Raw genomic sequence first — 576716 nt, forward strand, 5'->3', positions numbered from 1 at the left:
TATGTTAATAAAGAGCAGATGGGAGAAAAGTGGATATATGTTTATGCATCCTTTTATGAAAAAAAAAATTTGCATGTCAGCTTTGGAAGACACAGCTCATTTTCCTGGCTCATCGCTTTGAACATATCCCCTCTCTCTTTTCCTTTCTCTCCATTAGTTCCTCCATCTCCAGCACCCCAAACACAAACTACTTGTCTTTACTTTTCAAACCCTTCCTGGCCTACCCTTGCCCTCCCTATCACCTCTGACATGCTGCCAAGTTGATGACAACTGACTCAGCTCTGTCAATAATATCCAGGCTTCAGGGCCCTATCTTTCCCCCTCTTATTCCACCTTCCCTATACATGGGAGGACTCCCTGTAGGCATCTGCAAAGCCACCTCATTGGCCTCCTTCACTCCCTCCTTAAGCTGTCGTGTGCCATGATGTTTATTTTTTTTATAAAGGGAATGATTAGGCTACTGGTGTGTTGTGACCACTGCTTGTTCTACTGACTAGTATTGTCATCTCATTGTTCCTTACACATTCCATCTGTTTGCTGCATTCACCTGCTGTGTCTCAGCTTAGGCTGAAAGTTCGTCAGGAAGGGACCATCTCTATATTACATGTGAGTACAGCACCCACCACAGTGGGACCATGCTCTGTGACTGGGAACTAGATGCTACTATAATACAGTAGTAAATAATAACTTTGATCTGAAGTGTCTGTGTATTCCAACTATTCTACTGGTTTGTGCCAAAAAGTGCAACGTTTAATTGTTTGCTGTTTCTGTTTATACAGTTATTCATTATCTGCACTAAGAGTCATGGTATTGCTTCAGCTCCTTGTCTGATTAATGGAATAGGAGGAGGGTTTAAATAAATAAATCACCCACGATGGAAACATCTGTACAAATATGTATTCATACTGTTGGGCCAAATGTGCAGCACTTGTGGGATGAACACCTGTTCAGATTAGTATGAGCAAGGCCTTTTCTTTCTGCAAAAATTATTGCAAACAGAAAAAAATACTCCTATAACTGTTCAGAACAAATAAAAGAAGGTTGCAAACACCATCAAGGTGAATGTTCATGAATACTTTTTTTCAGTAATCATTAAACTAGTAACAAGTACGTGTAAGATTTCCTTGCTCATATAGGACCAAATCCCAGAGTCCCTACTAAAGTTCTCATTGAGTGATTTTCCCATATAGTATCTATCAGCAGTGTTGCTAAAATGGTCTCTTTAAAAGAGAGTATCAGAGGGGTAGCCGTGTTAGTCTGGATCTGTAAAAGCAGCAAAGAGTCCTGTGGTACCTTATAGACTAACAGAAGTTTTGGAGCATGAGCTTTTGTGGGTGAATGACGACGAAGTGGGTATTCACCCACGAAAGCTCATGTTCCAAAACTTCTGTTAGTCTATAAGGTGCCACAGGACTCTTTGCTGCTTTTAAAAGAGAGTCACTTTTATTTTGTTAAAACAAGTAAACTCTTCAAGCAAATTCTTTTCCTTGCATGGCTCCAAAGTCATGTTGGGTCATGTGCCCCACTAGTGTATAATGAGTGACAGAGAAATTGAGCATAATGTTTGCTACTGTAATGTATGCCATAATTTACATGAATTTGTCATTTTCTGAGCTTAAAGGATGTGTAAAAAAGTTTTGTGCTTCTGTATCTGTCCTTTAGTCAGTAATTAAGCGTGCACGGATACGGATGTGTTGTAGACAGATATTATCTAAGTCCTGACAAAGAACCAAAGTTATTCATGTAATTTATCATCATGGCCATCTTGAATACTAACTAGAACATCCTTGATTAGAATTGTCAAAAGGCACTTCCATTGCTGTGCTATAAGGGAACATTTTTTTCTGACAGATGCTGCCTTTTATATTAACTACAAAGAATTTGTAGTGCTTCATTCTTTTGCATTTGCCCTGGCCCTGAAGAAATATAATATACTAAATGTCTCCTTCCCCACCCCACCCCCCGCCAAGGTTTTGATTAAAGGTCTTTCATGAATGTGTTAACACTCTTATCTTGACAGTATCCTTTTTAAAATCAGTCAAATTTTGAAAAAAAAAATATATATATATACATACACATACATACAAGTCTTTTTTACCCACTTTGTGGAAAACCTAGGAATAGAAGACCTAATTCTGTTCATTCACATTGTTGTAACTCCATTAATTTCAAAGGAGTAACTTCTGACTTGCACTTGTGTTACCAAGAGTAGAATCAGACCAAAGGTTATAATTACAGTGTATTCTGATACAGTTAGAAGCCTAATCCTGCTCTTGGATATGTGCATGTGTGTGAGTTCTCACTGAAGTCATATGTAGAATGAACATCCTAGGGGAGAATTTGACCCTGAACCATAGTAATGAGTCAAACCACCAGATCAATTGGCTCTTTTATACAAGAATTTTATCACGCCCAAGGGTTTATGGCTTGTCATATGGGGGGTAATGTGACTTGTATCTTCTCTGAAAGATAAGAATTTATACACTTGGAAAGAGTCTAAACAAACATAACAAATTACACATAAATGTCTCATAAAACACAAACTTTTCAGAACGTGTTAAGCATTTTCTACCTAATTTTAACTCTACTTCAAACCTTTTATATTTAATATGGTAAAACAAATAAATTTGTATTACACAGTTTACAAACAAATTTTGTTTATAAATCCAATTAGTTTTAAATCTTTCTGACTTCTTATTTTATCTACAGAGAAATTGAAAAAAGATAAATTAGAGTAAGATAAAGAACAGAAGCAAAACTTCCGAAGAGGGGGAAAGAGAAGAGGGGGGAAGGAAGTGGGTGGAAAAAGGGTGAGACAGAGGCATTTAATAGGATCATTCAGGTACTTTCAGGAAAGCCTCCTACATCTCTGAATTTTTCTTGGGGATTTGATATGGTATACAATTGTTTCCATGGTAGCCAGGCTTAGGATGTTTTTGGTCCAATCTACAACTGTTGATCACTTTTTGGATTTCCATTTTTGTACTTTTACAAAATTTGTAATTTGTTTTTAGAAATTAATAGTACTTTGCTGAGCCAATTTTTTAATTTACCGAGCTTGGTTTAAAATTACAGGTTTAGCTTGTAACAGAATTTTTATTTGATAGAAAAAAAAATAATTTTGCAATTAAACTTTTTTTTTTAAAACATACAGGTGAAGGAGCATTCCCAGAGCACATGGGTTAAATTAGCGCCTGCTCAATCACAAAGTCAACATTTGTCTGATTTACCAGCCCGTGTTGTCAACCATTGGTGAGGGATCCAATGCATTCTGCATCTGATTTTCTCCTGGATTAATTTTAACTGGAGATCCAAGGAGCAGTTCAGAGCACTGGCAAAAAAAAATTTTCCATTGGTAGCAAAGAATAATTGGCCTTAGTTCCTCTTCCTAGTTCTCTTTTAGGGAATCCGTGTTTAACTCAAATTTTCTGGCCAACTACGCGTATGGTGTTGCTATAGTAATCTGGGTAACATTTGAAGAAATGAAAGCAGTTCAGCGGGTCTGGGGCAGTGCATGCATGGGAGCCAAACTAATGGGAGACGGCATGCTTAAGGGGGATGGATTGCCACTCTTTTTTTATTAGACGTAATACACCAAGTATTTCTGGCTGTCACAATAATTGGTAATGGCTCTTTAGGGGATTGGTAGTAGTCTGAGTGCAGCACATTAGGAGAGGGTAAAGGAGCAATTAATGATGCTTCCAGCTGGAGCCAAACCAAGGCTCTACAGCACGAGTCTCCGTGTTTCTGTCCTGATTCACTATCCTGGGGGGGTATGTTTGAAGAATGCCTGGAGAGTGATCTAGTAGGTGTTCAGTTAGCTCCTGCAGCTCATCATCAATTCCCAAAGTCCTGCTTTTAATTGATGATGAAAACTACGTTGCTAGGGGAGGGGTTTGTTGATGTATTAGATTTTCATAAATTAGACCTAAAGTTGTTGTATAAATTTGGAAAAAGCATTAAATGTGAATCTTCCTATTTGCTCTATATTTTGAATAAATGAAGTTTCTAGTGGAAAAGTTTCAAGACTTAAAGAAGTGATACTGAGTAGCATATTACTTCACCCCACTTGGCAGTAGAATCATTTTTGTTGTATGAAAGAAGTTCTGCTGCTCTCTATCAGCCTTGCAGCTAGTTCTTGAAGACATGTACTCTACTGCATGTTGCACAACCTTCAGCCTGAAGAAGCACTTGCTATGGCAATGAAGCCAAGCAAAACAAGGCATGAAACGTGAAGGGATATGCAAGAGCCTCCAAAAATGCACCCACAGTACTTTTAAGAACACACATTTGTACATATCACCAAAAACTGCTGTTGCACAGGGGAAATGGGCACTTGTGTATTCAGATTTCAGATGGAATTCACAGTTATATCTTTCCACTGCATAAAAACGGTTTTCACAATCTCATGGATGCCCACACCTTTTGGGGGGGCCATTCATTGCCCCTCCTTTAAAAATGTGGCTCTAAACCATATTGAGGTATCGCACACTCATGCCTGAGAAGGAGAAACGTCTGAGTTACGTGCACACCCTCAAGATTCAGAGACTTTGCACTGACAAAATATGCTGTACGAAACCAGCGTTTTATTTTAGTGAAGAAATGGAGGTTTCTTGGAGAGGGACTTGAAAATAAATGGCAAAGCAGAATTCTTTCTTGTATTTATGTTATAGATCCTGTATGCAGTACTGGAGTTAGAGCCAATTAATAGAACATAACTACAAATACATAAATACGTAATTAGAAAATTAATCAATACACTTTAATATATTCAGATGTAATGGGAGTTACACATGTTAATCCCTGCCCAGTGACAGGAAAATATACTATAGCATTTAAATTTTGTCAGATACATTAATTGAATACTTGATACTAATGAAAACATTTAACTAATCATTCACTATATGCTAAATAATGCTCCATTGAATGCACTTCATTAAAGCATTATCTATTTTGTAATGCTGTCTATTTACACTGTAGCACCATCATTCAGTACTGCCATGTATGCACTTTGGTCATCAGTGATAAGCGGTGATATCACATTGATCAGGCCCCTACCTTCACAGCTGAGTAAGTCTGCTCTGCGATATCAATGGTAGTGCTAGAATAACAGCCCCTCCTTGCCCTTCCATATTAGTTCCATTGGAACTGCTTAAATGGTTGTGGTATCACCGCTTAAAGGAGGAACACAGATGCCTGAATCCCAGCATTCAGGTCCTGACCAGTAGAAAGCTTCATGGTTTTCCTTTTAAGATATACTTATGGGATTTTTCATCCCAAGTGTTTTCAACGTTAATCTCAGTTACGTAAAAGAAGTGATGGGGTAGCAATGTCTGACTTGATTTTTTTGTGGACCACGGTGATGTGCTGGATGGCGCCTTTGGGAGGCTGTAACAGGGCAGCTTGCCCTTTAAGGACTGGAGGCCGTGGGACCCACAACCCTGATTACTAAGGAGCAGGTGATTTCCTGATAAAGAGCAGCAGCAGGCTGCAATAAGGGTGGATGCTCAGGGAGATCAAACACTGCTAGGAGTGAGTAGGCTCTAGCAGAGAGTCTTGGGACTGAGACTCCAGGCAGACAGGGTCTTGGAGTAGCCTTCCCTTGGGATCATTAAGTAGCATCTTTTTTGGTGTCACTTGCATTCTGTTTGAGTGGATTAGATGTACTGTGCAAACTGTGTCAAGTTCCTGCTGTGCACTCGAATGCCATGTGTTGTCTGGAGCCCAATTATCCAACGTGACAAAACATGTCACCCAGGAAATGTGATGAGACGTCTCTGCAGTATCCATTGCCTATGATTACCCTAGGTTGACAACTACCTAAATTATTAACATATTATATCTGTGCAGAAACGAACATAGATATAAATATTTAATGTCAAGTAAAGCATTCACTTCTGTTGTCTAAGTATATAAATCAGGGTATCAAATATAGCAAATTCAGTTTAGAAATAAAGGAATATAACTATGCAAATTTTAGTCATTATAAATGCAGCTGAAAATGACTTAAAAACCTTTTCCACCAAAATAGCAGTTTAACCTGTAAGCCTTCATGTGATTCAAAAGTCTCTTAGTCCATGCATCAATGGTGAGCCCCTGGTGTAATTTACCTGTAAGGCTCAGTTGTATGATTTCTGATTAGAACTGAAGAAATGCTACAGAAATGTTTCACTACTTCATTTTTTCCCCAATTGATTGTCAGGGATTTCACTCTTTGCTCCTCTCTTTCTTCCCCTCTCCCTCCCCTATATAATTTTCTGCTGTTCATTTTCTGAGTTATTTTTATGTACTCACCTAACACAGATGAGAGAGCGAATAAAATACTGACTTTTCATCGTTCCGCTCAGCCCGTCTTTGTTTTCACTCCAAGTATTTGCATATGAAAACTGAGCTTTTCACAAGTCTGATCCATGAATAGTATATATCCAGTTGTACCAACTTGGTTTAATGTATGTTGGGTCATATTGAAGGCCATGGGGTTTCATAGATTTAAATGAGGGAAGAATCTGATCCCTTGTTAAGAAGACACTATTTTTACTCAGTTATGTGCTTACGTGAAATATTGCAATAATGCCAATGAGTAAAATGCAGATGTCTTAAGTAGCACCTCATGATGTTTAACATACAAACTACCTAAAGTCCCCACCTTTTAAATCATTAAGGATGGAAGAAAATCAAGCACAGTTACTTCACTTCTTCTGGGCGGCTATTGGAATGACAGAAAAATAATCAGTAACTAACAATGGTCATAAGTAAAACATAGGATAGCCCAAACATTCAGAATTTAAACCTCAAAGCCCTGTGATATAGGTAAGTGTTGTTATCCCCATTTTATAGATAAGGACATTGAGGTACGGAAAGGTTATGAGAAATGACCCCAAATCACTTAATAGGGCAGTGTCAGAAGTGGGACTAGAATCTAGGGGTACGTCCAGACTACCCGCCCTATCGGCGGGTAGCAATCGATTTATCGGGGATTGATATATCGCATCTCATCTAGACGTGATATATCGATCACCGAACGCGCTCCCCATCGACTCCAGAACTCCACCGGAGCAAGCGGTGGTAGCGGAGTCGACGGGGGAGCCGCAGACATCGATCCCGCGCCGTGAGGACCCGAGGTAAATCCATCTAAGATACTTCGACTTCAGCTACGCTATTCATGTAGCTGAAGTTGCGTATCTTAGCTCGACACCCCCCCAGAGTAGACCAGCCCTAGGACTCCTATGTCTTAATGTCTGTACCTCTCAAATGCCAGATTCATCCACACCTGTTTTGGGGAAGTAGTTGTATTAAATGGATAGTATTATAAAAATCCTAATTTAAAAAAAATATTAAGGTTGCAAAATCAAGCACTCAAAACCTAGGAAATGCCAGAATTGAGGTTGTAATTTTAATTCAGCCCCCTTGTCATATGCATTGTATTTCATTACAGGATCACACACTGTTTGTCCAGTCCTATTTCATACTGTTGTTTTTATTTTTGCTCCTGTCCCAGCTGCCAGACTCTACTGGGCATGTGTGAACTGGGGTTTTTTGGAAGCTCAGAACTTGACCAGATTTAGGAGAATTTTCATGAAGATGGCAAAAGGCACTTCCCTGACACCAGGGCAATTCCTCTGCTAAATTTTAAGTCTGTGCTCAAAAGCTTGGAGAAATTAGAGCTTCTCAACAAAATGGTTTATGAATTTTTTAACAGGCAAAACAAAGGGTTTTTTCTAGGGTTGCCAGGTGTCCATTTTTTTTTTTACCGGAATGCCTGGTTGAAAGGGATCTTGACAGCTCCAGTCAGTGCAGCTGACTGGGCCACTAAAATTTTGGTTGGCTGCAGCAGGGCAGGCAGGCTCCATGCTTGGCTCTGTGTGGCTCCTGGGAAGTGGCTGGCATGTCTCTCTAGATCCTAGGTGGTGGGGTAGTCGGGGGGGAGGACTCCGCCTGCTGCCCCTGCCAACAGGAGCCTCCCTGAGTGCCAGTTCCGCAGCTCCCATTGGCCAGGAACCACAGCCAATGGGAACTGTGGGGTGGTGCCTGCAGTTGGGGGCAGTGTGCAGAGCCCCTTTGCCATACCTCCACCTAGGAGCCGGAGTGACATGCTGCCACTCCCCGGGAGCCGCATGGACTTCCTCCATCCCCAGGAAATGCCATGGCCACCTGAGGTCAGCACCTCCTGGAGCCAGCACCTCACACCCTCATCTCTGGCCCCACCCCAAAGCCTGCACCCCCAGCTGGAGCCTCACTCCCCAATCCCCTGTCCCTGTCCAGAGTCCCCTTGCACACTCCAAACCCCTCAGCCCCAGCTCAGAGCCCCCTCCTGCACCTCAAACCCCTCATCCCCTCCCATACCCCAATCCCCTGCTACAGCCCAGAGCCCCTTCCTGCACCCTGAACCCCTCATTTCTGGTCTCTGGAGCCTGCACCCCCAGTCCCGAGCCATACCCGCCCTCCAACACTCCAAGCCCCTGCCCCAGCCCGGAGCCAGAGTTTCAACCTGAATAGTTAGTTTTGCAAAGTTATAAGCAACCAAGAACAGGATCAGATGATGGAAAATGTTGAGTAATTTTAAGTATAGGTGGTACTGCCTGCCACCCCCACCTGTATTTAGTATGAAATATTTTTCTGCTCTGCAAACAAAAGATCTAGCTATATAAAATATTTACACATATGTTTTCAGCAACAACACAGCTCTAAGGTCGAATGCCATTTAATTTTTCAAATACACCATCTCTGGATGACAGTTAGAAGCTTCAGATGCCAACCTGTGGGAGATACTTTCCTAACAAAGGCATCTGGCTCTTTTGCAGATTCCTCAGGCAGTTATGTTGGCAGCTTGGATTTGCCTCCAGGTTATTAATGTGGCTAGGTTGCTAATAGACTTTCTGGGCTGTCTTATTCTCCTGGCACCATTTTTAGCACGTTTTGGACTCTGAAGAACCTGTTCGTTTTAATTTTGTTTGTGTATGAGGTCTTGCATAAATTCCCCGATGAGACTTCTACACAAATCTTCTTCTGGATTTAAAAACACTATTTTCTGTTGTTTCTGAGATATCTTTTCAGAGTACTGATATATGGTCAGATACTCCTCTTAAAGTCCCCCATGTTCAAAGTCATTGCATTTATCTTTGACCCCAAAGAAATGACCATAGACAGAGCTCTTCATTTCAAATGGTACATTTTTATATGAGTCATCCACTAGTCAAAAAGGTCCTAAAGATGTAAACGTCATACAATAGTATATGAAAATATATTTAGTATCTTTTTCCTTTATCCCCTTTTTATGCTTTTCCCTTTATTGTTTAGCTCTCTTAGTTGTCAACAGCCCAGTTCTCTACTTTATAGTTGGGGAGCTCAGTTTTTAAGCTTCTATGTACAAATCATGTTCTGTAGATATTTTACTTGTCATTTAAAGAGCAGATTCTACACAGGAATTCTGGGGAAATATTATACATTTGCCAGGTGTTTAAGTGCTTCGAGATCTTTCCTCTGAATCCTCCTCATTTTTATCCTCCTTCCCATCCCCATAATGGCAAGTTTACTATTTGATGAGAAGGATGTTCACCTTGCATCATCAAGAGGGAGACTTCAAGTACAAAAGCACGGGCCTGTACCATTTGAGTTAAAGAAGCACCTCAGCTAGCAGCAGTATTAGATTCTTCCTCTGTAAGTGGACCAACCACTAGAGGGGGACTTGACAGACACTGCCTGAGTGTTATACTTGCACTGTCACAGCCCTTCATGTCATTACAATGAAGCTGCTTAGTAGCACCTCCTCCAGCTGTCTTCAATGCCCACGGAAAAGCTGTAAAACCAGCTCTGTTCTAGTTTAATAATTTTAATTAAATTCAGTAAGCACTACTTGAAAATGCTGCCTAGGAAGGCTTGTCGGATGAGTGCCGTATAAATAAAATTTAGGATTATTATTCCACAAGCAATCAATTACTTTAATGTGTGCAAGCTGTACTGTATAGTGTGTGTGTGTGATAATTACCTCCATGTTAAGTCATTCTGTAGTATTTCAAAACTTGATGCAAAATGATTTCTCCGTTTCAGACATCATTGTTTCTTGGTTTAATTACAGGATGTATAATAATCAGTTCTAAAATGACGAACACTCATATTATTGCTAATGTGAAGGGGTGAGTATTGGTTTGAGGATTTGCACTTGGAGATCTAGGTCTTATTATTAGCTCTGCCTTTATGTGCCTCAATTTACCCTTCTTTTCAGAGATGTTGGGAGCAAGGGTTGAGAGGTGTTTTTCCATCAGAACGGGTGTATTTTGAGATTTCATTCAGAAAAAATGGGGGAGGAAGCATTTTGATAAGATTGAAACATTCCATTTCAACTTTATCAGAACAAAGCTTTTGGGGTTAGTTTTTTTTTTATGTAAGAAATGATTCATTGTTTAGATATTTATATTACATTGCAAATTATAATATAATATAATATAAATTAAGAAAATAGAACAAAATGTTTCTTTGACAATCAAAACTGAATGTTGCTATTGACCCAAAACAAACATTTTTGAAAAATTTCCCACAAAACAACATTTTTGTTTTTGTTCTGAAACAAAAACAAATGTTTGAAATGTCAGAATTTCCCATGGAATGGCAGCACCTCTGGTTGGAGGCTTAATTCATTAATTTTTATGAAAGCACTTTGGGCTTCTCAGATGGAAGGAGCTGAGTAAATGTAAAATATTATTAATTATTATTATAATACAGGGATTATTAGAATCTCAGTAGGTTTTTCACCACTTAGTATATGCTCTGCACACCTACCACCTTGGTTCATACAAAGAAGCACAATCTACCCTAACTACCCCAATTCCCCTCCCAATGAGCTCTGCTTTACCAGGTCGATCCTGTGCCAGGTCTATCCCAGTGGAATGAAATCGTGAACCTTCTTAACTGAAATAAATATGCTTTTATTTACAATAAATGTTCTTAAGGACAGATGCTAATTGTAATAGGGACAACCTATCCTCAATGCTCAGTTACTGAGGCACAATCTACACTCATTCCTATATTTGCTTTCCACAACCAACTCTCTGTACAACTTTTCATGAGTGATGTACCCGAGTATTTGGATTCTAATATCTAAACTGTATCATTAAATTTATTTACCTAAATTTGGGTTGTTATATGCACTAATGTATCTTATGACTTTTAAACCAGATTTTGTTCTTTTGGATAATCTAAGCACTACATCCAGATGTACAGACACTTTTTGCTTAACCTGTGTATTATATAATTTTTAACATTAGCTTTGAGCAAACGAGGAATCAAGGAGGCATGACTGAGCTGCCCCAATAGCATGCAAATATAGAATAACCAGATAAAAAGCGTAAATAACAATGAAAAATTACATCATTAGGACTATTTTCTCCAATAAATCATGAATATTCATAAGTCTGCATGAACTATGGGCTCAGCATCCATGCTGGGACACTAAAAAACCTGAAGTTATTTACCACCTGCTTCGCTTTTGTGGTAATATTAAAGGAGTTTTATCTTAAATATCTGAAGTGTAATTTTGCTTCCTCATGCATATGCTAATGAGTTATGTATTGTACACCTGTTGGAACAGACTTTTACCTGTTGATATGTGAGATTACAAAATGTTTCATACAGTCCAGTGACTATGAGCCAGCCATTATACCTTTCATAGCACTCCCATACAAATACAATCTGCGACAGTGGTCAGCCATTATATGGCTTAACTTTTGAAAAGTTCCAAAACATTTTTTGTGGCACTATAATTTGCCAAATATAGTGTTTTGCCTCCTACTCTGTCTAGGTTAGGGATTACAATTATAATAAATCTTCTAGTTCTGTACAATTAAACATTTCAGATTTTTTAGACTAGCTTACTTGTCACTTCTGCACATGGAATTCCTATTGACATCAATGGGATTTTGTGTGCATGCCACTACCTGATCAGGCCTCTAAGGTACAAACTGTGCTCCCTTTACAGCATCCTTTATGGAATCCTTTACAGCATCCAGGCAGTTTCCTGGAACTAGTACATCTCTGTAAAAGACTTAGCAGAAATGGTTGATATGATAGTGGTTAGAACCCTCCCAATTAAAATGTGAAGGTGTCACCAGTGAGGTGTGAGAAATCTGTAATCCTGACAAACAGCTGCCCCAAAGACAGGTCTGCCCTTACATATGAAGCAGAAGCTAAAGTCACAGAGCAACATGATCACTTGTATGATGATCCTGTTTGTTTATTTTTAATCTGCGGTGCCCAAAACATACCAAGGTTTTTTGGGTTATTTTTTGTCTATCTGGTCACCAGAATATTCCAGTTGTCTGAATCCACCCAAATGCAAGCAGGGATAACACATCTGAGCAGAATCCAATGCACGGGGTGGTGATGATGAAGTGTAACTGCACTTGCTGAATCAACAGCAGACCAGAAAAAGTAGGTTTAAAAAGTAGCATTTGGAAAAGCAGTTTCCACTTTAGACAAACTAAATGTGTGTTAAGACACATGTTCAGCAACACCTGAAAGTGCTAACTGCCAAGCTGCGGTCTGCTTGCGCTTCCAGATCCATTTGAAAAATGTAGTGCAAACTAACACACATGGAAGATGATGGGTGCAAATTAACAAAATAGCACCTGCTATCTTGGAAAGGGGGGAGAAGACCCTGATGAATTTAGCCTTGCTGCACATGCGTGTTTGATTGTTGCAAAGTTACAGAGCTCCAGTAATGTAACAGTTCAAATGGGTACACCAACAAAGGGAATGTAAGACAATTTGCATACTCAGCACATCCCTTCTCTTCCCGCTAGTCATTACAGCAGTGCATATTTTTCACATAATTGTCCATGTAAAATCTACTTTTATTCTGTGGTGTCAAAAGCAAAGACATTTTTATAGAAACTCTGTCATTACAGCCTGTATTGTAATAAGTCATATGGATCTAGTCATTAAAGTTGCTGTAAACTACCCAACTTTGTTGTATCATGCTCAGTTTCTTGTTCCTAGGAAAAGTTACTGTGGTGATTTGTTCACATGATTGCTGTGTGGAGCCATACTCTTGGGTGATATCGTCCCTCCGTACATGAGTTCAGAACTTTCCAGCTAAGAGTGTCTGTTTCTATCTAAGGTATTCATATGTCCCCCGGTATCATAAGATCAAAGCACCCCACAGTCTTTAATGTGTTTCTCCTTACAACAGCCCTCCAAGGTAGAAAAATGCTCTTATCCCTATTTCACAGCTGGAGGACTGAGGCACAGTTCTAAGCTTAGTGCCCTAATCATTGGCCCATCATTAATCTTTATGGTCTGTTGATTGTATTCAGAAGTTGACTTAAAACACTGGCATTACAAAGCTTACTTGGCTGCCTTTATTTTTCATGATTGGGAAATATGAGAATATTCTAAAACACAAATCTGTCAGGTCTTGAGTGTAAGCCCACACCATAACGTGAAAGAGGCTATCTCCAGGCTCAGATAAATCCAACATTTAGACACTAGAGATGTCTAGACTAGCTTGTCTACCATTCTAAACGTCCAGCTTCTGACCATGCAAAAAAAAAAAGTCTTGCTCTTACTGTAATTACCCATTGAAATGTGTTAAGGATCCAGTATCTGCTAGTATCATGCTATATCCAGCAAAGGATGTTTCTCCAGAGAATCAGACATTTAAAACAATCATCAGCTTGACACTTCTCCTTTACTTTGGCACCGTTATTGTAATTATTTTGGGGGGAATTAATGCAAACAGATTTAAAGTTACTCTTAAAAAAAGCCCCAACGTTATTTGATCAACAGCTCAAATATTCTGTTCCAGGGGTCGGCAACCTTTCAGAAGTGGTGTGCCAAGTCTTCATTTATTCACTCTGATTTAAGGTTTCGCGTGCCAGTCATACATTTTAACGTTTTTAGAAGGTCTCTTTCTATCAGGGCCGGCTCCAGGCCCCAGCATGCCAAGCTCGTGCTTCGGGCGGCATGCCGCGGGAGGCGCTCTGCTGGTCGCCGGGAGGGCGGCAGGCGGCTCCGGTGGACCTCCCGCAGGTGTGCCTGCGGAGGGTCCGCTGGTCCCGCGGCTCTGGTGGACCTCCCACAGGCGTGCCTGCAGAGGGTCCGCTGGTCCCGCAGCTCCGGTGGACCTCCCGCAGGCATGCCCCAGGAGGTCCACCAAAGCCGTGGGACCAGCGGACCCTCTGCAGGCACGTCTGCAGGAGGTCCACCGGAGCCGCGGGACCGGTAACTGCCAGAGCACCCCCCACGGCGTGCTGTCGTGCTTGGGGTGGCGAAATTGCTAGAGCCACCCCTGCTTTCTATAAGTCTATAATATATAACTAAACTATTGATGTATGTAAGTAAATAAGGTTTTTAAAATGTTTAAGAAGCTTCATTTAAAATTAAATTAAAATGCAGAGCCCCCAGGACCGGTGGCCAGGACCCGGGTGTGTGAGTGCCACTGAAAATCAGCTCGTGTGCCGCCTTCGGCACTTGTGCCATAGGTTGCCTACCCCTGCTCTGTTCTGATGGAAACAGGGAGCAAAGAACAGTGGGGGAAAAGGTGGTGTTGAAAAAGAAGAGTGCTTAAGTAAAGGGAACACAATAACTTTTTCTCACTGTACCAGCAACTCCTATCCCTCCTTTACAATGTGACTTGAATATGATTTAGCTATAGTGGGCTCTCCATTCTTAAAGTGGTGTTTTATGCTGAGTACTTTCACTATGGATATATTAAAATAACATGAGGTGCTGTAGTGTGAAAGCCATGTATACGGAACAACGTAGGAGAAACCTGATTTTTGCTCTTGACTCTGTCCTTGTATGAGGAAGAGATGAGGAGAAAGGCTATTTGGATTTGTATGCTTGTATAGTGATCCAGTAGATGGTATATGTGGAGTCTGAATTTCATACGCATATGGAGTTTGATTTTGTACTCATGTGCACCACTATAAGTCTAGAATAATTCGATGGAGTTCAGTGGAACTATATCAGGGTAGAACAGAGTCAGGTGCACTGAAGTCAGTCTGGAGGGTCTCATTGTATTTGGCAGTGTACATTAGTAGATTTACTTTGTTGATTTGTTTGTGTGTTAATAAATGTCAAGCCAGGGCCAAATAATGGTATGAGTTTGTTTCAGATTGCTTTCTTTCTTTGGATATGTCCACCATTAATCCCATGCAGCTTCCAGTGTTACTGTCTTTCTTCTCACTGTCTCCATCAGTTTTCTCTCTCCTTTTCTGGAATGTTTATGATGATAGTCCAGTGGCTCAGACATCAACCTGTTTTGAAATATTTGTACCAAAGGAAGAGACATTATTGGTTAATTACTCAAATCATGCCATGGTAGTTCCATGTTTAATCCAGTTTGCATTTTAAAAGCTGTTTTATCTAATTGCAATGATATGAATTATTGGTTTGAGTTAGCTTCAGAGATTGGCTGGTCATGGATATATTTACCCCTTATAATTAGAATGGGGCTTAAAGCAAAACCTCAGTCCCACTCTCTAGATAACAGTTAAAGGTAATAATTGGAGATATACCAATCTCCTAGAACTGGAAGGGACCTTGAAAGGTCATTGAGTCCAGCCCCCTGCCTTCACTAGCAGGACCAATTTTTGCCCCAGATCCCTAAGTGGCCTTCTTAAGGATTGAACTCATAACCCTGGGTTTAGCAGGCCAATGCTCAAACCACTGAGCTATCCCTCCCCTCTTCTGAAGAGCCTATTGATTCCTCAACTAAAGATCAGTCTACAACCATATGATCTGATCTGAATCTGACCATGGGTACTCATTGTTCAAGATCAGTCCCTTCCCAGCAGTCCTGGTGATTGAGTAGTTCTCTCAGAATGCCATCTTACTCCTGAAGAATATTGGGGGCTCAGATGTTGCTGTCTCTTTTCTTGCTCCCCCCAGAATTGTTATGAGACCAAGACAAATAGGTATCATGCAGCTAATTAGAACTAAAACCTTGCAGCAGATGGTACCACAGGTCAAATAGTAGTCCAAAAAGTCTGCTACCCAACTGTGAAGAAGTGAATATAACTACATGTTTATTCCAAGCTGGAAGAGAAGGGTAATGCAAGTGTAACATCTTTGAAGCAACCATTAGCTCTATTGTACAGGATTAATCATTAATATTTTATTATTCTATGTATTATTAGTGTCGGTAGACATGGACAATTCTCTTTCAAGAGAATATTAATAGATATCCCAACAATCTGTTTGCTATCTGACTAGACACTTTCCTGCCAGACTGTTGTAGTGGGATTTGTTCCAGGGCTGATCTATATTGAACACAGCTCATGCTAATCAACACAGAGGGCTGGGAAGGGGATCCTTAGCAGGAAAATAATTGTCTTATAACTTTGCCTTTTGTTCTCTCCTATCTCTGTTCCACTCCATTATTTTTCACATTTACCTTTTGTCTATTGCAAATGTATTTTGAGAGCCCTTTGCTGTTATCTGAAATAATCTCTATATATTTACTTGTTTAGTTTTTCACTTCTCTATATCTGAACAACTTGGCTCTGCATACGGTTGCAGTGTTGAAATCCTCGTCCTTATTAGATTGCTTTAATATTTATGTATTTTTAATTTTTGCTTTCTCTGTTGCTTATAATATTCTTTAGGGGGTGAAATTCACCCATGGCAGAAGCCCAAGGCCTGTGTACTATTAAATCCTGAAAATAGGGCTTTTTTAGCCATCTCTCTACATAGAAGAGAATTTCAACATGCACTTTTACTTTGCCAAGCGGGCCTTAAACTGACATCCTTAGTCTGACTTTACTGATTTAAATTTTTCCTTCAAACTTACTAATCGTTTCTTAAATATGTTATTTTCTGGTTTCCTTAAAGTGATTTCCCACATGCTACAAAATTCCAGCCAAGCTGCCTGAGGTGTTTTTTGCATTCCTCAAAGTCCGATTGCCTAAAGTCAAAAACTTTTGCATGGCTTCCTGTAGTACTTACTCTCATAAGTATATGAGATCAAATAATATTATGCTTAGTGGACGACGTATTCTCCTTAACTTTAACACTACCACCTGATAACAGCCAGGTCCATGACCAGTTGTGGTTGCTGCTCCTGATTGGCTAGAAACTGTGCACACAGCTAGTTTGTGCTGAACCATCTTATTATTTTTGCCAATTCCCCCGCCCCCTCCAATGCCCCGTTCACTCATTTGTTTTAGCCCCCTGGTATATCCTGTCTTTTAGCTGTTAAGCTCTTGGTGCATGGACAATCTCTGATTATGTTTGTACAGTGCCTAGCACAATGGGTCCCAATCTGATGAGGCCCTCCAGGCACTACCACTCTAAACAGATTAAAAACGATCGGATGTTCCTAGACACGGTTCTTTCCTCAAATTTAAAGTAAAAAAAATTTAATTTGCCTGTTAAAATCTGGAAACATGTTCTACAATTACAGTCAGATTGTTACTGTGGATTAGGATTTAAAACAATAGACTTTACTGCTTCTTGCAGTTCATGCTTTTATAAAACTCAGTAATACCCATAGGACTAGGTCACACCCAGTTGTTTAACACCTGTGTAGTTTTGAAAATCATTGTCATTCTGCCTCTAAAGTCTAGCCTTTCAATATGTTGCAGCGTTTTCCTCTGCAGCATCTTTTCTGTGTTAGCCTTCAGCAAATGGCAGATACTGCTAGGGGTAGTGCTGAATTTTAATTACTTCGTTGGTCAGTGATGATTTGCTGGCTTTGCTAAATAGTCTCAAAAGGTTAGACTGCTCAGTGGGCCATATATCACAGAGATGAAAGTCTGAGGAAAAACTTGAAACCATTTTGTCTCTTGCCTTTGGCTTAGGATTTTACTACCTCTCCTTGTGAATGGACTAAGCCAGGATAGAAATCTGTTCTCTCATATTCAAGTCACATTCCCCTTTTCTGTAAAAGAGACCACTGGGATATGTTGAAAAAATTATCTGGTTTAACTAGGATTAACCTGAATAAACCATTTTCCTCATTTTGATTTACCACTGAGATTTTGTCAGACTGATTATTTCATGTAAATTATGATCAGTGCTCCTGTACAGTCTTGTATTTAATTAATTAACATGGTTTGTCTATAATTGCTGTCTGTAACCTAGACAGTTAGCCAGTATTTAAGGCACCATGGATCTGATTCTCAAAAGGCTTTGCAAGTGCCACAAAAGAGTCCAAGGCCTGTTCTTGAAAAAATTTATAGAACTTTGGCATTCTCCATAGAATTCTACAAGAATTGTGATGAACAACTGCATTGTACTTGGTTATCAATTATGGAAACAAAAAGTGGATTTCAGAGAGAGACATTTAAATGTGATTTTGTTTTGCTGTTTGAAACAAATATTTTTTATACATAATAATCACTTAGCAAGCATCCCTACTCTCTGGGTTCTATTCTTGATGTGAAACAAATTTTGAAGGACCATATTCCCAGGCCAAAAAACAAACAAAAACTGGATTAAGTCTATCACTTCAGCTCAAAATATCTTCAGAAAACTGTGCAGTTTTCTCCATCTTAACTTCACTGCCTTCCCCGTCCATCTGGGTTCAATGGAGTTGCAGAGGGATGAATTTGTTTCTGAATCTTAACTTTCTCCATCCGTCACACAGGGGCTGCATGTTGGAAAGGCCATGATTTCTAATGTCTTTGTTTTTTGAGAGCCTGTCATTATGGTCTGAACAGTTCCTTGGTTGGAGTGAGTGATAGATGTTTCCAGCTTTAACTCCAGGATTAAGCTGATTTTAGCGGAGGAATCTCCTTACATTTGAGGGGGAAAAAAAATGTGTAAGAATTGCTCAGCAGCAGGGCCTTGCAAGTCACACAGAGATGGACAACATTTGTCCTCAAACTGTAACTTCCTCTGCCATTCTCTATACCAGATCTCTTGTCATCTCACTCCAGGTAGCTTTCCCATTTCTGCACCTTCCAGACTGAACCTACCTGCCCCAATGAACCCCTGTGGTACTCTGTCACCTGTTGCCTGCACTTGGTTATCTGCATCTGGGCTATGTCTATATTACAATGTGTTTCTGACCCCATGAACACTTGACAAAGCATACATCAAAATGGAATTTGCATAGAATGTATACATCCAAATAGTATTTGTAAATAATACAGATGTATGCTGGTAAGTGCATACTAACCATTTAGGTTAATTACTTGATTAAAAAAAAACTTTTAATATCTAAATCACTTCTAGATGCACGGCCTAAAAACTGGTGAGAAGCACTTCTACTTGTTAAATAATTCAGGAGAAGAGAAGTTCAGAGTTTACACATAAGCTTGTTTTAGAGAGTTGAGAAGCAAAAAAACCCCAACAAAACAAAACAGAAATCTTTGAAAATTAAACAAGATTTTTTGGAAATCTCAGATCTCTGCATTCCTTGGAGTGATTTGCCTCAAACCTTCCAGGATAACTTTACCTTGGAATGAGATGTGGCATGTAAAGTTTAAGGCATGTTGGTTTGGTTTTGACCAAGTTAGGAAATGGGGTAGAAAATGTGGTTTATAATGGGAAAACTAGCTTCAGACTTAATTCCTGAGAAAGTAGTATCCCTGCATAATTACACAGTTGGTAATTGTTGCATCCTTCCTTGCTGAATGTCTCTAAAGGTTTTCAAGAAGTAGTTATTTGTTATAAATGACTAGTACAGGATCCTGAGATCTTCAGAGGGATTCAGTTTCTCCAAACTGACCTTATTCAGAGCCTGATGCAAAATCCAAAATGGCAATACTGCAAAAGAGGAGAGAGAGAGAGCTACACACTCTCAATTCACTTCTTTCTGGGAACATTAGAAAGTGAAATGCAGACACTTATCTCAAAGAAAAGGGTGATTCTTCAAGCTTGCAGGGCCACAGACATGAGGGAGTGCTGCTGACCCATTCAACTTCCTTGAAATCTGACAGGAGGAAAAAAACCAGCAATAAAACCTGCAGGAAAATCAGTCTGAAAAGCTGATTGCCTTCTGAGTTTCCTGCCTCCCTATTTACCAAGCTAGATGTTCAAGACTGGCCCCTTGGGAATAAGGTCCGTGAGTCCGATCAAAATGTTCTATATCAGTTGAACCTGGAATCACCGCCAAACTTGCATGCTTCAGTCTCTGACATGTACATTTATATTACTTGAATACTCGGGAGCATTTTACAACATTATTCACAACAGGCCCTGCAGTCATGCTACGCTGCAGTATATTCTGAAGTGTTTCCAGGGAAACATATTTTTCTAGCTGAATTACTGGGTCAGGAAAGATGGAAAATTGCTGTTTTAAACGACACAAAAATAAAATTTAATGGTGGAAGAAATATGGTGTTTTGAAAATGTGAAAATAAACATCCTGCAAACTCTGGATATGAAGTTGCTGAGAGCAGTTTATGAAAGCAGCTTTGTCAGTGAATAAGAAGTAAAGCCTAATAATTTTTAATAAGACTGTAAATTCCCTTGTGATATTCAGCAACTGTAAACACTTTTTTCCATATTTTTCCAAGTATTTATGTAGTGTCGTTAAATGTGATTAAAGAGAGATGATTTTATTGATAACTCTCTCACTCTGAAGGAGTTGCCAACTCACTCTCACCAGAGGCTGGGGGGGCAGGGGGAATAAACTTCTGAGAAAAAGCATAGAGAAGCCTTTGAGGAATGTTAAGTAATTTTTGTGAAGACCAAGGATAACCCACCCAAGTCATATGCATTAGTTCATGACTGCATGGGAGGAATTCAGGGGGTACAGAGAGGGGGGAAGTGAAAGAGAGCCAGATCCTCTGATTATGTTTGTACAGATCCTCAGCTAGTTTTAAATCAGCTTAAGTCTGTTGAAGTCCATGGACCTATGCCAGTTTCCACCAGCTGGAGATATGGTCCACATCTTCCAAAAGTACTTTATAAAACAAAGTAATTGTCATGGACTAGATGTATGTTAACAGACTCAAGCATGGTAACAGACTCAGCATTCCTTGGGCTACCAGAATGTTGAAAGCCCAAGGGTATATGAGATGTATCCGTTTCAGAGAGAATGAAAAGTCACTAGTGCTGCTCCAGGTAGGCATAAGAAACCAAGGTGCTTAGGATGGAGGGGTTTGTTTAATTGCTGAACGGTTGCAGATGTGCAAAACTTTAACAATGGCCCTGTGGGAGGAAGAAGAACAAGGAGGAAGAGGATGTTAAGATCTACCACACTATGGAAGGTGGGAGGGAGAAATCTCACTAACAGGAAACTCACTAAACCCAAAGATGTGTGTGCTGAGGTGCTGCCTCAGGCCTGATCCAAGGCCCATTGAAATTAATAGAAAGACTCCCATTTACTTCATCAGGCCTTGGATTGGGCCCTAAAAGCTGTTTCAAAGGGATAGTAATATACAGAAATGAGGCTTTAAGCTCCAGAAACTATAGGAAGTATCAAAAACTGTAGAAAAGTAATTAAGCATTAAAAATCCCATTTCTGTCAGCTCTTTTCACCATTTTGGAGAATTAATCCCAGCTCAATTAATTTCTTTTTGTTTTCTGAGAATAACCAGGCTCACAAAATCTACCTTCTGTGATGAAAGAGCTAAAATAGAAAGTGTTTGCTCCTGCATGCAGGATGTCATTGTTATTGTCCCAAGCTTTGATTGTAACCGCATTCACAAAGCTGTACAGGGATTCAAGACTGAGGCAGAAAATGTCTATATGCTTTGCTGCACTAACATGGGCAGAATCTTGGGAGCAGGATGGGGAATAGAATGAGATGAGGGAAGCAGCATTGATTCTGCTGCATTCTCCCCTTCCTCGAATCTGACAGGAGCCTTGTGTCTGGAGGCCTGAGGCTACATGCATTGGGAAGGGTGAGGCTAAGGAAGGAGCTATTCTCCTTGGCATGCTCCCCTCTGGGCTAGGCACTATGCATGCAGGGATGTCTCATAAGAGCAGAGTTTCTGGTGACTTTTGCACAGCTGCTTGTCTTCAGTTGTGGAAGGAGAGCATTTGGGAGTATTTCCATTTCCTTGTCTTGATCCAGCTGAAACCTAGTAGCACAGAGAGCATGAAAATATAGCAAAACCAACCAAACAAAGTTTGCTGTTGGGTTTTTTCCCAACTCTTAAATCAGGGTTGAGTTTGGTGCAGTTTAAGGGATGTGGATATGTTTAGATTAGGTCTTATATTATCCAAACTCCTCTGTCTCTCTTTAACAATAGTCTGTACTTTACACTCTGCTATTGAACTAAGAGATGCAAGTGTGTCAAAAATGCTTATGGAACTTAGGTTTGTAGCAGAGATGGCACTGATCTAGAACACAAACGGTGGGTTTACCAAAGATGTAATTTGCATGAAATGCATTCTCTCTCAGGGATTTTCTGGTAATGATCTAATGGGAATACCGGTTATAAGCAAGGAATTCTTTTTTATACCTGTAGAAAGAATCAGACAGTGCATGTTTTGAGGCCTGAACAATGCTGGTTCTAAGGTTAGTTTAAATTTCATGGACTTTAGAGATGGATAGAAAACAAGGAATGCGGAAATTTACAACAGAAAACAAGCTCTTTAGGGAGTAGTAGAAAATGGTTAAAACAGTAAAGGGATTTTTCTAATTGTGTAGGAGACAGTTGTTCTAGTTTCATCCTTTTGAAAAAGCAAATTGTTGTTGCTTTGGTTATTTATTAGGAGGCATTGTGACCAAAAAGTCTGGACCAGACAGAGCCTGGGCTTGAATCACATTTGTGTATTAATTCCTTCAATTATTTTATTATTTTTAAATCTAAAGATTAATATTAATCTCAAATTTTGTAGAGTAACATCTTTATTCTTCATGATCCCACAGTGCTTTGCAAACAATATAAGTAATTGGGCTACATCCCGTAGAAATGCAGCTGTCACTTGCTGGGGAGGGTGACCACCAGGTGGAAAATAGGCCAAAAGCACACGGTACCTTGAGATGGGGCCAAGAGCCACGGGATAAACCTTTACTCTTGCAAAAAGCATCAAGTATAGGGCCAAGTTACTGGCAGCTAAATTATCTCTGCAGAAATCGAGAACTGAAATGTTGCTCACATAATACCTGCATTTGTCTGGCATCTGCATTTACAGCCAGGAACGCTAGCATTCATCCAGATTTGGGTGTGAGCATGTCCATGCCCACTGGGTGGCTTTAGAATGTGCGAGTGAGGGAGAAATTAGCCCCTATGTACAAGGCCTTTAGTGGGGCTTAAATTATGACGTTGCTTTGAGCCTGCCCTTCTGCAAAGCATAAGGGTGAATTTCACACACATTTTTGTAGGCACCATTTAGTCACCATTACCTGAATATTTGGCCCTCTGTGTCCATGCAGGACAAGGATTTTCATGTTCATCTGAAAGAAATTCTGAAATCAAAAACAGGGGCATAAATTACATTCTGAGCTTCTGTTAGCAGACTCATGACTTACGTTAAGATAACTAAAGCCATATGCTAACCTTGAATTATACTGTACATGTTCCTTTCTCTTCAGGTTGTTAACTGAAACAATTAATCAGATCAATTGGAGAAGCTTATGGTGGAGAAAAGTGGAGATTAGTCTTATTCCATTAAATGGAGTTCCAGTCCTCCCTTGCCAACTTTATTTGTAGAACCCCAATAAGAAAAGAGCTGTGAATGGTAAGTGAATTTTATATGCACTTTCTGAGGGAAAATGGCATTAATGTTGCAAAAGTTATTTACACACTTCCTGAACAACTTATAGTTGTAGATGAGCCCCTTGCTGCTGAAATGTTTGGAACTAAACATAAATAGCAGGAGACAAGCGCCACTCACATGAGAACTTTAAACACAAATTGTGATTCGGACAAGAAGGGATCTAGGACAAGATTTCGAAAATCTAAATTAATAACAATAATAATGGCAAACATTTTAGTTTAAAAAACCAACTGAGTGGCTTTCTCTGTGGAAAATAAAATAACTAGTATATTTGGGTACAAACCAAAGCCCAAAGTAGTAGCAACCTCAAATTTGGGGTGTATTTGAAATGCAAAGCAAGAACCAGTCTTCTAAATGTTGCTATCTTTACATCCAAAACCCCAGGAGTGAAATTCTGGCCCTAGCACTGGGGTGTTCAAAATCTAGAACTAAATGTTGCAGCTTAGTCCATCTCTGAAAATTGTTTGCAAAATGTAGCTATTTTCATAGTTTCAGAAATAGAATTTTAAAATACAGTCCATGCTCATTTATCCAAATAACCTAGGGACCATCCAAAAGTTCTGGATAATGGGGCATTTGGATAAACCAAATTGCTAACCCAGGACTGAAATGAGAGGGACACTGTGTATTTGGATAACTAGGATTTTTAGATAAAGGGAATTCAGATAACTAGAATTTTACTGTATCTAAACCCAAACAAATCTCAGTGTGGAAGAGAATCTAATCCTATATATGAAAATCAGGCTCTTTATCATTTATACAGCAAATCTCCCTTAAATGTAATAATGTATTAAAATGTATCTACTTTACCCTGCCACACATGGCGTAAGTCACATAAACTCTGTTTTTAAACCATTGCCAAATTTACTACTGTCTGTCTATCTTTATATATCATGTCCAACACCATTCTCTGTTGCAGTTTTACTTGGCCATCAGGGGTACAGTGAAAGCACTACACTCCCTCCTTCCTCCTGAGAAATCAGCTGCACCGGTATCACTTCTCACACATACAATCACCACTCATTAAAGAAGTAAGCTTTGTAAAGATGATAGAGCTGTTCAGGAAAAAGAAAATCCATCCTTAAAACGAAAATCAGTCCTCTCAGCAAGTTCTGGCCTGAATGAAAAATTCCCTTTTCGTCTTTTACATAAAGCCGCTTTTACCAGCCAGGCCTGCTTTTCAACTAACCAAATCCAAACGTGTGCCTCGGCCTGCAGGTAGGGGGAGCTTAAGGACCACAATGAATTTCTGCTTGTTACATCACTGGTCCCTACTTCTCAAAGCATTGCTCGAGGTGGGAGCCAGGAGGTGCTGCTGAGGTCAGTGTGTCACACTGCTAGGCATTATAGACTGCTTTGACCCATGACTTAGTCTTGGTGTTTATAGTCATTAAATACAGTGGAGGGGAAGAAGATAGGCCCCCACTCCTAGTCAGTGGGAGTACTAGCCTTAGGGTACCCACCTCATTTATCACACATGCTAGAACAAACAAATTCCAAACCCCTGCCCATTGTGTTGGTTTATGACTTGGCTACGTAGCTACATATTACGTTCTTTAGGCTGCTGCGTAGCACAGCTGTTGTACTGTACATTGTGCATTCTCTTCTCTAAGAATTGCTTTTTTCACTGTTGTTCCCCGCCCCTCCCCACCAACAAGTAGCCCAGAAATGAAAGCAGCAGCATTTTCTAACACTGAGGAGATCCTGCTCCTGCTGAAGCCAATGGCAAATCTTTAGTTAGTGACTTCAATGGGTCCTAGTGGGGCCCATTATTCAAATTGTGTGACAATTCTGCCACCTTTACTCACATTGCTCAGCACGTCTCTTGATTTGGTGGGAGGGGAGATATAAGGGAATTTGATTTTTTGTTGTTGTTTTTAATATTTTGAGCTTTTTTGCATTTCCGATCTGATTTGCTTCCGGTTTGGTAAAATATCGCAAAATATACTAACTGCACACTAATATGGTAGCTGCAAGATTTCTGCAGAACAACCATTTCAGTTGAATTTGAAAGCCTAATAATTATTAAAAGACATACTGGCCCTTAATTAGATCTACACTGGAGGGTTTTGATAGAATTAATGATATACCTAAAAATGTCAGTAATGCATAAGGAATCAACAGTTTGCTACTGAATGGTGCTGAAATGGAAGGCAAACCAAACAGGGAAAGCACCAGGAGTTGAGTACACAGCATTTCACAGGATCATTTCCTATGTCAGAGTATGGCCCTATAGCTTTCTAGAGAAATAGGAACTCTTAGATCCCATTTTGTCTCATCTTTTACTGTCCTTAGTGTCATTACTGATCTAATTTAAAAAAAAGTTGCATTTGAAGGATTTAGCAACCCACATATGGGTAATCTTAACTCTTAGACCAACAGCTCAAACCAGTAACAAATGGACAGTCAATGACATTTTGAAAGAAAACTGATAACAGGAAACACTTCAGTACACAGTTAGCCTGTGGATGCCTGCTACATAGCTGAAGGCAAGAGTGTAGTACAATCCACAAGGGGATTACATAACTGTGAACATTACCAGAATATCCAGAGTTGTAATAGTAAATATTAAAACTACCCAACACAATTGAGTTTGATATAAACCCTCATGCTTCAGGGTTTGAGCCAGCCTCTCTAACTACAGAGGGTTAGAGACAAATTTTCCCTGGGAGCACATTATCCTACAGCTTTCCACTGCAGGGCTTCTTGTACCATCCTCTAAAGGTAGAAATGGCTATTATAAAAGAAGACAGGATAATAGACTACATGGACAACTGATCTGATCCAGTATGACAATCCCTACATTTCCTATGTAAAAGATCTTTGGTAAGTACAATAAGCCATTTTGAATAATTCTATCACAGGGATCAGCAACCTTTCAGAAGTGGCGTGCTGAGTCTTCATTTATTCACTCTAATTTAAGGCTTTGCGTGCCAGTAATACATTTTAATGTTTTTAGAAGGTCTCTTTCTATAAGTCTATAATATTTAACTAAACTATTGTTGCATGTAAAGTAAATAAGGTTTTTAAAACATTTAAGAAGCTTCATTTAAAATTAAATTAAAATGCAGAGCCCCCCGGACTGGTGGCCAGCACCCGGGCAGTGTGAGTGCCACTGAAAATCAGCTCGCGTGACACCTTCGGCACACGAGCCATAGGTTGCCTACCCCTGTTCTAGCAGATTGTGCTATTTGATTTTTTGTTGCTTTATTTTCTTCTGAAATTCATTTCAGCCACAAATACATTGGTAAACAGATGAAAATTAATTGAGTTAATCCAAGGAAGCTCTGGGGCTGCATCTATCACAGTAAATGTAAAAACAAGCTTCATGCAAATGCCTTACTATATCAGAGTGGATTATCTACTTATTGTCAACCTTCCTGAAGAGTCTGTTTACTTACAGCTGATACTTACGTATCATGGCTCATTATTATAGGGAAGAATCAGTTTATTAACTTTTTAGGCTGTGGCTTGGAGCAATATAATATTTACTTTGTATGCTGTGTAAAACTCTGATTTAAAGCTGCCTTATGCAAATACTGAGCAGGTTAAAAGTTTTTTTTTAGATCTTTATTACAAAATATGTTGATACTTTAACATAAAGGCAAATTAGAAACCTAGAGTAAATATTATATGAATGCACTAAATTAATTTGCCTTCTATGCATGGTAATGACCAGGGTTGCAGTTTTTCAGCATTCTAGTTAATATATATGTCACATCAGAACCTGTGTATATCTGTTTTTCAGATTAGCTAATCAGTTTCACACACCAGTCCAAAGAAGTAGAGATGATGCGATGAGCATGATCCAATATTACCTCACTTTCACCTCCCTGCACCAGCTTCACATCTATTTTTGACCAGGAAGGCTGGCAAAATATTATCCTGCAGCACCCCAGTTCCCAGGCAAGAAAACCTTGAAGGCAGGTGAGTAATCACCATCTTTTTAGTCTTCTAAGCAAGACAGTAAATGAAATGAGGAAACTATGTGGACAACACCTTGTGTATAACAATAGCAAAGGCAGCAAAGAGATCTAAAAGATACAGAATGAACACTTTGGTCCTTACTGACTATGCAAGAGAAGTCACTGACACTATAGTCGCTGAACTGTATCAAGACTGAGGTCAAGGAAATCTGAGAGTGCTGGATATTGGCAAGGTTGATTAGACACCACCTTCTCTGTTATAACCTTCCCTAAAAGGAAGGTTACAGACCAAACAGTAATTGGCAAGACCATTAATAACTTTTCTTAAGCTTAATGACCACTCATTTTCACCTAATAGGAGGAGCATGGGTCAAGCTCATGGTGACCTGAAGCACCTCCCAGATTCCCCACATCTTTAGTGAGGATCACCGGCATAAACTCATAGAGAGGCCACTCTGTAGTTATCCCCTCCAGAACTGGCCATGGAAACCAAGAGCTGCTCCTCACGTTCTTCAACCTTCATCAGGCTAGACTGGGCATCAATTTAGCCTTAGCCCAGGGCCTCAGAAGTGGTTAATCTACCTCTGGTTGGGAGTGCTAAATAGGGGGGAAATGCATGGATTCAGTCAACTAATAATTATATTTGCCTTCCCCATATTTTAGGAAGCCTTCTCTTACCACAGTCTCATAAACAGAAGGCTGAAAACACCATATAGATAAATTAACACCTTATGCTTCCCTCTGATACAAATAGTGCAACATACTGTCAAAAAGTAGGGTAGCTCCTGCAGCCAGAAGAGAATTTAAGCTAGGAAACTTGGCATTTGAAACTCCATGTCAGAGGAAGCTCGGATTCAGAAATGGACAGAGCAGCAAATGAGAGAAACAATAGTTGAGGTAATATCATTTATTGGACCAACTTCTGCAGGTGGAATGCACAAGTGAGTGACCTGAAAAGAGCTCTGTGTAGTTCAAAAGCTCCTGGAAGTAACATGTCTACAAAACATCACAAACAGCTATGGAAGAGTAGCAAATGGCAGTGTAGAGTGCACAGACTGCTAGAGACAGCTATATGCTAGGGTGGGAGACGCGGTCTTGCTTGGGAGAAAGATTTAGATAGCGGGGAAGCATTCACTATACCGGAGAAAGCTGGATTGAGAAAAAGTGTGTGTTAGTGACTGAACTTTTGGTGGATACATGCTCAACTTAGTCTTTATTCCATCCTGCCTCCAGAGTTGAAAAATGCCTAGTTAGTGCAATTAACACTGCTGTGTCTTCCAACAAGCCTTTTAATATAATCATACTGCTTTTAGCTGGAAAGGAATGACAAGAAAAATGAAGTAACATCAAAATACTCAACTTCACACAGTGAAGTCTTTTCATATGTACTTGTGGCGTGCCCAATACAACAAGGCTTTTGGGCACTACCAAACTACAAATAATAATTAACAATAATATAATAACCAATAATTAAAGGGATACTAAATAAAAACTTACAATAAATTAAACAGAAATTAAACAAGAAATTAAAAGGTACAGTGACTAGAGTGAAATCCCTGCAAGCTGCAAGGACGCTTTTCAAAGACACCATAATAGAGGCCCAACTTAAATGTATATCCCCAAATTAAAAAACACCGTAAAAGAACTAAAAAAGAGCCACCGTGGCTTAACAACCATGTAAAATAAACAGTGAGAGATAAAAAGGCATCTTTTAAAAAGTGGAAGTCAAATCCTAGCGAGGTAAATAGAAAGGAGCATAAACACCGCCAAATTAAGTGTAAAAATGTAATAAGAAAAGCCAAAAAGGAGTTTGAAGAACAGCTAACCAAAAACTCAGAAGGTAATAACAAAATGTTTTTTAATTACATCAGAAGCAGGAAGCCTGCTAAACAAATAGTGGGGCCCCTGGACGATCAAGATACAAAAGGAGCACTTAAAGATGATAAGGTCATTGCAGAGAAACTAAATGAATTCTTTGCTTCAGTCTTCACAACTGAGGATGTTAGGGAGATTCCCAAACTTGAGCCGTCCTTTGTAGGTGACAAATCTGAGGAATTGTCACAGACTGAAGTGTCACTAGAGGAGGTTTTGGAATTAATTGATAAACTTAACTGTAACAAGTCACGGGGACCAGATGGCATTCACCCAAGAATTCTGAAAGAACTCAAATGTGAAATTGCGGAACTATTAACTATGGTTTGTAACCTGTCCTCAGGGGCGGCTCTAGGATTTCCGCCGCCCCAAGCAGGGCAGCACGCCGCGGGGGGCGCTCTAGCGGTCCCCGGTCCCGCGGCTCCGGTGGACCTCCCACAGATGTGCCTGTGGAGGGTCCGCTGGCCCCGCGGCTCCGGTGAACCTCCCGCAGGCATGCCTGCGGATGCTCCACTGGAGCCACGGGACCAGCGGCCCCTCCGCATGCACGTCTGCGGGAGATCTGCTGGAGCCGCCTGCCACCCTCCCGCTGGGATGCCGCCCCAAGCGCGCACTTGGCACGCTGGGGTCTGGAGCCGGCCCTGCCTGTCCTTTAAATCAGCTTCTGTACCCAATGACTGGAAGACAGCTTATGTAACGCCAGTATTTAAAAAGGTCTCTAGAGGTGATCCTGGCAATTACAGACCGGTAAGTCTAATGTCAGTACTGAGCAAATTAGTTGAAACAACAGTAAACAATAAAATTGTCAGACACACAGAAGAATATAAATTGTTGAGCAATAGTCAACCTGGTTTCTGTAAAGGGAAATCATGTCTTACTAATCTATTAGAGTTCTTTGAAGGGGTCAACAAACATGTGGACAAGGGGGATTCAGTGGACATAGTGTACTTAGATTTCCAGAAAGCCTTTGACAAGGTCCCTCACCAAAGGCTTTCACGTAAATTAAGTTGTCATGGGATAAGAGGGAAGATCTTTTCATGGATTGAGAACTGGTTAAAAAAGACAGGGAACAAAGGGTAGGAATTAATAGTAAATTCTCAGAATGGAGAGGGGTAACTAGTGGTGTTCCCCAAGGGTCAGTCCTAGGATCAATTCCATACAACTTATTCATAAATGATCTGGAGAAAGGGGTAAACGGTGAGGTGGCAAAGTTTGCAAATGATACTAAACTGCTCAAGATAGTTAAGACCAAAGCAGACTGTGAAGAGCTACAAAAAGATCTCACAAAACTAAGTGATTGGGCAACAAAATGGCAAATGCAATTTAATGTGGATAAATGTAAAGTAATGGACATTGGAAAAAATAACCCCAACTATACATACAATATGATGGGGGCTAATGTAGCTACAACTAATCAGGAAAGAGATCTTGGAGTCATCGTGGATAATTCTCTGAAGACGTCCACGCAGTATGCAGCAGCAGTCAAAAAAGCAAAAAGAACAGGAGTACTTGTGGCACCGTAAAGACTAACAAATTTATTTAAGCATAAGCTTTCGTGGGCTACAGTCCACTTCATCGGATGCATGCAGTGGAAAATATAGTAGGAATATATATATATATATATATATATATATATACACACACACACACACACACGCAGAGAACATGAAACAATGGGTGTTAACATACACACACTAATGAGAGTTATCAATTAAGGTGAGCTATTACCAGCAGGAGAGAAAAATCTTTTTCTAGTGGTAATCAAAATGGTCCATTTGGTCTGACCCAGTATGGCCATTCTTATGTTAAGCCAGTCTCTTTGGGATCAAATCTGCAAGCTGAGAGAGAGAGAGAGAGAGAGAGCACATGTGACTTACTCTCTTTGAACCCTTTAGGCTAGAGGTGGACAAACTACATCTGGCCTGCGGGACCCTCCTGCCTGGCCCCTGAGCTCCTGGCCCAGGAGGCTACCCCCAGCCGCTCCTCTACTGTTCCCCCTCCCCCGCAGCCTCAGCTCACTGCACCACCGACGCAATGCTCTGGGCAGCAGGGCTGCGAGCTCTTGCTGGGCAGTGCAGCTGCATAGCCGTGGCCTGACCTGGTGCTCTGTGCTGGGCGGTGGCGTGGCTGGCTCCAGCCGGGCTGCGCGGCTGCCTGTCCTGGTGCTCTGAGCGGTATGGCTGTAGTGCCACCAGCCACCAGTGCTCCAGGCAGTGTGGTAAGGGGGCAGAGAGCAGGGGTGTTGGATAGAGGGCAGGGGAGTTTGGGGTGGTAGTCAGGGGGCAGGGGTATGGATAGGGGTCAGGGCGGTCAGAGGGTGGGGAACAGTGGGGTTGAATGGGGGCAGGAGTTCCAAGGGGGCAGTCAGAAATGAGAGGAGGGGTTGAATGGGGCGGTGGAGGGCAGTCAGGGGACAGGGAGGAGTGGCTGGGGCAGGGGGCAGGGAATGGAGGGGTTGGATGGGGCAGGAGTCCTGGGGGGGGGCTGTCAGGGGTGAGAAGCAGGGGGAGTCCGCTAGGGGGCAGGGACCGGGCCACATCTGGCTGTTGGGGGAGGCACAGCCTCCCCTATCCAGCCCTCATACAATTTTGGAAACCCGATGTGGCCCTCAGGCCAAAAAGTTTGCCCACCCCTGCTTTAGGCCTATGTTTCCTGTTTAAGTGAGTTTGTCTGTTTCACTAGTTTAAAATAGAAGGATCCTCCCTTTCCATGCTGGGTGCATTTTAATTAGATTTGGAAGCATTTTCTCCACTCTTGCTGAGAATCCAAAAACCTCCTTTGTTTGCAAACTGCATTGTGAGCTCTTCAGTAAATCAATCTCCATTATTATCATTACTTACTTATTATATTTACTGCCGTGGCACCCAAAGGATCTAATCAGGATCCCATTGTGTTAGGCACTGTGCAAACATATAGAAATTCAGAGTACTTGCCTTGAACAACTTAAATTCTGCGCTAATCTGAGGCTTGGTCTACACTTGAAAGTTTTGCCAGCGCAGCTATATCAGTTATGAGTGTGAAAAAAAACCCCACATAGATCTTGAGGGAAAAGTCCTGGTGTAAGCACAGTTATACTGACAAAGTCCTTTTGCCAGTATAGCTTACTGCATTCAGTTAACTGGTATAAGCCAAAAGTACTTGTCTTGCTTATCTATTTTAGACACCACAAATCCTGCATCTTGGCAGGGGGTTAAACTAGATGATCTGTGGTCCCTTCTATCCCTGTGGTTCTATGATTCTATGGGCTAAGCAGTGTCTTCATAAGGAGGATTTGCCTGTATATTTACACCAGCAAACCCTTGCTACTTGCACATGACACCCGACTTTCATGCCAATTGTCTGAATTTAAATAGTTCACATGCCAAGATTTGAACCATTATACCTCAGTCAGTCAGAGCTTAACCCCGTCCTTTCAAGTTTTCCAAACTCAAAAGGATTACTTTTATGCAAAATATTTGCAGAGAAATCTTAGATACTGATCCTGCAATAAGCTCCGAGCACGAGCAGGCAGCAAAATCAGGGTAATCTAATGGTGCTCTCCCGGAGCCTAGGGCGTTCTCCTGCATGGTGCTTATTGCTGGATCAGGCCCTTGTTCTGTCACTCCATTCTGTGTTCAGTGACTGTTTAACAGGCGCATTACTGGTCATGAACAGTGCGACTTCCTACACTCCTTTATTACACATGTTTTGGTGGAGGTTGGCTTCACCTGCACTGACCTGTACCGCCACTTGGAACTTTTTTCTCAAATCAATTTTCCATTTTTTATTTTTTTCATGAAATTGTGTTGATTGCAACAAAATTTCCTATGGAAAAAAATTGAAATGATATATCATATAAAAACAAAACTCAATAAACTAATATACAATTTGACTGCTATGTCATAATATGACACATCAATGGTAGTATTAATGCATAGTATGACTTACCACGATGATGGGATATCATATTATGCACTAGCACTGAGATGTCATAACTTGATGTAAAAATAATATACAATGAAATGAACAGAATAAAATACATTTCAAAACAAAAGTTATGTTTTGAAATGAAATGTCATTTTTTCTGAAACAATATTTTCATAATATTTTGTTTTGAATTTCCATTTTTCAGGAGATTTTAAAAAATATTTGTTTTTGACATGTCAAAATTTTTCACAAAATGAAAATTCCAAGTTTTGACCAACTTTATTGATTGGTACAAAATGGGGAGAATGCAGCCTGTAAGAGCCAAATGTCTTTTAGTACTTCAGAGATACAAATTATGTGAGGTAATACCTTTTATGGGACCAATTTTTTGCTGGTGAGAGAGACAAACTTTTGAGCTTACACAGATATTACCTCACCCGCTTGTCTCTCTAATATCCTGGGACCAACACTGCATACATTTATGTCCTTCAGTCATTAACATCAATCTTTGTTCATCCCAACTATTCATGCTGTAATAGAGAAGCAAACCCAGTTCTGTAATATCTTTTTGTATAATTTAGGCCAGTATAAGGCATTAAGTAATTTTTAGCTCATTGATATGCAAACAGGTAAAATTCTTTCTGAAGCTGACATCAAAGGTAAAGCTAGATCAAAAATGTTTAAAGGAAAAAACCCACAGATAAGCTACTAAAAAATGCAACAAAGTGGCCAGTAAGTGGTTGAGAAAGTTAAAGGATAGATAACATTGGTATGCTAATGTAAAGCTGTTTACTTGAGGAAATACAAACACATCAAATTGTCTGAAGATGCTATTAAAGCTCATGAATTCCTTTCTCAGATGAGAAACAGATTTCTATTGGAATGTAAATATATATTCATGAGAGGACTCAGTTTGTGAGAAGAATTTTGCCATTAATAACATTGTTTCCATTCGAGATATAACAGGCTGGCACCCCTACAATGAAATAAAGGTTGGTTTCCATCATGTGAGGAGGGGAATATTCATAGCTCTCTTTTCAGAGGTATATTTATCTTAACAGTTCAACAAAGACATTCCTTATCTCTGTCTCTTTGTGTAAAAAATCAGAGATGTTCCATAATCCATTTTTGTCTTTCCTTGGAGCCAAGAACAAAGAGCATCTCAATTATTATTTTCTATCAGCATAGATTTCATCTGCGGTTGGAGGCAAAGGAAAGTTTTCACAAAACTAAGATACATAGTATTTATCTAACACCTAAAGAGTTGAAAAAACATTTTTTCAGGAAAAGAAAAGTGGGGGCTCTGGGCACAGGCTTCCTGCAGAGAATAATGTCTCATGTGAACAGAGTATCAGGTATGAAAAGAAACATCATGTCCTGAGCTGCCTAAAGAGAACTCTGGCTCCCTTATTTTAATTTTTAATAAGTTTTGGAATACCAGTGAATATTAGACAATATTCAAAAAGGGCATGCAAAGTGACTCAGGTAACTACATGCCAGTTAGCCTAACATCAGTTCTGGGCAAAATAATGGAAATTCTCATATGGGATTCAATTAATAACAAATTCATTAACATAGAACATTATAAAACATTAAATAGATTAAGAAGTCGACTACTTCTGGGGGTCTGTCAATTAGCAACAATCAGGAATCATCATCAAATGGGAATGTTTCTAGTGGGGTTCCAGCGGGATTGTTATTGGTTTTTAGGCCTGGCATTATTCAATGTTTTCACCAGTAATCTGGAAGTAAATATAAAATCACTGCTGACAAAATTTTCAAATGACACAAATATTGCTGGAGTGGTAAATAACGATGATGACAGGGCATTCAGACAGAGCGATGTGGATCTCTTGGTAGCCTGGGCCCATTCATACAGAATGTGTTTTAATACAGACAAATGCAAAGTTGTACATACAGGAACAAGGAAGGCAGGCCATACCTACAGAATGGGGGACTGTGTCCTGGACAGCAGTGACTCTGAAAAAGATTTAATGGTCATAGCAAATCAGCAACTCAACATAAACTCCCAATGTGATGCTGTGGCAAAGAGGTTAAAGAAATCCTGGGATGTATAAACAAAGGAGTAGTGAGTTGGAATAGGGAGGTTATTTTATCTTTGTAGATGGTACTGGTGAGACTGGAATACTGTGTACAATTCTGGTGTTCATGTTTTTAAAAAGATGTTAGAAATTGGGAAGGGTGTAGAAAAGAGCCACAAAAATGATTCAAGGGCTGAATAACATGCCTTGCAGTGAGAGATTTAAAGAGCGTAATCTGTTCAGTTTATCAAAAAGTAGAGTAACGGGTGACTTGATTACTGTTCCCTGGGGAGAGAATACTGGGTACTAAAGGGCCCTTTGTTTTAGCAGAGAAAAGCATAACAAGAACTAAGGGCTGAAAGCTGAAGCCAGACAAATTCAAATTAGAAATTAGACAACACATTTCTAACTGTGAGGATGATTAACCATTGGAACAAACAACCAAGGGAACTGTGGATTTTCCATTTCCTGATGTCTTCAAATCAAGCCTGGATCCCCATGTTTAAGGTAAGCTTTTGTCAAACACAAGTCATTGGGCTCAGTATAGAGACAATGGGGTAAAATTGAATGCCCTGTGATATACTTTAGATCAGAATAAATTAGGTAAACTCTGTGAACCTATGAAGATGATGACACTTTGTGATGAGGTGTCCACCCCACATTGGCCAGTGACAGATTAGTAGAGCCCTTGGGAGCCTACATGAAAAGCAGCCAATAGGAGAGAGGCTGTGAGAAGCAGCCAATCAGGGCCCAGCAGGCCCATATAAGAAGTGCCTCAGATTAGAGCAGGGTCAGTAGCTGCCTGGAGCTTGAGGATGGAGGGTTGTGCCTGGAGTTGGCTGCAACCCTGTAGCACCTTGGACAGGGCAGCGTAGGCAGGAACATGGAGAGAAAAGGAGCTCCGGACAGGCTGCTGAGACTGAGGAGGGTGTTGTGGCCATGGGGAAGTGGCCCGGGGAAATGCAGAGATAGTAGAGGCAAAGGAGCGCAGTAAGTGACTGTGGTTTGGAGGGTGCCTAGGCCAGGACCCAGAGTAGTGAGCAGGCCTGCATCCCTCCCCCACCACTCGTCACTGGGGAAGTAGCAGGAGTAGGAGCTAAACTCCCCTGGAAGGGGGGAACACAGATAGTGACACGGCTGGACGGCTGAGCCACGAAGAAGACACTGGTTCCTGACACTATGAGAGTGGTTGCAGTTGGACTGTGGATAAGGAGTGATGGGGTGCAGACCACAGTCAGAGGGTGTCAGCCTCAAGCTAATCCCCAGAACTGCCAGAAGGAGGCACAAGTCTGGCAGTGAATGACATGCTCTGTTACACATTTCTGTTGATGGGAGAACTTGAAGCATGCATTAAATAATATGGGGTGAAGGAAATAAGCATTCATGTAACTGCTAAATATTTTCCTGGATTGGGAAATCTGAAATATATCACTTGATGGAATTGTTTTTGAAAATGGGATGACATAAGCAAAATGTCTGCTAAAGAAAGGATGGCTGTTTCTTGGAGATAGCAATTATCATGGTCTATTATCTGACAAATGGAAAAATGGTATCAACTTTGGGCATGCCCAGTTATCACACTGCTGACTGACATGACCATCAGTCCATGCAGGTGAAGGTTCTGCCTTTAGGGCACTCAGACCCACTGGAGGTGGTATGGAGAGGCTGGAGCCCCATTAGCCAAAATTCCTCCTGGGTGCTCCACAGTTGCTCGTACTGGAGTGGTAAAACCAGAGGTGCTGACTTTCTAATGTGCCGAGGAGTTGCTTGATCCCCACTGTGTCCCAGCCCCCGCACACTCCACCCCTTCCCCCAAGGCCCTGCCCCGCCTCTTCCTGCTTCATTCTGCCCCCTCCCCTGTGCATGCTGCACTCTTGCTCCTCCCCAGCACCTCCTGCGCACTGCGGAACAGCTGATTGTGGCGGGTGGGAGGCGCTGGGAGGGAGGTGCTGATTGGCTGGGCCCTCCAGCAGGAGGGAGGCGTTGGGCGGGGGAAGGGGGACCTGATGGGGCGCTGCTGGTGGGTGCTCAACACCCACCATTTTTTCCTGTGGGTGCTCCAGCCCCGGAGTCAGCGCCTATGGGCAGAACTGTTAGTTTGGGGGATGGTGGAGCTTGATCCTTGTTTTGTACCCAGCCAGTTCTGTGGGCCAATGTATGTGGAGGCGTGATAAACAGAACCAGCACTATGCACTCACCTTGCTTCTCCCTTGCCAGATTGCCGATACCCAGAGGAGTGCTAGGAGGAGGGCCAAGGGGATTTTGGTCGGCCCCAGTGAGGTGAGTGCCTTGCTCTTTTCTTTCTCTCAACTCCATGGCAAAAGCCAACTAGCATCTAGCCAAGGTCTCTATTACAGACACAATTATAAAACTACTTCTGCCCCAATACAATTCCTGTAGAACTGAAAATGAACTAGAAACCAATACTACAGGAGTGGGTAATAGATATCCAGTGAGAGAGCAGAGCAATTTCCTCTGATCAGACAGAAAGAGAAACTAGATGAATACTTTTGAAACTAAATATTGTGCACAGATTTCACTGGAGTCGCTCCAGGCTTTTCAATAAGAGACTGCTGCCGAATGACCAACGTTCAGGCTACACCATAGAAGGAGCAGAAGGACAATACGCACATGTATGGTCCTGTAACAAGTTTGCTAACTTTTAGCAGTAAATGTCTTAATAGTATCTGATATTCTGAGGCAGAATATGGCATGAACATTACAGATAGCAATTTGAATGATTTGGTGGGGAGAATGGCTGCCTCCAATCCCAATTCTAAATAGCTAATTAATTACTGTGCTGCAAGTGCTTGATTCACAAGAGTGGAAATGTGCAGTCACCTGTGGTGGTTGATTTTTATTCCAGAGACAGCAGCTTTTCAGCCAAATATTGATTCCCCTTTGCAAAAGACTACCAGGATTGCACTTAAATCCTATTTCGAGGACTTCAATGGTATGGACAAGCAGTGGCACAGGTGTAAATTTCATCCTGACATGTAACATGGTTACAAGGGGCTTGTAAGCCCCAGTGGGCTCTGTAAACGGGCTCTGCACCAGGCTTGGCGGTTCCTGAAGATAACGGGGCCCAGTGTAATCAGCTATGGGAAGCATCTCTGTTTCTACTGGGTTAATATATTGCTCTTTTAAGCTGCTTTCACTGGTTGTTTAACCCTGAAACAAGCATCTTCATACTTTTCCCTATGCTGCTCCTTATGCTTGGGAGGAGCTACCACTAAACACCTGCAAAACTTACTCACTGTCCTCCTTCAAATTCCTTCTTAAAAGCCTCCTTTCCCACAATGCCAACAAAAAAACTGACAACAGTTGCTGGTGTGCTAAGACCACTCCACATAAAACTGACCAGTGTTGTCTTATTTTTGACTTGTGCTTCCTTCTCCATCTCCACCTGTTCTGTCTTGTCTTATACTTAGATTGTAAATTCTTTGGGGGCAAGGACTTTTTGTTTTGTGTTTGTACAGCACTTAGCACAATGCTCCATGCTGGAACTTCTAGGTACTACTGCATATAAAAAATAATAATATAATTCTGCAGGTTGGGTCCTTCTCAGGGAGTGTCTTTGATCTATGGGAGGTGCTGGTGGGCCTGATAGCCACCTTCCATTCAGGCTAAATGAGGAGCATGTAAATGCCCCGTTGTTTAGTAATAGCTGAAACAATAAAAGCCACCGCCCAAATCACAGACCAGCAGTAGGAGTTGAGCGATGTGGTCTAAGGTAGTTTCCCTGTGGTCTGAATGCAAATAGAGGGACTTGGGTATTTTTTGGTGGAGCTGTGTGTGTCTGTGTGTCAGAAGTGGCAGAAAGGACACCGGAGAAAGCCAAAGAGACAGCAAGAGAAACGATTGCAGCATTACCCTGACAGAAAGCCGAGAGATATTTTTGGACAGAGTACTCTCTGAATAGAGGCATGGCAATATAAGCAAAGAAACTGTGTCCTGTTGTTACCTTCTGTGTTCAAGGAAATAGGACTTGGTGTACATTCTTTGTAAATACATAGGATTTGGATCAAAGAAATAACTGACTTCATCATCAATTTCTCATCCTAAGAGAAACCACCCATCAGACCTTGAATATTGGCTATCAGCTAGGGCTAAAAAGCGGTAGTAATAACAGAGAATTGAGGTTGTTATGTTGGAAACTAGCCTTGAAATAACTAGCTTCTTTTATTCTGAGTAAAGGATACTTCATTTGTTTTGGACTCCAAACTCCCTCATTCTGAGGAAAAGCCTCAAGTTTAATATATTATTATTAGAGACAACTAAAGGTTTGTTCATATTTGCTAGAAGCACATGTTGTTAATCTGGTTGATTTTTTTTTTAATGGAAACAAATATTTTGAAGTGATTAATTTACAGGGAAGGAACATAATTCAGCATGTTTCTGAGATTCCCAAAGTAAATAAAACAGACTTAGTAAAGGCCAGCACTGTCATATTAATAATTGATGTTTGGCTGCCTCCTATCTATTCATTGTGCTTTCTAAAAGTCCAATTAGAGCTGACTTACAGTGGTCAATAAAGCAGTAACATTTAGATCCAAAGAAGACAAACACAGGCATATTTTGTAAAGAGGATGCTTTTGGTGCATGTGACAAACTAACCTAATCAAAGGAAATTTTAAATCAGGGCAGTAGGGATTAGTCTAAACATGAGATAACGATTTCAAACAGATTATCTTTTTAACCAAGGCCATGGCTTAACAGTTTCCACTCTAGTGAAAGCATCAGTGGCAGTTCTCTGACCCGTCCTCCAAAGCAGCTGAGCATGCAGTAGTGAATGGATGGAAAAGTAGTGTGGGTGGAATGAAGAGTAGTCATCATCGGAAAGTTGGGAGGCAGATTTGGCCTCGGGGTTTTAGAGACGAGCAAATGAGATTTGTCAGCTTAGAGCAGAAGGATGGAAAGAAGTGTCCTTGTGTCCCATCTGCAAAGAAAGTGGAGTCTGGTGTAGAAAAGGGATCCTGACAGAGTATAAAGAATCAGAGTCATAGAGTTTTACAGCCAGAAGGGACCATCAGATCCTCTAATTTGACCTCCTGTATATCACAAGCCACCAACACCACCCAGCATCCTCACAGTAACCCTAACAGTCAAATTTAGGCCAAAGTATTATGCCCTTAGGGGACTAGACTAGGTGTGACAGGCAGAGATTAGGAGGGAGCAAGGCTAACCAAATGTCTCACTCTGAAGAGAGATGGCCTGACTGCAGATACAGAAATAAGACTAAAGAGTGGATAGAGAGAAACATTGGTTATACTCAGATTTTGGTGTGAGGGGAGAGAGGAGGAAGTAGAAAGGGAAAGACGTAGCAAGTACATAAGGTATTGTCTACACTTAAATCACTACAGCAGTGTGGCCACTACCTACCCTGATGGAACGGGTTCTCCCATCAGCGTAGGTAATTCAACTCCCTCAGAAGCAGTAGCTAGGTTGATGGAAGAATTCTCCTGTTGACCTACAGTCTAAAAGAGGACTTAAGTCATCTTAACAACAATGCTCAGGAGTGGGGATTTTTCACACCCCTGAGTGACATAGTTAAATTAGTCTAATTTTCTAGTGTAGACCAGACCTAAGTAAGACCTTCAAGCAGCAAAGGAGATCAAATAGTCAAAGCACTGTAAAGAGGCTGAACCCTGGGAGCACAAAGTATAGTACTGTGAAATACATGACCTACAACTTGCTATGGCTTGCGTAGAAATATTTCTTGGAGTCTGTCAATGTTCTCTGAGGTATACAGTACATCTGAAGCTAGTGCCTTAGGGATTTTCATATAAGAGGACAAAGCAGGTCATCCGTTATTAGAACATTATGACCGATTCTGTCTCTTTTGCCTTCACTGGATGTTATACCTTCTTTTACTCTAATCCATATGTGTAGAACAACCTCCCCCTCCATGTTCACCAGGCCCCTTTCTTGTTCGTAAATGTCTGAAAACCCACCTATCCTCTCATGCCACCTGTCATTAAGCTCTGTACTGGTTCTTTCTACATTGCTCTGCACTGGCTCAAGCCCTCCGATCACATCCCCTCTGGGTTTTGTTACTCGGTATTTGTTTTGCACAGCTCTTCTAGGGTGAAAAGGGCTGAAGTGCTGCATGCGCCTTGTACTGGTCTTCTGCATAGGGCTGAATTTCACCCTGCATACTTAGGGTCAAATCCAGCCTCTGCCTCTGCCTCCTAAGCTGTGGAGGCTCCCCTGGCAGCAATTCCACGGCACAGTGGAAGGAAGGAGAATAGGATTTCAGGGTGTACACCTCTGTGTGACACGGGAGTTCAGCTGCACAGGAGCTGCTTCAGTAGCAGCCTGCAGGAAGCAGGAGGGTCTGGGATATAGCTGTATCCTGCACTGATTCTCCCCCATTGTGGAGGGAAGAGGCCATGTAGCTTGCTCCACCCAGTGACTTCAGAGGGACAATAGAGAGCATGTTGGGGGCCGGGGGGTGGTGGTGTTGCAGTTTCAGTCCCAGTCCAATTAGAGCTGACTTACAGTGGTCAATAAAGCAGTAACATTTAGATCCAAAGAAGACAAACACAGGCATATTTTGTAAAGAGGATGCTTTTGGTGCATGTGACAAACTAACCTAATCAAAGGAAATTTTAAATCAGGGCAGTAGGGATTAGTCTAAACATGAGATAATGATTTCAAACAGATTATCTTTTTAACCAAGGCCATGGCTTAACAGTTTCCACTCTAGTGAAAGCATCAGTGGCAGTTCTCTGACCCGTCCTCCAAAGTCCCAGGGTTTCAGTCCCAGGGTTTGTGAGCCTGATCCCAGGCCCAGTTGGTGGGAGTCTTTCAGCATATATGTACTGCTCTATATTTAAGTGACTACTGTTATTACTAGTATTAATAATAATTATATCCCATTTCTCCAGTGTGTTGTGACGTATGAGGTGAAGCCAAGTGCTTTCAATCACCCAGGAGATGTGTAATGGCTCAGTAATGCATTCCCAGTTGCATCTTTCCGTTTTTATGCAATGGCAATAAAAATATAAAATGTGTTTAATTAAAGAGAGAGGCTTGTTTTAGTGAGAAAATGTACTGAATAAATAAACCAATTGTAGCATTCAAAGTAGGAGGTTTTTTTACTTTATTATAGCAATGGAATTTAAAAACAATTTTTAAATCAATGCAGCTATTTTTAATTTTCATGAGTATTAAATTATGAGTTTCTCAGAGACATGACAGCATATGTGAACTGTCAAATGAGTTGTAAGGAACATACCTTTTAAAATTAAGGGGGAGAAATCATCATTCTTTCCACTAGGATTTACTGTATTTAAAAAATAAACAAGGAAATTTAACATTGAAAGCAACGTTAAAATAATCTCTTTGCCTGGGAAGCCTTAGCTAATCATTGTTTTCTTGCATTCATTGCTGGGCATGTCTGTTTTAACATTTATTTTTGATTTACTGCATGATGAATCCCCCCCTTGTAATGTAATGTCTATTGTCTTTTAATGTACAATGCACAATAAAGAGTCTATCTTTGAGATTGTCTTGAAATACCAACTGGCTGTTGGAAAGCAGAATATACTGTAATCATTTCCCTTTACTTTCATAATGTAATGCACATTGGATTCATATGCAGCTAGTATTACACAGTCTGCTTTCATACAGTATTGTAATGCTTATTGGTTTTTTTATCAACATAATGAAATGATCCCCTTTCACATCATCCAGTAGCATAATGCCTATTGATTTTATTGCTGTAACTATTTAGACGCTTACCAGAAAAGTGCCCTCTTTGTATATTATCACAGTCCCTGGGGTGCCTCTAGTAATAGCATAAGATAGGAGATGCACAAAGGTGAAAATATAAGACAGAGAGTTTACAGAGTTTAATTATTTTATTTATGTGCTATAGAGGACCCCACTTACCTGAGACCATACAGTACTTTCAGGCCACAACCTTCTTCTATACTAGAGAAAACTCTCTCTCTCTCTCTCTCTCTGTCTCTCTCTCTCTGTGACCCCTTTCCTTACAGCTGTCTGCCTATCTTTGCACTGTGTGGGAGTTTATGAAGTGCAGCAGCCTAATTTTCTACCCCTGCTCCCTCATCCTCCCCGGGCCTACAGGTAACTCCTGTTGACCTGAAGCAAGCATAAGTCCATGGTAATTACTTATATCCTGTTGAGGTAGAATCAGACCCTGGATTTTGGTCCCAGATGGGAGAAATCACTAGACATCCCATTAATTTATGAGTGGGAAGGCTTGTCTGTTGCGGCCCACCTACATCCCTCTGCATGTATACTGTCGAAAAAATATTTAAGCACAGAAGAAGCAAATCAACAATCAAGTTATTCTTAGAATACATATATTTTATTGAACTCAAGCACAAGGCTATAGGTTACAGAGGAATGAATAAACCGATGATAATAACAGAAGCTGATTACATTGTGATGGGCAATAGCAGCAAATAGGCCTTATCTTGCAAAGTGAAATAGAAACTCACGACAAGGAAATAAGGCTAGATTCCCAGAGAGAGCATTTTATGCAATTTACGAGCAATGACCCTCAACGTTGTGTATGCAAAAACAATACATTATTTTCAGAAGTGCAGCCGAAGCCCCTAGTGCAACCAAAAATTATTTGCGTTGCCCAATTGCACATGCAGCCTATCATCAGATTTACATCCAACTGAGAAATGTTTGAGCTCACAAGTGGATGCTGTGCAGGAGCTCTTTCCTCATTAGCACACATGCTGTCATGCTCTCATTTTGACTCTCTTTCCCCCCCCCTCTTCATTCAAATGAATAGTAACCTTTAAAACCAAGGAGAAATAGTGTGTGAGAGAGAGAACCCTCCATAGCAGATGAAAGCTTATTTTAATGACTTCAGGTCCAATCTGTAAGGACTCAGACAAGTAGTCAGCACTCCCATTAAATTCGATGGGACTACTCACCTGAGAAAGGTCACTTGCACGAGTCTGGTTTGCAGGAGATTGGAGACCATTTTGTTATTGGGCTGGAAGAATCAAATTTTCAGACACAGTCTCTGAATTGTTATGCACGAAGCCTGATTGTGCCTGCACAAATTCCTGCTAGTGGGAAAAAAATGAGGTTTGGCAAGTGCAAATGATTGTGTATAAAACATTTAAAGATCAAGGTAATGCCAGCTAACATTTGGCCTAGAGTATGAACAATTTTCTCTCCACGTCCCCATAAATCAGTTTAGAACCTCATTCAACATAGCACTTAATCATGTGTGTCTGTCCATCCCTACTGAGCAATACCCTTGAGTTTTAAGCATATCCTGAAGTCCCATCCTACATGTTAATGATTAGCTATTCGAATTTGGTTAGATAGCCCCGTTGGCTCCAATGGGACTGAAAGTGAAGCATATGCTGAATGAGGGCCTAAAGCAGTGGTGGCACACAGCCTGTCAGGGTAGTCTGCTGGCGGGCCGCCAGACAGTTTGTTTCCATTTGCACGGCCACCTATAGCTCCCAGTGGCCGCGGTTCGCCGTTTCCGGCCAATGGGAGCTGCGGGAAGTGGTGGCCAGCATGTCCCTGTGAACCGCAGCTACTGGGAGCTGCGGGTGCCCGTGCAAATGTAAACAAACCATCTGACGGCCCACCAGTGGATTACCCTGATGGGCTGCATGCACCACTGGCCTAAAGTTTATCACAGTACTGATGTATTTGTTCCTACAAAAAAAATTTTAAATGAATCTTTTGGCTGTATAGCCTATTAAACAGTTTCAAATGTCTTTGCTCCATTTTCTCCCCAACAATCAAGTTATTATTTAACAATATTTTATTTATTTATTTACTTACTTACTTTCCTTTAACAATATTTGATCTATCTATTAAGGATCTATTAATCTAATCTATTTTGTGATAGTGTGTAGGAGCCCCAGTCTTGGAAGGACCCCATTGTGCTAGGTGCTGTACAATCACTGAACAAAAGACAGCCCCTGTCCCAAAGAACTTACAATTTATTGCAGTCACCTGAGTGGCTTTAGGTGCTACACCACAAAAAAGAAAGTGAAAATAACTGAAATTTTAAGTGTCCAGCAAATTCTTACTTAAAGAAAGCAAACCAGAGTCTGGGAGAATATGATATGAAAAAAGACATCACAAGTAGGGTCAGATTCTGTCCCCCATTCCACTGGCTTTGCACTACTCCACAATGTAAAACGGGCAGAAAGCCTATTTCACCAGATAGTTGGGGATTCCCCCAGCATAGAGAATCACCAGGTGGCATAGAGCTGACACATCCACTAGCTGAGGTCGACTTACTGCGGTGTCAACTTACCTTATTCTTCTTGTTCTAGTGGAGTATCGGAGTTGACAGGAGAGCGATCTGTGGTTGATTTTAGAGGGTCTTCACTAGACCCATTAAATTGACCCCTGATATATCAATCACCACAGCGTCGATTCCCAGTAAGTGTAGACATGCCCTGAGTTTTCAGTTTTCTCTAGAAAGAAGTACATGGGTTAAATCCTGTCCAGTTTACTCAGATTAGTTTGAATGGTTCTGACAGAGAGAGATTTTGGAAAATGGTATATATTTGGGGTGAAATCCTGGCCTCAGTGACTCACATTGGCTTCAGTGGGGCTAGGATGATGCCCTTTATTCCTTGGCTAGAGAAGATTTAGTAACTTTTAGGAAATGTTTCAGTAATCCGAAGAAGTGAGCTGTAGCTCACGAAAGCTCATGCTTAAATAAATTTGTTAGTCTTTAAGGTGCCACAAGTACTCCTGTTTTTTTTTTTTTTGGGGGGAGCTCACTAATTCCCATCAAGTTTAACTTCACGATTATAGTTTCAAGCTATTCCTTCCTCTCCCCAATAATTTTCTTCACATATCTCTTTGGCAGTAGAAACGGCTTCATATTGTGTTTTTTACCTGCTCCTTCCATGAAATGTGCTTCTTTCATTCACCAGTCGTCCATCATCAATGTGTTTCTTTCGGTTTCCCCACAAACAATAGATCATTTTTGGTAGATTAGTGGTTTGTTCGTTTGTTTGTTTGTTCTGGCTGCTTTCTGGCTGTCTTTTCCTGAGCAAGCTTTAAGGGTTTTTATTTAACTCATCTATATTTGTGTGTGTAAAACACATGCTTTCCTTCCATTTCCTTCTAACACTAGCATTTTCAACTGTCTTTTCCTATAAAGTAAAACCCAAACATTGCCTGTATTAGATATAGTCTTTGTGCTGAGTTGCAAAGTCATTTTAGTTCTTGTGTGTATCTTGGGAACATTCATGTTCACCTGTTGATATTTGGAAATCATTTACAACAAACTCATTATATGCTAAAGTCATTGAGTGGTATCATTTTTAGCAACTCAATAAGATCCTTAGATGAAAGGCTCATATTGTTGTTGTTTTTCCAAACCATGTCCCAGGTGTACTGTAGTATGTAATCCTGAATGACATTTTGCTTTGAAGTATTTAAGCTAAACAAGAAAGTCGCGGCTTACAACTGATTGTAGTTTTTTATAAAAATCTTCCTACTCCTTTCCATCTGCTCACTCTGTGGGAATATAAGTCTTGGTGATCTTCATTATTCTTGATTCATATTTTATTTAGGACAATATTGGCTTGTCATTCACTTGTCTCAAGTCACTGGCTGCCCTGGCAATGCCCTTCAGTGTAATCACAGCAACTCTGCATACATGGTATAATGTATTTCAACTGATCTATGCAGTGATCTTTGATGTTTTCTTTACTGCAAACATGTCCAACTCACTTCATTCATTCCTTATATTTAGATGTGGATGTTTTAATCAAAACAGATGAAAAAATAATTTTTCTGTCAGCTATGTTCTTCTACTCCCATACCAGTGAATGGGTACTAACCATTTAACTATGGCTCTCGGGACTAGAAAGGTTATGTCATAGGGAAGAAAAGGGTTCCTGATTACTCTAACCATAGGAGAGAGACTGTCTAGCAGGAACTGTCATGCTCATTTGGGATGTAATTAAAATCATTGATGAACAACACAGTTTACTTGGACAATTTGGGCCAAATTCAGAAGTTTACATATGTTTATAGGAGATCTAAATTGTTCTTCTGTCCGGTTCATATTCATAAGTTATGGAAGGGGATATTCCCTATTGATGCCTTGTAGATTCACACACACTTACCAATGTGTAGCTTACCCACTAGACCCCTGAATGTGACCCATTGAGTCTAAATGCATTTATGGAAGTGTAAGTAAATCAAAACCAATGTATCTCACATACTGAGAAACAAGAAGACAGGAATATAGCAAGAAAGTTAATTAACAGGAAGCTGTAATAATATGTAAACTAAAAATAGGTCACATCTTACTTTAGCCTCTCACTTAAAATGCTTAGATTTCTTTCTGGTCTTTCAACTTGAAAATTATTGCAGTTTAGACTTCCCTCCAGGCATAAGTGGTGTCAGTTTGTTTGAGGGAATCAAATCAAGTATTCATAGAATCATAGAATCTCAGGGTTGGAAGAGACCTCAGGAGGTCATCTAGTCCAACCCCCTTCTCAAAGCAGGACCAAACCCAACTAAATCATCCCAGCCAGGGCTTTGTCAAGCCTGACCTTAAAAACCTCTAAGGAAGGAGATTCCACTACCTCCCTAGGTAACCCATTCCAGTTCTTCACCACCCTACTAGTGAAAAAGTTTTTCCTAATAGCCAACCTAAACCTCCCCCTCTGCAACTTGAGACCATTACTCCTTGTTCTGTCATCTTCTACCACTGAGAACAGTCTAGATCCATCCTCTTTGGAACCCCCTTTCAGGTAGTTGAAAGCAGCTATCAAATCCCCCCTCATTCTTCTCTTCTGCAGACTAAACAATCCCAGTTCCCTCAGCCTCTCCTCATAAGTCATGTGCTCCAGCCCCCTAATCATTTTTGTTGCCCTCCGCTGGACTCTCTCCAATTTATCCACATCCTTCTTGTAGTGTGGGGCCCAAAACTGGACACAGTACTCCAAATGAGGCCTCACCAGTGCTGAGTAGAGGGGAATGATCACATCCCTTGATCTGCTGGAAATGCCCCTACTTATACAACCCAAAATGCCATTAGCCTTCTTGGCAACAAAGGCACACTGTTGACTCATATTCAGCTTTTCGTTCACCGTAACCCCTAGGTCCTTTTCTGCAGAACTGCTAGCCAGCCATTCGGTCCCTAGTCTGTAGCAGTGCATGAGATTCTTCCGTCCTAAGTGCAGGACTCTGCACTTGTCCTTGTTGAACCTCATCATATTTCTTTTGGCCCAATCCTCTAATTTGTCTAGGTCCCTCTGTATCCTATCCCTACCCTCCAGCGTATCAACCACTCCTCCCAGTTTAGTGTCATCTGCAAACTTGCTAAGGGTGCAGTCCACACCATCCTCCAGATCGTTAATGAAGATATTGAACAAAACCGGCCCCAGCACCGACCCTTGGGGCACTCCACTTGATACCGGCTGCCAACTAGACATGGAACCATTGATCACTACCCGTTGAGCCCGACCATCTAGCCAGTTTTCTATCCACCTTACCGTCCATTCATCCAGCCCAGACTTCTCTAACTTGCTGGCAAGAATACTGTGGGAGACTGTGTCAAAAGCTTTGCTAAAATCCAGAAATAGTACATCCACTGCTTTCCCCTCATCCACAGAGCCGGTTATCTCGTCATAGAAGGCAATTAGGTTAGTCAGGCATGATTTGCCCTTGGTGAATCCATGCTGACTGTTCCTGATCACTTTCCCCTCCTTTAAGTGTATGAAGTGATTGTGCATAAGGGAATCTAACTTGTATCACTGAACACATTACCTCAGAATATGGCCCTATGAATGTGCCACTCATACTCTGACTCATTGTAGGATATAACTATTATGATGGAATTACCTCTACCAATTTAAGTAAACTAAATGGTGGGTCATTTTCTGAATTCAGTATGAAAACTGTCATCATAATATCGATTCTAGTCAGCTACCTGTTAAAGATTAATCTCATTGATTTAACACCATATAATTTATTTGAAGATTTCTTAGCCCTGCTGTTCTTGAGTATATTTATTTCCCTTTCTGAGGATGCTCTTTGGAGCAGCTCCAAAGGCAACAAAAGAAAGGGTGAGGCGAGCATGAGTGGGGAGGAGGCACAGAGAAAAGCTCAGCACTGCTGGCAGTTTTTGATAAATTTGAGCAGTCAGCCTTGATTTCCATATTATCTGTGGTGAAGCAATAGACTCCTGTGGACTTATTTTGAGTTCTTTGGATGAAGCACTCTGTACATGGCAGGTGTCAGTTACTGGTGGTGGTGTTATTTTAAAGAAGATTTCAATGGAAATCTTTACAGAGCCTGATTTCACATTGTACCCATGTAGTATAATATACCCAACTATAAAGAAGACAGCTATATTTCAGTAAGGTACCGTTGATCAAGGAGCTAGAATTGCAGTCATAATGGTTCCTTTACAGCTAAGCAGAGCGACTATATAGCTCACATTCTTATCTCCAAGATGAGATAGGAAGAGGCCAGTAAGAACATTTTTCATAAGCAAAAAGGTTTAAACCTTGAATATAAACGTTTTAAATTTGCATATATTTCAGGTTATTTGTACTTGGCTGCTCTGTAGTGAAAGCTGTGGTCAATAAATATCCCAGGGCAAGAGTAGACTGATTTCAGGTAAGAAGAAGGCCAGACAGCCAGGACGAAATCATCTATGCAAGGAGTATTACTTTGGTATGCACCAATTCTTCACTCCTTCTACACTCTTTGGACCAGATTCTGATCTCAATTTATTCACGGTAAATCCAGGGCAATTCCAATGATTTCATTGGAGATGCACCTGGTTTTCACTGTTGTAACTGAGATCAGCTTCTGTCCTTCATGGTTCAGTTTAATCCTTTAATTGTTTTTTTTATTGATATAATCACAAATATACCTGTGACAATCAGGGTCCAGACACCCCAAAGAGAGAACAGAAGGATTAAATTTGCAAAAGAAAAGCAGTTAAATCAATTGACTGTATACAACAATGTTACTGTACTGTAAAAATATATCAGGTCTTTTATGAAAGCTTGTAATGTTCTAACCTTAATAATCACTATGAGGTACGTATACAAGCTATGCTTATGAATTTGTGTACATAGACAAGTGTGCTTCTAAACTTCAGCTCTACCTCATAGCAGGGCAGTGATCAATCAGACAGGGAGAGGCACCTCCCAAGCCAGGTGTTTATCCAAAACTGGACTCAACAAAGGATCAATAGTACAACCCAGGAAAAGACAATGATGACTATTGGAGTTAATAGAAAGACATTGAGACAACTGAAGATTTTCCCACTTTGAGTATCTATAGTAATTGAAGGGGAAAAAAACACCCTACAAACTCTTTGTAAAATGTAAGCGGTTTGAAATGAAAGAATCCAGAAACTGAGGGACAGCCTGGAGGCAGGAAGCTGTCTATGAAAAAAATTCTTCCATTCTTCCCTAGGAGACACTGGGGAACTGATCAAAAGCAATAGGTAACTTGCTTGCAAAAAGGGATTTTATCTAACATGGAAGTGTAAAGCCCGAGGTTGCATCTTTGTTTATTTACTGTGTAACTTGTATATATTTGCTTTCCCTTACTATTTCATCTTGGAATCTGTAGTTTTTCTATTAAATACACTTTTTGTTTGTTTTAGGGTTCTGAGCCATAGCAGCATGGCACCAAGCCCTCCCCGCCTCCCCCCAAAGTTACAGGGTTGGGTGGCAGAATCCCTTTACTGGTCTGGGTGGTCCCCAAAATGTCGCAATACTCTTTACTCAAACAAGCTAGGAAATCATTTGCAGATTTTGCTTAATAGCTGCGGAACTTACCTAGTTCTGTAAATGAACCATTGCATTTATCTGATCCAGTTGACTTTTCAGTCACAAACCCTCTGAGAGAAGACAAAGGGCAGTTAGGCTGATAAAGTAAACAATTCAGTTTAAGGAAACTGTTTAATTATCTGTTTATTTAAAACGTCCAGTTAGCTATTAGTTATTGAAATTATTATTTTTTTAAAAATGTGGTTATCTGTCTCCTGTAAATAAAGTATTAACTGAAATTTACATTATACAAAATAATTAGCTATGAACAGTAACATTGCATTATCAAATAATTCCTCAAAATACCCTCTAATTGTAATTCTAAAGCTTAAATTATTTTTGAAACTAGTATTGGCTTTAGACAGATTATAATAAAAGCAAATGATTGTACATTTTAAATAGACCTTCTTTCTTCAAGAACTTAACACCAGACTGATGACTAACCACAATATATAATTCCTCATAAACGCTAATTGACAATTGCGTTTCTTAAATGCCATAAGAATTAATCATGATTAACATCATTACAATGAAATCCAAAGGAATTAAAAATGATTTACCACTAACTGAACATTTTTGCAAATATTATGACTACTGAAGGCGGTACTAAAATAGGTTAATAATTCAACAGCCTAGAATTCCCTATTTTATAAACACAGCACATTTAAATTGTACAGTAGTAGCTGAAAGGTACATTGCCTGTTCATGAATTTGACATGGCTTATGTATGAAGTAACAACTTGGTTCTCTTACTAATGAAACGTCATCAACATGCTCAGCACTGAGACTATGACATACTTTATGTAAATTCTTAAACAGATTTACCCTCATGCCAGGTATCAATAGAAAATGATTTAAAATGAAGGAAGAGATACAATTATGGGGGAGAAACACATTCAAATAATATGTAACCCTTCTGCCAGGTGGAGCCGGCAGCAACCAGGGCTGGTTTCAATATCTAGGGGTTCCTTTTCAATAATACCACACAGAACTGTCTCAAGCCCCCACTCAGTAACCTAGGGAAACTACACATCACCCCTGGGTGCCTCTGAGGGTCAGTACTTCCCCACTCACAAGCACAGGGTCTGAGTGTAGAAAAGAAACTTTGAATGAAAGGAGAGAAGTCACCCAACATTACTTAGGAAAAATGCCATAAGCAGGATTCATAAACATAAAACTGTGAGCAGGACACCCACCCCAGAGTGCGTGGGGCAGTGTCTTCTGCCTCAGGTTCTTGAGTTCTATAACCAAAAGTTCCTTTACTGTGTCTCCCTCTGCTCCCTCACCATACCCCACTCAGAGTGATTGTCCTTGGTCAGAGATGATCCAGGGTTCAGAGGTGCATCTGTGTGATTTCACCTCCCACCCAAGGAAGAAGGCACTTTGGTTGCTCTGCCATCTGAGCCCTTGCTCTGTCTGGTCGCCCCGCCAGCTGCCTACTTGCCGCTTTTGCCGGCTGCTCCTGCTGGCTGACTGGTCGCCACTTTCGCCGGCCACTCTCGCCAGCCACCTGTCAGTCACCTTCCGCTGCCACCTGCCTCTCTGCTGTGACCTCCGTAGGTAGGTCTCTTGGTGACTTTTAGCTCAGAGCAGGCTGGGCAGAAACACTGCCCCACTACAAGTGATATCAGATTGTATTGAGTACTTCAAATAACAAAGAGCTAAATAGGATTCATTAGGAGCCTTATCTTTGAACAGTGAGGAGGAACAGGTTAAACCAGACGGGGGACTCTTAGGGAGAGTCCACACCTCCTGGCTGGGACTCCTATCCCCACCCTGCTTATTTTAACAGGGGTCTGGCATTTGAGCCCCTGGCTTAATGAGGTCCTTTCAGCTGAGTATGTCCCCCTCATTTGGGACAGGTTAAGCACAGTTTTGCTCCCCTTTATTCATACAATAAAGACAACACCACTGATAACATTTAACTATCCCTGCATTCAGTACTACAGTACTAATTTGTAACACAACACCGCTCTATCTGCTGGATATCTTGGCAGAGTAGGTGTATTCATGTAAATATGGTTTGCTCCTGAAGTCTCTCCCCAGCTAGCTGCCAGGGAAGAACTCATTCAGACCCTGCTTACATATAGATATGAAGATAATTTTCAGGGGTAATAAACTTTCCCATCCTATTTGAAATAAAAGAAGAAAAGTGGTGGTGATGATGATGATGATTACACACTAATGTGTGCTCAGACCTTTAAGTACTAATAAAAAAGACAATCCCTGCCCTGAAGACCTTGCAGCCTAGGGGCCTGATCCTGCAGTGACATCTTATTGGCAGACTCTTATGACCATACAGAGCCAACAATTCGCTCACATATGTCATTACAAGATTGTGGCCCAGATATAAGCCTGAGACAATGAGGAGGGATGGAATAAAGTAAATAAGGTCAAAGGTTACTATCGTAAGATCAGATGATTATTCAAGCTTGTTATGTACACTCTTAGGGAAAAATTCCGTGCTGTGCCTCTAAAAGATGCAGCACAGAATTCATAGTCTGGGGATCGCAGCTGTTAAAGTGGCTTTAAGCCACCTTTTCACCCTTCTGATCCTGGGCTGCTTCCAAGCCTGGAGAGACTTCCAGTGTACCTTAGACAGCCCGTGTCCTACCCAAAGCGCTTGGTAGCTCATTTTAAATCTTTCCCTGAATTTAAGTAAAATGTTTTTGCATTCCTTCCTTTACATGTCCATTTCATCCCCTGCTACTGCCAAGCCAATTTATCTTCCGTAATGCCAGATTCTCTGTATTTTTGGACTCTAACTAAATAAAAAATAGGATGCTAGTCCTACACCTAACCAGATTTGCTCAAAAAAATAAGAATCAAATGTGATGTTTCTACCATTTTCACCAGAACATGGAAACAGAGCAAAGCTGAGTCAGATACAATGGTAAGATTTGGAAATCACTCTTTTAATTTAATATGGATATTCTAGATGAAAGAAGAGTCCAACATTAGGTGGAGGGTATTTAAATCTCTCTCCTTCTCAGTGTATTTACTAGAGGGTTTACCATTTAGAAGCAAATAAATTATACAGATGCACTGCTGGCTAGATTAATATATAGGTAACAGAAGAGAAAATAATTTGGATTAATTTACTACCTTTGATATTTTGGGTACTCCGAAGCACTGGTCATGCAGAGAAATCCAGCAATCAGATATGCTCAGCCACAGCTCACATAGAGTTGGATGACACAATCTATTTAATTATGGGGGAAACTTCATCCAGACAGACAGGTTTACCTCTGTGGTCATTTCAAAAGTGCCATGGAAGTTTTAATGATTTCCTGGGCAATTACCAGCAATGTCCAGAAGTTGCTTTGGTGTTAATATCTCACCCAAATGTTGGCAACTCTAATATAAATAACTCCACCTCTCACACACCCCAGTCTACCTACCTTTGCATTAGTCTAATCCCAGAGCCAAAATTATCTTGGCCCTTAATTACTATAACCTCCATCTCATTTATTCTCAACTCTTCCTTCAGTCTACCCACAATGCCACTGCAAAAGTCCTCTTCTTGTCCTGTTTACCTCATTCCTGTCTATAAATTCCTCCACTGATTTCTCTTCTCCAACAGCATACCGTGAGCACGTCTTGTTCTCAGATACAAGGATTTACGGAATCTTGCTCCATTTCCTGTATTCCTCTACTTGTATTTCCTTCTCCTCCTGCCACACTCCTTATGCTCTTCCTAATCGTTTCACCACCCTGCTTCCTTAAGGCTTAGTTCTATAATCTGGACAAAGCCCTCTGCAGGGGCTGTGCTGGAGTGCAGTGAGACATTGAGAGATGCTGTGCCTTGGAAGGCTGTGTGGAGGGAGGAATCCATCACAATTAATACATATTATTTCACTATCTCTTCATAATACAATCACGTTCCACATTATTATGTACAAACACATCAGACAATACATTATGGATGAGGACATAACACGCATAACAAGCAGTAACCCAATTCCATTTTTAAGATCTGATAAAACAATGGTTTTAAAAGAAAGTAATTATTCAGCAAGACCAATCTCAATGTGTGATTTTGAAATAGCAGATGAAACCCATATCAGAAAGAACACTGTTATGTGTGAAAAGGAAGTCTGCTAGAAAACAAGACTGTAAGGGTATTTGAAATATAAAGACAACACTTATAAAACAAATAAAAAGAAGTACTTTTTAAATAAACACAATACAGACATTAGCTATGGAATTCACTGCCAGAAGCTAGTAGTGAGACATACAGATGAATTTGGAGTGAGTTTAACAAATGCATTGAATAAGAATAGTGTGTATTGTTACAGTAGATATTACAAGGGCCATCAAGTGCCATGCTTCAAGACCTTAGCTGACCAGGTCAAGTCAAGAGGACACTGCTTCTCTTTGTATTGCACTGTACCATAAAATAGATTATGCCACTTTTACACTTCCCTCAAACTCCCAGCACTGATCACTGTGGGAGACAAGAAACCAAACTATCTGGAACTCCTTTGATCATGTTCCCCACCCCCTCACCCTAGGTAGCATCTCCTATATTCCTGTGTTTTAACTGAAACAGAGATGCTGAGGAAAATGTGTGATTAATGGCTATTTAAAGGGCTTCATTTTCAAAACCTGACAAGTCCGGGTCATGTTTGCTTGTCTGCCTAACTGAAGATATATTATATATACACATACACAGACATGAATAAGCAATTTAACAAAATAGTCATTTGTGCATAAGCCATGTTGTATTAGCATGGCGCTACATGCAGATGCAAACATGGAAGTCTCATCTGGGTACACAATCGAGGGAACTGCATAAATGTTTTTTGTATGCAGATTTCTAACTTGTTGAAAAATCAGGCTGTAGCGAGGCGGCCTGACTCCCAGCTGCGCCTGAGAGGGTCGAGCCCTTGCAGATGCCGAAGTGGGCGGTGCCACTGCCACCTGTTCCTGCCCCCTGGAAGTCAAGGGGCGGGGCAGGAAGTATAAAAGCCCGGCCCCAGCGCTCAGTTGGCTGCTCGCCGCCGGAGAGGACAGACGCTAGTGCCCTAGCTCCCGCTGGGCCGAGCCTGCCCCGTGCTCGCTACCCTGAGGAGGACTGGCTGAGCCTGCCCCATGCTCGCTATCCAGAGGAGCTGCCTGAACTTCCCCTCGCCCAGTACCCTGAGGAGCAGCCCGGCTTACCCAGCGCTCAGTACCCTGAGGAGCCCATGGTGTGGGACACTGCGGAAGACGCTGGGGATACACAGGTACCAATGGATGGGGTGATTGGAAGTGGCCCGGGGGTAGCCGACTCTAGTCTGGCTGCAGCAGACCCCGAGCCAATGTCAGTGTGTTGCGGCCAGGATCCCCACTGACACAGCAGCAGATGGCCTGCCGCTGTTAGGGCCCCGGGCTGGGACGCAGTGGAGTGGGTGGGCCTGCGTCCCCCCTGCCACCCCCACTCACGGGTGGCAGTCTCCCCCTCACCCCAACGCTCAGGCATAGGAGCCTGGACTTACCTCAGTGTCTGTTCAGCCCCTGCCTAAGGGTCTGAGCCCTGAGCTGCTTGCTGCCCCGCCCTGATCCAGGGCCTGGGCTTACATACTGTTGGTTTGCTCAGTCCCTGCCTAAGGGTCTGAGCCCTAAACTGTAGTACCTACTGCCCTGCCTTGCCCTAGGGCTTAAGCCAAAGTACGGACTGTTTGCTCAGCCCCTGCCTGAGAGCTTGAACTCTGACTTATAGGGGTTTGCTGCCCCACCCTAACTGAGGGCCTGGGTTTAGATACTGAACTGATTGTTTGCTCAGCCCTACCTGAGGGTCTGAGCCTTGAACTGTAGGGCTGTCGCCCGCCCTGAGTTAGGGCCTGGGCTAATTAGATTGGTTGTTCCCTCAGCCCCGGCCTGTGGGCCTGAGCCCTACCTTACCGTTGGTGCCCTGCCTGGAGCTAGGGCCCAGGCTAAAGAGACTGATTTCCGGCTCAGCCCGCCTGAGGGCCTGAGCCCCCTGACTGTTCTTTGCCCTCTCAGACTACGCCGCCAATAGCATATGCGTGTAGCAAGGCGGCCTGGCTCCCAGCCACGCCTGAGAAGGTCGAGCCCCAACACCGGACCCTTACACAGGCCCAGCATGTCACATGAATCACATATGTGACAACTGTCTGTATTCCATTTTCACACTTATATTTTGTTTTCATTGTTTTTTGTAGTTTTTCTTCTGGCTATAATTAATCACATTTCAAAGCAATAGGATAATTATCTGCCCATCAAATTAGCTATTTTTGAATGAAAGACCATTGCTACTTAATTTTCCCCTTCCTTATAGCGGAGCACTGATCCCAGATCTTTTATATCATTTCTCTGTGAACATCAGGATCAGGTTACAATAAGCGACTTTTTGAACCACTGCTTAAATGCAATTTATTTTACATAGATTTGCACAATAAAATGGCATTTTAGATAACTCATTCAAAGGGCAGATAGCAAATCTCTGCAGACTTCATTAAATTATTCTTTTTATGTTAAATTAATGTCAAGTTAATTTTAGAATAAACAAACCAAGATATATAATTGCTTTGTTTGTGATAAATATGCCCTACTTTATGATTTTATCAAGTGGCTTTGTATTTCAAATCTATCTATATACCATCAAACACATCTTTGCGAGATTTCACTTTATTGTGATAGTCATTTTGTACTGTGCAGTTCGTTGTGCTTGGCACTGTGCAAACACATAGTAAAAGACCATCCACGCTCTGAAGAGCTTGCAGTCTAAACAGATAAGGCAAACAAGTGATGAGTAAAATGAAGGATTATTTCTATTTACAGAAGAGAAACTGAGGTACAGAGAGTGACCTGCCCAAGCATATGCAGGAAGTTTGTGATAGAGCTGAAAACAATCCATTTTTCCTGAGTCCCAGCTCAATGCCTTAAGCCACAAGATCATTGTTCCTCTTTTTTCTTAATTGAAACCAGAAGTCCACACAAGAAATCGAGCACTTTAACCATGAAATATAATGGTTGTAAAATTACTGAACAGTGCTAGATCATGTGTCTGAGTTTCAGGAAGAGGTCAGCTCTTAATTCCAAGAAGTCAAATCAGAATGTAACACCACCTCTATTTATTCAAATCCCAATTTTTAAGAGCCACAAGACATTTTATGTAATTATTTCATCTCTGATGATAGAAGTATCTCTTTCCACTGTATCATATTTCAGTGGGTACCATCGAGTAGACAAAGCCAATGCATCAAGATTTGTGATTAGATTGAGAAAAAGGTACTGCAGCACAGTATTCCATGCACCAGCTTTACAAGTAAAGCTTATTAAAACTGCTTCTCAGAAGTATTTCTTCTGAACAAGCTGTTGGTTCATCACCAACGATTGACTGGAGACTAATAACAAGGAGAAACATGTAAATTGGGATTTGAGAGTTTCAAGGCACCTTTTGCAACCATCACTAATTGTGGTTGTTGTTGTTATTATTATTATTATTGCTGTAACAAGCAGAACCTTCAAGAGATGCCATGGCTAAGGTATTAACGTCCAACAGACAGTTCAGTACATATTTTTATACTTTCTTTGCAATAATATTTCATATTACAGGTAGGATGTGTGAAAATGCATTATAAAGATCAATTATTCAGGGTGATTTATGAGATCATAATGTTGGAATTAGTGCTCTTTGATGTTTTCTTTTGATAGGGTTGTAAAACACTCTTAGGACTTATTTCAATCATATTTTTAATATCATTTTTAAGAAATTAGAATCATACTATGCTGGAAGAAATTATTAAATTTCTTCAGTTACCAATAAATTAGTAACAATAACCTCCTCATTTTAAGCAATTTTTAAAATATGTGAGGCAAACTGAGACGATAATGCACAAGTAGATCTGTTAGGTTATTTGCCATTTTTATTATTATTTTTTAATTAATAAATTATTTCAATAAGTTGAATCTGAGAAAGAAATAAAACTCATCTAGGGAGCAAGCTAAATTTGGGGTATTGGGTGTGGCAATCTATGTATGTATTGGATTATTTTTCTTGCTTCTGAGTGTGAAGTTCTGACCAGTTGCTGGATTCAGGTTTTGTGGGGGCAGAATTTATGAAAGTTTCCCTTCCTTTGTAGCAAGCCTTTTTCCCCAGTCATGACCATTTCCAACCATAGTTTGGTAATGGATACAAGATTTCCAGTCAGAGTACACTGATATGCAATGAACACATTGAACAAACAGGTGATGCTTAAGAACACAAATCTAGTATGTACCTCAGGCTAGTGGGGAAAAAATCATTTACGTCAAAACTTTTCAATAAACATTTCGGGGTTTTGGTAAAATATTTTGGTTTTTGGTTTCTGAAAACTGAACATTTTTATTAAAACCTGAACATTTTTGCCAAAAACAGTTTTCAAAAAACTAAAATGTTTTGGTTTTCAGTTTGGGGTTGGTTGAGGTTTTTTGTTTATTTATTCTTTTTGTTTTAATTAAAAACAAAAAATATTGCTGCCAACAATTGCCAAACAGTGCTAAGTAAGATATTTCAGGTCTTTTCCTATGTGTAGGATAGGCGATAACTACTGTATATGAAATAACAGTCAATATGTTGAAGTATCTTAATTCCCCCATGGAAAAAACACACTAGTTTTGGACAGTACTATCCACTGGCTGACCTCTGTGGATTTAAAATCTTCCCCACCTTGTACAATTGTTTAAGGTAGGGTGAGGTCTAGAAGGTCATACACTGAATCTCCGAGATGGGGGCCTAGTTGGCTTTACAAGGGGCCTCAGATATGGCTAATCTTAATCTGTTCCTATGCAAAGGCTTTGACTGAGGAAATAGTTGAGGCTCAGTTTCATAAATGCCTAGTTCATTGGCTCTTGTGACCCTGATCTAGCAAGGGTTAACAAGCTGCTGAGGGCCCACTCAGCTTTGCCCCACTATACCTGCACTTGCTGTCAGGTAATGAAGGGGTAGTTAACAAGAGAAGAGGCTAGCTCACTGGTGGGCTGATCAAGGAAGAGACTAAATGTCCTGTCTACTGCTTCTGGAGGAAGGGACCAGTCCTGAACCTCTGCAGGGACTATTGACCGCTGACTGCCAGAGCCCCTCCAGAGGAAGGTAGGTCTGGCACAGGCCTGCTGAGTGTGGTTTGGGGACTATTTCTTTGCTTTAATTACAAAAAAGACTATTGGGCTGTCTCTGCTGCCTAGGATAGGCCTGAGGAGTCTAAATGAGACTGTTGCAGGGGACCACTGCCAGAGGGGAGCTGTCTCAATAAACTCCATGGACTTTTGAGCCCTAATTGAGTCTGCTCTGTAGCTTGTCTTGGACCTTGAGAAGTGCAATCAGAGTTCTTTATGGGATTCAGTTCTTCCAGGCAAGTGAAAGAAACTACTTCAGTGAAAAGAGCAGAATTTTTAAATGATTACTTAATATTAATTTTTTGCTTAATACTTTGATTTACTGGGGACTCTTCCCATCTACGTAGTTCACTGCTTGCATTTTACCTCAGTCTGAAGCATGAGACTGAGGTGAAGGGCCCCAGGTTTACATCTGCTCTAAGAGCCCAGGAACTCATGGTGTCACTCATATCAATGACAGAAGTTAATGAATTGGATCTCTATCACTGAATGGATGACCTATTGAAATAATCGAATGTATATTTGCCTGGGAAATAAAGTGGATTGAAAGGGTAGAAGTGAGAACAAAGTTAGAAGACAAATAGCACTGGCAGCAGTGACCTATATGACCCCAATAAAGCAATCTGGAGATGACAAGAAATCCACACTTAAAGAGGTTGATGATTTATATGCTCATATGTCAAAATGGCTCATTCCTGTGGATATGATTCATAAGCAAGGGCAAATTAGATACCAAAGAGGAAACTGTCTTAAAAAAACAAATGCTTTTGAAGAATGACTGACACAAGGTGAGAAGACCTTTGTCAGATTCACTGAAATGAAGTAACCAAGAACAACTCTTCCATTAGCCTCATAAAGAGCAGTGGTCCAGACAAACTGTGGGAAAGAGTGTTATTACAGATTAAGGGATGCATAGGATGGACACCCACTTGACCAAAAGCTGCTCAAAAAAATACCCTAAATGAGGATGAAATGACTGCATTCAGGAGTGACAAATCATGCTGTTTTTCTGTTATCATGTATGTTGGTACAATATTGAAGTATCTTTCATTTTTTGAACATTCTGACCCAACTGTTGTTGTCGGTGTGACAATTTGAAGAATCTGTCTGTGTACAACTTACAAATTCTGGTTGGTACTAGGAAGTCGTTTATAAAATTGTTGTATCAGGGAATGCTTTTAGATGGATGTGGAATCCACCAGTTGCAGACATGGTTTGCATGATCCAGACCAGGGACAATGTAGAGTTATTACCTGTAACAACTGTGTTCTGGACTGAACAGTGGGGATGCTAAGGAGGTTGGCTGGAGCTGGGAGAAGCTACTTCCTCCAACTTGTCTGCAAGGAGCAGGGGTTGGGAGTGGAGAGTGGAACACCCCCAAACAGAGTAAAGAGAAAGAGGTGGCAAAGCAGGGGTTTAAAAAGGATTCCCAGGAGGAACAAAAGTGGGGAAAGGCTTTTTGAAGGACAGGAAGCTTTGGGAAGAGAAGGGCAAGCTTTTGTACCAGTAGAGGGGGTGGGTGGGTCTGATTTAACTGCAGGACCAACCATGCTCAGAGAAAGCTAGCTGGGCTGGAAAGGCTCCATGTCTGAAGAGAAATCATGTGCTCCAGGGAAGGATCCTGGATACTGCAGAGGACTCTGCCTAACCCCAAAGAATGGTCTAGAATGGTGAGGAACCTGAGGAAGCAAATGCACATTTTATGTAGATATTGCCACTTCTTGTGGCAATAAGTAAAAAGCAGTGGTGTTTATGGAACCCACACTCCTCCTGGGTGTGGAGTTCTGTCCCATCTAGTGGCACAGAGAGAGAGAGAGAGAGAGAGAGAGAGAGAGAGAGAGAGAGAGAGAGAGAGAGAGAGAGAGAGAGAGAGAGAGAGAGAGAGAGAGAGAGAGAGAGAGAGAGAGAGAGTAGCTCATACAGTAGAGGCTCATGCACTAAGCTCCAGAGGCCCCAAGTTCCATCCCACCCATCAACAGACGATGTTACATTTAGAATCCTGTGCAGTCTGTCTGTGTCAGTGCACCTGAAGAGGAAAACTGTATATCAGAAGGCTCACACCTTTAGGATACTGGGGATTGTGCAAGAGCTGCTGGGGAGGCATGATGGAGATGGCACTAACTTCAGGGCCTAGGCATTTGGGCTGTAGAAGTCCCCACTGCCAACAGAAGGTCTATACCTGGTGTGTGTGCCTAGCAGGGCCGCCCAGAGGATTCCGGGGGCCCGGGGTCTTCGGCGGTGGGGGGCCCTTCCGTTCTGGGACCCGCCGCCGAAGTGCCCCTAAGACCCGCGGTGGGGTCCCCCCCCACCGCCGAATTACCGCCGAAGCCGGACCCGCCGCCGAAGTGCAGCCCGGTCTTTGGCGGTAATTCGGCGGAGGGGGGCCCCCGCCGCGGGTCTTCGGGGCACTTCGGCGGCGGGTCCCGGAAGGGAAGGGCCCCCCGCCGCCGAATTACTGCCGAAGACCGAGCTGAACTTCGGCGGCGGGTCCCGCTCCGTCTTCGGCGGTAATTCGCCAATGGGGGGGTCCTTCCGCCCCCGCCGGCGAAGACCGGGAGCAGAAGAAGCTCCTGCGCCCGGCCCCGCAAGAGTTTTCTGGGCCCCCCGGAGTGAGTGAAGGACCCCGCTCCAGGGGCCCCAAAAAACTCTGGTGGGGGCCCCTGTGGGGCTCGGGGCCTGGGGAAAATTGCCCCTCTTGCCCCCCCCCCCCCCGGGCGGCCCTGGTGCCTAGAGGTCCATAGCCAGGAAGAGTGCCTAACCTCTGCTCAGCCCCAGCAAGCTAAGACCTTCAGTGTTTGGATCACCTCAGAGCAAGTCTGAGTGTCCAACAGAGGGAGCTCAACCAAGTCTGTGATAGTTTGTCTAAAGATGCATAGATATGTGCTGAAGGGCTAATTTTTCTGTTTTATTGGCTGGAAGTAACATGATGCAGCTTCTGTGCCATCAATGTGTGTGTAAAGTATAGAACTCTGTTGGTTTTTTTTTCATTTCTTTAACGACTGTGAAACATAGGGATTAGTTGCTGGACAGGTCTCTACATTTTGTACTGCAAAGTAGAAGAAACACAGAACAATAAGAAAGCAGCTTCTACTTATTAAACTATTAAGGGCCAAATACAGATGTGATGTAAGCAGGAGCACTCCCTGTTCACCAAAGATATTGACTTTTAAACGTGACAGCACTTAACACTGGGGAATTGTTTCTATCTTCTTATGATATATTATAAACTTACTTCATCACCACAGGATCTGGGCACCTTACAGCTCTATAAATAAAATGACTTTGGCTCAAATGCATAGCTATTTTATCAAATTGCACAATATCTATTTTGGCTAAGTGGCCAAAAAAAAAAAAAAGGTTCAGCAGACCAGAGCTTGTGACTATATTAATAATACCAGTACACTTAGTGGGAAATGTAAAAGCCAAACTTATTTAGTTCTCATTCAAGCAAAACTCCCATTGACTTCAGTCCTCTGGGATCATGTGTCTTGTTCAACCCTAGGCAAGCTTCCAGGAAAGTCACTGAAACTGCAGATACTTTTGGTACCCATTTCAAAACTAGTGAATTTTGAGTTTTGAAACCAAAGACAGAGGAAAGCTTACCTAGAATCTGCAACAATAATCTGGTCCTGTCCATAGAGTTGTAAATGTTTTAAGGTTGAAACTGCCAGCTAATGTCTTGGATACAGTTTGATTAAGGCTCTCTGGACCCAAATGGAGAGTGATTTTTCTCTCACCTTCATCCCGCCCTTCCCCCAGACAATTATGCTAGCTACATGGTGTTATAGACAATCTGCTATACTATGCTAAAGACAATAAACATAACTACAAGATAAATCACACCTACCCTTTGGGAACCAGGACTAGAATCCCTAGCCTTCAAAAACCCAGGCCTCTAACACATGACGTAAAACTGATTCCATGACGTTGTTATTAGCCGTTCCCTTATTTTCTCTGTGGGTCAGCCATGAGAGGGCAACATAACACCCACATATTCACACAACAAGACAGCTTCTTTTAACAACAAAATCCTCAAAACAAAACAAAAAAACAAAAAATAACCTGCCCATGCTTGTTAGGGAAACTGTGCAGTTATGGAAAATGTCATTTAAGAACAATGTATGGCATGGAAACATTTTCAGGATAAAAAGAGTACTTGCTATTGCAAAAAAATGTTTTAAAGATTTCTATGCTATGTTCTGAGGTCTTGAACTTTTTGTTTTATTCACCAGTTTGGCTTTTTGTGTCTATTTCAACAATAACATTCATTATGACATGGCAAAAAATACTGTTTAGCTACATTTTCCATCGCAACCTGTAATTATCTACAAGAGTTTAGTGAATAATACAATAGCTTTCAATTATTTTTTTAAAAAAAAGCTTTTAAATAGTCACTGCAAAGGTGATGTCATAATTAATGTTAGAATGGTTATTAAAATGATTATGCTAAATAGTTCTTAAAGAAAATTTATCACATTTGTGACATAAACCAGTTACTAATTGTACTGAGATAATTAATGGCAACAATTCTGTGCATGCTTTTATCAAGCTGAGTTATAAACTACCCAATCTCTCTCTCTCTCTCTCTCTGGGGTTTATTTAGCTGTTAGTAAAGCTTGAAATACGAGAATTGATTTGTAAGGGTAAAAAAGTGATCAATTAAAAATGTTATGAAGCAGACCTGTTCTACTTCTAGTTGAAATAGAGCGAAGTCATAGAATTAAGAAGTGTAAAAACTGAGTGTATGCCTCAGTTGGTTGAAAGAAATCAAGAGCTACATTTTCAATATTAACTAAGCACAATTGTTCACCCAAATCACCATTTAGATATTACTGATCATTTGTGGCCATTGTGCTTTGTAAATTAGGGGCACAAATGCTCTAAATTCCATCAGCTTGTAACAGTACCCTAGGGGCCATTATACTGCCAAGCAATCGCTGAAACTCAGCCATGCCCCAACCCCAGCATGAACTTTCTGGCAGGCAGTTTGAGAAGAGGTGGTTTGTCGCTTGGTTATACCATCTCTGTGCCATCTAAGGATTCCATGTCAGGGAATTCTCAGTTGCTCCATTAGAAGAACTTTATGTCCCTCTTGTGCCAATGGACTGGTGCAAGGAAGCCCAAGCCTGGCCCAGTGCATTTACGAAAACACATCCCTGTTCGCCTTTTGATGTAGTATCATGTGCTACCCACTCTTTCACTTCAAAGAGTTCAGCTGCTTATCCAGGTAAACCAATGAGGAAAGGGAAAAGAGAAATAAACCTCCCTTTAAAAAAGTGGTTTGCAATTTGTAACAATGTTTAGCACTAATCAGCTTCTAAATTATACTAGAAATTTGCAGTGGCAGGCAAATAATACTGCATAGCCATCTACCCCATTCTTTCACATCATAGTCCTTCTCTGGAGAGACACACTTTAATCCTCGACTTCCTCTGTCCCTTGATTATGATTGGTGAGGGAATGTAGCTCTCAGGGCACGTTTACACTTACCTGCTGGGTCGGCGGCAGCGTCGAGTTGCTCGGAGAACTCTATCTCTGTCTGATCTATCTGCGATGAATTCGACCTCGGGCTAACTGCGGAACTCCGGTACTCACCGCGGGAGGAGGAGGAGAGCTCGGGGCGAGAGGAGAAGCACGCGGCGTGTGTTCGGCGTGTGGAGTGGTAAAGTGAAGTGAACTAAAGTTCAGAATTTCACGTTCCGTAGTTCCTGGTTCGTCCGACCCCGTAGTGCCCGACCCCGACCTACCAGCTCACAAATAGCACTGACATGAATCAGACATAACTGCTGTTTATAGTCTTGCCCACCCTGTTCAGCTATATAACAGGTTTATGCTACCTGTATGCCTGTGGATGCTCCATCGGAGCCGCGGGACCAGCGGACCCTCCGCAGGCATGTCTGCAGGAGGTCCACCGGAGCCGCGGGACTGGCAACCGCCAGAGCGCCCCCGCAGCGTGCCGCCGTGCTTGGGGCGGCGAAATTGCTAGAGCCGCCCCTGCTGTATGTACAACAAAGCAGCACTGGGAGAAGTCCACCATGCTAATTTTCTTCCATGATACACATGGTAGTTACACAAGAGAATTAGTGTCAGCTGGATCCACAAATTCAGCATCAAGTAGGAATGGGCTAGACACATTTGGTCTGATCCATATCTGACTTAGATTAGTGTAAATCAGGAGTGATGCTGTTGAAGTTAATGCAGTTACACCAGTGTAAAACTGCTGTGAGATCAGAATAATTCCCAATATATCCACGATTTGTTAGGTAGAATTGTTGTGGAATGTCAGTATTTCCAGTAGGATGGAAATTCCATTTCTGGCCAACCTTATTACTGACCTAGCCTGTATTCAAGTGACCTATAGGTGAAAGGTTCTATGTTTCATTGTGTATCCAATGTACCATTCATTCCTCTCAGCATTATCTACGTCCATACTGGATAAATCTATATAAACTCTATGTAAGAGAGTTTTTTCAAAATTCTGAATTCAACTGTACACTAATTTCTGTGAACAAATTAGGTGTCTGGTGATTGTGATACCATTTTCAGAGCCTGTTAAATATATGTGACATACACCATCGTGAGTCAGTAGTGGTTTATACATAACTCTTCAGGGTTAAATATGTCCAGATTCTTCTCTGCCTTCCGGCTATGGAAGTGAAGGGTTAACCCAAGTTCATCTCCTGACTTACAACTGAGAAAGTATCTCTAAATGCAATTAAATGACATCGCATAGGTTACAGACTGAGTCTAGGAGAAAAACAAGCTCCCAGGATGGCAAAATCACTGAGCAAGCTCCCAGTGCGAGAAGAAACAAAAGACAAGGTAGACAGGCTCTTGTTAGGGTTTTGTTAACCTTAGCAATCATGACAGGTATTCTTCTTGGCGATCTTTCGACTGTCAATAGTGGGTTTGCTCAGGACCTTATGCTGCTTATGGCTCACTAAAAAATAACAGCTAAATTACAACCATTCTAATAAAGCTGACGTATATTAAAAACTGCATGAAACCAGCAGCCACAAAACCTTTGTGAATTCAAGGCAATTAATCCCATATTATTGGTTCTGACATACTGTGTGAAGAATTTTCCAAGACTTACTATGCTGTATGCATACTACTAGTATTACACCTCTACCCCAATATAACGTTGTCCTCGGAAGCCAAAAAAAATCTTACTGCGTTATAGGTGAAACCGTGTTATATCGAACTTGCTTTGCACAGCTGCCCCCGCCACCCCACCCCCCGAGCGCTGCTTTACCACATTATATCCGAACTCACGTTATATTGGGGTAGAGGTGTATATAGAAATACTTCGGTCTTTCATCCATGAAGTGTGTTGTAACAAGCTTCTTGTAACCTAGCAAACAGTAGCCATAGTAAGGCCATTGTAATGGAGTGGGAGTGTGTCAAAGCAGAAGAGTTCAAACACCCACAGAATCTTTGGGAAGACAAGGTGTTTGAGCCCAGAAATTCATTGTTTCTTAGGAATGGAATGAAAGTCTCTCCAAGACGCCAACTAATGTTGTTGTTTAGATTATACAGAAAAGTAAAAATATTTCATCCACCATGTGTGTCATGGCCATGAAAACAATATAACCACCAATCCTGTAGACCTTAGAAATCCGAGTTGGCAGCGCTGGTCAATATTTCTGCTCAATTGCATTTCAGCCCACCAGTTAATTGCAGTGTTTGCTTGGCACTGGTGTGCAGCACTATATGGGGACAACTGGATATATCCTTCATTTGGGAGTTTCTCTCCTGCAGTTCTTGGTCACAGAGGTAGTTGAAAACTTTCTTACAAATTGTGGAGCAATGTTTGGAGGCTAGCAGTCACTAAATTCCTTTCTACCTTGTAGTACTTCATTGCAGCTCAGCTTCCAGAAGACCTTGGTTTTTACTTAGGGTTGTACATTAGTGCCATTATATATGCTTTCTGTGTGGTGATGGAAAGTTCAAAGTTGGTAATTGAAAGGAGGGCTGTGATTGTCAGACATCCATTTGCTGAGAAATCAATACCTGAGCCTTGCTGAATGCTGAACCCTGAAAAGAAAAAGGGGATGGTTTCCCTCTCATGTTATAATAAAATTTGCTGCTTTGTTCAGAAATGTATGCAGTGTCAGGAAACTGCCTTATTTTTATTCATAAGGTTTTGCAATTAAGACAAATGTGATGTAATTTACTTAGTAGCTTCATTAGAACTCAAATGAGGTCTTGTTGTTTTATTCTACTCGATAGAGCAGGGGTTAAGAAACAGGACTTCCGGATTCAATCCTCTATTCTTCAATGGACTTTGTAAGTAACTTTTGGAAGACAAATTAACCTTTTCTGTATCCCGGTATCACAACTATAAAATGGGTATAAAACATAGGTGTTTTGAGACTTGTTTGGTTAATGATTGTTAAGTAGTTTGAGATTCTAGCTGTAGTGTAGACATTCTGGATGTGATCATGCACCAGATTCATTTTTGGGCAAACAAAATGCTAAACAGACGTATCTTGTCCATGTGCACATGTAAATCCCCAACTTATAGGCACACAGTTTTGGATACCCAAATACCAACATGTTATGTACTGAAAATTAGAACCTTGTTAATTTGTAGTGACTAATTTGATAGGCAAAATAATAAGCTGAGCAGGGAATAGTTTCACATCCCAGGAAAATTTTCAAGATTTCCAAAACTTTTCCCTTCCCGAGTCTGGATGAAAAGTCAAAATCTCTAAAACATTTACAAACCAATCAGCTGAAAACAATTTTGGTTTGGCTCAGCTGAAAATTTAGTTTCATTTATGACATTTCTATTTTTGTTATAGTAAAAAAAAATGTTTTTCAAAACAAAGTCATTTTGAACTAAATCAGTTTTTTCCCCTATTTTGAAAATTTTGAAATTGGATGTTTTGCCAATTTCAAACCTTTTTTTTTAAAAATTGACACAGGAAATTTGCCAAAAAAAATTCCCTGTCTCATGAATAGTTTGTTTTGAATTTGGCATTTTTCAACAGAAAAATACTTTGTAAAAAATTCCAAACCATCTTTACAAAATATTCTCCTCGTGTGTTCCTGGCTAATGAAGCTAGACAGGTTGTATGGATAAAATTAGCAGAGGATCCCTATTATGAACTTAACACTCCCCCCATCCTGCCCCCAAAAAATCAGTGGCATAAATATATATAAAATAACTCACCATGTGGTTGGACCTCCTTCATACTTTCCAAAATAGCCATTCTGGCCTATCCTGGATAACTCTGTAGTTGGGGAGTTCTTATGTGCGTATTGTGAGGTAGCATGGTAGTCACTGATGAGGCATCTAACTCACTTGACATCACCAGGAATGGGCAGGAGGAAGCTGTGCCACTGATCATGGGGACTGAAGAAACATCAGTTCTGTAACACCCTGAACACCCAGACTTCTGAGACCAAAAATCCCTTTCCCCAAAGTGGAGAAAAGATCTTTAACATCTCAATCTGCCCAGGACCAGAAGTGTATGTGAGCCAATAAGTACTCTGTTTTTCTTCAAATCTTCTAAGGCAAAATTACTTTTACAGAGACTTTCTCTGAAAAGAGAATGTGGTGAATGACCTCAGAAATCAAGCTAAGAGCAAAGGAGGAGATGAAACTAGTGGAAGAGGCTAGAGGAACTGGCAGTGAGTACTCTTGCAGATACTGTTGGATAACACTCAAAAGTTATTTCCTGATGCCAATAAAAGGAAAAGAGAAGTCAGCAAAACAGTGGCATAGCCCATCTTCTTAAGGAGAAAGGTGGAGTTAGCTCCCAAGATGGCAAATACAATTCAGCAAGTTCTCAATGTGAGAAGAAATAACAACCAGCGACGTGGGCATGTTCTTTTAGGGGTTACATTAGCTTTAACAGTTCTGGCAGGTGTCCTGTGTGGTCATTACTGGAGCAGCAGCAGTGAATCTGCACAGGATATACATGTTCCTCATGGTCTTAGGAACAATAGCCACAAGGAGGCCATTCTAAAGAAGCTAAAGCATGTGAAAATAGTATGGGTCAAACAGCCACAAAATCTTTGGGAATACAAAGCAGTTAACCTCAGAAAACTGCTTTTTCAGATGAGCTGGGCGAGAACGTACCCAAGGCTCACTATGCTATATTTGTATTTCTTTGAATATACAGAAACATTTCTACCTTTCATCCACTCTGTGTGTCCTGACCATGCAGAGGATGTGACCACCAAATCCTTGGACCTGAAGGATCCCACTAGGCAACAGTGGGCAACATTTCTGCTGAAGTGCATCTTAGCCCATCAGTTAATTGCAGAGTTTGCCTGGCACGGGCGTGCAGCACATTATTGGACAACAGTCTTTATTATCATTCAAGCTCTGAATTTATCTGCTCTGGAGTTAATATGCTTCTGGAGCTTTTGGTCCAAGAGAGAATGGAAAGCGTTATCTTTTTGCCTGTGGGGCCACGTTAATGCAATATTACTTTATGGAAATTTTACTTTCCTTTATTATTGCATTTCACCTGATTTTCTCCTCAACTTTGATTTTTACTGGATGTTGTATGTTGAGCCTCTTAATAGTATAGAATCTGTAGTGAAGATAGCACAAAGTCTGTAGGTAAAGAATGGACTGACCTTGCAACTTCTGCATTTCTGTTGAAATCAATCCCTGAGTCTTCCTGAACTCTGACATTTGGAAAGAAAAAACAAAACAAGAAAACAAACTTGATTGCCACCTTATCTCACAATAAAAGATGCTTTGTTCAGAAATGTATTAATTGTCAGGTGTTGTATTTATGTTTGAAAGATTTTGGCCGTAAATCAAAATCAATCCAGGTTGAGCAGCCTGAAGGTTGCTCTAATTGGTACCTGATGATAATAGACTTGAGAGACATTATGGCACCTGGATATCCCTGATCATCATGGTGATTCCCTAGTCATAATCCATTATGCCACCCACACTTTCAGTACTGGCTTCACGGAGAGGAGTGACACAGAGCAGAGCAGGGGCTCCTATCTCTTATTCAGAAGGAATCCTACAGTGGCCAACTAAATGAGCTTTAGGGCAGTTTTGTGTTGGGGAAACATCACAAAGTTGACCTACTGCAGCCAGGATCTGGCCCATGGTTTCAGTCCATTCTGTGCTCTTCTGCAGAGGAAGATTGAGATGACAGCCTCAAAATCTCTATGTAAATACTGTAAGTATAATTATAATTATTTAGTCTGGTGAGGTGTATATAGTGTAGCTGGATGATGAAAAACTGCCCATGACAATTCTGCGTTAACAAGAAACTAAACAGTATAAGTATTTTTTCATTTAATTTATGATTTTGGACATATTGTGCAAATTGCTTTGATACCTTCTGAACAAGTCAAATATTGTAATACCAGTTGTTTCATTTTGTAACGGTCTTTATTGCTGCTGTTTTGTTTTTCATTTCTCTTTCAGAAATATCCCAGAGGGTGGTATTAAGCAACTGCTCTTCTACCCCAAGGTTGCTCTCATGTGCGGTTCCATCTTGCCCTCCCCTTAAGGAGAAAGACACATCACGAAAACCATTAAACCAGTAAGATAAAAACTTAAACCAAATATCCTTTGCCATTGCCCCCACTCAATACTTATTATGTTAGATCCTGATTTTGCCAGGTGCTGAATAGTTGGAAGGAAACTGCATGATGTTCAAATAATACACTGATGGTGGATATTAAATACTACATAGATAGAAGGATGGAGATCCATGTTTTTGTCAAAGAACTCAGAGTAGGATCTTACTCTACAAACAACCTTTTCCAGTGGCAGTCAAACATCATAGATCCTCTTCCCTTCCTTTTATTGACTGAATTGATCTTTCCTCCAATAATGAACATTACTAGTCCTAGCTACTAAGAACATAAAAACGGCCATATTGGGTCAGACCAAAGGTCCATCCATCCAACAGTGGCCAATGCCAGGTGCCCCAGAGGGAATGAACAGAACAGGTAATCATCAAGTGATCCATTCCCTGTTGCTCATTCCCAACTTCTGGCAAACAGAGGCTAGGGACACCATCCCTTCCTATCCTGGCTAATAGCCATTGATGGACCTATCCTCCATGAATGTATCTAGTTCTTTTTTTAACCCTGTTATAGAATCATAGACTTTAAGGTCAGAAGGGACCATTATGATCATCTAGTCTGACCTCCTGCACAACACAGTCCACAGAATCTCACCCACCCACTCCTGTATCAAACCTGTGTCTGAGCCATTGAAGTCCTCAAATCATGGTTTAAAGACTTCAAGGTGCAGAGAATCTTCCAGCAAATGACCCATGCTCCACGCTGCAGAGGAAGGCAACCCCCCCCCAGGGCCTCTGCCAATCTGCTCTGGAGGAAAATTCCTTCCTGACCCCAAATATGGCGATCAGCTAAACTCTGAGCATGTGGGCAAGACTCACCAGCCAGACACCCAGGAAAGAATTCTCTGTAGTAACTCAGATCCCACCCCATCTAACATCTCATCAGAGGCCATTGGGCATATTTACCGCTAATAGTCAAAGATCAATTAATTGCCAAAATTAGGCTATCCCATCATACCATCGCCTCCATAAACTTATCAAGCTTAGTCTTGAAGCCAGATATGTCTTTTGCCCCCACTACTCCCCTTGGAAGGCTGTTCCAGAACTTCACTCCTCTAAAAGTTAGAAACCTTCGTCTAATTTCAAGTCTAAACTTCCTGATGGTCAGTTTATATCCATTTGTTCTTGTGTCCACATTGGTACTGAGCTTTAATAATTCCTCTTCCTCCCTGGTATTTATTCCTCTGATATATTTATAGAGGGCAATCATATCTCCCCTCAGCCTTCTTTTGGTTAGGCTAAACAAGCCAAGCTCTTTGAGTCTCCGTTCATAAGACAGGTTTTCCATTCCTTGGATCATCCTAGTAGCCCTTCTCTGTACCTGTTCCAGTTTGAATTCATCCTTCTTAAACATGGGAGACCAGAACTGCACACAGTATTCCAGATGAGGTCTCACCAGTGCTTTGTATAATGGTACCAACACCTCCTTATCTCTACTGGAAATACCTCGCCCGATGCATCCCAAGACTGCATTAGCTTTTTTCATGGCCATATCACATTGGCAGCTCATAGTCATCCTGTGATCAACTAATACTCTGAGGTCCTTCTCCTCCTGTGTTACTTCCAACTGATGCGTCCCCAGCTTATAACAATAATTCTTATTAAACCCTAAATGCATGACCCTGCACTTTTCAGTATTAAATTTCATCCTATTACTATTACTTCAGTTTACAAAGTCATCCAGATCTTCCTGTATGATATCCCTGTCCTTCTCTTTATTGGCAATACCTCCTAGCTTTGTGTCATCCGCAAACTTTATTAGCACATTCCCACTTTTTGTGCCAAGGTCGGTAATAAAAAGATTAAATAAGATTGGTCCCAAAACCAATCCCTGAGGAACTCCACTAGTAACTTCCCTCCAGCCTGACAGTTCACCTTTCAGTACAACCCCTTGTAGTCTCCCCTTTAACCAGTTCCTTATCCACCTTTCAATTTTCATATTGATCCCCATCTTTTCCAATTTAGCTAATAATTCCCCATGTGGAACCATATCAAATGCCTTACTGAAATTGAGATAAATTAGATCCACTGCATTTCCTTTGTCTAAAAAATCTGTTACCTTCTCAAAGAAGGAGATCAGGTTGGTTTGGCACAATCTACCTTTTGTAAAACCATGTTGTATTTTGTCCCAGTTACCATTGTCCTTAACTACTTCCTCTTTCAAAATTTTTTCCAAGACCTTGCATACTACAGATGTCAAACTAACAGGCCTGTAGCCTTGGCCTTCACAACATCATCTGTCAAAGAGTTCCACAGGCTGACTGTGCATTGTGTGAAGAAATATTTTCTTTTGTTTGTTTGTTTTAAACCTGTTGCCTATTAATTTCATTTGGTGACCCCTAGTTCTTGTGTTATGAGAATGAGTAAATAACACTTTCTTATTTACTTTCTCCACGCTAGTCATGATTTTATAGACCTCTATCATATCCCCCCTTAGTCCTCTCTTTTTCAAAGCTGAAAAGTCCCAGTCTTCTTAATCTCTCCTCATACGGAAGCCGTTCCATATCCCTAATAATTTTTGTTGCCCTTTTCTGAATCTTTTCTAAGTCCAATATATCTTTTTTGAGATGGGGCAACCACATCTACACGCAGTATTCAAGATGTGGGCATACCATGGATTTATATAGAGGCACTATGATATTTTCTATCATCTTATCTATCCCTTTGTTAATGATGCCCAACATTCTGTTCACTTTTTGGACTGCTGCTGCACACTGAGTGGATAGTTTCAGAGAACTATCCACAATGACTGCAAGATCTCTTTCTTGAGTGGTAGCAGCTAATTTACCTACTAATAATGAACCTGTGATATGTTTGGCTTTTACATAAGTCAAAACTAAGTTTTTGTCTAGATAACAAACTTGCAGGTGGAGAGAACTTTATATCCCTAATGTCCTCATAGTGTTTGGCCACAACTCTCCAGACATTTCAGATAGTTCCAGATAACATACATGAAGACATCAGTCTCGATCTTACACATTTATCACTACTCTTTGTGCCTGTTTTATTGATTCTTTCAGGGTTTATACACTCTGTGAATAAAATTTAATAGTCTGAATCTTTGATACTTCAAAGGGCCATTACCATCTTCTCTTTCAACTCTCTCTACAAAATTAATCTCTGTCATGACATCTGTCAGAAATCAACTGATCAGTGATAGCTAGGTTGAGGAATTGATGAAGACAGCATTTCATTTATCTATGTCTAATAAGAAAAGTATGCAAATCATATCTGATTGTGTCCTCCTCCTCATGGCCTTTTGACTTCTTAAACCCCAATCTTGCAATGACTTGTGCATTCATGTATGGATTATTCATGTCTAGGTCTCTGTATGAGGGTCTAGAAGGTAAAGTTTTCATGGCTTTGAATTCATATGTAATTATACAGAACCTAGCACAATAGGGCTATTGTCCTGACTGGCACCACTAGGTTCAAAAATATAAATATTGAAATAAACTCTAAAATGAAGCTACATCTTGAATTACTTTAGTGCTTTAGCATGTTGACTTACTAAAGGAATTGAAATTTAAACCATTTACATGCAGAATAAAATTTGTGCTTAAGTCTTAAATTTTAAGACATTGAGCCAAATCTTGCCCCCCCTGTTCTGTCTGCACCAAGCTACCAGAAGGCCATCTTAACAGGATAGGAAATTCCTAAATGGATCAGAACTGTGTTGGAGCTCTGCAGTGTCTTTCCTGACACTTGGGAGAAATGGAGTATGGCTGAAGTTATCCCAATCTACCAGAATGACATGAGGGGGCCCTGTGCAGCTGGATATAAATTAGAGCAGCCCACAGCCTATTATAAATTGTGCCAGGAATAAGAGAGATCTCTAGTCAGCCCCAGGATCTAGGAATAGCAAAGGTGGTTTAAAACCATCTCCAGTCCAGCACGGAGCACAGTTCAGTCAGCATGGGAGGCTCACGCCCATAACTTTGAATTAGTTTAGTGCTTGTGAAATGGACAGGATTGATAGGCATGGAGAACGGTATAGGTATAGCACAAACAGAAGCAGTTGCAACCTTCTCCACCTTTATTTGACAAACCCTCATCTAGATGAACAAGCTTTAGGTAAGACAGTTCAGCCTCTGACTATTCAATCTGTGGCCTCTGAAAGGAGAACATCAACAATGGTGTCCATAAGTGTCAACTGTGGTGAATTTTTTTTCATTATGGAACTGAGCCAAGACCAAAAAATGCATTTGCTGGATTCAACCAGAGACCTGTTAGTGGGCATATAATCAGAAATAGAATCTTTCAAGGAACCATTGAGTCCTCTCAGATGTTGCATGCACAGATATGGTTGAAGTCCTACACAATATTCATACAGAGGCTTAGGATTAGTTTTTCAAAACTCCTCATTTTTAATTGCATATCTATAATTTGCCTGTGTCATTATCGTGACATCAGCTGTGAATTGTCATTTACATGCATGTAACAAATGCTCCATCTCTCCCAGTGTGTCCTAAGTAACTGTTCAGAGCTCAGTGTGTCCTTTTCTGTAAAGAGAAATTAACTTGGAGGCCTATGATTTCACAGGAGGCTCGTTTACAGTGATAACATCTCCTTGGTAGCTATGTAATAGTGAGTTTCAAAGGAATACATTGTGTGGTTGCATGGTTGATATGGATGATGTGTGGCTAACTTGCCACCAGAGAGTTGGAAGGGGGAGTGTATGGATGTCTAAGAACATGGTGTAGCATCAGTTACTTGGCATTCAATATCAAGACTTGAGAGAGGAGAAATCATCCTCCAAAATAGGACCAATACCCTTACAGGAATATCAGTTATTTCAGTTTCTGTAAGACCACCGAGATTAAACCAGAGTTAAAGGACTGGTCGTTACTTTCACTCCTTTATGGCACAATTATAGCTGCAAACAATTTCCCTAAAGAGAGAGAGTGGTTGGGGGGGAGGGAGGAGGGGAGATTAATTTAAGGCAAAACAGAATAAGGTAAAACCTACACACTGATTTAAAATGGCAGAAGACTACCACACTGATGTCTAAACACTTCTTCATTTCTGCTATTGAGTTTTCTTGCTGTCACAGCTGCAGGTTTGAGATTGTTTAATCTCAAAGTTTAGAACAGTTGGCTCATGGGTTCTGTGTGAGGTGTCCTGACAGAAAGCAAGTTATCCAAAAGGCAGAGAAGAATCTGAAGGGTCCTCTAAGTAAGTTCAGCATTTTCTGGCTTGCAACTATTTCATGATGCAATAACAGACTAGAGAAGGCATTCAGCAGAACAATAGCATAGGCTGAAAGTAAAAGAAAAAAACAAGCTCCCAACATGGCAAAGAGAATTCAGCAAGCTCAAAGTGCTAAAAGAAATAAAAGGCAAGGTGGGCAGGCTATCGTTGGGGTTCTGTTGATCTTAGCAATTCTGGCAAGTGTTCTGCTTGGCCATCTTTGGACTGTTAGTAGTGAGTTTGATCAGTATCTTCATGCGCCTTATGGTGCATTAAAGAAAAACAGCTACATTAAGACCATTCTAAAGGAGTTGAAGTTTAATAAAAGTGTGGGGCCAAGAGCCACAAAAATGTTGGGAACACAAGGCAATTAACCCCATATCATTGGTGCTGATGGTCTGTGTGAGGGATTTACCTTGGATCTCTATGCTGTATGCATAGTACTTTGATTATAGAGAAATCTTTCTACCTTTCATCCACAAAGTGTATCCTACCTATGCTGAGGATAACTGCACCAAACTTTTAGACCACAATGATCCTTTTTGGAAACAGTGGACAATATTTCTGCTCAAGTGCATCTTAGCTCATCAGTTAATTACTGAGTTTGCTTGGCATTGGCAGGAAGACCAATAATGGACAATAAGATTTATCATTGTTCAGACTGCATGTTTCTCTCTTCTGGAGTTATAGGTTTTCAGAAGTCTCTGGTCAAAGAGGGAATGGAAAAGTACTCCTTACAAAATGTGGAAATTTTTTTTGGACAGCTCTAATTGACATAGCATTTGAACTCATTAGTTTTTCCATTTCACCTTATTTAATCCTGAACATTTTTCTTTACAATGTATTGTATTTTAGCGCCATTTTACATATGTATTTACTGGTGAGAGAAGTTCAGTGCACGAAAACGACAGGGCTGCTTTGACTAACGTTGATATCTATTCCTTCATTAAGAAATGAATTATTGAGTCTTCACAAAGTCTTCAATAATAAATAAAAAAGTGCTTTCATGTTCATATATTCATGTTCACTGTTTTACTATTTTTGTTCACTAAATTGTAAGCAGTTTAAGTAGTGGGTTAATTCCTAAATTAGGATGTGTTTTCTCATATATTATACTTTAGGGAGAAGGTGTGAGAACCAAATCTTATGGATTTTATTCACAATTCTACTACAGACTTACTCAAAGTCACACGGCAAATCAGTTTATTTCTCTGCGTCTCACTTGCTCCATCTGTCATGTGGATAAAATACTTTCCTACCTCCATAAAGATGCGGAGATATTTCAGTAATTAGATTCTTACCCTACAAACACTTTTATACTTAACTTTAAACATGTGAGTTGTCCCAATGAGCTAAGTGTTTGCATGATTGGGGCCCTAATGTTTATAAAATGTTTTACTTTAAGGGTCATAAAGTGCACCTGGATGGGTAAGGCTGCACCTGGGAATTATACTGTTCAGTTTTTTAAATTAATATAATCTGCATAATTTTTTAAAATCAATAAAATTGTAAAAGTTAGTTAAGATTTTGTTGCTTTAGCTAAGGTGTTAGCATTCAATACTTGATTACAAATGAAAATGCACTAAGTACTATCTGTTTATAATTATCTAATCTTCAACAGTAGTATAAGCTGCTGCTTTGGTGTTAAGACACTATTCTCCCCCTCTTATATACCATTACAGAGACTTTCTTAAAGAGAAAGGTGCGGGAAGTTCCCAAGATGGCATATGGGTACATAATTCAGTGAGTTCACAATAAAGAAATAACTGGAGATGTAGACACATTATTGGAGTTGTGTTGCTGTTAGCAGTACTGGCAGGTGTTCTGCTTGGTCATCATTGGAGCAGCAGCAGTTAATCTGCACAGACCTTCATTTTCATTATAGGCTAATGAAGAAAGTCAAAATAGAGACATTCTAATGGAGTATGTCAAAACAGCAGGTCACTTGGCCATTAAATCTTTAGGAATACATGCAAGTTAATGCCACTAAGTCTTTCTTTTTGGAATTGGATACCATCCAAGCGAGTATGCTGTGTGATTAGCAGTTTAATTACACAGGAACATTTCTACTTTTCATTCACAGTGTATCCTCACCATGAGTAGTACAGTACCACCAAACCTTTAATGCTCAACCATCCTAAATGGAAAATATTTCTGCTCAAGTGTATCTTAGTCCATCTGTTAATTACTAAATTTGCTTGGCATGGGCAGAAGACACAATATAGAACAATGGGATTTATCACTTTTCATGTCATAATTTCCTGTATCTGGGAAATACTGAACTGCTGGAATCACTAATCAACAAGGAAACAGAAACCTACTTTTGTCAAAGGGTGAAGGCACTTTTGTAGCATAAGAATTTTATTAAGACTTCTTTTCATTTTGATGCCTTATTTACTGCCATTTTCCTCGACAACTGGCCTTAACTGCGTTTTATACATTGACCCCATTTTAAATATTTGTCATTTCTCATAAAAGATCTGTTGTTTGAAAATGGGAACACTGCTGACTTGAAAAATGTTATATCTCTATTCCTTTTTAAAGAAATCAGTATCTGAATTTTCCAAAAGCCTGAGCTCTGCAGGGTTTAAGGTTAAAACAAAACTGAAAATATTCCACTCAGACAATAAACTTGCACTTCATTCAAAAACATCTCAGTGTTAATGTGTTACAAAATCTTGCCAAAGAAATTAATATAAGGTGAATTTAATCCAACTGAAGCATCATATTCAGTAACTTGACTGGGCTTTGAAGGCATGCTTCTAGTGGTTAGACTTGGGGCATGGGAAGCAGGGTTCTGTTCCTGGTTCAGTTACTGACCTGGTGTATGATGACTGTGCAAAAGTCACAACTTCCGTGCATGTCAGTTTATCCTTCATTAAAATGTATTTTGAGAATGGCATGAAATTAATATTTTGGAAAAGTCATTAGCACTTATACTGCTAAATTTCAAATTAACTTCTTCACTTAATCTTATACGTGTGAAAGTTGTCTAAGGCTGCACTGTTAAGAATCAATACCCTGGTACAACTTCAGGTCTGGGGCATCTCATGAGGGTCACTGGGTCGTGACAGGCCCTCAAGGTTTACAAATGGGTCCTAAACCCCAAAAGGCTTAGAACTACTAATCTAACCTGACCTCCTGCATTCTACAGGCCAGAAAATTAAAAGAGATGAAAACCTTCCATTCAGTAAATCATTCAATTTCCTTGGGGTAAAAGAGTAACAGAAAAGAGGGATTAACTATAACAGGAGACTGTCAATTTGAAACTTGTCAGTTCCTAACAGTAGAATTAAAAACATTAGGAGCTAAGTGTGTCTGCAAATTTCTGTAGTTTTACATCTGCATCCTTTTAATATTTTTCTCCCCCCATTCTTGTAAGAAGGACTCACTAAACAGAAAGTGACTATGGCAGGGAAACAATATATAATACACAAATTACTGTCTGGGGAATGGTCCTGCTTTGAGAAGTGGGGTGGGCTAGATGACCTCCTGAGGTCCCTTCCAACCCTGATATTCTATGTACAAAGTAAAGAAACCGTAAATAGATTTTTTTCTTTGATCTTTATTACAGGATTCTACCCGGTAATCTATACTTGTAAAAAAAATGTAGTTAATATCACATACAAGAAGTGTGATTTAAATGGACAGTGCCCCTAAAAGGAGTAGCAGGTGAAACTGGTTTATATATTACTTTTGTATGGCAGGGCTTTGCATGCTTGCAAAGCAGTCTAGGATTTTATACATGCACAAACATGACTGAACTTGTTAAAATATTCAGTGTTTTTGAAGAATCATATGGCTTGTTATAATTGTGATGAATGTTTAAAACAAGAGAATTGCTGGGGATTTTAACTATTCTTTAATAGGCTAACTATTTGCTGTTACACAATGGAAGATGTTCATATAAATTCAAGGTTCAGCTTGGGAGCTCAAAGGGGGGGGAGGGAGGAGCTAAAGGTCTTAACTTGTCTGATTCTACTTGCCCAACAACTTGCAAGATTCCCCCCCCCAATAAGTTGAAACCAACAAATGTTCTGGAACAATGCAATTTAGGAATACGGAGAAAGGCTTATTACCAGGCACTTAAAGAGCTGTAGCAGAAATTAAGCAGGTCAAAGTATAATGATTACATATACACTGATAAATTTGGAGAACTCATGAAATTCACTAATTAATTCAAGGTGCCCCATATAGATCAGTTCCCAAATATTGAGGCAAATCAGTGCATATGTGTAAGCAAAAGGCCTTTATTTCAGGGTTTTTTGTTTTTAAATAGACACTTGTCTCACACATGTCAGACTACAAGGCTTGAAAACTAGAGCCAACACTTTCAAATGTTAGGCTCCTAAATAGAAACAGACTGGTTCACAGAACTTCTGAACAGCAGAATCTCACTAAATAGCAGATGCAGCCCTTATTTAGACCTACGTATTTAACATCGTAAAATGAATATATTAAGAGAAATTGGAATGGATTTTTTTATACTCATTTTGATACTTCATCGTGCATATGTAAAATCTTTCAGGTTTCACTTATGGATCATGAGTAAAATGCTGTGGGTTCAGAATAATTATGTGCTGCAGATTCAAGGGGAGCTGGGAAGCCTTGAGAGCATAACTTCCGAGGCTCCCATCTCAGCTAGGTGTTCCAGTTTCTCCAGCAGCCCTCCAGGTAGAATTTAGTTTAAAGTTATAGAAATTAAATATTCGGATTTGTTTTAAAAAAAACTTTTGGATTCTGTTTCAAATAATTTTGGCTGTTCAAAATTTCAATAATAATTTCAAAATCCTCCATGAAACAGAATTATCATCCCTTGCCCAGCGTTAATTCTTACAACATTGACTGAAGCATCTGGTTCTGGCTAGTATCTGACATGAAAGACTAGACTGCATCAACTGCTGTTCTGAATATCACAATTCTTATGAATATGGTGATTTACCTAGCTCACAGGGGAGTTATGGATTAGCAAGTGTTCATAAAGTAGAAAGTTATTTTCTTTACCTCCTCCTTTTCCCTCAATGTAAATGTAAGTTGACGATAACGACGTGTTATTGCTAGTGAACTTAAATAAGTAATTTGTTTTCAACTGTCAAGAAAAATCCAAGCAAATATGCTTGTATATATGTAAATTAGGCACTCGGGTTCCTGGCTTGCTGCCAGTGCAGGCTTTTGGCATCAAGTGAACCTACCTAGATTCTGTGAATATCTATTATAAAACAAGGTGTTATCACAAAAATGATAAACCGTTAATTCTATGAATATGAGCCCATACTGCTGTAATACTCAACTAGTCTTGCTTTCTCTCCCCAAAGCCAGCAGAGACTGACAAGAAATAATGACTTGATAAGACTGGATGCAATTTAGGAATGTTCGTTATTAAAAAAACTGTAAAATTAATAGAATGGGATCCATGCAATATAGGTAGAGGAAGCAGTTTTTAAAAACGCCAGCTTAGAGGTATTCAGCTTAATGCCAAACAAATATTGCAAAGTGAAGTAAATGTTTTATGTTAATACTTTATGGTTTCATAGAGGTTGAAAAGAGTTGCAGAATTTAACAATTGTTATGAGGTTACACAAGTCATACATGGAAGAATTATGCTACTCAGATATGGCAGTCTGTTCTTAAAGCCACGAGCATAGATTTCCAGTTTTCCTAGTTGTGCATATATTATATAAAACCCACCATTGGAAACCATCTCCTTTTGTGGCAATGTTAAAATGAGGACACTTTCAGATTTAAGCAACAGACTAACCCTTTCAAAATACACATGCTTTAAAAAGGAAAGGATTATGGCTCTCTCTCACATTATAATGATTCATCTAACTTTCTGGACTGAAAGTGTGTGAAAGCATAAATAAAAATATTAGCAGTGCTAAAGCATGAATAGATGAATATTATCATGCTTCCTGGTCAGATTTTGCCTATTTGATTTTGGGGGTGAGGGTGGGCTGGGGAGGGGGGTGGATTTAGAAAGTTGAGTTCCCATCAGTAAACTATTTTGTTTGCCAGTTAACTGCTTCTATTTAAGAAGTTAATGAGATTAGAACTTGACTTTTCTGGCACACAACCACATACAGAAGTCTCACTACACTTGAATTACTTGTTTTTACTTTTAAATCAGCAGTTTAATCAGTTTTTAATCTCCATCTACCATCAAAGTCATAACCGATGTAGACTGCTGTAGAAAGCAAGATATTTCAAACTAAAATAACATGTCTGTAACTATGAGTAGGGATTTTTTTGTTAAGTTTGCCTCTTAAAGATTAGTTTTTATCTGTTCCCTAAAACAACTGAGTTGTTCCTAGGTCAGATTTTTCCTCTTCTATATGCAAGGGTTTTCTGGAGAGTGGCTAGGATTAAATATGGAAAATTCTAGCTTAAGCTTTCTATTCCAACGCTACATCACCCCATACCTATTACAGGGCATCCATAACTTTTTTATTAGGTACTGCCATCAAGATTTCTTCAGTAATTATACACTAACAGCATTTTATAACAGCAAGTAAATGACATCACTCAGTTTGATTCTTTATTGAGAAGCATTTAAGCGTACTTCTTGGTAAGAATGACTTTAGACAATTAGGTACATTTTTAGGATCATTTAGTTTTATACCACACCCGAATATTAACCCCTTTTCACAATGTTCATGCAGCAAAAGATGAAGCAGACAAATGTCCAGCTATTTAACCAACAATAAGTAAGTCATCAGAAACAAATTCATAATATGGAACCTCAAGGTTGGCTGGAGCAGGACCTTTTCTAATTCTGCCAGACGCATCATAGTGCGACCCATGGCAAGGACAATAATAACCACCAAAATCTCCAGCATTTGCAATGGGTACACAACCAAGATGAGTACAAACACCTACCAGTATAACCCATTCTGGTTTTTTTACTCTGTCTAAATCATGCTGTGGATCTCTTAGTTCAGTCAATGGTACTTCAGCTTCCTGATTAATCTCCTTCTGGGTTCTGTGACGCACAAAAAGGGGTTTCCCTCTCCACTTGAAAGCCATATTCTTGCCTTCTGGAATTTCAGACAACTTGATCTCAATTTTTGACAGTGCCAACACATCAGCAGAAGCACTCATGCTGGAAACAAACTGGGTGACAACATTCTTAGCAGCATAGGCAGTGGCTACACATGTTGTTGCGGTTAGAAAATAGGAAAACCCTTTCCTAGCATCGCTGCTCTCTTGAGAAGATTTTGTTTTATCTAACACTTCTGGGCGACGGTAGTCAGAGAAGTCAGGTACTGTGACATCATTGTGGATGTACCGAATACTAGCTGGAGCTGCAACAAAAAGGTAAATACTATTAACTGCAAGCATCTTCATAATAAAAACCTAGTACTATATTGACTATGAAGCGTTTTGTTTTCAGGAATTCAAGGTGAAATTGGAAAGAGGTCTATAATACTTTCTGTGAACAGTAAATCTGATAACTGCATATTGTTAGAAAGTAACAGTTACCACCCTGTTGTGGTAGTATAAAACCATTTGGGAAACCTAACCAGTTTCTATCATGTGACCTCCACCACCCCCACCAGTATCTGACACTATATTCACAACTGAGCTATGTAATGATTTAAAGAGCCCTGGCACTATTTAAAATACAGCAACATTAAAGAACATTTTAAAATTCTATAACCTCTTAAAAGCTTGAAATCTGTTTCCTTGCTAAATCTTCCCTTCCATACTTTTCTTATTGAAAGACTGCTTATGAGCGATGGTTTACCCAAAACTTAAAACTTTAAAATCAATTTTTTATTCATTTATATATTTTTTGGAGACAGTACTAGGTTAAATGGTGGCCTATTACACATGTTAACGTTCTACACTGAACCTGAAGAATACCATAGGCAGGAGGGAGGGAAGACTGACAAATTCTTAAATTGAGATTTTTTTTTTCATTTTAAAGTTTCCCTGGAAACACTGGGATTAAGAAACATGGATTTAAAAAAGCATTTAGGCCATGAACCTGCAAATATTTATACATATACTTTACTCTGACTTCAATGGAACCACTCAAGTATTAGTCAAATTAATGACAGGATATGCATTTTATAGCAGAATGTCAGCCTCAAATATTTGTGTAATTGTAATCACTACAAAAGCATCTTTCCACAAGGAATAGTAGTTCCCAACATCTGTGTAAACTGAGACCACACAGTGAAAACTATTACTACATGCCACTGAACTGGAAGATTGATGACTTCTGTACAACGCAGCAGCACACAAGACAGTTTGAATTAAGGATTTTAAAGTGGGGTTCTGATGCTGGAATGTGACTGAAAATTGTCATGCAGAGTTCTATGTATCTCAATTATGTCAGATAAAGGCCAAAATTTTCAGACACAGCTGCTAATTCTAAGTGCAATGTCTGGTCCCAAAAACTGAGACTGAGGTTGATTTGCATCCAAGAGGAGGTGCAGGTACTCTGCTCCTCTGAAAAATCAAGCCAAAACAGTCTCAAGTTGATCACTCAGAACTTGAGACTCTCCCTCCCCCCCAACACATACATTCAGTGACCACTTTAGGTGCAGCTGCAACTTTTCCATTTACAATAAAAAATGTTATTAACTAAATCAAGCAAGGGCAATCTGGAAGCTGAGAGAAACTATTCTGTCAATTTTGTGCAGGCTTATACCCTCATTGCCTTGCTGTCTCTAGAAACTAGGTTAATGCTTGGACCTTCAGAAATGTCCTCAACCTGATTTTAAACAAGACTTGCGTCAATGTAGACAAGGCCAAGTGGCATTTCACATTTCAGTTGGTGAACACTTGTGTACGCCCACTTGTGCCTCCATATTTATGCACTAATGTGTAAGCCCATTTTTTTTTAAATAAGAAAATGGAATAAATACAACCAGTTTTAAAAACTGGCACATGGACAGTGTTATTGGAAAAGAGGTTATACTGAAGTTTTGCATGGGAAGTTTTTATGGAGAGCTGACTTTGCTAAGTTTGAAAATTAAGTTCTGTAAAGTCATCCACTGTACAAACAGTCTATTAAAAGGAACTACTCTGTCAGTACCATTGCACATACAATTGCAAAACACTGCATGAATTGGACAATAGTGAGGCTGACGGCATGAGTCGCCTTGCAAGATTAAAACTTGTTTTTGTAACTATAAAGAACCCCCTCACTTTTGGTCTCAGATGGAGTCCTTCACTCGTAGTTAAAACAGTTCAGTACCACTGACGTGCTACATGCAGTGTTTTCTTTTCTCTCCCCATTCTGGAGCGGGGAAGTGAAATCCTGCCCGGAGGACCTACCAAGGGGTCAAGCACAAACTCTTGTTTAAAATCACTGCTTGTGATCACACAGTTTGCCCTGGATTAGATTCAATTACTTCCTCAAGTATGGAAAACACTCAGCCTGTTCACGTTTCCCAGTCTCCCTCAGTCCCGCACAGCGGGGAGATTTCCAGGGCCTACGTGGGCTGAAGAGATTCCCTGCGCTGGGGCCAGACACAAACACTTCCTGGGGCGCAGACCAGAGTCAGCAGCTCCCAGCTGAGCTGTAGAAGAAACCCGAGCACGAGACGTGCAGCCCCAGCCTCCAAGGTCACCCCCAAGGCCTCGCCAACGCTGACGTGCGGATGCAGAGGGCCTGACGCTGGCCTGGCCCATGCCCCTCGCCCACAGTGACCCGAGGCTGGGGCCGCTGGTGGTGCGAGTCTCCTCCCGGGCCGGCTCCCGACCCCCACCCCGCCGCGCCGCAGCGACCCGAGCGCTGCTCCCCATGGCAGCAAGGCCCACAGGCCCCAGCAACACTCCCGTCCCCAGGCTGCCCCCACCCTTGTCCCGCACCGTTGAGGCTGGCGGTGGCGACGAGGCCTCCGCGGGGCGCTCGGCCGCTCAGCGATTCCCGGCACAGCACAGGCCCCTTCGGGTCCAGCAGCAGCTTCTCGGCCTGCGGCACCAGCCCCGGCACCAGCGGCTTCAGCGGGCCCGGCACGGCGTGCGCCGCGGCCGACAGGTACGGAGCCAAGGGGCCGGCGCGGGCGGCCACGGACAACATGGCGGCGACTGCGTCTCGAGCGGATCACCTCAGTCACTCCCGGCCGCAACCCGCCGGTGGCCGTGGCGCCGCGCGGACAACGTGCCCCGCCTCCTGCACGTACGTACGTGCGCACGCCCCGCCCCCCTCGGCTGGGCGGGGGCCAGTCAGGCTGAGCTTGCCGATGGACACTGCGTGACGTCAGACAGGCATCGGGCTCGGTGCGCAGGCTCGGCTCTGTCCCCCGCCCTCCAGCCTTGGGTTCCGCCGCGTAGCGGCTTTAGCTAGGCCCCGTGCCACATCGCGTCACCTCGGCACTGCCAGTGCTGCACGGTGATGTCATTCAGAACACCGTTGCGTGGCAGTGACATCATGGTACGCAATGCGTGAGGTCACATGGGGCCGTATAAAAATGAGATAATGCGCCAAAAATGACGTCACCTCACCATGCCAGAATCACAGACATGTAGGGTTGGCAGGGCCCCCCATGGTCAGCTAGTCCCCTGGTTCTCAATCCGGGGGCCGCCAGCAGGTTTCAGGGGGTCTGCCAAGCAGGGCTGGCATTAGACTTGTTGGGGCCAAAGGCAGAAAGTCAAAGCCCCACCATCTGAGCCTGAAGCCCAGTGATCCAAACCCCGCTACCTATGGCTGAAGCCAGAGCCTGAGCAACTTAGCTTTGCAGGGTCTCCTGTGGTATGGGGCCCCGGGGACTGCCCTGCTTGCTACCCCCTAATGCTGGCCCTGGTTCTTATATACAGAAAAATAGTAGTTGTGGGCCGTGGAGTTTTTATTGCATGTTGTGGGGCCTCAGAAAGAAAAAGGTTGAGAACCCCTGATCTAGGCCATTCATCTCATCTGGCAAAATTAAGTCTACCTGTTTAGAATGTGTATGTTGTATCATAACATTGTGCCTTATATAAATGGCATATTGTGCCCTAAAGACAAACTCACACGAAACCATCACCCCATGTACCAAAACACCCTAATTCTGCAACACAGATATTGAAGTACCAAACTGCTTCAGATAAACACCATCAGATCAGTGCAAAATGCCATCACAGCACAGAATCATCAGGTCATAGTGAAGTGCTGTCATACAGCAACAAAATGTCATAGCCCAAGTCACTGTCTTGCCATTACAGTTTGTAAAAGATTATAGCACTGTCACATCATAGCCATGTGATCATGCTTGCCAATAGGTCATCATAGTCATAACAACTTTGTACTGTTGCTACACAGTGTCGTTATGTTACATCAGATTGCTATTTAAGCAGATCCAAAACTGCAATCACATAAACATCTCACATGAAAACACTATCCTGTCACTCCAGCATATCATCACAACATCCCTGCCTCGGCATGATGACAGTTCACTGTTGTGTTTTTGGAATGCTCTTTTTGATTCTATCTGATCTTTAGACATTTATATTACACTCATGGTCTTGGTAGCAAGCCACAATCCTAGGAACACTTACATATGTGCTTAATTTTATTACCATACTCAGAGTTAGCCCTAAAGTTCTGTACAGGCAGACACTGACATCTGTACAACTAAAATTATAGCTATGTTACAATATGAGCTACAAGGACATATACAACTTTTTTATTTTATTTGGGGAGGTGTGGAGGGACATGCCGTTACACTGACAGGTGACTAACGAGCTCCTCTGGGCCTTTTAAAGGAGACACACCTGCAAGCTTTGTTCTGCCCAGAGGGAGGAGGAGTTTAAAAGGGAAAACCTGCCATGTGCTGGGGTGGTGAATGGGTAGTTGAGACAGGCTTGGGAAGAAGGAGCTAGCAGTAAGCCTCATAGGAGGACCTGAGCTACAGCCCTTGTAGACTAAGCCCAAAGGGCTACTGCAGGAAGACTGCCTGAGTTTCAGGTCAGTTTTGTTTCTTTTTGATTTCCTATAGATGTTTCTTTTCCATAGGGGAGGACAGAGGGGAGAGGACTTGTCTTCATTACAAGTAGAGTGGACCTGAAGCAGAGGCTGGAGGGGACTCCTGGTCCCTGAGAATGCTAGAGGGTTTTTTTTTTTTTTTTAAGGCTGTTGAATATTCTTTTTACACTACTCACTTATTGGAGCAGGGGCAGTCCCCCGATAATTCAGTTTGTCCTTATCAGCCCAAGAGGGGTACAGCCCTCAGATAGGCTTGGTTGTTTGAAGTTCCTCTCATTGCCCTGGGGGACTAACTGGTATTTGGTAGCAGGGCTGGGATGAAAGTTGCTACTGCACCAAGTTCTAGCTCCTTTCTTTCCTGGCAGGGAAATGGCTCAGCAAACTCTTCTTCTTCTTGAGAAGGGCACCTTTCTGTGCCTCAGTGAGCCTCCTCACCAGTCTATGCTTCTCCTGCTCTTTCTATAGGCAAGCTGGCTGTTTGCTTCTCACAAAGGCTACTATCTTTTTTTTTTCTCCTCCTGTGCCTGAGGACTCTGATCTCCTCTCCCTAAGGAGACCCACTATCAGTCCAGCTAGCTACAACTCCTCAGGATCAGGCTGCCCAGAGCATCATGACTGGTTCTCCCATAGGTCAGGGAGCTTAGGAAGCCACCCAGGCCACTTTGAAGTAAATAAATGGACATTAGATTTGCCACCTGTCTGGTGGATTTTTCTACTTTTGTGGTTGTCAGTCCAGAGATGTAGTTTGCTGGGGAGTGAGGGGGTGCTTATGGTGTGCATGTGTGGTTGTGTGTATTGAATGTATAACTTCTATGCGTGTGTCATGGTTGGCACACAGGCCCCTCTGTGCATGCACAGCATGCAGTGTTCTGGGCTCTCACCTGCTGAAACCACGGTGGCCCCTTTCAGCACTGGGGACCAACTGAGAAGGATGGACTGGTCACCCAAGGGCAAGGCTTGCCAACAAGGAGGAGTAAGATAAGGAGAGGAGTTGAGGTGGGAGAGGCTCTTGGGAGGGTAAGTTAGGGGAGTCCCTGGAGAGCTGAGATGCCTGGGAGATAGTGGCCGTAGGGGCCAGAGGAGGCAAAGTTGCTGGTGGAGGAGAGCCATAGTGGGGAGGAGAATGGCCAGATGTGTGGGGGGCAAATCTATGGCCTCCCCCTTTTAAGTGGCACTCCACAGCCCCTGGGTGCTTCTCTTTTCTTCCCCTCCTGCACAAGTTCCATGTGGCCTTTTTGCACAGGGAGGGGGAAGCTAGACATTATGGAGTGTGTGATCCTTTGGCTATGCTTTTGGAGACTCTGGCACGCCAGCATGATGAGACCCGTGTCTAACGCAGGGATGGGCAAACTTTTTGGCCTGAGGGCCACATTAGGTTTCTGAAATTGTATGGAGGGCCAGTGAGGGGAGGCTGTGCCTCCCCAAACAGCCAGGTGTGGCCTGACCCCCCACCCCTCCTGCTTCTCACCCTGACAGCCCCTACCCCTGGGACTCCTGCCTCATCCATCCACCACCCTTGGCTCCCTGCCCCCAGACCCTCCGCCCCATCCAACCTCTCCTCTCATTCCTGACTGCCCCTCTGGGACCCCTGCCCCATCCAACCACCCCTTCTCCGCTCCCTGTCCCCTGACTGCCCCCAGGATGGCTGCCCCATCCAACCACCCCTCTCCTTCCTGACTGGCCCCCGACACCCCACCCCCATTCAAACCCTGTTCCCTGACCACCACCCCAACTCCTCTGCCATCTATCCACACACCCCTCCTGGCTACCTGCCCCCTTACTGTGCTGCCTGGAGTACTGGTGGTGCTACAGCTGCGCTGTTCAGAGCACCAGGACAGGCAGCTGTGCTGCCCGGCTGGAGCCAGCACACAGCACCAGGTCAGAGCATGGCTCTGCAGCTGCGCGGCCTGGCAAGAGCTCTCAGGCGCACTACCCAGAGCATTGCGCTGGCTGGTGGCACAGTGAGCTGATGCTGCAGGGATGGGAGAACAGCAGGGAAGGAGCCCAGGCTTAGCCTCCCAGGCCAGGAACTCAGGGGCCAGGCAGAAGGGTCCTGTGGGCTGGAGTTTGCCCACCTCTGGTCTAAGGCCTTGCAGCTTCTACCTTATTTGTAGTCCTTGTCAGAGTCTCCGGGTGAGAGAAACCTAGGGGGTTACATAAGCAATTCAGGAAGACAATTAGGGTGGCTCAAAGAAGAGAGGCTATGAGTTAGTTGAAGAGTTTACATGTGGAAATGGGGAACTGGTTGGGGTGTTAACAGTGTGTAAGATGCCTGTGTGTTAATGAATCTGAAGCGGTTCTACAAACTACTGACCTGAACTCTTGGCTAATAGACAGACCCAAGGGATATGTGTGTGTGTGGTGAGGAAAATGCACTGATGCTTTTGCTGACAGCTGGTCTGGATGTGAGATGGCACAGAGGGGAGTGGCCCATGCATGGGACCCAGGAGGAGAAGGGGATGCTCTGCATAGAGGGGAAGTAGGTAAACCCAAGTGAGGGGGGGCAGCAGCACCAAGCTGACCACAAAGAAAGATTTCAAGGAGCTGAAGTGCGGCACCTGTCAGGGAGTGGGGCACAAATATTCAAACTGCCTGGTGAATGTATGCCAAGGAGCTGGCTGTGCCTCCCAGCAGATTAACTTTGTGGCAGCCTGGCCAGAGTGGAACTAGGGTGCTGTGCCACAGATGCAGCAGGTTAACCATGTGACAGCAAACAGGATGTACAATGTGCATGTGACTGAATTTACACCCCCACCCTTCTGTACATATGTCTTGTGTACCTAGAGAGTCGTGTACAGCCACATCCCCAATGGGACCTTGAGGTGTGAATCAATGGGGAGGCATTTGAAGGGTGGCGGGACATGGGGACTGCGTGCACTATAGTCAAACCACATGTGGGGCTGGCAGGCAAGCAGATGTGAGTGAAGGGCCCTGTGATGAACCGCATTGCCCTGCTCATGGCCTGAGTCATTGTGGACAGCAAAAAGATTCTGAAGTGCTGATTATGGGGATATTTCTTATGATACATAATTTCCAAACAGAGTAAAGTTAAACCCAAGGGGCTCAGATGCACACACACCTAGGTCAGACCCACAAGCCATTGGGGCAAGATCTCAGTCTACCCTTGCTGGGGAAACAAAGTCAGTGCTGACTGTGTCTGTGCTCCAAACTTCTGCAGGAAGTGAGGAAACTAGGGCATGGCTGAACAGTACTGAGAGTTGGAACACCTCTGAGAGAACGGGAAACTGAGGTTAGTAATGAGTACTGCCCACCAGAAGGTGGGAAAAGTCCCAATAAATGTAAAGTGACTGCTTGAGGCAACACACAGAAAAGGGTGGGGGTGTTAATCCTTGGTCTATAGCTTCAGTTTAGTCAGTTGAGATGTAATCAAATGTGAGAGGGATGATAGAAAGTGGGAAGGTGAAGATTTTAGGCTTGGCTTCGGGGGTGAGGGGAAGTGGGAAGATTTTTTTTTTTAACCTCACCCTGGGACAGGGTCTGCTGATCTGAGGCATTGCAGGCTAAGACCTGCTCTGCAGGGAGCCTGGCCAAAATGGCCCTAAGAAGCTAATCAGAAGTATTTTGGTGATGAGCTTAGGGGGTCTTATGAACTCTGCTGCCATGTACCCTTCCCATGCAATATACTTGTACAATGTGGATGGAAACTGACCTGTATTGTGGATGTTTCTTATTTAATGAACGTATGAGGAAGTAATAGCAGATACTTTAGCTCCAATGAGAACTTCTTTGACTGTGGGTCCAGCCAAGGTCAAAGGAAGCTCTCTGGAGGAGAGGAGAGATGGAGCAGACTCCACACCCCAGAGAGGAAGCCATGAAAAGAGAGGTTTAGGTGAAAGGACTTAGAATCCTGAAAAGATACTGACCCAAATCCTGAAACACTCCAAAGTGGCAAGGAAACTGAGGCTGGGAATGGTGTATCATTTTATTTTGTCTAGATCTGTATATTGTGCTTTTTTAAAGTAAACAGTGATTGATGTTGGAACCTTTTGCAAAACCTGTGTTATGCTTTCAACTATTACTTGTCCCTCTGGGGTGAGTATGTTCATGTTGGGAGGCTGTTTATACTTGTGAGAATCTGGTCAATTGTTTTGTATCTGAAACAGCCAACAGCTTTCATCTTCGTTGAGATGAAAATGACCAATGAAACCTTGTGAATGGGGTTGTAATGGGTTGTCACCCCCGGGGTGACATCTGGGAGCCATGGGAACCTCTTTGCCCCCTAGCCATACTGCTGGGCTGGTGATTCAGCGAGCTGCCCTGTTATCACCCAACATGCCAGCAGGTGGTGCCACACTCAACTGAGCTACCTGAGTGCTTTACCTAGGCCACTCAAGGACAGACAGAAGACAACATCCAATTTCCCAGCTCTCCCAGCCTTGCACCCTTGCTGGAGTATAAACCCACAGGGCGGAAAAATAGTGGGTGCTCAGCACCCATTGGCAGCCCTGAGGATCAGTGCCTCTCCCCAGCACCTCCTGTCAACTGTTCAGAGGTGTTTAGGAGGTGCTAGGGCTTGAGAGAAGGGGGGAGTGGGGGCAGGGCCTGGGATGGAACAGGGATTGAGCAACCCCCAGAATCTGAGGAAGTCGCACCTATGCCAGAGAGGCCAAAGAGACTGTTCTGGAGCCTACCCAGGCCAAGGGAAGCTTGAGCCCATGGGGATCTAGTGTGATGGGACCTAAACATAACAGCCAGCCTGTCAAGTGTCCAGCAGGGGATGCTTGACTAGAGATGCTGCAGTATTTGGAACTTTTTCAGATTTGTAATGAGGAATTTTGTGCTACAGCTAAACTTGTCCACTTTTAATAAACAAGCTGCTGCTCCAAACTCAGTGTTTCCTTTACTTATTAATGCAGTCCTTAAATTGTTTGAAGGAGCTAAAGCCCCCACAACCCTATCTCCATGAAGGAGGCAGTGTGGTATATAGCAGATGTCACTGGGCTGGGGGTCAGGAGAATTTGTTGCATTTCCTGCTCTTCCATTGAACTACTGTGTTACCTTGGACGAGTCACTTCACCTTTCTGTGCCTCTCTTTCTTCTCCACCTTTCGTCTATCTTGCTTATTTAGATTGTTTTCTCTTCAGGACAGAAACTGGCTCTCAGTATGATTGTACAGTGCCTACTGATGGGGCCTCTAGGCATTACTGTAATACAAATTAATACAAAAACAAAACACATTCCTTACACGAAGTCCCAGAAACTGGCTCCAAAAATGTCAACCTCTCTCTAATGTAGTATTACTGATGTTATTTTGATCATCCCTTGCATTAGTTTGACTTTTCCAGCAGGAGAAAAGTCAAACAGGATACGATTAGTACCACTCCCAGATCTTTTGCATTCCTCTTGCTCTTGTTGAGTTTATCCTGAGCCCTGCAAACCAGCTGAGCATTATTCACCAGTCCCCATTCATTTCTGGAGTCCCACTTTGAAATGTCATCACTCTTTTTTTTTACTTTAATTTTTGAGAACAATGCAGTAATTAATAGAGGCCCACCTGCACTGAGGTCATTGCAGGATTGGGGCCTACCTATCTATCATCTCAGTATCATTTTTACATGTTGTATCTTTGAGAATTACTGTATTGACCCTTACAAAAAATGTAAATAAAACATGAACATTTCAAAGGGGGACTCAAAAAGAAGAAAAAATTAGAGACTTTTTGTGAATAGTCATGAGCTCTCTTGCAGGACACAGGTTCACGCTAACAAAAGCAGGATAGAAATTTTATCCCGATTGACGTCTCCCATGACACCGTCTGGGGTTATTGAAGAAACATCTCTAAACACTACCTTAAGAAAAATTAAGGGTTGGGTTTTTTTTTTTTTTTTTTAGCCAAGCTGTATTTTCTTCACTGCCTCCTTTCTGTGTGTGCAACTTAGGATTTTTTCCTTCAGTCTGTTTCCCTCCCCCCACCCCCCTTAAGCTGATCCAATTAATTTTTGTCCCATTTTTCTAGTCGTTATTTCAGTTGCAGAGGAGGGGAGGGAACAGTGATTAATCTTGCAATTTATCTCTGGAAATTTGTGGGTTGTAAATCTTACATCCTGTTTGAAAAATGTAAAGCATGTTTTTTACCACACGCTCACTTTTATCACCACACTTCTGTGACCAGTTTCCAGTTTCTACAGCTTCAGTCTCTTACATTGCTTACCATCAGCACGTTCTGTCTGGAACTCAGACTCCTGTGGAAGTCAAACAGTTCCCCAGAAACTCATTCTCATCATCCATGATTAGCAGGGTGAAGGAACACAGCAGCTGTAGTTATCACCAGAAGTGTATATCCTCTCATTTTAGGACCACAAATTATCCCTATACCATAGGCTCAGCTGCACACATTTGGGGCCCCATTCTTCACTCCATTACATCAGTTTTACATTAGTATAGAAGAGTGGAGAGTACGGCCATTTATTTACATTTTGGCTGATTTATTACTGCAGCACCCGTATTACAGGAATTTTACCTACACAATGCAAATTTGATTTTTATACCCATTGTCTTCAGTGCTGTTTCTCTTGGTTTATGCCTAGGTGAGTGAGAGGAGACTCTGGCCCTGTATCAGCAGCTTTGATAAGCAAACGGCTGTGTTCTTGTTTTCCTCTAGTAGAACTTTTAAGAGTCGCCTGCCTTTTCGTTTATTATAAACCCAACCTAAAGGACAGCAATGAAACTGACTTCATCTGTCAGACCATTTTAAAACATAGGGCGACCTCAGTTTGCATGCCACTGTGGAGCTTTTCAGATGAGTCTGTCTAATCTAATTTTGGAGAAACTTTTATTTATTTATATATAATATAGATATGCAAAGCCATTAAAGACCAAAACTGTTCAGTTGCCATTTAGATTTATAAGACTCAGAGATGCTTGTCTCAATCTCTTGGCACTTTGGGCATGTAATTAAAAATGCAATAGAAGTAGCCACAGCAGTAGCCACCCCCAAGGCAGAACAATAACTGAATAAACACCCTCCAGATACATTACAAAGAAATGCACTTCCCCCATCCTTTAAATATTACCCTTCAAGCAAACTTTCCCTCCCCCAAAGATCCCTTTTAAAAGTTGAGCTTTGCAGTGTGCCTTGAGGGCCAGCAGAGGTGGGTTGTTTCAGACCGAGTGTGGGGAGTACATTTGAAAGGTGTCTAATGTACACACCTTTCAAATGTGAAGAAGGCCTTATCAGCTCCCTTTTTTTTTTTTTTTTTTTTTTACAACAAGGGTTTAACTTCAATGCTTCCGTATATCTCAGCTGCAGCATCATAGTAGAGGCAGCAGCTACCCAGGTAAGCCTACCCTATAGTCTATACCAACATTGCAAATTCCATCTGAAAATACTAGCCCAGCTCTCGGAGGGATTTATTCCTTTGGGCAGCATTTCCAGCCCTTCTGTTACTTAGGCCTGGTCTACACTATGGGGTTAGGTTGAATTTAGCCACGTTAGGTCTATTTTAAAAATGACCGCGTCCACACAACCAACCCCGTTCCGTTGACCTAAAGGGCTCTTAAAATCAACTTCTGTACTCCTCTCTGAGGGGAGTAGTGCTAAAATCGACTTTGCTGGGTAGAATTTGGGATAATGCAGATGCAAATAGACAGTATTGGCCTCCGGGAGCTATCCCAGAGTGCTCCATTGTGACCACTCTAGACAGCACTTTGAACTCCCATGCACTAGCCAGATACACAGGAAATGAAATTCAAAAGTTCCCAGGGTTTCATTTCCTGTTTGGTCAGCGTGGCGAACTCGGCAGCACAAGCGTCCGTCCCTGAGGTTATCGTAGATTAGAAGGCAAAAAAACCACACTCGCGATGACATGTTTTTCCGAACTCATGCAGTCCTCCCACACTGATGGAGCACAGCTTAATGCATGGAGGCATTCAGTGGCAGAGGCCAGGAAAGAGTTAAGTGAGCGTGAAGAGCTGAGGCAGGACGTGATGCTGAGGCTAATGGGGGACCAAATGGACATGATGAAGCATCTGTTGGAGCTGCAGGAAAGGCAGCAAGAGTACAGACCTCCGCTGCATCTACTGTATAATCACCTATCCTCTTCCCCATGTTCCATAGCTTCCTCACCCAGATGCCCAAGAATGCGGGAGGAGGGTCTGGGCACCCAGCCACTCCACTGCAGAGGATGGCCCAAGCAACAGAAGGCTGTCATTCAAACAGTTTGATTTTTAGTGTGGCTACAATAAGCAATGTGGCCTTGTCCTTCCCTCCTCTCCTACCTCACCCGGACTACTTTGTGCATTCTTTTTTTTTTTAATTTTAAAAAAATGCATGGTTTCAAAGCAATAGTTACTTTATTTTGAAGTGGGGCAGGTGGTTGGCTTAGCAGGAGAAAAAACCCAACCAAATTCCATCCTCTGTTTGAGGGGACTCTTTGCCAGAATTGCAGAGATTGATTTCCTGGAGCTATTCTATGTGTATGATGAGGACAGGTACCAGTCCTACTGCACCCTATGCTGTGAAGGCAAGGAAGTGCTGCTGTGTAGCAATGCCAGCTGCTGCAGGTGCTTCTGTGTCAAATGCTTGGTGGCCCTGGAAGGGCAAGGTACCTCGGCCAAGGCAAAAGAGCAAGAGCCCTGGAGCTGTTACATGTGTCAACCACAGAAATGCTATGGGGTGTTCCAGTGCTGACCGGACTGGAATGTACAGCTGCAAGACGACTTCACCAGTGACAAAGGACTGGAATATGATGCACCTAAAATCTAAAAAGGCCTGCACATATCACAGAGTCACTACCCTTGATAACAGAACGTCAGTGATTGCATTGGCTACTTGGATCACAGCAGCCCCCACAGTAGACTTGCCCACAACAGCAGCAAGCTATGGTGAGCTGAGCGGGCTCCATGCTTGCCATGGTATGGCATCTGTGCAGATAACCCAGAAAAAAGGCACAGAACAATTGTCTGCCGTTGCTTTCATGAAGGCAGGGGCAACTGTTGACATGTACCCAAAACCACCTGTGACTGTTTTTGCCCCATCAGGCATTGAGAACTTAACCCAGAATTCCAATGGGCAGTGGAGACTGCAGGAACTGTGGGATAACTACCCACAGTGCACTGCTCCATAAGTCGATGCACTTAATTTAAACTGCTGACTTAATTTGCTTAATATGCAATCGACTGCATAAAATCAATTTCTAAAAATGGACGTCTATAAAGTTGACCTAATTCCGTAGTTTAGACATACCCTTAAGTTTCTTTTCAAAACTTTCACTAAAAGTTCATGGGGTTTGGGAAGGGGAGGAGAATAACAGCAATTTCAGAGTAAAAATTTCAAGGAACTAGAAGATCCATCTCTCTTCAAATGATTGTGCAAATAAAGTTTTGCATTTTACATTGTATAGCATCACTCTCACTTCTTGACTTTGTCAATGCATCTAAAATAACATCTCATATACAATACTGAGCAGATGTATGTATTAAAGAATTTAAGTCTGGTTCTAGTTAAGCTCCACCTGGCGGATCAAACTCTTGACACTTCCCAGAACATAGGATAAATCTAGTATAGCGGTGTTAGCAGTTCAGATCAACTATCTTGTTTTCTACAATTCCAGCTCAAGCCACCTCTCCAATTGCAGTTCATCAGGCAATTAACCCATCCCATTAAAAATAAGTGTGAAGGATTGCTACTCATTTTAGCTGTATAAGAAGCTAGTGGTTTGAATTCTAGCAGTTGCCAGTGTTGTCATTAGTAAATTATTTTAAGATTGTCTACTGAGAAAAGACTCCCATTGGGCAATGCAAATGATACCAATTTGGGGCCCAATCCTGGTAAAAACTTATTCATGTAAGTAATTTTATTCATGGGAGTAATTTAATAGGCATTCCCACCCCCACTGAAACTAATTATCATGAATAAAGTTGTTCATGTGCATAAGTCTTTAGAGGAACCTTTGACCTTTGGCTATTATAGCCAAACATCTCATTTTACATTACAAAGCACAATAGCAAAAAACAAACTATCTGTACAATCCAAACTTTACCTGTAAGTACAAAAAAAATTTATTTTTGAAATAAACAAGTTTTTTATTAATGATACTGAAGCTGTATTTTGTGGAGATAGTTAATGTTTATTTGAAGAAAATTATCAGTCTTGACAAAGCCCTGGCTGGGATAATTTAGTTGGGGATTGGTCCTGCTTTGAGCAGGGGGTTAGACTAGATGACCTCCTGTGGTCCTTTCCAACCTTGATATTCGATGAACCCGTCTAGTTTCTACTCTTTATTTGCAATAATATTTGTTTCCAGATTCTTCTTCTAAAGGATATTATTTATAATCATTGACTCCAAACACACAATAGAATCATAAAATATTGTTTGTTAGCTTACTTCATGGAGTCTTAATTGAACTTTTGCTCTGAGCAGAAGGCTGCAATAATTAAACAATATATTCCCATAAGGAGATTTGCTGATTAATAAATTATTTGATTACTAAGTATAAGTGTGCCTCCAATCAATACAATAGCCTAAAAGCTCCAAATTAGAAATAGTGTAATAAAATTTAAATGAAATGTACTGGGATTTGGTAGTTTTTAATTACAGGGAATGATTAATTGATCCTTCAGCTAGTATTGATCTACAACTTATTTAATTCTTAGCAATTTAATTTGTCAGACCTGAGCTCTGATAACTAACAATTTGCCTAATTAATGTTAAACCTGGAGCACTGAAGTAATTGTAGTTAGGAGTGAAGCTAGATATCAAAGTCCTCTGTTTGAAAAGGGAAGGCATATGCTCTGTGAACTATTGATTTTATGAATCCACATCAAGTCAAGAACCAATACGATGCTGTTGCAAAAAAAGTAAATGCAATTTTAAGTTGTATTAAGAGACATAGAATGTAAATCATGGGAAGTGATAGTACTGCTCTGCTTGGTGCTGGTTAGGCCTCAGCTGGAGTACTGGGTCCAGTTTTGGTCACCACTGTATAGAAAGGATGCAGAGAAACTGGAAAAATCTAGAGGTGAGTGACAAAGATGTCCAAAGAGATAGAATTCAAGCCACAGGAGTAAAGGCTGAAAGAAGTGGGTATGCTTTAGTTTGGAAAAGAGGAGATTAAGAGGGGGCAGGATAGCTTTCAGATATTTGACAGAGAAGTTGTTCTCTCTTGCCACAAGGAACAGGACAAGAGACAATGGGTTTAAACTACAGTACAGCAGAGCTAGATTAAATGTCAGGAAAAACTTCCTAAATGTAAGACCAGTAGAACAATGGAATGGATGCCTTGGGAGGTTGTGGAAGCACCTTCACTGGAGGTTTTCAAAAGGAGGCTGGAGCCATCTGTCTTGGATAGTTCAGACTCAACAAATCCTGCATCTTGGCAGGGGGTTGGGGCTTATCTATTCTGGCACTTCACAGCACTGCAACTTTCTCTCTCAGGTGTGTGGGGGGGAAAAACATCCCCCCTCCCCTTCCCAGAGCGCAGCAAGTTTCAGTGCTGTAAAGCGCCAGTGTGTAGACAGTGTAGCTGCCTCCCAGTGCTGGTAGCTATGCCCCTTGTGAGGGTGGGTTTTTTTAGCTTTAGCATTGCCAGTGTAGACTAGACCTTAGACTACATGACCTTTGTGGCCCCTTTAACACTATGATTCTATGAAATAATATGGACAGATAATATAGTGATGATGCACAGATACTTGAATGCTGATGTCTGTGTCACTTTTATTGTTGCACATGATGTAACTGACTCAAAAGTGAAAGTTTAAAAAATATATTATGCAGGGAGGGAGGGGAAGAGCTGTGAAGATCTGCATGTCTCTGTATTTTTTTGATGGCACAAGCCCCCCCGCCCCCCCAAAAAAAAGAGTTTGACTAAAAATAGGCAATTTAGCAGTTTAAAGGAGCAACAGCAAAATGCTATTTCTGTATTATCTGATGCAGACAACTTGTTATGCATAGTTTCCTGATCTAATTGAAATAAAACAGCTCCTTTATGTGGTATGGGGATCTATGCTGGGATCACCAGATGATTATTGGCTTGTTGAAGTAACTTTTTTCCCATTACCTTTAAAGGGAGGATTTAAATTCTGACAGCTGTGAGAATCCTGGACAGGCTTCTGCAGCTAAGCTGAGTTGGGAACAGGACTAGAGAAAAAGGAACAAAGGTGCTTTACGTTCTCTTTGTGGCTTCCTGATCCTTGGGTTATCCAGGCGCTGAACTAGCTTATTCCAGGATTTCCCGTCGTCTGGTCCTGTGCTCATGCCACTAGATCACATCTTGCTACGCAGTCTAGTTTGGCTAAATGAGGTCCTTTTGATTTTTTTATTAAAAATTTAGATCTTAATACATTAGATACATACCAATATTTTCATCAAAATACAGAAAGGATTAGGACTCAAATAGATTTTAAAACATGAAATTGGGTTGGTAAAAAGACATTTTCCCCTGCTCGAAGAATACAAAAAAATTTGTTTCAATGCTTCAACTTTCTTATCTGTAGCAGTCAGAATAGACCACTATAATTATTGTTGCGCCTTTTTTATGGAGAGTCGGTTCAAATTGCTCAATTAGTCTGTCATTTAAAGTGAGTTAAAAGGTAACTTACATTAATACAAATAACATGAGATGTCACTGCTGCAGCATTATGAATTAGCTGCAATATGTTGTAATGAGTTTAGCATGTGCAACTGTGCCAGATTCTTTCCTTACCGCATGTTATTGTTGAGTTGCACCTTTTCAAATATGAACTGCAGAACATGTGTTTTTAAAAGGCTAATTGTCCCAGACAAATTGATCTTACCCCAGGGCCATGTTGTTGTTTGAGCTGTTTGCTATCTTGAATTATTTGCATGCTCTGAAAAGTCAGTGTTGCTAAACTTGAGACTGTAGGGATTCTGGTTGGTTTTGATCTCTGCATTAATGTTTTCTTTGAATATTCTAATTTAGGGAAAAACTGAAGAAAGAGTCCCTCTCAATCAGCAGGATAGTTGTAAGCAGTTGTCTTTCTCCCACACTCAGGAAGGAGGGGCATGTCACACTGCACAGGTGGGACAGGGATTAGATTAGTAGTTGATCAATATAGCTGATACCACATGGCCCAAGGGTCTCCAGCTGTGTCACTTCTCTATAGTCATTCCACATGATTTGATTTCTATAGTACATAAGCATGTCATTCTGGATAAAGTGCAGTTGCTGTAGCACAGCCAGTCAATATGCAAGGAACACACATACTTTAAATGCTGGCCTGCAACTGAATGAAGAATAGAAAAGGAAAATCTCCCATTTAGGAGAAAAACAATCTTAAGATTTTTTTGAAACCCACATAAGATGATCATCCAGATTTTTGCTTATTCTCTGCTGCAAAGTGGGTTCATAGGGGAAGCCCACCGTGGGTGTCTTCACTGAAGAGACCCTTAATATCCCAATCTCAGTAGGAGAACCCACTGAATATATGAAAGTCCCCCTGCTCATCAGGAGTAATGGTTGGTGAAAGCAATGTGGAACAGTCTTCTGCTTCCTCTTCACTGAGCAGCCACTCTCCTTTAAAACCCACTTCTGTCAAGACTCCTTCCTACCATGTTTTCTTAACCAATAGTCTTCCCCTGAAACATTGTATCAGTCTTGTCTCTAGTCTGTAATCTCTTCAGTGCAGAGTGCATGTCTTTAATCATGTATATCACTTTCTACAGCCTCTGGATATTTTTTGAGGATCTTCCATTCAACTGCTGCTGAGGTATAAGAATGCTTAGCCTGAGAGAATGGTTAGGACCACTGTGTAGGTGGCATAATTGCAGGCCAGTATGGTCCCAGATGTTGATACCATGACTAGATAAATAATTCACTTGCAGAATTAACATTGATAATTAGGGCTCTGGTTTATACTTTAAATGTAAACTAGAGTTGTGTACAAAAGGGCAAGTGCAAGAAAATTAATAGTGAATTCCTGCAAGCCTTCTATTTACACACAATGGGCCACACTTGATGTAGCAGAATTTGGCCCAATGCCTTGAACCCTGGGTCACAATATGTAATTAGACATGAGAGTGTAGAAACAATGAGGACCAAAAACAGACACACAAGATGAGGAAAAGATGATTGTACTCTGCCAGCCTCAAATCAGTCAAAAAAACCCAAGAGTCTAAAATATGGACCCCAGTTCATACATCTCTGCAAAAAAGATAATTAAACCTAACCGCAGAATCCTCAGTCAATAAAATTATAGATAAAAATATAAATAAGGCAGAAAATCAGCTGGCAGCATGATTATGATTTTGACTCTTTGTGGGGAGCCAGATTTCACTCTGCCTCCCACCTGAATCTCTCTCATCCTTGCCAGACAGGGTCTAGGGATACCGCACTGGGAGTGTGCATACCCCTTGTTGTGCTGTTGAGAGTGGCTCATTGCTGTGAGCACCAACCTTGGCAGGCTGTCAAGAAGCAGAGACCCTAAACTAGTTTTAATGAGATCTAATGATCGAACATAAGTCAGTGACAAGTGTGAACTCCCAACACACTATAACAGTCTTACCAGGGAGTCACAGGACTGCTCTATGCTACAGCCTAAGTCAATGTGTGAAAAAGCCCCCCCGCCTCCCCCTCCAAGCAATGCAAGTTTTGCACTGTCCATATGCCTCACTGGCACTATGCGCACGGGAGACGCTCTCCTGCCAACATAGCTTCCGTGTCTCACCAAGGTGGAGTAATTATGCCGACAAGAAAGCGCTCGCCCATCGGCATAGTGCATCTTCACTGGACACGCTACCTTGGTGCATCAAGGTAGCACTGTAGTGCAGACTTGCCCACAGACAGTCCCCTGTGGCACTCCAGTCTATCTTGCCACCCAGGCAAGCTGGACTTAGTGATAATTGGTTCTTTACACACACACACACAATCACACCACAATTCAGGTTATTCCCGAAGGACCAGTCACTTACCCCAGGTCAATTGGTACCTTAGATCTCACACCGAAGCCAATTTCCGTGCTTGACTGAGGCCTAAAGCCTTGGCACAAGCTGGCACCTGGTCTGCCAGCATAAGACCCCTTGGTGGGGGGAGAATGACTGACATTCAGCATCAATCTCTGACAGATCAAATAGAAGTTGTGACAGTGTTTTGAGCCTGGGGACTAAAGTGTGGGAAATGGCCGCTGGGTGTGGATGTGCTGTTTTTCAAGATTTCCATCACATCAGCTAAGGTATCTCAAAGGCGGGTTTGGGGATAGTAATATGAACAAGAAAGTAGTACAGGAGTTTGAAATAAATGAACCTTATATGATAGTTTCAGTGAGAGGACTAAAACCATTATAAAAGGTACAAAAGCAGAGCCACACTACACATCAAACACTTACATGGATGTTGAGGTGGACAAAAGGAGTCAAATACACCAAGATCACACAAAGATCAGGTACAGCAGCAAAAGCCATGTCCAACAAAGCAAAAGCCAGAGACTAGAGGATCATTGCTCCGAGCTGCATCAAAGGCTACTCAACCAGGCAAAAACCAAAGGCTCAATAAAGTTGTCTGGAGTAGCATCAAAGGAAGCCTATACAAATATCATGGGGGGGGGGATCCCCCCCACACCCACCCCTTCTGAAAAAGGCAAGGTCTAACTTCAGTTGAGTCTACTATAATCTAATGCTCTTTAAAAATAATTTGAGAGACAATATCGCATTTATTGTGTATCCACCATGGCTCACGTGGTTGTACTGCTTTTATTTAGACCTGCAGATGGAAACAAAATATATAATTGTATTTAAACATGTCACCACATTAAGATGAGCATGCAATAGGAAATCTAAGTATTTTGGGCTTTCCTGTGTGCTGATAAATCATCCCCTTTGGGGACTACTGTCTGAGGCCTAAGCAGATAATGGAAAAACATCATTGTTTGCCACTCAAGCATCTTTAAAAGGAGGTTGGGGTTAAATCACCTTTTCTGCAACTTCCTTCTATCCTGCATTAATGTGGTTCCTACTGGCCAATTAGTAGGTTGTTCTGCTCCCGCTTTTAGCTTCAATACTGAAATTGCAGCCATCACTTACTACTGCTACCACGTCCTTCACAGACTTCAAATACAATATGGGGTTTCTTGGTCTTCATCTCTTCTGTGCCCAAGGCTACAAGGTTTGTGTGGCACTCATCATGTCATATACAAATTCCATAGACTACAAAGGCATATAACGTACAGACGTGCAGATGGCACAATGGAAGATGGATTTTGAACATTCACTGAGTTTAAGAGGGTTTAGAAACTTTGTTTTAGACGAACCATGCTTCCTATACAGCTCTATTGTCTGAGTGTAAGTAATAGCAGAAGCTGTGAACTGTGACTGCAGCACTGCAGTTAGGAACAAATCAAAGACAGTGATGTCTGTTCACAGACATCTTTATGGCAACAGAAAACAGGCTCAGCAAAGACAGCAGGGTACCTTAGGGATGCAAAATGCCATTTAAACTCTACACGTTATGGTTCTGCAGAGGCTAAACACATCTTGCACTAAGAAGGAGGAGCAGGATGGACAAAATGAGGTTAACTTTGTACATTGTATGACTGGGAAAATCAGATGTTGGTCATTAAGCTCTGCTATAGACCTTTCTCTGATGAACGGTTACAGGACTTTGGTTTTAATCTTGTTAGTAGCTAATTTGACACACACAATGGCAAAATGTGAGCTCTTCCTGACACTCAGAGTGGCTGGTTCCCAAGAATCATGCCATTGAGATATAATGTGATGTGCAAAATCTCATTTGTTCCTTAAAATAAACAAATCGGGCCTGTTCCTGCAGTCCTTTCTCAGGTGAGTGGATTGCCTGAAGTCAAAGGAGCTGATTCTGGTCTAAATTAACACCAGTTTTACACCAAATGAAGTTCTGTTGACTTCAGTGGAGTTACTCCAGATCTATGCTGGTGTAAGCAAGAGCAGCATCTGATCTGATGAAGAATCTAATTTATTTGTATGATGCTGTGAGGAGCCCTGATACCAACTATTGATCCACTTTATGCTTGGGAAAGTGGGGCTTGATGGCTCTTAAAATTTGCTTCAAACTGATCTAATTGCAGATTATATTCTTACTCCTGTACATCCTCATCCTCCTATTACTAAGCAATTTGTTTCAATAATAACCTGTAGAAATCAATGCATTACACAGAGTATTTGATATTATCATTTGGTTGCATTTTAATTTGATGTCTTTACTATTTCTACATTGGATACATTATAGGAAAATAAATGAGGTTCTGACTGACCACCTTCTATGCAAGGCCTAAAACAATAATCCTCTTGTTAAGACTTATCATATCAGTGTATGTTACAGGCCCAGTCCTTCAGCCCCTTCTCATGGGAATAGTCCCTTTGAGTCTGATTCTGCTCCCCATCACGTCTGTGTAAATGTTGATTTCAACATTGTTTAGTAAAAGTTAACACAGCATGTTTATATGACTAAGAATATAGATCCCGACTGAAGGCCCATTTAAGTCAATGGAACGACTCCCAAGTTTGGCAAGGTCCATTGACCTCAGCAGGACTAGGGTTTTACCTTAGGCCTTTATTTAAAAATGGGAAAAGCCTTGGGCCCCAATAACTACAGACTCTTACGTATGTAAGTAGCTTTATGCTGTGTAATCAGAGTCTGTTATCACCATTGGTAGAAATAGTCTAATTTAGACTGAAATCTGAGTCCTTGTGAAAATTAAACTAATGGCACTAACTGGAACCTAATGTAGTACGGAGAAGCAGAATGCATACTTCTACTCTTCATTAGTTCTGCTTTCTCTACAAATTACACCCAGTCTTTCTAGTACCAGGCCTCGCATAATTAGGTACTGCAATTGTACTGAATAGTGGCAAATTGTGTGGTAGCTGTGTGATAGAATCAAATGCCTTCTATAGGTAGGTGGAATTTTCACTTGTGGCTTAAGGTAGTTGTGAATTTGTCTTAAAAGACAAAGTAGTGGAATACATAGTCCACTGAGCCACTTCACCTCCAAAATATCTTCTAGAGAGGCAAATTAGTACTCCTATATTCTGTCCTCATCCAGAAAAATAGTATTGACCTTCTCAAAAAAGACCACTTTGAAGTGGGCCTGCCATGCAAAAGGGTTTAGAGAATCTGGAGGAGACATGGGTCAATTTCTCATTAACCTAGGCTAAAGAAAAGAGTTGCCAACTAGTCAAGAATCCTCTAACTTGTGGATGGAAAAGACCATGACATCTTTCCAACTGGATATAATACTACCAGTCTTGAAAGACAGATTATAAAGAGATGGCAGAGGGAGCAGCTGAAAGACTGGCAGACTTGTTAGCTTTAACCATAGACTGCTATCAGCTTCACTAATCCAAAAGTGATCAGTCTCTTGTGCCCTCATTAATTTCGGTAGGGCACCTTTATCACAGATCTTGTGTAAACTTTTCATAGAATAAATATATGCCCATTTTTAACATCAGGAAGAGGGTAAAACACAACTATTGTTTAGTACATTATGAACAACCATACATTTAAAACAAATAATTTGAAACAAAATTTCTTCCTGGCTTGTATTCTGTGAGGAACATTTTAGCAACTACATTGCCGGAAACATTTTAATTTTGTAGGATCTTCACTGTCATCTTTCTTTATTTTTGTAATGTAATGAAGTTATTGATCACTGCAAGTTTTCTCTCCTTAGACATTTAAGTACTGCAGTCTGTTTGAATAGCATACTGCACTGAGGTTTTTACCACTATATTTCTAAGCACTTCAGCAGTAATTCCAAAGATGTTAGCAGCTCCTTTTTTTTCTTCTTCACTTTACTGCTGTGCCTATTCTGTCTCCTTTAAAATCATCTCCATCTTTGTCTTTCTTGCTAGTCCACTCAGCATTGCAGTTTTATTTACTGAGGCATCTTCTGGAGATTTGTTTGCAAAAAGTAGAGGGCCTGATTCTCCACGGCATGACTCCAGTTTTACACCAATGTGGTAATAGTGACTTAAGGCCAGAATGTCCAAACTGTGGGAAAAACCATGAAGACTAAGATGCTTTCTGACCCAATAGCATATGTAGGATTTCCATCTGGGGAGAAAAGCAGAAGATTCTGGAAAACATACTTTTTAAAACAGGCTCAAAAGAACACCTGCATTTGACCACACTAAGGACAACTGTAGAAAAGACCATCCAACAATATCAGTCACAAGACAGACTCGTATACACTGATGGTTCATCAGACAAATCCTTCAAGAATGGTGGTTGTGGTATCTTCATCCAGTGGCATAATAGAGGGAATATAAGGAAGAGCACTAGATGAGGATATATCCGCTCAAACTGAAAGCTATTCTCAGTGCACCTCAAGAAATAAACAGCAGAAATAGAGGTGGATGTTGTGATGTTTGTTTGACTCTCGGGTGGCAATTCTTGGTTCCTTTTGAAGAAACCAGAACGCTAGCAACAACGCAATTCATAATGAGTCTCATAAAGTGCAGCAATATATTGACTTTTCAGTGGATTCCATCATGTGTTTTGTGTATATGGGAGTGAGGTAGATGATGACCTGGCCAAAACTGGAAGATTGGAAACATAGGTTGGAATGACAACAGCTGAGAATGTTGATATCCTATTGAGGGAAATAAATAAGCTGAAATAAATAGTCAAAAGTTGAAAGATTCTCTGATATCGAAGCTGCTTGGAAAATAACATCCACTATGATGAGATTGTTAATGGGGCACACTGTAGAAATGAAAATCAGTAGAGATGGGACCAAGCTATATCCACTTTACAAGATGTGTTAGGAGCTGGCTTTAACATCTGCCCATGCTTTTATTGTGAGTAACATGCAGCTTTTTGTAAGGGCTTGATCCAAGGCATCCAATCCAAAGGACCTTTTATGTGTTGCCAAATTCATTCTCAAATTCCATGGCCTGATAGCATTATTGTGGGACAAGATGATGACGAGAACAACAGAAGGACTTAATTCTCAATTGTGATTCATTCTACTATTCTCGTATTGCTTATAGAAACGGGCTATGTATCTTTTCTGCTGAGTTCATTCTGAATTAGAGTGTTCTACAGGATTGCAATAGTTGTAGTATTGCTTCCAAATTTGCTTTCCCAAATGCACAATAAAAAAGACAAAACTAATAGTATTAGTTGGAGTTAAAAACATACTTTTATGTCCTATATAAAGCATAGCGAGTACAAGATAATTGAATTACATTTGCAAAGTCTTTCTATTCTGGCTCTCTTTCAGTATGCTGCTTCTGAGCAGAAGAGAAAATAAATCTTTCTGTTGATTCTGAATTATATATAGAAGGAATTTTATAAACAGTCAATAAAAAGTGTTCTCCCATAGCCGATGCATGTTTTTTCACATTAATTAAATACAAATACTATAGATGAGTGAGCCCTTGTTTTCTTTAGGCTTCATCTTGCATTTACTGAATTCAGTGGGGGTATTGCCATTTACTTCAATGGATGCAGGAGCCTACCCTTTTGGGAATAAAATAAATTTATAATTTTTTGAGAGGCAGATTGTCCAGTGATTAGGGCACTAGCCTAGAACACAGAAGACCTGGGTCCAGTTCCCTGCCTCCTGTATGACTTTGCCCAAGTCACTTAGTCCCTCTGTGCCTGAGTTTCCCAGCTGTAAACTGGGGATAATAATATTACCTCTAAAGGGGTGCTGTGAGAATAAATATATTAAAGATTGTGAGATTCTCAGATACTACAGTAATGGGAGCCAGAGAAATACCTTAGATAGAAACTTTTTCTGCATTGGGCTAATCGGAAGAATTTTTAATTTACCTCCCTTGACCTTTCTCTTTCTAGGAGGAAAAAAAACTATCCTTTTTTAAAATCCCTAAATCAACACAATAAACACAAGCATACTGAGGAACAGCATCAAGATCTAAAGAGAGAACTAAAACTACATTGGCCACTTCCAACAAAGATGATAATTTTCAGAAACAGTTGTAGCCACAGCTTGAAGTAGAAAGGAAATATATAGAAGTAAAAATACTTATCTTCATTAGAAGGGGGGGGGGGGAGGAGGGAAGGATCCTATCAAATAATTCATGTAACTAAATCACTGCCAGTAAAAATTAAAGCGGGAAAAAGCTGTTCTAAAAATGGGATAAAACAAAACCCGAAATGTTCAAATCTTAGGGTTTTTTTTAAAAAAACAAACCTATTATCTGAATCAGCATGTTGGAATTCCTGATGCTGGCAGGAGAGTGTCTGTTTACAAAGCAGACAAATGAAAATTCTCTGCATGGAATAAGGAGGACAGTCTTGTGTTCCTCATGCATCAAAAACTCCTGTTGAATTCAATAGGAGTTTTGGGAGTGCCAGGAGTGCAGTAATATTTCTCTGGTGTCTTTGAGATGGTGTGTCCTTCCTTAATTCTTACTAAGGTTTTGGCTGAAACCAGCATTCTTTTCCTGTGTTAAGTGTTATTGCCATGTGCATTTAGGGTCTGACCCACCTCCTACCGAAGTCAATGAGAGTCTTTTCTTTGACTTTAACGGCAGTGGGCCTGGGCCATTCAACAATTGCTGTGTTCTAGATGCTGGGTTCAGCCTCAGGACTACAGTCAGTTGGCAAATGAAGGGGCTACTGGTCCTGATAGAGAGAAGGAATAGTCTCTGTCTCCCCTACTTAACTCTCAGTGCATTAGTCTAAGGGAGAAATGCTGGAAAAATGTAAGTCAGTGGACCCAGGATTTCATTGGCAAGTTTCGCTGAAGTAAGAGAGCCTGTGAACAAGCCATATGGATTTTTCTCCTCTGAATCAATGAGAGGATTCTTTGGACTACTGGATAACTTCTTATGTCTTCCCAAGAAAGAGAGAGCTGGCTGTGAAGTGTTGCACTCCGTACCAGACTCAGATCCATGCTCCAGCAAACTAACGTATTGTTCCTTATTTGGTCCATGCAGATCCTATTGATTAGTGGTAAAGGTGCTAAAGTGCACTAGGGAATCGTACTGTTTCAAACAGCACTGCATCAATGCACACCAGCAGGGCCTACACGGACCAATTAATGAACAACAAATTATTGCACTTTTATAAATCACATCCTGATAGGGCTCATAACCCCACCATGTAGACAAGGCCAATCTTGATTATTCTGATTGTCAATTTTGAGTAAAGAGGCTTTTCTTTTCAACTGCTTCTTAGAAACACTTCTTTCCTTGTGACCAGTTGGTCCTCTGACATGCCAAACACACACCGAGGAGGGAAAAAATGTTCTATTGCTGTGAATTATAGAGTCATCCAGGGCAATATGACAGCAATGTTTTTCTAAAATTGTTTTATGATAGTAATTTGGTCAATTATTTATCTGATCACAAATCCATCTGTCAAAACAAGGCACAGAAACTGAGGTAAGCTCTTAAGAGACCTAACAGATCACATGCATCATAATATCCAGGAAAATTTGGCACGAATACTGAAGGCAATATATGACACTTAGTAACTTGCTTCATCTTCCACTACCACATAACACTGCTTGTACCATTTTAGAGAGCGAGACTGGAGATTAGTCAAAGATAGCTGCCAATTAAATTTCCTCAATATGTATTTTGAAGGTTTCTTTACAGTGGTTCCCCAAATGTTCTTTACTTTTTGAAATTGATTCATGAGCAGAGATCAATCAGCAAAAAGTAGCAATAATGAGTTCCTTTTAATAGGAAAGAGCTCATTATCGTGCTGATGGCTTGTAGGAATCTTTTTGTTGGCTAAAAACCTGTTTTATGCAAAGTTCTTTCACCTGCTATTGGGGGAAAAATTCTAATTAAAACAAAAAATGAAATAAGGGGAAGTCATTTTTCGGTGAGTTTGTTTCAGAAGGAGTGAGCACTCTCTTCTTCTCTGTGTAACTCCTTGTAAACCAGGAGAGCTGCCCTCAAAGCAGTTTGGTAAAAAGGAAAAGCTCTCCCCAAACATTCTCACTTTTTCACATACAAAAATGAGAACTCCCTTCTGCCATGCCCTCCATGTCTGGGTGAAATCCTGACACCCACCCCTCCCTCCATTTAAGTTAATTGTATTTTTGTCACTGACTTCGGTGGGTCCAGGATGTCTTAGTATTTCAGAATGTTTTGGGCTGCAGAAAACTGTATCCCACGCTTCTCATTGCCCCGGGATGGAATCTGTGGCTTCACATGGCTTTGATTGCAACTGGATTCTTGAGAATTCTACCAGGGGCTTCAGTATGCTGAGCAAAATCTGCCAATGTCCTAACACATGGTGACTTCTCTTCCACAGGTGACTAAGGGCGGGTCGACACTTAAAACGGCATCAGTGTGTCGCTCTAGCACTTACGTGGAGATGCTCCTATGCCAATGGGAGAGTGTCTCGTGTCCGTGTAGTTAATCCAACTCCCCTAGAGGTAGTAGCCAAGTCGATGGGAAAAAACCCTCCTCTTCCTATCGACATAGATCTGTCTACGTGGGGGACAGGTCAGTATAACTGTGTCGCTCAGGGGTGTGGTCTGTCGTGTAGGACTGGCCTGTGCTAGGGAGGGGCTTAAAAAGACCACAGAGAAAATGTACTGGGCTTTTGGCTGTAAATGAGAGGAAGGATGGCCCAGTAGATAGGGCCCTAGCCTAGGTTTCATTCCTTGCCCTGCCACAGACTTCCTGTGTGACCTTGGGCAAGTTACTTACCTTATCTCTTTTCATAAAATGGGGATACCAGTACTTCCCTACCTCACAGGAGTGTTGTGAGGTGTTCCAATAATATGGCATTGGGGTGCCACAGAAGTGCCTAAGATGGATAGACAGCTTTGTTGCAGAAGTCAGCCAAGGAAAGCAAGAGAGAAAAGGCTGATGACCTTACAGTCTGAAAGGTATGTGTGTGGGGGGGATAATAAGAGCCCTAGACACATGAATCCCTATTGTTCTCCGGTGATCTGGGCAGGCGATGCACTCTATAGGAGGCTTCCTGGCAAGTTGACATTTTCTCTGTGTCAAGCCCTTTTTATAGTTATTCTTGGCCAAGTGGGAAGGTCTATTGACCATACAGATCAGAATCCATAAATGAGGCTTTTAGAGGTGAAGGCAGTTGCATGGTGGTAGGAAATGGAACATTTCACCAGTTCATATTCCACCCAGGACAGTAGTGACTAAACAATATTACCAACCATTCAGTGGCTCAGTTTAAATGTGTGGATGGTCTCAATATTGATCCTAGTGGACAGGTCTTTTTTTTCAGAGACTACCATTACAACTGGCACCCTTCAGCAAAGGACAAGGATTGAGCTAACATACCTTTTTGCTCATAAAAGTGGTGTCTTCATAACTGAGGCATGTTCTTGGGAGGTGAGGGGAAGCTGGTACTGCTATTACCCATCTTGTGTCCATTCTCTGACTAAAGAGACTAATCCAGTTTCCAGTGCTGCAAAACTGGCATTTTTTTATAAGCATTAAATTCCCTTAGAATGTAAAACCCATTCTCCTTTCTTCTCTTCTCAATAGGAAGATAGACTATTGCTTTTTTGGCTGAATAATTTAATTTTGGGGGGAAATTATTTAACTTAAAAAAAATTAAGTGAAACTCCCAATGGATTATGATTATTTTATTTTACTGGACTAAATTGTTCTGATAGGCACAGAACACTAATGTATTATGGTACAAAAATGGGTGAGAATGGTGTTACAGTACATTGTATTTAGTTCATTCCTCCTGCAGGTACTAATTTAATTTATTTTCATTGGTTAACGGAATGTCTTTGGGCTCAAAATATTATGCTCAAAAGCACCAGCAGAACACACAATGAGATTGCACCTGCAGTTCAGAATGAAAAGATAAAAGGAAAAGACACTGCTACTTCCTGAGGAGAATTAAAAAGGGGAGGGGAAAATCCCTTTTTAATAATGGTTCATTTTCTTCCTCTTTAGTACAAAGTGATAAAAGGAAATAGATTCATGTTCCAAAGCTTAGACGTAGCAAAAGGGTCATTATGTAAGGATGTTATCTTCATGGGGGGGGGGGGGGAACTTTGTCAGAAGTTGTTAATGTTGAAAGCATGAAAAGTGGATTACAATATCTCAAGAAAAAAATTGTCAAGATGACAGAATAAACCTGTATACTTATTTTCCAATTTTCATCTCAACATGAAACCACAGCACAGTATTAAGTTTCTGTACAAAAGAATAGAATATACCGGTCAGTGGCTTGGTGGAAGGGGAATCGGATTTATAAAGCATATATTGGGTTTGGTAAAACAGAATCACGTTCCCAAATTAACAGCAGTGTTCTTTTGCTAGAACAATATGTGGAGTCCAATTTTTCCTTCCTGCCAGATGAAAAGTGCTGGAAATAATTCTTCCATAAACATGACACTAAGATGATAGCTGAGCATTGGGAATTTTTTGTATCTGTTAGGAATAGGGTTCTCAGGCGTCTACTTTTCGACCAGAATGCCTGGTCACAAAGGGACGCTGGTGGCTCCAATCAGCTCCCATTGGCCTAGGAGCTGGAGGGACATGTCACTGCTTCCCGAGAGCTGTCTGAGGTCAGCACTGCCCACAGCCCACACCCCAAACTCCCCACCACCCCAGCCCCCTGTCCCAGCTTGGAACCCCCTCCAGCACTCAAATTCCATCCCAAAGCCTGCACCCCCTGCCCCAGCCCCCCACACACACTCCAAACCCCTTGGCCCTATCCCACAGCCTGCACTCCCAGCCAGAGCCCTCACCCCCTGCACCCCAACCCCGTGCCCCAACCTGGAGCCCCCTCCCTCATCCTGAACCCCTCATTTCTGGCCCCATCCTGCAGTCCACACCTCCATCCCAGAGCCCATACCCCTCCCACACTCCAAACCCCTCATGAGGTCCCACCCCAGAGCTTGCACCATCAGCCCAGAGCCCATACCCCCTCCTACCACCCAACTCCCTGCCACAGCCTGGAGCTCCCTCCCACACTCCGAACCCCTCAGCCCTGCCCCCACCCACAGCTGGAGCCCAGTGAAAATGAGTGAGGGTGGGGGAGAGCAAGTGATAGGGATGGGGGATGGAGAGAGTGGGGTCGGGAGCCCAGGGAAGGGGTCGGGCCTCAGGGAAGGGGCGGACGGGGGGAGCAAGGATGTTCAGTGTTCTGCAATCAGAAAGTTGGTAACCCTAGTTGGGAAGATAGTGTAGACAAAAACAATAGGGGCCACAGAGTGGCTAACCAAGGAGAGACAGCTCTCTGCACAGTAAAGAGGAGAAAATTGACCCAGTTCACGAAAACCCAACTTACAAAATGGTTTGAAAAGCTGTGTGGGAAAGAGATGCCACCAGGCAACTTTAATGAGGTGAGGCATAGATAATTCTTCCTCCTCTGTGTTAAAAGCATGGTTCTAGTCTAAAAAGTGACTGTAAAAATGGCACCTGATTACTCCATGGAGCTGCTCCCTGTTTATATCCTGAATCTGAGCTGCAGACTATATTGGCAACAGTAAGTTTGCACTGTTTTTCACTCTTGTTAGCCCTGCAGCGTCAACATGGCTAAGAGAGAGGGAGATGGATTCTATTTCTTGCAAGTATCATATCAGAATTGTTTATTAAGTTTAGTCATTTACATTTGGGCAACCCCACTGAAGGCCCCGAGAGTACATGGGAGTCATTGAGGGCGTGGTTTCCAGATAATGTTGTTTTGTGGGTATAACCAAGGGCTTAATGTGGCATTCAGAATGTCTATTTGTGCTGCTGATTGCAATAAAGAAAAAGTCCAGTTTGGTTTTCAGGTCTCAGGGTGGGTTTGCAAGGCTGGCAAATAGAGTGGAAAAATCTTTTTACTTGTAAAGTGAGCACATTTACTAAAGAAACCCAGAGAGCCTGTAAACACCGAACCCCACAATATCATTTTGAGAGTCCCCTTTCACAGTAGAATTACATTTAAATTATTTTTGCCAGTAGTTGTGCAAAAAAAGTAAATTAATATGAACCTTCACCTGCAGCCAATATTTCAATTATCTGTAATTAAGTCCAATTTGTCTCTTGGTTTTAGTTTTATCATAAAATTATTTTTTGACATTTTAATGGAAATCTTATCACTTTCCTCTGCTCTTACACTGACTACCAGTCTGACTTTCCTATCATTTTACCTTTCAAGTGGGTGGCAGTAGAGTTTTTTTTTCTTTTTTCTTCATTGAAGGAAGAGCACCTTGAATACCAGTACACCTGTACCCCAATATAACAGGGGGAGGGGAGGGATAGCTCAGTGGTTTGAGCATTGCCCTGCTAAACCCAGGGTTGTGAGTTCAATCCTTGAGGAGGCCACTTAGGGATCTGGGGCAAAAATCAGTACTTGGTCCTGCTAGTGAAGGCAGGGGGCTGGACTCGATGACCTTTCAAGGTCCCTTCCAGTTCTAGGAGATTGGTATATCTCCAATTATAAAATAAAATAACGCTGTCCTCGGGAGACAAAAAAATCTCACCACGTTATATCAAACTTGCTTCCTCTCCTCCTCGTTCCCTGACTGCCCCCTCCAGAGACCCAACCATCTCTAATCACCCCCAGGACCTCACCCCCCCATCCCCTAACTGTTCCAACCCCCTATCCACCCCGCCCCCTGACAGGCACTCACTGGCCGCAATGGGAAGCGGAGCACCCTGGCCCCAGCCCGCTCCACTCCGCCACCTCCCAGCCATGGCGTTCCACTTCCCACTGCTGTTGTGTGCGGGGAGGTTGGGAAAAGGATGCCCCCCAGCACTCACCTATGTTGGGAAGCGGAGCGACGTGGCCCCGGCCCCAGCCGTGTCGCTGGGGAAAGGTCCTGCACTCACCTGGGGCGGGAAGCAGAGTGACACGGCCCCAGCCCACTCCATTCTGCCATCTCCCAGCCGGGGCGCTCCACTTCCCGCCACAGGTGAGTGCAGGGAGGTGGGGGAAAGGATTGCCCCCCCCATACTCATCCTTGGCGGGAAGCGGAGAGCTGCAGCTGGCGAAGTGGAGTGGGCTGGGGCCGGGCTGCTCCACTTCCGCCGCTGCTGGTGAGTGGGGGGGATCCCTCCCCCGAGCAACACAGCCGGGGCGAGGGAAGCAGAGTGGGCTGCTCCCAGCCCCCCGCCAATCCCCCAGGCCACTCTGGGACTGTGGAGCCCCCCAAAATGCCCTCCCACAGCTCCTGCACCCCTCAGACCCTGGGCGGGAGCCCTTGACCACCCCCGAAACCCACTGCCCCTTATCAAACCCCTCGGCTCAGAGCAGCATGTCAGAGCTTTACCTCCTTGTATGCAAACCCGCCTTATATCGGGTCGTGTTATATTGGGGTAGAGGTGTACATCTTCTTACTAAATATTTCCATGAGCTCTTGAAGAGATGCTGAGTATTTCTGAGCCAGTGGGTTAACCTGGAAGTTCAGTGCACTGAAAAGTAGAGAGGTTTGAGGCTGGACATTACATATTTAAAAATAAATTCATGCTTTTACTAGTAATATAATGCTATGCGGTCAAACCATCTTTCATATAAGGATTTCAAAGCATTTGACCAACTTTAACCATTTCTCACAGTACTCCTATCTGGTTGGTAACTATGCAGGTTCCTCTTGGTTTTGGAAATATTTCTCTGAATACCTGTCCACACTAGAGGCATAGTACTTTAGTTGTGTGATAGTACAAAACTGATGTCATAGAATATTGGGGTTAGAAGAGACCTCAGGAAGTCATCTAGTCCTATCCCCTGATCAAAGCAGGACCAACACCCACTAAATCATCCCAGCCAGGGCTTTGTCAAGATGGGCCTTAAAAATCTCTAAGGATGGTGATTGCATCACCTCCCTAGGTAATCCATTCCAGTGCTTCACCACCCTCCTAGTGAAAATAGAAACCTTTGCTTTTCCATTATAATGTTTTGAATATCTCCAGAAGCACAGCTTCGTAGCAGACTCTGGTCTGTATTCCTATTGCAGGTTTTTTCTCCTGTTCCCACCCCCTTCCTTAACATTCTTCCCTTTGTACCATTTTCTTCTTTCTTTCCACAAAACCTTGATCAAAAAAGAAGTGGGGAATTGTAACAGGTGGCATATGGCTTAGGGGCTGGAAGTCCACCCTGATTACTAAAGAGACACACCTGGGTTGGATCAGGTAATTCCCTATAAGGGGCAGCAGATGGCTGTATCATAAGAGGGAAGTGCAGGAAAGTCCTGATTTTGGGGTCTTTTTCTTATATAGGCTCCTATTACCTCCCATCTTGATTTTTCACATTTGCTGCCTGGTCACCCTAGTTAGAAATATTAGTCTCCAGCCACGTAGGGAGTGGCCTGCCAAAGCAGAAAAGACCAGAGGCCTGGGGCTAGGGTGTTGCTGATAGTAGAAGGAAACTAGGGCCAGAGAGTCGAGCTCCTGGTCCAAAGGACTGGGACTGGTAACTTTGGGTGAAGCAGATTGGCCTGGAGAAAGAGCTCCCTGTGTGTGGGAAGAACCTAGGGTGAGTATGAACTCTTGTATTATGATTATGGATTTTATTGTAGGGATAGTATTGCTTTTGGATCACTTTTGTTGTTAAACCTGCCCCAGGTGGGGGTGGCATTAGCCATGAGAGAGACGGTGTGGAGCTTTTAAGGGGCTGATAAAAGGGGGCCAACAAGGACAGGGTGCTTTCAAAGCGATCTCTGGCTATGACAGGGTGTTCAGCAAACTGCAACCTGGCTACAAGATTGTTGAAATGGGAGACCAGAGAACTACTTGCTGCATAAGACCTCTGAAACATGCTTGCATTAGTGTTTCCTTTCTTTGTCACTAGTAATGATTGCTAGTTCCTAAAGCCATGTGATTAATGCTCTCTTCCGCTCAGAGAAGAGTGTTTCCTCTATACTATGGTTTTTTTGCCTTTATATAATTGGCTGCCCTAAATGTTCTTGTAAAAGGGAAACTTGTTAAATGCCCTGTCTCTCCATCCATCCAGGCATAGTCCTTATTACCATAGTACCAGGAAGAACAGGAGTACTTGTGGCACCTTAAAGACTAACAAATTTATTTTAGCATGAGCTTTCGTGAGCTACAGCTCCGTTCTTCGGATGCACAGAATGGAACATACAGACAGGAGATATTTATACATACAGAGAACATGAAAAGGTGGAACTATGCATAACAACAGGAAAAGTCTAATCAATTGAGATGAGCTATCATCAGCAGGAGGGAAAAAAACTTTTTGAAGTGATAGTTAAGATGGCCCATAGAAGGTGTGAGGAGAACTTAACATAGGGAAATAGTACCGGGGTGGCTGTACAACGTAACCCCTCTCTACGTATGTATATTCACAGCCATTTGCTTAAGAGAGCTTTGTTGGATTAAATGTATCTGTTCGGTAAACACACACAATAATTCCTATAAAGAGACCTTTTTTCCTAAACTCTCACCTTTCGGTGCTCTGGAATCAGTCAGCTGACTTGTTCTCTTATTGGATATTTACTTAAGCTATATTATTCTGCTCTTGCATATGTTTAATGCTTTATTTGGGGCGTGATGCGAAAATGTGTTTTGGCAGCTGAGCTAATGTGTAACTTCTGTTAATTGGTCTGTATCATGGGTTAACTAATTAGTTTCAAAGCATTATCATTTTCACACCACTTCACCTCTGTGGAAAGATCTTGGGATACTCCTGGAAGAACATTAATAGAGTGGTCTGCTCTTATGAGGCAGCTTGAGTTCCCTTGGCTTAGAAGGGCGGGTAATGCTGGCCAAATATATTGCCATGAGAGCCTTTCGTCTCTGAAATTTACTGTCTCATCCCCTTGATCCAGCATAGCTCAAATGTGTTGACCTTCAGCGTCTTTCTGAACAGAGGACTTGAAGAGGATTAAAATAGAAAAGGATGGGGATTTTCAGGGGAATTTGGGAGGGGGGGGCTGTTTTGATATGTCTTGTTGCCTTGTGTTTGTACGCATGGAGGTGCGGCAATGTGCTTTGGTGGTTTGGATTCTGTAATGATTTTTTTTTAACAAAATCTTATTTCTCACTGATGGCAGGAGTGTCTGGGATAGCAGTGTTTGTTTCAATCCAAATAAATAAGGTATCCCTTTCTATCGGTTCCAAGAGCTATAAATCAAACTCCTCATTTCTGTGCTGATGAAAGGAGGCAGAATCGCTATAAAGGAAGGGGAATATATTTTAAATAGTATCTTGGGGAGCAGTAAAGCACAATATTTCCAGTGTCTTGAAATCCTATGGAGATGTTTATTTAAATGAGGTCTGCTCCAGACCTCACTGAAATCAATGGGAGTTTTGTGGCATTGATGTATCTTGGGTTGCCAGGCATCTGGTTTTCGATCCGAACGCCCGGTTGAAAAGGGACCCTGGCAGTTCCAGTTAGCAGTGCTGACCGGGCTGTTAAAAGTCCAGTCAGCAGCACAGGAGGGCTAAGGCAGGCTCCTTCCATGCCCCGGTTCTGCATGGCTCCCGGAAGCAGGTGGCAAGTCTGGCTCCTAGGCCTGAAGTACCTAGGCCTCCTGTACCCTGAACCCTTCATTTCTGGCCTCACCCCAGAGCCTGCACCTCCAGTCGGAGCCCTCACCCACTCCCACCCCCAGCCCAGTGACAATGAGCTTGGGTGGGGGGAATGGAATGGAGGGGGGAAGAAGGGCCTTGGAGAAGAGGTGAGCAAGGGTGGGGAAATCAAAAAGTTAGCAACCCTAGTCAACTATATGTGAATTTAATGACAGTATTTGGCACTTAGGTACTATGGGGATGAGCACCGTAATAATTGCCAAGATAAATGGACAGATTCCAATAAAAGCGGGATAATGTCCACATTTTGCAGCTATTTAAAAATTCATATGTCTGTTATTTCCCCCCTCTCCCTTGCCTGTACTTTTTTCCCACAGAGGCGAATTTGCACACTGGAATGATGGACGTGTTCTGTAGTTTTTGTTCTATTTTGTAATAGCTTTCTATTTGTTTCCTTCTGCTATCACAAAAGTGTGTTTTTTGCAGACTTTGGCGGATAACCAATTTAAATAGTGAATATCTGATAGAAAAGGTTTTATGAATACAAAGCACTGCAAATCTCCACAAAAGGTGAACAGGCTTTAGTAGAGTGAGAGTCTCCTTTTTCTACATCTTTCTTTAGTGCCATCACATCATTACTTTCCATTTGCGTCTTAATGTAATAGTATATTCTGTAAATATTGTTGCTGCTGACAAGAACATCAATTCCTGTTATTCATGAGGACTGCTCAGTATTCTAGCAATAAATAGCAAGCTGGAGGAACAATCACTTGAATGTTTATTTCTTTACAGATATGCCCTCTTGCAAAAGAGACAGATGCAACTGATGTTTACCACATAATGCTTTTGGGAAAAGGTCTGACTTTAGCAGAGAATTCACATGCAAGAGAAAGAGACCTTTTAAAAATATATTTTATTTATGCATTAGCCCTTGTAAACATTTGCCTAAGGGGAAAAATGGTTGGTCACATGGAATTGCTTTTTTTTCCTTTTAAATCATGAAGTTTAGTGGTTGAGGGGAACAGTCGTGATGAAAACGTTATGGTTCCTGGAGTGAGGCAGGTCCACAGGGTGAGAGGAGGATAAGGGGCACTACCTGCAGAGCTAATCCCCAGGACAGCCAGCGGGAGGCGCCACTGTGATGAGTGGAACCTCCGATAACACCTATGCATGTGCACCACTTAAAGCATGCAAGTCATTCAATGCAAGTCAACTGAACAGCTCAGTTTGACCCACATAAGTGGTTGCAGAGTCAGCATCTTAGTCAACATATTCATTAATTGGCATAAACAGCACATTCGTATTCTCAACTTTTCTGTATCAATATTGCCAGCAAGTTTCATTAGTGAAGACAGAGACTGTCCAAAGAGCTGCAGGGGTATTAGAAGTATGGGCAGCAAATAGCAAAATGAGTTTCTTCATTTATCTGTGGGGAAACAATCTGGAACTGGAGCAGGAGAAGCTTGGGAAGCAGTAATGCTACGAGAGCCCTAAGAATAACTCTAATTCTGTAATGCTATGTGGTGGTCGCCCTCCCCTCCAAAAAAAAAAATCTAAACAAAAGAAGCCAGTCTTTGGAGTGGATGCAAAGAGACTGCATACAGAAGGAAGGTAACTTTCTCCATGTGGCTCTGGTGAGAGCTCACTCAGAATAATGCACTTGCTTCTGGGCATCTCGGTATCAGAAAGACACTGACAAAATGGAGGGAGCACAGAAAAAAACCCCATAAATATCAACAAAGATAAAGAGCATAAGACATCTGCTCTGCACAGAACCCTGTAATGGGATACAACCGTGTATCCTGTGAACACCCAGGGGCATTCTTTTTCCCGGAGGCAGAATGCCTTCTGGTACTTCCCTTGGCATGGTGTAGCTCTAAGCTGCCTCTTGCTGCAGGCCTACAAGGCACCATTGAGCGCTACATAAGCAGCTTGATATCTGAGCATTCCTGGAAGGCAGAGCACAAGGTTATGCCTGCTGCAGCACTCAGAGACAATGCTGTGTACAAGCCTATGTGTCTCACACGCTCCTTGCCCTGCCACACCCACTCACCCCATTATTCACCTGGCTCTGGGCCTAGCCAGAATGTGGCCCAGAACAAATTACTGTTCATAAGGGCTTCTCTCCGGGGAGCAAAAAACCTCTCGGAAGGCTAGTACATGTTGCTGAGAAATTGACGAAAAGAAAGTAAACCCATCTCTGGGCCCAATCCCAAGAGCTGCTGAGCACCCCCAAGTCAGATTAAAATCTTTGGCAGTTGCAGGTGCTTGTTACTTTTTAGGATTTGATCCAAGTCAATAAAGGATACGTGGTCACCTTAGTCTGAGTATCACTGATCTAACTAATCCAAGCTAATCTAGTAGCAGTAGTAGTGAGGCTGTGGCAGCATGAGCTGTGGCCCTGGAGTATGTATCCAGGGTCCTGGACTAGTGGTGCTAGCCCATGCAGCCACGTGTGCTGCCACGGCTTTGTTACTGCTCGAGCTACCTTGATCTTCAAATCAAAGCTAGCTTGGATATGTCTACATGTGCTGCAACCCCATATGCTCAGTAGAAGGCATTGAGGGTACGGAGCATTGCTGTCATGGGTGAGGACTCGGAGGCTTGCTGCAGCACACTCATCAGAGGCAGGCTAGCTGGGGAATGCAGAAGGATCTCTGTGTGCCATGGAGGGAACTGCTCCCTGCTTAGTTGCTCTGGAATTTGTAGGGGGTGTGGACTGCTTTATGGGAGGCTTTTAGTGTTTTTATTGGGTTTCCATCTCCACCTCTTAAAATTGGCCTAAAATCCCTTCCTCCCTTTGTTTCCAGCAGACTCTGTCCCCCTCCTGCTACTTCTCCCACCCTCATAGCCAGTGAGGACCTGGGGGGTGGTTGTTATTGACAAGTTTCAGCTAAGTGGAGTGTGGTGGTTTTACAATAGTAACAACATAATGCAAAGATGTGTAACCCTGGTACGAAAGCAGCTGCACAGAAGGTTTCTTCAGGGAGGCTTGCAGAGTGGGGGGCACAGGATTCTATGCTGGAATTTGTGGCCAGCCCCTGCCTGCCTGTTTGGCGGGGAGAAAAGTTTCTTTTGAACTGAGGGAGAGGAGGACGTGAATGGGCTGACTAGAGCTGGAATGATCATCTAGAGCTCAGAAGAAACCTTAGGTGGACTGTCCAGGCTCCAGGGACTGTGACACCACCGCACAGTCAGGGAAACTGACAAGCAACATAGATGGTACTCAAACAACCCTGTTAAAGCTGCTGAGGCCTCTTGTTTTCCTTGTCGGATGTCGGCACACCCTGGCAATACTGGTGGAATGCGATGTACCTTTTAGCAAATCTGGATTTTTGCAATTGGAAAAATTCACTCTCAAGGCAAAAGTGTGTGTGTGGGGGGGTGTTTGTTTGTTTGTTTTAAATCACATATGAAAACTGCTTAGTCCACTCTAATACAATGGCTAATTGGACTGCAGCAAAGAAAAGAGAAGCTAGAGGTAACTTTTTGCTAGATTGTCATAGAAATGTAAATCAGGGTCCACGTTCTCCAAGGGGAGAAGAGGGGGTCTGAACCCCAAAGAATATGCAATTGAATCAGTCTGTATACAATGGTATACTGTGTAAGTATGCCAAGTAAGGTCTCATGAAAACTTGTAATGTTCTGAACCTGATGGTTATTATGAGACACATACACACCCAGTGGTTATAAATTTATGTATGTTTATATAAAATCAGGCTCTTAATTTGTGCTGCAATGGTCAGCTCCACTTTTCTTCACTTCCCTGTAGCAATCAGGCTGGGAGGGGTCACTTCCCCAACTAGACAATGAAGCTAGCTCCAAGTACCTATCATTGCACAACCCAGGAAAAGACAATGATGGGCCACTAATGTTAATGGAAAAACATCAAAACAACCTGGAACTGAAAAGAGAACCCTAGTCATGGAAAACTACGAGAAAACTTTCCCACTCTGAGTAGCCATGAGTCACCATGCCAAGTGGTGGGAGACTTAAAAACAGGCTCTTCAGCACCTATAAACTTTAAATCCCTATCTTGAGGAAAGCTCCAAAACTTGATGTGGTAGATCCAGAATATAAAAAATTTACTAATTTTATTTGTTCATTTGCTCAATATTAATTATGAATTTGATATTTTGTCATAATTTACTTGTGTTTAAAATTGCTGCTTTGGTGTCATCCTCACAAATTGAAAGAAACAGGTACTACTTCAAAACCTTGACAGAAATTATCCAGTTGGCTGTGATAAATGAATCTCCTCTGAGAGGAGATGAAGATGGCATAACCTTCAAGGGCTTAGAGCTTATGCTGAACAACTCATCAGGAGTTTTCATCAGCTTATTTAAGTTTACTGCCAGACAAGATCCAAAATTCAAGGATGTTCTGGAAACCATTCTGAAAAATGTGAAGTACACTACTGCTGAAATTCTTCAATTAGATATTGAGAAGGTGAAAGTTGAAATGGCTGTATTTAAGTCACTGATAAGAGAAATTGCAAAGAATTGGAAGAAGCTCTAGGTCCTGCCAAAGAATTAAAGGAAGCTTTCCCATGTAGGTTTGGAATGTTCTGTGGTCTTGTTCCTTGGAGCATCAATTGCAGCTTTGGGAATTCCTTTTCTTGTTTGAAAAGAATCCGGTCACACCTGAAGGATAAGCCTGGCCCATTTGGGGGGAGGAGGAGAGAGTAAGAAACTTAATTCTTCTGTCCTGTGACTTGACTTCAGAACTGCACCTGGACATCTTTGAGGAAGAACTTGAATGCCATTATCCAAGAAGACTTCAGCTTTAGCTGCATGAACAGTATTTAAATTAAAAACACTCATGTTAAGATCTGTACTTCTATTTCTGAATCTTTCAATTTTTTGAATAATTGAGATTGTTCAGTAGAATATTCAAACTTAATTTTTTTTTAAAAAAAAGGCTTGTGACCTGAGACTGTTTCACTAAGTACATGCAGTTTTTCTTCCCACACCCTCTTGTCAGTGTCTTAGCTACAGGGCATCTGCTCCTGAGAAGTGCTGAGCTCCTTTGACTCCTCCACCGTAGGGAACCAAGCATATCTCCTGCAGGGAGCTGGCCAGCCTCAGAGCTGATTTAGAAGTAGAAACATTTTGAATGTCAAAGACAGGCAGAATGAACAACTTTAAGTTTGGTACATGTTGCTTGATGAGTAATGGCCAGGAGCACTAATCAGGATGAATAAATATTCTTATGGGGCTGTTTGCAGTGATGCTGCAAGTTTTCCATTACCAACAGAGGCTGTAAAAGATGAGTAGCAGAGATAAGCAGACAGTGAAACACTCCTCTCCATGAAGCGTTCCCTACCATTCAGCACTGCTGTTCTGGCTGATGCGTCTCTACTGATTTTATTCTGTTGTTCAATCTTTAAAGGATGCCAGGTATTCAAAAATACTTTCTGCAAGACATTTGTTTCATGCTGCATCTACTGCATGGATTTTCTGGCTGAAGTGGGATTGAGCAGTGGATGATCTTGCAAGTCAGTATTTTAGTTAGAAAATGAAAATAGCAGCCATTCTACCAATGGTCAGGTGAAGAGAAAATTGAATAACTGCACTACTAACATTACTAGCATTACTGCTTCCCAAGCTTCTCCTGCTCCAATTTCAGATCGTTTCCCCACAGATAAATGAAGTTTGCATTCCCCTCCCAAAGAAGAAACTAATTTTGTTATTTTCTGCACTAACTACTGCCTTTATATCACAGGTCCTGTCTTGTTTAGTATGTCAATGTGTTTTTGTTTTTTTTGTTACCCTATATTACAGAGAGGGATGTCTGCACTACAGGATTATTCCGATTTTACATAAACCGGTTTTGTAAAACAGATTGTATAAAGTCGAGTGCATGCAGCCACACTAAGCACATTAATTCGGCGCTGTGCGTCCATTACCGAGGCTAGAGTTGATTTCCAGAGCGTTGCACTGTGGGTAGCTATCCCATAGTTCCCACAGTCTCCCCCACCCATTGGAATTCTAGGATGAGATCCTAATGCAAAAACAGTGTCTCAGGTGATTCTAGGTAAATGTCGTCACTCAATCCTCCCTCCATGAAAGCAACAGCAGACAATCATTTCGTGCCCTTTTTCCCTGGATTGCCCTGGCAGACGCCATAGAATGGCAACCATGGAGCCCGTTTTGCCTTGTCACTGTATGTGTACTGGATGCTGCTGACAGACGCGGTACTGCAGTGCTACACAGCAGCATCCATTTGCCTTTGCAAGGTAGCAGAGACAGTTACCATCCCTATTGCACCGTCTACCATTGTAAATTGGCAATGAGATGATGGTTATCAGTCATTTTGCACCGTTTGCATTTGGAAATTGGCGATGACAGTTATCAATCCTTTTGTACCATCTGCTGCTGTCATGGGTGCTCCTGGCTGGCCTCACTGAGGTCGGCCGGGGGCGCATGGAAAAAAATGGGAATGACTCCCCGGGTCATTCCCTTCTTTGTTTTGTCCTGCCTAGAATATGGGGCAAGTGTTCTAGAGAACCAGAGAGCACAGCCGCTCCGGGTCAGAGCCCCAGAGATCCCGCAGAAATGATGAGCTGCATGCCATTCTAGGGAGTGCCCCTGCAACAACCCCACCCATTGCTTCCCTCCTCCCCAACCCTCCTGGGCTACCGTGGCAGTGTCCCCCCCCCCCCATTTGTGTGATGAAGTAATAAAGAATGCAGGAATAAGAAACACTGACTTTTTAGTGAGATAAAATGAGGGGGAGGAAGCCTCCAACTGCTATGATAGTCCAGGCAGGACGTTAAAGGGTGCGGGGGGAGAGGAGCGCAGCCTCCCGCTGCTATGATAGTCCAGGCAGTACAGAATCTTTTCTTTAGACATGAAGGGCGGGGGCTGATAGAGCTCAGCCTCCAGTTGCTATGATGAGGACGGTTACCAAGATTTCTGTACCATCTGCCGGGAATGACCAGGAGTCATTCCCATTTTTACCCAGGTGCCCCCGGCTGACCTCACCGAGGTCAGCCAGGAGCACTTACAGGCTGCTGCTGCTGATGGATAGCAGTTATATTGTACCGTCTGCCACCAGGAAGGGGATGCTGGTGTTCAGTCTTGCAGCACCCCGTCTACCAGCAGCATGCAGTAGACATAGGGTCAGATTGAAAAAAGGTGAGAAACTTTTTTTTTTCCCTTTTCTTTTGGGGGGGGGGAGGGTGTAAATTGACGACATATACCCTGAACCACCCGGGAAAATGTTTTTGACCCTTCAGGCATTGGGAGCTCAGCCAAGAATGCAAATGCTTTTTGGAGATTGTGGGGACTGTGGGATAGCTGGAGACCTCAGTACCCCCTCCCTCCATGAGCGTCCATTTGATTATTTGGCTTTCCGTTACGCTTGTCACACAGCACTGTACTGTGGACTCTGTATCATAGCCTGGAGATTTTTTTTCCAAATGCTTTGGCATTTCGTCTTCTGTAATGGAGCTCTGATAGAACAGATTTGTCTCCCCATACAGCGACCAGATCCAGTATCTCCCGTATGGTCCATGCTGGAGCTCTTTTTGGATTTGGGACTGCATCGCTGCCCGTGCTGATCAGAGCTCCACGCTGGGCAAACAGGAAATGAAATTCAAAAGTTCGCGGGGCTTTTCCTGTCTACCTGGCCAGTTCATCCGAGTTCAGATCGCTTTCCAGAGCGGTCACAATGGTGCACGGTGGGATACCACCCGGAGGCCAATACCGTCGATTTGCGGCCACACTAACCCTAATCCGACATGGCAATACCAATTTCAGCGCTACTCCCCTCGTCGAGGAGGAGTACAGAAATCGGTTTAAAGAGCCCTTTATATCGATATAAAGGGCTTCGTTGTGTGGACGGGTGCAGGGTTAAATTGGTTTAACGCTGCTAAATTCGCTTTAAACGCTTAGTGTAGACAAGGCCATAGTTATGCATCACAGAATTGGTACTTGAGTTATGTTGAGCAGCACCTTCTTCAGGTGACTAGTCCCATATATTTTGATGGGGCTATGCAAGTAAATATGATGCTATTCATCGAGGGAGGGGGAAATGGTGGCAAATCCATGCTGTTGGCAGTGTCATCCTCCAAATTCTACACCATCACAGTGAATGTTTGCATAACTTCCATTTGCTTGGGTTTTTTCATTGTACCATTATGTCATTCCAGGTGGACAGTGGGCTGGCCACCCCTCAGATCCTTAACCAGGGCTGCTGTGTGCGTTTGGTGGTTTTTTAACCTTTTTCCACAGCTAGGAAGATGGAAGGGTGCACGCTGAGAAGTGTAAATGTTCATGAGCTGTGAATTCCTCAAGGAAATGCTTATCCTTTGTTTTAAGGAAGCGTGAATTTATTCTACTTATCAGACAGATTTTGCAAGCATAAGATCTCATTAGCAGAACAAAAATGGTATCCCAAGGCATCTGGTGGTATTGAGACATCCTCTCTCTGCCATGTCTTCTGTGACATGCACTGTAGTTATGTTTTAAGTATAAGGGGAAAAAATCCTTATGGAAATAGCACTATTCCTTCATTAAGATGAATTTTATAGATGGGCTAGGGAAACCCTGTTAACTGTAAAATTGACATTTTTTTTCTTGAACTCTGTGCCAGAAAGACTTCTTCTTTCAGGCATTTGGGGTCCTTATGGGTGGCAGGCCAGGAACAGTTGTTCAGAAGAGTGCTTCTTAATGATACACAGCAAAGCACTTTTCATGAGCTGCAATACGTAAGATACATCACTCAGTATTTTTATTGAGGATCTATATCTTTGACAAGTAAACTCGTTCACCACTTTTAATTTTTTTTTTACGTGAAGGTTGCAGTAGTGGGATGCTTAAAGACGTAAACATTTTTAAATTTGTTTTAAAAAACAACCTGTAAAAATTAAAAATCTGGCAACTACTCAAGTAGTGGGTACTTTCTGGAAATAAGTAGGAGTATGAAAGGCCTGCAGTTTACATGGGGCCATGGCACATAAGATGCATAAGTAAAAACAGCAGAGGAAGAATGAATGTTAGATTTCTTCTCTGGGCCAACAGAATAGTTTTAATGGCCCAATACCAATTTTAATTTTAGGTTTGTTTTCTGCAGTCCAAGGCTCAATTTGAGTGGAGTGGGCCGCCTTGCAAATATTTTGCAGACTACTCTTGGCCAGTCTGATGAAGGACCTCTTTCTGATCTGGCCAAACTGGACACGATTGCCTTTGTCCCTTAGCTGCTCAACAAGATTTGCTATTGAGCAACACAAAGGACTTTTTCTTCAACTTTCCTGTTCTGTAGATCAGTGAGTACAAGCAACCAGTGCTCGGGATTGACACTGGTTGTCATATGGCAATCCAGATCATCATGAAGATATTTATAAACTATAACTTGAATTCTTGCAATATTCAGAGCAAGAGAATAAATATATTTTTGTAGGGTTAGATCAAGAACACTGAATTTACAGCTTAAAGTTGTGTAATTCTTTACATCCCAGGTTCTGGGTGGAATCATCTACTCATTCCTACCATAAAGAACAATAGTTATGATATAAGCACAGAGACTTATTCAGCCATATTTATTCAAAACCATCCTCACCACCGGCTAGCAGTGTAATTCACTTTTACATCACTCCACTTCAGAATTAAATAAAAATAACACTGTTGATTTTCAGTAGACATATACAAAGTTTACATTAGCTAACATTTAACTGTTTTAATGACGGTATGAAAAAATAGATGTATTTATTTGTATTAAATGCCTTTCTGCTTGTAGTAACTGTAATGCCATATAATAAACAAAACACTCACATTCTCTCTAAGGAGTCTGTTTATGGGGTTCTCCTAATACTTGTTTAGCTATTTGTGGCCTGTCACATGCAGCTTCTGCTTTCACTGGCTTGCAGATTACTCCTTTTAATGAATTCTTGTTCATCTAGTAATATAGCGCTTCCACCGGATTCGTTAATTTTGTCCCTTTGGTTGTCATTGTCTTCAGCTGACAAATTCAATGCAGCTGCAGTTTTTTTTCATTGTTGGATATTCGCCATTAAAATATCCACTCTGCAGTCTCATGTTGCTCTGATTCTAACTAATGCATGTGAATAACTATTTCTTTGTTTTAAATTCTCTGCTATTTGCTATGTGCTTAACTGTAGCTGGCTTCTGTCTGGCAACTGAGCTTTGGAAACAGTGACTTGCTTAGCTTAAGAATTTCAGCAGATGTATCCATAATGCAACTCTTGATTGATTCTTTTGGTCTGCTTGCTCAATCTTCATTTCTAATTTCTAAATTAGTCTTGAGTATCTGGCATTAGAAGCTGTGGTGTGTGGTTTTTATTTCTCCTCTAAATGAATCCCATTGTTCTTTATAAACTCTAGTAACTGATGGTTAACACTATATACGGAGGAACAATTTTACCCTTAAAGTAATTAACTTCAATGGTGAAATGTAATAACTGATGATGAAAAGCTGAAACTAGACCAAATTACAAGGGTCCATTCTTATCTACCTGCTCTACTCAGGAGAAGAATATCACCAGGGCTTCATACAGTTTATTATCTTCACAATCAATAGCTGATCCAATTCAAGGTTCTGATTAAACCTCTGAAAAAGACAGGGTCCATATCCTTCAAGGAGAACACGATGCAGAGCTGGGTCCAAGAATATTGCAGGCCATACCCAAGATAAAGCTTGTCAGAACTAGGGCCAGTGCATTCTTGACTGTAGAACTCTCTGACAAAGGTTGAATTAGCACTAACTTTTGCTTAATAGTTGAGGTGGCACACTGGAGAGCTTGCTTCCCCAAGCAGATATCCCTCATGCCCTTGAAAAATAAATAACCTAAAAAATTGGACTCCACCAAAGCTTGAGCAGGGAATTTTTTTTTAAGCTAGAAAAATGCTGGAACTTAGAACCATTGAGGGTGTTATCTAATATATGCATACTACAAATGCAAAGTCCTATGTGCCAATATAACGAAGTATGCCAGATATGTCCTAAAATACAGGAGTAGTTTAGGGTGGTAGGATGTAACCCTCAAATCAGAACTGTGACAAGACTGCCAAGGTTTAGCACTCTTAACTTGTATTAAAAAATCCCAGGGATCTTTAAAGATTGTAAGTGAACAGAACTTCAATTTTATGTTCTATCTGAAAGCCAACAACTCAATAATAACTAATACAATAGTGAGACATTAGTTCACAACTGAAGGTAAGCATACTATCTGCTGAAACACCATTACCAAATCAGCTAGGTTGCCCACTGAAGACTCCAATTTAAATAGTAACCATGGTCTGGCCCTGCTTAGCTTAGTAAAATGAGGCCTGATTTAAACTTGTTCAAGTCAGTGGGTGGCTTTCTATTGACGTCAGTGGGCATTAGGTAAGACTGCAGCTGAAGACTGTCATTTAAGGTACTAGGATAGCTTAGATTTGGATTTAATAGGCCTACACACACTTATAACCAAACTTGCAGAAGTTGCTGCTGATATTGGGTACTTAGTTTTTTGGATGCTTCAAGCTGGGTTCCAAAAATTAACCCAACTTAATGGCCACTTTTGGAAAATTTTGGCCTGGGCCCATATCCTATTTTTCTATATGCAGTCATCTGTTTGGCATCAATGGGAGTTGTAAATAAAACTCTGGCATGGCCCTTTGTCATGGTCCGTTTACCTTTCTTTTCCAATATGTCTACCATCATAGTATCTCAGTACTAATGTGCCTATATAATCCTGAGATACTGCAATATATATTATTTCCTTCACTCTCCCTTTCTCCACAAACATTTTAGTTGTCTGTAGAGAGGTGTTGACCACATAAATTTAGGGTCATGGTATGATGGAAATGAATTCAAATTCTTCAAACCATTAGCAATAATTATTCAGGATTGTCAATCTCCTTTTTGGGGAGTTTCATCTCTTTAGCTACTATCTTCAGCAAATTGCTAGGATGGATTTTAGGACCGTAGGATGATCTCATATGCTATGGTCCATCCAATCCAGTATCCTCTCTGAGAGTGACCAATTCTGTATCAGTACTTCACAAGAAAGTGCAAGAAACCTAATAGTGGCTAATAATGGAGAACTTCTCAATATGAGAAGTGTCTTCTGAACCACTGTAAGTTGTTGGATGGCTTGTGCTCTGACATATGAGGGTTTATCACTCTTTGTAACTTTTTTAATGAACATTTATAATGTACTTTTGATATTCTTATCATCTACATTAGTTTTTAATCTTTCTTTAATCCTACTAAGATCTTGGCCTAAATATTTTACCACATTGGGTTCCTTAAGTCTAATACATGATGTATCTTAAAAAAAAAAAATTGCATTCTCAGTTTCAATTTTTTTGACTGATAAAAATGTGGCTTTTGATATCCTGGAGTTTTGCTCTTTGTAGTAGCTAGACTAATGAACCCATAAAAGAACCCATGTAATCCTCAACCAAATGCTTAACTGAACCTAGGAAGGCTTTTGGTGATTTGAGCTTGACATCCTATTACACACAAGAGGGCACTAATGCTGACATACCTATATTGTTTAGAATTGAACTTTCAGTGGTTCTTTCTGCTAGTTAAGCAGCTCCGCAAGTATGAGTTGAAACAGCACCAAGAGCATTCTTACTTTGATGCTTGTCAACTTCATTTGCAAGAAACCATTCAAAATGTGTTTTTTTAAATGATTTTTGTCAAATTATTACAAGAGATAATGAATGCTTAAATCACAGCACAGTTGTAAAATAAACAGGAGATTGCCTTTTAATATTCTATAGCAGTACAGAGAGTATTTGATTTGTGGCCAATTTATTCTTATTGTTTAATCCTATATTATTTGCTGCACTTTATTTGCTGGAAGCTGAGATTGGCTATCTGTGCATTTTGGTTTTCATTATCAATCTAGTCTTCATTCCAGTATAAATAAAGGGCATGGTACTAAGAGAGGCAACAATTCAGCTATCTTCTCTATTCCTCCTTTGGTCTAGAAATTGTTCAGTTTAGATGAAAAAAAGAAGAATAAATAATTCAAATCTTTAATGTTTTAATTTCATAAACTTTTAAAGATGTGTGACTGACTTTGCATTTAGTCATTTGTGCTCAACTGTAGTCAGCTGTACAGGTGGTCTTTGGTTCATTTCATTTGTCATGTTCAGTTTCTTAGTGGGAACAATTGGCGATAAAAGTACTTTGGGCACAATGAAAAATTGCTATCCTTGAAGAATCTTAAAGGGAACTCAAGGCTGTCAAGGTATTATGTTCTCCACATACCTCAAAAGCTATAGCATGTTTTCTGAAAAATCTGTGTTATACATGTTGTGAATATCTTGCCCTAAGATGTTTCCTGTTGAGACGAAGCATTATGATCCTTGACAATAATGTATTGAACCTTTTAAAACTTTTCTATCAGAATTACTGATTCAGCACATTTTAATCATTTTGGTTTATTTGATGTTCAGGAAGTTTCATCTGTAATAATTAAAGCTGACCTCCAGAAGCCATTCTGATAAGCATATTAATGCTGCTTTTAGTGGCCTGACAGCAGGCCACTAAAACAAATGACTTAAATCGGAACAGTGGACACTGACAGACCCATGCTAATTAATAATCTTGTCAATGACGCTCCTGACAGAGCCCACTGAAGTCTGGTGGGGAACCTGATAGCTTTAGTGATAGCACTGTGTTCATATATTGAATTTCACTGTAAATCAATTAAATGTTTTTGCTAACACCTAATTAATTAAATGTTTGGCTATTGACCTCATCCCTCCTCCTCCTGACTATATCAGCGCTACATGGCCAATAAAACTTCACTTGTTTTAAATGAAATACGGGGTTACCAATTAGACAGTATAAATCAGTCTGCTTTCAGCTTCCAGTTGGGGGAAAAAATGTGTCGAGGGTGGTTTTGGATAACTGTCGTCATCGAACCGTCAATCACGCCCTCCGTCCATGAAAGCACCGGCGGGAAATCTGTTCGCGCCCTTTTCTGGTCGGTTACAGCACGGACGCCACAGCACTGCGAGCATGGAGCCCGCTGCGATCATCGCTGCACTTATGGCCGTTGTCAACTCCTCGCACCTTATCGTCCACCTCTTCCACAGTCAGCTGCTGAGAAATCGGGCGAGGAGGCTCCGGCAGCGCGGTGAGGAGAGTGGCGCAGACCTCTCACAAAGCAGGGTACGCCACGCAGTGGAGATCATGGTGGTAATGGGTCAAGTTCATGGTGTGGAACGGCGATTCTGGGCCCGGGAAACAAGCACGGACTGGTGGGACCGCATAGTGCTGCAGGTCTGGGATGAAACAGAGTGGCTGCGAAACTTCAGGATGCGTAAGGGCACTTTCCTTGAACTCTGTGACTTGCTGGCCCCTGCCCTGAAGCGCCAGGACACACGGATGCAAGCAGCCCTGAGTGTGCAGAAGCAAGTGGCCATAGCCCTCTGGAAACTTGCAACGCCAGACAGCTACCAGTCAGTAGCGAACCACTTTGGCGTGGGCAAATCTACCGTGGGGGTTGCTGTGATTCAAGTAGCCCACGCAATCATTCAGCAACTGCTCTCAAAGGTAGTGACTCTCAGAAACGTCCATGTCATCATAGATGGCTTCGCCGCAATGGGATTCCCAAACTGCGGTGGGGCTATAGATGGGACTCACATCCCTATCCTGGCACCAGCCCACCAGGCCAGCGAGTACATTAACCGAAAGGGCTACTTTTCAATGGTGCTGCAAGCACTGGTGGACCATAGGGGACGTTTTACCAACATCTTCGTCGGGTGGGCGGGCAAGGTTCATGATGCGCGTGTGTTCAGGAACTCTGGTCTGTTGAGACGCCTCCAGGCAGGAAGTTTCTTCCCGGACCACAAAATAACGGTTGGGGATGTGCAGATGCCTACAGTCATCCTCGGGGACCCAGCCTACCCGCTAATGCCCTGGCTCATGAAGCCCTATACAGGCGCCTTGGACAGTGAGAAGGAACTCTTCAACTACCGGCTGAGCAAGTGCAGAATGGTGGTGGAGTGTGCTTTCGGACGTCTCAAGGGGAGATGGCGGAGCTTACTGACTCGCTCGGACATCAGCGAAAAGAATATCCCCGTAGTTATTACTGCTTGCTGTGTGCTCCACAATCTCTGTGAGAGCAAGGGCGAGACCTTTTTGGCAGGATGGGAGGTTGAGGCAAATCGCCTGGCTGCTGTTTACGCTCAGCCAGACACCCATGCCATTAGAAGAGCCCAGCGGGAAGCGCTGTGCATCCGGGAGGCTTTGAAAGCTAGGTTCCTCGCAGAGCAGGGTAACCTGTGACTGTCCACTTGATTTTAAGAGAGCCTGATCATGGGCCTGTGTCTGTATGTGTCGAGTTAGATCTGAGGTTACATACCCCGTTCTCCAAGTTTTCCCCCACTTCCAAAGCACGTTTTAAAACAAATTACATGTAACACTAATTAATAATAAATCTTTCGTTTACTTTGCATTTCTGTTCAGGGGTTGAAACATGGACGCATACTGTGCTGGGTACGGTGTGCACTGATGTACAGACCGCTTGTACAATACAGGATGGACAGCCTCCTGCTCCTACATAGGTCTCTGGGGTGGGGGACGGTTTCAAGTGGTTGTGCATGTAGCAGTGGGTTTGCAGGAAGGGGCGAGTGGTGCCGTCTTTGGATAGGGATTTGGATGCAGGCTCTGGGCTGTGGGTTTGGGCATAGGAAGGGGTGTGGGGGAAGGGTGAGTATCTGTCCGTGGATGAGGGCTCTTGTTGGGGCTCAGGGCAGCGGAGAGGATCGCGCCTACGGTGGAAGTGCATGGTAAGGGCAGCATGCCTTAACATTAGGGGGTGGCAGGCGCTAGGACCGTGGACAAGCGTACACATCACAGAATGACCCGGGGCAGCATACACCACACAGAGTGACCCTGGTGACTACTGACTGCAGTCTGTGTGTGCCCTGCAGTTGATCCTGCCCCCGATAGTCTGTACCCTGCTAATGTAGGCTATCCCGTGCAATTATAAATCCCCTGCCCCCCCCCCACAATCTTCTGACACGAAAGACGTGACGGAAAGAGTGAACAACAGCAAACAGCTTTTATTAATCTACTAGATAGTGGGGTGATGAAACTTGGATTTGGGACTGGGTGATCCTGTAAGGGAAGCGCTTCTACACAGTTATAGCGTCAGAGGTGTGTGGTACATTAGCGCTCAGCTGTGGTGCAGTGACAGTTCTCACGGCCCCTACCGCCCCTCCGTCTTGTAATTTTCGGTGAGGGGGGGACAGGACTTCTTGGCGTTGGAGGGTGGTTGCAGATACAGTGCAGGGGGGCTCTCTCCTCCTGCCTGCGGTCCTGCAGAACATCAACAAGGCGCCGGAGCATGTCCGTTTGCTCCCTCATTAGCCCAAGCAGCGTTTGAGTCGCCTGCTGGTCTTCCTGCCACCACCTGTCCTCCCGTTCGCTGTGTGAGCGCTGCTGCTGAGAGAGGGTCTCCCTCCACTGGCTCTGCTGGGCCACCTCGGCTCTGGAGCAGGCCATCAGTTCCGCGAACATCTCGTCCCTAGTCTTTCTCTTTCGCCGCCTAATCTGAGCCAGCCTCTGCAAGGGGGATGCCGGGGCAGTCCAGGAAAGAGCAGAAGCTGTGTGATGGGAAACAGTAAGTGATTTCCTTGAACAGATACATGTTTGCGAACAGTGAACACAGTCTAGTCAGTTTCTCTGAACAAGACCATACAGGGCACCAAGTTCCACGAGATCTCAGGACAAGTTCGAGATTTCGGAATACGCTCTCATTGGCGGCGCCATTGCACAGGAGAGCGGACAAGTGGGGAGAGACAGCTGAATCCGTCTTGCAGACAGTCCTGGTAAGCCTTAAAGTAGATAATGCTTATCAGTTAGTGGATAGCTGTGCTCTCCTGCTAAAGGCAATCTGGAAAGCAGAAAGGCTGAGCCTTTTCCAGCCCCTCCCGCCAGTGCACGGGAAAGATCAATGTATGCTTGTTCTCTGTGGCCTCCAGCACGTGGCTGTTAAGCGAGGGTCATTGTTATGCAACCTAATTTTAAACCATTAACAATAGTAACAATACACTAATTGCCCTACTTAGATGCAGCCTTTCCAGAACGACATCACCCTGAGGCGGGTCACTCGTAGTCAGAAAGAGCGGATGCTAAGGGAAGCCCTGCACAGACCAGGACCATATGCAGCAATGCTGGTGGAGGCGATGATTCCTCTCTACATTAGGATGTCCTGGCGCGGAAGAGTGTGCTTCCACGGAGCACCCAATAAGGCACCTCTCCCCAGGAACCTCCTGCGGAGGCTTTTCGAGCAGCTCTCTGAGAGCTTTGTTGAACTGTCCCAAGAGGATTATTGTTCAATCCCTATATGTGTGGACCTACTTTTTATATAGTTTGACATTGAAAATTTTTTATATAGTATTTCTATTTTTTCTATACCTGTTTTTTAAAAAATAAATGTTTCCATGTTTATAGCACTTACCGCCTGATCCTTCCCCTGATTCTGAGTCCGGGTTAACGGGCGGGGACGGTTGGTAGGGGATCTCTGTGAGGGTGATGAAGAGATCCTGGCTGTCAGGGCAAGCGGTATTGTCTTCGCTGTCGCCTGCGCCGTCCTCCACAAACCCTTCCTCATCTTCCCCGTCGGCGAACATCGCCGAGGAACTGTCCAGGTACACTATGCCATCGTCAGAGTCCACGGTCACTGGTGGGGCAGTGGTGGCAGACCCACCGAGAATGGCATGCAGTGCTTTGTAGAAGCGGCATGTCTGGGGCTGTGCTCCGGAGTGTCCGTTTGCCGCTCTGACTTTTTGGTAACCTTGTCTCAGGTCCTTGACTTTCACGCGGCACTGCATCGCATCCCGGCTGTATCCTTTGTCTATCATGGCTTTGGAGACCTTCTCGAAGGTCTTTGCATTCCGCTTGTTGGAGCGCAGCTCCGAGAGCACAGACTCCTCGCCCCACACAGCGATCAGATCCATGACTTCCCGGTCAGTCCATGCTGGGGACCTCTTTCTATTCTTGGATTGCCCGGACTCCTCTGCTGGAGAGCTCTGCATCGTTGCAGGTGCTGCGGAGCTCGCCCCGATGTCCAACCAGGACGTCAGATTCAAAGTGCCCAGACAGGAAAAGGAATTCAAATTTTCCCGGGTCGTTTCCTGTGTGGCTGGTCAGAGCATCCAAGCTTGGACTGCTGTCCAGAGCGTCAACAGAGTGGTGCAGTGTGGGATAGCTCCCGGAGCTACTAAGTTCAATTAGCATCCACACCTAGCCTAATTCGAGCTAGCCATGTCGAATTTAGCGCTACTCCACCTGTCGGGGTGGAGTACCAAATTCGAACTAAAGAGCCCTCTAGTTTGAATTAAATGGCTTCAAACTAGAGGGCTCTGGTGTGGACGGTTGAGCGGTTAGTTCGAATTAACGCTGCTAAATTCGACTTAAAGTCCTAGTGTAGACCAGGCCTGAAGGATAACTTAGTCTTTACATGTCCTTGTGTCTCAAGGTCTGCTTTTGTTTCCAGTGTCAGCTTGATTCCCCAGGAGAGGACAGGAGACTATCTTGATTAAGATTTGACCACTACTGGTTTGAGGTGTTGGCCTTCTTTCATTTATCTGGAGAAAACCTGTTTAAATCAGGCATGTCCAGGGGAGTTGATAAACACCTTTTTCTCACTGATAGTCTCAGACTTTAAAGCATACTATCATAATTCCATGTACGGCATTGTCACCTACATTTCACAATGATATTGACAGGTGTGGTTAGTTTTCAAAGGATGCCTTGCAAAGCATATTTAGTACAGCTAACACTTCAGGAGTATGAGCATAGGTGTGCTTAGGGTTACAGCCATCCATAGATCAATGACCTCTGCCAGCCTGGTTTATGGGGACAGTTCTCATTCAGATTGCAAAGGCTTCTCTCTGTCCAGAGAAACATATGTAGCTCTTGTTCTCTATGCTGGCAGTTCTATGCCTGGAACTGCTGTAAGACTGAAATTCCAGGAGCTACCTTGGACCCACCTCTTTTGGTTCCAGCTACTTCCACTACTCTGGCTGCTATTATCTACTCTCCCTTTAACTCAGACTTTGTCACTGTGTATGTAGTCCTATGCAGATGTAAGGTGTTATCTGTCACTGGCCATTATGGGCCTGTGTGTACACAGTATCATGGGTTTTTAAATGTCATTAGAATTTTTCTTAGGGGATTCTCTGCTTCTTTTTTCACCCCCCTTTCATAGTTCCTCCTAAGAAAAGCTGTTGGATTAATGTTTTAAGTGCCTTTGAAACAAGTCATAATGGATTTGCTTTTTCCTATTCCCATACTACTAATTCCTAATCCATGCTGCTAATGATCTGAGATTTATAGACCAGCAAAGCTCTCTAACATTTAGAGAACTCGTGTGTGTGAGAGGATGCACTGCCATTTCTGCTGCTGCAATAATACATGTCAATTGTCATCTCTAATGAAGAAATAAGACTAGTGAATGGCATAAAAGCTTACAAGGAGGGGTAGATGTATCTCAGAATCCTAAATGTAGGTTATTAGAAAATACATAATTTGCTCATTCATAAGGCACTTTGAAGTAGTTTATTTTCAGTGTCTTGTTGAATCTCTATTTGACTAGCAGCTTGACAATTCAAAGATGTCTATTTAAGCTCATTAAGTATCCTAGTAAGGTTTGATGTTAAAAAAAAATTGGGAAGTTACATACATTATTGCAAAGTCACTGAGGGCCAACTTCTGCCACCTTTTACTTATCCAGTAGGTATTACTTAATGTGCATAAGGGCGACAGAATCTGGCCCAGACTACTTAGAGCTAGAAGGCACCCTGCAGTAGATCATCTAATCCAACACTCTCTCTGCTTCTTTATCCAAGAACCACTGTCACTTTAGAAAGTTTGTGTGTATAAATTGCAGGTGAATTAGTTCTACCAGGCCTACAGGAGTTTGTTCAGTCCCTGTTTGCTCTTGTTGTTTGGAGGCATTCATAGCGCCATGTGGAAACAAGGAGAAAACTGGGTCAAGTCCTATACAGAGGACAGGACCGCCCTGGCCTCCAGACTCTCTGATTAGCCTGCCCGCCCTGTCAATCAGGCCGACCTGGAGCATTGTCCTCTCCCATTGTTCCTGGGTACTGTCAGTCTCAGAGTCCTGATTTCCCATCTACCCTTCCCCTTTCTTTTGGTACTACGAGCTAGCCAACCAAAGCACCCCCACTGAGTTTTAGTAAGGGGACAAGAGGCCTCTTACATGTGCTTATGTGGATCCAGTGGCACAAACACATCATCCAAATGGTATAGAGAAAATGTGAATTGTACTACAAATTTGAGTAGTGGGTGCTAGTAACCTGATCTGCAGCCCTGCTTCCTGGCTCTGCTCTAGGCATGGCTTTTGCATCTACCTGCATTTCTTAAGTCTGATTGCTTGGATTTAGTGAGAGAGAAATAATTTCACCCTTACTGATTACAGCTGCATCTCTCCAAACAAAGAGTGTTTGCCACTTGTGGTCTTCTGAACCCCACCCCCAGCACTACATAGCCTAATATAGATGGTCAAATTAAGAACTATTCTGACCGAGTTTAATCAGTGCTGTTTGTAGGAGGTGGCGATGGGTGATTACCCAACTGCTGGCTATAGAAATTTTCATTTTGAAGCACTAATGTAGTTTCGTGCATTATCAATGTATTGCCTCTTGTTTGCAGTGTTGTATGCAGGAGTGATGCATCCTTTTTGAGCTTCTTTAGAGAAACACATGTTGCATGATTTTGTATCTCAGCCTCAGGTACCAGAGGTTTCACAGCCATCCATGAGATGGTCTTTAGGCCATCCCAATATAGTGGCCAACCATCTCCAGCAGGTACGTTCAATGCAGACTCATCTAGAGACACCTGCAGAATAGTCATTCAATAGAAAGACCAATGCAGGGCATGAACAGTAAGGTGTAAATATCTTTTTCTACTACAGTATTTCAGGTAGAGGGTCTGATTTTTCTCTCACTTACAGCAAATGTTGTAACTGTAGCAACTCCTCTGACCTCAGTCAAAGTACTCCTGTTTTACAATGAGGAGGGGAGGGTCAGGCCCCCAAAATGCTTAAGAGGTTAATCATTCAAAGGGCGACAAATCCAAGACATGAAATGCTTTGGGAGAGATTGCAATGAACTTGTGCGTTTCAGCTCAGATTTTGGAATTTTTGGAAGCTTAGCATTTTTTATTTTTATTTATAGTCTTGCTTCTCTATTCATGACACTAAAAAAAGTTTGAAAAATATATATATATATTTTTAAAATCCTATTGAGTCTTGTAGGCCAGGGAAAGACAGGTAAGGAAAACTGAACATAGACTGATCATATGATCTGTTTTTTCCGTGCATTCTAAATCTAGATGGCTAATTTCTTTAATTTGATTATACCAAAATATCCTATGTAGAGAGTCAATAATTCTTTTTTTGTTCAGTGCAAACACATGCTGTAAATGTAAATATGACTAATTACAGTAGTACATCATCATACTTATGCTGCTGATAAAAGAAATTTTCTGCCGTGGGATCCTTACACCTTGTTTGGTGCCTATAGAAGATGGTATAAACTGAGGATAACTCAGGACCCAATTTTGTAAATTAACATGGTGCTAAAATAGATACAGTACCTGCCAAAACTGTGTGGCCTTGCTGGGCTGGCTTAGTGCAACTTGATTTTGTAAACCACTCTCCAGGCACGTACCACTGTTCTCTGAATGGAACACCCTTGTACAGTGAAATATTGAGAGATGAAGTAGTGATTAAAGAGATCCTGCAAACAGCATGCCTGCCTCAGGCAGAAATCATTTTCCTGTCAGTGTTCTTCGGTTAAAACAGAGCAATCTTGGAAAATACTCTGTTAGTTATTTCCTGCTCCCCGCAGCGCGGAGCATGAGCCACCTCTTTTCTTAATCCTTTCATCTGTGTCGTACAGTGAGGTTGGACACATTAAAACGATGATTCTTGTGATTTTGCAATTCAATAGGTAGCATGGTGGTGTAATGGAAAAATATTTGCCTTGTGTGCAAGTGGCTACCGGTTAAAGTCCCACCTAATCTCTTTTAGGATTGACAAAAATTATGTAACTTTTAGTTTTCAGAGGATTATCCAGTGGTTAAGGCACTAACCAGAGACTTGGGTTCAATTCCCTGCTCCAACATTAACTTCCTGTGTGACCTGGGCTTAAGTGACTTACCAACAATCCTTCAAAAGCATTTACGCACCTAACTTCTAACTTGAAATCAATGGAAGTTAGCAGGAATCTAAAATCTTTGAAGATCTGGGTCTTAGTTTCTGTGCCTCAATTTCCCATCTATAAAATGGGTGTAATAACTTTTTAAAACTCACAGATAAACTCCATACATACAGTTGTAAAGATTGTGTGGTACTTACACACTATAGGACCTTTTAGAATACACATAAAAACAAATCTCAGTTACTTTTAGCTTGCAAATTCCTGTTCGCTTTCATTAAGAGACAGTTTTGGTTTTGTGTTTTCACTGGATAAGAGTGGCACAAACCTTGAGAGCCGGGCAAAATCTGACCTTAAGAGGGCATTCCTTGAGTAGCTTTGCATTAATTGTGCATTGCCATACAGCAGGGATTCTCAAACTGACCTCGGGGGGGGGGGGGGGGTCACGAGGTTATTACATCGGAGATGGCAAGCTATCAGCCTCCACCCCAAACCCCACTTTGCCTTCAGCATTTATAATGGTGTTAAATATGTGTTTTTAGTTTATAAGGGTGGGGGTCTTTAGTTTATAGAGGCTTGCTATGAGAAAGGGGTCACCACTGCCACTGTGGTGCTAAGGTACTTAAATGTTTGGGACTAGGGAAGGGAGAAAAGGGGTGAGGGGTCATGGTCTTGCCTTTCCCTCCGTACAGGCCAATGCGGAGAAGGAGCGGAGCATGGGAGGAGTGTAAGAGTGGTCATGGTAAACGACACAATGGAATCTTTAAATAACTCTTGAATTGTAGCTATGTGAGACAGTGAAATGTACTGCTACCTGAGGGAGGGGTCAGTACGCCTAGGCTGTGGCTACACTTAGCACTTCAAAGCGCTGCCGCGGCAGCGCTTTGAAGCGCTAAGTGTAGTCAAAGCGCCAGCGCTGGGAGAAAGCTCTCCCAGCGCTGTCCGTACTCCACCTCCCTGTGGGGAATAACGAACAGCGCTGGGAGCCGCGCTCCCAGCGCTGGGGCTTTGACCACACTGGCGCTTTGCAGCGCTGCAATTTGCAGCGCTGGAGAGGGTGGGTTTTCACACCCTGCTGCAGCGCTGCAAATTTGTAAGTGTAGCCAAGCCCCTAGACTAAACATATTTGAAAGGTGTGATCCCCAGATGGGGGAGGAATGTAGTGTGGTATGTGGGAGTATACTTAAGAGTATCAGGACCAAATTAAGAAAAGAGGGAAAAGGGGCTGGATATCAGGAAAACCACAGGTTAGATGACTTGGACTATGGACTAGTTTCCATAGTGGAAGTCCTGTTACCTGGGATTTTCCAAATTAGAAAATGTAGCTGTAAGTCACAATCTTACACTGTAAACGGGGGGAGCTGAGTCTTCATCTTTTAAGATCTGAAAGTCTGTGACCAATGAGGCATTCTCTGGATGGCCATGAACAGTTGATTAGCTGGTATATTTACTGCTTTCTACTAACGATCAATGGAAACAAAATAAATATTTCTTTCTTGGCTCACAGTGCAGTGTGTGCTCCTTATTTGCAGCAGCTAAATGAGCTTTTAGAAGGAATGTCCCCTGTCTCTGGCAGAGATATGGAATGCCTCAGTGGCCTCCAGCCTCCTCCCTCACTCACACCGTGTGTCTTTCAGTCTTAAGAGAGAGAGAGAGTGGCGATATCCACTGAACATGCATGGGGAATTTTCCAAATGTCCCCCTGGTAAGGGTGCATAATTCACTGAATGACTCATCCCCTGGCTCTTACAGTTGGTGAGGTCTGTCCCTGAGTAAAATCACTATTCCTGAGGTCATTTACACCATCTAAAGGAAGCATAGAGTGGAAAAGTAGAATGATGATGGGGGGGAGAGGCAAAAATGTGTGTATACCTCATTGAAGCCACCCGATTTTACTAGCCTCACAGTTGAGTGGCTGGGGCATGTTGTCCTAATCTTAAGACTTCCCTCTAGCTATGGAACTTATTTAGTTTGTTTGTTTGTTGAATTGCACCTCTACCCCGATAGAACGCTGTCCTCGGGAGCCAAAAAATCTTACCATGTTTATAACGCGGTTTCACATATATCAAATTTGCTTTGATCTGCCAGAGCGTGCAGCCCTACCTGACCCCCCTCCGCCCCACCCGGAGCGCTGCTTTACCACATTATATCCAAATTCATGTTATATCGGGTCACATTATATCAGGGTAGAGGTGTACTTCTCTGGGGAAGAGGAATAGTGAAATTACTTTTGAATAAATTTGTGGGGAAAGAGTTCAAATGACCAGAAAGCATGTTTAATGATCTCAAACTAGTGTGGTGAATCCTGCAACCCCCAGAAAAATCCATGGGGTTCACTCACCCCCAGGACTCGATCCTTAAACCTTTACTCCTAGATAATTCCAGTGAAGTCAGTGGGATTACTCCCATGAAAGGAAACTAGTTTTGAGTACAAGGATTTGAAAGACTGCACACAGCCCCCCTCCCTTTTTAATCCTATCAAAATGTGTATTCTACCCAGGTACTAGCTCTGTGAATTTTTTTTAACCAGGCTTTAGGAGATAGAAATTCTTGCCAATGCTTAACCGCTGCCTCTAGATAATAAATCAGTACATCCTCATAATTAAAAGCACAAGTCCCTCTACATCACAGGTAATCTGAGTGATGCACAACTTTACCAGTACTTGGAATCAACCCAAGAAAAAAGCTGCTTAGATTGGCAGAGCAAAAGGTTTTCTGAACAACAATTAAAAAAAACACTGATGTAAACACTCCCCCCCCGAACATAGTTTGTTTGGAATTATTTAAACCACACTTTCGCTATGGCACAATGTGGCATGTGCTCTTCTTACCATATAGTTAATTTTATCCTAGGCACATAAGCTAACATAGGAATCACACAAAATTAAGATCACCGTGTGATTGGGTCATGGTTTTTATCAATTTTTTTTTTTTAGGGAAATCATTATTTGCATGGATTTCTATTGTTCCTACACAACTTCTAGGGTTGCTGTAATTGTCAGAATATAGTTTCACCAACTTCCCAGTTTTATTTTACAAGTACCCCCGATAGCTTACTTGCCAGTAGAATAGTTGCATTGTTCTGGACACGCATTTTATTGTAGGAATGAAGAGGGCTTATCTTCCTCTTTAAGGAACATATTGGGTTACTTTGACCTCTTTATTTATACTTATGTAATTTTGGTAGAACATATTTGCTTTTATGCATTTAAGCCTCTGATCTGTGATTCCATCATTGCAAATGGCTTTTTAATTGCAAGTGCGCAAATAATGACAGACATGGCAAATTGCCAAGTGAGACCTTTTTTGGGCATACATAAACAGTTTTCCTGTGCCTCTGTTAATATGCCTTAATCTCTGTGCAAATCAGAAGATGTTTCAGCAGTAGGAGAAGTTCTAACAAGCCATGGATGCATGAACTGGGAAAGACAATCTATAATGCTTCTGTTTGAATAAATGAACCATCCTAGATTCCTGTGATCTATGTTACACTCTGGGCAGCTGGAGAGTAGTGAAAAGGCAAAGCCATTCCCTTCTTGTCAGCCAGAATATACTTTATGCCATATTGGTACTGGTAAAAGGGTAACAAAAATGTTGTACAAATGAATCCGCCATCTGTGTATAGATACCTTACGCAATCCCTGGATGCTATCTTAAAACACACTGAGACGGTCTGTGAGGCTTCTGTTACTGATAACAATAACCGAGTTAAGGAAAGTGCTTGGATATTATAAAGCTGAGGGCTAAATGAGTAGAGCCTGGTGGAATACTGTTTTCCCATCCTGGGTAAGTTATCAGGATGAAAAACTGAAACTTCTGAAATTTTTTGGATCATCACTTAATGAAAATTTGGTCAATTGAAATGTTTCAGTGTCAACCTTTTTAAAAAAAATTTAATACTGTAAATTAACTTAAATTTTGAAATATCTTTGCAAACTGAAACAATGACATTCCTTACTTTTTTAAAGTCAAAATGGGACACTGGCAAATTTAAAACTTTTTTTCCCAAAATAGGAATTGTTGAAACTGATTTTTTTTTTCCCCTGGGAAAAGTGTTTTGGTTTCTACTAATTAAGTGTTTTTCTGTCAAAAATGCCAATCAAAGTCTCCTGATGCTTGTGCTCTCTTTCTAAAGTACCGAAGTGGATAGATAGGAAAGCCGTTCTTCTAAGCTGCCTCTCTCAGGAAATGTAATTCAGGAGGCATAGACTAGGATGAGAGTGGGACAAGGTGGTTTTGCACCTCTTGGTTTCTGCAAATTGCTGGGTATTGGAGCAGTCCCTGTTGTGTACTATAGAACAATCACAGGGTTGCTGTAAATGACACTGCCTGTAATGGCTTCTTATGGAAGCATCCACCAGTCCAGAATAACTGCAGAGCTGTGCACACTAGTCATACCTCCTTCCTCCCCTGGCCCTACACAACGGTTCCCCAGAGAATATTAAGAGACAGTGAGGGCCATTCCACCAGCCTAGTGCCACTCTAGGAAAGCCCTTACTTGGGGGAGGGGATTCCTCGGGGTAGGGTGAGGTGATCCACTGGTTTTGCAGCCCCTGTACGAACACAGGTTATAGGGGCCACAGGAGAGCCTGGAAGCGGGGCCCTACTATCTGTCTCGTATCTGGCTTCCAAAATGATACAAGTATACTTCTGTTCCCATTCTGACATGAGCAGATGAGAGCGATGCATTGGGAGAGACGTCACTTCCACAGTTAAAATAGCTAGCCTGTGATGCTGGTGATACAGTATTTCTGTTACCACCAATCAAGTGTGCGATATTGAGCTTGACAGTTTTCAGATGTCCGCTGTAATCTAGATTCCCTAACAAAAAAGTGTTTTGTTAAGAGGCATTAAGTTGAAGTGAATATTTTTCTGGAGTCAGCTAATACCTTCTCTACCCACCTGCACCCTCCTGGTTTCTTACTTTAAGAAATGTAGAGTATCTCAATAGTGCCCTGTCTCTGGAAGAGAGGGACAAGGTGAGTGAGGGTAATATCTTTGGTTGGACCAACTTCTGCTGGTCTCTCTCACCAACAGAAGTTGGTCCAACCAAAGATATTACCTCCCCCACCTTGTCTTTCTAACATCCTGGGACTGACACAACTACAATTGCACTACATACATGTCTGGAATACGGTTAAGGAATCAGCCAGTGCCCTGCTACTGTGCAATCCTTCCTCTCTCCCCACCCAATTTATACCATCCACCAAACTTAACTTTGCTAAAGACAGAAATGACAAATGAACAAGCTGTTTCTTATACTTTGCCTGAACTCCTCAACCTTGGGAGAAAAATATCTATTGACCTTCTGAGTGAATTAATCTGTCTGCTGATTGGGCTTAATAGTTTTGCACACTCCTGGGATTTTTTTAAATTTTCATCTGTACTGCTTCCAAAAGCACCCTCTTTACCAGTGGATATTGCATCTTCTAATCCAGAAGATTGTATGGGAGGCACAGGGTGGGGAGAGGAGGGCATAACATTTTAACTGGGGGAGCAGCAGAAATGTGTGGGGTTTTTTAATTTATATTAAGTAACTATGTTCATGGTAGCCTTATGGTCGCAGACAAGATAATGTGCACGTGCTTAGTGAGGAGCTTGTGACCTTGCAGTTGCTATGGAGGAGTGGTACAGTCAGTGCTGATGGCTAGAATGCTGACCACTACTGTAACTTTGGAGGAGGATGTGTGTGTATCCTCCTGCGAGCAAGCTTCTCTTGTTCTTCCCCACTCACCTAGTGGTAATGGACAGGAGGGGTGGAGCCATATCTCCAACAACAAGGAGTGTGTCAGGGCTGGGTAGGGGAAGACCCCTTCCAGAGGTAAGCAGACTGAAAGGGTGCTCCCCCAAGCAGCAGCAGATGCAAATTTTTTCTGCTGAAATTTTATGATAGAGCCCATTTTGCAGTAGAAGAGACCACAGGCTTCTTGTTGGCATATAATGGCAGCTCAGTGGCCTATGTGAGATTATTCTGAGGGGTTCTCAGTGCAGTGCCTAATGGACACATGTCAGTAGAGACGCTTAGGTTCACATGGGCCTTGGAAACCGAGCTAACCCCTTTCCTTAGAAGTGTTTCCTCTAGGTCAGTGATGACAGTCAATTGAGGACAGTTTGGGGAACCTTTGCACTGCTGTAGCCAATGTTTTCCAGAATATGTAGTGGACTTGTAACGGGAGAAACAAATTCTTGAAGATTCAAGATTTGGAGAATTCCCATTGTTCATATGCTGCAGTGGGTGGGTAGTAAGAGGGGTGTGAATCACAAATATGCTAACTCACTTAAAAATTGACAGGGAGAGAGAGAGAGGAAAAGCCTATGAAGAAACTGGTGAGCCTTGAATTGTAATTGAATGAAAGAGACTTGCAAGTTCCCACAAAGGTCCAACCCCCCCACCCAGTACCCTCAATAGCATTCTTGCCGATTGAGGGCTCACAGTGATATTTGGTGGTGTATCTCTTGATAGCAGTGCCCTCAATGTGTGGTATTAGTGCACTTAAATTGGGGAGTGTAACAATTCCCTTATGTAGGTGTAGTGAACTGAGCCCCACTCAATGCTGGCAGTGCAGTGAAAATAAAATGTATCTTATTTAAAATATAATAGTCAAGAATGGCCTTACAGTACTAAACTGCAGATATACTCTCTCAGATTTTTGGGTATTGTGACTAGTTAAAATGAATTATTCAGAGAAAACTATACATTAAATGTGTTGACTGTTTATACTTTAACTATTAATGAGAGATTGCCAACATCAAGAAAGGAGGAATATATTCTTCTGTTAATAATCAAATTGCCAGTGATGGGTTTTCTTCATATTTATTGGTATTCTGTTGGGAGCGATTAGAGATGCTTGCACAACAGATTACTGGAGATGAGGGTATAAGACCTTTTGAAAGAGGAGGTTGTTTGCTGTGTCCTGATTCCTACTTCTAAGCAGATAGTTGCACACTAATTTACATTGAGTGTATGTTCTTAAATCTGATTGTGTGACACTGATTTGAACTTTGAGCGTTATCTTTAGAGAAACCTTGAGCTAACAAATCAATATTGAGGTAATGATCAAAGTTCAAACCACTTATTCATACAAAAGATGATTTGATTTGATAGAGAGGTCCTGCTTACCTAACCCATAACATAGTTCTGCCCAATCCTTTGGGCAACTGTATCAATTCATTGGCCCTTATGTTATCAGCTAGTGCCTTCTGCCTCTCATTTACTGGCAAGCACTAGCCCAAAATGGAGTGAGCTTGTGTTATTACACACTCCCATTGCCATGTTTGTGGAATTGTAGCCCAAACTCCAGTGATTGTTACATTGCCAATAACTGATAGGAAGCCGGTGACGGGGCACATGAGAACGTACCAATATTGGCTTAAGTAGAACTACAGGTATGAGGAAAGCTGGCAGTTTCATGCTGAAATGGGAAAGCTCTGAGTGCCAGTTAAACCCTGGTGTACTCAATGCTGGTGTGCATCCCAAAGATTGCAAAGTGCTGTCCTAATAGTCCAGTGTCCTAAATTTGGCTTTTGTCATTGCTACTCTCTGTGCTGCAGTACAGCTTGCACCATATCTTCACAAGCTGTTATGCCAGGCACCCAAATTCTAGCATTCACACATTTTGTCACAGGTGTGTACTTTCCACTTTGATTCGCGTGCATCTAACATTCAAGTACTCTGCTGACAATCCAGCAGCACGTTAGTCTGCTGCAATGCTACCCTTATTCTGCCTGTCTCTTCGCTGCATTTCCCTGCTGCCAATGCTCTAAGTAGACTGCAGCTGAATAACAAATGTATTTTTTGATTACAAGAGTTACTGCCGGAATCCCAGATAATACAGGTACTGGGTGCGGTGTAATGGGTATGGCAGATGGGAACTTCAGCAGGACAGACTTGAGGTGTGGGAAATGAAATAACAAGTAACTGAATAATTCCCTCTGGCCAGAAAATTAGACTGCTTATATGCATGCATTCGGATTATCACAGGGGAAACTACACATTTCTTCTGCACAAGAGATAGGGAGGAAAGCAGCTGGGAGCTTGTGCAGGGGGAACCTGTGGTTCTGACATGAAGACCATGTGATCTCTGTGGCAGATCTATCCCTTGGGATGTGGAGATAGTAGGAATTCAGGGAACAAATGGGTGTATCACACAAGCAAGAATGTGGTCAGTGGGTCCACAAGCAGCATAGAGTGACCTCACCAAAACCCTGTGTAGGAAGGAACAGCCTGACCTTGTCTGCTATTCTCCTCAATGACCATGTGTTGATAGCAGACAGTTGGCCCTGCTGTATAGGTAAGGGTGGAGGATTCTGCAATAAATTAAACCTTTTGTTTGGTATCAGAGGGGTAGCCATGTTAGTTTAGATCTGTAAAAAGCAACAAAGAGTCCTGTGGCACCTTATAGACTAAGAAATGTATTGGAGCATGAGCTTTCGTGGGTGAATACCCACTTCGTCAGACAGATGCATATTCACGATCAAGCATGCGTCTGACGAAGTGGGTATTCACCCACAAAAGCTTATGCTCCAATACATTTCTTAGTCTATAAGGTGTCACAGGACTCTTTGTTGCTTTTTTGTTTGTTTACTTTTCTAGGTACACCCTTATGATGGCAGCTTTCTATTTGATACCATCTCTTTGGAGAAGGAGATTGTGCCACAGAGGCCTGGTCTACACTAGGCGTTTAAACCGGTTTTAGGAGCTTAAAACCGATTTAACATACAACAACCACACCACTAGGGGAGGCATCATATATCGATTTTAAAGCTTTTTAAAACTGTTACTCCTAACTCCCTAGGGAGGAGTAACGTATCGTATTAATATATACATACATTAGGTGTAGTGTGTGCGACGGTATTATTGGTATTGGCCTCCCGGCGTGCACCACTGACCCACCACTGGCCACTCTGGACTGCTCTCTGAGGCAAGCCAGGAGGACAGGAAAAAAAGCCGAAAAAAAGCCCTTTTTCCTTTTTGCCCAGCGCCCCCAGCGCGGTGGCGCGCGTGGCGAAAAAAAAAAAAAAAAAAAAAAAAAAAAAAAAAAAGACCGCATGGACCCGCATGATGTGATCGCTGTAAGGCTGTAAGGGCAGTTCTATCAGCGCTCCGTTAAATTAAAATCATTTTAAAAAAATTCAAAAAAAACAGACCAGGAGCCAGCGCAGCACTGCAGCGTGAGCTGCGTGAGCAAAAGAGCAAAACGGAAAAAGAAGCCTGGTGGACTGACCACTGTTCCCTGGAGTGCAGTCTCCATTCCAGCAGTGGTGCTTTGCATTCTTCTTGATGCTTTGGCTGTCACTCAGGGTCCAACTCAGGGGTCAAACACAGGTCAGCGTGGGGCAGGGGGCATACCTTCCCCCACCCACCCCCACCCACCCAAGGAAAAAAACCCCTCTTTTCCCTCTATGACTTTTTAAATCTTGAATCTTGCTGATATGCTGCATGCAGACCCACCATGCTTCATCTGGCCTAACATCCTTGCTGGCTGAATTGGCAAAAGGGGCAGTGCAAAGGACTGGTAACCATGATGACCAGCATCTGTTAGGTCGATCATCGGCGCCTGGTTTTTTTTTTTTTGGTGTAGACGGTGCAATATGGCTGAAATATCATCAATCGAAACAGGGGCTGGGCTCCATCAGCCCCCCCCCCCCCCCTAAGAAAAAAGAAAAAAAGCCCCTGCCCCCTGAGAGGATGCTGGCTCCTCTCCTCCTCCACCTACTGTCCTTGTCTGTCTGGACTATCATATCAGCTGGCTGGGCTGCCCCTCACACTCATCACTAACAAATCACACTGTGTCTTATTTTTTTTCTTTATTACTTCTTCACAGGGGGGGGGGGGACATGCTACGGTAGCCAGGGAGGGAAGAGGGAGGAAAAAAATCAGGTGGTTGGTTGCACCAGCAGCACCCCTGTGAATATATATTAGCCATAATTTCTGCAGATCTGACACAGAGCAGCTGTGCTCTCTGGTCTTTATAGTACAGTGGTTCTCTAGTGCACTTGCAGGACTAGGCTAGACAGGACTAGGGAGGACTTGACTTTATTCTAGACTACTTCTGACTGATTCTATTTTAGATTTTTAGATTTTTAAAAGGAAGGAGGATGATTCATTTTTTTGTCATTTCCAATTTTTTTTTTTGCCCTGGCTTTAGGCAGCACCAGGCAGCAGCAGCAAAGTAACAAAAGCAAAAAATCAAAAGGAAGCCAATTATTATATATATATATGGGGTATGGGTTATGGGGTGGTAATATGGCAAATATGGCCAAAATGCATGCAAAAAAAGCAATGCTGTGTGTATGTGCTGCTGTGTGCTGATGCTGCATCTAGTACACATCTAGTCACAAACACAAAACAGTCACAAAGGCTCAAAAATGGCATCTTCCAGCATCTTCCAGGGCAATCCAGGCAAAAAATGCAAAAAAAGGAAAAAAAATTTGGAAGGAAGGACTGCTGGAAGTTTTTCCCAGACATTGACAGAACCAATTTCCACCAAAAATTTCTCAACCCGGAAGGGGGGGGGGAGGGGAGCGGGGAGGGAGGAGGGGAGGAGAGGAGGAGCTGGGATAGCTGCTCACAGTGATACGTAGCTACAATGCTCCTCGACGACCGTGGGACGACACCACCGTTATTGTGTTAGTTAGTGTTACGATTTTTTTTTTATTGTTTAAACCTTTTTTATAAAATCTGTTTTTAAAAAAGTACTGAGCAAAGAGGTTTTATTGTCTATTGCCATATTTTTACCTACCTGCTTGCTATATGGCAAACCCCTTTGAAGGACATATTAGTTTCTTTCTTTAGCCATATGATAGGCATTTTAATATTCCTTTGATATTTATCCTGCCTTAAAATCTTTTTTTTTATGTACCCCTCCAGCGCACTGAGCTATCGATACAAACCAGACTAAAAAGCTGTTTGTGAAGAAAGGACAAAAATTAATTGGCCCTTTTGCTAAACATTTCATATCTAGTACTACACCAGTCCTCCCAAGAAACAATTTACTGTTGTTGCCATATAACAATGTGTCACACACAGAGGATAGCGTGTGTGTGTATGTATGTATAATATAAAAGATACAAGCACAAACATTCATGCTAAGAGATGTGTGGCATGTTTAAGTTATACAGCAGGCCTTTCACCTCTCTCCATGGAAGATAATCCTCTTTTTGTGAGTGAGCTGTTTGTATCACTCTACTGTAGCCCTCTGTTTCACAGCAATAAAAACAGTACTCTTCCATTTTTGTACCTTCCTCAATAATGTGTTCATATGTCTTCTAAAGGGGCTTTGCAACTGATTTTAATCATCTGGGGATTTTCTACACTTTTAACTCTTGCCACTTGCACACACAGCTGGACCCATCATTTGTATGTGCGGAGGGGTGGAGGTGGGGTATATGTTAGTGGCAGGGAAGCGTCAAATCATATTGGGATTTTCCCATTTACAATGGCAGAGAATATGTAAAGGAAGTCACTCTACCAAAGACAGTGACTAAAATGAGTTGGTCCTAGTGGGAGTTCCAAAATCCCCTATATAATCCTCTAGTCCAGTTACCCAATTTTCAGAAGTGGAGAGTATCTATCTGCAGCTCCTTTTTTTTTCTTTAAACTGATGCTGCACACTGAGGAGAGGTTTTAACGTTTTGTTTTTTTTGAGTGGTTATAGTCACTTTAGAACCCAGCCATGTATTCTCTCTCTTCCCATGTGCATTACCTTGCATTTGTCAATACTGCATTCCATTAGTCTGTCAGATTCCACTTGAGCGTCTCATAAACTTCTCTTGTCTTGACTAAGCTGAAGAATTTTGTGCCATCTGCAATTTTTGACATTTTGCTGTTCATCCCACTCCCCAGATAACTAATGATTAGTGGATAAATAGTGGTCCTGCAATGGAACCTTATGGTACCTTATGCTACTAACCTTTTGCCATGTTGAAAACTGATAACTTATTCCTACACTTTTTTTCTGTCTTAGACAATTTCTAGTCCCATGATAGAACCTTACTTCTCATCCTCTAGCTACCTAGTGTTCAAGTACTCTGAATCCTCCATTTTCCAGGGATCTAATTAGCCCCTGGACTCCTAGAAGGGTGGAGTTTTTTCTTTAAATAGCGACATCTAGGGCCCCCAAAATAATGGGATTCTAGAATGTGGTACAGATGCATATTCACGATCAAGCACCCCACATCTACCACAGGACCCTTCCCAGTCAAAACAGCTCTTCAGTGGAAAACCCTATCCCTTACTCCCACTGTTCTCTTTAATGCTGTCTCTACAGCCATCAAGCCGGTTTCTGTTTTTTTCCTATTCAACTGCAGTTTCGTTGCATTCTGCTGCTGCTTCTCTTTATTTCCATATCTACACTGGCTCTTTGCTCATGGCTTTCCAATTGCCTTGCTCTTAGCTAAGGCTGTCCCTTTGCCTGTTTTTAATTGACTTAATGAGCTCACCCAGTGTATCAATGCCTTGGAGGACATCTTCTCTTTTAGTGCAGACCTTCATGAACTGTCTCAAATGCATTAGACATGGGCCTGTGCCCAGAGACATTCTGATCATATAGATACTTGTTTTTCACAGGACGACTCTCTTGGACAGCTTGTGATAGCTAGATATATGCAAGGGCTAAAATAAACTGTGTTAAGACTAAAGTAGTGAATTATTGACCCCTTTATAAGAGACAGATTGGAATTATTTACCCGGGTTCAAAGACAAAAAAGTTGTATTTTATTTCTAAACTCCAAAGAATCAATAGATATGTGAGTGGGCTGTTTGAAAACAGCAGATCTGATGCGGTTTTACTGGGGAAAAAATTAATTGTGCTCTGAGGTTTTTAATGATGAGAAGCAGTGTCATAGATAATACGTTTTATTCCTGTCACTTGGAAGGAAAAAGAGAATTTCTAAGTTAGAGACATTTAATCTGCTCTGGGTTTGGAATCTGACTATCCTAGATGCAGCTGTATGCACGCTCTCTCATGATAAGCTCAATGTAGCAGAAATGGAAAAATCAGTCTCTGCACAAGCGAGGCAGAGTTTGATTCTTGGTTGTGCAATCCATTTTAATGAACACTATACTTTCCATTTGTTACTTTGTCCCACCAAACAATGGAATCCCCTCCAAAGCACCTGCTGGGTAATACCGGTAAATATTCTTCCTACTGTAAACAGCAAAGTTCACCAATAGTCCAAAACATTTTTTGTTAACAAAATCACTAAGATTTACAAAAATAACATCACACACTAAACAAGCAAGTGGAAAAATCCTGGAAGTTCGGGTGGTGCAATGGGGCATAGGAGAGGAAAATGTATGTAGTCAAAATAATGATCCATAGCACTGGAATGTGAAGTCCTTTTTTCTCAGGGTAAATGCAGTTCAGTGCAGGCATACATAATGCAGTCTTCTACATATTTTGACTGATCACAACTTGCCTACTAAAAGTGAACCATCTCTGCTGCAGGTGTGAGGTATTTCACTCTGTACTGTAGCTAGGGTCTCAAGCGCCTAATGTTTTTAAAGTAAAATGTAACAATTGTATCTCCCCTCCCGCCCCCCCACCCCCCCAAAATGGAAACTACAGGGTATTGATCTTATAGCTTACCCCCTTGGTGAAATTAATTTTGTATCTGGATTGAAACGGAGATATCTGCAAAATCTCTGTCCTTCATCCCAGAAATAAATAGAAAATTTCTGCATGTACAAAATAGTTACCAAATAAACCTCACTGGCATATTTTTGATGGTAATATTTAGTATTGATTATTCTACTGCATGATCGCCAAGATGGGGATCTTCATACTGTCTCACACTTGTAGTAGCTATTAAATTATGTGTACATCGAAGATCTCTACCTGGTGGGTTTCATAATTTAACACTGATCAATATCAGATCAATGTGGTGCTTTGCACATTGCAAACACTCAAGAGTAGAGGACAAAATACCTTTTTTTTTTAAAATAAAAATTAGAATACAATTTTAGAATTGCTAGTTAATGCAACCACTTAAATTAAGGGGTGGCATGCGTAAAAATATTTTTACATTAATGTGGTTTCTAGCATATATTAAAGTGAAATATTGATAGCACTAGTACAAGAGATAATGTAGTCAGAGAGAGTGTAAGATTTTCCAAAAATAAATAAGGTCCCTTGCTATTGTTAGAAAGCATTCATCAAACAGATTCCAATTGCCCTATGTACAATGTTTCTCTGTTTGTGGTCTGTTTTTTTTTTTTTTTTTTTTTTTGGTAATATTAGGTTTCTACCTAAGCTAGATTGAGAGCAGCCCATTAATTTTGCTTATGGTCTAGCTCTTGTTTTAACTCGGGTGTGCAAAACTTAGGTTAGTACTTTAGTCCACTTCACTATCCTAGCCCTTTTTCTCTCTGATTTAAAATCTGTAAGGATGACTCTGTAATATACATTATATATAACTGAATATTTCTAAAGTGTGTTATAGGCTGTCCTTTCTGAAGGCAACACCTCTGAAAGATGTTATTGATTTGGTTTTTTCAGTTTGTAAACTACAGGGTGCCCACTCTTAACAATCTTAATGTTTGTACAATACCTTGTACATTTTGGGTGCTCCTAGAAACATAAGAAAAGATGGTACTTTCAGAAACTAGGAAAAAAACAGAGGTGGTCTGAGAAGGAGGTATCCAGATTAGCGTTAGGCTATACAACCATAGGGTAAGCATTCAAATGTTCATTAGAGAACACTGAAATCTTGCAATAACAGTTCCGGGGATATTTCAGCACAATATGGTAGATGTCTTGCTAGATCAGGTGATCTTATGATATAATTTTTGCCATCACATGCCAAAGTTTGACACAAGCAGAATGCAAACCAAAAAGGAGGGCCATTCTCCATTCTGGAGTTGACTCAGAACCAACTGTAGGGATTTGTCAAGAACTGAAGATTTAGATTCACACTGGTTCCAAAGCTGCTTTTTTTTTTCTTTGCTTTTCCCTACCCCCAATTCAAAGGGACTCAGATTTAAACTTCAAGGTTTTTTGTTTGTTTTTTTTTTTTTAAACCTCTCTACCTAAAATGTTATCAAGTATTCCTGGTGCTGTAACTTGGAGCTGCTGTCTCCTAGAGCAGTGGTTTCCATTAATAAGCAGGAGCATCACACCAGTCCCATGCATAGCCGGTAGCATGTGGGTTACAGCTCAATTTTGGACGCTAAGTAACATACTTTTCACAGGACCTGTAACATCTCAACCTTTAATAGATTTTTATATTGACATACTGTAATCTATCCCTCAAGGAACTGCCTAGGGATTTGAGTCTGCTTTAGTGTGAACTAACAGACCTGGTGCATTGGCTCAAGCAGTAGAGTTTCATGGTCTTGGATCCAGAGGTCCTGGGTTCAAGACCTTGCTGCTAACAGCTTTCCTCAGGGCATCATAGTATCATATACCATAGCTGGTCTTCCCACCACATGCATTCTCTACACTGGAGAAATGTGGTCTGCTGACCATAGTTTGGACTCTCTAGAAAGCCTGTAATGCCCATCACCACCATGCACGGAATTATTTCCAACAGTTTAAAGGTGATCACACTGCCATTTTCTGTCAGCAGGTCTACGTGATATGGTAAAAATGCCCAAGCCCCTCTTGCTCTCCCTCTGGGGGAGTTGGGCCAATGGTAATTCAACAGAGGGACACTGATCAAAATATAGTAGTTGTGATGCTGTATAAAAGGGAAGGTGACTGTCTACACTAATATCTTGTATAAAGTACACCTTGGAAGGTATCATTGGCAAAGTTATCTGTTGTGTATTATCTTGTTATAATGTATGCATCAACATTGCATATGGAGTTAGGAAAGTTTGCTGTGTGTTTTTTGTAATTCAAACTTGTGGGTCTGGGAAATGCCCCCAGGTTAGCCCTTCAGGAATAACAAAAGGAACTGTGAACGTGAGCCTCTGTATCATTTCTGGAGACACCCTAAACAGCACGTAGTGCGCACACAAGGTGCGAGCAAAACTTGCAATTCATATGAAAAACTGGTGGCAGAGCACATACCTCAAGAGGCTGCTTAACTCCATAATACAGCCAGGATTTTTCCAGAAGACGAGGGGCCAAGATATAAAACACGAGAAGAAAAGGCACCCTCTTACCTCTTTCCTACAACATCTCTGGACTGACAAGGAAAACTTTGAACCAAGGATTGAGGTCCCCAATACTACTTGGGCAAATCCAGAGAGATGTAAAAACACCCTAACAGATACAACATCCCTGTTAGCATTTTGGATATACAAGCTTTAATTCACCTGTAATGTAACTTACCTGCTTTAAACCTCTGAATAACTCTCTAATTTCTTTTCTTAGCTAATAAACTTTAGTTACTGAAGTAATTGGCAGTGTCGTCTTTAATGAGATCCTGAGCATCTGGTCCTGGGATGAGTGACCAATCCTTTGAGATTGGAAGAACCTAATGTGTGGTGTGTTTTTGTTTTTAATAACCTTTCCCCCACAGAAATCCAGTTTGTTTGGGTGGTGATATAGGCTGGGGTGCCCAAGGGGACTGCCAGTGGCTTCCTGGTGAGCTAGTATAGTGATCCAGGAGCACACATTTGTTGCTGGCCTGGTTAATCTAATTGTAGAATATACCACCAGTTTGGGAGTGTCTGCCCAGTGTTGGCAGTCTGACCTGAAATTGGCTCTCTCAGCTGTGACCCATTCCAGATGCCAGTGACACAATTGTAGACAAAGCTTATGGGAGAATAATTTCTGAGAGCATCAGCCATATGCTCATGTACTCTCTGAATTTGTAATGCAATCTGAAATTGACTTGGTGCTAGCGTTGCACTGTACTGCAGCACACAAGAGGTTAACATGAACACTGAAGACCTATGTTTCTTACTGGGGTAATGAAGTAATCCTCCCCTGTCCCAGTTTAGCTAGCATGTAATTCTATGGACCTATTCCCCACTTACAGTTAATCACTCCAAATGTAACATGAAGAAAATCTAGAGAGAGACTGATAGCTTTAATTCTTTATGCTAAGGTCTTTCAAGATTAGAAGTCCCACTGACCATAATTATGTCTCGATTTCAGCAAATAACAATCTTGGCAAAATGATCATTCTGACGGGCTGCTAAGAATCCAAAGCATTTCAGGGCTCTGAAGTATTTGCTTCCTCACATTAGAGGAGTTGGAAAGCAATTCTTTCTTAATATCTCTTCCTTCTTATTACTGATTCAAGATTAATTTTAAATGCCAATTCATCTTGAAAGTATTGTCTTGATTACTCTGGTATCTGAAGAAAATAGGGGAAATACATTAAATTATCAATGTATATGTAGTAATCTTTAGTTAAGCAGCTGTAAAACACATTGCTTTTGTTCATTTGCTAATTGCTGAACCACTTCAAAATCTCCTTAGCAATGTATGACATTTCAGTATTATGCCTTCTCATAATGATTGACAGTGTAGTAAACAAACAGTAAATTAAAACTCTGAGCCATTACTTGTGAACTGCCCTGGATGATCTGGATTTAAATAGTATCTGACCAAGACTGAGGTATGTTAGTAAGCTGGGAGGCTAGAATAAATGGCAGAGAAGATATCTGCTCTTGAGTGGAAGCAGCTTGCCTGCCCTTTGTCACGGATGCAGATCCTGGAGTGTCTTACTAGGTAGATGCTCAGGTAGCATGGTGATGGGTCTCGCAGGGAGTACATTATGCTTCTGCTTCATGATCTGCATTTCTGTATCTCCCCAGTAATGTTTAGGTGCAGTGCAAGGGCTTTAGTTTTGCCGTGACAGGTGGCCGGACATGCTCCATGAGGGAGCCATGACTTTGGAATCCTTCTCTCCCTTTTGGTCCAATAGAGCCTGGATATAATGACTTTCAGATAAGGCCACAAGGCCTAGTTTTCTTCCCAGGTGTCAGTGGAAGAAGATGCTGACTCCGGGGGGAGGATTTTGTTTTGATCTGAGTTGGGGAATTTTCTTCTTTAAAAAAACAAAAAAAAAAAACTAGATGTTCATCCATTGAATGATGAAAATGGCTCTTGAGTGGTAGGGATGGCAGCAGCTCCTGGAGTGTAATGAAGTGAATGTGTCTTTTGTACTCAAACTTTTTGAAAAGCAATATTTAGCTAATGGAAGTCAATGGGATCCCAACCCATTTGGCTTTTGCTGTTATATTATTTTGCATGGGAGACATTTCAAATGCAATGACTATCTGCCTAATACTTCAATCTTTTGCCCTGTAATATGCCACTCTCTCCAAACTGCATTGAGTGGAAGGAAACCAAAATATACCTGCAAAGTGTGTCTGTTTTTAATGCATTTTTAAAAAAACTAATATCAATCCCCATTCAGTTGCAATGAGTTTTTGTTGCCTGACTCCCCAATTCAGGCCTGACGCTGGTTTTTCTATTTAAAAAAAAAACAAGAAACCACACAGTGAGTACTGCAAATGGAGTGTTCTGAACCCATAATCCAGCTGCTCAGGAAGATTCTGCTCATTCCCTGTACAGATTAATTCTACCTCTGGAATAATCTAAATGTCAAAAGCTGAGGCAGGAAATGAACATGGTAAAACGTTCTTCCCATGCGTTTGGACAGCAGACTCCAATCTGTAACGTCTCCTCCATTGTACTCTCTGCATGTGACCTGCAAAATGAATGAAACGTGAGCCAGTGTCCTGCTGGGGCTTTGAGACAAAATGCAGCTGCACTCCCCAATGTGGAGGTATGCCACAAAACTGCACAAAGCCCCTCCTTCCGGCACATCAAATTGTGGGCTGGCATAGCAGCTGCTTTTCCTTTCTCACTAGTATTGTGCAAGTCACTGAACACTGCACCTTCTCCCCCGGTAACCCACCCTGTATGGAGTCAGTGCACAGGATGTGTTCATCAAGGGGTTCTCAAATACTGGAGTGCAGTGTTAAGGACCTACTCTAGTCCCAACGGAAAGTGGTGAATTTTGACTCTATAAACTCTGTGGGTTTTAGAGAGCAGGAAGCAGCACTTTATCCTTGCCGCTCGCCTCCTGCGCGTGTGTGTGTGTGTGTCTGTCTGTCTGTCTCTCTCTCTCTCTCTCTCTCTCTCTCTTATATACACGCTCACATTCAGAGAAGAGGCAGCCTGGGTTTGCTCCTTTTGCTTCTAATGCGGTCTGTGCCTCAGGAAACATTAGCTTTTCCAGTGAAGATCTCAGGTGTGCTGTATATTATCAGCTTCCCCAGCTAGTTAGTTAAATATATGCTACTTTTACTTACACTGCAGATGTTTTCAGGAGAAAAGGACCAATTTTTCTAAAATCTTTCATGATCAAACTGCATTCTTCAACATATGCACACATTTCTTCCTCTAATAACAAGGGCTTTTCAGCTGTACATCGCTGGAATAACAGTCCTATCCAGTTACTAATTAGATAAGTGACAGATGTTCATTCCCTTTCCATCTTCCTATTAAAATCTACATTTCACTACTTTTTCCTCTGCATAGAAACATCCTTGGAATTCACACAGAGAGGGAATTATCCACCAAAACCTCAAGCACTATGCATCCGAAGAAGTGAGCTGTAGCTCACGAAAGCTCACGCTTAAATAAATTTGTTAGTCTTTAAGGTGCCACAAGTACTCCTGTTTTTTTTGCGGATACAGACTAACACAGCTGCTACTCTGAAACCTCTCAAGCACTTTGTTTCACTAACCTATATGCTGCTTGCTCTACACCGGGGTGTCAAATTTATCCTGTAAGGAAGGCAGAATTCCTATTTTTAAAAGTGTATCTGTAGATAGTGCTGAATACTACCCTCAATTCATCAGGGATTACCTGCTCATTATGTAGATCAAGGCTAGGATATTGTCCAATTAGAGTAACTAACTAAGTATTTGGGGCTGGATAATCCTTGTCCCTAACATAGCCATGGAGGGGGATGTGGGAGACAGATGGGCATGTTAGGATTCCCTGGATCTTGTATCTGGGCCCTGTGCAGAATGCAAGGGCTGCACAGCCTCTGCTCTCTCTGCTGGCTCTCTTAGTGGTGGCGAGTAGGTGGACATCTCATTCCACTCTCCCATGGGCCAAGCGGCAGAGGTGGGTGGATGCAGGGGAGGGAGAAGAAATCCAGCTGTACGGTGCTCAGAGCTGCAGTAGGAGCAACATGAGGGAAACCAGTGGTGGAATTTGTTCAACATTTTAGATGTCTGTACACAAATGCAAGGAGTAGGGGGGAATAAACAGGGAAAAACTGGAAGTCTTTGTATTCAAGCTAAATTATGATTTAATTGGCAGCCCAAGACTAGATGGGATACATCTCATGACTGGAAAAGGGGATGTAGCTTCTTCAGGAAGCACAGGCAGGGAAAAATGGGAGGAGATCTTGAGCTATATATCAAGAAAACATAACTTGTTCTGAGGTCCAGAAGGAGGTGAGAGGCAAACCAATCAAAAGTTTCTGGGTAAAGATAAAGGGGGGAGAGGTAACAAAATGGAAAGGATCTACTGTAGACCACCAACTCGTGAGGAAGAAGTGGATGAGCCATTCCTAGAACAGATAACAGAAATATCCAAAACACAAGACCTAGTAGTAATGGAGGACTTTAACTAATCAGACATCTATTGGAAAAGTAATATGGCAAAACAAAAAAATTCCAGTAAACTTCTTGGAATGCATTGGGACAACTTGTTATTTCAGAAAGTGGAGGAAGTAATCAGGCACAGTCATTTAAGACTTGATTCTGACCAAGAGGGAGGAATTGGTTGTGGATCTGAAGGGGGAAGGCAATATGGGTGAAAGTGATCATGAAGTGACAGATTTAATGATTTTAAGGAAAGGAAGGAGTGAGACCAGCAGCATAAGGACAACTGATGTCAAAAAAAGCAGACTTTAATAAACTTGGAACTAATGGCTAAGGTGCCATGGAAAGAGAATCTAAGGGATAAAGGAGTTCATGAGAACTGCCAGTTCCTCACATAGACAGTATTAAAGGCACAGCTGCAAACTAACTGGATGTGAAGGGAGGACAGGAAGAATAAGAGGCCAATACTGCTCTATCTGGAGCTCTTTAATGACCTGAAAATCAAAAAGAAATCCTACAAAAAGCAGAATTGTGGATGAATTGTTGAGGAGGAGTACAAAAGAATAGCACAAGAACGTAGGGACAAAATCAGAAAGGTGGGACTCATTTTGTGCTTTAGCCTATCAAGGGACATGAAAAGTAATAAGAGATTCTTTAAATGCATTAGGAGCCAGAGAAAGATGAAGGAAAGTGTAGGCCCTGTATTTAGCAGGGAAGGGGAGCTAATAATTGACATCAAGAAAGCTCAGGTGTTTAATACCTATTTTGATTCAGCCTTCACTAAAAAGGTGAATGATGACCAGATACTCAACACAACTAATATTAATAACAAGGGAAAAGGAATGCAAGTCAAAATAGGGAAAGAAAAGATTAAAAATATTTAGATTGGAGGTATTCATATCAATAGTACCAGATAAAATTCATCCTAGAATATTTAAGGAACTAGCTGAAGCAATCTTGGATTAGCAACTATATTTGAGAAGTCTTGGAGGATGAGTGAGGTCCCAGAAGATTGGAGAAGGGCAACCATAGTACCTATATTTAAAATGGGGAACAAGGAGGACCCAGGGAATATATAACATTAATGCCTGGAAAGATACTAGAACAAATTATTAAACAATGAGTTTGTAAGCACCTAGAGGATAACTAGGTTATAAGGAAGAGCATCAAGGACAAATCATGCCAAACCAACCTAACTTTGTTCTTTGATAGAATTACTGACCTAGTGGATCGGAGGGGAAAAGTTGTAGCTGTGATGTATCTTGATTTTTTGTAAGGCTTTTGACACAGTCTCGCATGATATTCTCATAGATAAACTAGGAAAATGTGGTCTAGATTACCTTGGTATAAGGTGAGTGCACAATTGGTTGAAAGACCATACTCAAAGTGTAGTTATCAATGAGTCGCTGTCAAACTGGAGGGAGGGTATATCTAGTGGGCGCTCAGTCCTGGGTCCAGTAGGACTAACCCACAGTGGTCAGTCCTGGATCTGGTACTAGTCAATATTTTCATTAATGACTTGGATAATGGAGTGAAGAGTGTGTGACGTTGCACCCCATAATGCTTTATAGAAATATACTTATGAATGGAAATATGACAAATGGAATGTTTTATGCTACATAGGCCAGGTAACATATCTTTGTAAAGGTTATGTTCCACTTAATGTATTCATCCTATTCATATGCATGTAGCATTTTTATATCTGAAGTTATGAGCTTTGGCTCTATGCTTGTATTTAAAGTGTTTGCTGTAGGAAACACCTAAGGCAAATCTGGTCAACATAGTGTGAAGGGATTATTCAAGTAATTGAGAGTATTTGGCTAACAGTGGACCTTGATAGACGTCCATCCACATCTGTGCTTTCCTGGGACCATTCAAACTAGCATGTGGACAGTGGCGTTGGCCTGTAAAGAACTGAGTCCTGCATGGACATGTAACTTGCCCATGTGACTCCAAAACTCCATTTTGTAGCTGTAATTCTACACAGGGGAGAGAGGGGTTTCCACCCACAAGAAAGAGACTATATAAGCCCCTAGAAAACCCCTCCATTTGTCTTCAGCTGGCTCCACCCCAAATGATGCCTGTAAGAAACTGGAACAAAGGCCAGTAACTATAGGGGTATGAGTGATTGCTGAACCCAGACTAGAAGGCTAGTCTGTCAAAGAAGCTTATTGGAACATCTGAGGGTGAGACTTACTTGCATTTAGTTTCCTACTGTATTAGGCTTAGACTTGTGTGTTTTATTTGATTGGTAATTTACTTTGTTCTGCTTGTTATTACTTGGAACCACTTAAATCCTATTTTTTGTATTTAATAAAATCACTTATTAATTAACCCAGAGTAAGTATTAATACCTGGGGTGGGGGTGGGGGAACAGTTGTGCATATCTTTCTATTGTAGAGGGTGAACAATTTGAGTTTACTCTATATGAGCTTTATACAGGGTAAAACGGATTTATTTGGGGTTTGGACCCCATTGGGAGCTGAGTATCTGAGTGCTGGAGACAGGAGCACTTAAGCTCTTTTCAGTTAAATCTGCAGCTTGTGGGGGATGTGGTTCAGACTTGGATCTGTGTTTGCAGCAGGCAAGTATGTCTGGCTCAAACAAGGCAAGGTACTGAAGTCCCAAGCTGGCAGGGGAAATGGGCTCAGAGGTAGTCTAGGCACATCAGGTGGCAGTCCCAAAGGGTTTTTTGGATCCAACCCATCAGAGTGCATTTACAAAATCTGTGGGTGACACCAAGCTGGTGGGGGTGGGGGGATTGGAAGCACTTTGCAGGACAAGATTAGAATTCAAAACAAGTGAGACACAGAGAATTGGTCTGAAATCTACAAGATGAAATTCAATCAAGACAAGTTCAAAGTACTACACTTAGGAAGGAAAAATCAAATGTACAGCTACAAAATGGGGAGTAACTGGCTAGGTGACAGTACTGCTGGAAAAGGTCTGGGGGTTTATAGTGGATCACAAATTGAATGAGTTAATGTGATGCAGTTGTGACAAAACTAATATTCTTGGGTGTATTAACATGAGTGACGCATGTAAGCCATGGGAGGTAATTGTCCTACTCTACTCACCACTGGCGAGGACAGTGTCCAGTTCTGGGTGCCACACTTTAGAAAAGATATGGACAAATTGGAGAGTCCGGTGGAGAACAACAAAAATAATTAAATTTAGAAAACCTGACCTACAAGGAAAGATTAGGAAAAACTGGACATCTTTTTAGTCTTGAGAAAAGAAGACTTGGGGGGGAACCCAATAACAGCCTTCAAATATGTTAAGGGCTATTATAAAGGGGATCAATTGTTCTCCATGTCCACTGAAGGTCGGACCATAAGTAATGGGCTTAATCTGCAGCAATGAGATTTAGGTTAGATATTGGGAAAAGCTTTCCAGCTATAAGGATAGTTAAGCTCTGGAATAGGCTTCCGAGGGAGGTTGTGGAATTCTCATCACTGAAGGATTTTAAAAACTGGTTGGACTAACACCTGTCAGGGATAGTCTAGATTTACTTGGTGCTGCATCAGCCTGTGTGGCTGAAATTTGATAACATCTCAAGGTCCCTTCTAACTCTCTCTACATTTCTGTGATTCTGAGAATCTGTTCCCTTCTATCTGAGCACATGAAACTCCCTGGATTTTGGATGTAGTTGTAATGAAAGCTACCAGTTCCATTATTATTCTGACAGTTACAGCTATCAGATCTCATTGATTTGTTTCTTTGAGAAACTAGCATTTACAGATTCCTTCTGTGAGGCTTAACTGGACAAGAAGTCACTTCTAAAGCCTGTTTGCAGTACTGAAAACAAAGATACAAAGGATCCTGTGATTTGTGCACCAAGAAGCTTTGTAACTTGTTGCAAAAGTGGCCTCATGATTGACATTCATGTCAAAGCCATCTAACTGATATGCTACCATATCAGCTTGTCACACACAAATAGTCCCCTGTTTCTGATCTTTTGTGGATCTTCAAACTTTAAAAGAGAGTTATAGTCTGACATGTAAGGCTGGATTTTCTACTCCAGATTTGGACAAATTAGGAGGTGCCAAAGAGCCAAAAACTGGCCATAAATGGCCTAGAAAGAATTGTGCCATGACAGGGGAACCTTCCTGTTGGCCAGAATGTACCAGCTTCAGGTCCTGTGTCTGCCCTAGCCAACCCATCCATTAGCATAGGAGACAGGAAGTGGGTATAGTGGAGCTTTGCTATGCCTTACTGGCAGAGGGCCGATTAAGAACCTTCAATTGGTGGCACAAATTAGAGCTGTGCAGAAGCGGTACAGATTCTTATCAGAGCCAGGATGGACCTGAGGATCAAGGTCCTAGCAGTCTTCTGATACCGGCCTCTGGCCTCTCCTGTGCCACCCAGAGTTCAGATGCAAGACAGAATTGAGCCTATAGGAAGAGTCAGCGTAAATTCAAGTCCTACATGTGCGGTGTTGGCAATATATAAATAATTACAGAAAGGTGATAGAGAAGCACTAACTTGCTGTCAACAGAAATCTGCCTCTCAATTTGGCCAATAGAAATAATTTTGTTGATTTTTCTGCATGTACCTGGGCATAAGACAAATGGTCAGATAGGGACATGGCTGTCATCTGAGACTGTGATAGATGCAGGCAAGCTTGAACTTCCTTATGTCCTGGTCTGTAGTACAGACCTATTACTATTTACGTGTAAATGCACCATTCTCATTTTCCTCAACTGCAGAGTGGGAGCTTGATTCTCCACTGCCCTGCACCTGGTGCAGATGTTTATCCCTGTGCAAAGTGGTATGAAATGCTGTCCATCACGATGGTAGTTTTTCATGGTTTTCTGGTCTTGCTTGCTGCCGGTTCTTCTAAGCTATATTCTCTCAAAGAGCAGGGCATGTTACATATTAATGCAGTGGTCCCCAACCTTTTTTGTCTGGCGGGTGCCAGATGACAAGCCACAGAGGACCGTGGCAGTGGATGAGCATCCGCTGAAATTCCACTGACAAGTGGCAACGTCAATAGGCATCGCCACCAAAATGCCGCCGACAAGCAATGTCATCCAGAGGTGTTGCTGCCAAAATACTGCCGAAAACCGGTGGCATTTTGGCAGTGACTCCTCTGGATGACGCAGCTTGTCGGCCGCATTTTGGCAGATGCTCATCTGCTGGCCAGTACGCGGGCACACTTAGATGCCCCGGTGGGCGCCATGGCGCCCGCGGGCACCACGTTGGGGACCCCTGTATTAATGTATGCAACTAATTTTGATAGTTTGCTTTTTGTGGATTTAGCTTTCTCCTTACCGTCTTACTACAATGGGGATAATAGAATCATAGAAATGTAGGACCGGCAGGGATCTTGATAGGCCTTCTATCCAGTCTTCTGCCCTGAGGCAGGACTAATTACTATCTAGATCATCCCTGACTGGTGTTTGTCTAACCTCCAGTTTGTCCACATCTTTCCCAAGTGTGGTGCCCAGAACTGGGTACAATACTTCTGTTGCGGCCTTCTCACTGTTGAGTAGTGTGGGAGCATTACTACTTTTGTCTTGCTTACAACACACTTGCTAATTCATCCCAGAATGAGGTTTGCTGCTTTTTTTTTTTTTAAAGAATATTACATCATGGCTCATATTTAGTTTGTGATCCCCTATAGCCCCCAGATCCATTTCTACAGTACTCCTTCCTAGGCAGTCATTTCCCATTTTGTATTTGTGCCTACCAATTCTCTGAGGTTGCTGAAGTCAGCCTTCTTGAAGTCCTTTGTCTTTATTCTGCTGTTTCCCCTCCTACTAGTACTTAGAATCATGAACTCTGTCGTTTCATGATCACTTTCATCCAAGCTTCCTTCCTCTTCCAAATTCTCAACCTAATTCTCAGTTTTCATGTGGTGTAATGTAATGAAGAATCAGGCAGCTGAAAGCTCCAGTCTGAAGCCAAGAACCTCGGGGAAAGAAAGACAAGATCACGTCCATTTAACCAAAATGCTTGGAGTTTGGTTTTACTTTATAGACTGAATTCTTTTGGGGTTAAAAGTGCCTTGCACAGTGTTTCTCAAACTTTTGTCCTGGTGACCCCTTTCACACAGCAAACCTATGAGTGCCCCCCCTCTTTCTAAATTAACCCCACCTTTTTTTTAATTATTTTTATTTAACACTATTGTAAATGCTGGAGGCAAAGCAGGGCTTGGGCAGTGGAGGCTGAAAGCTCATGATCCCCCATGCAATAACCTTGTGACCCCCCCCTGTGATGGTGCTGCCCATAGGAGCCAGCTGAGGTCACTCAATTAGGGTGAACTGCAGACAAAATGGGGCAGACAACCCCCAAAAAATGGTGGATATTTCAATACTTAGTTTACCAAGCCAGCACAAAACAGCTTCTATAGTACCTAACTGGTTACTTAGAAGTCCAAACGACACAGTTCCCTTAAAGTACCCAGCCTCAGGCCTCCATCCAGACACACATGTCAGATATGATGATCTTTACTGAAAATCTTAATTCATCATAAAAGAAAAGGTTCTTCCAATTCCAAAGGATCAGCCACATACCCAGGTCCAATTATAACTTAGATCTTACCCAAAATACACGCTTATAGCCAATTCTTATTAACTAAGCTAAAAGTTATTTAAAAAGAAAAGAGAGCATGCTGGTTAAAAGATCAATATACATACAGACTTGAATTCAATTCTTGAGTTTCAGATACATAGTAGAGATGAGCTTGTAGTTGCCAAAAGTCCTTTTAGAAATAGCCCATAGGTTATGTCCATATTCAGGGTAACTCCAGTCAATGACTGGGGATCTCAATCCTTATGGCTTAAGGTTTCCCCCTCTTGAAACCCAAAGCAGATTTGAGATGAAGCAGGATCAGGTCCCAGGGTTCTTATACATTTCCAGCAGCCTTTTGGCCTGACAAAACAATAGGCTTAACTCTCCTTCTCCCAAACACCCTGGCAATTATCACAGGGTAATTTATCCATTAAACAGTTCAGATACAGGTTACCACAACCTTCAAAGAGACACTAGACAATAAAACTATTTCACTCAAGTATCTTCCTAAATGTTAATATTCCTTTTTTGATCTTTGAATCAAAGCTATAGCAATAGACAAGGCTTGTTTGCTTACCTCACAAGAGCTGAGCAAACACCTCCCCTTCTACCTCTACCAATGCAGACTTGCATTTCAAAGCTCTATTTATTTACATATCTTCCAAACCAGTTTCTAAAGTTCAGCCATGGGTCAGGTCAGTCTGTGAGTCAACTCTTTCTGGCCCTGGCATCTTTCGATGACCTATTATATTATACTCATAACATCCCACCCCCTGAGGGATCACAACCCCCAGTTTGAGAACCCCTGGCCTAGCACATAGTGCATGCTGCCATTATCTAATTAGTAATAAAAATAATAATTACAGTTATGCTCACAATGATTATTTGAATTCAGGTTTCCATTTGTGCTGTGTAGGTATCTTTTCACTTGTACTGATGGGGGGTGGGGTTTATTGTAGAGAGCAGCTTGAAAATGACTTTCTGTATTTTGACAGGGAGGGGGAAAATGTCATACTTATTTTGAGGTTGAATTGGATGCAGGAAAAGAATTGAGAACCTCCTGGGAGTACTGATTAGAGCCAATTATAACTTGATTGACTGACTTTGGCAATCAAATTGAGCTGGGAAATTTAAAATGCCTAGCAGAACCCTGTGTCCTCACAAGGTAGGGATTTTGCTTACAGGCACATATTTGATTGGGGAAGCTCACTCTTTTACGGATCTGGTGATGAATTGGATGTAACAATCAGCAGGGGCTTGCCTAAATTAATCCTTTTACTATAACTGAATTACTTTCTGCATCAAACTCACTTCTGTTTAGGGGAATATTTAACTCTTCTGTGCAGTAAACAAAGGGAATTTTGTAGTAGGAGTAGATACATTCATATACAGAGCCTGTTGTGTTGTCCTTAAGTGGTTCAGTTAACCCATGACACCCATGCATAGCTTGCATCTTTATCTGGGGATAAGAGGATAGTTGTATGTGCACATCAAGTGGGGAGATCGCCTCTAATGAATGACATAAGGAAAGCTTTGCTGATATTGAGAATATAGTAAATGTTAGATGCTGGAGCTTATTTCTCTAAAGTGAATTACTTGGATCTGTCTTGCTTGTCACAGTCTAACTACTAATTTAATGTGCATATTGTTACAAGGAAATGTGGAGAAATATCTTGGAGGGGAGGGGATTAGCATGTCTATAAGACGGTGCACTACCCTCATCAGGAACTTATAGGGCTTTACAGGCAAGTAACTGTGCTGACTGTGGTATTCTCCCACTCCATTAGGGACAGCAAGGTTAAGTGAATTGCTCAAGTTCATATGGCGGCTGCAGCAGCAGGAATAGAACCCAGATCTCTCACTATCCTGGGCTTGAACCACACGCCCACCCTGTCAGGCAGCTGGTTGTACGAAACATGTTGGGCAAGAAATCATTGTGCACAGAGGTGGCCACATTCCCCTACTCTGCTTCACAACATGTGATCATACAGCATTATAATTCACATTTCTGTAATTCCTGATTATGCCTCACAAATACCTCTGGGCGGGATATCCAGGAATCATTCCACCCACTGCTGAAAAGTAGCCAATGCTAGTGTGAAATACAAGAGCTGCTTAGCAGCATTCTAATTGGCATTACAAACCACTTTAGTACAGGAACTGAATACCATATCCAATTGAAATGGTAGAGGGGAATTCAGGTAGGCAGGATGTAATTATCCACGATGGAATTTGGACAGGGTGAAGTTATACTCTACAAAACGTGCTATGGGATCTTGAATGAAGTGCCCAGGCTTCAGCTTACATACAAAAGAGATCCCTTCCAGGAACAGAATATCCTCCCACACCAGGCTGACACCTTTGATTCAGACAGACCTCTTCTGAAGAGAAGGGTCTATAAATGGCGACCTTGCATGATGAATGTGCTTCAGAAAATAAATAAAACAGGACATTATCATAGTGTTCACCCTTAACTCTGCTCTTTTAAAAAAAATATTTTTAGGGGTCAAAATTGCATCCTATATTCATATAATTTGAACTCTTTAATATCCCCAACAGCATCTGGGTGGTTGTCTGATGTCGTCTTCTATACAAATGCTGAACTGACTTTTATTTATCCTGAATAGCTTGTCAGGCCTGAACTGCTCATAGCACAAGTAAAATGTCTTCAAGCCAGAGCTAGACTTTAGTTCTTGCACTATATTAAATTTAAGTTGTATTCAACTACTGTGAAGTTCAGGGTCTCATTCTGACCCCAAAAGCAATGGTTAAAAAGGTCAGAGTTAAGGCAGAACATCATGAACATATGCCACAAGATCACCCTGTGGAGACTCTCTTCTGTTATACAGCCTATGCATGTGTAGTCATGCTCCTCGCACTGCAGTCCCAAGGCTGATGACTAAAGCTTGGTAATATACTGATGATTAACAAAATAAATCATTCAATTTCTGCTGCAGAAAGCAAATTCTGAAAGTGGCGCTTGAGCTGAGTGAGAGGTGCATGACTACTGTCTGGCATAGTCTTCTATTCAAATGAACAATTCCCCTCCTTAGGAAACACGATAAAGGGAAAAATGTAACATCAAGTCAATAAGCTATGTTGAAATGCGATGCATTAAGTAAGTTGCATTTACTTCATATAAAAATACTGGCGGATGAATGGATTTAGGCTTTCTAAACGTTAACCAATGTCTCCTCCTCTTCCTCTTGCAGATGCAGATTATATGGTGCATTGGTAGCACACTCCAAACTTTTTCATACCAGTTTCATCTCTCTGTGGAAGTCAGTGATTTGTGTGTGGTTTTGTTTTTTTCAAAAGGCTGACCTAAAGGGTCAGTATTTTGGCATACAAGCAAAAAATAACATGGAACTCCTGCAAAGTCAGAGATAAATAGCTTTCTGCATTTGTACATACCTCCACTGCTCAAAAGTGTTCTTCAGCTAGGAAATCCATTTTCAGTTCTCCTTTTACATAACAGTTGTAATGCCCTTTAAGAGCCCTCAATTTTTGCCATATTCTCTTTTCCAGTTGCACTAGGCTCTCGCTGCAATAAAAGCCTGTTTACAGAAAACTAGTGCTGATCTGTGAAGTGCTTCTAGGCAAACATTACAGGTCAAGAGTATGTGTTTCGACAGCATTGGTAGTATTCTCAAATAACAATATGATGGTTCCTGAATGTTTCATTACAAGAGTTCTTTACCCAAAGTGCAGATATCTTTTTAATATCAAGCTGACTGTGCAGATATCTGAAGTATGAGAACAAGGGGGAAGGTTGGGTTATTCTTCCTGATAGCCCTGATTCTCCACTTCACTGAACCTTGTGTAGTCAGGTACCCAGGTGCAGAATGCCCTCAGTGCTGAGCTAGTGAAGAACTCTGACTTAGTCAGGGCCGCCCAGAGAATTCCGGGGGCCTGGGGTCTTCCGCGGCAGGGGGCCCCTTCCGTTCCGGGACCCGCCGCCGAAGTGTCCCGAAGACCCAGGGCTGGCCCCCCCCACCGCCGAATTACGGCCGAAGCGGGACCCGCCGCCGAAGTGCAGCCCGGTCTGTATGCCACAGCAGACTGCAGCTTCATCCTCTACTATATTTTCTTATATAATTTTGAAATACTTCTACAGATGCTTACCTGAAAAGAGTTCTATGTGAATCATAGATTTTTTTTTTTTTTTTTAAGGCTACACAGACCATTAGACTAGTCTGATCTTGACATACCAAACTTATGAGCAGCACCGTTAGTGTTAGGGGCTAAACTGTTTTGTAATGACACTGGCAGTCATTTTCAAGAGCAGGTATGTGATCAATTTGAAACGTGTGTGTGGAAAATCCATTACCAGAAGCACTTTATACTTGGTTCAAAGCCATTTTAACACACATTAGACATGCATATACAATAACAATAAAGCTCCCATCAGTGTACTATGTGGGCCTTCTATATGATTGAAAATGCATTAGATCTCTCTAGAAGACACCTAATTTTCCCACTTTCTAAGCATACTTTTCCAGGGACAATGATTGGAAAACAATGTGTTGGGGTATAGTTTAAGGAAGGCTGTTTTTTTAAAGAGGTGAATGTTGTTGTGATATCTATATGTGATGAAATTCACTTAAGAAATATCTGGATGAACTTGCAAGCAAATTTGTCCCATAATTGATTCAGTCTACTAGCTCTACTTAGATTTTGAACATCCTGAACCATATTTTTTTTAAAAATAGGGATTTGTCTCCCCTTACGTTTTCCTAAAAATGTATTTCTGCCATTTCAGAAAATATTAAGGGGCCTTTTTGAACACAGAGCTCCTGTATGTGGTTTATATCAAACATCTGTTTTACCTGCAGATAAGTGATATTTTTAGCTCTTTAAGGTTAGTCAGATAACGTTGGCTTGCTGTAGAGAACCCTCAAGCAAACTAGTGAGAGAGTTGCTACATAAAAGGAAAGCAATTTGTCAAATATCATAAGCAAATATACAATTATAATTTAAAAATTTTTTTGAAGGATTTTGATTTCTAGGATGGGAAAATTACTTATGGCCTTGATTTAGCAATGCACTTATGCACATGCTTAAAGTTAAGAATGTGCGTAAGGTCATTTCAATGTACTAAAACACTTGATTGCATTGTAAGTTCCATTTTAAGCATGTGGTTAAATTCCATTGAAACCAATGGGCCTTAAGAACACACTTGAGTGCTCCACTGAATCTGGGTCTATAAGTAAGTCAAAAGGTCCTTCCTGCACATGACCCAGCTTGTAATGCTGTATTCTTGATAGCAGAGTATTGCTTGCTAAGTCCCTAGTCCTGCATGGGTGCAGGAGTCTGCTTTTGTGGGATTCATTGCAGAATAAGGGCCTAAAACATGGAGATGTTTCATTATAATGTGGCTTTAGCAATTCACAGTTTGCTTTTCAAAGTTCTAAAAATGGCTCATAGTAATAGAGGAAGTAATTGAGAGTGTATTCATGAGGCAGAATTCCTGCAAAGGAGCTGCCTCATGAATGTAATATTTGGAACAGAGATTTTAAGGAGGCTTGCGATAAGGTGCATCCGAAGAAGTGAGCTGTAGCTCACGAAAGCTCATGCTTAAATAAATTTGTTAGTCTTTAAGGTGCCACAAGTACTCCTGTTTTTTTTGCGGATACAGACTAACATGGCTGCTACTCTGAAAACTGTTTATATGCATGCTTTCAGCCAGTGCTAAGGGCAATACTGCATAGTAAAGAGAGCTTTCCTGCCCAAGACAAGCCCTGGTTTTGCATCAGTCAATGCAAATCATTTTGATTTATTACAGGCTCTATCTAGCAGACATGGGGGATGGAAAAGAGACAGTTTGTACTATTTAGTGAGAAAGTATATTGGTATTTCATAGAGAGGCTAGATAAAGTGCCATTACACAGGCTGTCTGCCACATTAATTACTGGGGTACACTTTAAATCCCTTTCCCAATACTCCTCTGAGAGTTAGCTAAGTGGTTCTTACTAAAGCATTAGGAAATTCTGAAGTATTTGAGTATCAGGCAATGCTTGTGTGCAATGAAAATACATAATGCTACATGTAGCAGAAATTATATATAACACTAAGTGCCTGAATGTTTATCTTATTAAATAGCTGGGAATGGACCTGAAGAAGAGCACTCTCTAAACTTGAAAGTTTCTCTCTCTCTCTCTCTCAACAGAAGTTGGTCCAATGGAGATATTACCTCACCCATCTTTTGTCGCTCTACTACCCTAGGACCAACACGGCTACAATAATATTGCATACATTATTAGATGGCTGTCACGCAGCCATACTTAATTCTGATGCAATAGCTCAATTAGAGTAGATGTTACATAGAATCAGCTACCTAAATACAAAAAAAGCCATAAAGTATCAGCAAAAGAAACCTCATGGAAGTAATTAAAAACAAGGACTCTGTACATTGGGGAAGCAGCCTAGAGACAGGGCGGTGGGTTACGTTGTTGGTGTTGTGGTAGAAACTAAAGACTCTGAGGATGGGGCCCCAATGGGCCGGTTGCTGCACAGATACAGATCAATACAGTCCCTACTCCAGTGAGCTTACGCTCTTAAATGACCAAGTGGGTCTCTTCTATCTCACTTTTCTGTGTTGAAAAGTGAGATAGAAGTAGTGTATCATGACTTTTAGGGCCTGCTCCTGCCACAAGGCCTTCCCTGCAGAGCTCAGTGTTGGGTCATGGACTCAGGTTTCCATGATGCAGGAAGCCTTTCAATTAAGAATGCAACTGCAATACCTTAAGCACACCTGTGCTGTTAAAGGCCCTGAACAGGGAGAGGGAGGGCTGCCACTGCCTAAGAACCAATTCTTCAGTGTTGTTGTTACAAGAGGTAGATGAGAAAAGAGGAGTCATGTTTAGTTGCTGTGTGAAGGGATGAACAGGCTTTAATGGTCCTGTTTTGGAAGAGGAGAGAAGCTGAGACAACTTGCTGTCCTGTAGAGAAGCGAAAGAAGAAAATGTTTCTTCACAAGTAAGTGACCCCACGTTCCAAATTGTTTGATCCCACATGCTCTGTGCATGCAGAAACCATCACAATTCCATGTGCCAAGGGGGATGTATCTATCCAGACACGTAGCAAACATGTTCTCTACCAGTGCAACTCCACTCCTGTTAGCTGTAGTATAGACAGGGCACAAATGACTTTACCAGCAGGGTTAGAAAATAGGGTAAAAATACCTGCTCTCTCCCTGTGCTACAATGCCCATTGCTTCTACAACCAATGTAGAGCTATATGACAAATTTTTCATTGTAGATACAGTCATGGTGGCTGGAAGGTCCTTGTGATGGCTGATCACTGCTTATTTTCAAGTTTATGGGTTCAAGTCTGTTCCCACAGAAGCGAATGAGAGTTTTTTGCCATTGATTCTAATGTGAACAAGAAGAGGACCTATATTTACTGTTTGCCTTCATTCTACAGTTTATGTTGACACCTCTTTCCTATATAACCTTCCTCTCTTGCAGTCTAATAGGAGCTGTGCATTTCCCTGAAATAACATAACATGAATTTGTTTACTCATGCAGCTCTCCGTGTTTCTACTTTAGCTGAGGAGCAGTTCCATGTTCTGTTTCTGTAACACTGTTCAGCAGAATAAGTTTATTTAGCAAACCCTGTAAAAAACATTTTTTAACCCAGCTGGACTATATTGCTCACTGGTCTCAGTAAACCAAGCATGTCAGACTAAAGCTTGCTAAATGATTGTTTGTGGTGTTGGACAAAATCATTATTCCAAATACTTCATTGGAATGAGTGTGAGAAGAGACAATGTACTATAAGTCTGAACTAGAGTGACAGTGAATTTCTGATTCTATTAGAAGTTGTACAAGTGCTTGTTGCATTCACTCCTTTGGTGGTTGGTGTTTCAAAGTTCTGAATTGTCTTTTCCCGAAGCCCACCAAATAGCTTTTTTGGGTTTTGATTGATACATTTTATTAAGTCATAAGGGTAATGTGAACTCACTGATTGCTTTGACAATTGGTTTAAAAAAAACCAGGGAGAAACAGCCCTTGATAATTGCCTGATTAATGGATCATGCCATTGCTATACATGCAGTGAGTTTTTACATATAAAGATGTTCTAGTGTGATTTACTATGGGGGGTAATACCATAGAACAAGCTGCTGAACTGCATTATTTAACATCCTTTTCATAAAGTTTATTCTGCCCTGTTATATTTTTGCTCTCCTATTACTAGCATAGAAACAGTCGGCAGATTGTGGATTGCTACCTTCCTTATTCTCCATTGTTTTTTGCCTTGATAGCGTATATTGCATTTTTTTTAAACTAGATTTCACTACAGGTAGCACATGTAATACCACCCATCCCCCCCCCCCCACACACACACACTTCTCTTATGTAGGCCTTTAGCAATGTGAATCCTAATTGTACTGGGATAAAATTATTTTGCAGTCATTAGCCCAATCAGAAAGGAATCTGATTCATTTATTTTAGACTCAGGAAACATGATTTAAGGTAATTATCCAGAGTTTATTTCTTCACTCAGCACTACTGAAGTATTCTGCCCTTCCAACCAAAGCCTTTCAAGATGGAGAGGAAGAGTAGAATATAATTTGTTATCCTGAAGTAAAAATCAGATGTTTCTGTCAATTCTTGCTTCCCAGATTTTACAAGCTCTGTAAATTAAGTGCAATAGATACTGTTGCTGCCTGCCTGCTTTTGACAAGGAAGTCAGAATTGATGGACATCAGTATGCCACTGGGAACTTAACATTAATTGAAGTTCTGGTGACTAATCCATTACTTTGTCCTGCTTCATGGATCCTGACTTAATAGGCATTCCTATAATCAGAAATTCATTCATGCAGATGTGGCCAAAGCTCCCATTAAGATCAAAGTAATCAAATTTATTTTCTTGACCTGTTGGGTACACTGCAGGCTCAGAATTACCAATACAAGTTGACTACTGCTTGAGAAATAAAATCATGAGCATGCACCATTATTAAAGCTGCCAGGTCTTATCCTGGAATAAAACAAGACACTGCTTTGTTGATCTTACAAATGAACATGTAGGCATTCTTTCTTACGTGTACTTAGTTTATAAATGCTTCAATTGGGAACGCAAGACAACCTGCAGCCCAGGCTTGTCACTGACTGTAGGAGAGAAAACAGGCAGTTTCCAGAGCCATCAGCCTTTTTGCACAGAAGAGGGGGTATGATGTATTTACTTGGAAAAGCTAGAGAGATGCACTTAATCCCAATTCATTTGCTGAGATAATCGTAATCCAACTATGTGCAAAATGTGCTGAGATAGTGTGGTAGTGGAAGCCTCATAGATGTATGGGCATACAATTATTGAATCTGAGCAGCCTTAATATGGATTGCTTAATCACTGAGTGGCACTACTAGTATTAGTGTAAATCAGACATAACTCCATTGGCAGGCTTATACTGGGCTAGCAAATAGCCTTTCTCTGTGTGTGTGTGTGTGTGTGTAAATAATCTCAACACTACATTGAAGGACAGGTAGATGGCATTTCTAAATCTATTGCTCCCTTTTTCATTAGTTTCATGCCAACATCACATCTTAGTGAAGGCGCCTTTTTTTTTTAAGGTGAAACATTTTGATGAATCTTAACTTAAGCTAAACTTTCAATTGCTCATTTTAGGGCTCTCTATCATTAAACGGAGATATGCAATGTTGAGTGTATTAGATTTTAGGGGGAGGAGGGTGATTCAGCAATCAAGCGGGGATTCAAGATATTTGCAATATTGTACTAAAGTTTGATGAAATGTTATAGGAGTGGAACCAGAAATAGTGCTGCTTCTGTTTTCAACTGAAATAGTAACTCGCAATGATCACACCAATGTGGGGCTACGTATTAAATATTGTGCAGAACATTCTGAGCTATCATTTCAGTCGCCTTCTCAGATTTCACAGGTTTTATTGGAGAATAAATTAGTAATGTTCAAACCAGTAGAACTAGGTTTCATCTCAAGGATGATACCACATTTATAATGATAAAGCTGGGTTTTCCAAGGCACCTTAGAGAGTTAGCACCCAACTCCCCTTGACATTCAATGAGATTTGGGTTTCTAACTCTTAGGTGCCTTTGAAAATCCCAGCTGAAGGGTATGTCTTCACTACAAAATTAACTTTGTGCTCAACCCTGGGGTTAGCCAACCCAAGGTATGTGCAAATGCATGTCCCAGTTACGGGGCATGTCTCTACTGTAATCATACTGGGTGATTTGCAGCTCATGCAGATGTGTAGCGCAGAATATCCTACATATGGGTGAAATCATTCGCAAAAGTCCCAGTGACTTTAATAGGCCAAGAGGATATCATCTACTGAGGGAGAGGGGGGAGGTGTTTTTATGGGGGGGAGGGCAGTTGTGCATGTGTGTGTGTATTATGTCATTAAATGGTTCATCAAATGTTGGCATAAGTGTATCGGCATGAAAGATGCATGCTAATTGTATTAAAACAGGGCAAATAGTATTAAGTACATAGAAAGTATCCAGAATGCATATAAACCAGTAAATCTGCTTCATTTTCTTATTAATGTAATTCTCATAATTGAAATATTACTCATTTTCTGTATGATTTGGACACCCTCTAGATTTCATTAAATGCTGATATGCTTGCCATGTCTCAAATAAGATTTGTATCTTCCCCCTTGCCCTCCCCTCAGTCCTTTTTTCAACAATTTTTCCAAAGTGGAAGATGCACCCAATAGTGTTTGTGAGAAACTTTTTCAAGCTGTTGTTTTGAATCAGTTTAAACAAGTTCAAATGTCCTTGGTTATGACTGTCTGGCATCCATCCTAAATGCCTTGATGATATGATGTATCATGTCTCTCAGACTTCCCTTAATAAACCTTAATCCTTTTAACCCATATTTATCAATTTTCAAAGGTGAACTAAAATCACAATCTTCCTTTCATAGATTGATGCATTCTAAGGCCAGAAGGGGACCATTGTGATCCTCAGTCTGAAATGCGTAATACGAGACATAGGACTTCTCTGAATTTATTCCTGTTTTTGAAGGGTTAATAGTCTTAACCCTGTCATTACAGAGGCTTTAAATACACACCATTGCTATGTATATATTAAGGTAGCACCATCTATAGGAAAGCAAACTATATTGTACATGTCACTGAGCTAGGGTGAAGCTGCTGTGGGGAATTTACTTTCACTTTCCTGATACTTGTGCATACAACTCTCAGTCATAAAGCTTTGTTAAAATAGATTTGTCCACTTAGTATACAGAACTGTAACTTGGATAAAGTCACCTACAAAAGGACTTGTGCCTCCTTTGCTTCCTTAAGATGGTCTGTTATTTTTATTTATTAACTATTATTTAAGATACGGATTTTTTTTCCCCACACCTTAGAAATATCAGGAAATGTCAAGTCTGGTTTTCCTGGATTTTATTGTGGTGTGAGCTCTCTCACTTTAACAAAGGCTTTCTGTATTCCAAACACCCGGCAGCCACTGGAGTTAACAAAAGCAAAGCAAAAATGGGAAAAACCTCTTTTTTGTTCAGTTATTCAGCTTTTCCCTCTGACTTTTGTAATATCATCATGTTACTAGTTCTTCAGTCTTCCCAACTGGGCAAAATCTGGGTTTCTAATATGGAAAAATAAGCATATGTATTGTAAACACTTTAGGTCGCCTTTGCATATCATGAAGAAGCAAAGAGGAGCACAACTGTTTGTTTCAAAGCAGTCATTTCACCCACGTTGCGAGTTCTGGAATAGAAGGGACTATTAATCCAGTAATTTAAAATTATTCAGTTTTAGGTAATTTAGAGGAAGCCCTGAACAGCTTGTGTCTCTGAATATCATTGATAAACTTCTCATCCATTTTCCTGTTAAACATTTTATGTACTCCTAAGGGTCTGGATCAGTAGCTTTCAACCTTTCCAGGCTATTGTAGCCTTTTGGGGGTATGCAAGACACTTCATTTAAAAACTACTTGCTTACAAAATCAGACCTAAAAATACAGAAGTGTCACAGCACAATATTATTGAAAAATTGCTTATTTTCTCATTTTTACCATATAATTATAAAATCAATTGGATTATAAACATTGTAATTGCATTTCAGTGTATCGCATATACTGAACAGTACTGTGTACTGACTTCGCTAGTGCTTTTTATGTAGCCTGTTGTAAAACTGGGCAAATATCTAGATGTACTCCCTGGAAGACCTGTGTGTTGAGAACCACTGATCTAGACCGTAGTCACTGTCCTGCTTTGGGGAAAGAGCAGATGTCCGCCACCCCAATAGTATACCAGGCAGATTTAAAAAGAGGTCTTATTAAAGAGTTAGGGTAACCCATCAGCTAGAAGAATGTCATTGCTACCACATTTTGGCACTCACCTGGTGGTCATCACCAGAGTGGCTATAGATGCTGGAAGTGGTGCACTTTGTCTGTCTCATGTAATGTTTCAACATTACTGGGCATCCAATCTAAAAAAAATCATAAAATCCCAAAAAGGGCCATAACTCATAGAAACCTAATCTAATTTTGATGAAAACTGGCAGAAAGCATCTAAGCACAATTGATAATGCAACTATGTACTCAAAATAGTACTGTTTTGGAAAACTTAAGAAATATTTATCCCAGGTGATATTTTGTATGCATTTTCCTGTACTTGTTTGCCTTAGCTTAAAGAAAAGTCTGTAGCTTGCTTGCACCCTAAGGTCTTATATGGTATCTCCTTAAGGTACTGACATTAATTTCTAAAAGTACTTATTGTTTTCATAGAACTTTACTTATGCCACAGTTCACATAGTTAGCTTAATTCGCCTGTATGGCGAAATGCTCCCACATTCAGAAATTGGTCTCTTCAGGTGAGATATCAGGACAACATATCAGCTTGAGGAAATTGCAATGTAGACATTTACAAATATAGCAGTTACTCCAGTTATTTTCATCCAGAATGTAACCTAGTTTAGCAAAGTGTGCAGGTCAGAAGTAAATGGGACAAGGGAACACCAGTGCTTTTGTCAGGAGGTAGCTCAGCTGACTAATATCCCCAGCACAAATGGTCTTAGTCATAATGCTTCGTGTAACCCCAATGTTCTTGTGTGTGTGTGTGCGTGCATTATGATGGTATGGGAATGGTATGCCAGTTCATCATTCTTAACCTAAACTGATAACACCCTGAACTGTCTTCTAATAAGAAGGGCTCTTTTTCTCACCAGTGACTTGATTTTACAGTTAATGAAAACCCGAACCCTGGTATGGGTTTTGGTTTTTGTTCACTAATTTATTATATCAGCAAGACTAATGTAAGTGTCTTGTACGCATCTGGATCCTATAGTACTAATAGACATGTGGACTTTATTCTCAACGGAGAGCCTGGGGTTGGGAAGTCAAAGTGTGTGAAAGAAGTTTGCAATACAGTAGGTTGGTTGACAAGTACATTGGCTCATCCTAGATTATACAAATACTGAATTTTTAATACACCAGCAGTTGTACTGTGGATGTTGAAAACATTTACCTGTTGAGGTCCATGCCACCCTACGTTTCTATGATTACATACAGTAACAAATTCTTTAGTTAGAATTTTGTATGAACTGAGGTCCCATCGTAGTGACCGCTATAGTTCACTTACCTGGCCAAATCTGAGTGTGAAAAGAGCAATATTATACAGTTCACTAAACTGTATAAAAGTAAATTGATGATATACTCTTAGTTCATAAACAGTTTTGAGTATAAACACTTCAATATAAGGAGATATGTAGTTTGTTTGGGTGTCTCTTGGTTACAACACCAAACTGCTGAAATACATTATGCACTGTTGTAAGGAAACTTTAAATCCTTCTTTCAAGCTGTCTCTGTGTAAAAAGAGTTGGCTACACAATTGCCTTATTTCAGATTAAATCATCTGTGTGTGTGTGTGTGTGGGGGGGGGTTAATAGTATGGAGATATTCTGATTCAAGACTTGTATGACTGCCTCCCCCAGGACCTCCCTAAAATGAAGTAGCTCTATCTTTGGGCTTTCCTGCAAGGGGACATCCAGGAAGATTAATCCAAATTAACTAAAGGTGTGAGTTTGAAGTGGATTGGTTAAACCGTATTAAACTCTTGTGTGAACACTCTCTCTCATTCAGAATTAAAGGGGTCTTTAGCTTAATTCACAGTGTGATAGCCCATTGACATTTACACATGGGTTCTGAGCCTGAAAAGATTGAGAACCACGATCTTATATGGAGTCAATAGAGGTCCAGGGCACCATGCTGGAGGTTCTGAGGACCTCTTGGTGACCCTTTGAGTATTACTTTTAACTCTTCATGAAGAGCTATTTTTTTCTTGCTTCTTGTGTAACTTTTGATATGATTTTCTGTCTCCCCTTTAAAAGTTTCCCTTAGTCACTTGCTGTTTAAACAAACGATCCTACATGGTAGGTGTATGGCAAGTTTTATTAGCAATGTTATGAGCTTGATAACTTGATATGGATTAAAGTCTCATACAAACTGATCTGTGAATGAGTCCTTCATTTAACCTAGTTATAAGAGACAGTTAATGGATCACACCTAAAATGAAGCCTAAGAGTCTGCACCGAAAATATCAGCATGTGGCTATTGTGACTAGGTTGGCCAGGGGTGGGGAAGCAGAGCATATAGAAACTGAGGGGGGGAGGGGAGAGAGGGAGAGAACAAAGCAAGAAAGCCAATCAGTAGCCTGTGAGCACAGTGTGATCCTGAGAAAAGCTAGACAGAGAGAGCTTTTGGGTCTGTTGGCTAAAGAGGCTTAGGTCTGTACTCTAAGAAACTGCTCCTTTTGGTTTTGATTCCTCCTGCATTCAGAAGAGCAGGACTTTTCCATTCCTTGTAAATAAACAACATTGCATTTGAGAAATACCTGTCTTCATCAATTTCTGCTCAAACTGGAACATTCCCAGAGCCCCAAATTTGACTGGCTGCTCGAGTTGAAAAGAGTCAACAGCAGTTGCAGTAAGACTACAAATCTCAAGTGTTCTCTCTTGTTCCAAGTTTTTGGTTATTGCCCTGACTGGTTAAGCTATGAGAATAGGAAATGTTTCTCTAACTATGTTGCTGTCATTTTAAAGGAAGTTCATGTTACTCAGGGTCCTGATGCACTCCCATGCACTGTACAGCGCCTGTGAAGAGAAAGCGCCAACAATGTTGAAGGCAATTTAAAGCTGGGGTTTCCTGAGGCTTGCTTTAAAGGGGATGTTCTGGGGGCAACCCAAGTCTTCCCTGAAGTTCAATGAACCTTGTTTTAATGTTTGTGTAAATTTTAGGGTATTTAGGGTATCACTTAACGCTACAAAGGCACAGCTGTGCTACTTCAGTGCTTCAGTGTAGACACTACCTGTGCCAACCAGAATGATTCTCCTGTCAGTGTAGGGACTTCACCTCCCCAGCAGGTGGTAGCTAGGTTGAAGGAATAATTCTTCTGTTGACCTAGCACTGTCTACACTGGTTGGTATAGGTGGATTTTTCACCTGAGAGGCATAGCTATATCAATGTACATTCCTAGTGTAGACCAAGCCTAAGTATGAAACTGGGACCACATTCACATAACCTAATCGTACTCAACTTTTTGCCATATATAGAGCAGAGTACTTACAAATGAAGTTCCATAAATGGGGTCTGTGACCTATACACTCTCCCTCCTTAATTTGATATTAGTATTTCCTCTGTTTATGTAATAAAATGCTGCTTAGACACTGAAATTCTTGTGGTGTGGGGGAAAGGGGAAAGGCCTTACCCCAACCTGCCTTTCTTAGCCAATGTTCTGGAATGTGTTGCGGCTGCACAGCTACGTAAGTAATTCAACAAATTCTCATTATGAGTAAAATTTAACACAGGTTTTGCTTAGTTGACAGCACAAAGGATGACTCATTAATTTCTTTAAATAAATTACCCATTTATCATCTTCCATTCTCATTATTTGCTTTCAAGCCATCATTTGATTCTGATGACCATGTTACTCCTCTCTAATGCCTGAAGAGCTTTAACTGCCTGTCTGTTTGGCATAGTCCTAAATTGGCTTGGATTATGTTTATTCAACATGCAGCAATATATTTAATGGGATAGCCTTTGTTCTCCTGCTAGAATAATTAGCTGCTATTCCAAAATAGTGACTTCAAGCTTGATCACTCATTGGTATGATATTGATTTTCATTTCTTTGCTGCTATCACGCAGATGTGTTAGTCAGCAAAACCAGCAGTTTGACTGTGCTATTACGGTATTGAAAAATTGTCTGGTGGATAGAAAGGCATGTTAGATTCCATTTTCCTCACTACACCTCAACAAAACAGAGGTGGTATGATTAGATCTTCCCATCAGAGCAAGGTCACTTCAACATTTTGATCTAGTTTTAGATGGATGTAACAGTTTTTAGTATAGTACACTTTAAAAAAATTGTTTTTTCTTCCCAATGAACTATTTCATTTGAACATCACTAAATTATGGCCACTTATCACATCTAAAATAGAATCCACAAACTGACGGTATTCTTTCTGTGCCTCAAGCACATTCATGCTTTCATATCTTCCCATGCTTGCTAGCTTGTCAAACAGACTAACTGCCAGGCCACAACAGCTGGAAAAACTCATGGTGGTCAAGTATCTGCACACATTACTATTTCACAAATTCTAATGTCACTATATTGCTGACTCACAAATAAATAGTAGAATTTTGCTGCTGACCGGCAAGCCCCTTCATGGTCACAAACTGGATTTAATTTTAAGACACTTCACCCTTAGCACTTATCAGAGAGAGAGAGATTTGCAAGTTCCAATTACAAAACAGCATAAACTGAATGGCAGAACAAATGCTTATTTGGAGACTCTGGGTCTTTCATTACATTGAATATTGTAGAATATTCTGTTGGGTGAGCAAAGCGAGGTCTTACACTCAAGTAAATGAAGTTTGTCTGTCTGTAACATAAATATGCCTCCAATCAATTCCAAAATTCTGTTCTAGGCATCAGTGGTCGGAACCCTATAGAAAATAAAAACCAGAAAAGACAAAAAGGGGGAGGAATAGGGAATACACAGAGCACCTGCAACTGGTTTGCAGAGCCAGCAGCTTCAGCCATTTCTGTAGCTGTCTATAGATCAAAGAACTGGATGATAGCAGCCATTAACATCTTCCAGTATAACATCCCCATTTTAGTTCTGCTCACTGTTAAGTAGTGCTCCCCTGAAAGACTTCTCCCCTAGACCGACAGAATAAATGAAAGCGGTGGGCAGATGTGGGTGCACACACAGCCCCAGCATGTGGCGGAGGAGGGAATGGGAGGCACCCACGGAGCCCTTAGAATGGGGGAACGGGTTGCGGGGGTTTCAGGGAATCCCTGGAATGGAAGGGTGGCACACAGAGTCGGGGGGGAAGAGGTGGATAGAAGGATTCAAGGAGTCCCTGGTGGATGTGGTGTGGTTTGCCTACAGAAGCAACCAAGTTTGTGACCCTCTAGTTTTACCTGTTAGCCCGTGCTTATGCAGATGCATGAAAATGTAAACACATTTGCATGCCTAACTCTGTCAAAATTTCCATGGCTGCCTGCTTATTCATGGTAGCTGTCTGCATAATCTGGGCAGATAACTGACTGGTTCTGAGATTCTAAAACAAACTCTCTCTGAGTTCAGTGTGAGTTTGAGTAAGATCTGACATCTAATGACAAGAATCTGACTTGTATGGTAACTTTTTTTGGAATTACAGATGTACAGGCTTGGCCATGATTAGCTAGCTAACTCTATTAATACCTGTGTAGAATCCCCCATGTATTTTTCCAATATATAAAGATGTTAATCTGTTCTGTATACCACTGCTCAAGCTTTCTGTCTGTAGAACTGGCAGTGCTCCATGAATTGGTTCATAGCCTCTTCCTACATCTCCAGTTATTACAATGTTCTGAATTTTTAGGTGCTTCCTACACAATTACTGATGTAACCTGACCCTCTCTCAGATCTACCTGGCTGCTGTCCACTTAGCAGCCCATGCCATTTTGACAGTCTTGTGCTCTGTTTCAAGTGAGAACTATCTGTAGGTATTGAATTAAAATGTGATCATTTTATTTGTGTACTTTACCACAAGTGTTAAGGTTCTTATGCAGGGTGCCCAATGGCTAAGCCATTCCGTGCTGCTCTGGTCCTCTTTCTTCTACCTTTTGTGTCTTCTCCCTCCATGTCACTCTTATAACTTCTCTGTTCTCCTGGCTTCTCTGGGGAATTTTCCCAGATGCTTTGCTCCCTTTAAGTTTCCTTTCTGATTACTCCTTAGTATAACAAAGCTGACCCAATTCCTTGGATGTTAATACTCCCCCCTTCAGTGTGGCTCTAGTTACCAGGGCCGCCCAGAGGATTCAGGGGGCCTGGGGCAAAGTGGGGGAGCTGCAGCGCTTGTACTCACCCAGCGGCGGTCCGGGTCTTCGGCAGCATTTCGTGGCAGGGGACCTTCCGTCGCTGGGCGTCTTCGGCAGCACTGAAGGGCCCCCCGCTGCCAAAATGCCGGCCCAACACCCAGACTGCTGCTGGGCCAGGGCTTGCGGGGCCCAGGACCTGGGGCAAATTGCCCCACTTGCCCCCCCTCGGGTGGCCCTGCTAGTTACTAAACTCCCTGATGTGACTAGATAGTACAGTGATTGACACCATAATAATACCAAAGCTCAGTCTGAGCTCACTGATGCTCATGAGCGACGAGTGGCACTTCAGTGTTTCTCCCAGGTTTCCTTGCAGCCTATGATATTAAAACACTGTGTGTGATTTAATTAGTAACCGATCAGGATGCTTTTACTATTAACCAGTTAAGTTATCAACTTGCACGAAGTTACTCACTTATTTGCTGAGAGAATAATATAAATAGTGAATGAAACAATGAATTCACATTACTGTGGCTTTTTTGTGGCTCCTGAACCACTGAGGTCTAAGTATCCCTGCCCAAGATCAATCTCTGCTCTCTTCTGCTCTTGTTCCTTTAATGACTCTTCAGTACTATTGTGTTCCCTTGTGTCTCACACTCAGCTCCTATTAGGGTGACCAGATGTCCTGATTTTATAGGGACAGTCCTGCTCTTTGGGGCTTTGTCTTGTATAAGCTTTGCCTATGACCCCCACTGTCCTGATTTTTCTCACTTGCTGTCTGGTCACCCTATCTCCTACTGGCACTATCATGTCATCTGCCTTTTTCAGACCCCAGTGGCCATTTCTCTAACTCTCCCATCTTATCTCACAAATGAATATTTGCTTCCTACAGATACTTGTTTTCTTAAAAATACATTTGTCCTTCACTGCACTGAGAACTTGTTCATTCTCAATAACTAGCTCTGAGTTCTGAACCAAAGTTTGAACCTAGTGAGCACCCTAGCTAGCAAAACTGTTTGGTTAAAAGTAATGTTTTTGTTATGTTTACATTAATGCACTTGTCTCCATATAGGCCAGCAATGAAAACCTATGAGCAGTTTGAGCACTTTTAATTTTGACTAATATAGAAAAAACAAGATTTGCTTCAAGTTGGTATAGTTCTTGTGCATTCACAACCCTTCTTCCTCTTCGAATCAACTGAGAATGAGAACTAAATTGTCCATTTGTATGCTATCACAAAAAGTAGCACTCAGAGTCTGGATAAGCCAAGCCATTGATTAGTTACAGGGAATTTGGACTATATGTTTACCTTTTTATATACAAAGAAGTGGCTAAACCAATTTAATTTGTGGGGTGCAAAATTGCTTCTGAGCAGAAAGCTTAAATGTCAAATTTTCAGCATACAGATTATAAAATGGTCAGGTCATCAATCTCAGAAATAGGGCTTTATAGTGGAAACTGAGTGACAGATCCTTACTTGCAGTATTTAAGTGTACCTATATAATGGAGTTGAGGCTTATAGTAGAAAACTATTGTCTAACTCATTGGGAAAAAAATGAACTGCGAGGAAATCCTTAAACTTTAAGGGGCAATAGCGCAAAAAGAAATGCTAACTGAAATTCTCCTATGTAAAATGTATGTGAAGCAAAGGCTCTCAGAACAAAAAAAAAGCACATGGAAGACGACTAGGGAAGATTCATGTATATGCATCTTCTAAGTGACATACATTTATTTGTACTTTAACATAGGATTGGCGGGGGGAAAGAAATTTATTATACGCTCAAGGGTGTAAGACATCCAGGCTGATTAGTAAATCTTTATTCAGAAACGGGAGGTCTAAAACAAGACTAGAACACTGATCACAGACTTCACTTAGGTTGACTGGAAAAACAAATGGAGAATGACCGAGACTACGTGTTATGGAACTATAACATGACTCTTTTGCAGTAGCTTACAAAGCAACTGTCAGACCTAGTGACTTTTCCATCCTGAGTCTGAAGCATCAGGGAGCTTTTTTGGTCATTGTCACTGTGGTCTTTGAATTTTTCAGATTTTGTATAAGAGATAATTCAGCTGTCTTAGCTATCTGCAACAAGCAGCTATTTGCAATGGGCAAAACATGGAGAGAACAGAGAGGCATTAATTCCTCATACCAACTGCTTGAGGAGGATAACCCGCTATAGGAAAATGAAACTCTTAAAATGTGATGAATTGGAGGCTTTTCAAATGAATATAACATATATTGATATAACATTATCTAGAACATATATTGATTTCTACAAGATTCATGTGTGCAATAGACCATGGAAAAGTAGTATGCACGTTCACAGCAGGAAAACAGAGAAAGGGAATGATTGGGGTTGAAACCAACCACCAATAAGCAAGTCATGTGGAGACCTGAATATCAAAATTAAACCTTTCCTGCCGTCTGATGCTTACATTCAAGGTGCTCAATGTATGAACATTTTGTGCCTGATATAACCGAATATGACAATTACCATGGCACTTTTGTAGTTTTGTAGGTGTTAACTTTATAGTACAGTAAATGGGTTTCGCATTTTTCCCATATGAGGATAGCTCATCATATTCCAACAGCCTTGGAAGGAAACAACCCATGTAATGTGGCCAGTGCATACAGTCTTACACATGCTTTAGCTGGACAGTATTTTGCACCTACCTATGGCTTTTGGGCAGAAGTGTGGAGAAGGAGACAGTCTCCCTGAAATTAAAGTGCCCCAGAGCAATAGTTTGCAGTAATTTTGTTTGATCTGCCACAGAGTTCTGGCAAAACGAACCCTTTCCTGCTGTGAGGTTTTTACTATTTCCAATGCTAACCTTGTGCAAAAACAGCCCTACCATAATCTTCTCTAGCTGCTTTTTTCTAACATCTTCCTCTCTCAGCATTGAACACTAAGCTCTCTTTAGTCTGCATTCACAAAGGTGATGGGGCACTCTGATTTCCTCCCTCTCTCAGCCTGTTTCTCTGGCCCCAGTCCCACAGCTGGATTCATGCAGGGCAGGCCTATGAGCCTGCATCGAGTCCAATGAAAGTTAGTGAGATTTCCCACCTGTGTAAATTGTCTACATGCAAAATTGGGGCCTTAAGTTTCCACTGCTTTGAGTTTTTTTTTTTTGTTTGTTTTTTTTAGTGTTCACTCACTTAGCCCATATGGGTCTCCTTAAATGCATTCATTGTAGATCTCTTTAGCTTCCCCTCTGCCATCTCTTCCACCCCTGATTCTGCTCCTTATGCACACAATCTTTCACTGCCCTTGTAATAAAACTCCCTCAGATTAATGGGCCATCAGAGCTTTTTTTAAAAAAAGTGAAATATTATAACTGTCTTATAAGATCCAGAGTTTGTGCCGTGCCCAAGTATGTGCTGAAGCAAGACTAAATAGTGTAGAACTCTTGTGCTTCTTATACACAGAGCTAGTTGTGCTGCCTATTATAAAGTTTTCTCAACAATTCCCATAATAAGACCCATATTCAGTTGCTTACAGCGGTTTTCCCTGAAATTTTCCGTGCTGGATGTCTTCTTCAGGCCAACTCTTTCAGAAAGTTTCAGCTAAATCAGTTTAGCTATTTCTGAGAGAGACTAGTGGCAACTGTTTTGCCAAAGATTAAAAAAATTCTTACAATTCTTTCTTAGTTGAGAAACTGTAGCAGCTTTTGAAGAGGGCATTGAAATTTGGCAAAGAGGTTCAAATGGGTGCTGTTTGCTGGAAAAACACCCAAATCTGGGCAAATTATAAATCTTTGAAAAAATCTGTTTTTGTATGTGCCCAGTAGAGACTTGCTAGCATTTGGCTTCTCCGTTCTGAAAGATTCCATTTGTACAAATCATGTTCCAGTCCAGGGCCAAAAAAGCTGAGCAGGACTTTCCTTGTAATTGCTGCTCCCAGCTGCTGGGAGCCACTGAGGTGCTAGGTACAGGATGCTTGCTTCTACTCTGTCAACTTTAATTCTGGAATTTCCTAACTTTGAGGGTTTGACTTTGCAACCTTAATGTCCTTTTGATCTTTTTGTTGTGCATGCAGACTCTTTCATAGTGTGCAAGTAAATCTTCCATCTTTGGAAGACATGCTGTGGTGGCTGTCTCGCTTTTTCTCTGTTTGGAAGCAGTTCCTGGGATAGGGTCGCTTTCTGGGAACTGGTATTAGTGTCTGTATTGAAAATGTTGGAAGAGAGGATTGCCTTGGTGCACTTTTTGACTGCTTCTGTCCCAGGACTGGTGCATATGTGTAAAAACAGGCAAGTTCTATCCAGACTACAGGTCAATGATTTCTGGCCAGGCCCTAGACATCTATCGTTCAGCAGAGGGGCAACGCTTGCGTCAGAAGAGGGGCAGCTATATACTAATTCACAGTAGTCTCTTGAAAATACTTCATTTTTTTTTTAACTTATCAGCTCCATATTTAGCAATATTGGATTAAAACCATAAAAAAAAACCTGATTCTGTGCATGAATACTATTTGATAATTCATGTTCCAATAGCATCCAGAATGTTTAGGTACTGTCTACCCATGCATTAAGATGCAATATTTCCCCCAGGATGCTTACAATCATGCCCCCATCCTGCAATCTGTGCTTGTACAAAGCCCCACTGACTTCCATAGCTGCATGCAGGCAAGATTGTAGGGTCATGTAACAATAAATGTTTGGTCTCTTTAATGTTACTGTGTATTTTCAGCTTTACTTTCTGATTCATGGAGTAAATGAGAAAATCTTCAGAAAACATAATCTAATTAATCTAAGTGCATTTGGATGCCTATTAAAATTTACCTGTCCTGAATTTTCCATTTATCATGATTATGACTGAACAACCAAACTGAGAAAGGTGCTGCTTTTTCATTTAATACGAAATGATGATTTATTACCCTGAATGTTTCTAGTAATGGTTTAGATCTAATGGACACTTCTGCATGACAAATCATTCATCCTCAGAGTAAAATTAGACATGTTGTTCTTTCATGTAGAACACTTCACAGTAATTCATGGGATATAGAAATCTTGTATCATTAAGTAATTGCCCACAGCACTTACTGCATATAGCAATTTGAAGTATATATGCAAATATTAAGATGTAAATGTAATGTAGTTTGGAAAATCACTTTCCCGTTTATAAAGTTATGTAAATAAATGTACAGTTTGACCTAGTCAGTTAGCAAACTACATTTTCTTTCACACTTACAAACTCATGGTCACATAGGTAAATAAGAAATTGTGTGTATGTGTGTGTGCACGTGCACACGGTAATGTGTATTCATACTAGGGCCCTTCTCCCAACTACTGTATATACGTACATAATCATAAACATACCTCTACCTCGATATAACGCTGTCCTCAGGAGCCAAAAAATCTTACCAAGTTGTAGGTGAAACCGCATTATATCGAACTTGCTTTGATCCACCAGGGTCCGCAGCCCAGGCGCGCCCCCGCCCCGAGCACTGCTTTACCGTGTTCTATCCAAATTCGTGTTATATCGGGTCATGTTATGAGGTAGAGGTGTACATAGGATGGAGGTATACAAAAAGACTAACACTAGGAAACCTACTCTGGGGAATTTGTACTGCATTGTCAAGGGCATGGATAACATGACCGTATGCGTGGTTTGGTTTTTTTAGTTCTAATGTGGATGATTCTACAATTAGCCTTAAGCACCTTTAAATGGAGGCGATTACTCCCGAGAGGTTTGTTCCAGTAATCCAGTCTGAATAACACACTGCTGAACTCTTATTAAACAAAAATAAGAGATTCCAGAAAGGTATATACTATCCTTAACTTCCAGAGAGCTCTCTGCAAGAGCTCTTCTTAGTTAATTCTCAAAACAGTTAATCATCAGTTTTAGGCCCTGGTCCTACTCCTGTTCAAGATAATGACACACATTCCATGACCTACAAGGAAAAGTTTTAAAAAAACAACAAAACACTGAGCAGGTTTAGTGTTGAGAAAAGAAGACTGAGCAGGGACCTGATAAGTCTTAAAATATGTTAAAGGCTGTTGTAAAGAAAAAGGTGATTAGATGTTCTCCATGCCCACTGAAGGCAGGACAAGAAGTTATCAGATTTAATCTGCAGTTTAGGTTAGATATTAGGAAAAAACTCTCTAACTAGAAGAATAGTTAACTACTGGAATAGGTTACCAAGGGAGGTTGTGGAATCCTGATCATGAGAGGGTATTAAGAACTGGTTAGACAAACACCTGTCAGGGATGGTCTAAGTATAACTGATCCTGCCTCACCAGGGGGTGGAGGGAGTGGATGAAGGGAAGATGAACTAGATGTTCTACTTTTCTGTGATTCAGTGGGGCCCATAGGGCTCTATTCAACTTTCAGTGAAATCAGTGGAAGTATTTCCATAGATGGGATATGGGAGTTGGCTTGGCCCCTTTTATTTAATATAGATGCATCCTGTAACAACTGCAATAATATATCAGCTTTTGTCTGTTTCCAGGCTCTTCTAGACGATAGGGAAATTCCAGGCACCTAGTGTTCTAATAAATCCACGTGTAATAGACTGAGATAATTAATTCTATAGCTGCAGGATTTGAACATTGTACAAACCACAGTTCTAACACTAGGCCTGATTTTCTTCACTTCTTTGCACTCTGTGCTGTCATTTACACATGTGCAGAGTAGTAGTAAGTATTTATGGTAATATCCAAAGTCCTAGGGCCCCATTGTATTAGGTGCTGTAAGGCTGAAGCGTTTGTGATGTGTAAACACAAATGGACGAAGGTTAGGGGATGGTGATACAACATCCTAGCAAACGAATCTGGTGAAGAATTTGCCCAGCTCTGTTAGTTACAAGGATTTTTTCAAGTTGGAGAATAGAGGTGGGGGGAGAGCAGGAAAAGGAAAGAAGAGGAATAATCACAATTAGTCCACTCTTTTGTGGGCATCTTGGCAAAGGTGGAGCTGATGAGTAGTAGAGGGAAACAATCAAGTGACATAGGGAGGGAAGGATGATAAGAAGATACTGTGAGAGGGAGGGAAAGGGGAGGAGAAAAGAGACAAGGCAAAGAGGAGCTATGGAAGCAACCCCGTGGGAGGCATTGGAGAGCATGGTTAGGTGAGAACCCTCAGAAAATTGAATTATGTTGAGTGGAGGTGAAATGCTACCACATCAGAAAGGCACAGTGTTATTCCCACTTCACATGGTCACCCCCTGCTTGGGTTATCAGTGGAATCTGGACCTTAAGATGTTCAGAACTGAAAACATGAGCCTCTATTGCTTGAGCCCAAGCGGTAATATCCCTTATTGGGCAGATATAATAGACTCTTCTCTTCCTATATGGGCCAGCTACCAGAAAGGATAAAGACCAACACTTTGTAGAGTGGGTTACATTTGCACAGTTGTAATAACTGATGTGAATATACAACTTATGAACTCTGATGTGAAAAAATGCCCTCTCAATTCTTGGTATGTGGTTTACCTAAATCAGATGATTTAAGTGACCGAATTAATTCTATGGCATTAATTCTGGCATGTCTGAACATGGAACTCTATTCGGATCTAAGTAAAGGAAATCCAACACCATCTAATATTTTTACTTCCAAAGTCCTGGATAGCAGAAATTAACCAAAATGCTTTAATAATAGTGATCCTTTTCAATAGTGCCCTCCATCACCTGATTAGCACTTCCAAGACCATGAAACCATTTGGGTAACTGTCTTATAAGAGTCAAGTTTTAAACAATATCACTGTGAAATGTCTCCAGATATGATGACTAAATATTAGGTGCTTGCAGTGTGTTCTTTAGTAAATTGTGCTGTATTGCAACTATTTTGTCTGGCTTTTAGCTGACGCATGTGTCAGTCTCAGGTGTTCCAATCTACCGGTACTTTGTAGTTTTATGGCTAATGAGAATCAGTGACAATGTTCTGTTGGGATGCATTTGGCTTCAGTTTTTGTATTTAATTCTTGTATAGTTTTTAGGTTGTAACACAGCCAGAAGCTAAGGCAGTGGACCTCTCTACCTTAGCATTGATGGACTACCCATTGCTATAGTCTTGTGAGCGTATAACACACACAACAATACTATATTTAAGACAAGTATTTGGGAGAAGGGATGGGAATCAATTTTAAAAGACATGCTTGTGAGAGTCTTGGTTCTCTTGCAGTAAAACAGCTTAGCATTCTGACAGATCAAAATTCTTTGTGTGTAAGGTGGAGGGTCTTTGCCCCCAACATTGGGTGCAGCCTAATTAATTTAAAAAAACCTATCATTTTATGTGATCAGTCCACACTTATCAGAACTAATTATTTTCCTGTTTTGCAAACTTAACTCACGTCCCCCAGTTTTATCAGTTCAGGCTAGCAGGTATATCTTTATTCTCTGGTTGCATTTTCTCCTTTGATAGTCCACTGATTTCTGCCCCCCACCGCCAACCTCTGACTGCTGCTATAGCAGTTTCTCCTGTGAGGAGATTGGCTTCAAATTGACATTTTTATTTGCCTTTTAGGTTTGGAGCTTTTAGGGTCCAATTGGATCACCTTTTGGGCTAGAAACATACCTTTTTAAAAAATAAAACTGAGATTCTCATCTTACTGCTTGTTTCCTGGGATTCTAAGAGACACCAAATATTGCAAGATTCATAATAAAATTTTGAGAGTTGGCAAACTTCAGTTCTGATTCTGATTCTAAACCTCAAGCAGGCTGTTCCACAGTGCATCTCTGGGCTTGCCGCATCAGTTATGAAAGTTTAAAAAAAAAATTGCTTGAGCTTCAGCAGCTTTTTCAATCCAAATTAAGCACTGCTGTTCCATGACAGTAGGTGGAGGTCCCAGCCATAACAGTGCAGATGAATGGAGAGTTTCAGAAGCTGATACAGTAAAAATATATTTTAATAAAATTGAACTTTTTACTAGCATAACATTACTGTAGGCACAGGGAGGGAGAACTGAATGATAGTCTTGTCCAGCAACATTAATATTAATAGTACTTGGCTAGCCAGATCATGCAAGGATATTTGGCAACACAAACCTGATTTGGGATGCATTGCTCTCAGAACAAAGCTAATGGCTTAGATGAAAATCTTCAGGAAGACAATAGATCAGCCTTCTTGCCACTCCTTTCCTCGGCAGGACTGGGAAATGGACACCTATCGTTCCCACTGCTTTTGGCCCTTTCACATTCTAGGGTTGGAGACGTGTCCCAGGATGCACTGGGATGGAGTTTTAGGGCACTCTACATCAGTGTTTCTCAAACCGGGGTCACCACTTGTGTAGGGAAAGCCCCTGGCGGGCTGGGCTGGTTTGTTTACCTGCCCCGTCCGCAGGTCCAGCCAATCGCGGCTCCCACTGGCTGCGGTTCGCTGCTCCAGGCCAATGGGAGCTGCTGGAAGCAGCGGCTAGTAAGTCCCTTGGCCCGTGCTGCCCTATACAAGCGGTGACCCCAGTTTGAGAAATACTGCTGTCCATGTTTTTCCTTGCCCCGCTACAGAAGAAAAGCAGTAATGGGGAAGCAACCTGCTCTTCTGAAAGTTATTTGAATCTGGGTGGGAGAGAGAATGAGTTTCTGCCTCCCATGAAGGCAGTTGGGTGGAGGTATCAGTCTGGCTGCTGGCTAAAGACTTGGGGACGGAAGTGCTTTGTAATCATAAGGAGGCTAGATGCCTAGAAGATGACTATGGAAATAGAGAGCTCTTGTAGGGATGGAAGTCCTAGACAGACTCCACACCTGAATATTTGACAGACTGAACCTCACCATACCAAATATCAACCAGGTCCATTGCTATGCACGTGGTGTGATTTGTCTTATGATATGCAGCAAATAAACTTGCTGAAGAGGAAAATACAAGTCAGTCTTTAACACAATCTGAAGCTTAAACCTCCTGATGAGAGCATTCTCAACCCTTTCAAACACTTGATTGAATCCTTCCTGGAGAATTTTCATTTGGTACCCCCTCATGTCATGATCATAATGTTCTGTGATGAATTACTGTATTTCAAAGTTATTTCTTTAAATTTTCCCTAAGTATAAAAATCATTGATATTGTTTAAAAGCTGCTACTTGTTTGTTTGCCATTTACTCAAATGGTACTTTGTTACTTCAGCAGAAGTTCTGTAAACTGTGACCTCTTATTCAATTTACAGGCCCGATGTAAAAGGTACAGTATTTAATAAAAGAAACCATCTATATCGTGTGACAGATCACACAACAAATGTTTTGCTGAAAAGAGATTTGAAAGCCTCTTCTGCCATTCCTGTAGCAATGATCAAGTGTATTTATGCATACTTTGTGCTTTGGATGAGTAGTTAAAGATTTCATTTTGATTTGCATGTTAGGATATCCAAATGCCAGTGGAGGGTCATTGGAGATTTTTAACTTTTTTTTAAAAGTATTGATTGGAATGAATAACAATACTGATCTATGGCTGCTTTAAAAACGTTGTCAGTTGAACAATTTCTGTGTTTGTGCATGTATATGGCCATTTGTGTGTGTATGTACACATACTTTAGAACTAGGTGTTCTCTGCCACATGCCCATATGAGTCCTGACTTGCTGGTGTAAATCAGGTGTACACCAATTAACTCTATTAATTTCAGTGGCATTCTAGTTTATGCCATAATAAGAACAGGATTGGACCATGTTGTTGTTCTGGCTGCTGAAATCTACCTGCCTTATAGGAGATGGATCTTTTATTTAGTTTCCAGAAGCGCATTGGTGTTCCTCTGCAGATTATTCTTGCTTTTTAAGCAGAGCTGGGCAAATTATGTACAATAGCCATACTTAGGTAAGTCTGCATTTGTTTTCCAAGAACATTCACACAGCTGAATGCTACTGGCATGAGGTTCACAGGAAGAGAATTTCAAAGTTGCATGTAGAAGTTCTGCAGAAACCAAATGTTAAACAGCTACGTAGGCAGCAACTACATAACCATCCAATTGGGAGCACACCCCATGCCACAAAGGTTCTGGTTCTTAACTGCCATTGGTTTAGCCAAGAATAAAATGAAACTTGATTCCAAAGGTTTTCAACTACAGCCATTAAACCACTATCTGTCATCAACATTTGTGTTTTCAGCTTAACAATTTATGTAGGTTTATAAACTCTTCAGGGCAGGGAAATTCTGACTTGTCTGTAGACATTATGCTATATCAATAGTAGTGAGGGGGGGACCACCCTAGCCTGGAAATGCTTCCTCTGTCTACCTAGAGTAACAAGGACTTGCGGAGTTGGAGAAGGATTCTAGTGTGTTTTCTCATTCTATGCAAGGAGAATACTAGCAGCAAAGTACAGGATGGTTCTTGTATCTCCTTTTCCACTGGAAAGGAAGCTGTAGCCTCCTGGCTTTCATGGTGTCTATGCAACTTCATGTATGGCTCTTCGAATTTGAAATTCATCATTCTTATTTGTAATGCATGAAATTCTGTACAAACAGAATATGCCAACATCGTTAGGGATGGGGGCGTTTTATACATTATAAAAACAGCAAGTCTTTGGAACACAGAGTAGATATATCATCAGGACTTCCACCTAAGCAATGTAATTTGTCAGAGTTCTTTTTTGGAGCCCATTATACCAAGCTCACAAAATATATCCTTTCTTAAGCAGAGACTTTTTTTATCTTTTCAGAAAGTCAGTGAAACTTTCCCCTTGATTTTTAATAACATTTTTGCTAATTTAGAAATGTAGGGGACAATGTGGCTTTTTTGTTTAGTTTAGTTTAGTTATGGAACTTGGCAAGGTATCTCACTGGTCAGGTGGTAGAGTAATTCCTTAAAGGCATGTCTCTAAATATGAGATTTTGACATGCTTTCCCATGAAATCTATTGAAGGAAACACAACTAAAACTAGTAGATGTGATTCTGCTTTCGTGCTGGGGTAAGTCAGGCAGGATTCTGCCGAAGTTAATGGAGTGGTACACACGCAAAGTGGTTATATAAAAGGAAAATTAGGAACATTTTCTATAGAAGAAAAATAAAAGTTTAGACATGATCAAAATCTGAGAAATGTACATTCTGACTCATGCCAGATATATGGTAAAACTAATTCTGACCTTTATGTGGCACTAAATTAAAATGGCATGAGATCAGCGCTCATATAACACTATAGCACTCTCTAATTAGTTAGAGGAGTTGATCCAAAAGGATTTGGGAGTGACTATTCATGCCTAAAACAATGCTTGCTCATCATAGACCAGTAGAATGTGTGTCTATGTAGTTCTATTTCTGCAGATAATTAGTCAAGGCCTTGCAGATTCAGGCTTTTGGATTATTCTTATGTCTTACCATTAAAGATGATAAAATATTGTAGCAAAACTTCAGAACAGTTGTAGTGATGTTTTGATATCTGGATGACACTGACATATGGAAATAAAATTATCATGAAATATCATATCTACAGGGTATTGATGAACTTGTGATATCCTTTTCTTGCTGAACACTTAAATTCAATCCAAATGTCTTAATCATTTAAAGTTTCTTGGTTAGACACTTTTGGACTGACTTTTGTTTTCCAGAGGTTGCCAGATGTTAGAATTTCTGCTAAGTCTAGTTCTAGTTTAAAAAACAAGTGTATTGCTTTCCAATCTGATGCACTCTTAGAGTTCATAAACACATTTTGTAATTCTCAGTAAAAAAAACTATTTATTTTTTCTTGATGAGCATAGCTGCTGGTTACATGCACTTTGTATCCATGAGGATTTTTTTCTTTTAATCTTAATACGTGGACAAGCTTTCAATCAAATTGCCAAAAAGGGGAGGAGGGAGAGAGATGAAGTTGACTGAAGGAAGGTGTGAAAGACAGCCAGATGGCCTCTTCCCTCTGGTCTGGAATTGTCATTCTCTTTAAGGAGATTGCCATATTCAATCACATTCAACTTACATCAAGGGGTGGGGTCAGGATCAGACAGCAGTTCTTTAGAATCTTATCTTTTTAATGGTATTAGAATGTAAAGGGGGATTTGGCTTCTTGAAAATTGTACACCATTGTAGTATATACATTCCACTGGTATTACAGATTTCTGTAATTTCAGCAAGGACTGAATTTAAAGTAAACACATGCTTAGTTTTGGCCAGATGTCACATTGGTGAAAGGTGCTGATTGATCATACTACTCTGAACGTTCTCTCTGAATCTGGCAGCTAGAGTTTTGAACACCTAATCTGAACAAGCAGTCTGGAACCTTGGTAACATTTAAAATTCATCTCTTTGAACGAGTGCGGACATTAATGAAGCAATATTTATTACACTGTTATCATGCTGTGCCTTTCTCCATATTCTGGGAACGGGGCAGGAGGCTAATATTTGATCTGGCAATCCTATTCTTAAAGGAATATTTCATATTTTGATTACTCTTCTATTTGTCTGCCCACATAATTCATGCATGAAACCTGCCTGGGGAAATTATGCACAGTAGTCTAGTAGCTTTATTATGTCACTGTCTGAAAACACTACCTTGCTGAGAGCATGATTATCCATATATAAAGCTACAGGCATTTAGACTAATCTATGCCCTCTTCCCTGGTTAATTATGTTGCTTTTATTTTTCCCTTTAATTTATTCTTCATATTCCTAGCTATTTTTGTTTTAATCAAAACAGGATAAGAGAACCTACAGCAGGTCATCACACAGAATTTCCTTGCAAAGCAGAGGCTTAGAGATATTGGAGAGAATATTATACATTGGAAGAGTTTATTGTGCACTCCATTATTTTTCTACCTTTTTTTGAATTATTAACCAGACTTTGAGTTTTATGACAAGGGTGTCTTAGAAAGGTACAGACACCTACACTGTACGACTGAGTGCTTCACAGCGTGGTGCAGAAATTTAATCCATGTCCTTTGAGCTCTGCTTTGTTAAAGTCCATTTCAAATGCAAGCACTTCACAGGCTTGAGTTCTCTTTGCTTCGGCACTGTGTTTAGGACAAAAACACTACTATAATTTTAGAGCAGATGTAATATTTTCAGCCCCTCGGGCTGTGGAAGACACTGCTGGGCAGAATGCCCCAAGCATTCTTTCAGACAACTGATAAATTCAGTATCTTTAATACCTAATCAATTTTGTAAAGGAGAGAGAATGTTGTGGGGGCTTTAGGCAGAATGGCTGTTCTCTCCTCGCTCCACCTGCTCCCCACTGCTGGCCCACAGCACACCCTGACACTCATCCAGCTCCTTCACCAGCTGCAGGTTTTCAGCTCAGAACAATCAGGAATTAACGGCTTATAACTGTACATGGTGGGTGACTTTAATACCTGCTGCAGAGGTGAAGAAACTTGAGGCACAAAGCAGTGAAATGACTCAGCCAATGTCATGTGGCAGAGACAGGAATTACAACCAACTGCCAGTCTCCTGCTCTAACCATTTGACCAAACTGCATGAGTTTTTTTTATATATTTTTTTCCTTCAGTCTCCCACTTATTCGGGCATTTTGACATCACTGTAACTCCATGCAGCTACGCTCCTATGAGCGCAAACATTATACTGTAACATTAAACTTGAACCATCTAATTTTTACTTACATTTTGTGGCTATACAAATAATATGTGGCTCTTTCTAAACAGGGAGGAAGCCACAGCCCTTGCTCTGAAGAGGCTACCTTACATGTGACACTTTTTAAATTGGAGCAATAAACTATAAGATTTTGAACTTACTACAATGTCTTTTATCAGAGGATCTGGAAAGACTTTTACATCTAAGCCTCACAACTCCACTGTGAGGTAGGGAATAAGGCTCCATTTTACAAGAGGTAGACAAGACATAGAGATGAATTCCTGGCCCCACTGACGTCCACGGGAATTCTGCCACTGATTTCAATAGGGCCAGGATTTTACTGCAGATGTTAAATCACTTGCAACACATTTACTTCAGATGTGGGAATAGAAGTTACATCTTTCCCCCACTCCCCGGATCCCAATCCTGTGATAGTCACAAGTCCATGTTTTACCTCAAATACAATAACTTGAGAATTGTGGTTTATCTCAAAAAGGCCCTGAAAAAAAAAAACTATATCCCAGATTTTAATTTTACATTGATTTACAAATAGTTTCCTCCTGAATATAGTTGCAAGAGAAACTACAGTTCTTCCCATTGTGCACTCCACATGGATAAACAGAGTGCCTTATTTTTGCAAATACACTGGGATTTTTAGTCTTTCACTTTCAGTTCTCTCAATTAAGGTACACTATCAAATATCTCACTCATGTACCAGGAACATAGTAATTTTTTCATATTGTATTATGCCAAAATATTAGAGCAGTGAAATGGAGTCTGGTAATACAATCCTGTTAGCTTGGAGGAGAATCTGATGTGACTTCGACCCATCCCAGTAGATTGCTAGAGTATTATGTAGACTTGTAGTGCATAGGTGAAGGGGTCTTGCAGACTTGCAGGAAGTTGCCTGCACTACCCACTGAAGGGATAGAGATGCATTTGAACAGACAGATTCCATTAGAGTAGATGTGGAAAAGAGAACTTAGTGTGTGAAAACCCCTGTTAGACTGGCTCTTATTTCTCAGTCCCTGGCTCAGGAAGAAGAGGCTGCTTGATATTGTGTGTTAGGATCATGAAGAGCTGGTGAGACCCTATGCTTGCTTTTGACTCTCTGCCTCTATAAAATGAAGATGAAAATACTATCCATGTGGTAATTAACTCTCTGGTTCTTTCCTCTCTGGTCTCCTTTTAGTGGGGAAGTTGTTTTACAATGAATAGGATCAGAGTAAAGCTGCTAAATAAACTTTTTTCACAACCTGTCATAGCATATATCCATATATTCATTATCAGACTTGGTGCAGCTAGGCCAAATGAAACACTCATAAATTAAGCTGGTGGTTGGTTTGTAAGAAGTCATTTTAACTCAGATTCTGCCCATGCTGTAATGGGCTGTGTAGTTTTTGCAAATCTGCAAAGCCACAGATCTTTCAGGTCTCTTGCTGCTTTCATTATACAAAAATTAAATTCCAAGGGGACACCCCACAGAACCAGATGTTGAAAAGCATATAAATCTGAATTGTGGAAAAGCTTCAGAAACCAGACTACTGTAGTATATTTCTAATGTAAATGGCTGGAGGCCCTTCATTATAAGTGTTTGATTTCCATTTCTCTCCTGAATAAGTCTGAATTCTACTCAGTGTATCCGTCTTCATGACTAAATGGCAAGCAGCAGCTATTTCCTGGTAGAAAGTGGTTCTTTCTCAGGTAGAAAGTGTTTCATTTTAATAATGGTGTTACCCAGTCCCCAGTCTGTATTGGGAGAGCACTTCTTATCAACTAGACATTCTTGGGACAAAAGGCCTCAACCTGGCCTCTTACTTTACTGATTATGGTTCCATGTCCTTGAAGCAATGGGCACCGGTGTTTATAATGTAGTCCTCCAGCTACCTCCTTTGTGGACTCAGGCCTTTGTGAACCCACAAATCAGGCAGGTGAATGAATTTCCAATATTTGTGTCCACATTGGATAGTGCCTGAAACTTTGCAGGCACAAATTATAAGTCACTTTTGAAATTTGACACAGTAGCTGAAAACAAGTTTGCAATATCTGAGGCACCACTGGTGAACAAGCCTGCTGTGTGCAATAAAATCATAAAAGTACTAATGGGCAGGGGCGGCTCTAGCAATTTCACCGCCCCAAGCACGGCGGCACGCCACGGGGGGCGCTCTGGCGGTCGCTGGTCCCGCGGCTCCAGTGGACCTCCTGCAGCCGTGCCTGCGAAGGGTCCGCTGGTCCCGCGGCACCGGTGGAGCGCCCCCCGCAGCATGCCGCCCCAAGCACGCGCTTGGCGCGCTGGGGTCTGGAGCCGGCCCTGCTAATGGGTACTTAACCTGTGAATTTTACCCCATGATGAGTTTTGTATAAGATAGAGGTGTGTGTGTGTGTGTGTGTGGTGTGTGTGAGATAGATAGATAATGAATGATATGTTTCTGACATACTGAACAGTGGCTATTTTTGTCTTTGCATGTTATTAAAAAGCCCTGATTCAGCAACATACTAAAGCACGTGCCTATCTTTTTAAACACACGAGTAATGCTGTTTTACTCAATAGTATTACTCGTGTACTTAAGTACTTTGCTGAATTGAGGCTACAGTTATTTAACCAATTCACCTGGAAAACACACTATAAATTTCTGATTTCAGCCAATGCCACTGGAAAGAAGAGATCATTCAGGCTGCAGTTGGTTGGCTTAGCAGAAATCCTTGATAGGCTCATCCTCAACTGGAACGAATAAAACAATCAGTGCCCAATTGAAGTTGGTCAATACCAAATGCATACAACTTGATTACCTATTTTGTGTGGTATTGGTGTCCTCTGATACACCAGTGTCAGACTAGATGGTCTAGTGCTCTTTTCTGGCCTTAAATTCTATAATTCTAGACTCTAAAATGTAAGAGCTCTGGTTTGCACTTGTTCTCTATCCTATAGTGGTACAATTTAAATGAATAAAGGGCCATTACATGCCTCTTTTAGTCAAATGACACATGGGAAAATTCAAGTAGGATAAAAACCATGTGTCTCAAGATACTTGCCATGTTCAAAATGGTGATCAGCAGTCCAAGAGCTGGTGGAGGTAGCTGGGGGACAAAAGGGGACATCAACCAACTAAAAAGAGCAAGTTTAAATGTATTCTTAATCTTTGTGAAACTTGAGTGCACACAAGTTTAGAGAGTCTTAGGTTTCCTTAACTTGCAAACTGTCACTTAGCAGGTTAGCCCTAGGTCTCACTGATGTGAGCTTCATTACAGATCATGCTTTTCACATGCCTGGAGTGGTGTTGAACCATTTCTTGACAGGTCCAGGCAAGTTTTCCATTAATATCAGGCAGGCATGTCTTCCTTTCCCATATACTTTTGTTTTTCCTTCAGAGCAAACTTATTTTGATATAGCTTTTACAAGGAAAATCCCACTCTTAACATTTGATTTTTTCTCTACAGCTGTTATAACATGTCAGAACAGTGATGCAGTTCAGGGAACTGAAACATCCTTGCGTCTTTTCAAAAAATATCACAGCTAAGGTTCCTGTTTCCATTCTAGTAGCCCTCTTAATAGGATGGTAATTTTTTTTTCAAACTAGTGTCTTTGAGATTTATTTTTTTTGTGGGGGAGGGTTTTTTCTCTTAAATTATTTATCACTAGTGTCAATAGCTTGCACTAGTGTAAAATGGGTGAAAAGTGCTTTACTGCTGTTGAGATAACTACATGTTGGATCCACTGCATGTCCCTTGTATTAACTCTCTTTGATAAATCAATATATATATTCTCCCCCACCCTGCCCTTTTTAAAGTCTAGCATGATCTGCCTTTGGTAAACCCATGTTGCATTTTATCCCACTTTCCATTTACCTCTGTGTTGTTAATTACTTTTTCCTTCAAAATTTGTTCTTAAACTTTGTGTGCTACTGAGTTCTGACTAACGAATCTGTAGCTGCCTGGATCAGATGTTTTTTCCCCATCTTAAATATAGATAGTATATTTGCAGTTCTCCAGCCCTACAGTACTACCCCTTATTTGATTATTTGATTGCAAATCTGGTAGTGGGAATTTTTAATTTCATGTGCCAGTTTTCATTATTCTGGGCTGGAGATTATTCAGGATCTTCCACCCCTCCCCATTTGAGGACAGTAAGCTCTTTAAGGTTTTTCTTCTGCCTCAGATGTGGTAATTTCCATCCCCTCTAGCCTTTACCCCCATGTCTACATTATCATCCTTAGTGATAACGCAATATTCGTCTTAGTTCTTGAGCTATACCTAGATTATACTTCACCTCTACCGCATCCTTGTTGTGTAGCGGCCCCACTTGCTCTCTCTGCATTTTATACAGCTAAAGAACCTTTTAGTATTTTAATTTTCTTTGCAAGATCTAACTCAACTTGATTTTTTTGGCAGTTCTCACTTTAACCCTTCACTTTTTGACCTCCAAGACATAGTGGTGTTTGCTGGTTAGGCCTTTCTTCTATTCCCTCTAGGAACTCTGCTTGCTTCTTACATCCTTTTAGAGGTGGATATTCATCAACTTAGGTCTGGAGCCCTTTCCTACAAGTTTTCTGCCGTTGCTTGGAATGCAAATTCCAGACCATTCTTGCTCCTTTAACTTCAATGTGGAGGAGGTTTAGAATTTAAGGACCTTGGCTCTTCAGTCCAGTTGACATGCAGGCACCAGGCTCCTTAGCACAGGGAACATGAGGCAAAAACGTAATAAGGTGTTAAACATACAAAGAATTCATAATCACACACAAAATTAATAAATTATGCCTAGACAGATTCCTCAATTATTGCACAAATATTAGATATTAAAAATTGGAGATTGATAAGACTATACATTAATTTAATATATTAGAGTTTGTTGCCTATTGTAATATGGGAGTCTCAGTTGGAATGCAATAATTATGACTCATTTCAATTTGCCACATATTCAAAGCCTTTTAAGTCGGTCTGGATTTTTCTTTTCCCCCCAGAAAGCTGAGGGGCTTTTTCATATGCAAACCAAATAGCCACAGCCAGCCATTGAAACTGCTTGGATTGAACCTGAATTGACCATTACTCTTCTAGGCTTCAAATGTATTTTGATAAATGATCTATGCCAGCAGGAGAAAGACATGATTTGTTAGGTTTGTTTTCCATGCTGCCTTGAACAAAGTAGAGAGTGTGTAAGTAAATACAAGTGTCTAAACTTTGGGATAGCAAACTGAAAAATGTAGGGGTTACGCACCCTAATGAAGATATAATCCATGTTGGATTATACTGCATTTTTACCTGAAGATGTCAGATTTTCACAAAGGCAGGTGAATAGTACCCCCATTTTACAGATGGGGAAACTGGGGCACAGAGTTTGAGACTTACCAAAGGTCACAGAAAGAAATAGAGCCTGGAACAGAATCCTGGGCTCCTGACTCCCAGTTGTCTGATCTAACTGCCTAGAGTATGTCTCTACAACTGCATTTAAACACCTGGGGCTGTCCCTTGTCACCTGACTTGGGCTCAGGCTGTGGGGCTGTACATTTGCAGTGTAGACATTTGGGTTCAGACTCTGGCTGGAGGCCAGGCTCTGGGACCTTCCCCCTCCACACAGGGTCCCAGATTTTGGGTTCCAGTCCGAGCTGGTATGTATACACTGCAGTTTTACAGCCCGGTGGCCTGAAACCTGCAACCCCGAGTCAGCTGACATGGGGCAGCCATGGGTGTCTATTTGCAGTGTAGACATATCCTTAAATGCCACTATCTCTGTGAAATCTCTCATATAATTTGTATCTATATCTATAGATACACAAGCACACAAATGAGAAAATATATATTAATATGTGTGCATATATATGCATGCACTCCACATGCATAGGGTTACCAACTTTCTACTCACACAAAATGGAACACCCTAGCCACACCCCTTCCCCAAGGCCCCACCCCCTGCTCACTACATTTTCCCCCTCCCTCGGTGTCTTGCTCTCTCCCACCCTCACTCACTTTCACTGAGCTGGGGCAGGGGTTTGGGGTGCGGGAGGATGTGAGGGCACTAAATGGGAGCGGGGCCAGAAATGAGGGATGCAGGAGGAGGCTGTGGGTTGAGGCAGGGGATTGGGGCGTGGGAGGAGTGAGGGCTCTGGGATGGGGGTGCTGGCTCTGGTGTGGGGCTGGTGATGGGGGGTGGGATACAGAAGGGGGATCTGGGTTTGGGGGGCTCAGGGTTGGGGCACGAGCTTATCTCAGGCGGCTCCCGGTCAGCAGCACAGCAGGGCTAAAGTAGGCTGCTTGCCTGCCCTAGCCCTGTGCTGTGCCCTGGAACTGGCCAATGGGAGTGCAGAGTGGGTGCTCAGGCAGTGCGCGGAGCCCTGTGGCCCACCCCCTGCCTAGAAGCCAGACCTGCTGGCCGCTTCCAGGGCGCAGCACGGTGCCCCAGGACAGGTAGGGACTAGCCTGCCTTACAACTGCAGCACTGCTGACTGGACTTTTAATGGCCCAGTCAGCAGTGCTGACCAGAACCGCCAGGGTCCCTTTTCGACACGGCATTCCGGTTGAAAACTGGACACCTAGTCACTCAAAGTGACTCTCTCTCACACACACACACACACACACACACACACACACACACACACACTCTAAGATATAGTGGGTACTATTTAAACATGTCTACTTATAGACAAACATGAAAAAATTAGACCTACAATTTCAATGGAAGCTGCTAGGTATTCAGCGCTTTTTTGAAAAATCAAGTCCCTTGTCTAGATGCTTAATTACTAATCTAGGGCCCCAGCATGAGTCATCCATTCATCTTGGCCAAATCACTGAGGACTTCTAGTTCTTAATTGCTATGTTTCTTCAGTGTTTAAGCTTTTTCATTTTCAGAGTTTTCTAAGAAATTCTTTTTCCACATATTAATATTTTTAGAGGGGAAAAAAAATCTCCGTGAGAAAGCTGGGGGAGTGGGGGTGAAGAGAATTTGCTTTATTAAAGCACATTTCAATGATTTTCTTCTGACGGCTTCTGGAAACGACCAGCAGGATAGACTCTTCCCTTCTCGAGAATCCATTGTCTGTGACAGGGAGTGATCCTGATTCTGAGGCAGAATTGCAACATGAATTTGGTCCTAATTGTGCGTATTCTAGCTGTCAGAGAGGTGCATGGGAGTCCAGTTTCCTACATTAAAATTCCTACATTTGCCAAGAAAACACTGTTGAGCGAACTATTCACCATCTGTGCCCCATTAACCTCACCTGTAAAATGGATAAAATAATGCCTCACAGGGGAGTTTGGAGAGCAAATCAATCTTAAGGTGGTGGGTTTTTGTTTCTGTTTTTTTGTTTGTTTTTAAACTATGAAATTCTTGGATGAAAAGCTCTGGAGCGCATGAATTTTTATTATACTTTTAAATTTTTCCTAAATGTAGAAGTGTGTATCCCAGAATCATCATTTTAGAGCTTTTTCATAAAAATGGGTACACAACTGACTCCAACACTATTCTGAATAAAATATATTCATGCTATGAGTTCATTTTGTTGTGAAATCCTATATAAAAATACAGATATAGTTATGGTTTCATGGTAGGCTGCTCCTTCTGAGACCCTTTCCAAGTGCCCTGAGTGGGCTCCTTTTCATATGGTAGGCCTAGGCCTTCACTTCTGTGTGGGATGGGATCCTGCAGTCCCACCACTCTCCAGCTGGGTCTCCCCCTGGTTGAGAACCCATGTTACTCTGCAGGCTCTATGGGCTTGGCACTTGCAAGAGTCTCCCTCTGGCAGCCTATGGGCAGGGACAATATCAGGGCCGGCTCCAGGCACCAGCCCGGCAATCAGGTGCGTGGGACGGCCAAGGGGAAGGGGCGGCACGTTGGGCTCTTCGGTGGCAATTCGGCGGCGGGTCCCTCTCAGAGGGAAGGACCTGCCACCGAATTGCTGCCGAAGAAGAAAGTGGCACGGTGGAGCTGCTGCCGATCGCGGCTTCCCCAATCCCACCCCCCGGCAGCTGCATGGGGCAGCAAAAACCCTGGAGCCGGCCCCGGACAGTACGCAGTGATACAGAAGTAGCTTCTCCAGAACAAAATATGACTGACTTTTTTCCCAAAAAAGTACACAGTGGATTTTCAACAAGAGACCTATAAGCATACTGTCACCTATGCTTGCCATTCTCCTCAAGTGCCTAGGTAGACCTGACATAGCCCTGGTGGTCCCCATTTTCTTGGGGTCCAAGTTATAGCCTTTGTCTGTTGTCTCTGACTTTGTCTGTGGGTCAGTCCCACAATATGCTGACCACTTTCCCCTCTATGTTCTGTTGGGCCCCTTTAACAGATCAGTGTTTTTTAGGTCTCCAAATTCTCCGCCTTTGCAAACAGCCTAATCCCAGAGTCAGTCCTCTTCATGGCTATACATCTAGCTATTGTTTGAGGGAATTCTTCTTAACTAGGCCATTGTTTTACCTTTCCCGCCTGGTTTCTTTTAACAATCCCTTTTGATCTAACATTGCATCCATGCAAGCCAATATCCCACAGAGTCACTAAGGGGCATATGACACTGACAAAAAATAATACAAATATTTCCCAATACTCCACAATTGTAACCACTGAAGGGAATGACTGTTGCTCTTCAAACATTTTTCAACAGTGCAAGACTTTCTAGGCAAGAACCAGACAACGCTGTTTACTTGTAGAAATTAGTTTGGTGGCACTATTAACAGTGTTTAAAATAGATAGCCACGTCAGTATTACACCATAAATGTATATCATTAATCTGAAATATGTTTGTGAAAAGCTAAGCTGATAGGATCATAACCATAAGGTTGATTTGTTTTACTGAGTTGCATATTGTCTCTCTAATTGATGGTGGATCCTGAGTTTCTCATGGATGCGTTTTAATGATTCCCACTTGGATTGCCTTGGTGTCTGTTGATTGTTCCTGACCAGCAGGAAGAAAGGGATGTGGTTTAATTAGGACACAACTTTATTAACTTAAGTCATCTGGGAACTATTCTAACATAACTCATACAGAGCAGGTCATTATTCCTTCCTTAATCGATTACACCTGACTGCCAGCCTATTGCTGGAACCCTATTCCTGGCCCTTTACATGAGGGCTAAGGGGCTTGGCTCCTCCTGGTACCAGACTTAGAAGCCCCAAACCCGTTCCCAACATCTTTAGGGGATGCCTGCCCCCAAAGTCCATTTCCAATTCCTGTCACCAGGGAACCAGACCTCTTATGGAATGAGTACTGGCCCTGGACACCTGCCACAGTTAGCTTAGCTGACTCTCATCCACTGCCAGCCAGGTACAAGATGGTTAACAGTTCCTTCCCCAGCATTGACCAAAAATATATCTGCTCCCAGATCGGTGAGGTGTACCCTGAATAACTCAGGTTCTAAATATATTTTGGTGGGTAATGACTGATCTTCTTCATTCCCAGTTCACATCTTCTGGCCTTGTTAACTCATGGAGGCCTGGCAGCTCCCCACCATGCCCTCTATGGCAGTATTTAAGATCCGTTTACTGTCACACCCACTAAAGTCCTGGATCTGCCCTAAATCATTCTCCAGCCCCTATTAGAAATCAAACAGAGTTCATCCAGGTTTACAATAATTATTTCAGGTGCATGCTTCATTGCTGCCAATGAGTGTAAGCGGGGTATCGGCTGGTCCCAAAACATGCCCCATGTGTCATACCAACTCAGAATTGCCTTGCCACCCAGGCCCAGCTGTGAAACTCCAGGGGAACTGGCTGTCTGCCTGTAAGCACAAGCACAGGAACTAAGGCTGCAGAGGGTGCTGCAGCGCTCCCAACTCCCAGCCCTGCACACCCTCAGGCTCCCAGCCGTAGCTCTGGGGGTGGACAGGAGTAAGGGGGCTGGCTTTCAGCACTATTAACAATGTTCCAGCGCCTCTGCCTGTAAGCCCAATACAGAATACCACTGGGTCTCATGATCTTTCCCTGGCTCCCTATAACGTGCCCCACTATCCATGTCAACTCATCGTTGCCTCACCTCTGAAAGTGAACTTCCAGAAAGAACGGGCCACCTGCCGTTGCACATTGATTGCATATTCTTTGCCAGTGAGGTAGTCATGTAATCATGAAGGAAGGAATAAACAAGAAGAGTTCCGCATATAAATTTGTGAATTATTCCCTCCAGCAGGGGCCTCTGTACTCTTGTATGCATTTGGATGCCACCATTGAGGAGCATACCCCTCTGGCTTCCTAGTCCAAGCTGTGCTGTGGATGTAACAAATTCACTGCCAAACTACTGGGATCCCGGTTCGCCAGGGAAACCTCAACAATGTGCGCTCTTTGATGTTGCCATGGGCTGAAGTGTTCTTTTCTGAGGAAACCTCCCTTCCCTGTGAAGAGAGAGTGACCTGGCACTAGGCCAACCTCTACTGCTTTGACGGTAAATCCCAGCCTCCCTGTGCTCTTGTAGTACAATGACTCACCTTGGCAGATCTTCACTGGCTTTTTGACACTCTGAGATTCAGTGTGTTGGCTCTTTCTCCCCCACAATAGCCTGGCACAGTGCCTTGCCTCCAGCTGCTGGTCTAGCATATACTGATAACTGGAACGTGAGAGAGGGAGCATCCTGAAGGTACAGGACTTAGATACCCTCCTCGAGAGCCAGAAAGGCTCACCTGAGCACCACCAGCACAGATGATGCCTTCCCTACCACCCCCTCTCCCAACCCCTGAGTGAGGGAACACCCTTAAAGGAGCTACTACCATTTTTCTCCTTCCAGTCAAAACAAAAGCCTTTGAGATCACAGGAGGTGCATTTTAGGCTATATGTATAGACATGCTGCAGGCTTCCCTTTTCTCTGAATGCAAGATAGGTAGACAGAAAACATATCCACTCTCCTAAAATTGCTTGTGATTTCTATAGGGTAGGATATCTTCTCTTCCTGTTCTAAACCACTATGCAGTATTGCTAATTGCAATAAAACTTTTTTTCATTTCACCCTAGAGGAACTATCATTGGTTTTCTTTGACCAAGTTATTTGCAAATACAGCAGAGAATTGTGCAATCTAAGATTGTAGGGCCAGATATTAAAGGGGAGGAAAAAACTTGTGTTCAATTAATGTGCATGCAAACTTCAAAGTGCATCTATTATAGATTCACGAGTATATGACAGAGCTTGTACATACGTGCATGTGCAATTTTGAAAATCTCCTCTAAAGAATTTTGGGATTTGGTTGGATGAAAGGCATTATGGGAATGTGAATTCATTATTATTACTACTGTGCATTCATGTAAATGCAAGGACTGTCATTTATTATGTATTTATACAGCACCTAACACAATCAGGTCCAACCTGGTTGTGGCCTGTAGGTGCTAGAGCAATATAAATGTTTAATAATGGTACAAATTGGATGATCTGATTATGAAACAGGTTTAAAACTGCAGCCCTGGTCTCTGACATTCTTCCAAATTCTATTCCTATACCATTCATGCTATACTGCCTGCTGTGAGAATACTTTAATCAGCGTTCAGCTTCTTTGATACAGTCATGCACTGCTTGTTGTTCAGAGTATGGATTATCTGCAACCTCGTGCAGCTCACACCATGTTTTAGGACTGTTCCTGTGTAATTGTTACAAAATAGGAACAGATGCACAATTTCTTGGGAATGAAGTTAAGAATAAATCGAATGATGCTTTTAGTGTGTTTATCCACTCAAATATCTGAAGAGTGAGCTGACTGGCAAACAAGTCAGAGAGCTGGATTTCCTCTAACTATGAATAATTTATTTTATAGTTAAAATAATGCTGGGAATAGTGTCGTGGAAAATTCTGTTACTGTTCGAGGTGTCTTTACCTTTCCTCCACCTCTCTTTCCATTCTTTAACCAATGTCTTTCTTAAAAGGCTTGTCCTGTCATTCTTTAATTCTGACAACTTTTATGCTGCCTTGAGAACCCATTGAAACACTGTTTAAAAAAAAATGTGGTGTCTGAAGCTATGAAACTGATGCCTTTTGTTTTCTATGCACTGTGCCTTTGAATATCTAAGTGCTCTGTCAGTTTGCAGACACCGCACCAGTGATGTTCTCAGAGTTGCTAGGGCCTGTAATGGACAAAGATGCACGCTAGGCTCTCTTGTGGAGAATTTACTTTTCTCTTGTTTTGTTGCTGTTTTCCTTCATCTAAAAATGTAAGTTTAGAATCCTTAATGGAAACATAGAATGGGTATGAGCAGCTTCTGTTACCTTTAGGTTGATTTGCTGCTCTGTGGCTTCTCTTATCCTCAGGGTTCCTCCTAATGGGTCCTCTTAAACAGGCACCCCTGTCATTCCTGATTATAACCTGTACCAAGACTATTGGTTGTTCCCCACAATAAATGTTGCAGTTCCTTTGGAGGTTTTCTTAAATTAGGCTTCTAATAATTAGCTATCAAAAAGATGGTCTATTGAAAAATCATGCAGTTAGGGTGGTATGTTGAGAAACTATTCTGTACATCTAGTTACAGAAAGGAGAGTAATTTTTTTTACATTCTGTAATCTTCTCTGTGGATTATAAATATATGGAGATATACCTATCTCATGGAACTGGAAGGGACCCTGAAAGGTCAGCAAGTCCAGCCCTCTGCCTTCACTAGCAGGACCAAGTATTGATTTTTGCCCCAGATCCCTAAATGGCCCCCTCAAGGATTGAACTCATAATCCTGAGTTTAGCAGGCCAATGCTCAAACCGCTGAGCTATCCCTTCCCTGAGATGAATGCAAGACCAACCACATGAACCTCAAGTAATACTGTTCTCAAAGTGGAGTTTTTTCTCTCTCTCTCTGTCTCTCCAATATTAGCCTTGGAAATATTCACTCGAAGACAGATTCCCTCAGTTAACTTACCTCTTGTGCTCTTCACTAGTGAATGCATATCTCCAGTACTGCAGGGGGGGCAATTTTTATTTTCAGGAAGGACATTTTAAGTCAAGATGTTAATCTACGTGGTGTAAGGTTTCCCTTGCATGATATTCTGAGAGCAATTATCTCTCTCTCTCTCCCCACCCCCCCTTTCAGGGCCAGTTATGTTTGGGCTGTAGTTTCCTTTGTGGGATCTGTTACTGTGCTCCAGGTGGTACTGACTTCACCCAGCGCTGCCATACTTGAGGATTATGATTTCTTTATTTCAATAACTGTGCATATGTTAAGCTTCTTAAGATGAGAAACATTCTCCATTTTGCATGACACAAGCCTCTTGACTCGAGGTTGCCAAGCTAGCTCTAGGCAAACACATGTTCCAGCACTTATAAATCCATTGGAGTGTTCATTAAGAACAGTTTTGACCATGGCCCAGGTTGTCCCACCTTCAGGTCTGAGGAAATCCATGGAAGTTCTTAATTCACAAGGGACAAATTCACCACTCTAATATTACAAAAGTGAGTCATGTACAGATAATCCATTTGTAACCCAGGAGGTTGAAATCCGCTCTGTTCATACCCTTTTTTAAAGAGTTATGAACCCTTTGACGGAGAGGGATGTGATGGGACAAAACAAATTTTATTTGTGTCTGAGAAGATGCACTGGGAAGCTTACTTGGGCTGGGAGTTGATAGAAATGGTTCAGCTGTGGCAAAGGGATACAGGGCCGCTCTATGGTAAGAATGTAGGAAAGAGAGTTGGGCTTTCAAGGGCTAAGCCACCACACAAATATCTCATTTCTTAGAGTGATGCTGCTAGAGTCCTTGCTTTGTTTGTTAGGTGTTTAGAATTATCCAACAAAACCCATTAAATGACCGCTTACTGGGGTGAGGTGTAGTATAGGAAACCCTATGAATGGTGAGCGAACACGAGGATAACTGTAAGTGTGGAGTTATTCACGCTCTATTACAGCTGAATTTATGTACAAGGAGAGCCTGAAGAACTACAGGGTGGTATAAAAAGGTTATCAACTCAGAACATTCTCCTGTATGCATATTTTTCTGAAGAAGCACCCATGACAAAGGGATTTGATGACTGTCATAACTCTATAAAGGGAAGGGAACAGCCCTCCTGTGTACAATACTATAAAATTCCTCATGGCCAGAGACACCAAAATCCTTTTACCTGTAAAGGGTTAAGAAGCTCAGGAAAGCTGGCTGACACCTGACCCAAAGGACCAATAAGGGGACAAGATATTTTCAAATCTTGGTGGGGGGGAAGTCTTTTGTTTGTGCTCTTTGTTTTGGGGGTTGTTCACTCTTGGGACTAAGGGGGACATCAATCCAGGCTCTCCAAATCTTTCTGAACCAGTCTCTCATATTTCAAACTTGTAAGTAACAGCCAAGCAAGGCGTGTTAGTCTTATTTTTGTTTTCTCAACTTGTAAATGTTCCTTTTTGCTGAGAGGATTTTACCGCTGTATGCTGTAACTTTGAACCTAAGGCTAGAGGGGGTTTCTCTGGGCTGTATGAATCTGATTACCCTGTAAAGTATTTTCCATCCTGATTTTACAGAGATGATTTTTACCTTTCTTTCTTTAATTAAAAGCTTTCTTTTTAAGAACCTGATTGATTTTTCCTTGTTTTAAGATCCAAAGGGATTGGATCTGGACTCACCAGGAATTGGTGGGGGAAAGGAAGGGGGTGGTTAAATTCTCCTTGTGTTAAGATCCAAGGGGTTGGATCGGTGTTCACCAAGAACTTGGTGAAAAAGCCTCTCAAGGCTACCCAGGGAGGGGAAGGTTTTGGGGGGAAAGAGGGTGTTCCAGACACTGAGGAATCTGGATGGTGGCAGCGAACCCAGATCTAAGCTGGTAGTTAAGCTTAGAAGTGTTTATGCAGGTCCCCACATCTGTACCCTAAAGTTCAGAGTAGGGGAGGAACCTTGACAATGACTCTTTTTTGTTTTGGAATATATAGCTCAGAACTAATTTTTACCAACGGTAATACAATTCTCATGACTAACTTGCACTATCCCATCTGTCGTACATCTGATTGCTGTAAAAAATTTGCTCATTTGAGTTGTAGCAAAGAACAAGTTGAGTCTTGTCAATGAATTTTAACCTGTAAGCACTGGCGTCACATCTCAAGCCCTGACTTGAGTTGGGAAAAAATCTTTTTTTTTGGTAGGTTTGGAATTCTGAATGACATGGATATTGCATCACCATGAATTCTCAACCATCTTAATTTGCAGGCCTTACTCCTAATAGGAATAATATTTACATAAAGATTGATATCTTCAAAGGGTTGCATTTTCAAAAGCGCATAAGGGAGTTACACAACCAGCTCCCATGGAAAGCTGATAGGAGCTGGAAGGTTCAGTGCTTTATAAAGATTAACTGATCTCCCTTTCACTACTCCACACACTCCTGCAAGGTAGTAATATTATCTGTGCGTTTAATTAAAGCACCGATGAATAAGAAATGTATTCAGTGAATTTCACCTCTGCTCACACAATGTCTATGCACATTGCAATACTTTAAAATGTACTTGTTATTTCAGATTGTGTTGCTTAAATGTGATTTGTCATATAAGATGCATGGTACTCTTTGACTACATTTCTGTTCTGAATGCTCATGAAGAATTAATTTAAAATTTGCTTCGCACATAGGGTGACCAGATGTCCTGATTTTATAGGGACAGTCCTGATTTTTGGGTCTTTTTCTTATATAGGCTCGTATTACCCCCTACCTGCTGTCCCAATTTTTCACATTTGCTGTCTGGTCACCCTATTCGCACAAGAATTCTAGTGTGCAAGGCTGATATCTGTGTTGTACAAGCATTTGCACTAGTAACACTTATTTTGCAGGAATGTTTGCAGAAAGTGAATGAAAAAGTGGTATAAACAGAATCAATGGGAATTTGTTTTAAAATGCAGGGTGTTATGGGAGTTGTGGGTGCTTAGTGCCTTTGAAAAGGAGATAACCAGTCTTTTTTTCTTTTTTTTTTTAAAGTGCTCTGTTGAAAACCACCTATTTTATATTCATTCTCTGCATGTCTGCATTTACCCAGTAAACCCAAAGTTGAATCTAAACTGTAGACTACACACTGTCTCCGCAATCAGCAGACTATGACTAGAGGGTGAAATTCACCCTTTTGCAGAGGGCCAGCACAAGGGTTAGGCATTATTTGAGTGTGACTTCAGCACTCAGTGGAGCATAGGGTTTGCCTTGAGCCTTTACAGGGGGGTGGAATTTCACCTCCAGTTAGGGCCATGACCATTATGGTGGTTTAGTGTAGTAGGAATAAACCTCTGTGTATTGATAAATAAAATAAATAAATAAAACATGGGAAGTCATATATATCCACACACACACACACACACACCCCTTATTATAAAACCAATCCAAAATGTAATAGTCTTGGGGCTGCCAAATCTAATTCGTTAGAAGAGTTACTCCACCCAATATCCCATAAGCATACTGAAGCATTTCCAGTGTGTACGTGGAATACTCCCAATAAGACAAAACACTGATCTCACAGGTTATCTTGGTGCTTAGAGGCAATTGTACACCATAAATATTAAAAACATTCATACACTGAAAACATTGGTCACTGGTTTTTGCAATGATATCACGTGGATGGACCCAAGCCCCTGAGTAGACCCCTCATGAACTCCGTGGGGCTCTTCACAAATACAGATATTTGCTGCAATATGATCCATGCGTGCCTCTGGGCCCTAGTTTTCAGCCGTCTAGAATCCAAGGGCTAAATTCTGCACTGACTAATCTGTGCAATCCTGTTGAAGTGATAGCAAAATATGGGATACGTATGGTTTGAAGGGGAGGAAAATGGCTGGATAATTTGGAAAATATGACCCACAAAAAGCAAAGACATACTTAAAACAAGCTTGGAAGACTGGAACAGACCTTGTCAGCGCTCCAGTTGTACACACAACTACATGACTGAACAATTAACTATTCCCCAGTGACTTTTAAAATACTGGGAATAAACAGAATATAGTGTAACCTAACAAGCTGCAAGACAGTTGACAGTAGCAGAAGATTGAGTATTTATATTAAAATACAAAATGTGTGTGGGGAAGCATGTTTTGAAGCAATCTATATTCAATATTTTTCAGGAAATGGTAGCAATCGTTCATTTCTTACAATGCTTTTAGAGTGATTGGCATTTTCTGTTACATGCTCGGAAATGCATCTAACCCTGAGTTTAAGCTGCTTTAAATGGAACAGAACTAGTGTAGCAGCAATATTTTAGTCACACTGTACTAGTACTATCTAGGCCCCACAAATCCGCCAGTCTTGTTTTAATCATACTGAAAATTAGGATTGTGCTAAAACTGCAAAATTTAGTCCCTATTCCAAATTTCCAACGACTTCAAAGCTTCACGTGTTCTGATCCAGGGCTTCTATTTGACTCAAAATTCATATCTGGATCCAAAGTCTGATCCTGACCTTCAAAGATGGGCTGGTAAGATCTGGGGTTTTAATTCAAGCCCATCGTTACTGAGAACTTTGTTAAACTTTCACTACATTGCATGACTACTGCAGGCAATTGTGATATCAGGGTTGGGCAAGGAAAGAATGGCACAGAAAAACCCAAGGTGTTGTGGAATTAATGTCTTACAGTAGTAAATAAAAATGTCATCTGTGCCTATGTGTTATAGCACTCCGAACGCCACACGGCTGTATTTAACTGCATGAGCTTTCCACTTTAGACGGATTTGTAAGGAACGAAGTACTTTTCAAAATTAGCCAACAGGATTTATTCTAAGATATATTTAGTAATATAATGGAGAGATGAGGTATCCCATAATAAGTGCTTGAAGATTTGTAGTTTGAGCCGTCATTTTGCACTCCATGCAACTATCCATACTTTGAGATGTTGCTGCTTACAGTACTGCCTCTGGTAGGTAGACACCTTGGGAACTGAGAGAGTGGATATGCCAATAGCAACTGCTAACACTCACAATTCATTGATTCAGATTGTCTTCTGAGTTAATAAAACATTAGTCTTCCCTCTTCAAAAGACTGCTTTGCAGCATCCTTAACTAAAAGACTAAACACCAAAAACTGTTTTAAAAAAACCATAGGTTATTTTTTGTATAAAGCATTTGTTACCATCAATTATACTGTGATTATTAGCAGAATGCATAGAAGACCTTGCATTAAATAGCACAACCCATCATTGTAATTTGAAACTAGAGCTGTGAACTGGAAGTCAAGGCTCCTGAATTCTTTCCAGGTCTGCTTCTGACTCAGTGTGTAAACTTAGGCAAGATGGGGAAACAGAGGTGCAGATATCTGCCACATCTGTAAAATGGAAGTAAAACCTACCTGATAGGGATGTTTTGACTTTAATTGATTAACATCTGTTAGAAGCTTTGAAATTCCTGAATGAAAAGTGCTAAGGAAGTGCCATAAAATATTTTGTTGTGGGGAATTAAACACAAAACTCCTCCTAAGCAAATTGATTTAACAACAAAAATGGCAATCTTATTCATTAACATGTGTTTTTAATGCTTACGAGAATGTAAAAGGTGTATAAAGTGACTTGGGATCTACAGAATTGAGGTGTGTTTTTTTTTAAATAATTTATTCTATCAGCAGGCTTTATTATACTGAGAACTTGGGTTTTCCAAAGCAAGAGACTGAAAATTCCTACTTCCAGTGAGCTATACAGGACCATGAACTGGATGTGTACATTCTAAAATATTTTCTTTAGCAGTGCATTTATATCATTAGCCTAAACTCTGGCAATGCTTTGCAAGTGCTGTTTTAAGACCTTAACATATTCTGGTTTATCTATTCTTGATTAAAATGCAATCAGGTATTGATTTGCTTAAGACTTAATAAGTGCTAGAAGTAGACATGTATGTAATTTAGCGACAGATTAAACATCATCTTTCATTTGAGCTACCGTCTCAAGGCATGTCTATAATGAATGTAGAGAAGACAAATTATGCCATTTAACACTGGTAATTTGCTTTGAAACTTTTTTGGTTACGCAGCTACCAAAGGGTCAGGAGACTTGTTTCAGGACAATGGAAACACTGAGATATTAACCAGGCTGTAATGAGATTAAAAACAATGATTGATCAGGTCTGTGCAGTTGTGGCTGGCTGGAAGACAGCACTGCCATTCTGTGGAATGGTTTTCTTAGCATCAGGAAATGGTAACATTGATGGCTGCCCTCTCCTGGGTATTCAATCCGCTTCAGTGCTTTTGTTTATACTAGCTCAAAATATTCTTTCACAGAGTCTCCTGTCATCATGCAATGTGGCAAGACTTTTGTTTCTGAAAATGCTGGAGCTCTATAATGAAGCAAAGGATGGTGTAAGTAAATTGGACTACACAGATAAAAGTATTAATCAGCATCAAAGACAGCATGGATTCAGTACCACTGAGTTTCTATGTACTGTACCACTATGTCTCTTAAATGATTCTGCTGGACAGGCAGGACAATGTAGGGTGACGTTTTTTTTAAATGAGGTGTATTTTTTCTAATGCTGAAAGTAGTACTGTGGTGAACAATACTGTGCTATCAATCTTGGGGGGGTTCTACTGAACTGATTGCTGTAGTATCCAAGTGCTTTGGGCAAGGAGATGAACTTGAATGACCTAATCTCTTCCATCTCTATTGATAAATTATAGTAATTAATCAGCTACCATATGAGTGAGAGGTGAAAATGCTTGATGTAAATATAGGAATGTAAAGCACACAGTTTATCGTCTGAGACTGATTTTCTGCTCATACCAACTCTGTACTGTTAATTCCACTGACTTCAATAGCATTAACTCTGGGTTTATCGGTTTCCAGAAATAAGGACTTAAGCCCATAAAAATTAGAGCTCCCCTGGTTGACTTCCTGGGGGTCGGGATTTCACACCATACTCTTCCATGTAAGCAGTTAGTATGTTTGCCACAGGAACTATACCACATGTGACTGCAGATGAGGGAGATGCTCATGCGACAATCTCTGTTAAGATGAAAATGCTTGAAGACTCTTGTTTTTTTAAAGTGTGTTTTCCTGGGTACATGACAGTTCTCATTTGCATGAGGAAGGGGAGGGATAGCTCAGTGGTTTGAGCATTGTCCTGCTAAACCCAGAGTTGAGTTCAATCCTTGAGGGGGCCATCTGGGATAAAATCAGTGCTTAGTCCTGCTAGTGAAGGCAGGGGGCTTGACTCAATGACCTTTCAGCATCCCTTCCAGTTCTGTGAGATAGGGGTAGATCTCCATATTTTATTCTATTTATTTATTAAGTTAACTGGCCACTTCCCAAAACAAAGCTGAAGAAAATTGCCAGTCCCCAATCCTGATGGACACAGGGTAGGATGGTAAGCCAGGTAATGCAACAATGAGGGAAAACTGCAGTGAAAGACTGACCATAAATTACAGCAGAGGACTAAAAATGAATGAGCACAGGAAAGACACTTGATCTGGTGACTGGAGCTTTGTGCCACAAATGAAAAATCAGGAGGCGATACAAGAATTTTAAAAATTGTCTGTTTCCAATTCAACATCGCTTTTCAGCCTGACTTTTGAATGGCTGCAGTAACACTATATGGTTTTGACAGGAAGGACGCTTGATTCCTCAATTCTTGAGCTGCTGCTTTAAATTTATGGCAAAATGTGAAAGTCCAAAATCAAAATGCAAATTTTTATGTTGACTGAGTTCTAAATGCACAAGTGATAAAATATAAAAGTACTCCCATGTGTCATTAACTAGTGGCTGTTTTTAAAGCTATGCCTGCTCTTCCTGACTTTCCACAATGCAATTCGCTTGATAGGATAGTTTAGGGTGCCTGTTCCTTTATGAATGTTCTGTTTTGCTTTGTGCATACTTATTTACTGTGAACAGTAAATTGTTGATAGTGTCTTGTTCACTGAAATGCATGGAAAATATGGATGGAATACTGCTGATTAGTTAAAATCTGTGAAAATGCAGTACATTGAGAGGAAGGATGACAGCAATAAACTCTGATATTTGCATAAACAATGGTATCACAGATGTAGTGTATTGAAAATAGATGGGGATATAGTACTTTCTGTGTCGGAGTTTGTACATCGTTTTACAACACAATCATCTTGCTTTCTGTCAGCTTGATTTGTTACTTTTGACCTGAACTGTGTGGCTAGAATTTTAGTGCTCAGATTTTAGCATCAACACTAGAGTCTTAGTAATGGAGTTATTTCCCAATGTGCTTTAGAGAAGCAGTGTACATTGTTCATGCAACTTTACTGTTTTCAACTTGTATAACTTGTAACTATTGTCTGTTTAGTGTCTGGTGAAAGACCAGATTATGCGTTGCATATTTGATTAGTTGATTACCTAAAAGGAAAGCAAGCCTAGTTCAGTGTTTGTAAAACTGTCTTGCGTGTTCAATTACACGCCTGTGTGCGCGCACATGCATGCGCACAACTAGTCAATCTACAGGCAAAATATTTGTCCAGTTCTGCATAATTTGTTATATACTAAACATATTGTGGCAGCTCCATTAAAATATGCATGAGTGCATTACAGAAATGCCAAAGCTGTATTTACTATGGATTACAATAATCAAAATTGCGAACAGAGATTATCACTTTTTTTTTTGAGACCCCCTGATATTAACATAGACGTAATGTAAGTTTTGTGCCCCAGCATTCCTCCAAGCTGATAAAATGTGATCACTGATTATAGGTGCCATTACCGAGAAAAATAGCAAACTCTGTGTGGTAGCTAGCTTACATGTATTGATTAATATGAAGACATTAATGTGTATTGAACAGTTACTTTGTTTACTCCTCTTGTTGTCATGTGAATGTGATTTTTCCTGTTCAATAACTCACTAAAGTAATGATGCAAGCTAATGGGAAATGCATGAGGTTCTATTAGATCATTTATCATCAGAAAAGAAAGGAGTGTGCAGCCAGTGAATAAATAGCAGTGAATTCATTATGACATCCAGACAGCTGCTGCTGTGCTTCGGGTTTTCTCCACATGTGAGAGAGTACTGTTAGCCAGCATTCTCCTGGTTCATAATTATTCATGTAAGTACAAATTAGTTACAATAACTATTTGTTGTAAAATCTAATATACTCATTGCCAAAAATGGACAAACCAATGTTTCAGAAAATAAGACTCTGAACTGGAGCCACACGTAGCATAAATTTAAGGATCAGATACTGATTTTGCTTACACCAGTGAAGCATGAGTGATTCCAAGATGATCAAGGGAGTTTACAGCAGGGATCAGGGAGTAGGATCAGAATCAATCCCTAAGATACAGCCAGTTGCTTGCTGAGTTTTTAATCCTGATGTAATGCAGTCTTCCTGGAACAGAAGTGGAGAATGTTATGTTGCAGATACAGATTTTTTTTTTCCATCCGCAATGAAGACTATAAACTGCATAATAAATCCAATCCATTCCTTTGGCTCATCCACTTCCTCCTCTCCCAGCAGTACTTTCTTGGGTGGTCGTCTTGTTCAGATGTGCAAAATGTAGTATCTAGTCAGTGAAGAACAGCAAAGCAGTTGGAATGGGGGCTCTGAGGCATTTCAAATCCCTTTCATGGAAGATAAATTCTCTCCCCTGACTTCATTCCACCTCCCAGTGGACAGAGTGAACATTGCCACGATGATCTCCCATAGTCAGGCTCCATCTGGAACCATGGCAGTATCGCTGTTTAATCCATCTGTGGGGTCACTCTCACTTAACGTGCAAGACTTGTGGCTTCCCAAGCAGGTGGTTTTCTCCTGCTAGTTGGGAAGTGGAAAGCCAGCTGTGTAGTGCATGGCACTTCCTTGTGATGACAGAACAACTGCAATTCTTGGAATTTAGGCAACCTAGTGGAAATCTTAGCTCCACTGAAATCTATGGCAAAACTCCCATTGACTTCAATGGGGCTAGAATGTTGTCACCTGATTATATTATTACAGGTGTCTCTGATCTTTTTATGCACTTAATAAACAGGAATCCATTTGGAGTGTTACATTACTGTAAGGGACACATTTAATATACAGTTATGGCCTGTGTAGTAAAGATTTCAAGTGCAAAGATAGTAAATTACTCTGAGTTTACCGTTCTTTATAGTGACTTCACAGAAAATTGTAGGAACAGGCTATTTTTAATTGTTAGATGGAGGGTTTTTTGTTTGCTTTTCACCTCTCGTCTCATAACATCTGAATGTTTTCCCATAAGATGCGTACTACCAAATCATTTTGGGAGAATTTTTTTTAACCTGCCTATGACTTCTTTGAACAAACACAACTCCCCATTATTATAGGTAACCTTCTTATTTTATGTCAAAACAACAACAGAAAGGAAAACTGCTGGGGAGCAGTCAAAGTTAACTTTCTACCACCGATGTCAGTGTACCATTATTGTGTATTTTAAGAGAACTAAAGAACAGAATTTATTCCTGCTGTGCAACAGAGAAGCAGTTACTTTCATAAAATGCTCTGTAAGTGCTGATGCTCATAAGGGATTTAGCCAAGTCCTAAATATGTCTTTTCACACTCTCTTGGTGGAACTTGTTTATGTGGGGTGCAAAAAATACACGGTTTTGAAATGAGGGAGGGGAGGCGTCACTGGGAATATTTTATAAACAAATGGCTGTTTAGCAAAAAAAAAACCCAACAGAACACACAGTGAATCCCGTAACTATGTCCCTTCCTTTCCTGGGGCTTGGGGGGGGGCTGTGCTTTTAGCATTTGCAAATAGTTTTCCTATTTCCTTCAACTTTATATGTAGTATCTTTCGAGCCTGACTTTCATTTACATCATCCAGACCACCATCTCTAGCACCTCTTTTAGACATACCTACAGACAAAGGGGGCAAGACCTTTCCGTTGCATGTGGCTGTGTTTGTGTGCCCAAAGTGAAGCTGTGTGTGGGTTCTGAACCTCAGCCTCTTATTGTGCAAGGTAAAGAATAATATAAAACAATTTCAGTTTATAACGAGCCTCTTGTTTTTAGGTTCCTGCCATGCCTAGGCACACACAGCTGGGATGAGGTCAGAATTTCTCCCCTGACTATGTGTGTATTTGCTGCAATGGCTATAGGAATAAACACCTTTTTTACATGGCATTCCAAAAGCCTGATTCAAAGATCAGAAAAGTCAGTAGGAAGATTTTTAAGCCTCAAAGGTCTAGTGATGGTAAAAGTAGCCAGGGAAATTTCTGACCAATTTCCTTTGCTCAAGATAAGAGGGGATACTTACTGCAAAGGATGCTTGTTAAATTGTGTGGTTATGGTTCCGGGCTTCAGTTGCAATACACAGTCTTTCTCAGTCTTGATAAGTGTAAATGTTTAATGTGTGAAGGTTGAAGCTGTGTGTAGCTGAAAGGCATGGGAGTTCTGTCTGGTTTGCAAAGTGTCAGAGGGGAGATAGGGACACTAATATTGTAAAGGACTTGGCTATGGTCCATTTCTGCATGATGTGAACAGGTAGGAGCGCAGTGCTTTGCACTGTTTCAGTCTGACTTTTTTGTTTGTAACTTAATCTGCTACACTTTCTCTGAATTACTACTTACAGATGTAGGCAGTGGGCTATTTTGTTCTACTGGGTTATTCCATAGAGTCAAATCAAAATAAGCTATCAGGATTTATGCTTAAATTCCCTTTTTATCTGGTTTGATTTTTTATTTTTATTTTTCCCCCTCTCACCATTCACCTCCTACATACTGTAGCTTCTCTAATCCTCCCAGTCATTCTGTTGATGAACATGACTTTGGTGATGCTTAGGCAGGTAGTGATGGATGGTCATAAATTGTTAAGGGCTGTACAGTATATCCTCCTCCTCGGACATCCTTGTTTTTAAAACAGTGTCCGTGGCCTCTATGCTGAACCCTAGAACAGTATTCTCTTCAGCTTGCTCTGCAGGTCCCTATATGGTAGGGTCCAATCCTGCAGTAGAACTGTGCTCAGCCTGGGACCCAAGTGGTACGGGAGCAATGTTAGCCATAAAACTCTTTGATTGCCCCCAATCCTGGGGATGGAGCTGGATACTGGGGCAACTTACAGCAACGCCAGAGGTCATTCCTGCAGCTAGAGATAGAAGGATCATAGCACTGTTTTGGCTGTGACCTCATTCCCTAGCCACAACCTGTATGCTAGAGTGGGGGGGTGGGGTGCTGGCGACTCTGTGCCGCCTAGGAATTTGTCCTGTGCTGGAGGAATTCCCTGGTGTCTGGAGGCAACCGTTGTGTTGCTATCGTACCACTGAAGCTGGTGTAAAGGGATCATAGGACAATGGTGCATCAGATTCAGGGAGCAACTTATCCAATGAATGTTGTTACCCATTTGGAGTTGATTAACTGGAGAGTTTTTATTTTTTAACAATGAACAGTTCCTGGAATTCTAGATTAGTGCTTTAATGAAAAATAACATTTGGCATTGCATATACTACAGCTGGGTCAAATTGCACAGTGAAACTGAAGACAATTCACGTTTTGTATTTTATTTCATGTCAAAAAGTGCCCTATTTGCCGCGCACAAAAAAAGATACATTTTTCATTTGAAAAATTACATCTTAACTATAAATTCATCTCTTTTGAATAAAAAGGCTAAATTTTTGCTAAAAATATAATTGGATTATGTTTTTAGCAGAGTTGCAATTTAAAACTTGTTTTTAATGCAAAACCCTCATTTTTGTGAAATTTCACACTCAAAAATCTTAGCCCCAAAATGAAATTGTGACAAATGTCAAACTTTCACTGCCTCACACAGCACAGTGTTTGAAGAGCCAATGCCTGTTTCTGTTGTAGGCTGAGAGGATTAAATTTATCGTCTCATTACTGGAGAAGTAAGACAATGATAGAGGAATAGCAAATTATGTCCTGACCTTAACAGCACTGCATTTATTTCATGTAATTAATTTATATCTTTATTTTGAATAATGTGGAGAGGAGCTGTGGTTGCCTCTGTTGCTTGAGATAAATAGTGTATAGGGGAACTAACTCAAATATAGTTGGAAAAGAGAGAAATATCTCGAGCACTGACTTTTTCATGCACACAAACCGTGCGCACAAATACTGTTTTGGAGACTAAAGGGTGCGCAAATGTTCTTTGAAATGGCACAAAGCTAAGAACTGATCTTTTGGCAGCCTTACAAGGCCAAATCCAAGGGAACTGTTGTACTTTAGGTGTGGGGAATTTATGGGACCCCTTTGTACAGGCAATCTAAATGTTAATTGGTAACTACCAGGTCTCCATTCTGAATAACTCCAAGCACAACATTAACTATTTTCTACTTGCTTTGTAATTTTAGTCACTTTGTTTTATGATGAAATACTTTAAATGCAAAGTTCCAGGCTAGCCTATTATAGGAAAGTCTTTTAAAACATGAGTCATAAACAGGTCAGATTATTCACCTAAACCCTGTGCAAACATGCTTTGAATAATGTTCTACTTTGTCTATAATGTCTGCAGATAATCTGTTTGGCTAACAGTCTCAGCAGTGCTCACTAATTTTGGATGCTCTGTCTGAAAAACCAGGGGCCTGATTTTCTGAGTACATGTAGTTCCCAGAGACTAAGCATCCCTGTTTTCCAAGTGTAGCAGAGCCCCTTATTCATCCCTCCTTGAGGTGCTGACGCCCTTCTTAGAACCCACGCGCTCTCTGTTTTTTGTGGTCAGTGCCTCTAGCTAACCTAACAGACAATCCCTGCGACCTATAGAATATTACAAATCCTAGTTGGAGGGAATAAAGGCCCAATAGATCATAAGGATAAATACTGTATTGCACTAAAAGGAAGGGAAGGAACAATGGGAAAACAGGCAAGGGAGTTGAGGATGTTAAATCAATAACCTACAGAAATAACTGAAGGGGATCCATCTGGTAAACCAAAAGGGCCTCCCTCTCTTCAGAAGTGGAGGATCAGAGAAAAATCACAGGGCTCAACTAATTCTGGGGAACAACAAATGAAAAAACAGGAACCCGCATGAGGGTCTTAGATTTAAATTCAGGGTTCCAGAAAGGGGATACTTAGCAGAGAGAGCCAGGAGAGAGCTCTCTGCTCCTCAGAGTCCAGGGAGCTAGTGCACTCTGTCCAGAAGAACTCTGCCTAGAGATGCGAATGGACAGGTGTACAAAAACAGGTCCCACAATGACACAGAACCCTGCCTCTTCCCCCGCCCCCACCTGCTCCTCCTTGATTGACATATGGCCAGTTTGGCCAATGCCAGGAGGAGGTTGACAAGGTGGTCTTGCAACTTTGTGGGGCCACAGATGGGGAGTGAATAAATGAAAAGGTGCAGGGAAAAGTGAAGCCAAAATCTCAATGAGTGGTAAAGCGTTATCTACACTAAAGGAAAGGGGAATGCAGCATTTTAAGTTTCCTGACTGAATAATTTTGATTCCTTCATTTTGTCCCATTGTCTCCTCCACTTAAGTTTTTGCCTGTTTTGCCTCAGATCTCTGGACGTTGAAAATACAAGTTACTACTACCTGAAGTTAAAGACCTGGGTCTATAAGCCAACACTATAGCAGGCTCATCAACCTCCATGTGTGGTTCAGCCACCACTAGAAGGGGACAAAGCGCCATATTGAGTGGGTGTGGATTACAAAGACAGGACCAGCAGCAAGATGTTGGCTTTCTCTGTGGTGACTTGTCTCTCTTTTTTTTTTCTGTTTTTATGACATCAGTAAGTCGAATCTGTGCCTACCACTCAATTTTTCTCCTCCCTCTCCCACACTCTGAGTGGCCCCTCAGCCACAGAAAAACCTCTCTGCATCTGGAAATGGTCAGTTAAAGGGCAATAGTGTGACGGGAAATTATCTTGAAGTGAAAATGTTCCTATGACCACAGATAGCCTATGTGTGATTCATACACTGATTTACAATCTTACATCGTGCTAGCAGTAGTTTTAAACATAATGTGTATTTATTGAGCATTTTTGGTTGATGTAAAACTGTCAGTAGGGAAATATTAGTGTCAATACGAAATTTTATATTTTGCTGGTGATTTTGATTTTAATTTTGAGTTGGCAGTCCTGGTGCTTCCTTTCACTGACTTAAGTAACTGAGTGTTCTACTTCTCCATAGAGCGTGGATGAGTTCATATTACTACGGTTCTCCTCTGTCAAGCATCCCTCTATCAATCTAATCTAGTAACGGTTTTGTTTTTATAACTCAGCATTTTAGTATCAAGTTGCCATATAGGTAAAATAGATCAGTATGATCATGATCGCATCCATAGTAGATTTCAGTGTTTTTGAACATTTCATGCTAAACAGCTGCAGTGCCAATTCCTCTGATAATATTACAGGAAGGGTTTCACTTTTGTCTCCAAGTTTGCATGAGTCCTGTTAAGTGCTGCATCTGTGGTAGCATATAACTTAAAGATACTTCGTAATTTCCTAAATAACTCATGACTTCAAATAAAAATGAAGAGCAGATGGTTGCTGGGCAAGAGCAGTAGTTGTTTGAAGAGCCTTTCATGACTGATTGCAGGTCAGAAAAACTAAAGGAAATCCGACCAAAGGAAGTGTGGTCCAGTGGTTAAAGGACCACAGAATTGGATGTTGGAGCTCTGGATTCTCTTCCTGACTCTGGGCTTAGACAAGCCACTTATACTGTCTGTTCCATCTGCCTCAGAGGAATGTTACAACGCTTGTTAGGTTTGTCAAATACTTGAAATCATTGGATGCAGATTGCTACAGAAGTGCAAAGTAGAATTATTGATATTACAAAATGAATCCAGCCTCCACTTTATCTCACTATTACTAATCAAATTTCCATGAAAACAGTGTCTTTGTCTCTGGAGATATTAGTTAATCCTATCCACAACAGTTCTTATACTGTCTGTGACGTTGCAACTGGTTGCTGTGGAAATTAACACATCACATAAGATTATAGCTTCAGATGGAGCACATGGACTTAAAAACAAAACAGCACGTGTTCTCATGCTAATATTCTTATTAATTAGAATGGAGGTAGAGAAACATGAAAAAGGCATGATCTCTTCTTTCCAAATATGCTGGTGCTTTTAAAAGGGCTCTTATAGCCTTAGTTATTTTCTGTACCTCAGTCACTGCTTTGTTTGTGGCACTTTGCAGTCTAACAGTTTTATATATAATCTAATTACACAACAAGGTCCAGATGAGATTAGAAATTCAGAGTTCACAAGTATGCATTTTCTAGTGTATTCATTAGCCTCGCCTTGAAATGCATTGAATGTTTGGTAATGGGGAATTCTGCCAAAGATACAATATTATCATCCACCCCTCTAATTTGAGTTGTCATGTCAAATAAATGACATGTCAACCTCTGGTATTTAGTTACTAATTTGATGGGGTACCACATAATATAATGACAAGGGAATATTGGTAGCAAAAAGTTTACCCAATATTAAAATATCTTTGGTTCTTCTTAGCTCAATGTCTGAGACAAGGAAGTGAATGGCATTGAGGGAAGAGATTTCTCCCAAGAGTAGGAAAAAATCTGAGCAAATCCTTTTTGATCCTATTACAAACTATGGACACCACCCTGGCTTCTTTTAGACCCTGATTCTGCAAATACTTAAGCAAGTATATAAGTTTGCTTACAAGAGTTGTCCCGTTGAAGTCTATGGAACTACTCCCATGGGCACAATTACAAATATCTTCAGTAGTTGCAGATCTGGACCTCGGATTATTTGGCAAGTGACCACTATATTACAAACCCAGTTTACCCAGCATACCAAATCTTAAGCAAACTTTTATTTTGCAACAGCATTATGTAGTTTGAGCATTTTGGAGTAGACTTTTTTTCACCCTTTGCCTTACTAAAATTGTGTATGCAGCAACTTGTGGCTGTGCTCTGTATGTATTTTTCAGGAGCAAACTTCCATCCTTAAACTATTTAAAGGACACGTAAAAATGCAAGTTTGCACAAATTCAATTTTGCATGGGCACAAATGGATGCAGGAGATTGTAGTGATTTTTATCAAAAAAAATTCAATCCTTCTGAATAGATCTTTATATGAAGCATTATGTAACTAAATATTAAGTGTGAGGTTTTTTACAGCTGCCTGCCAAACATTGCTTCAGTCACTCATATTTAAGTTTCCATGTTTGCTGGATTTTTACCCTAGGTGTATGGCTGTTTCTCACTGCTTATCACCAAATGTACTTTACTATTATTTTCATACCATGTTTATGTCTCATAACTGTTTTCTAAGAGGTTGCTTTGTTTTCACACTTTATTACATCTTTTCTGGGTTATTTTATTGTCTTCGGTTTTTCCACCTTTGAGTTTACGTAGTTCTCCAAGAACTAAAGTTTCTTGGTTCCCCACACAAATAAGGTGCATGCTATTGCAGTGATCACATAAGCTCCTTGGGTAACTCTGCATCCAAAAGGCTAGTTAATCTCTTGAAAAAATGCATTTGCCTGATTTTTGTATATAAAAATGTCAGTGTTCTCTTGCCCAAGCTCAATTTGCACACACCAGCTTCTGAAAATCTTTCAATATTTTTTTGTTCCATGTTAAGATTTCTGATCATCTGCCACTTAAACCTGAGTGTCTTCTGTCTGTATTCCATTTTGTGCATTATATATGCCCATGTTTAAGGATTATCTGTTAACATCAAGGGCTTGCTGACTAATCCTTTGAGAGAGTGGGAATGTTGAGAGATGATTCATGGACAATGCTCTAATGCTGCATAGATGGAATCCCTAAACATCTAACACATTTGCGTGATAGTCTGAACTGGATGTAGATTTAAAATGCCTTCCATCACAATATGTAATTAAGGTACATGTGCAGTGTTTGACTAATGTGTACAATAGTGAATTCAAACCATGTGAACTATGTAAGCATTGAAATATTCCATATTTTCACTATTTATTTTGCTGCTTTGCTTTGCACAATCATCTTATAATATGGTGGAGCCAGGCTAGGAGGGGCCTATAAAAGCGGCCGCCCAGCCAGGCAGCGGCACAGCTGCGAGCAGCGGCACAGGAGGCAGAAAACAGGGCTGCCAACAGGGGAGTTTGAGAGGGAGTTTGCAGGGGGAGGTGGAAGGGGAGGCAGAGGCTGAGACAACAGCAGCCATGAGCTAAGCAGCAGAGGACACACCGAGGATGAGAGCATGCAGCAGCTGTGGTATGTACCTGGTCCTAGCGGGGGACCCAGAACAGTACTATGTATGCATGAAGTGTCGCCTAATAGAGCTGCTGGAGGAAAAGATCCAGGGCCTAGAGCTGCAGGTAGAAACCCTGATAGAGAATAGAAGGGGGTTCGAGCAGCTTATGGAGCAATGGCAAGCAGTAACTGAAGGCACAGGGGAGCAGGGACTGAGGCCACTGAGGGGGGACCACCAGATGAGGCAGATGGGCGGTGGAAGCATGTGACTGTGAGAAGCAGGCCAAGGAAAAGGAGAGCCAGTGACGGGGAAATTGAGCTAAGGAACAGGTTTGAAGGTTTGCAGAATGAGGAAGGGGTAAAGCAGGTGGTAGCTGACGATGGGAGGCCAAGCGGCCAGTCCCATAGAAAAGGGGAGGAGTCTATGGAGGTAGCACCAAGTTTGGGCCCAGGAGGATACAGGATGGCTTAAGGGGAACCACAAGGGATGTTAGGAATGGAAGGAGCGGGATAGGTTAGAGGACCGCACTGTCCCCAGGCGAAGGCAGGTCTATGTGATTGGGGATTCCATACTGAGAAGGTTGGACAGGCCTGTGACCAGGGCCGATCCGGAGAACAGAAGGGTGTGCTGTCGCGCTAAAATATGGGATGTGGACCTGAGGTTGAAAAGGATCCTAAGAGGAGCAGGTAAAAACCCTTTGGTCATCCTACATGTGGGAACAATGACACGGCTAGATTCTCACTAGAAAGGATCAAGGAGACTATGCTAGGTTGGGTAAGACGCCAAGAAATTGAGGCTCAGGTGATCTTCAGTGGGATCCTACCTGTAGGTGACAGGATCGTGACGATTAATAGTTGGCTGAGGAGTGGTGTTACAAGGAGGGCTTTGGGATGTATGGGCACTGGGAGGCTTTTGGGGACAGACAACTGTTCTCACGGGATGGGCTCCACCTAAGTACGGAAGGAAGTAGACTTCTAGGAGGGAGGCTGGCTCATCTGATTAAAAGAGCTTTAAACTAGACACTGGGGGGAGACGGTTGGAGAGTCTCCTGGTGCTCACCACGCAAATTTATACATTGGGAGTGAGAACAACAAGATAACAACAGATATAGCCAGAGGGGACAGATACTAGATCTACAAGTCATACTGGAAGTACTGTGTACCTACCGAGTTGGGTGAAAAGAGGGAGAGGAGCCCAACAGGAAAATTAGGATGTTTGTTCACCACTGCAAGAAGCTTAGGTAACAAAATGGAGGAACTGGAGCTCCTGGTCCGAGAATTGAAACCGGATATCGTGGAATAACCAAACATGGTGGAACGGTAGCCATGACTGGAGTACAGGTATGGAAGGGTATGTGCTGTTTAGGAAGGACCGATGCAAAGGTAAAGGTGGGGAGTAGCATTGTATATCAATAATGAGGTGAAATGTAATGAAATAACTAGCAATGCAATGGATAATAGTCTGTCTGGGCAATGGTCACATTGGGGAAGAAAACTACCAGAGCCTCACCCGGGATACTGCTTGATCTAGCTTGGAGACGGATAGAGAGCTCTTTAATGTTTTTAAGGAAGTAAATACTAATAGGAACTGCTTGATCATGGGGGACTTTAACTTCCCGGATATAGATTGGTAAACAAATGCTAGTAATAATAATAGGGCTCAGCTTTTCCTAGACGTAATAGCTAATGAATTCCTTCATCAAGTGGTTGCTGAACCGACGAGGGGGGATGCCATTTTAGATTTGATTGTGGTGAGTAACGAGGACCTTGTTGAGGAAATTGTTGTAGGGGACAACGATCATGAGCTAATTAAAATAAATGGTAGGATAATCAATAGTGCATCTGAGACTAAGGTTTACGATTTCAAAAGGGCTAACTTTACTATTAAGGCGGACTAGTTAGGAAGTGGACTGGACTAACATATTTAGGGATCTAAAGGCAGATGACGCCTGGGGTTACTTCAGGTTGAAGTTGCAGGAGTTGTCAGAGGCATGTATAAACAGAAAGCGTACCAGGAGTGGAAAATGGATCAGCAAAGAAACCTACCTTATTGAGGTCAGAGGGTGTAGGGAAGCAGTGAGAAAGGCGGATTAAAACCAATAGCAAACGGTTTTTTAGCCATATAAATAGGAAGAAAACCAAGAAGGAAGAAGTGGGACCGCTTAAAACTTTAAACGGAGTGGAGATTAGGGATAATCTTGGAATGGCACAATATCTGAACGAATATTTTGCCTCGGTCTTTAATGAGGCTAATGAAGGGCTAAGGAATAGTGATAGAGGGACCGATGGGAATGAAAATATGGGGGTAGACATTACGGTATATGAGGTAGAAGCCAAACTTGAACAGCTTAATGGAAGTAAATCTAATCTTCATCCTAGAATATTAAGGAATTTAATTTTTAATAAATCTCTAAATTCGGGATTGTACCGTTTGACTGGAGATTAGCGAATGTAGTTCCTATATTCAAGAAGGGGAAAAAGTGACGGTAACTACAGGCCTATTAGTTTAACATCTGTAGTATGCAAAGTCATGGAAAAATCTTAAAGAGAGAGTGGTTCTGGAGCATGAGGCCGATGGCAACTGGGATAGATTACAGCATGGATTTACGAAGGTAGATCAACCAACTTGATCTCCTTCTTTGAGAAAGTAACAGATTTTTAGACAAGGGAAATGGATCTAATATATCTGGATTTCAATCATGAAGAATTACTGGTTAAATTGGAAAAGATGGGGATCGAAATGAAAATCCAGAGGTGGATAAGGAGCTGGTTAAAGGGAGACTGCAGAGGGTCGTATTGAAGGGGAACTGTCAGGTTGGAGGTTACCAGTGGAGTTCCTCTTTATTCAATCTATTTATTGCTGACCTGGGAACCAAGAGTAGGAGTGGGCTGATAAAGTTTGCGGATGACACCAAGTTGGGGGGTATTGATATCCTCCAGGGAGATTTGGATGACCTTGTAAACTGGAGTATTAGTAACAGGATGAAATTCAATAGTGAGAAGTGTAAGGTTATGCATTTAGGGATGACTAACAAGAATTTTAGTTATAAGCTGGGGACGCACCAGTTGGAAGTAACGGGAGGAGAAGGACCTAGGAGTCCTGGTTGATCGAGGATGACTATGAGTAGACAAAAAAGCTAATGCGGTCTTGGGATGCATTAGGCAAGGTATTTCTAGTAGGGATAAGGAGGTGCTAGTCCTAAGACCTCATTTGGAGTACTGTGTGCAGTTTTGGTCTCCCATGTTTAAGAAGGATGAAATCAAACTGGAACGGGTACAAAGAAGGGCCACTAGAATGATCCGAGGAATGGAAGGCCTGTCGTATGAAAGGAGACTTGAGGAGCTCGGTTTGTTTTCCTTAACCAAAAGAAGGATAAGAGGAGATATGATTGCACTCTTTAAATATATCAGAGGGATAAATACCAGGGAAGGAGAGGAATTATTTCAGCTCAGTGCTAATGTGGACACGAGGACAAACGGATATAAATTGTCAGTCAGGAAATTCAGGCTTGAAATTAGACGGTTTCTAACCATCAGGGAGTGCAATACTGGAACAGCCGGACCTCCATGACTTTAAGATTAAGCTAGATAAGTTTATGGAGGAGATGGTATGATAGGATAACGGGCTTAGTCAATAGGTCGCCACACTGAAGTAAATAGTACAGTGGGTCAATGATGTGATATAACCTTTTCAAGAGGGTATGGCTGGAGAGTCTTGCCCGCATGCTCGAGCTGAAATTTTCCTCCAGGGAAGATTGGCAGTGGCCCTCTTATGTGGCCTGTATCTTGCAGGAGGTCAGACTAGATGATCATAATGGTCCCTTCTGATCTTGAATTCTATGATTCTATGACCTTGAGATATATTTTTGTGGCAAATAATACACAAACATTTCAAATGTTGACATGAGAGTTTTTTATTGGCTCTGTTGATGTGATGCAATGGTAGAGCCTGTGTAGTCTATTATATGTTGCCCAACTATATATACCTGTCAGAACAGTAACACACACTTCCTCTAAATTGTTTCTTAGACAAGTCTATCATCACCCTTTTATAAAAGTAGTACTAATGTTTTCTAAAAGTTCAGAGTGTCCATTTTTTTCATATAGCTTGTGTAACACACTGAGAGTGTGTTGCATTCCCCTATAGTGCTGGGTGTATGAAAGGTCAACAGACTTCTGCTGTTACAAGCTAATGGAGCTACTTTATTATCTCAAGTAGTAGAGCTCTGTGCTGCCGTGCTTGTGGTGCTGGATTCAAACCCTCTGGATTGCCCACATGGGGGTCATTATGCTTGTATCATGTACTTCTTTATTGTTGGAAAAATGGAGATATTGAGAAAATTGGAATTGTTTGAAGGAACATTTTAAAAACTGCTCTTGCAAAAAATCTTGTTCGGAGTGGGATTGAGCTGATACAGCCTGAATAATAACGCTGTGTGTAACAGGGTGGTGGTGGTCAGGCAATATTCTGTATAATTATTACACTCCTTTCTTCAGTTTAGCTCTGTGGTGAAGCACAGGTCAGAGATGAGTCTCTTCAGGAATTTTCGGAAAGCATTACACAACATTAAAACTCAGGGCTGTTTTATATAAAACCCTGATAAATGGACGGTAAGAATCCCTAGTCAATTTCACAGAGCGAGCACATACTCTTTTAGTAAAACCAACACTGAATGCATACAGATAGTGCACAATATAGTACATATTGTTTGGAATAATAGGAATAACTTTTTAACGAAAGCTATTAGACAGTAAATCTACAGGAATTCCTTTATACAGACTTCTCCCCTTTTGTTTCTGTTGCAGACATTCACGTAAAGGTTTCAACATAACATTTTCAATACTTTCATGTACATATTAAAACTTCCCCTCTGATCTCAGAGATGACTTCTCAGTCGTTAGAGGGTGACTGTAGAGTGAGAGTGTCAGTCACCTGGAGTCTTCAGAGCTCGGGAAATGGCAGTGGGCTCAGGTATTCAAACACTTCGGAACCTGTCAGCCAACAAACAGTTGGGGGATCTCCACAGCTAGCAGTCTTCCACCCCTCAGGTTACCAGCTGACTGGTCCTCTCGGTTGTGGCTGAAACAGAAACCTGTAGCCAGTATCCAAAGTGATACAGGGATTGGGATCAGCGTATAAAATATTCATTTTCTTGATCTCTATAAGACGCAACTATCTCTGCATAAGCCCAGCTATGTCAGGCAGGAATTCACAACCCCTCACCTCACTAAGTGTGTCCCCATTTGCTCTTTAACTGAGAGAAAATCCCAATTTAGAGCAGTTAGCTACATGTAAGTTCCTCAGGCTCTGTAGCTTCTAGCATAATGGATGCTTCTCTCCCCCCGCCCACCCTCCAAGCTCTCTCTCGGTCCATAAAACACCATGTTGGACCAAACATTATCATAGAGGAGGGACACCCAGTAAATAAAGCTGGAATAGCACTGGCCTGTGTCGTACTGCACCTGTATTTCACCTCAGTGGTCCAGCAAGGGCACCCACCCTCAGACATCCAGCTCCCCAGCTGTTGCCTTCTTTGGGTGAAGACCATGGGTCCCTCCCTTCTGACCAGAATATTTCCAGGATGTACAGTTCCCTGCCTTCACTGTGGTGTTCCCAGCAGAGACAGGCTGCCCAAGCACACCTGCTTGCTTTCTCTTCAGAGACCACTAACCAGTGTAATTGCTATAGTTATAAGTTACCACACAGAACATCTTATGCAAACCTGCTTAAAGTAAAAGCACTACAAAGAAAGCACATTAAAAACAATAAAACAACCTACATGCATGCTAATAAGCTTACCAGAGAGCCCCGCAATCCTCACATAGGCTCTGGCAGAAGCGGGATCTCAATGCCCCATCCAGAGGGTTTCCTTTGTGGTCACAAGTTTGTCACATCTTCAGCTCAGAACAAGCAACCGGATCCTACTGGGCCTTGGTAAGCCTCATCCTTCCAAGCGTACCCTAAGGATTGGGGACCTCCGTGGACCAGGGGTCCTGTCTGTTGGCTGGATCAGGACGAAGGCCCTGAGTCCATTTAAAACCAGGCTATTTGTCAAAAAAATCCTTTGTCTGTTGATCCCTGGGGAATCCAGTTTGAACTAGTATGTGCATACCTGTCAGGGAGTGACGTCAATGGCCTGATAAGGGAGGAAGTATTCTCTACTCCTACTCAAGGTATACACAATTGTATTTTTAATGCAATGAACACCAAAGGTATTAACCCTGATTTGGTAAGGGTTAACGTCATTAAATTAAGTTAATCTTAATTCCATAAGGTTTGTTCAAGACGTTGCAGGATATAGTCAGTCTCTCACCAAGTGGTACAAGAATTGGGACCCAGCCCTCACAGCAGACACCTCTCTTGGTCCTGTGTCCATCAGCTGCTGAATCCACAGGTCTGTCTCCGACTCGTGTGTGTGTGTGTGCGCGCACACACACACACACACACACCCTTCCCCCGGTGGTTTGATTGCCTTAGCTGTCAGAACGTGATGAGGGTGTCACCTGCCTGGTGGGTTGCAAACAGTGAAAACTTCCTAAATTGCTTCAGAAACAGCTGCTGAGCATGTCTAGAAACTGCCACACCCTGTTCTGAATGTTTCTGGGTCCTTCTAACTAAGAGCCTGGGCTCCTCCCCGCTGCTTCTGTCTCCCTCCCCTGGAGGAATAAATTCAGTGCCGCAATATAAAGCATATAGGTTATACGTGCACTTGCAGCATGGTGCAGTTTTCTCTTTGCAGTCAGAACAGTGCCATTCTGTAAAGTAGCATTCTGCACTAATGTTATAAAAAAACAAATTGACAATATTAAAATATGTCTAGCCACATTTGATAAGGGCACTATCAAGTGAAGTTGTACAAAATTTGTTTTGTAAAACCAAGCTTTTTATAAAAACAAGAAATAATCTTTCCATGATTTTTAAACAAAGAATCCAATTGAAAGCTGGTTTGTTTTGTTTTTAAAGTTGCCTTGCACTGTATGCAGCATCATGTTAAGTCTGTGAGAACAGAAAATGTGATCTGGACTATAAACAAAAGTCCATTGGGTATTCTGTTTTCAAGATCAAAGCCTAGTGACTTATCCACCTCTTGCTTATTGGTGTACAGTAAGCTATCTTTGATTGTTCAGATTACTTGTGAGTAATAATGGTGAATGTCTCCAGCTTCTGCTGCATCTCTCTTCCAAAGACACTGATTCATATTATAGTTAATGAAACCACCCCTGAGGCAGCTCTGTCTCCTGCACATAGGAACTGTACCATTGAAATCGACTGCTCCATTGTGCCTCAACAGTGGAGCTGACAATTGTGGTCCTCATCCCAGAGCCTTAAGCAATCTTTTAGATATCCTAGGCCCAGGCCATTCAACGCCTTGTAGATAAAGACAGAGACTCTGAAGGTAGCTCTGTATTCTATGGAAAGCCTGTTTAGAGAGTGGAGGACAGGTTGATGTGCACATGGTAGCCTCTCTTGTGCTGAGAAGAGGTACTGCCATGCTCTGTACTGGTTGGTGTTTCCTAAGGGCTTGTGACATTGTGCCCAGGTATACTGTGTTGCTGTAGTCTAACCGAAATGTGACACAGGCAAATATACATGATGCCAGGTCACTGCCTGCTACAGGGATAGTTCACTTGCTAACCAGAGATGGAAAAAAGCATTATTTGCAGATGCTGCTATGTAAGATTTTAGCATTGGCAAGGAATTCAAGGGTACCCCTAACCAGGGGACTGAATGGACCATTGTGAGTGTGTACTTTTAACCAGAGGAGATGGAGAAATTTACAGTGACGGTGCTCAGTGCTTTCCTCTGTCCAGCAGCATAACCTCTATTTTGCTCAAGTTACGTTTGTCAGCTGTTCTTCATCCAGGAGATGGTTTCATCCAAGAACTGCTGCCATCTTGGTGCTAGTTGGCATAGTCATATGTGGTGAAGACTAAGTGGAGCTGTGTGTCATCTACATATTGCTGATCCTTGAGTCCATGTCATATTACCAGTTCTCCTAGTCATTGCATGTAAGTGTTTAAATAGGACTAAAGATAATTGATCCTTGTGGGATTCCATACATGAGGGTTGTAGTGGAAGAGGTGAAGTTTCCCAGGCAGTTTCAATTACTGCCTTCATTATTCCCCATTCAATACTATTATAAAATCAGTTTAGTGCAGTGGTTTGTGTGGTCAGGATGGCTGGTTCTAGAATTGTCTGGAATGACCTTATTCCAGGAGTCTTGCGTGATGTAAGTCTGGCTGGTCATGGACTCTAGATGCAGATATATGTTGAGTGGTGGTTGGGTTTTTTTCTTCTTGGGGAAGTTCAATGGGTATATCTCGTGACAACACATTTGGTTCCAAGGGCTCTCTCGTGGGTTACCTCATGGTCCTAGTCGCTCTCTCCTGTTTCATATACATGTGAGGATATGATCTGGGGAAATCGATACAATATGTATGATAGTGCTTCCAGAATGCCAATGACACTCAGTTCTGACTTTGTACTGATACAATTGTTTGCTTCCTCCCCCGCCAGTACTGTCTGGATTCGGGAACTGGATGAGGGTGAAGTGGTTCAGCCTTAATCCAAATAAGGCTGAAATTATTTTATGGGGTTGCGGGAAGCCACTAGAAAAAATGGTGAAGATTATATTGGCTCCTTCAGATTTGTCTGCTTTTTTTGTTTCCTAGATTTGTGGCATGGGGTGTTGAATCCTCCACTAGTGTTTGGAAGGCAGTAGCTCATTGCACAGGGACATTTCTATAACTAGCTTTCAGGCCCTCCATTGCAAATACATCAGAATGACCCCTACAGCACCATGTTACTGAATGAAATGTGGGTTCACCTTAAAACAATTAAAACATGACTGTGTGGAGTGATGTCAGGAGCATTTTGGTCAACTTGCTGAATGGGAAGCACACACCCTGAGGTTAACATTTCTGGGCACTTACAGATGCACTAGCACAAATAACTGTCTTTAACACAGTGGAGATGTTGCTATTCTGTAATTGCATTGATTTCTCTTTGCCTTTTCAGATTAAGGGTAGTGGAGAGGGCAAATCAGCTTATAACGATCACCATGTCATAAACAAGCAAAGTAATTATATTTCTAACTTTCTCCAGAGACCATGATGTCATAGAGAAGGAGATTTTAAGTCTCACTAGAATGAGACTGCAGTTATAAATGAAAGGACGCAAGAATATTTTTGTCCTGCATTTTTTTTGTTTTAACTTTTAAATGGTTACTCCAGGGCCAGCAACCTTTCAGAAGTGGTGTGCCAAGTCTTCATTTATTCACTCTAATTTAAGGTTTTGCGTGCCGGTAATGCATTTTAACATTTTTAGAAAATCTCTTTCTATAAGTCTATACATACAACAATAATTTAGTTATATATTAAAGTAAATAAGGTTTAATTTAAAAAGAAACTTCATTTAATATTTAAATTAAAATGCAGAGTCCCCCGGACGAGTGGTCAGGACCCGGGCAGTGCGGGTGCCGCTGAAAATCAGCTCACATGCCACCTACCCCCGGGTTACTCCAACTTGAAACATGACCTTATGTACATTAGCTCACCCATTGCTAAACAGAAACAAAATTGCTACATTAAGCCTTTTAGATATTCTGCATAGTAGTTGATGGGTTTTCTGTACCAATATAACTTTTTATAGTGTTCTGTAATGTAGGATTGAACTGGGGGAGAAATCGGTTACTCTTCCAAGCTCTGTCCACTATGTCCCAATGAGATGCCACTTGCAGTAGATTGAGCAAATCTTTGCAACATGCTTGTGTGTTTTGCTGGACTCCTCAGGTTTGACTCCCCCTCATTTGGGATTTGGCTACGCTGAGCTGGGTGCGTGGGGTTTCTTTTCCCCTCAAGAGGGATTGAATGCCCCCACTGGAACAAACCTAATGGCATTAAGATAGACTTCACTGAATTAAGTTAAACCTTATTAAATTAGGGTTAATACCTTTGGGACACATTGTATTAAAATTCAATTGTGTGTGTGTGTGTGTGCTATATTGTGGTGGTGTATGTACTTCCTCTAGTAAGATGGGGGATGTGAATGTACTACTTCCATTATGAGCCCTTTAAAACCAGACTCCCCTGGGTTCACACTGGATATTCCAGGGACCAACAGACAAAGGCTTTTTGGATAAATAATCTGGTTTTAGACGGACTCGGGGCATTTTTCCTGATCCAGCCAACAGACGAGCCCCAATCCTTCAGTAACGCTTGGAAGGACTGGGCCTACCGAGGAGCCATAAGACTTAGTGCTAGTTCTGAGCTGAAGCTGGGACAAATTTGCAACCACAAGGAATCCCCCCTGGGGCAGTGGGTGGGGGAGAGGCTGTAGAACTCTCCTGCCAGAGCCTATGTGAGGCTTGGGGTGATCTCTGGTAAGCGTAGTAGCATGCATGTAGGTTCTTTTTATTGTGTTTAATGTTTTCCCTATAGTGATTTTTACCTTAAGAATTAAGCAGCCTTGCTTAGGAAGTGCTGTGTGGTACCTTATAACTGTAGCAATTATTCCTGTTATCAGACTCTGAAGAGAAAGCAAGCGGGTGTGCTTTTCCTCTGCTGGGAAGGCAGGGAGCTGTGCAGCTTGGACATACCCTGGTCAGAAGGGAGAGAGAAGTGCGTCTCCACCCAAGGAAGGCAATGGCTGGGGAGCTGGATGTCTGAGAGTGAAATACAGGTGCAGTTGCCCTGGACAATGACACTGATATCCTAGCTCAGGCACATACTGTACATTTACAAGTCAGAACCTGGAAAGTGTTTTTTCTGTTTAACTCTGGAAGCGCTAATGTAGATAAGGGCCATGCTTGAAGATGGATGCTTGCATCTTCTCTATGAGATTGGCTCTCCCTTGTTGAGACTCTGATGTTCCCTAGTGCACCAGTCCTTTCTGTTTGTTGGCTTTCCAGAGTGGGAGAGAAAAATAAGTGGTGATAGTCTCCCAAGGGACTTTGATGCGTGTTGCCAAAATGAGAGATGCGAATCTTCATAATATGACCTTTCCCCTTCTTGCATGCTTTGATCACAGAGAAGTAATGCAGATGCCCAGGGGTGATTCAACAACTGATTGACATGAACAGGGAAGTTTACCCTGCTCAGACCTATTGTTTTATGAGCTCTGCAAACTCAGGCAGACATCACTCCATGATTTACACTCCGTCACATTTGCAAGGTTATCTTCACACCAACTGAAGACTGACTTGAGATTTTGAACCCAACATGGTGTCCTCAACGTATATGGCAAGTAGTCCCAAGCTGGTCTGGTTTGGGCCTGGTATAAATATGAAAAAACCAGCATATATTATAAGTGTAGTATTGCTCCAAAATCAATCTAGAGAATGTTTGTGGAAAAGACGACAGCACTCTACCCAGTTAACACTCCCTTCCTATCACGTATTGAGCTGTGAGAATTATTTTCAGACTTTGGGATATTACTGTTCACAAGTAGTGGAGATAAAAACACACGTCATTCTTAACCAGCACACAAGCTTCGGGGGGAGACGGGGGAAATCACATTGTCAGTATTCTTGTGGTCTCAAATATTTTCAAACTGGGGCAAATGAGTCATTCTCCCCCTTTAAAAAAAATAATGAAAATTCATGGCCAGACTGACCATTTCTGTCTTGAGTTTCATCCTCTTGCCATTTCGAATGGTGGAGTTACAAACCCCTTGAAAAACACTTTATAATGGTAACATCAACAGACTTTAAACTATAGTGGCACTGCTGGGCTTTGCAGTAATAACATTAGTGTTTAGGGCTGTCAAAGTTAATGTCACTAATCTATGTCTAGAAGGTAAAAGGCAATGATGAATGAATGTCATCTTCTGCCATAATAGGTTTCCTGAGTCCAAAAGACTCTCTAAGCCTTTAAAATTGCCATAGAGAGATTAACGGGAGTGTTCAGTGAGCTGCAGCACAGGGTTCTGCTCTCAGGGGGTGGTCCTCTTTGTCAAGAACAAAAACAGTTACAGAAGATATATTAAAATATAAAATATCTGTATGGCTTTGCTGCTTTGTAGTGGGTGGAGCAAGGAATCTGCTACAGGATTGACGATTTAGAACCGGTTTTTAGCCTTGCGTTATCTGTCCCTATAGAAAGCATAAGCACCTCTGCCCCAAATTGTCTGCAAAATATTAATGTCTCATTAATTAAAGATTGGTGATGAGAAGTTGTCTGTCTGATGTGGAAAGCAGTGTGTGTTGGTTATATACAGGCTTCTGCTCCTAGATCTGGCAGGATCGAATCTTGCTTGTTTTCAGTATTTTCTGCAATAAGCCTCTGAATGTATTGTTGAAATGCTTGACCGACACCTTGCTAGATTCTTAGTTTGTCCAATCATGCTTTTGCTGCAAAGATTATATTTAATCTATAAAAGGAATATGAATATTTAACTCTTATTATTCAATAGATCCCCAAGTGCTTTATAGAGGTGGCATTTCCATTTTACATACTGTAGCCTGATGTGCCTTTTTCAAGATCACCCAGATCTCCTGACTCCTTGGCCTCTTGCTTTAACTACTACCCCATACTGCCTACTATAGCTGTACTCAGTATGTAGTGTACAGTGGGTACAGAATGCTGTTCATTGTTGATTACATTTGCAGGGTCCTACACTCTCAGGTGTATGATTGGAATTAGATTTCTGGATTGTCCTAACCTGTGGACCCTTAGGGAGCACTATTGAATGAAGAAACTTGAACTCCTACAGGCCTTTGATTCAAGGAGTACTAGTAATAAAATACTGATTTGGTTAGTGACAATGGACAATATTGGAATTGTCAACTGATGCTTATGATATATGCAGAGTTCTACTCTGGTTATATTATGGCTTAATTTCATAATACAGTGATTTAAATTAAGAAATAAAGCAAACTTTTCAACGTCCGCCTCACTCTGGCATGGTTATGGCTTTGTGGTTTAAACCACATGACTTGAAATTGGTCCATTCCTGGGTCTTCCACTAACTTCCTATGTGATCTTGAACAAGGGATTGTGGCTCAGATTTTTAATAGTATTTTGGTGCTTCTCTGCTCAGCATTGCAAAGCCTTAGTCATGTATGTCCCATGTTCAAAAAAGGCTTAGCACATTCAGACCCCAGCTTGCTGAGAACAATCTACACCACCCTAGCCTGCTGTGGACTAACTGTCTGTGCGGCCTCTGCTGAAGCGCGCTAACAGTTTATTAATGTGAGACTAGATCAGAAGGCATTCATGAACTCTTAATGCACATCAGCAGGTTCCCCACAATTGGTTAGTCCATGGCAAGGTAGATTCACACCCCAGCTAGCCACAAACAAATTATTCATGTAGACAAGCTCTATATTCAATTACAAGACAGTGGGACTTAGGAGCTCTAGGTAATATCTGCACTCAAGGGTGGGGGAAAACTCATGGCAGCTTGGCTCAAAGCCTGGTTCAAAGCTGAGTTGGGCTTGTGCTGTGGGGCTTAAAAAAAGCTGTGTAGACATTTCAACTTGGACTGGAGCCCAGGCTCTAAGACCCAGCAAGGAGGATGGGTCTAAGAGCCTGGACTCCAGCCAGTGCAGGAACATCTACATGGTTATTTTTTAGGCCTGTAGTGTGAACCCAAGTCAGTTGGCCTGGCCATTGAGTCTCATTGTCATGGGGTGGGTGGGTTGGTTGGTTTTGTTTTTTGCAGTGTAAGCATAGGCAGTTAGGGTATGTCACTCTTGAAAATTGGATTTATCCTTATCCTTATTATTTTCCCTTGTCTCCTCTATCTCTCCTTACCTTCTCCAGATCAGTTCCACCAGACTGATAAAGGAAGGATTTTATTGAGGGGTGAAGTAGCCTGCAATGGAGTCTTGCAAGACTGGATTTGCCTGGGACATGTACCATATGAGCCAATAAAATAGGATTAGTTTTGTTTTCATTTGTTTGTTTTTTCTATTCTATGATTTAAAGGAAGGGTCAGTGAGTAGGTTTTGTGCTGGGGCTTCTATATTTAATAACATTTTGCAAGGCTGATCCAACTCAGTGCCTGACTTATGTTCTTCTCTATTATGAATTTAAATCCCAGTAAATGTTTGGACATGTAATATAAAAAAGGTGAAATACAACCATCATGTGTTGACTACGAGTTTGCTCATCTCTGGTTTTACTTGCACTCCAAATTGAAAGCTCTCTGTATGTACCCTTTGAAAATCCCTTTGAAAGCCTTCTGCCAAGGGTCTAGTCTTCAACCAGCCGTGTGTATTAGAAGTTCTTGCATTCTCTGAAAGTAGTTGCATTGCTATACTTAGATTGTGGAGATGCTTGCTAGTGACCATCTACAAACACAAGCATGAGACTATGAACCCAAATTCTTCTCAACATACTCAAGGAATAAGGCAACTAAAATGTGTCCCCAGTATTAGGAACCTAATGGACAAGCAAATTTAGTAACTGACAATATATAAGCATCACCCATCTCCCAAACTGAGCTAAAGATAGTATGCCTGTGTCATCTGAAGTTATTTCCTGCCAGTACATTTGCAAGTACAGTAACTAAAACCACTGTCTGAGAGCAATCTTATATCAGTGGTTACTGGTTGTCACAGTGAGATTTCCATGTTCCACACTTAGCATAATGATTCTAGTAAAATCCATCCCAGCCTTGTCCATGTTCAATACTGGTTACATATTCAAAGCCCTTCCTAACTTGCAGTTCATGGTGTTGGTTGTGTATCCTCTTTAGAGAGATTCTCTCTGTATTCTGTACCAGTTCAATGTTATGGTTTGAGCTGCGCTAAGGAATTATCTTTCTTTGGCATGCAGGAAATATGGTGCATCTTAAAATGATAGTAAACTTTGGGCCTCATTCTAATCCCAGTTAACTATCACACAAACTTTGGTTCACAATCTAAATAGTAATAAAGAACACACACAAAATGTCATGTGACCTAGGTGTCCAATCTAATTTACACAATACTGCTTGAATACTAACTATTTTGGATAAATTGCTCATGAACAGTCTCCAGACCTCAAATTAATCACAGAGGGGTTTTGGTGAATGATTTCCAATAAATAAATTCAAGAAAATGGAAATCTGCTCATGGACTATTTGTGAACAGACAGGTCTGTTATGAATTATTCACTCACCTCTGATGCTTTCCAAGTGGTTTAACTAACTGGTACGTGGACTTTCCAAAACATGTGACTGTCACTGTTTCATTATGTCTTAGGATTTAAGTGCATGCTTTCTTAATAAATTTCTGTTCTCAATATCTTTTCAGATATAGAAAATATATCAAAAACCTCTAAGAGAAGAGAGAGGATGAAAAGGTAACACTTTTAAGCATGGAATTGCCTGTGGGAAGTGTCCAAATACCCAAGAGGAGGGACAAGCCTTGTGTAACATTGTGGTTATGGTCCTGGGAATACCACTACAGGATTGCCTCTTTGAGGAGCAATGACAAGCCCGGCCAATGATTCCAATGACTCAAAGGTGGGTTCCATTATTTAAAAACACCTACAGCAGTCTCTTTACTTTCAAAGCATTCCCAAAGTTGCTCCTTTATACATCTCTTCCCTTAGTTACAACTTGACCTCCAAGCTTCCATTTCTACCTTCCCCACTCGTGACTTCATGCAACTTGTGTCATCCCTTATCTTGGGAGAGTCCCCTGAACAACATGTGTGAAGCATGACTCTGCCTCTCATCCTGCAAATCACTTCTGCAAACTAACCTGTTTTGTGAAACTTGCACATCAAAACATCCTCTGAACTTTAATTGTTTGTTTCAGATTTCACAGTGCTTGAACTGGTGTAAAATTATACTAAGATCATTAGTATTTACCATCTATAGTAGTTGCTCAAATCATTGTTGCAGTTATCAAATAAGATCTGCAATTGTGCTTGGTGCTGTACAAGATTCAGAAATACTCTAAGAATCAGATACAGAGATAACAGGACATATCTGGAAACCGAGATAAGGGAATAATTTGGAGGCTTTTAATTTCATTAACTCATTTCTTATGGGCATCACAATTTAAGTGAGTTTTTACAAGGGAAGTGGGTGGGTGCCTTGACTTGAAAAATTGCTAGTGAAGTTGAGACACTACTTTAGTATCATAGGATTTTTTTTTTACATAATGGCCAATTAAGTAAAATACTTGATCTTTACCCTAATGGGCCTCAACAGTCGTTAATAATTGAGAACAAGGGTTACCTACAGATGTATGCATAGTGGACTCTGCAATCCCTTTACGTGTGAGTTTTCTCACTATTCAAGGAGGGGCAAATCCTTCCCCTTACACCTGCAGCGGAACTGCTATGGCTCCACATTGCAGTCAATGTGATGGGGAAGATTCAGGGGTTTGACAAAGTAGAGATTTTTGGAAATGGCATTGGCTGGGGTGAGACCAGTGGATCTGCTGCTTTGTGAGCCTACCAGCTATCCAATGTTACTGGGTTATTCAGGGAGGATTCCTTGATCAGTGCTTGGCTTCCTGGTATAGTGTTCTCTTGTAAATGTGGGAGTTCTGATCATCTGAGCAGGTGTCTTGTAAATGAAGGAGAGATGCAGGCTTACCAGTTCATCTGCTCACTGGTGTGGAGACAAGGAAAGACAAGACAGGGAGGGATAAAGTTGGCGATGACATTGTCAGTGGGCATGCTAGCGAGAAAGCAACCCTTATGTTGGCATTGAAATAAACATGCTATTGGCATAATTACTGACTCTCTTGGAGTACCCCTGAGTAACATCTACCTGGGTAGCTTTGTGCATTGTATAAGCTTTCACCATAAAATCATTGTGGGGGGGGCCGGCAGTACTCTAAACTAGGCCACTTCAGTTCCCTGCACATTGCTTCCTGGTGTTCCGTACTCCTGTATAGGGGTCCAAGCACTATTCTGCATGGACACGGTCCTCTCCTGTATCAGCCAGTGGCAAAAGGAATTCAAATCCACTGCCATCGTTTCTTTGCTTTGCTGCTGTATTTTGCTATGAGTGAATTTGGACCTCATCCCTTCTTCTGTCTCGCTACCCTGAAGGAAGACAAGGGGTTTGATGTCCTGGATTTTGACTTCCCTTTCAGTTCTCAGGCATGTTTGGGTTGAGAATTCCAGCTCAGGTCCACAACTAGTCTTCAGCTTCTTAATTATTCCATTGATGATCCTATTGTATAAACACCAGGTAGCTAGTAAATCACCATTTAAAATAAAAATATGTTTTGGAAATAATGTCTGGATCTGTCTATAGTCACCTGTGCAAGCTCTAGCAAGACTCACCTGCAAACCTTAGAATTAAAGCATGGCCAAAGAAAGTCCAGACTGACTGGGAGCTTTGCACGGTACCTGACTCCCACAAAGCCAGCTCCCCCTTTTAATAAACCACATGCATCAATGAGAACCTTGAGGTCCATGACTCTGCTAATGCTTTGTGAAAATAAAGTGGAAGGTTCTAAATAGAATACAGGTGTTTATCCAGAGAGGTATCAAACTCAGTTAATGCAAGATAACAGACTTCCTAGTGAAAATGACAGTTGCATGGGGAACACATTTTTCATTTTAAGTGCAGACAGCATGAAAAGCCTCTAGCCTGCAAATAAATGAAATTGGGCATTGTAGTCTGAAGAGTTTCTAGGGCCAGAGCCCAATGCAGTGTCCGTCATGTCCTTGATAATACATATTGGACATTTTGTAGATAACCCTGGAAGACTGTTCAATTCCCAAATGGAAAAGTGTATTGCCATTCACTGCAATGTGAGTGAACAATGATTAATCCACTGAAAATCTGAGCTGGATCTTGCAATCTTTCCACTTGTGAACACTCCCATGGAAAGCAATGGGATTGCGCACGTGAGTAAGGATTACTTATATATGTGAGCATTGCAAGACCAGCCCTTTTTAGGTAAGGAAGCAGAACAAGTACAATGCATAAACGTCTCATAACAAACAGTGCAGCTGACAACAGTAAAACAAGATCAATTATTCATGCTTCAGGCACAAGGAACAGGGTAAGCACATTTCCAACACACTCAGGTTTCTTTTTAGGCATCTTTTTCTCTAAGATCCCTAGAAAGATTTGCGTTCAGCACCATGGATGAGCTCTGCTGTTAATTCTTGAGAAGAATGAAGAATTAATAAGAATGAACTTAATTTTCCAATGTGCTATTCTCTCCCTTCACTAGAAGCAGGCTTATGGGCAAACCTCTTGTGAGCTGCATAATAAAGATTTCTCTTCTTTATGTTGCAGCTACTTTCACAGGGGTGAATTATGATAATCTCCTGCTCCACCTCCATCTCTCTTCCAATGGCCACATTCAGGACTTGACGGATGTGAAATGCTTTTGAGACCTAATGTACTTTTTAATGTTCCTGTGCTCAAATCGTACTAATGACTCCCTCTCCTTTTGAGTTGGCTACATAATGATTTCAGAAATAATGTGCTTCCAAGTTTTATAGAATTTCAAATATTAATATAGGGATTTGAATTGACAGAATAGTGGTAAATTTTATGGAATTCCGCATAGTCCACTGTATTTTTTTTTCCAGTTTGAAAGTGACCCATATAATGCAGTGGAAACTAGTACAGTATATAACCCAAACTGCTAACTGTAAATACAGTCACACTGGTTACAGACTAGTAAACTATGGAAACTATAATGCCTTGATAGATCCATGGTGCACCACATGTAGATCTTATACTGCCAACTCCGCAGAAAGGAAATTAAAGCCTTTATAATAATACATGAGGACTTGCAAGATTGTAAATTAAGGTATCCTTTACAGTCAGATTTTATTCCCTTCCTTTTTTTGTGATGAGCAAGACATCAAAACATAAGAAGCAAATGGTCAGCATAAGAGAGCTGTTTGAGAGAGGTCCAAGACTACTTTGATCACTAATGCTTACCAAAATAAAAACCACTAGCTCTCATGCTGATCAAGTAAATTTTTTCTTTCTACTTTCCCTTGAGCTGTACTTTTGCATCACTTATTTCAGGTTCGACTGAAGCTGTTGTGTGATGCAGAGAGCTTTGAAGTGAAATGCACAGATGGTGCACAAAGACATACCTTTGTCATTGCAAACAATGCAAATGCTAAGTTCATCTTGCATGTACCCCGTGCCAGTGTTTTTTGTGGCACTATATCAATTGAAGGAAATGTGACATTCCCTCTCACCCTTCTCTACCTCTCCCCCCCCCCCTTTTTTTTTTGTTTAGGTTACTTTACCACACTGTTAAAGTGATTTTTAGCAGCATCTTATCTGTGGTTAGTTGTGGGAGGGGGGAAGGGGAAAATAGAGGAACAATTCAAATATAAATTTTGCAAAATGCATCTTGTTTTCAGCTTTCAGAAGCTAAATTTTATTCTTCATATAAATCGTTCAGCTAATATTCTACAAGAAAGCCATTGATAAAATGAAGTTAAACTAGTTTATTGCAACAGACAAGTCAGAATTAATAAATACAAAAAAGATCAAAATCCCAAAATGTCACAAGTAAGCCAGTATGAACCTTGCATTATTGTTAAACACAAAAGCATGTGGGGCATAAATGAATTTTCAAATATGGGCTTTAGAGTGTTCAAAAATACGGTATAAAAATTATACTTTGCATCCATGTAGCTTAGAATTTTTCCATAAGCAAAAAACCACTTTCCCCTGAAATATTATGAAAATAACCACAAAATATGCTAGAGGATGTATCCACAAAATACAACCAAACTGATTAAAATTTGACACTTTAAAACTCTTTTGCTACAAAAATGTTGCTGACGGGCGGTGGGGGAAGGTTTCACATAGTTATCTAGACAATGAAAAATATTTCAGAATGCCTCTGCCATGTATTCTGAAGATTTCAATAGATAAAATTAATTTATTAAAGCATTTCTACTTGAAACCTGCAATTGCTCAGTGATGCCCAATATTGGATAGCCAGAAACATGCAAAAACTGTAATTCCATTCCATGCTCTGTAGATCTTTATTTATAAAGCTCTTTGAAGACTTATGCACTGTATATTATTTTAATGGATTAGAATTTTTCAGGGTAGTATTCATGACTTTCTATTTCACTTCTAGATGTTTGATAATAGCAAATTGTAAAATTAATATAGTGATTGTTACACAGGTGCACCAAAACTTCTCAGAGCAGGGTATGCTGACACCTTTTGCTCATGTTGAATAGTTCCTTGCACCATCAGTGTCCCATTGAAGAGTCACGGAGTAAGGAACTATTAACCCGAACGAGGGTATCAGGATCTCAGTAGACATATAAACAATTCCCTCCTCCTTTTCTTTGGGGGACTTAACCAACTTGGAGACCTTGGATTTCAGATTTCAGCAGAAGCCCATTTGCTCATCCACTTTCCAGTACTGCCTGACGGTTGTTAATGGCTGTAAAATGTAGAAGTGGAGAGGCAAACTGCAGGAAATGTTTTAAGTTAGAGGTCCAGAATTATTTTGTACAGTTGAAATGTATCTCTACTGGGCAGCTCAGCAGGCACTTAGGACAAGTAAGCTTCATTTTTCTGTCAACTCTTAGGAACTAAAATTGGAGGAGTAATTGCTATGAAAAATAACAGTTTGCAGTCGTAGTGTTCACTAGAACAGTTTTCATGCCTTAGCCCCTGTACTGATGCCACCATACTGCTAGCTACTTCAATATGGCTTTCATAGTTCCTTACAATGCATTTTTATAAGTTTCTGCAGTTGTCCATTGTAGAGCCAATATTTATTTCAGAGGGCCTTGTTTGGAAATATTAAATGTGATGTCCAGAAAATAGATTCTTAAGAGGTGGACTCTCAGCTGGTAATATAATTGGTATAGTACTAGGAAAGTAGATTGCTACTCCTGGGAGAAGATGATGGAACCATGGTGCCTATGATAATTATACTTACTTGCACAGGATGTGATGGTTCTGAATTTGTAATAAAAAAAAATTAGTAGTATATCACCTTTTAGTTCCAAGCAGAAAGGTCAAGGATCTGAATGGGCATGGAGTCTGAGCTATTCCCACTCCCAGCGGTGTAGGGCTGGATCAGGGAACACTTCAGCACATATAATATTGCTCTCACCTCTTTCTTAGGGTAGATGGAAGACGTCCAATCAGCAGCTTTCATTAAATTCACCCAATAATCTCTTGTTTTGTTCTTTAATGAAGCATTTTCTTTCTACCAGGAAAAGAATCAGTATTATAAAAGCAAAAGTTCCAAACACCAGAGTCCACATTTTGCCTTTATTTGCACACCAAATTACAGGCCCATGATGTGTGCATGCCAGGACAGTATTTTGTAAACAAGGGTAAGTACACAACTGCACTCTGAAAATTTTGGGGGGAAGTTAAATATGCACACAGATAACTTAGAATAATATATCGATAAAGGAAGCAGACATCCAGAAGTCTCTGTGTCTCATCCCAAGCAGTTAAAACCGGCACTGGTACATTACTGTGGTGGAGCTGTTAAAAAATTAGGGTTAGAAATAAAAGGACTTTGATCGGAGATAAAATTGCAGATGGACTTCAGTATTAGCACTTTGAGAATATTTAGACATTGTGCTTAACATCTGTACTGCCTTTTCCAAAATCAAATAGTCAGGATGCTTCACACAGATGTAGCTGAAAATATATTTTGGCAAAAATAATACCTGATGTCCCATTTCATTAGTCACTGATTTGCAGTATGTGCTTTAGGCATTATGGAGGACATACCTCTAGTCTTCACTCCAGTCTAAATTTGGGTTTGACGCAGATTTCCTGCATAACAGGTGCCATGTCTGCCAGCCTGGCATAGTTTTGCAGTTTTGTCACTTTGTTACCTGTCAAGGCAGCGCTGCTGAAAATCCAGAAGAAAGCATATTTTCCTCTGGGACTAAGCAAATAGTCTGCCTCAAAGAATGCTGGGAACTGTTGTGTGACTTGGAAGGCAATTAGATTATGCAGGAAGTGTGAAGACAAGCTGGTGGAGTATGCTTGTTTGGAAACAGCCACGGTTATACAGACTTTTAGAGCCTGATCCTCAGCTGGTGTAAATCAACATAGCTCTGTTGAAGTCAGTATTGCATCAGAGCCTCAGCCAGTGTTAAAGTGAATGTTTAAGCTTCTTTCTAAACACTGTTTTATGTTGAATGGTCAACAGATCACTCAGATGAGCTACAAGTTTTCTGTCTCTCTTGATCTGTTTGCCCTCACTCAGGTTACTGGGTCATGTCACATACAAATTGAGGTGATCTGAATAGTTAAACTTATGGCTACAAACTTAACTTTGCTGCTGGACAATTTTAGAGCTGACTGTATAGAAATCAGGGCTGCTCGTGGGGGGGTCGGGGGCAAGTGGGGCAATTTGCCCTGGGCCCCACAGGAGCCTCGCGAACCCTGGCCTGGTGGCAGTCTGGATCTTTGGTGGCATTTCAGCAGCAGGGGGGCCCTTCGGTGCTGCCAAAGACGTGGAACGACTGAAGGGCCCCCCGCCGCCAAAGACCCAGACCGCCGCCGGGTAAGTACAAGCGCCACAGCTCCCCAGCTTTGCCCCAGGCCCCCTGAATCCTATGGGCAGCCCTGATAGAAATTGAGGAGGAGGAGGGTTCTAACCCATTTTCTCAGGTATATCTTTTTGGTAATGGTCATTACTTACAGTAACTCCTTATTTAACGTCCCGCTCAACATTGTTTCAATGTTACGTCCCTGCTCAATTAGGGAACATGCTCATTTAAAGTTGTGCAATGCTCCCTTATAACATCATTTGGCTGCCTGCTTGTAAGATTCTGTGGCAGAGCAGCAACTTTACAAGGGAGCATTGCACAAATTCCACATCTCTGCCTCCTCCCGCTCCCTCCCAGTGCTTCCCCCACTTAGGACTTTCTGTGAGGGAAGGGCAGGAGCAGGGAAGCGCCACGTCTCCGCTCCTCCCCCTCCCTCCCAGAAAGTCCTAAGTGCCGCCAAACAGCTGTTTGGTGGCGCTTAGGACTTTGGAGGTGGGAGGGACGTGGCTGCTCCAGAGAGGAGGTGGAGTAGGGGTGGGAAGAGGTGGGCCTGGAGTGGAGCGGGGACAGGAAGAGATGGGCCTGGAGCATTCCCGGCAAAGTCGGTGCCTGTTCTTCTCTGGGGAAGCTGCCGCTGCTGCTACAAAGGTGCTTCCTAGCATCCTTGCCTGCATCGGGCTGTGCCTGTGTGAGGTAAGCCAGAGTCACTTCCCAACCACAGTGCAGTACTGTACAGTATATAATGCCTTTTGTCTGCCCCCCCAAAAATTTCCTTGGAACCTAACCCCCCGCATTTACATTAAATCCTATGGGAAAATTGAATTCGTTTAACATTGTTTCACTTAAAGTTGCATTTTTCAGGAACATAACTACACCGTTAAGTGAGGAGTTACTGTATTTGAATAACTGTAAAGTTTATATGTTCCAATGAGAATTTAGGCCTCATTGTGCTAGTCACAGTACAAATATAAGTGAGAAACAAACCTGGCCCTAAAAAGTTCCCAATCTCTAAGACCGGATGCAGCATACAGCTATAAGAATGAGAGGAAATGGGGCATGGAGGATGAGGGTAACAGTGATAGGAACATGGGGTCACATAGACCAGTTACATGCACAATTCGATCATCTCTAGTTTTAAAGGTTTTTGAGAGCTTCTTTTCCACCTGCTATAGTAGAAAAGTGCCCAAGAAGCCAAAGCAATTAGAGAAAACAGAAATGGAAATCTGCTCAATGGACTTGGGGAAAGCAGTCCTTGTTAGTTCTCTGTTAAATTCGGAGTCTATTATAAACAGTGTTTAGTGGTTTGCCTCAAGATCTGTGCAATTAGTTTACTCAAGTTTACTCATCTTGTATGTCAGAAACATGGTCTAAAAACTGCATTAACATTGAAGAGCATTTTCTCAATGCATGTAGTTCTAAATCTTTTCATTCTGATAGATCTTAACAACACACTAACTGGAGGTAGAGGTTAGAGCTGACTGAAAAACAGAAATTCCCTCTTGTGAAATTTTTTGATATTTTGCAATGAAAAGCCAAACATTTTTAAGTTTTTTTTCACTGGAGTGAAATTGCATAGGAGTGAAGTCAATCCAAAATTTTGGGGTTTGCTCCTTGGCCAATTTGGGCTGTCTGCCAGTGGGATTGTTGGGGATGTGGGCAGGCAGGGAGACCTGGGAGCTATGCTGGCCACCTTGCTGCCTGGGAGCAGGGGAGCCCAAGATGAATTGGCAGGAAACCAGGCAGGCAGGCTTGACCAAAAATTTTGATGGAGTTGACACTTTCCACAGGAACACGTCAGTTTGGTCAAATCAGCGTTTTCAGAGAGAAAACTGTTCCACTGGAGAACTTTGACCAGCTTCAGTAGAGGCAGAGGTGAGAGAAAACTGAGAAGGAAGCTGGTTTGGCAAACCTGGTGGTGATTTAGCCTCCTTGCATATCCTACAATGCTGCAGCTACAGATGTTTTCTCTGCTCTTAGCTGCATGGGACATGAAACACTGATGGTAGCCCTTGGTGGGAGAGATCTAACATTGCTTTCCATGATCCCAGTGTTTGACTATTACAGGCAGTCGACTGAAATATAAGATACTTGAAACCATGCAGAAGGCTAATCTTTTAGAACCTAAATAAACTTCCTGAGCTGACCCTTGTCTATGCTATTGGCAAAATAAAGGGATCATTTGGCCAGAACTTGCTCAATTTGCAATTAGATGTGCTGGCTCTGCTCCAGTGAGCATTCCATCAGCAAGAATATTCAGCAGCACTGAGGAGGATATAGCTCTGTGCTGACCCAGGCTGTTGCCAAATGGAGTAGAAGAGTTTTAGTGAAAGCAAATCTACCCATATTTGAATACACAAGGAAAGCCTGTTCTGGAAGTTGTGGGGATTCAGTGTAATGAAGGGAGGGGTAAGAGTGACTTGTTTTAATTTCTTATGCTTGTTTTCTTTTGTCTTGGTTAGTTTTGTACCCACACTTTTGAAGTGGGTTGTCTTTCATTTTGTGCTGAGCTGTGAAGCTGCACACAGCAGAACCACACTCATCCACATGAATGGCTGAGAGACCCATTCTGAAATCTATGAGTTGGTGAGCGAGGGGGTGAAATCCAGCTCTCCCCATCCGTAGCTACAAAGTTCCATCTGGATGGTGGTGAGCTGCTCAGAGTATGCAGCCCCCACTCCTCCCCTTTGCACACACTCAGCTCTGTGGGGATCGCCCTGTATGATGGTGCAGAGAGGCTTGGAGGAGGCAGTGAATGGGAGGGCCACAGGTGGGGCCAAACAATCCCATTCAGCACTGATTCCCATAGCCTTATCTCACAGCAAAGTCGTATGGGCAAGGGTCAAGGTAGGGAGAGAAAAGGCAGTAATACTCTTCTAAGCTCCACCCGCAGAATCAGCTGTACCTGCATGAGAGGTTGCACACAGTAGGCTTCTTCCCGCAGTGAGATTTGAATACACCATGGGCTGGGCTCGTGGGGCTTTGTTTCCCCTAGTGAGACTCCCCCTTAAGGATGCTTAGCTGAGCTCTTCTAGGTTTCTAGGGTCTCACTCCTTCTTGAGCGAGTGGTAATTTAAAAAATGGCAGCATCTCCCTCACCCACGCATTGGTGGTACCAAAATGAGCTGCTGTTGACAACTAACCAGATCTTCATAAGATGATCCTCGTTCCTTACTCACGTGCTTTGAGTTGTGAGTTAGTAATGCTGACATCTTAAAGTATGGTCATCGGGATCTGAGCTGAGATGTATGGGGAAGCTCGCAACTCCAAGCCATTATATCGGCCATTATATCTACACAGCCAGACCTCACTTCGTCACTTAGCCCCCAAAATGTGAGCCCCCAGGTGTACCTCTCAACAACTATAATGGTTAGAGACTTCAGGAGTTTTTTAAATGAAGCTTAGTTTCTGGAGAACAGCGTGAAGGAAGTGCTGGTATGCTGTGCTGCTGTGTACTGGCTGAGTTCGAGCTCTCATTACAGGCACACAGGGCTACTTTGAACTGAAGTCGGCTGCATGGAACAACTCATCAGCTGCTCTGCAGGAATAAAGGGGGAAGCAAGGATAAGGGGCTCGGTCCTCTGCCCCAGATCTGGATGCTTTGTGCTGCCTCAATTCTATGTTACCCATTTCCTCAGGGTACGGAAGGGAGCATGTGCGTCAGCCTCTGTAGTGCTTTGCCTGAGCTTCAGCCAGCAAAACTGTCCCTATGGTGCTACTGCATCTGGCATAACTTAGGGGCAGCCCTTAGGCTTTTCTTTAGTATGCTGGCCCAGGATCAGGGGAGAGGAAGGTGGTTTATAAATAAACTTTCCTTAGTTGAGCCCACTGTGGTGCTCATTTATGTTGACAGCTGTTGCTTAGCTTTGATTATTTATATTTCACAATATGGTGGTAAACATGGACTGCAGAATAGTTCGTTAAAAAATCATGTAAGCTTGTATGAGACCTCAATACTTAGCTGCTAAACTTTTGCTGAGATATGGGGGAAGACTAACATTTTGTATGTAGAGATTGTAATGTGTGGATAAGTGATAAGCTGCATTCCAGCTTCACTCTGAAATCACTTTTTATAATCCCCAAATTGGTTTTAGCTTCAAACTAAAATAACTTTAGACAACTCTCTACTGCAGAGAGTTTAATATATTACTGTTTGTAGTAATTATTTCTTTATCTCTAGTTCAGCAGTATATATTCAAGAATTTCTCTAAGATGCATAATGGATTTCCATTTTTCTCAGCTTGTGTTTGGAAGAACACTGTCGTATGGAAACCATGTAGGCACTTTTTTTTTCTACTTGTAACCCATGTCATATGTATTCCCCTCCTTCCATGAATTTGATCGGTGCCTTTAGATTTCTGTAAGATCAGCATAGTTTGATTTGTTTTCCATAAACTCGCTTCTTCCTTTGAAATAATGAACGTCCAGCTCTAAGAGGATTTCAGCTGGACAGATGTCCCTTGATGCCTTGCAGCAGGATTTATCATTCTGTAAAACTGATTCTGGATTATTGCATTCTTGGTTGTCATGAGACCAAATGTAACACAGATTGAGGCTTGGGTGAATGGTACAGTAGGTGCACAGGACTGGAAGCCAGGGACTCCTATGTTCTATTCTTGGCTCTTGCAATGGCTCCCTCTGTGACCTTAGCATGTCATTAGTGACAAGCTTCCTATTGTTTTCTAATGATGGGTGTCTTACATTTTGGATGCCTGACTTGAGACACTTAGGGTGGGCTTCACAAGCAGGAATTACGCGGTAGCGCTCAGCGTTGTACCTAGCTTTTAGGCACCGTGGCTCCTAGTGGAATTGACAGTCCTGAGTTAGGGGCCTAGACTCCCCTACACAATGCATGGGGTAAGTTAGGTGCCTAAGAATGGGATATGCAAAGCCAGCATGCTGAGCAGCCTGAGATAGCCAGTAGGAAATGCCACAGAGGGTGTGGCCTAAGGCCCACCACTCAAAGGGACTGAGCTGTTTAAGTCCAGGTTGGATGGAGATGCCTTTCTCCACTCAAGATTCAGAGATGTGAATCCTTTTTTAGAGCTGAGCACCTAAGCCACATCATTTCTCTTCCAAGCAAAATGGTGGTGGTTGTGCCACCCCCTTTATCACACACCTGGGATGTGGGAGACCTGGATTCAGAACCCACCTTTGCTTGATTTAGAGCAGGGATTTGAACGTGGGTTTCCCACCATTCAGGAGAGTGTCCTAACCACTGGCTTTGTGTGTTCTGCATTGGAGTGCACTGTCTCTCCTGTTGAAGAGATTCTTCTGTAGAATAAGGCTAGTTGTTCTATAGCTGTGAGAACATTTCAATCACATCTCCAGCCCAAGAAACTTAAGAAATGTTGTAAAATAGCACAAATATTTAGTATTTATATTTTGTGTGTGTGTATGTATGTGTGTGTGTGTGTGTGTGTGTGTGTGTATATATATATATAATATATATTAGTGTGTGTATAATTTCAAATCACTTCTAGCTTAATTATAGAGGTAACTTTTAAACTTATATGGGCCATTATTAAACCTTGGCATCAAAATAGTATTAAGTTTAAATATAGTACACGTTTGAGAGGTTTTTTAATTACAGTAGTGCTCAGCACATGCTAGGAACTGTCCAAATATCAAGGTCCCTGTCCTGGGGACCATACAGTTTAAGTGTACTTAATTACATAGTTAAGTTTAATTATACTAAATTGTGCAATATTTCTACTGCCATATTGTACTACTTAAATAACAAATTCCCTGCAGCTGACCTCAAACTGGGGCAGTGTCACGTTATGTGAAAGGTATAATTTCTATACTATAATTCATAGTATAGTCACTGTTTCTGGAAAGATTAAGGGAGGGAATCATTAAAACTCTGGAATTATTAGCTGTGATATTAACATCTTGGTACATATAGGGTGGGAAGGTATTCTGCCCTCCCCAGCTTATCAAGTGGTTACTTTGGGTCTGAACAAAACTCCAGTCTTTGATTCTTATGAGTGGCTTTATGAAACAAAATATATTTATTTATGCATGTCTAAAATTTCAGACTTGTACTGCAAATAAATATTCCTAAGTGATTTATTTAGGCATGGTAAAAATCTCTCCTGCAATCTGTGCATTGTATTTCAATTCCTGTAGGTATTGCAGCCTAATTCATGTCATTGTATATGTACAACGATGGATGACTTTGAAGGAAATCATGCTGCAAGTCCCGTTCCCTGATCAACTGGGAGCTGGGGAGAGATCTGGCAAAAGGCATTCAGTTGCTTTTGTTTTAGAATAGCAATCACTGATGGACCCATTTTATGTTTATTGCTTGGAAAGACCTTTTGTGTGATGACAGCCAGCAGACCATGTTTAAACCATTGGTCCTTAATACTCTGATCTTGAATTTTCATTCTTGCAAGGCAGATGCATCACTGATGCTGTCTGACCTGTGTTGTGGGAGATGTGATATTGGCAAACTAATACGGCAATTGCTATGTTGACAGGCCCTGTGTTTTAAGGGGCAAATTTTGCATCTAGTGCCACAGCCTTGAATACAGCAGAGGGGCAGGATTTGAAGCACATATGTAAGGATTCAAACACAAACCCGCATGGCTTCAGAGCTCCCCAATAGACAAGGGACTTTGTGGGTAAGGCACAGTAACCACAGGGGATCTGACTCTGGACACTATCCGTGCCCTCACCTGCAGATAGGGGTGTGGGACACAACGGCAGCTGAGGGTACAGAGACCCTGCCCTTATGGGAAAAGTCTTACAGCATTTAATAAGAAAAGGGATTCTATCTCTAGACTCCTAACCATTATAGAGAATTAGGATATTGTTATAGAATTTCTCTCACAATAGTCACAAACCTACAGGAAAGCTCTCATTCTCTATTCAAATTCTATAGGTTTATTCATGTAATGTCTAAAGTACCATATTTCACATCTATAGACTCTTACTGAATTAATTCCTATTACACTTTTCCATAAGGCCTAAGGCTGCAGTAACAATTGTGGAGCAGTTCTATTGAAACACACGTTTCACAGTACATGTTTTTGGCCTATGTCCTGGGATGAGGCTTTTGCCTTAAGTCCAGAAAGACTTTTGGAATTCAGCCCTCTATTAAAAAAGAATAACTAGCATATAATGGCATGCAAAAATGTAGACTTTGAACTTTTATATACATCTACTATGTTCAGATCCCCCAACCAATATATGTGAAAAGTTTTCACTCATTTGTTGCTCTTAGGCTGAGGGAAACTGTCAGTAGAATTACTTTTTTAAATCAGTTCTTACCTTAAAAGGACTTCCTTCTAATTCCCCTGACATTATTGTTCTGCATGTCTGGCTGAAATAAAACTGCATATTGCCTTACTCAGCTAGACTTTTTTTGACTACTAAGAAACAAAATTGTGTGTACGCAGTCTGCTTCAGATAAGATCAGTTATCCCTTGTCTGTTGCTTCGTATAATTTCTTATGCAGAAGAGTAATGTTAACAGCTGCTCAATCTAGTTAAAAATGAATCTGCAATTGCTGTTTGTTTAAAAACTACGTCTGTTCATGTATTGATGGTTTGTTTGCAGGATGTTTTAAATCTGTAGGATATTCTTTATAAAACCAAGACAGTTTCCATGACATTTTCCAAAAATAACATGATTGTTTGTTTTTGTTTTATTTTTTTAAGACACACAGCCAGATTTCCAAAACCATTAGGCACATAAAAATGCCAGGAGGTGCTTGGTGGGATTTTCAAAAATAACACAGGTTAGGCACCTAACTCCCATTGATTTAGGCAACTAAAGTGCTTTGGCATTTTTTAAAATCCCCCCCAGGCACCTAAATACCTTTGGATATCTGACTCAAAAGGCTCATTTCAATAGGATTTCATTCATTAACTTTCTGTTCTTATTTCAATATGTTATTCAATATTGCAAGAAACCTTTAATGTGCCTATCAAGGATTCACTCTGTATACATTAATACAATGTAGCATAGTAATTAAACTCAGTAATCTCATTTAAGGCTTTTAATGAAATTGATTATTTTTAAAGGCGCTTGGCTGGTTATCAGGTTTTCTTAACATATGGGTCAGTGTTGGATTATTACTGATGTTCTTTTTCAGCTGCAGAAGGATACTGATTTGTTAGGTCCCTGAGTTCTGGTTCTTCACTGCATGGGGACACAAGATGAAATGCACAAGAGAACAAGAGGCTTGATTTTAATATTTTCCTCTAGAAAATATTGGCCATTGTTTCCTTGATTGATTTATATGTATGTTCAAAAATTATATAGCAAAGCATTGGAGTTCTTCATATTTAAATAACCTTAGGGACCAGATGTTTCCACTTGTAAGCCTTCTTGCACATACCCTACTAAGCACCATATCTGTTTAGGCCCAGATGTGTGCAAATTCCTAATTTGCACATACACTAGACATTGGTATGCATAGGTTAGGCACATGAGTGCATGCAGTTGCAAGCACCTCGCTTTAGAAAATTTTGTCCTTTTATTGGATCTCAGTTCCAACATGCAACAAGTGACAGAGTTCATATAACCTCCTGGGTAAGAGTTAGATGGCCCAAGTCAAGCAACATTGATTTATCTGTAGCAGAAGTTTGTGTCATTTGAATTTCATGCTCTGAGTGTGATACAAGACCCTCCAAGACTCCCACTGTGCAACTGAGGCTGCCAATGGAACACCATAGAGGATCCCTATCAGCCTTACCTAGACCAATGAGGAAGGTGGTGTTGTGGGTGGTGCAGGTTTGGAGCCATTAAGCTGTGGTCAGGCTGAGAGAACCTGAAAGGTCACCCTGAATATGTTTATGTGCTTGGAGGGAGTCATCGCTTCCATAGGAATAAAAACTCTCCTCTACTTCACTCTTTTTTTTCTCTCTCCTCTCCCTGCACCACTTGGCACCATCACACCTACCAATTTCCTTTGATGATAGCCTGCAAAAAAAGCATATCTCTTTGTCGGACTACCTATGGGCCAGTGACCTAGCAGCTGATTCACACCGCACCTGCAGGAAGTTGCCCCATAGCGGAGACACCCCACTGGTGGTGGACTCTGGTTGACAGGGAGACCTTGCAATGCACGTAAACAGAAAAGTGGCGGAGGCTGAGTGAGTAGCTGAAGAAAATACAGACGTATTTGTCTCCCTGTTTAGATGAGGATCTATCAGGAGTTCCTGGAAAGTAAGAATCCTGGAGAGAAGAGGAAAAGGTGAGAGATTGACTAGCACAGAAGAGAGGTGCCACCCAAAACAACTGGTTAGCTGCCCCCGTGTGTGTGTGTGTGTGTGTGTGTGTGTGTGTGTGTGTAAGTGTACATGACAATAAGGTGATATGGAAGTGGGTTTTGTTATTGTAATGGGAAAATTTGCTTTCAATAGATGTTGTGTGTTTGTTGTTAGTTGGGTAGTAGATGTATGCAGTGATTAGTTGTTTTGCCTAATGCAGGATTTCATTGGATGTTTGAAATTTAAAAATGCAAAGAGCATGCCTTACTTTCAGACCCGAAAGCACATAGCTTGTTCTGGATGTCAGCTCACTGTAGTCCTTAATAGCTTTCCCTTAATTTATCTACTTACGTGCTGCAAGATGGATTGAATCAAATATCTCAGTAAGTGTTGCACTCTGAGTAAACCATTCCGTTTGCAACCTGACACAGTGAACAAGCCTGAATCAGCAGTCTAAAAAGTTGGAAAACACTTAGTGCATTTGCCACATGTCATTCCACCAAATATTTCATCTGAGCTGCTTCATGAACAGATAGTTGCTTTCCTAACTAAAAGAAAAAATTCATCAGTTATATCACTGTAAATTGCCAGCAGGCATGTAGTGTAATATTGACATGTCAAGCTGTTACATTATTATGTTGCTTTATGCAATGTAACTTGCTAGGTGATGAAATGCCAGCACTGTGACAAGCGAAATGTTTTATTCGTTTGTTCCACTGGGAATTATGCTATTTATTCTTACAGTATCTTCCCAGCTTATAAAAACACAGCTCAGCAATGTTAACAGAGCCCAAATTTAAAAAGAAGACGACTGCAAACACTTAAGCACCTGCTTTTATAAGTGCATCTGTAACAAGTATATCCACAGATCAGGTATGTGTGCATGCGAGTGAGTCTAAAGCAAATTATACCTTAAGTGTGTGTGTCTTTTTTGTAAAACTAGGGCTTGATTTTTGCCTGTTGTTTGAAAACAGTCACTTAGTAATTGATTAAACCTGTGCAGTTAAAAAGCCTTTATGTAATAAAAGTAATAGTAAATTTCAAGGATGTGAGACTACAGTGCGAACTCTTGCTGTGCCAATCGGAAATACAACTGTGGACATCTGGTACAACAGCAAACCAGGCCATATGTTGTTTGTTTCTGATGCTACAGGTTAAAGCCATCATTAGATAATGACTTCCATTTATAAATGAACGACACACAGACTTCTCTGTGTATTACGTTAGGTCCTGCCGTATGTTTCTTTATGTACTTTATGTACTTGTTTGACTGACCTATTATTCGCTGACCAAAAAGACTAAGTCTCGTCTTGCCATCATGAACACTGAATTGATGTTAATAAATTTAAAGTACCCGGTATGGGCAGGTGAGTTCTCCTGGCTTTATATCCTACTTGCTGATTTTGATGAGAATTAAGGAATCCTTTGCCATGCTTGTGCCAGATGAGTCAACCAACCACCAGAATCTATATAGCTGTTGCCCAATGGTAGTTCATACCTGCTCCTGTTAATTCATGCTTTTCACTGTCTTATTCCTGCCTTTATTAAGAGTCATTTTTAAAATGTCATTAGAACTGGTTGAAAATTTCTCAAATTTTTTTAATTAAAAAAACAAAAACAGTTTTTGATATTTTATGCTCCCCCCCCCCGCAATTTATTCATTCACTTTTAAATCAAAAATATTATAGGATTTTCACTTACCAAAAATAGGGGTTTTGGTAAACTAAAAATGTTGTTAACTATTTCATTAACATTTTCAGTATTTGACTTTTTTAATAGGAAAACAAAATCACATAAAGGGTCTAGATTTTATTTTTCAATCTACTGTAATGGTAAAGCTGAATACTGGCCTTCCTCCTGCTTGATGCTATTACCAGCATGCCCAGAATGAAGTAGGTGGGCCAAATATGCTGATCCTATCACTTAAGTACATGTGCAGCCTCTGTTTGTCAGCAAGATGAGTTGGCTTTATGGGTGTGGTACCTCTAAGCTGGGATCATGCTGTCTCTTACCTTCTCACATAAACAGCACACTTTGGCTGGGGGTTTAAAGGCTTCTGGGATAGGTGGTGGGTTGTTTGTTTTGGTTTGTTTTTTTGTAGTTAATCCAGTTCTGTGCATCTTCCCTGGCTTGGTGGGGGGGAAGAGGGGGGAAGGAAGCTTATGGACTTGCTTTCTGTTACAGACATTCACCTATTTCTTCCTATCCCAAACGTTTATCCTCCTCTCTGTGCCCTTATTGCAATTCTTTACAGCAAGGTCTTTCTTTTTCATCAGTGCTGCCTTGTTGACTGGAAATAATCCACTTCACTTACACACTTCCTCGTCTCAAATGTCCTATTCACTTGTCATTAACAATAACCTCTTTTTCTTCCCTCTCCATTACTACACCCTTCCACGTTCCTCTCCTTGTGCTGCAACCAGAACACGAGAATCCGTGGGCCAATGGGGTGTAAGTCACTGTGGTATCTGTCCCTTTTTATTTAATGTCTTAAGTTCTGCTTCTTTCTTTGACTTTGTTTATTGCCTTTCAACCTGTATAAATGTACTCTCTGCCCTTCCTTTGCCCCGCCTCATTCTCCATTCCTCTTTCATTCAGTATTACATGTGTTACTCTAATATATATGGTTCAGTTGGGAATGCGGCTCCATTGTGCTGGGGGCTGTGCAAACACAGGGAGAAAAATCCCTGCCCTGCCAATTCCTTGCAATCTAAAGACATGGATGAAGAGTAGAGGATTTGATATACAAGTAAATGAGTCTAGTGAAGTATTGGCACAGCTTTTAGTTACATGGATTGTATGTCTTTTATATGGGGGTACGACTGGGGAGAAATGGAGTTGGAAAAGGAAAGAAGGGGAATAGTCTCCTGCCTAGCCATGATCAGCAGGCTGGGTTTTGTGGACCCCGTGGAAGAAGGGAAAGAAAGATAAGGTAGTGGCTGTTTGAACTATATAAGGGAGTTTTCTCCAGGCACAAAAGGCCACGTAGGAGAAATTTAGTGTATTGTATATAACCAGACTTTTTTGTTATTAGACTGTCTCAAAAGTATGCTCCAGATTCAGGCTTTTGGTGTTTTTTGTGAGGGTAGGTGAGAGATGGAAAAGGTCTAAGATAGAAGAGGATTGGTCTCCCATAGACATACAGTTCCCTGATACTGGGCATCTGATACTGCACTTCAGGTTAGTTTTTATTTGTTTTACCTCATGGCTTAGCCATGTTGCTTTTTATTATTATTTTAATAAGTTCCTGCTGAATGTAAACACAGCCCATACATTGTATTGCTGTCATTCAAAGTATTCAGCATGAGCCTATTTTTCAGAAAATCAAAGTGTTAAGGAATGTGAATGTGTTTAAATATGAGGAGTTTCTTTTAAAGTAGTTTCAGAGAAATGGAGACTATAGTACAGGCTCATGTAATCAGCTTATTTAGGGAAAGATAATGAAAAGTGTCGATTATATTGATCATTTCTCTGTAAAAATGGAAATGAATACACTTTGCATCACATCTTTAAAATTCTAGGACCTGTCTTCAAGTGAGGCAGCACTGCAGCACTAATTGGCATGTGCAATTACCAGGAGTATACATGTAAATTCGTTAACTCATCTATCAAGGTTGTCATTGAACCTATTACTATAGCCAGAACTATTCAGATACTATTGTGCCTGAGAACAGATATTAGGAAAGCAACTATCTGTTCATGAAGCAGCTCAGATGAAATATTTGGTGCCTAAAGATGCAGATAGGGGAATTTTTCAAAAGCACCTTGCTCCCAATGGGAGTTAAAAAATCTGTTCCCAAGTGCTCGATGCAGGGTGCTGGTTGTCGGGGACTCACTTCTGAGGGGAAAATAAGTATCCATCTGCTGACCTGACAGGACGTCCCAGGAGGTGTGCTACCTGCCTAGTAGCCACATTACAGAAAGGTTGCCATGCTCATCTATCCCTCTGATTGCTACCCTATGCAACTCATCCATGTGGACACTCATGATGCTGCCAGGTCTGACCCTGAGCAAGTCAGCAGTGCCTACAGGACTCTGGGAGCTACGGGGAAGGAGTTGGGCACAGGTTGTGTCCTCATCCATCTTCTCGGTTGAGGGTGAGGGCCCAGGCAGGGAAACACGCATCCTGGAGATGAATGCCTGGCTGCACAAATAGTGTCGAAGGGAGCGCTTCAGCTTCTTTGACCATGGGATGCTATTCCAAGAAGGTGGTCTCCTGGGAAGAGATGGGGTCCACCTCACCAAGAAAGTAGAGAGCATTTTCGCACACTGACTTGCCAACCTACATGCGGAGGGATGTAAACTAGATTTAGTGGGGGCAAGTGACAAAACACCACAGGTCAGTATAAAAAAAAAAGTGACCTTAACAGAGGGTTTAAATGTTGGAGGGGGGCATGGTAAATGACAATAGTCAAAAGAGCAATACAAAGTAAATCAGTGGGGGAAACTGATCAACATTTTACATGTCTGTACACAAATGCAAGGAGTAGGGAGAATCAACAGAAAGAACTGGAAGTATTAGTACATAAGCTAAATTATGATTTAATTGGCATCACAGAAATTTGGTGGGAATATTGGTAAATGGGGCTACAGCTCCTTCAGAGAGGACAGTCAGGAAAAAAATGGGAGAAGGGGTTGCATTATACATAAAGGATACATACACTTGTTCTGAGGTCCAGAAGGAGATAGGAGACAGACCAGTTGACTGTCTCTGGGTAAAGATTAAAGGGTTAAAAAATAGGGGCGACGTCATGGTGAGGGTGGTGAGGAGGAGGTGGTGAATGAGGCATTTCTAAAACACCAGAAATATCCAAAACACAGGACCTGGTAGTAATGGAGGACTTGAACTTTGCAGATGTCTGTTAGGAAAGTAATATAGCAAAACACACAATCTCCAATAAGTTCTTGGAGTGTATCAGGGACAGCTTTGTGCTCCAGAAAGTGGAGGAAGTAACCAGGGAGAGCCATTTTAGACTTGATTCTGACCAACAGGAGTAATTGGTAGCTAATCTGAAGGCAGGGGTGAAAATAAAGCCAAAGACTTACAGGGGCCGGCTTCAGCCCCCAGAAGGGTCAGGGCTGGGGGGTCGGCATTCCTCAGCCAGCCCTTCCATGCTGCCTGGGCCGCGCCACCTGGGGCTCCAATGATGATTTAAAGGGCCTGGGGCTCGGCAGTGGTGGCCAGAGCCCCAGGCCCTTTTAAATTGCCGGCCCCAGGGCAGGTGCTCCTTTTGTGTCCCCACCACCACCACCATTGGCGACGGGGCGGGGGGTGCAAAAGGGGCAATGACATTAAAGTGCTTTAAGCATGGTCCTTTGCTGCAGCAGTGCTTTAATGTTGCTGAGCCTTTTGCGTCCTCCCTCCCCTATCAGCAGCGGTGGTCGTAAATGGGGCAGCGACATTAAAGCAGCAGCGCCTTAAGCAGGGTCCTTTAAAGTCAGCTGTGAATGGGCCGGTACTGGTGGCCACTTTTGGCCAGTACACCGTACTGGCCCGTACAGCCCTACCCGTCTGAAGATGAAAGTCAATTTGGGTGACAGTGATCATGAATGACAGATTTCATGATTCTAAGGAAAGGAAGGAGTGAGGATAATGGGCTTCATAGAAGCAGACTTTATCAAACTCAGAGAATTGGTAGCTAAGGTCCCATGGGAAGACAATCTAAGAGAAAAAGGAGAGCTGACAGTTCCTCAAGGCACCAGTATTAAAGAGACAACTGCAGACTGGTCTGATGCAGGCCCGTCAATGGCTACTATCCAGGGTGGTTAGGGACAAAACCCTATGGTCTGACTGTCCCTAAACCTCTGACTGTCCTCGGGTCTGGATGATGATGGATCATTTTAAATTTGCCTTGTGTTCATTTCCTCTGAAGTATCTAGCACCAGTCGCTGTCAGAAGACAAGATAATGGGCTAGATAGACCATTGGCCTGACCCAGTATGACCATTCCTGTGTTCTTGTATTAGTTGCTTGTGAACGCACCTGGCCAGCTGGATGCATTTTTATTCACACTCATGGTAACTGCACAAATAAAGCTTCTTTTGGAAGATATTTTTCCCAGTCTGTTACCAGTATATTAGGTTATTACAACTGAAACCATGTTTGTTATCTAATTTAGTATTCACCAATCCTGTGTGTGTTTCCTGTCTGCATTTCACTGCACTTGGGATACTGATTAGTTAAGTTCAGTTTCACTCCTTGGCACTTTCATTTTCTGGGCCTTGTGCAGTAGCACAATCTTGCAGTGTCTGGGAGCACACACTGGAAGGGAATGTTTGAAATATACCTCTAGCCCGCTATAACGTGGTAGTGGGGAGCCAAAAATCCCTACCGCGTTATAGCTGAAACCCCATTATATCAGGGTAGCGGTGACAGGGCTCCAGCGGTGATTTAAAGAGCCCAGGGCTCCCCGCAGCAACCGGAGCCCTGGACTCTTTAAAGCGCCACCGGAGCCCCGCTGCTTCCGCGCTATACATGAACCCGTGTTATATTGGGTCGCGTTATAGCGGGGTAGAGGTGCACAATCAAGAAATTTAAAAAACCCAAAACACAGAAACATGTTTTTTCTCCCTTGTAAAGCTGTTTTCCAGCCCTTATGGATGTTTCTTTCGCTACATTTCTGTGTATTAGAGAATTCTAATTATTTTTACCCACACATTATCTATAATAGCCTAAAATAAATGCAAAACAATCCATGTTCAGTAAATAAAGACTATGAATCAACCAAAGGGATTTGCCGCAGTTCATTCAACCATCTGTGGTATTACCATAGTTTATATAAGCAGAATACCTAAATGGAGACTCGGTTTTTGTAATCCAAAAAGCTTTTTCTCGAAAGGATGAGTTCCCTGTACTGGTGAAGGCAATGGGAACTGTTCTCAATTGTACCAATGTAAATCCTGAGTAACTCTACTGAAGTTAATAGAATGACCGAAACATAGGGCTGGAAGGGTGCTTGTGAGGTCATCAAATCCAGCCCCCTGTGCTGAGGCAGGACCTAGTAAACCTAGACCATCCCTGACAGGTGTTTGTCCAACCTGTTCTTAAAATCCTCCAGTGATGGGGATTCCACAGCCTCCCTCGGAGGCCTGTTCCAGAGCTTAACAACCCTTGTAGTTAGAAAACTTTTCCTGATATCTAACCTACTTCTTCCTTTCTGTGAATTAAGCCCATTATGTCCTCTATGGAGAGCAGTGACCTGACAGGAGATTTTGTCCCAAAACATAACTTTTATTTTAGTCTTAAAACTTCTAAGGTAGAAAAAAAATACACAATGTGATGTAAAGAGTCTTAATATTAAAATTGTAGATAATCTTTTATACCTGTTAATTTCATATAAATCATAAGTATTTAAATGAGTTTCACCCGTACGTGAAATCTCCAGAGCAGTCAAAGGCTCCTGTTCAAAATGTTTACATTACAGCCCTATTCTAGTTCATAAACTTTCACATAGTCTAATTAGCAAAGTGAATGAATGTAGCTTTTCCCATGAAGCTTAAACTCTGATCCAGAATTTCACATTTAAGGAAAAAGGAACAAAATGTCAACTGAGACACTTTCATCTCTATAAAGCTGTGGGACTATTAAATTGTTCTTGCCTGAAACTGAGTTACACACCAGTGTAAAACCAGAATAATGCAATGATGAATGAGGGTCAGTGTCAGAGAGAATCACTGTTTTCATGCCCAGCACAACTCTGTGCCACAAGACATTTTCAAGCAATAGTTCATATTTAATCTCCGTCTTCCCCCAGGTACACATCCACAATATTTCCCCCCCCCCCTTCTCTCTCTCTCTTTTAGTGTCAAGTGGAATCAAGGCCCCTGTAAACATGAATTACAGAGGGGAACCAAAAACTTCAGTGGATTGTCAGGTCTTAATTTTATTTCCAGTCTCTCTCAGGAAAGCTGGTGTAATTAGACACTCAAATCCGATAATTACAGCACTTTGCAACAATGTTTAGTATTTTAATATGCAAAGATTCAGTGTAAAGAGAAGTTTTATTAACCTAAAATAGTAATTAGTCAGATTTTAATTTTCCTTCTGTTCTTTATATTTAAAATGTCTTCTCTAATAAATCTGTAGCGAGATTACTCAAAGCCCTGTGAGTATTTGCCGTTACACACACCATTTATTTTACTTTTGCTACTAGAAAATTCAGTTCAAGACACATTGGCATAAAGATTAATAGACTTCGTTTGAGAGGGGCTTGGAGACGATTCAGGCAACTGATTAGTAGAGAAGCCTGCAAGTTGGCACCTGCGAGATAATGTATGAAGAAATGTTAAACTTGATAGGAAAGAGTTCCTATGGATTTCTGGCTTTTTTTTTTATAGCACAGTTACTTTTGAACATTGTCTCCAGCCGCAAATTTGAGATTATCTGGATTGCTATATAAATCCTGAGTAATTAGCTTTTATGTGATTGTTTCTGCACTGGATTGGGGGCAGAGCAAGGCTCCACTTCTGTTGACTCTAGCCTGTGGGCTGGAGTAGCAGCTGCTGCCCATCTGTGGCCTCAATATTTGGGCTTCCAGTTACTAAACACATGTAATCAGAGGATGCTTCCCCAGCCCACCCTTGACATTGCCCTCTGTGCTAATATACAGAGAGACCCCGGCATGGTTTCTCTGCCTGTGACCCTCTGTACCTGATAGAATTCTGAGGCAAAATGTACATGCTCTGTTCTGAATCAATTAATTTTTAATGCAGCGCTCTCGTCAAGACTGTACATATGAATCCACAATATTTGATCTGAGCTACATTGCTATATTTGTACAGAAAAGGTCGATTTTAACTTCATCTGCTTAATCACTTCCCACTTATCTCAGAAATTCTCAGTAAACTATTCTCAATGTCATTACCATATTTGAAATTGTAATAAGGGACTCAGAGTTACAAACTGACATTAAAAAATAAGTGTTAGATTTGCTAATTAGCACCCTTATTCCGCTGAATGAAACCACTTTAGAGTCTGTGTTTGTGTTTCTGTGTATCTAGCAATTCAAAATACTGATGATAGCAAAATCATGACACGTTCACCTGAATTTAAATGTTGGAAAAAAAGCAAAGCTTTCCAATAGGCTTTTTCCTAAAAGTGCAAATAGTCCTATAAAAACAAACGTTCAGGAGGGTAGATGGTGAGAGGAAGGGGAGTCCACTGGTTACAGTGCTAGCCTGATCCATGGGGTACCCAGGGTCAGTTCTTCCTGTGCCATAGGTAGCCTGTGTTACTCTAGGCAAGCCACGTAGTGTCTGTGCTTCAGTTCCCCAAAGGCAAAATGGTACTTAGTTACCTCATGAAGAGCGTGACAGGTAATTACTGGAGGCTGGCCAAAAATTGAAATTTCCTGTGAACCAAAAACTTGGTGGTACTGGTGGCTTTTTGTTTTTTGTTTTTTTCTTGGAAATCTAACACAAGGTTTCTCAATCTCTCCTGTAAAAGCTGTTCCACTTTGTATAAATAGCTATTCAGCACCAGAGAGAGAGAGAGACTGACTTTGTAGTCTAGTGGATTGTGCACTCACCTGCAATGTGACCGTCTAGGATTCAACAGTCCCTGCTCCAAATCAGGCAGAGCTGGGACTTGAATCCGAATCTCCAACAGGCCTGGTGAGTATCCTACCCACTGGGCTACTGGCTATGCTGGGATGGGTGTTTCCCTCCCTCCCCCTGTTTTTTCATGAAAAATATTTTGCAATGTCTTTGCTTTGTTTTGCATTGGAATGAAAAATTCCACCACCACCCCCGTCCCCCACAATATGTTCACAAATTGGAAACATTGTTTCCTGCCCAGCCCTACACACAAACTTCATTAGATGTAAACTTCGTATTAACTCTGCAATGCTCTGTACATCTCTATCAATATTTGTGTACGTAGTTAATTCACATTCCCTTTCTTTCAGTACAGCTGTAACTCAGTACATGTATGTACAGAAAGAATGAAAAATCTTGCACTTTCTCTTTTAAAAAACAAAATTCTCATTTTTCAGTGTGAATGTAATGCTGGTATTGAACTGTTGGACATAATGTGTATAAAATGGCATAACAACTTGTATTGATTACATAGGCAAATATGCATTCGTATAAAGAGAGCACATTTTATCGCATACAAAGGGCTAGAATTAAAGTTGATGGTTTAAACTCTGTTGCGCCTCCACCTAAGTTCTCCATTTAAAGATTTAATTGGCATAAGTTTAGAGCATGGAATGTCTCATTGTGCAGTTCCACTAGTAAGATTTGTCAGCATTATCGTAGCCTCTTGTTTTCAGTTTATAAATCCTGAAAATAAATCATTTGGGGCAGAAATTTGTCACAGAAACAGTCAAATTGAGCGGTGATACTAATGGCGTACATTTTGTATGTTGCATTCATTTTCTAAACATCTTCTATGAAAGTGGGACAGCAGTGCAACTTGCACCTAATTTGTCTTACACCTATTGGATATTCTTTGGTGTTTTAATTCAGCCCATCATAAGCAATATAACTTCTGCTCAGATTAATGGGAGTTGTACCCATTTTCACCTCGGTGGGAGTTTGGCCAAGGAATGTTTTTTAGATTTTTTTTTTTAAAGGTCAGAAGGGACCATTAAATCATCTAATTTGAGCTCCTGCAGGGCAACAGAATCAGGCCCCCAATGCCAAATTGATACAAATTACGCTTAACTGCTTACCCAAGGCTCTGATCCAACTTCCATTGACTTTAGTGTGAGTTGGGACAAGCCCTTGCATCTGTTTCAGCCCAAGTGAGTGTCAGGGAAGGTATATATGGGGGTGTGGGGGGGAATCAAAGGGCTCTTTGCAAGAGATTTTATAAATAGTCCAGGGTTTTAAGATTGCATCTCTTCAGTGCTATAATTCAGAAAACAGTTTAATATATAAAACATTTTGCAAGCAATTAGCCGTTAATGAGGACTAATTACTTTGCCTCTTCTGGATTTCTAATACAGTCTGTATGTTTAACGGTATCTCTTGGCAACATTTTATCAAAGGGGGCCATCAGCATTTTCATTATAAACTGCAGTAAAAATTTGCTCTGGGCTAAATCTTGGCTTAATATTTCCACACATCTATTTCAAGATCAGCTTCAATTAAAAATATATATTTTACAAGCGATTAGCCCAAAATATGGTCTAATCTCTTGGTAATTTGACAAAAACGGCAAGTTTAAAATGACTGAGGATGTTTTGTGAAAAACAGCTCTTGTCCATGCAGTGTATATTTCTCACTAACTTCAATAAAAATGTCATTATATAAAACGCAATCCTACATATGCAGCTGATTTAACCAGACCCACTCTATAAAAGAGGTATTCTGGTCTCTTGAATCTACTTCTACTTCTAAAATAACATATATAAGGATTTAATAGATACCTATTGCTGCCTTTTCTATCAGCTTCATCATAAACAGTTTAAAATATTCACCAGTTCAAAGTTGAAGAGATTAATGACAAAGATCTTGAGAATTTTCAGACATGTTTATTTACTAGGCTGTTGGAAATTCTAACTGGCAGCTAATTGCAGCCCTGTAGACTAGAACTCCAGTTTACTCTCTTGTGCAACATATTATCTAAGGATGATGTTCATTTCCATGCGGTGGCTTTCCATTTTGCTCGTGCCTCCTAGTTTCAGATGCCCAGTGGATGCACTTGCTATGGAAGGGATACAAGTATTGGATAAAATGAATTGGGAAAGGATTTAAAAGGAAAGCCTCCCTTAAGGGACCTAAGGAAGGGTTTGGGTATCTACATCTGCAACAGCAAGAAGCTGATCCTCCTCTTTCTATAGCCTTTGTTGACTTCATACAAGGGGAGGGCAGCAGCGTCTCGGCAACAGGATGGCTGGCACCTGGTTGGGGATTATAAAGATATGATGATGACCAGCACTGTACAATGTGTTGCTGGATGCTCCCAGATATTTTAAGTGAATGGAGGCGCGGCCTAATGAAACTACATCCATTACCTACTGTCTTTCTTGCACTGTGGTATGCACCACTTCAGTCCTCAAAATAGATCTTATCTGAGATTTGTTTCTCATCAACTTTGTATTGGCCCTGTGCACTAGGCTGAATTGCAAGAAAACAGGAATGGGTTAGTTTCATAGTGTTGTTAGAGTGGTATTTTCTAAAGCATTCCTTGTTGCCTAGATCTGGTCCCATTGAAGATAATGGTAAGTCTCTCACTGCAATGGGAGTAATTAGGTGCAATGTATTACAATTAGAGCTACATGAATTTTTCTGTCTGAAAGTTTTTTGCTGAAAAACACAGATTCACAACACCAAAATATTTCACAAATTCATGTTTCTTTGGCCCAATTGCACATGTTGGAAGAAACCCCCCTCAAAAAAATTCTGAAAATGTTCAAATGTTTCATTTTGACATTTCCAAAATGAAACATTTCCATCCTTTGGTTTGAAACAATGTCTCATTTTGAAATTTGCTTTTTAAAAAAAATTAAGTTAAATGCTCAAAATTGAAACAAAACTTTGTTTCAGATTGAACTAAATGTTTTATTTGACCCAAAATGAAATTTCTTTTGACTTAATGTCTAAAATTTAAAAGAAAAATATTGTTTTTGGTTTGACCTCCTTTTTTTTTTTTAAATTGACAGCAAACCAAAAAATCCATGCAGCTCTAATTACAGTACAGAGAGAGAACATTTTCCCCCATCAAAGAAATTCTGGCCCCTTATGTCTGGCATTGGGGGTGGTCGGTATTATGGGCCTCATTCTTCTACCTCTACTCTGGCAAAAGGTCTGTTGACCCTGACTAAAGACTTTGGAATTGGACCCTGTAATAGTTTTATGTTCTTATTAAATTAGCATTTTCTAGTGGTTTGTTTTGTTGCAATCTATAGCTTATGTCTGTGTGTTTTGATATGCAGATTGTTTCCTAAGAAAAACAAGTAGTTTCATCTCCCTGCATGCTGTTTAAAGATGAGTTGGAAACTTGGCATTATTACTTTAGCAGTGCTACAGTGAATGTGCTTAGTCTATTGGCACAAGTAAATGCACTCACCATTTCTGTGTATGGGGAAAATTAGTTTGCTCTTGAATATATTGGAGTGCTGGCAAACTGAGAACCTTAATATGTACCCACTCATGCTTGCAAACTGTTTGTTTCCAGGTGTTGAGGAAACATGATTACGTGAACACCATTTATGATCAAAATGTCAGTCCAGTCTTATAATAATTAGAGAGATTAGAGCAGGAGTTTATTTAAGCTGTGCCTACACCAGCGCTGTTGTAGGCTCTCTCATGTAGCTGCTCTATGACGATGGAAGAGAGGTCTCCCATCGATGTAACTAAACCACCTTCAACCAATGGTGGTAGCTATGTCAGCAGAAGAAGCTGTCCTGCTGCTATAGTGCTGTGCACACTACTGCTTCCATCACTTGGGGGTGAGGGTTTCACATGACATTTGCTGACATAAGTGGTAGTGTAGACATGGCCTTAGCCAAATGGTTTGTGGGTGTTCTGAAAACACAGCTGGAAGTAGAGTGATACCTAACTAATGAAGGACAGATCCAGAAACATAACCTCAAATTTTAACAGTGTGAGCGTCCAAGGAACATGAATAAAATATCCAAAAGTTTGGGATTCCCATATGTGCATATGAAACATTGGACTATGGTGCCTCCAACCTCCTGGGAGCTAAGAATGGTGAGATTATCTACAGCAGCTTTCAGTAAAACAAAGGGCTTGTCTGTATGAGAAAGTTTTGCTGCATTAACAATACTGGCATAGTTAGTGACGCGCGCGCGTGTGCACACACACACACACACACACACACACAGTGTGGACACAGTTATACCTATATGAAAGCATTTACACACACACAGTTTACTCCAGTTTAGGAATAGAAATAAGCTAAACCAATATAAGGGACCTGTTATACCATTATAAATACATTCACACTAGGGATTATAACAGTATAAATACATATGGATAAAAAAAAATCACATTCTAATTAACAGAGACAAAGTGGGCAAGATAATATCTTTTATTAGACCAAGTTTCTGTTTGTGAATGAGACTAGCTTTTCAGCTCTGCAGAGCTCTTCTTTGGCCTAAGAAAGGTAGGTACTCAGCATTTCACAGCTAAATACAAGGTGGAACAGATCCTTAAGCATAAGGAGTTAACACATGTTGCAAGAAACTACTAAAAACTAAGTGGGCAATTAACACCTCTGCAGTAATGGGACAAAGGAGAGTTAGTGGTTTACAGATTATTGTAATGAGACATAAAGCCAGTGTCTCTCTTGAGTCCATGATTGTTGCTGTCTAACAGAGTTATGAATTAAGCTTCTAGGCTTGTCTTTTGAAGGTGGTGGTGTGCAGGTTTCCTTTGACGAAAGCTTCTCTCTTTCACAAACACATTTTGGTCCTTGTCTCCCTCATATCCTGAGACCCACACTGCAAACACTTTAATGGACACCATTATACTGGTATAACTTTTCTTGTGTGGACCTGGCCTTATAGAAAATCAGTGTGCCTGCTGTGTTTCCTTATCCATATGTCTTCCTCTGTAGTAACCCAAAGGAAGAGTTAGTCAGAACTTCATGGCCATTCCCTGGGTAGGTGACTTTAGCTTTTTATTTGTTTTTGTTTTTAATAACAAATAAAATACAGGTAATTGGTTTAATTCAAAATATCCCTTGTTGCTTCTTTAGTAGAGGAAAGTATCTTGCTTGCCACAAGTAGAGATGTATAAGCTAGTTCCTTACATTGATGGATGAACCTCAAGTTCATTTGAGCTATGCATCCTTGCATTCAAACGTTGTACATATCCAGAAGTTTAGATGAACTTACCTAAATCTCTTTGGTCTCAAAATCAAGCTGGAAACTTTAACAGACTTTCTCAAGATATTTCTAATAATTCTCCAGTCCAGATGGGCTGAAGATACTGAATAGAATAGAGAAACAGGGAATAGAATTTCTCATGGAATTTCAGTACTACTGTGCATGGTCTCAGCCAATCCCCTAGATGCTTGTAAATGAAAATCAGAAATGTTAATTGAGCACTTTCATACAATATACATCTGCAGAGCACTCCACAAACCACTAAAGAATTAATTCTAACAGATTATTGAGGATGGTAATACCTATCTTAGAGATGGAGCAAACTGGGACACAGGGAGCTTGTCATGTTGAAGGTCACCCAGAGAGTCAAAATGACACAAGGAGGCTTAGAACACAGGAGCTACTTGATCCATCCACTATATCCTGCTGCCTTTCTGTGTGAAAGAATTCCATTGACTTCATTGTGCTGTGGATCTGAACCAGTTCACTGAGCCCTTGCAAGGAGAACAGTTGTTTTTTTTGGTTTCAACTTTAAGCTTGTGTCCTCTAAAACAAAATGCAGATGTTTTGAATGCCATATGGTTCTAAGAAGCCATATGTAATGCATTGAATTGCTTCGCTGCCTCACTGATTGGCAATTATTTGCCATGTCATACTGGCAGCCTATTGTATGACAAAGTAATGTAACATAAGATGTTATGACACTGCAATAATTAAAACATAAATGAAAATGCAGTTAATTTCATCTGGTATCACCACCTATCACATCAGAAAGCAAATATAAAGACTAAAATAGAGCCACTGTATGGAAATCTAGTCAAATAGCAGCAGCCTTCAAAATTTATCCAGATCTACAAATATTTTCGTACGCCTGAATATGTAGTTAACAGAACAAAACAGAGGATAGTGTCCTAGAAAACTAGCAATAAAACAATTTGCTGCTTTCCATGTAGCACCACATCTTCCTGCATATTGCATTGGGGGGAGTGAAGAATGTTGAAATGGAGTTTGTCACAGATGGTGCTTGAACATGCATAAATTCACTTATCTCAAGAGCAGATGGAAATTAAAAAAAACAAAACAGTATTTGCAATAGTTGCTCCAAGAAAATAGGTAACTGTCTATCAATTTGCTGCAATGTCTTCTTGCAACCTGGCTATTGCCCTTGCCAAATAATCCATCTCTCGGAGTAAGTTTTGGTGGTGGGACTGTGTTAAACCCCTTTTCAATTTTGAATGGCAAACAGCTGAGGCGTTTGAGATTAGCTGTGCCTTTATACCTTGATACAATGGTTATCTGTTTGTAGTACCTGATGTAGCTGTTTTTACTGCACTGCAGTTCAGATTTTATCCAAGTATTGGCTCCAATTCCTTCACTTAAATTTTCAATGAGACTTCCAGTCAAGGAATCACCAGAAAATATCTTCAGATGAGGCAGTGTGGATAAAGCACTGGATTGGGACCCAGGCGACATGTGTTCTCTTCCACTGTGTGGCTGTAAGACCTTGGGCACCATTTACACTGGCTGAGGATCGCCTCTTAATGCTTCGTGAAGGGGAAGATGTGAGCTCTGTTACATCACCACTCACCTGAGCCTACTGCTAACAAATATGTTAGTGAGGCCTGTGGTGCTGCCTGATTTGCTCAAAGCTCTTCTGTAAGAACTGAGGCAAGAGCAGCAATTGCAGAGGCCAAAAATACTTTATGGACTCAGTGTGACCCAGAAATAATGGAACGCAGGTCAAAGAGCTACTGGTTTTTGTCTGGAGCTCAAGGAGGGGAATAAATCTTGAAGGCAACTGTTTAAGATTCATTTTTAGAAAGTCAGTTCCTCAACATTTTCTGGATTTTAGAAATACTGGTTCATTCAATTGCAAAGCCACCTGCCATATAAAATATGTGGTTAAGCTAGGGGGTTTCTGTTAATTGGCTCTTCATCATCTGCAGCTGCTTATCTTCTCTTTTTATGTAATTCTCTGTGGGGTTGGACATCAGCATTGTCTACATACTGTATGCCATTCATCAGCAAGAATGAATGAAATACATAGCAATATATCATCAGCTTGGCTGGGTTCCATAAAGCCAAGGAGAAGTGGAAGATTATTGCAATAATCTTAAATCTTTAATGATAATGGAGTTAAATGTATTCCATTTCCATTTCTCATTACTATTGACAGAGAGCATGTAGGTGTAGGTATCTCTTTGGCACAAAGTGTACCACATTGTTCTGTAACTGAAGATCCCATTTACTTCCTCCTTTGAAACCACTTAAGTAAATGAGTACATGCTCTAGAGGGCACTTAGTACTGTATACACTATGTATGTGTATATGATATATATGTATATGGGGGGGCAGGTGTTAGTGTTGTATATAATATGTAATATAATCTGGGGAAATGATGCCCGCAAATACTTGCTGGTTTTTTTGGTTTTGTTTTTTTTTTAAATTTCTTCACCTGTGTTCATGCCCCTTTTCTGTGAATTTTCCAAGCAATCAAATTTTACTGGCATGGAAAAAGTTTATTTCAAATTCACATGCATGAAAATTCATTTGCATGCTCATTCAATGAAGGACAATAACAGACTTTTTCTGGCCCATCATAACTCACCCACCATAGTTCTAACACTGAATAATCAATGATAATTCTTGTTGGCTGTAGACAAGTGGACTCACCCCTGCGGCGCCTCCTGCTGGTGTCTTCCGGGAATTAGCTTGCTCCAGCTCTGGAGCGCCCTCTGCAGGCTGGTGATCCACCTGTCCTCTGGCCCCCGTGTCCGTCCCTGGATCCGGTGACCTTTTACATGGGGTGCTGCCCCCTGGCAGTAACTCCTTTCTCTCAGGGTCTCCCCTCCCTGGGGAACCCCCATCCTCTATCCCCACCTTGCCTCAGTATATGGCTACTGCCAGTCATTGTCTAGCCCCACGTCCTGGGGCAGACTGCAGTATCAGCCTACTCATCACAGGCAAGGAGGGTTTGGACCTGCTGCCTTGGCCTACCCCTGGGCTGCCCTCTGCAACCCCCCAGTACCTGTTAGCCCAATGCTAGGCCGTAGCCTGGGGCTTTCTAGGATGGAGCTCCCCAGCTCCTCTGCCTTTCCCCAGCCCTGCTTCACTCAGGTACCTTATGTCCAGTTCCCTGCAGCCAGGCCCATCTCCCTCTATAGCTAGAGAGAGATTGTGAGCCAGAAGCCAGTCAGCCTCTTATAGGGGCCAGCTGGGCCTGATTGGAGCCTGGCCACAGCTGAGCCTACTTTCCCCTAGCCTAAAGGCTCAGGCTTCTTGCCCCAGCCTAAAGGCTGCTTTCTCCAGCCACAGCCCCCCCTCACACCCCCCCAGGCTGTTTTTAACCCCTTCAGGGCAGGAGCAGGGGTCCACCCTGCTACATTGGCCAACCAGAAAAATGAGATGAATACGTCTGAATAAATCTGAGGAAACTGCGATCTGCTTGCAAATATTGCATAGCAGAAAATGGTTACATTCATCTGATGCATTACTCCTTGTGAATTATATACTTAAGTTTCAAGTATCAGAGGGGTAGCCATGTTAGTCTGGATCTGTAAAAGCAGCAAAGAGTCCTATGGCACCTTATAGACTAACAGAAATATTGGAGCCTGAGCTTTCGTGTTGCATCCGACGAAGTGGGTATTCACCCATGAAAGCTCATGCTCCAATACATCTGTTAGTCTATAAGGCGTCCCAGGACTCTTTGCTGCTCATACTTAAGTTTAACATCATTTCCTGTGTGGTATGGATGTAGTCCTGCTGGTGTGAGAGACACTGAGTCCAGTGGTGGTATGGGGCCAAGTGGCTCTCGGCTCCTCTGACAAACTGCATCCTGTTGCTGATTGGCAGGAAGCTCTGTGAGTCAGAGGTTACTTAGTGGAACAGAATGAGAATCAACGGTAGAACAAAAGAGAGGATCAAAACAATCCAGTGTAAGAAGGAAAGGCCCTCTCATAAGGTATCTTGGTCCTATAACTCTTCCTCCCTTTTGAAGTAGAAGTCCCACATATAAAGGAGAGCTATAGTCCTGAGAAGAGCCCAGCTCCAAGTAAGAACACGGTCCACATCTCTCTTCTTCCATCCAGATCATAAGGTTTTGAAGACAATCAATCATTTCAGCTCCCCATTTGACTCTATTCTGTTCTTCCTACCATATTATTGGCATCAAAGGGACTTTGAGCATGTAGAATGCTGGAGTTGAGAGATACAGTGGAGATCTGTACTGTGCATTTGACTCTGAATTTTTGTTTTGAAAAGTTTTTATGGGACAACTAGAATTCCATCAGACCTTAAATATCTAAGTTTAGATTGCAAGCTCTTTGAGGTAGAAACCATGTTTTAGGATGTTTGAACAGTGCCCAGGACAATTGAGCCTTTATCCTGATTGGGATCTCTGGGCATGGCCAGAGTATAAACATGAAATTAAAAAGAGAAGTATTCCCTTTGGGAGGGAACCAGATTATGAAGGGTCAGGTGGGAGCAATGAAATCTATCAAACAGTGACTCCACACAATGCAGCAGCTGCAGCTAGTACATCTCTTGGTACACTTGCACCCCACACACGTTAGACTGGATGTTTCTTGGCCACCAGTGTCCATTACAGTGGAGGTAAAAAGGCAGTGCGCTTACTACATCAACAGGACAAAATCATTCAGGAACATGCTCAGACTATTTGTGGCCTTTACTGATAGGCCTAAGGGTCAAGCAAGCTCCTCACAAAGGTGATCAAAGCGTGTCTCTGCCTGTGTAAGAATGTGTTATGAGCTAGCCAAGTTATATCCCTCTACGTGCATTAGAGATCATTCCACTAGAGCTCAGGCAGCCTCTGCTGCCTATTTGAAAAACATCCCTATCTCTTATAGCTGTAAAGCAGCTCTGTGGATCCACACCCTAAGACCCTACTTCCTGACAGAGGGTTCTAGATTTGGTGCCCATTTTGGTAGGACTGTCCTACCAAAGTAATTGTTCAAGCAGGATTCCTAACATCCACTTCCAAGCAAACAAGCAAGTGTTTGGTAGTCACCAAGAGTGGAATCAAAGTAGTGAGGACAGTAACTATGGTTCTCTGAAATCTGTTGTCCACAAGAGTAGAGCTGGGCAAAATATTTTTTTGTAAAGAGTAAACTTGCTGCAAAATGCATTTTTGTTGGGCTCCAAAACTATTTGTGAATGTGGATCAAATTGGGTGAATAATTTCGATTGAAAAAAATTAATACAATCTTTTGAAATGTCTAAATAAACCGTTTTGGAAATGTCAGCTTGAACTGACACGTTGAAATGAAATGTGATTCAACATGTCCAAACTCCTTTTTTTCAGTTTTGGTTCAAACCGATTAAATAGCTATAAAAACAAAAAACATGACAAAAGAAATATCCTGTGGATTTCGACCATGGGCATATTTCTAATGTCCGGCCACACTATTATAAATGCACATGTACCCAGAACATCCTCTGACACTGAACAATAAAGATTTAACCCACAACCCTCCGTAAGTACTCTTGGGGCTGAAATGTGTGCTGCCACAGCTGCTCTTCAGGGGTCCAAGCTAGCTAGGTTAAAGCTACCTCATGTATGTCTGCTCGAGCTGCAGTCACCCCCTGTGATTGCAGCATAGGCATATCCTACTTGTAAGGGACAGCCTGTAGGAGTAACCAGAAATGGCAGCAGTAATTCTGTTGGCTGAGTGAAGCAGAGTGAGCTGCACTCCCTTTCAATCATGTCATGGCTTCCTCCCTCAGAGTGGTGTTCACTTGCTCCTCAGATCCTGTTTACCCTCTTGTTTTGGATAAATGGTGTTATACAATAGTGTGGTGATTCACAGAACAGTTTGAAATATCACAGGGTATGTCTACACAGCAAAGAAAATCCCATAGATGGCCCATGCCAGCCAGCTCGGGCTTGTAGGGCTCAAGCTGCGGGGCTGTTTCATTGTCCCTAGAGACTGGAAGTTTACCCAGCAATGTGAGGTGGGAGGGTCCCGGAGCTGAGGCTCTAGCCTGAGCCCAGAAGTCTACACAGCAATGAAACAGCCTAAGCCTTGCGAGCCTGAATCGGATGGCAGGGGTCAGCCGTGGGGTTTTTCTTTGCTGTGTAGACATCCCCATAGAGTAAATGGATGATCCTCTTTCATAGAAGAGTTCAGTGGCAACAGACATAGAGGTTGAACGGTGTTTCCTGTAAAGCTTTCACTGGTAGAATCACTAGCTAACTGTAGCGCCGAATGCTGTACTTTGCCTAGCCAATCTAGCTTACAAAGTTTACGTTAAACTTTTCAGATTCTCTTCTTTCAGCTACCTTTTTTTCTCTTACCTTTCAATTCCCGGGTCCACTCAAGACAGTGTGTGCTCTCGCTGTTAACAAAGAGGACTTGATGGTAGGGCATTCTCTCTGAGGCACTGTAAACTTTGGAATTCTCTCTTCCCTGGGCCACGAGAACCTAGATGTGCTAACTTTCCAGTTATGCTGTACAATCCATCTTTCCCCAAGCTTTTGAAGATGGGAGTGCACTGAGCACTGGTGGAGGGCTCTGGATATTTAATTATGCAAGAACAGTTCTTAATATTGTTAATTTAAATTTAGGGTTTGGCACCCAAAATGTTGCAAGGGCACTTTAAAGAGTTTCTGTGCACCTAAATGAATAAATTCTAGTCCTTCAAAATCTGCTTTTCTGATAGGCATTTAGAAGTAAGCAAGATGGATGGAGGCACAATGAAAACATTAATTTTAAAGTATCATTCTAAGCATAATTGTAGTGGAGTATGTTACTACTGCAATTACAATGTAGAGGTTTTGCACAGTAACTGTAGATAACTTTTAATGTTCTCCAGGAAAAGTTCCCAACAAATTTGAAAAGACAAACAGTAATCTAGCAACCTGGACCACATGCCCTGCACAGGTACATAGAAGATGGATGGTAGGATGGCAGAAGCAATGAGTTATAGATCTCAAAGCAATATCATCCATTTATGCTCCTGAAGATGCCCTAAGAAAATTTGGAAGATGTTCTTTTATGTCTTTAAGATGTACTTCAGTGTCGGCTGATGACAGCTATCATTCCAGAAAAGAATAAGCTTTAGAACACAAGCTATATTTATCTATAATCTATTGCCATTATAACATGCAGTTCCTTAAAGTGCACAAATTATTCGGCAACATCCATGGTATATCACAAATAAGAGATCACAATGATGGCTTTAGATGACAAACCCTGAATATATCTAACTCATACACTTCATATTTTCATGACATAATTTTGAATATTAAACAGTTTGCTTGGTCAAAGAGGTATAATTTCAACAGTGCAGCATTTAAATATTCACTTGACTGAACTGGTAAGAATAGATCTTTCCTAAATCACCTCTTGTCCTGAAGGATTCCAAAGTACGTGGAATAGTTTGAATACATTTTGGGCTGGAAACTAGAAGGACATTTTTAACCCCCGGGGTGTGAGGTTCTAGAACAGCCTCCCAAGCAGAGAGAGGCAAGCAACGCAACTAGTTTTAAATTGGAACTTGATACTTTTACAACTGGGATTATCTGACCGAGTTGCTTGCAATGGAAAGGGATTGGACTCACTGACCTAGAAGTGCCCTTTCCGTCCTATGTCCTCTGTGCCTGTGTTTGTCTGGTATACAACTATAGCTAGGCCCCCCTTTGAGATGAAATGGAACAACTTTGTAGAGTACATAGGGAAGAATATTTTATCCAGTTGGAACTAGGAGATTATGTCGGGGGAGGGGGAGACTTTATCTATCTCTGAGGTTTTTACATGTGCCCAATTCCCATGGTATCTGATTGTCTCACAGTTTTAATGTGTTTGTGGTTATAACACTCGGTGGTAAGGAAGTGTCATTATCCGCATATTGCAGATGGAGAGCTGAGGCACAGAGAGTAAATAACCTGCCCATGGTCAGAGCGCAAGTCTAGAGCAGGCCGTTGAATCCAGGCTAGCATCCTAGCTATTGGGTGTAATACCCAGACGAGAATGTGTCCAAGACAATACAGTTAACACTCCCGTTTTCTCAGGAGCTCTGGTTCGAGTCTCCTCTGAAGCATAGCACCTCCTACACCAAGGTAATTTGGTTTTGCTGCGACTTGGAAGAAGAGAGTACCGCCTCGTGAACTGCCAGCTCCACTTCCTGTGGCACCTAGCACAGATGTCCCAGGGCGCTCTCCCACCAAAGTACTCTAGAGTTATGCCTAGTTTGAGATCTGCCTGACTCAGAGTAGCAGGTGGCATAGCTGGTGTTGATGAATTCTTTTTCTCCTCATATCTTTTCCATCTTCTTTTAAAGATAGATGGTTAGTTTACATGAGATATTATCCTTCACACTAGTAGAGGGTGGCATTTCTCTTGTCTATGATTCTGCATTTTTGCCTCTGTGTTCTATTATTCTATCTTCTGATACTATTGCATTATCTCTGAAGTCAATTAATTTAATCTCACAACAGTGTATCTATGTTCAATCCAATCCCGTCTGGCTTTTTTACAAGAGCTTCTTTCTTTTATTTCTGATGTTGCCAATATTTTTTTTTCTTAGGCAGACTGTAGTGAGAACTGATGAACAAGCTGTATCAGTAGACTCGCAGCTTCTTGGTAACACTCCCCCTGTTCCATTACTTCCTTCTGTAGCTCACTTATGTTGTTGTCCTCCCCAAAATTTTATCTTTGTTTCTTTGTGATCATAAAATATGTTTGATTCATATCATTCTGGTTTCAGATCAACAGAAACAACTATGTTAAGGGTTTATCTACCCTACTTCTGCTAAATCCCATGATCTATAATTAGTTTTCCCTGATTTACCAGCACCCTTTGATCTTATGGATCATAAAATCCTTATGCATAATTTATCTTGTGCTTTTAGCTTTCAGAGTCTGATGCTCAAATGATTTAATAGCTCATTTCATGTTACAGTATTTGTGGCTAGGTTTATTGTGAATTCTTCTGATTGAAATGTAGGTGATACCTCAAGATATTTGTCTTAGCCAATTAATGTTTTCCTTGTCCTTGCAGTCTCGGGGGTGTTGAATATTAAAGAATCATCATTCTGCTGAGGATCTCCATACTGGTGGCTACAGCTACACTGTGAGATAGGGTGTGATTCCCAGCTCACAGAGACATACTCATGCTAGCTCTCATTAAGCTAGTGGGCAAAAAATAGAAGTGTAGCCATGGTAGCATGGGGACTGGCAGCCCGCCACATGCACCAACCTGCCTGAACCCTGTAAGTATGTACTCCAGGAAGCTAGCCCATGCTGCCCCTTGCCACTGCCCTTGCTACAGCTCTGAGCTAGCACGAGTATGTCTACATGAGCAGGGAATCTCACCCCTAGCTCCAACTGTAGACATAGCCTATAGTTTCACAGTCCTTTGAATTTATTAGCCACCTCTTAGGCATGAGGGTCCTAGCTTGGTAACCACCCACATTTCAGAAATGCTACTGCCCACTCCACTTCAAATATCCTTGGGAAACAACTCCCGAATGATACTTGAAATGCCTGTAACCATTTGCCATATCTGTGCTCTGTGTATAGAAATGTAAGTTTATGAAAAGCCAGAAGATAAAGGGGGAGATTTTCAGTGGGAGCTGGGGACCTAATTCCCTTTTGTGAACATTTTCCCCCATGGCCCCCTCCCACCAAAAAAGTTTTCCTTTGCAAACTGTATCCACCCTGTATGCCTTAATAAAAAAAAAACTGGCAGAGGTCCCAAGAAAGCACATACTCTTGTATATAAGTCTGCTACAATATGGTACACAGACACAATGGGGTACCCCAAAAGTGAAACATTTACTCCAGTCAAATACATTTGGGGATTTGAACTTTTTTTATAGCAAAACCTGTGGATTATACAAATGTGCCCCCAAAACAACTCACTGCATAATATATTGTCACTTTGCCATCATCCTTTGAGTTTTGCCAACAAGCTTATGGGCCTGATTCTGTTGTAGGCTAAAGTGCTAAGCTCCAACTCCCCCATTGTAAGGCTGTTTGGTTTAACTATTGTTCCACAGAGATGCAGAGGAATTACTCCAGATATTGATAGAAAACTTACGTGTGTAGTCACAAGTCATATCTGTTTCTGTTGGTTTGGGGTTGTTTGTTTGTTTTTGGTTTTTTAAATAAGTGTTCAATGTTGTTGGAGCAGTGAAGGTTGGAGAATTTAGTAGGATGATGGTCCCACCCAAGATGACTTTTATGAGCCTTAAACATTCACTGCTGCAGTCTAGTCATTGTAATAAAAAATGAGGGCAACTAAATACTTATCAGGATCAGATTAAGGCAAATTGTGATTTTGAGCCTCCTAGTCCCACCTCTGCATTGTGTCCCCACCTGCCCACTAGCATGTCAGTGTGAAGCAGCATGGAGATCCCTGATCCCCTGCTCTCCCATGGAGAGGCAGGAGTGGCAACAGAATCCTGCAGTAATTACAATCTCTCTGCTAGGTATTTGCCTAGAGGAGTCGGTGGGGCTAGCTCCATTCTTCTCTTGCCACACATACAGTCCTCTAATAGGCTGGTATTGGTAGGAGGTCCCCAGAGCAGTAGGTCTCGTATCTACGTAGGATGTTCACTCCATGTTGGAGTTTACACTTCTTTGAGCTATTGTCATAGGCTGTCTGCAGACCAGGCAGCGCATTGGTTTGCGCTCAGGTCATGTTTTCAAGTTTTTCTTCACAGCCACATGGGCTAGACACTTAGAAAAATAAGTAAAGATTGTGACCCTCAGTACGTGACTCTAGGATTTGGGACCTTGGGCATGGATCTATGGTGCCTATACCTCATTCCAGCCTGAAAGTACTTGTTAGGTGCCTCTATACAAATATGTGACCTGATTTCTTCAGAGATGCTGAGCATCCACAGTTTCCATTAACTTCAGTGCCATTTATTTAAGTGCCTAAATATGGATGTAAGGTACCCAAATTTGAAAATGTTGGGCTCTCGCTCCTGACTAGCATATCAAGCAATAGCAAATTTGATCATCTCTGCTTTCTGGGCCAGATCCTCAGATGGCATAAATCAACGCAGCTCAGCAGAAGGCAATAGAGCTAATCTGAGTTACATTAGCTGAGAATCTGGCCCTACGTGCTCTGGTGTGGCACAGAATTTCACAGCATTTACTGAACAGTCTTGCATAATGTTATGAAGCTGGTTTGTTGTTTATACAGCTACAGGGGGGTGTATGGTTCTTTACAGACAAACAGCGATAGATCCCAGATCCAAGGAGCTTGCAATCAAATTTTGACATAAAACATCAAAGCATAACTATAAACAGGTGGATGGGGATGGTTAATGGGGGAATGAGAGTTACAACACTTGCAATGAAAAAAAGAAAATTCCCTCTGTTGATACTTGCACCTTCTTGTCAACTGCTGGGAACTGACCATGCCCACTTTGATTGAATTGTCCTCATTACTACTACAAAAAGTAACTTTCCCTCTGATATTCACCCCCTCTTGTCAACTGCTGGGAATGGGCTACACCCACCCTAATTGAATTGGCCTCATTAGCACTGACACCCCCCCCCCACCAGGGGCGGCTCTACAAAGTAGGCTGCCCCAAGCAGCGCGGAGCGCTGCGCCGCCCTTCCCCAGTCCCGCGGCGGGTCCCCTCTTCCCGCGGCTCCGGCATCCTGGGAGGCGGCATTTGCTCGGTGGAGCTCCGCGGCATGCCTGCGGCAGGTCCACGGAGCCGGGACGAGCGGACCTGCCGCAGTCATGCCTGCGGGAGCTCAACTGGAGCCGCGGGAAGACGGGACCCGCCGCAGGCATGACTGCGGCAGGTCCGCTCGTCCCGGGCTCCGGTGGATCTGCCGCCGGCATGCCGGCGGGAGCTCCACCGGAGCCAAATGACGCCCTCCCCAGGATGCCGCCCCAAGCGGGCGCTTGGCCCATTGGTGCCTAGAGCCGCCCCGGCCCCCCCCCCACACACACACCCTTGGTAAGGCAACTCCCATCTTTTTATGTGCTGTATATTTATACCTGCTTACTGTATTTTCCACTCCATGAGTCTGATGAAGTGGGTTATATCCCACAAAAGCTTATGCCGAAATAAATTTGTTAGTCTCTAAGGTGCCGCAAGGACTCCTTGTTTTTACCAATACAGACTAACAATGCTACCCCTCTGAACACTTACATAGTATCAGACCCTGCTTATCAACACTTTCATAACTATCTCATGGAAGCAGTCTTTGTCATGAAAAGTACATGTACCTTTTAAGGAAAAAAATGTTTTTACTGATCTCTCAGAATATGCAATTGTTGAGAAAACAAATAAAGCTCAAGAAAAATCTAAGATGCATGCCTGGTGCAAATACATTGATGTAACAAATCTGTTAACCTACATGAAAACAACGAATAGTACTACCAGTTACAATCCAAAGAACAAGACTGCCTTGGTAGTCCAGGAAATAGTTGAGGGTTTTTTCTCCCAGCTTTGACAATTGTTATCTATAGAAAAGTATTAATGGTTTCTTTTACAAGGGACAAAATTACACACACACACGTACACAAAACAATACACTCCTACTTAATAAGACACTCTTCTTTATTTTTAAAGAAAAACTTAAAATGTGGCATGACAGCATAGTACCATATATTCCCTCTTGTACTGTAAACTTTATTTTATGCTTTTCTTCAAGTCTGTCCATCCTAGTCTCTGGCTGTTTTATGTATATTAAAATACATATATCCCATAATATAAAGACTTCCCGTTTCTAAATAAACATCTGTAAAGCCCCTCCAACATTTAGCGCACCTCTTCCTCCAAGAAGAAAGTTGTCCTATAAAAGCCTATACTCCTATAAGTTGCTGTATCCCCATAGCAGTGATTCCCAGCTGGTTTTCTGATGTCACATTCAGGTCTTTAGAATTCTATTTTTGTTGATCGTGTCGATAGTAACTTCAGGATGCTATACTGCCTGGCTGCACTTCTGAGCAGTGCAGAGAGAAGGAAGCAACATTTCTAGCAACACAAGTATTGTGCTGTAATGTGTCATCAAAATATTGATAATAAATCATAGGCCTTATGCAGTGCTACATATCCTGTGATTTGAAATGTCAGAAAGGAGCTATTATGCTTCCAATTTGGTATAAAATAATCACAGTAAAATAGGTGGACCTGTCAAGTTGTTAAAAGATAATGCTGAAATACACTGTGCTCTGCACAGCAATGGGGCTGTCAAAGACAGGAAATATTGGAATGTGGAAAACAGGCAGCCAGACAAATTCTTTACATTGTAGCATTATGAAAATAACTTGCATTTTAATGTTTCCATCTTGATTCTACATTGGGACGTATGGGCCAAAAATATTATGCAGAAATAGACAGTCTGTTGGAAAAGATTGTGTGACCTGTAGTACAGACATACAAAGAAATGGTGTGTTGTTGTTTTTTAAAAAGGCACTGAGGAAAATTCAGTTTTATTTTAAACTAATCTTTAGGGTTCATTTACAGTGCAAAGTCCAATGGGTCGGAAGACTTGACAAGAAGGAACAAAAAGGTTCAGCTTCTTCCTACAAAATTACAAAGTCACCCTTTTATTATCAATTGCCACAAATCTCCACAGTGCACTTAGCAGCCAGAACATTGTAATCCTATTTTTGATTTGCAATGGCAAAAAGATCACTGATCAATCCAGTACGTAAATCATCTACAAATAAAATACAAGGCATCAGTTTTTGTTTTCTAGTCTTATCATTAGGTGATGTGATAGCAGTACCAGCTGAGAGACCAGGTAACAGATTTCTTAGACAAAGGAAACGCAGTGGATCTAATTTACCTTGATTTCAGTAAGACATTTGATATGGTTCCACATGGGGAATTATTAGCTAAATTGGAAAAGATGGGGATCAATATGAAAATTGAAAGATGGATAAGGAACTGGTTAAAGGGGAGACTACAATGGGTCGTACTGAAAGGTGAACTCTCAGGCTGGAGGGAGTTTACTAGTGGAGTTCCTCAGAGATCAGTTTTGGGACCAATCTTATTTAATCTTTTTATTACTGACCTTGGCACAAAAAGTGGGAATGTGCTAATAAAGTTTGTGGATGACACAAAGCTGGGAGGTATTGCCAATACAGAGAAGTACCAGGATATCTGGATGACCTTGTAAACTGGAGTAATAGTAATAGGATGAAATTTAATAGTGAAAAGTGCAAGGTCATGCATTTAGGGTTTAATAACAAGAATTTTTGGTATAAGCTGGGGACGCATCAGTTGGCAGTAACAGAGGAGGAGAAGGACCTCGGAGTATTGCTTGTTCACAGGATGACTGTGAGCCGCCAATGTGATACGGCTGTGAAAAAAGCTAATGCGGTCTTGGGATGCATCAGGTGAGGTATTTCCAGTAGAGATAAGGAGGTGTTGGTACCGTTATACAAGGCACTGGTGAGACCTCATCTGGAATACTGTGTGCAGTTCTGGTCTCCCATGTTTAAGAAGGATGAAATCAAACTGGAACAGGTACAAAGAAGGGCTACTAGGATGATCCGAGGAATGGAAAACCTGTCATATGAAAGGAGACTCAAAGAGCTTGGCTTATTTGGCCTAACTGAAAAAAGGCTGAGGGGGGAGATATGATTGCTCTCTATAAATATATCAGAGGGATAGATATCAGGGAGGGAGAGGAATTATTTAAGCTCAGTACCAATGTGGGCACAAGAACAAATGGATATAAACTGGCCATCAGGAAGTTTAGACTTGAAATTAGATGAAGGTTTCTAGCCATCAGAGGAGTGAAGTTCTGGAACAGCCTTCCAAGCGGAGTAGTGGGGGCAAAAGACATATCTGGCTTCAAGACTAAGCTTGATAAGTTTATGGAGGCGATGGGATGATGGGATAGCCTAATTTTGGCAATTAATTGATCTTTGACTATTAGTGGTAAAAATTCCCAATGGCTTGTGGTGGGCTGTTAGATGGGGTGGGATCTGAGTTACTACAGAGAATTCTTTCCTGGGTGTCTGGGTTGTGAGTCTTGCCCACATGCTCAGGGGTTAGCTGATCGCCATATTTGGGGTGGGGAATTGGCAGAGACTCTGGGGGGTGTTCACCTTTCTTTGCAGCCTGGGACATGGGTCATTTGCAGGTTTAAATTAGTGTAAATGGTGGATTCTCTGTAACTTGAAGTCTTTTTAAATCATGGTTTGGGGACTTCAGTAACTCAGCCAGAGGTTAGGGGTCTGCCACATTGGTGGTTACCTTAAATAACTCCTCTCCCTCCCTAGTATTTATTTAACCCAATCATATCTCCCCTCAGCCTTCTTTTGGTTAGGGTAAACAAGTCAAGCTCTTTGAGTCTTGTAAGGTAGGTTTCCTTCTGAACATCCTAGTAGCCCTTCTATGCACCTGTTCCAGTTTGAATTCATCTTTCTTAAAGATGGGAGACCAGAATTGCACCCAGCATTCCAGATGAGGTCTTACTGATGCCTTGTATAATGGTACTAACACTTCCCTGTTACTAATGGAAGTACCTCACCTGATGCATCCTAGGACTATATTAGCTTTTTTTTAATGACCACGTAACGCTGGCAGCTCATAGTCCTCCTGTGATCAATGAATAAACCCAGGTCTTTCTCTTCCTCTGTCGCTCCCAAGTGATAAGTCACACGCTTACAGCAAAAATTCTTGCTCTTAGTCCCTAAGTGCATGACTTTGCGCTATTAAATTTCATCCCATTTCTATTGCTCCAATTTTCAAGGTCATTCATATCTCCTTGTATGATATTCTAGTCCTTCTCTTTATTGGCCATACCTCCCAACCTTGTGTCACCTGCACATTTTTGTGCCAATGTCATTAATAAAAAAATGTTAAATAAGATTGTCCCAAGACCAATCCCTGAGGGACTCCACCAGTAAACCTCCCTCCAGCCTGTCAGTGTGTCTTTCAATATGACCCATTGTAATTTCCTGTTTAACCAGTTCCATGGCCACTTTTTTCAATTCTTATATTAATCCCCATCTTCTCCAATTTAACTAATAATTTCCCAGGTGAAACTGTATCAGACACCTTAGTGAAATCCAGATGGATTCTGCATTTCCTTCTTCTAAAAAGTCAGCTATCTTTTCAATGAAGGAGATCAGGTTGGTCTGGCATGGCCTACCTTTTGTAAAACCATGTTGTACTTTATCCCAGTTACCATTTACCTGTGTCGTTAACTATTTTCTCTTTCAAAATTTGTTCCAATTGAGGTAAAACTAACAGGCCTATAGTTCCCTGGATCATTGTAGCAATTCTCTAGCCATAAGGTATGACCTCTGTTTACAGATTCATTAAAAATCTTTGCTATTGGACTTTTAATTTTAAGTGCCAGTTCCATTAATATTTTTGGATGGAGAATTTTTGGGGGGAAATTTCATCAAAAAATGGGTTCCACTGTTTCTCAGAGATTATTAAGGGAAAATGTTTGTCCATATTGAAAAAAAACAACAAAATCTTAACAATTTTGTTGGGTAGCTCCAGCATCCATACTTTGAACCTGGGACTTGAAATTTGGCAGGGGGATTGCCCGGGTGTCAGGGATGTGCTTTTTGCTGTTCCTGTGATTATCTACCCAAATTCAGCCAAGTTATATACCTTGGGGAAAATCTCAGTTCACACATGCTCAGTAGATATTTATTTGGCAGCTAAATTCTCAGAAAATTCTACTTGCACTGTAGGGTGACCAGATGTCCTGATTTTATAGGGACAGTCCTGATTTTGGGGTCTTTTTCTTATATAGGGTCCTATTACCACCCCCCCCCCACACACACACACACACCCTGTCCTGATTTTTCACACTTGCTGTCTGGCCAGCCTATTGTACTGGGTATGCTGCTGCCGGCCTCTCTGGCACTGAGCACCAGAATTGAGACCAGGAATACTGTATCTCTCCTGTTCTCTCTCTCCCGCACCCCCCGCTGGCACAGAGCCAACGAGGAGATGGAGCAGATATTCTGGACTGAAATGCAGTGGGGACAAGATCTGGACTTTACACAGAGTGAGGCAGAGTTCCTGTGGAAAAACCATTTGTGATAGTAAATTAAAACTATATCATGATTCCTATGCACAAGGGAGCTGAATTAAGGTTGCAGGGACAGCCTTCATTCTGGCATTTCTTAACGTCTGAGTGCTTGTCTTTGCAACCTTTTGTTCTTTTAACATGGTTGTTTGATGTGAGATACACATTTTAACCTAGTCTCACTAGAAGAGTGTGTTTCAGTTAGATTTCTGGTTTGTTCAGTACTGAAGGTTTTAAGACTGGCTCTTTTTAATCATTTGTCTCCCTCCCTTAAGGTAGCTTTCACTCCACTCTTCCTGCAGAACATGCAGCCAGTGCAGTTTGTCCTCCTACCTACTCCACATATTCCTAGTACTGGCTTGTTCCAAGGCAGGTGCATACCTTGTAGCAATAGTTTTATGTGTGAGGTACTTAGAGGAAACACCAGGTCCTGAACCTTGTGCTGTGTTTGTGGCATACAGTCTTGTTGGTGTGTGTGCCACTCTTAGGTGGGCATCTGCTCTATACTCCTCTACACATGCTGCTAACAGTTTAGCAACTGGCATAGCCGAAAGGTAATTAAATGTTGAGTCTTGCATTTGCTCTAGCCTCTTAGCACTAATTGAATCACCATAATATGTTTGTTTGTGCTTGATACAATGTGGTAAACCAGCTGCACTTCTTAGTTTTGATTTTTTAGTTTAGCACTTCCTTCGTATGATGCTGCTTCAAGATATGTATGTGATGTATGCCTTTTTATCTGTCTATGCCATAAAACTATGCTGTACGCTCTCTAAATGCAGCCTCATTTTTAAAGACTTCAGAACAGGCATTTTGTAATAAAATTGAAAAGGGTTCATCTGGGGTATTTTTCAGAATTCCTGTAATTTTTTACTTACTAATCAGTAAGTTCATGGAAGGCTGAACTGCAAAATATTTCTCCCTAAATTTTCCCTCCTTTCATGTATGTGCTTTGAATTGTTGTTACGGGGTTGCTGTTGGTTTCCTAGGACTTTGGTCTTACCAAAACAAAATTATGCAGACTTTGCAAACAGACCTACATTAAGGGCTCCATTCAGCCTCTTCCAAGCTAGAGCCACAATAGGAAAGGGGAGGAGGAATAGGGCTGGAGTCCCGGTGCCTGGAGAGGTTGTGCCTTTCCTAGACATACAGGCCTTGGTGTGGGGTAGCACAGGGAGATACATCTCTTCAACAAATGTAGCAAGTACTATCTCTCGGCCAATTTTGGTTGCTAGTGAGGCCCACAGTACAATCAGGCTCCACTAATATTCCCCAACTCCATGGAAATTAATTATGGCTGCCTGCGAGGGAGGGAAAAGGTTATGAGAACCCCCTGTTTTTCTATTGCACCATCTTGTCAGACTCATTTAAAATGAGAACCTGGTTTGCCTGGATCCCTGCTGTATGTTGGGGTAGCTTTTGAGATCTTCTCCACTCAGTAACCTCCAAGACCTTATTTACTTGGTTCCCAAGAACTCAGCTCCACTTCAAACTTCTCACTGAGGTTTCTTTATTGGCATCCAATCAAACTACACGTGAGTTGATTAAGTCAAATGTAGGGAGTGGGTTCAGGGCATACTGCATATTCAAAGTTACACAGCAAACCCCTTCCTTTATATACATTTACACATTTTGTTGCATTTATTGTACATTGTATCACAAGCTTTGGGATTGGCTTGGTCACTTTGTAGGAATCGATTCCTGTACAGCATGCACTGTCTATGCACAACTTACTCTTTGCCTCAATTTACGTTCCAGACTTGGCTTATCTTATCCATTGTTATCCTGTCCATTGTAAATGGTTCCCTGGCTATTCCCCCTTATTTTAGCTAGTAGAGACATTCTGTTTTAGCCTGCTGATCCTTTTACCTCCCTAATCCTGTCTCCAAGAAATAAGACCTCACCCATGTCCAATTACTCATGTCAAGCCAGGTCTACATTCTAGCCACTAGACAGCAGCACCCATTAGAAAGGAATTGTGCATTTATTATTCACCATAAAATGAAAAAGATATTCTAATTGGGCAGCATAGTAATCTCCCACTGCATTGCATCAGATGTCTCCCAGTGCAAAAAAAACAATCAGTTTGAGAATTTGGTCAGATCAAGAGACTTTACGTTGTGACAATCTAATCCTATGTAGTTTAATCTAAACTGATACCTGAGGTGGTATTGCAGCACATATTTTAAAAGATGCCACTTCTCCTGAAGAATATAAAAAAGTCACAGCATATACCATAACATGGTATTTATTATGGTTGGGCATCTGGATACACAGTCCCATTTACAGGTGTTTCGATCACCACAGTGCATTTGTGATGTGTCATTACCTGCAAATGTTGTGCAAAGGCTCTGTTGAGTGAAATTCACATTTAAAGCCCATTTGAATGCAATGTAACAAGCCAGGTTTTGTCTAACATTATTTAAATGATAAATATGGTAAACACAACAGACATGAACACTGTAAAAGTCGCACATCTTGTTAATTGTATAAAAAATCTATCCCTGAAACACATCTATGTAGTGGCTTCAGTTCCTTTAGAAATCCATCAAAACACTATACCAGTCAAATTGGTGAAGGTTCCTTCAACAGAGATGGGAGCATGCTCCTATCACTAAATGCAACACTAATTGTTACATAATTTAGAGAACTGCTAGAGTCCAAATTCTCACACCCACATTTCCAACATTTGTCCTTAATCACAACCAAGCAATATTTTTACAAGCATTAATTTGTTGCGTTTTATTTAAAAAAAAAATACTTGTTACCCCAGATCAAGTTATGCTTTGGAAAATTTTCTTGCAGTTCAAGTCTGAATGTTCAAAACTCTAGCTGCTCAAATGCGCATGCAAAAATGTGTGAGCAATTATCACATCTTATGCAAATCACATATTTTGGGTAAGCAAATGACCATGTAGCTCTGGGGTGTTAAACAGAGAGGGCAAAAGCAGAAGTGGCCTCACCAAGTGATGTTGAATGCAACAATAAGGAAGTGGAAAAAAATTAAAATGTAGTTACAACATAAATGCTGTATTCTCTCCTTCATCTCAGTTCAATCGTCCCCTTGACATCAGTGGGAGATCTGCTATGGATTGAGAGCAGTACAGAGTCCAGAATTTATATCACATGCCTCATCATTAAACATGACACCCATGCTCTGGCTGGTCACTTGGGTGCCTACTTTCTCTCACTGAATGTGATCCATCAAGTAATCCATCCCCTGTTCAAGTCCACGGACAATTACAGAGTACACATTTTGAAAATCAAGCCCCAAATGCCATTTGATTGTGCACGGCCACTTGCATGAAGCCTATGCACCACCCTTTGAACAATTTTCTTTTCATATTCATAAAATCCTTTATCAAAACATTATGCCAACAATATGAATATCCATTCCTTTTTTAGATAGGACTATGCTATGCAGGGATCAAGTCTTTATATGGATGCCATTTAAAGCTCTCAGCGTGTCTTTCCTGGAGATGTCTGCCACGAGACTACATCAAAAGTAAAATTAACTGTCTGTACATGTCAAATTATCTTGCACATACTGTACAGAGAACTGAACCCAATTTGGAACTTGGGTTATTGTGAATGTTGTTTTTTATCATTTTAATGGGACTTCGTCTTATTTTAGCAAACACAGTGACAAACATTTAATGGCTTAACTATTAAACTGAAAAGTGGATGTAACATGATAAAGTTGCATTTAGGATTTGAGTTTGTAATCCAGAAAATGTCTTTTAAGATTCTCTATTCTACCCAAATACAGGGTGGGAAAGAATAGGACTGATGTGAGACAGCACTGTCATTAAAATCTATCTGAAATCCTCCAATCCTTTTGCTAAAGACCACCTCATCTGTTCCTATCCCTGTTCATTCGCTAACTCTAAAAAACAAGTGGTTTCAAAATGCTGGCACATATGGTTTAAAATGAGAATAATAAAAAGGTAAAATACTTTAGCACTTGCATTCCCAACATATTATATTAATATGTTCCACTTTAATAGAGATCATGAAAACTAAAGAGGGGAAAAGACCTGTTAAGTCATCCCGTTCATCCCCCGCCCATGCATAACTGATCCCTGCAGTCTTCTCACTAATACTTTGTACGTGTATTTTTAGTTGGTCTCCCTCTGAGGAGGCTGGTGACATCTTAAAGCTGGGAAGCAAAATTTGCATATAAATCTGGGCTTAGCACAGCAACAGGTGAAAAGTAAAACCATACAATATCTGACTTAGAAATGATAGGTGGTATGTCCCTCAAGAAGCCCCACATTGAGGCCTCATTATGACAAGATGGCAACTACAGTAAGAAAAGAAAACAGCTAAGATCCTTATGCTTTCCCCGACTGAAGCAATTGAGAATTTTTCCATTGACTTCAGTGGCAGTAGAGTCTGGCCCTAATTTCTAAAAGATCTTGATGCTGACTCCATTATAAGGATTTTATGGACCATGCATCATATATACGAGTCTTACAAATCCCTTTGTGCATCCCTGATACTGAAGTAGACTGGCTATTTTTAAAAAAAAAAAAAGAGAGAGAGAACCAGGTTACCAGCCCACTGAAGAGCTTTCATCATCTATATGATGAAAGACTGAAACGTGGATAATCCATTTTTATTTGGATACCAATTATGGAATGTGTTCTTTGGTGGTGGTTTACCTGAATGTAATGGAATGCCTTTCCAGAGCTGCTCAGTATTTCATTTCTTCTCTTTATCAGCATGAAGTATTTAAACTGAGCTCTTATCTTTGGACACTGGCCCTATGTCATCGAGAGGGAGAGTAATTAGAGCCTTCTCCATAGGAAGGAGGCTTTTTGTTCTTTGTAAGAACTGTGCCTTTTTAACAGCTGAATAAGGCTTTGTTAAACTGTAAACAGTCAGATGTGTAATCAACTATTCAAAGTCGCAAAGCCTGTAGGAAATAAATACAGATGACATCTGCTTTTCCAATGCATTTGCTGAGGGTCTGGATGGTAGAGATCAGACTAGCTCAGCACACAACACGATTTCTTGTATAATATTTTAATGTTTGTAATGAGTTTGTGGCTTCCTGAGAACAAGGACTGTACAAACTAAGTCTATCAAAGAAAGACACAAACAGCCAGATTTTGAAAGGGGCCTCAGCATCGCTTCAGTTGCAGCATGTGCAGTCACTTGCACTCCTGCTTATCTTCTATATGTCCATGAAGATGGGTTTGGCACAAGTGATGGTATGCTGAAAACTGAGGTACAAACAACTGTATATGCAAAATCGAGTTTGTATAAACAGAGATTACAGTTTTAAAACCATCCCTTACAAATTCCATATAAACAGTAGAGATGATAGAATAAATTCAAAGCAAGTACTGAAAATGTACAAAACTGTCATTGTTGCTAATGTTATCATTATTTAATGTTTTATTACATTTTAAGCATCGACAATATGCTCAGTGGTATAAAAGAAACACAAGCAATCTCTGCCTTGTATTGAACTGAATGGGCCCATGCTTGTAGTTCTGAGACAGAATCAGTACCTAAAAATAGAGGTAATGATCCCAGTATCCTGGCCACATTCCAGCATGGTTAATTATTCCCCTAAATTCTTCCTGCTTTCCAGTGTATTTTGGGTGTTGTCACTTGCTGTGAACTTGTGACTGACGGGTTGTGTTTAGGTGTGAATGATGAGATTCCAGTCCAGTGTTTCCTGCAGCCTGGGTTACAGCAATCTGACAAATGGGTCTCTGCAGGGAGACTGATTCCTACACTCGCATCTATCCTGTGTGGACCCAATTGCAGGACTGGGGTCTACATTGCTTTAGGTACCACAAGATTCTGTGGGATGAACCAATTTGTAAATGTAACTCATTCTGATTTCCTGTGTTTTCAGACTCTCTTCAGCATTTTAATCTGTTATGGGCCTGTGTTAAATGTTATACTTTAAATTTTAAATGGCTCTGTAATAGTGTGTGTGCCTGTACATATATATCCATGTATTATAGGTAGTCCTGACAGCAATGCTTATATTAAGGTTGCCTAACACTTTCCGTTAGACGCTGTTTTCCGTTCATTGTGACTGTCCCCTACTTGAAGAGTTCAGGCTCCAATTTTCTATGCTGGGTGTCCGCCTTGGTTTGGAAAGCTTTAGCTAAAATGGTTTGGCCATTGTGGAGAAGGAAGGGAAAAGACATTGTTTTGCCAATGTTACTGCTTGCATCCATTTCACTGAGAATTTTCTTCAGCTCTAGACACTGGTGCAGGGACTTGAAACTCTGCACAGGGGCTTCCCTAGTGTCACGGATGTACCTTTTGTCATTTCGAAGAAAATCCACTATGACAGGGTCAGCCCAGATGGCTACAGGAGTGTGTTAGAAGGCAGATATATTAGTCCCAGATTAAGTAGATCCCTTTTCCCTGGGTAAGGTAACGGGCAGTTCCAGAGCAAGCAGGAACTTGCTGGAACCAACTAAGGCAGGCAGGCTAATTAGGACACCTGGAGCCAATTAAGAGGAAACTGCTAGAATCAGTTAGGACAGGCTGGCTAATCTGAGCACCTGAGTTTAAAAAGAACCTCACTTCAGTTTGTAGCATGCATGCGAAGAGCTGGGAGCAAGAGGCACTAGGAGCTGAGAGTGAGAAGGCATATTGCTGGAGGACTGAGGAGTACAAGCATTATCAGACACCAGGAGAAAGGTCCTGTGGTGAGGATAAAGAAGGTGTTGGGAGCAGGGGCGGCTCCAGGCCCCAGCATGCCAAGCGCGTGCTTGGGGCGGCATGCCGCAGGGGACACTCTGCCGGTCTCCGGGAGGTGGCAGGCGGCTCCGGTGGACCTCCCGCAGGCATGCCTGCGGAGGGTCCGCTGGTCCCGCGGCTTCGGTGGAGCATCCGCAGGCAAGCCTGCGGGAGATCCACCAGAGCCACGGGACCAGCGACCGGCAGAGTGCCCTCCGCGGCATGCCGCCGTGCTTGGAGCGGCGAAGTGGCTAGAGCCTCCCATGGCCTCCTCCCAACCAGGGACGAAGTAGCTCAGGAAGTTGTCGCTGTCGAGCAGCTGTTCCAGGAAGCACTCTAGACAACTGCAGTCCACAGGGCCTTGGGCTGGAACCCGGAGTAGTGGGTGGGCCCAGGTTCCCCCCAAACCTCCCAACTCCTGATCAGTCACAGGAGGCATTGACCTGGACTGTGGGCTCTACCAGAGGAGAAGGTCTCTGGGCTGTTCCCTGACCCACATGGTGAATCTGTGAGGCGAACAAATCCGCCAATAAGCGCAAGACCCACCAAGATAGAGGAGGAACTTTGTTGCACCCAAATCTGGCCAAGTTATAAATCCCTGGGGGAGAGTGACAGTTCATACATGCTTTGTAGAAGCTTGCACTGAATGAGGTACGGAACCCTCTGGTAACATTAGTGTGTTATCCTGTAGTTAAATAGTGTATCACAAAGCATACACACCAGGGAGCTGAATTAAGGTTGCATGGGCATTTCCGAACTTTTGAGTGATTGACATTTCAACCTTAATGTTCTTCTAACATACTGTTTTGTGTGTAATATCTATTTAGATCAGCCCATTCCAGTAACGATTTTTGTTCTTGCATTCCTAAACTTCAAAGAAACCTATTTTTTTTTAAATCTAAACAATTTTTTTTCAAGATTGAGCCCTTGCATGCCAAGTTTCAACCTGGAGCAAATTTTTTATGACTAAATTATGAACCCCAATAAGAACTGTATAATAGTTTGTGTTGGCATTTCCAACTCCAACAGAGCAAATGCACAACTATAACAAAGAGAGAACATATACCAATGTCTAGAGTCACGGACTGACCCATAACTCATGAGAGACAAAGCATTAAGGGAATTATAAAATGTAATTCCCTTGTAATTTTCTGTATCTCATATTATACAATCATATATTCCTGTAATATATTTGATTTGACTTTCTAGTTGTGCTTTCAAAAATCATATATAAAAAGCCATCTGAGCCTAATTTCATTGGTCTGAGGGTTGTTGATCATTTTTTCTTTTTGCACTCATTGGGTTTCTTAGCCTTCTTGTCACTTGTGGGCTTTCAGAATTGTATTTTTTCCTTTGTACAGTCATAAGTTTTCCTATTTGAATGTCAGCCATATAAGAAAAACATTTCAAATTATGTAGCAACTTGAATATTGAACCTGGAGTTTTGAAAGTTTTCCTAGTTGGTTTCATACCTTGGGTGAGTGGGGTGGGCAATGGAAATTATTGGAAAACATATGCTAATCACTAGCAAATAGTATTTTTTCTAAATATCTGTTTCTCCATTTGAGATTGGAAAATAAAAAGGGAAAAACTACAGGTGCCATTTTATATTTCTTCTCCTCATGGGGGATTTCATTTCAGTGGTGAATGAAGTTCACCCCATGTGTAGTCTGAGTATCAGTGAATAGGTCTGGTTCTCCAAAATCCAGAGAGCTCTCAGCTCCCACCAAGTGCTCAGTACTGTGAAGGATCTGTCCAAAGTATGCAAAGAACGTTGGGAACCTTTTGAGGTGAAAGATGTTGGTATAAATGTAAGCTAACTATGCTCCTTAGCCTACTAAGAAATGACAGGGAGAGTCAAGGAGGAGGTCTCGATTGATAGAGCACCCATTATTGTGGTACCTCAGCTCTTTTAACATGAAACAAACACATAAGTCTGTCTCTTTCAGCCTTACCACTTGGAACAAGCCTAGTGATTATTGGGATTTATTATTTGTAGGTATAGGGATACTGCTGTAATTAGGTGGATTGTTATGGAAAAGCTAAATCATAGAGTAGGATGTCGAGGAAGATGGTTAGGTAAGGGAGAGGATTCTCCTTCCAGTCAGGTACTTAGCTGAAATGAGATTCATACTGTACACCTTTGCTTGGGATTTTGGTTGAGGAAAGCCCTACTGCATTTGTGTTCATGACATTCTTTATGTATACCATACAGCCTGCCATATGCAGATGTTTGGACCTGCAAAATCCTTTCCTTTCCAAGATGGTTTGAAAGGCAATCTGGGGCTGGGGGAAGGGGGATTTAAATTCAGAGGTGCTGAAAAAAGCTTCCATTTCACAGCTACCATATTGTCATAACATATTTTGGATAAGAACTTTAAAATGTAAGGCCCTTTATTCTGAATTGTTATTAATAGTCCCTTGCCAGTTTTCATAAGAGTTTGCTCCAGTACCCTGTGACTGATGACTAGCATGTTATATTTGGCTGGTGGCCTCCACAGTAGAGGTGTCTGCAGTTCTCTGATGTGTGGGAATCACTCTGGCAAGAAAGGCATTATCCACATATAAAGCAGAATATTGTGTCATGATTGCACTGTTCTTGGCATGAAGCACATTTTAAAACTGAAGGGAACATCAATTTTTCCCTCTTTTTTTTTTTTACATTTTAATCAAAAGAATTGTCCTAACAAACTCGACTTGACCGTATCCTGAGTGTTCCTTATGATATCGCCGTCCAGCACCTAACAATGGTTTTATGGCAGTTACGGAACAACTGAATCTGTAAGTGTTTTTGTTTGTTTTTGTTTTATTTTTTTACAAAAATGTTTTGTCCTGCAATAAAATTTCTAACAAACAAGCTTATACAAATAAAGAAGGGCAGAGATGTGAGTTCTAGTAGGGAAATGGATTGTTTTTCTGTGTGAGCTATCAAATACTCTGGCTTAAAGAAGCAGAAGAACATAGACAGACAAATTGTGAACAAGAGTCTGATGATAGTAAAAGCCATGCTGTCCCCCCAGGAACAACGCTTTATTGGCTGAGACCATAAGGTGATGGGAATTCTGTTAAAAGTTAGAGATTTCCCCACTGCCCCCGAATTTGCAGAGTATCTATGGACAGTTTCAATTTTAATTTTATTTTCCCCTACTCTTAAATTTTAATGTCAGAGATCATAAGACAAGACATAAGTAGGGTCACTCAGCAATATTTATTAGCTTATTAAATTGAACTACTCCTACTGGACTAAGAGAAACCTATAAAATCCCACAAGCTAACCCACACAAGTACAGCACTGAATAGTGGCAGACTCTCTTTTCTTCTGTGTGTTAGGCTTTCCTGTAGTTCTTATTGACAGTGACTTATTACTGTCTAGGGGTTTTATGTAAATACATTAATACTTGCAGCTGTACCCTAATGCTGTGCTCTTTCAAGTGAACAGAGCATCGGAATGTGCAGGGGCAGCTCTAGGTATTTTGCTGCCTCAAGCACGGCAGGCAGGCTGCCTTCGGCGGCTTGCCTGCGGGAGGTCCCGTGTCCTGCAGATTCAGAGGCAGCCTGCAAGAGGTCTGCCGAAGCCGCAGGACCAGCGGCCCCTCCGCAGGTATGCCGCCGAAGGCAACCTGCCTGCCGCCCTCGTGTCAACCGGCAGAGCGCCCCCCGTGGCTTGCCGCCCCAAGCACATGCTTGGGTGCTGGTGTCTGGAGCCGCCCCTGAGAATGTGGTAAATAAGCATGTTAACTGAACGTGGGGACAGTGTGGTGCACTGGAGGGTCAGCTCAGGGGACCTAACTTCTCCTCTTGACTTTGGCACTGACTCATTGAGTGATGATGGGAATTTGTGTCATCTCTCTGTGCCTGTTTCCTTATCTGTAAAATGGGGGACATTGGTACTTCTCTACTTTTGTAAATAAAGCATAAATTCATTAAGTGTTATAATAATAGGTCTCTGGTACCACTAGCAGTGGTACCAGTTTGCTGTTAAACTGAGATTCTCTCATTCTCTCTCTCTCTCAATATTTGGGCTCTATGTGGGTGGAGTGCAGAGAAGCTGTAGTGGTGAAGTCCCGCACTCTGGATTACTCGCATATATACATTTACATGTGTGCATAAGCATTTGCAGGATTGGGCCCTGGATCATTCTGGAGGTTACAGTAAACTCTGCTAGATATGTAATTGCTCAATGTGTGGATTCCCCACCTCCACAGATTTCTATTATTTCAGCTTATAGCTCAGTTATTGTTTTTGTTCTCCTGCCATGTAGGAGTATGCTGAGTGGGAGTTCTTGTGCAAGCCGAAGGGGAGGGATTTTTTGTGCACTAACAAATTTCCATGTTGAAAAGGATCTTTTTATTCTCTTTCAGTGCTATATAGTTTTTGTTTTGCCTGGACATTTACAGTCCCTGTCTCCAAGCTTTCTTCGGTTCTTTATAATGTTTACTGAACTTTTAATCTGCTCTCCACATTTAAAAAGCCTCTATTTAAGCCCAGGCATGCTTCCATTCTAGAGCTGCTGTTACGCTATTGTTTTGACTAAATACGAAACAAAATGTGCTCATAAATGACACCTACAGAACTTGAAAAAATACAGAAGCCTACTGCAAGTTTATATTGGTCCTATTTTATTGCTCTGTCACTGATTGATTAAAACCCATATGAAAGAATGTGTACAGTCAAAGCCACACAATTTCTTATTAACTTACTTTCACAACTTAAAAAAGAAAAGGAATTGAAAAATGTTTAAAATAGAATTTTCTAAAATAATTTTGTATTCATTTTAGGAAGGAATTGGTAATGTAAAAGGAACTTTCTGAGGCTCCCAAATTAATGAGGCTTCTGTTCTGTGAAGTCCAGTAAAATTGCTTCATTCATTGCACTTATAGGGCAGTATAAACCTGGTGGAAGAACATTGTCATTCAGATATCAGTTCTGCTAAACCATTAGGAAAAGCACATTCATGCTAATGGCTCTATAGTTAGTCGGTAACAAAAGCCTACAGGAAAATAGATCTGTTTCACAGTTCACTGCTTCTGCAATTTAATCAATATTGTTTTTACTGTCTTTTTTTTTTTTACTTTATCTATAACATCTCTTTTGACAGGAAGTCTAAGTGCCAGCCATAAAATTACGCTCAAGGTATTACTAAAAAGACCAGTTAATACTATAGTGGGTCTCAAGTTTGTTTATCCACACAAAGCCCAAGGCTAAATATGTATTTTCTGTTTCAAATGAAGAATTTTTACTGCTATCTTAAGGCAGTAATAACGGTAACCTTTTTGCCTTCTCTATGCAAGGGCTAGGTCCTGCCAGGTGCTGAGTGTTTTGGTAGAGCAATTCAGTATGTGCACGGTTTAGGGTGACCAAACAGCAAATGTGAAAAATCGGGACGGGGTGGGGGGGTAATAGGCTATATAAGAAAAAGACCTCAAAATCGTGACTGTCCCTATAAAATTGGGACACCTGGTCACCCTAGTACGGTTCAACTGGGTTATCACAACAGAGGGATGCTATGGATAAGGGGCCATAGGATCTGAATTTATGTGTATCCCAAGTGGAGCAGTGGATTTCAGCTCACCTTTGTATTTCACCACTCCAACTGCACACAGCCCACATTCTCAAGGGGAGGGCAGAAATCTCAATGATAAAGCTTCATCCTCTTAAGCAAAATATAAGTTTGACCATCTCTACAAATATGCAATATCAAGTAATGAAAGGAGCATGATGGGATTCAAAGGTTTATAGCAGAAATAGTTAATTATTTTGTAACATTAATAACCAAAATCATATTGCTCTATGTAATATTAAAATCTGAGCTCCCATAAGCTATTATGTATAGTAAGCAACAAAAATGTGCTGGCACAGTGTTGGAGACCCATGATGACATTCTCTACCCCAAGAAGTTTACGGCTGGAAAGACAAAGAGAAGACAAAATACCCTGGTTATTATGATTGTCGCTGTCTTTTACTCTGATATGAATCTAGTGTTGAGAAAGTGTTTGCTTCTTCCAGGAGGCATTAAACCAACAAGTCTTTTAGGAAAGACTCAAATGAGGAGCATCTGGGGCCTGGGTGTACTGAGATCAGAAGATCATTCCATGCCTAAGAGTAGTATGGAAAGGAGGCACAAAGGAGGATGTGGGAGATGAATGGGATGAGAAGGGTATGAGCAGAGATGTTGTCAGAAACAAGATCTGGATGGAGGCTGGAGCAGTTCTGCCAGGCTTTGAAGGCAAGGATGAGAAGTGCAAATGTGATATGGGAAGCAAGGAGGAGCCCAGGATTCAAAGGGTGGGGGGGGGAGTGATGTGGTATAAATGATAGAGAAGAGATCATTTTAACTGCATTTTGGAGGGACCAAAGGGAAGCAATCAGAAGTACTAGAGAGGAGGGGGTTAATGTAGTTATGGAGAGAGAACATCTGGGCACAGATAAGGCAAAAACAAAGACAATTTTCAATATGAAGTAGAGAAGCTGCATGGTTTGGTTGGATTCCTGATGTGTAAGGAGCAGGGGACAGTCAAGATTACTTACTGAAAGGGTCTTTTCATTCAAATGGTAAATTAAAGTATGGTCCTGTGGATAGGGCACTGGACTGGAACTCAAGATTTCAGTTCTGTTTCTGGCTCTGTTGTGACCTGTTGACCTGTTGTGTGATCTTCAGCAAATCATTTAGACCTCAATTTTTCCCCTCTGTAAAATTGAGATCATGATACTTACCTTCCTCTTCTAAAGTGCTTTGGTATATATGCATACGTGAAAGTCATGTATTGGCATAATCCTGCCAATCTAGCTAATCTCTTATGCACATGCTTAGTTTTAAGCATGTGCATACATGTAGAGTGCTCAGCTTCTTGCAGATTGAACCCTAGAAGAGCAAAGGGTTATTTTAAATTCAGCTAGCACTCCAGCTAGCATAACAGTCAGTGCAATTATGGGAACTGTGGAAGAATTATACACAATCATTAAAGTACTTCCACTGTGTAACCCTGCATAACTGTCAGAGAATTTTTAGAAAGGGCTTTTTTCCCCAACCCGGTATGTCTGATGTCTACATTTTACAAAGGGCTTTCATAGTCTTTAAGTTTCTGAAGCTTTCCATTTTCACTATTTATAGTAAAATTTATTCTAATAGATAGCTTAATTCTAAATTTAAAATAGCTTGTATAAAGAACATTTAATAAAATGAGGCATAAAAAGTGTGACAGTATATAGGTGCTATTGTATAAAAACAGATGCAGCCATTCTATTAATATATTAGATTTCTTTTGATTTGCAATCCGCTTGAAAGTTTTTTACTGGCATTTAAAATAGACATAATGTTGGATATCATTTAACGTAATAGTTAAATATAGGTTATTGATTTTTTAAAAAATCACTTAAGCAAGGATGGGTGAAGGTGAACTTTGCAAAACCACAGGCTAAATGCACAACTGCTTGTTGATTTGCAGAGCTTGCAAAACTATTGATCCTGTGAAGTTTCTTGTCCAGTTGTTTAAGCCCATATTGTGTTTCAAGGACAAATTATTTTTAGAGGGTTTGATACTGCTCCTGTTGATTTCAACAGGAGCAGTATCTCTCTGTCTTTTATCTTCAGGCATCGCTACACTGTAAGCGTTTAAATGTAGCCACTTGAAGCTGATGGAGGAGAGTTCTCCTATCGGCCTAACCACTCTAGCCCTCGCGAGCGGCAGTAGCTATGTCAGTGGGAGAAGCTCTCCTGCCGAATTAGCACGGTCCACACCGGCACTTATGTCTGTGTAACTTATGACACTTCCAATTTATTCACCCCCACTGAGTAACATAAGTTATTCCAACATCAGGTGTAGTGTAGACATAGCCTTATACATCTGCTAGGTATTTAGGCCCAAATGGTGCAAACACTTAGATATGTGGGCACTTTACTCAGATGAGTTGTGTTATTGACCTAAATGGAAATACACATGTGAGTAAACTTAGTCACATGCTTAAGAACTTTTGGGATCAGGGCTCCCTGCCACTTATGTCAAATCTTTGGATTTAATTAGGCTTTATCTTTTTCTTTGAAGCGCCATCTCCAGGAGTCCTGTGATCATGTGAGAATCTCAACTTTCATTTGTAAACAAAAGTAAGTTTCTGGCCCTCGAGGTTGCAGAGAAAAGCTGGAAAACTTGAACTCTAAAGGTTCAAACATGAAAAGACAAATAAAAAGAATCCAACCAGCTATTTTTTTAATAACTCAGGATTTTGTGGTGGTGGTGGTTTTTGTTTGTTTAAATTCTCAGGTTGGCAAAGCAATATTTCACTCACCACTGTGATATTAGTGAGAACAGGATCAGACCTGAAATATTCTCTAACTAAAGAGGAAACAGTGCTCTGTGCTGAGGTTGAGAGAAACCCCAGAAGCTAAACTGGCAGAAACCAGTTCCCTATGCACTGGATTTTTTCATTAGGATGTTTTTCTCTTTCCTATCCCTGTCTCTGCTCCTTTTTTACCCTGGTGTTTCAGTGAATTCTGTTCCCACTCTGCTCTTACTCCTGCAATTTTACCTTTAGCAGAATGTGAACTCGGTATTGTCTGAGCTGAACTTTCCAACCCAGTTGTCCACTGTAGACTTGTAATTCAGTTAATAAGCTTGTCTATGCCTAGTTAGCTCTAGTGAGAGCACTTCTATCTTGTTAAGTGCCATGGTTTTCAAATGCCATTCTTGATCACCTTATAATACAAGGACACATACATTATTGAAATGAGAAATTAACTTTATATTGGCCTCTTCCTTTCCTGATCTGAAACTGGTTGGCTTCTGGACCATGTCCCTGGGCATAATGAGTAGTGTGTTACTGCTGTCACTGGCGCACACACCACCGCCACCACCCACCATCTAACAATGGTGTCGAGTCCTAAAGTACTTAAACTGTTTGTACTCTGATTTTATTTTCAGACAAAAAAATTTATTTGCCGCTGTGAGCGCGGAGCCCGAGTTCAAGGATTTGTTCTAGTCGTGTTAGTGCCTAGTATTCTCCTCTGGGGAAGCTTATATATACAATGCAAATTCTGAATCTTGCGTATACTTTGTGTATGTCCCCTTAGGCTCCTACCCCCAGCACTAAAGCCCAATAGTAGTTCTAATACTTGTTAAATGGACTGACCCTAGTCCTACTGTTTCCATTTTGCTATGCTTGTTGGTCATCTGTGGTAAAATGCACATAAAGACCCATGCACACATGCTAGTAGTCACATGTAAAATTCACACAATAAACACCTTGCCAGTCTTCTCCTGAAAAATCCAACACACCTTAATTTGCCATACCCAAAAAAAAGAGGAGGAGGGGATCTTAATATCGGAACTGAACCAGAACCAGATGCTTGACTGCGAAAGCAATCCTATTTCACAGTGGCACAGGTTTGACTCCTGTGATGAAAACCCACTCCTGTGGTCAGTGGGCAAACCTGGCCTCTATAAATGGAACTCTTAATATAGTAAAGATTTGAAATGAGGCGTTCAAGTTGCTTAACAGCCTTTGCTAATGTTTGTGCTAGTCTGTCTGTATGGCTGTACTACTTCTCTTAATGAGTTTGTCTTTAAAGCTCTATACAGAAGCATGGCCATTCTTCTCCGTTTATCTATAAAGCCACTTTCAAGACCACCCACAACAAACTTCAGTCTTTTATGCGCATTCACTGAATTGATATTTGGTCCATAGTGGGTGCCATATCGATGTAAAATTAATGGTAAATAATTTCAACTTAATTACATCTTTTACCACATGCTATTTCACAATCACTAACACTTACCTCCTAAGTTTACAAAGAGTATTTTGGCATTGTTCCCATCAAAGTCTAGACAAGTTACCCAGCTAAATGCCAGTTCCACGCTTGAAAATGTAGGTGGTTAATATGTAAAGCATCTGATTAAGCATCATGCTGCTGTTTGTTTTAATAGGAAAGTAACTGTCCTTAAGATGTCAAATAAAATTACATGACATCCTTCCCACTCTAGCTCTTCTTAAAAGCTTAGGATTTCCTATGATCTTACAGGGATGCTTTTAATGAGCTTTGAGTTCATAATGTTATTGCGTGGAAGATAATCTCCATGTGGTGAAGGTGCAGCATGTAGCACTACGAGGGCATTGCTTTCTCTTAATAGCTTGGAGTTTTTGAGCAGAATAATAGCCAAAGAGTTTAGACATTACAAATATAATTACTTTCCCCTTTCCCAAATAACAAACCTCTTCCACAACTAACAAGATTGCTTGTATATACAGCAGTACATCATAATTTTTGAGGTGATAATCAAAGCATTTTCTCTCTCTTGCTCTCCCCCTAAAATGAACCCTCTCGTGGGCAGTGTATTAGTCAGTGCATAAAGAAGAGGGTGGAAATGGATACCTGAAATGTGAACTGTTCTAAATGATATTCACAGAACATTACTGTGGTTGTAAAGATATTGCCAAAGAAGCTTTTATCACTTTATATTGAAGGAGCATTTTAAAAAGTACAATTGAAGCAACAGCCATGGAATGTGTGATCATCTAAGATCTAATTCAGTTCAGCTGAGAGGATTCTACCCAAATCCCTGAAGGCCTAATGAATTCATGTCTGACCAAACAATGCTTTAAAGATCCTTTATTTATAATCTTTCTAGAATCACCAAAATCTTTGAACTTGAGCCTTCTCTACCAATATTTTGAAAGTCTTGATTACAGAGCTTAATGGCATTCATGTCTCCAATAGTTATCTGCTGAACACTGATCTGTTTACTGGGATCAGCCTGTTAACAAATTAAAGATCAATTTATATTCTGAATATTTAAAAAAAAAAAAACTTGTATCTATCCCCAAATTTTTACTGTGCTGTGAAGACAAATAGGGCTTGATCCGAAGCCCATTGAAAATCTCCCATTGACTTCACTGAGCTTTGGGTCATGTCAACAGTATTTAGTGACTTTCGGTCTTATGCACAGAATTTCTAGCTTAGCTGAACTTGTTCGTTAATCAGCGCAGCAGAGAGGAAAGACCAGAGGCCTGTCTAATATTGCACACCTAAGTGCTAACAACTCTTTAAGAGAGACCTTATAGTGACTCTGTATGTTGGTGAAAGTGAAACGAGTCAGAGTTTTACGTCACGTATTGGACTGAAGGTGCTATCTTTTAATTAATGAGTTCTGATGGCAAAGGAGTGTGGTCCCATATTATGGAAAATCACCTACTGCCTTGGAGACCTCTGACAAATTGGCCAAAAAAAAAAAAAAGATGCAGTTCAAGGCCCCAGTTGGCACACATTTATTCACACACACCTGAGCAGTCCCATTGACAAGTAAGTCTTTGCAAGATTGGGGCTTAAGTTTTACAGGCCTGATCCAATTCTCAGTGGAGTCAGTGAAAAGTCTATTGGATCCAGACTGATTCTGAAGTTCCTGACCTCCAGTTTAAATTGAAAATACTATATCATGATTTTCAACAGTTATTACTTAATGTATTAAGAATAATATGTAATAATGGAATAAGTGTTACCATTTAGAGAGTAGTTTGGTCTTCTCTACTTCAGACAGACAAAATATTCTTTAAGGAAGAATCATGGGAAATAGGTAAGTCCATCTAATTGACTTTTCCCTATCTCTGATTTTTATGACTCAATCAATCTTTAATATTTTATTCTTTTAATTTAGTTTTTTTATATTTTATTCTGAAAAGACTAGCAATGGTATGAAGCAATCTTTTGTTATATGATTCAGAATTACACCTTTACCTCGATATAACGCTGTCCTTGGGAGCCAAAAAATCTTACCACATTATAGGTGAAACCGCGTTATATAGAACTTGCTTTGATCTGCTGGAATGCGCATCCCTGCCCTCCCAGAGCACTGCTTTACCACGTTATATCTGAATTCGTGTTATATCGGGTCATGTTATATCGGGGTAGAGGTGTATTTTTACTCATAATTGTGTAAGAATGTACTTCTCTAGTAGACAGCTGAAACCCTGCCTAAAAGTAACAGTTTAAGCACCAGTCAAACAGCAATGGCTTTCCCTTAATCTGCTTTTTACCAGTGCTGCAACTGCACTGTGTGACATTAAACAAGATTTTGGAAACCATGTAGGTGGGCATTGCTACTTGGCACCTTAGAAAACTGATATAAAGAACCTTTTGGAGAATCAAAGATGATGTTGTGACCCAATAAAATCTATCAAGATCAGAGATAGATGATTTATACTACTAAGGAATTGCTGGAGAGGAGAGGAAAATTGAAAGAGGATTGAATTGGGATAGACATGAAAGGAGAAAGAATAAGACAATTGAATTTTTCAGATGTCTAATCATATCATTGCATAAAGAAAGGGGACAAGGGTATAAATAAACCACAGATCAAACACAGAGGCACTTGGCAAATTGTAATAGAAAAGACTTATGAAGAAATCAGTTTTAAATAGTGTGGACAAACACTATTGTTTGAACCCTGGAATGTTACTCTCCTTGTATTTACCAGCAACCTTTGCATTGACACCTTTCAGTCATAATCAGTGCAAAGACTGCTGGGGCATATTGGCAGGCTGGCCTACAGCAAATGGCACCTGCCAACCTGGGAGCTGATGTTGGAATTTCATCACTGGTGCTCTGTGAAAAGAAGCCAATGAAGTCAGGGTGATGGAAAGCGAGCCCTCTGTCAACAGCGTGCTTTGCTGAGTATGTAGGGTTACAGTGGAGGTATACAACTCAGCAGACCTCAAAACAGTAGGCCCTGAGTGACCATGTAGGTGAGCTGACACTTCTTAGACAATTCCCAGGTTCCATCTCTGGCTACATTTATGTGGCTACGACTTTCTGTAGTAGTTACACTGATAGGATATGAAGTGCTTGCGCTACATAAGATATAGCACAGAATGAACCTTTACAAAGAAAAACCCACTGATCCCTTCCTTCTATTTTCTTGGGGAAATGTGTTCCAAGAAATATCCCATTGTTAGTAATGCCTTTTCACCTATTTTAAAAATGGGACATTCATCAGCCATTTTGATCCTGTTGGTTGCATGCAGAGCAGGATACGGGGTAACACACAGTTCTACAGCTAGACTGGCCCAACATATTAAGGGCTTTATATATCAAAAGTAAGACCATGCAGCATGCTTACTGAACAGCAGCATTGGTAGCATGAACTGTTGTGAGTGAAAGCCTTGAGGTGTGGTGCTGCAATGTTCTGCTATAGCTGCAGTTTATAAGTGGCTTTCAAAGGAAACCCCAAATAAGATGCACTAGATTCTAGCTATGTGTTTTGACCCTTAGAATACAGGTTAATCCTGAGGGGCTTTTAAACTTTCAGGACTGGCTTACTTCCAAGGATCTAGGAACTCCTGGAAGAGGCTGCCCAATAGAAGATAGATAGCTCATCTAAACAAAGCCGGTCCTTCTCGGACGTGAATACTCATACATCCTGTCCCACTGCCCTCTCAGGCTGCCACTTCTGTCTCTGGTTTCAGGATAGGAGGCAGGAGTGAGTAGTTGGCTATAAAGTGCATTATTGGCTACGGATGGCAGAGAGCCCATAGCTTGATGAGAGGTAAAACAACAGGGGCGGGCTAGCAAGTAGGGTGCAGGAATAATCTGCCCATTTGGAGTGGAGAGGCCACCCAGGAACTGATAGGCAATAGGAAGGGAGTGGAGAGAGATTGGAGATGGCAATTAAGTGATTAATTTTGGTTTAACAATTAGAAAAAGTATCAAAAGGCTGGAACACTCAAAGTGTCAACAGTAGGCCTAAATATCAGCTCAATTAATCAGATATTAGTGACTTTGGGGACATGCTTATCAATCTGCAATGTGCTTAAGAGTCTGCATTTTAACAATAAAATGTTCATTTGGTTTAATTGCACCTTAATTTGTTCAGGTCCAATGAATATTCTGTCTCTTGAGAGATGAAATATGAAAGCCTGTCTCTAGTCTAGTTGGAGTTTATTCTGTTGCAACACGTCTCTCTGTAATCATTTGCAATATTAAATATACAGTATTTTTCAGACCAGTAAAACCAAAGATAATGCTACATTTTTCATGTCCCTTTTATCCTTTTTAAAAAAGACACAAAAAATAATCTGTGAAATGTCAGTGTAGAATTAAACTTTTCAACAATTGGAAAGAAGTTTTAAAACTGAGCTGATCCAATTTCTATGCTTTTGGTTCTAGCATTGCATAATTAGATCTTCTGCAAACTTAATTGAATCTTCCTTTAGTGCTGTTTCAGCCTGCCTACAGCCTTCCATCTGGTTATATAATAAACCTGTATTGTGTTGTTTAATTACATCAGCTACATTATTAGACTGCGCTGACATCGCACTGCTTATGTAGAGATGCAACATTTACTAGAGGGACTATTTATTCTCATTTCCTTCTTGAGTGCTTTGAAATGTGTGCCATTTCCCTGTGCTCATCTGTTCAGTGTTTCTAGGTAATTATTACAATTTAGCATCCATTTTAATTATAATGTTATATTTATTTTAATAAGTCCAAGGAGTGTGTCCTTTCCATTTCTACAATGCAACTTTTCTATGGAAATAAGTAAAATTCTGTTTTCACTGACATGGTTAAATTTCAATTTTGACAGTAATTTGTTTGACTTGGTTGGAATATTGCTTATCAGCAACCTTACAAATAATTTTATGGGTGCTACCAGCCTACTCCTGTATCCCACAGATTTCAAAAGATTGTTATTCTCTTGTGGTTCAATGAATATAAAAAATTCTGAATTTCATTTGACAGATCCAATTAAATTATTAAACCACAGGGGAAAGTCTTAATTGATTAGTGTTATGGCTAGACTGTGTATTCTACAAATGATCTTTCTTGTACTATGCCCAATGATAGCAATAAATTCCATCCTCTTCTTTTGATGAAGTTACTAATGCTTTGATTCTTGAAAAGTGTCTGAAAGTCTTGATTTAATACACACATGCCCGTGTGCACACACACACACACAAGTGTGGCAGGATCAGGATTTATGAAATTAGCATTACCAATAATCCATCAGATGCAAATAGTTCTTTTTAAATCATCTTTAGGTTTTGCATAACAAAGAGCAAAATATTATTGTAGTATATGTAATTTGTATCTATTATGAGTTGGAGATTTTTTTTGTGCGTATCTGCAGCGCACTTATAAGCGGAAAGAAAAGACCTTTCCACTGCCATTTTGTGTTCAGATACAGCCTGCTATAGAGGAGACACACACTGTGTGTGGTCCTATGGAGAACTAACTCTTGGACCAAAATGAAGCTGGAATACATTACAACCATTGCACATAAAACAAGACACAGAGCGCTAACTAAATACATTGAATTCTAAACTCTCCAAACATTTACAATTTAGCTGGAGCTGTCTAGTAGGCAAATGTATTCTTCTCATAGAATCTGAGAAAGTTTGCTTTCTTTTGAGTCTAACAGTTAACTATGAATAAGTAGTTTAAAAGCATTTGCTCTGAAACAGACTTAGGCTGAACGTTTTAACTTTGCACTGGCTACATAGTGAACGTCTTCTCAGAATCTTTTCTCTGATTCTTCACTGATCATGTCATTGTTTGATTCACATCAACTGAGTATTATGTAGTGTTAAATTCAGGCGGTCTGTTCGTAACAATAACCAAATGATGGAAAGCCATAAGGCTAAACTTTCCAGAAGTGCCTAAATCCAGTTGACAATGTATATAAGCACTTCTGGAAAATTTAGCTTAAACCTATTAATGAAAGGAGCACCCAAGTAATTAAGTTTGAGTGTAAAATAATTATCTATCTTAGATCCTTCTATTGCGCCCATAATCACAGTATCTCTTTCCATGAGACAACCTTTTGTATTATACTTTGCTATTCTGTTGTTCTTCCTTCTTCCCCTACATTGGACCTAAAATGCAAGGAACATTGTCAGCATGGATCCACTTTACACAAAGAACAAACTGACTATAACTCTATTTCTGTCTTGTTTACTGGGCTTACTATAATCTCGAGGAGCTTCCTGATGGACCCCTTGGAGAAAGCTATAAACTAAAATTGTTTCATGACAGCAAAACACTACCTTTTATCACAGTATGGTAGATCCCATCCTGGATTGCTAAATGTATAGCTGCACATACTGATTTCTGAACTATCACTTGGAATTTAGAGTAGAGGTGGGCCATGCAGGCTAAAACTTTTGGGGCACTTCTGTAAGTATGGGCTATTTGGAGACCTACTATTAGGGCAGGTATTAGGCTACCAATGGAGTCCCTGCCCAACAGGGGAGATGTACAATTTGCCAAACCTTGCATGCCTGCACAAGAATTCTGAAGAAAATCCCCTGCATCTGCTTCCAGATAGATTTCCATCCAGGAAGAGTTAGGCCTGGTCTACGAATTTAGCTGCGTTAGGTCGATTTTATAATGAGTGCGTCCACACAATCGACCTCATTCTGTTGACCTAAAGGGCTCTTAAAATCAACTTCTGTACTCCTCCCCGGCGAGGGGAGTAGCGCTAAAATCAACCTTGCTGGGTTGAATTTGGTGTAATGCAGATGCAAATCGACGGTATTGGCCTCCAGGAGCTATCCCAGAGTGCTCCATTGTGACTGCTCTGGACAGCACTTAGAACTCTGATGCACTAGCCAGGTACACAGGAAAAGCCCTGGGAACTTTTGAATTTCATTTCCTGTTTGGTCAGCATGACGAGCTCAGCAGCACTCAGCAGCACAGGTGACCATGCAGTCCCAGAATCTCAAAGGAGCGACAGCATGGACTGAAAGGGAGACGCTGGATATGATTGCTGTATGGGAGGAAGAATCTGTGCAGGCAGAACTCTGATCCAAAAGAAGAAATGCAAATATATTTGCCAAAATCTCACAGGGCATGTTGGACAGAATCTACACCAGGGACACACAGCAGTGCTGTGTGAAGGTTAAGGAGCTCAGGCAAGCCTACCAAAAGACAAGGAGGCAAACGGTTGCTCTGGGTCAGAGCCCCATACATGCTGCTTCTATGAACAGTTGCATGCCATTCTACGAGGGGACCCTACCACTATCCCACCACTGTCTGTAGACACTTGCAAGGGGGGAGTCTCATGGAACGCGGAGGAGGAGAATGCGCAGCAGGCAAGCGGTGAATCCATTCTCCCCGGCAACCAGGAACTTTTCATCACCCTGGAGCCAATACCCTCCCAAGGCGGGATCCCCGACCCTGAAGCCGGAGAAGGCGCCTCTGGTGAGTGCACATTTATAACAGTACAGGGTTTAAAAGCAATAGTGTTCATGGTCACCTGGTTGAAATAGGGGAATTTTTGTAAGGGAACAGTAAAAGGACCCCATTCATGCTGAGCTGTATGCGCTTGGCCAAAAAGGGATCATCCCAGAGAATAGCCATGCAGCAGGGGGAGGGGAGAAGGGATCATCCCAGAGAATAGCCACGTGGTGGGGTGGGGGTAGATATGTGCTGCACATCTACCTGAATACTGAAGCCCCTCCTTTTAAATGTGAAACCCAACCCATTGCTTGCTCTGGGAAAGGGGGGCGCTGCAGTTTGAAAACCATTCCCACATGTTATGAAGGCATAAGAAGCCAACCCAATTTTACTCTCCCTTTTTATTTCCCCCCAGGTGCAAATGTTTCTACGCTCCCTCTGTCAACTCTGTCTCTACGGTTATCGCAGATTAGAAGGTGAAGAAAATGTACTTGTGATTACATGTTTTACGAGCTGATGCAGTCCTCCCGCACTGATAAGGCACAGCTCAATGCATGGAGGCATGCAGTGACAGAGGCCAGGAAAGAATGGAGTGAGTGTGATGAGCGGAGGCAGGACACGATGCTGAGGCTAATGGGGAGCAAACGGACATGCTGAAGCATCTGTTGAGGGAGCAAATGGACATGCTGAAGCATGTTTTGGAGCTGCAGGAAAGCCAACAAGAGCACAGACCCCCACTGCATCCACTGTATAACTGCTTCCCCATGTTCCATAGCCTCCTCATCCAGACACCCAAGAACGCGGGAGGGAAGCTCCGGCACCCAGCTACTACACTCCAGAGGATGGCTCAAGCAACAGAAGGCTGTCATTCAAGCAGTTTGATTTGTAGTGTGGCTACAATAACAATGTGGCCTTGTCCTTCCCTCCTCCCCCATCCCACCCGGGCTACCTTGTCCGTTATCTATTTTTTTTAATTATTAAAGAAAGAAAGCATGGTTTCAAAACAATAGCTACTTTATTTTGAAGTGGGAGGGTGGTTGGCTTGGGAATTAAAATCAACAAAGGGGCAGGTTTGCATCAAGGAGAAACACACACAATTGACACACTGAAAATCTGGTCAGTCCTGAAACTAGTTTTCAAAGCCTCTCTGATGTGCAGTGCGCCTAGCTGTGCTCTTCTAATCACCCTGGTGTCTGGCTGCTCATAATTGAGCATGAGGCGATTTGCCTCAACCTCCCACCCTGCCATAAACGTCTCCCCCTAATTCTCACAGATATTATGGAGCACACAGCAAGCTGCAATAACAATGGGAATGTTAGTTGTGCTAAGGTCTGACCTAGTCAGCAAACAGCGCCAGCAAGCTTTCTAATATCCAAGGGCACATTCTACCACCATTCTGCACTTGCTCAGCCTATAGTTGAACTGCTGCTTACTACTGTCCAGGCTGCCTGTGTAAGGCTTCATGAGCCATGGGAGCAAGGGATAGGCTGGGTCCCCAAGGATAACTATTGGGATTTCAACATCCCCAATGGTAATTTTCTGGTCTGGGAAGTAAGTCCCTTCTTGCAGCTGCTTGAACAGCTTGGAGTTCCTAAAGATGCGAGCCTCATGCATCTTTCCCGGCCATCCCACGTTGATGTCGGTGAAACTTCCCTTGTGATCCGCTAGTTCTTGCAGCACCATTGAGAAGTACCCCCTTGTGGTTTATGTACTGGTTGGCAAGGTGGTCCAGTGCCAAGATGGGGATATGCGTTCCATCTATTACCCCACCACAGATAGGGAGCCCCATTGCAGCAAAGCCATTGACTATGACCTGCACATTTCCCAGAGTCACTACCCTTGATAAAAGAACATCAGTGATTGCATTGGCTACTTGGATCACAGCAGTCCCCGCAGTAGATTTTCGCACTCCAAATTGATTCCCGACTGACCGGAAGCAGTCAGGCCTTGCAAGCTTCCACAGAGCTATCGCCACTCGCTTCTCAACTGTCAGGCAGCTCTCATGTTGGTATTCCTGTACTTCAGGGTGGGGGAAAGCAACTCAGAGTTCCAGGAAAGTGGCCTTACGCATGCAAAAGTTTCGCAGCCACTGTGAATCATCCCATACCCGCAACACTATGCAGTCCCACTGGTCTGTGCTTGTTTGCCTGGCCCAGAATTGGCGTTCCACTGTATCAACCAGTCCCAGTGCTGCCATGCTGTCCCAATTGCCACAGCCTGTGCTTTCAGGAATGTCTGTGTCCACGTTCTCCTCACGATCATCTTCATGCTGCTGTCTCTTAGCCAGGTTCTGCATATACTCAAGGATAATGCACGAGGTGTTTACAATGCTCACAACAGCAGCAGTGACGGTGAGCTGAACGGGCTCCATGCATGCCATGATAGGCCATCTGCAGGAGAACAGAGTTGCAGTGGAAGCGGTGCATGATGACTGTTAGATGACTGATAACTTGGAGAAATTTGCTATTGAGACTTAGCTCATTTACAAGAGCAGGAGACCAGAGTTGCAGCAGAAGCAGTGGATGAAGATGGTTAGCAGTCCTACTGCACCGTCTGCTGACAGAAGCGCCCAGGACTCAACAGCAGTGGTGATGGGGAGCTGAGCTGAGCAGGCTCCATGATCGCCATGGTATGGCGTCTGCACGGGAAAAAGGTGAGAAAAGGTGTCTGACATTGCTTTCACGGAGGGAGCAGTGACTGACGGCATGTACCCAAAACCACCCACAACAATATTTTTGCTCCCATCAGGCATTGGGAGCTTAACCCAGAATTCCAATGGGCAGCAGAGACTGCGGGAACTGTGGGATAGCTACCCACAGTGCACCCCTCTGTAAGTCGATGCTAGCCACAGTAGTGAGGACGCACTCCACCGACTTAATGCGCTTAGTATGGACATATGCAATCGACTGTATAAAATCGACCCAATTTCATAGTGTAGACATACCCTTAATGATGAAAGGAAGAATTCAACATGATTTTTTTTAAAAAAATCTTTAAATTTCACACATGAACTAGGGGACTAAATCGGAGCACAGATAAAGTGAAGTCCACTTTAGAAATTTAATCCCAACTGAATTAACAATAACATTACTACATTTACATTTCCTGTGGACATATGGGCTACCTTGTCAAAGTAGATATTTTCAGTTCTTTGGGGGAAGCCAAAGGAAGGTGGCATTTATTATGCTTTTCTCCAGTCAGTGCCCCTTTCCTGCCATACACCACCAATTCTGATTCTGTATAGCCACAAGAGAACAGTGGCGGGGGGGGAAACATCTTTTGTGGTTGTAGGATCTGTTCTTTTCCAAGCTTACCCAACTCACTGTTTGGCATTTGATTCTCAAAAGAGAACATACCACTACTCAGTATACGTCTGATCAGACACGTGTAATTTTTAATATTGCAAGCTAAAAACGTGCCAAAAAGGCTGAGCTGCTCACGTTTAAAATATGACTCTCTATATGGAGTGCTGCTGTTATATGACCTGCTTTTGTTTCCCTTCCACTCCATTTAAAGAAACACACACTTTTTTGTGCACGATCTTGGACCTATCCTATGTGGTGTTACTCAGCCCTCAGCTCCTACTGAGCAAATCTTGTCGGTTTCGGCCCCATATCTGTTTGCCCAATCGTACCTTTAAAGACCCAACAAGAATTTTTTGCCAATTTTTTGTCAAAGCCAATGTAGCCACAAAGTGTGAGTGTGCAAGAAATCCGAAATCGCTATCATTCTTCCTTATGTCAATATAGTAGGTGAATTTAGTCAATTCATAAGAACAACCATACTGGGTCAGACCTGTAGCCCAGTATCCAACAGTGGCCAATGTCAGATGCTTCAGAGGGAATGAACAGAACAGGGAATCACCAAGTGATCCATCCCCTGTCGCCCATTCCCAGCTTCTGGCAAACAGAGGCTAGGGACACTTCAGAGCATGGTTTTGCCTCTCTGCCCATAAAGTTCCTTCTCATTCACTCTGCAAAATTCCCGTAGTATTTCCTCTACTTTCCATCTGCTACACCTCAAATCTGTGACAATTCAGGCTCCTAATCAACACACCATAATCACTCCTCCAAAGATCAAAAGGAATATCCCTGCATACTGTATGTATTATTGTGTCCAACTGTTGGTGTAGAAACAAGGAGACCTGGTAATTTTGGTTCCTTGACTTGCCTTATATAGTCTTGCAGAGAAAAGAATGATAGAATGCCTTCGTAATGCAGAGTCTTTCTTATGTATCTTGAACAAAGATTAAGGTAACTAGTATTTATTTGGTAAACATTCAAGCCTCAGGGTACTATTTTCTTGAACATATACACAAAAGGAAAATCAGAAATAACCATAGTGAATTATTCATTTCAAGGAATTCATTATACTTAATACAAAAAAGAATCACTTCTGAAATCCAGACTGGGCTTATATAGTTTAGCCCAATGTTGTTTATCGGTATAATTTATATTAAATGCAAAGTGCAGCTACACAACAGCCTGAACAAATCATTTCTACTGCTGAAAAAAGTCTTTGAATTAATGTAATAAATATAAATTTTAACATTTCCTACAATCATTTTGTAGACTTCAATTTTATGTTTATTTTGACCCGAATATCTATTCTGCTAGTATTTCTAATTCTCTGTGGTATAACTAGTGTTTCATCCATTTTCTTTGCATCTGCTATACAAGAAGCCAATTCAGTTATTTCTAAAAAGGGAGCCTTTAAATATTTAAAGAAATCTTGTTACGACTCCAGAAATAGAAGAGGAAAGCGTTTTGAAATAAAAGTGCTGACTAAACAACGTCTGTGGGTTTTTAATAAACGTGTGATGAATGTAATATAAACTGCTGGCAACAATGTCCTTTGTCTTCCATGTTATGTATGCTTTTTGAGTAAAACAATCTCTTGCACTTTAATGTTTTATACTGCAGCTTTTGAGTAAAGAAAAGTCAGTCTAGATACAATCAACAAATTTGATCATAGGAAAAAAAATTCTTTCTATTTATAATATACAAAAAGCATCTGTCTCATGTGGTGTTGAATGTCATCTTGGAATTAGGCTGGCAAGTGAGCTTTGCCATTATCTAGATTTTTCCCATCCTTGCCAACTGTTGCATATGAAACCCAAAATTGTTTAACACTAGAGCCACTCAGAAATTTTCCGTTGAAGAAGCTTTTTGATGGAAAATGTAGTTTCCATAGAACTTTAGTCAATCTTTCAATTTTATATCTGGAAAATCAAAATGTAATATTTCATTTGGGTTGGGTCAACTCAAAATTAAACATTTCAGTTTTGTTGAACCAGATCAAAACATTTTATTTTGGGTCAATTCGACGTTAACCTGCATCATTCTGAGCTACCATTGTATCTTGCAAGATGATGATGTCTGGTTGCCTCAAGTTCTCATTCTCTGTGGTCTAGGCTCCCTGGGCCAGACTACTTCTCCCATGATGCAACAGGCTCTCCCCACTCCAGCTGAACTGCTGTGGTGCATCATGGGACCACGTTTATCCCTCAACTTTCTGATTATTTAATAAAGACATAAAATCTCATATGAATTTCATCAGAAAAAGCTTCAGTAGAAAAGGGTGAAAGTGGGCTGGTACAGCGTACCGATAAGTGGCCTCCAGTACTGGCCTGTACGCAGCCACAGCAGCGCTTTAACATCACAGCTCCTCTTGCCCGCACCCCGTCGGCAGCCCTGCCAGTAGGGACCCTACCAGCAGGGTCGCCGACAGTGGGGGTAAAATGGGAAGCTGCCCCAGGGCCCGGTGATTTAAAAGGGCCCTGGATTCTTGGCCACTGCTGCTGCCACTCCTGCGGCAGCAATCAGAGGCCCGGGCCCTTTTAAATCTCCGCCGGAGGCCTGGGTGGCATGGGCCAGGAAGCGCAGATGGGCTTGCTTGAGGAAGGCTCACCCCGAGCCCCATCCCTTCTGCCCAAAGCCCCACCCCTTCCGGGAGCCTGGAGCCAGGTCCCTGTACTGGTAAGTCATCTATGTTACTTTCACCCATCAGGAGACTTATTTGTGGAAATACACTCTCATGTAGTTTATCATGTAACACTAATATTACTCTTGAATCCTCAGTCTTGGTGGGAAAAGTCAAATTGACATCTCCAGTGTATTTGTTGAACTGGCCTATTGTGCTATAGCATGCTCCTGCATTAAGCTCTACAACAGAGCTTCTCACTCTTTTTCATAGTATGGACCGTATCTTAATAGAGAGTGTCTAGTGGATAAAAGACAGGTCAGCACTTATTCTCCCTATCAGTCAGGGTTACCCTTTGTGTTATCTCAAATTTTTGCAAACTATGGAACTTCTTGCATCAAAATTGAGTCATAAAATGCATTGTGATAGGAAACAGAGACTTGAACGGTAGCTGTGTACAGGGGACCTAGATTCCAATCCTGCGAACATCTATGAAAGAGAGTAACTTTGTGCACTTGAGTAGTCCCATTGAGGAACTACTTAGGTGCCTAAAGTTTTGTCCCATGCATAAGTGTTTGCAGGATCAGGACCATTCTTTCGTCTTTATGCAACCTCAGATATGTCAGTTCCACAGCAACAGAAAGTCATTGCCAAATTCTTGGAGATATCAGAATAGGGTAAAGTAGAGCAATTCCATGAGTCCCCCACTTGCTGTTTGCGGAAAACTCATACAAATAATGCTACTACTTATACAATACTTGGAAATTCTACAACATGTCTATTAAGGTTCCTATGAAATGCTGTCTTTATCATAAACAATGAGATGATTATAACTGGAAATAATAGTTGTTTCCAAAGTATCTAAATTTTAAATGTTATCAAATCTTATAAGCCAAAAATAAAAGACCTACTACTACGTTATCCAGTTCATCATTTGCCAGTAGAATAATCTTTTATTCTATAATCATTTTGTGAGTGGTTAAAATCACCCCTTACTGTCTGATGGATTGATGAAATTAAGTAGTGTTCTCTTGGAATAAACAATTCTCTATATTCTTGTCAACTTCAGCTACTAAGAATGACGGGTATAACATTAAACAGCATAAAAGATTGTTGACACTATGCAGTTGGAGAGAAAGTTTCATGATGAATTCATTATATCATGCAAAAGAAATGCAGATCAGTAGTTTTCTGGATGAAATTTTACAGTGAAGACCAAGTAAACTAGGAAACATTGTACAGTGGTCACTCTTAAAAATCAACTCTTATCAATGATTACCACACCATCGTATTTAAGACATCACAGATATTTCCTATTGTAGATAAAGAGAAATATTGTGGTGGATCAAATCCCATGCTGTGCTAACTGTTGGTAAATGTGAGCAATGTAGATGAAGAACATAATTTCACTAATACAAATCATTGGCTAGACATTTTGTATTCTTGGTTGTTATAAATGTGACTATCTGCAGTGGCAAAAGACTTATGTTTCCTTCCTGGAATGAAAGAAGGTTAAGCCATAATGGGGGGAATTAATTGTAGCCACTTCTATAGCATTGGATCCTTTGTCAAGCACTTTATAGATTCATCCACTTTATCAACAGAAACTGCATTAGAGGGGTTTGCTGATAATACTACTGATGGTGCCTTATTCAGTGCTACTAGAGTACCTACCATCCAGCCATCCAAAGAACAGCAGTGTGCCAGTGCTAACTATGAATCTGATTTAACAAGAAAAAGCATCCTGCTGTACAGAAACCACCACACATCCGACCCTGGATGTGCTATATGTATTTATTTCTTTGACACATAAGAAGATACTGACCAGTTCTACCTGGTTTAATTCTGGGCATATTACTTGCCTGTCAGAAAGGATGTTTCCATTTTTTTCCCTGAAAGTAATTTTTTCACATTGTGTTCCTGATTCTACTGCCTGCTGTCCTTTATCTAATCTCTCACTTGCACCAAAAGAAAAGAGTTTGGCAATTCTCTTTAACAGCTGCAATATTTTTCTACTTTCCCCTTAATTCTGCTTTTCTGTACACCTAAAACACCCATTGAGTTTAGTAGAACTTTTTGGTGCATAAGGAGTGCCAGATTAGGCCATCCATTTGTGAAATACTTAGATGCTGCTTGGACTCTTTTTTACTATTAGCTTTGCAGATATTTTAGCTGGTTTTTGATCATCCCAGTTGTCTCTTTGCAGGTTTCATTCTGTGCCTGGATTTGGATTTATTTTCTCTGTTCACACATCCTCTTGTAGGCCATCTCCTTCATGCTGTTTTTAATAGGTCTTTTACACTATGGAGATTGTGGCTTTATAGTTTGAGAGATACCTACAGTGTCTCTAATTTTCATCTCCCTCTGACTTGCCCAGTACCCATCATGTTCTGATCGTGTCCTGCGTTCAGTGCTTCTGATGGCATCACAGTAGACAGAAACGTGCTGCTTAGTAGAGCTAGCATTCCGCCTTCCCCTTTTATGAAAAATTAAAATTACTTTTGGAAAGCTTCCCAGTGTATACATCTGCCTCTCTAATTCAGACCCTAGAGGCTGAGATTGAATGTGGAGGTAGTGAGGTTGATTGAGTAACTTAATAATGGCAAACTAATTTTACTCTGAGACATACGTGTCTTTGAAACCCCTACCAAAAAAAATTGACTGCTGCTTAGCACGCTTGCTAAATATAAAATTAAACACCTGCATGGCTGATACGCACAGTTGTACCTGTCTGCATATCATACCGTGTGCCATTTGCTTTGATTAAGAGCAGGCTAATAGAGGGTTTAATTAGCAGAAGTTCACAACACAGTTAATCCTGCTCCGTTCTGACCATACATGTTGTGCTCTTCTCCATGCCAAAGAAAGGGTGTTGGCTGCTGATTGACTACAATTTAGTTGTGATAAGTGATCATTTGCTAGCTAATATGGAACATCTGGTCAGCACTCTTGGGATGATTGATTAGCTGTGGTTTTTTGTGAAACTTATGAGTATCCTTGGAGATTGGGAATTGGAGCCAGTAAACTGTTCCCTGAAAAAACACAAAGGCACTGTTCAGGGTACGAACTTGTGAGTTTTATCTGAGCTAAAGAGAGATGATTAGCTCAACATTTCTAGTATCAGAGGGGTAGCCGTGTTAGTCTGGATCTGTAAAAGCAGCAAAGAGTCTTGTGGCACCTTATAGACTAACAGACTTTTTGGAGCATGAGCTATCGTGGGTGAAGACCCACTTCGTCGGCATCCGACGAAGTGGGTCTTCACCCACGATAGCTCATGCTCCAAAATGTCTGTTAGTCTATAAGGTGCCACAAGACTTTTCAACATTTCTAGTAGCATCTAGAATTACAGGGAATACATTATGCAGTGTAGTTGTAGCTTTGTTGGTCCCAGGATATTAGAGACAAGGTGGGCGAGGTAATATCTTTTATTGGACCAACTTCTGTTAGTGAGAGAGAGAAGTTTTCGAGCCACACAGAGCTCTTCTTCAGGTCTGGGAAAGGTACACCCAGCATCACAGCAAAATGCAAGGTGGAACAGACCGTTTAGCATAAGTAGCTAGGGACCATTCAAGGTAGAGTGGTAAAAGTTCTGTGCATATGTTTTTCAATTAACACCTGTGATAAATGAAGGGAGAGCTCCCTTTTATGGACACCCAGCCAGCCAGTTAGCTATAAAGTCCCTTTTGGTGGCTACTTGCTTTACCTGTAAAGGGTTTAAAAGGCCCCCAGGTAAAGAAAAGCAAGTGGGCACCTGACCAAAAGAACCAGTCGGAAGGCTAGAACGCTTTAAAATGGCGGGGAAAAGCTTTCTCTTTGTGTCTCTGTTGTTCTCTCTGGGCTGAAGAGACGGGGGAAGCTGGAATGCTGTGTAAAGTTTGGACCAGGTATGAAAATTCATCGTGCATACCTAAAAGGATTCATTGGGACAGGGAATGTTACGTGATTAGGTTTCTTTTATTTTTTGTAAGGCTTGTGGACTTCTCTGTGCTAACCCCAGATGCTTTTGTTTGCTTATAACCTTTAAGCTGAAACCCCAAGACAGCTATTTTGGGTGCTTAATTTTTGGAATTGCTCTTTTAAAATGTAACAAAAGCCTAAGTTCCAGATGTATTTTCTTTCTTTTTGTTTTTAATAAAATTTACCATTTTTAAGAACGTGATTGGTTTTGTGTCTTAAAAGGTCTGTGCATATGTTTTTCAATTAGCTGGTGGCAACAACTGGTTTCCCTTTTGTTTGTTTTCTTTCTCGGCTTTCCCGAGGGAGAGGTGGAAAAGCCGAGGGGCCTCCAGGAAAACTTCCCAAGTAATTTTTTCCAAGATTTGCAAGAGGCAGTTTTTCACTTGGGTGGGGTAGTGTTTCCCAAGACAAGGTGTGTTGTGGGTACTGTTGATCATTGTACCGGTGGAGATATATCTGTAGGATTTGCATCTGTTGTTCCAGCAGGGCCTGGTGCCGCTTTGAGTTGATGTGTCTTGGTCTATGGGGAGTTTGCTTTGGATGATGAGCTTCAAGGTTGGGAGGTGGTTTGAAGGCCAGAAGTGGGGGTTCAAGATGGGGTCCCTATAGAGTATGGGTTGTAGTTGTTTGATACCCCATAAGGGGTCCATTGTGGGGTGACAATTTTACATTCAACAACAAACATTTTGTCCAACCCATGGGAACAGCAATAGGTACTAGGATGGCTCCCCAGTATGCTAACCTCTTCTTGGGCCATCTTAAAGAATTTCTGGACAAATGCACCATGAAACCAATGATATATCTGACATACAAGGATGATATTTTCATCTCCCGGACAGACAGTTTTTCTGTTTGCTCAGAGATTTTCACCACAACTTCAGCAACCACCACCCATCCATTAAAAACTCTCCGGAGAACTCCCACACTAGCATCAAGTTCTTGGACACCACAATCAGCTTCAACAGTGAAACCCTACAAATATATACTTGTATATGGTATAAGAAACCCACAGATCATCAGACCTACCTTCATAGATCCAGTAACCACTCCAAACACAGCAAGAAATGTTATCTACAGCCAGGCATGCAGATACCACAGAATATGCTCTGAGGAGAAAGTCCAAGATGTACACCTTAACACAGTCAAAACTGCCTTCTCAAACAGGGACAATCCACCAGTAGATCTCATCATGGAATGGGCCACCCAGATACCCTGAGACAATACAGAAATAAACCCCCCTGTGACCACACATGCCTATGTGTATCAAAAGCTTGTGTCTCTCACCAACAGAAGTTGGTCCAATAAAAGACATCGTCTCATCCACCTTGTTTAAGGGAATACTTTTGGAATAGTTCAGATACCTAGGGAATGCTGTTTTGTTATCTAAGGCAATTAGCAGGTCTGAAGAGGTGTCCTCTGTAACTTGCCGGTTAAGTTCTAAAAGTTCAGACCTGGGCGCTTTAATAATAAACGTCCCCACCCCACAAGTTATATAGAAGACTCCAGTCTCCCACCAGTCAGAAAACCAATGTCCCTAGTCCACTGGGCATTCTGGGTTCAACACTTGTCAGTCTCTGAAATACGCTTTGAAAGTCTGAGTGGATGAATGCCAGGCTAGAGTCATTTTTGACATTCAATCTAGTAACAAAAGTACAATGCTATTCCACTCTTCCTTTCAATCAGTGAGTTTTAAGGAGGCTTCAAAATCCAGCAGATTATCCCTGAAAGGCGCACCATATATTATGTTTTAGGTTAAAATGTCTGGGGGGGGGGAGGTTACTCTACATGCTACAGTAAGTCTCGTATTGATTTTGCAACTTAGTATGGAAAATTCCTTATTTGGGGTGAACAAATGTATAGTGAGACAGAGAATAAAGTGGGAATCTCTGATGTTTAAACTACTGTATTTGAATTAGCAGCATTCAATATTTCTTGCGGTGAAATCAGAGTTTTATCCATTGCTGTATTCACAAGATTACCCTTCTGGCTGCTGCCTGCCCCTGTATCTCACTCCAGGGGAAATCATTTGAAAAATGTCTGGGGATTACTTCTGAGATGTTGCTAAATAATTGAATAGAGCTTATTTTCTGGAAGCATTTTCTTAGGGGTAATTGACCTAGATTTGCCCACTATGTCCAGGGACGAAATGGTCCGTGTTTCTACCACCTCCCTTTCTCAGTTAGAACAACTGATGAAAGACAGTTTTAGCATTGGCAGTTACTCAAGTCATCTGATTGCCATATTCCTTGGCTGCCCTGCCCAGCCTGATCCAGGCTAGCATGTTCAGCAGTAGTATCCACTCCAAAGGATATAGGAAGGACCAAGAGTGGGGTATGCTCCTGCAACAACTCTGTGAAACAGCAGCAGAGCTTCCAGAGCCATTTACAACCCAGGTATTGTGGCTCCAGGGTAGGGTGACCAGATGTCCTGATTTTATAGGAACAGTCACGCTATTTGGGGCTAAGTATCAGAGGGGTAGCCGTGTTAGTCTGGATCTGTAAAAAGCAGCAGAGAGTCCTATGGCATCTTATAGACTGACAGACATATTGGAGCATGAGCTTGCTTGGGTGAATACTCACTTCGTAGGATGTTCCATCCGACGAAGTGGGTATTCATCCAAAAAAGCTCATGCTCCAATACGTCTGTTAGTCTATAAGATGCCACAGGACTCTCTGCTGATATTTGGGGCTGTGTCTTATATAGAAGCCTATTTACCCCCCCCCCCACCCTCTGTCCTGATTTTTCATACTTGCTGTCTGGTCAGCCTACTCCAGGGAGTCTTGGTAGGGCAGTCTGTCTCCATGCACCACCTATTGAAGGAGGCAACTTAACCCCATAGGTTTTCCCACAGATATTATTCAGGTCACCTCTGTTGGAGGTGTTCTCATGGGGAGAAAAGAAAGTGAATGATAGGAGAAAATATAGTCTGTAATACAGCACAAAGGTAAAATTTTGAGCCTAGGCTACAAACCCATAAATTCTGATCCTCAGCCAGGCCTGGCCAGGTTAGAAAACCTTTTCTGTGGTGCTCAAACCATGGAAGAAGGACAGTGGCTAGGCCTCAGAGTGAATGCAACGTGACCCAATGAAAATACCTAGGGACACACTTAGCCATGTTACATGGAAACTTAAAGGAATGAAGTCAGTGCACCATCCCCAAGGGAAATTAGAGCCCTCTAAATTAGACCCAATAATCCATAGATGCTACCCCAATCTAAAATTCTCTTCTTTCCACTGTCTCCAACAGAGCTAATTTGCAATTTAATGGAAAATCATTGTAATTGAAACAAATATTACATGCGAAATCTATTATAAACTTTGCACAGTTAAGTCACAAAAAGGAAAGAAATGCAAAGATTTTTCCAGCAGCACTGTTAACTTGACTGCGGTGGACTTCCTATATATTTTATGGTACCTATTGCATGACATAAGCAATGATACATTATCCTGTACCTTTTTAAGCAAGTAAAAGGGCAGTACATGCTATGTTTGCCCCATGTTCACGTGAACTTTTAGATTGCTTGATTTTTGTGGTTTTCAATGTGCAGTCTAAGATGGCATTAACATAATTCTTTGATTTCTCATTTACTTATTTTTAAAAATAAAGAAAGAGTGAGGAAGTAGTTGGCTATATCGGCCTTTAAATGGTTCCAGTTGGTCTCTGACGTTCACATTTCATGGAGGTGAATTAGGCAGGGGGGAAACGTTTCCACCAATAATTTTTGCATACAAATTGGGCTCAAAACTGCATGCATACTTGTGAAAATTAAGCCTCTATTATACAGTATGGATTTTACACTTTTTAAAGGAGATACGAATTTTGTATTTAAATATGCTACAGTAAATCTGTCCCATCTAAATCAAATTTACTAGAGAAATTTCTAATTGCACAGCTTTGTCACTTGTAAGTAGAATATGTATGTAACCCTGCAGTTTCCCCAGAATATTGACACTGAGTGTATTGTTTCAGTGTTTTATCTTGACATGTACATCTCTAAGTACAGTAAAGTATAAATATCAGGGAATAGAATTATGTTAAGTGAAGCTCCTCCACACACCTCATACTACATGCTTTGTATCTACCATTCTTTCTTGCACTGAGTGATACCTTCATCCTCAAACCCGTTGAAATCAGCATGTAATGTGCAATTGCTAAAATAGCACTACCTACGAACTTTCCTAAGTATGCCCCCTGCTCGGAACCAATAGAACAATGCCAGACTGTCAGAAGATTGCACTGGAAACTCTACTGTGCATGCACATGTTTAAATCCTGAAAATGTTGATAAATCATAACTGATTTCCAACAGACCACCAAAAGGTACCTCTGCAACTTGGGTCCTTCTCCTGCACCATTGCATTCAATGGGAGTTTGGGCATTCACCTCAGGGGAAGGAGAATCAGCTCCTATTTCTCTGCCAAACTTCAATTTTCTACCACTAACTTGCTGGGGGTGGGGGGAAGGAAGAGAGGATTTAAAAAAAAAATTGCAATTATAATATATAATGGTTTTTTTCCACTGTCTTGATTCTTGAAAACAACTAAACACTTTTTGTCTCAAAGGGTTCAAAGAAATTTGCTTATGGTCTGAGAACAAACCTGCCAGACAAATGTAAGACTAAAAATCATATTCTGAAAATGACCCCTTAGGATAGCAGTATTTGTGCAACTGTAACAATATATGCATTGCCGCACTCTCCACCCATTATAAACTTCTGATGTGCTGGGATTGTCTGAAAGTGGCCATTGCATTTATATAGTGCATGGGGAGTGTGACACTTCACTGGTTTCTTTTGTGCGTTCAGGCTCTTATTGAAGAATGTTTGGGGGCTGGGTAGGTAAAGAGAGAAATAGCACATATGTCCAGTGTAATTTGCTGGCATCTTTATAGCCATTTATCTGGTCTCCCAAAAAACTGTGTAGAGACATGAAAAATTACAGGAGGGCATTCAGACACAACAAGGTAAAAGCCTTGCTACTAAAACTGTGTAAAGGAAGGTTCCGATATAGTAATGTAATAAAGCTTACTACAATTGTGGGGATAGAGGAAGGGGAGAGAAACAGCCTCCCTTTTCGTTTGAACGGCAGCCAACTTTTGAATTAATGTCATAGCAAGAGAAAATGTAGCTTTACATTTGAAATGTATTGATTTTCATCTCTTTGTCTCCTGACATTTATTTTCAAAGCTAGCTTGACCAGGCTCTGAATTTTATGTTTTCTTTCCTCAGCATATTTTCATACACAGAGCCAGGAAACAAAATTTGAGGGTGTATTTCTTAGAGGAAAATGAACGGGGCAGGCTTGGCCTTTCCTTTTATTCTGTAGAAACATGCACAATACACTAGGACATTCTGGTTCTCCCCTGCAACGTCTCAGAGGTGGGATACAAGAATTTAGTGAGCTGCAGCATCGAATGTTGCACAGAGGTCCAGCAAGGTGAATAGGGCTTTATTTCTCTAGTCTAAGAACAGTGGCAGCTCATACAACATGGCAAGAAGGGCTATTTCCAGCCCATGCTCTAGCCAGAATCCTGGTTGATAGGAATCCAGGGTACCATCAGCTGCTGGGTAGTTTGGAGATCATTGTTTGCTAGCTTCTCAATTAGTTGGCTTAGAAAAGTGAGGCTAAACACTGGGTGGTAATGTACAAGAGCCTTAGCTTGGAGGAAAGAGAACTAGTCAGACTGTTGCTTGTTTTAGGGTGGGTGATAGATTCCGCTCCCCAAAAGAGGTGGTGACAGGTAAGCACTAATGCAGACTTTAATCTTTTTGATGTATGTCACAATACAAAGAAAACCATATTCTGCCAACAAATAGCCACGTGTCAACAAAACAATTTATAACAGCTTGACATTACAACATCAATCAAGATGACAAGTTTTACAAAACTGACCTCCGTAAACTGGAGATATCTGGATGATAATCACTTTCAGTTCTGCATAACACTGGTAAAACACCTTGTACGTTCTTCTGACAGTTTGTCAATATGGGTGCAGATTAAATATTTCACGATTTAAGGTTACTAAGAAAAAGAATCCATCCTCTGTCCCCACTCACACCTCAAAGCTCCACAACTTACCATTAAAATAAAATTTGAGCAATAAAAACTGTATGCAATGTTAGCATCCAGGAATTCTGTAATGTTAGTACTTGTGGCACCTTAAAGACTAACAAATTTATTTTAGCATGAGCTTTCGTGAGCTACAGCTCACTTCTTCGGATGCATAGAATGGAACACACAGACAGGAGATATTTATACATACAGAGAACATGAAAAGGTGGAAGTATGCATAACAACAGGAAAAGTCTAATCAATTGAGATGAGCTATCATCAGCAGGAGGAAAAAAAACTTTTTGAAGTGATAATTACGATGGCCCATAGAAGGTGTGAGGAGAACTTAACATAGGGAAATAGATTCAATTAGTGTAATGACCCAACCATTCCCAGTCTCTGTTTAGGCCAGTGTTAATTGTATCTAATTTGCATATTAATTCGAGTTCAGCAGTTTCTCTTTGGAGTCTGTTTTTGAAGTTTTTTTGTTGCAAAATTGCCACCTTCAAATCTGTCACTGAGTGGTTAGAGAGGTTGAAGTGTTCTCCCACTGGTTTTTGAATGTTATGATTCCTGATGTCAGATTTGTGTCCATCTATTCTTTTGCATAGAGGCTGTCTGGTTTGGCCAATGTACATGGCAGAGGGGCATTGCTGGCACATGATGGCATATATCAAGTTGGTAGATGTGCAGGTGTACGAGCCCCTGATGGCGTGTCTGATGTGATTAGGTCCTATGATGGTGTCACTTGAATGGATATGTGGACAAAGCTGGCATCGGGCTTTGTTGCAAGGATAGGTTCCTGGGTTAGTGTTTATGTTGTATGGTGTGCGGTTGCTGGTGAGTATTTGCTTCAGGTTGGGAGACTGTAGGTATGACTTTGCTTTGTCCAGTTGTTCCATTGCTCCAGATATATCAAGGTCAACACCTTGGAGTCTCTTGCTTACGTTTATTTCAAACAGTATGTCATGCCACAACACTAAGTCACACAGAAATTTGAAGTTATGTATGTTTCTGGTGATTCCATTTCCCTCTGCCACTGTTCTCCCACAAACCGTTCCTGTCATAGCATTATCCTCCATAATGGCAACTATGGCATCATCTATCTTCCCAATTGAGTGGAGGCAATAAGCCTATCAAACACCAAACTTTCCTATTGTGTCACTCAGTGGTTTCAGTGTCAGAGAGGATGTTCCCAGATGTTGCTTCAAAATTTGCCATCAATGGGTTGATGCAGAGAAAAATACATAGATGCTTTGAATTCCATTAAAAAATTCAGCAGCCTCACTAGAAGCTGATGCTTCCAGCATTTTAAGAAGCACATTTGTCGTACCAGCTCCTATAGTATCATCAATGTCAATAAAATCTAGAAAATGCTCTCTGACAGTCACCATTGCAGGGACATTTTCACTAGGTTTTTTTGTTGTTACAAAATGCACCATTAAAGTCATTTGTTCCTTATGGCTGCTGTGAGGTGTGCAGTCCAGAATAACAGAGTAATATCTTGCTGACTTCAGATCTGCCACAATCTTCTGTTTGGCTTTTGTTGCCAGTAACTGTATGATTTCATTTTGAATTTTTTCCAAGGTAGCGGTCAGTGATGAGCTGCCAAAATCTTAGGAACCGGTTCCCTACTGGGTCTTCGGCGGCACAGCTCCGGCGGCTGAAGGACCCACCACCGAAGACCCGGTAGGGAACCGCCCAGTGAGTACACCCCGCACCCACGTCCTGCCCCCCCTCAGAAACCAAAACCCATAACCCCCCCTGAACACTCCTTCCCAAGACCCCCAACCCTAACTCCCCAGGACCCCACCCCTGCCAAACTTGCCCCGCTCCCTGTCCCCTGACTGCCCCGACTCCATCCACCACCATCCCAACAGACCCCAAGAACTCCCACGTGGCGTCTACCCAACCCCCCCTTCCCCATCCCCTGTCTGCCCCCCCAGAACCTCTGCCCGATCCAACCCCTCCTCCCCCACCCCAGTCCCGGCCCTGGCCCTGGCCTCTTACCCCTGCCGGGGTCGGTGCCAGGGTTGGAGCCGCAGCCGCGGGGCCCGACGCCCCGGGCCGGGCCGACACCGGGCCCGGAGCCAGAGCCGCAGCCGCGGGGCCCGACTCCCCAGCCCAGGCCGACACCGGGACCGGAGCCGGAGCCGCAGCCGCGGGGCCCGAGCTGGGCCGGGTCCGAGCCGCGCAGGCGGGTCCAGCCCGAGCCAGGGGCGCTTGGCTGGGACTGGGCTGGGGTGCTCCGCCAGGGCCAGGAGAAGCTGTCCCGCCCCCTCCCCCACACGTCTGGCTTACCTGCCTGCTCCTTTTTTCAGGCTTCCCGCGAACATTTGATTCGCGGGAAGCAGGGAAAGGGGAGGAGAAGGAGGGCGGAGCGTTCAGGGGAGAGGGGGAGGTGAGCTGGGGCCGGGGCCGGGCAGACAGCTGCCCGAGCCTTTGTTAAATTTAAAAGCTTTTTAGAATCGTTTGTCCTGGAACAACCGGTTCTAAAAAGGTTTCTAAATTTAACAACCGGTTCGTGCGAACCGGCTGGAGTTCACCACTGGTAGTGGTGTGTGTGAATTTCTTGGGTGGTGACTCTTCTTAGATGCTCCTGGAGTACAGCATCAAACTCTGCCATCAGCGCCATAATTTTAAGGAAGTTTCCATTGTCTGGCATATACAGCTGATCTGAAGTGCCACACAGTGCTAGGTTTTGGGTAGCAAACATTCTCACAATGGCAATGAGCCTTTTCAGAACATTTTTCCAGTAAAGAGAGACTGATGCAATCTTCTCTTGATGCTGATCATCTATGGTGGCCTTTAACCTTAGTCTCATCTCAAGCTCTTTCCACCTCTGGAATGCTCTCTGGTGATTTGCTGCCTTCTCATGGCATGTCAGATTTCTAGCCACATTTTTCCAGTCCTTTGTTCCTATAGAACCCAATGTGGCTGGAACATTAGACTGGAAGAGTTCGCAACAAAAACAGTATGCAGCATTCTGGGTTTTTGAGTACATAAGCCATGGCCTCTCCATTTTGTCACCATTGGGGATTTCACACCAGTAATGTGTTGGATGGAAACTTCTATTTTCATTGTCTTTGGGGAACATGAAGTTTTTCACTTGCTGTGGCCCATGCAGTACAAGAAAGTCCCGCAGACTACTGCTCAAGTGGGTCCACAGTCCTGGATCATCTAGACTTAAGGAACTAAATTCAGCAGCAGCTGTTTCTTGCGCCTCCACCACACTCTTCTCTGATCTACATTTTTCTTCAGGAATGTGCATGGTTACATCATCCATTTGAGATGGAGATACGGATGCTGCAGTGCTGCCAGGTCACCTGCACTCTGACTACCTGGAAGATCAAGCATCTCCTCACCACTCACATCCTCACTGGGGCCGGAAGGCTCACAGTGAACATTTGTGTCTATGTATCTCAGGAGAGCTCAATTGAAGGGGACAAATAAGCAGACTGGTAGCAGGGCCTGAGTGAGGGAAGATATCAGCGTCTTAAGGGCCTAACTGGCTCCTACTATTTCAGTTGACTGCCTGTTCTCCTCAAGTGGGTTCAGAGAAGCAGCAGGAAACAGGAAGCTCCCTGAGAAGCTGGTGTTAATCAGTCCAGGCTCCTGGGGATGCTAGAGAGGTACATACAAGGCTCCTTTCTTCTCTTTCCCTGCAGCTGCTGCTGCTGTCTGTTATTCCCTCTCACCTTTTCTCCTGCCTGCCTGTTCTGTCTCTTGTGCCCTCCTTCCTCCAGCACAGCACTCCACCATCTCTGTGTCTCTAGAGCAGAGAGAATACATAAGCACCAGCAGCAGACACAATTTTCTACACTCTGGGTCCTAGTGGCGCCCCACTTCACACCCCCCACAGTCTGGCACCTGAGGCGGGCTGTGGTAAGTAAAAAGATGTTAGCCGTATCTGTTGGAGGTGCCTAGGAAGTACCTCGTAACTAAAGACTATAGCTGACTGGTGTTTTCTGTCTCTGCTTCGTGGGGTGGAATTTCCTTACCATTTCTGGAAGTACCACCACAGTGTATAGTAGGCCCTAGAATGACCATGTACTAGAGTTAAAGAGCTAGAGTAGGGTTGTAGCTTAGTAAGATTTATTTATGGATAAGTGAACCCTTTAACTGCTGCTTCTTCCCTTCTCCCATCAGTTGGGGTCAGGACACCATGCAAACATTCTCCATCTTCATCTGTCTGAGGTGAAATTAAGGTCTGCAGCTTGTCATCTTCTTTGATGCAATCCATCCATCGCGTCCACAACTTTCCTCAGGGTCTCTTTCCTACCACCTTCTCCTACCAGGCTATCTTCACCGGGTCCCCTTCATTCATTATTTGCATGTGTCCAAACCAGCAAAGTCGTGTTTCCTGGCATTTTATAGAGGTTGGGAGTTCATCCCCATCTCTGGCCTGGCCATAAGAGCCCTTCAGGGAGTGACCCCTTCAGCAATATGTAATTGTGTGTGTGCCCTGGTGTGTGTGTTAATCTTCGGGAGGAGGAAATGAGGATTTCAACACAGAAGCTTTGATTCTATCCAATATGCTAAAATGATAGCTGTATTAATACACTATCTAATAAAAGGCATTGTTCTAGCTAAGCTTTGGCATTGATAATACGCCAGTGACTGAGGAATTTGGCGTTCTATTGGTACATGAACAGGTCTGAGACGTCTCAATAGAGGGCAGTGGTGCATGTACACACAACCCAGCACGTCTCAGGTTGCTCATCCAATTATGGCAAAGAGGAAATTTGTTTTCTGATGGAAAAATAAACACACAGGAAAAAACTGCAGGAGAGTCCCAAAGGCAGATATATAGCAGTGCTTGGGTCAGGAGCATATGGAAGTCCATAAGGAAGTCAATAGTTAACCCCTAGCAAATTCAGACAGTAGCTATTTTGGATAAATGAATAAACAAGGGTATGTGTGGAAAAGAATTAAAACCCAATTGTGTCTGACCACATGCTCAGTCTGTCTCAGTTGCACCATGATGCGAGTGCAGCAGCATAGCACTTGCCTTACAAAAATGCAGCTTGGATGGCGGCCACAGTTTGCTGGGAAGCTCTTCTCCAATGTGTGACAGAATAAAACGAAATGAGAGGAGGAAGGAGAGAGTGGGGAAGTGGTGGAGACCACTGGCTGGGAAGCAACAGACCAGGGTCTGTGGTGTGGTGGTGATATGTTAGCCTCAGCCTGATGCCGAGTTTCTACTTTCCTTCACCAACGATGTGTTTTTATATAGGGGAAGTGAAAGTGAATACAGCTGATTTGTCAGTACAGTGCAATCAATTAACTTCTTGTTGCATTTCAAGTGTCTGTCATTGTAGGAGCCCTGTGGGGTTTTGTGGGAAGAGGGGAAGATTCACTAGAATGATACAAACACCAATTCCACTTGTTTGTTTGTTCCCCACAAATGTTTAGCTGGCAGCTGTTCATGCTGCTCATTCTTAGTAAGACTCTGAACTAGAGCTGTCAAGCGATTTAAAAAAATTAATTGGGTAATTAATCGTGCTGTTAATCAATGGCAATACCATTTATTTAGATATTTTTGAATGTTTTCTACATTTTAAAATATATTGATTTCAATTACAACACAGAATACAAAGTATACAGTGCTCACTTTATATTTATTTTTATTACAAATATTTGAACTGTAGAAAACAAAATAAATTTTATTTTTCAATTCACCTCATACAAGTACTGTAGTGCAATCTCTTTATCATGAAAGTTGAATTTACAAATGTAGAATTATGTACAAAAAAATCTGCATTCAATAAAACAATGTAAAACTTTAAAGCCTACAAGTCCAATCAGTCCTACTTCTTGTTCAGCCAATCGCTAAGACAAACAAGTTTGTTTACGTTTGCAGAAGATAATGCTGCCTGCTTCTTGTTTACAATGTCACCTGAAAGTGAGAACAGGTGTTCGCATGACACTATCGTAGCTGGCATCACAAGATATTTACATGCCAAATGCGCTAAAGATTCATATGTCCCTTCATGCTTCACCCACCATTTCAGAGGACATGCATCCATGCTGATGATGTGTTCTGCTCAATAATAATTCAAAGCGGTGCAGACCGATGCATGTTCATTTTCATCATCTGAGTCAGATGCCACCAGCAGAAGGCTGATTTTCTCTCTTGGTGATTTGGGTTCTGTAGTTTCCGCATCAGAATGTTGCTCTTTTAAGACTTCTGAAAGCATGCTCCACACCTCGTCCCTCTCAGATTTTGGAAGGCACTTCAGATTCTTAAATCTTGGGTCGAGTGCTGTAGCTGCTATCTTTGCATTTTGTCAAATTTGCAGTGAATGTGTTCTTAAACTGAACAACATGTGCTGTAACTGCTATAACATGAAATCTATGGCAGAATGCGGGTAAAACAGAGCAGGACATGTACAATTCTCCCCCAAGGAGTACAGTTACAAATTGAATGCTTTTTTTTTTTTAACAAGCATCTTCAGCATGGAAGCATATCCTCTGAAATGATGTCTGAAGCACATAAGGCATATGAAACTTTAGCTCATCTGGCATATCTTGTGACTCCAGCTACGACAGTGCCATGCAAATGCCAGTTCTCACTTCCAGGTGACATTGTAATTAAGAAGTGGGCAGCATTATCTCCCATAAATGTAAACAAACATGTTTCTCTTAGCTATTGGTTGAACAAGAAGTAGGACTGAGTGGAGTTGTAGGCTCTAAAGTTTTACATTGTTTTGTTTTTGAGTGCAGTTATGTAACAAAAATCTACATTTATAAGTTGCACTTTCATGATAAAGAAATTGCACTACAGTACTTGTATGAGGTGAACTGCAAAATACTATTTCTTTTCTTTATCATTTTTACAGTGCAAATATTTGTAATAAAAAATAATATAAAGTGAGCACTACAACACAGAATACAAGTGTACAATTGAAATCGATATATTTGAAAATGTAGAAAAACATCCAAAATATTTAATAAATTTCAGTTGGTATTCTATTATTTAACAGTGTGATTCATGTTTTTAACTGCGATTAATTTTTTTGAGGTAATTGTGTGAGTTAATGGTGATTAATCGACAGCCCTACTCTGAACATATTATCAGTTGAACAGACATTATAGACAACTCTGCCTCAACATATATCATTAAATACTTCAGCTCATGGCTGAAATGTTCTTCACAGCTTATTTACAGATGTCTAAACCAGCCTTAAAAATATTGTCAGGAATGTTTTGCAGCCTAGGTACAAAATCTACTCCCCTATTCTTAATTAGGACGACAGATTTTGATGAAAAAGAATCCATTATTTTTACTTGCTCATCAAAAAAACAAACTTGCACACAAGTGAGCGAGTATTTCAGTAAGGCTGATGTAAATTATGCTTTCTCTGTGATAGGGAGAAGCCCAAACTAAACCCCTGAATACAAATGTCTTCAAACCAGGTGGGAAGGGAGTGAATTCCTGATGCGAGTCTAGATTCAAAAAAATTCAGCTCAAAATTATTTATCTGAATTTTAACCCCCATACCCCTAAGTTTCCCATGACTGGTTGTTTTGTAAAACTAACCTAGATCAGTTAAATTTTTACAAAATCTTCCCCCACCCAGGTTCTCCCATCAGTAGATGCAACTGTCCAGTAGGGATTCTGATGTAGGATTCAGTCTTCATCTTCAGTCCGTTACAATCTTCATAAAAATCACATTGGTTGCTGTTTGATAGTAGTATAACTAAAACTTGCCCAATGAAGTAAAAACAAACCTCCGTAAAATGATTTTTGTTTTAAATAACTTGTTTTAAAATAAATTGAGAGTAAAGTTTCGCTGCAAATTGCACCAGTATTCCTTCATCTAACAGGGCTTGGCCTACCAGCTGTGCAAATGCTGCTCTCCATCTATCTGTTCTGAAGTATTTCATTGGAATATAGGTGTAGTTCTAAGCCTTAAAGCACACCATGATGCCTAGCTGGGAATATCTGTGTTGCCTCCTACTATACATCTAATTGTAAAAGCAGTGCTTGAAGAACAGACAGACACAGATGTGTGTAGTTCCTGGTGCTGTGGACATTTACCAAATGTAGATGCATTTTCATAGTCTGATCCTGCAATGCTAAGAGTGCCCTCCTCTCCTTTTGACTTCAGGGTGCATTGAGGGCACTCTGCATCTCACAGGGCCCGCATCTGACTGAGCTACATGTAAATCAAGAGTATAGACACTTCTGTTTGTTGTTTCACTTTAAGCAATGAGCAAAAGGCGAAAGGATCAATGGGCAGGCTGGGTTCATACAAGGACTGAAAAGTCGGATGCTTATCCGGAACTCCAGAATTTGTTATGAGTTAGGCTGTAAATCTTGAAAGTCTGAACTTCCTAGGGCTTTGGTTTCCTGTCCTGCCTGCAGCGCTTGAATTAGGCTGTACATGATGGCACGAGATACAAACACCTCTCAGAAGCTGCTCTTCTTCTTTAGAATCTCAGCTTTCATATTAAAATAGTAAGTCTGATGGTTACAAAGGTGATGTCTACAATAAAAATTACTTTTGGTTTAATTTCTGCCGCGCAGGGGTGTGAATAATTGACATTCCTGGGCAACATAAATTATATCGACCTAAGCACTAGAGCTAGACCTAGATCCACTGACCTAGCTACCACCTCCCTCAGAGGCAGCAGTTATTAAGCTAACAGGAGACCTCTCTCCCGTTGGCTTAGAGCGTCTTCACCAGAAGTGCTACAGCGGCACAGCTGCACTGATGTAAATGATGTAGTGTAGACATAGCCAAAGAAAACCTCAAATAAGTGGATATCTTGTAACTAATGTCTACTGAGCCTGGAACAACAGCTCACAGAGGTGTGATGTGCCCCATTCATCTCAATGAGATGGTAACTCAGATGTCCAGTGGTGGTGGTTTAAATATCAATATTCCTCATGTAAGACTATGTCTACACTTGCAGAGTTTTTGCGCTGTCACTTTCACCGGTGATATGGAACCAGTGAAAGAAAAATGCTGGTTCATGTACTCACTTCCACAAGTGTCAAAGTGTTCACATTTGCAGCACTTCCATCGCCAATGGGAGCAGCGCACAGAGGGCAGCTATGCCACAGTGCAACTCTCTCCATTTTAGGGTGACCAGATGAGATGAAGGAAAATATCAGGACACATGGGGCGGGGGGGTCCGCCAGCGGAGCAAACAAAAAAAAAAGCCGAGTCCTTCCAGTGGAGCAAAAAAATAAAAGAACTGGTGCTGCCAGTGGAGTGAAATATTGGGACAAATTGCGGGACAACCACCCAAATATCGGGACGATCCCGATTTTATCGAACGTCTGGTCACCCTACTCCATTTTAACAATAGGTCTTGTGGGGGTGATTCCAGGGCATCCTGAGTCACTGCACAGCTCCCTCTCCCCAAAGACCGATCAGCTGCAGTAGCTCAGCGTTGCTGCAAGCAGGGGATCGTTTGCTCCATGGAGCAGGCATTGTCGCCTGGACAGATAAGTGAGCACTTGCCAAGAAAAAAGGAAGGGGGTTTCAAAGTTCCCGGGGCTTTACGGGAGGAGGGGTGGATGTCTGCTTCCTGGCATCAGAGCAGCAGAGCTGCTGGCCAGCGTGGTCACTGTGGGATGTCTTGTGGAGGCTAAAAGGTCTGTAAACAGGAAGAACGTGTCTTCCCTTGCACATCACCGCAAAAGCATCACCGGTAAGAGCTGTATGCCTCTCCTGGAGGTAATTTTCTTTTTGCAGTGTTTCACTGCAAAAAGTTATTGGCAAGTGTAGATGCTTCCATGTTTTTTGCGCAAAAAAGGGACTTTTTCAACTTTAAATGACAGGTGTAGACATGCCCTAAGAAAGGAATGAGAGGATCAGAGATGCACAATTTACTATGAGTGACTTCTCATTTTGGGGCCTCAAGTGGTTGGCATTTGGCAGAGTTCTATCATTCTTTCTCTTAACACCACCAATCAAGAAGCCAAGCCTAAGGATCCTGGCAGTACCCAGGGACATAGTCAAATCCCACTGAGGGGAAGCCAAACTCAAGAAACCCGACATTGCTCAAAGAACGCACACAATCGTATTTGGAATGTCTGTGCAAACTACAGAGAGTGGTGTCTTATTTTGGTGACTCACATGGGCAGAGCTTATTTTCTGGGCGGACCTTGGCAGAGTCTCACCACCTCTTTCCCCTCCCTCTCCATTTCACTCCTGCTTGTCTAGAACCCAAAGTGTGTCTCAATGGGAAAAAGGGAAAGCTGTCTGCAAATCAACATTTCTGAACCTCAGTAAAGGTTCAGTTCATGTTGGGAATCTAAAAACTGGTGAAAGTACAGACCAATTCTTTTTTTTGTTCAAACCCATATGCCTGTCCCTAACACAAATAAAGCCATTTGGGGATGAAGGATATTGACTTGATGGGGAAGAGGGCTCTTTGGAAAGCATTAAAAAAACAAATTCAGATTAATGGCAAAAATAGGGACATAAGAAAAGGGCAAAACTGGATTTTTCTAAAGGAGTAAATATAAAGAGATACAAGTTCATAAAAAGGTCAATAAGCAGAGACTAGGCCACGTGCAAAAATGAGCTGGATAGCAACAGCAGCTGAGGCAGAAGCATGAGAAATGGAAATAGATAAGAAAGGAGCAGATGCCCAAATGGCAGTAACAATAGTGTCTCCTCTTGCTATGCACTCGCAACACTCCTGTAGGGGCGGCCAAATAGACCATTATGAGCTATTGTGCAAATCTGTATTTAGATAAATATTGAAATTTGTATTGCTGCAGTAAAACAGACTTTTCTGGGCATGTATACTAGCCTCAGCGTCTACAGTTCAATAGCTCAACTCTTTCCTATTTACATAGGGTGTAAGTGAGTGCAATCAGACCATCTTGTACGCTTCTGTATATACTTGTCACAATTACTTGCTTTAAAAGGAAATACTTCCTTTTGGGACCCCAGATGTACCTTCAATAAAGGAAGATTTAAATCCTGTGTAACATCCCCGGACAGGAGGATGACTTTTTTACATCCTGTATTTAAATTACCGGTAAATAAAATTACTTTTTAAAATGTTGGGATAAATTCTCAGCTGGTATATACGAGCATATTAATTCCTTTGTCTTGAATAGAGCTACAGTTTACACCAGTGGGAATCTAACCCCTTGAGTACTCATTAATATGAGTGTTTTAAAATAACTTAAGCGGTGTTTTGTGTGTAAAAAATAAACAACTATTAGTGCCAAGTTTTCAGAGTGTAACAGGTGTACAATCAAAAATATATACATACTCATGGCACCTACAAAACCAGCATGTGCAAGCGTAAATATAGTAATTTCCCCTGCAGCCCTGACAGGTGCTATGCACATCGATTTCTTTTCACAATTATGGGATCTGGAATCCCAGTTCATTGCTTTTACCAAACAGTTCTTCCTCTCTTTCAGAGTTATGCAGATAAGAGAGCATTTTTCAGAAATGCTGTGTGAGATTTAAATTGCTTTAAAGTGGGCTACTTTGTGGAATAAGGCCCTGATTCAGCAAAGTACTTAAACACATGCTTAATTTAAAGTACAGAAATAGTCCCATTAACTACAAAAGTGAAGTTCATGTTTAAGTGCTGTGCTGGTTTAGAGCCTTAAACAGCTTGAGAGGCTTGTTGCACAGAACTGGTTGTTATACAAGCATCTTGAAACACTTGAGTTCATGGGCCAGTTTCTGATCTTGGATACACACAGGCAAAGCTTTCACTGACATCACTGAATTTGGCCCTAAGATTTTTACCCACAGGTATAACCTAAAAATGTCCATTTAAAAACAAATTAATCAAGAAACTTGTCCTTGTGCGATAATGTTGGATGGTGACTGTCACCTTGGAATAAAGTTTTACATCCAAATTCTAATTCCCTGCAAACCAGGGATTAAAATGTAGATGCTGACACAGCCATAAAGAGAGCAAGTCACGCACTTTATTGTAACAGCTTTTGATTGCCTAGCAAAGAAATGCATAATGAATAAACATTATTTAAAAAAGCTGCATGGCACAATGAATTTTTCAGTGGGAAAAAAAAACAGAAGAGAAAGTATTTAAAAATACATGAGTTTCATATTTGATTATAAGTCAAGAAGCAGCAGAAAGATAGAAATGGCAACAGGCAGCAGCCTTTCAGTCTTGAATTAATGAGGTTATTCATAATGGGGAGGGAGTGACATAGTGATTAGTTAATTACTGTGCAGAACTATATAATTAATGCACAACTGAAATTAATATACAATGAATTAAACTGCCACATAACGCAGGAAACAAAAATTGAAAAGGAAATCTTGATTGTTGACTGAAGTTATTACAGTTGAAAGTGTACTGAAATCCTAATCGTGTAGCTATCAAACAGTGTGTTATTTAACTGGTGAGAACTGAATCCAATTGTTAATAGCAATACCATTGCAGAGACAATTGTACTCCTCAACTGCACATGTATAAGCAAACAGGGCAAAATTCTCCCTCAGCTAGGCTGTTGCACAAGGGATAAAAGATGGTAGGAGACTCACAAGTACAAAGACAGAATTAATGCATTGTTAACAAAAGGATGGTCCCCTCTCCCTCCCGAAAAGCTTACAATCTAAGTATAAGACGAGACAACAGGTGGCTACAGACAAAAGGGGGAGTACGAGGAAAAATAAAACAATATTGGTCAATGGTTTTACAGACCAGCAGCCTAACGGCCTGGGGGAAGGAAAGGAAGTTTTAAGGTATTGTGGGGAAGGAGGGTTTTCAATGAGGATGATGAGTTAGTCTTGCAGATATTTATCTTAGAATATCAGGGTTGGAGGGGACCTCAGGAGGTCATCTAGTCCAACCCCCTGCTTAAAGCAGGACCAATCCCCAGGCAGATGTTTGCCCCAGATCCCTAAATGGCCGACTCAAGGATTGAATGCACAACCCTGGGTTTAGCAGGTCAATGCTCAAAGCACTGAGCTATCCCTCCCCCTGGTGAGCTCCTCCCCAGTGTGAGGGGCAGCATGGGTTAAAATACAAAGGTGCTTGTTTGAAAATGTAATAAGTGGGTGATGATGCTCACCAGACTGTTAGGGGTTGGACCTGGCTAACACACCAGCTGGCAGATCACCCCCAATGCAGCAAGGCGCATGTATAGGCCAGCCGGTACTGTCCATCCACACAAAAAGAGAGAGGTCAGTAAACGCCCACCTCCGCACATGGAGCCCTGGTAGGAGAATGGCTCTTGTTCCAGACACCCAGCCCACTGCGTGGCTGCTTCAAATAAGTGCAGATCTCTCACCTAAGTTGTAGGTGTGTGCTCCAGCCACTTAAGTCCTGGAAGTGTAAGGGCAACTGCCAGTTCAGGAGTGATGGGTATTTCTGCAAAGCAAATCCAGTTGCACTTTAGTAAGATCTGGGGTGAGCCAAGCTATAATCAGCAGCGGACCTGTGTCCGGGGAAAGGTGGCTCCAAGCCATCAGGGCATAATATAGGCGCTAGGGTCTGCGGTAAGTTACAGAAGCAGAAAGAGTCCAGAACATATGTGAATTCCAGCCACTCTGAAAAACATCCTTGGTGCTGCAGGGGCTGGGAATAGCATTGACAGAGCACCAGAGAACTCGCTCACTTTCTCTATAGCACGGTGCCTTGTACTCTGAATATTGACAATCCAACCTCGGGGTTGTTTAGATGAGAATCCACAAACGTAGCAGTTTATTCTAACTCATTCTAACCATTTTACGTTGCAGAAAATTGGACTGTTGATCTTACAAGAGCAAGCTTTCTCCAAGATTATTACTTTTATTATTGTTGAGCTAGTGTTATAGGTGTGCATGACATTTTATAAGTATAAAAGATGATTTGGTTTCTGCCACATGGAATTTATAATCTAATATATACTAATACCTCAAGGGAAATTAATGAAGGAGAAAAATTAGAAAAGGAGCATTTCATGTTTGTTTGATTCATGCGTGGGAACTCTGAGCTAGGATCATTGATTTATGTTACAGTATATTTATTGCTGTTTAATGTTTATTGCACTGTTCTTGTAGTCCTCTTGATTTGAGCAATGTTAAAAGTTAGGTGGGAATGGCTTTTATTGGGTTTGATATTTTTACCACCTTTTGCTTCTGGCTAAAACCCGGATATGAAAGGTAAATCTGCAAAAATTAAAAAACAGAAGATCGCAGGCTGAAATATTTCTATTCCTTTAATCTCAAGGTTAACAGTAGCATCATGCATGTATATCTTCATTTTTAAATTGAAATACAAAAAGATTTAGCACTTGCAATACAGACAGGTTGCTGATTCTATGAGCATGAAGCATAAATTGTAAGCTTAGTTAATAAAGAGATTTCGGTTGTAATGAATGACCAAGAATATAACCAAAAAGTAAATCATAGAGGCAGGATATCCTTAGATGGGGCCCCCGTTCCGCGAATCACACTGAGTCAGAGCCATTATGAAGAACACGTTACTTGAGTAAAAGTACTTTGAAAGCCTTTCATAATTTCACTGGTAACTAGTGCAGTCACAAGAACTGCAATATCTGATTTCAGTTCACTGCCAATTCCAAATAATTGGGGGAGGGAAAAACCATTTGGGGTTGAACTCAACATTTGCTTTGACTCAATACAAAATGTTTCATTTTGATTCTGAGATTTTTTTTAATGTTTTTATTTAGTGAGCTGAAGGAAATTTCAAAATAAAAAGTTATTTCGAATCGAAACATCTCATTTTGAAAACGTCAAAATAAAATGTTTTGATCTTTTAAAAGTTTTTGTAACTTGACTGAAACATTTTGGTGAATTCAACATAAATTCACAAAATGTTGGTTGTCCCAAATCTGCGTTTTTGCCCCCCCTCCCAAAAAACAAAACAAAAACGTTTTGCTCCAAAAAGTTCGCCCAGCTCTAGCAGTCACCGATCCCTTCCAGGCCATGACCTAGGGAGAGTTTGTGTCATGACATTGTGTAGGATAGCCTGTGTTTAGGAAATGCTTGATCATTGTCCTATTAAACTTCATGGCAAAAGTCCCATCAACTTTAATTGTGCATAATCAGGCGGCTGTTCCGGGAGTTAGAGTGCTAGTGAGAGCCACAGAGTCTTATCTGGGTCCAGCAGCTGGAATGCAGAATCCCAGTTTCTCCTTTAGCACAAGACAGGAGGACAGTAACCTACAAAGAGATTTCAAGACTGGAGTGAGACATGATCAAACAATCTAGGATCTCTGGAAATGCCCAAAAGCAAGAAGGAATAAAGTTGGCCAGTTTTGCCATAAATAAACGACTTTCAAAAGGGATAAGATGAGTCTCACAGAAAGACTTTTTCTTCTCTTCACTGTTTGCTGAAATCAGGGGCGGCCCTAGACTAGTTGCCAGCAACTAGCGCCCTAGGCGGACCATGCAATCGGCACCCCACTCCCAACCCCAAGGGCAGATCTAGGCTGAGGTTTTTGGTAAAATGGGAAACATTTTGCCCCTTTTTTCCTTTTAAGGTTTTTTAAGCTTTTTTTTTTTTAAACAGAGGCTTAATTATTCGGTTTGTCCATCTGTCTGTCCAACCAATGTTTCTGAGACAGACTGATAATAATGCTTAAAGATACTCACATTTTGGATTTATAATGTTGAAAGATGTTATTCTTTATTCTTTATTTGGCACCAAGAAACACAATTTTCCACAGTATTCACTCAATTCTTAACCATCTACCTGCACCGTGTGTTAAAATTACCATTTGACATGTATCAACTCACGATATCTCCGCTCTACATGAATTTCCGGCTATGCGACCTTGATGTATATTCGAGTTAGGTGTCACTAGCATTGCAGCTCTTGCCGCTGGAGGATGTTTCATTGTGGCTGAGTTATTGCTTATCAAAATTTTGGAGTGGGTCCGCTTGACCCTACGTCACAAATTGAAAGAAAATTTTGCTAAAATATTTATTTATTTTTGCAGTAAATAAAAGATTTGACATATTAATAAATTCTCAGAAATGTAGAGAAATGAATTATAACACGTGTACGGAGGGAATATGAATTTTTTCATCTTTTTCATTTTTTATCTTATTTTTTTGTAATTGATTTTTTTCCCTCGAATTTGGCGCCCCATTTAACTTGACACCCTAGGCAACCGCCTAGTTTGCCTATATGGACAGGCCACCCCTGGCTGAAATTATGTTCAGGTCAATTTTTTCTTAGCCAAGGTCTGGTAAAAATTCAAGCCATGATCTACCTGACTTCACAAAATCAAAAGAAACATGGGGTTTTATTTAGTGTAATCTCAGACTCTTTCTCTCTCCTCTATGCCTCTCTTCTGCTGCTGCTCCACTGAGAAATGAACAGTCTTTCTGCTTTTTCTGAGTTAGGTTATAGGTAACAGAAAAACCTCACTTGCTAAGAACGGTATTATTTTAAGAGAGAAGCTTCAAAAGTTTGTGTCATGTTTGAGGACAATTAAAATAAACAGCAACAGGAAATGAAGTACTTCATATTGTCTATTCATTTACATTGATTGTTTTTAAAATGAATATTTACAGCATTTGAAAGGAAGGAAATACCTGCCCCTCTATGCAAAAAGTTCGGTAGATAGTATCTTCTACAAAGAATAATGATGGTTCCTTTCAGATTGTTAAATGACAAGCCAGAGTTGGTCCCTTTTTTGTAGTTCTGTGCTTGTAATGGAGCAGCCTGGAAATCCTACAGATGTCTTGCAACCTCAAAACTGTCGTCTTATCCATAGGGGGTAGTTCAAATTCATTTCTAACTGTAAGTGCCCTAAAAATTCTCACTGACCTGAGAGCCGAGGGACACCACGCTGTTAATGTTCAAGATTGCTCCCAAACCTTTTATTTTATGTACTTTAGTTCTTTCTTTACTCATTGCTTCTATTTATGAATATTATCCTTGTCATAAGACTTCACTCGCTGCGGGTCAGGTTTCCTGCTCTGTTCAGACTGCTTGAAAGCGTGCTCGTATGTCAAACAGCCAGATGACTCTGTGCTAGCATATGAGCCTACAATTCACTCTTGTGCAAAACTTTGCCCACTCTACAGTGAAGACCTGGTTGAATCCCCTTTTGTTGAAAGATGCTTTGTATATGTGAATGTGCTGTGTAAGGTGTCACTTAGTAACTACTTTTACATTCACTGATAAAAGGAGCTTTCATTTGGTCTGAGTAAATCAGAGCCTTGTTGGAAAAGCTGCAGTTTGGAGGCAGAACTGGGTCTGGTTCAACCTGTCCTCCAAGGACTGAGTCACATCTGAATCTCTTTATATAGTACATATAAAGAATGGCAGGATTATTTATAAACTAGCTCATTCTCAAGCCTGTTGTTTTTAGCTATTCCTTTGCTCAAGCCCATTTGGTGTGCATTAACATCCTCCCCTTGGAGCTGGCTTGCAAATCAGATCAGAGCTTTACAGCAAAACTTGCGACTATTTATTTTTTACAGTAACTAAATTGTCATTTAAGAACATAAGAAGATAAGAATGTCTGTACTGGGTCAGACCAAAGGTCCATCCAGCCCAGTATCCTGTCTGGCCAATGCCAGGTGCCCCAGAGGGAGTGAACCTAACAGGTAGTGATCAAGTGATCTCTCTCCAGCCAGCCATCACCACCCTCTGCCAAACAGAGGCTAGGGACACCATTCCTGACCCATCCTGGCTAATTTCCATTATGCTGTCTGTGGTTGGGCTCAGATAAAAAGCAGAAGGAAAGACAGTTGCCAGTGTCAGTGATTTGGTCCTTAGAATTCCTCAGTCTGACCAGAGGCTTTTGGTGTTTTAGGCTGTCACTGAAACCAGTTTTTTAAAGACCCTCAACCCCACCTTCTCATCTAGTACAATTATCCTGTGTCTTTTTAAAGTGTTTTCTGCTGTTGGTATCTGCTGTCATCAGACAGAAAAAATATTTTATCCTATTACCATACTATAAATAGCCACTTCTACTTAAGAGTGGGAAAGCAAGTAGCCTGCTATGAGAGAAGGTATCTTCCACAGACGGTATCATTTCAAAGGTGGTTTTCAGCAGCAAGCAGGGGTTGCATTATAAAGTGCACAAGGGTCTGACGTTTTTGGCGCATTGCACACTACTATAGTACTGGAACTAGGGGTGCTGCTGCACCCCCAGGTGTGAAGTGGTTTCCATCATACATACAGGGTTTACAGTTTGGTTTAATGGTTCTCAACACCCCCACTATACAAATTGTTCCAGCACCCCTGCTCGCTGCGCAAGGAAATATGCAGCTCTGAATTACATAAGTTGCTGTGCCCCTCCCCACATCGTAGTTGTAGTAGCAGAAGCGAGGGCTCAGTCTTTAGGGCTAGTCTACGCAGGAAGCACTATGGCGGCACAGCTGCACTCATGTAATGCAGCTACTGAAGATGCTCTGTGCCGACAGGAGAGAGTTCTCTCCTATCAACATACTGAAACCACGTCCATGAGAGGCGGTAGCTATGTCGGTGGGAGAAGCTCTCCCACCAGCACAGCACTGTGCACACTGGTGCTTAGGACAGTAGGGCCGGATTAACGTAGAGGCTTTTGGGGCTGCAGCCCAGGGCCTCGGGCTAAGGAGAGCCCTGCAAAAATAAATCCATAATTATATACAATTCAGTGGTCACCAACCGTCGATCCTAGAGCTTCTGCCAGTCGCTCACAATCTCCAGGCCTCTAAAAGTCCAGTGACGCAGCAGGGCTCAGGCGACTCTGCGGCCCGGGTGGGGAGGTGGTTCTGCGCATTGCCCCCACCCCCAGTGCTGTCCCAGAAGCTCCCATTAGCCAGAAACTGGCCAATGGGAGCTTCGGGGGCAGCGCTTGTGAACGTGGGCAGTGCACAGAGACACGCTGTCCCCCTTCTCCCAGGGGTGCGCAGTAGGGAGACCAGATGTCCCAATTTTATAGGGACAGTCCTGATTTTTGGGTCTTTTTCTTATATAGGCTCCTATTACCCCCCACTCACTGTCCCGATTTTTCACATTTGCTGTCTGGTCACCCTAGCGCGCAGAGACGTGCCAGCAGCCAGCCGCTTCTGAGAGCAGTGTGAGGTCACGGCATGCAGGCAGCCTGCCTGAGTCCTGCTGCACCACCGGCCGGGAGCTGCCTGTAGTAAGCGCCTCCCTGCTGGAGCCCGCACCCTCTCCTGCACCCCAACCCCCTAATCCAGGTCAGAATCCCCTCTTGCACCCTAAATCCCTCCCAGAGCCCTCACCCTTTCCTGCACCCCAACACTCTGCCCCAGGTTGCAGCACCCAAACTCCCTCCCAGAAAGAAACTAAGATAACAGCTGTTCTAAGGTAAGAAGTAGGTTATTTTGAATTAACTTAACTATATTCTACGTGTTTTAAGACTGAAATGTAACCACAGAACGGCTTTAGGTTAATTAAAAGGCAAGTTTACTATAGTGTTAATAGCCTTGATGCCACAATTGTGATCATTTTGTTTTAAATTAAGGAAAAGACTAGTATACAGGGGCTCCACAAAATCTAATAGCCCCAGGCCCATAGGACAGTTAATCTGGCCCTGTAAATCGATGTAATTTACATCACTTGGGGGCTGATTTATTCACACCCCTGAGTGACATAAATTATACCAACATGAGTGGTAGTGTATGCAAGCCCTAACTCTTATTAAAGTCAGTGGGAGTTGGATTGGGTGTTTTGCCCTCTGTGATGCTTTGGTTCTTCCTATTGGAGATGACAATTTCCTGGAGGCAGAATTAGACTTCAGATTGTTTGATGCCTTAATCCAGCAAGTACAGAAAATACATATGGATGGATGGGAGCCCTGTCATGTGCAGGGAGATTGACTCTGCTTCACCCTGACCTGTGTCAGAAAACCAAGTTCAGTCTCTTATCTGCAGTCCTGTGCATTATACGTTTATTACAGGTATGAAATAACACTGAAGCTTGGTGAATTTACCTTCCATTTTAAATACATGATGGAGATTATGTCTGCAATGCCTTGTCTAAAATCAATTCAAATTGTAAGTCCCATCCTCACATTTTTTTCAGCAGTTTCAAAAGCAACTTACTCTGCCATTTGTTCCAAGTATGAGACACAGGAACCCCAGCACTCCCATCACAGTAATGTGCCATATAATGCTCTGTAGCAAAAGGCTGTCAAAATCTCTTAAACTTCAGAAAATCAAGCCAATTGTTTCTTCTGTAGTCTGCCATCTGACTATTAAGAAGTTTGTATTCAATTCCCTGTATTCTAGAATTAGAACATGTTGTAAATAGATGTCTGGCAACATACAGCCTTACCAGACAGAGTGGCAGATCCAGCAAGTCAAATCTATCCCCGGTGTATCTCCATTGACATCAATGCACCAGGGATGAATTTGACACAGACATAATAGGTAGAAAGGAGCCTAATACCTGGAGAGGCAGCAAGCTTGGCCCAAATGACTAATTATTAACTGCTAAATACAGATTGGTAAAGCTAACTAATTCAGACATCCCCTGTGAACATATTTGGCAGTGTTCCATCTACACACGGGCTAAAGATCCAGGTAGCAGCTGAATGTAGAAAAATTCACAGCAGCGTTCATATATTTAAAAGAACTCAAACCTCCTTGGAGAGGTGCCACCTCAGGAACACAACATATTACTACTCACGTGGACTTTTTGATGTATGTGCATTAGTTTCAATCTTACGTGTTTAGGAATTATGAAGGCAACATATACCTCTACTCTGGATAACGGGAAGGCAGAGCTATAGTCAGGCTCTGAAGTGCCAGATTATAACAATGAAAAGAATATTTAAAAATAAGCAGGAGCCAGTTTAGAGCAGACACTCTAACTTTGGATATATAATATTCTAACAAAGAGTAAAAGTTTCAAAAGCATCCGAGTCCCATGCTTTGGAGACTTTTAGGATCCCATGTGTCTGTCACTTGTGAAAGTGAGCCTGGGGTGCTTTTGAAAATTTGACCCATTTTCTCCAAGTGTTGCCTAACGATATTTTGCTCTTTTATCATTCCATCCATCCCAGGGTGTTAGGTTCCTTACAAACAGTAATGAATGGAACATGACAGCACACCTGGGAGGTAGATGAGTAGTATTAGTCCCTATTACAGATGGAAAGCGAAGCGGGAAAGTTACGGCTGCATCCTGTGAGGTGCGGAGTACCTCTTCTGAAGTGCTCAGTGCCCTCCACTTTAGAGAGGTACTCAGCACCTTCCAGGTTTGGCCCATAGTGCCTTACACTAGATTGGTTGTAGCAGGGTGGGGAATAGAGCCCAGATCTTCTGTATTTAGCCATAACAACTACCTCCTCTTTTTCGGTCTCATCTAAATTAGCATCTTTCTTACTGGGACTCTGGAAATAAAATAGGTAACTGGAGTGTGTAGGTGCCAGGTATAAAGCAGCCAGATGTCAGTACTGTGGCCCCACTTAAGGTCAAATCACTTCCACAATACCATTCTTTGTCTCTCTCTCTCCTTCCCTCCTTACACTGAAAAAGGACATGAATTTTGAAATTACTAATATTTTTTTCTTATTTCCATTACCGAGTGTCTTCTAACGTTCTTCCCACACATTTCTGACTGCAACCTTCTAACTCAGGGGTCCCCACCATGGTGCCCGCGGGGGCATCTAAATGCGCCCATGTCCTGGCCAGCGGTGGAGCATCCGCCGAAATGCCGCCGAATTTCTGCAGCGTCTCGGCAGCGACGCCTCTCGATGCCGTCACTTGTTGGCAGCAAGTGGCGTGACGCTCAATGATGTCACTTGCTGCCGACAAGCAACATTATCAAGAGGCGTTGCCGCCGAAATGCCACAGAAATTCAGCGGCATTTCGGCGGGTGCTCCACCACCGCCACGGTCCTTCGTCTGGCACCCGCCAGACGAAAAGGTTGGGGACTATTGTTCTAACTGCTAACATCTGAAATATTTACAAAGGATTCAAGACAACAAGGTGTAGTAAAAAGAGATGTATGTAGCCATGAGACTTGCCCTCTTTGTGGGAGTGGCAGTAGTTGTCTATTGTAGGCAGACCAAGCGGTAACTGAACAAAACAATTCACAGGATACACTTATGGTGAGTTTACCAAAGGCACAAATTTACAGTATACCATCAGAGCTGCAATTTTTGCTTTTTTTTTAATTGCCTGCACTTTGTGTGGTCCTTGTTTTAGAATCCATCATCAAATACATAACCACATATAATGGTGAACTGAATAGAAATGGTAGTGTCAGAAATTTCCTAACTTTTGTGCATAGAGGGCCTGATCTAAGCCTGTTGGAGTAATGGAAAGAATCCCATTGACTTCAATGGGCTTTAGATCAAGTCCCTGTTTATTACCCCTTGGAGTTCTGTTTCCCAATTAATGCTTAACTAAAGCTAACAAGATACTGGAATGGGGTTTGCGGTCTTGACACTCATTTCTTTCTTAGAAATAGTTCTTCTCAGTTTTATTGGGACTATTTTTCGGTTATCTTCTGTTTTTCCATTGTCACCAGCTTCTCATATTTGTTTGTATCTGTTTCTGGCAAATTTAAAACTTGATCTCCTGCAATCTCTGACATACGGGATTATTTTTTTAATCTACAATGTGAATTTGGCTTTAATTTTCTTTTAATGCCCCTAGACTTTTGTGTACTGAGGCACGACTTTGTATTTAAGGACTAGTTTCCAGTGCTAGTGCAGACTTTTTGACTTTCTTTTGATATTTTTCCCCCCTTCCGTTGCCTTTCTTTACTTTGCCTTTTTGTATTTCCAAACTAATAAGCTATATATCTGGTCCATCTGCAATGAAGCAATTTTCTCTATATATTTTAAATAGTACCTAAGAGCCAGAATCTGCTTCTCTTTCTCCCACTGAGTAGTACTTTACTCTTCAAGTTGTCTCATTGATTTCAATGGGACTAATCAGAATACCCTTCTTCATGTCAAATAGTACTGTATCACCAGGCCCGTCGACAGGGTGAGGCAAAGGGGGCAATTGCCCAGAGGCCCAGGTGATTTAAAAGGGCCCGGGGGCCCCCAGCCGCCCCTGCTAGCAATTCAGCTGGGCTAAGGCAGGCTTCCTGCCCGCTCTCGCTCTGCACCGCTCCCAGAAGCGGCCAGCACGTCCCTGAGGCTCCTGGGGAGTAGGTCTCTGCACGCTGACCCCGCCTTGAGCACCAACTCCGCAGCTCCCATTGGCAGGAAACTGCAGCCAATGGGAATTGTGGGGGTGGTGCCTGTAGGCAGTGGTGTGCGAAGAACCCCTGGGCCCCCACCTAGCAGCCGCTGCCAGAAAGATGTGCCAGTCGCTTTCGGGGGCCACCTGAGGTAAGTGCCGACCCCCTGATCCCCTCCTGCACCACCCCCTGCCCCAGGCTAAAGCCCACACCCCGCACACAAACTCCCTCTCAGAGCCTGCCCCCATGCCCCAGCATGGTGAAAGTGAGTGAGGGTGGGGGGGTGGAATGAGCAGGGGCAGGACCTCAGAGAAGGGATGGGAGAGGGCATGGTCTCAGGGAAGGGCCGGGGCAGGAGGTGAGGCAAGGGTCTTTGGGTTTGCACGATAAGACAGTTGGCAAACCTACCAGGTGGGCATGTGGAAGCTCTGGCCGTGCCGGAAGAGCGCACCCAGCAATGCAGCCGGTAGCTCACTGGGCACTAGCCAGCACAGGTGCAGCACCCCCCAAATGTCAGGCGGACACGTCTGTGCGGGCACGGCTTGTGCGTGCATGGAGGCTCGTTGACTGTTCTGCCCTGGGGCCCGACATTGCTGTCTTCAGGCCTGGGTATCACTATAGTAATTACAGTACATGCTGCTATTAAAATACAGTAATGTTTCCACAATGAAATATTTTCCCACTCTCTTGATATTGGAAAGTTTGTATTTTCACAATCCAAATATAATGTGAGAAGTTTTGGCTGGAACTATTGCCTCAGGCTTGCATTACATAGAAACGACAGTGTCTTCATTAAACTACTTACACAAGTGAATGCCACTGCTCTTCTGAACGTGCTGAATGGAATCACAGGGCAGCCACAAGCTGAATGTAGAAGCAGCTGAGACTGAATGCATTTATTTGTACCTTTTTGCCTTACTGAGAACAAAAATGGAGTCTCTGTCCTGCTTCATGACGGTAATATAGCATTAGTGGGTTTTGGTTGCCTGCTAGTAGCAATTCCCAGGGTAGAAGTTTAGTGGTATGATAAACTATATGGTTTTTTAGGTAGAAACAACACGGAAATACATTTAAGCCCTTTCAGTTTGAGATTCAAAAATTTTGCAGTCAAATTATTGCAATAACCGCTTACAGCACGCAACAGACCTTTCTTCTACATGGTTAGCCTATTCTAGCTTCACTGATACAGTATTAGCTTGGATATATTTGGAAACAACATCCAAATATAAGAGGGAGTTGTCTGTGGCCACTGTCTTTTAAGTTTGACCTTGGGTGGTCAGTAGTAGTATAGTACAAAAGGAGTGATTGTGACCTGAGATGAAAACAAGAAATGAAATGAAAATTAAACATGAAATTGTTAATTGCTTTCACATTTAATCTTTTATTGGCTATACAGTCCATTCACAGTCTGCAGTCCAGGATTACCTTTCAGTTAACATGTCTCTCATGAGCGTAGACTTGTCACTAGCAATTCTCCTGTCTCACAGTGACTCTTCCACTTCCCCTTCTCTCCATTTCTAGCAACAATATGCAACAAGAAACCCTAATGTGGATTAAGACTAAATATAGCATCCTCACGTCTGTTCCCTCTTCTATGATGTCCTTGATGGCTTCAGTGAATATTCGGATGTGCCAGTGTTGACAATTTTTTTTTTTAATTTTTAAGTGCCAGTCTTTTTAATTAAAGATTAAAAGATTTATTGACAGTACAAGGCCACGTTTACACTTACCTGCTGGGTCGACGCGGCAAGTTCGACTGCTCGGAGTTCGAACTATCGCGTCTGATCTAGACGCGATAGTTCACTCCGCTCCGAAGCGTTCGAACTCCGGTGCTCCACCGCAGCAGGGAGAGGTTGCGTCGACGCCGGAGAGCGCGAGGAGCGCGCTGCGCGCGGCGTGAGTGGTGAGGTAAGTGTTCGTAACAGTTATGTTATCAGCTTAGCTTATTCACTGAATTAGAATTGCACCCTAGTTTCCTGACACCAGCCAAGTGATTTTAGTAGATGAGCAGTAAAGTGAAGGAGTCAGAGTGTGATGGGGGACACTAGCCTCTTGTGAGTGCCTCCTGTCAGCCGGGAGGGATATTTCAATCTTCTGTTCTGCTTGTGGTGCCTCCTGTAGGTTGTCAGCCTCACTAAGTGGGTCTTCAGTGGCTCAGCCCTCCAGCCAAGTCACACAGTCTAAAATGGACGGACCCCTTGTGGGGTCTAGCTGAAAGTCTAAACAGACTTCCAGACAAATGATTCTTCTCTTCTTCTTGGCTCCTTCTTCAGCCAGGTTTCGGGGCTCAGTTCTCAGGGCTTTCCAGGCTAACTTTAAGTCCTTCCCTGCGCTGTTGTAGGACACTGCCCCCTGGGTTTTTTCCCTGGAGATTTTATCCTCACAGATTCTCACTGCCCCAAATGCTTAGCTCTCACGGGGGTCTTCAGTCCTGGCTCTGAGCCTGTTTAAATTCCAGCCCCTTTCTTGGGCTTTTATTAAGAGTCTTGTACCCTCTTCAAGACTTAGGATACTTCCCCCCCAACCCCTAGCTTGTTGGGGGGGACCCAGGCCTGCCCATTATTCCAGATCCCAGCTCAGGGACTCTACAGATAGCAGCCATGTGCTGCTTCTTTCCCTGGAGCGCTTCCCACCTGGCCTCTTTACCTCTCTCCATTACGTTAGGGCTAGAGCTCGCGGGTCCTCTCGCTCCAGGTGTAGGTAATGAGTTCCCTTTGGCCAGAGCAGAGCACTTGTCTTCGCCTGTCTGGCCCTGCTCAAGCCCTGTATCTCCGTTTATCTGAGCCTGCTGGGCTCTGACTGGTTACTTCTGTGCCGCCTTGTTAGGCAGGCTTGGGGGACCTACTTCCGCTGTTCCTTTCTGGGGCAGGCTGTGGTAGGACCACAGGGCCTCAGAGGACCTGGTACAAATTTACAAGACGAACGAATGCACCAGAATCAGTGCAGAGTAACTGAACGCAGCCAAACTTGAAACCTGTATCACTTCAAGCTGGAGAATTAAAGATATTGTTCTGGATGCTCCATCCTATTTAGAATGGTGGAGGAGAGTAGAAGGCTACTTTCCTCTTGCAGGGGGCGTACAAAAGTGCAGTAGTAACCCTCATGATAAGTATCCTCTTCCATAGCCCACAGGACGAATGTAAAATTGGGGCACTGGTGGAACTGAGGAGCAACCACCACTGTCCCCTCCTGTAAGTTTTCTTCACTGGACATTGTAACTTGGGCCTTGGGGTAGACGCTTTTCTTCATACTACTCTGAACCTGGAGGGGGCACAAGTGTCACCAGCTCGATTCACCGCACATGGCGCCGCCTCCTGGCAGCTGTGGGGATTAGCTCTTTGCAGGCACCACCCTCCTCTGGTGGTGTCTCCCCTCATCCTACAGTCCCTCTCAGTCCTGGAGCTGCAGCTTCCTGTTCATGGCTTTGCCCTCCAGCCACGTCCCTAAGGTCCTCCCTTTCCACAGAAATCACAGTCCTTCCAGACCAGCTGTCCGGCTGGCATCTCCATGCCCTGCACCACTTCCCAGTGACTGGTAGGGGAACCCAGGCCCACCCTCTATACTGGGTTCCAGCCCAGGGACCCTATAACAAGCAGCCAAGGTCTATATAATCCTACGCCTTGCTGCTGTTTTTCCTGGGCTGCTTCTCACTTATTCAGCTTCCCTCTTTCTGGGTTTGCCAGCCCATGCTCCCTCCTCCCAGGGAGTGACTTTCTTGCAGCCCCCTTGCTGCTCACAGCTCCTGGGCTTTATACAGGCCTCCTGTGCCTGCCCATCTCCGGCCTGCTCCTTGCCTCTTTCAAGTGCAGCCTGGGCAGGTAATTGGCCTGCCTAGCCCTTTAATCCCTCCAGGCCCACCAGATGCGAGGGGCATCACATCATGGGGGGGCGGGGGGGGCGGAGAAGAATTCAAGAACCAGCATGTGGTACTTTCAGGAATTTCCAGGTATGCACTTATGTGCCTGAGTGAATATTGTCTCCTTCATCCTCCTAAAACTCACCGAGCAACACATGCTAAAAATGCAGTAAAGAAAATGCATGGTCAAATAGAGCAATCAGTGCTACCTAATGCCTACTGAGTCTTTCTCTTTACCCCAAGCTGTCCACAGTACCATTAGCCTTAAATGAAGTATTCTGATGACTGCAAAAATAGCTATAATCTTTGTACACTGGAGGCACACCATGGTTTCCTGACTTTTCTGTGTAATCTGGCATGCCTGCAGTATATAAAAAATCCTCTTTGAAAGCTCACAAAGGGCTAGATTCTCAGCTAAGGTCCATTGACTTCTTTGGAGCTTTGTCAGTCTATACCAGTAGAGGATTTGGCTTTCACTCATTAAACACACTATAGGAAAAATACTTTGGAAATCCTATAGACAAAATCCAGTTGATTAAAAAACCAGAAGAAAATAGCGTGTGCAATGATGGAACAAATAACATTAAACTCAGAGATGTAACATGTAGAGATTGTCAAAATTTTACCAGTGGAACAGCTTTCCATCAGAAAAAGCTGATTCCAAGAAATCAAAATGTTATGCAGGAACATATTGCTGACATTTAGTATGGGAAATTTCAATAGGATCAAAAGGTAACATTTAATTTCAACTCCTGTTGTTTTATTTCATGTATAAAAGTTGAAACAACTTCATCAAAACAAAACATTTCAGAAAGTTTGTTTGATGGTAAATGTTGGCACTTAACTTTTAGGTTCTTATCTGGAATGAAAACTAATTTCAAAATGTCAGAATTTCCTATGGAACAGATTTCCATTTTTCTGATCACCTTTAGTAATAAGCTATTTAAAAATAAATGGTTTTCCTTAGGGAACTGGATGAATTTGTGCGTGTGAGGTTTTATTGTAGCAAATGTATGCACGAGAACTAGTGGCCCTGGCAATCATTACATGAGATAATCTATTAGAATACTAAATAATAGTATAGCACCCTTTAAGGCAATGCAACCTTTTCCTCTGCATCAGTATCCCCTTCTTCGTGTAACGTGAGCTTTCCGCACCATGACTTTCAAGAGCTCAGAATGAGACTGCAGTATACAATTCACCGTTTTAGCCATGAGTAAAGCATCAACATGATCACTTCTATTTTGTTCCTAATAAGAATCTAGATAAGATAAACCAAACAAGGTAAACATGTTGAGAACACAGGCAACAGAATAACTACATCTGCAAGCTCATCCTTGAAAAGTTAAGGCAGGAAAAGTTATTTTCCCAATTAGCCATTGTGGTGAGCATCTAGTGAGAAAATTGGTAAAGACCATTAAGCACTTATGTTTCTGATATTATTATGCCATTTCCACCACAGATTATTTTCCTGTTGATAAATGGTTGTGGGAGGAGATAATTTACCACCTCTGGAAATTTACTGATGGTAGAAATCTGATCTATCCTGTGTGGTAGGGTTTGCTGGCAAAGCTGGAATCTTTAGAGATGCTGTATTGGACAGGAAGATATTTTTGTATTGAATAATGTAAAACCACTTATCCTTCTTATTCCTGCTCCTGCAGAGAGCATTTTATTTTGACTTGAATAAAACCAATAAAAATAATGATCTGAAAAGCACACTCCAGCCTGAAGGTTACATAATGTTCTCCTTGTTATAATGCTGCTTAAAACTTCCACTGGGAGTTTTTCCTAGTGGCTACAGGACTGGACCATACATTAAGATTAGGGGTAAGTGCAATGCACAACATCTGCACTGGAAATGGATTTTGAAAGTAGTGTCCCCTCAACAAATTTTATGGTTGTTCATATCTGGGAATTTGATACAAGCTTACGTTGGTTTAAAACTTAAATACAGTTACACTTGTTGGACTAGCTGAAAGTATTTGACTTGCAAAGATGTTTTCATACTAAAGGTGGAGTTAATTCTGTTCTAATACTGAAGATCATGGTAAAAACAAGAAGAGGTTGGGCTCAATATCACTTCTGTGATACAGCATGCTAAGAAAATGGAAATTATTCCCCTAGCACTGGAGAGTAACTGGATCACACAATTCAATTGCAAGCCCAATCTGAAAAAGCACTTTAAACATTAGATCCCTTCACTGATAGTACCACTCCTGTGTAGTTTAGTTTTGCACTAGTTTATTGTGTTTAACTTAGTGTATGAGCTGTATCACTGGAGCTCCAGCCAAAGGAATATGATATTTACTCTGTATTTACTCCTTAACCCCATTCTGTGCCTTTCTCATTCCTGCCTTTGGCACCTCCATGATGAACAATTGCAGCACTCTCTACGTAGGGTTACCCTTGAAGACCACTCAGGAACTTCATCTGGTATACATTGTACTAGTCTTCCTTCTCGGAGTGAGTCAGTGAGAGCCCATTAGTCCTGTGTGCTCTGAATTGCACTAGTTTTCCATATGCTTCAGTTACAGTTCAAGGTATTCAATTGTAATCTGTACATACAAATATAATTTGGGAAATGGCTGCTTTAGAAACCACCTCCTTTGTGTTCACCATCATGTTGGCTGAAACTTTTTGTTCATAGTCTCTAGATGAATACTCCAAGTTGTGGAGATAGGGCATACTCAGTGAATCAACTCCCTTTCCCGCTCCAGTAGAATCTAAGGCTATGTCTACACTACAGCCGGATCGAGGTTCTGAGATCGATCCACAGGCGGTCGATTTAGTGGGTCTAGTGAAGACCCACCAGATCGACAGCAGATCACTGTCCAGTCAACCCATGTACTCTGCCCCGGTCGATGGGAGATTTACGTGGGTGTAGAGCCTGTGGTAACGGACCTAAGGTACGTCGACTCCAATTACATTATTCACGTAGCTGGAGTTGAGTAGTGTAGGTCGACTTACCGCAGTAGTGTAGACATAGCCTAGTTTGCTAGATGGTATATGCTAGTATAAAGGAAGGCTATCCACTTCTCTTACTTTACTTATTTTGCTGCATTGTTTAATTTTGTTTGCATATGTTATGAAAACAGCTAAATATATTTAATGTTCAGTATGTTTTAAATCTGATGGTACAGTGCCATCTACAAGCAAGTATTATGATATGTGCATTTATGGTTATAATTATGAATAAGAATAATAGTTATACCATTTTACACTGATTATCTAAATTATTTTTTTGAGGGATGAGACTATATAGGCAGTGTTACTGCCATTAGCTCCCCCTAACATCTTCCAATCATAGATCAATGGCAGCACTCCTCCTCATGGAAGTCTAGGTTTTGCTTCACTTGCTTCAGTTCTCTGCACAGTCCAGTTCTGATTGCCAATAGACAGAGGACAGCTCTAGCACACCAACAAAACAAAGGTGCTTTAATGGACAGTGAAGCCCAGCTTTTTCCTTTCCAGATTTAGCTAATTCAGTTCATTTCTCCCAAATCAAATATACTGATCCACTGTAACTTGCTGTACAAAAAGTAGGATAAGAAATGAAAAAGAAAGAAATGCTTCCCAGTGGTTTTTAGGACTGGAATTGGTATTTTCAACAGCTATTCCCCTTTTAAAAAAAAAACTATTGGTTTAAAAGGAAGACAGTAATATTGCATTGGCAAATTCCCCGTAGAAACAAAGAGTGGAACAAAAGAATAATAAAGGCATCTCAACTTTTCCTCATTTATAGAGGACAGTCTTATAATATGCATCCAGATATCCTCCAATCACACAAGCTGAAAATTGTTCCACTTTACTGCAGTTTTGTAACCATATGGGAACCAATCCTGTCTGTTCTGTGCACATCCAAAATTCCTGCTGAATGACCCGCCCTGGGACAGCAGGAGAGTGCAGGGTTGAGGGGAGAGCCCAGGGCTGGGGCGGTAATGGAGTGCGGGTTGAGGGAGGGCACTGGTGGGGCGGGGGAAAGGAGGGAGCCCAGTGCTGGGGCAGCAGGGGAGAGTTGGGGGGAGCCCAGGGCTGGGGTGGAGGGCAGCAAAAAAACCTTGAGCCGGCCCTGCCAATAGACCAGACCAGCTAGTCTAGTCTTGTCACTCAGTTAGGGATCTTCCCACTGACCCCATGTAAATTTTTTTTAAAAACCTTCCATGGGGAATTCTGTTTCCAGATCCCATTAACAGTTAATGCAATAATGATGTAACATTGATAATGAATTAGGCACCATACTCACCTAGGCTCCTTTGAAAATCCCAGTGCACGTAACTTTTGTAGAGTGAATGATAACACTGGACTGAGGCCCTCCTCAGAGACCAAGTAATTCTACAAAAATATTAGCATTAACATTTCATGACCACTAGAAAATCAATACTATTGGGTTTTTTAATCTGAATGTGAAAGCATTTCCTTTAATGTGTGGCAAAAGAATACCCAGTAAAAAACACTGTGCTGGTGTAAACCAAACAGATTTTGTATATGCCAAATATTGAATTTGCAATTATATTTTATGCTCAATTTGTAGATCTAACGTATATGCCTCTAAACCAAAATATGTCATCATCCTTTGATCATCACTGGCAATTATAAAATATTGTCTTATAAGTAATGCAGTTATTCTTACCATTTCTTTTTTCTTCCCAACATTCATTGTTTCTCCATCATGATTTTCTTTCCTGTAATATCCTTATTTGACATCTGTATATTACCTCTCTAAAGTAATTACTTAGAAATTTAAGGGGAAAAAACCTTGTCACTGAGGAATGCAGACACAGGCATAAGCTATGTCTACACTAGAAAGTAAAGGGGTGGGGGGGGTTATGAGAGCTCTCCTGTTATAAACTCTTAGGGCAGATAAGACACACGGTAGCTTTACCTCGGTGGAGCTGATTGAGGTCTACACTATGGTTTTATGAGATGACTCTCTTGTTGTGAAAAGTGCACCTTTTTTTCCCAAGCCTTTAGTCACAAAAGAACTGAGCTTTCCAGTAATGCAGAAGTGACTTCAGGAGTTTGCAGGCTGCTAGGGGTAAGACTTCAACAAATTATTTTTGTGTGTTGACAGCAAAATAGCTCTCTCAATATACAATCCTAGTGGAGACAAGGCACAGGTAGTTTTTACTAGTTAGTTGAGGTCAACCCTATACCCTACATCTGGGGCCCTTTACCTCAGTAAAAACTACACATCTTGTCATCTTTGAGATTATACATGGACATAGCTGTCTCAATGTAAAAACACAAGTGTTTTCAGAGACAGCCTGTGAGGCCATTCTGCTTAGGAATTGCTTCCCCCATTTCCTTCTATGGCTGCAGTCTGCGTGGCTCCAGCTCACTTACTGACCATTTCATAGCGGGTTTGGGGGAGGATGAGGCCAGCTAGGCCACATTTGTATTTATTTCATTTTCCACTAGCAAATGCATTTGTTCTGAGGGCCTTTGTGACTAAGCAAAAAACTCCTTCCAGAGCAGTCACCACAGAGAGATTTCTATTAATCTTACAAATCTTAACTGACGTGTGAGTTCCAGAAAACAAGCTTAGAAATCTCTGAGACCATCAGTATAGAAACTTCTTGCCGCTTATCCCCAAATCATAAAAGAAATTTTGACTTAAGTTTCTAAGAGTTCTTTATCCCTCCATGACTTATTATTTTATGGGATGCAGCGAGAAGGAAATAGATGTTAGAAGTACTATAAGCTTACCTGGGTACTGTTTTGGCATAGCCTCCACCTAATGCCTACAGTCTATATTAACGCATGGGGAGTGAGAAAGCTGCATTAATCACATTGCGGCCTCAATATTCATCAGGGCTCTCTAAGGACAGAATGACAAGGATCGAAAAGTTAGAGTTCCTGGTACTCTTGGGGTAGCAAATCAATTCCTGTGACGCCACTCAGACAATGTTGTGTTAAATTTGAACTTTAATATTTATTTAGCTTTCCATGCTCTGGCAGCTTGAATCTATGTTAAATTGCTTGATTTCAGGTGAGACCAAGGGATGTGCACTTCAGAACTCTCCAGGAAATAAGCCATCATTGTTGTTCCTTTCTCAGGATGTGCAGAGTGTGTCAAAATAACTACATGGTATGGCAGTACAAATCAGTGTCAATATGTACTGATTCAAAACCTGGGGATTCTAAAAAGTCATCCTGTTGAGCATATCTCAGTGATTTCCATATGAATCCGAGATGCTCATGAGAAAGAAATAAGGTGTTATAGGCAAGTATATAAATTCACATAATAAAACTAAGACAACAATCACAGTCTGTGTTCTGTTTACAAAAGACACTAGACTGAAAAGGAGGGGAATGCTTTCCTTCAAGAACACAACTTGACCTGACATAAAAAGCTTGGCATAAAAAAGATGCAATTTCATGCGAAGGAACTTATTTCATTCAAAAGTGATGAAATGTCATGTCTGGGAAAATGCAGAAGAGATCATTTGGGACAGATTCTGGCTGGCTTGTATAGGGCAGTGATCACAGATGTCCCTTTCCATTTTACAACATCACCGCGGTGGTCACGTGTAAAGGAGAAGGAAAAATCTCAGTGCTTGTGTCAACAGCAAGTACAATAACTGCATCTGACAGACAAGTCATTCTCTACAACACTGAAATCTGTCTTGCTGTTTTTTAAATTCTCTGGATGATTTGGAATTGCTCCACATCCACTACTTTGTAGGCTAGCCACTTATTAAGTTTAGCTGCAGAAATACTTTGATTGAAATATGGTGTCACTGAGTTGTGTGCAACCCAAATTCTCAATTGAGAGAGAACATCTCACGTTAACCAGTTTTCTGGCCTTGAAGGCTGACCCTTTCTGCTTTTTTGAATTACCTAAAGGGACTATGCCACTGGTCCCCAACTGCTGTGAAATTCTTTGGACATCTTTGAGAAGTTATCCATTACAAACCCTTTAACTGTAGCTTTGCTGTATTCTGCAACAACAAAGAACGCAAACTGAAACAACTAAGTTTCTTTCCTCCTTTGATTTGTATATACACTTAACTAGTTGGATTTTCTAGCTTTACATTTAATGGATGGTGTTACCTGTGAAGCTGCACTACTATAGTGGTTTCAAGCCGTGGGTACATGTACCAGTAATGGTACATCAGGCTTTTCTGGTTGGTCCTGGCATACACTGGTGTGACTCCAGTTAAAATCATTGAGTTGCATCCTCTTATGCCAAGGCTGAATCCTGGTCTCACTTTCTCACATATATTGCCTCTGGCCAATTCCCACTGAGTAAGCATGAAATGGTTTTGAGGTTGCTCCAAATTGTATTCTTGTGATGAAGCTCCATTACAAACTGGAACATGTGCAATTCAGTGGGCCATAACGGACAGGTAAACTTGAACTTTTTTGGCTTGATAAACTAGTATGGTTGTAAGAATAGTTTGGGAATTATTGATCTGACATACAGCACCTCAAAGTGTAGCAGTAAACATAGTCTCTTAGTTGTATTTTTTTACTCCAGAGAGATCTTCCAAAAACTCAAGAAAAAGCAATATCTAAAGCCTGCTTAGTTTTACTGACTTTTAAATGACTTTTTTTCCTATTTCAAAACATATTTACCATAATCCTAAAAGCCTTCCCGAAACACCCAGCAACGCACATAACAGACTCTATTACTGATAATAAGCCATTCGGCTTATTTCCTATTCTTAGTTGGAAGACGACAATTCCAAACAGAACAAGTTTTGAAAGTTCAGGCTAGTTAGAATTAATATTATGTTTTCTTGCAAATATCCTTCAGAAACAAAATTGCAGTAGTTTTTCATTCACAACAGTTTGGGGAGTAGAGGACTGGTTGTTTCTCAGTAAATTCACCAGGAACCACCATTTTTCTACTTTTTGCCTCCTCTATGACTCTTCCTTCTCAGTACCCAGTCACTATTACATTCTGCTTTCTCTAGTCTGAAAGAGCAGAACCCACAGCCTCATCCCGATGCAGTTGTACTATAATTTCAAGTGCCTGAGAAGATAATTTGTCCATCAGTGGTAAAGCTAGTGTCCTTTTGGTAGATAATGAAAATAGTAGAGTCACCACCAATCTGTCATATTTGGATCCAGATCGTGAACATAACATTCATGGTTATTTGTAGCTATCCAGTTTATTGGTTTGGGCCATTGTCTTGAAAGCAGAGAGAGAATAAACATCACATGATTTAGCAAAGAGCTACAGAATGAGCTCCTGCTTGGAAATATCTTCATTTATTAAGTCTCTAATACAGTATGTCCTTGTCTTTTCTAGGAACTGAACTAAGAACTCTGTGGTGATAACTTAACCGCCATCTGTGTAACTATATTCCTATCTCTAGAAAATACAGGACCCGATTCTTGTTCAGACCAGTGTAATTCAAGAGAAGTCAGTTACATCAGTGTGAGAGGAATCAGATCTTGAACAGACAAGAAATAGATCTGTCCTGCACAAGTTGAGGAAGTGGAAGTCCTCCATTATTACATTATACATTACAGTCCTCCAGCTACTCTGTATTAAGAGTGGATTGTGGCAGTAAAATAAAACTATTTTCCACAGTAATCCAGTAATCCTGGACTGATGCTCCATGAAGAGTTCTGAACAACCTAACCTTAAGAGCACAAAAGTGTAAATTATACCATTGATGTTTAAAAAAAAATCAATTAAAACTTAAATTGTTTAATTTTATGGAAACAATGACCCCAGATCTTGGCATCTAAGTCTGAAGTGGGTCGCTTGGGACCAAGTCTTTCACTTTATCATATAATCTTGAAAACAGTGTGAACTGATGTGTACTGTTCTCACTTCAGTGCAAATGCTATTTCTTTTGCCCATTAAGTGCCAGATTCTGTCTGTCTCTCTTACATGGGAGCAACATAAAGGGAAATGGAGGAAGGAGACTTTCCACATTTGTGAAGTCTGTGTAAAGGCAGAGCAATTATAAGGGCACAGGCACTACTCTATCTCTCTACTGTGGGGCTGTGTAGTGCTCCAGACAAGGCAATGCCATGGTCCTGGTTCCCCTCCACTCTAGCTTGACCTGTGAGTCTGGCATGCAGCAGGAGCAAGCTGGTAGCAGACGTACTCCCCAAGTGCATGGGGGATGTCAGATAGGAATTCTACCTCCCTGTGGAATTAAGTGGGATTTGGTGAAAACGGTGGGCCAGATCTTCAGCCCTGGCTCCAGCTGTTGCAGTAGCACCAAGTAACCGCAGGGCAGCCAAGGATTTGCCCTGCAAGAGAGGTTTTTACCTGCTCCTCCCTTCCCATCAAACAGAAGGCACGTCAGCAAAGGGGGGCATGGAGAAGGAAGGGGCAGAACACATGATGTTCTGTCTGATCCCTGGTCAGTGCAGTTGGTCCAGCTGGTGTAACTTATGAGTAAACACTGAGTTGCTGTAAGTTACACTGGGGCCGTTCTGGCGATGGTCAGGGCAAGATCAGAAAAGCTGAAAGGTGATTTAGTCTCACCTTTCTTTGAGTTGATGCTCAGCAAAGTTGAAGACCCATTGAAACGCTTGCCGGGATTGAGGGCAGCCAGCAATGGGGAGCCCATAGCATTGTAGCTTTTAGGTGAGAGCTGAGGGAGTAGTGAATTTGAGCCTCCTTGCATATGTCCCAGCTCTCACTGGATGGCTCAGGAGCCATGGGATTTCCCTGCAAATCTGAGGCCATCCATGGTTATCAAGGGGTATGTCTCCAGTTGCATTTTGCAGGGCGATCAGGGCATGCTCCACTCCCTCAAATGGATGATCTGTAGAAAAGCTGTAAGCTGAAACTCTGAGTTTTCTGGCTTTTGTGTAGGGTTTTTCTAAGCCATGGACAATCTCAGTCACAGCGATTTCCAATCATTCGTAATTCATTAAATGTGGAAATCAATTGACTCACTTTAGGTAATTAATTAGGCTTAAAATGCTCTCACATGCTTTACCAGTTGGCCCTGACCATCACCCCGACCCTTGCCCTACAACCTGCTCATTGATTTGTGCCATCTCAGATTGATGGGTTCACTAGGGTTAGCAGTCCTGGGCACCCAACTTTTGAAAATGTTTGAATGCTCACAAATTCTCGTGCTCCCCGCATGGATGTTAAAGTGCCCCTTTGGGAATGGATTCCTGAGCATTCAAACCTAAACACTTTCATTTTGCAAGGCATCCTCAAAAACAGCTTACCCCTGGGGTAGTCTCTTTGTTTGGTTATTTGGGCTTGAAATGTAAGTTAGTTAGAAGTCTATTGAACCTTTGAGGCACCAATATTCAACTATTTGCTTGAGGTCCTTTACTTGATAAAATACTAATTTAGGGTGAAATCATACTCTTTAGCGGCTCCGTGTTCATAAATCACAATCTGACACTTTTCCTCTGGGGGCAGATTGCTGTTTGCAGCATGTTGCGTTTGCCACTAGACCAGATGACAATATTAGTTTATCAGGAGGGACTTGTATTTTAAAACAAATCCTGATGTGATAAATTCCCATCTGTCCATACTGCAGCTTCAATGTTTTTATTGTTAAACAGTCTGAGTGATCTTGAGCTCAGAAGTCTTCTCAAAGAAAGCAAAGAAATCTACTGTGGAATGCAGGATCAAATGCACAAAAAGAAGAAACAATCTTTCAACTTGACAGTGGTTCAACAGCCCATATAGGTATTTTAGCAGATTAGTAATGATGACGAGAAATCACACACCACTTTTCAATTATGTAGCATTTAATCAAGAATAAGATTTAACTAAAGCTGGGATCCAGCATTTTCAGGAACCTATTAAGCTGTCCCTGTTTTTAAATTGGAACCAAAAGATTTTGCTTCTCAGGCTAGCCTGCAGCTAATAATAATAAATGGTTTAATTATTTCTGTAGAAGATGTTATAAATAGCTTGGGAAAATAGCATGCTTTTACAAATCTAGCCTCGCTCTTCTGTTTGGGAGGTTGTGGCTTTGCTTTTTGTTGAATAAAAATTATTTTATTATTATTTCCTTTTATTTATTTACAACATTTAAAAATATGGGAATCTTGACAAGCCCTTTGTCTTTACTACAACACTATCCTTTCTGCCTCAAAGGAGCCACTGCTAGAGATGGGCAAACTACTCAGAGCAAATGTATTCAGGGAGAGATTCTGGCTGGCCCTTTTATGGATGCACAGCATGGGAGGACAGTGGAAGGCACTTCCTCCCTGGCTCCCTGATGTAGTCCACTACCATCCCCAGGTTACGTGTTATCCCTTCCCAAAGCCAAGCAATCTTGGCTTAGCTACACACGCCATTCAACACGGTATGCTGACTACTGGGAGGGGGGATCAACTGCCCCCATTAAGGGAAGGGTTGAGAGCAACTAAGCAGCCTCTGCGCATCCAGGAGCTCTGGGCGCTATTCTTCCTCACTGGTCTTTATGGGGCAGTGTGGGCTTAGCGGGGCCTGAACAGATTCTGTTCCCGGATTAGCTTTTATTGCATGGAGAAAAGAGATAAGAGATTTCAAGATGACCATGTCAACGCTTCCTGGGGGAACCTTCACACAAATGATGGTTGTCTATTATTTAGTAGTAGTAGAGTAGCACCTAAGGACATCACTTATGGATCAAGGCCCCATTTTGATAAGACTTTCACTTTCTCCTACTGTTCTTTCCCCCCAAAAATTGCTTATATGAATGGTCACAGGAAATGAATAAAAAGGGGGAAATATCCTTGAAGCAAATTCATTGTTAAAATTTGAACAATGTTCTCAGTTTTTTGTGGCTTTTGCCCAATTCTAGTCACAGCCCAGCTCAAGCTGTTTTCTTCCCCCAAAACACATTCCCTAAAAGCTGAGGCTGCAGTTGCAATGCACTGAAACAACTTTGACTTTCATCCTGCTTCATTACAAACAGAGTGGGACAGATGGGCTTTTTGTAACTGACTTTTAATTGTGCATTAAATCTGTGCAAAACTTTAAGGTCTGTTCTTCGCATTTCACGTGCAGTTAGAACTGAGAGTTACAGACCAACAAGAACTGTTCATTTACAGATTAACAGAACATTGTCTAGGACGGTGCTACAGTGCATGGGCTCGTCAGCCATACAAAGAGCACTAATCTTAAAAAATGTAGGTTCCTGTGCATTCCAGAAGATGAGGGAAATGGTTGGAGGGGAGATCAGACTTGACTGCATATCTGAAGTTCAAGAATTTCTTCACTTCTGGAGAGCCCAGGTAATGTGTAAATCAGACTTGGCATGTTTCTAGTATTTCACCATGTTTGAAGCAGTGTATATACATGAGCTAGTTAATCCCCACTCCATTGTTGTGAGGTAGCTGAGTAAGCAGCATTATCCCCTTTTTAAAGGTGGAGAAATGGCGACAGAGATGTGAAGTGACTTGTCACACACTATGTCTGTGGCAGAGCCAGGATGATAACTCAGTGTCTGTTTCCTCCCAATCTTACACTAGTTCCTCCATATCACGCTGCTGGTATAAACAAACACATCTCAAACGGTGCTTCAAATAGCCTGTTTGAAATGGACACATTACTACACCATATCTGAACAAGTGGGGAGGAAAATAATTTAGGAGCATGCATGTGAATGACTAGTCAATCCGTACCGGGACTCAAGGTGAAGCAAAGAATAGCTGCTTTATTGTAACACTTAACGACTGTGCAATAATCCATCTATTTGTGGGAGATGACCCAACCCTCCCCAGGACACTTACGATGAGCCATGCCAGTACAAGGGCGAGAGAAGCAAAGGTGCTTCTATTGCAGGCGCTGAAGGAGTAAACATAGGTTTCGAAGTTTAGTCTTTACTGCTGAAACAAAGACATCTCCTCACGTGACCTGATTGCTGAAGCTAGTCTTCAGCATGGTCAGTGCAGACCATCTTGGGTTTTCTCTGTGGTTCTATTTCGTAAGTCCTTCAATGTCAGTGTTGAAGTGAAGAGTCCATAGCGGGGTTTGCAAACGTTACCCAACAGCTACAGCCCTCTGTGACTTTCAAGTAGAAGGGGATGGGGAGGCCCTAAGGGGGTAGCATGCTGAAGGATTCCCCTAAAGTGGGGTGATCCTGCCTCTGTTGGTTACACTGGCTCTAGGGGCAAAATCTGCTGGTGATGAAGCACAAAGTGGTAATGCTGTAGCAGAGTACCAGGGTGTGTGTGTGTGTGTGTGTGTGTAACAGAGGCTTTCTTCCTGGACATCTCTATATAATAGACTTTATACATTTTTTTTAACACTATAAAGAAGAAGCAGCTGGAAGCAGCAGCATCTCCTTTGTTCAGGAGTCTACTTAACTTTACTTCCAAAAACCAATTCCGCTAATAAGAAACAAGGTTAATGCATCCTGGCAGTTTGATACAATTGCTGTTCTTTTCCACTCATGATGTAACTCATAAAAATGTCTTGCACCATTTATGCAGAGGCTTTTGTACTTTACATAAAAAGATGGAAAGAACTTGTTTCAGGGAGACTATAGTGTGTTCCTCTGGGAATCATTAAACTCAATTTTCCCTGAATGTAATTAATATCGTCCCCATTATAAACTCAAGGTAGGACAGTGTAGCCCCAAATGGAAGCAGAGTAATCAGCAGAAGAGACATGGCCTAGTTTAGTACACAGAGACTCACACTTTGTGTGTTTCATTTAGAAAATGAACTTTGGGACAAATCAGAAAGGGATAATAACTTATGGCTTTAGAGCTAGTTCTGTACAAAAAAAAAGAGATGACTTTCCCTGACCTACAGCAATCTTTACGCAACTCAGTGACTACTTATTGTAATATCATATATTTGACTACACACAAGAGGCCAAAATCATTGCCTGGTGTAACTCTGACTTTACTAAAGTGACCCCCAGGGGTGAATTTGGCTCAGACTTTGAGTTGGAGCCCTTTCTCACAAAGATGAAGGTATTAAAAACCGAGAACCTGCCTGTTTTGAATCCTATGGGTGTGTTTTACCTGGATTCTCACTGGGTAGCCTGAACTCCAAGTGCACCCTGAAAAATGTGCCCGTTTTGTAATAACACTGCTGAGTTTCACCACTTCTCTTCTTTCCAGAACTACCCTTCCTCCAGCAGGGCCCAGCTCTGCACATTGCCTGCTCCTGCCTCAGTTTCATCTCTGTCTGATACCGGACTGTCTCACTCCTCCACCCTGCCCTTTGGAGAGAGACATTGGGTACTCCTGATGCTCTGATGTACTGTACTCAGAGACCCTGGATAGCTAACTAGGGACAAGGTCACTCATCCCCTTCCCAGAAGATGGCACCAGGTGAGTTCAAGAAGCCCAGGCCTAATGGGGGGATGGAGTTTAGGAAAAGAGGGCTCAGGACCCATATGAAGCGGTGCAGTTCCAATTTGCAGTTATTTCATTTCTAATTAAAATCCATAACATCTGTTTTATGTGCGTTTATAAATACATCTGTCTGTTTTCCCATATTAAATAATGGCCAGATTTTAAAAAATGTTCAGCATCCAACTCCCTCAGTGGAAGCTGCTGAGTGTACTGGAAATGCTGCAGTGCCTTCCACTGGGCAGAAGGGTGATAAGCACTAGAAAATCCAGGGAGGTCAGTTATTGTGTAGCTTACCTGGATTAAGCTGCTTCTATGGTGGACGGGAATTTCTGGAGGAACAGATGTGAGGCCAACACCGTAGGCCTCCAAATTACATGTTGCTGACCTCTGCTTGTAGAGCTCCACAGGAAATGTACTGTTGATGTGTCGTAATAGTAATAATAATACCTACCTCCTGTGTAGTGCTTTTCATCAGTAAACCTCAAAGGATTTCACAAAGGAAGTCAGTATCACTATTCTCCCTTTTACCAATGGGAAATTGAGGCACAGAGATGTGAAGTGACTTGCCCAAGGTCACCCAGCGGGCCAATGGCAGAGCTGGGAATAGAACAGAGTGGCCAGGTGTCTAGTTTTCAGCTGGAAAGTCCAGTCGAAAAGGGGATCAGATGGTGTCTGGTCAGCTCTACTGATCGAACATCAAAAGTCAGGTTCCTGAGGGTGGGGGAGGCAGGGAGACTCCAGGTCATTAACCCATGCCAGTCCCTACTCAGCCGGGGCCACCTCCTTACCTGCATCGGGCAACTGAAGCTCCCAGCCCTGGCTCCACAAGCGAGACCCTCCTGACCTGGGCAGAGGGGAGAGCAGCGAGCTGCAGAGGGAGGGAGAAAGGAGTGGATGGGGGGAAGGGGCTCCGAGGAAGAAGTGGGGCAGTGGTAGGGCATGGATGGGCCTCAGAGAAAGAGGTGGGGCAGGGTGGGGTACGTTCTAGCACTCCTGCTGGCGTGTCCAGTTTTTAAATATTACAGAGTTGGCAACCCTAGAATAGAACCCACATTTCCCAAGTTCCAGCCCAGTGCTCCTGGGTCAAACTTCCTCTCTTTTAAGAACCTGGACAACAGTACATGTCAGCTGGAGCTCTGAGTAGACAGGAGCAGTATAATGGACAGGAGGATTTACTACTCTAGGTAGTACAATCTAGTCTTGCCTCCTAGCCTCACACTAGATAACTTTGTCCTGCTTCCTAGACCTACATTGGCAACAGCAGGTCAGATCTGGTACCTCACTGGCCTCCCAGCTGCTAATGGGGCTACTTTCTACTCTGTCTGAGTACAGGTGACAGAACTGAGCCTTTAAATAAAGAGTATTAACATCATTATTTACTTTTGCTATTACTGTAGCCCCTGAGGCACAACTGAGGCCTAGGCCTGGCTGTGCCAGGCCCTGAATAAACATACATGGGGTGTGCTGGATCATCCTTTTGCACATTTTTATTTCAACAGGCAGAAAAATTAGCCTGACTGCCTCTGTATTCTCTCAGTTTTGCCCTAGTGTATCTCCATTGAGTCCTGTGATTTCAGAAGGAACTCAAATGGCTTAACGCATTTGTGAATCAGGCCCAGTATTGGAAAGGGGAGAAATTGTGGGTGAAAGGGACAGTAGGACACTAGAGTGAAAGTTCTCCTGTAGCATTTTGTTTCTTTTCTGTGAATTCACCTTGGGTGACTACTGCTAATCATCTAAGACTTTGAACCTTCACAGGTTGTAATCATGGTCCCTATGCTGTGAGATGCTACGCAGTCACACACACACACCTCAAGTCAAAGGGAGATCGGGGGGCTGAGTACCCTGAAAATGCGGGACCTATCTAAGTTCTTCATTTGGCAGTTATCTTTATCTGATGTCAGTGAACTTGATCACCAGCTGACACCTTATTTGTACAGGTCAACAGTATAATTGATTTTTGTGCATTTTGTACAGTACAATACAGTCTGACTTGCCGAGAATAGAAACAAAGGCAAATTAAAGAGAATTTATGTCCTTATGTTGGTTTAATCATCAGACAGTTACAGGTAATTTAAATGAATTAGATGTTTAAGTTACTCAGAAAGCACTAAATTAATGTGTATGGCGTAATTTGCTACATTTTGTTGTATCAATCAATTTTAATTTTTCTTAATTATATTTTCTCTGCTTTCTAGATTGCCTTCTAGCTGTGGAACAGTTACATTTTATCAGCAGCAGGTATAAAAATTTTAAAAATAAGTTGTGCATTCAGCTCTCAGCAGTGGACACCACTTAAAGTGTTAGAGTAAGCAGTTTCACAGAGACATGGAGAACATGAAGTGTACAGCAGATCAGGGAAATGATTCAGAGAATCCTCTTCAGCTCCGTGCACTAGAAATGCTCTCAGGTTCTAAATGCACTGTGAAAGAGGAAAGGACCTGAATTCAGTACACGCAAGAAACAAAGACCCCAAATACCCAGTGGGCTATTCATGAATAGTTAATAAAAGTGAATATGCTTTTGTTAAACATCAGATTTGAACATTTTAAATAAAGTTAGCAGAACTCTTTTCTGTGTATAACAGCATTATCATGATTCCGTGCATACAAAGAAACCACATGAAACCTCTTGTATTAATATGAAGGACCTCATTCCCATTTCCTCTTACACTGATGTGAACCAGCGGTTATTCTAATGATGTCCATACAGGTAAAATAGGTGTAAGAATCAGGCCCCAAATGTCTCTTCAGGGTATAAACCCAATCCCCCTGTGAGCGTTGCACCCACATGGAGACCCACTGAGTCTCTGTGCAAGCTCATGGACAGCCTGCGTCAAGCTCATTGCAGGACTGGAGACTCCTAAGAAGCTTTGAAGTCTGGGACCTACATCTGAAATGATGAACTGTTGTGGAAAAACAGTGACGTTCCCATTGAAACCGACGGCATGACACTAGGGCTATGGATGAGAAGGCATGTATTAGCTGATTTGTTTATAACTTTTTCTCCCCCAGATTACCCTTTGGGATGCAATTTCTCATGTTTATTTTTAGCCCAATGCTGAATCTCTTTGACAAGTCTGGGGAAAGTCTGGGAAAAGTGTTAGGAAATGTTAAGAATTTTTGTTTGCTGATTGTTTTTTTGATGCTTAGATAATGCAAACCTGCCTCTTATAAAAATCAGGGTTTCCATGCACGTATTTCTTTGACATGATTTGAAGAAAATAGGTTTACTATAACAAGTGTTCAGTGTTTAAAAAAGCACTCCCTGTGCACGTGCAGTATGTGTTTACTCCATGCTGCTTAGCATGCACCAAAGAATTATGCTCCAGATCTCAGCAGACACTACTTTATATGCATATTGAATTCAGTGAAATCTTGAGCATTCCAGACCTTCCCATACACTCACCAGGCAACCCATCCCCTGAATCCCCTCCTGCTGGTTTGATTCAGATTTGCAGTGATTGTACTGTACGTTCGGTGCCAATGTTGCGGTCTCCAAAATGTGATGCCTCAGAGTGTTTTGAACCCTGCAGAATAGATGGTAGTATGGGTGGTCTGGCAGAGAGAAAAACTGGTGAACACACCTGTACTTTTCTATTAAACCCATTTTACTTATGGGGCAAATGACTTACCCAGGCATATAGTGAATTTGTGAGAGAATTGGAAATAGAACCCAGAATTCTTGACTCGCAGGCCATGCTCCTTCAACATTAGCTGAGCATAATGATTGAAAGTTCACTTGCATGTAAATCAGGGAAATCAAAGTTGTGATTTCCTTATCTACATCGCAAGAGAGGGGGCAGGGTGGGGGATGGAGCATGTGTTTAACACACACACATACATACATGAATTGAGAGAGAACTGGTGTAATGTAAAAGTTTTACTGATGTGACTTTTGGATGGATACAGTACTCATGTGACAAAGCTCTGAGTGAGTTAAGCAAATCATCCCTAAAGAATGCCAAAAAAATCTTTATTGTGACAATAATTTATATTTAGTGTTCATGATCCCACACCATCATGGATTGTCTATCTTTCTCACCCTTTCTCTTTTCATATCTATAAAACGTTGCCATCACATTATGTATAAACATTAATATTAACTCTAGCGCAGTAATACACAACACTACATACCTGGTTGGTGCAGGAGCCATAACACTGAATTACTTCATTTTGTGTACATATAATCTCAACCAGAATCTTTGGGCCCAATCTCCAGAGTAGCTGCTTGACTTCGTTGGCCCTGCTCATGTCAAGTGAATATTCTGCTTGATCATGTCAGTGAACCTTGTGCTTGATAATAATTGTTTAACAGGATTGGGTCCATGGTTTGTATATTTAATCATCTGGGTCTAAGCAACTTTATATAATGCGTCAGTAGCAGTCGTACAAAAGGATTCTTCTGATGCCTCCTGCTGAGCTGTGCCTCTGTGTCTCTGTTGCTCACTTGGTGAGACAATTCCAGTAAGGTAGTGTGACAGAAATAGAGTGGGTATGTATGAAGATTATGAATACTGTAGGAATTGTTGTGCATTAATCTGACTACTGATATGTAATAATGGTGTGAACACTAAGCATGTGACAAGTCAATGATGGGAAGTTGTTCTGTATTGGGTTAGATTGATGCCTTTATACAAGAAAGCCTTCTGTTGGGGTTAGTAGAATGTTTACAATGCTTGAATTCAGTGGGAATCATACAGGAAGGCAACACAATGGCTTCCCAGATCAGCATACCACTTGAAAGACAATGGGGGCTCACTGTTAGCATCAAAGATCATGTACCTTATCTCCAGCACGCTGTAGACCTAATTCAGCCAGGCTGGGAATTAAAGATCAAGAAAGATCTAAAGATCACCTGTCAGCTGCTCTCTAGGGAGACAGGCTAACACAGGGTGGTTCGGGGGAACTCTGTGGATGAGTCTGAAAGAATTGGAGCTATCAGATCTAGGGAATGGTAAGCCTTAGGGAAGAATGAAATGTGCTTTATTTTTAAATGTTTTTGTTCTAAACAAATGACCTTTTGCTTTAAGGCAGTGGAGTGGTCATTAATTACCACTGTCAGAGAATGAACTGCAGGGTCTGAGCCCAAATCAGATCTGCTAAGGTGATCACAGTTGAGACACAGCGGACTGCCACCCAGCGCCCAGTCTGAGAGTGGGAGAAATACACATTTCCCAGTAACTGTGACGGAGAGCACCATGCATTTAAAGTGAGACACTGACCTGGATTCAGTCTGGCTGTTTACTGAAGGTGTGTTTCCTTTGCTATTTTCTCATCTTGCAATATACCAAGTTTTCCTTTTTATCACTCTGAAATATGTATGAATGCTTCCAATTATGACATTTTTTGGCCATCTGTGTAGTCTTGTGGGGAGTCTGTAGGCAATTTCTATTAAAATGTATTATTTCTTAGACTCTGGAGGATTGGGGGAGGAGGGGTGCACAAGAGGTGCTGGAGGAACGCTCCCAATTTTTTTAAAACACTGAAGAAGGAGCAGTGCCCCAAAACAAAGGCTCTAAATGCCCAGCGGGTTATTCACAAATTGTTGTTAAAGCTGAACATACTCTTAGCTAAACACCCAGTCCAGCCAGTGTGTGACTAAGATTAAATTGGGTTGGAATTCAGCAAAGGAAAATTTAGGTTATGAACAAAAAAAGTCCTAAAAGCAAGGCCTGCTCTACTGTGGAAAGAGAAGTGATGCAAGCACCATTGCGCACATCATTTAAAGGTGAGACTGGACCAAGTAATCAAGAATATAAGGAACAATATTGCACTGGCTAGGGAATGAGCAAGGTAGAGAAGGGAGGACTTGTGAGCCCAGAATCTTTTGTGAGCTCAGGTCTCTTCCGTCTCTAAATGTTATGCTTCTATGAATATTCTCCAAATTCAGGTCACTCTAATCATGAGGTACCTGCCACCTTCAGGGAAGGTATTTCCTAGCCTATTTGCTCTTTATAGTCCCTGCTCAAAGGTTTAGCTATTGTATATGCAACCTAAAAGGCCCAATGCTAGGTGGCACTGAGCTCCCTCTGCTCCCATTTAGGCTAACTCAGTATTTCACTCAAGCCTAACGTGGAGCTTGTCCAAAGCACCTCAGGGATTTAGGTGCACAAGTGCCAATCTCCCTCAATCTCCAGGCTGAGAGCAGAGGTTTAATCTTTTATCTTTTTAAAAGAATCCTCTCGTCAAAGAAATATTGTGATTTTAAAGTCTACCTAAAACTTCTGTGCTCACATGTCCTCCCTCTGGCATTTCATATACGGTACATGCCTGGTCTCCCCGCTGCACACACATACAAATGAGCTGTACCAGTAGGCCTGATACTTGCCACCCATAATGTTGGTGGTTTAATTGCTGACAATGGAAAAGTGACTCAGACACTAACCCAGTCCTGTCTCAGTCTGCCAAGGGAACAAAAGGTTTTGCAAGAATTGGCTCAGCAGCCTTGGCATTGCAGTGTGCTGTGTGTGTCTTGAGGTAACTCAGGCCCCAGTTCAGCAAAGCACTTAAGCGTGTGCTTAAAGTTAAGTATGTGCTTAAGTGCTTTGCTTAGCACCTGTGTCCTGGAAGGAAGCTGGGAGAGCTGCTCCCTGGTGTGGTTATGTGACCCTTGTACCTCCTGCAGTCCAGGGATATGTTCTGGAAGGTGGGATCTTCAGAGCGGATATTCTGATGTGGTGGTGACTTACTGCAGTGCAGTTTGGGTACCCTGAATGTGATGGCTAGAGAATCCAAACCTCCTTTTTGTACATTTGTACATATGTACGGTTGCTCTTTTAATTTCCCTTATCTTTACACTTGCTGGTTCCTGCTGGGAAAGCAAACCCCACCATGAGAAAAGACTGTTCTTGCATGTTTCTGCCCTCGCCACTTCCCTTCCAGAAGCTATCCTGATCCAGTGATGTTATTAACCTCTAGACCTCTGCATGTGGGAAGGAGGGTGTTTAGAGTCAGGGATATGAGACTGCATCTTGCAGCGTATGTCTTGAAAGAACACGGAGGCCGGAGTCTTGCTGTTGATCTCAGATATCTGCAGTAACAGCTAAGAGGCTGAAGTACTTAAAATAAAATAGTAAGCCTGGGGGGTTTGATGGAGGCACTAATTAATCAAAAAGTCAGAGAGGCTTACAAGGCTTACTGGGGCACAAGGAGTAGAAGCACAGTTGGCTAATCACCTCCTGAATTCTTGTTACAAAGGGGAAAGTGAGGCATAGCATTCCTCTTCATCTCCCCACAACATACAGACACAGAAGAGCCTTTCTCATCTCCTGTTTAATGGTCTATACCCTAGAAAATACCAATATTTATTCTCTCCATCTCCTTTATCCAGTCTAGCTATATAGTGTGTTTTGAATGTTTCTAGGGCATCATTCACTCCAATTCTTTCACAGCTTGCCAAAGCCTCCACTTTCATGTTCAGTGACAGGACTCAGTAGGCACCATGGTTAGAGCCGTATAATAGACATCCTCATGACAGAATGGTGATTACAAGGCCTGTAGAGAGACAGGTTAAGGTAGCACAGCAGCTTGATGAACTAGACCAGTGAGACTAGTCATTTGTGCCATATGAAAACTGAATAGGTGACGTCCTGGCCCCAATGGCAAAAATCCCCTTGACTTCAATGGGACCAGGATTTCATTCAATTTTTGCAGGCATACGTGATGCCATTGTATGCACACACAAGTTCTGTCTCTTGTAGGGGCAAGCTAAATTGCTGGCACAAATTGAGAAGCGGCTTTGGGAAACTTGGCTCTACAGAAGAAGAGTAATAATGGTGGCTTAGTATTACAAAAACTCACATTCCATTTTCAGGTCTAGTGGTGAGCAATTGCAAGGCTGCTTGAAAGATGGCCTGAACCTTACAAACTAATACAAAACTCATGCAGGGTCCATTTTTAAGGCTAGTGGAAACATCATGCATCAAAGTAACTGGAAGCTGAGCTGAGGAAAAACCTTTTGTTTTTTTTGCTTAGCAAATTCTTTGCAGCCTGACTGGGAAAGTTCACAGGAACATTTTTCAGTGCAAGTTTGTTGCCCGGTTGTATCATGTTTCCTGAATGTGCTGTCACGATGAACAATGTCACAGCAGGTTAGCTACAAACATTCTAGAATATGGGAAGTGTTTTGATTTTTATGATCGAAGGAGTCAAAGTTTAACTGCTCCTGAGGTTTGCCTCTGTTTTCTGGTGGTATGAATTGGAGCGTTTTTTACCATTAATTTCAGTGGGGCCAGGATTTCAGTCTGACTATCTAGTCTATTTATGCATGCCATCTAATAGGTGGTTAGTCTACTGCAGCTACACAATCTAGTGGTAGTGAATGCTGCTGTTAAGTCTATGGCTGATTCTTTGGTACTGACTTTACACTTCAAGTTTGTCTTTTATTATTTAGTGGTTCCGTCAGGTAGAATTTTCCAAACTTATTCACAAAATTGCAATGGGGAGAGCAATGGTGTAGGTCTACTGACAACTACTCCCCAGAAAAGGATCCTGCCATATCGTGCAGGATTCTGCAACATGGGTCACCAGGAGACAACCTTTTTCTTTTTCTTTTTTGAAACCTGATCCAACTATTGGGGTAGGGGCAGTTTTTAAGTTCTGGTTGTAAAGCTATGACAAAAAATCCATTTTGAGAGCGAGACAGCGCATATTTTGGCAGGTTTAAAAACAAAAAAAGCAAATAATTTTTGCAACACTAAAAAACTGCTGTTGTTGATTGTCATTTTGCCTTGACCTCGAGATTACTTTGTAAGGCTTATCCATTCTCCCAGTCTTCTGAGAAAGAGGTCAATTAAAAAGATGCAGCTGAGTTAAGTGAGGGGTATCAAATGTTAGTCCTGATAGTAGTTTTGGGGCAGGGGGCTGAGTAAGAGTTATCATTTCTATAGTGTAAGTCTTGTCTATGCTTTCACCTCAGAAGTGTCCAGCAGAGGCCGGATCCTGGCCATTTGCTGTATTTATATGGCCCACGTGGCATATATGGATTCTGCAGAATCTACATTTTCATTTACTTAAAAAAAGTTTCTCAGGATTGTGAAGAAAACCTTCCAGATGCAAAGCAAATGTAACTGATACAATGCTGTCTTCTTGAGTCTGAAACAATGCTCTGGGAGGTGCGAACTCTCCTACCCCATTCATCTCATTTGGGGATTAAATCCTAATGATAACACCTTACATATTATTATTTCAGGGCTCATCGTTTTACCAGAGTGGGTAGGGAATGAATAAAACTCACAAGGGATTTAGTTGATGCTGAAGGGAAGGAAATGCAGTGGGGAGAAAGGAGAGAGACAAAGACAGGGAAGATAGGGTGAAAGGAGGACAGGGAAGGTAAAGAACGAAGGGCGGAAACAGTAGTGGTCGTAAAGCTGGGCTTTATTTTTCCGCCAAATGGAACTGAAGTGGATTAAGATATAATAATTATAATAAGTAAAAGCTGAGTTACTAGAAAAGCCATGTTCTCCCCAGATCTGTTTGCAGGCCTCTCATTGACAGCAGTGGCAGATCTGTTATGGACTGGGGGAAGTATATAGTCCTCAATTTATAACCTGGACTGTAGATTACAGTTGTAATTGAAATTCAGCCCTCTCCAAAGGTGAGCTGGACACCCCTGCTGTAGATGGGATGTTCTTGGACTTTAGGAGACGTTCATTCTGTAAATGAATCCGGTAATCACTGCCTGTGAAAGAACAGCCATAGAAGCCCATTTCTCCAAGTTTGCATTATTTATGAAAATTTCACTAACTGCAGTTTCCTTGACATAAGGCTCTGAGAGAGTTGTGCAAAGTTGCACAATCCAAGCAGCCCATTTACATCACGTTTTCTGAAGTCCTCGTTTCTGGCCTCCCTTCTGATTAAAATGTGTAGTTGCTGTGATAGGAGTGCACTGTTGGTAACTGCTGTTTTCTCATGTACATACAGATAATGTCAAGAAAACAAATGAAACAAAAATGCTGTCTGATTGAAAGTATATACTTAGAAGAGTTTCAGTGGCCCTTTGGGTGGGAGTTAATATAAAGTTGCTTAGTAAATCAGTAAACAAGTTAGTGTGCACAAGAAAGATAAGCTAGAAAACCATCTAAAATGAAGGGCTTACAGGAAACAAAAACAATCAAACATGTGAGGAGTTGGGCAGACTTTCAATCAACTCTGCTGTAGAATAAGGAAGCTACTTCTCTCAGACAGATCCACATCAATTAATCAGTTAAATAATTAGTATTGATTGTAAATATGTTGTTGTATCCAAAAGCTGTTGAACCTTGGTGGCCAATATTCCAGTTTCCCGGTGGAATAACTGAAGATAATTAATCATTATTATTAGCATGACTGTATCACTAATTAGCCCTGAATATGTTTGTATGTTTATGGCTCTACAGTAAAGGCTCCCAATGGCAATTATTTTAAACAGCTCAACAGGTTAAAAAAAACATATGAAACGTGTTTGTCTGAACTAAACAGCTCAAGCTGCAGTAAAATGTCACTGATCTGACTTAAATTGACATAAGCCAGGAAATCTATTGCTTAATTTTCAGAGGGACTGAGCATTCCTGAAATCATTGCAGTTGTTGATGCTCAGCACCTTTGAAAAATAATCTAGTGAATTTTAGGCTGCCACTCCACCCTTGATTCTGCTCTCTTTCAGTACCTGGACACAGGTTTCAGAACTGTCAATGGTCTTAGAAATCCTACATTATGCATAAGTACAATGAGGAAACTAAGGTTGGAATAGCAACGATGGACCTTATTTTAGCTGTTTGGAGTCGAATAGTGTTTTTCATTTTAGTTTCCTAGTCTTTTTTTTTTTTTTAACAGCCACAGGATTAGGAAAAAAAGAATCCCTTCCTATTGTTATAATGGCATAATATGCACTGCTGGCATAATTTGTACTCCATTTCACTGAACATGTATTTTCTTATATGGTTCATATGTATCCAGTACCATGTGAAAAGAACCAGTTCAAGTCAGGCTTTAAATAAGTCACCTGAGTTTCCTCCCTTTGGGAACTTGAGATCAGTGGTATTGACCAACAGCCTTTTAAAACACAGTATTTTCATTTAGCAGTTAGAAAACGTTGAAATGAGGGAGGATGAAAAAAAGAAATATATAGACAAAGACTGCAAAAAGAGAACTAAAGACACTGGTGAGATCAAAGTCATTGAAGATGAAAGTGGAAATACATTAATCAGTGCGAACCAGATTAAGGAACGGTGGAGAATTTCTTTGAAAGTCCTATGAATGAAGAGAATCCAAGAGAACCATATCGTATGATAAAACCAAACCAGTGTCTGGTGGCACCAGTATTAGAAGAAGTTGTTGCACAAACATTGAGCAAAGGGAAAAAGAAGAAAGCTCTCGGTCTTGATGGCATACCAGCAGAAGTATGGAAGTGCCTGGAGCAAGTAGCCATGAAGATATTGATGAGACTGGATGAGACTACATCCAATCAGCATTATTTGAACTCTCTCTGAGTTTCTTGGCAGGTTAGTAACTTCAAACCTTGGATATGTTAAAATTTTATCATGAGTTAGCAAATATAATTGCAAGAGGAAAACAAAGTAATCTCTTTAATTAAGGATTAAAGTATCTAAATAAACAGTTATTAGAACACCAAGTCTGTCAGAAGATAATAGGTCTTTCTATATATAAATAGAGCCATATAAATTTGCATATTGTTTTCCCAGCAGCTCATGTCATCTGACCTCAAAATACAGCCTCAATCTACTAAAAATGTGTCCATCTAGTAAACGAAATGACAATTCCATTTGTTAGTTATTTCTCTGTTTTAATCCTATCTATTTCAAAATTTAATCCTGGTTCCCACATAAACCTAAGTACTATCTGCTGACATACAATGTCTGGGTAATCAACAGTCATGGGTAATCCTCTTTGCTTTAGGCCTGATATGCAGTAATACTCTGAATGGTGCAGGGATGCGGTTTTGGTTTGGGGTTGGTTTTTTCCCTCTCTCTCAGCTGTCATACTGAACGCCTTCATTATTTTAATGAGTTTTTAGATGTATGTGTTTCATTTTCCATGAGCATATGTCTTAGCGTATCATTTCACTTGAGTTTTTCATGGAGTGGCGTACATGTCGTCAAGCCTCATGCTAAAACTAGGGCAAGGCCCTACACCTGATTGTGCGCCAGGAACAATGGGGACTGCTCAGCCTGTTGCACATCGGCCCTTTGTTTGCCATGTCACCATAACTGAGCTTCATATTTTAAGTCTTTAGAAATGCTAGTGTGTGTTTAGTGTTGATCAGATTAATGTGACACAATTAATAAAGTACTTTAATATACAGAAAGAGGAGACTGAAGGGAATTTAAATTAAGGAGACAGAAGAACAAAGGAAGTTCTTAAATGAACATTTTGAGCAGTAGCTTAACATTATAAAGATTAATAGGAATTAATTTGCATATATAATGCGATGTACAGAACACAATTCAAATTGACTATGGGTTCTAAGAGCATTATTATTGTAAAAGAGGCGCAACATAAAATAGACAGGTCTGTTCCCTTCCCCTTGTCTTGCTTGACTATAGATTCTAAAACAAACACGAGACACTGTCTCAGCTGCTCTTGTGTAGTACCGGTATGTGTTTACATCTAGGGTCTGCTTCTACGTGATCAGTTTACATATAAGCTTCAGTATGAATTTCTGTATCTACAGCTCTGCTGTAAACCATATGCAGTCATAAGCAATGAATATGCAAATAACAGTATGTGTTATGCAGATAGTAAATATATGTAGACTGTCAGTTAAATAATATTAGACCAAAATCAGATGTGTCCTCTACGGTGATGTAAGTGGGGATAAGTAAGTCTAACTTGTACATAGAGGCAACAATAGGGATGGATACACTAAGAAAAGAAAATAATCATTAAGTTAAGGTAGCTGGCTACTAACTTTAATGTATAACTTCTGGGCCCTCAGCATGTAAGGGTGTGCCTACATTGCAATCAGATGTGAAACTGCAGCACTTATAGACAGACATATAGCTTTGATCTAGCTATCTTGAATAACAATAGCAGTGAAGCCGCGGCAGCGTGGCAAGCAGCTAATCTCTCAAATACATACTCTGGTCCTGGGTGGGCTTGTACAGGTGCTGCAGTCACACCTCCAACTGCAGCATAGACAGACCTTCTCACTAGATTCCTTTTACACTTACTGCTGCTTTCCAACATTCTCTACTTCCCTACCTTGGAAAAAAGATTCCCCAACACCAGTTTAGAATAAGCATCTCCAAACATGAGTAATCAGCATCAAATTAAATGACAACACATACATTTGCCTGCACAAAGGATGTATGTACAGTGGGATATGCATAATCTTCTCAGGCAGCACAATGTAGCACATAATTTAGCTCACTATGTCCCTTTTTTTCCAGTAACTGCAAGCTGTTATCTCTATAGGAAGTAAAGGCAGCAATATGGATACCTAAACAGTGATGTTCTTATGGAAGATAATGAGAATCACCAAGGTATGTACAAAGAGCATATTCATATGTAGCACACTGGAATGCAAACTGTGGGACTGCTATTATTTGTATTAGCCATCTGTGGTTGTTTGCTTGCAATAACACCCCACTTACAAATTGCTGTTTCCATGATAGGTTGCAATCTGTTTCCAAGTACAATCAGGCAATATAGTACATGAACACATAAATGGCATTATATCTAATTTGAAAACAATATTTCCTAGAACTTATGCATTCTGACGTTTAGGAGTGGTGGGAGGCTAAGGGGAACAGCGGCGGCTCCAGGCACCAGTGCTCCAAGCATGTGCCTGGGGCGGCAAGCCACGGGGGGCGCTCTGCCGGTCCCTGCGAGGGCAGCAGTCAGGCAGCCTTCGGTGGCTTGTCTGCGGGAGGTCCCGCCGGTCCCACAGCTTCAGCGGCAATTTGGCGGCGGGTACGCCGAAGCCATGGGACCGGCGGACCTCCCGCACAAATCCATGGGACTGGGGACCTCCCACAGGCAAGCCGCCGAAGGCAGCCTGCCTGCCGTGCTTGGGGTGGCACAAAAGCTAGAGCCGCCCTTGAAGGGGAATATGTATGTATTGTGCAGGGAGGTCAGACTAGATGATCATAATGGTCCCTTCTGACCTTAAAGTCTATGATTCTATTATTTAAATACATTCTTATTTAAGTACATTCTTAAATGTACACGGCAAAACAATTTTGGATTTCAAAAAGAGAGAGGAGTGATTTTTGCATTTAAAAGTTTAAAAATGCAGGATTTATCTTACTGTCTCAGTGTGGTTGCTCTTTTGAGCTTCCCTCACAGATGCAGAGGAACTTGGCAAACACTGATTAACTGGCCGTACATGCTGAGATAGATCAGGAGAGGTGTGCACTGGGTCCCAGCTGCTTTGAAGCCTGAGGACCAAATTCAGCCCTGGTTTAACTCCATTGGCTTCAGGAAGATTATGCCCACTTACACTAGGGTGAATTTTGACTCTAATCTGTACAGGATGTGTCCTTTTTTATCTTAATGAAGGAAATCGCAGGTGCAGTTCTAAACTTTGTGTGTGTATGCGCATGCATATGTAATATATGTGCATAATATAATGTATGCTTACGAGGTGGCCAAAAACCTCTTCAAGTTTTTGGTTTGTTTTTATTTTAATATGTGATGTATTAAAATAATGTAATTCTTATGAAGATGGGCCTAATGCCATGCCTCCAGTCATGGGTTGCCAGCCAACTTGTTAGTAACAAATATATTTTCCAGTGTGACATGTGGGAGACGATGCTATGTCTGCAATGCACAAAAGCCTTATTGCCGGAAGTATCGCCTCCATAAAGCTTGTAGTCCCAAAATGGACATTTTATTGCCAGAAATAATAATGGTTGACTTTCATTACATCAATTATTTCAAATACCACCTTTGCACAGGAAAAAGGATGATATGGCCTATAGAGAGAGAGAGAGAGAGAAAACAAACTCCTTTTATGTACCTGCCTGTGTGTGGAGAGTTCATTTTGAAAGTTAATCCAACTCAGAAGCTCATTACCTTAACTACTGGCAGTTAAGAACAGGAGGAGCAGCCATTTGGATGGAAACTTGCCCTCAGCAAATGTTTGCTCTTTTGGCTGCCTGCTTTGATGCACATGTTGCATGTTAGAATAGCACTGTAGCTTTGCTCAAGCTGGCAAGATTGTGTTTCTTGGAATCAGGGTTTCATTGAGCAGCCAACATAATAAGTGAAGGAGGCTTTTTTTAAAAAAAAAAAAAATTCTTCTTTTCTTTTGGCTATAGAGCAAGTAGATCATCTGATGTGTCCTTAGCCAGGGGACTATATCATACACATGTGGGAGGATGGACTTGATGGTCTCACAGGTCTTTCCATCTCTAGCTGCTGTAAGTCCATCTATTCAGCAGTGCTGGCATTTAAGCATTCCATGGTGGTGACTGTTGGCATGTGATGGGGTGTACAAACCCCACACTGGGCAACAAGGGGTTAAGGATTATTTGGGCTCAGCCCGCCCCACCCCACCACACCTGCAGCAAATGCTCCATCTGCTGGAGGAATCTGCAGGGAATTAGCCCATTTGGGTGGCAGAGCTGGAGGTGAGCAGACCTGCAATCTGCAGCTCCAGCAGCGCAGAGCAGAGGGAAACCTAAAGGCTCTGACACGGCTGCCCAAAGGGGCCCTCTCTGAGAGAAGGGAGGACCCACCCCAGAGACAACCAGCGAGGGAAGTATCCTGTGGACCTGGGATATTGGTAACTCCCTATTCCTTCTTTTGGTTTGGATTTCCCCGCCAGGGGAAGGCTTTGGACTAAGCTGACCCTGAGAGGGGGCATGGGGAGAGGAAGAGGCCCAGGGAGGACAGCCTTAAGCAGCCTGGGTTGCCAGACTACTGGTAACCCAAAGGGCCCTGGGTCAGAGCCCGGTGGAGTGGGAGGGCCCACAGGAGCTTCCCTCCCCAGAACCACCTTGATAGTCAGGAGTTATGGCCGTGACCACTAGGCCATGTTCCCCAACCAGATCCTGAGTGAGGACCATTACATGGCACCATTTGTGTCTCAAAGACATTACAGAATTTGTGGACGCTTCTAGCTGCCAACGAGATTGCTTATTTTGTAGGGGGCATGCAGATCACACAAAGGGATGGCTTGTGTTCTCAAAAGGTACATCAGATAATACTGCTGAGTCCTAGATACTTGGTGCGATGGCAAGATGATGGTTGCAGTAGAGTGAATAGTGCTCAGCCAAAGGCACAGGTAGCAGACTGATTCCATGAGCCGCCGCTCCTGCGGCAGTTCTGTGGCTGTGAAGATCACAGTTTAGTTGTCTGCCTATGCTGAAGGCCACAGTGGTGCTTCACCTAGTGTTATAGTGTTTGCTTTTAAAATACCTTTTCATTGTTTCAAGTCACAACTTAGTATTTATGGTCAAGGTGCTTCTTTTGGGGAGATTTCCCTTTGACCCAACAGAACAAATATGTCTCTTGGTCTGTATCAGGGAACCCCCAAAATTCACACACAAGAGGAATTCTGTCAGTGGATCCAAAGTCTGAACATACCATTAAGGAGCTTCTGTCATTTACAGACATGTTTCTTTCATGCAACTGGAAACCTTCATTTCATTACGCAAATTATTTCTCTGAAAGCTGCTAAGGAGGATTGTGGTCTATAATTAGAATAATACCCCACAGGATTACATTCACAAATGTAATTATATAATCATTTAGAACTAAATAGTGCCATGAAACTACATGGTATTTTAAAGTAGTGGTGGGATTTTTTTTCAAAGTATTATAGAGCAATTGTCACAAACCAGTTTGAAAATTTTTAAATTAAACAGTGACACTCCTTTCTCTGTGCCAGAAAAGTCTGTGGTAATCCTAGCTAGTCAAGATCTTTTAAAAAAAAATTCAGACATCTAATTTAATTTAGAACCAGTTACTTGCTAGAGTGTCAATGAACCAAAAGATTCTTCTTTGGCACAACAGGATAAGTTGTGGTCCCGGCCAGTTTAACTTACGTCTTCATTGTTGGGGCTTGTGAGCTTCCCGCCCCACCTCTGTGGAACTCAAGAACAAACCGTGTGCCATCTAGTTATGGGCTGCCCCTCTTTATTATCTTGATGGTGGTTGGATGGACGCACTTGACATCACTGGATGATGCAGCCATGATAGTGGTTACATCGCTTACCCAACATCCAATTCATTGTTTCTGCCATCAGAAGCTATACACCAGAAGAAGTTACTTGCTATATCCACATTAGATGTTTAGCCCTCAATATCTAGGGTCAGATGTGTAGATGGTGTAAAATGGAATATCTCCATGGAAATCTGTGGTGCTATGGTTTACACAAGCTGGTGATCTGTCCCTAGTATTTATTTCAAAGGTACACCGGACAGTTGACTAAATGTCCCAAAACACATCCCCATTCTTCATGGGATACTTTGTCATGGACCCTATGTCAGCTCTGCCATTTCACTTCATTTGTGTAGGTGACCCTGTTAGAATATATATTAACAACATTTCTAGCCACACAAAAAAAGTGTGTGTTTCTTTCTTTCTGGTACAACAGTGGCAGTTTTGTCACCCTTAAAGAAATACACTACAGTATTAGTCTGGACACCCTGTACTACAACTGGCATATTGTTAGTTCATTGTTTGGAGCTGTTACTATAGAATACTCAAGTATTGTATTAGTAGGTCTCATAGTCATAAGCCTGACGCAGTGCATCAGTGCACTGTATGGCAGACTCCTGCTTCAAAGCCATTGCATGACAACCTCATCTTACTGCTTTTCCGGCTGAAATAATGAAATGTGAAAATATGAAGCAGAGCAGTTGTGATGGATGATTTTTTTTCCTATGGTTTGCAAAAACCATTTCTAATCTTTACATTGCTGACATGTTATCAGGTCACATCATTTTTTAACATCAGTTTCCCGGCTCACAGTGCCTTGTCTTCCACATACAATACAGGAAAACTTGCTTAGCATGGCACATTGGAGCAAAGCATCAGAAATCAAAAGCAATATGCTGGCTTGTATTATTAGCCGTTCATCCACTGTACTTTGAGATGGCAGAACTCTGATTAGGCAGACAGGGGTCAATATAAGGTAAACTAATGAGAAGTTTCAGTATTTGCTACCTGGGAAAGGCAACTACTTCACTGAGCACTCCAGTTATATCTGGGTAGCTCATACTGGCCTAATGAAAGCAACGTAATCAGGGTCTCTCTTCTAATATATTAGCAAGAGCAGCTTAAAATTCTCCAGGATCCCTGTGGTGAATTGACATATGGATTTAAACAGATAAAGAGCTGCATGGGGGACATTTTAGACTGCAAGGACTGAGGGATGTTTTCTTTTCTCCATTACTTATCTCTGCCATTTGTGATTTGATGTATACAAACCAAAGAACGAAGTGAATTTTGGAGCTGCCCTGCGTGATCTACCATCCATCAGATGTATCTACCATCCAGCAGATTACAAAAAAAAGACGGGATCTAATAGCTAGGAGTTCGCTGTATTCGCTTTCTAGTTTATGACTCTAACCGCTCTATCAGGTTATGGATTAGTGTATCAGAACACACACAAATAAACCTGAAAGCAGCAGCATTTATCACCTGGGACCTTACAATACTCTCCTGAATCAACAGGAATAGAAGAGCATGAGAAGCAAGAGAGAGGATATGACACAATAGCCACATTCTTTGTAAGGTGAGCTCCCCTTGTATAATTGCACATATCAACTTGCAAGAAAGAACAAGGGGCATGACCTAAACAACATATTGAGGAGTTGTTGGAACGAAGCCTGTCTGGGCACAGTGGGTCCACGACCGGTGGCAGAAAGGGAGGCTGATGTAGCTACCTGACAGGAAGCTTTGCTATAGCTCAGTCATGTGGTAGCACCACAAGCAACAATATCTATGGCCACAGGAACTCCGGAAGCATCTAGAGATGTCAAAACAGTTAGGGACAAGTGAAACTGCATCATGCCATCAAATTCTCATAGGCAATGCTGATTCAGGGTCAGATCCCATTCCCATTTACATCAGAGGGAGTTATGAAGATAATGGGTTCAGGATTGGATCTTTGATCATTTAGTATGATTTAGCAGTGTTTGGTATGCTATTTTCTGACAAGCTCATGACACTGTGATTGTTCCCTAATTTCCCTAGTGGCCGCCATGGCATCCAAACTGTGTATATTTCAAATATATCTGGCTGGCGATAAGCAGAGTCAAAGCATGCCTTGTAACCTACCTGTTTTCTCTTCTACGTGAATTCTTTTTTTCTTTTTCTCTCTAGATCAATGGATCTGTAGCTATCTTACTTATATGGCCTGCATTACCATAGTATCTGAGTGCCTCACAAGTCACAATCTTTAATGTATTTATCCTCACAACATTTCTGTGAGGTAGGGCAGTGCTATTATCCCCATTTTACAGATGGGGAACTGAGGCATAGAGAATCTTCCTTAAGAAAACACAGGAATTCTGTGGCAGAACAGGGAAATGAATTCAAGTCTCCACAGTCTCAGACTAGTGTCCTAACTGCTGAACCATCGTTCCTCATACCTGGACATAAATCAGTTGGAGAAAACTATTCCAAATAAGTGTTACTGTCTACCTTCCCAAATGGAGAAATGGTGGGGTCTGAGATTAGATCTTTTGATGGGCTATGAGCAGCTTCCTCAGATGAGCACCATCATCTCAACATGAGAAATAATGTAGATGTCAGCCAGGTGAATAGAACTTGTGAGGCTTCTTTCACCAGGTGTTACTCCAATTTAACAATGCTGTGACTTCACTGCTTTCAGGGAAGTTACTTCAGTGTGAATCTGGACTAAATCAGCGGTGAACCAGTTCACTTCAAAGTCAGTTACATTTTGGAGTTCTGTGCGACTTCGCACACAGACTTTTGCAGGATGACTATTCCACTTTAACATGGCTTCTGTATTCCTATAATTTGTAAGGTAGACACTCAGGAAAAGAATGACACCATAGTTGAGAGTTCATTGCTGTTCAGCAACTGATACAGCTTTTATTTATTAGTTTTTAGGGGGTTTTTTAATAGTAAAGGGGAGCAGGAAGGGGGAAATCATTACTAAAATAGGTGAGCACAACCTTCATTTTGCAAGGGAGATTGGAATTCACACAGATTTATTAATATCTAAAAGAAACTTGTAAAGGAAAAAGAACTTGAGACCATTTCCCCATCCAAACGTCTGGACTGTAGTGTAATCAATTTACAAGCAGGTACTTACAGGAAAAAATACCAGTCATTTAAAAAATTGAAACTGACAGTTAGTTGCATTTTATAACTCCCTAATCTGCAGCTGTGCTGAATTTAAATGTCCACTTGTTGTTAAATTGGTGGGGACTGGATGACTCAGAGGACTGATATTGGAAGACTGTCTTTCACCATTAGGACCTGTCAGCCTTACGAACACAGCCATATCAGGGTATCTGGTCACTCGGTTCTCCCCTAACCCAGTTGCACACAATCTGTAGCATGCACTGGACTTCAGCTGTATTTTGTAACCACACTAAAGCCTTAGACAGGCCTGACATTTCTGTCTGGTTACAGAATGAGATTACGTTTCAGGGAGCACGACATATGAGAACCAGGTTTGAAACAAGGTTGGAGGGCTTCTGAGTTGTAACTAGCTTCTTTGACACGGTTGTATTTGTCATGTTGACAGAGCCTGAGATAACTGGCTTGAATCAAGTAGAAAGCGCTGAAACACTGTTGGCATTTGACAGTTGCTCAGTGAAGAGTTTGTGCTGTCACTGTAGTTTTTTAGTAGAAGTTGCCCATATAACCAACCAACCAAAATAATAATTAACAACAATTTCAGTCATCAAAGCTGTTAGTGGTCTCAGCGTGTGAAAGATTGACTGGCCACAGAGATGGAGTGACTCCTAAATAATGCCTGAAGCATAGGGACTGACATGCTCGTGTTCTATCGAAGATTGAGCACCTCTCAATCTTTAGTGTATTTATCCTCACAACTCCCCTTAAGGTCCCACGGTTGTGCTATTAGCCCCATTTTACACATGGGGAACTGAGGTACAAAGAAACTACTTGCCCAAGGTTGCGCAGAAAGTCTGTAGTGGAGCAGGGATTTGAACCCAGCTTTCCTGAGTCCTAAGCTAGTGCCCTAAATACTAGAGCATCCTTCCTCTCTCAGCCTTATTTTGTGGATAAGCAGAGACCCTCATGTTGCTGGCACTGTCAATCCTGGACTTTTTGCAAACATTAAGTATTAAAAATTCACTTCAAAATGTAAAGAAAAAGCTACATTTGCAAAATATAAGCTCCAGCTTTTGTTGTAGCGAAGAGGTGAATACTGAAAGGCAGCCCAGGAGCAGAAAGGGGGCACTGAAAGCCATGCTGGGCGATCATACTGATATTAGAAACACTGAAGGGAGCAGATAAATAGAGCAGCAGACTACAGCAGATAGTTTTAATATTTTTTTAAATAAAATGTGTGTATGTATAAAACTTCAATTCCAATCTCCGGCTATCAGTGATACCTGTTCTTGTAGTTTATGAGGGCCCTAGGACCTCTTAGGGTTACTATAGGCAGTTGCATGAACATTAGTCTATTTATTATTCATCATGAGATTGCTGACATTATTTTTACAGTGCTTTTACATTGAGCTTACTAAATGGATAGATTTGTGTTAAGACACCTTTCCCTCTATCAAAGACAGCCTAGAAATACAAGGGCATAAACTGTAGCTGTAATGAATTTTCTGCCTCTCACAGGGACATTTATTCAGTCTCTTGTGTAAACAGAGAAGTGAGTTCAGACCATGTGCAAATGCCTTAATTATGCTTAACTGGTTTAAGGGCTGAACTGTGAAGAAATGGTGTTTCCACAGACACAACTTTTGGCCAGATCATTGGAGTACATTTTAAATTCACCCTTGTCTCCTTTAAACAAAGAACATGACTTGTAATACATCAACTGGGATGTCTAAGCCAGGCTTTGGAATCTAGATGAAGTATGAAGTACACAGTCACTCACTCATGTTGCATTCACATCCTCCACCCCTAATTCTTCTTTGTTGGATAAATCAGTTGTAGGAAATCGTTTCAAATTATTTGAGTTTTACCATCTTTCTTTCCAAGTGGGTGAATGATGGGGTCTGCATTTTTATAGTTAATACTTTCTAATTAATTAACCACAGATCACTACATTAACTCGTATCAGATGGTGGGCCCAGTTCTCTCCTATATTCTGAGTGGTTTGTTCCAATTTAACCAGCTCCCTGGGAATTCCCCCCAGCATAAGGGGACTCTCCAGGTGTGATATTGCTGATGTAGCATCTCTATGCCACCTCCCTGAGTATAGGAGTGTGGCCAAAGGAAAAGGAACATGGCTGTAATATGCTGCATCCCCATTATCACAGGAAAAGGCCTGTGGAATATTTCATATGTCATTTTGAAACAGAGTAACAGGTTGGGAGAAAAGGAGACTCTGCAATAATCCAAACAATCTTCCTTCTGTTACAGTATTTTACATTTTACATCTTTACATGCTTCAGGAAGACTGTATACCACTCAGTTTTTGCTAGAAACCATTCCACCTATGGACCTGCACGGGGGCAGTCTATCTCCTAGCAGTGGAGAGCTTGATGAACTCTTTGTCCTTCTCATCCCTTGTAGCCTGTGGTTCTCTGGATCCTACACTATTCCTGTAATCATTCATCCAGTTTGGAGCTAAATTATGCCCTTACAGTCCATCTAGTGGTGTAGGCAGCTTCAAAGCCCACAACCTCAGCAGGAGCTCCTGAAATTATTGATTCCCAGATAGCTGTGATGCCAACAGGAGCGCAGGGTGTTCCTGGCCGCTGCACCACCCTCTGAGAGTGCAGTGTGCACTCTCCCCCTCTCCTTGTGTGATGCAGCTTTGCTTGCCAGTGCAGGAGAGTAGGGAGTGGATGTCCAGGGCCAGGGTTCCACTCCTCCCCAATCCCTAGACTTGCATAGTCTTTGCACCTACGGCCCATGTTTGTGCCCAGCTCATGGACAAGAGGACAAGAAGATTCCTTGCACCCGCTTCCTTGCGTCCCTCATCTGGGCAGCTGACAATTAAATGATGGGTGTCTTCCACAAATTTGCACGGGTCAGTGATGTTACGACATCATTTCTGTTTAAAGTGATATGTACCAGCCCAATAACTGTGCTCTGCTTGTTATCTTCCTTCTTCGCTTGTTATTCACCTCTGCTATTGCAAGTCACCTTCTGTCCTTGTCCAGTTCCATTCCTACATGATAGGCCAGATTCTGCTCTCAATTACACCAGTGTAAATCCAAAATAATTGAAATCAATGGAATTACTCTGGATTTCCACTGGTGTTACTGAGACCAAAGTGCATTTTAAGCTGAATTTGCTAAATCAGAAATGTCTTGATGGCATTTTTCAGGGATATCCTGAAGTTCATTTTAATTTATTGTTCCTGGGTGTTTGTAAATAAATGTAAAGTGTTAGTGAATACATACACATGAAACTGGAATGACTGAGGAAACCATTGTACAGCAAAAGCCTCATAAAATTTGTACAGATTTACATATGTTTGAGGCATTAGCCCTAAACAAAACTATCTCTTGAGCCTTTTTTTCCTTTACAGAGTTTGTGTTTTGGGGGTATATTTATTTACTTGCAAAAAAGAATGGTTTGTATCTCTTCTGATTTGCCAATGAAACATGAAGCCTGTTATCTTTTTGTGTAGAATACAATGGTTTGCATGGCAACTCTGTTGGTCTCCATGTGAAATACATTTGTTTGTGTGTTGTTCCAAGTAGAGTAGACGTAAATCCAATGAAATAAAATTGGAAATGTATTGGTCCGGATTTAAAATGTACTTGTTTGCCAATGATATATTTGTTTGTGTATTGGGTTCCACTAAAACACTTGTGGGTAATCAAGTAATTAATCTACACCCAAAAAAATGACAGGTGTTCTCAAATCTAATTAGTATTGGTCTGGGGGGAGGGAGAGAAACCCTGTCCTTGGCATGAAAAGCTATAGATATAGGCCAATAAGTGATTGAAATATGTCAGTAAAGCTTTTAAAGTCTGTGATTAAAAAAAAAAAAGTTTGCTTCAAACTGCCCTTTTTGTATTTGTTACTATCTCTCTGTACGCATTTATACAAGGTTCATCCCTGCAGTGTGTGAGCAGCTGTGTATTGCCTGTATGTAGCAAAGTACATCCTGCAGTCTTTCACCTACTTCTGTATCAAGGATTCTGTTTGATTTGACCTTAAACTATTTTGAACTTGTATTATTCTGGTCAAAGTAAGGGATAATGTTGCTAGATGGGCTACTGTGAGTTTGATTTTATTTTTAATGGCTGTACATACCAACCAGTAAACTGTGGCGGTTGTTAGATTCCTCCAGTGCTTAAAAACAGCATGGAATCAAATTGTGGCATAACAAAAATATCTCCCCCCTTTGTCCCTTCTTAAACCACAACTGATAAAGGACTAAATTGAATCTGTAAATTCCGCATGCATCAATTCTATCTAATTTTAGAAAGGGATTTCTAAGCACCTATTTCTTTGTGTCTTGAAAATATAATTCCTTGGGCTACCATAATATAAATAGTAGTAATATTTCACCAGCTTTTAATGAGATAGTGAAAGCTACACACATTTTAAAAAACAAATGTCTCTAGCTTTAGCTCCAACTGGGGTTAGTCAGGAATGACTCCAATACTGTACAAAACTAGTGTGAGTAAGATCAAAACCAGGCCCCAAGTATCAATTTTCAAGGTGAAACTTAAAATATTTATAGACCATCTATGCACATAAAGAAGTGTTTGGGGATTTGTTTGTTTCACGGACAAAGAGGATGAGAATTTTTGACCGTTCCAATAGCATTATCTGGAACCAAAATTTAAAGATACAGGAAGAAAGCCAGCATCACCAATAGCACAAAAGCAAGAATAACCTATGAAAATGAGCATTGCCAATGGAGAAATATCAGAATTTTGGAAGCCCCCATCTTAGATAGAGGTGGGCAACACAAAATGAGAGACAATAAGAACTCCCCTGATTTTTCATTCATACTGAGCCTTTCCAGAAGTTTCAGAAAAGTTCACCTCGCTCTTTTCCCCTATTGCTTTAAACCTGTCTCTGATTTTGACTGAGACCTGAAGCAGCAGTGCTGAAATAAACTATAAATATATCAGCTTCATTCTGCCTGTGGACATCAAGAAGCTCAGTCACTGATTTTATGATCTCAAGGGGCAGCTGGCTGATTTAGTGCTGCCTGATTTTGTTATGCTACGCAGAGAGAGTGAGCCCTCCGTTACCTCTGCAACAGAGACATTGACGAGCCCTAATCATTCATGTTAATAGCGAACAAATATACTGATCCAAATTGGACTGCATAGTAACAACGAACTAGCTCATGCAAAATCGAGGAATCTTTAATATACGTTTCTCCTAGTCTGTTATGGCCAAAGAATCTTAAAAATTCTAACTCTGTCACGTTCATGATCACATCACTCACCTTCAGCACTTCTCCTGGTGGCCTTTTTGTTTGCCTCTTTCTCCGCATTTAATGTCATCTTTCATTTTCTGACATTTTTTCTCTCCCTTCCTCTGTGCTCATATTATGACTCCTGCCAGTCTGTCGCCCTCTTTTCTAGAGAAACTCAAAATGCCATAAAATCTTTAAGAAAAAACTTCTGAGCACGTGTATACAGTCTCGCCGACCAGAAGTGCAGAGCGGCCCTCTTTCAATCCTATTACCTCCTTATTTTCTTTTTGCACGAGGTCAGGGTGAAAGATGGCGTGCAGGATTATCAGTATGGTCAGATCGTGATTTAACAGTATCATTCAGCAGATGAAAGCTAGTCAAGTTCTCAGCTGCTATAAGGCTTAACCTGAAAGCATTCTGAAACAAGCTAAAAGCTTAAGCATTGCCTCATCTCATACTCGCACCTAAAGATGTGTGTGCTGACCTTCCGTACTGCTAGACCCAAAGTGTGTAGTGAAAAATCCCTCTGCAATTTAGTGCTCCAAGGAGTTTAGTCTGACTCATCCTTTGAAAGCACATTTAGGTTGCCACTTCAGGGTTCAGAGTGGGAAAATATATTATTTAGATGGAAATAAGTGTCTAACGAAAACTGCAGTCTAACTAGGTAAAGATGGTTCCAGCCCATGTGTCATCTTGTATTTTCTGGGACTCTGCAGCCTAAAATCAGGATGTTAGAGACGGAAAGAACTATTAGGTCATCTAGCCCACTCCTTCATCAAAGACAGATAATTTCTTCTCTAGTCTGAGTGGGGTGAAAGTGAGAGCATCATGCCTCACCAAACACTTTTTCCCCAGTTTTCTGTGTCAGCTCTGGAACCAGATCTGGAACTGGAATGGCCTATGATGGGCCAGACACTGGAATGCAGATCTGCAGAGAAGTCAAGCTCATCCTGTTGAGAGTCACCAGTTCACCCTGATCCCCCATGGAACCCAGTGCCAGAGCTCTCACTGTAGAATATCCAGTGCTAGTAGAGTTGCCCTTCTCTCTCCTTGGTTCCATTTGCTGCCAGAGGGAGCTTTGTGTTTTTTCCCCCCCTAAAGACACCAGAAGTCATTCAGCCAATTTGAAACCCACCCATTTCTTCCTCTCCTCCACCCTTCCTGATAGAGGACAGAGGAGGGAGTCTCTCCATCCATTTTATATATAAAGTTTGGAATGTCAAATTTGCAATCTCTTTATGAAAATTCAAAGGACCCACTTTTTCCAACCCTTACCCACACTGAGGGCAACATTATCTAACCAGTGGCACTATTTAAGGTTCTGAGGAGTAAGGCGCTATTAGTCAATGTGAAGCTGGAAGAATTGAGTCCAAATTTCTTTAAACTGTTTCAAAAGCCCTCTTGAATTTTATTTCCACACGGTTCCTCTTTCGGCCACTCTATTGGAATGATGATCATCCGTTTGAAAGTCGCCAGTTTCAGAGGAGAACAAAAATGGGGGAGGGGGGTATTTACTGTATTTTAGCTAGACTAAAGTAGGTTAAAGAACAGCAGGGCAGAAAGGAGTGCCCAGTGCTCCAGCACCCAAACAGCTCCAGGTAACAGCTGGACATGAGCTTTGTGGTCCTGTGCACAGAACAGCCAGAAATGTTTATTTTTCTTTGTTAAATGCATTTCCTTAACAACCTCCATGATGATCAGTCCCCTGCAGGTCCATGGCTCTTCTCGTGGGAAAGGGGGCGGGGGGATATTAGACTAGTCAGGATGTCTTTTGTGATCCCCGTCAGTTTAAATTGTCTGCCTTTTTGCCCAGCTCCAAACCTCACCTGTCTCGGTCAGTTTATTCATGTGTCTTTGTAAGGCTTTTACATATTCAGGGTTCTTTCAGCTGAGAAAACTAATTGAACAAAATTGGCAGAGCACTCTACTTAAGAGTAAGTAAACTTGGACGAGAAATATATCTGCCTCTGCATAGATTTTCCTAAATTGTTCAATCATATTGTTTCTTTAGCTGTCTTTTGCTGAACATGTTCGTGCCTAAAGCACTCCTTTATCTTCTTTATCTCTGCATTTGACTGGTTCTCGCAGGCCGAGATCTGTGAAAAGTCATTAAATTAAATCTTTTTTCCTAATTGGATTGAGTCTGTGCAGTCATTGTCCATTTCCTTCAGGCTCCGCAGAGTAGCTTGGATTTGGAGTCTGTAGTTTTGGTAACAAAATGCTGTTTCTTTTTAGTGAGTTCCTGTTTGTTTCTTCCTCACTGCCCAGAGACTGTCCTTGTTTCTCATGGGCAGCATTTTCATCAGAGATGTTTCCTAGGAGCACTGTCTGCTTTGAGTGGTTTTGGGGTTTTTTTGGAGTTCTCTTCCAAGGCCTTGTCCCATTGCTTTGGCTATAAGCATGCTCTACCCTGATCCAGGTCTTTAGGCGTCTTGCAGGTTCAATCTGACCATAGCCAGCAGCCTGGCAGATGGGCTCAGCAGTTCCCATGCCTCTTGGGAATGCTCATATTGCTACTTCTACTTTGTTCGTTCTTCCTTCCTTGAAGGCAAGAGCTGGTTTCTTTCCAATGGGAACCCCCAGCAGTGATTATCTCCAACATAACCTGAACTGGAATTGGTGACTTGTCTTTAAAAAAAGCAGTTATTAGCGATAAAGAAGGTAAAACATGAACATGACTCAGATTGATGTTTTAAAAATATCACTAGGTAGACAAGGGCCTCCTGTTACCCAGGCTGGTAGGGTTTTTCCATTCAGCTCTATTCTCACCCATATCTGAGCCACCCTTCTACACTGCCCTGTGATAATGTGAAACCATTATGCCACAGTGTTCAGGATGTGACTCTGAGAGCATCCCAGTAAAGGGTTCCATGGTACGTCGCAGTAAATTTCTGTCGGCCTGACCAGCTCAATACACTTCACACACTGTGGTCATGATGTTTATTTAAAAGATGTCTTGCAATAGAAGTTTTGAAAATTAATAACATGTTGGTCATTGATGTCACTGTGAAAGGTATATAACAACACTGGAAATTATGGATACTTTCTGATATCAAGTTCTGGAGTCTGTAAACAGACCAAAGAGGCAAAATGGTTCTCCCCCCACGCCCCACCCCAGACAAAGGAATGTGTATTTACTTGTCTGACCAGGTTGATCACAGACAGAGGCCAATGCATGCACATTTACCAGTGAGATGAACAAAGCCATCCAGCTAATAAGCAGATGAGAAGACCACTTGATGATCACGATGAGGGACAGAAGCTGCACCCTTGTTTAGATAAACTCATACTCCATATGCTTTGCAACCTTCCAAGGCACTAAAAACTCTTTGGCTGGTCAACAGAACACATAAAGGGTATATTACATATTAGATTGTTTGATCATTATATTTTTACTAGGGCTGATCAGAAAATGGGAGGTGGTGTTTCTCCCTGGAAAATTTTGATTTTTGTTGAAAAAACAAAATCTGAAAAATGTCAGAAACTGACATTTCCAATTCAGAAATGCCACCGCAGTCTCATGGGAATTGGAGTTCAGGTGCCTTGTGCCTCCGTTCTCCTCCAGGAGCCGGGCAGCCTATCTGCACTACATCATCCATTTCAATTTTCAGGGGGTTGATTTTTCAACAAAAAGTCAAAATTTTCTGGGAAAAGCAAACACTTTTTGCAAAACATTTATTTAGTCAAAAGCCCAATTTGTCATAGAAAAACAGCTTTGATGGAGAATTTTCAACTGGCCCTAATTTTTACATTGGGGGTAAGAAAAGGAGAACTCAAGTCTTAAGTTTCCAGGCAAAAATCAATCAAAAATGGCTCAAATTGTGGTTGGGAGAAGTAGGTTGGAGAGAATTAACGTTATTGCAGAAATATGCAGAGGGCAAATGCTGTGCCCATGCAGTCACACTGGGTGTGCATTGGTGTAAATGGGAATGGAATTTTCCCCATTGATCATGTTGACAGTGTTTGGTGATACCCTTGTACCTTAACTGACTATATATCTGGAAGATGTGGAATTAATGAGGTTATAGACCAAGTGGATACTGACCATTCAGGGAACGGGGGGTATATTTAAAAATGCACCCAAGCCACAAAGTTCTGATCCAAATCTGAACTTCCTTACAGTTCAGGGATGTTGACGTGTGCTGGGTTCATTTAGCCTCCAAGAGTGCCAAGGAGCAGCTACAAAGGTTGGGGACTAGATCAAGGAGGTCGGGTCAAGTCAATTAAATGAAAAGGTTGACTAGATGGGTTGGTTTTGTTTTAAGATTAGTTTAAAAAAACTCTGTCATGCAGGTTAAGATAGAGGGACGTCTCTGTTATGAGCCTGCTGTGGTCGTTGAGAGAAACTTCACGGTAAAGCTATGAAAACAAAAATAGTCCCACACAGCTGCCAACACTGTAAGGGCTATTATGAGTCACCACTCCAGCCCGTAGTGCTATGAATAGAGTGCCCTCTAAAATATAGATAGATAATGCTAGAAGCTAAATATCTGCAGAGTCAAAGCAATCCACTGGAAGCAATGACATGCCAAGTCACTTCCAGTGACTGTTACGTGCATGGAGCTTGAGCTCAGATGGAGAAACTGGAAACTATTCTATATGTTTGTTTAGTCCTAACCAAATTACTCTGCCTGAACAATGTAATTAATGTCTTCATGTCAATGTTTGGTTTGATTTTTCTAAAATCTTCTTTTGCAGATCTCCTACTTTCTGAATCTTAGTTTTCCTTTGCCAGACAGAAATTGGCTCAGTGTTTCAAAGAAATATGCACAGTAATATACGAGATGAAGATAGCAATATGTCAGCTGATGAGGATCCTCTTCCCTAACAAAGGGTGTAGTAGTGAAAACAGAGTAATTGTAAGTAAGACTGTCTGAAAATGTTGACTTAACTGTGCCTGGGAGAAAGGGCCAAGAGATGTAATTCCATTCAGTATGTCATCTGGTTCCTGGAGTCCTTGTTTCATAATTCATCACCTGGCCTTTTGCTTGGTGTGAACTGTACATCCAGCTATGGTTGGAAGTGCTGTAGTTAAAGACTGTAATGGAAGGCAGCACTTGGGATTCCACTCCACAAGAGCTCACTTTAGCAGCATCGCAGTTAAGTGAATAGGAAAAGGTCTAGTGTCATTTCAGTTGATGGTAAAAGGCCTGTGTATTGTTACCTTTATTTCTTTTTAAGGGTTCTTGTTAACAGTATAATTACTACTCAGTTCGGTCTTCAACAAAACTGTCTTCGTCCCTCGCCCCTACATCTCTATTTTTGGCTTTCTACTGCCAAGCTGTGGTACAGGGGTTCTTAAACTGGGGGTTGGGACCCCTCGGGGGAATCATGAGGTTATTATGTTGGGGGTCGTGAGCTGTCAGCCTCTACCCCAAACCCCGCTTTGCATCCAGCATTTATAATGGTGTTACATTAAAACACTTTTTTATATATTTATAAGGGGGGTCGCACTCAAAGACTTGCTGTGTGACAGGGGTCACCAGTACAAAAGTTTGAGAATCACTGCTCTGGTATGAACAGTTTAATAATTCTAAGGGTATGTCTGTACTACGAAATTAGGTCAAATTATAGAAGTCGATTTTTTTTAGAAATCAATTTTATATAGTCGATTGTGTGTGTCCCCACTTAAGACCATTAACTCGGCGGAGTGCATCCACAGTACCGAGGCTAGCGTCGACTTCTGAAGCATTGCACTGTGGGTAGCTATCCCACAGTTCCTGCAGTCTCCATCAAGTCTCTACTCGGCTTATCCCCCAAGTTGGTACCTGGTAGGAGGAGAGTCAGGGCCCTCAAGGGAGAGGTAGTTTTAAGCAGGAGTCAGAGTGCGGCTTTATGTGGGAGAGTTCTGGAGCATTTCCAGGTTTGAATAAGGACTGACATTTTAGGAGGTTTAACCAGACATCATACCTTTTGGTTTTCCCCCTCACCGGTTTCTACATGTCGTTTTACTGCATTGATGGAAAGCTTGGTTGCCCTTGTATACCTTTACAACGTTGTATCATTGTGATGAAACATCAGGTAGGGACAAAAAGATGAAGGCAATACATGAGGCAGAGGATAAAGATTTAGTGGATTTGGGGCCTAACAGGAAAGCAGACCTGAGCAGAGTGTCAGTTTGGGGACTCTGATAATTGAGATTAAAAATATTTTTAAATCCCCTAAAATTCACCAGAATGGCAAGTGGCTGTGGTGGTCCCCAGGCTCCTGGCTCATTTGGAAAATTGTCCCTGCCAGCAATTCTCAAGTGTTGGTAACTATGTGCGTGGGTGGGGGAAAAGCCTAACCTTTTGAAGGAGAGGTGGGTGTACCACAGGTCATTGTGAGCGTGATTCTCTACCCAGAGAAATGAGCGGGCAATTTGCCACTGAACTCCATGAGTGCAGGATTGAGTTTAAGGTACCAGACCAAGATCCTCCTAATTTGTTATCCTCCAGGGATGCAGGAACTCTTGGAACAGTTAGTTCTGTGCCTAACATGGCTTCACTGTGAAGTTTAAAACCCTTAGACTTTCATCCAAATACTTAGTTGTGCGCTCATTGTTCAGGTGACAATTAAAAATGAGAGGCAATGCTCTGTGTTTGGCAGAATAGTAATACGGTACTTTATTTTATTTTCCTAGCTAGCTTTGGCCAACGCTGGTCTGGTTTTCCTTTTTTCTTGCATTTGTACCTAAAAATACTTCTGCCTTTTTCATATCTTCAGAGTCATTTTTACAGCAGCTCTTATTAGCATGGAATAAATAAGACATTCTCAAAAGGTCTGAGCTTTCAGAGTGCAAATTTTCTTTGTCAATTTAGATTTGGTTCACACTCATTTGAACATGTTCACAAGCCATTCGTATTTAGCCCCACGTTGGTCCACAAGTCAGATTGCTGAATCTACCACTGGTGCAGTGGTGTGGTGTGTTATTCAAAGCCAAAGTCCCAAGATATTTTTCTACTCTACTTTAAGGGAATAATTCTCTTTATCAGTGAAGAATGCCACCCACTTGTCTGCAACAATTGCTGGAAAAATCCCCCATCAGCTGCAATACAAACATCAGTGATGGGTGACAAAGAATGCAGTGTCTGCTGCTGCAATCAATTAATAGCCCATTTTAAAATCTCTGGATGGAAGCATAATTTGGTAGAAAAATAAAAGCTCAGATCTACAAATCCATGAAAAACACCAATCCATCACTGGCAAAAAATGTGTACCCTTCTCAACCAGCAAAGGATTTAACAATTATGAGTGAGAGATGTTTTTAAAACTAATTTTTTAGTCCTATCTATAAATTATTTCTGCTTCTATGTGACATCTAGATCCAATTCCAGACAAAGTCTTTGGGGAAAGCATGCCAGGAAGGGAAGCTTGAGTATTTGTTTGAAAAGGAAAGACATTTTAAAGTCTCAATTTCCTTAATAATGCCACACTTCACATTCCAACTTTATCTGGAGCAGATAAATGCAAGAATAAAAAAACCAACCACCACCCCAAACTTCTCCCCTCCCCCCCCAAAAAAACTACTGGGCATTGTGTGTCAGGGCAGCTGTCTGCAAGGTAAAAGTTACTCTCTGTGGTACTTTTGCACCATTGGTTTGATGTGGTAATGTAGACACTAGGCCAAATTAGTGCTCTGTGGAAACCGAGATTCCCGGAGTCCCCACTAGTGACAATCAACAGAGTTATCAGATGTGAAAAAATACATTGGCCAGCAGAGGGTTAAACTCTCTGAGCAGAGACCATCTTCTAGGTGATTGTTTAGCCCTTAAGCAATAAGAACCTCACCCTGTACCACAATACAAATAAAGAATAGATAGAAAAGGACAGGTTCTTCTGCCCTGCAAGACCAGCAACCATACTCTGGAGGGCTCACTGCTGCTGAGCCATCCACTTCTGACATATCAGTTTCCCCAGTGCAACAGGATTGGTGGGCCTGTGGATGCCTCTGCCATGCCTACAGTAGGAGCTCACTGGCGGTAGACCACTACATGATACCTTCCTGTGCCTGCATTTTGGCAAAAGGTTCCCCTGGTGAAAATGCCTGCAAGTGAGAAATCAGCCTCTGAAGCATGCAAAATTAGCTTTTCCCCCTTGCCCTCACCTTTTTTTTTTTGGCAATTTAAGATGCTTCCCCTTGTCCCCAAGTTGTTTAAAAAAAGGGGGGGGGGCTGCACATAAAAACCATGATTCATACAGCTAGACCAGATTCTCCCCCACCCTTTTGTAATATTATGAAACAACTGAGATGTCTGCAGATGATGCTCACCAGCTACTTTTTGAATGTTCTTTGCTGTGCAAAGTCTGTGTAATATTTTTAGTAGTTCCTTATAATGTCAGCTTTCAGGCTCTGATAAGGTATCTCAGCTAGTTCATATTGCATTGAGTGGAAATCCAGCATACAAATTACTGGCTCAGATAGGAATATTTTACACAGAATTATTTAAATTGCTTAAGCTGTTTCCAGTGTTACAGGGGAAAGTGGAGTGGGTTCTTTTGGTTTCACAGGCATTTTGGAGGAAGATTTTATTTTTCTGGTAAAAGGAGGCCATCACATTCTGGGGTGTAATCCAGACTGGTGACAGTGAGGGGTGGAATCATCTCTTTAAACAAGGAAATTTTACATTTAAGAGCTATTTTACCTTTGTTGGAAGCTACATTCCTTCCCCAAGAGGAGATTAGATTACATATCTGCCAATATACACTAGATACATTCAGTACTATAGCACTAACCAGATCAGCATACCACAGATACTGTCCTTTGTCCATGGAGTGGTCCCAGATCAAATAGGCAATTGTTACATTAAGTAATGGACATTAAGGAACTGATATATCTATCTATATAGTAGTTTCATCTATATAAATGCAATGAGTATATTTGCAAGTTGTGCCAACTTTAGCTATTGCTAGAGGATAAGCTAGGGTGTTCTAACATAGTAAAGCAATGTATGCATTGTTAAAATCAGCCTTGTTCATATCATGCCCTTTCAAAAAGGCAAGAAGGCAGGGGCTGTGCTGATACATGGCACAATAAGACCTCCCATCCAGAATAGGGCACCTTTTGGGTGCTATCATAATATAAATGATTAGTAACAATGCAATAAACAAAACATTGTTTACCAGGTGAAAAAAGAAAGTTTTTTGCCGAAGGTGGGGAAGGTGCACAACCACCATTCCTGCTGTCCATACTCAAGCAAACATACAGGCTTTATCTAATCTGGGGAACTTCCCTGTTTACAGCAGGGGTAAGCAGCACTGGTGCCCGGGGTTGTTTACAGCAGCTTGGTCTATCCGCCGAAATCCCCAGTGTAGACAAGGTTTATGCATAAAAGGAGCAGGATTTGACTTACAGGACATCAACTCCAACCCTGTACATTTCACTCATCAATAGCATTTTCATGTTATTTAGTTTATATTTAGTAATATTTATTTTCACATTCAAACACTTGGCTGATGCATTTTTGCCTAAGGGGACAGTAATATAGCTAATTGCTTCTTAGTCAGCTAGTAGTTTTCTTTGTAACTAATAACTGTGTGTAAGATCTTCTAGCAGATACACAGGGATATTATTGACTAAAGGTCACTGTCTCCAGTTGTTCCATCTCCCATTGGATCAATTTCTGCCCTTGGTGAGCTCAGTAGGGATGCACTTGGATGGGTCAGCAGAGAACTTGGCCTATTGACAAGAATTCCGCATGCAGATCCAGGGAGAGAGCATCAGCTGGAGAGATTGGCCCCTAAAACTCAGGTTTGATTTATCTCCTTTTGCAGGTCTGGTAGCCTGAGAAAAAGGAACTTTTAAATTGTTCATATAAATTTTCTTTATTTTTATGGTTTGATTAAAACATCTACTTTTTGTCTGCTTTTAGGCCAATTAATATTAATGGCCATGGAGGCTTATTAAACAGCATTAATAACAGTAGATATGGTCTAAAATTAAAATGGGTCATTTCTGTACCCTTGCCTATTAATTGGAATTTTAAATCCAACACCATTCAGCTCATTAAACAGAATAGTGGGAAGGGAAAGCTCTGTTATTTTTTTTAACTATTCTTTTTCTTAATGTGTTCCTTTAAGAAGCTAAGCTAATTGTTATTATACAGACAAGAGGATTATTTTACTTAATTTAATATGCTGGATTAAGTTCTTAGGGAAAAAAGGCACCAGACTGTACACAACTGGAAAGAAGAATTCTACTTTCTTGGTATAACATCAGAGCAAGCTCCACCTCCCTTTGCACAGAGCCCTTCTCTGGGGTGATTTAAAGTGAAGCTGGTTTGGGGCATTATCCTCAAAGTACGTGGGCAGGAGGCTCTTCCTCCATCTTGTTATTGGAAGAATACGCCAGGGACTTCTGGCAGCTGCTGGGTGACACACAATGCTTGATCAATTGATCACCCTGGGACTGGCTGGCCGTATCCCACACAACCATCCGAAGAAGAACGGGGGTGGGGAGAGCTTGTACATGGGAGGGGTGCAATGGCATAAACTGCAAACAGCAGGTGTCTCTTTGGCTGGTATTAAGAGAGAAGAGGCAGGTCAATGCAAGAATTGTTCTTCCCAGCTTGCTGCAGGCTCATGATGTTGGGGAAGCAGAGTTTGGTAATAAATGTTGTCCTATGACATCTAGAGGATTAAGAGGCAGCTGAATTATGAAAGGTGTTTGAATGCCATAGCAGGAAGAAAGTGGTGAAATAACTTAGCTGTAGATTACTTGGGGCATCAAGTCTGTTCTGATGTTGGACTTCTGGCTCGTCAAGCCCTTGCAGCCACACAGGAATGGACCAAATGGCAAACAATAGCTATGGCCGACCGTTCAGCTAAGTGCTGAAGAAGAGAAGATGACTGTTTGGGAGGCCTCTCATTGCTTGTCTGGCCATGAAGACACTGCTAGACATGGCACAAAAAAAACTATGGCTTGGTTTAACACATTTTAGACAACTCTTTCCTTCTGCGTGTAGGGAAGCAAATGGATTTCAGGGATAGAATAAATTGGGGATCCCAAGACTTGTAGTATCGCCTTTCAGAGGCACTTTGCTCACATCAGGAGTGGGGCCAATACATTTATGGGCCCTGGCCCTCACTTGCAGCCAGGAAGTGCACAGCCTTAAAGTGGATCCTCGATTTGTTGCTTATCTTACCAGTGCACAAGTATCCTTGATGCTTCTCTATTTCCCTTCACCTGAAAATCACACACTTTAAAAATGTTGAGTCTCAAAGCACCTTTATGAGGTACATCGACATTAATGCACATTTTACAGACAGGTAAATTTAGGCACAAACTGCTCCAAAGTAGCTAGTAAAGAGTAGCAAAAAACAGATTCCTGACTCCCAGTCCCATGTTCAAACCACTGGCCCACAACCTCTACAAAACAAATTAGGGTATTTCTTTCATTCTAGTAAAAGGATGGACCTCTGACTTTTGAGTGGGTGAGGTTTTGCCCATGATCAGTGATGGACCTGTTTATTAATATATTCCAAATGGGATGTATAGTCCAAACTTGACCCATTGACAGGGATTTCATCAACAAAAGAAAAACAACAAAGCTTACCCTGACTTTCTTCCCAGGCTGGTTGCTCCTAGAATTCTTCCCTGAGCCCACATCTTGTGCCCTCAGAAACACATTCCACTTCCCTTATATCTAGCTTGGACAATGAGTCACAGCACCTTCCAGGCAGCATCAAGAACCGCTAAGGTGGTTGTGTGTTTGTGATGCATGATGTATGACAGACACAAAGCACACGCTGGTTTCATAAACTGTCAGGAGCAGGGCAAAGTCCACTGATACCCCAAGTGCACAAAAATACACACTGCAGATGTATGTAACTGAGCTCAAAGACTGAAAAATTTCAGCATTGGAATTTAAAAAAAAAAATCCTAGGTCACTTAGGTCAATATTACACTGAGCAATAAACTAAACAAACTAAACAGTTTTCCATTTTAGAACAGTAATTTTACTTCTTTAAAAATTAAACTAGAATTCAATAGAGAGATGTGGGCTATGCTACATTGTTGGCCTTAGGAATCCATCCTTAAATCTTCTGCTCCTTCTGATCATATGCATGGGAGTAGCTGTCATGCATGGCTGTTGTAAATATTTGTCATTTTCTGATTCTTGAGAACAGCAGCGTGGTGTTATACCTTCAAAATTCCCAGAGAGATCACTGGTTTATCTGGAGAAAGAAGTCTACCCTATTTTGGGTTCATGTTGATAAGAGAAGGATACTTATTGGATTCAGACCTCATGTAAAAATGCCTTTGCAAATGAGAAATCCAAATATTCCTTTGGTGATTATTCTGCACTAAAATTAATACCAAATAATGTGCAAGCAAGCAGGCAGGGCTTTTTGACTATGATTACAACATTGACTCCTCTTCAGGAACTGCTGGAGCTGTCTACATAAATAATACCATCCTATTATCATTAAAGCAGTAGATTCGTTTTATAATGAACTCTTGCAGAGAGAAATTCCATTTAGATACTACTGAAGTTTTCTATGTGCCTTAATCATCTATCACATACTTTAAGGAAAGATCTGATAGAATTTAGCTTTTATTTTTTCTTCCAACCCCTTTTCATGAAGATATAATGGTTATCAGGCGCATTGGAATTCCTTGCATCTACCTAGAAAAGAACGAGCACTTCTTTAGTCATTCAACCTGACCCCCTATTTAGTAGTACAAAGCTCAGCAAAGCTCCAAACTTTTAACTTGCTCTGTGTTTGAAATACACACAAGTACAGTATGCTGCAGGCCATTGTGAACTGTCTGAGATTCAGAAAGATGTTTCTAATTCCGTTTTTTTTAATCTTTCACTGCTCTATTCCTACGCAGCAGCCTTCTCTTAATTAAGTGCAACCTTTCTATGAGGGTATTGGCACTTCTGTAGTGATGCGCTGAATGCAGGGGGCAGCACTAGTAGTGCAGTTTGCTCCCAGGACCCTGTATGATTTTTAATGGCCATATGGAAGCGGTTAAATCCAGGCAGCACTGCCTTCGGTCCACGAATCTGACAAATAAAAATATAGTAGTAGTATTTTCAATTAATTTTAAGTCAGTGACTTGTTTTCTGCTACAGCTAACTAGATAAACCCTGTAAAAGTATACAAGGGCAACCAAGCTTTCCATCAATGCAGTAAAACGACATGTGAAAACTGGTGAGGGGGGAAAACCCAAAAAGTATGACATCTGGATAAACATCCTAAAATGTCAATCCTTATTCAAACCTGGAAAGGCTCCAGAACTCTCCCCCATAAAGCCGCACTCTGACTCCTCCTCTTAAAACTACCTCTCCCTTGAGGGCCCTGACTCTCTCCCGACCTGGTGCCATCTTGGGGGATAAGCCTAGTGGCTTGCTACTCCATCCACTACAGACTGAGTGGCCTGCTCATTCCTTCATGGTGCACATTGCCCCTCTTTTCTACTCTAGTTCTAAGCTTCCCCCCTTCCACTTCCTCCCTGTGATGTCTTCATCCACTTCCCCTTCTACCACTTTTGATGGGTCTTCCTTGCTCCCACCCTCATTGTAGGGCTTCCCCATCCTTTGCCTCTTTCCCTTTGCCCCACAGGGGTGTTCTCATCCTCTTCCGCCTTGGTATGGAGTTCACTCACCTTCCTCCTGAGGAGAGCTGCGTTGAAGCTACTGCTGGTAGCTACCTGCCCTATGAAAAGTCTAAAGCAGGAGTACTGCCAAGTAAGGCAGTGCGCCACAGTCCTCAGCACTGACAAAGAACACAAATTCAGAGAATCGTGAGTTTCCTTGGTACTCCTCTACCCATTACTGTGTTCTAGGGCAGGAATGTTTCTCTGTCCCGAATAATCTCTTCACCTTTTCTGCATAGCAGTAGTTACGATGGAAGACACCCACCTACCATTCTCCTTCCCCGTCTTACTGGCAGCATGAGATGAGTTATGGCTGAGAGAAGGACATCACACATTTCATTTTGGTGCCATGAAGAGCTGAGGACGAACAGGCCTCAACAGATTCTGTGTTCGGCACTTGACTATGCTCAGGGCCTGTCCAGCTCCAAACTACTCCCAGATATGAACTATTTGCAGAAGGGGCTTCTCTGCCCCAGTCAGCTTTGCAATGCCAGGGAAATGACTCCCTTGTCTAATCAGATACACATAAGCGAAGTTGACAGTTTTATGCGCCACACATCACCAATGAGTCCATCATATATTTTTACTCTCTCACTTTTTGAGTAGTACAGACTCCATGGTTTGTGCTCCAGCATTACTGCACACTGGCCTCACTTGTCCTCTTCAGTTTTTGAGAGGTCTGATAAGATCCTGTACATTTACATATCTCAGAAATCCAGTTTTTTCATCTTTCTGAGGAGCTGGTGGTAGGCACCCTAAAGTCAGAAAGCAGCGTCAGATACATTTTTATGGACAAGAGCACACATTTTACTCAGTTTATCTCTTTTTGTTTGTGCAAAAAAAAAAAGCCTCCTTTCACCTTAATAAATAGAAAAATTAATTAAAGCTGCTTTTGGGGCACCCTGACTATTCCTTTTATATAACCGCCAAAAGGAAATGTGAACAGGATTGACAATATCATTTGTCTTTGTGATAGAAATGCAAAGTCACAAATTTGTAGCAAGTTATGTGCACATCATAATAAAAGGGCAGCAAGAAGCCCTTTTCCAGCCAGTGCAATTTATTTACCTCTTTTCAAAATCAGCTCCTTATTGTGTGCCTACAAATCTGCATGCTCTCAATATGCATTCAGAGGGAAAGAAAACAGGATAACTTTGAAAGGATATTACGTGGGAAATTGAAAAAAGTCCTTTATAATTACTTAGAAGTTCTGTGAAATTAGACAGTATATTTTTATGCATTTCAATCAGGAATAAAAATGCACTCCGCTGATGGCCATGGAAATAAAAAAAAAGCATATGACTATAGAACAGTGAATGTTTTGCTGCGTGTTTGTAAAAATATTACTTTAACATTCCCGTGCATTTCAGTCGTCCTCCGGCAAATTGTGGCTGCCTTATTGATCTACGAAGGGTCAAAGAATATAGACTATGATGATCCTGAGCATGGACTTAGTGACAGGTGAGCTACAGTCAAGGGGCACATAGAGCCCTTGATCCACATAGGCAGTGACACAAGTTCTTCAGGTGGAACATGGGTTGGATATGAGGTGAAGGGATTGAGACAGTTGAGCTTGGGACGCTGACGATCTGGGTTCAGTTCCCTGTTCTGCCACAGACTTCATGTGTGACCCTGGGCAAGTCAACTAGTCTCTTGGGGTCTTGGTTCCCCATCTCTTTGAGGGAGATAATAGCACTGTCCTACGGGCTGTGAGAATAAACACATTAAAATTGTGACATGCTCAGAACTACAGCAATGAGGACTACATAAGTACCTAAGATAGATAAATAGATGTCAGTTTGTTAAAGACACTGCTGAGTAGTTTGGGTCCAAAACTTGACTTGCCAGTAATGTTAGGGTTGTAGATATTCTGATAGAATCTAAATGTACACCGCTACCTCGATATAACACGCATTTGGATATAACGTGGTAAAGCAGTGCTCCGGGGGGGCGGGGCTGCACACTCCAGTGTATCAAAGCAAGTTCAATATAACAGGGTTTCACCAATAACACGGTAAGATTTTTTGGCTCCCAAGGACAGCGCTATATCGAGGTAGAGGTGTATATTATAAATAAATAATCCATTGTTCTTCTAGGGAAATTTAGAAATAATCACCCAATGTTTTCAGCTACGTGACCTGAGCAACCCCAACCCCCTCTGCCCCAGCATCCAGACATCAGGAGTTCCAGTCAGACAGGCCACTTTGGTTCGCCTCAGAGCCTTGCTGCAGCCCATGGTTTCAGAATTCCTAAATATCTCTGTGATTCAAGGCCCCCACTTCATCCCACTCCAAAACAATAACAAAATTCCTGTGGACTTGAACAGGAGCAGGCTGGGGCTCTAAAGGCCTCTCCCTGCAAAGGGAATGAAGTGCAGTTTCCTTTGCAGGAGTGGGGCCTTAATCATTGACCTAATCTTTAAAAAAGAATTTTAAAAAAATCAGCGTTAGCTACATGGATAAGGAGGAAATAGACTGTGGGGAAAATTGTTCTCTACGTCCTAGAGAGTGTTACCAAAGAATACAAAGCAAGACACAATATTTTTTAAGCTGACATGCTAGCATCCCTTTAAGGTGTGCCAAGCCATAACCAACTGGTGCATAAGGGATGATTCACAGTGATGACCAGCTGGGTAAACAACAGACTCGTTGCTCTTCATGCTGCTCTCACAGTGCGGATTTTCTTTCCTCTCTGTAAAGCAGTGGCTCTCAAACGTTTTTCCTGGTGACCCCTTTCACATAGCAAGCCTCTGAGTGCAATCCCCCCTTATAAATTAAAAACACTCTTTAATATATTTAACACCATCATAAATGCTGGAGGCAAAGAGGGGTTTTGGGTGGAAGTTGACAGCTCGCGATCTCCCCCCATGTAATAACCTCACAACCCCCTGAGGGCTCCCAACCCCTAGTTTGAGAACCCCTGTTGTAAAGTCTTAAGTACCCAATCTGGCTTGGTTTAAATTTCCAGCCATCATGTTTAATAGTTTGTACAGTGCTAGAGATGTACATGGTACTTTACCCATGTACACTAAGACACTGTCCCTGCTCCAAAGAATTTACAGCCAAGGGTACATAAAGATAAGAAATGAGACATCAGTTCAAAGGAAGGAACAGAGAAATCGTTGCTGAGTATAAAGTGATATGGAAGAAGAGGATCTTAAGGTTGCGTTCAGAGGAGACAGATATAGAGAGAAAGTAGGAGACTGTTTCATCCACAGGGGGTGGCATGAATGAAGGTGTGAAGCCAAGAAGGGAGGTGAAGGGAACAGTAAGGAGAGGGGATGGGTAGAGGATGTGAAATGGACTAGGAGGAGATAAGGTTTTGTATAGCCATAAAACTGGGGACAAGGAGCTTGAATTTTACACAGTAGCAGACTAGTAAAAGAGGGGATCCAAGGAGACGTTACGTGGTTGGAATGCCTGAAAGGTTTTAGCAGTAGTGTTTTTTCATGTAATGGAGAAGGGAAGGAGTAAGAAGGACATGGAGGAAAAGGTTACAATAGTCAAAACAAGAAATGGCCATAGCATGTACAGGGGCTTAGCTAAGGAGCTAGTTAGGAAGGGTGGGTTTGGGGTTTAGAAGAGAGATGCAGTTTATTAAGAGACATGGAGTTGTCAATGGGGATAGAGAAGAAACTAGTGGAGGTCTTCTTCAGATATAGTGAGGAGTTTTGGAATATCATACGACATCCCAAATATACTGCTGCGTTCCTTGAGCTGCATGAAATGTTCTTCAACTGACTGTATTTCACAATCTAGCACCTGGTTACAGAATTCAACTCTGAATTGTTGTTTGAGGTCTCTTATGGGATTATCCCATGCCTCCTAATCAAAATGTCATCGTCTTCACTGACTCTTGTATTCTTGGATGGGTGGGAAAATAGCTTCAATGTGAAGTTCCTGTGCTATCTTCTGTTGCACTCTGCAAAACGTTTTGAAATCCCTCATCTGACCGGTAAGACTGTAGGTATGACTTTGCTTTGTCCAGTTGTTCCATTGCTCCGGATATACCAAGGTCAACACCTTGGAATCTCTTGCTTACAACTTTTATTTCAAACAGTATGTCATGCCACAACACTAAGCCACACAGTAATTTGAAGTTACGTATGTTTCTGGTGATTCCATTTCCCTCTGCCACTGTTCTCCCACGAACACTTCCTGTCATAGCATTATCCTCCATAACGGTAACTATGGCATCATCTATCTTCTCAATTTGGTGTTTGATAGGCTTTATCGCCTCCACTCAACTTTCCCATCGTGTGGAACTCAGTGGTTTCAGTGTCAGAGAGGATGTTCCCAGATGTTGCTTCAAAATTTGCCATCAATGAGTTGATGCAGAGAAAAATACATAGATGCTTTGAATTCCATTAAATTCAGCAGCCTCACTAGAAGCTGATGCTGCATCACTGACCACCAAGTTCAATGAATGAAAACTGCATGGGACAAAAAAAGCTCCAGAGTTTAACTCTCGGATCCATGTCTACACTCCTCTGTTCTTTCCTCTCATGTTGACACTATTATCATCGCCCTGACCTCTCATGTCAGCTATCGCAATTCCCGAATCTTCCAGCTTTTTAAGAAGCACATTTGTCACACCAGCTCCTGTAGTATCATCAGTGTCAATAAATTCTAGAAAATGCTCTCTGACAGTCATCATTGCAGGGACATTTTCACTAGGTTCTGTTGTTGTTACAAAACATACCATTAAAGTCATTTGTTCCATATGGCTGCTGTCAGGTGTGCAGTCCAGAATAACAGAGTAATATCTTGCTGATTTCAGATCTGCCACAATCTTCTGTTTGGCTTTTGTTGCCAGTAACCGTATGATCTCATTTTGAATTGTTTTTCCAAGGTAGTGGTGTGTGTGAATTTCTTGGGTGGTGACTCTTCTTAGATGCTCCTGGAGTACAGTGTCAAATTCTGCCATCAGCTCCACAATGTTAAGGAAGTTTCTATTGTTTGGCACATACAGCTGATCTGAAGTGCCACGCAGTGCTAGATGTGGGGTAGCAAACATTCTCACAATGGCAATGAGTCTTTTCAGAACATTTTTCCAGTAAAGAGACTCTGATGCAATCTTCTCTTGATGCTAACAATCTATGTAGAGGCTCTCTACACCAACATCCCACACGCTGATGGAATACAAGCTGTCAGGAACAGTATCCCTGATGATGCCACAGCACAACTGGTTGCTGAGCTCTGTGCCTTTGTCCTCAGACACAACTATTTCAAATTTGATGACAATATATATCTCCAGATCAGTGGCACCGCTATGGGCACCCGCATGGCTCCACAATATGCCAATATTTTTATGGCTGACCTGGAACAACGCTTCCTCAGCTCCCGTCCACTCACGCCCCTTCTCTACCTACGCTACATTGATGACATCTTCATCATCTGGACCCATGGGAAGGAGACTCTGGAAAAATTCCACCACGATTTCAACAGCTTCCACCCCACCATCAACCTCGGCCTGGACCAATCTACACGGGAGGTCCACTTCCTAGACACTACGGTGCAAATAATTGATGGTCACATTAACACCACCCTATACCGAAAACCTACCGACCGCTATGCCTACCTTCATGCCTCCAGCTTCCATCCCGGGCACACCACAAGATCCATTGTCTACAGCCAAGCACTGAGGTACAACCGCATCTGCTCTAACCCCACAGACAGAGACCAACACCTACAAAATCTCCACCAAGCATTCTCAAAACTACAGTACCCGCACGAGGAAATAAGGAGACAGATCAACAGAGCCAGACGTGTACCCAGAAGCCTCCTACTGCAACAGGACTCCACTGGCCATCACATACAGTCCCCAGCTAAAACCCCTCCAGCGCATCATCAGGGATCTACAACCCATCCTGGAGAATGATCCCACACTTTCACAGGCCTTGGGTGGCAGGCCAGTCCTCGCCCACAGACAACCTGCCAACCTGAAGCATATTCTCACCAGTAACTGCACACCGCACCATAGTAACTCTAGCTCAGGAACCAACCCATGCAACAAACCTCGATGCCAACTCTGCCCACATATCTACACCAGCAACAGCATCACAGGACCTAACCAGATCAGCCACACCATCACCGGTTCATTCACCTGCACGTCCACCAATGTAATATATGCCATCATATGCCAGCAATGCCCCTCTGCTATGTACATCGGCCAAACTGGACAGTCTCTAAGGAAAAGGATAAATGGACACAAATCAGATATTAGGAATGGCAATATACAAAAACCTGTAGGAGAACACTTCAACCTCCCTGGCCACACAATAGCAGATCTTAAGGTGGCCATCCTGCAGCAAAAAAACTTCAGGACCAGACTTCAAAGAGAAACTGCTGAGCTCCAGTTCATCTGCAAATTTGACACCATCAGCTCAGGATTAAACAAAGACTGTGAATGGCTTGCCAATTACAGAACCAGTTTCTCCTCCCTTGGTTTTCACACCTCAACTGCTAGAACAGGGCCTCATCCTCCCTGATTGAACTAACCTCGTTATCTCTAGCTTGCTTCTTGCTTGCATATATAAACCTGCCCCTGGAAATTTCCACCACTTGCATCCGAAGAAGTGGGTATTCACCCACGAAAGCTCATGCTGCAAAACGTCTGTTAGTCTATAAGGTGCCACAGGATTCTTTGTTGCTTTAACAATCTATGGTGGCCTTTAACCTTAGTCTCATCTCAAGCTTTTTTCACCTATGGAATGCTCTCTGGTGATTTGCTGCCTGCTCATGGCATGTGAGAAATTTCCAACCAGATTTTTCCAGTCCTTTGTTCCTGTAGAACCCAATGTGCCTGGAACATTAGACTGGAAGAGTTTGCAACAAAAACAGTATGCAGCATTCTGTGTTTTTTGAGTACATAAGCCATGGCCTCGCCACTTTGTCACCATTGGGGATTTCACACCAATAATGTGTTGGATGGAAACGTCTATTTTCATTGTCTCTGAGGAACATGAAGTTTTTCACTTGCTGTGGCCCATGCAGTACAAGGAAGTCCCTCAGGCTACTGCTCAAGTGGGTCCATAGTCCTGGATCATCTAGACTTAAGTAACTAAACTCAGCAGCAGCTGTTTCTTGTGCCTCCACCACACTCTTCTCTGATCTACACTTTTCTTCAGGAATGTGCATGGTTACATCATCCATTTGAGATGGAGATACGGATGCTGCAGTAACTGTCAGGTCACCTGCACTCTGACTAACTGGAAGATCAGGCTTCTCCTCACCACTCACATCCTCACTGGGGCCGGAAGGCTCACCATGAACATTTGTGTCTATGTATCTCAGGAGAGCTCCTTCCTGCTTAGATAGAAAAGCTTCCTTTGCTTTCTTTCTTTTTCTGAATGCTGCCCCAGAGGGGCGTTTTCTTCTTTCGCTCATGACTGCTGTTCTGTGTCAGCTATAGTGGCTCTCAACACTCAGTTGAAGGGGACAAATAAGCAGCCTGGTAGCAGGGCCTGAGTGAGGGAAGATATCAGCGTCTTAAGGGCCTAACTGGCTCCTACTATTTCAGTTGACGGCCTGTTCTCCTGAAGTGGGTTCAGGGAAGCAGCAGGAAACAGGAAGCTCCCTAAGAAGCTGGTGTTAATCAGTCCAGGCTCCTGGGGGTGCTAGGGAGGTACACCCTCCTCTCCTCCTCCTCTCCTCCTCCTCTCTCTCCCTGCAGCTCCTGCTGCTTTCTGTTATTCCCTTTCACCTTTTCTCCTGCCTGCCTGTTATGTCTCTTGTGCCCTCCTTCCTCGAGCAGAGCACTCCACCATCTCTGTGCATCTAGCGCAGAGAAAATACTTATGCACCAGCAGCAGACACAATTTTCTACACTCTGGGTCCTATTGGCACCTCCCTCTCCGCCCCCCAGTCTGGTACCTGAGACAGCCGTCTCAGTTCGCCTCATCGTATGGCCAGCCCTGGGGGATGGAGTGAGCGGGGACGGGGCTTTGGAGAAGGGGCAGGGGCATCCCCTGGGGAAGAGGGCGGAGCAAGAGCTGAGCAGGGGGCCTTAGGGGTCCCTGAAATTTTTTTAAAGAAAAATGGGGTTCCTCGGGTTGCTAAATTTTGAGAACTACTGTCCTATTGTATTATGCTGCACTCCATCTAATACAGTGTTGGCTGGGAGGCTGTTTCACATCCAATATCAGCAAATGTCGGATAGGCTTTAGAACACAAATCTGTGTAAAATTAATATTGCACATAGAAACAATTCGGCATCATTACACTACCAATTTCAATCCCCATCAAATTTTAACAGTAATAGGAAGAGAGGGTGCTATGGAATTATTAAAAAACCATAATTATATAGACACATATGGAGTCACCAGGGGATGTTTGGATTATACTTTCTATAGTTGGGATGATAAAATGTGGGTCTGAATTTATGAAAATATTGTGCAGTTCAGTTATCAGCCAGAAATTGTGGTTTTGATTTAACTGGGAATTTATCTAAATGGCTCCATCTTTTTATATCAAAAGTGTTGACTCAATAAATATTGTAGTAATCAGTTGGTTAATAACAATATTGTCACCTAGTAGGAGAGTGAGACAAATCACATACTGTTGTTTTGAAAAACATAAGCCCCTTCAAAATGGATCTCTCATTTCAGGAAAAAAATCATACATACTTCCATTCAGTTGTCAGCTGTTCCCTATGGTAATGTACTGCAGTCGCAGGGCAAACACATTCTTTACCCATTTCTCAACACTGGCACAAGTCAGATATTGAAATGATGATAATTCATGACTGAAATCAGGCCTGCTTTTGGTTTATTTTCACTGTCTGGTATTTAACTGAATTTACAGAAGTCTGATGAATCTAACTAATCATTACAATGTGTAATAACAATAGTAAAAATGCATGGTTTGAGTGAGCATGCACAAACACAGATGAAGAAAAATAAGTTGAATTTCTAACTCACAGTGAAGCAATTGTGAATAATCTGGTTAGACAGTTTTGGTAATTCGTCATTTATTCATTAACTTATACTGTAACATTCCCTTTACTTATTTTTTAGCATAATGGCAAAGTACAGATGCACAGAATGCAAGCATAATGCTATCTAAAAGATAGCTTTAGGACAGATGGTATCCTAGATTTGTAAGAAGGCCTTTCTATAATTAACAGTTGGACTCATTACATCCAAAAACATTCACTCATGTAATGTGCTTTTGCATATTATCAGTAATATACTAAAACCCATCAATTACATTGCCGTATTTGTAAAAACACAGAGATCTGACATGTTTAAAGAGTAAAATACAAGTCATTAGCTGCAATTTTAATTTAACAAGTCTAATTTTATAAATGAGTGAATTTTTCCCAGGCTATAATTTCTAATTATGTATTTACATAAATTCATGACATGTGATTGATGAAATATTAATACCAAAGGCAATTTTCTGTTTGTGTGGAGCACTGAGGAAAAACTTTTTTCACAGTACAACTTAATATCATATGAAATTATAATCCCAGCACTTGTTCCATGTGTTTATAAGTGGATCAGTATCAAAAGTGCAGCTCTTCTTTTACCCACTGAAACCACCAGCTAAGTGCAGGCGGGTGAACATTTTGGTCTCATCTTAATTTCAGCCATGAGACAACAGTTTGGAAAATCATCCGTTGTTACGTAAGAAAAGGTCAAGAATAAACGCTGCCAAAAGAGCTTGAAGTCCTTGTTGCTGAATATGAAGGACAATCCAAGTGCAGCTAAAAACAAAAAAAAAGCTTCGGGGAAAAAAAGAAATAAGTAGTATTTTTTTTCTTAAGGTAGAAATATTTGGAGGTGTGGGGGGAAATCCATCCACTTTGATAATACTCTGTGGACTGGATTCTGTTCTCATTAAAACTAAGAGGTGGATCACACCCTCCAGGGATACCTCACAGTACGAGAATCACAATTGTAGGGGTACAATTCCACATCCTCACAACAGGAAAACTAGCTGAATTGAACCACAGGCTACTACTTTGGGTCTTTTATACTGCACCATTATATGCACTGCCGCCTTTGGATCGCTGTCTTCCGATTGTTGCCCAGGATGTTTTAAACTACCCCTAGCAGCGCCAGAATTTGCCCAAAAGTGAACTGCTGTTGGAGTCCACTCAATGGGATATTGTTCTTCCCCCATGACCACCAGTGGGGCAGCTAAGGCCACACTGGTTCCAGGCAGTTGCTGAGCCTGCTTGGTAACTAGCAACACCTACAGCTGGTTGAAATTTTCCAGACAATTTTTCTTCTTGGGAAATTGCCTTTTTTCTATCATTTCTCATTGTTTCTTGCAACGTTTTTTAAATAAAAAATTATACTAATTTTTTATTGAAAAGTTTTATCACCGTCTTTTGTTCGCTAAAAAACCCACATTGGGATAAACCAAAAAAAAAAAAAGTCTAACGGGTTCAATTTGGAAAAGAATGGTGAAACATTTACCCCCCCCACCCCACCAAGAACATCCCACTGCATCCTGCAAAATGAAAACAAGTTCAAAATTGTGATTATTTTATTAACAACCTGCTTTACCACCATTCTCTCTTCTGGGTAGCTCTGAGTACGTATAGTTGTGTTCCCGGCTCTGTTCTCCGGGCATATGCAAAACCACAGATGACTCTGACACGTCCCTTTTTCTCCCCGCTGCTGTTCTCCCCTTATTAGATTTAAACAAGCAAACAAAAACCACTGTAGTTAAGACAGGGAGGGCTATGCCTGGCAAGGCTGAGATTTTCAAATCAGCTAGGGGATTTAGCCACACAACTCCCATTCATTTCAGAGTGACTAAATCCCTTAGCTGGCTTTGAAATCTCTACCACAGAGTTAACATCAATAGCAGAGTGTACAGTTCATCAAGAAAATAGTCTAGAGTCCTGTAACAGGGTGTACGCACTCAGGAGCTAACTCAGCACCCTGTCACTCAAATCCCCACCAATTTATATCAACTGGGCAGTGACTGAAAGACAGGCAGTTGGCAGAGGAGGCCAATTAACGGAGTGGAGATACAGCTGAGGGCTTAATCGGGTTGAAGTGTTGCCAGCGGCTAGGGCTATATAAGCAATCAGGAAGCAATGGTGCTGGAACAGTGTTATAGTAGGGGTGCTGATGATGGAACCCATGGATTTGGGGTTTGTTATTACTTCAGGCTGGGGGAGAGGGGGATGGGCGGTAGCACCCCCAGTACTCCGAGTTCCTGCACTATTGCCAGGAAGGAAGTGCTGGGAGGAGAGTTGGGAGCCTGAAGCAAGGCAAAAGTAAGCTGGACTAGCTGTTGTGATTGTACCCTTCCCTAGCAGTAAGGGGAGTAGCCGGCTATTGACTATCATATATAATAAAGCCTAGTGGTGGTTGAGAACACCTGGAGCGGTTCTGGTCTGTGATTAAGGCCTGAAAGGACTCTCGGGACCACCCTGTGACAAGTCCTATCATGCTTTGACCAGAGCACAGGTTGGGGTGGAAGGGGAATTTAGAGGGCAGTTCCTGGAGGCACAGCCTAGCAGACTGCCTCAAGTCGGGCTGGATGAAGTGCTCTCCAGTGATTCCACCTTCTTGCTGGCGATGTAGCACCTTTATTTAACAGTCCACCACCCAGTGCTGAAAGAGAAAAGGCCATGCAACACCCTGGCCCTGTGAGCTACTGATGGCCCCAACTGTGCCCATCCTTTGAAGTACAAGGAATGGTGCTGTTGCTGCTCCCTGTGCAGGCAAGCAAAGACTCTTGTGATGCCTCACCCCATTTGCAACCGCCACATCTGACTAGTCCGAGGCCTAAAGCCCAGTTAAAAGGAGCCTTGTTACTATTATGCAATACAGATCGTTAAGCAGAAATGTGCCACGTAGTTAAGGCTAAGATTTAGTCATGGGTATTTTTAGTAAAATTCATGGACAGGTCATGGGCAATAAACAAAAATTCACGGCCCTGTGACCTATCCATGACTTGTACTATATACCACTTACTAAATATTGGGTGTTCTGGGGAGCAACGGGGTGCCCACTGGTGCTCAGGAGAGGGGCACCGCTCCGGGGCACCTGCTGGTGCTCAGGGGAGAGGGGGCGGTCTGGAACTGCATGAATCCACTGCCACCGTTGCTGCTGGTGGGGGGTGGTCCAGGTCCACCACTGCTGCTGGGGAACCAGTGCAGCTGGCCCCGGAGCCACCTGAGCTGCTCAGACGCCCCTGCGGTCAGGCGCCCTGGCAGGCTACAGAAGTCACAGAGGTCATAGAGAGTCACGGAATCCATGACCTCCGTGACAGACTCTGTGTAAGGCTACGAGTCTTTCACAAATAGAAATATTCTAAGGCATAATATGCTGATCTTCCACAGAAACTGGTAGAAGTTCAATGCGCTGAGTACAGAACCCGAATGCATCCGCAGCTATAACACAAATATTCATTTTAGTCAGAAAGCTTTGATCAATATTCTATTTTGATTTCTTCTTGTAGAGTTCACCTGCTGAATAACATTGACTGGGTTAATTCTGGTTACCACATCTCTCAATGTCTTCATCACTACCTTCTGGTTTTCTCCTCTTCCCATGACCCCTGAAGACCAAAAACTCTATAACTGCAGCAACCACTGCTGAGTGCTAGTCAGATCATTTCTATGTGCAAAGTACTCTAAGGGAGAAAACTTATTGCAGTCTACCCTACACAAGATGATGAGGCTTAACTCCTATAACAGATCAAAATAAAACTTACTCCTTTTGAAGAGTGGAAATCTGTCTCCAGTTAGCAATGTCAGCATATACAATTTACAAATAATAAATATCGGTTTTGTATGGTTGATTAATCTCTGTTGGTTATTATGTAAAGGGTTTTGCCTTAATATTTATGATGTAGATTTTAAATAACATTTTTCTTCAGTAGGATTGTTTCCTGCATGTCACTGCTTATCATTACAATTTATACCTTGACTGGTGCTTTTTTGATTCCCTACTTTGTTAGTTGTGATATGTATGAACATGTGTAGCATTCAAGATTGCTAGAGGCTGGTGGAATCAAAGTACAATTCCTATTGTACTGAGTTGGACTCAAAATACCACACACTACTTCTGAATACCTGTAATCAGTGGATAACCTTCCTACCAAGTAAACTACATGACAAATGTTGTCCCTGGGATTTGACACACAGTAACACAAATTAATTCCTAGGATCATGTGAAACTTGTCAGTTTAAATTCATTTGGATCCCTGCACTTTAAATTCACATGAATGAACACAATGAGCTTTTTGTGACTAATCTGTAGATGAAGTATTGATCACTATGGGTGAAATTCACCCCCTGTGCAGAGGTTTAAATGAGACTTACATGATGCAATTTACTGAAAATTTTGCAAACCGAATAGGTTTTTTTTCTGACCAATGGTGTGTTGTGAATTATTGCTCATCTCTAATAATTCATTGGATCCTTTCTTAGAACATCTTTTCCAACACTGTTTTGAGAATCAACAGCTAAACCCCGCTAGTGTAACAAGGATGATAGGAAAGTGTGTCAATATTTTATATTGAATTTCTAGCAAGGCATCAACAGCCAATGTATTGTCTGGTTTTCAATTAATTCTTCTTTCTGTCTGTTACAGCTGCCTCCCTGCTGCATTCCTTTTTTGTTTTCCTCTCTGTGTGGCCACCCCTCCCAGCCATGGGGCTAGCAAAAGTCATAGCCTGGCCCTGCTCAGTGGAATGGCCTTTGCAGACTAACCGGAGCCATTGCTCTGCTCAGGTGGGGGTGGGCCTCTGCCTCCTTTGTTCAGACCTGGGCTCGGTGTAGGGGGCGCTGCCCAAGAATGCAAGACCTTATATGGCCACATAGCTGAGCATGTAAGTCATGCCTGTGACTTAGAACTAGCCCAGACACGTCTGTGCACACCTGAAGTCTTTTCCCTGCTTTCTCTCCTCCCCACTAAGAAGGGGAACCAATCAAAGTTACTGGCGGGAAACTGCCTAAGTCTGCCTATATAACCAGACATTTTCTAATCAGACCTCGGAGAAGGTCCTTGCTTTGCCACCTGGTCTGATCAGCTAGGGGTCTTTGGGAGGCCCTCTCCCCGCTCTCGTTTGTTTTTGAGCGTACCCCCGTTTTTAAACTCCCCTCCCACGAACAACGAATTTTGCCTGGAGATCTCCTGATTATTGTGAGCAAATTGAGTCCTCTCTGCGTCCTCTGATGCTGCTGCTGTGCCTGCTTCTGCCTCCGCTGTTGTCCGGGGGATTGGTAAGAACTCTCTCTTGCAGACCCGCCCTGTTCTAGCTGCTGGGTTTCTTTCCCCAACAGACAGACCCAAGTTAACTCCTTGGTCTGCATCTGTAATCTGGTTCTGGTTCTGCAGCTCCTTTGCTGCTAGAAATAAACCTGTGCCTCCCTGGATTCTATCCTGGGCAGGATCACTTGCAGTTGCTCCACTGCTGCAACCACACCCTTGGAGAACCACCCCTAGTATAAGGTGCACTCATTAGGTTAAGTTAGGTTTAGCATTATACTCTGTAAGTTAGGCTTAGAGAATTGTTGCATTGTGTTTTGTTACTTGCTAATTTGTGCAGTCTTGGTTAAGGGTATGTCTACACTACAAGAGTAGTTCGATTTAACTTAGGTCGAATTTGTGGATTCGACCTTATGAATTCGAATTTGTGTATCCACACTAAGGACACTAATTCGACTTTGTGAGTCCACACTAACGGGGCAAGCATCGACATTGGAAGCGGTGCATTCTGGGCAGCTATCCCACAGTTCCCGCAGTCCCCGCTTCCCATTGGAATGCTAGGTAGAGCCCCCAATGCCTGCTGGGGGAAAAATGTGTCGAGGGTGGTTTTGGGTAACTGTCGTCATTCAACCATCACTCCCGCCCTCTCTCCCTGAAAGCGCCGGCGGGAAATCTGTTACCGCACTTTTCTGGTCAGTGACAGTGTGGACGCCACAGCACTGCGAGCATGGAGCCCGCTGCGATCATCGCTGCACTTATGGCCGTTGTCAACTCCTCGCACCTTATCGTCCACCTCTTCCACAGTCAGCTGCTGAGAAATCGGGCGAGGAGGCTCCGGCAGCGCGGTGAGGACATGAAGTGTGAGAGTGGCACAGACCTCTCACAAAGCACGGGATCCCGCGCCGCGGAGATCATGGTGGCAATGGGTCACGTTCATGCTATGGGACGGCGATTCTGGGCCCGGGAAACAAGCACGGACTGGTGGGACCGCATAGTGTTGCAGGTCTGGGATGAATCACAGTGGCTGCGAAACTTCAGGATGCGTAAGGGCACTTTCCTTGAACTGTGTGACTTGCTGGCCCCTGCCCTGAAGCGCCAGGACACCCGGATGCGAGCAGCCCTGACTGTGCAGAAGCGAGTGGCCATAGCCCTCTGGAAACTTGCCACGCCAGACAGCTACCGGTCAGTAGCGAACCACTTTGGCGTGGGCAAATCTACCGTGGGGGTTGCTGTGATGCAAGTAGCCCACGCAATCGTTGAGCTCCTTCTTTTCATATAGTTTTTATTCCGGTTTTTTAAAAAATAAATGTTTACATGTTTATAGCACTTACCGACTGATCCTTCCCCTGATTCAGAGTCCGGGTTAACGGCCGGGGAGGGTTGGTAGGGGATCTCTGTGAGGGTGATGAAGAGATCCTGGCTGTCGGGGAAAGCAGTATTGTAAGCGCTGTCGCCTGCCTCGTCCTCCACAAACCCTTCCTCATCTTCCCCATCCGCGAACATCGCCGAGAAACTGCCCATCGACACTATCCCATCCTCAGAGTCCACGGTCACTGGTGGGGCAGCGGTGGCAGACCCACCGAGAATGGCATGCAGTGCCTCGTAGAAGCGGCATGTCTGGGGCTGGGCTCCGGAGCGTCCGTTTGCCGCTTTGATTTTTTGGTAGCCTTGTCTCAGGTCCTTGATTTTCACGCGGCACTGCGTTGCATCCCGGCTGTATCCTCTGTCTCTCATGGCTTTGGAGACCTTCTCGTAGGTCTTTGCATTCCGTTTTTTGGAGCGCAGCTCCGAAAGCACAGACTCATCGCCCCACACAGCGATCAGATCCAAGACTTCCTGGTCAGTCCATGCTGGGGCCCTCTTTCTACTCTGAGATTGCATGGACTCCTCTGCTGGAGAGCTCTGCATCGCTGCCAGTGCTGCTGAGCTCACCCCGATGTCCAACCAGGAATTGAGATTCAAAATGGCCAGACAGGAAAAGGAATTCAAATTTTCCTGGGGCTTTTCCTGTATGGCTGATCAGAACATCTGAGCTCGGACTGCTGTCCAGAGCATCAACACAGTGGTGCACTGTGGGATAGCTCCCGGAGCTACTAAGGTCGATTTCCGTCCACACATAGGCTAACTCGACATAGCCATGTCGAATTTAGCGCTACTCCCCTCGTCGGGGTGGAGTACCGAATTCTAACTAAAGAGCCCTCTAGGTCGAACTAATTAGCTTCCTGGTGTGGACGGTTGCACGGTTAAATCGAATTAACGCTGCTAAATTCAACATAAACTCCTAGTGTAGACCAGGCCTAAGTTAGATCATAGATAAGATTTTGCTGTGTTTTGTATAATTGTGGTTAAGTCTGTCTTTCCACTGCAACCCCCCCCCCCCAAGCTTCTCTGTGTCCCTCTGACTCCTTAGTCTCTCTGTTCTCTGTGTCTCTCTAAGTTTAAATCTCCCTCTGCTCCACCACGTGCTTCTCTTCCCCCATCCCAATCTAGCATAAAACCCCATTGGTTACCTTTTTCTCTCTGATACACCACACATTCTACATTTACCCCACTGTGACACATTTTTACCTAAAATTGTTTGTTATTTAACATATTTTTCCATAACTGTTAGTTGGTTATATGCTGCTGTGACACACCTTTTTACATAGAAATTGTTAGCTACCTGTTGCTTTTATACTTCAGTGTTAATTGTTTACCAACTGTATTGTACCCCACTATTGAAACCCCCTACACTGTTCACCAAAAGAAACCCCTCCCCAATTGTCTACCTTAACAAACCCCATACCCCTCACTATTGAATTTTCCCTGTTTTTGCATTTTCTTAATAAAGTTTATTTTGAACCCCACCCATGTGGTAATTGTCCCCCAAGATCCCCTACCTGCTGGCAGGGACACTTTTCATATGTTCAAGAAGTTTCCTGCACTTAACTGGAGTATCCAGGTTTGTCTGTGCTCAGTATTTTCTACCCATTATCTTTCTAATCTGAAAGCTCCCCTTTATACTGTAATAACTAGTCAACTGTTGTAGCACAAATCTCCTAATCTACACACATTGGTTGTAGTTGACGTTTTGGTGATTCCAATTTTTGTATGATGAAAGCATCAAGGAAGTCAGGCCAGAAAACATTTGTCAGAAGGTCACCATCTGATTTTTTTTTTCCGTCTTGTTTTCATATTAATGCTGGTGGGGGAGGAAACTGCCATTTCCCCAAATGGGGACACATGAGTGTGATCCGCTCTTCAATTTACATCTCTTCTTTGTTCCTGTTCACCTGGCCTAGCCTCACGGCAAAACACCTCACTGGAGAGGATATCTCTACTAAAGCCCTTTGACCAAGACTGACCGAGTGGTTTAAGTCCCATGAAGCCTTTATCCTTCAGCATCTCTCCTTTGAGGTTGCAGGGGTCTTTTCTCCTTTGGAAAGAGCAATTACACATCTACCCAACCAAAGAATTCCTTCAAATGAGGTTTATTAAAACCATAAAAACCTGATTTAAAATAAAAGAAAGTTTGCTTTTCATGACTAGATTTAAGATAAGGCATTGTCAGCTTAGTTACAAAAAGGAAGAGAGAACATTACCCGTTCAACGAGCAGGTCCTGCTGCCCTCTCCTGCCTTGGGCCTGGGGTCCTTGTGTCTCCTGCCACAGTTCCAAGCCAGAGACAGAGAAACCCCTCTTTTACCAAGAGCTCTTTTATTATGTGGTTTAATATAGAGAATTGGTGAAGTCAGTTCCTATCAAAAGATAACACAAAATATGAACTGGAAACTTAAAAAAAAAAAAGTCTCAAATATGGGCCAGCTCATATGTGGTTGGACTAACAGTCCTTATACCATAAATGACATTAGGAGCAAATGTAAAATCTGCGTAACTTACTGGTTATGCCTGAAACTATTTTCCCTTAGTCTCGCTCCTTTCCTTTACCAATTAACACTCATACTGAGAAGTGGGACTACTGCATGTTTTCTTACTGCACTGCTCTAAGGAAGCCAGCCACGACTTGAGCTATATCAGTTAATCAAACTCCCTCCAGCCTTAACAGAGGCTTCTTCTCCTGCTATCTCGCTCACTCCCGTGAGATATTACAAGAGCAACATCTCTAATTAACACATCATGAACCAAACGCTCAGCAGTGAGATTTGTTGCACAATCAAATCCCAATGTAGCCAGTGGTTGCAATAAGCTGCACTCATTCACATTATTAACTCCCCCTCCTCTGCACCACTCAAATTGCATTTCTGAAGGTATTTACAACATAGAATCTAACCAAACATTTAAAGAACAATAAACAACAACCAGGCCATGGCAGAGAGCTACTCTGCTTTAACACTGACAAATTTAAAACAAAACACTTCACTTGTGGTTTGGAAAATGAAGACAAACATGTGACAGGTTTCCCCCCGGGTCCCACCTGGAACTGGGGTACCACTGAGCCCTCTGACCCACCAGCCTGAGATCCCTCTCAGACTGTGCTGCTGTGACAAGCTGCAGACCCATTCCCAGTCTTACACTTCCACCAGCATACACACAGGTAGGGACATACCCAGCTGCAGTTACATGCAGGCTCTCTGATCAGCCGCTGCATGAGCCAACAATAGAGAGACTACAGCCAAAATAACCCCCAGCTTCCCAGCCTAGGCCCCTCCCCTTGGAGTATAAATCCAAAATGATACCATCTCGCACTGCACAGGGAACTGTACAGTGTAAGCTCATCGAGTTTGCCTCTCCTTCAATGTGGAGAGGAACTGTAACAGCCCCCCGAGCTGAAGTTCCCAAGAACTTCACTCCAAACTTACTGGTTTAGATTAAAACATAAAATAAGTTTATTAATTAGAAAAAGATAGATTTTAAGTGACTAGGTGACAGCAAACAGCTCAAGGCAGATTACCTAGTAAACAAACAAAAATGCAAACTAAGCTAAACATACTAGAAAGATAGGATTTGAATTAAGTTTCTCACCCTGGCCGATGATACAAGCAGGCTGCAGTTTCTTAAGGGACAAGCTGCACTTGCTTTACAGCTTGGAATCCCCAGATTTTTCATACACAGGCTAGAAATCCCTTTAGCCTGGGTCCAGCACTTCCCCCAGTTCAGTCTTTGCTCCTCAGGTGTTTCCAGGAGTGTTCATGTGTGGGGAGTGAAGAACAACAGATGACTGATGTCACTCCTTGCCTTATATAGCTTTAGCATATGGTGGGAACCCTTTGGTCCCAAACTCAGTTTGTGGAAAAACACTGACATCCCAAGATGGAGTCCAGTGTCATGTGGCCTGGTCACAGGCCCTGGCATACCTTGCTGAGTCATAGCAGCCATTACTTACAGGCTGTCTGGAACCTTTACAAGAAGACTCACCAGGTGATGGATAAGCTTCTCCTAAGACCTATTGTTTTCCCTAATGGCTCATTACCCTGAATAGGCCCTTCCCCACCCACTATCTAGCCTGAAAACATCTTGCCTAGTGGGTGTCACCTAGATGTCACTACATTTGAAATACAGATACATAGTCAATATTCATAACTTGAGAGACAAAAATGATACATGCATACAAATAGAATAAGCATATTCTGCAAATCATAACTTTTCTGATGACACCTTACATGACCCATCTTGCATAAAATGCATCATAATTATGCTCTAATAATATAATAATATTACTATGAAGAATATGGGATGCAATATCACAAAACTGACAGATCCTGGCAACGTGACCACAAGCCATGGTAGCAGGGATAGTAGTACGTACTTGGATAACCAGTAAACAAGAAATCCTGCTGTCACAGGACACAGGACATCATGCTGGCTCAGCTCATTTTTCACCACTCCTTTCTGCAGGAGCAATGGTCTTACTGCTATGGGGCCAGTTTGCATTGGCTAGATAGCAACATGGAGACTAACAGGATTTTGGGCAAACCACTTCCGTTTTATCCCCTCAAACAGCACCCTTGTGCCAAAAGGACTCCTGTTCTTTTTGCGAATACAGACTAACACGGCTGCTACTCTGAAACCTGTAATTATGAACATTGTATCTGAGGGACAGATCAGGCCTTGTGCCCCAGATCAGGATATCTTCTGCATACCACAAGCATGTCTTTGCCCTTCAGATACTTGTTATTCTCAAGTTTGAACATGGAGACCTATCTTCCAGGTCTCTAGTTTTATAATCAAGGTATTGTCATCTATTCTGAACTCCCTGTAACTCTCTGATGCTAGAGCCCTTAGCATGAAGCAGCATGTATGTGGTGGGATGTTTGAGTTTGTGACCATTGTCTGTTTTTAGTGATGTATAAAGAAGGCTGGGGGGGGAGACTGTTTTAAAAGGGGGTTGCTTGTTTTTTTTAACCTTAGAAATATCCAATCTGTTCTCCCTGGTTTTGCTGCAGGTGTTCTTGGATGACTCAGAAATATAGATTGGAAGCTGCATCAGCACTTGAATGAAGCGAGATGGGTGGTGAGTCTTTAATAGTGACATATTGTCTTCTAATAGTTTATAGGGCATTTTGAGGTAACAAAAACAAACACTGAATTTTAAGTAATGAATAAAAACTGCCTCTCTACCCCCAATGAATTGGAGGGGTTTTGTACAGCAACTCCGCACAGTGTGGCTTAAGCTGCCTCCCTGGTTCTTTCTACTTGGTGGCTTCTCCCCTCTCCTCACATGGGTTGGGTCCTGAGTTGTTTGTGATGTCTGGTGCCTCCCCACAATGTGACTCCTCACTGGGCCTAGCCCAGAAGGGGTGATGGCCCTTGGGAAAATGAATAATGCTACCACCGCTGGCAAGGACTATAAAACCCAGTACACAGGAAACAATATAGTCCATCAACATAAACCTCAGCACAGAAATGACACACCCAAAAATAAAAATAGAGCAAACAGGGACTTTACTGGGCGCAGAAAAATAGGCTCTGGGGAACAGGTTAAAGGTAATTACTATCTCCCACCACTCTCAACTCTTCCCAACCCCCAGCACCCTCCCTGGCACCTTCCCAGCTAGATGGTACACAGAGCATGGGGCCGGAAGCAAGTGATGCAGAGCTGTGAATGCTGGCCAGCTAAACAAACAAAGGGATCCTCTTCATGTCTGGAGTCTTGTAGGGGTCTCAGCTGGCCCTTGGTAGCTGGTGCCAGGTTGGATGGTTGGTGCCAGGTTGGATCCGCAGGGCTGGAAGGAACCGTCTGACCCTTGCACTAGATCCCACAGCAGTTCAAAGCCTCCTTTTGTGGGGAGGGGAAGTTAATCAGATTCCCTGAGCTGTTCTGCTTCTCCCTCCGTTCCCACACTCAAAGCTACTCAGCTAGTCTCTTTGTCTCTGAGTCAAGCTCTCCCCTCCATTGTGGGGCTGAGCAGCCCTGGCTCATCACTGGCCCAGTAAACTGTCTGACCACATCATCCTATTGAGAAGCCTGGAGTCTCTAGTCCATTCTGTCACCACAACTGACTCCGAGCATGCTGGGAAATGGTGTCAGAGGGCTCTTATAGCCACCATTGCTGTTGTCCATAGGGTAGGATGCCCTAGAGGCTCAGTCCAGAATACAGGAGCAAACTCCAAGGGTAGGGGAGGGTACATTTGCATGGTATGTGCGGTGTTCCAGTAATTACACTTGTTCTCCCATCATCCAGAATGTCTTCCTGGCCAAAACAGAAGGCGTAACCTGAATTTCTAATGCATTTGGAGCAGGAACTGTTGGTACAGCACCTAGCACAAGGGGGTCACAACAATATTAATAGTAATAAAACAAGCCAAACATTAGTTTTTAAAAAACAAAACAAAACGTACTTTCGTGCATCTTCATACATCACAGGAAACAAACAAAAGGGGCACAAAAGAAATTTGTTTTCTATTGCAGGTGACTTTTAAAATCCTGTAGAGATGTTCCTCTCAAGCTCTGCAATTTTAGCAGTATTTTTCTCTAGCTTAGTGTTCAGTGGGACTACACATGGAGACCAAGAATTCAGTCATTAAGGATTTTCAGGAAGTATTGTCCAGGGTCAACATCCTCACAATCAAGTCCAAAAGAACAAAAGGAATTAACTTAATCCTTAAGTACCAACTTTATAAGATCTTATAATGATAAAGAAACATAATAAATAATAACTTACTTTCTACAGCATAACATGGCTACTTTATAATCCACATACATTATAGTCACAGTTACACATACATAAACAAAGACAAATTAAATCTAAATAGGTCAGTCCCCGCAGAAACAGTGAGAAGCAAATCAGAATTCCTAACAGCTTAGGTTGAGTTCATCTGAATCTCCATTACAGTTTTTGATCCCCAAAATCTATAGAGTTTGTTGAGTTAAAAGCACTGCAACTATACTTCTCTCCTCTTGCTTGTAGAAACCTTCATCTGGAGTCTATGCAGACTATTCCTCCTCCTCTGCTGAAATCGCTTAGTTAGCTAGTCAGCTAAGTAATTAACCAACCACTCAGTTTAAGTATATAGATTTAAAAAACTCCTGCAAAGTGCTTCAGAGTTCGGGGAAACAGCCCGCTTTTTCTCATCTTCTCCCAGCCCACACAGGGCACATGGCTATTAGTAAAGCAGCTGCACTGACTACTTGCCCCCATGGTTTCTGAGTCCAGCATCAGGGAACTTGTTCAGTATACTCAAAACTACCACACCCAATTCCAGAAACTTCTGGCTCTGAGTGCTAATCGTGCATCTGCCTAGCAACACTGACCTAGCCACAACTCATTCCTACCACTCCCGCACAATAGATCTCTTAAAGAGATATCTCTCTATTAGTTATTTGGGTTACAGTACCTCTTGCAGGCAATGCTTCCCACCGTGGCATTAAAATCTGGCTGCCTCTATGCATTTAGCATATTTTTGCAAAGCACGGTGCACTATAAGACACATTACTATTGCCTCATGATAAGCATACGTTGCCTCCTTCTTCCACAAGCTCTTAAAGTGTACATCTTGTCTTATAACTTTAGATCTTACATTTATTAACAAAAAGCAGACGAGGAAAGCTGAATGAGATGGAAATGAAAGCCAATAAAAAATACATTAACTGTATAAAGCAAAAATGTAGCTCACCAAACTGCAGGAAAGCTCTATCTTAAGCACCTTGTGTTGAAAGTAAAACAAAACCTAGCACTGAACATTTGATTTGTCTAAAGTAAGAAGATGCTTCATAAATAAGCCCACTAAGAAATGCATGGTTTTCTCATTGTTTTAACTCCATTGTGCCAAAACAGGACTAATCAATTGCAGCTAGGAGAATTTTAGATTTCTGCCTATTTTCTAAATCCTGGAATTGCTTCAAGACAATGCGGCCCACTGTTTGCTAATGGGAAATAAGAAAGTACTCGTGTATATTGAAAACAATGTGGACCCTTTGAACTTGCTGCATTTATGACCTTTTACAAACTTCTTATGGGAATACAAATATCCTGTCACTTTGGTTTGGGCTTGATTGGAATTGAAATCTCATTGGTGGGGGGGGAATGCAATAAAGTCTCCTGAATTGATGTTAAACCACTGACATTTTAAAAAGAACCATGCTGGCAGTTGCCAGTCTATTGTTATGAGCTACAGTGAAGCAGAAACTCCACAGTGAAGGTCACAGTGCTGGAAGCAAAGATGTGAACATTTTAGCATCACTTTTTTTGGTGGTGGTGTTTGTATCCAATACTTTTTTTTGCTCCTCACCTATTTTCTAAAGATAATAGCCTGCAGAAACTTGTTAAAATACACTACTGGAGTATTCATATTCCTGGGGACAAACATCAAGTACTAAAGGTTCCTATGAAACCTGTGTCTATGCTACAGTGATGCTAGACTGAGTAGTCTGCAAGTGTCTTTCTCACATCGGGGGCAGGGGCTATATATGAACAGGGCTGCCATTACCAGTATTTGGAATCACCTGGAAAACTAACCTCTCTAGCAATAGCAATATAGGTCCCTTGTGATTGTGGGGGGGGGAAACTTGAGTCTGTAATGAGAAAAAGCCCATAATACAAATCTAAGAAAGGAAAGGGGCTCTAAGGAACAGAACCTATTTCTGACTTTGGGAGAGTGATGGGTGAAGGCAGATTCGATTCGATGAGATACTACAGGGATGGGCAAACCCAGAGACAGACAGATCTGGGATTTCACATGAAGACAAAAAAAGTGACTCACTGTATATGGTCTGGGCATGAGCAATAACTGGGAAAAACTTTGCAGTTTTACCCCTTTTATAGGGTGGCCTACGTGTTTGTTTTTTTCTTTAATGAGTTAACCCCAAACAGCAGACTGATCTGTTAAACCAAAAGGCTCCTGAGCCAGTCATTTGAAAGTATTTTGAATATTTAAATAATTGAGTTGTTGGCTATTAAAAATTTGGGGTGGGGAGAGGAGAAATGGCCTTAAATGTCATCAGCTACAGATTACTGGTGTCTTTTTATGGGATTTCATCTGTTTCTATAAAACATGGTCCAGCACCAGCAAAGCCAAATAATTCACATTTATAATCTTTTTAAAGAGCCAGATACTCAGCTTGTGTTAATCAGCACAGAATAAGGATGAAAGCACAAGGTCCAATCGAAATCTAATATGGTCCTATAGAAATTATTCTAAAAACTGTTTTCTATGTTTTTGAACCACTTGTAGAATTATACAGCAGGGCTGTAATTCTCTATTAAAATCTAATCATTGATTCAGAAAAAAAAAATCCTATGGAAAAGCTATAGGACGTTTCTATAAAAGCAAGTCATTTCCATTTACCCAGCAGTAAAATAGTGTGATTATAGTCAAGTTTATATTAATATTCACCTACCACACAAGAGTGCTGTGAGGTTCAACTAATAATTACGAAGTGATTCCTTGCCTGGAAAGTACTGTGGGGCCCTGATCTAGTAAGGTACCTAAACACATGCTTCACTTTAAGCATGTGAAAGAGTTTCACTGGGATTTGTTTAAGTGGAACCCACTGAAGGATCCGTGACTAAATGTGCAGTATATGGTCACAGCTTCTTGTTCCAAGCAATGGCATTCTTGGCTTTCATCACCTGCGTGGTGCAGACATAAGCAGGTAAATGATGGATTCCAGGCTCTGGCAAACCTATTTAGTGGCAGGGCCCAATCAATAGCTAACTCCAAAACTTGTTGACACCATAGAAGCACAGTGATGTGCAATAAAATGTTTGCTCCTCATATTAATATATAATAGTATTGTTTAGTATTAGACCAAAGCATGAAGAGATTTAGCCTTTTCCTAGATTAATAATTGTGAAAAATGATACTTGAGTCCACGTTTCCTGTTCTAATTGTATGGAATGATAATGTAACTAGAGCACTCAGTTGTTACATATAAAATCAGATTGGCTGGGTGTGATACAAACAGGATATCCCTGGAGGACTGTTTTTAATCCAAGGGACACTGCCAATACAAAAAGACATTGCAAATTGTGTCTGTTACTAATAACGTTAGATTTATTGCAAATAAAAGGTTCTTTTAAAATTTACATTGCCTTTTCGCTTTTCATATTCTTATTTTTTGTCTGTCTAAGGAGTGAAACTAAATTAATATAGCCTGTTTAGAGTTAATTTAATGCTGCAGTGTTTGAATTGTAAATATTTTGAGGAATACTTTAAATATATATTTCAATAAAAATCTACATTTTGGGTAAAACTACTTTATAAATGTCCCTTATAAATATGAAATGTTTGCCATGTTTTCATTAATGCACTTGGCAGTCTAATATGTAAAAATACAGATAAAATCTGAAGGCATCTGGATCTGCAAGCCACTGGAGCTTCCTTGGCTAAGTACTGAGGATAAGAAAGCAGGAGAAGTTGATTGTAAAGTCAAGGTCATCAGCTACAAAATGCTGCAGCTTTCTCAGTTCTGCAAGGAATTCAAGTAAGTAACTTCTTCCAAGTTATGGAAGATATTTATTTTGAATCTGAATTATAATCTGACGTGACACACTGTTATCTTGCTAGGTGTTTTCTAATCACCACACTTGTTGGTAAGCAATAAAGCAAGTCATGGAGTTATACCAATCTATTCCTGCTGAGGATTTGATGCATATACTATAAAGTCCAACCTACCCCCTTCCCAGGATTTTGTTTTATTAGTAACTTGAGTAACAACAACAACACAAACTTTCTCTCCAAACTTACTTTGTCCTAGATTTTCTTTGCAGGATCTGTGTCTCCTAAACCATGGTTATCTTTTTTCCTAAGGGAAGGAACATGGCTTAGTGGATACTGGGACCAGACTAGGACTCCCAAGAGCAGGGGAGGGATCTATTCCCAGAAGTGCCACTGGATTGCTGGGTGACTTTGAACAAGTCATTTCACTTCCCTGATCCATCTTTAATCTGGGGAATAATGCTTACCTCCTTCACAAAGATCTTGGAGATCAATGGAAGCAAAGTGTTGTGCAAGATTATTGTATCATTATTTATTAGATGGGCTCTTATATCATGGTTGGAGCTAACTGACTCCACCTGCTAGTATAATTCACTGTACTTACAGGAATGGTTCAAGCACCTGATGAACAGGATGACTACAAAGAGGGGCCATGTATTACTATTATATACAGGGTCTTAGATGCTGCCAGCTGTTAGAGGTGTTTTACAAACTTTGTAAATAGCTAAGATTTACATTGGTATGTGATTAATTGAGCAGGTTAAAAAATTTCCAATGAATCTAAACAGTCTGTGGGATCATGTTGAGTCCATCAAATCTTTCAGCACAAACCAGACAGGCAGGTTTGATTTCCTGCCATCCTGCCCGCCAGCCAGCCAGCTGAAGGAAAAGCAGAGTGATGGGCAATCCAGTTCCCAGGGCTGTCCATCCAGTGGCCAGGTAGGCTACCTGTTCACCAGCCACCCAGCCGATTTGCTGATACCAGCCAGGAAACTGACTGACCAGCCAGCTCGGAAACCATATAGCGCTTGCCGGAGAAGCTCACAGTATTGGAGAAACACTTATCAAGCCTTGCGCGAAAGATATTGTAACCTGCATGTTGAGCGAGCAGTCTGGTAAAAAAAAAAATTTGATGCTGTGCAGTTGTCAAATACTGTTGCACGCCATATTAAAGATCTTGCCGATGACATAGAAAAAGAGCTAGTTTGCCGACTGAAAATTTGCCATGAGTATTCATTGCAGCTAGATATGTCCATTGACATTTCAGGACTTGCAGTGCTACTAGTATTTGTCCGAAATAGATTTTATAATATTATTGAAGAGGACCTGCTCTTATGTGAATCTCTGCTTATCAGAAAGCATGAAATTAGTTGGGGAAAATGTATTGATGTATGTACTGACAGTGCTCGCGCAATGATCGGGAAGATGAAGGGGGCTGTAACGCAAATCATAAGTATGGCACCAGAAAGCACTAAGAGCCATTGTGTTCTACACAGACAAGCACTTGCAGTTAAAAAAAACAGCATATCTGAAAACTGTGCTCGATGAAGCAGTACAAATTATCAATTTTGTCAAATCTCGACCACTTCAATCAAGGTTATTTAAAATTTTGTGGGGGGAAATGGGTAGTCAGCACAAAACGCTTCTTTTGCATATGGAAGTGAGGTGGCTATCGGGAGGAAAAGTGCTCGTGAGGCTTTTTGAGCTTCGTAGTGAACTACTGGTATTCTTCACTTCAGATAATTCAGGACGAAAATTTAATGACTGTCTGACAAATTCCTTGTGGCTAATGAGACTTGCGTATCTTGCAGATATTTTTGCAAAATGAAATGTAATTAATGTGTCGCTGCAAGGAAAGAACGTGACCATTTTTACTACAATGGATATAATTTCATCATTAAAAAAGAAACCGGAATTCTGGGCATATTCTGTAGAACAGAATAACTTTGACTGCTTCCCTACAGTACATGAATTTCTGACTGAAATAAATTCTACAGTCCATGAAGAAGTTTCCAGCACCATTTTACAGCACTTACGTGACTTACAGGCCTCTTTATTGGAATATTTTCCTACAACTACTGATGATGATGCTTGGGTTTGAAATCCCTTTGTAATTACAGCCAAACCAGTCGGCTTTTTCTGCGCACGATTATGAATTGACTTAATTTCTGACTCTGATTTGAAACAAAAGTTTAAGGATCTTCCACTGAATAATTTTTGGAGCAGCCTAATAGAACAGTACCCTAATGTGGCTAAATGTGCAGTTCGAGTGCTCCTTCCTTTTGCTACAACTTATTTGCGTGAGACAGGATTTTCGTATTATACTGCAACAAAAACCAAATATAGGAATAGACTTGATGCTGCACCTGACATGAGGATTCAACTTTCCAGCATTATTCCTAATATTAAGCGAATTTGTGATAGAAAAACGCAGAAACACCAATCCCATTAAATCCAAATTTGTATTTGTTTATAAAAATAGATTTTCCTAGTAAAAATCTAATTTGTTTGGTGTTTGTGTGTATATATAAAAAACAGTTTAAGTAGAACACTGTTTTTAATTTTGACTCTTGCACTTGATTTTTGTACTACTTTATACGCGCTTTCCAGTTAGAAATTGTTAGTTCAAGTTATTTTAAATGTGTATTTTTGCTTTGTTTTATAAAATAAAATATATTTGAGCATAAAAAATGCAATTTTTTATTTGAAAACAAAAAAACCCTACAAAATAATATTATAAGTGTTCTGTAATAGGCTAAAAAGTGTTCCGTGGCCAAAAAAGTTTGGGAAACGCTGCTATACACTAAGCTTTTGTACTAACAACTTTCTCAGCGTTCCTATGATTGATTCAGTTGTATCAACAATGTAGAAGCTACTGTACACAGAGCTCTGGTGGCTGCCACTGCTGGTATCAGCTACTGTGTCTTCAAGATCTGCTCTGAGCAGGGTTAGATGACACCATGGTTGAAACCCTTCCAGCCACTGGAGTCCTGTCTATAGCAGCTCTCCCACTCATGCTACCAAAGTTGAAGATTAACTAGCTGTAGCACTAGTGGGAATTTTTTGGCAAAAAAAGCCTTGTGTACATCACCTTTTTCAGACAAACTTCTGTCTGAAAAGAGCCTATACATTGAAAGAACTTGTTCCACCTTTATGAAAGTGATGAGCAGTTGTTTTTTTAGTTCCTTTTGTGGTCACTTCACACAGCTTTTAAACTATTCTTTCCAGCTGGAAATGCAGGGCAAATTTGAGTACACAAAATGCAATTACTGAGGTACAGTTTGAGTGGGTCCTTCCTCTTTTTTTTTTTTAAGTCATGGCAAATTTAATGAGTACAGGTGCCCAGATCATCAGTTTCACCTCTCATATGAAAGACATCTTCAGCAGCAGAGTGCACCAAGCCACTATTGAGTATTGATTAATCACTAACACAGAAGGAAGAGTGCCACCTGCTGAATTCCCAAAGCAGCTTTCTGCAGCTACTTGGGAGTCTCCCATTCTGACCAAACCCACCTTGAAAGATTAGAGAGTGAGCCGTACTATACTGTATTCAAACCACCATGGTCTTTGCCAATGACAGAGATACAAAGATGCTTCATGCTTAAAAACACCCTACTGTTAGTTATGAGTTAGTAGTGTGTCCTCTATATCATTCCTTGCACTGGTTGACTACTGCCCTCACAACTCACCACTCACACATACCTCACCTTCTCTTATCATGCAGGTAGCTGGGGGAAAACTTTTGGCTGACAAATATTTAATCAGAAATAGCAGTATAATATTAACATGGGGATGTTCCTATTAATTCCGTAATAATAACTGGCTCCTCAAGTAAAAAACTCCAGGCCCCGGCTGTGTGTTAGCCAAAGATATGTTTATGAGCAAGTTGAGAGAGCACTCTGAGGCTATTTGCCAGGTAGTCTCCAACATTTCATGAAAATGGAAGTTTATTGATTAGTACCAATGCAGAAAATCTTCTGAGGCTGCAAATGCACAATAAAAATATTTAAGGTAAATTTTATTAACTCAAGAGATGGACAGTCATCTTTTCAGTTAATAAATTGTTTAATCCTTTATTTTTTAAGCTTAATGTCTCTAAGAAATAACCTTTCCTGTGACTGCTTTGCCAACACCTTCTATTTCACTTTTCAGTTTGTAGCAAATTTACAGTACCAATTGAAAAGCTCCCTGGACGTGCGTTTTCTAATGAAGATGGCGTGATAGCACTTGTATGGATGACCATATAACGTTGACCAGCACTGGAAAATGCTGCAGATTGAGGTAAGTGGTGTGTGTTGTAATTTATTTAGCAAAATAATTATACTGTCCACAGTACTACAGAGAGGAGGAGGAGGGGACAACTATATTCTCTGCCTGGGGCGAGGTAGAGGGTGGAATTCCTTGTCTTCCATCAACTCCCCCCCGCCCCTTCCAAACACATCCCCACTCCTACTTCCTCAGGGAATCGCATGAACCAGAACACGAGTAATTCCAGAGAGACTCTGGCCCGGCACTTTATGCTGAGTATCAGGGGTTGTGTAGAGCCAGGGACTCTGATCCCTTCGTTCCCCTCCGGCAGGCAGGTGAAATCCCCCGCTGGCTGGCACGGGGCTCGGTAGCCTTGCACGCTGTGACATGCCGGGGAAGAGCAGCTCGGGCTCGTTCCGTGGGAGCTGCCCAGCCAGCCCCGGCGTGAATGAAGCGCCCGCAGCGATCTGGGAGCCCGGGTCAGTCCCTGGCACCGCCCGCGTTATGTCCCTTCCCAGGGGATGTTTCTCTGCCCCTGGCCGGGCAGACGAGGCTCGCTCGGGCGAGTCTGTTGGGCTCTTGGCCGCTGCAGGGGGCGAGGGGCGGCTCTGCGCCGCCGGGGACCCGAGTGTGCCGGGCCAGCCCCCGGAGGGGGCGGACGGCGGGAGGGGCGCGGGGCCGGGCTGTCTCCCTAGATGAGGGCAGGAAACACCCCCTCCCGCCCGGGGGCCCAACCGGAAATCTGGCTCGCTCCGAATCAACTAGTCCCTGTGTCCCCAGCCCCCGGCTCCGAGCGCGGCACCTGGGCAGGGCAGCGGCCGGGACCCCCGGGCGCCCTCGGGCACCGCTCGCTCGGTCTGTGCGCCCCGGGTCACCGCGGCTGGCTCCGCCGGGCACTTGGGCTGCGTGTTCGCCCCGCCGAGCTTTGCCCAGCATGGGGTGGCAGCCGCGCCGGGCTGGCAGCGGGCGAGGCGGCGGGAGCCCCAGGTAAGGCGGGGGAGACGGGGCTGGCGGAGGCTGCGGCTGCCCGGCGGCACCGCCCGGGGGTGGGCGGAGAGAGACCGACCAGGCGCCGGGCCGGGGAGTTATTTCTGCCCACTACGGTGCCCAGGGGAGTGGGCGTTCAGCGGCGGCCGGGCCGGGAGCTTGCCCGGCCTGGCGAACCGCCGCCCAGATGTTGTTCACTTGAAGTCCAGCTGCTCCGGGGGCCCAGCCGCGCCCGGTATTCCCAGGCGATCGGCTCGGCTCGGCTCCCAGTGCCGATCGGGGACGCGCCGCTGTGGGGGTAGAGGGGGGGACGGGCTGAATCCTGGAGCAGAGGGAACATCCCCCAGCCCGAGCCCGGCACCCGCGCTAGCAAACGTGTAACGAGACCCGAAGGCGCAGGGGGGTGGGGCGGGCAGGGATCCTGGTTTTGTCCTGCCGTGGTTGGGGAATTGTCAACACGAACTGCGGGCGCGTTTTGCTGCGCTGCTTGGCGGCAGGGACGGGAGCACAAGCCAAGCGGTCTGACTCTCTTTGTGTGTTCGGGGCTGCATTACGCGGGGACGTCAGATCCTGAAATTCCCTCTCATAGGTCGAACCGCGTGTTGGTGTGAGAGTGGCGGGGGGGAAGCCTGTGGTTTCGTGCCCGGGCCGGGCTGCAGAGCGCAGCAGCAGCAAGCGGCGGCTTTGGACCTGCCATCCCCACCGCCGGAAGAGACACCCCGGGCCGCAAACAGGAAAGGCTCGATTGCTCCCCAGATTGAGAGTGAAGCGAACAATCCCCTGCCGCCGCCTCGGACCTTCCTTGAAAATCGAGCCCAGACTGGCCATTGTGATGGGTCTTGGAGGGGAGCTCGGGATCCGGCCCCTGCTTCTGGACGGCAAAAAATCCTATTCAACCCAAGGAAGTTGAATCCCGTTTAGTGTCGGGGAGAATCCGGTGGGGGGAAATACCGGAGACCAGATTTATCATTTCATCCTCAGGAACTACACTTCCTCCCGACAGCACATTCGATCAGCCGGCTGTGGATTTTATACTCCCTTCCAAATGTATTTATTTTTGTAAAGTTAGCTGGGTGGCTGTTGGCTTTTTGGTTTTTGGGAAGAGTCTTACCCCTGGACTAGTGTCGGAGACGTGGCTTCTCTTTGCAATGGGATTGCAGATTTCTTAGCTGTGTTGTGGTCACGCTAGATTCCCGACTTGCCCTCCACCCTGAAGTTTCCATATATGAAATGGAAAATCGAGGGCTGTTCGGCGCCCTTGGTTACCTGATGTTCAATGCACCCCTGCTGTTCATAGTAAACGGTAAGTAGGAAACTTTGCTTCTTCCTATAGCAAATCGCCACCCCACATACAGCTCGCTCGAAGGGAAGCCAGCAGAACCGTGCGGGGAGAAATCTAAGGGGGCTGGGAAGGGCTAGTGGCCAGGGGAACCGTGTGTTTGACTCGGTAAAACCTCATTCTCCTTCGGATAACAAAAAGTGTGCTGGTATCAGATCCGATGTTCCTGTCACCGGTCGCTATTGAGCGCAATAGACGTAACTGGTTTGCACCTTTGTGGTGTGAGAACTTTACTGTTTGTGTAGTGTGTGTTGGGGGGGGTTATACAGAGGAGGAGAACAGGGTGACGCTATGGCTATCGCAGGTGGGCACTGGGGGGTTAGTTCTCTGAAGCCCGGAGGCACAGGGCACGCACCAGGATCTGCGGGACTGCAGCCTGCCTGCGCTCAGCTGCGAGCGCTAGCGGGCTGGCTGGCGGAGAGCGATTTGAAACCTGCAGGTGTTGGCTGGCGATTTGTGTGACAGAAACATGCGTCTCCTCATATTCGGAGAGGAGCTTTTCTGTCCAACACTCCCCAGACTCGTCTCCGTTGCCACTGGCGCGGGTGCACCAGTCGGTGCCCAGGCAGCGGGGTGAAGGAGAACCGAGCTCGCCTGTGTTCTCACTGAGCCAGGCTGCCGAGCCTGGGCTTTAGCCGCTGAGACGCGAGACGCTCATTTACCCGACAGCGCTTAGCCCTCGAGTTAAAGCAGATCAGATTACGACGAACCGGACTGATTTTGTCTCTTAATCTCTCCTGTTAACCAGCCCTTGTAATTCTATCTTCTCCTCCCAGCTACATTTACTGAAGTTCCCAAAGATGTGACTGTTAGGGAGGGAGATGATATTGAGATGCCTTGTGCTTTTCGGGCCAGCGGATCCACCTCTTACTCCTTGGAAATCCAGTGGTGGTACCTTAAAGAACCAGCCAGAGAACTTGCTCATGAATTAGCCATCAGTGCCCCTGGCAGCAGAAGCAAGGTAACAAAATGCCACGGAAACGTACCTGTTCATTAAGTGCAACATGCGCAGAGTGGTTAAATAACGCGAACAGACACTGCCGGGGAAAGGCGCTTCCCCTGTTACATCCCGTGAAGTGGGTAGGAATCCCCGGGTGTCCTAAACTCGCCCGTGGAATGGGGGAGAGACTAGAATTTGGTGATCATGCGCCCCAGAAAATCTGACAGCACGTTGGGGATTGTAAACATGTTCTTAGAGAATGGTAAATATCGGTCTGACTGCAAACCCCATCGCAGAGAGCAGCTTTAAACCGGTTTATTGTATTACATTACAAAGCGGGGATAAACAGGAGGCAACTGTGCTAGTCTGAACCGAGCTGGAAATCACCACGAACAAACGTGGGAGAGGTTGATTAAACAAGATGAGCTCCTCTATGTAGATGATTAATAAGAGCAGATGGAGGAGAGAGGGATATGCTCCTAGCTGGAGATCCTGCAGGACAATTCTGCAGTGGGATGATTTATTTACATACTCAAATGAAGTGATTAACATGCCTTAAGGAAAGCAGGTTAAATCTTGTTTCTTTCTCAATCTGCAGAAGGCCTCTTGGCTCCAATATTGGCCCCAGTCTTAATGTCTAGGCTGCATTTCCCTGACACCCAGTTTATTCTGCAGCCTAGATCTTGGCGCAACACGCTTTATTGGCAGCATAATGCTGCCCACTATATAAACAAGGTTAAACATGAGAGGAGAAGTTCTGAGCAGGAGTTCCAAGATGTGTCTTTCTAAAGTATATACAGCTTCTGACCTTTTCCTACCACAGAGACATTAAGCCTGATGATACTCCCTGAGGAGCCTCTAATGCCTACACCAGGTCCTAGCTATATGGCAGGCTTGTTTTCCTGTAAGGCTCAAATATAGATGCAAAGCATATAGACTCCAAACTAATGTGATGCCTGACTAGCTGGGGAAAATGTACGCCTGTTGTCAGAGAGGGAAATAAATCCTTGGATTTAAATGTCTTCTTTAACCTTATATACAACTGTGAGCTGCTTTTACAATAAATGGTGACAGGGGATGCCCAGAAAATGACTATCTCCTTGGGAGGCACATCAGAGAGATCAGAGGCATCATTTCTTTTTACAATAAAGTTGATTGTAACAAAGAAATAAATCAGATTAAAAAACTGACGAGCTGCATCTGATCTTGTGCTGTTTAGGGACCTCATCCCTGCACTAAAGCAACTCAGGATCTGGCTTTCCCAAGTCATTTCCATGCGCAACTCTGCACTGCCATAGAAAACAACCACTCCTACCTACAATGGCTATTTCAAATTTAATTGGGCTTTTTACAATTACCGTCGCTCTGTTTATGCAACGACCATTCTTCTGCAGATATATATCCCTTAGCAAGGCAAAACTTTCACTATAGGCATCTAATAAGCCCAGTTACATTTTACCAAAGCAATCCTGTTCCTTAAGCACTAATTGATTAAATCGAATCCAAATTCTCCCAATAGTCACGCACAATCAGTTTGAAACAAGTTATGAAAGTTGCGCTGAAGATCTGTCTGTCCTACCATCTGTTTAGCTGGGGACGTGGGTGCTTATAATAATGTTAATATGCTTTAGGAGTCTAGCCTAACATGTTTCCTTCTCTGCTTTTTTAGGTAACAAATAAGGATGCAACTAAAATCAGCGTAAGTGCAGATCAAACTGAGTGATGCACAGTTTCTATATGTACGTGCTGGTTTTGTAACACCCCAAAACATGATTTCAGGCAGTTTAACCCTCTAGAGCAAGGGAAATGGTGGAGCACAGTGGGCATGTACATCTTTTCCTCTCCTTGCTGTGCCATATCGCCATCAAAATGTTGCCATCTGTTGCTATTTTAACTGTCAAGTTTTATTACTTGCAAATCCAGGCAAGAGGTATTTGTTTTTTTCTCCCCTTCTTTGATCTCACCTGGAAAGTACTGGAGGTCAGGTCAAGTGATAATTCTGCTTTTCATTTGGCTGCTTCCGCTACTGAAAACCCACCACTCCCCCCAGCAATGTCAAATTTCTTTATAGCACATTATATACAATTTCTGTTGATTTCAGGCCCGATCCAGTCACTGATTTCACTGGGAGCATGAGCAGGCCCGTTTATTTGTTTGGCTTTAATCCCATCACTGTCACTCTTCTGTTTCCATCAGTGGGAGTAAGAAAAGGGTGCTAGGGAAGGTAGGGAGAATCTTGCAGAGATTAAACACTGCAGTTGGGAGTAAAGATAGATGAGATCTTTTAATTCACTCTGGCTAATAGTCCCACTGAAATTAAAGGCAATCAGTAAAGACAGCAGAATTTGATCCTTCATCCTGTGTTTATAATGGGGATATCTGAGGGTAGAAGGCACTAGGTAATAGCTAGAGGGATGGTGTGTGCAGTCTGGCCATTACATATGAAGGTATTTGGGTATTTTTTGTTGGATTGGGGGTAGGGAGAGATGTATTAGTTAAGGCATGTATTTTTAGAAGGGAGGGGAAAGGTTGGCTGGGTGGTTTGTAGGGGGTAAGAGAGAGGAAATGCATTATTTTTAGCAGGCTGGGTGTTGGAGTTGGGAGGGGCTGTGTTTCATTTTGGGGAAAGATTACTACTCGGATTTATTTTTAGAAAGGCAGTTGGAAGATTAGTGGCTGACTGTTGGTTTTAGATGGGAGATGTGGAAAAATTGGAAAGAGTCCAGCGGAGGGCAACAAAAATGATTGGGGGCTGCAGCACATGACTTATGAGGAGAGGCTGAGGGATCTGGGATTGTTTAGTCTGCAGAAGAGAAGAATGAGGGGGTTTTGATAGCTGCTTTCAACTACCTGAAAGGGGGTTACAAAGAGGATGGATCTAGACTGTTCTCAGTGGTACCTGATGAGAGAACAAGGAGTAATGGTCTCAAGTTGCAGTGGGGGAGGTTTAGGTTGGATATTAGGAAAAACTTTTTCACTAGGAGGGTGGTGAAGCACTGGAATGGGTTACCTAGGGAGGTGGTGGAATCTCCTTCCGTAGAGGTTTTTAAGGTCAGGCTTGACAAAGCCCTGGCTGGGATGATTTAGTTGGGAATTGGTCCTGCTTTGAGCAGGAGGTTGGACTAGATGACCTCCTGAGGTCCCTTCCAACCCTGATATTCTACGATTCTATGATTCTATGTCTTTAGTTTTGGAAGGGGATGAGGGCAGGATTAGTGGCTTTTTAAAAATAAATTTAGAAAAAAGATGGCATGTTTAATGTATTAACTTTGGGAAGAGGGAGGGACAGAATTAGTGGCTGGTTATTTGAGTGCTGTGGAGAAGTGCATTTAGTTTGGAAGGAAAGAACTGGAATTGGTGGCTGGGTTTTTTACTTAGATGGGGAGATGCAGTGCTTAAAGTATTTATTTATAGAATATAATGGAGTAGGAGCAATGGTTGTGTGTTTTTGTGTTTGATTTCCAGGGGTTGGGGGGAAAGAGATGCATTTACTTCTGGAGCTGAGGGTGGATGAGGCCATGGGTGCACTGTTGAGTACATTGGAAGTGGTGGATTCGGTAGCTTGGTGCTTGACTAGAGTATGCATCACTTACTGCATTTAATTTTGGAAGGGCTGGGATAGGTTCAGTGACTTGGTAATTTGGGGGGGTCATTTATTTTGAGGAGGAGCTGGATAGTTGGGTTATAGAACGAGAGAGATTTGATTATGGAGAGGAGCTGGGGTGGTCTCAGATAATTATACAACCCATAGCACTACAGAGAAGAGGAGGAGGGGACAAATATAGTCTCTGCCTGGGACGAGGTAGAGGGTAGAATTCTTTGCTACGTGTTTGGTTACTGGGGGGGGGGGGATCCTCCAATTTCTTAGAGATGGTGAAGCAGGTGGGAGGGGAGGTGTATTAATTTCTGGGAGGAGCAGGCTCGAGGCTAGGGCAGGAGGGAAAGGTCAGGTGCACTGGGGCAGGCTTGGGGGCAGAGGGAGATGCGTTGGGCAGACTCAGGGAGGTGCATTGGGGCAGGCCCAGAGAGGAAATCAGAGGGGAGGTGCATTGGGATGGGCGAGGTACATTGGGGCAGGCCTGGGGAGGTGCATTAGGATGTGGGGATGCGCACTGGGGCAGGCCTGGGGAGGTGCACTGGGACAGGCCTGGGGAGGAGATCAGAGGGGAGGTGCACTGGGGCAGGCTTGGAGGAGATGCGGGGGAGGTGCATTGGGACAGGGGAGATGCATCGGGATGGGGGGACGTGCACTGGGGCCGCCCGAGGAGGTGCACTGGGATGGGGGTAGGTGCATGGGGGCAGGCCCGGGGAGGTGCATTGGGGCAGGCCTGGGGAGGTGCACTGGGACGGGTCTGGGGAGGAGAACAGAGGGGAGATGCACTGGGGGAGGCTTGGAGATGCGGGGGAGGTGCATCGGGATGGGGGGACGCGCACTGGGGCTGCCCGAGGAGGTGCACTGGGACGGGGGCAGGTGCATGGGGGCAGGCCCGGGGAGGAGATGCGGGGAGGTGCATTGGGATGGGGGTACCCGCAGTGGGCCAGGCCTGGGGAGGTGCACTGGGACGGGCCAGGGAGTAGATGCGGTGGAGGTGCATTGGGCTTGGGGTACCTGCCCTGGGCCGGGGAGGCGCACTGGGACAGGCCCGGGGAGGAGATGCGGGGGAGGTGCATTGGGATGGAGGTACCCGCACTGGGACGGGGAGGCGCACTGGGACGGGGAGAGGTTCACTGGGACAGGCCCGGGGAGGAGATGCGGGCAGGGGCGGCTCTAGGCACCAGCAAAACAAGCTGGTGCCTGGGATGGGCCCAGGAGGAGATGCGGGGGAGGTGCATTGGGACGGGGGTACCCGCACTGGGGTAGGGGGAGGTGCATTGGGACGGGCCCGGGAGGAGATGTGCGGGAGGTGCATTGGTACGGGGGTACCCGCACTGGGCCAGCGGGAGGTGCACTGGGACAGGCTGGGGAGGAGATCAGAGGAGAGGTGCATTGGGACTGGGGGTACCCGCACTGGGCCAGAGGGAGGTGCACTGGGACGGGCCCGGGAGGAGATGCGGGGGAGGTGCATTGGGATGGGGTACCGCAGTGGGCCAGGCCTGGGGAGGTGCACTGGGACAGGCCCGGGGAGGAGATGCGGGGGAGGTGCATTGGGACGGGGGTACCCGCACTGGGCCAGGGGGAGGTGCACTGGGACGGGCCCGGGAGGAGATGCGAGGGAGGTGCATTGGGATGGGGGGAAGTGCACTGGCACGGGCCCGGGAGGAGAAGCGGGGGAGGTGCATTGGGATGGGGGTACCCGCAGTGGGCCAGGCCTGGGGAGGTGCACTGGGACAGGCCCGGGGAGGAGATGCGGGGGAGGTGCATTGGGACAGGGGTACCCGCACTGGGCCAGGGGGAGGTGCACTGGGACGGGCCCGGGAGGAGAAGCAGCGGAGGTGCATTGGGACGGGGGTACCCGCACTGGGCATGGCGGAGGTGCACTGGGACGGGCCCAGGAGGAGATGCGAGGGAGGTGCATTGGGACGGGGGGAGGTGCACTGGCACGGGCCCGGGAGGAGATGTGGGGGAGGTGCATTGGGACAGGGGTACCTGCACTGGGCCAGGGGGAGGTGCACTGGGACGGGCCGGGAGGAGAAGCGGCGGAGGTGCATTGGGACGGTGGTACCCACACTGGGCCAGGGGGAGGTGCACTGGGACGGCCCAGGGAGGAGATGCGGGGGAGGTGCATTGGGACGGGGGTACCCGGACTGGACCAGGGGGAGGTGCACTGGGACGGGCCAGGGAGGAGATGCGGGGGAGGTGCATTGGGACGGGGGGAGGTGCACTGGCACGGGCCCGGGAGGAGAGCCGGGGGAGGTGCATTGGGACGGGCCCGGGAGGAGAGCCGGGGGAGGTGCATTGGGACGGGGGTACCCGGTCTGGACCAGGGGGATGTGCACTGGGACGGGCCAGGGAGGAGATGCGGGGGAGGTGCATTGGGACGGGGGCAGGTGCACTGGGACGGGCCCGGGAGGAGATGCGGGGGAGGTGCATTGGGCCGGGGGCAGGTGCACTGGGACGGGCCCAGGAGGAGATGCGGGGGAGGTGCATTGGGCCGGGGGTACCCGCAATGGGCATGGGGGAGGTGCATTGGGACGGGCCCGGGAGGAGATGCGGGGGAGGTGCATTGGGACGGGGGTACCCGCACTGGGACGGGGGGAGGTGCACTGGGACAAGCTGGGGAGGAGCATTGGGACGGGGGTACCCGCACTGGGCCATGGGGAGGTGCACTGGGACGGGCCCGGGAGGAGAAGCGGGGGAGGTGCACTGGGACCGGGGGTACCCGCACTGGGCCAGAGGGAGGTGCACTGGGACGGGCCCGGGAGGAGAAGCGGGGGAGGTGCATTGGGATGGGGGTACCCGCACTGGGACGGGCCCGGGAGGAGATGTGCGGGAGGTGCATTGGTACGGGGGTACCCGCACTGGGCCAGCGGGAGGTGCACTGGGACGGGTCCGGGAGGAGAAGCGGGGGAGGTGCATTGGGACGGGGGTACCCGCACTGGGCCTGGCTGGGGAGGAGATCAGAGGGGATGTGCATGGGGACGGGGGTACCCGCACTGGGCCAGGGGGAGGTGCACTGGGACGGCCCGGGGAGGAGAAGCGGGGGAGGTGCATTGGGACGGGGATACCCGTACTGGGCCAGGGGGAGGTGCATTGGGACGGCCCGGGGAGGTGCATTGGGACGGGGATACCCGCACTGGGCCAGGGGGAGGTGCACTGGGACGGGCCCGGGAGGAGATGCGGGGGAGGTGCATTGGGACGGGGGTACCCGCACTGGGCCAGGGGGAGGTGCACTGGGACAGGCTGGGGAGGAGATCAGAAGGGAGGTGCATTGGGACGGGGGTACCCGCACTGGGCCAGGGGGAGGTGCACTGGGACGGGCCCGGGAGGAGAAGCAGGGGAGGTGCACTGGGACGGGGATACCCGTACTGGGCCAGGGGAGGTGCCTTGGGCCGGCCCGGGGAGGTGCATTGGGACGGGGATACCCGCACTGGGCCAGGGGGAGGTGCACTGGGACGGGCCCGGGAGGAGAGCCGGGGGAGGTGCATTGGGACGGGGGTACCCGCACTGGGCCAGGGGGAGGTGCACTGGGACGGGCCAGGGAGGAGATGCGGGGGAGGTGCATTGGGACGGGGGTACCCGCACTGGGACGGGCCCGGGAGGAGATGTGCGGGAGGTGCATTGGGATGGGGGTACCCGCACTGGGCCAGGGGGAGGTGCACTGGGACGGGCCAGGGAGTAGATGCGGGGGAGGTGCATTGGTACGGGGGTACCCGCACTGGGCCAGCGGGAGGTGCACTGGGACAGGCTGGGGAGGAGATCAGAGGAGAGGTGCATTGGGACGGGGGTACCCGCACTGGGCCAGGGGGAGGTGCACTGGGACGGGCCAGGGAGGAGATGCGGGGGAGGTGCATTGGGACGGGGGTACCCGCACTGGGCATGGCGGAGGTGCACTGGGACGGGCCAGGGAGGAGAGCCGGGGGAGGTGCATTGGGACCGCCGGCGGGGCTGCGCGGGGCAGTGACCGGCCCGCGGGCTGTGGTCTCTTGCAGACGGTGCGGGTCCAGGGCAATGACATCTCGCACCGGCTGCGGCTGTCGGGCGTGCGGCGGCAGGACGAGGGCGTGTACGAGTGCCGGGTGTCGGACTACAGCGACGACGAGACCCAGGAGCACAAAGCCCAGGCGCTGCTGCGGGTCCTGTCGCGCTTCTCCCCGCCCGACATGCAGGCGGCCGAGGCGGTCTCGCACATCCAGAGCAGCGGCCCGCGCAGGTACAGCCCGGCCAGCAGGGCCACCGCCGAGCCCGGCCTGGAGAAGCGCCTGCTGCCGCCCCAGGGGGCCGGGGCCGGGGCCGCCGCCTCATCCGCCGCCTCCGCCACCGCGGCGTCCTCCTCGGCCTCGCCCCCTCCGGGCCAGGCCGCCATCCTCCGCCAGCAGCACGGATCAGGTGGGTGCCCCGCGGCGCGGCGGGAGCGCGGCGACACCCAGCGGGGCGCGGGGGGAAGCGCAAGGAGCCGAGCCGGCTCCGTGTTCTACAGGGAGAAATAAAGGGCCATAAAACTGGCCCTGCCATAAAGTGAGCCCCGGGGTGTTAGTTATATTGGGAGGCTCGTCGGGCTCTGCTCCCGCTTTTATTCAGCGTGGCACACAGTCAAAATCCTCGAAGCAGAAGGGATTTGGGAGCTAAGAGAACAGGCCTCTAGTGGGGAGCCCTGGTTGAATGGGTTTCAAATGGGGGATTTTGAGGATCAGGGTTAGTTTGTTTGTGGAGTACATTGGCATCAGCAAATTATATCTGCTAGTAAAGGGGAAAACTCCATTACTGGCCCCCAGTATTGCAGATTCGTCTGGCCTAGTCATTGTAGCTACCAGAGAGAGTTTCCTGGCCTCTACTATGGGTGTTTGTTTTCAATTGCACCTGTAATAAACATATACCTTTTACTTCAATGGATGTTCCAGTTGTCTTTAAAGGCTTATCGTGAATGTATCTTCCATAGATAAAAGTAGACCTAAATTGTATTGAAATAATGGATTAAAATGAGGGTTGCAATTGTGTTTGAATTAAAGGACAGACAATTTTAAATCGTAATAAACCCTTTACATGTGGGAGTGGTGGAATGGACCAAGTGGCAACTTCAGAGTCTCTGTCAAGGCAACATTATAAATAGTTTTAAATTATTATCTTTATTAAAATATAGTAGTGCAGACCAGCTGGAGAAAGAAATGTAATTAAGGTAGTAAAAACTAAAGGTCCAATTCTGCAAATAGTTAAATATCTGAGTAAATTTATTTATATATTTAAGTGCTGAAAGAATCAAGTTTTAAGACTCAGTCCTGCACTATTTTAAAGTCAATGAGAGTTTTGTGGCGAACTCCACTGGGAGTAAGATAGAAACCAGAGCTTTTTATGTAGGTACACAGTGTTACGTTTTCAAAGTCATTTTCTACATCTGTGCTTTTTGTTTTGGTTTTGAGTAGTAACAACATTCATAAAGTAAAATGTTACAGTTTTTCTATAGAGATCTTAAAGCTTCAATGCTACAAGTTGACCTGTGTGGGTGAGCCATTGATCCCACATAGATCTGTATGCAGAATTCGGACAGAAGAAAGCTAAACGTCAACTGCTTACAAAGAATTCTACATTTTAGCTTTTAAAATTCAAAGTGATTATATTACCATTTCTTTTAATAAAACTTGCAAATGCAAACATTAAGCAAACACTGGGAAGCCTTTCTAAGCTAAGTTAATTTATTTCAGCAGAGTAATTATTACTTATATTATGGCTCAATCCTGCTCCATTTACTTTAGTGGTAGCGGGATCTGGCCCTTTTTGTTCTGCATTGTGAAGACTGTCAAGATATTCAGCATTATTCTGCCTGTGTTTGATTCATGTGTTAGCCATTATCTTTTACTTAATGTAGAGCAAGCAATCATGCCTGTATATATGGAAGCTGGCATATGGGGATAGTTGAGCATGCTCAGAAAAAGAATTGAGGTCACCTCACAGGAGAGTGCTCTTGGAGTGAGACTCGTCTTTAAATGGAAATATACACCTTTATTTATTCCCATTTACAATCTTGCATCAAACATTTACAGGCTTTGGATCAGATAATTGAAACCAACCAGGTCAGTTATTACTATCCAGGAACTGTATGTAGCTCACAGGTGAACTGTCTTCTGTGATTTTTACCTGCCTCTGTTCTTTGTACAGTCAAATGTCATCCTGTGAAATCTTTTTGTTTTGTTTTGTACCATATGAAAGAGTACTGTGTACTGTTTTGTTGACTAGTCACTTGGGCTAGTGAGGATGGCATGTCATGTGTCTAATAGTGACTTTTCAAGACAAATGAAAAAGTTCTGTCTTAAACCTTTCTGTGTGCACTATTGGTTGCAGACACTCCCATGGCTGACAGTGACACCAGGGAATTAAACTAGAACAACAGAATGCCTGTGAGCCAGTCTTTTCCATTAAACATGTAGATTGTCATTTTAGCAGCCAGAATTGGCTTTGCATGTTATTTTCACGTCTTCCCCTTTCCCCTGCTGATCTAAGTTTAACAGATATGTGGAGGATTAAAAAGTCTTGTGATGCCAGTGTTTCATTGCTGACACATGGAAGGGTCTTGCTATATAAAAGAGATCTCATTTAGGATATGTACTGTTATGCAACCTGCCCATCTAAGTCAACACTTGCATAGTGCATATGCCCTGATAAAACAGTCTGATCAAATTGTAATTGGCACAGTGCCACCTTAACAGATGTGCATGAGTGTGTGCAGCCAAGAGAGCATGTTAGCTGTGTCTGTTAGGGCAAGATCTTCTGCCTAGATTATCCAAATTGCTGTCTAGCCTGATTTTTACATGCCTGTTGTTAGGGGATGTGTCACTGCTACATCATTCCTAGACTGGACTCATTTCCAAAAATAAAACACAACTGTTGCAGCCAGATATGGAGATACTGGGCTCATTTAAATCAAGTGAAAGATGGTGGAATGCAGAAAAGCATCTTGTAGTCTTGTCAGGGGGAGTCTCCAACTGGACACCCCTACAAAATAGGCTAAACCAAGATTTGCTGTTGTGACATCCTCTTTGCACAGGCTAGTGCCAATGAACACTGCCACAAAATGGCATACAAGCTGATTACCTTTCAGGAAGAAAGTTTGAGGTGGTTCTGTAGAGCTTGGGTAGTTGTTAGTTGTCATGGGGCTTATTTAATAAAGTGTATAGGAGCCATTGCTTGTGTCTACCTGCAGAGAATACATTGTGTTTTATATTCTGTGCTTGTGGCTTGTGAAGATAAAAGTGCTTTTCTTCCACTTGGCTCAAGAGTCACCAAATGACAAAATTTTACTTTGGTCTGTTACAGTTTCCAAAGTTTTGCACAGGTTGGATCAGCCTAGAATTATTCTGATGATAAAATGTGTGTGTGGGAAGGAGATCCATGATATCGCTCAAGGGATTAGTAACATGAAGACTTGGACCTCCAAGTTGCTCTTTCTAATGCATTCCAGATTGATAGTGACTGAACATTATTGCCATTTGATGGCTATTTGGTGGCCTTTGTGAAACAAACTGGTGGTTGCTCTCCAGATTGTAGTGAACTGGTGTCCGCATCCTAAAAATCACAGTTGCACTGATGCCATCTTTGCTGTAGGGAGAGACATTTGGATGGAGCGGTCCCTCCTGCTCAGACCTAAGGCACAGGGGCAAGGTACTTTGGGGGAAGGTGGCATTACCAGTACTAGTGTTTTGCCTGTTTTTGTGGAAAAATAGAAAAGTTTGCACTCTAGGGCCCTTATTTGGACATGTGTTTGCACAAACACTAACATCTCTTAAAATGTATTTAAAGAAACAGTCAGCATCACACTGCAAGGTTTCTAATTAAAATTTTAATGGCTGGTGTTTAGCAGATATTTTCACTGAGGTAATTAGGCTTTTTTCATAAATAATGGCTTCTCTTTCTTTGTCTTGCTCTCAAAAAAGAAGCCTTATTTTGAGTTGACCCACTCATGGCAGTTTCTTGTTTAGCTCTTCACTGAATAGGGCTGACAGTCCAAGTCAAACCTCTACGATCAGAGGTGAATGAGCTCACAAAACACTAAATCCTGTGCTGGCTTACAGAGGCTCAGGAGAGTCAATAGCTGTGGAAATACAGGGTATCTTTGGCACCAGTGGGAAAAGCGTCTGACAACTCACATTGCTGGGCTCTAACTCCCCATGGATGCTGCAGATTTGTCCTAGGGTGTGTGGGAGCTTTCCACAAGGGAAACTAGAAGAGGAAAGTGAGGATGCCTCCCACAAAGAAGGTCTATTCCATATGCAGAAGCACAAATGCTCCGTGTACCACTGGTGTTTGGTGTAGGAGCTGAGCAGCAGTAACTGGAGATCTATTTGCCTGCATTCCTGCCTGAGCTAAAACCAAAGTTAGCGAGAGGGGATGTAAAGTTTTACACTATGCTCGTGCCACCTCATTAGTACACAGCTCTAGGTCTGAAGCTGGTGAGTGATGCAATAGGCAAAGCATCCAGAAAGGGTGTGCATATCTTTTTGTTTGGGAAGCCTTCTCATTGTGTCCATACTATCTTCTGCTCCAAGTACACACTTGCCTTTCTGGCTCTTCAGTCTGTTCAGCTCTCGATGTGCTCTGGGATATCTTGTTAGCATAGTAATAGTCCCAATTTATTGGAAAATGCAGGATCAGGACCCTTAATGGGTAAAACAGCAAGTGAGGACATGGCATAACATGGTAGAAACATCAACAGGCAGTAGAGGAAGTTTACAGACCATCAAGAAAGGTGTGAACTGAATAAAAGGAAACTGCACAGGGAAGGAAGGGAGCAAATCCCACTAAATATGAACTCAATAAGACATCTGTTAAAAGGGGTAATATAGGGTTTGCAAGGCAGTGACCTATTGCCTGAGTGGATCTATGGGCTTTAATGCAACTACTCATCTAAGTAAGGGTTCCCATTACTAGGCCCGTATTAATAACCTGTAAAGCAATAATTAATTATCAGTATGTGCTGCTTAAATAAAATGTTATTGACCTAACATACTGAATGGATTTTGATGGAAAGTAGTCCATTTACCATAAATAATACAGTACCTGTTGTAGAAAATATTTTAAAACAAGAAAAACATGCGTGTTCTCTGTTGGTTCTGTGGGAATATTGTCCTTTATTAAAGGAAATGCAAAGTGTGACAGTTGAATGGCAGAAGTTAATCTTTCCACTGTAGCATTAACTATCTGTCTTGCATATCTATTCCATTTAGCAAAATTACACACATCTTCTTATGTTGTTCTGGGTTTTGTAAAACACATTGATGGCACTATATAAATAATGTATGTCCAGTTATTTGCACTTTAAAAATATGCACACCATTATTACTAGAATGTTTGTAATGCCATAAGCCCAAAAATATTTTGTCATTATAAAAAGACCTAACCCTACTCCTAATATATTATGTGGGGTTTTGCCATTGAATAAAAGCAGAAATGGTCCCAAGCACAGGTATATAGTTACCATCATTTTTTAAGAAGAGCTGCTGTTTGTTTCAATGGGCTGTTCAGTGTAAAAGTTGATGACATGATATGAGCTACTATATGCTGGATAAGTTGGGACGCCGCCTGTTCCCAGTGCAAAACTAGTTTTCCCAATAGTGTCAGTGTAGTGGTACTGTATAGGGCTCCCTGTGTGCTATACTCCAACAGTTGTAATTATAGGGTAAATTGCTGCCCTCAGATGTGCTTGTGGGGCTCTTGTTGACTTCAGGGGGAGTCCCACTCATGCATTCAAGGACAAAAATTTGGTCTTTTTTATCTTCTAATTGATTTTAAAGTGGATTAAATGTGGCTGTTCTAGCCATTTTCTAAAGGATACGTAGTTCCATTTGACAGACCCAGATCTAAATGGGAAATCCATAATGTGGGGCCTGTTTTAAAATGCAGGGGTGCTGGAACAATGTTTAGAATGGGGGTGCTGATGATGGAAACCATGTATTTGGCATTACTACTTCAAGCAAGAGGGGTGCAGCAGCACCCCGACCTTCCCTAGTTCCAGCATCGCTGGCATGTAGTTAAAAATAGCATGTGGTGCAAACTTCTGATCAGCTTTGTAAATATAGAAGAGAACAAATTCAATGTTGTTGTAAAACTGTTGCATAATATGTCAAATATTAGCTGGTCAAATAGAAGATTATCTGTAATATTTAAACTAGTATATAAAACAACAGAGCTGTGATCTAATGAGATTTAGAGAGATTATTGCTTGCCTGCCATAAAGGTGGATTATCTAAAGTATTGAAATCAATGTGGAAATTGTTACTTAGGCTGTAAGTAAGGTAAGCAATACTACTAAGATTATTTTTGATACTAGTCATGTTGTAATACTGGGGGTTATCTGCGTGGGCCCCAAAATGCAAAGAAGACCAAAATTCAGCTCAATTTAAAAAATAAAAGTTAAATTAGAACTGTAAAATAAAATCAGGCTGAGCAAGTATAACAACATACAGAGTATGAATGTTTTCAGAAGTGCATCTGCGTTTGACTTTATTGTACTGAAATAGCATTTAGTGTATCAGGGCCCCCTTATTCTAGGGATTTGCCCAAGCTGTGGCCTAGCTAGACATTGAACCCATGACTCCTGAATTTCAGTTCACTGCCTTAACAAGACAAACCTTACTCTCTGACTAAGTGAGTAATCTACACACATATAATCACATATTTATCTCCCGAAAGACAAGTTGGCTGCATTGTCTGCACAACGGTCTTGTAAAGAATGTCCAAAAGGGGCTGCACGTAAGCTATGTAAAATGTTATGGGATGGGTGAGTCCTTAATTTTGCATGTTTCAGTGTTACTAGGGAGTAATCACCAAAAAATGTGTCCCATAATTTATGGATTGCCCCAAATATGTGCCTATGTAATAGCTTTGGGGCAGATTTTAGACGAACCTGTGATTTGAATGTAGATTACAAATAGGAGCTTCAGAATTCCCTTTTATTTGCTTGATCTCTAGTCACAGAATTCTGAAGCAGAAGCCTTGAAATAAAATAAACAAAGATAAGAACGTGGAACAAGAAGCTATTCTTCATTATGCTTGAAATGCTCGGAAGTACACTGCAAAACTCAAGCCTGAATGCAGAGATGGATTGTTCATCGTAGGGAAGCAAATGAGTGCAAAAAAAAAAGCCTTTTCTGGCCAATGCTAAAGAAATCCCTGTTTGTGCCTCATCTGTTGGAGCATATGTTCTGAGATAATATGGCCAATGAAAGAGCCTAATTCCGTAGTCCTTGTGCATGCACAACTCTCGGTTCCATTGGAGGGAAGTGCATATATGTAGACAGGCCTTGAGCTGGGATGGGCCATGGAGCCACACAGTGTGGATCAGAGAATCCACTGAGATGAGGAAGACGACGTGAGAGGATATTGGGCCGGCTATGGGGACTGGGAAGCAGAAGGCCTGTTGTCAGAGCAGGGAAGCTAGGGTGCTATAAGCACTTAGATTTGTTGTGGAAGCCCTTTGTTCAGATTGCATTTGGGTTCAGTTTGAGACTGGAATTGGGGACAAAAACTACAGTTTGGGTCTGAAGCTCTACTGAATTTAGTCAGACTCAGGCTGGTCTGATGCATGTCAGTCAAAAGAGTTTCCAGTGGAGCTAATTTATCTGTATGCATCAGTTTTTCATACAGTAACTTGGAAAGGCGAAACCTTGTAACTTCTTATATAGCTCAGTTTCCGCACTCTCCCAGCTCTCCAGCGTCTGCACCTGGTGCTTTCAGTGAGACCACACACCACATTCCAAGAGGCTGACTATTGCCATTGCACAATGTAAATGAAATCTTGGTCATATCACCTTTTTCATATACATTAAGTACAATACCAAGACACATTGGGGATAAATGAAATCAGAATAAGCTCCTAAATGTCACTGGGTAATAAAAGTGCAAAAGGAATTTCTCATTAAATACACATCACTCATTTTTTAAAAGCGAGGCATATTAAGGATGCTCTTGGTTTCCAGTAGGGACAAGTGAGGTCAAGTGCTATTTTTGTAATGTGATATTGATTAGTTCATAGACTGGACAAAAGTAAGAACTCTGTTGCAATGTCTTCAGCACAAACGAGTTAGGTCAGGATAATTATTGTGAAAAATCTGATTTATTTGATTAGCTCTCACATGTAATGCAAAAGTATACTAGCCTATGCTAGACTAGAACAAAGAAATCTAGACATGACTGATTTATTTTAAAATATGTGTAAATTGTAATAAAGAAAAAGTATTGGAAAATAATGGAAAGTGGGCTGCAGTTTCTTTTTAAATGTTTGGAGTGCCTTATCGATTGTGGACTACAAGTTGTATACATTTTCAAAGAGCTTTCTTAAATTGTATTTGCATCAACAATACTTGCCCATGTATCCATTTATGAGTGAAAAATGGTCATTTGCGGGTGGAAAACGATGTGCCTAAATGTCTGTCTGTCTGTACCCAAGCATATAAGTTGCATGGTTTCTGTGCATGCAAATAAGTACACTTTGCAAATTTTGAAGGTACGTTTCCAGTGGTGGTTTTGCAAAATCAGTCTCTAATGTGTAGTACTTGTTCACATTCTGGCAAGAGAAGCTGGTAATAGATAGTCGAGGACTCCAGTATATTGATATAGAGTTAATGATGTATTTTTTGAGGGGGGGGGGAATTGTATTGTAATATTTAATATTGTATTCCCCTAATCTTTAAAGTAGTAGTACACTTAAACTACTTTATAACACCAGCACTGGGAGCCAAGAATGTAATAAGCAAACCTAGTTATAAAGAGGATTATTACAGTGGGGTTTGTAGTTGAAAAGCGAAAGTATGACAGCATCTGCTAGAAAATGAGTCTGATAATAGTCCTATAAAGACAGTAGTTTGTCTTTACTTGCCAGAGTCTGACAGGACTGTGTTAGTAATAAGATGGCTTCATTATAGGTTTTAATTTAGCTCTGCTAAAGCAGTGAGTACTGTGACAGGTTCACAATTGCTATTTACTATGTGTTGTTAAAATTAGATAATGGCAAAGCAATTCCATGTGTCAATAATAAAATGGGGGTGTCAGCAAAATAGTATTATTTGTCACAACAGCAGTTAACAACCAAGTATTTTGTATTGCTAGGCTATCATCAGTTGGGAGGCAATTGTGTTAGCAGGAAAGTAGAGCAGTTTGGCAGAACAGCAACTGTGTTCTGTGGAGAAGCTGGTGTGTTTGCAATACAGAGCTTATTGTGACACAGTCGGAGAAAAGAAATTTAGTTATGATGTCAAGTGGTTACAATAACTTGCTGAGGCCTGCTCCTATATTTGCATAGATTAGTGGTACGAAGCAGAGTCTTCTTTTTATGTGCTGATGACAGGTGTTAACCTCAAAACTAATCTAAACAAGATTAACAATTAATTTGATGCTATTTTATGTCTATCATGTTAGTCAATTGTAAAACATACTCTAGCTTAGTTTAACTAAAACACATTTTACTAGCCTTGTAGATATAAAAAATCATTGTGCTTCCAAGTGTTACTAATCTGAATCCTTATTACTTTTTTCCATTTTACATAAAAAGATGGCATTCACTGTTATCCCTCTGTCCACACTTTTTCCCTAGCAAGTGTATTGTTGGCTGTTTCTATAAAGATTATATTTCATAGCTCTCAATAGAAAGTGTTACAGCTACTTTCTTTTAATCCAGAAGAGGATGGTGGCTGTCCTTTTTTTCAGAGTGAGTGCCCTACATAGATTCACCAGTGGAAAGTGTGTGTGCATGTGCACATGTGCACACACAAACTTTTATTAATGTTTGTATATATAGACAGAGAAAGAATGATCTCTTCTTCATAGAGATTGAGGTTTGCAGCTCTTAAAATATTTACTTTTCCCACGTAGACTGAGGCCTGAGATTTCAAGACTGCTCCTGAACCTCACTCTAGTACTTATTCTTTGACCTACGGAAGGGAGAGAGTTATTGTCTGGAAAATTCCAAAGTAAAAGTACATTGATTTCAGTAATTCAGAAAGTTCCAGATTTAAATTTCCAGATGGAGGATAGGTTTATCAATGGCAATTAGCCAGGGTGGGCAGGGACGGTGTCCCTAACCTCTGTTTGCCAGACGCTGGGAATGGGAGACAGGGAATGGATCACTTGATGATTACCTGTTCTGTTCCTTCCCTCTGAGCACCTGGCATTGGCCACTGTCGGAAGACAGGATACTGGGCTAGATGGACCTTTGGTCTGACCCAGTATGGTCGTTCTTATGTTCTAAATGCTAATTAACAATATATAGGGACTTCTCCTGTGAAGTCAAAGCTACTTCACTGACAAGCGTTGGACCCATGAATGGTAAAATTTGTTTGCTACCTTAGGCCCCACTCCTGTGAACACTTAATACAGGGCATAGTGTTTACTGCTAGCTTACTACAGTGAAGATAAATTGCCATCTTTTGCAATTTTATTGTAAGCCTTGCAGTAATGGTGTTTCTCTTGAAGTCCAGCTCCTGGAGTCATCAAAATACATAAATATCCCAGCTTTCACTTTAAAAATAGTTTCTAGCTGTCATGGTTGCAGAGGAAAGTTTGAAAATGTGGCCCAAGTGCGCTCTAAAAACCAGAAGGCAGGTAAAAAACCCCAAATTTACTGTTTATACAAAATCTCGTTTTTAAGTCAATCTCTTAATTTGGGTGCTGGCTCATTATTTTTGGATGTTTGGAGTTGGCGCATGGCAACGTGATTATTCACAGAAGGAAGCACTAAGCCTAATAGTAAAGTGTTTGCAGACTGGGTCCTAATTTATTAACATTTTAACAGCTACTAATGTGGTAATTTATTCTCTTATTATATCTTTTAAAGTTTATTAGTTGAAGATCAATCTTTCACCAATCTCACTAGTCTTTCCTTTTAAAAAGAATAGCCTATTTTATCCCACATTATCAAAGCTCCAGGGAAAAACTTAATGACACTTATTATTGTTATGTTAGCATCCTAGCCATGCTGCTATAGGAAATTCTATAACTGGCGCACATCCACAGCAATATATTCTTATCTGATTTTTGGTGTCTTGGTTCCACATCATGGAGACTTGCTCACGGACGCCAGAGCAGAAATCTATTGTATTAATTTACCATGAAGAAGAACCTGACTGCAGATCCCAGAAGATGAACTATATTAGTTTTTTTAAATTTAGACTGGTATAATAGTATTCTGGCTGTATAAGCTAGAAAGGACAAATTACCATAGTTTATGTGTAGAGAGACATTTCTCTGCTAGGCTTTGTGGATGCAGAGCTCAGACCTGATTCAACGGTTTCCATAATCAAATGCTGGTATTTATGAGAGGCAGAATTAGACTTTCCTTAAGACTGCTCTGTGTAGCAATTCCTATCCTAAGTGGCGCAACTAGCAAGTGGTTGTTTGGGAATAAGAGCACACTGATTCCTTTAAACATGCTCTTCTGATCCTCCTTGAGACTTTTCCTGGGAGCTCGGCTCTACCAAGTTTACTAACACATGATTTGCATATATCCATCCTACCATGGAAGAACAGAGATGCTGTCTCGATTTCCTGTTCTCTTCCTTATGTGCATTCCAGCAAATTTACCAAGCTCATTAGTGTAACTAGCCTCTATTAAATATAACCATTAACAAACAGTAGAAACAATGTGCTACATTGGAACATAGCAGTTGTCCTACTAGATATCCAAAACCAGTTGATCCAGTGGAAACTGTAAAAACCTCCTAAAAGGATGATTGATGGGCCTCTGTACCATATATATGTTTGGAAGGAATTGTCAGTCCTAATGTTTTGGGAATAGCATATTGTATTTGGCCCTAATAAACTTCAGTTGTAATGAGCTCTACTGTAATCAGAGATCCATCCACTTTTGATATTGTGGTGACTTACGGAAGATACATTGTACTTTATTTCTCCATCAGTTCCTTGGTCTGTCCTATGTAGCCCCACAGGCATGCATACAAATTCGCTGCCAGCAAAACATTGTAATGCTTTAGAAAATAAACATTGAAGGAGGAGCCTAACATTGCTTCATGGCACAAGCTCACAGATTTCCCCCATTGCCTCTCTCCTCTCGTCCCTGCATAATCTGTTTATAGACTTCTCATGCATCCATAACAGTAGTATTTAGCTCATAGTGATGCCCCATATTTAAGGCTGCAAGTCTGTCACAGAGATCATGGAGTCCATGATCTTCCCTGATCTCCGTGACTTCTTTAGCGGCTGGTGTTTGGGTGTGTGGGAAGGGGCTTAGGGGATTGGCGGGGGGCGCTTACCTGGAGTTGGGGGTCCCCCTGCAGCTCCTAGGTGGCGGATGGGCTCGGGGGATCTCCGTGCCATGTGCTGCTGGCTCCCGCAGGCCCCACCCCCGCACCTCTCATTGGCTGTGGTTCCCGGCCAATGGGAACTACGGCAGCCAACACTTGTGGCAGGAGCAGCAGAGGAGCCCCTGCCCTGGCCCCTGCCTTCGCCACCTAGGAGCTGCAGGGACTCAGACCTGGGTAGGGAGCCCCGCCAACCCTCCCTCTCCCAGTACCAGTGGGGATCCCAGGCCCCGCGCTGCGGCCCGACCCTCCCCATCCCGCAGCACCCACAGCGCTCTTGAACCCTTTCCCCCCCCGAGCCCCGCCGCCCAATTTTTAGTCATGGTGGATATTTTTAGTAAAAGCCATGGACTGGTTACTGGCCTGAATTTTTGTTTACAGCCCATGACCTGTCCATGACTTTTACTAAAAGTTAGGGTTGTCAAGCGATTTAAAAAAAAATGATCATGATTAATCACACTGTTAATAATAGAATACCATTTATTTAAATATTTTTGGGTATTTTCTACATTTTCAAATATATTGATTTCAGTTACAACACAGAATACAAAGTGTACAGTCTCACTTTATTTTTTATTGCAAATATTTGAACTGGAAAAAAACAAAAGAAACAGTATTTTAAAATACGCCTAATACAAGTACTGCAGTGCAATCTCTTTATCATGAAAGTTGAACTTACAAATGTAGAACTATGTACAAAGAAAACCTACATTCAAAAATAAAATGATGTAAAACTTTACAGCCTACAAGTCAATCAGTCCTACTTCTTGTTCAGCCAATTGCTCAGACAAACAAGTTTGTTTACATTTGCAGAAGATAATGCTGCCTGTTTCTTGTTTACAATGTCACCTGAAAGTGAGAACAGGCGTTGGCATGGCACTCTTGTAGCTAGTGTTGCAAGATATTTACATGCCAGATGTACTAAAAATTTATATGTTCCTTCATGCTTCAACCACCATTACAGGGGACATGCGTCCATGCTGATGACGGGTTCTGCTTGATAACCATCCAAAGCAGTATAGACCGATGCATGTTCATTTTCATCATCATGAGTCAGATGCCACCAGCAGAGGTTGATTTTCTTTTTTGATGGTTTGGGTTCTGTAGTTTCCGCATCAGAGTGTTGCTCTTTTAAGACTTCTGAAAGCATGCTCCACACCTCATCCCTCTCAGATTTTTGGAAGGCACTTCAGATTCTTAAACCTTGGGTCGAGTGCTGAAATTTCACATTGGTATCTTCTTTTCATTTTGTCAAATTTTCAGTGAAAGTGTTCTTAAAATGATCTTAAAAAGTCATCTGAGACTGCCATATATTTCATGTTATAGCAGAATGTTGGTAGAACTGAGCAGGAGACATACAATTCTCCCACAAGGAGTTCAGTCACAAATTTAATTAATGCATTTTTGTTTTTTTAACAAGCATCATCAGCATGGAAGCATGTTCTCTGGAACGATGGCCGAAGCATGTGAGGCATATGAATCTTTAGTGCATCTAGCACATCAGTATCTTGGGATGCCAGCTACAACAGTGCCATGCGAATGGCTCTTCTCACTTTCAGGTGACAGTGTAATTAAGAAGTAGGCAGCATTATCTCCTATAAATGTAAACAAACTTATTTCTCTTAGCGATGGGATGAACAAGAAGTAGGACAGAAGTAGGAAAGTAAAGTTAAGTGTAAAGTTTTACATTGTTTTGTTTTTGAGTGCAGTTATGTAACAAAAAACCCTACATTTGTAAGTTGCACTTTCATGATAAAGAGATTGTACTATAGTACTCATATGAGGTGAATTGAAAAATGCTATTTCTTTTGTATATCATTTTCACAGTGCAAATATTTGTAATAAAAAATAATATAAAGTGAGCACTGTACACTTTGTATTCTGTGTTGTAATTGAAATATATTTGAAAATGTAGAAAAGCATCCAAAATATTTAATAAATTTCAGTGGGTATTCTATTTTTTAACCGTGTGATTAATCGTGATTAATTTTTTTAGTTAATCGCTTGAGATAACTACAATTAATCGACAGCCTTATTAAAAATAGCTTTGATTAAAATGTAGCCTTATCCTTTTTTCATATAAAAGCAGAGCATCCACTAAGACACCAACATCTTCCACCTGCTGAAGGAGCAAACAAAATAAAAAGGCAACTGTTTCACAGATCTAATTTTTTTCACAAAAATATGATTTTTCACCAGTGTTAAGCGTATACCTTGTGCAGTCCTATACATAATCTCTGCAAAACCCTCTGTATCCTCTCTAATCAACCTCACCCCCCATGTTTTTCCCGACCCAGCACCATAGTACTGTGATGGGTGAACCTCAAAATGCTTTTTCAGATAAATGCTGAGTTGTCCAGATGCTATTTCAAACCTTATCTGAACTGTCAGAATCTTTGAGTCTGTGCAGTTGGGCTGGAAATATCACTAGAATAATTTTTCTTAGGCTATTTTTGTCCTTTTTGTATTTTTCTACTATAACTTAGAGGGAGGGCTAGCTCAGTGGTTTGAGCATTGGCCTGCTAAACCCAGGGGTGTGAATTCAGTTCTTGAGGGAGCCACTTAGGGATCTGGGGCAAAATCAGTATTTGGTCCTGCTAGTGAAGGCAGGGGGCTGGACTCGATGACCTTTCAAGGTCCCTTCCAGTTCTAGGATAGAAGATATCGCCATTAATTTAATTTAACTAAAGGATGGACATGATTAATAAGTACAATAAGGCTATGCTGAGATGCAAATAGCTTTGGAGTAAGTTGAGGCGTGGAACTGGGTGTGATTGAAGAGATTTGACATGATGATGCAAGATCTACCAGATCTGTTGGCAAATAAAATGAGCTTCCATTTCTTTGAGGAGTTTGAGGTGTAGGCAGACGGGAGGGACATAAGTGACTGAGGTTCAAACTTCCCCACTAATGTGTCTCAATCATGGCCTGAAGTGGCTGCTTCTGGGGTGAAAGAATAATTCAGTCTCTGGCCTCTTCAAAACTGCATGCTGTTTTCATGTACTGTGTGCAGGGTAATAACCTGAGAGGACTCCATGCTTGTAAAATTAGAAAGAACTTTTTACAGAGATGCTGCAACTGCAGCTAGCGTTCAAAATGTGCACCTAGACTAACATCCTGGTGCCTCCTGCAATCTGTGCTCCTCCCTGCAAATCCCATGCAGTTTGCTGCATCTTTCCTTTCAGTAATGTTTGTTGCATCTTCTGTGCAAGCATTTGCTGACTTGCGGGGGCCAGAGGTTTCCAGTATGTAGCCCACCCATGGGAAATAGCCTTTACTGGCAGCCCATTGGGCCTGTTAGGCCTCATAGTTCTTCCAGTATAGTGGTCTTTGAACCAGTCGTCTTGTTTTTGTTATCGCTGTTGGTGGGGGACTCGTTTCTACCCCATTGCTGCTTTCATTCTGTTGCTCCTCTGTATTTCTGTCATGCCAGCTCATGGCTGAGGCTCGTTATAAATCCTCCTGGTCTTGGCCCTGGCCCTGTCTGGGCATGCCAGCTGTCTGCTGCTACTGTGCAGTTGTCTTGGGTTTCATCTCCACGGCTGTACTGAGTCTGTAGCTACCTCATATAATGCATATCCCACTGTTATCTTTTGCTGTTGCCTTGTGTGGCTCTTTGATGGTTGGACCCAGCCCTGCTCATCTGTGTGTAATGGCCTCAGATCCTTGGCTCTTTTGTTGTAGCAGGCTGCTGGTTAGCTTGGCATTCTCTTAACAGCTTCTTGTCCTGGCAGTTGTTCCTCTGCTGGGCTGCCCCTCACAGGAAGCCCAGTTTTGCTCTTCTGATCCCCCAGTCCCTGTGCTAGGCAACTATCTAGTCCCTGGGACAATGCATTGTGATGGTCCAATATTGCCAGGTAACGACCCTTTCTGATCTGTTTTGCTTTTACTATTGGTCTCTTTGCTGCCTTTATTGCCCACTCTGCCTTCCCACTGCTTTGTGGGTACCCAGGGGAAGACATCTTGTGCTGAATCATTTGAATCCTGCTGCAGTGTACTGTGGCCTATTTGTCTGAGCATAGCATGGCAGGAATGCCAGATGTTGCAAAATGCATTTTCAGTTGTCTGATCACAGTTCTCCAGATAGTCCAACACACAAAAATTGGAGTGACCTACTGTGACCTTGTTCCTTCCATTAAAAGTGGACAGGTATATTCTGACCTTTTCCCAGCCTCGGGCTGAGATTTCATTTAATTGTAGAGCCCCCTGCAGTTGTTGATCGCTACGCTTTTTTTGCACACCTTGCTCTGCTTCCATGTGCTTTCTCAAATGGGCATTCATGTCTGGCCAGTAGAAACTCTGCTTGGCTCATCTCAGGTATACCTCCGTACCCAAGTGCGAAGTGTGTCTTCGTCTCACAACGTCAACTCTTAATTTTGCTGGGATTATTACTTAGTACTGCTCTGAAATTTCACATTTCTGTTTTGCAGGAAATTTTGACATTTTGAAATTTTTCATTCCAAATTGGAGTATTTTCAAAATTTCCAGCAAAATAGAAATTATGAAGAAGAAAAAATGTTTTGAAAACTTGTTTTAAAATGAAATTTAATTTTTTTAAACTATTTCACTTAAATAAAATGTTTGATTTTTTTATTTTTACATTATTTCATGACACTTCAGTAGTTGTAGTACATATGTCATGTTTTTACATGTACATTTTCTATATTATGCCTTCTCTTTAAACCACAAGTAATTAAATAGATTTTTTTTAAATCAAACTTTTAAATATTTAGTTACATATGTTTGTCTGATAGCAATAAAAACATAAAAATAGCAAATATATATCTAAAAATAAAATGAAATTTCACCTTCCAAGTGTCTGCACTACAGAAGTAACTGCATAGAGACAGATACCCCTGGTCGGGATCTTTGGTGCAGTAGTTTGCTACTTTCAAATCTGGATCCAATCCCACAGTTCTTTCTCATGACAAAATCCTGAAAATCTGGGTCCAGGTACTGCTCAATTACACCTGGGCTTCTCAAGTAACTTGCTGAAGTAAATTAAGGGTCATCCCACTGACTTCAAGGGAAATACTTAGACTTACACTGATGCAACTGAAAGCAGAGTATGGCTCACTGAATTCAAATAACCTGTAATAATTGCTAAAAGCAGTAAGGAGTATTGGCCAAGCTGAACAAGAGGCAAGCTAATGAGAGTTGTGCATTTGACCCAGTCTTGCTTCTTCCAAAGTTAATGCCACCTGAATCTCCTTTCAGAACAGTTTTACATATATAACTTCATTGATTGCCCCAGGCTTCCCTAAACAGAATATTTGTGAGTTATATAAGCATAGACACAAATCTGGAAAACATATTGACATGAAAACTTCCTTACATTTGCCCCTCTTTTGAATGACTTCTCCACCTCGCCCCCCCAAATTTTTTTCTTTGGGCAAAGAACAAGCATGAGAAAGGTCACTCCAAAGGCGGGAGGGAAGAAGAGAGGCTCTTACACCAGTAACCCCTGTCCCAACTGACAGAGCATCCTTTGGAGTCTGTCATGGGGACATGTCTGGTGTCCAAAGCCATTCCTGTATACAGGTTCCAGTCATCCCAGGTACTGTTACTCTGGCTGGCTTGTCGCAGGCCTTCATCGACCAGACACTCAGGGCAGGATTCCGACTGGGGGATGAGGAGGCCCACTGCCTCAACAGGAGCTCCTTGGGGCAGTACAAAGGGAGTATGTCTGCTGAGACATCCTTCAAAGTGTTAACTATGTACTCTCCCCTGCATGGAGGTAGCTCTGCTGGCTCATGCAAGGATTTGGGGGTGGGTATCATCCCACCTCCTCCTTGCCCATTTTAGGGGAGTCTTACAGTGTTGTCAATGCAAATCTTGCCAGAGTCCTTGTGCTTTCTGCGTGCAAGGACTGGGGATGTACCCAGCCCCTCCAAAGGGACAGAAAGACACAGGCTCCTTGCACCTGACCATTACCTAGCCCTTTGTGCTTCCACAGGACTGTCACATGCTGACCCTTGAAGAACTGAGTTATGCGTTTCCTATATTAGGCTCATTCGCTGCTTCATGAAGTTTGGTTGGTTTAGATGCACAAAGTGTGACCCTTTCTCTTTGGGAGCTTGTACCTTCCGCCTCCCTCGCAGCAACACACAATTATAGGACAGAAGATGACCAGGAAGTACCTTTTAACTCCTGAGTTTATACAGCTATGTCGTGCTTGCTGTCTTCCCTCCTTTCTCACACAGCTCTAATGCCCTTGAAAAACAACTTTATGAATTGCTTCTTTTGCTGCCTTAGTTAATTGCATTTGTTAATGATTTTCTGTAAAAATTTCTTTTCATGCTCAGCTATTACTTGATAGTCCCATGTACAAATGTACATGGAAAGACTTAAATTAAAATGCCAGTAACTGAAGGCAAGCAGCATTCATGCAAGGTGGCTTCTCATAAACTCATTGGAGTCTGGAAACTAGATGGTGTGAAAATTAGTTCTTAATAGCATCCTGGCAGATCTGTGATTTGAATATTTTGCTATTGAATAGTAATGTATCTGTGCTGGTGAGGCAAATGTAGGCCAGGAGTTAATTTGAGCGGTGGTGCCATGTTTACAGAAGAGCATTTCCAAGTATTCCCTTTGACTGAACCACAGAACGCACCTGGAGAGACTCACAATGCATGCAAACCTGTGTAATAACCCCAGACTAACATTTTCATAATAGGTTATATAAAGCTTGGCTCCCAAATTAAAAGTGGACTGATTTTTTTCAGAGATACTGAGTGCCTACAGGTCCCACTTGAAGGCTTCCTCTCTGAAAAGTGACTGTAAATACAGCACTGGGTGGTTCCCTGTTTGTCTCTCAGTGACTCCATAACTAATGCGCTTGGTGGTTTACAAGGGTAAAGCTGTTTCTTCTGCCAACCCTGCAAACTCAACCTGGGATCTGAGGGTCAAGCTGGGCTCTTTCTGTCTTTTGCATTATCTCCAGTAATTAAGGTTCCACAGAGCAAACTAGGTCTTCAGCTACACTTAGGCAACCCCCATTGCCTTCCAGTTATGGCCTCCAAGTCCATTGCCTTCAGTAGGCTTGCATAGCTGTAACTGATTGTGTACTAGCTGCCAATCAATTGATGATGCAGACAAATCCAGCTCATATAATCTCAGTTGTGTTGACTCTGAAGCAGTAATAACTCACCCTGCAGATAGGATTGTGAATTAACAAAAGAAGCAGATCTGCTGAGTAAGAAGGGGCCATTTTTCACATTCACTTCTCTGAGAAGAACTGAGCTGTAAAGGGTGTAGAAACAACCATGATCCCCACACAGCTCTAGTAGGTATTGGTCCCTAGTCACAGTGTGTCCAGGAGCTTCTTCTAGAGCAGGGCACCTCTACACGAGCCCTTAATAGGGGATTGGGTCTTGTGGCACAGTGTAAATTTCTTTCTTTGTAATGCAGGTAGCTAATGAATAGAAAATAAACAAGTATTTTATCACATTTTTTGAAATATTTCTGTGCAAACTCTTTGCCTGTTATGATTCATGGAAAGGGGTTGGCTATGGGAAGAATCGTTTGCAACCTTTCTGCATTGTTATAAACAGGGGCGGCTCCAGGCACCAGCACGCCAAGCGCGTGCCTGGGGCAGCAAGCCACGGGGGGCGCTTTGCCGGTCGCTGCGAGGGCGGCAGGCAGGTTGCCTTCGGCGGCATGCCTGCGGAGGGTCTGCTGATCCCGTGGCTTCGGCGGACCTCTCGCAGGCTGCCACCGAATTCGCGGGACCGGGGACCTCCCGCAGGCAAGCGGCCGAAGGCAGCCTGCCTGCTGTGCTTGGGGCGGCAAAATACCTAGAGACACCCCTAGTTATAAAGTTAAACATTTAACTTGTAGACTCCCTATATTAAAAGCTCCAGCACTTACTAGTGCATCCAGCAGCTATTAAGGCAGAGGGACACACTTAAGAAGCAGTAATGCCTAAAGGTGATAGTGGACAGCAAACTAGATATGAGTTGGGAATATAATAAAATAGCAGGGAGGACCCAGTTTTGATCTACAACATAACAACCTGTAGCAGGGTGCCTCTGCTGACAATAGGGTTGCCAGGTGTCAGGTTTTCGACCAGAATGCCTGGTCGAAAAGGGACCCTGGTGGCTCCAGTAAGCACAGCTGACTGGGCCACTAAAAGTCTGGTTGGCCGCAGTGGCCGGCTCCACACAGCTCCAAGAAGCAGCCAGCATGTCCCTCCACCTCCCAGGCACAGAGGTGGCCAGGGGGGCTCCATGCACTGCCCTGTCCGCGTCACAGGTGCCACCCTGAGTGCCAGCTCTGCAGCTACCATTGGCTGGGAACCACAGCCAATGGGAGCTGCAGGGGCAGCGCCTGCAGATGGGGGCAGCATGCAGAACCCCCTGGCCACCCCTCTGCCTAGGAGCTAGAGGGACATGCCAGCTGCTTCCTGGAGCCGCCTGAGGTAAGTGCCGTCCGAAGCCCACACCCTGAACCCCTTCTCACATGCCAACCCCCTGCCCCAGCCCTGAGCCCTCTCCCTCACCCAAACTCCCTCCCAGAGCCTGCACCCCCTCATGCACCCCAACCCCCTGCCCCATCCCTGAGCTCCCTCCTGCATGTCAAACCCCTTGGCCCTAGCCCGGAGCCCCCTCCCGCACCCTGAACCCCTCATTTCTGGCCCTAGCCCGGAGCCCACACACCCCAGGCCAGAGCCCGTACCCCTTCCCGTACTTCTGCCCCAGCCCGGAGCCCCCATGCCACACTCTGAGCCCTTCAGCCCCACCCTCTCAGCCCAGAGTCACCTCCTGCACCACAAACCCCTCATCCCTGACCCCACCCCAGAGCCCATACCCTCAGCCAGAGCCTTCACCGCCTCCTGCACCCCAACCCCCAGTCCCAGCCCAGGGAGAATGAGTGAGTGAGCGACGGAGGGAGGGGGGATGGAGTGAGCGGGGGCAGGGGGTTTGGTTTTCTGCAGTCAGAAAGTTGGCAACCTCAGCTGACAATACTTTGAATTCAGTGCTCCAGTGCTCTCTTTGTGACTCTGGTGAGAAAACCCCTTGCGTACTCATTCCAGGGTTTTATCCTCTCTGTGGACCAGATTCCTACACTCTTACAGTGATAGCCCCTGGTTCAGTCTTGCTCACATCAGTGAGAACACTGGTGGAAAGAGGCACTGCTTCACATAGGGGCAGCAGAATCTGCCTCAGTATGGGTTCTCTCTAGTGCAAGAGCCTTGGTGCTAATTGCAGGAACACCTCCCCTCCCATTCACTGTCAACAGATCACTTGCCGTCTGTCTAACATCCTTGTGGCATCTAAAGCAATGTCTTACATGGAAAAGTAAATATAGGAAAATATTTAATGCATTTTTATCTCTATCTTAATGTGACTGAGCAAATGGAAACCAGGAGGGAAGCCAGCACCATGCAACCAGCCAGCTTTCCACAGGCCACCAGCAAGTGGTTCACAGGCTCCAGTTTGAGAATCCCTGCCATTTTGAGCTCTGGACACTGGTTACTGGAATGATTAAGACAAATTGGGCAGGGAATTTAGAGAAGAGCAATAAAAAAGAGTCAGAGATTAGAAACTGACTTGCAAGGAATGATTTAAAAGAATTAAATATACTTGGCTAAGGGACAGTTTCCTTGGAACATAACTGATTACACCCTTTCAGTACTTGTAAACATCGCAGAGAGAAGAATTATTTAAGGTAGCACAAGGTAATAGATATAAGAAATTTGTGAGAAAATTCTTCTAAACTATGAGATCTACTAGACTGTGGAGAAGTCCCAAGAGTCAGGATGAAAATCCTATCACTTGTGGCATTTAAAACTAATCGGGATAAAGCCTTTGAGACAATACTGAATAAAACAATCTTGCCCTCCCCAGGGTTTGGACTAGATGACTTTAATAGATCTCTGCCCCAGCTGACTTTCTAGATATTGCTCTTTATGTGTAGAAGGTAAACAAAATGCAAGGTCTTGCTGTCTCAATTCCAAACAAAACTGGTACATGCCTTGTTGATCAAGGAATGTTGCAGAGTACAGCCACAGCATTTGTCATTTTCTTTTAAAGTGATGGGTGGTTGATACCTGTCATCTGTCAGGAAATGGTATAATGGATTAAGGTATATTTATAGCAGTCTCAATTGCTGCTATACCAGATGCCAAGTTTAGGCCATACCATTAGTGATGCATAATGAAATGACCTAAGTGAGAGGCAGGCTTTGGGGAATAAAGGCATTTTAGCTAGATAGTTCTAGTATGTGATCTTACTATTAAAATTAAGCTTCTGGCCTCTGACTGAAATGATGAAAATAAATCCTCTATATTCTTCTATATTAAGAAGCTATGTATGTTTTTAAAGACAGAATATTAATCTCTCCCTCTCCTCTTGTCTTTTTCTTTTCTAGGTACAGGACCTATTTATGCTACAGACCCACTCCTATATATGTTCCTGTTAATATTGCATAAGCTTGTACACTTACTAGTAAACCACTGATGGACTATTTTATCCAATATTCCTAAGCCAAACAAAAAGGAACCTATTTAAAAACAAAACAAACCCTTGATAAGAACTGTAGTTTTAAAGATGGACAGAGAGAGACTGAAAGAAGCATGACAAATTGTACATGGGGAGGGGGAAACATATTTTTGGGGACGTTACACAAAATAAACCACCTAAAATAATGCATCTAGTTTCCAGATTATATGGTGTAAAGCCATGCTCTGTGCATGGCACCTATGATTCCTCTATTTTAATGTAATATTTTTTCTTTTCTAAACCTTCCTTCTGACTATTCATTTTGCACGAACTGTTGAGCAGTTATCTTTATGATAAAATGTAAAGATGTTGAGTCAAAGCCCTTCTAAAGAAGGGCAATATTTTTAGTAGATTATTGTGTTTAGGTTTTTTGGATTTCCTTTTTCTGTTTTTTAATTAAAGTAAATTATTTCTTTTTGAGACATTTTGATTAAAAAAGGCACATCTTACCATAATTAATATTCACTGTCAATAATATTTATTTTTAAATAAAGATTGGAAGCAAGGTAAGACATTTGTTTATAAACTGTATTGTATATTGCTGAATAACAGTTGAATAAAAAGATTTTGAAATAATGTTTCTACAGCTGTGCATGAGTTTTAATGCCTTTATACATAGACAGCAATGAATTGCTACATGGATTGTGTGTTCCTCCTTCAGTCACAATTCATGGCTGTTTGCCTATTTTATGAAGCACTCAGAACATCCAAGAATCTTGCTATCTCCTGCCTGTTCACAACAAGCAGGGCAAAGGAATGATGGTGCAACATATAACTGTATATTAAATCTATATAAAAAAGGAATCTCGTGCCAAGTTTGTTTCACTTTGCTGATAACCTCAGTTTGGGGAAGTTGCTACATTGTGCAAAGTCAGAAGGACCATTAAACAATTTGGAATGTTGAAGATAGGTTAAATTTTGGGTGTATCCGTTTCTACAATAGCCTTGCAAAAACAGTGGAATGGAAAAAAAATACATTCTCAAATGTGCAATATTAGTAAAATAAAAACTAATAATGTATTGTGTGGCATAGATAATGCTTAGTCCTGCCAGGAGTGCAGAAGACTGGACTAGATGACCTCTGAAGGTCCCTTCCAGTCCTATCATTCTGTGATATAAGTAGGGCCTGAACCAACATGCATTGATTGCAGTGGGTTCTGGATCAGGCTCTTAGATTTCTGTTGACAAATACCAAATAGAGCTGGTTGACTTTTTTTGAATGAAAAGGTGTGTTTCCCCCCCTCTCCCCCGCGCGCAAAAAAAAGGACTCTTTGAAACAAACAATTTTTTTACTAAACAATGGTTTGAAAAAAAATTCATTAACAAAAGCGTCATCTCTTTAAAAAAAAAAGAGAGAGAGAGAGAGAATGGTTATTGAAACTTCATCTTTGCTGAAAAATGGTTATGTGGGGGAGAGGTCAACTTCAAACACTGAGATTGGTTTGAAACTGGGATAAGGTTTGCCTGTGCAAGCCTTGCTTTACATCGGAGCAGTGCAGCTATACTGGGGGTTTAGACAACACCCCAAAATATGTATTGTAATTCCTCCATTTTAAAAAACTGTTACTGCTTAATTCTCTGGTGTTTGTAACCGGTATAATTTATGTTTACATCATTATGCAATACTTCCACTTCATCATTATGCTAATATATTTGAATTTCTGTCAAAGAGTAGGGAATTTATATTTAATATGCTTACAGTTATGGAATTTTTGGGGCAAATATTTAGAAACAAAATAGTAGGTTAATCTTTTTACATTTGAATAATGTATTCATTTATCTCAAAGCCCTAGTGTGATGAATTTCAATAGGCTTCACTAATGGTCAAATGGAGTTTGATTTTTAAAAAGAGGAAAATAATCTTACCAATATAAAGAAAACCAGCCCATAGCATAAATAAGGAGTTGCCTGCTAAATGCCAGTACACATGGCTCATATTTTGTCCATACATTAATCTGTTTCAGATTTCATTCATATCAATCAATAATAAATAGTTGTAAATGTAATCTTGTTTTTTGGCGATAAAGTGAACCTGACCTGAAGGATATATGATTTTTTAAATAGTTCATTCAATACTGCACTGTGCTAATGTCAGATTAAAGAGTTAGCTATTATTGTTATCTAGGGGACCAGAAGGACTGGATAGTGAAACAGCAAAATCTGTTTCTGTTCCATTTTTCTGAGAAAGGGATTTTGTTGGAGTGTCCTCTGATTGCAAAAGAAACACCCTGAGTTGATATTTCAAGAGCTACATGTCCTACAGATGTGGTTTTTTTCCAGAAAGATTTGCCTGAGGAAACAGATATACAATATTCACTTAAAGTACTTCATTAAGGTCCAGTTAAGGTTGCTGTTGCACCATGTCTGGATATCTCTTACAAAGAGAAGATGGTTGTAGCTACAAGACGGAATCCTAAAAAAGAAATATCCAGGTGGCAGCGGGCAAAAATGGTGGTAGGTTCATTGGCTTCAGCAGGTGTTGAGGATGTTCAGTTCCTTGCAATTGACTTTTTAGGTGTTTTTGATTAGCAGGAAACAATGAGGTTTTTAAAGTTCTTTAGTGACCATGCAGTCCTCTGCCAACCATGTACATGCAGTATTGGAGATGCAGCTCTTGATGTTTGATTCAAACAATGAAGGATTCTATATAACTCTAGCTCAGTCAGCTTTAGTGTTTTAACATTAGAGTGGAAATTGGAGTATTTACCTAAACACTTAGATGTGAATCTTATTCCAGAATCTCTTCCTTTGGAACAATTCTGTGCTCCACTCTGCACTGGTCAGCAGCAAATATACTCATTCAAATATTTGTTGTATGCTAAAATGCAAATGTTTAATGGACTCTTCCTAATGTGTTAAACTGGTAAATAAACACACACTCTCTTACCTGGCAGAATCTGGCGGAGTGCTTCTGAGAGTTCATGGGGACTGGCTATGGTTTTATTGCTTGCTTTAGTTTATATATTTAAAAATAAATGAATCTAGTGCTCATGACAGGTGCTGTATTTACCACGATGGAGACAACAAGCTTCTGTCAACAGAACAGGTACGGCAAAGGCAGTAATTTGTGCAAGCTTCCTCAGACTATCTACGTGAATCCTCTTCTGGAGGGATTACTAGAGAGAGTTCAGTCTCACTGCATATTAAGACTCTGGCTTCTCTGATGAGGCTGCCAATCATAGTGATGGATTTGTAATGAAAACTTCTCAACTGGCCATTGGATTGAAACACCAGCTCATTTCCTATATACCACCATGTGGTGGTAACTTTGAGTCACTACCTCGTTGTGCTAAACTCAGGCTGGTGAGTCCATATCACAGTACTAATTCCCTTAAGTCCATTCAGTCTTTCATGGTATGCAGTAGATACATCTATACAAAAAGCAGAACTTTGGAAGACAATGTGGTGGAAACAGTCACTCTGAGGTTCTGGAGCCTGGAACAGCCTATACATCATTACTGTTCTAAGATGGTGGAAAAGGGATATTCCTGCTTTCAGAAAATGAAGGTGAGTGGGATTCTCCTTTACAGTGAGGAAGAAAAGGATGGGTGAAAAGAAGAGGTGATGCTAGATGCTGCCTAAATTAATACTAGCATTTAATTAATGACCAGAAAATTGTTCACGGACAGTTATTCCATCTGAAAGTACTTTGTGGGCATGCTAATGTTAACAAGAGCTTTGATAATCTACTGATTAAGGCGGGGTGGGCAAACTTTTTGGCCTGAGGGCCACATCGGGGTTCCGAAACTATATGGAGGGCTAGAGGGGTGAAAACATTATCTAAGTTGCTCCCCGTAGGAATGTGCTACTTCCGGTGTACTACTTACAGCTGCCAGTCCTGGTGCTCTGAGCGGCATGGTAAGGGGGTGGAGAGCAGGGGGGTTGGATAAGGGCAGAGGGCCCCGGGGGCGGTCAGGGAACGGGGGATTGGATAGGCGTGGGAGTCCCGGGGGGCCTATTGGGGTGGGGGTGTGGATAGGGGTTGGGGCAGTCAGGGGACAGGGAGCAGGGGGGATTGGATAGGGGATGGGGTCCTGGGGGGCAGTTAGAGGCAGGGGGTCCCAGGAGGGGGCAGTCAGGGGACAAGGAGCGGGTGGTTGGATGGGTCGGGGATTCTGAGGGGGGCAGTCAGGGGGCAGGAAGTGGGAGGAAGCTGATCAGGGGCGGGAGCCAGGCAGTTTGGGGGGGTACAGGCTTCCCTACCCAGGTGTAGTGTATTAAATTGTTCCCCGTAGGAATGTGCTACTTACAGTTGCCAGTCCTGGCACTCCGTAAACAGCACATTCCTATGAGAAGCAATTTAATACACTACTCCTGGTGGCTCTCATAGCCCCGCCGCCCAGAGCGCTGGCGGCATGGCAAGCCGAGGCTGCAGGGGAGGAGCCGGGGGTTAGCCTCCCCCACCAGGAGCTCAAGGGCCAGTCAGGACAGTCCCATGGGCCAGATGTGGCCCGCAGGCTGTAGTTTGCCCACCTCTGGATTTTAACTGAGTTCCTTAGATGAGCTCAACAATATTCTGGTGAGAGTGGCAAAAAACTTCTCACAGGAGGAAGTAGAAGAAGGGGGCAAGAAAAGGGTAAATAGTTGAAGCATAAAGTGGTGGAATGTTCTAGTCCAATTCTTAGACTACACTCATCAGCGTAGTATCTGATCATATAACACGATTTGCAGGAGATAGGAATGCAATACATCTCATAACAATTGCCCTTGACTTTATATTTTGGTCACAGAACGTGTACCTGCAGAGGACTTTGACATCAATTAAAAGCTTTGTGGGAAAAAATGAAATTACCAAGATTTTTAATGTTTCTGACTTTAATCACCTCTTTATCATTACTGAGATGAGAATTAAATTAGACTAATGTAAGAAATAAGAAGAGTTTCAGACCGCAATTTGAAAAGTGAAACAGTAACCAGAGGATTGGGTGAAAAAGTTTTATTAGAAAAGTATGAATCTTAAATACAGTTAAATCTATTGGGCCAAATTCAGGACTTTTTCCATTCTGTGAGACATGACTGTATTCTACCACAGCATCTTCAGTACTTGGATTCTGACCTGACTAGCCCGAGCCCTCCCTCCCATGCAGGGCTGGCATTGCTGCTCACCCAGCCCCCTCCCTGCACGTCCCTCCGTTGGCAAGAGCAAACGGGACAAATGCATAGTTTTGCCAGAATAAGTCGGAACAGGGCTTAAAAAAGGGACTGCCCCGGCCAAAATGGAATGTATGGTGCAGCAGTTCTGTCTCACTTGGCCAACTCTTTCCCCAAATACACACACATAGAAGAAGCAACTTAGAGTTGGCCCAATATTTTGAGAGTCGTACAGGGGAGCGTTGGCTGAAAAACATGGAAGCAGCACTGCTTATAATACAGTTGTAGTCTTAAAACTAAATGTAATGATAAATATTCAGAAGGAAAATGGCACTAATACCTGACAACCTTAAAACGTATGTACGTTGGGAGGAGGGTTTACAGCTTTATTGCTTCTGAATGTGTTGGGGATTTTTACTAAAACCTCTTTCCTTTGAGAGTGCCACTTCCCTGAAAAGGGAAATGGCTTCGCTTCTCCTGATCATATTCACAAAGGGCAACATACCTCCACAGTTTTGGCTTTAGTTTTAATGGCCAAAGCCTTGCAGCAGATTTTGCTCTTTCATAAGATTCAGTAATCCTGATGGTGTGTGCTGTCCGTGTCCATTAGGAATAGGTACTGTGTACTATCCAGCTTTCAGAGGGTTTTGTTTCTTCCAATTGCCTACCATAATAAGTCAGAAGGACCTTCAGAACCCAAAACTAGGTTAATTGAATCTTTGACACGATACATCAAATCCAAGTGCTGTGGGCGTTTTTTGAACATTACTTCTAATATCATGGGACTGTAACACAAGTCCTGGGCTACTGCAGTGCCACTGCGCACTAAGCGTAAGCAATGATTTTTATGTGCCAAGGCTAATAACCCAGTCCACAGTTTCACTGAAAAATTAATGGAACTTTGCACTTTTCATCATAATGGCTCCAGGCTGCATTGTCATTAGTGTCAATCCACTGACATAAACGGCGTTAACTCCAGATTTACACCAGTGTTACAGATCAAATCTGGCCCTGTGTGTACTCAAAATGCACAGGACAAATTAGCCTTTGCAATACATATGTGTAGGAATCTATTTAAATCATGTTACACATCTGCAAAATTTGGTATTTATGCCATGACCAACCTGCGAAAAATGTGTGGTTTCTCCACCGCATTTCTCAAACAGGGGTCGCAAGCCTATTAAGGGGTTGTGGTATTGCCACCCTCACTTCTCCACTTCTGTTGGTGGTGGTGCTGCCTTCAGAGCTGGGCGCCCAGACAGCAGCTGCCACTGTCCACTTTGTCTTCAGAGCTGGGCAGCCGGAGAGCAGATTTCACACAGAAAACATATTTTATGAGGGAGAGCAGACTTCACAGTCCATGATGCAATTTTCACAGCCATGAATTTGGTAGACCCTTATATATGTAATCTTTAAAGATGAAAGAAATATAGCCTACAAGCTGTTAGTATAGTGTTACAGAGTATCTATCTGATGCACTTACATTTTTTAATGTCTTCCAAGCCTATATCAGGCAAAACTACCAAAGAAGGCAGTGGAAGAAATCCCTCTATTGACGTCAATGGCAAAAAACTCATGGACTTTAGTAGAACCAGGATTCCACTCAATAAGGAAGGATAGCAGGTTTAAGCCTTCCGTTAAGAATGTAAAAAGGACATTTGAGAACATCTTCATTTTTCATTTCTAACATGAAATCAGGTTGTGAGATTTATTTTAGTTGAAATTTAGAAAATAAATAAACTGCTACATTGTGGAGAACTTGTATGCCAAAAACAAGTTGGTAATGTAAGTGCTGCTTCCATAGCATCTTTTACTAAACAATAAATTTTGTACTTAGCCAGAGGCTGGCTAAGTTCATTATTCATTATCCCGAATCTTTGGGCAGTTATTATTCAAACTCCCTCAGTACTTCTATTTAATAAAGGACAGAACAGTGATGGGATCAAAAATGTTAGTCTTAATGCTTTTAGCAGACAGATTGGAGGGGTGCTTTTCTGAGAATATTAATTTGTAACATTGGTTTTGAATAGAATGTTCTCCTTATCAGTGCAAAGTAATACAGGGCCTGCTCCTTCAGGGTGAGTTTTGCCTGAATGAGGACTACAAGTTTTGGTCCATAATTTGGTTGATTTATTATCCCTGGAATATACCAACTGCCTCTGAGACCCGGGTTTCTGCACATCAGGATAAAAGCATTTAAGAGCATTACATATCCTGGGAGAGCACTGATATACCAAATGAATGCAAATTAATTCAAATTGAGATAAAGAGCATTTAGATGGGGTGACATTCAATTTTATCTGAGAAAGGACGATGATTTTTTTCTAGTAAGCTCCCAGTACTGTAAATCACGGAACTCAATTAATTCAAGAGGTTAATCATCAATTAGGTAGGGCCATATCCTGCTTGCTTTATGGGTGTGACTTGTCCTGATGACATGAATGGGGCTGCTACTGGTGTATGCGTACCACAGAGGCCCATTGGTGCCAGCTGACAAAGAGTGTCAGCAACTCCTGACAGTCACTACACCTAGCACAGTGTTTGTATAGTATTTATCCATAAAGAACATCATGTAAGGTATCCAAAAAAAGCTTGTGTCATATTGAGTCTCATAATCAATGGGAGATGTATGTACAGATGACATTTCAAGAGTTGTGTATGGGTGCTGAAATCTGTGTCCAAGTCAGAGTTCACTAACAGATTTTGCATCAGACAAATGTTGTTGATTCATCTGTCTCTGTTGGCTGTGTAATTTAAACATTGTAAGCCAACACAACGAAAACCAAATCTGCACATGGAATAAACAGGGAGATGAGAAGATACCAGAAACTAAACAACAGGTGGCTGTCTTGTCTCTGGGGTGCAAAGATAATGAACTTTGGGGATATAAGTAAAAGGCATAAAACACCATTTGATCTTTCCCTGAGGAAGCAAAAAAGGCCAGTGCTTTTTGCATTCATGAAAACTGGATCCCAGCCGTGTTGGCTGGTGGTTGCTTTAGTGGAAAAACTACTTTAGACAAGGATTTTAGCCTATGAAAGCAACCATTTCTGTTTCTCTTAAAACTTTATCTTTGATAATAAACTTTCACTATAACTGTACCTCAGTGAGGTGATTGTTATAAAGGACCTGATCCTGAGTTGTACCAGTCAAGTTGTGTGTATATTGTTCCCTCGGGAACAACAAACCTAGTAATTTCTGCGAGGGTTCAGTGATGGGCTGGATACTACGGGGGGATGCTTTCAGAGGGGCTCAGAGCTTGGTGCATACCTACTGTTATCTGCAAGGCAAAGTGAAGGCTGGCAGAGCCCTGTGGAGATTGTATGGATGGCTAATAGACTGGTGTGTCAGGGAGCTGACATCCAGTTAAGCACAAACAAATCTCGCTCGCTCGCTGAATCAGGGGGCAACAAAGTGACTCACATTCCTGGGCACCCTGAGAAAAGGAAACAGCAGGCAAGCAGCTTTTGAGCCGTCTACTGAGATGTAATAAGTCCATGTTTAATTCAGACAGCATGAAGTTGCAATGAATCCATATGCAGACATACTGGTTGTCAGCTAAACCATACACGTGATACTGAGGTAGAACAAGGACCTTAGACTCCAAAAATACAAAGTTCTACAACTTGAGCTACAGTGTTAGAGATCTCCCATACCCAGTGGTGGTAGCAGTAGTAAGTCTCTTATCCTTTTTTGGGTCAGTCACTGGAGGGCAGTGTCACAGGCACTGAACCAGTTCATTCAGTCTTCTGAAGTAATCCAATAAAAACTAATGTCATAGTATCTGTGTTCGCATATCATATAAAAGAAGAGCACATTCTGACATTTCTTTTAGAACAAAACCACAAGTTATACGGTATGTTTAGTGTTGCAAATTCTGATCTTGCTCCATTGTATTGATAGTGAATAAGCATGAAAAATCCTTCAGTTATTGACAGGGCACAACAGGAGTCTGATATGAGAGCAAATCCTGCTCAAGTTTTCAACACTTGATGTACGGGACAGTAGAGGAGTATCCGTTTTCAATTCGTATTCTTTTGTATCTGAAGAAGTAGAAGTTTTGGAAACAAAAAAAAAGTGCATGTAATAATGAGCAAAAAGAAACCAACCCCCCCCAAAATTGTTAATTATTTAGATAGAGTTGACCATTGTCTTTGTGAATAATCATAAAAGCAGAATTGTACTTACATCTAGAGCAATGTAATAATCAAAACGCTTTTGGTCGAAAACTTTTGATGGTCTATTTTTTAAATGATTTATTTGTGAAGTGACAGCCCTCCAATCCAAAGTCTTTTCAATTTAACCATACTACTGCAGTGGCACCAGCTTCCCCACACCGGCCCATCAGTGTGCTGCACATCTGATCCAGAAGTGAGAAGATGGTCTACTCTCTCTGCTGAGTCAATCTTTGTTCTCTTTGCTAGCATTGTTCTCATGGGTGCAACTTTGGAACAGAAATTCCTTTGTTGGCCTATTTGATTAAAATGGTTTATTCTTGTTAAGATGCTTACTAATACACTTTACAGAGTTGGCTCTGGGTTTAAGGGTCTTTTATGGAAGGTAGGTTGTTGGGATTCCAGTTCAACTCCCTTCTCTTCTTGGAATAGACTAGACCTGGAATGAACTCAATGACCAAATTGGTATTCATGTTGCTATTCCCTGATTTCTCCCTCAACCGTGAGGGTCTCTGCAGCTTCACGTGACACCACCTGCTAAGCCAAGTAGAAAGTGAAGGAGGCATTTAAGGAATTTGCATTTTGCCATGGCCCTCTGACACCAGTGTCACAGAGGGACAGGATCGGGGATGGTGCTGTGAACAGAGGCTGTGTTTGTGATGTTGAGTCCCATGTGGTTTATAGGTGACATAGTTTGAAGGGCCACCACTGACACTTTGAGATCATTGAGACTAATTTTAAAATAAGTAAAGCTGAAAAAAAATTTACCTTTCTATCAGATCTGGACCATAGAGAATCAAACATACAATATTTAAAAAAATATGCTTTAAAAGAGCACATTTAATCTGTTCTTTAATGGCAGGAAGCTAGTATCCTAATCTCAGTGACATCCAGCCCTGACATTATAGCAATTTGTGAGAGTTCTAAACCTCCAAATGAAAATTAAGAATAAAATTGAAAAGGAACGTGCAGCAGATTAATTAATAGATCTCTGTGTAATGTTGTAGATGTGTCTCCCTTAAATTATTTTCCTACATCGCTAATGGAAAAGTCCCCTACAATTGAATAGGGGTGAAACTAATAGGGTTATTTGGAAATTACTCAAAATGTATAATAATATATAGATTCATGTATAGAGGATGTTTTTTGTTAACTATTATCTTCAGTTTTATAGCCAGGTCTTTCTAAAGGAAGATGCTTTAGTTTAACTTCATGTGAATGGGCTTGATGCAGGAATCACTGGTGAAATTTTAAGGCCTGAGTTATACAAGAAGTCAGACTAGATGACCACAGAACATGCTCCTTTCTGGCCCTAAAATCTTTGAATCCGTGTCATTTCCAATGAAATTAAACTTTATTGTTTTTTTTAAACATCATATATATTTCTTATTCAATTTCATAAGGGTTATAGTAGTTCTGACAGTCAGTCAGTCAGTGGGAGTATGGTCACTAATTTCCACGTCTGGGTCTTCAGGGGCCATATGCATTGTGTCTGGAGCTGACTGCTGATGTTGGATCTCTCAACTAAATCCACAGCTGCTTTGGCAAAATCCTAATTCTGAGTTCCATACACTCAATATCTTTTTGTAAATGTTCTTATTCAAAGAGAATATTATAAGCCACAGAGAACTTATATTTACACAGTGTGTATAAAGTGCTGGATGTAGAGTTGCATTTTGAATTTCTTAATGTATGTAATTGTATTCATTCACTTTTGGTTTGCACTGGATAGTTCCATTTCAGTACTTCCTGGGTTGTCAGAATTGCTCTGAGTGATGGATATCTGTCAGTGTGCCATTAACCAAGCAGCTTTTGCATCTTTAAATATGTGTCATCTGCTCTACAGAAAGGTAATTTGTACTTCCTTTTGGTTGTACTGTCTGTAATTGTTTTGTTACTCTTATATGTACTCCCTTTGACCTCCCCCTCAGGTAAACGATGCACCAAACATGAATATCTTGGCTAAAGGCTAAGGGGAGACACTCAACATGATGGAAATTCTCTGGGCTAGATTATTACTTGGATTGTGCACCAACACAACAAAGTAAGAGGGGGAATATGAATCCCTTCCCCCCCACCCGCCCCCAGTGTACAGGTGTAAGCAGAGCTATGTGACTGCTTACTCTTTCCCTGGGTGGAGAGCAGTGGGGAACCCTTACTCACTTGTCAGCACTGGGCTTGTAATTTATACCTGTGTAGACCTACAGCAAATTACCATTGTCCTAAGCAATGAGGGAGCAAGAGTGAGCTTTGTGACTCATGGGTGTGTCATGGAGGTTCCTGGGCTTGCTTCTGGGGTGACGTAGCTTATGCACCACCCCTTTTTTCAGGGCTGTGCTGAAAGTCCAAACCAAGCCCCAAAGTGATGATTTTTGATTCAGGGTGTAGAATAAAGAGTAAGTGGATAAAATTATGAAAAAAGTAAATTTAGGCTATCAGGGAACAGATCCTCATGGGGATACCCCATTAGAGTGTGGAATAGCCTTCCAAAGCTATTGATGGAAGCCCTATCACCCAAGATATTTAAGGCTACAATAGACTCAATGAAGCATTAGGAAAAAACTCTGTGAGGAGCAATCCTACTGCGGCCTCCAGGGAATGGACTAGTAGGGGTTTATTTTCTTCTCTGCTTTCTCTGATACCGTGGCACTGAAATTAAAGCCACATGAAGGGCCAGATAATTAACTCTTTAGTCACTCATAGGTTAGTCCTGTAAGTAACTGCTCACCACTGCAAGGGATTCACAGCCTCAGCCTTATGAAAGGTGCTTAAACACACTGAATATATGCAGTTGCACTGATGGGGACAGGCTGGAAGGAGACAAGCTGGAACCTTTCTTAATTGTGTGCACACAGCTGTAGGGTAAATTAGATTCAGTGGTGAGAGTGTGAAATCACCACAGAGATGAGTTTATGAAATTGAACAGGAAATCAGTAGTATTCTACAGCATACCCTATACAGAACCCAATCTTGCAATCTTTACTCATGTAGAGCTGTCAGTGACTTTAATGAGAGTTTTGCCTGAGCAAGGCCAGCTGGATTGGATCTAGGGAACTCAAAGAAAAGTTGCATCCTTCAGTGTTTTTGAAGAGTTCCATAAGTTGTTCACAACTTAAAATACTGCTTTCCACTTACACTGTAAGTAATTTTGTATCTCTGACAAGTATTAGGACTTTGTTCATAATAGGCTGTAAACTGAAACATTCCAAATTGTCATTTTATTGCACATCAACATATATTGCTCCGAGGTTTGGAAAGCTAGAAATGTATAGTCAATGTGTCATGCTGTGAATGAGCCGAACAATGTGTGCACATGGGAGTTGTGTTCACTTGGGAATGCTGATAAATCATTGGATAAGGATTGTGACATAGTGTGCATGTCTAAATCTGAGTCAGGCAGAGGAATAACTGTACTGAGTGATGATCCAGATTGAGCTGTGTCTGTCGGTGATATTTATCACTAGCTTGGAAATGCAGCTCTCAAGAAAATGCGCAATGCAAGTTAAAGACAACAAAATCAAATAAGACAATGAAAATTTATAATTTGATTAAGGAAACATCAAATACTCTGCAATCTTTACCAAATTTCACATCTGGAATGCATTTATGCAGTTCAATATAATATAGTAAAAAAATAATAATTTGGTATACAAATAATGCTGCATACAGTGTAATCCATTTATAGTGACTTGGGTACAAGTTAAACTTATAGTAGTGAAATGAAAGTCTTCAGTTGGTTAAATGGTCTACAAGGTGCTAATTACAACTCTAGTTATAGTGACTCTCAGTTAAGTTGCTGGTTGAACAATTTCATTCTGAGCCAGATTCCAGTGCCATTGAAGTCAATGCCAAAACTCCTTGTACAGTAGAATCTCTTAAATGGTTTATAGCAATAATAATAATACACAGTACTGCAATCTACGGGGTAATGGGTAGGGATACGCAAGACAGAAAAATAAAATCTGGTATACGTTGGTGCATAAGGCATAAACCAAAATGGAGTTTTTCAGTTTCATTGGTTTTGCCTGGTCATATTTCTCAGAAAGGCATGGAATCAGAGAACAATGAGCCATCTTTTTGCTTCTGGAATTTTGTGTGCTCAGCACCTGTCAAAATCAGGCAGTAATATAAAAATGCATGATGAGTATGTGTCAAAGTCTGCATTTATTACCACATTATAATAACAAACAAAATGTATGACTGCATAAATGAAAAAAATTCCAAGTTGCTACAAAATACAAGAGTGGGGAACTAAAATTTATCTGTGATTTCATGCATGCAAGAAATTAATGATTTTATTATGAGCCCTATTTTGGTAGGACATCTTGTGTTAGAGCCAGACTACTCTATTTCAGAAAGCAAAGCATCTATGAAGAGAATATCTAGAGTTTTCCCAGTCACAGGAAAGTATCTGTCAACATGGTCATAAATGTACATGGAAAAAGTCAACCAAGGTTAGGATCATTACCCAGTGGTAATTTAAACCCTGCCACTGCAGCCTTTTCTAGGAGAGCAGTGCCAGAAAAAGCACTGCTCATGTTCATTGCCCATGAAAACACCATGTGTTTAACACTACGTATTTCACTTGATTCAGTGTTCATCTATTGCTGCTGGTATATAAAGGATTGGAGGAAAACATTAGTCTGATTTATTGCCTATAACTGAAAGTCCAATAAATTTATGGAAAGGGGAGTTTGAAAGCTTCAGGATGGTGTTTACCTAAAATTTGCTAGCTGGTGTTTTTATAAATTGGAAGAAACCAATAATATATATAATTCTGCACTTGAAATTAGTTATGTGATTAAATTCAATCCATTTATTTTCATTTGAACAATAATTCCAAAGTACAGTATCTGAAAGGTCAAGGAGCTACACCTCTACACCAATATAACGCCACCAGATATAGCACGAGTTCGGATATAACGTGGTAAAGCAGCACTCAGGGGGGTGGGGGCTGTGCACTCTGGCGGATCAAATCAAGTTCAATATAACGCGGTTTCACCTATAACCTGGTAAGATTTTTTGGCTCCCGAGGACAGCGTTCTATCGAGGTAGAGGTGTATCTGAAAAATTGAGCTTGAAACCTGGCAGGCTTGAGGAGTCTGAACATCTCACCTGCTCTGAAACAGATACTTCAATAATAAACATGTTACAAATATTTATATGTTCATATGCACGGAACCATATATAATAATGTGGCGTTTTCATAAATGAATCTCACTGATAATCATTTTCACTGTGCAGCTCTACCTAATTGGGGTGTAATGAAGTGTGTAATTCAAATGCCATGGAGCTTGAGGGCCTAAAGAGAGGTTTAACTGAGATAGCAGGCAGTTGTCACACTATCAATAGAATTTCAGGTTCTTAAAAGAGTACATAGCATAGGTACAGCATTGGTGTCATACATGATGGTTTGCTATTGCGGGCAAATTCTTGCCCAGTTATACCCGTGACACTCACAGTAGTCAAATGTACAGTATTATTTTATCAATACATTAAGTATTTAAAACATAACAGCTTAGGTCAGGGGATAATACTTTTAATAATATGGATTAACATAACACATGCGAAAAACGCAGGACACTGAGCTAAATTTTCCTTTGCAACAATGATATTGAATTCATGCATTCAGTGGCCTCACCCTCAGTTTACACTTACAGTTTAAATGAGATCAGATTTTCACTCTCTCTGTTTAACTTACACTGATTTTTTTTTAATTACATGAATTTGAGACCAGAGGGCCAATTTTTTGAAGGGGTTCTGAACAGCTTCCAAATTTGCCAGCACAAACCCCAGAATTTTCTCATGGAAATTGCTTGTGCAAAGTAGATAGTGGCCCCATTTGCACACACATTTGTCACACAGGTACATTTAAACTTGCAAAATTGCAGTCACAAATTAGGAGGCTGTTCTTAAAAATATTATTCTTACCTGAATGTATTATATACAGTGCTATTATGTGTTTTCTTACTAAAATTAACATTTGTATAAGGGTAGCTCAATTCAGTAATATCAGCTGATTTACAATGGGGCCCTGATAATGACCTTTCCCTTAATTTATTTAGGGATGGGTTGCTGGGCTTTTTAGAAATGTAATGTATGGAATGCTGAAAGTTTTTAAGTCATAAGTGTCTTACCTAGATGTTACTTTCTTTTAGGGTCAAAAATTGGCTTTGTATACCTGTAGCCTTTCTTTTCTCACAGAGCAAACTTCAGAATTGGAAAGAGTCCATTAAATTGTTGTTTTCATGTATTAGCAGCTCCTAAATCAGTTAATATTTCTTTCCCATAGTGAATGCACAGTATTGTGAGACTAAATGCTGTAATTTCTATTGATCTGTTACCACAGTCTATTTAAGTGAAATAATTAAAATGATTTATAAGCTTGTCCCAGTGCCTCGGTGGTTTAGTAAATCGTATTGCACTGTGAAAGGCTCAGATATTCTTAAGTCTCACATATTGGCACCTACAAGAGCTAGCACTTGAGGTGTATTTCCTTCTCCTGAGGGTAGTTTATGGAAGTCAGTGCAGCTGTAGTTAAAATGCTTGTTCACATGTAGGGCCTCCATGAAAATGTAAGGTCAGATTCTGTTCTCGTTGCACCAGTGCCCATCTGGAATCGTTTGCCCTTGGCATCAATGGAATTAGCCCTGATACAACCTTGCATCAATGGAGTTATGACAGATGGGCACTGGTGTAACTGGAAGTAGAAGCTGCTCTCTAGTTTGTGGGAAAGGCATTTTTAGTAGAGGTTGAGTATCGTTGTTTAATCCTCATGGCTGTACTGGTATAATAATACTGATTAAAACCAAGAAAAGTTTTCAGGAGTTCCTAGAAAACTTCCCCATATGGCTGTACTTACACCATACCCCAGCTCCTGTTAGGTGGGATTAAACTATGCAGCAGCAACAATGAGCCTGAACATTAATTTGGTTTGCTTCTTCCAGTATACATGGATAATAAAAACACTGAGGTGGTGGGGACAGGAGTCGGGGCGGGGGGAGAGAAGCCTCTTCAGGCAGATTTGAGATAACAAATTGTATTCAAGGTGCATTGATGAGAAACCAAGAGCAGCATTGTTTGCTGTTAGGCCCACATATTATGGTAATTTACAGGTTGACAGAAAATGTGTTTAAAACAATTTCTATTGGCTAAAGTCCTGATCCTGCAGTGTACTGTGTGGGGGCAAAGGATGACCCATAGGGGGAGGGACTCTTTGACCATCAGTGCAATGAGAAACACTAATGGGAGTTACAAAAGTAAACCTCCTCATGCCATAGCCAGAATAGATTCCACAATAATTCTGAAAGAAGGATGGGGGCCCATAACCTTGACCTCAGCTGAATGGGTAGCTAAATTCAGCAATAATTGTGAAACCAATTACATTTCAGGATAGATACTGTAGTATTTTTCCTTTGACTATACATATATACTATGCCTAAGTAAGCCTCAAGCTTAGCTTTATTATTGTACATTGTTTTGGCTTTATTCATTTGTGTAACATGGTGGGGAGAAATTATACTAAAAAAAGGAAAATGCCCTTGTGGAAACATTAAATTTTTAAGATGTTTTGTTGGATGCACTTTGAAACAGACGTCATTATCTTCTTTTTTGACCTTAACCTGCCACCATTTCCATTTTGCTTCAAATGGATCCATTATTCTACAAAGTGAATTCAGCTGGAACTAATTGTTTTATTAAATAAAGTTTATTTTTGAACTGACTGCTCCAGGCACTAAGAAAAAACACTTCTTGCCACGGCTGTAGCAAATCTAGGTCAGAAATTCAAAAAGAAGTATTAGCAAATGGATGTAATCAAGCTGAAGGACAAGTGAATATTCTACCTCAAAGGTGGAAAAAAATAAAGATGAAACAACTGCTTTTTCTTCTGCTGCCTTACCACCGCTACTTTCACAGATCAGTGGCCTTTTTTTAAAAGAAACCTGCCATACTGAAGTGTAATTGTCAGTGTTTTTATTTTAAGTACCTATAATTAGGCTTGCATATTCATATTTAGACACCTAAATAAGAGGCCTAATTTTCAAGAGAGCTGAGCAGCTGGCAGCATCCCTTGGCATCACTGCAACTGCTTGGTTCTCTGCACTGTTGAAAACTGGACTCCCTATTTAGGGGATGAACCATGGACTGAGGACCCTAGCAATAGGCACCCATTTAAAAAAAATCTTGGCCCGAGTTTGACTTTGAAAATTTTCAATAACAAATTATTTTCCAAAATGGAACACTCCCAAACCAAAAGCAGGACAGCTCCATAAAATAAATGGCAAATTGCTAAAACGGACATGCTCCCAAAATATGAACATCAAGCAGTCCTCATGAGGGAACGTATAGTACATGAAATTATATCTACCTGATTATTGCTTAAAAGTATCATTTGAAGTACAAGTAAATTCTTTGTGATAGCTCTTATGAACAGATGGTTGTGATAGAGATTGATCAGAGGATCATTAATCTCATAGATATTATGTCTCTAATAATAGCTGTCTTTCTAGTAATAGTGGCCCTGATTCACCAGTGGGGTATTCCCAACTGTATGCTGATGTAACACCCATAGAACCTCATAAAACTGGAGTGTAACAGTGATGAATCTGTAGCCTATAAGGCTAGCTTGCTTGCTTGCCTATATATTTTTTCTTATAGGTTTCTTATTTTTATGGCACCTTAGAAACTAACAAATTTATTTGAGCATAAGCTTTTGTGGGCTACAGCTCACTTCATCAGATGCATAGAATGGAACATATAGTGAGGAGATATATATACATACAGAGAACATGAAAAGGTGGAAGTTGCCATACCAACTCTAAGAGGCTAATTAATTAAGATGAGCTATTATCAGCAGGAGAAAAAAAACTTTTGTAGTGATAATCAAGATGGCCCATTCCTTCAGTTGACAAGAAGGTGTGAGGATACTTAACATGGGGAAATAGATGCAATTTGTGTAATGACCCAGCCACTTCCAGTCTCTATTTAAGCCCAAGTTAATTGTATCTAGTTTTCAAATTAATTCTAAAAACTTTTGTCGTGATAATCAAGAGAAATGGGCCATCTTGATTATCACTACAAAAGTTTTTTTTTCTCCTGCTGATAATAGCTCATCTTAATTAATTAGCCTCTTAGAGTTGATATGGCAACTTCCACCTTTTCATGTTCCCTGTATGTATAGATATCTTCTTACTATATGTTCCATTCTATGCATCTGATGAAGTGGGTTGTAGCCCACAAAAGCTTATGCCCAAATAAATTTGTTAGTCTCTAAGGTGCCACAAGTACTCCTGTTCTTTTTGTGGATACAGACTAACACGGCTGCTACTCTGAAGCTTATTTTTTATGGTTTTGATTGTTTGTTTTATTATAATAGGTTTATAAATGTATATTAAAATAGTTTGGCTGTAACACAAGAGACCTACAGGCCATATTCTGTATGTTTAGCTAAGGCAAAGTTAGCATACATACGTCTGGGACCTTTTACCTAGCTAGCTAGTCATAAGTTAAAAGCATAAGGTCCATATATGGCAGCGACCTTTAACTTAGATAGATAAAGGCTGCATTGAAGCAGGGGGGCATAGAGGCTTTCCAAAGTTCATGCCCTCTGTAAACAGGTACACCACAAGAAAATAACCGAAATAACCGGGAGAACAAAAATAATAAATGTGTGAATGATCTAATGTCATTAATACGTATGTAAATGTCATCCATACGTACAAACATACCAGCTTATGGAGTAAGTGTGCCCTAACAGTCTGGTGAGTGAGGAAACTACGTCTAGACAGAGAAGGAGGGCTGAAGCACCCATGCCCTATAAGAGAGGTGACCCACCATGCCAAGAAATCTAATCTAAGCAGCTGTGCTCCAAGCATCTTTCTTAGTTTGTTACTGTTAGTTTAATTTTAAGTTTTAAGTCAGTTAAGTGAAATTCTAAGTCAGCTTCAATAGCTCTTAGCTCTAGCTTCTTCTAAGCTCTGCACCTCCTGCTCGAGAATTAAGGAAACCGAGGCGAGGCTGGTCCTTGGTCTCTTATAACCAGGTCATCAAGGAAGAGTGTGAGTCTATTAATCAAAAGCTTTATAGTATATAATATCATCTGTATCTTTAAAATAATAGTATTTCATTTGTAACTCTGATTATTTTACCATTTGATTATAATTTCTTTTTATCTCATTAAAAGTCTTTAAGACTATTTTGGTCTCAGTGTGAGCATCCTGTCATACCTCCCAGGGTCCCGTGCACATTCTGTTTAGCCTGATTCTGGGGCAAGAACCTTATCTTCTGATCAGATCAGCTGGTGAGCCTATAACCCATACTATCAAAATTAATAATATTAACCTCCTAAATCAGGCAACAAAGCCAATTCACGATGTTTGTTAAATAGAGCTCTATGCTTACTCCCCTGCAGAAGAGCAACGTGGTCCCTAGGCAGCTGTCTGCAACCACAGTTCAGCTCCAGCTACAAGTCAGTGAATGGTTAACTCTGTTTGCAGGATTGTACAAATTAAGTATTTTAAGATGTGCACAATTACAGGAGCCCAAAATTTGCTACATTTTTATTTTAACAAGTGTAAAGAACTGAAATGTCACTCTCTCCTGGAGTAATCCTTGGCAGGCTGAAAGGTTTTCTCTCCTTGTTCCATTACAAAATGTATAAATTAATCTCATGATAAAATTAACATAGTGATGAGGCAAATGAACTAGCGTTGCCACATTCATCTATCAGCTTCCGGCATTTCTCGAGATTAGGGTTCATTTAATTAACAACCTGACAAGCTAGCTCACTCCAGAGCTGCAGCTCTACTTATTACTTTTGATCTCTTTAGACACGAGTCTCTTTATATTTTATCACCTTTTTGTTGCGGAGATTGAAGGAATATCTTGGGCAGGTTTTTTTAAATGTATTACAATGGAGTTTTTATTTAAAATGCAATAAAAGAGCATTGACCCCAGCCAGAAGTCTGCAGCTCATGAGAAACTATATTGTGTATAGTCTAATCAAATGCCTTTAATCAGTTACATGTCTTTACCTGAGCACCTCTGATAAAATGATGAGATGAGCACTCTCAGCTCCCATTGACTACAGTGCAGGAGTCAAAACTTAGATCTTCTCAGCTGTTTTCCTTTCCTTGTGTATGACAATCTCATGGGAAAATCTCAGTGCAATACAGTTCTTCAGTGCATGGACAAGTGGGCCCATTTTAATTTCTATTATTGGAGTCTACCTGGACTTCTCTTGAAGTTTTATGTCGCACTTCATGTTATTAAGGGTCCATTTATAAAGGGTTAATACATTTATAAAGGGTTAATACGTAATTAATTGCTGCTACAAACATGTTGCAGACATGAGTATGAGTGTAACATAGTTATTATACTCCCATCAGTAGAAAGTATTGCAGATGGTTATAAGCAATCTATTGGGCTCTCTAGAGATCTATAACAATTAATTAAGCCATCTACTAATAATTTATTAACCTGTGACAAAGTGCAGGGAGTTAACAGATAATCCTGCACTCTGATCACTCTCACATCAATTCGTTCCCCAGACAAGGCTGACTGGGGTATTGAGTTAATTATCTAATCAGGTGGCGGGGGGAGAGGTGAGCTGGGTGAGCTAAAGAGCAAATTAGCCCATTGGCTCCAGAATTATAAGAAAGGCACAGGAAGAGGACATGCAAGATTGAGGAGCAGGGCTAGCTGAGTCAGAAAGGTCTCTGGAACGGGAAACCTCTTCTTCTTTTGGGCCCTGGAAAAATGCTGTGAGAATACAAGGGACATTGTACATACTATTGTTGCACAAAACTGTAAAGGGGTTTGTGACCGAATACATCTCTGTCTTCACACACTACACACTATTGTAATAATTTTTGTACAAAATGTGCCTTGTCACGTATCATTTGATCACTGAACAATAATAATCATGATGAAATCTGTGTAGCAACATTATATGTAAATTTATGAATGCCCTTTAAATGATGTTGGTAACACACACTGATCCATTAAAATAAAAATGTTTCACAGTCATTCTGAATATTATGGATGTAGCCAATGCAGACTTTTTTTGAGGTAGATAATGAGCATCCATCTAAAAAAAAAATAAAACCCAAATCTGCCATTCCCCTCATCTCCAAAAACCAGACAGCTCCTCACCTCTCCCATTTCCCTTTCCAGAAGACCTGTGAGGTATGAGAATGACTGAGCCTACCTCTATCCAGGTACACTGCACTTGGTCTCAAGAGGAAGGCATGGGAGCTTGTGGTGACCAGCTCTAGGCTGGAGGTTTTTCTCACTGGATTCTGTAAATTGGAAGGCAGTTTCAGGGGAACTCAGCAGAAGGTAAATGGATGTGCCTCAGCCCTGCTCTCTCTCTCTAACCCAAGCACCAAGGCCCAAATTCTCAAAGGTATTTAGGTTCCTACCTTTCATTGAAATCAATCGACGTTAGGAATCTGAAGACCTTTTGAAGATCTGTGCCAAACTGCCATGTCTTGCTACCTTGGAAGGCTGCAGGTGAGTTTGTTTGTCAGAGGCACAGTGCTTAGAGACTAGGGGCCAGATTTTGAAAGGTATTTAGATGCTTTGAGCCCTTTAAAAATCTGGCCCTTGGTCTCTGAAAGCAGTCTACATTGTCTAGCAGGGAAACATGCATCCACCCCAAACATAAAATCCCTCTGTAACCTATCTGTATGGGAATACCTCAAACTTGTTACAATGACTGTGCAGAGTTGCCTACACAGAGAATTACATGGAGAGATACACTTCCTACAGAGGGACTATTTATGCTCACTTATCTAAATACACTGACACACAAGTGACCATGTGTGTCTGGCAAATGGGACTTTCCCTGTTTTCAGGGACTCTCCTAGTATCTATGAGTTTATAAAACTGGCACCTGGTTCCATTTTTTGTAACCTCAGAAGCAAGGGGCCAGCTGAGCTGGTTAAACTGACAGCATGCTCATTGACAGCATGTGTGCTCAAGGACCAACAGGACCCACCAGGCTTGTTTCTGCCCTGGCACCCCCCACAACAGACCTCTTGGTAAGTCTTCACTTTTCATGAGTCCTTGAGAGTCAGACGCACTGTGACTGGGCAACTTTGGAAGTAACAAGGCTCCAGGGAACTCAGGCATGCAACCACCACTACTGATACAGCCTGGTTGATATCTGCCCTCCTATTCATCAGCCCTGCCCTGGATTGTGCCAGGGTACGAAATGATAAAGGTATCTGATTCTAGAGAGTAGTAGAAAGAAGACAATAGACTGACAAAATGAATCTGGGAGAGAAAGAGAAAGGGAAACAGGAGGAGTTCAGCAGAGAGATAGGGAGGAAAAAATAAAGGGGAGTAGATTAAAACATGGGAAGGGAGGAAGAAAAAAGGAATGAGCAGAGGGGAAAAAGCCAGGAGGAGCAGAAGAATAAAGAGATAACAAGAGAAGGAGAAATTGGGGAAGGGGGAAAGATTGTGCCTGCAGACACAAGGTAAAATAGAGTAAAGGGGCTGGACCTCAGAGGAAAGGGAACACAAGTGTAAATACTATTTGCCCCTATTCTGCCCTTTACTATGGCATGTCTAGGGTTTTATTCCAAAAAGGGAGAAGGGGAAGGGTGTTTATCTTAACTGAAGAGTGGGATAGGGAGACCTGGATGTGCTTTTTCCTTCCTCCCTCACCTATCAGGGCCCTTCTGTACACACATCTCAACCCTGACCAAAACTATTCCATGAACTCCACCCCTACCACCATCACCTACAACACATGGCCCTATTTCTCACTTTGGAATTAGGTCATCCTAGTAACACAGAACTGCTTTTAATTCTCCTTTTCTTGTCCCAATTTCTGCTATTCATGTGGAAGGTACTGTGCTGCTGTTAGGTTAATGATCACTATCATTAATGATCACTATAGGAAACCTGTAATGCTAGAACAAAAGGTGGCCAAATAACATTAACTCCTGGTTGGAAGTGAGCTGTGTAGAATGAGATTCTACAGAGCAGCATTGATTGTACACCATCTCTGTAAACCTGTAATATCAACAGAGAATGCCCCGAAAGACACAGAGGTGACCACAATTCTGATTCTTCGTGTGCCTGCAGGTAACCACCACCCTAATTATTGGTTCTTAGACTACCAGTCTATAGCAGTCACAGCATGTCAGGTTATTCATCAAGAGAACGAATGGAAATGGCCATGTACAGAACAAATCACCACTGATAGCAAAGGAGGCAGCTGAGAAGTTGCCATTCTATAGCATCAAACACTGAATGAAAAACCAAACTAGTGTGGCAGTGATGTTCCTGTATATAGTAAAGATGATCTCAAAACCTAATCCGCTCTCCACGAATGACTGTTTAACAGCAAACAATAATGCTACACAACAGTTTGGCACAGAAAATGAAGATGATCTTTTCTGAATGAAAGTGCAGGAAGAATTAAAGTGGGCGAAATCCAATTATTCACACTGGAATTGGGACAGGATATTGGGGTTCACAATCGCAACACTGCTCTCATGATTGCTTTCCTTGAAAAATAGGCAAAGGTATCTCCCTCCAAAACCCCTTTTGCCCAAAGATGAATGTCCAGCACACGTCTCCACACAAACAATTGTCAACACTGTAAATATGATAAACATCTGATTTTTTTTTCTGTCTATATTTTATTAAAACCTACTCTAAGATATTTGATGGGAATTTTATTGGTCCTTAGCTGTTACTAATTAAATGCTTTTTATGGGCCCAATTTCCATTTATACTAAGGTGTCTTTACACTGCTCTGGGTGAGTTATTCATTACTGTCCCTTTACACAGCTGGAGTGGTGCAAAGGGGCCTTACTGTAAATGAGAATCTGGCCCCTCTGTGTTGAGAGAAGCTGAAAATGTGTAATATGCAAAATCCTTTTAATGAGGTTCACTATATGTTTCAAATAGCTGGCAGGTACTGCTGCCAGACTTGAACAAAGGTGCCTGCAAGACATGATAAAAAGACGCTCTTTGGTAGACCCACAGTAATTGGTATCTGAGACTTTTTCATTTTAATCCTTATCTTAGGCTGCCATCTAGTGAAAAAGGTACTCGTTACACTGTGCATTTGGCTCATGCTGAGTTTATTTTTTCAGTATTTCCAACCACAAGCTTTCAAATCTCATGAGTCAGACCCTGCAAATAATCATATTGGCTTTAAAATCTAGCAATTTTTTTAAAAAATGCACTTTGGGTATTTGCCTTATTTGCCTTATCTTTTCTTCCTCTAGGTTGCACTTGAGTCGTGTGTTCAAACTTTTCTCCAAAACCATGAGGGCCAGTAACTTACTTTTTCTTTTGAATGAAAGTTTAGATTCTGATGTATTCACAGGATTCCAGGACTTGGGGTTTTAAGAAACCAATCAAATTGTAAGTGTCACACTAAATGGGGTGAGATAGCAACATTGTTGTTTTTTTTTAACCACGTGTATTCCTATTTAATAGACTGTGCTTTAAAGGCAAAATGAGACAATCTGAAACCAAATTGGTAAGAAATACTAATAGGATATTAGGGTCAAAGGCAGAGCCTGGCCCACTACCGGTGAATTATACAAAAAATGACATTATAGCTATTGTGGTGGACTCCTGCACAAAACAGGTGAACATCCTCAGGCTTCCTATTAATGTACTCCATGCATGTGGTGGGCTGAGAGTCAGAGTTCATAATACCATCAGCCGAGGTGCCCCAGAAATACAGGCACAAAACCAACCTGTGCACTAAACTCAGAGATGATTTGCTGGCCAGGGAAGAGAGTCTGAGGGGAAATGTCAGGAGGAGGAAGATTGGGCCATGCATCCATCCCCAAATGATTTCTTCAAGGTAAAAATAACAGCATTGATTTATGCAAGAAGTGCTACTGATTGTGGTGGTTTGGTAGTGAACAAGGTTGGGTGGAGGATTTGCCAAAAGGACTGGCATTTAGATGGAGGAAATCAGATCACGAGAATTTCAGAGAAAATTGTTTTCACCAAAAACACAATACTACTAATATAATTTGGCCTACAGGAACAGAATGACGTCAGTCATGAGAGATTAAAATAGCTGGATATGTTCCCTCTATATATTATTTATTTATGGTAACAGCTTCTATTAGCAAAGGTGTAGGATACACTTTGATATAACCTAGACTAGTTTTACACATATCCACCAACTTCATTTGCTTCCCATCCACCTCCAAATTCAATTGATAATTTCCCTATTTTTCAAAACTTTGTTCCCTGCTACTTTGACCTACTACTGTACTTGTTCACTTTGCTCCTCTAATTTTAGCCCTTTTTATGACTCTCCACAGTTAGGTCATCCTTTCACTGCTTCCACATCTAGCTGCAATTTTCCCAAAAGATACCCTACACTTGGACTACACATAGTTTTTGTACTGCTTTAAGTATATTGGTTTAGAAACAGATACTGTTAAAGTTATACTGGTATAAAGGTGCTTTTATCAGTATAATTTACTTCCCTAAATTTAGGGAGAATAATAAATACATACTTACATTTAGGGGAATAAATTATACCAATATAAGCACCTTTATACCATATAATGGTGGGGGTTGTATCACTATATCTGTTTCTAAACCCCTAAATTACTTCATCCCTTCAAATGCTTTGTGAAAGCCATTTGATGGTTCTATGTATTGATGGAAATGTACTGTAATTATGTCCACATTGTTTCACTTTGATTTTTTTCTGTCTACGTTTCACTTACTGGTTTTCATTTCCATAATCCCACTTGCACTTCCTTTTCTATAAAAACTTTCTTTGTATACTTTGTTTATTTTCTTATTCTTCCTCACATTTATTGGATTAAATTTGCAACTCCTGCTTCTCGGAATTTTTTTGTTGGGCCATGGACACTCATATATGCATTCCTCCCTCACTCAGACATTAGACCTAAAGGTAAATTGGATGAAGACATGGAACTGCTGGAAGAGACCAGCTTCCCCAGGCACTAGTTTAGCCTGGATCATTGGATTTACAACGCCAGCATAGCCAACACTGATTTGACTATTAATCCCTTAAGTGCCTCAGGAACTGCAGCATAAATCCAGTGAAGGAGCACTTATATGGCTCTAAAGACCTATAGTGCTTATCCTGATATTCCCATTCAGGAAAACTGAGCTTTTCTTAATAGCAGTGATCATTCAAAGAGTTAAATCTTTTTAAATTAGAGAGATCTGCTTGCTGTTGTGGTGGTGCTGAATGCTGAGAAGATATTTAGGATGATTCAGTGGATACCCATATTTACATTCACAGAGATTTGAATTCGCCACCAGCCCATTTCTTGCGTTCACTCATAAATTTACAGTTGCATTCACTGCTATCAGATATCTAGCCAGTGCTTTACAGCTCCACAATAGCACTCAGCAGAGTAGTCATCTTTCTTATACACTGTCTCAGTAAGTATGGGTCATCTTAATTATCACTTCAAAAGTTTTTTTTCTCCTCCTGATGATAGCTCATCTCAATTGATTAGACTCTTCCTGTTGGTATGCATACTTCCACCTTTTCATGTTCTCTGTATGTATAAATATCTCCTGTCTGTGCGTTCCATTCTATGCATCCGAAGAAGTGAGCTGTAGCTCACAAAAGCTCATGCTGAAATAAATTTGTTAGTCTCTAAGGTGCCACAAGTACTCCTGTTCTTTTTAGTAAGTAACTATCTCTCATAACTATCTGTTCCTCTACCAAAGAGCAATTCATTATGCACCAACTCCATTTCTATCCCTGTGACATGACTTTAGCATTCTTCTTCCTTTAGTGAACCAAAATCTCTGTAGATTTAGTATTTTAGGGTTTAGGGAATATGTACCAGGATGGAAGCTGTGGCATCAGGGCATATGGAATATTGGGAGGATACTGGGGCGTTATTAGTATCTGGGTGGTTCAGATGGTATCAGGGTGGTGATACTAGGGAATGGTACTGGGGACTGGATGGTATCAGGGAGATATCAGGATAGGAATAGTATCTCCTGTGGTATCAAGACACAGATGACACTGGGTTGGTAGTGGGGAGAGAACTGTGTTAAAACCATAACACAGAGCGGGTAGTATAGGGAATGGATGGTATTGCAGTGGCACTGGTATGTGGCTGATATCAAGAGGTTATCAGAGGGTGGTGTAAGGGAGGTATCAGTAAGGGAATGGTATTAGGGAGTGAGTGGTATGCATGAAGGGATGGTATTGGTGAAGTACTGAGGAGAGGATGGTATCAGAGTCGTATAGGCAAATGGCTGAAATCAAGGAAGTATTGGTGAGTGGCTGGTATCCGGGAGATATCGAGGAGAGGATGGCATTGGCAAGGGGGTATTAGGGATATCATGGTAGTGTAGGGACAAAGGGATGAAAATATTGGTAGGGGCTAGAAACAGGGAGTGAGTGAAATCAGGAAAGGGGTGGGATTGGGAAGTATCAGAGAGGTACCAAGCTTGTGGTAGTGACAAAGGGATAGTAGTGGAGAGGAGTGCTTTCAGGGTGGTATTGGGAAGGGGATAGTATTAAGCAGGAAGTAATATCAGGAGTGAGTGAAATCAGAGAGACTGGAACTGGGAAGCATCAAGGAGGTATTGATAAGTGTGGGGTATTGACAAAGGGATGATATCAGAGAAGTATCAGGCAGGAAAGGTACTGGGGATATGGCAAGGGGGTAGTATCAGGGAGTGAGTAGTACCAGGGGAAAAGGTGGTATCAGGGAGTGTTGGTATGAGAAAGATTAAATTATTGGAACAGGGTAGCATTGGGAGGCTAAAGTCTGGAGTAGGGATAGGAGGGAGGTATTGGGGGGCTATCATTAGCTGAATTGGTGAGTAAGTGGGCTGACAGTTGCTGTACTAGTGAGTGGGTGGGTGAACAGTGGCTGTATTGGTGAATGCAGGGGCTGGCACTAGGTGTATTAGTGAGAGGCTAGGCTGGCACTGGGTGCATGGGTGAGTGGTGGATCTGACACTGGGTATATTGATGGGGGTTAGTGAGAGTGGATGTGTGGGTATGGGGTTTGGTGACACTGGGTGTATTGGTGAGAGGCTGGCTAACTGGGTGTGTTGGCACAGAGCTGTGTGACACTGGGTGTATTGATGAGAGGCTAGCTAACAGTGGATGTGTTGGCAGAGGGTGGGTGACACTGGGTGTATTGGTGAGGGGCTGGGTGACAGTGGATGTCCGGATGGTGCCAATGGTGTGTTGGCGGGGTGGGGATGAGACTGGATGTCTTGGCGGAGATTGGGGGTTGTCTCCTGTCCAGACAGTATTGCCACGCTGTTGCTGGTGGGAGTTGTTCTCAAAGCCCCTGCAGCAGGGCCAGATGAATTCTCCTGTAGGCCCAGGGCTATTAGATTGTGTGGGGCCCCTGTATACAAGTCTTTTTCCTAATTTAAAACAAAATTGTCACAATTATGGCATTGAGGCTATTAACACTATAATAAACTTGCCTTTTAATTAACATAAAGCTGTTCTGTGGTTACATTTCAGTCTTAAAACATGTAGAATATAATGTACCTACTTTAGATTCTAAGGTAATCTACTTCTTACCTTAGAACAGCTGCAAAGAGTCTTGTGGCACCTTATAGACTAACAGACGTTTTGGAGCATGAGCTTTCGTGGGTGAATACCCACTTTGTCGGATGCATGTCATAAACTTATTTTCTTATTCTTCCTCACATTTATTGGATTAAATTTTCAACTCCTGCTTCTCAGAATTTTTTTGTTGGGACATGCATACTCATGCATCCGACGAAGTGGGTATTCACCCATGAAAGCTCATGCTCCAAAACGTCTGTTAGTCTATAAGGTGCCACAAGACTCTTTGCTGCTTTTACAGATCCAGACTAACACGGCTACCCCTCTGATACTTAGAACAGCTGTTATATTGGTTTCTTTCTGGGAGGGAGTTTGGGTGCAGGAGGGGGCTGCAGCCTGGGGCAGAGTGTTGGAATGCAGAAGAGGATGAGGGGTGAGGGCTCTGGGAGGGAGTTTGGTGCAGAAGGGGATTCTGGCCTGGGAGTTGGGGTGCAGGAGGAGGTGCAAGGTGCAGGCTCCGGGTTGCTCCTGGCCGGCGGCACAGCAGGGCTCAGACAGGCTGCCTGCCATAGCCCGCCGCTCCTGGACCTAGCTGGCTGCTGACTCGTCTCTATGCGCCCCTGGCGGGAGGGGGACAGCGTGTCTCCATGTGCTGGGGGCAGCGTGTGGGGCTGCCGCCTCCCAGCCCCGACATGCCAGCCGTGGGAGCAGCGTGAGGCCACAGCTGGCAGCCTGCCTGAGCCCTGCTGTGCCGCTGGGCCTTCCGCGGCCCGGAGAGCGCGATCGCCTGGCCGAGGCGCCGGGAGCGACCAGCTGAGCGGGACGGACAGGTTGGTGACCACTGAATTGTATATAATTATGGATTTATTTCTGTGGGTGCCCCCTTAGCCCGAGACTCTGGGCTGCAGCCCCTGCGTTAATCCAGCCCTGCTGCTGCTGGAGGCCTGTGAGCTGGGGGCTGCGGTGCACCTCGCTCAGCTCGGGCAGGGCAACCGCCCCAGTAACTGACATCTCAGGGCCTCCGCCCACCAGTCTCGCGCTTCCCCGGCTGCAGCAGCATCGGGGTTGGCTGGGCGCAGAGTGACGGCGGGCGAGGCGGTACTGCCCCGCCTCGCCACCAGAGGCAGCACTAGTCAGGGTCCCCGCCTCATCTCCTCCCTTAACCTCGGCCCTTTTGGGAGGGGACTGTTGCGCATGCGCCATTCTCCAAAATCCCGTTCAGCGCAGATCAATGCGCATGCGCCCCCCTTCAGTAAGGGCCAGCGAACAAGCGCTCCTAGGTTGCAGCGCATGTGCCCCATGTGACTGGAGAGAGGTCGAGCTGCACGGGCGCATGCGCTTGGCTTGTGTTGGCCGAAGGGACAAAGCCCCCCAGAGAGGCTCTTGCGCTGCAGGGTGCGAACTACTTGCGGATGTTTGTGCGCGCGCACCACATGGTGCGGCCCCGCCCCCTAGCTGCTACGCATGCGCGTTCCCTTTCGAAGTCGGGTTTAAGTCGCAGCGTCTTGACTTCATCGGTAGGAGCCGGAAGTGCTGCCTAGTTACCAAGATGGAGCGTAAGTGCTGGTCCATTGAGCGGTTACTATAGCGCCGTCTCCCCCCCTCCCCTCCGTGGCGTGGGCCGGTGTCCCCTCCGCCCGGCGTCCCCTCCGCCCGGCTCCTCGCTGCGCTTGTCGCAGCCGGCGGCGGCGGCTCCGCGGGCTCCCCGGGCCGGGGGCGGGCGCTGCGTGTGTCAGTGCCGTGCGCTGAGTTGGGGGTGAGGGGTCAGAGCCCCCCCCGGTCCCCGCTGAGGGGCGAGCGGCGTTTCTCAGCGCGCTGTCGAGCGCTCCTCAGGGCGCGGCCCCGGCCCGCGCCTGTCGCAAGCGCGTAACCCTTGGCCCCGAGCTCTCTGCCGCCCCTGGGCACGGGCTGGGGGCGGGTCGCAGCCCGGTCACCCCCCGGCGCCGTTCGAGGCCCCCGGGGGATTGTACAGCGTGCGGGGAGGAGGCGGCGTTAGCTGTTGCCCCGCAGGCCGGGAAGCAGACTGGCTAAACTGGGGGGGGGACGCCCCTGGTGCTAACCGGGAATTGTGTTCATGTGTGTTCCAGGTGTGATTTATAGTAAGCTGCCGCCGCAGGCTGCAAAGCTATTGGATCTCCAGGTATCGGCTGCTTTAACTGCTGTTCTAGTAAAGAGAATTGTGTGAGCTGGACTGTGCATATACAACCCTCAGCTCTTTCCTAGCTGGTAATGGGAGTTCATGCTGTCTGTTTCTTAGTCAAATTGTCCATTTTATCTAAAACCTTGGTCATGATAATTTTCATCTCGTACAGGGAGGTTAGTCAAGATAATGTTAGAATTGAATTCTAGTCTTGGCATTTTGGCCAGCGCCATTCAGCAAGCACTAAATATTGTTTCTACTTTGGCCTAGCAAAAGACACTTTGGTCATTTTAGAGTTATGAGCCAGTTTAAAATCACACACTCAGAAACCTGACTGTATGTGACTCAAGATGGCATTTAGAATTTTTAACTATTTTTCCACAAAAGTGTTTTGTTGTTTTTTTTTTAAACAACTTGTTCGTTCTCAAGGCCTCAGTGCTTCAACTTGATCTATGCAGGCAGGACCCTGCACCTGTGTTGAGAACCATTATCTCTAGTTGGGCTCAACACAGGTGCAGGGCCCTATTTGTTTTTCTTTTCTATACCTACTGGGGGTGGGTAGGCGGGGTCCTGAATAATATTGCCTGAATGTTTTGATTGGCACTCTCTCTTCCCCCACTTGTTTTCTAAGAATCAGATTTGGAGCCTCTTAAACTTCATAATGTAAATAATGTATCCTAGCAATGTTGGCCAAATTGGCTTATCTTTTTTCATAACAATAGTTGGTGTTTTATGTTTACATGGAAACTTTCCAGCAGATATAGCTTGAAACAGCTGTTACATATCTCTGAAAATAATGATTGCTGTTTGAAACAGATTCTTAACAATCTGTGGAGAGTTCGGGGAGAAACTTGGACAACGCTCTTCCTGCACAAATTGCTGTCTTACCTGTATTTTTCTTTTTACAATTATTAGGAAGTTTGCATGAAAATGGGAATGTTTGCTCTTAAGAGTGAGTTTGGAACTGGAGAGCTCAGAATTTTTAGTAGCATATGAACTCTTTTGCTTTAAGTTATCTATTAAAGTCAGTAACAGTCAGATTTCTCTGATTACTGATAGATGGCTTACTTGTAGGTTCCTACCAAATTCATGGTCCATTTTGGTCAATATCATGGTCATAGGATTTTAAAAATTGTAAATGTCATGATTTCAGCTATTTAAATCTGAAATTTCAGTGGTGTAATTGTAGGGGCCCTGACCCAAAAAGGAGTTGTGTGGGTGGGTTTTGGGGGAGGGGGTGACAAGGTTATTGTAGAGGGGATTGCAGTCTTGCTACCCTTACTACTGCTGATGGTGGCACTGCCGTTAGAGCTGGGCAACTGGAGAGAGGTGGCTGCTGTGCAGGAGCCCTTAGTTTTTCCCTGTGAAATCTGTATAGCATAGGATAAAAAGCACACAAAAGACCAGATTTCACGGTCCATGACGTGTTTTTCATGGCTGTGAATTTGGTAGGGCCCTACTTATTTGAACTTAAAGAAGTGAAGCTAATCTGTTGTACACAAGCGTCTGTGCAATCATTTTCTTCTCATAGCTAATGTCTATTTTGTGACATGGAAGTCTATTCATTATAGTCACAGTTAGCACTAATATGGCACCCGTTCAGCCTTCTCAGATAAAAGGATGATGGAATGGCCATGGAAACTAAATACCATCACAACTCTGAGGGGACTAACTCTAGTTAAGGATTTTGAGGCACTGTGGTGGGTCAGTGTGGAAACGTTTCATGGAAATATAATTGACTTAAGTATCTAGAATATTATCGTTTTTTCATGGTATATTAGCATGTATTTAATATCAGCGGTACCAACCACTGATGAGACTACTAGTCAGTGATATTCTTAACTTTAACAACTTTTATTTTGGAGCCTCAAGGATCACAAGAGGCTGAAGCTTTTGTAAGTGCTTTTCTGAAGCGTAGTATGCCACGACTGAAAGATGAAGCCATCCAGGATAAGCTAACCCGAAAAGCGGTAGTTCTTGAGCATTGTCTTAGAAGAAGGAAAAAGGAAAAAAGAAAGAAAACAAAAGGGTTTTCTGCCAAGCAGAGGAGAGAAATGCGGCTCTTTGAAGTTAAACCAGAACAACAAAAGTAAGAACTTAAAAAGCTTTCTTTTTGTGAATTATTAGTAAAAGTTGAAAAGATGTTAAAAGCCATGTACATGCAGCAACATATGTATTGGTGCTGAGGACAGTTCTTTATTTTTTATGATAGATGTCTACTGTATATTGTGAATATCACTGACATTGCCTTCATTTTGTGTTTTATAAATTACTATATGGAGCCACAGGTCTGTGACAGTGACCAGACTTAGTATCTCACAGTGCATGAAATGTTATTAAAAAGCATCCTCTTTGCAACCATAGTTGGGAAATGAAGTAGACAGAGAATACAAGAGTAGGAGTTTCTCAGGACGTAAAATGCAAAATCTTTGTGATGTACATTAGAAATCTCTTTTTAGAGTAAGTAATCTTACAGCTTGGACTGTTGTATTGTATAGCTAATGACTTCATGAGATACTCAAAGAAACAAGTTCTAACTTTGTATGTAAATTATAGATTGGTTAGTAGTTAAGCTGTCATGTTGTATCATACAACCTTCTGAAAAGATACCTTATCTTTTTTGTCTCTTGCTGACTATTGTAGATATGAGTTATTTCTACCATTACATGAACTCTGGAAACAATACATCAGGGATCTGTGTAATGGACTCAGACCAGATGCGTAAGTTCAGTTTATTTAAAAACATGTAGGGTCTAGATTGTTTATACTTATGGTAATACAATAATAGTCTTTGGAAGATTATTTTGCATAATGTTTTTAAACAAGCATGTATTTCTATATTTTTATAAATACAAAAGTGTACTGACTTTTAACACGACAGACAACACTTATTGTAAATATAGATTTTATTTTTTTTGTTTTGTTTTTAAGACAACCACAGATGATTCAGACCAAATTGCTAAAAGCTGATCTCCATGGAGCTATTGTTACAGGTATTACTTTTTTTTTTTTTTTCCCCCTGAAGGCTTCTTTCAAAGCCCTATGGGGTCACAATCACCTTACATTTTCTGTTTCTAAACCTACATGTTCCTTTCCCTTAACTTCTGCCACAAACACACATTTAACTGCTATTTCTGTAGTCTTAGTACTTGTGTAGACTGTCTAAATATTACCTACTTTGGGGTCACATGTTGAGACCAAATTATTATTTGACCTACTCCCCTTCCCAGACTCACCCCCAATACTTCATTTAAGTACTTGTGGAAACCCTCCTTTGTTAGAATTCATTGTTAATATGCACAGCCACCAACAGCTAAGTGATTGCTACTAGTATTAATTTGACTTCATAGTAGCATTAGGTATATTTATTCTGAATTACTACAAGATAACTATACCTATCTTTTAAAATTATGAAGCTACAGTATAGATCATTTTCATTTGCAAATTCTTCCACTGATGCATCTGTTTGTTTTTTTGTTTTTGTTTTAGTAACTAAATCAAAATGTCCCTCTTATGTTGGGATCACAGGAATTATTCTACAGGAAATGAAGCATATTTTCAAAATTATTACTAAAGAAGATAAATTAAAAGGTATGTAGTACAGTTTTCTGTACCTTCACATTTTGAGTAGTCAGAAATATTACTTTTGCACATTATTCATCTGATGCTTTCTTTGTAAGCCCAAGTGGCAATGTAGGCTGAATAGTACTTAGCAATAAAAATCATGCAGCCATGTTCTTGTCGAACAGAATTCTCACCAGAGCAGAACACCCCTGAACAGATTGGCTTCATGAAAATAGCAAAAGATATGCCAGAAGTAGATAGTTTATGTTGATCTGATTGTCACTTTTGATGCTCTTTGTGACATACTAATAGGATGTTTCAAAACATTGGATGCTTTTAAACATTGGAATTCTTGAAGAAGGGCCTTTGAAAACTTAGTCATGCCAAAGTACCAGAACCCTGAAGGACAGAGATTTACACTAGTACATTACTGATGGTTGGTTTTTGTGTGTGTGTGTTTTTTTTTCTCTTCAACTTCTTTCAGTTATTCCCAAGCTTAACAATGTATTTAGCCTGGAGGTTGATGGCTTTATTTCCCACATCTATGGTAGCAAGTTCCAGCTTAGAGCAAGTGAGCGTTCTGCGAAGAAGTTCAAAACGAAAGGAACTATTGACCTATGATTTTAAGGAAATTCAAAGATATTGGGGCTTCATTCATAAACTGAAAATCAAGTTAAAAAAACAAGAACATATGGAATTCTACATCTTCTAAAGTATTTCTTTATACTGAAGTATGAGTTACAAGAAACATTTAAGTTACATCTGTTTTATGTACTAGATGGTCTCCCAAAATCTTCAGATTGCAGTAATGTCAATATTTCATTTCTTGAAAATAGTGTATAACATTTTGGTCTTTTTTTACAGTAAACTAATATTTGTGGTGATTCACATTAATTTGTTTTTCAAAATAAAATCCTTTTCCCAATTATTGCTTGACTTAATATAACTTTAATTGTGTTGGATTAGTATGTATAATGTCTCAATTTACATATTTTCAGTCAAATCAGACTGTGGAACATGTATAAATCCCAATTCCTGATGTTAAAAGTTGTTTCTATGACATGTTTCACGAACAGACAGGGTTATATGGAGGAATTTACCATACAGAAAATGAATTCTTGTTTACAACTTGTTTTTAAATTCTGTGTTTTGGCTTCCATATATATATATTACAGTGCTTGTAAGAAGACTGTAAAAGACTTAAGGATTTTACAGTACAATCACCATTTGGTGATGTAAAGACAATATTTTATTTAAATTTTACACACTTGCTTTGTGTAAACTGTTTTCTCCTATACCAGGAGCGACTGTTTCATCTGATCCATTTTATTGTGACCCATCTGTGATACATACCAGTGCTTACAAACAATATACAGATGAGGGAAGTATAAATGCATAGATAAGTTTAGTGCAGTCTTTCTAGCTGCAAAGGATATCACTATAGCCTGTGTCTTCTCACTGTGGTGTGACTTGTCACTTCATTAAATTTCTCACATCTACTCTGCCAGATCACCCATTCTGGCTGTCTTGCATTTGGAAGGGCTACCGCTGCAATGATCCCTTTAAAGTAAGACATTTGTAGATTTCACTGTGTAATAAAAAATAGCATCTTCACAGGGGAGAGGTTTGCTCAATCCTTTTTCCACCTTCCTCCAATCTTCCTGATTTTATTCATTTTTTTTTTAATTATTTGCATATTATATGGAGGTCCCTCTGTTTTGAAACTCTGACAATTATTAGATCAAGGCTGGCTGAGAGGGAAGAGCATTTGAATACTAGTATTCTAGTGTGGCAACAAGAAGGCCTAGTCAGTGGCTGCTGTTGAGGGCCTTTTAAGGTTGTTCAAAGAATATTAAACAAAGGGGGGGGGGGAGAAATGGTTTTAACACTCCCTAAAAGCAATGCTGATAGTGAGCTTTGTAATGCAAATCTTCTCTATCATTGCACCCTGCCTGTGTTGAGGAAATGGAGGGACTGTCCTTTATAGAAACTGCAATTCTTGGGCAAAATGTGTTTCAAAGACACATTACTGAGTTACTGTGCTGAAATTAAAAAAAAAAAAAATTTCAAATGCAGGCTTATGTGTAGTAAAAGGGAAGAAGGATTATAAAGGTAGTATGTCTGAAAACAGAAAATATCGTTGTAGGTAGAATTCTCAAGGCATAAAATATCTTGCCTTTCAAACCTTAATATTTTTAAATATATTTACAGTATATTATAAACAGATGCTTGCACCACTCATGTATTTTGCTGCAGGTGGTTCTCTGGATTTTAGTGTGGGTTCAGTGAATAGGTAAGAGAAAAAGCAACTTTCCCCAACTGAGCCTTTTGGGTCAGACTGTGGCATGGGGGAGGGGTCCTTCCCTGCCCCAACACCCTATAATTTCCTCTTCCAAATAGCATGTAATCTTGTGCCAGGGAAATCAAGCCAACTCTCGAAGCTATGGTGCTGCTACACAGCTACCCCTAGAGAATGCTGCAGAGTGCTGTCTTCTTCTTGAAGACCAACAGAATAAGCTCACTGAGTTTCCTGTCTCTCATTGGCCTGGAGTGATTCCTTCCTATGATTCTTACAGTGCATAATGACTTGGGGGAGCACGGATGAGCATTCACATCATATTCCCCGTCAGCCCTAGCTGGGCAAGCTAATGATTCAACCAGTGGACCAAATTCAGTGATGAATCCTGGTCACATGCCAACTGAGGCATGCTGCGCTAAGAAGACTGAGACCCGTGGAATGGAAGGTTCTAAAAGTTCTTTGCACTAACCATTTCACGACAACCCTATGAGAAATTAAGGTCCCTGTTTTACAGATGAGAAAACTGAAGACAGTTGCTAAGTACCTTGCCCATACAGGTTCTACTATAGTTTGGATATTCCTCTTCCAAACAAAAGAGAGCTTTTTAGTTTTTGTACTAAGGAATGTCTAACGTGAACCCTACTTTAAGCATGAGTAGTTATGTTTGCAGTCATTTGTCTTTACAGTGCCAGGCAGAAGCTGATAGCTGATAGCTGCTGTGCAGGTTAATCTGCAGTGAGGAGGAGAAGAGTGATGTGCCTAGTTCTAGAATTTGTCAGGACTGTTGGTGTATGTTAGTGATGCTGTTCAGGAAGCACTGGCAGCCACCTCTAAAAATAATAATCCCACTTAGAGGATTGTAAACTACACAGTAACCTCTTTAAGCGGGAAAATACCCACTTAAAAATAGTGGTCTTGGTGTCTGTGTTCAACCACTGAATGGGAAATGAAATTGAGGAACACATAGGGAGGTGGAAATCAAAGCAGGTAGAAAGCAATCCTGCTGTTGATGTGTGCAGCTCCTTTTCGCCAATGTCAATGAAGGAGTATTACGGTTGAGAGGTGAGCTGTACCTTTGCCCTCCCCAGCTCTCTCAGTGGGCACCCTTTCCAAGTGACAGGCTTAGATCGGCCTCTTTTTGTGAGTGAAATCCTGTGCTTCACTCCACTTTTAAACTGGACTGATGAGGTTTACAACACCCACTGTTCATTGCCTATATTACCGTGGCACATCCCGCAGTGTTTGGACCTACTATAGACTTAGTTTAGGAGGTTGTGACCCGTATGCAATTGCAACGACTCAAGACAGCCTCTTCAGAACTGTTATTTGGCCATGGGAACATAACAGAGAAAAGGGTTAAAATACCAAAAGCCTAAAAACATATTGGCTAAGCTAAACTTAGCCCTTTCTTGCTAGTTTGCCAGTCTGGAACATAGGACATAGCACTGGAAGGGACTTCCTGGGTGCAAGCAACCCAATCAGATAATCTCATTCATAAACTTTATCAAGTTCTACTTTAAAACTAGTTAAGTCATTTGTTCCCATTGCTCCTATTGGAAGAGTGTTCCACAACCTCAGTTTTCTGGTCATTAGAAGTCTAATTTCAAGCCTGAATTTATTCAGGGCCAGTTTATACTCATTTCTTTTTGTGCCACATTGTCTTTTAGCTTAAATAGCTCTTCTGACTCCCTAGTGCTTAACCCCTCATATATTTATAGAGAGCAGTCATATCCACTCTCAGCCTTCTTGGCAAAAGCTCCTCTAGTCTTCTCTAATAAAATAGGGTCTCCATTCCCCGAATCATCCCAGTAACCCTTCCCTGAACCAGTCTGACTGGGCTTTGGTGCCCCATCCCCCGTCATTGGGCCTATGAGACAGGATGCATCCTACAACTTCTGCCTCTTGTACAATCTGCCCCCGCCCACCACTCTGTGTATGTGTCTGTCTCTCAGGTTATAGACTTATTTATTTCAAAGTTCCTTTGTTTCAGAGTTCCTGCTTGCAGATCTTGTTAGCCAGCACAGGGCATACCATATTAATATATTATACCCAGCATGTAGGCAGTTATGTAACCAAATTATATTGCGTCTCTTCCACAATTCTGTCTACATTGCTCACTTAGGTCAAGAGATTATATATCCCACAACTCTCTGCAAAGCAAAATGTAGCTTTTGGCATTCGCGAATATAAATTCTGTCCAAAGACAAGATACATTTGCTCTATGTCTCAGTACAGGTTCCTTCACAGGCAACTTATTTAAAATGTAGCATCCAAAACAGATAAGAAAAGGTACAGAACAAGTTAAGGAAATGGTAGGCTGGATCTTAAAAAGTGCTTTCCAACTTGTAAGCAACTGTGCTATAGGAGCGTATTTTGGGAAACGCAAACTGACACACTGCTAGAAACAGATTCCCGGAAGGATCAGTAACATAGTAACTCCTTCCTGTGCTATACTATTGATTTTTAGCAATAAATTGGCTAGGTTTTGTTAATTAGTCTCTTGAATATATTTCATAATGAACCATAAGTATAGTGAAACAACTAGATATATTTGTAGCAACACTCTCTTTAGGTTTCCAGCAGGGCTGCTGCATTGGTGAAAACTGAAATGTTTCTTGAGGTGGGGTCAAAAGTAGTCTCCTTACAGTAGATGCACTGTGTTGTCCGTATGACAATTGTAGTGGTTTGTTGAGTTAAGTCAATTGAAGTAGAGTAATTGCTGGGCTCCTGAAGATCAGAGCAGAGTCCAGCCAGAATTTAAGCCTAGGAGTCCATAGAGCCAGCCCCGCCACAATACTCAAACAAGTAGAGAGATGCACAGCATTCATAAAATTATATTAATAGTGCCCACGGCCTTCGCAAGGAGCTTTTTAACATTCACAACCCATGCATACCATAGGCTTCTTAAAAAATAGACACAAAGTAATTGTTACTCTTCATCTGTCTGTGTTCTGCATTTGATTTATGTACAAGCTGTAACCTATGAACTGTCTGTTTTCAAGACTATCTTGGGTTTTTACTAATAAAACATTTGAAGTTTAAACTGGTAATATCCCAATTTAAAAGATAGTACTAAAGCTGGTTTTGTTACTGGAAAACCAGACTGTTTGAAAGCTGGTCTGAAATATGCAAAGCTTAAGCTACTGTATATATAAAACTATTGCACTTTGATTTGAGTATCAGTGGTAATTTTAGTTCAGTATTTAATGCATGGGAGTGGAGCATGAATACCTACCAGGCCCTATAAATTCTAATAGAACTGTCATCTGGAAGTTTGGAGTACAGTGCTATCCGGTACTTTTTTAATGAGCACAAAATTCACTTTAAGAATGTTGATTTAATAATTTATTCATCGTCTGCAGTAATCTCATGTAATAAATTGTACTTTCATGGACCGCTAGCCACCTTGACCCTACTTTATTTCCTCTTTCTCTCCCTGCCTTGGCTACAATTGACTAGTTTCAGAGAGGTTCTTTCTAATTTTTAAATGGCAGCTATCAGAAAAAATATTTTCTTTATAACCCAAATAATGAATTCTTCCCCCTTGCACTCCTTGTCACTCCTCTCTTCCACCTCCCACCCCCCCAAAATACAACACTCATAGTCCTCAACTTCTGCCAGGACCAATATAGCATCTAATGTAGATGTTTCATCAGAAGGGAATAATCCCAGTTTTCCAATGAGGAACAGCCCTCAAACATTGGTGTATTCATCTAGTTTCTTATCTGATGCCCATCAGCATTGTCTCTTAGTTCTGACTGTAAAGAACTAACATAAGATGGGGCCTAATGAGATGACTTGATTTCTATTTCATGGTGCTGCTTTTTGGGGAGGTATTCAGATACTACAACAATAATCAGAGATCTACTTTTTCCACTTCTAAGGCCTGTACAGTTGGAGTCATGTTATTAAGAGCCTTTGGCTTTGGAGGTGAAAGATATGAAAAACTATCTATTTGTAAGCAACATTTCTAAAAGTTTTGTGTCAAAGTTTGTTGACATGCAGAAGTGGCATTGTTTAAAGCTTTACTGGCCTTCAGTTTGGGATGACCTGCAAAATTTGCTTGTGGTTTGGCTGTTCATCCTACATTCATGTCAATAAAAGCTTTTAGCCTGTCTCAGTATCGTGTTTGTGTCTTCTCTCCTGCATTTATATATAATATGGCTAACAATGTATAACCCTTCTTTGCTTTACCCTGCCTTTATCTGAATATCTAGTGTGTCCTAATATAAATAAGATTTTAATTATAAATAATATCCTCTTTCATAGAAGTAGAATAAAAATCTTTCATCCTATATTATTTGCAGTTTGCACTGCCGAAGTGCTGTCTTTCATAGCCCTATATCATTCAAACTTACACGATGTTAGGTAGCTTCCTTTTGTAAATAAGATTACTAGCCTTTTATACCTGCACTGCTTTTTAAAAGGCTTCTACTATTCAAATCTTTTATAAATATTTGTTTTTGAGAGCAGTCCACAGCAACACTTGTAATGGAAAAGCCCAAGTCTACAATAATTTCCCATTTGAATTTAGTTGAATTTTCAGTGAGTTCACGTATAATTGTTGTCCTCCGCTTGCTGCACAACTCTTAGGCCCTATTGTCACCTCTTCCTCCAACTCCTTTCCCTTCCACTCACTACTTGCCCACCTAGACTCCAGTCTCTGCCTCTTCATATCTCTCTTCAGAACATCCTTCTGTGAGATAAGTTGGACTTTATTCTAGAGAGAGCTGGTAGTGACTCCTATATGTAGGTTGCTTAGCATTGTCCTTTGTAAAAAAAAAAAAAAAAATTCTTATACCCCATCCCTACCCTTTTTTCTTTCTTTTTCTTTTCTTTTTAAGAAGCTTGTTGGCACCAGGGTTTTGAAATTTGTCAGGGAGAAAGTCGAAGTCTGGACCTTGGATTGTCTTTCATTTGCAACTCCATTCACATTTAGCTGAGATACAAACTGTTGAAAATCACCATTTCCCTTCTCTCACTTTTTTTCCTCGGGAAAATGGTGGCAGCATGTCAATCATAACTAAACACAAATATTCCCAAGAGCCATTCCTGTGCCATTGCCACAGCAACACATGGTGTCCTGGGAACAGCTGGGAGTGGCTGCAGCAGATCCAGTGGAGGGGTCGAGGTGGGTGAGAGAACCCGTGTACATAGTCCCATACATAAACCACCTGCGCTGAGGGCACCACAATGAGTAGAAAATCCTATGGGTAAAGGGGAGAGCTGTGCTGGGCATCACATAGCCACCTTTCCAGTGTCGCAACCTGATACGCAGTTATGGCTCTGTATGGCCAATTGTCGGTCCACGGCCATCTTGTCCTGTTAAAAGGACAAGGCAGCCTCCATCTTGGACCAGGTTCTTGTTGCATAGGAAAGGGCAGAGACCTAATCCTGCCCAGCAACACTAAAGTGCTGTGTGTACTTTCCTGCTTTTTTTTTCTGTTGGGCCGTCTAAAGGTCAGGCTAGTGCAGTGTGCAAAGACCTGATTCTGCCCAGCAACTCCGTAGTATGCATTTTCCCACTCTTTTTGGGCCCGGTTGTCTGGAGGTCAGGCTAGTTCTGCCCAGCAACTCCAGAGTACTGTATACAGAGACCTAATTCTGCCCAGATACCCCAGTGTGCCGTGTGCAAATCCTGCCGGCGTGGGGGGCAACAGCTCGAAGCCTGGAGGGAGGGGGAACCAGGGACCAATCAGATGTTGACACAAGTGAGTGAGACCCTTTCTATAAAACTAGATTTCCCCCCAAAATCTGTGTGGAGTGTCCACATGTCAGCTGAAGGGCCTGATCAACCTTTTGGCCAGGGTCTCCTCCCGGTCTAGCTCGTAGTGTGGAGTATCCGCGTGTCAGCTGAAGGACCTGATCAACCTTTCAGCCAGGGTCTCCTCCCGGTATAGCTAGCTCGTGTCGTGTCGTTTGGATCCATTCTATCAGCTCGTCATGCTTCTGGTGTCTGCTCTGCTGGTCAGCTGCGCCTGGAGTGCGGTATTTGTTTTCTAATTTCTGGCAGTTTGCTTATCTAGCCTCCTATTTTTCCCCTCCCTAACCCAGTACTAAGTGTGTACACAGTGTTAAAGTATTGAGCTCATAATTGCACAATTGCCTAGGTGTATAGTTTTCTAAGGTTTTAATAAATTGTTTATTGTAAACTGTTTTAAGTGTGTGAGTCACTGCTCTGTCTTTGTCCGGAGTGTTTGTGTCTGGGAGCTGTCTCCACCTGGGGATTAGCTGACCAAGGGGTTCCTGTCCCCGCAGTCTGTGTGAGTGGAATCTGCCCAACTGCAGCCGCACCACACTCTGGGTTTACCCTTAGTGTGAAAGCAAGGGCAGTTGAGGCAGTGGCCTGTGGGTCTCTTTCCTGTGTTGCACCGGGCACCACCCTGACGAACCCGATTCCCATCTTGTGTGATTGGTGTGTCTGCCTATCCAGTGTGGTGCAGTATAGAATTGTACTGTTAATGATTTTTGGGTTGTTTATATTGCCTAACAACATCCCAGCTAAAAATTGCCTCTCTCCCTTGGCCCAAGTTGTAACTTTCCCCCAAATAAACGCAGCCACTTGGCTTTGCACCTTATTCTGGTCCTGCCTGATTTTCCTCTCCCGATATAAAGCTGATCGAACCCCAATCTATTTCGGACATCCAGATCCAGCACCTGGCCACAGCAGCTCATGCCCCTCCCTTGACTCACTGCATGCAACAGAAGCCCTTACTACTTGGAATAGAAGTAAAGAGATTGAGCAGGCTCCTCCACACCAGCTTCAGCATCAATTATCCTCCTAATACTCCCCTAGACTCAGTTACTGACAATCACACCACCAGTGGCTCAATCATTTCTCAACAGAATTAACTAGTTCTGTTTCCTTTAAGGTCACGCCATGTGGAATTAGCTTTCAGCTCAATAAGTTAAAGCACCACCATGCGGATGCCTCACCAGCAAGAGGGGGAATTTAAAGTGTGGTTTATGGGAAGAAAGGTTCAGAAAGAAACAAGAATCACTTTAAACTAATGTCGCTATTGGTGAGGTGTAAGTAATGGGAAGGGTATTAAAACCAGAAAATGTTTCTGAAAATAAAAGACTGGAAGGTCTTTGATTTCATATAGAGCTGTGCAGCAGGATGCGTCACTTGCTGTTAAAAGTCAACATGATAAAAGAGCAGGAAATGTCCTGTACTTCTCCCAAGGGTCTTTGGAAATGTAAATAATTTTGTTCTCTTCAAGATTGTAGAAAGAACAGTAAACAAAATTATATGAAAACATAAATCACACACACTTTCAATGGCCTGATTTTAATGTAGCTCATATTCCTCTATGTAGTGTCTAATTAAGACATCTGTTAAATGTCTATAATATTAATTTAATAGGGGAAAGCTAATATAACTTTATTGGCACAGTCCAGTTCATTAACATTAAGGGCCTTTAATGGCTGTCTTAAATAGACATCATTAGTGAGAATTAGAATTAGGCCCAATCATGTTTTATTGTGCTGTGAAGGACACATCCTCTATTGTATGTGCACACACCACAGGAACAAAATACAATTTACTATCCGTAGCACAGGGTCCATTTTTTTCAAACTATATTTCAGCAATCAAAAATGAACATCACAGAGCAGGCTCCTTTCGATAAATAATAGCAAGGTGTTTCATTATTTACAATGGCGTGTGCTGAATAGATGTTCAAAGGTCTCTTCAAGGTAATCACATGCTAGTAGCACATAAAGACAGATGACAAATGAAGAATAATAAGGCATCTGAGCAGCTAAAGCACTCAAGAAGCCTTTACTGCAGTTGGTAAATCACCTAAAGAGTCCTTTTTAATGACTCTGAGGCGTTCCAAACAGCTTTCATAAATCACTTAAGCAACAACAAACTACTGTACAGTAGCAACCATCATTGTCTACCAATAGGCTCCTTGAACTGAACTCCTATCTGGGCTTCTAGAGCAAAAACACAGTAAACTTCCCCCTACTATTTGTGAAAGAGGAGAAGCTACATAACATTGAAGAAAGACGTGATCACCCACTAATGTTTCTCTGCTGATTCATTGCTGCTCTCCTTCCCTTCATTAGGTGAGATACTTAATACTTAATGGATTTAATACTATAATATAAGAGAACTAATCACAGCTGTCCCAGACACACCTACACCATCACATATTGAACACAAATTTACATGCAGCAGGAACACATTTTTCTTAAAGGTTTTTACACCTAGTCTTCCTTGAGGATTATGTTATCTGTAAGCCAATGAACAGGATTGCTTAGCAGAAACCTGGTTTTTTTCCAGATTGCTTATAAATGTCTACTTTCCCATCAATAATAATATAACATACATTTTAAAGCAGTGTCTTAATTATATACTCTGGAATCACTTCAGCTATGGCTGTAATGTAACTACCTCTGAGGTAGAACTTGGTAGCTATTGACTGTGACCAATGGTTAAAGAGTAGGGGAAGAAGAGAACTATCACCATTTGACACTCCAGGGTAATGTGAGGGTAGGCAATATCCCAAATGAACCAGGTGGGACACGAGAGTTTTACTCACTGGCACAAGATGTTTGATGACTAAAGTGGTTTTACATTTCATCCAAAAGGAGACCCCTCCAGCAGCACTGTGCTTGTCCTGCTGGACTATTGGGTCAATATTGATTTAGCACTGAATCATCAATGCTACTTTCTTCAGCACCTCTTTTAGTAAGAGACTCACTGGGGCTGTTCTGCTGGGGTTTGAACAGTGTTTGTGTAGTCATAAGACAGAAAATGATGGCACAAGGCCAGCTTCATTGACATTGGCAGTCTTAAAATTGTGGGCCAATGGGCCTAACGTCTTTTGGCCTGAGGAACTCACTCTGGTTACATATAAGGGTATATACAACTGATTTTTTTTTAATTAAATTTCACCCCAATGCCAATCTGAGACATTTTGGTGCTCAGACATTCAGAAGAGCTGGCTGATTTCACACTGAAACATTTAGCGTATTTTTTGCATGTATAGTTAAGTAAGATGTCTTTGTTGAAATGCGCTTATGTGCAAAGCTAGCATCGTAAGGATGAAAATGGGAGGTTTGTTGATTTTCCACAAAACCAGCCCATTCCTGCAAATTCAAAATAAGAAGTTTGGATTTTGCAGCACATAATTTATACAAACCTGCAGGTGAATAGCAGATGAGTTCTATGCTGTTTGCTAAAATAGGCCACTCCTTGTTTTCACCTTTCGTCTCCAGAGATGTACAGCTCATATGATTCCTACCCATAATTCTTCTGCATTGCCCATTCACATCTTCATCTTGGTATAAAATACTGGGTTACATACAGCAGGCACAGAAGCAAGTTATGACATTGTGTTTATGGGGCTATACGTTTAAGTCAACCAACCTCACAAAAAGCTTGACAAAAGCATAACCCAGTCCTCCCCCAAAACACATAGACATGTATCTTGATCAGAGTTGTCTTTAAGAAGAAGGCTACAGCATTGGAAAAGCTCATCCAATTTACGTGCCGGTTACTTGGAACATTTTATTCTCATGAGTTCCGTCCGGCAAAGAATAGTTGTGTCACAGCCCATAAGCAAGCTCTTCAGTTACACTGCCTATGAAAATATTACATGTTATAACTGCAAGTTGACTAGGTACTATATAGCCCTATATGTAGTCTGTTAGTGCACATTGCTGGACAAAGTAGGAAGCTTCATATTGTAACAGGAGATCCTCTGTATAAAAGGAAGCAGACTGTTTTTAATTAGGCCTCTGTTGTGTTACAAAGGTAAAGGTGATGGCACATCCCGGATTGGAGCAACGAAGCTTTAGGAATGCGGTGGCACATTAAAAAGGAGGTGTATGCACAAGAGCTGGGCAAACCAGTTTTTGCCTAATGTTAAGCCCAGTTGACCACTGTAGGTTGAAAAGTTTGATTTGTGCACACTACTGGGCTCATCTGATTCAGCAAGACTGAAAGAAAAAAAGGTGTTGTGGGCAAAGAAAAAATGGAATAGAGTGATAAATAATGAGTGAGGCGGTGGAGAGGCAGGCATAGCGAGGGCAAAGAGAGGGAAAAAACCCTACGGAAGACGTAAATAGCGAGTATAATACATCCACTTGTGTTAGCCTAGATTTTGGGAGTTCATCTAGCTGTGAGCCATAGCCTTCTCTTTACTAGAACAATGGTCTCAGATCTCCATGTCGGTTTAAAGTACAGAAGAAGAGTTTTGTGAAAACAAACAAGTTTTGCAAACCTAACAAAAAGTTTCACCTGAGTTCACCCAGTTAGTGGGTTTCACTGCCAGCTCATCACAGCAAAGGTGCTGGGAGCGTGATGGAAAAGCAGCCTTGGCATATTAATGTGGTTTGGTAGCTGAAGAAATGGCATAGCTTAGCTTTTGTTCGGCCATTAGTGTCATTCTCTCATGCAGAGAACCCCACAAGAAAAGTCAGATCTACCTGTGCCAAAAAACCCTGATTTGGGTAGAGAATTGCATCACATGTTTTCATTTCCATTTTTACTTCTCTTTTGTTTGTTTACGTATAAAAACATAAGGCTACACTTTAATAGTTGTATGAATCACTACAAAGTACTATAAATAGGCCTGGGAATGTGAATAAAGACCCATTTTAAAATGAATAGAAGTGTTCACGTCCTACAGGAAATATGGTCTCTGAGTGCAATCGCTGGTGGCTGCTGAGACTAATATATAACCCTTATAATAATCCCAGTAAAGTCAATACCTCATATGATGTGTGTGTTGTCTCAGGTGTGTGTGTGTGTCCAGGAAATATGCACTAGAGGAAGCTGTTAATACAGTTAGCAATCAGTAGAAAGTATTTCTGTTCATAACTTCTTCCTTAAATAGAATATTTGCAATACGTGCAGCTTCCTACTCTCTCACATCTGGAGACAAGCTTCAGCAAATGCTGACATCATAGAGCCTTAATACAAATGAGCTCACTTATTTCTTCCCCCCCTTTATTTTTAGTTTAACTAGTAACCTATAGCAGAAGCAGCACTGAAAAATATAGGGCAAATGTTATTAAATCAGCGGCTCTGCATGTGCCTGTGGTGCTGCCTGCCCTACAGGCACTTGGGTTTGGAAGTAAAGTAGGGAACTCCTAGGTCCTAGTGACAGTAGGGAAAAGGGCCTTGCAGAAACACGATGGCTGAAATTCCTTGAGCTAGCAATATTCACAGGCCCTTGCATAGTACCTGGCCCAGCTGTTTTACAAGCATTTGTTCCTTGTGCTTGGGACAAGTGCTTTAGCTCAGGTTCAGCGCAATTCATGCAACAAAGGACAAGTCCACTCTATTGTAGCGATGAAGCTGAAGCTAAAGCCTTGTAGAAAGGCTGGTAGAAGTGGTTCAGCTAGCAACCAATACTGAGCTCAGAGACCACTGCAGCAACCGCCTAGGATGGTAGCTCTGGTCCAGTCACTCCACTGTCATGCTTCTTAGCCTTTTTTTCTGCTCTCCACTCCGAGGCATCTGCATACCATTGAGAATCTGGACTCAAGTTCCTTTATTCTAAACTATATGCCCTGCCGTGAATTGCCAGGTCACTCCAGTGCGCCCCATACACGCTCATTACCTTCCGGCATCACCATTCACCTCCAGCATCTGACAATTGGAGAAAAAAGGTGTGTTTTTACATCAAGCCAGCTAGCGCAAGGTAAAATCCTTGTAGCGACAAGGCACAGCTAGTTTTTAGCATCAGTGTAGCTAGTTGTGGTAAACCCAAGGTGGGAGGTAAAGGGTTGACGGTGACTAGCTATACTGAAGCAAAATCTGCCTGTGCCTTGTCTCCACGAGGACTTTTCACTGCAAGCGGCCGATTGTCATGTAAAAATCACTCTTAGCTTTTGGAGTGAGGCCAGCACCAGTGACAACCCTGGTTACTCTTATCCCAGCTATCTTACCAACTTGCTACCGGCAGCAATGTGTTTAGCAGTGGGTGAATGAACAGCAGTTATGATGAAACACACAACTTCAGATATATTTGTCAGCCAAAAAAAGCTGCCTGACACGATTTAGCTGGGCTTGGAATTTCCCCTAGAGCATTCCCCACTCTCTAGTCCAACACAGCATGTTGAGAACCTTGACGCCGGGTTACATGGCAAAACTATTTTAAAGGCCTTGAATAGAAACCACTAGTTTTATGGAACTTCGTGAAAGTCTTAGCCTCCTATTTCATGCTAGGTAGCTACAATGCCCCCCACCACACACATAGGGTGACCAGATGTCCCAATTTTATAGCGACAGTCCCGATATGTGGTGCTTTGTCTTATATAGGTACTTATTACCCTCCACCCCTTGCCCTGATATTTCACACATGCTGTCTGGTCACCCAACACACCCACACCCACACCCATCCACACACACACACAAAATCACTTTTCCACTAACTAACTCCCTATGCTGAGCTACATTCCTTGTGGTCCTTAGTTGATACATGTGCATTGTTATGTTATGCTAAAAAATCTCACTCTGTGTGCTCATTTAATTAAATTTATGAGCAGAAGTGGAAAATATAGGATCAACCATGTCACTGTTGCTGAGAGTAGCCGCTACATCTGGCAAATGCACCCCCTTCCCCTCCCTCGTGGCTGCTGACCAAATAAACAGTAGCTGGAGGCTCTATGGGTATTTCTAAATCCCCTACCGCTGAAGCATCCGCATGCTGGGCATGGATTACAGAAAACAATGGAGACCCAAGGCCCCTGTATCAAAGAAAAATTTAGTATTGGTAGTAAGTGCTCTCCCCTGAAAAGCCCTTTCATGAGCTGTCATTATATTAGTGTCTGGGGCTCTGGAGCTCAATGGTATTTCACTTATGTAATGGTTGTAGGAGCAGGTCCTTCCTTGATCAGAGAGATGTTCTGATTGGTCAACTTGGCCTTTCTAGTGTTGTCTCAGCTGTGCCTCAACTCAACAGTACATAGGACATCATCATTAAGTCTGTCATAGAAGTCACAGATTCCGTGACTTTCCGGGACCTCTGGGACTTCTGCAGCAGTGAGTGCGGCTGGCCTAGGGGGCCGCCTGAGCAGCTCAGGCAGCCCTGGGCCAGCCGCAGCAGCCACTGCTGGGGTAGTCTCAGTCCTCCGCACCCCTTTTCCCTCCCCCTCAGCAGCAGCGGTGGGGCCCGGGCTGTGCACCACTGCCCGGCCCTTCTCCCAGCAGCAGCCCGGGTTCCAGACCGCATGTCACCTCTCCCTCCTCCCAGAGCACCCATGGCGCCCCTGGGCCAACCCCCGCCCCAGCACCCATGATACCCCGGGGCCCCTTCCCACAGAGTACCCCCCTGACCCCTCCTGCTGTGGGGCAGGAGAGACCACTTGAACAACTCTTGTGCTCTCTCGCCACCTACTTTAAAAACAGCAGTAGAATGATCGTAACTTACTGAGTAGAGGGGTTCTTCTGTTCTTGATGATGATTGTGACGGTACCTCCCGTCTTCATGGGAGTATGACATAACTGGAATATGTTTTGTGCTGCCTGTGCCATGTAACATATTTTTGTAATGGTTATGGTTTACTACATTTATTTATTCTATTTGTACACATATATTATTTTGTACGGGAGGTTAAGCATATTGGCTGTATACTGGCTTGATTTTTAAGTAAGCTTTGTGAGGCATTTGGTCAGCTTCTTTAGGAAGGAATTTGCGAGGTTAAGTACCTGATTAGGAAGCACGTGGGGAATACTTGCCCACCAGCAAACCCTGGACTTAAAAAACAAAGCAGTTAAGACCCAGAAGCATGAACTGGCTGTAATGGGTGGAAGAGATGCACAGAGACATGTATCCTGGAAGTTGGGGTCCTGGTGACCACTGTGGTGGGAACAAACCCCAAGGACTCTAGCTGGAAGCAAACCCAACCTGAGTGAAAGTGTGTGAGGGGGCGGAATTTTGCTGGCCAGTGAAAGGTCTCTCATAGCTGGTAGCTGTGAGCCTACAGCTGGATCAGGGTCTCTTTCCCTTTTGGGGGACACAGGAATGTCTGCCCCATAGGGGAGCCCAAACCGAATTGTAGGTATACTGCCTCCGCCATGGTCAGTGGCCAAGTCTCTGGCAGTAAATTCAGAAGGCGGGCGTGACGCTGTGCTCTATATGGTTTTATAAAAATATGCTAATGAGTGACTATAATGTAACTGGGATATGCTTCATGCAAAAGGTCTCTTGTAAGGTATCATTACAAAGCTTATAATCTACTGAGTGTGATCATCCTATTTGTATAAATGTACCACTCTTGTATCTGCAACTAGAAATATGAAATATAACTCTGAGGGCCTATTGTAATTATGCAAAGTGTGGGCCATTAATGGTGGTTTGAAATCTTAATGGTTCCCATCAACAGGACAATTGACTGGATGGCTCTGTTTGCAGGCAGGCCTTCCTGTGAGTCAGGCTGGGAGGAAGGAAGGCTTGGGGTCTTACAGTGACATGTGATCATGTCACATGAAGTGGAATCCATCTTTAACCTGGTGCTTTTCCAGTGAGAGGGCGTGGAAGCCCAGAGGGACAAAGGAGTCCCGCCTTATGTAAAATATATATAAGGGGTGGAACAGAACAAATGGAGGAGAGGAGCCATCATGAAGAATCCCCTAGCTACCACCTGAGCTGAAACAAGAGCTGTACCAGGGGAAAGAATTGTGCCCAGGCCTGGAAGGTGGCCAGTCCAAGGAAAAAAACTTACTGCAGCATCTCTGAGGGTGAGATTATCTGTATTAAGTTTGATTAGACAGATTTGCACATTTTATTTAATTTTGCTGCATGAGTTACTTTGTTCTGTCTGTTACTACTTGGAACCATTTAAATCCTACTTTCTGTATTTAATAAAATCACTTTTTACTTATTAATTAACTCAGAGTATGTATTAATACCTGGGGGAGCAAACAGCTGTGCAGATCTCTCTATCAGTGTTATAGAGGGCAAACAATTTATGAGTTTACCTCCATGAAATCCCATTGACCTCAGTGAAATTATTAGTCAAATGACAGTATTGCCAGCCCCAAGCATTTAAAGTCAGCCTCCCCCCCCCTCAAAAAAAACCCCACATAATTTACTTTAAAAAAATCATGACAGTTTTAAAAAACTAATAAAATGTGGGTTTGTTTTATTTGCCTGCTGGGTGGAGCTGCTCAAGGACACTTGGGTCATGTTTTTGAGCTTGTGTCCCCAACTGTGTGGTCTAAAAACACACTTTTTTAAAAAAATGAAAATGGAGATTAGCACAAGCTCTGTTCATTGCAGCAGCTGGGACTGTAAGAAAATCAGCAAGCATCAGGAAATACTACAGACAACATTTTGTGAGTAAAGCATATGCCTTTGAATTGGGTCTCCAGAGCCAGCCCCAGACCTCAATCCTGCAACAGGATGCATATGGGCAGCCCCCTTATGTTTGGGTGGCTCTAACTGCAGGTTCAGGACCTTACTCTGTGAGCTTCTTGGGATAGGCACAATACTTTCGTCTAAGGTGTGTAAAATTCCAAGACCACTGACAGTGCTCATTAAATAGCATTGTTGGGCTGGTGGGGAGGGAACATGGGACTACACGTGGCTTGTGTATGTCAAAACTGCCACATAAATCTGTATGAACGGTGAGTTTCTTTCAGTAAGATTGTCCGCAATGTTCTCTGCTAAGTGGATTCTATGTCTAACGGATTATTTTAAAATTATGGACTTGCAAATGTTCAGCTGGATAGTTCTTGGGTGGTTGAGGTGCCCATTGAAGAATTTAAATGATGTAATAGCTATTGAACACCCCATTATATAGCTGCTTAATTAATGTAAATGATAGTTATGCCTCACTCACAGAGGATTATTTTACACAGAGGAAAATCTACTCACTGCCACAGTAGCCATTTCAATAGTTTTTATAGGCGCAGTTGCATTATGGCTTCATTGAGTAAAAGGTAAGTAGCCGTCCTAAATAATGAAGATGGAAGGTTTAATAGTGCCAATAAAGGATTCTACAGTTTTTTATTTCAAAAATTAGAGTTTGATTGCAATTCTATGATAATGAGCGGGGAAAGAGGCATTGGCACATGGAATCCTTCTGTAGGTTGGGCTCCTGGGGAGCTCAGGAACAGATTTTCATTTATTCTGTATGGAAATGCAGAAGGAGAGGAAAATAGAAAACCAAATTAAATTGTTCTTTATTGTGCACAATATTGGGCCCCATCCTGCATGCCTTGCTGGGAAAAAACTCCCATTGAACGGAATGAGTAAGGAGTGCCTGGAACTCACCCATTATATTTAGATGCAAAAAAATCACTTGTTTCATTGACGCCAGAGTCAATCTTTCTCTCTCTCTCTCTCACACACACACACACACCCACACACCCACCCACACATAATGCTAAAGTTCTGGCCTAACCCCAATAAAGTGATGAAATTCAGTGTTAAGTCGGCCTTGCAATCTTTACCTCATTCTATTTTGTCTTGGTATTGCAGCTCATTACCGCAACATTTTTTGCAAGGCTATAGTCAAGGGACTCAGCAGTCCTGTTCTAAAACCCTGTTTTCAGGGTTATATATATCACCATTTATAGCAGCTATAAACATTCAGATGAGACTAAAACTTGGCATGTGAGTTCTCAGCCCACGAGCTAATATGCTTAAAACAAATGCTTACTTGAAAATATAGAAGTTTACTTATTTTAGATGCTTTGTTGGTCTCTATTACTAAATAAGGAGCTATCTATTAGTGTCTTACGCAGCACCCACTACTGCAATATTTGAGCCCTTTATTTTTGATGGTGGTATTTTTAATCCAGTAGGGCTGTCTCAGGTGGGAAAATTTCTTTGATATTTGCATCTCAAAACAGCAAATGTCCAACTACGGTTTATTTTTAAAAGAGCTACTGTGCATGAGCAGCCAATTTGAGGGCCACAAAGCAACATACACACACCTTTAGCAAAGACATTGTGAGCCCATACATAGCTGTATAGCGGAGCTGGAACGTGCTGGACAGTGTTCTGGCTCTACTAACATTAACTTGATATTCTGTAGCAATGTCCATGAGATAATATGGTCAGTGGTTTGCAAATTAAAACCGCTTCAATTAAAATCTCCTGGTGATTTTTTATTTTATCAAACACACAGTAGCTCATGTGTGTAGAGTTCCCTGCCCCTCCCCCATCCCAAATGATTATTTTTTTTAGGGTTGGCGAAAGGTGCCGGCCTATTTGAATTCTGGGGTAGGGTTGGTGGAGACCACAAGCACAAAAGCACACTAAGGTCAATGGAAAGGCCACAAAGCCCAGAAATCAATTAGTTGCTTCCAACAACAACAGACTAACTGGAGCTGGGGGGAAAGGTTGGAGGTTGAAAATGAGGGAACTGGAAGGGGCCACTGAGCAGAGAATGTCCCCCACCCTGCGAAGGAGCTCCAGGAGTCATTGGACACCACCGAGAAGCACTCCGCCTGAATGTATTAACAGAATGGGGCGTGAAAGGTGCCAGAATGAAAGGCCTAGAGCCTTTCAGCCTCTGTTTAGCCCCACAGAACAACAGCAGCACAGGCAAACCAAGCTTCTGCCCCACTAATGAGCTTCAGCCTTGATTTAGAAGGGCCACACTAAAGGGTAAGAAGGTCATTCACTCTCCAGTCTCAGTCAGTCCATGACTACTCTGCTGAGACTGTGAACAAAGGTACCACTTGGATCCCGCTGTGGAGGTGATTTTTGTGCCATGGACGCCTGTCCCCCCGGCAACTGAGCTGAATTAAACATACTTTTTTCACATCGGCCTCCAAACAGCCCCCCTAATAGAAAAGCTCTGCATTTTAATAACTCATTATCTTGGTCAATGGGTGGTTTGCCCAAGTAAGGACAGCAGTATTGGAGCCATAACATTTATGTTCCTTCCCCTCCTTTCGCATACTTCTTTTACTTTTCCATACATATCCCATATATCCTAGAATTAATAGGTCCCATATATTCTAAAACTAATCTCCAGCGAAAACACAGACAAGTTGTCTAAAAAACCCCAGTAAGTAAAGCAGACGCGCTATATTTTTCATCACATAGTTTGCAGTGTGACATTTCTTGTTGGTAATCACTTGCAAATAGGATTAGAACCACATATTTTACACAATATTGTGTTTTGTTTCCACTGTTGTAATTGTACTAAAGGCCAATTGTTTATGATCTTCGGATCCTATTGAAAACTTGGAGCTTTTATTAGAGAAGATAAACGTAATGTTCCACTTAATAAAATGAGGAGGCTACTGCATCAGAGACAGATTTAAGCTCTTCATGCTTGTGTGACAGAATTTCCCTACTCTTAATGTAAAATAAATTACGAAGATGAACAAAACTATCACTCATATTGCTTAATCTCTACCAACAAGAGTGAGCCACACTGGCGTGACATTTATTAGTGGGTGAAGGGAAACAGTGCTAACATATTTTTTAAGGGAATACCACGATATATTTTTTCTTTGGAACCTGGCAGTTGCATTGCTGCCCATCTCCCTCACAGAATCATCCACATCTTCCACTACTACAATTTCCCACTGATGTTCTTGTGATGACATATAATGAACTGGAGGCACCTAGAAAAGGACATGAAGGGTGGCCCGGGGAGCAGGGCTAAGGTATTTGAACAGTTTGTGGCTACATTACAGACACACTATGAGCCCCTGACCTGGTTAGGTTCTGCAGGCAGCACTCCATTGAAGATGGCCATAGAACATGATTTTGTAGACTACTGTTTTTTTGGGGGGTTTTCAGTTGTCTAGTGGGTCCAGCGGGTTATGCTCGTCTTCCCAAAGCCAGTTTTCCCCTATATGCAGCAGACTGGGCTGCAGCATCAAGAAAACCAAATATCAAAACTTAGGTCTTGGTTTTGCATAATGGAAATCAGAAGCTAGTGGAGCTGTGTAATAATAATGTACATGACATCAGAATCACTCAGCTTTCTGGGCCAACATTTTCAAACTTGGGTGACTAATATTAAGTGCCCAACTTCAGGCACCCAAATTTGAAAGTGTCAGCCCTAGTCTTTTATACCAAGGTATTAGGACTGACTCGGTCAGCAATAAGCCCCTCATCCTGCACTGGTGCACCTTGTGTTGCCATTTGTACGTGTGCAAAGAGTATGTATAACACTGCCATTCTGATTTGCAATCACCTTGCAGTTGTGTAAATGATGACACAGGCTGTAAGGCGCTGCAAGGCTGTGGATAATCTGTGTATAATAGTCTCACAATAACAGTTTTATAACCATGATTCTATTGTATAGGTTTCTCAGTGGCGTCCCATTTTTAACTTCTTGCTAACAGAAAAATACATTACAACTATTTCCTTACGCTGCTTATTCTGAGCTGTATTTTAACAAATATGGTACATTCTTGCATTAGTACCAGAAGGTGGCGTAACAGCCTCACAAAGTGATTTTCTCTAGCAATAACCACACAATCTACCAGACAGATTTAAAAAGGAGTCTTATTAATGAATTAGGTAGAGAACAGTTCATTGTTATCACAGTAGACACACATCTGGTGGTCAAGCCCAGTGTGAATGTAGCTGCCGGATGTGGTGCAGTTTTTCTATATCTCATAATATTTAAACATTATTGGACATCCAAGCTGAAAAAAAGTCATTAAAAAAATCCTAAAAAAGGCCATAACTCAAAGAACCATAGTCTAATTTTGATCAGAAAGCTTCTAAATACAATTGATAATGCAACGATGTATTCAGACTGGTAGTGTTTTGGAACATTTGGGAAATATTTAGCCCCAGGCGATATGTTTTATGTATTTTCCAAGTACTTTTTTGCCTTTGGTTAAAGCAAAAGTCTGTAGTCACATGACAGTCTAAGCTTGTTTGTACCATGTAATACATCAAACTATTTGTCATTATGTGGAGAATGGACTGATCTGAGAGAAGGGTTTCTGTCTGCTTTTTTATATTTGAGGAATATTGTCCAGTGAGTCCTGAACTGGCAACTGACGTTAATACAGTGTACACTGGGATGAAATATTTTTAGGCTATCTTCCGCTTTCTGGGTCATGGCTGGATCTATGCCATGTAAGATGAAGCAGTATACTGCCAAGCACGGATGAGTAAATGAAGTAATCAAAATGAATGACAATTACCACCTTAAGGTGTGAGGCATGCATCATGCATGAATTTCATGGGTGTGATGCAGGAAAATGGGTTCGAAGCCATCTTTGTGGAAGCCAACACCTATGTACTTCTGCCAGGCTCTAAGAGGGAAAGCATAGAACTGTGGCTTTAGACTCCACAAACTTATGAATGAGCCAATGAACTGGATGGCATTTTGTGATTCCATAAACAATGATGTTCTCCCAGACACTGAGAAGAGACACAACTTGGAGAAAGCTAAAATGGTCATTGACGCATTTGAAGATGTGAAGAAGGCACACAGAGAAAACAGAATAGAAGCACCGACTTCTAGCAGACTTCACAACAGCACCCAGTCACTCCACCAGCTTATGGACACTTACATTACCCAAGGGAAAAAAATTTCAGATGCATTTCTGTTCCAGGAAAACTATGTAATGGATTTCTTCCAACTACTGAGGGGTTACTTAGCAGCAAAGAGAGATAATAAGAAGTCCATGGAGCTTGAGACATATGCAGAGATGATTCCACTTGCTTTCCAGTGTGGTCTTGTGAATTATACTAAATGGGATTGTGTAAATGTAGCAGAAGCCAGGCTAAATATCATGCCCTGCCTACTTCAGAGAGCAGTATACCGGACTGCCAGCCACTTCAGTGGTATATGGCACGACATGGCCATCTCGAGCAATTTCTCAACAAAGACTGTGAGAAGCATCAGCAGCTTTGCACAAAAGATAAGGCTATGACCAAGTATTACCAGACTGCCTTCCACACATTTATTTTATTGTTGCTATTACAGCTGCCTTAAAATGTGCAGTCTTCACAAAGACGTTACCACAAAGGGCATGGCTGCGGATGAAATTGCTGTCCAAGCTCTTATAAAAGTTGAGCCTGAAAGAATGACAAAGCCTTTTAACATTGAACCTGGAACAAGTCCAGACAACAGTCACTTGTGAACATTGCAACATCTTCTGTGGGTCCACCTGAAATTGCAGCAAGTTGCAGAAATGCGTCACGGACCATGAAATCTGGTCTTTTGTGTGCAAGCTTTCATGGGGGAGACCAGCGTTTCTCAAACTGGGGCTCCTGCCCCAAAAGGGAGTTGCAAGGTTATTTTAGGGGGTCATGGTATCACCAGCCTTACTTGTGTGCTGACTTCAGAGCTGGGTGGCCGGGAGAGGAGTGACTGTTGGCTGGGCACCAAACTCTGAAGGCAGCACCCTGCCAGCAGCAACACAGAAGTAACAGTGGCAAAACCATCCCATGCCATCCTCACTTGTGCGCTGCTGCCTTCAGAGCTGGGCAGCCAGACAGTGGCGGCTGTTAAGTGAAGGCCCAGCTTTCCTTACTTGTGCGCTGCTGCTTGTGGTGGCTCTGCCTTCAGAGCTGGGCTCCTGGCCACCAGCCGCCGCTTTCCGCTTGCTCAGCTCTGAAGATGGTGCTGCCACCAGAAGCAGTGCAGAAGTAAGGGTAGCTGTTCCACAACCCTTCCGCCCCCCCCCCCCCGCCCCCGCAATAACCTTGCGACCCGCCAACAACTTCTTTTTGGGCCAGGAACCCTCCAGTTACAACACCGGGAAATTTCAGATTTAAATAGCAGAAATCATGAAATTTACTATTTTTAAAATTGACATTTACCAAACTGGACTGTGAATTTGGTAGGGCAATACACATTGCATTGCATTTACCATACATTGCCCCGCATGTTTGGGGATTGGCGTTGGTTACTTTGTAGGAACCAATCTCTGTACAGCATATTCTGGCCACACACTGTTCATGTACGAATTATTTTTTATTCCATCTTTGCATTCCCAACTTCTCTTAGTGAACCATTTACAATGGACAAGATACAATGCCTGAGTGTTCCCCATTATTTTAGCTAGTGCAGACATTCTGTTTCCAGCTTGCTGATCCATTTACTTCCCTAATCCTGTCTCCCTAGAAATGAGGCCTCATCCATGTCCAATTACTCATGTCAAACCGGGCCTACAGTGAGAAGCAAACATCTCTGGATAATGTGCCTTATGAGTTGTTTGCTAAGAAGAGCAAAACAAGTGAGAAACTGCCACCGACAATGGCTTCCTTCTGGCACCACCTGAAATGTGCAAATGATCAGGAAAGATGGGGTGTGCTCCCATCCTTGCAACTGTGACAGTGCCACGTCTTGCACTGCACGGCACAAGCTCATACAGTTCATCCCCGCCCCCTCAATGTGGAGAGGAATGTGCAACAGCCTGTCTGAGCTAATATTCCCAAGCACTTCACGTCAACTCAGTGGTTGAGATAAAGCAAAAACAAGTTTATTAACTACAGAATATAGATGTTAAGTGATTATAAGTGATAGCAAAAAGATCAAAGCAGATTACCTAATAAACAAAAATGCAGACTAAGTCTAAGAAACTGGAAAGATAGGATTTGAATTAGCAAATTTTCACCCTGGCCGATGATACAAGCAGGCTGCAGATTCTTAAGGGACAAGCTGCACTTGCTTTACAGCTTGGAATCCCCAGATCTTTCATACACAGACTAGAAATCCCTTTAGCCTGGGTCCAGCACTTCCCCCAGTTCAGTCTTTGCTCCTCAGGTGTTTCCAGGCGTGTTCATGTGTGGGGAGTGAAGAACAACAGATGACTGATGTCACTCCTTGCCTTATATAGCTTTAGCATATGGTGGGATCCCTTTGTTTGAAAACTTGGTTCCTAGACCAGTTGATAGAAAAATACTGACATCCCAAGATGGAGTCCAGAATCACGTGGCCTGGTCACATGTCCTTGTAGAGTCATAGCAGCCATTACTTACAGGCTGTCTGGTGTGTTCTCAAGAAAGCTCACCAGGTGGGAGATAAACTTCTCCTAAGGCCTATTGTATCCCCTAATGGCTCATTGCCCTGAATAGGCCCTTCCCAACCAGCTAGCTAGACTGAAAGCATCTTGTCTAGTGGTGTTACCCAGGTGTAAGTACAAATACATAGCCAGTATTTATAACTTCAGATACAAAAATGATGCATGCATACAAATAGGATAATCATATTCAACAAATCATAACTTTTCCAATCACACCTTACATGACCCATCTTGCATAAAATACATCATAATTATGTATAATCATATCATAATAATATCACTATGAAGAATATGGGGGACGGTGTCACAATAATATTGTGCTTACTCTGTTCTCAGGCTTAAAAGTACAAACAAAACCAGAAAACTCTTATAAACCAAGGAATTTATTCTCTTGTCAGTGCTTGGGAGGTTTATGTTCTGAACGACTATTGGCATTAGAGCAATAATTCATTCATAATGAGGCATGCTTTGGTATGACATTGATACATGCAATGGATACAAGAGCCTTTAACCGCCCAGGACATGCACCAACAGTGCACGATTGCCCATCTCAGCAGGGCTTGTTGTTACTAGAGTAGGACCCTGTCATTTGACTGTAGGTCAATAGAGCCACTGCTTTGTTTCAAAACTTGGTTCCCAACTGGAACCAAGAGAAAGTTTTCTACTAGGGCAGCCGCAGTACCCTTCCTCCTGCTGCCTCCCCATTATGCTCCAACTCTGATGAGGCAGAACTGCTTCTAGTGGGGAGAGAGGAATACAGTCTTCAAGCCCATCCAGTCCTTGGCCTCTTCTGAGACTACAAACAAAGGGGCCAGTTAGTGTCAGCTGAGATGATGGGTTTTATGTTTGTCTACTAGGAACAGGCCTGAGAGCCATTAAGTCATTTAACAAATGCCATTAAACAGCCATCAAATACATTTAGTTTTCAAACTTCCAATGGCAGCTTTTACATAGAAAGGGTCGGCAAGGAGCACCATCAAACTGGAGCCAAAGTCTCCCTCCTGAATCCTAACAATGATTCCAGAACCCTGGGAGCCTGATTTAAAGCTCACTGCAGCCAACTGAAAGACTCCCACTGACCTATATGAGCTTTGGCTCAGTCTCCTAACTCACCGTTCTATGATTTTTGAGATGAAAGCACGTTACTGTGCTGAAGCTGTCAGGGAGCATTTATGGTGCGCTGACCTGTGTGTCCTCATAAAAACTTCTCCCTGATGTGTGATAGTCCTAGACAAGTTTCGTTTTGAAAATGGTTTGTATTTAATCCCTCTCCACTACCTGATTGAGTATTTTCTCAGCTTTCTTTTTACCTCATGTGGTCATCATTGTAGTATATCAAGATAAATTAATACAGGATCTTGTAAAATGTCATAACCTGCCTGAAATATTGTGAGGGAAGGGAAAGGAAATCATTTAACTGATTTATTAAAACATCTTTAAAATCTGCCTACTAAAACTTTCATTTATTGGATACTCAGCTTTGAATTTTATGTGTAGCCTGTCCCAATGAGTTAGGTGAAAGCTAGATTAATATGAGTTCTGATAGAGCTGGTATATATTTGTCAGTCACAAATGCTTATTTGAAAAGGAACAGTCTCTAAAGTCATTTTTCTAGGAGTACATGTTCCCACTTAAATAACACCCTTAATGATTACATTTAAAAGAATTTTTTAAAAGTCATTTTTAGTAATTCTTTGTGTTTATATTTCATTCAGTTTGACAATTAAAATAGACTGGTCAGTTTCACATTTCCTCACTCTCACTTTCTGGTTCTCATTCATTAGCCCAATGAGGGGACTTTTTAGGTGGCAAATGCTCCACAGCAATATTTAAATCTGTCCAACATTTTAATTTTAATTAGCTTTTTAAAAATTAAGTCAGGAAACATTGCATCATTATGGTGTGTACAGCTGGTCAGAACATTTATGACCAAACGTATTTTCATTAAAATATGCTGTTTGTTAGAAGCTGAAACATTTCATGGAGACTTACCGATTTCAGTGACATTTTTATGTCAAGTTTTCTTAGGTATAGGCACTCTGGTCACTGATCTGATGAGAGAGAAAGAGAAAGAGAGAGAGAGGGGGGGGAAAAGAGAGAGAGAGAGAGAAATAAAAAAATCTTTTTCACTTGAAAATGGACGTTTTGACACAATTCTGTTTCATGAAAACATTTGAAAGGTTTTGGCTTTGTTCTAGTGAGGAGTGAAAACAAATTTCAAACCTTCACAGTTGCCATGAAACAGGATTATCAGTGTCTGGCCTGGTCTAGTGGCTTATAAGACTTAGAAAGTTTTTTTTAAGAAATCTAAATTTGTGACTGAAACTGCCTGACCCTTCAGACTGAGCATCATTTAACCATTGTGACTTTCTCTTTTTCTCAGCAACACTTACCTTCATGTTGTCATATAACCACATCCCTGTCCCCTTCCCAACTAACGTCATTTTCTTGTGGGCAACATTTTCTTGAGGAACAAGCATTTAATCCATGAAAATGTCACTGTGTTTGCAACATTGCCCTGAGCAGTTAGCTTTTGTCATGATGTCTTTCTTTATCCAGAAATCACTGATGCCCTGGTAGTTCTAGGTTTTGGTAGGTGGAAAACACAGGTTAAAAGTTGCCGATTCTGATTCTCATGCCAATACACTGTCAGGGAGCAGTTAAAGAGTGGAGCTTCAGCATTTTCAGCAGCATCTCTATCAACTAGTTTAGGAGCACCACTGATTGACTAATTTTCAAGCCAGTTTCATCTTGTCCTTTTCCCTTAATAGAGTGGTATTTCTAGTCGGCTGATTCTAGATTTGGTATCTGAGAATCCTGGATTGTAATCCCAGCTCCCACACAAATCCCCTCTGAGGTTTAAGGGAAGTCACTTAAAATCTCTGACTCATTTTCCCCTTCTGTAAAATAGGGAGAAGAATTGCCATTCTCACAAGGACGTTGTGCGAGTTAGCTGCGGCTTGAAAATCTCTGGGGGGATGGTAAAGCTCTGAATAAAAGGATGGTAGTTACAGTGGGGTGTCTTGAAGGACATGTGTGAAAGCAGGTGGGAAACTCAGGAAACCCTCAGGACACCAAGGGAAGCAGATAGACTGTGTGTGTCTGTAATGTCTGTAACATAAATCGCTGGGTTAGCAGACCAAACATATAATTTAATAAAAACAAGGCATCCTACAATGAAGCTCACTTTCCCATATTTATTCCTCTCTAAACACAGCAGCGCACAGATTATAGGAAATGGTTTTACATTTAACTTCAACCCCAAGTGGTGAAGAAATGGATTGTATCTCACAACATAAATTTGCATCTACCATCATTTAATGGACGTTTTATACGTGCTATGTACTACTGTGTTTTTATGGAAGGCAAAAAAAAAATGAATTACTTGGGAATTTGTTTTTAATTAAGCAATAAGGCTCAATGGGGTACTGCTATCATGCAATAAAACCACTCCTGGGGTGTTGTGAGGCATTTGGTCCAGATGAGTGCCTCAAATCACCCCCAGATTGTGATTAGATGATTACTCCCTGGAGTTAATATTAGATGGTTCTCTCTAGAGTTGTCTTATTGCTATTATTAAGAAAAGGCTTTGATGTGGGGAAACTAAGTAGCTTTTGTGCTTGAAGAAGATGAAGTTGGCAGTTTAGACTGTTGAGCAGCATGTCTGAGCTCTACGGCTTCCATAGATCAATTCACCTATTTAATATGCTTGCAAGACAATCACAATGCATTCCCTTGCTCCAAGCAGATTTACAATTGAGTGACTTTTTTTCCCCAGGAGGTGGAAGGATGCAAAGAGATAAACAGCTCCAAATAAAGCTATCCCAAAACAAGGGGCTGAGGTATTTGATCCTGAGATATGTATTACTGGCTTTACTCCCTTGCAAAGAATAAATGAATCCTAATCAGTATTATGCTAATTGTATTAATGAAAGATAATGCATGCAGTAGTAGCAAGAAATTCTCCTAAGCTGGGTGCATTATGAGGGATGGAGCCTAAGGCATTAAAGAAATTCAAACAGCCAAAAATGTGTAGAGGCAAACTAATGGGAGTGCCCTTTACAAATATTACCAAGGTGGTGGGGGGAGGCTTGGAAAGGAAACATCTTATTTTGAATCAAAAGTGATGTCTCTTGCGTACATCACAATACACCAGAAATAGAAATATCTGAAAACATGAACTCACAGAGACCCCATTCCTCTCCTGCACGGGGGTGGCCAGGATACTAAAGCAAGCACAGAGCATGCAGCATGTCTTTTGGAACTGGAAGGCAGGGAAGATGTCCCACCATCTCTTGGGATATATTCACAGTCGCAGGATAATGCTCTCTGTCCCCTCTTTGGTCTCAAAAACTACCTCTTACCCAGTGAGAGGATGCACGGGGACTCGCTGAGCTCCCTAGAAAACTTTTTCCCTTCCACATGCTTTTCTACAGGAGGGGGTGGTCTGGCCCTTGGCCAAAGAATGCTCACTTTGCTGATAGAACGGGTCTCTCTGCCTGGAAGAAGGGGCTCAATGGGATAGTTCATTGCAGTCTGGTCCTACTGAATCTAGCTGAACAGAACAGCTGGTATTCAGGGGCTTCCTTCTGAGCAGCTAATTCTCAAGGATCTAATTCCAAATTTATAAAAATAATACAAAGGCACTAGCACATTAAGGGCCTTAGCCTCATTTACATTAAGGCCCCTTGGCTGTCAAAAGTTGAGAGTGGACAACAGGAGATAGTTCACTTGATAAACTGCCCTGTTCTGTTCATTCCCTCTGAAGTACCAGACACTGGCCACTGTCAGAAGACAGGCTCCTGGGCTAGGTGACTCAGTGGTCTGACCCAGTCTGGCCACTCTTATGCACATCACTCTAGCGGCGTAAAGGGTGGGCAGCAATGTAACTAACACTCACTTTATGGCCCCTTAACACTGCCAAAGTGGTGTAAAGGGCCCTTACTGTAATTGAGACGCAGGCCCCATGGCTCCACTATGCCTGGTTACCTTACTGCATCCACTGACCTTTCCCCAGCAGATTACAATGGGAGTTGCATACGGTAACATTGGTTGTTTAAGGACGGAGGCAGTGGGCTCTTTTGGGGACATAGGGTTATTTTTGCACTAAAAATCAGTTGTAGTTCTTGCAAACATACTAAGCCTTGAAAATTCAAACATTTCTATTACTGCTTTACAAACATTACACCAGGCTTTTAGTTCCAGGTATAAAGATTGGTGCTGAGGTTCTCTTGTACGGCTTGGAAGTTCAGTTCAATCCAGATACACATCCACAAGTCTGCTAATTCAAACCTTAACCAACCTTCCCTACCTAAAGAAATCCCTTTCCCTCTCCCCCAGGCAGATCTTTTACTCCTTCAGACTAAGGGCTAGTCTACACTTACCAGCCGGGTTGACGCGGTGAGTTCGACTTCTCGGAGTTCGAACTATCGCGTCTAATCTGGACGCGATAGTTCGAACTCCGGAAGCGCCGCGGTCGACTCCGGTACTCCACCACTGCAAATGGCGGTGGCGGAGTCGACCTTGGAGCCGCGGACTTCGATTCCACAGCGTCTGGACGGGTGAGTAGTTCGAACTAGGGTACTTCGAATTCAGCTACGCTATTCACGTAGCTGAATTTGCGTACCCTAGTTCGACCCCGCTTCTTAGTGTGGACCAGCCCTAAGACATGATACTCTATATCAAGGGTCCGCAACCTTTCAGAAGTGGTGTGCCAAGTCTTCATTCATTCACTCTAATTTAAGGTTTCGCGTACCAGTAATACAATTTAATGTTTTTAGAAGGTCTCTTTCTATAAGTCTATAATAGATAACTAAACTATTGTTGTATGTAAAGTAAATAAGGTTTTTAAAATGTTTAAGAAGCTTAATTTAAAATTCAATTAAAATGCAGAGCCCCCCGGACTGGTGGCCAGGACCCGGGCAGTGTGAGTGCCACTGAAAATCAGCTCGAATGCCGACTTTGGCACATGTGCCACAGGTTGCCTACCCCTGCTCTATAGCCCTCCTCCTCACGCAGGTCGGCATAACACTCCATAGCCGGCATAACCTACCACCCCGTCACCTCCACAGCCAGGCTGACAGAGATCCCATTTGTCCAGGAGTCCACAAATCTCCTTCCACCTTTAAAGATGGATGACGGGTGCTCCGTGACCTCAGCACTGCCACATTTCATTCTGATATGCTGGTGGCATCACATCCAACTAGAACTTTGCTCTTAGGGTTACCAAGATGTCAGCAGGGCACCTTGAACGTGTGCTCGCTTTCCCTGTGTCGTACTCTCTGGACCTGTCAGAGCTCTTTGCACATATGCTGTATGTACAAAACTCAGTCAAGTGCTGTGGGAATGTGCAGCCCTCACCTCACTCTAGCACAGAAAAGTGGGTGCTGTGTGGGCCCTCTTCCGGGACAACCCCCCACTCCAGCCCAGGCCCCCCACCCCACTCCACAACTTCCCCCAAGCCCCCGCCTCTTCCAGCCCCTACCCTGCCCCACCTCTTCCACCCCTTTTCCCAAGCCCCTGCCCCTTTCCAGCTTCCACCCCTCCCCTAGGCGACACAGGGAGCCGGTGGGGCCGGGTCGCTCTCTGCTGCCGGCGTCAGACCCCCTGCTAACTCCACAGGCCGCCCTGGACCCTGCATACCGAAGCACGGGGCCCCTCAAAGCTCTGCTCTTACTCGAACTCTCCTCTAGCTTCTACACTACTGCAGTTAAAAACCTGTGGCTGACCTGTGCCCGCTGACTCAGGCTCACAGGGCTCGGGCTAAGGGCTGTTTAATTGCAGCGTAGATCGTTGGGCTCAGGCTGGAGCCCAGGCTCTGGGACGCTGTGACGTGTGAGGCTTCAGCACAGGCCCTAATGGCTACACTGTAATTAAACAGCCCCTTAACCTAAGCCCTGCGAGCCTGAGTCAGCTGGCATGGGCCAGCCATGGGTGTCTAACTGTAGTGTAGACGTAAAGTGGGGGTAAAGAGCGACTAGAAATACGTTCACCACATAAGTAAAAGGCATATCAACAGGCAAAGTGAGGTTTTTGAATGAAACTTTTTACGTGTCTCTGAATAATCAGTCAATCACAGGTGAACACATAGAAGTTTTTAAATTAACTGATTATTATCGCACTCTTCTACCCTGTGCTGGGTTTTTTTTCTTTCAGTTTTAATATTTGAAATGCCTAATCTACCCAAGTTTTAGTGTTTGAAATGCCTAATCTTTCATCATGATTTACCTTGTGCCATAAAAGCACACACTGAATATGAGATCACTGTTTAAATAAAATAGCAACACTGTGGGAAAAGAATTCAGAACAGGAACATGCACAGAATTACACTAGCTAAACTGGGAGACCAAAGCCAGAAGATAGTCCAGCTAAATTGTATCTGTAAGTATATATCAACCTATTGGATCACCCTTTTTTATACACTCCTCTTTTCCTCACACCTACTTTACGTGCTGAGTTTATTTAGCACTGAACATAGTGATCACATCTCTAGCAATTGCATCACTCTCTTTCTCTTCTCTACCCTTTCAGCTCAAGGTTTGTGCAGAGGCTGGTCATGGGGACGTGTCATTACTGGGCAGAAGCATGAACAAAAAGGCAGTCGAGGGCTCAGGCTCAGCAGTGGGCTCACATTCTGCCCCAAGACCTGACAGTTTTATCCTGGGATTTCCTAGTTACGTTGGCACAGATCCTCCAAGGTATTTTGGCTCATAACGTCCATTGAAAGCAATAAGAGTTAGGCACCTAAATACCTTTGAGTTTCTGGGGCACTGTCCCTGTGGAGCGCAGCGCTCTCAGCGGATTATGGCTATTTGAGATAACCATCAAGCCTGTTCAGGCCCTTCTGGATTAAATCAATAACTTTGAATCCAGTCAGAAAATGAACAAGAAGCCACTGACCTGCAGCTCTGTTTACATCTGCCTTTGCTGCTCAAAGAGCAATCTGCTTCCTGCTGTAACTGTAGCTTCCCTGTGGCATAAAGTGACTGAAGTTCCCATAATCTTACCTGGGGATGGTGAGAGGGAGGCATAGTGCCTAGATGCTAGCAGAGAAGGGCAGGCACAGTCTCCCAGCCAGCAGAGGAAGTCCTCACCACTGTTGCAATCAATGGGCTAGATCCTCTTCTGGTGCAAACTGGCAGAGCTCCACTGACTTCAAGCTAGTCGCAGTGTCTCTGTACCTCAGAGCCTCATCTGCAGAATGGGAATAAATACACTTCCCCATCTCATAGACGTGTGGTGAGGAGAAATTCATTACGGCATTGAAAAGCCTGTGAACAAGACCGTGTATAAATTCGTAAGGGGTTCCCAAATAGGGATACAATCTAAATGTCCGGAAACTGGGAGTAAATAGAGAACCTAGGCAAATACTCACTTCTGAGCCACTGGTTATTCTGAAATGGACACAATTTGGAGGCCTCTTGTTTATCTTTATGGTGTTTATTCAGCGATGTCAATGTTACTAGAGCTCCAGCAATCACTCCGCATTTGCTATAATGTAAATCATTGGGGAGGCTTTGGACATACACTCGTTTCCTTAGATGGAAAGTACACTAGACATCCCTCAGCCATTAGCAAATGACCAGATCCCAGGTCACCACCACTTGAACACTTTGTCTTCAGAGTTTTGAAGGGAAGGGTAGGAAAGCTGGTTCAGGATGTCAGGAGCAGACTGGAGGCAGGGAGAGTCCAGAATCTCGAAAGGATCAAGTTCTGGCTCAGCTACTTTCCCTGCACTTCTGCATGCACTTCCGTCACGACCCACCATTCTGCTACTGATTCGCAACTTGACCAGAGAAGTAAAAAGAAGTGGATTTTACGTATTCATGCCTTTACATTGTAAGCTGTTTTGAGTCTGTTATTTATTTGTGACTCATTCCTTTCATACAGTCCTATCCATATTTATGGCATTATATAAAGTACAGTTCATTGAGAATATTTATCTTCGATATTTTAGGGTCAAAAAAATAGATGCCACAAAGACCTTCACCTATATATTATGTCTTGGATCCGAAACCCATTGATGTCAATAGTAAAACTCCCTTTGATTTCAATGGGCTTGGATCAGGCCTTATATAATTGTTGAGGTTAAGTGTATCATCTACTGTGAACAGAACAAGCTGTTTAAGCTGCTATTTGCTTCCTAGGGAAACCCCTAAAAAGCCTCTCTCCATCTAGCTGCCTCATTATTGCCATTTGTCATCCCAAACTGGCAAGGGACAAATGAAGCACATGTTTCCTAGACTTTTTCAAGTACTGAACTGCATGAAACACTGCCAGTGCTAAGCACGAATGTTAGCAAAAGCAAAACACTTCTTCAGCGCCTAACAATAAAAGTGTTTTGAAACCTTGCCAAAAATGCTGCTAAATACAAATGGTTTTATGATAGTTTAACACTTCGCTTTCCTATTTGTTCTTAGAATTCAACCCTCGGTAAGAACAGAATTTGTTATTTCTCTATATACCAAAGGAATATCCTGTGTAATTGACATATTCATTCTTAATTATTATTCCTTAATATTTAAGTTGCAGCAACACCTAAAGACCAACAGGGTCAGAGCCCCATTGTGCCAGGCACTGTGCAAACATACAGCAAATCACAGTTTTTAAGATACTGATGTATCCAGGTGTGGCTAGGGATGAATCACAACAAATTGTAATACTAGGATGATCCAAATATGCAACCCTAGAAATCTGCCAATTTCTTTTTAATGAATGTAGGGTGATCCCACATATTTGATATAACTTCCATAATTTCAACTCCAAGCGATGGAATATGGTCAAGTAGTTAGGCACATGGGACTATGAGTCATGGACTCCGGGGTTCTATTTCTGAATCTGTCAATGATTCACTGAATCTGACTCTACTCCCCACTGAAATCAATGGCAAAGCTCCCATTATTCCCATCTTCAGTGGAAGTGTGATCAAAAGCTCTGCAACACCTTAACTATGTCACTATGCTTCTCTGTGGCTCAGTTTACCTATTTGTAAAAAAGGGAACAAAATATCTACCTTGGTCACCGATTGTGTTACGCTTAATTACAGTTTGTAAAACACTTTTAAGATCCTTAGACTAAAGCTCAGGACATGAGCGAAATACAATAGTAACATTTTTAAGAGGAAGAGAGTGTATTGTTGATTCATCAGCCAGACCTACTCGGACAATAGCACCAGGAAAGATGGGACCTTCCCCTATTCAGGACCATGAGAGGCTAACTTCAGAGTCAACCTGTGTCAAAATTTACTTCCAGCAAATGGACTGGATGTGTCTGACAGAACATCAAGACTTCTTTATTTGAATTAATGATCTGTTGGAAACTGATATTTTTAAGTCTAGAAAAGCAATTTTAGGTCATTTTGCAGGTGATTTAAACATTTATTAGCTCTATTACTTCTGTGAGCTCTGCACAATTGGACTCAAAGACTTTTTAGCAAAGGGGTTACAGTAAATATTCCCAATACAGATTCTGCTAACTCTAAAATACACTGATTCAGCTCTCATCATAGGAGTCTTTCCAATGAGTCCCGTGCGAGCCAGATCAGGCTCATGCAAGAGATAGGGTGGTGTGGTATAAAGGTTTTATTGGCAGTTGTTTGTGATATGTGCATAACTTCCACGTTGGCTGTGCCACTCATAAGTAGTATGATCATCCCAAATTCACGCTAATAAAACCTTTATAATCACACTACACCCTGCAGAATTCCTGATTGACAGATACCTATATGGCATTGTCTAATGTTATGTTTCATGAAGCAGATTAAAAAATAGTGCCCACTGGAGTTCTTAGGACCCTCCTGGCTCTGAAGTCCTAAGTCTGTTAGTTGAGTCTTTCCACTGAATTGTGTTGAGAATAGTTTTATAAAATGCCTGTTGTTTTTTAAATACTCAGTTAAACGTACACTTAGCTCAGGATTTAACAGATGTTTTTGTTAACATTATAGACTAATCCTTTTCCTGCAGGCTGTTGTAATAACTTTGCCACTAGAAGATAATAAAGAGCCATTTTTCTCCCCTACAGAGTTTACCTTTGGCTGACTCAGCCTGAACAGCTGCAATTTCATTTATTTGCTTTGAAATGATTGCAACCTACTTGGGCTGAAGATATTTCTGCTCTTGAGAAACCAGTGTTTTTGGAGAAAAATGCGATGGGCAGTAGATTAGATACTACTACAAACAGGTAAATGGACTTTAAAAGCTAATACTTTAAGTTGTAGCTTTTCTGACTGGTCTCACAAGTGCTTAATTTTTAGGACTTGAAAAAGTACAGCTCCTTAAAGTACAGACCTTTAACAAGTGGCCTTTAGGATTCTTTGTAAAACTGGGGGTTTATTTTTCCACTTGAGGCACTCGGGCCAAGTTGAACTAAGGAAAGGAAGCCAATTTTAAAGTGTGACTGGCTAACAGACCAGGAATGACATACACTTTCAGAGACAGCAGCCTCCCTAACATCGTACAGCAGTTGCTTGAACTGTTCCACTTTTGACTGAGGATGGAGAAAATAAAGATAATCATAAGTCACAGAATGTTCAACCAAGCCAGGTGCTAGATCTGCTCAACAGTCCAGTGTTTAAAAATATTAACGAAACAAAAATGATTAGGGGTATGGAGCAGCCAGGGGCGGCTCTAGGGATTTTGCTGCCCCAAGGACGGCAGGCAGGCTGCCTCCGGCGGTTTGCCTGCGGGAGGTCCACTGAAACCGCGGGACCAGCGGAACCTCTGCAGGCAAGTCGCGGAGGGAGCCTGCCTGCTGCCCTCGTGGTGCCGACAGACCGCCCCCCCGTGCCTTGCTGCCCCAAGCACGCGCTTGGCATGCTGGGGCCTGGAGCCGCCCCTGGGAGCAGCTTCCGTATGAGGAGAGATTAATAAGACTGGGACTTTTCAGCTTGGAAAGGAGAGGACTAAGGGGGGGGATATGATAGAAGTCTATAAAATTATGACTAGTGTGGAGAAAGGAAGTATAATTTACTCCTTCCCATAATGCAAGAACTAGGGGTCACCAAATGAAATGAATAGGCAGCAGGTTTAAAACAAAAGGAAGTATGTTTTCACACAACACACAGTCAGCCTGTGGAACTCTTTGCCAGAGGATGTTGTGAAGGCCAAGACTATAACAGGGTTCAAAAAGAACGACATAAATATATGGAGGATGGGTCCATCAATGGCTATTAGACAGGATGGGCAGAGATGGTGTCCCTGGCCTCTGCATTCCGGAAGCTGGGAATGGGCGACAAGGAATGTTCTGTTCATTCCCTCTGGGGCACCTGACATTGGCCACTGTTGGAAGACAGGATACCAGGCTAGATGGACCTTTGGTCTAGCCCAGTGGTTCCCAAACTTGTTCTGCCGCTTGTGCAGGGAAAGCCCCTGCTGGGCCGGTTTGTTTACCTGCCGCATCCGCAGGTTTGGCCGATCACCAGGGGCGGCTCTAGGCATTTTGATGCCCCAAGCACGGCAGGCAGCCTGCCTGCCACCCTCACGGCGACCGGCAGAGCCCCCCCAATGGCTTGCCGCCCCAAGCACGCGCTTGGCATGCTGGTGCCTGGAGCCGTCCCTGCCGATCAGGGGCTCCCAGTGGCCGCAGTTCGCTGCTCCAGGCCAATGGGAGCAGCTGGAAGCGGCGGCCAGTACGTCCCTCAGCCTGTGCCACTTCCAGCAGCTCCCATTGGCCTGGAACGGCAAACCGCGGCCAGTGGGAGCTGCAATTGGCTGAACCTGTGGACACAGCAGGTAAACAAACTGGCCCAGCCTGCCAGGGGCTTTCCCCGCACAAGCGGCAGAACAAATTTGGGAACCACTGGGCTAGCCCAACTGGCCATTCTTAATCACACTTCAGAAAAATCAAAAGGGTTGAACATATTACAATTAATATGAGAAATCCCAGAGAAAAGTCATTCAAAACACTGAGTCGTTGGGATAAAGGATATGAATAGGAGAAGTTAACAATGGATTCAAAGTGAGCTTAACACCTGGAGAAAGAAAGGCTTATAAACTATTACTGCCTACACCTGAATTACACAGAGTCCTAGGACTGCTTTTGATATATTAGTCAGTGCACCGATTTCTGCCTGCTGCAACCTTTGCATATCTGACTGCAAGTGTTATGCAAACAGCACTGAGCTAAGTATTAAATTGTAAGACATGGAGATTTTTCCAATTCTGTGGTATCATTCTGAAGGCAGTTAAACACTGAGATTGTTTTTATTGGGGTTTAACATCAAACAATTCCCAATAATTTACACTCATTTCCAGTAAAAAGGCTGGCGAGAGAGGAATACATCAGTTTCCCACAAACTGTGGTTTAGAGAAGTCTGCCTTTTCAGGGCTCCTCTTTCTCTGGTGTATTTGGACAGCACCCTAATGTCCTTCACCAGCCGCAAAGAAAAATGAGTCTTGGAATAAAACTCTAAGAGTGAAAAACTGAGCTCAACATTGATGCCTACTCTGTGCTGCTGTAAACTGAGCCGGCTTCCCTCTCCCAATTTTTCAAAAATATATTTGTCCTTCAAAGGTCCATTCCAGCAATGCTCACTCACAAAACTTCAGTGGGGCTATGTGCATGAGTAAAGATGTCAGGAATGGCATACCATTTGTACCCACAATTAGTCAGTCCACTTTCAGCACTCAGAAACACCTGTGAAGTATGAAGAACAGTATCAAGATGTAAGGGCTGACAGACAAAAAATGACCTTGTAAGTTCCCATGATTACACAGATGTTTTAGCTTTAAAATATATAGAGCTATTTCCATATTCTTCTTACCAAAGAAAACTAAAACTTGTACAAGAAACATTTAATATCTTGAGAGATCCATCAGTTCTCATTAAAAATTGGGAAAGCGAGCAAGGCTCTGAATTATAGAACAATGCAGGCTCATATAACTCTAATGGAGGTTATGCAGAGTCACCACAGTAAATCTAAATTTTCAAATGCTTTCATTAGCTTTGTATGCCTCAATTTCTGAGTGCCCAACTAAGAAACCTTAAAGGGGGATGGTTTTCAGAGGTGCTGAACATGTACAGTTCTGTATTAGATCATTGTCAGTATGGGAGAACTTCTAGGGTGACCAGATAGCAAGTGTGACAAGTCGGGGCAGGAGGTGGTGGGTAATAGGAGCCTATATAAGAAAAAGCCCCAAATATTGGTACTGTCCCTATAAAATCAGGACATATGGTCACCCTAAGAACTTCCTGTACCTAAAACCACAAGCTCCATTTAGAGGAGCATTGCCTGAAAACTTTCTCATGGGGAGGGGCCTTCTGAACAACACTCAACTCCCATCACTGCCGTTGTGTGCTTCAGGAGTGTAAACAGGAGCACGAAGTGCACCATCCACAAGGCTGGTGGTGCGCTGGAGAAAGAGATCTGGTCAGACTGTGGTGAGGGGAATGACTGAAACAAGGAGAAACAAAAAGGGTGAGATTCGTGCCCTATGGCAAAATTCCCATTGACTATAAAGGGGTCAGGATTTCATCCATGAGGTTGAGAGCAAGACAGAAGAGACGAGAGATACAAGAAGACATTATTTTTACTGCATCCATACACTAAAATAGCGCCCAACCCCACAACATGCAAACTTCTCCAAGCCTTTGGAATTTATGTAGTTCCAGATCGTCTACATACTTCAGGCACTGAACCACTTCTCCTCCCTAAACCTCAGCAAGTCAGGCCCTGATTTCCCCCATCTCCCACACACCCTGTGGCACGGAGAAAGGCTCCGGCAGGGTCTGCGCCGACACCGAAAACTTCCCACAAACTGCTCCTCCCCCTAAGTCCCTTGGGACAGCTGGTGTCCCAACGTCCCTTCTCTCCGCGGCTGGGGGCTCCCTTGCTCCCCAGCTGGTACCGTGATGACTCCTCCTGCTCCCGCTCCCCACAGCGGCTGGGTGCAGGGTGCCCTGTCCTGCCTCACCGCCAGCAGCCGGATCCTCCCCTCAGCCCCTGCTGGCTGCCCCCGTCCCCCTCTCCCACCACCTCCCCTATTCTACACGGGCCCGGCCCCGAGCTCGCCGGCTGGGGACCCTACGGCCCCGCTGAGCTCCCCCCCCAGCATCCATTCCGCCCCCTGGCCGGGCTCTCTCCGGCTTTGCGATTGGCCGAGGTCCCCCAGAGGGGCGTGGTCAGAGCGGAAGGCTGAGTCGGAGCGTTCCAGAACCGGACGGTCCTGTTCCGGCTTCCGCGCGCTGATTGGCCGAGCGCCTTCCCCTCCTCCGGAGCGGCGGCGAGGAATGTTGCGGTGCGTTCCAGGGCTGGGCGGTGCGGGGCAGCCGGAGCGCAGTAGCCGCAGCCGCGCCCGGGAGCGGGGATCTGCGGAGTCCGCGAAGCCCCTGGCGGCCGCGGGACGGGTGGCGAGGCAGGGGATCCGGCTGGGAAAAGCACAAGGTAAAACTTGCAGGGGCGGGTGGCTCCAGCGCCGGGCCGTGTGCAGGGGGAGAGGCGTTCGCTGCCGGCGGCAGGACCCCAGCCCGTCTCAGCTCCCCCCCGCGCAGCTGGCGCTGAGTCGCAAACAGCAGGAACTTCACCGCACCCCAGCTGACTTTCACGTGTCCCCGCCGGAGCCAAGCCAGGATCGCGCCTGGGCTGCATTTCACCTGGGGGCGCCCAGCGCTTAGATAGTGGGAAACAGGTAGCAGGGGTTAAGTCCGTGGAGCTGCGTGGCTGACATGGTTGTACTCACTGGCTGGCTCCCACTGGGAGTGGGCTCGGGTCTATTTATACAGGTACTTCTCTTTGTCCCAGTCACCCCAGAATCTGAGCACCTTGTAAACATTAATACATTTTTGTCTCACAACCTGGTGAGGTAGGTAAGTAGTATTATCCCCAATGTACAGCGATGGGTCTGGCGCACATTCTCTGTGGTTCAGTGTTACGCCCTGCACCACAAAAAAGTTCAGCTGAAGTCAGTGAGACTGCTTGCATAGTAAGATACTACTTGCTGTGAGTGAGGATGACAGGACTGGGCCCTCAGAGCTTGGTACAAGGCCACACAGAAATCTTCCCAGTCCAGAGTCACCCTTCCTCTGAGTCAGTTTAGAAATGTTTGGATTGAGCAACATGTTTGGAAATCTGTGTCCTACAAACATGAATGTTTACTACTGAACCCATTAGTCATAAGATCCAGTAATATGAGGCACAGAGCACATTTTAAACCCTGTTTAGCAGAGAAAATTCAGAACAGTAAATGCTCAAGAATCCTTCAGGATATGATTTAGTCCATCATAGCTCCTGGGACTTCCTTTGTTTCTTCTCATTATCCGTTAGACTATAAACTCTTTGTATTTGTGTCTTCTACAACACTGAGCATGTTGTTGGTGCTTTACAAATACTGAATCATAATAACAGTAGTAATAAGCCTTCTATAATGCCTCTGTAATGTGATTGCACTGTTTCTAATCTCTTTTCTTAATGTATATGATTAGCAGTAATGTACTCATCTGCAAAATGGTATAGTAATACTCACCTAATTCCCATGTTTGTAAGGCACTTTAAGATCCTGGATTAACAAGAGCTATATATATGCTAAGTATTTACTTTTTTTTTCTTTTGGAAAAATAGGCTTAGTCCCGCTAAAATATATGACCATGTTTCAATATCGATTGCAAATTTTGTAACTTTTTTCCATCTAAGGAGTTATGCATCATGCATTTTATGTGGTATTGTGACCTGCATAGACAGCTTTCAGGTGCCAGGAGAGCAGAGTCTGTGTGGAACTCAGGAAGTCAGTATTATAACTGAACCAATATAGTTTGAAATGCTTTGATGTGAAATCAGGAAACTGTTTAATTGCAACATCTAGAGATATATTCTGATTTATTTTTTTCAAAAACAGCTGTGTGCTTGATTTGCCAGCACAGTTGCTGGGTTTACACAAGCAAACTGTGTATTTGTTCATGCAAATGGACTCCAGCTTTCTATTTGTATTCGTGAACAACTGATCTGTGTCAACAATTAACATTACTTTTTCACAAGCAGTTATGCCCCTGCATTTCTCTACTCTTGCACAGTGTGCACCTCTATCGACTTGGTGGTTTGTAATACCATCCTGGGGCATTTTGATTAATACCAAGATGAAAGAGAAGAGTGCTAACTACTGGTTACTAGCAACACTTCCTGCAGCACCTTGGTGTTACATAGAGAAAACGCCTCAAAGAACTGATTAGATTTTTAAGGCCAGAAGGGGCCATTAGATTGTCTAGTCTGATCTCCTATATACCACATAGGCCATAGAACTTTACCCAGTTACTCCTATATTGAGCCCAATAACTTGTCTGACTAAAGTGTATCTTCCAGAAACGGATCCAGGCTTGATTTGAAGATTTCAAGAAATGGAGAGAGACGCCACCCCTACCACTTCGTGCTTTGTTCTAGTCTAGCAGTTGATCACCTCACTGTTAAAAACATGTGCCTTATTTCTTATTTGAACTTGTCTGGCTTTAAGTTCCAGCCATTCATTCTTGATATGCCTTTCTCCACTAAGATAGAGTCCTTTAGTCCCCAGTATTTTCTCCCTGTGAAGGTACTTATACCTTCATCTGCTGAAGTCATATTAGCTAGTGACAAGATCACAGGCCAAGATGGCCTGATTCCAGCTGGTGTTCTACTGAAGGGTTCCAGAGGGAAACATCCCCAGGTCTCTTTTATTGGAAGGATATCAATGATGACATGGAGGTTTCTGAATGGACAGTGGATGTGTGGTTACTCCCATGGACTCCACTCACAGCTGTTACAGCACAGGGGGGGAGGTGCCACTGCTGATGCTTCTACTTCTCCATAGGAAACCCACCAGGCCTCTGTGTTTAACACTTAAAGGTTGCATAAGTCATTTGTGTATATATAGCCTTGAAAAATGTGCTCAACATTTTTAACCAGGGTGAAAAATACCTGTGCTGCATACTGTTCCTCAGGCAACATTCCCCAAAGCCACGCTCCCTTTCATTTTAAAGGACTGAAACAGCTGTGCACTGTGTTTAATTGTCATGTTGTTAATCAACTATTTAATTTTTTAATATATAACTTACTACTCCAAATGATCGAACAGTGGAAACAAAGAGTTCAGTGTATTTCATTAACTAATAATATATTAACTAGCTATAGAGCAAGTTGAATACCACAAAAACAGTGTTTGTCAAATGCCAGGGAAACTAGAATAGTATGCGACCATCCCCACTTACTACACCTCTCTTGCTTTGGCTGTGCCTTCATTCCGTTTCTTTCCTTTCCTTCCTCCTACAGCTCTGTGTGTATGCACTACTTCTCTCACCTGGCTATCCCGATCAGTTGCAGCAGGCCGAATTGGGCCCTGTTCTGTAACGAGAGAAAGTTTTTACTCTTTGGCTATTTGTAATGAGTTGATGTACTGGTGACCACATTACATAAACCCGCCATCACAACTGGCACCTGTGTGTACGTTTGTATATATATGTCCACATTTTACTGGTTGTTGGGTAAATACACTGTAGTGATTTAACTAGCTCCATAGCATTTATTTTAATAACTAATATGATTCCTCTGAGCCATTGTAACAAACTTTGATACAAGCAGAACAAAAATAACATATTTTCCCAAATTAATAGTCTGGATCAGGAATTACATCCTGAGTTTTTAATTTGCTTATTACTTTATTATTCCTAAATTATGGTGTCTCATTGCATTGGTGGGAGGAAAAACAATACAATATTGCATATTCCCAGAAGTCTGTTTTATTTACCAGCAGTGCCTTCCATTTGTACAGAAAACTAAATAACATTTTAAATGAATCACAGTGTGTTATTAAAGTAAAATTGATTTTGCAGCCTGATGGTAATTTACAGTTTATCTGAGAAGTACACACTCACTTTCATAAGCCATTTATTCCTTGGGGAATAAGGTGGGAAGTGAACTTTTCTTATCTTTTTGAACTGATTAAATCAGAGCAAATTTTACCATAGAGGCAGAAATCCATGGGTGGGATCATGGGATAGCAGGGATGTGTAATAAAACTGTTTTGCCCATCTGACCCCATACTGGCAACACACTAACAAGCAGTGGTTTGGAGGATTTTTTTTTTCTTTCCTCGTGTAATTAATGGTTCTACTTTCAAAAAAGTAACAGGTTACTTCTATTGAAGGGTTCCAGAGGGAAACATCCCCAGGTCTCTCTTATTGGAAGGATATCAGTGATGACATGGAGGTTTCTGAATGGACAGTGGATGTGTGATTACTCCCATGGACTAGGTTAGGGTACTGGGGTACAAGAATATAATCTACAGATCCAAGTATGCCACTAGACAGGTGGTTCCCTTAGTTTCTCTCTCATTTGAGAGTGGAAAGGGTGTTTACACCCAGTCTGTTTGTCCCATTGTTCTGGTGTAACAAAATTTGCAAGTGTTCTGTGCTGCCTAAGAGCCAAAATAAGCATGATAGTTAAAAATTGTCCTAAATGATTTAGGAGCCTAAGTCCCACTGACTTGCAGTAAGGTGCTTATGAAAATTTTACCCTGTGTCTTTTGGCGGCATATCCTTAATCTGGGATTACGTTGTCAGTTTATTTAGAAGTGTAGGAAGTATATAGAATTCTCCCTCTCTCTCTCTCTCTTTCCTGACTATTCAATCACTCCCACTCACTACGAAACTTGACCATTCTTCTAAAATAGAGGATTACCCTAAAAATCACAGACTAATATGGAAGGTTGGAGTTCCACTGTCCAGTACCAATGCCTAATGAGAAGCCAACCAACCCGTCAACATCTGGGAAAGAAGGGGGCATGGTGGGATTCTCACCAGGGCATTGTCCTGAACCCTGCCCCACCTTTAGATGCTAAACACACTACACATACTTAACCCTTCTTAAAGCACTTTATACCCTAATAGTCTCGCAGAGCCCCTCTGCGAGAGCTAAGGCTTATTTTACCCATTATACAGATAAGTAACGTGGGAAAGAGAGGAGGTGATCACATGGTGACTCAGTAGCAGAGCTGGGAATAGAATCCAGGAGTCAAGCTCTTGTACTACCATGCAGTGAGATTGCCATAAGCAGGATCAAGAGTCTGTGTAAAACCTATCCAATTCTGCACTGATTATCCCAAAATTATCTGCAGTATTTTCTTATACCCTGAATTCCCCCACACCAATCTGCCCTTGTTTCAATCTCTCCTCTATTATTTCTCTTTTGGCTGTGTATTGTTGTCTTCCTTATCTCCTTTGTGCTCAAAGCTCCTCTCCTAAGGTTTTCTTGTACGTGTCCAAAAGTAGGCAAGACTCCAGATCTGGAAAATTAGTGTACATGGCGTTTATCCGAGGGCCGTGCTGTACCCTCTGTGCACAATCCATTTATTGTGCAATGTCTGTGTAGGCAGGAGGAGAAAAATGTTTGCAGGTTGTAGACTTGTAATGGGAAGTGCAGAAGTTAAATCCTGGCTTTGCCATGCCTGCAGGAAAACTGCCTCCGGCTGGAGGAGTCTCATCTGCTCCGACCAGCGAAGTAGTGATACTGAGCCTGTCTCTCCACTCTCCCCAACACAAAGGGAAGACAGTTATTCCCATAATGCAACATTCAAAATATTTTTATTTAAAGGGAAAAGTCACTAGAACATTACTTCAGAAAATGTAGATCTAGTTGCTCCCTTGGGCCTTCTGGCATAAGGTGCATGTAAGTCTCATTCTGATATCGCTCCTGAGCACCACCTTGAAATGACTAGGAAAGGCTGCCTCCAGCAACAATCTGATATGGGACTGGGTGCACAGCTGTGTTATGTGGGGGTGGAGTAGATGGGTGTGGAGTTTCAGCTGTGTTCTTAGTGGGATGGGCCTGGAGGCATTTGTATTCTATTAAACATCCCTGACACAGTTACTGCTTTTTCTTTTCCCTCGGTTTGTACTTCAGAGTAGAAGTCGTGGTCTGCTAATATTTTATTTTTCAGAGAAATTTTCCAACGACAGACAGATTTTTCCTGTGACCTTTAGAAGAGGAGTGAATAAAATCTCTGCTATTTTTGTGCTACTCTCCCTCACTCATCAGTGTGTGGTAGAGGTTGCAATTGGATTTTGACCACACTACACATTGATGAATAGATGTGCTTAATGCAGTGTGAATCCATCAAATCTACTCTGTCTCAAAGCCTTGAAGAAATACTGTACATCCCAACAGAAGTGAGTCAGAGGGTCATTAGAGCCTTCTCCAAATTCAAGGGCGGTCATGGGTTTGTCCTTTTTTGGGTGCTCATAGCTTGCATTTGGCTCATCATGCCTGTGTGGGACATGATCCCAGCAACACGCAAAAGGTAGCTAGTGTGGTTCCATCATTTATTAGGAAGAAAATGTTGGCTTTCCCTCTGAATCCATAGAGACAATGCCCAGTATGGCATTTGGGGCACCTTGCTGCTGAAGGCACTGTATTTACATGTCTGCTCAAGACATGGTCCTGATCATCTGTGGTCAGCCAGATTCAGCACCCAAGAGTGCCCATTTTACTTCATGACAACTGGTGGGTGCTTGGCAAATATGGCCACTTCATCTAGGTTCCTAAGTGGGAGCTGAGCTGTTTTGAAAACTTGGCCCTACGCTTCCTGTAAACTATATGGTTATTAATAGCAGCCCCCTGGCCACAGTCTAAACTGGGGAACTTAATTCATTGTCTCCAGTAATTTTAACTGGCTGCTGCTGCTTTTAGAAACTGCTTAGCGTCACTGTATGACGTTTAAGCTACTACTCTGGGGGTGGTTGTGTTTTCCCTATCGCTACCCTGAAAGGGTGTGTTGAGATGAAAAATGCTCTGTGAATGTAAATTGTCTGTCTAGAATTTTCTCTATGTAGTTATCCATCACTGACGCCAAGAAGTCTAAGCACCGTGTGGCTTTTAGATCTTTTGAAACCTACGTTTTTGAGATAACAAGTAGTTTATATATATTAGCCGTTATAAGAAATGTTAACAGAAACAAGGACCTGTGCACATCCCCTGTGAACTCTGAGCTGCCGCTGTCTAAAAGGAAGTGATTCAGTTTCTTACAAAGTTTCTTGTGGATTATTACATCTAGACACAGAGTCTTGGGGCCAATACCAGTAACATAAACAGCAATTTAAATATGTAAGTGGAGGAAGATTTTTATGGCATGAGCGTGAAAGTATTTAATTGACCCCAAATTAGGGACTTAAAGGAGTTACTTTCACATCACTTAACCTGGTACTTTTAAAATAAAAAAAAATGTTGAACAGGAGAGCAGTGCTGTGGAGGTGAGAGGGAGGAATGAGTATGCTGTGATCTAGTTCCTTTAATACTACTCAGAATGACGTGTCTTGTAACTGGAAACACAAATAACAAAAGGAGCACTTGGTGTGATAAATGCAGGGGTTGGGTTGCGTGGGCAGGGTTCTTTGGGGTGAATCTAATAAGAGGAGGATCACAGGGGCTACTCAGAGAATTGATAATAGAGCACGCAGCCTTCCACTTCTGGAATTCTGGTTCGGTTCCAGCCTGGGTTTGCAGTGATCAGAGCTGTTACCATTTGGGTGGTGAGTGGTATCCTTGAATTCAATTAATTGTTTCACTTCAATGCTTACATCAGGGGTGGCCAACCGGAGCCTGAGGAGGAGCCAGAATTTACCAATGGACATTGCCAGAGAGTCACAGTATATGTCAGCAGCCCCATAAACTCCTCTGCCTCCCGCCCACTGGCAGCCCTGCCTCCCGCTCCCTCCCTGCACCTCCCAATCAGCTGTTTCTTGGTGTGAAGGAGGCTGGAGAGGGGGCACTGCAGGCTCAAGGGAAGGGGTGGAGTGGGGGTGGGGCCTGTGGCAGAGCCAGGGGTTGAGCAGTGAGCACCCCCTGGTACATTGGAAGGTTGGCTCCGGTAGCTCCAGCCCCAGAATTGGTGACTATACAAGGAGCCGCATATTTACTTCTGAAGAGCCACAGGTTGGCCACCCCTCCTAGAGGAAAGTGTCTATGGAGCCTTAGTTGGTAGCCTCATCAGAGAGGCCAAGAATTGAGTGGGTGTGGAGACTGCACTGCCCTTTCACCACTTAGATCACTGCACTAGCAGCCTTTCCACCCATTAGTAGCAGGGAGTGCAGCTGCAGTGGTGTTAGCACCAATAAATGCTAGTGAAGGTGGTGGTAAAAACAATTGCACTCTGTTTACACTAGTACTTACTACAGCTGGACCAGTTGCTTATAACAGGTTAAAAAAAAATTGCTAGTATGGACACACTTGCAAAGGCAACCCTGTGCAGTGATGGGCGCGTTGCCAGAGCCAGCCCTGCTGTACAGAGCTCTAGGTTTTATGCCTGTCTGTCAAGCACCTTTCATGAGTGACATTTAAAAAAGAAAAAGGAAAGGCATTGTAAGATTGTATTGACTTCTATGGACTGCTCTCCACACAGGTTTTGTATCAATGTAATTGGTGGTTAGGGGTGTGGGTTTTTTTTTTTAAACACAGATATAGTTATCCTGGGACAACACCTAATGCGGGTGCAGTTTTGCCAGTATAAAGGTGCCTTAGAGCAGTATAGCTAATTCCTCTTCTTCAGTAAATATTTCCGTTATGTATTTTGAGGGGGGAGCTTGATGCAGTCTCATCATACAGTGATAACACTCTTTCCATTCCACTAGTATCTCTGGAGGATGCTCATCAGAAGCTACCGAAGTTAGACATTTTTAAACAGCAGGTCCAGAAAACTTGTATCCAAGAGTTTTAAAACTGGCTGAGGAGTTCAATGGGACCATTAATGTTGATTTTTTTTCAATAATCCAGAGCACTTGGGAATTAGAAAAACTATTGTTGTGCCAATTTTTTAAAAGGATCAAAACAGGGTAATTATAGGCTTGTCAGTCTGACATTGATGCTGGGCAAGATAATGGAGCAGCTTGATATGGGACTCTGTTAGTAAGGAATTGAAGGGCAGTAATGCAATTAATTCAAATCAATCTGGGTTTATGGAAAATAGATCTAGTCAAACTAATTTTATCTTATTTTGATGAGATTACAAGTTTGGTTGGTAAAGGTAACAGTGTTGATGTAATATACTTAGAACTCCGTAAGGTGTTTTTGACTTAGTACCATACGACATTTTGATGATTTAAAAAAAAAAAACCAACTAAATATGATGCACATTAAATGAATTAAACTCTGGCCAACTGGTTGGTCTCAACATGTCATTTTAAATGAATGGGGACTCATCCTCAAGCTGGTGTGTTTCCAGTGGGGTCCCACAGGGATAGGTTCTTGGCCCTATGCTATTTAGCATTTTTATCAATGACCTGGAAGAAAACACAAAATCATCACAGATAAAGTTTGAACAGGACACAAGAATTGGGGGACGTGGTAAATAATGAAGAGGAAAAGTCACTGATCAGAGCAATCTGGAGCTTTGGGGAAAACTAGGTGCAAACAATATGCATTTTAATAGGGTCAAATGTAAACTTGTACATCCAGGAACAAAGAATGTAGTTCATGCTTCCAGGATGGGGGGATTCTATCCTGGGAAGTGGTGATTCTGAAAAAGGGTTAGGAGGTTGTGATGGATAATATGCTGAACATGCGCACGCCTGCTGTGATGCTTTGGCCAAAAGAGCTAATGCACTGCTGGGGTGCATAAACTGGAGAATCTTGAAAAGGAGCAGAGAGGTTAGTTTACTTCTGTATTTGGCATGAGTGCAACTGCTGCTGGAATATTGTCCGGTTCTGGTGCCCACAATTCAAGCAGGATGTTGATAAATTAGAAAGGGTTCAGAGAAGAGCCATGAGAATAATCAGAGGATTCGAAAACATGCTTTATAGTAACAGACTCAAGCATCTCAGTCTATTTAGCGTAACAAAGAGAAGGTTAAGAGGTGACTTGATTACAGTCCATTAGCACCTACATGAGGAACAAATATTTAATAATTGGCTCTTCAATCTAGCAGAGAAAGATATAACTTAATCCAGTGGCTGGAAGTTGAAGCTAGACAAATTCAGACTGCAAATAAGTGGTACTTTTTTTTTTTTTTTTTAAACAGTGAGAGTAATAACCACTGGAACAGTGTACCTAGGGTCATGGTGGATTCTCCAGCTTGACCATTTTAAAATGAAGATTGGCTGTTAGAAAAGAAGGCTTTGTTGGTGCTAAACCCTGTGACAACTCCCAGCCAAGCAAACTCCTTAGGACTCTCCCTACCCTTATTTTGCCTAGCAGGGAGCACTTGGTGCTCCCAGTTCCTGAACCCCCTTTGCAGTATCCAGTCCCTGTCCCTGGACACTAACAGAAATTACCAAGTCTGCTGTCTCAAAGAGAGTGAATACACTGCAGCCTGTTGGCTCAGCTGATGTTGCACACCAGCTATGCAATTTACATTAGATAACGGAGACAGGAGGGAAGAGAATTATCTGGAAGAAAACCTGTTTTTTTCCGTTTGCTTTGTTACAGACTTTAAAACAAAATCAGTAAGTATCCATGATTTGCTATAGAGTGTTAACACATACATTGCACAATAATATTAATGACCAGTGTGTCACTGGCTTTCCTTTGATCTCTTACACAACATTCTTTACAGATAAGTATCATGAGAGCAATGAGCTAAGCGTGGTGAGTTTGTCAGGCTCGATACAAGTCGCTGTTACATGGGCAGTGAACCCTTTGCCAGTGGGCATTGAGGGGGCTCTTAAGGCCACCGCGCTCTTCTGGCTTTGGAATCTATGAATGGGAATAAGCTACACTGGTATAAGCACTTTTTTATCCTGGTATAACTGTGTCCACAGTAGGGAGTTTTATACCTTTTCCAGTGTGTGATATAAGAGGGTCGGGTAACTGAATTCTGATTCCTGAGATGGGCAATATCAGCCTGCTACAAAATATATAAGACACTTGAGTGGGTTTTACTTTTTATTTTGAAGAGTGCTTTGATAAGTTATTGCTGGGTAGTGCCACCCAGAAAACTTAAACTCATCTCCTGGCTCTTTGAAAAGCTACTTACTGCTGTTTAAATTTGCTGTTCAGTTTGGAAGCTAGGATTGATACAATTGTTTGCTGAACACATTTTTATAACTTTATTTCCTCCCCCCCTGCTCTAGGGTGAATGAAGGAGATGGTGGACCATCTGGTTAACACTGAAATTAACAGCCAACGCATTGCTTCCGTGGAAAACTGCTTTGGGGCATCTGGACAACCCTTAGCTGTGCCAGGAAGGGTCCTTTTGGGTGAAGGAATTTTGACCAAAGAATGCCGTAAGAAGCCCAAGCCTCGGGTATTCTTTCTTTTCAATGACATCCTTGTGTATGGGAGCATAGTGATAAACAAAAGGAAGTACAACTCCCAGCACATCATACCTCTCGAAGATGTCACCTTAGAGACGCTGCCGGATACCTTACAAATGAAGAACCGATGGATGATTAAAACTTCGAAGAAGTCCTTTGTTGTTTCTGCAGCTTCCCTCACAGAAAGGAAAGAATGGCTCAGTCACCTTGAAGAATGCATTAGGCATCTGCTGACAAAGACAGGCAGGCAGCCCTCCACGGAGCATGCTGCCCCTTGGATACCCGACAAAGCCACTGATATCTGCATGCGCTGCACGCAGACCAAGTTCTCCACGCTCACTCGCAGACATCACTGTCGGAAGTGTGGCTTCGTTGTGTGTGGGGACTGCTCCAGACAGAGGTTTCTGATGCCGCGCCTGTCCCCCAAGCCGCTGAGGGTCTGTAGCCTGTGCTACAGGCAGTTGATGGCAGAAAAGAAGAAGGAAGCAGAAGTTGACCTGAGGCAGCCAGACCAGATTGACTCTTCCATGACTGGTTATGAACCATCTAGTGGTGAAGACAGTGATAAATCTGATGATGATAAAGTGGAACGATGGCCGGGAGACGCAGAGTTTTATGCCTCCGAAGTATCTTGGTCGTCTTTCCATAGTTGACCTTCTTACCCTTGACTTAAAGCCTGAGGAGCCAAATTCCAACTTCTGATCCGCGCATAACCCTCAGTGTTTTCAGTGGTGAGCGTACATTAGAAGGGGAAATTTAGCCCCTCTTTATCTTGTTTACTTTCATGTGTTTTCCTGATTCAGTCAGTCTCTAGTGATTTAAGAGAACTAGTATTGTGTCATATTACTCTCGCAGGGCATGGCCTACATCAAGACCAGGTGGTATAGTGGGCAGAGCACTGGACTGGGAACCAGTAAACCAAGGTTGTGTTCCCTGCTCTGCCATTGGCCTGCTGGGTGACCACGGGCAAGTCACTTCCCCCCTCTGTGACTCAATTTCCCTATTTGTAAAATGGGGCTAATGACATTTTTTGCTAAGAGCTTTGAGATCTACTGATCTCTGTACAAGAGCTAAGTATTATTGTTATGCCTCAAATATACTACTCACCTGGGGGGTGGACCCTTTTGTTGATAGTAGAGGCCCATTGATGGGGTAGCTTGTGCTGCTACGGCCTGTGCTGTACCTCCTCTGTAGGGAAGACAGGACTTCGCCTCCAAGGCTGGGATGTGTCATGAGCACTACATACATATAAAATGATAGAACTAGAAATCTGAAGTACATGGAAACCTGGGCTAGTGCCCTTTGACCTCAGTATGGTAAAATACTGAAAAATAACCAGCAGGAGACCTGGGTTAGACTTCGACTGCCTCTTGCTCCCCACGCTGCCTGAAGCGGGGAGCCCTGGGGAAATGGTGATCTCTTGTGTGGCTCTGAGGTGAAACCTGCTGACTTCTCCTGAGCATCCTTAGCACTGCACTGGAGAAGTCCTCCTTCCCAGCCAGAGAACAGCCTTTGTGATGACAGAAGGTAACGGGAGAGTTAAGGTTTATATTAGGGGTGAGGTGAAAAAGAAGAGGCTGGCTCAACTCAGCAGAATCACCCCACTCTTGCCCCTCACATGCATATTTCCAGGTCTCAAAATCAGTAACGCAGCCAGATTTCTATTCCACTGCCCCCGGGATGTAAGAACCCCAGCCGGGTGGGGGATGTAGCACAGGGTGGGAGAGCTAGTGCAAGAGGTGGTGAAGGGATGGGTGGATGGTCAAAGCTAAGGTCGGATTCTATGAGGTGCTGAACATGCTCAATGCCCAGTGACTCACTTGCTCATTAAGGCCCCCAGCCTTTGCTGTAAACGTATGTTGCATAACTTCAGGCGTGAACAGTCCTGCTGACTTCAGAGTTATGCACATGTGAGTGTTTTCAGGTTCAGGGGATAAAATTATCTGCTTAATTCGACTTGAACTTTGACATTAAAGTTAATCTCAAGTGAGAGAGACTGTGTCTATTCAAATAGCCTTTCATCGTATCACGTGTAACTAAAACCATTTACTATCAGTGAAAATTAGACAGCAGCAATTGTATTGCAGCAAATAACTGTACAACAAAAGCTCAGTTGCTACCTTTTTTGTGTATTTTATATTGTGTATTTTATACTCTTGAGCAGGAATTTAGTTAAAAGTAATTTTCAACATACATTTTTCTTTACCATACTCCAGTCTAGCTAAACACTGCATTGCATGCCAAATGACCAGGTTGGGTTTTTTTATTAGTTCAAAGTAATTATTCTCATGGATTTTATTTTTTCCTTTTTTATATAATGCCAATGTCCAGCCAGTTCATATTATTCAACCGATTGTCAATAAAGATATGGCCAAGGAGGGGAGAAAAAGTGACAAAGTAAATGTGCTGTTATTTAACAAAAAAACAAGCATTGAGTCATATGCTTTGATCTAAACACATCCAGTCTAGGATTAATTCAGCAGCAACTCTTCAGTCATGTACTGAACATTTGGGTTTTCTATTTACTACTTGAAAGTGAATATTACTGAAAAATATCCAAGTCTGCGGCTTCCTTTCTGTTTATTCCATTCTTTCTCGGCAGACTAAGTTTTCCCAAGACTCTTGCCATCCCCTGCAGTAATTGAAGTGGTGTTTTCTGGTGGGGGAGGAGATAGTGTAGAAAGGGCCAAGAAACCTCATGACCAAAACACATGTTTCTGGTTTTGAGAGTACTAAAGAACATTGAGTCCTATTTTTTCCATCCCTCTTCAAATTCTAGTTCATAATTATGAACAGTGGCAAGTGCATTTATAAAGCCTCCCTCCCACAAGTGCGTATAGGCTTCACAAACAAAATAGGACCTTAACAAAAATAAGTAATTACAAATATGAAAGCCCAGAACAGAAGCTCCAAACTTGCCTAATGTAAGGCCTGATGTACGCCCTCATCAGGCGAAAATCCCAGTGCCTTCAGCTGACTCCTTAATAACTGACTCCAGAAAGAGAGTCCAGTTTTAATTTTTTTTCCCCTCTGAGATCAGTTTTCCTTCCTCCCATATATAGACATGTGCTGCAGTTAATGGGACCTAATCACTGTATGGATTGATTTACTCTGTGGTGAAAGGGGCTTATACTTAACAGACGTCTTTGATTCAGAAAAGTTCTCTCTCTAAACTGCAGCAATGAACTGACCTAGAACCCAGCTGCTTGTAAAATGTCTACTGCAGTGCATGCCCTTTCCCAGAATGCTGAAACAACCCACCTATTCTGCCCTTCCCTGTCCCATCCCGTCCCCCCTCATGAGGCTGGTGAGAATAAAAGTTAGTGGGTAGAAAATAAACGGTAAGACACTAAGGAAAGGGCTGATGATTTAGTCTCAGTCACTAATCTTTCTGTGAATCTAAACAAGATTCTGGGGTTGAAATATACTTTGCATTGGAGAGCTCTGTGCATGTGATGAGTGCTCATCTACGCTAGGCCTTTTTTGCCTTTTTTCTACAAATTTCTCACTGCTGCTAACACTGATTCACCACCAGCAGTAGGCACATTAGTGTAGACAAGAGTTTCAGATACACAGTGCACAAAACTCCAGGAGCCAGGCTCACAATGGGTCTCCCATGATCACTACCACCAGTGGCAGCAAGGAGGAGACTGTTCAGGCTGAGTAGCCCTAGCACTGCACTTATTTGGGTAAGTATTACAAGCAGAGAGGATTGCAGCCATTGCTGGGCAGGAAGTTTCATAAAACATTTGTTTCTTTTAATTGTCTGACCAGCTAGTTGTGACTTGGCCAAGACCACAGAAAGGGTGGGTGTCCAGGGCCCGGGGATTCCTGGCTCCCTGCCCTGTGAACACACAGGCTTTACAGCAGGGTTTGTACTAATACAATATCACCTGGATTTTTAACATGACTAGCTGTTTGTTCGTTTTGTTTTGGCCTGATCCTATGACTGCTCCATTGAGAAAGAGCTTCCTGTTTTGGAATTAAATAAATCCTACTGCGGGCTTGATTATGGAGTTTTAAAGAGGGGAGAGTGGCAATGTGCAGGTTGTGTGTGTGAATTGCATGACAACTGCACATGGCGAGGGCCTATGTTAATCACAAATACTGACCATGAGGGAGAAAGTATCCAGGTTTGGTTTTTGGGGGAGATCTTCCTGCAGCACTTGCTGGTAGCTGCTCTGCAGTGACACTAGTCTTGCTGAGGGGGTTCCCCACCCCCTCCAACGCCAGTGAAAATGCCCCATTTTGCAGCAGTTTTGGGGAAGTGTTGCCAGATGTTGAGTTCTGCAGCTCGGCAACTGACCCCCGACAGTGCTTTCGGAAGAGCACTGCACAGTGTCCACGATGTTGGAATGGTGACACACACAAACTGTGAACTAAAGCAAGGAGGACTAGAGCCAGCTGACTACACCTACACTAAAGTGGGTGCAAGAGCTGCAGGACCAGAAAGACAAGCTATACGAGAGGTGCAGAGCTGCAGGTAGAAGGGTTGTCAGGCAAGGGAAGGTACTAGGGCCAGGAAGTAAACAGGGGAGTAAAGTCAGGGCACTCAGAGAAGTTCGTGCCTGTTTCAGTAGACACTGGAGCAAGGGGCGGGGGGGAGGGGGTGACAAGCTGAGTGAAGTGGAGACTGAGTGACTAATTGGCATCCAACCATTGAGAGAGTTGGGAGACGTTTTTGGCATGAGAATGAGCTGCTTTTCTGGTGGACGTGGATGGGGGAACCTTTCTTTTTGCTGCAGCAGTGTAAGGGGTGGCCCCGAAGCTTTTGAGAGCAAAGAGAAACATTCCATTTGTTGAGCAATGCAAAGAAATGTCAGCTCTGGGGCACGTGACACCTACTGAATGTGTTGGAGGCTTTCCAGGCAAAATGACAGGAAAACAGAGCTAAAGTTCATGGAATGTTGAAAACCACAGCCTCAGCCATCCAAAGTCAATAGCAATCTAATGAAGTGAACAAAGCAACTAGTGTAGCAGCCTGCTACAAAGGCAGCAGAATGAAAGGTAAGAGTGACCGATCTGAGTTGTGAGTAAAGTGAAACGAAAGGCTCTAAACAGCTGCAGTAAATTAAAGACACGTTCTAGGCTTCTAGATTCTAGAGGGTATTGCCTGGACAACACCCCCTGTGTGCCACAGTGATCATACTGCGGACTGGGAGCAGCTTACAGGCGGGTGAGGGCACCCCATTGAGATCAGCGCTGGAGAATGGGTATTTGAGTAACCAAGGCGGAGATCTGGCCTGCCATTCAACATTGGCTCTGCAGCAGCAAAGAGCCAATCTTTCATTGTGGGGGATTTTTATTTATTTATTTTAAACAAGGAACTGAGAAGGCAAATATAGCACGGAGGGCCAATCTATACTGAGCCTTGAGGCTCATCCTAAAAATATTGGTTCTGCTTGTCTGACTCTTTGGTCTAAGTTTTGGTTCTTTAATATATAAAGAAGAACAAACTTGCTAAAGCCAGATTTGCTCTCATATTCACCAGAAGCTCTTTTATGTTTTGTACAACAACCCACAGCGAATGCCCCTGCAACTGGGACCTGAGTGCTGAATACATATGCTGGTTCCTCAGTGCCTGTTGCTGTAAAAATAATATTCTGCTTATGCTCTAGAGTGGCTCTGTGCTAACTTTTCCCTCCTGCCTCACAATTGTCCTGCAGCACCCCAGCTATTCCATGCCTGGGGCTTTCCTCAGCAAAGATCCAGATGACTCGCTTGCACTACACTGAGTGGGGCTGTCCGATGTGGATGACACGGGCAACATTTCCAAACTTACACAGCCTGCTTGGAATACTAGTTAAGGGAACAGTGCAAAACATCATTTCACATTATAGTCCGCACCAGCAATAACCAAAAAGCAGCCACCCGTAGCAACTTGGTTTCAGATAGCCTCAGCCAAGTGAGGCAGCTGCTCCACTGAATTAGAGCATCTTTGCACCTCTCTCATCAACAGAAAGCTGCCCTAAAGCCAGCTTAGCGGACCTTGCAAGGACTTCCTAAGCATGGAGGGGCCTCAGGTGCCATATCCATCCTATACCCTCCTGAACCCCCACAGCAACTGGACAACCCAGCAAACCCTGGCTCCCACTGGCAGCTGGTGCAAGCTAGAGCAGTCTTCAGAAGGGCTTATTAGCACGGGGGAATATTTTGTCCAAAAGCAAGAGACCATCCTTTAGCAGCTGATGCGCTGACCCTTACCTACTATTAATTCTGCAGCACCTGGCCCAAGCCAACCACAGCCGGTTCAGCAGTGGCAAGAAGAGTGTGCACTTAAGCCCAATCTCAGGCTGCAGTTTTCAGGTGTTAGGATGGGTGTGGACGGAGGCTGCATCAGGCCAGATTATACCAAACCGCTAGGAACTGAGTTACCTAGAGACCTCCCAAGAGCTCCTACCTTCACGCTGCCACCTGAACCACTTTGAGTACAAGAAGCATGGTCAAATATTCTCTTGTGTGCACAGTTTGGTGATATAGCTGAGAACACGCTGCAAGTAGAAGTGCATGAAAAGGCTCTAGTTTGTATGCTGAGTGTCCCCCTCCCCGAAGCTGCCACTTCTTTCAGAGGGAATCAAGAGCATGCAACAGCTTAGGACAGGAAGCGAAGGGCCATAAATAGTGCTCTGTGTTTTTTGCTAATGCAAAACAACAAAAAAACATATGCCACAGCCAGGTCCTGCCCCCAGCATGATGGAGGGGTGGCTGGGCCAAAGCTCAGCCAGCACTGCACCCTATGCACCAGGTCACAGTGCCCAAAGCTGGCAGCCAAGCTCCACGGGACAAAAGCTGCAGCTGTGGGGTGAGTGCAGGACAGGCTTGCTCTGCAACCAGTGCTTCATTTGGGCCAGGACTGAGCCCTGGCACTTGTAGGCTTGGCCATTCACAGCCGTTATAAAAGTAAATCATTGCCTGAGCCCCAGCCCCCCTTTCATTGCAAATTAAGCCCTGTCTGCAACCCCCGCACCCAAGGGCTTCCACCCCGCAGGGGCAGGCTGAAACAAAACAAACACATTCCCATAAAGTAAAATGAATTATAAAAAAAATAAAAAGAATGTCACAGGGCTCTGAAAATAAGATCTCCAGTAGAACTGCTCTGCAAACAATCCCAGAGCTTGAATGACAGTGAGCAGCTGCAACTCCCATTAAACCCAGCAGTAATTGTGAGCGTTCAGCTGCTCTTGGGATGTGGAAATAGTTAACCCTTGTGAGCAGGTTGTCCCAGCCAGGCTGCCAAAGCCGCAGCTTGTGCACTACTGCCACTAGTTCATGGAACTGGTCTTTACTTTGCAACTTCTAGTCAAAATGAATTATGTGCCTCTTTCTCAAGAGGACTAAGATTTTCCATCCAATACTAATTTCTAGGGGAGGGCAAAACAGGACCAAACATCAGACTTTTGTTCTTTCAAAGACTATTACAATTTGGTGCCTTCTCTTGGACTCATGAATAAGCTGCATACTCCGCATTATAGTAATTATTCAACACTTGGCTTTCATCCCACTGCTAAAGCTCACTTTGGAACTCACTGCAGGGACGCTCAAAAGCGCACATCCTCCAACGCAGCCAAATCCTTTTTCTTCTCCAAACTAAATATATTTTAACTCCTGTTATTATAGTTATTTCATCACACCACGTTTTGCTTTTATATTTTTACCCTGAAAAACAATTTCAAAATGTTTTGGTGTGACCACTTACACAAACAGGCTTTGAAAAAGGAAAATGTTAGCTCGGGTGGGCAGGCCTCGTATCTTCCTGACAGCGTAACAAGAAAGAACTACTCACATCCCTGTTATCAGAAGAGTTACAGCCAAGGTAAAACAAATGCGCCTATGTATCTTCCATTAGCAGCTGAAGATTCTTTGGTCTTGTGGTTAAAGCATTAGATTGGGTGTTAGATCTGGGTTCTGTTCACAGCTTGCCACATAAATAAATGGACAGAAGTAATGAAATCAAGCTCCTTGAGCACCAACACACTAAGGTGGTGGGGCTCATGTCAGCGCCTGGGTCCCCCGGTGCCACGTCAGTCTGGCAGCAGCTCAAGGAGCAGCTGGTAATTGGCCACTATAATATTTTTAAGTGCAAAGCCCTCCTTCATTGTGCAGTATTATGTGATGCGTCCAGACACATCAAAATAAAAATGTGCAACATACACAATATACCACGGGCATTAAATACTGCTCCAGAGAGCTGTACCAGGCATTGGGAGATTGGGGCAACCATCCACAGGCCTGGAAACGTACGCAGTGAGTGCTGTGGGCAGAAGCAGCATGCTGGTGTAGCTTGCATTGACTTGGCTGCCGCAGTGCCAGTGGAAGTGACAGTTTTCTGCTGTAGATGCAGGCTGGCAGGCCCAGGATCCTACTGGAACAATAAATACCCCAGACACACCCATTCTGAATACTCAGTCATTCTGCAGCAAATTCCAGATAGCCCAAACAAACAGTCTCTAAGGCCACACTTCACTCCAATGGCAAGGAAGTTCATAGCCAGTTCAAAACAATGGACTGAAGTAGAACATCTCCCGTGGCAGGTAGGCCGCAAAGGAAGCCTTTATCCTGTGTGGCCTTGTCTGCAGAAGGCCCTTTTCTGGAGTAAATCCCCACAGTGCTACTTTGCTGGTGGTGGTAAGGCTTGGAGCAATCGTGCAGCCACCACACTGGCTTTGCAATGGAGCTACAGAGATGCACCGTCACCAAGACTTCGCACAAGACCAGGAGTCCACCGGTATAGGTCGGATTGCAGGATGCAGGCCTGGGGCCCTCTATGAGGCATTACAATCTGGGTGCAAAAAGTGTAAGTATTTATCAAGGGTGGTGCCTCACTATAGCTGCCCTGCCCACTCATATACTATTTGAAGTGTAATCTGTGATGTCACCGACGTTCATATAAAACTGTAGTAACAGCTGTTAAAAAAGCCGTTCCACGTGGAGCAACATCATAGCTTTGGTTTACACTGATTTTTATTCCATCATGGCACAACGTGTCAAAGTGAAAAACCCAGCAGAAACGCTTAGTATTGCTGCTTGAGAGAGCAGAGGGCTTCGGTTTTTCTGTCATGAGGGTATTGCTAATCAGGAAATAGAAAATGGCCTATCCCTGCTTAAAATCTACTACCGTCTATTGCATGGTCTAGCATACTGGGTCTCATTGCTGTCGCATCCTGGTCCTTACCTCTCTGTAACAGGGTAAAACAGGCATCATCACATCTGTTATGTCTTCAGGCAAAATGGCTATTCTTGCTTCAGGTCAAAGTCTTAAAGCAACATACCATGATGCCCCAGGAATTTTATATTTTATAAAACTTGAGTGATAAACACAGAAGAGCTTCCTTCCCAGATCCATTGCTAGGTTCTATATTACATTCTAGGACTTAAATAGGAGGCCAGGATTTTCAAAGGTGATTCATGATTTTAGGTGTCCATCTCCAGACACATTCGAGGGGTTGATTTTCAGTCAGCTTAACACCTTCTGAAAATCAAGCCCATTTAAGGTTTCTCAAATGGGGAGCCTAAAATCAGGACACCCAAAATCAATAGTCTCATCTGGAAACATTAACTGTAGTCTTGTCAGGCTGTTTCTCCCTCCTGCAATATTTGAACTTTCCCTTTCTCCCCCACTACCACCCCAAATCTCTCTGCCTCTAGTTTTTAAAGGCTGTATTTTCCTGGAGCTGGGCATCCACAACTCTTTCCATGTATGCTGGAGTGTGGAATATTCATGATTTCCTAAAGTACCATGTGAATGGCAGAAGACATCTACCTTAGAACTGAATGAACCTTGCATTGTAAACATGTGTGTGATCAGAGGGTTCACTAGCACTGTCCATTCATGGAGAGGTAGCAAGAGCATAGTTTGGTAAAAGCAGATATTTGGGGCATTGTAGCTATCAGTAGTTAGTTCTCATACATTGTGAAAAGATTTAAAGATGCTGATTTACTCAGAGAAAATACAAAGAACATATCAATGATCACATGACCCAGGGAGCATCTCACTTTAAGATAAATCTCTCCTTGGACTCGTATAAGCAAAGAGTAATACAATGATGGCCTCTCAATGTCATGTTCATTGTATCTGGCCTTGAGACAGTCATATGAGCTTTGTAGTCTTGAACTACATGACTGTTTGCATTCAGATGGCATGGAAATATCCGGGTAAAGGACTTCTCTATTTAAAACAAGCCATAAAGGTGTTGAATATAATTCTTATTTGTAGGCTGACTCTG

The 576716-nt window shown here is 42.1% G+C and overlaps 4 protein-coding genes and 3 long non-coding RNA genes across 16 annotated transcripts; 4 read left to right on the forward strand and 3 right to left on the reverse strand.

Moving 5' to 3' along the window:
- Positions 1-15087: 15087 nt before the first annotated feature.
- Positions 15088-23306, reverse strand: LOC120384751. Its single transcript, XR_005589089.1, has 2 exons — positions 23243-23306; positions 15088-15251 (listed from the first exon to the last, which is right to left on the reverse strand). It is a non-coding gene; the product is annotated as an uncharacterized LOC120384751 (long non-coding RNA).
- Positions 23307-44298: 20992 nt separating this feature from the next.
- Positions 44299-54328, reverse strand: LOC120384750. 2 transcript variants are annotated; one of them, XR_005589088.1, is made up of 5 exons: positions 54253-54328; positions 51157-51218; positions 46232-46491; positions 45639-45801; positions 44299-44418 (listed from the first exon to the last, which is right to left on the reverse strand). It is a non-coding gene; the product is annotated as an uncharacterized LOC120384750 (long non-coding RNA). The 2 variants fall into 2 exon arrangements; XR_005589087.1 differs by having other exon boundaries at positions 44311-44421.
- A 27481-nt stretch (positions 54329-81809) lies between these two features.
- LOC120384843 (cytochrome b-c1 complex subunit Rieske, mitochondrial) lies at positions 81810-87301 on the reverse strand. Its single transcript, XM_039503946.1, has 2 exons — positions 86838-87301; positions 81810-84316 (listed from the first exon to the last, which is right to left on the reverse strand). Exons 1-2 carry the CDS (start codon positions 87046-87048, stop codon positions 83706-83708), a joined length of 822 nt encoding a protein of 273 aa, XP_039359880.1. The 5' UTR covers positions 87049-87301; the 3' UTR covers positions 81810-83705.
- A 1214-nt stretch (positions 87302-88515) lies between these two features.
- Positions 88516-388944, forward strand: LOC120384245. 4 transcript variants are annotated; one of them, XR_005588706.1, is made up of 8 exons: positions 88516-88911; positions 92108-92179; positions 248360-248571; positions 375281-375463; positions 377302-377514; positions 379737-379779; positions 382571-382790; positions 388599-388944. It is a non-coding gene; the product is annotated as an uncharacterized LOC120384245 (long non-coding RNA). The 4 variants fall into 4 exon arrangements; XR_005588707.1 differs by having other exon boundaries at positions 388602-388944; XR_005588709.1 differs by lacking the exons at positions 382571-382790; positions 388599-388944 and having other exon boundaries at positions 379737-380476.
- A 58723-nt stretch (positions 388945-447667) lies between these two features.
- VSTM2B (V-set and transmembrane domain containing 2B) lies at positions 447668-481009 on the forward strand. 2 transcript variants are annotated; one of them, XM_039502575.1, is made up of 6 exons: positions 447668-447884; positions 448474-449187; positions 450000-450184; positions 451833-451862; positions 457754-458150; positions 480434-481009. In XM_039502575.1, the coding sequence occupies exons 2-6, from the start codon at positions 449115-449117 to the stop codon at positions 480520-480522; spliced, it is 774 nt and encodes a 257-aa protein (XP_039358509.1). In that variant the 5' UTR covers positions 447668-447884; positions 448474-449114; the 3' UTR covers positions 480523-481009. The 2 variants fall into 2 exon arrangements, with proteins under 2 accessions (XP_039358509.1, XP_039358510.1); XM_039502576.1 differs by lacking the exon at positions 447668-447884 and having other exon boundaries at positions 448323-449187.
- Positions 481010-510774: 29765 nt separating this feature from the next.
- On the forward strand, positions 510775-516208 carry POP4 (POP4 homolog, ribonuclease P/MRP subunit). 2 transcript variants are annotated; one of them, XM_039503614.1, is made up of 7 exons: positions 510775-510920; positions 511452-511504; positions 513370-513593; positions 514148-514225; positions 514436-514497; positions 514994-515095; positions 515553-516208. In XM_039503614.1, exons 1-7 carry the CDS (start codon positions 510914-510916, stop codon positions 515687-515689), a joined length of 663 nt encoding a protein of 220 aa, XP_039359548.1. In that variant the 5' UTR covers positions 510775-510913; the 3' UTR covers positions 515690-516208. The 2 variants fall into 2 exon arrangements, with proteins under 2 accessions (XP_039359548.1, XP_039359549.1); XM_039503615.1 differs by having other exon boundaries at positions 513377-513593.
- A 35145-nt stretch (positions 516209-551353) lies between these two features.
- Positions 551354-568884, forward strand: PLEKHF1 (pleckstrin homology and FYVE domain containing 1). 4 transcript variants are annotated; one of them, XM_039502625.1, is made up of 2 exons: positions 551354-551471; positions 566311-568884. In XM_039502625.1, the coding sequence occupies exon 2, from the start codon at positions 566316-566318 to the stop codon at positions 567144-567146; it is 831 nt and encodes a 276-aa protein (XP_039358559.1). In that variant the 5' UTR covers positions 551354-551471; positions 566311-566315; the 3' UTR covers positions 567147-568884. The 4 variants fall into 4 exon arrangements, with proteins under 4 accessions (XP_039358559.1, XP_039358557.1, XP_039358556.1 ...); XM_039502623.1 differs by lacking the exon at positions 551354-551471 and adding an exon at positions 555423-555526; XM_039502622.1 differs by lacking the exon at positions 551354-551471 and adding an exon at positions 555461-555672.
- Positions 568885-576716: the final 7832 nt, after the last annotated feature.

This window comes from Mauremys reevesii, linkage group 16 (assembly GCF_016161935.1).
Source record: "Mauremys reevesii isolate NIE-2019 linkage group 16, ASM1616193v1, whole genome shotgun sequence".
In the NCBI taxonomy this organism is placed as follows: domain Eukaryota; kingdom Metazoa; phylum Chordata; order Testudines; family Geoemydidae; genus Mauremys; species Mauremys reevesii.

Excerpts from the sequence above, each read along its gene's own strand:
- POP4 (XM_039503614.1), top strand. Across the intron at positions 511,505-513,369 it reads CAAAGCTATTGGATCTCCAG|CCTCAAGGATCACAAGAGGC; the intron begins GTATCGGCTGCT and ends TTTATTTTGGAG. Across the intron at positions 515,096-515,552 it reads TAAAGAAGATAAATTAAAAG|TTATTCCCAAGCTTAACAAT; the intron begins GTATGTAGTACA and ends AACTTCTTTCAG.
- LOC120384843 (XM_039503946.1), bottom strand. The coding sequence starts at position 87,048 with ATGTTGTCCGTGGCCGCCCGCGCCGGCCCCTTGGCTCCGTACCTGTCG. Across the intron at positions 84,317-86,837 it reads CGCCACCGCCAGCCTCAACG|CTCCAGCTAGTATTCGGTAC; the intron begins GTGCGGGACAAG and ends TTTTTGTTGCAG.
- PLEKHF1 (XM_039502625.1), top strand. The coding sequence starts at position 566,316 with ATGAAGGAGATGGTGGACCATCTGGTTAACACTGAAATTAACAGCCAA.
- VSTM2B (XM_039502575.1), top strand. The coding sequence starts at position 449,115 with ATGGAAAATCGAGGGCTGTTCGGCGCCCTTGGTTACCTGATGTTCAAT. Across the intron at positions 449,188-449,999 it reads CCTGCTGTTCATAGTAAACG|CTACATTTACTGAAGTTCCC; the intron begins GTAAGTAGGAAA and ends TTCTCCTCCCAG. Across the intron at positions 451,863-457,753 it reads AGGATGCAACTAAAATCAGC|ACGGTGCGGGTCCAGGGCAA; the intron begins GTAAGTGCAGAT and ends GGTCTCTTGCAG.